The sequence below is a fragment of the Anopheles arabiensis genome, chromosome 3, assembly GCF_016920715.1.
Source record: "Anopheles arabiensis isolate DONGOLA chromosome 3, AaraD3, whole genome shotgun sequence".
Classification (NCBI taxonomy): domain Eukaryota; kingdom Metazoa; phylum Arthropoda; class Insecta; order Diptera; family Culicidae; genus Anopheles; species Anopheles arabiensis.
This window is the reverse complement of record NC_053518.1, coordinates 39934771-40364066: the sequence shown is the minus strand read 5'-3', so window position 1 is coordinate 40364066 and position 429296 is coordinate 39934771. Positions and strand designations below refer to the sequence as shown.

General features: G+C 40.6%; 1 protein-coding gene across 4 annotated transcripts; it reads left to right on the top strand.

Annotated features, from left to right (window-relative positions):
* Positions 1-2145: 2145 nt before the first annotated feature.
* Positions 2146-269919, top strand: LOC120900529 (neural-cadherin-like). Of its 4 annotated transcripts, XM_040307637.1 has the most exons (14): positions 2146-2320; positions 4805-5684; positions 89101-89167; positions 118104-118677; positions 209234-209377; positions 244809-244924; positions 245075-245239; positions 260344-260481; positions 261294-264913; positions 264978-265148; positions 265240-265481; positions 265580-265789; positions 266006-266179; positions 266290-269919. In XM_040307637.1, the coding sequence occupies exons 4-14, from the start codon at positions 118644-118646 to the stop codon at positions 266406-266408; spliced, it is 5133 nt and encodes a 1710-aa protein (XP_040163571.1). In that variant the 5' UTR covers positions 2146-2320; positions 4805-5684; positions 89101-89167; positions 118104-118643; the 3' UTR covers positions 266409-269919. The 4 variants fall into 4 exon arrangements, with proteins under 4 accessions (XP_040163571.1, XP_040163570.1, XP_040163569.1 ...); XM_040307636.1 differs by lacking the exons at positions 2146-2320; positions 4805-5684; positions 89101-89167; positions 118104-118677 and adding exons at positions 141827-141969; positions 143637-144001; XM_040307635.1 differs by lacking the exons at positions 2146-2320; positions 4805-5684; positions 89101-89167; positions 118104-118677 and adding exons at positions 141827-142042; positions 143637-144001.
* Positions 269920-429296: the final 159377 nt, after the last annotated feature.

Below are 429296 nucleotides of genomic sequence, written 5' to 3'. Positions count from 1 at the left end.
CTGCTTCGAGGGAAGCTTGGAGTTTTGAGACGCTGGACGGAAAAATGAAGCAAATGAGATCTGCCGCAATGAACCGCCTGCTCGGCTGGCTGGAAAGTGGAAACCGTATTTGGTTTTCTCTATGCCCGCCAAAGCGGCCGCGATCCGGTCAAGCAGGTTTTAGATAATTTTTCTCATGAATAAAGTCATTGAAATATAAAAAAAGATGCAAAATGCAGTTTGCAGCAGCATGCAACTACAGCCTCTCTCTCTCTCTCTCTCTCCAAGGACATCCCTAGACGGGGAAGCAAATCACGCCCATGAGATGCAGCGAGGCAGACGTGTCCCGATGGGAATGTAGTTTTTGGCCGGGCATAAAAATGCACGTTTGCATTTGAATGACGCTTTCCGGAATGGTGGTTGTGGTTGTGCTATCCTTGAAGCTTATACACCCCTTCCCAGGGGGGCGGTTTATGCTTTGGCGTGTAAATACCATCGTACAATTGGACGACAAGCAGCAAGTCGGACGGATTGCAACAAACGAACGAACAACCAAGTATCATGTTCCACCCCACAGTTTGTACACTCATACACATAGCCACCGATAAGGAAATGATGTAGATGTAGAGTATGGGAAAAGGAAGTACAGAAGCAAAAATAGGAATTAAAAATTAATGCACGTTCACGGTGCAGGTGCTATAGTCTTGAAGAAATTCTGAAGCTTAAAACCTACCATATCGCTCTCTCTCTTTCTCTCTCTCTCTCTTTCTCCCTCTCCTTTCGGAGCAAGTTTTTACCCCCTGTGGACCATAACGCAGTCAAGAGTGGCAAGATCTGTATTATGGAGCGATGGCATTATCCGTGTACAGTGCTGCAAATCTCTTCCCCTTATTGAAAATCGTGAATATGCATTCTGATTCGATGGAAAAGGATTTCGTATTCTCGCGTTTTCTATTGTTTTCGTTTTACCTTGTGTTTTTCTTGTTAGTATCATTATTGAAAATGCACTCGGTGGAGTTGAATAGCTGACATTGAGCGGAAAATTAGCCTATTGATAGTGATCATTAGGTGTCGGATGAATAGAAACCACTCGTTGCATACCACATGCTATACACAGTGGACCATTGTGAAAATCGGCTGAATACTCGCTACTGGTCATGGTTGTTGTACTCTCAAACCCGAATGCGTGCAAAGAGCAGCATTTGCGGTTGCTTTGTTTGCATTGTAGGTGGATGGACTGGGTTCTACAGGTATCAATTACGCTTTGATAAAATGATGACAGCGGTCATTTGAAAGAACTGGAACGATAGCGTTAGAATGAATGAAATAAAATAATCAAATCATTTGTTTGCTAAAAAATAAACTATTCATGTGTATTATTTTAATCAAACACAAATTGCTCTACAATAGATTTGCATGTTCATTTGCAGATGGTTTACATTGTGGCTTACACGCCTGTCAGCAAATTTGTGGCATTTAATAACCGCCAGTAAAAAAGCGATCATAATTTGAGAATGTCAATTTGTTCTTCTTTTTTATTACACAATCGTACTTATGTAAGTAGCTTGAGCATAATTTAAATGCCAACAAAACGTCAACCGGGCGTGATTGATGATAATTTGCTGTACAAATAGTAATGAACCAGCTGGCACGGGGGCAGCCAGAGGCAGCGGTGGCATCCCGGAACCTCGCTTAAACGAAGGAAAAGCATACTGACGCACTCAACAGGGACGACTGTACACTAGGATAGAAATATCAGGCAGCGCACGGACAGGGAAAAGCTTCTTCCGTACGTGTCCACCGTTCAGTTATCTACAGCAGCGTAGGGTAGGGCAGTGTTCGGAAAGCTTTTCCGTCTGTTTGTGCACCGTAGGGGAAATTGTGCCGCTTCCAATGCTAGCAGGCGAAACTGGCACGAAAAGGGGAACCGACTTAGTGCGCCGACTCAACACACGCACCATCCCAGCCGAGCAACCGAGCAAAACACCCGCTCGGCCCGTGCGAGGCATTGTATCTGGGCTGGAAGTTTTCAGGTCTCGCCACCTGCCGGGAACTTTCCAGTGAGGGGTGAAGCAGGAGGTTTGGACGACACGAAACACGAACTTTCCTGGTTCGGCAAACTTCCAGCAGCATCCCGTTTGCCGTTCAGTTACTTGCCGGATTCTGTGACGTATGGTTTTTTCCCGACAGCCGCACAAAAACGGGCGTACCCTTTTATCGCGCGAGTGCTTTCTTCTGGCGTGCGAAATGACACACGCTGTGTGGTTTGCTGTGAAAGTTCTGTGAAAAAATAAGCATTTTCCCTGCATGCCCCGTGCAATTTAGCCCGCTGGCTCTAGTGGTAGGTGCTGGATTGAAGGTGGGCGTGTAGTGTTAGAAACGAGAAGTGAAACGTGCAATACGAAGCAAAACAACGAGAAGCAAAAGAGTCTTCGCTTCGAGTGAATTTTCAGTACAAAATGCCGGGGCTGGAAAGATACAGTGAGCAAACAGGGAAAAGGTGACACGCACGTGTCACAACCGCAACGTGACAAGGAAGTTTGGTTGCTGAAGGGAGGCCCAAATTGTACCCAAAGAAGGAGTCTACCCCACAAGTGCACAAGTGTTTCGATATCGTAGTATTATTTATTTTGCTCCTCCAAGTGGCTCCTTATCGTTTTTTGCTTGCTTCCTTTTTCCTCTCCTCAACCCGCCTGCAGTGCTTTCCGGCCTGAGTTTAGAGTCCACACGGTATGAAAGGTTTCGCCAAATCGAGGCTGGAAGCGCACGAGAGCTCGTTACGCCAATTGCTTGCGTCTTTCACCATTTGCTCTCCGCAGGAAGCCGAAAACAGCGGCAAATCCTTACAGACAAACGCCGGGAAGACGCGTAGTGGCAGTCGTACTGTGCTGAAGCCAAACCATCGTCCGTAGTGGTTGAGAGCCTTTTTTTTAGATGTGTGTGAGTGTGTTTCAGTATATATTTTTGATTTCTTACAATCTGCCGCAAAAAGTGAAGAAAATTAAATTTTCAAAAATGCTCCACCAGCAGGATGAAAACCGAAAGTCTTGTGCAAAAAGCAGCAAATAATGTGGAAATGATGTGCCGAGGTGAAGTTTCTCGAAAGCAAGTGGTTCAATCGAAGCTCAATGGCGTCCCTTTAATAAAAACCAGCAGGGAGTCCGTAGCAGAATGGCAATAATAACCGAGCGGTGAAGGTGTTCATCGTGCTTTCTGAGAGTGGCGTTCAGGTGGGCCCAAGTGATGAGTGCGATCCTTAGGGAATCGTAAACTTCCCTGCCCTGTCAAGAGATGTGGTTGTGTGTGTGTTTTTTTATGAAAGGAAAAATCATGCTATAATCATGCTTCAAAAGTTTAATCCATGTAATTAAAAAAAAATCAGCTATACTCCAAAGATGAAGACAATTGTTTTGAAAGTGTCTTTGCTTATTTTAACAGCAAGTGCTAATACAAGGCGCACTTGAAAACCTCAGCAAAAGCAAACTGTTTGATTGTTAAGCTTATTAGTTTTTGCCGCATTGATGAATACCTTTCAGAGACTGATAGATAGAAACTCTTCTGTTGATAGCTACCGATTTTGTCTCCTCCAGCTGGTAGGTAGTTATCAATGCTTATGAAAAAGCAATCGACCAGAAGTAGTACGCGTTAAAAGCAGAAAGCAATGAGAATTCAACCAACAACAAAAAATCCCAACATCCTGGCCCATTTCGGTGGATTGGCAGAGATCCGGAACCGGTGTTTCGAAAATCGGATTAAAACGGCAACGGGATAAGGAAGCGATGTACTTATTCTGGGTGCGTGTGTGTGTGTTTGTGTGTGTTCGCTCTGGTTGTGATCATGTGCATCTGTAGTTGAATGAAGGTTCGATTGAGTGCGTTCAACCAACCATCCCTAAACTGGTTGATTTATAAATACACACCCACACACTCAGCCACACACTGAAAATTTCGACCTCCTGTTCCCGCTCGCACCTCATCCCATGTTTCGGGGATTGCAGCTTCAAGTGGCTGTTTGAGTGGCTGTTACCAGCTTGTTCCTGGCGGTAGCGCAACTACCGGAGGCGGATGGTTCACAATTCGTTTTGGATTAAATTTTCAAAATCAATTCAAGTACCGGGTCGGGCGACGGAGGGTAGAACTTTGCGGTGTAATCCAAGAGTGACGGCACAGGAGTACACGCTACATACGGTTTACTGTGTCTGTTTGCTAGTGTGAGGAAGCGTGCGTGTGTAAGTGGGTGCTGAATTTAAAAGCTTTTTTCCTGTGGCAGCTCGATACTGGTAAAATAGTCTTCAGAAAAGTGTAAGAGAAAAAAAGAAAAGAAGCTGGTACTGATTGCTCGTATGTTGCTGCTAAGGATTGTTGCCACCAGGTTTCCCCCGGCACGGCTACGACAACGATAGAAGTTCATCGCAATGGGCGTACTTTGCGGCAGTATGATAGCGAATGCTTCCGGACAAACATTTCGCAGATCGGAAAAAAGGAAGCGAAAAAAAAAAAAAAAGTACACCCCATTTAGAGCAGAATTGGGACACAGAAAGGGACCGAAAAACTCCCATTCTGTGTGCTTGTGGCTGTGTCTGTCGCTTAAACCGAGTCAGTGTCAAGTGTGTATGGGTGTGTGAGAAAGAAAGGGGGCAGAGCGTTTGTGCATTTTGTCTGTGATTTCCTAAACGAGTGCTTGATGGGCTCAAGTTACGCGTTCCGGAAATCCGGCCAGCCACCTTGGCGAGCGCGATCGCACCATCTCGCACACGCTGAAGTGCGGCGTCCACAGTGAAAGCACCACACAGAAGCCCTTTACAGTGTTCTTATTTCATTCCCAGTTGCTGCAGCAGCTGTTATTTGTGAGAGTGTTTTCATTGAAGCGTTACGAGACGAAAGTGAAGCAAAGCAACGGTGGTAGGCGGGTTTTCCCCGGAAAAAAGGGGAGAAAGAAAGGATAACGTGTGTGCCGACTATTTTGTAACGTCAAAGCGAATCTTCGTGCTTAGCAGAACGAGTGAGTGTGTGTGAGTTTGTTGGTCCAGGTGGGTGTTTGCCTGTGTTTATGTGCTTGGATACCCGTTCAAGAGGAGTTCCCTCATCAAACGTCCGCGTGCGTTAGTAGTGGGTACCGTTTGAGTGCGTGTGTGTGTGTGAAGGTATATACACGCGGGCATATTTTTCGTTTCAAGGAAGCTGTGTGTTTAGTGGCAGTCCTTTTGCAAGCGTTGATTTGCCGTAGTGCTTTTACTTAAAAGTTAAAGTGTGAGTGTGCATGCATGTGTGCCTGTGTTTGATGCAACACGGCAAAGTGGAGCAGTGTGAAGTGGTGCATTACGCTAAATCATAGAGCAAAAGGATGTGCCACCGGTTGAGCTAAGGGTAAGCCAAGAGAAGCGAAAGCATACAGTGTGTGCACAGCATTTCAAGTTGTCTCGCTTACACCGTGCTGTTGTTCTTTAGTGTGGCAAAAAAAGTACCGGGTGGTAAAACGCCTATTTTACCTCGTGAAGCTACCAGCAGGAAAGGAAGTATGCGTCGGCAAACAAGCTCGTAGCAGAGTCAAGCGGGTGTGAAACTGACCCGCGAAAAATTACTTTCATCAGGTACTTCATGTCGTTTTCCGGAGAAGAAAATTTAGTGGCGCAATACGCTGCAGATTTTTCGTCAATCTACACGACCAACGATTGTCCGGGCTCGGAATTCGTATATTTAAACAAGGTACGTTTGCTGTTAAATGGATGTAATTTATTTGCGCAACTTAACCTTGCTTTTTCGTGGAATTATTACTAAAGGTGTAATGAACGCTTTTCTGCCCTTCCTGATATGCTGTTTCACGATTCTCAGAATTCAATATTTGGAGCCAGATGGTGTAATCGGTTGTACCAGGTTGAATCACACGGAATTTTCGTACAACCGGAAACCTGTATACCGGTGATGCCTTCTGCAAGATGGTGCGCAGCGCGCGAAAGCTGTTAAGCTGGCATGAAATTGAATCCGCATTCGGTGCGTATGATTGCAGTAGGAGGAGCGCATTGTAGCCAAGCGATATGAGCTTGTTAGAAAGCGGAAGCTACAATAACCAGGAAAAAGCAAACATGAATCGATTCGGCTGAAACATGAACAGTGTTCATTCACTCATTTCCGATGCATGTGTTACAACAACACGTGATGTGGGAAAGTGTAACACTATTTACCTTACTGGGGGATGAGCTGCCACCGTTGGTTTGAAGGTGAAGTGCAACTTTCCCAAGATGCAAAATGAACAGCTTTTTGTTGCTTCTACACGAAACTCTGTGACGGTAATTATGGGCTGATGTTTCAAAGTAAAGGCAAGGTTACTGCTGTCGAGTGCCGGTGTAAGGTGAAAGCTATTGGGAAGTAATTTTTCCGGCATCGGTTCCTGTATTCTGTATCTAAGTGCAGAGCTGTCTACATCATGCCTGTACCCGAAAGGTTGACGGGTAACTTTTGCCTTTTCTGTTCGAGCCCGGCACTTAAGCTATAGAGTACACACTGACGACCGGAAGCATTTCTTGGAAGGTAAAACTTGTGCTGTTCGGTTGTAGTGAACGACGCCTAAGGCTAGGGAGAAACGATTTCAATCTGCCAGTGAAACGCTTCAGAATTAACTTAACGGTGCTCAGTGCAATTGCAATTTGGTTTGATGGTGCCGAGCATACGCACTTACTTTTTACTGCTGGTTGGGGTGCAAACATATTAAATGAAGTTGAAGCATTAATTACGCGCTCTGGCGCTCGATGAATGTGAAAAGTTTGTTCTAACATTACCAGCTGAAAGATGGAAATGAGCGAACGATTTGGATGAAGGAAAGGAATTGGAATTTTAATGAATTTTGGTGGCCCTGTGTTTTGCTCGACGACGGAACCAACAAATCACAAACATTTGTTCCATCAATTTAGCACACAGGTCAGAGGCGACAGCAAGCGATTGATTGATGGGTCGAGCATACGGTGAGCATAACGACATCTAACGTTTCACTGCGCTCGAAATGCTCACGCATTAACTTTGGGGCGCAAGAATTCTTGGAAGCAAGTAATAATGCCGCACAAGAGATAGTGACGCACAGCAGTTTACATCTCGTGTTGGCGACTTTCCCTCACGCACACACACATACAAACCCTCACAGATATATTCACATAAAAACGTGGTTTTGTTGTCTACTTCAGCTGCTTCGTTATGATGGATTGATCTTCGGGCGCCATTTTTATCGTTCTCTGGTCGGAGGCTTTAACGAGTCAAGCGGAATATTTTACTAGCGTTTAAAGATGTAACAGAGGAATACCCAAACAGAGCAGCAGGATGTGGTAGACATCTAGCATCGTTTACTTTCTCATTTCTTTGGTGTGCAATTGAATGAAGAAGCGCCTCGGACAAGAACGCACCGCTTCGACAGTAGGCTCAATTTTTTCCTCTGACGCAGTGCTGAAGGAAAATTTACTGAACGTAACCCGGCACGATCGCCCACACTAACACACGCAGTCATTCATCGGTACGAAGCCACAAGCCAACGGGCAGACGTGTGTCACTTCATGCACGTGAGTTTAGTACAAACCGTAAGCTCTTAAAACGTTTTCATGGCCCATAAATCGGTATTATATCTGTCAGCGGCAAGAAGATAGTGTAGTTGAGCGCTTGTGCGCCTTGTGCATGCGTTAGTAAAGCTACAAAACGAATTCTCAGTAACAGAAGTCATGGCAAACAGCTCGGAACTTGAAGCATGGAGAAGAAAAAAAAAAACACACACACATACACACACAAATTCAACGAACAGCGCTAAATCTGTGAAGAATCTTTCCAAGCTCCTCAGCAGTCAAACGCTTCTAACACTCCGGCGCAACTCGCCCAACCAAACTGTCCGAATGGTATACGGTGGGTAAAATTGTATTATTTCTACGTAACTGCTTCATGTCGATTGCTGGATCCACCGTGGCTCAGCAGCTGCTTACGATTCCGGTTGTCTGAGCCCGAGCGACGAGAAATTTGCTGCTACCAGGAGGCACTGAACCTCGGCATTGGCAACACCCGTCAATAAGCGATTGTGTTCGTGCTGCCAGGCATGTAAGCTACTGTGGCTTGGCTAAAACAAAAATTGTACATCAAACAGATGCCTTGCAATGGCACGGATCTCTTAATGCGCTCCTCTCGCCTGAGGGTGTCCTTTTGAACACAAGTTGACGAGAGCATTGATGCGTTTGTTGTTAGTAGCACCGGCGTTTCATTCGATTATCGTCCTTTCCTGCCTTTGATGGTTGACGTTCACCAGCGAAAGCTTTTCCGACTGTCAGGACTAACTGACCGGTTCTAACAGTTCGCAGCAATCACCCATTGTCATGTAAGCTCCGTTGCGTGCAGAACCATACAGGCTAACGCCGTGAGACACACGTCACACTGAGGTTGCTTATCAACAAAAACGTCCGCACAAGAACACACAAAGCCATCGAGAAACACCAACCGACGGAATTGATTTGTACCAACGATTTGCTGCCCGTGGTAAAGATTTGTGTCGTGCCTCTTCACCGGTCCGTGCGGATGAATTTTGATCACTTTGTGTCAACTGGGAACGGTTGGCTTGAGGGGGAGAGATGAGATACCGGCAGCGATTGGACAAACATCCGACCGTGTGTGTACTGATTTCTCTGACAGACCTGATAATTGGCATGACGCTTAGTGTCGTACTGTCCGGTACTGGTCTGTATACTGTGCGAAACGCCCGATATGAACCAACCCCACTTCTACAATGGATGTGATCACTGTTCGGCTGAATGTTTGGTAGGCTTTCATCCCTGGTCCGTGCCGAACGTGGTTTGTCCATCAGTGCTGGGCGGCGTAAATTATGTTCCTTGGGAATTGGGTATGTCAGTCTCTTGTAAAACGGACGACTTACAATGCACAGTAAAGGGGTATTACGTCTTCTTTTGAAATGAACATGAGTATCACGGAGTGGTGGCAACCAACTAGCACATGATCCTAATGAATAAATCAAGGTTTCGAAAGACTATGATTGGTTTGCTCATTTACACATAGACGGTATACTTTTGGGTTGGCCAATATCCTTTGGTTTGCCTTTTGTATATTTTTTTATTGGTTTTTATTTTTATGGTTGAGAAATACCACCCTTTTACTAACCAGAAATTTCAATTCCTGTTTAAGAATGCTTAATGAGTTCAAGCTGTTCAATGAGCTGGTGTATAATAGCTGTCTTACTTATTCGATGCTAGAACTACTATGTGGTTTTGGCCTGCTGCAGGAGTGTACGAACCCGCTAACGGTGTCGCGCCATCGTCTTCCAATAGATTATCTCAACCTTAATGGAGGGCTATTTTTTACACTATCTTGCCATCTTATTTTGGGCCTACCACGTCCCTTATGTTTATTGTTTACACATTTTTTATTGGAAGCTATCCGGTCTTCCAATCAGTCAGTATTCAGCTAGTTAGTTAGAAAAGTAGAACATACTCAATGCTAGCGTATTTTTTATCAGTTTCGCTTGAAGAGATTTTATAACCTTAGAAGGGATAATTTTCTTGACACACAGTTTTCTTTAGAAAAAGTATTCAAAAACAATTCAAGCACACAAAAAAATCACAACGAACTATTATCTGTCAACTGTTACATCTTTTCAATTGGTCCGATCGGTCCAACATATTCATTATTGTCCAATTGTCCAATCAATCGTTCTTGAATTTTTGATTCATGCAACCAATCCAATTCCAAGATTTATTTCGATGGTTGCAACCAAACCTGCCAGGTACAAAATGTTGATCCTAGTTGCAATTGTTTTAATTGATAAATGGGGCGAACCTACGTGCGTTCAGGAACAACCATCATTACTAGACGTTCGTTGCACGGATCATTTTTATATTGTTGTTGATAAATTTAGAGAGAAAATAATCCTTTTTTTAGCTTTGGAAGCAATGGCACACAAAAGGAAATATATATGTGTTACGGAGAGTGTACGTCTATTCGAATAATTGTTTGTTTCATCCCAGATTGATTAAGATTATCGAATTAATTTTAAGATTATCAAAAATAACAGGTAAATAGGTAAATTTCACTTGTCTTAAGCATCTTGCGCTACATCATCTTGTTGTACGGTATCATTTCCCTGGAGCTACGACATGCTTTTATTTTCGACAATGTTTCTCGAATAATAGCCTCAAAATTACCTTTTGATAACTGAAATCGTCTCTTTTTATTCTGGTTATAATTATGTTTATATTTACTTCTTTGATTAAATATTCTTATGATATTGTCGAGCATTGCAAATGTATAATGGTTGATAAATGGCAAATTTAATTTCATAACGCATGCTGTGAATGATTTTAATGTGAAAATAAAATATTCACCGGAAATCTTACATATATTATTAGTATATTTTACAGAGAGATTTTTGACAGAAATTGTTATTGTTGAAACTAATAGCATGTTGCATTTCTTTTCATTTATGCATTAAATGAAAGAAAAAGCAACATTGAAAGGCAAACTATTAGTGCATATTAAAGAAATATAACTTAAAAGAGAATTATCTCTAAGTCTCGATGTACCTAAATTCTCAATGCAGGCCAGTCTATACAAAGTATCCACAGATACCTTCTAAGCATGTCATAGTTTAGTGGCCACAATGCCACAGTTATCGATAATTACAACTTATCTAATAGTGGGTTTTTGGGTAGTGATACAGAGAAACGCTGCCACTAGATAGCAGCACCGTGCGGTTGACCGCACCAGATGCAGCTACGGAAAGGTTCCAAAGTTTTGGGTGGGGTTGTATTAGCGGTACTTTAATCGATGCACACCGCACATTTTACCGCCATATGAAGAGCATTTAGGTTCATGGCTAACTAGTCTAGCTTGCGAGCGCTAACAAGTCATCTGGCAGTGGCGTTCATTAGAGACGTTTTAACGTGTGCGCACAGAGAACTTCCAAAGGACAGGGGAGTAGAGCTGCAAACTCCCAAAGCATTCCTAAAAGTGCTAAAAGCAAGTCGCGTTTCTTCGTTAGCCGATTTTACGTACCGCCAGAAGTCAATTAGAGACACGCACACACCATACACATCCGTTGCCATTTCGTATCCGTATCGCAGGGCGTTTTGAGATTGTCGTCGTCGGTGCCGTTGTCCGTATTGGTTTGTGAGCCGCACGATAGCCTCTCCAAAAGTGCACAAAAATGATAACGATAATTTCACGAGCGGTAAAATGATCGTTAATGGCAAAAGCGTTCCACACCGATGGCGTACAAACAGGTCTGGGTTGCTTTGCCGATGACTTCCGATTTATCCGTTGCCATCGGTTTGTCGAGAGGGCCCAGCCGAGGCAGATATTATTTCCATTAGATTTTATTTCCCTGCCGCCACCGCCGGTTTCACCATTACCAAAAAGCAACTCAATCGCACCATTTGAAGTTCATTATGAAGCTAGCGTCTCGGAGAGGGTCGTTTGGCAAGCGCAATAGCTATCTTGCCCGTTTTCCAATGAACTCCGCAGCAATTGTACACGCAAACGGGACAGTGGTATTGCATTTCATCAATACTACATTAGAAGACCATTGAAACGAGCTCGATGGATTTGCTATTGAAGGTAATTTGCCGCTCGGTAAAGTGGAATTTTTGCATCGCTGGGCTTGGAACATTTCTGGTGAACATATCTAAAGGATGAAACCAGACCCACCTTGCTGGCTGCACGATGGAACGGTCTTTTTACTCATCCTTTCCAATTGAACCGAAATTTTGTTGAAAGATTTCTGTGTGGTTTTCCTCGAACCGGCTCATTGTCCAGGCATACACACACACACAAAGCAAAGTCACCCGCATCTTATCGCATACCGTACCACCCAGGCCAGGAAGCTAAAGTTTTGCCCACTAATAGCGAACTAATTTGGATGAAGAAGTGCTAATTACCTTTCCTCGATAAATTTGATTGAATTATTCAACCATGCTAATTCGGTATAATTAGTGAGTCGTGTGCTAGACCACCGACTCGACCGGGAAGCTCGCGTGTGCCGGACACTGTGCGCTTACACCACATTTTCCTGCCCCCGGATGTCCCTTTCCCTTCGATTCAGTGGCATGCCACAAAGCTAACCAGAAAACGCCTGCGACTAATTATCCCTTTTCATAGTAAAAGGACATTTATTCCATGGCTCCGAACGAGATGGATTTACTTTGGTGCAACTATGGGGCGGTATTGCCGTCTGCCTCCTGTTGGTTGGGTGTGTATGTTTTTCTAGGAGGATTTGCTGGCCCGCGTTGTGCCCGATGTGTGGGTTCAGGTCTCATTTGTTCGGTCCTCAGTAGACGCACAGGCTCGCCAAACAATGGTGGCCAATTTTGTCTAGTGACATACGCGTGTCGCTATCGTTTGGGTTTTAGTGGTTGAATTTGGTCTCGTAAAATTATTAGCTCAACGCTATTGTTGTTACTACTTCACCTTATAGCCTGATTCGTGTAATGCTTTAGAAAGACTTAATTGGATTAAAACGAGGCTAATTTCGTTGTGTTATGCTATCTATCAGTGCACAAATTATATTTTTTACTCGCTCGCACATTCGCTGCAAATGCACTTAAATCACATGCACTTACACATCCAAAGAATTGTATTTGTTCTGGTAAATAAAAAAATAAAATTAAAATACGTTTAGTTTTTGCTTTTCCCGATAAAAAATGACTGCTAGTAGGTCGGACATATTGAAAAATTACATTGAGCACGTTTTAACCCAGTAAAGCTAAGCTATTATTCTTAATGCTTGAATGCGTAGAATTCTTAATTCGTTGAGTTAGCTGAGTTGAGCGTAGAAAAAAAAATTAATTAAACAACCTTACAGTGCTGTGATTCCTATCTCAAACATCTCAAACAAGTAAGATTTACTTTTATAAACTAAACTGAAATCATAACAACTGAAACGTAGCATGGTTTTCATAACTTCAACTGTCAACGGGTGATGCGATCCGGCTGCAAAACCCGGTGAAAAAATGGTAACAGCAGCCCATTGATGTGTTGAATAGCATGCTGAAGGATTGAAAAATTTATATAATGGACATGAAATGTCAGATGTGAAATAACATTTGCACACGGTGAATAATAATGTTAACATTCGAAAGTGACTTGGAAATCTCTGTAAATCATGTTTTTGTAAGTTCAAAAGATACCTTCAATACAACATATTATTATTAATATATTACATTATGAAAATAGATTATGTAATTAGAAATTATTTTAGACGAGGCTTTAGTATGGTTGTCAAATTAAACTTCTTTGGAATAAATTGTTTTTGTATTTTTGCATGAAAAGTATATTTAAAAAAATCTTCATCGTATGGCATATCCGGTTCCGATTATGACACTTGTGCACAATGGGCAGTTTCGAACAAATTTTGCGATGAAAATATTTTCACAGAAATTTTTAGTTTTTATACTTTGTAGTCAAGTATCATTATAGTAAATTACACTTAATATGTAATTCGATACCACCTGGAGGCACTACATAAAAAAGCGTTTCAAGGGAGTTTCCAACATGTTTATAAATTATGTATGTTTAAATTTCTTTTATTTGTTGTTTCTAATGGTAAATACCATTTCAAAATATCCTGTATTGTTGCAGACATCATATTCACTGCTTTTGTGTAGGTAATTTTCATCACTTTTACTCACAAGTAGTACACATATTAAAAATACACAAACACAACTTCGGTGGATGCTATTACAAGCTTCTGACGTTTAATTCTCGTTTTTAAGGGCATAAATATAAGCATATAAATAATTAGATAGCACTAGTATATTTAAAAAAGTAGCTCGCAAATGTAACTTAATTATTATTTATATTTACAAAAAAATAATATTAATAAGCCGGTCTCGTAGTACAGTCGTCAACTCGTACGACTTAACAACATGCCCGTCATGGGTTCAATCCCCAAATAGACCGCGCCGCCATACGTAGGACTGACTATCCTGCTATGGGGGGAAATCAATTAGTCACTGAAAGCCAAGCCCACAAGTGGGTACAGGCAGGCCTTGACCGACATCGGTTGTTGAGCCAAAAGAAGAAGAAGAAGAATATTAATAATAAAAAAATAAAAAATAAAAATAGTAATAGTACAAATAATAATAATTGTAATAATAATAATAATAATAATAATAATATTAATAACAATAATAATAAAAATAATAATAATAATAATAATAATAATAATAATAATAATAATAATAATAATAATAATAATAATAATAATAATAATAATAATAATAATAATAATAATTGTAAAATTATAATTGAACTGAAAAATGCAAACAATTTCATAAAGTTGACTTTATATCCTTTTCAAATTGCATACATATATCAGAATCGGTCCATATTCAAAAAAGTAAAAAATGTAAAAAGTTTTCCAAACAGATAACGATTTTTTTAGCGTTCTTTCTAACAAGTCTCGACTTTGAAAGCTCCATTCAAGAGATCCAGAAGAGATAAAAAGATCCAGAAGAGATTTTTTGAATTTCATCCCGTCAAATGCCCATTGAGCATTGTCAGTATTTTTAGTATTAAAAGTCATAAATACTTTTAGTTCAAATGAAACTAAATGGATTAAACCGACCTCTTGAGCGTTGGAATTTTCTGATATCTTCTTTTCCACCTTCTTCAGTTGGCTGATCTAATAACTACAACGTTTCGCAACGAACGAAGGGAATGTCTAATTTGCTGAACCTACTGATCGTAATTTTCATCCAAAAGTTCCTGATGATAATGACAGGGTTTCATTATATTTAACCTCCAGGTATAACGGGGACAAACGATTGCTGTGAGCGGTCCCTGGATCCTCCGGAGGAATGCCGCACTGTTAGTTGTCGGGCGACCAAATACCGGTACGTGTCGATCGTTGATAATTAATGTTCCTATTGGTTGCAAGAGGCACACAGTTCGTGGAAAAGAGGACAACTAACGCCATCGTGAGAGACGCGAGGGGCTATGGTATGACAAACAAAAACGACGGAAAGCACAAGACAAGTGGTACGGGGCAAAAGGTGTTCCCTTATTTAATCAGATAAGATTACATATTAATTAAAACATTTCTTGCTTGCCCATCACACCGTCCTTGCCGATTATGCTTTGCTCCTCGGAATAGCCCGCTCTATTCCTAGTAACAGCGGGTAGCGTGGGATATCCAGCAACGCTGAACTTTCTTGCTGTGCGCTCAAGCAAACTGTGCCTCACCGAATGATAGTCCCGACAGTAATCGTCAGTGTACATTTCCTGCATCTCTGTGTCTTTCTGGGTTGTGTAAATGTATGCACGTGTGCTTGCGCCGTTACCGTCAGAAACGGACTATGCTATAAATCGTACTCCGGTTGAGCTTGGTGGCGTAGCAGATTCGCTGTCTGTTGCAGGATATTCCTTCCCAAAGTGGTCCCGTTTCGGTTCCATTCCTTCGGGACGCTGTTGCGGTGGTGTGAACGTTTTCAAATCACAATTTTAACACCCTCAGCCGAACGTGCACCAATACACCCATACACATACATTCTCATTTTCGCAAGGACACTCAAGTGCAGGCGTCGGGATGGGAGTTTCTGCAAACGGTGTCCTTTCGGTGTTGCTACCGTGTCCCAAGGCAAAGTTTGTTTCCCGACTATTCCAGGGAAAAGGGGACATAATTTGCTGCATCTCTCCTGTAGCACCATTACCATCTCTAATGCTTCCTCTCGCAAACAGGCACCCCGCAATTGTCGTGTCATTCAAATAGCTTTAAATGCCGACATTTCATGGTGTCATATTCCCGGATGGCTATATCTTAACGATGAGATTCGCGTACGGCTGTGTGCAACTCCGGTGTAGGAGAATGATGTGTGTCTGCACGTGTACCGAGCAAATAGAACCGTTAAGCGTTGAATGTATCGAATTATCTTTGTACAGTGCGGAACACGGTCAATTTAGAATTGCGATAGAAGCGTGTGCCACATGCTCGTTACGGTTCCAAGTGCTTTAATAACATTTAAACATAGAAACAGTAATTGTGCCTGGATTGTCAGGTGCTATAGTTAGAAGTTTCCGACCAGTTTGTTTGGCAAACGTTTTGACACGGCTCGTACCACAAAGAACCGGAACGTAACGTGGCAGGTACGGAGTGGAGCGAAACGATTGATGGTACAGGAGCAATTTATCAACTGATCCCGTGCTGTTGATTGCACGCTTGCTCGAAGCGATGGAAAAGTTGATGAGCTGTTGCTAATTAAAATTGATGGGAAGTCGATTTAATTTAAAAGCGTTTTGTTTTTAAGCCTGTTTACCTTCGCTACATAATTCGGTGTTTTTCTATAACAAATCGATCAATAAGCTCCATCCTTTGCCGGTGCAGAATTTCTTGAGTAGTAGCAGTAGAAGTAGCAAGCAAAACAAAAATGTCAGTACCAGTTTATCCCTTTGTTTAGCACGATCTTACTCCAATCAGGAGGTCGTTTCACTTTGCTGAAATTAATTTAATCACTGCTAATGACAACCATCCTTTTAGGGCTGAGCCGTTCAAAGAACTCACTCGATTATAGTTTTTACGACCTACATTATTAACGTGAAGCATTAGGATTGGTTTTAAGCTACCGGGCATAAACGTATTAAAAGACTTATCACGAGGCCTTTTAGTCACGGGTTTCCCCTTTTTATGTTACGTCAAAATCCTCAACCCAATCCAAAGATATCGATATTGGTGCAGCAAAAAAAGGTCCCGGTTTGACATAACTAATCACATTCAATATTCATGGAAATATTTCATCCCGCTCCAGCATTGAAGAAATTGTAAGGATGAAAACTAAACCCAAATTCCTCCGCTCTCTCTTTACCTCTCTCGCACTCTCTCTCTCTCTCTCTGTCTCTCTCACGCTCTTTCTCTCTCTTTCCATCGAGGGGATTCTTCCGGAATTCAAAGAAGCTGAATAAGAGGCAAGTTACTTTAAACGGTCGTCTGCCATCTCCCGGAAGCAAATCTCTCGTCTCGGGTGGGGCGGTTGCTTCATATTAATGATTCCATTTAAAGTTGGATTCTTTCCGCTGTGACTCGGAACAACTCCCACTACCCAGAGGTGGAAGAAATAGAGCGAGCAAAAGTGCTCAGTCTTCATCGGCATCCTTCAAACCATGGTGCTTCAGGGACTAATCAGTCCCATTCATCCGTTGCTAATAGTTGCTGGAAACGCGTCCTGGGACAGAATGATCCGGGTAGGATCCCAGCATCCTAGGGCAGCAAAATGGCTGGTCGGTTATAGTTGTAATGATTTTCCGGTGGAAACGTCGCTTTAAAAGCCGAAAAGTAGCTGGTGAAGCACCTTCGTGTTGAAGCAGGAGGAAAGCAACACAAAAATGGAATAAGAAGCTTGTGAAAGGCATTTCGGAAAATGAGGAAAGGCAATGAGATGGGTGGGAAAAGGGGTGACGAAAGGCAGCTGCAGAATAGCGCCAGGATGGTCACAAGGGCTTTGCACAGACGGCAGATGTGGACATTGTTGGAAAATGGGCGGCAAAAGCCGGACGCTCATTGTTTCAAAATTCCGGCCAAACAAAGAGTCCGCTTCCTACAAAGTTGCTGCGTGGTTGGTGAATGTAAAATAATAGAAAGCAGCCAGAAGGGAAAACAGGAAAAAATCCCTTCCAAAGACTGGCAACTAGCCTTCTTATGAGCTGGTACCGTGTTTGGGAGGGCGTACCATAAATAGAAGGTGCGTCTTTATTTTCCCAATGGGCTCTCGTTTGTTGTCTGGAGCATTGCTGGAAGTGTCCGGTTGGTGTCTTTTTGTGTCTGATGTTTTAGGTACACGAAGGAACATGGTAGAAAATAGAGGGAAGGATGTGGGATGTTGATAAAAAATGGAGTAAACAGAGGAAAGAAGCAACAAGCCTTCTTGGCTTTTGGAGACTCCAAAATCCTCCAAGGTTCCGAAGGGAAATCTCAATTTATTATTGTTTGAGTTGGAGGGGTTTAGTCAACGCAGGATATTGTTCTCCGAGAGCAGTAGCAGTAGCAGCAATGGAAAGGAGGCAAGAGCATTTCCAAGCAAACAGAACCTCGGACAATGGGTAAACGAAAAGTCTGGTCTGGCCGGACCCTACAGTGCTCCCTTTGCTTACCTATGCTTTTTCCTTTCCATTTTCTTGGCTTCATGATTGACCGAAAAGAAAAAAAGGGAAAGTGGGATTGGGTTTTGATGTTTTACTGGTCAGGCCATTTACTCGCAGGTAATATCAACACGAGAAAGAGCGAGAGAGAAACTGTGCAGTGCACGTTTTTGTGTTTTTTTTTTGCATGCTGTGCTGTTTCATGTTTCTTTTCCCCAAACGGCACAAGATGGCTTAATCAGGACGAGTGAATCTTGATCGTAGGGGTAACGCATTCTGAGTTTTAGTTCTGTTTGTGTGAGTAAAATGTCTCATCTGTATAACATCTTTATACATGGTACCTGCAGTACATATTGTACCTCAAGTCAGCATGGAGTCATAAAATGATGAGTAACCTACACGCACTGCTGGCCATTTGTATATTTTTACCGGTTGGCAAATGCAGCTGTCAGTCGTTCATTGTTTATACACGCTAAAATTGAGAAAAGCAATTAAAATTGAAAAAATAATCATAAATTAATATGACCACGCTACGTGGAAGTAGCATGAATGCAGATCATTCCACATTTGCAATAGATAACGATCACTGCGCTGCAGGACGAGCTGCGAAATAGATATCATAGGAACAGCTCTCGAGGATGCAATTTATGCAGTACGCTTCAACTACTGCACTCCCTACGTGAAGCCATCGATAGGTTTCAATCTACAAAACATCCCCCTGCTGCTCAGACGCTAAGTGCATCTGCAGCGTGCACTGGAGCTGGTCGTTCGATGCATAACGATGCACCACTTTCCTTCCGGTGTCCTCACCTCGGCACGCTCATTACTCAATTAGCGTACCATGGAATCGAGGAAGGGAGATTGCCGGATTGCAGGTTTGTGGAATGCAATCACAACAAAAGCGTTAGAAACGGTCGAAAATGTTAATGCACCATCGCGACAGGTTCAGCCTGCGCGCCGGGTTGCATTACGGTTGACTCCACACGCCTCACTCCACAGAACTGTACTGCGGACACAAACGCTAACAAATTAACACTCTCGTAGACGAGTGTGTCCCTGCGTTCGCGGACACATTTTCCGCGGAATTGGTCTTATTGGTTCGCTTGCTTTATGATTTTATGTTTTCAACGAAACGCATCGGAATAGTGTGTAAGTGTGCGTACGTGTGCACAATGTTGTTGTATGCATCTACTTCAATATACACTTGTTAGCGCTTTTCAGCAACCGTTCGAGAGCGAAAAAAAGGCAAAGAGAAAATGCGTACCCAGGCCAAACGCACGCTGGGTGCGTATTATCATTATTATTATGTATGCGCACCGCATGCAACAACGTGTTCGATCGAGCTGTAGCGGCAGGGAGGTAATAGGGGAGGCGGAATATTGTTTGATCCCTGGCAGAAACGTGACGGCTGTCCGGTAGCAAGGGGTTTGTCCTCGCCGGAACCGACATTGCACAGGAAAGCGATCGAACAGAGCCCTCGTGGCAGGTTTAAATGAGAAATGATGCAAGTTAAAATAAATTGACATTATTCATGAAATTATATGGATGGCTTGACACCATCGGCGAGTCGGCCTTCCTCCATGTGTGTATGTGTATGTATGCTCGGCCCGTATTTGTATGATGGTATGCAAACACACCTCCACATACACACATACACATGCTTGCTGTCTTGTGCGGGCTTAATTTAACCAATTTCTCCCAGGCAGAACGGGCGGAGCTGCTGTGAGTACCAAAAAAGGGACACCAAAACAGATGTTTGAAAATGAACGAATACCGCAAATCCAATAAATGACTACCACCTCGACGGGGTGTGCGTACTGCTTGATGGAAGGGATCGTTAATTTGCATTCACCTTTGCAACAAAAGCCTCGGCTGACAAGAGCAAATTAGCACAACCTGATGGCTTTCTCCGTAGCTCGACGGGTCAGTTCCGTGTTCTGCGAGCGCGTTCATCAGCGGCACACGATCAGACCAACCACTCATGATTGCCGTCCGGGAAACATATCTTGAGAGAACGTGCAATGTTTGCGCGGGGAAGTGGACGTGGAAACAGAAAAGGCATTTTGATTAATTTTTGGGGTATTAATATACCGACTGGCATACATGGGTAGCCGGGAAAAGGGGAAACGGATCATTGCCTTGCACCGTTGATTGCAGCATGTATGTATGTGTGTGATGAATAATTGCGTTATTGGGATTGCGGCAGAAATTGCTTCCACGCACTAGGCTGATAGGCAAGCAATGACGAAGAAACCGAATCCATCGAACTTCAACCTTTGTCGTGGCGAGGTATGGTGATCCTTGCAGCTTAGTAGAGGGGATTAGGAACACGTGGGCTAATCTTGCTCCTGGTGATATCAGAAGCTACACAACATCATGTCTGATATTTGTTCTAACCCTTTCACTGGCACTTCAAAGTACCCCTTCCCCTCTTTCCATTCAGTTAATGACACAAACTGCTTGTAGGCTCCATAGAAGGAACCGCAAGTCTGATCTGAGTTGCTTGGAATTAAATTCGATAGCTTGCGCGGCTGATGCGTTGCTGAACCTTCCATACCAACAGAACGGGCCCGTTTGTGTGTATCATGTACCATCAGATTCCAGAAATTTTTCTGAAAGGTTTTCAGTTTCCTTTTTTGTTGGTAAATTCGGCATAAATAATTACAAACATGTGAACGAGCTCGGTTTGTGCCTGTATCACGTTTCCACGGAATCAGTTTGATATTGTGATATGGTAGACAGCTGCAGACAAGATAACGCTCGCAACAGCAAACGAGCTGTCGTTGGAACATGCATGATTTTGCTGGTTCCATGTATTCCCCGTCGCTCAAGTGTGTGCTTTAGCGAGGGGTTGTTTTTTGGTAGCGCTCAGATAAAACAATGAAATTGAAACATTAAGATCGGTACTTGCAGAAAGGAAAACTTTGCCAGGACTCCATTAAGCACAACTGGAGATGTGTGCACAAGTGACGAAGGTGTTCGTTCCCCCGCAATATTGTCGTCGACAGCGACAGGTACATCGTCGATTTTATGTGAAGGAATGTGATTTCGCTCACGCAATTTGGCCGTGTACTTTGACGCCATGTAGCGTACCTCTTTTACCAACACTGGCACACAAACGGCACCTGAACGCGATACGGAGGCTGTGCGTTCTGAGCTTTTAGGCGTTGGCTGCTGCTGTGCCTGATGATGATGATGAGGATAATGTTATGTGTTTTCCGTTCGTTTTGCGGTATCGTTTTCAGCTTCGGGTTCCGTTTTCGGCGGTTTCACCGCCAAGTTGCGTAAAGGTCCTGGTAACATTATCTAGCCTTGGTATCTACAAATGAAGAAACCCAAGCCTAGCGCTCGTGAGGCTTTAGTGAAGATCAAAATGCGTACGGAGACGGTGGCATCGTATCGGGCGCTAGAGTGTGTCGGTTGGAAAGAAAAAGGTAACCATGTAAAACTGCCGGAATTCAATTACCACTTTCTTGTACGACTTTGTTATCGTACCATGGTATGCTGCCCGCCCGAGGAGCTCCAACGGAGGGAAAAGCGTTTGTGATATCTTATCCCCGGCGTTGGTGCGCTTGTTTCTAGCTGCCCTCGGGGTAATCTGGTTTCTCATCGGGATGCCCCTTATGTCAGCAGGTTCGGGCGAGGAAGTCCGTAATGTCTAGAGTTTTAGTTCTCCCCCTAGCATTAGCCATTCATTTCGGCCCATTCGGTACAAATTTGGCCGTACATTTAATTGGCTCCCGTTTCACCATGTAATGGAAGGTGCTTTCGGTACGCAGGGAATCATTTTCCAGGAAAAGAGTAAGAACTCGTGGCAGTCTCGTCACAGTAATGTTCGGCGAAGGTTAGGCGTGGAAAGGTAATTTCTGCGCAAGCAACATATGCTGCGTTACGTACGCAAGGCAGTCTTTGCTATGTGCTCTGATAGGGTGTGTAACACACTAATCAAGCCGTTCGTTTGCTAGACAGTCGGAACGGAGCCGGTTTTGTAAATATTTTTGTTTTTTTTTTTTTTTCACGATTCGTTTTATGTAACGATATTCCCACATTTAGCACTCGTTGTTCTGCTACCAGACCGGATTAGATCCCAAACATGCTTCGGGCAGTGGAAAACGAGCAAAGTATTCCGTCAATTCTGAGTGCTAAACAAAAAGTATGAAAAAGATGAATGCGTTGCAAACTGAAAGTTAAAACATATTTGACATGAAAAGCTTTTTGCAACAAGGTGTTTCATTTCCATGCCTATTACTTTGTTTGATATGTTTAATGTTTAATGTTTATTGTATTGTTAAGGGACTGCATACCTCACTCGAAACTGTACTGTAACAAAACTGTAATATTTTACAACATCTTACAACCAACAAAGTTTAATATATTGTAGAATGATTAGAAAATAAGCTCGTAATTTACAGCAACAAGATTCCAATAATATAAAAAAAACCATACAATGTTATTCTCATTACCAAAATTCTTTTACCTTACAAATACGCCGTTTGTCATGAGAAATGAGATCAAAATTAATTAAGCCGCCTATGCCCACACTTGATGAAAGCGCGCTTTCGCGAATCAGTTCCGGTGTGTGCCACTACTATACTCATCGTTCCGGTCAACAATCCCACATCCGGTCGCACTGAAAGATGCTTGTTTACCTATGCCGGCCCGTGTCTACCGCACGGTTGGTTGATTTAATCGGAAAATTAATTCGATGATGAATACAGCAATCCATCCTACTGCCGACCGTCGGCAACAACCTATTGTCGGTCGGTGGCCCGGGAAAAAGCCGGGGGCTTAGGTTGACACATTACACTAAAGCGGATTGTAAGGAGAATGTATTATTATTATTTCCCGTTGGCACGTTCTACGTTGTGGTTTGATGCGTGGTTCCCATTTTGTGGGGCAGTGCCGTGTGCCAACCAATACCGGAAAACCGCATTTCACAGCCAGCCTTTGAATTCGTTTTTCCTCATAGCTTGCAAATATAACATTCAAACGGGGTAGCTGATGGTGGAGTGTTCGTTTAATAAATTCATCATCGTCAGCAAAGCAGCTGAGTGTGATTGTGTCAGGTTTTGTTAGCGCTTGAAATGGTATTTTTCTACCGCTAATTAACGCGAATGATTTAGTTTCCACGAACAATGTTTGTGATGGAGGGTAACCACAGCAAATAGCAAATGCAACACAATTGTATGATTTTATACAACAACAAAAAATTGTCCTTTCGAAATAACCCAAAATGGCGATAGGCACTAGGCAACATAGCGCTCCCGAGCATTACATTCGTCTCTTGGGTTGTGAAAGCGAACTGCATAATGAGATAATGTACCCGTCAGCAACAAAACATAGCGGAGGCCGCAATATGCTAATTACGGTACTGTGGAAATAAAGAGAGATCATAAAAAATGGCAAATTTAAAAATCATTAACACAAACTAATGCAGAGAAGGGATTTTTTTAAATAATTTTCATCAGTCAGCAGTTTTGTTATATTTTTGTGTTCGCATTTTTTTTACAGAGTGGCCACATTGTCCAGGGAGTGTTGGGAAAATGTGAAAGTTAAAAAATGATAAACTATGCGAGCAAAAGTAAAATTTAAAACACGTCAACTGATGTTTGCCGAGAATAACGAGAACGCGCATAAATTAAATCCACCATTGTGCGTCTGAGCACCAGGCTGCATGTGCTAGCGCGTATTTAAGATTTTACGGATAACAGTGCAGTACAATGGCAAATGATTTTACAAACTGAACTAATTTTATTACTTGTATATTTATTTATTTTTTTCTCTTCTTGTTTCATTATCTCCGCTGGTATGCATCTGACAGAACGTGTTAACATGCTGTCGTGAAGCACACATATTAATTCTCCAAACTGCCCAGGACTTGCTCGACTGCAGTGTTTTGTTTTACAATATACTGTGCACGTCGTACCAATAACAAATGGCATTGCTCTAACAGTATCGGTCATCGAAGTGGCAATTATAGCCAACAACAAAGGTGTATGTTGTACAATCCGGTATCATAATGCTCTTAGGATTAAATTCTTTCATAGCGTGCACATTCGGAAAATAAACCCTTACAAATATGGTATTTCTGCTTGATACAGCACACGCTTGATGCTGTGTATAGTACACGCCATGAATATGGATAGAATTAATTTCCAAAATTATGTATGCCAATGTTTGGGTGTGCATGTGCTTTTCCTGGAATACGCCCAAGAAGAGCTGTCTAAAGTCCCCGTATATATAGCATTTATCAAATCAAATCGGGTGGGTGGGTCACAGAGGAAAAGCAAATGTATTGCGTACGTGGTAGGAATGGGGCATGCCAGCTATCCGCTCCAATATGCTGTATTTCACATGAAATGCGTATCAGTGCACGCATATAATGAAAAATATAGATATAGGACAGGGAGAGGAAGAGTGGAGATTAAATGAAAATGCATCGAATGATATGAACGTTAGCAGACACATCCTATATACTGTTGCTCACCCGTCAAGTGGAAAGAGTGTTGCTTAGTGCTCCACTTTGTACAATATGTTTGTATCATTTTTTCATTACCGTGCCTGTTTGCACTCTAAAATTAAACAAAAAATGATTTTTAGAGTTGGTTTTTGTGCTCAGAGGCTCCGGCATGAGGGCAAACAGATGGTAAACTTTTCGTTTTATTTTTGGGAGAGCATGAAAAGCAGTTGGTTTGTTGAAGGGTTGGATGTACAGTGGTCACTAGCAATAATGTGAGTTGAGGTGTATGGCATGGCAAATGTGTTGCAGTAGCGTTGAAATTGCAATCAACACATACCATGTCTGCCAACTTATTGAAAATGAGTGAGACGTAGCACTGATTTCGCCATCCCCTTGACAGACCACCTAGCCTTTTCTAGTAAAATGGATAAGGTAAGGAACGATGAATGTTCGGCTGGAAAAAGCTCCCGAGAAAACTAGGTGCTGCTCTTTGTGAATAGATAAAACGACAAGAAATCGAACAGAGCTGCACCAAGACGTGCACAGGCTTGCTAGAGACATGTTGGGTAGCATTGCCTTGTCTTGCATGCGCTCCATCACCCAATTTCCATCACCATTCTCTCCAATTCTTCCAGCGGTAGTACCTTAATTGAAAAATGAAAATCCTCTTGTCTGGGAGGGGTTTTTATTTTTATTTATTTTGCTCACCATGTGACTTGCTTTGCAAGAGCGAAAGGAGCTGCAGCTACAATTCCAACTACCAACCAACCAACTAACCAGGATGATGCAGATGAATGATGTTGTATTGGGTAGGGAGCATTGAAAGCTGCACCAACTGCACTGGCGAGAGAAAAGCTTGCCTGCTGTTCAGCTTTCTGTTATTGCGTTGTTAAGAGGATGAAAGGTTTTCTACCAAGGGGTGTCTGTAGAATATTTTAAGAGTCTCCAGCACAACCTCCTGCACTTTTCCCCCCACCGGTTGTAGAAAAACAAGGGCATAAACAAAGCAGCGAGCTTAAGCTGAAAATAAAGCCCTCTCCCTTGCTGCAGCAGACAGACAAGCGGGACACACATTTACCGCATTGGAATAAATTTGTAGCCAAAATCGGCCACCCGAACCGACTCGCTGACCTTCGAGCTGCAGTGTTTTTCACTTTATCCCTCCTTTTTTGCTTGTAAAAAGGATGATGGGAAAAATATACGAAAAATTCGTCGTTCCCCAATCGTCACGATACCATAGCACCTCGACGATGGGGAATGTTTTCTCCCTCTCTTAGGCAAAGTGATATGGAAGAAAAAAAATTAGGAAAACGGAAAGGATAGTAACGTGGCAATGGTTAATAAATGCAATTTTGGTGCTCTGTATCCACTAGCACTACGGATGCGTTTATGAGCACGGTGCAGACCCGCGAAGCTTCGGATGCCTTCTGCTCGGTACAGTTTAAGCTCTCGAAAGCCACGGATGAAGGAATTAGGAATAAAAAGAAACTAAAAAAGTGTTGCCTCAAGGGAGCGAACGTTTGGTTAGCCAGCTGAGTCGTGCTGTAATGGTCAGCAAAGTGGCGACCAAAGATGATCAGTAACGAGCAGATGCCATTACCGTTAGCAGCACTGCTGCTCTTGTGCGAAGGACAGCAGCCAGCTCTGTTGAGATGGCTTTCTTTGCTGCACTTTGCCCAACGCCTGGCTGCATCTTGGCTGCAAAAAGCTGAACGAGCTGTTTATGAATACTTTATTCGCGGTTATGCGATGGAGTTTGATCACCGCTTGTGGCGTGAGAGCAAATTTCCTGATGCAAAAAAGGGTTAAGGCCGGGAATTGTTTAGATTTTTGTAAGACGATTATTAAAGCCGTGGTGGGAACATAAATTGATAAATTATAGAATGTACTAATAATAACATAGTTTTGTTTCGACAAACAAATCATAATACGTATTAAAGCCATTTTCCAGTTGAACGAAAAGAGTCCAATTTGAGCACAAACTGTGACGAGATCGAACGAAAAAGAAGCAGCAGAATAAATTCCACGTGGACTATACATTTTTTACCGAAACTACTAAACAACGCGTTCAAAGTTTGTTCCTCTGACTTGGATAGAATAGAAAACCCAAAGCAATATAGGTAGAGCGAAAAAAATAGCAAATGAAATGAATAACGATAACTTTTCATTTTTCGCTCCCATGTAGAAGAAAAAAACGTGGGACACCAATGCGCTATAGGTGAATTACCAAGGGAGATAGTCTTCTGATGCAGGACGTGAGTATTTTGCCAAATGCTGGGAAAGTGTCATAGATCATGAAGCATACTTTTATGCAAGTTTACGCTACCTGAACGATACGATGCATAACGCAATTGAACAAGAGTCCATTGGGAGAGTTTGGAACGAAAAAAGTAAACAGAAAGAGTTGTTGGCCGATGATTGTTGGCATTGGTAACAACAATGAGAATAAATTTATAAATAAAAATGAAAAGTAAAATGCATATTAATAAGGTTACAGGAATTATAAAAAAAGTCCTAGTTTTTATGAACAATTATTTTGAAAATGGGTTTAATATCAAGACAATACTTACTTATCCGGCGCTACAACCGCTTTGCGGTATTGGCCTTACTCAAGACAATAGTCCGTTTAAAATGTGTCCGTAAATTGTGTATTATGAAATAAAGCTTAACTAAATTTAATGGTCATTCAGGTGAATATCATTATTTTACATTCATTCAGTTTCAATAACTTTACAATTTATTAAAACTGTTTTCATCTGCTCAAAGCAATGGCCTTTTTACGACATTATCAAATGTAAATAATTGATTTATTGTTACAGATTTTCCTTTATGAGAAACACATAAAGCCCGTGTGCAACGATAAAAAATAAAACATTCCACAGGCAAGGCAGACGCAACAGTTTTGCTGTAATCGTACTTTACCCTTACTCTTGACGTTACTCGTGATGATGATCATCATCTTCATCACGGATGGGCGTTGTGCTACTCTACAACTGGCCAGTGCAATAATTTATTCACACAATGACCATGTCATAATATTTAATCCCTATATGGCTCCATTTGAATGATTGGCGACCGGATTACGCTCTGCCCAGCGCAAGCGGATAAAGCTCATCGTTCGCAACCATTCATTCAAGCAAATTCCCATGAGAAGGGTACTGTGAACAAAGTGGAAGAAAAAATCCACCTGCATGGGTTCGATGCATTTTGCCTGGAAAAATGGATATAAGACATACACATCGTTGAAACCCACACGCATTGTGCAAAAGCGTTCGCAATGCCTTCCAATGCTCAGTTACAGCTCGTACAGTATGGGCGAGTATCCGGTACCGACGGCGCTGCAAACGATGATCAAAACCGACCGTCACAGTTAGTTAGCCGTTCGGTGTTCCGGGAGAAACTTTACCCTCTTACAGCATTGCACACGGATTTAAATGATGCAGATCCTTTATGCAGTGGCAGCGCATTGCTCGAGGCCACACGTGCGTACCCGTGCATGCCACCATTCAAAGACTGTGCGGTGCTGTGCTCGTCGTTTCCGTCACGGTTGATCTCGAAGTTGATGGTTGGCTGTTGGTTCGAGCGTCCAGTGCTAGGGTTCCATTTATCTGACAGGCGTTCGGTACCGTGAAGCGTTGTCACTTATTTTGAAGTTTTACCGAGCAAATCAAGACCGGTTCGGACGAACTACTGGGTGTATCCCAGCTAAACGAAACAACAGCAGAATTCTTTCATTCCTTCTCATGGCACTATTGTTCTTTAGCTCGAGAAAGAATTTTATCCTACTGCAGTATTCTGCGACCGTTTGAGCCTGCGAGGGTTTGAAATGGGTATAATCAAATGTCGACACGAGATTCTCGACAAGCATCGTCAAGCGTCCGGGCGGAAGCTTCCGTCTGCTGCAAGAATTTTGCATTGTGAATGTTCTGAACCATGGGTATACCTCGCATTGGGCTACGGGAGCTAGCAGATGGAAGATAAAAGGAACCCAACAGTAAAGAGCCTGTCTCTTACTCACGCTCGCGCTGGGGGCGGTCTGCAAACTGATTACACTAGAGACATAACGATATACTTCGACTCTTGCTACAGTACTCATTCATAGTAACAAAACATATGTTTTGTGGGTGAAATTTTTCGATCTTCGTTTCGTTTTGTGGATTGTATTTAATCCATAAGTTTTAGTATTATGCAAATATGCTCAAAGCAGGGAACAAACATGCTACAGCTTTATTTAAAAATTTATAAACTGATGCGATGGCATTCAGGCTTTGCTTATCACGCCTAGTTGCTATAGATGGTATATGTGTAGAAGTATGTAGAGTTGAAATGCCTGATGCAATCGGAATAATGTTATAAAGAAGAGAACTTGGGATGAGCGAGTCAGTCGTTGATCAGAACTCAATAAAACAACACCGTCAGAAAAGATAAAAGTCTGTGTCAACGGTCTCCCTCATTCGGTCCACCTCCTCCACCCCTCGGTCGGTTTTCGGTCGTCGTAATACGGTTGTGTTGGTTCATGGTTCTCGAGTGTTGAAGTATTGGTCGCCTTCCTTCCATCCGTTTCCTCTCTCTCTTTCTCACATATGTAGTTATGTAAATAATTTACAACAACGACCAAATGAACTGAAACTTCACCTTGTGGTACAAAAAAACATTACAAAAGCATAACGCAAAACACACCATTATCAAAAACCATGAGAGTTTTCGATTTATTATGTTTGATTTAAAAAAAAACAAAGAAAACAAAAAAACACTCTTCTTTCCCCAATCGAATCCGTTGTACGTTTCTGAGTTCTATTGAATTATTTCGCCTCGAGTAGGACGGCGGCAGCGAGCATCACAGGTGGATTACACTCGTTTGTATTTCATTTCCTGCCCCCAGACAAGCCGGAGTCGTTTAACAATGCATAAAACATTGATCATTGAAAGCATGCAAACAATTTGACGTTCCCTCATACCACCCATCACCCCGTGGTATGCGGGTGAAGGCCAAAGGACACGAAAATGATGACGATTCACAAACAAACGCGCTGAGCTTATGACAATAGGTCGGGTAACAATAACGAGTGCCTCATCGGTACGTCCGTCCGGCTAGTCAGGTCGGTTTGTCATTCACTCGTGCAAGCATGTTTCATTCCGTATCACCCGCTCTAAAGCACATTCCCGCGTGTGTTTCATCGATTTATGCGTTTTTTGAGCACCCCGTGATAGCTGTTTTGCTACAATTTTCATGATTTTGGGTTGAGCAGAAGAATAGGTAATGGGTGAAACAGTTCCACCAACGTTCAAGGTGCAGGGTGTGGGCAAGTCCCGTGCTGAAGGCATGATAGGTAGTGGCAAGAGGTTTGTATCAAAAAATCATTTGTCAAAAACCCGGCTGCAAGGAATGGGTCGGAAGGTTTTTGATTCAAATGGGGCCCATTTGGCGTGCCGTAATGGTTCCCATGTGAGCGAGGGCTTTTAAAACAGCGGGAGATAGATGTTGGTGGAAGCATATGTGAGGGTGAGATATATGAGGTTCGAAGGGAACAGTCATGAGCCCCAAAACATTATGCTCTCCGTCATCGTTCTTCATTTTATAGCCATCAAAATGCCGGCAGCGTTTCTCCCGTCACTGCTACTGCTGCTGCCGCAGCACTGTCCATCGGTTGCAGTGTTATTTGTGTCCCAGTACCTATCTCTAACGCGATAGGGAACTGGAGCCTCAGTACTTGCCGACACCCGGGAGCGGCCGCTTGTGGGAAGAAAATGATTCATACGCGCACTGCGCGAACACAACTCGCCTGCCAAGACGACTGCACGTGACGGTACGTGTGGTAAACCTTTGAGGCTGCCCAACATTGCGGCCGACCGGAGTGTCTAGCGCCAGAGTGCCGTACCGTACTACGATTGCAGCTGCAGTCCACGGCTAAATGCATCATGCACTTGCCATAACTCAGCCAACCGGGACTATGATGTATTGTCTTTTCCGCTTCATCAATCCGACGAAAGGAAATGGGGAGTTTGAAGCTGGGAGCAAGTGCAATCGGTTGCGTGTGTAGGCGCTAGCAGGCATTGTGTACTAGTGGATACGGATACGTTATAATGTTCTACTTTAAATGGATGACTGGATTGGTGGATTGCATAGTTGTCGTTGAGTTCAGGACAAAAACGTGCGTTTGTAGAATTATCATTGGATAGTTTGGAACAAATCAATCACAGTAAACGGTCAAAATAATAAGACACGAGTAAACGAGCTACTGTGATTCCATTGAATTAAAATATGCAATTTAATGAGCTACGTTATGTTCGATAGATTCATTGAAATGAATAAAATGTCATTATAAAATTGGTATGTGGTACAGTCGTTAACTCGCTCGACTGTAAAAAATCATGGATTCAAACCTCACAAATACTATTATACTCACAAAGACTCACAACTATTATAGGACCGAATCTTTTTACGCCTGCAACGAAAAATGTGTCAGTATTTGATATCTCCTCTAGTTTACATTGTAAAAGAATAACCTGATAACAATATTACTGTAATAGCATGGGCTGAATATCCAGCTGTGTGGTACTTATAAATTGCGAACACCTGTTAGATAGATTACTGTGTATCCAGTTTGATAATCATCAGATGAAAATTGTAATTGAAAAACCAAAAAACAAAAAATCTGTACAATTGAAACTGTTAGTGCATACGATTTCAAATCAGATTCACATCATTTGACCAGCAAACAGAGGAGGTGATTACCCGAGGTAATCAATTGCTTGGCATGTTGTTTCGGATAACAAGAGATTTCGAAGACCCAGTCTGCATCAAAGCGTTATACTGTGGTATTATCCGCCCGGTACTCGAATACGCCTGTGTCGTCTGGAAGCCCTCAACCCAAAGACTTTCTGAGAGAATGGAATCGATACAGCGTCGCTTATCCCGATACGCAACACGCTTGTTACCTTGGCCACCTGGCAGTCAGTTACCACCTTATGAAACGCGACTTCTGCTCCTCGGACTGCAACCGCTCCACATCCGACGCCGTACCGCACAACAACTATTTGTGGCTGGTTTACTGCAAAGTAACATCGACTGTCCTTCCCTACTCCAGCAGTTAAACTTTTACGCGCCTGCTGTTCAGCTTCGCTCTCGTCCGTTACTTGCCCTGAACCGTAGTCGAACTGGATATGGATCTAGAGACCCCCTCAACTCCATGATTAGGGAGTTTAACGAACTTCGTCATTTGTTTGATTTTGGAACCTCAGTGCAATCCTTTAAAAACTGCCTTAGAAGCGAATTATTAAGATGATCTTACTACTTATTTTAATCTAATATTAGACTTAAGAACATTCACACGGATCCATTGTTATCCATTGAACGAGTAATAAACAAATTGATTCAATACAGAAAATCAACCATCAATTAATATTATGCAAATAAATATAATATTTAAAACACTTTACAATACGTCATAAACTTGACATAAGTTATGATTAGTCAAAACACACTTTTGAATGAATGAACAATTTTCACATGTACGCGATGGTTTGTGTCATTTTTCAATATTGTACATCAAGCTCGAGTTCCTTTTTGGCTCCAGCAACAGCTGAATGTACTTGACACGCTTCCGACTCCCCTCCATAACACAGCGAAATACTAATCGATCAGTGATATTTGATTCACGGCACTTGGTTTGAAAGTTGAGCACAACACTAAGCACTTAATTAGTGTTGGCAGCTTAGAGCGATAACCAAAACGTTTCTCATCCCATGGACTTTGCTCGGTAGCACTCGGGGAACATACACAATGGCTGTCGGGGGAAAGCTTCAGCCATCAAGAAGTTTTAATTGGTTTGATTGAAATGCCTTTTGCGACCACGTGTTGGGTTCTTGGTTGGTCCACAATCGACAGACTACACTTTCCAGCGTCTAACGACCAGGACGTGGCAGAACTTTTTGTCGCTGATCTGTTCCTGAAATGTTATTGTATTTTAAACTCAATGACTTGGCCGTCCTTGTCGTCGTAATTTATCCCATGGGAAATGTTATTGCCTGTAACGATGTGCAAACGAGTGAATACAACAATCCATTTCCACCCTTTTTTGTGATGAGTGAAAACTACTGCAAGTTGACTTGTTGATAGGTCATTACCGGATTTATAACGTTCAAGAAATACAGAAATCCACTCCAATTGACCACCAGGCCCAATACACACCAGCAGTTGTACCTGGAAATTGATGCCAGGTTTTCAATATCCGGCTCGAGTGGATTGGTTTTGTGCTGCTCGTGGTTGCTATCGTCACGTCGGTTGGATGGATTTATGAAACCCACTTCGGTAGTGCTCTCGTGCAAGGAGGTATCGATTTCGCTGAGGTGATACAAGTGGATGTGGCAAGGCACCGAGGGAAGGGACTGACACAGCAACAGTCGTTTCATTGCGGTTCGTACAGATTCTGTGGCTGATGCATCTGCTAAAATGCTGTCAATTATCGCGTCAGCTGTGTTGAATGGCGCCCATTGAGATTGGGGCGATTTCAGGAGGTTTGTGATGATGAAATATCGATCGGTGGTATCGTTGAAGGGTTATTTATCGGTACACTATCAAGTAAACAGGCACACATTTGGCTACGAGTAGGTCATTAAATGAGTGTTGTAAGGTCGTTTTCAAGCTTTTTAATACTTTATTCGAAAATAAATTAATGCATATTTTATATGAAAGACTCCCGTGCAATAAAAATGTATGCAGAATGCGTCGTTAGAACAAAAGGTAAATATTTGGATTTGCCTCCGTTGTTGCATGTTTTAAATAAAAAAGAAACAAAACAGTCTAAAAGCCAAAGAAAAATATGCAACCAGTTGTGCGTAGCAACTGACGCATAGCAGGCAACGCACCCTGCAGCATCACGCGCTTTAGCTACGTCAAGTATGCAGTATCCACGTGCTTGCAATTTCAGCTGAAAGTTATGTTTCGTTTAAAGAAAGCTGATCCTTCCTCCGCATGGTGTACGAGATTTCCATGGCGTGCCTGGCGAGTGTTGCGAAATGCCAACAAAACTTCAAAGCGCCCGGTCGTACGTTTGACGTTCGAAATTGATGAAAATATGTTATGCGACGTGTAGAGAAAATGTGAAAAAAGGAATCCTCCAAATCTTCATTGAAAAAAAAACCTTCCATGCTATGTTTTTCTTCGTAAAACTCGCACACAAGACTCGTCTCAATTTGCAAAACGCGTGCTGAAATGATGCAATTCTTTGGTGTGTATAGCGGCTGAAGAAAACATCTAGGCGCATCTGCCCTGTGTACCCATTCCTCTCACAACTGAAACAACAGTGAAAAATACACCATGGCCGGGAAAAACTCGTACCGTATGGTTTGCGATCGTTAAAGTATTATTACTCTAATCGTCCACACTGTTCGACGTGTTGTTGCACTGTTTGCCTGTGTATGAATTGCTTCATACACACGGAGATGGAGCAGTTTTTTTGCCCCTTTGTTTTTCATCTGTCGTGTTCTGTTTGCCCACTTTTAGTCGCACAGCGTAGAAGAGTGGTGGATAGAAATATTGCACCATCAGGGTCGGTCTAACGCAAAACCCTTACGTCAAGATTCAATAGAACACGGATAAGTCTGGCAAGATGGCAGCTAAAACACAAAAAGAGAACATAAACTCTTACGAACGTTTACAGTGCACCACCGCTCGGATGCACTCTTGGGAAAAGCTTACAGCACACGTGAACGAAGCGCTTGAGCCATGTTACATCCAAACATGTAGCCATTACATTCTTCCCCTTCCTCGGGAGGTCTACGGGAAGGGATTCGGGTGCGAAACTTCTACCTCATGCCACCGCACCATGGTGCTTCGGTGCGGTGCAATAAATCATTTTCCCTGCGCCGTGGGTAACTGTGGCCAGCTTCCAGGAAACGGTCATTTTTTCGCTCTTGTTTTGCTCTCTTGGTAAAGCGAGCAAAAGCGGGGTTGATAATCTGCTGCACAGGAAGGCTTACTGAAGAGTGAACGTGTCGGTGGCGTTAGTAAGAAAAATGGACCCAATGTCCAATAACGCAGGACGTTCGTCCGATCCCAACGATGGATGCGGCACAGCACACAGCACATGTGAAGCTATCTTACAGCGACCATACGACAAACATCTGACACCTCCTCCCCTCTCCCCAGGCTGGACGGTAAAGATATTGAACGAGGTGAACAAGAGAAAGTAAAAAATGCGCCCACCTATCGATAGGACGCTGAAACGTGGATGACAGCTTTGAACGTCAGCTACGATGCATTGCATACGGTAGTAAGCCCATGGGTGATTCTGTTCTTCTTCTGCTCTTGCTTCTCTTTATCTTTCTCGGTATTGTTGTTGATGTTTGTAATATCCATTTTCTTGCTTCGAAAGAACACCCACCGCTAGTACTGTACACAATGACAAGCTGCTGCCCTGGTCGGCTGTGAGTAATGAATCAACAGATATACGAGCTGAAGGAAAGCGCAGCCAGCACAGATCTACGTGGATAATCTTTGAAAAATGATTTTAACGAGACAATAAGCGAAAGCTTCCACAAGTGTTTCGATTGTTCGTTGTTGTAGCGCTGTTAGCAAGCGTGGTGTTCTTCTCTATTTCTTTGCATCCCAACACACCCGTTTCCAATCGCTTTCGCATTCTCGTACCTCTCTTGTTGAAACCATAGTGTGCAACTTCATAATGTCCAAACGGCAACTGCTGCTCCCGTTCCGTTCCTGGGTTGTTAAGAACCTTTATTTCTTTTTTCAACTCTTTCTCTCTCTAACAGTGAGCCATCTTTTGTGGCAGAACAATCATACAATACCGGTGGAACCGGTTGACCCTTTCGAAGCAGAAGATGCTTGCCTCGGTTTGCTGTCCTATGCGAACGACATGAGAGAATGTGTGGTTTGCGCTAAAACTGGTGAAGGAAAAACTGAATCCAAGGATTTAGCTTAGCCCATTATGAATGGCTGTACGGCCGTTCGCGGGCGGTTTGGAATGCGAGAAAATATTTAATAATGTGAGCTACGCTTATAATCCTCCACGTTTCAGCAATTCCCACCAAATCTCCCTGCTCTCCCACTTGGCATCAATTTCCCATCGTCTTTGTCAGGCTGTACATCTGGTTCCACTTTGTCCTTTTGCGTAGACGGAACGTAAGGAAGGACACATTCTCGCACCGAAACCTTGTTTTTTCACGTTCATTTTATTCCAACCGCGTCCCGATTCTTGGTTGCAAAATTGCTCGTGGCAAAGAATGGATCATACACAAGTGGCATAAAATTGTTTTCCCGTACCACTGCGTTGCCGTGGGATGGGGAATTCTTTCATAACTCTCGCTCTTTCCCTAGTCTTTTCGAACGTAGATGGTTGGTAGTTTCTTGGGAACCACCTTAGGAAGCCCCCTCAATCATTGAGTTGGATGAAAAAGAGAGTGGTAGCGTTCGAATCGGAAGGGATAACGCACCGGAGCACACTTTCATTTATCTTCGCGCTCAGTATCTTTCATTATCATCTTGCACCAGAAGGATATTACCGTTCGGGTGCATTATGCAGGCAAAATCGAGAATGTTCATCTAGTTGGTTTCTTATCATCCTTCCTGGTACTGTACGTTGCCGGGCTGGTGCGATCCAATCTGGCACATCGTGTGCACAAGTATCTTGGATCGTTCCGGGAGTAGAAGAAGATGATTTTTTGTTCTGCTTTTTATATCGGTGATTCTGCCGTGCTGCACGAGACACAGTACTGGGCCTTTTTGTCCTCTCATTGACGCATAGTTTACTGCAGTATTGTCATCGCCTTTTCTCTGACGGTGATCGGGTCAACTGGCAATGATACTGCCTGGGACGATCTTTTAAGTTGCCTGGTGCGGAAACTGGGAATGCACCACTAACAAAAGACAGCCAAACGGGAAGCAAATGACTCGGAAAGGTTTTCCTCATCTTCATGTTTTGAACAAAAGGCTCGGGTTTTTTTACCTTCTATCTCGCACATCATGCAAGCTTGGAACGTGGTGTAGTTTCGATAGTGTACGGGGGAGGGAAATAAGGTGTAGAAAGGGTTGCCATTTCCCGTACCCTTTCTGTACCTTGTGTGCAATGCTTTTGCCGATCATTGTTCGCATCACACTTTTCTTCAAGTTTTCCTTTCTTGCCACCTTGCATCGATAAAATTGCACCACACTGGAACCAATTAATCACGATATTGGGAGGGTGACAGGGTATGGATAGGCGGCCTTTCTTGTCCAGCTATTTGCAAGTTAATCGTTTCCATTCTTGCACGTTCCAGCCACGCTGCTGCTTGCTGATGGTGACGGTGTGTTTTATTGATGTTGGAGGACAGTGTGGATTTTGCAATGCAGAAGAAAGGAAACGCGAAACGCAATAAAGTCCAAAAGCCTGAACGATGTTGGCTGAAACTAATTTTGCTTTGCATGTCTTACAAACGGTGCAAAAGGTTTGGTCTGATTTGACACCCAAATGACAACTGCTATTTTACATTAACAGAAGCTCTAACAAACTCTTAAAAACTAATATAGTTTCAAGCAAATTCAACAAAAGAAAATACTTTTTATTACTTACTTACTTATCCGGCGCTACAACCGCTTTGCGGTCTTGGCCTGCCTCAGGAGTGTCCGAAACCGCTCACGGTCTCGCGCCTTCGTCTGCCAGTCCGTTATCCAGTACTTAATGGCGTACGCCTCCACGCCATCTTACCACCTCAATTTGGGCCTACCACGCCTCCTCTGTCCTTGTGGATGGCCTAAAAAGACTTTACGGGCTGGGTCGTCCGTTTCCATGCGTACAACATGGCCAGGCCACCGGAGCCTGGCGAGCTTTATACGCTGTACGACAGTGAGGTCGCCGTACATTTATTTATTTACATAACTGCTGTCTGAGTTGAATTCTTAACAACATACCTATTAACTAAACTTATTAAATATTTGCTCGGAGGATGGATCGGAAGGATGGTAAGGAGAGGTGATGGTCAAACAGGTGTGCGCAGGAATTAAACAATCTCACAGCACGTAATAAAGGGTCATTTAAACCAACTGAAGTGCGTCGATTTGAAACAAATAAAGGAGCACGAGGGCGTAAGGAACGAATTGGAACATAGAAATGCAGGGATGAAAGAATGATATGTGAATCCACAGCATTAGATATGAGCTAGGCAACAAACATTATTTGGTAAATGTGACGGCGTTTCTCCAATGAGTCCAGACCCAACAGATGGCATCTTTGCTCATAGTCCGGTAGGGTATCTGACGTGAAGCCGGGCATTTTGCTGACAATATACCGAGTAAATGATCTCTGAACGCTTTCTATGCGGTCAATCGATGTAAATGAGGTGGGACATCTCGTATAGCTCGTCATTATAGCGGCTCCTCCATTGTCCTTCCACACATACGGGGCCAAGTATCCTTCTGAGCATCTTCCTCTCGAACGCGGCTAAGAGGGTTTCGTCAGATTTGGACAGTGTCCATGTCTCAGAGGCGTATGTGAGCACTGGTACTATATAGGTACTATATAGTCCCAGCTTCGTCCGTCGCGACAGGTTCTTTGAGGTGAACTGCTTTTTCAGGCTGTAGAATGACCGGTTGGCAGCCAGCATCCTTGCGCGCAACTCAGCTTCCATGCTATTGTCGTTGCTGACCTTTGATCCCAGATAGGTGAATTGTGGGACGACTTCAAAAGTGCGTTCACCTATCTGCACGTCACGCCTACGTAGATTTGGATTATTTGTTGGTAGGGCCGCTGATGTTGCCACCATCAGTTTGGTCTTTGCTTCATTTATCTGCAATCCGAGGTTCTCTGCCGCCTGCTCGATCTCTTGGTAGGCTTCTGCTACATAGGAGAGCCGCAGACCAATGATGTCTATATCATCAGCGTATGCCAGGATCTGGGTTGACTTATAGAAGATGGTTCCCGTAGTCTCCACCCTCGAGTCACGGATGGCTCTCTCTAGCGCCAAGTTGAATAGGAGACAGGCAAGCCCGTCCCCCTGGCGCAGACCCTTGGTGGTAGCAAAAGGTCCTGAGAGTTTTCCATCCACCCTAACCTGGCATGTGACGTTGGTCATAGTCATTCTAACTAGCCTTATCAGTTTGGCCGGGATTCCAAATGAGCTCATAGCGTCGTAAAGTTTTACCCTGGCTATGCTATCGTATGCGGCTTTGAAGTCTATGAAGAGATGGTATGTGTCGTTTTTGTATTCAGCCATCTTCTCCAAGATCTGCCGCATGGTGAAGATCTGATCAGTGGTTGATTTTCCGTTTCGGAATCCTCTTTGATAGTTTCCTACTATCTCTTCGACGTGCGGGACAAGGCGATCCTGAAGGATCAGGGAGAATATTTTATAGGCGGTATTCAACACCGTAATACCCCTGTAGTTGTTGCAGTCCAACCTATCTCCCTTCTTGTATATGGGGTAGATGATGCCGAAATTCCAATCACAAGGCATCGATTCGCTATCCCACACCTCAGTAACAATTTGATGAATCTCTTTTTCTAGTCGTGCACCTCCATTCTTGACCAGTTCGGCTGCAATTCCGTCGGTTCCGGGTGCCTTGTTATTTTTCAACCGACGGATAGCCTTTCGTGTTTCTTCTATGCTAGGTGGCAGTAGCATGACATTATCTGCTAGTGGCGCTTCTAGCTGTTCGCTAAATTGGTCATTGAGTAATTCATCAAAGTACTGAGCCCACCGCGAGAGGACCTCTGGCTGGTTACTGACCAGATCTCCATCCTTGTTGCGACAGCAGGTTACCTTAGGTACAACGTTGTTTCGGTGACCTGCTATCGCTTGGTAAAACTTTCGTGTCGGTCCGTACGCCTCTCTGGTTTGCTCGAGTTCCCGCATGTTTTGCTCTTCCAAAGCATGCTTCTTGGAGCGGTGAACTCGTTTCTCTTCGCGTCTAAGCCGTGAATATTCCTCTGCGCATGCCCGCGTTCTATGCCGTTGCTGCATTGCTCGGTATGCAGTATTCTTACGTTCGGTCACTTGTCTGCATTCATCGTCGAACCAGCCAGATTTGGTGTTGCCACGACGTGGTGGGAGTATATTTCTTGCACAGTTTATTATTTTTGTTTTTAGAGCGTTCCACCTCTCGCTCGTAGTTTCGTATCTGTCTTCTGGTAGTAGAGACTCTTCTAAAGCGGTTTTGAATTCCTGTTGGACAGCAATGTCCCTTAGAGAGTCCGTGTTGAGCCGAGCCTGCGTGTTTTCTCCGCCCCCATTGGCGCGGGGGCGGGCGATTCTACAACGTATCACTAAGCCAACCAAGTAGTGATCGGAATCGATATTGGCTCCTCGATATGTTCTGACATTTAACAGACTCGACTGTCGTCGGCGGCTTATTAACACGTGGTCGATCTGGTTGAAGGATTCTCCACCCGGGTGCGCCCACGTAATCTTGTGGATTTTTTTGCGCGCAAATTTGGTACTTCCTACAACCAGATTGTTCGCTGCGGCGAACTGGACCAATCTACTACCATTATCATTACTGTGCTCATGCAGACTGTGACAGCCAGTGTATTGGCGGTACATTGGCTCCCTACCGACTTTTGCGTTGAAGTCCCCCAGGATGATTATGAGGTCATGCCTGGGGCACGCATCTACAATTCTAGCGAGGCGGCCGTAAAAAGGTCCTTCTCCTCTTCCTCTTTATCTTCGGTAGGGGCGTGAACGTTTATGAGGCTTATATTAAAGAATTTGCCTCGCATGCGCAGGGTGCATAGCCTATCGTTTATAGCCTTGAAATCCATGATTGCGGGTTTCAACCGGGGACCTACGGCGAAACCCGTTCCGAGCACGCGGTGGCGGTCGTGGCAGCTGTAATATATGTCGTAGCAATGCTTACCACGCCTGTTGTGCACACCGTTCCCTAGCCACCGAATCTCTTGTAAAGCTACGAGGTCCATGCTCAGTGTGGCTAGGGCATCATCAAGTTTTTTCAAGGCTCCGGCTTCGCTTAGAGTGCGTACGTTCCTTTTTATTATTACTGTGAAATTGATAGAACAAACGCAATTTATAAAATTCTATCAATTCTATCAAGCTTGAATTATTAAATTACAAAATTAAATAAAGTTGGCTTGTTATGGACCAAACAGATTCACTTGTTTTAAAACTGTAAATAAAACTAATAAATAACAATCAGAAATTACTGCCTTAAACACAAAACTCTATATCAACGGGGTAAGAACTGGTAGCTTAGAACCAAACATTAGTGTCTGAAAGGCAAACATTGTGACAGACCGCCTAAAATTAATGATTGAGAGACAACAATAATTTAGATTCGAAATTTAGCGACATAGACTGTATCGTAATAGCTTCGATAAACTTTCCGTATATTGTCTGCAATACGCGTACCATCCATCTTGTAAATTCATACGTGTGATTACATGTCTTTTTGTGAATGTGAGCATTAAATGTGTTTTAATCTATAAAAATCTGCAATATCTTCTATGCACAATAGTTGGAAAAAAATTAACCTTCATCAAATCACAGCATTGCCACTTAGCTGAAAAAGCGCAACAAAATCGCTATAAACCATCGCATTGCACTGGAGGTTTCGCAAGAAAACAAGAAGGGGGAACACACAGATGTGGTTTTACCCGAAAAAAGACACATACTTTCATAGACGGCTCGTAATAGCATAGTTGTTTGTTTGAAAGCTATCGTCCGTATTACAGCTTTAGTGAAATTGAACATGAAATTTTGATTTGTAATGTTTTGTTTGTCTCGCTATGTATCATTAAATGTTACTCAGTATATAGTTAATCGTATTTAAAAAAAAAGTTCAATATCCATCAATCTTTAATCAAATTGATTCTTCGAGGCACATATTGACGATCAGAACCATTAACGTTTTTTATTTAATTTTTTTTTACCATTTCCACGTTCATCTGTTTAAAATTCGTTATCACTATGGTTTGTATGATATTAATTTAGGTTAGATCCATTGTTAGCCAGTGTATTCAAATATTGAGAATAGTCATGTAGGCCAGTCTAAGCTAGATGACTTAATTAAATAGATAAAAATAAAAATAAATCCTTTTATGTACAATAAGCCATATTCTGGTTAATATTTAACTAATTATAGCAACCACAACAAAAAAATCCATTTCACCCGAGCTGTTTTTCGAGCTTTAGCGGCGCGGATTTAAACTACAATGTTTGCACTCACCTAAATCTTGCTGCACATCTCCCATGATTGGGAATGTATTGAAATCCTATTGTTGGCGTGTGTGCCTTCATATTGGATTTCGACAATTGTGAACAAACAAAAGATCACAAAACCGTTTTATTTTCCATTTTTCTGTTTTAAATGAGATGAAAATTTCTTTAATGTAATTCTTGTTTATTTATTATTTCGTTTGGTCTGAAAATGCACCCCAAAATGTTGGATTCAAAAACCAGGCCTAATCTTCTGTTCAATTGGTTATAGACAGTCTTGACGTCATAGTTATCCACTATTTTTTTAATATTGGGTTTACTCATTTCAATGTAATATATTCAGATGTTTTTGATTATCAGTGCTTTTAATTATACCGATTTTGTTTAATAGTTAAATATAGAAACTGACTACTTTTTTAATTAAAAATCATCTTGAATCTTGACAACAACAAAAATAGGATGGTTATGACTATTTAGTAGAAGTAATTATAATAGATCGTAGGTTGTTTTAGGATTCTTGTAACACTAAACTAATGAGTTTTCCTAACACATTAATTATTTTTCTTGTTCGTTTCTTAAAATCATCTCTATACAGATTCATTCTATACGTGATACATATGCCCTAACCAATAGCGCATATCTTCTCAGAAAAAAAATCATAGACAGGTCATTGTCATTTTTCCTTCCGCAATGAACATCGAAAGCAACACAATAAACGAGTTCGCATAAAAATGAACGAAACAGAAAAAAAAGACAGCACGGGTGAAATATTACCAAAATGCTGACTTTGGTTGATAAGAATTATATCAGCGTCATGCAAGGCTCATAAAAATCATATAAAACTGACTCCACCGCCCACTGCATGTTGAAGGGTGTTTGGGATCGCTAAAGAGCTAGTGGTTGACATGTTTGCCTGTTCGTGACCTTGATAACATTTTCTTTTCTTCACCGGTGTGCGTGTGTGTGATTGTGGCCATATTCCAAGAAACAGATACATTCACGGTCGTAAACACACCGTACGCTCGGTGTCAGAAATTGGATGATAGCGGAAATCGAACCGAGCAACCGGCACATATTCCGCTAGCATGAAACTAACAAGCTCCAGTGAAAGCGCTAAGGGTGCTGCTTTAGGTCGGTGGCACGTGTTCCTTGAAGAGGTGGTAGATAATTCTAAAATGGTTACAATTTAACGGTTGCCTGGCTAAGGATTAATGCTTTACTGGAACGAAAAAGGATGATTTTGTTACTCTTTGCTTCATTCCGATCCTGTTTACATTCACGTTTGGTTGTATAAGTGTTGTTGTGACACGATTAACAAATGTTGACGATACCGTGCTGCGAGATCGAAAGAGTTTTAAATATGATAGAAGAAAATCTTTCCTTTTTTGTAACCAAAGACGATTGCAGCCCATAGTTTCCATGGTTCAATTATACAAGCTAAAGTTCTTTAAAAAATAGGTGAGGTGAATTTATATGCGGAATGAAGCAACTTCCTTTTTCTGATGTTTTGAAATGGCATAATATATTTGCTAATGCTTTGATTTCACCATCACTAATTTTACATGCAAGCCCAACCACACATTCTCCGGAAACTTTTCAAATATGTAGCCAAACAGACATGTGCTCGTGCCAAAACCATATCTGCTTGGTAGGAGCACCATCCATTCTGTCGCTGCGGTACACCTACAACATTGGTCAAATCACTTGTCATTGTTCGCGAACACACGTGGGGGAGCGTAGTTTTGCATGCGGCAAATATTATTGTGTAGCACAGCAGTGTTTGCCACCTGCCTCGACAAGAGCATTTAGGCTCTTGAAACTTGGGCACGAGCTGCACCATCACCAGGCCGGTTGACTATGTGCCACTAACCGGGTGCTGGAAGTGTTGATAGTGAAAATGTTTGTTTCACGCTTCACTGAAGCATGGTAAAATAAAGAAGCGAACACCAGCGGTATGGAGCCGCTTGCAATCACGCCTGAACCCCTTTATTCGCTTCATCGGAAACATTAAGTTGCCCTTTTGTTTACGGAATCGTTCCATAAAATGCATAATAAGTCAAAAGTACTATCTTATGTGTGCAAGTGAGAGGAATGTGAATGTGTTGAGCAAGCGCCGAGTGGATAGTAGTAGGATTTTTTTATCACTCAAACTCTAAAAGCAGCGCGAGGAAGGCGAGGAGAAGAAACGATGGGTTGATAGTAGAGCTTGTCGAAAAGTCGAGAATGTTAAGAAAAGTGAACTTGTTTAAATAGTTGAAGCAGTTTGCCGCCACGTACCACGTATGTAGGCACTAGTCACGGTGAGAATTCGAAAATCCCAATCCCTAGCTACTAGTCCCATTATGCTGCACTGTTTCACCGACCGACTCTTCTCGTTTTCTAAGACTCATTAGAGTGCCGTACAACACACACGACGTCAGTTGTGTAGGCGTTCCAATATGTGTGTGCCCTTGCCAGTATTCCAGTCTAGGATCTGGGCCCCACCCACTCGCAAAAAACTATTGCAGAAATTCAATTAAAAACTTCTCAAATGAAGTTGAACTTTTATCAATCTGCTGCCGGGGAACGTATAGCGAACGTCAGCACCGTGTGCGTATGTGTGTTTTTGGTTTGCGCAGGGTTGCAGCCCGCGGTTGAAGGAGGCAACTTCAGTGGCGATAGTGCTTCCAACGCGCTCACACACCACACCACCTTCAGACCCTGTGATGGCTATGAAAAGGGATGCTCGTTTTCTGTTATTTCTGTTCCATCCTATTAACTGACTTGCGGGCCCCACACCCCTGGCAAAAGTGGCTTGATTGTGCGCTACTGGGTCGGGTTTGGATGTTACCCCCTGTGCCCCGGATTGGCAAGCCCAAAAGAAGGCACGGAAATGGGTGCTTTCGATCAAAGCAACGACTCAGTGCCAACTGTCTACATTCCGCATGCCGGGTTTGAGTGAAAGTTTAGTCTAAATCGTGAAATTGTGTTTCCAGCGGTTTACAACTATGTTGGCAAGGCTGCTTAAAAGCATGCGGTGCTATTGCCACCGTGCACGCTTCCCGTAATGTAGCGCTTGGAGCCAAAATCATGCCTTTTGCAAACTCAACCGCAGATGAGACAATTTAAGTCAGCTTCAAACCCGCATCGGATAGGAAACATGAGAAACTACCCTCCTTCGCTACTCTCGAACTCTCTACAAAATGTGTTCCAACAGTTTGTTTTTATTGTATAGAAACATGTGAAAAAATCCAACTAAGGCATACGAAAGGCAAATTATCTTCCTTTTCAACGGTTGCCCCCCGTAGAGCTGGGGTTATTTTTCGGAACTGATTTTAGGGGTTTTAATTAAGCACCCATTCAAGGTTGCAAAAGGCGCAAGAGTGCAGCAGTCCAACCATTTCCACCTTCGTGCCACTTGTTGAAAGTTTCGTTGCGCATTCCGCTTTCGGTTAGATTTGAGGAGTTTAATTATTCCTTGTCTCTTTCATGTTCATTCTAGTTAGAGCGGCGTTGATTCATCCGAAGCCCGTGAAAACGTGATGAGCTATTTCTGTCGAAAAATGTGTGTGCACTTGGTATGGATGGAGCCACTTTCAATGTGCACGCAGAAATGGCAACGTACCTCAGACCACCCAGCAATCTGTGTCACTCGACCGATGTGGTTAACGACCTCTTTTTGCTTCTAGCCACGAAAAAAAAAAATGCATTCCACCATAAAGTACGTTGCTTGGTACTTGCCTTTATTTTTCTACACCGTTACAGGCGCTACCAAAATAAAGAAGGTTGATTGGCTTTCATGTGGCAAACAGAACCCTTACCCGTCACCTTTCACAGTTTGGGCAACTCCTATTAGCTCCCAATAATCTTTCGCCCTTCGCTCGCTGCGAACCGCTTTTTATGGTTTACTCTCAGTGCGTTGAAGCAAAGCGTATCATTTACACCCGATGCGTGGAACGGTAATGGGTGGAATCAAAAATTAATTCTTTCTTCTTCGCCCCGTTAGCGGTGCGTCTGCTCAAGACAAAGTGTGGTGTTTTTGTTCGTGAAATAAGATCAAACACCTCGACCATTGGTGGTGCAGAAAAGAAGGGACAGGTGGGGGCAAAAAGTTGCTCCTGCTTTACGATGGTTCCCGCTGCTCAGTGACACCATAAAACGGGCTTCGCCCCCGTTCGCTGGGCTATTTAGCCACCGCGCTCATTACTGCTTCCCATTTCGGTAGCGGTAGCATTGGAAAGATAAGAAACCAGGGCCTCTCCGAATTGTCGCAATGAAATGTGTCTCCATCCGCTCGCTTCGAAGGAGCTGTTTGGTTTATGACGGAGTGAAGAAGGAGTTTATGGAGACGCCTGGTGGTTTGTACCGCGCGCAAGCTGTATGTGATGGATGTCCCGATAAGAATGGCTATCATGGGGACGTGGGGACGCTGTTCCTCCGAAAACCTACACTGATAATCGTATCGCATAGTTAGCCAGTGTTGTTTCGTTGATTTGGGTCACGAACTTGGGCTCGTCTCGGGATGCTGCAAGCCCCGGGATGGGCAGATTTACTATTTGCTGTGTGCGTGGGCTCGACGTCCAGCGGTCTGGACCCTTGCTAGTGTAGCGGGTAAGCATGTACACACTCACACCGACAAGCCGAAAACGGGTACGAGCCATTTTATCCATAAACGACCCAAAATATGAGTGCACGTTTGCTTTCATCATGGAGAAATTTCATGAATTATTCATGCAATTGTGACATACGGCGCCGTACGGTTTCTGTGTCTGCCGGCAGCGTGCTTTCAACAGTATCCGTGACCGTGAAGCGTCCAGATTTCGGATGTCCGGAGTTCGATCGAGATGGGCAACGTGAATCCGCTTGTGTCGGCTCGGAAGCATTTCTGCACTGCACTGGCCGGACCGCCTGCCTGGGAGGAGAGTCAGGAATTTAAGCATTAGTTTCCCTCCTGATGGAAGAATAAATTGCTTCCCTACCGTAACGTGATTAGGGCTCCGGCAATTTAATTTCGTTCCGTTCGCCTCGTTTCGTTTCCGGATGTTTGATGGTAGTGTGTATGTATGTGTGTGAGTTGGGCTTTGAATTTTTCCCACCGTACCCTTATACCTTCCGTTTGCCGCTCTGAAAGCTCCCGGGGGAAATGCGCACCCGGTTGCGGGTGCCGTTACGGGTGCCCGAAGGAAGGATACCGAACAACCTCCTAAAGCAATCCATCTCGGTTCGTGTCATTCGGTGTGGGTTGTGTTTGTGTTTTCACGGTGCTATTTTTGTTTTCGTATTTTTCATTCTTTTCATTTTCTTGCAGTTAGGCTTAAGCGTGTCCGTGATCTTTTTCTCCTATTTTATTTCTCAAGCGTCAAGCGGAAAGAATCTGTGCTTGTGAATATTTTTGGCATTTGTGTATTTTTTCTTGTTCTATGTTTGAGTTGGAACAATACAAACGAAATAAAAAACGCGCAAAACAAACAGGACGGAAGGACGTGTTTTGTAAAACAGTTCTCGCAGTTTTGCTTCCTTCTAGAACCGTTCCCTTTGTATGTGTGATTTGATTTGGTTTTTTTTATTTTTAACAAATTTAAGGAATGGAAGAAAGCATGAAAATTGAGCTTCGTTAAACACAAAGTGACGCAAAGTCTGATGGAAATTATTCGCCTTTTCCCTATTGTTTTTATCCTGAGGCTGCTTTCACATGCGGATACCAACATAAACAGGCACACAAAAACATTCTTCAGGAAACCATTTTCGGTTCATTTTTCCGCTTCAGTTACGCGGCCACCAGTGCATCAGTTCTCGCTCGTCCAGTTTAAAACTGAAGCCTTCAGCCTTGACAGTGGGAGGTCGGTGCCCAGTCAAACAACAGCTTACCCGCTCGGTTGACCAGTTTGGTATTGTAGAACGGTTGCGGGATTGTCAAATTGGCGTTGTCTAGCAACGGGACGAGCATGTTTTCCCAGTGACACCGTTCCGTCTAGCCACTTCACGGAGATGGATTGCATCGTACAAGGCCGGTGACATTTTTATTTCGATCCGGAGATGGATTTTGTTCGTGACACGATTGGCGTACTGCGTGCGTACAGAGCCGCACGGCTTTAGGTAAACAGTATTCCAATCACTGTGGGAGGTGCGAGCGGTGGGAAGAAAAAAGATTTTTGCCGCTGCTTCATACGCTTTGCGCTTATGATTACTTCCGTGGTGGACAGCATTGAGTAGTGGATTGGTAGTAGAGACGCGTTTTTTTTCATCCCGTTCCATTCATGGCGGTGGATGTTAACGAACATAAGGACGCGAAAAGTGGCATGCTTCAGTAAACACTTTCGATCAAATGTCGAATCAATCTCGACTCGATTTATCGGATTGGGATGGAAAAAATCACACGCATACATACTCACTGACGCCAAGCTTTATTCAGTCAAGTTAAAAAAAAAGGATTTCTCTTCTGTTCTCTCCTCCCAAACTCGATATCGGTGAGTCAAATCGAAGATTATCGAATCGCTTTTGTGTGCACAAAGGTGATGAAGCCTGCCTTCTTCAATCTCATGTTTCAAAGAGCTTTTGTGATTTTTTGAAGAAAGTGCTTTAGCAAATGGTGAAGTATCACATTTACGCACCTGGCGTCCGCTAAGCCGCCAAACGTGAATACTACTCTCTCCCTGGGGACCTTGCGCGATCGTGATTGCATGGAGAGCATGAAAATAAACTTAATTCTATTTCCTCGAAGGGCCAAAATCCCGTCTCAAACTTCCCGGCTCAATCCACTCATAAACATAGAATCAACAAGAGGAAAAAATGAAGCAAAAACGACGGAAAGTGGTGGGCATTGGCGTTGAACCGGTGTGGCTTTTGTGGCAGATTTGTGTGGATTCCGCTAGTAGATTTCGGCGAAGTGTACGATAGGAATTTTCTTTATGATACAAGATGAAAGTCGTCAGTGAATGACAATAATGGGGATCTCGTTGAGAGCAGGGATCATTGCGGTGATGCACGGCCTTTGATGTTTTTCTTTGATTGAGTTTCGTGTGCTCGCCAGGTGGTACGCGCGGAAGATCCGTCATAAGATGTGCGTGCTCGATTGTGGATTTTCGTTTTTGATGTTCTTTGTACTGATTTTCCTCTAAGTTTAATTTCGTTGGAAATGAGCTTCTCGATAGCATTGGTGGCGTACGCTTGCTTGACCGTTGGCACAGCTTTTGTTTAAAGGTGCAAGAGCTGTTATGGATGAATACAAGGGCAAAACTTTCCTTTCCATATTTATACCGTTAACAAAAGATTTATTTTCAATTTAACTTTGCGCTCTGGGTTTTTTGATGCGGAACGTGGCAATAATTATTTGGTATGTAGGATAAAGCAAAAAAAAAATATAAATATATAAAAAAAAAATTTGAAGTAAGTGCCTTTTCACTTTTTTTTAGTCGCAAAGGTCGCTTTAGACCTTGCGTAAAAATGAATGTGCAATTTTGGTTTGTTTGCTTTATTTCATTGAATATTAATCAGATTAAGGCTTTTCGTAAACCACAAGAAAAAATATTCAATTCCCCAACTATTTAGCCTGAAAAACATATCAAAATAATGAATTAAAAACATTTCCTTGTGATTCCCCACTGATTTTCAGCGTAATCAAAGTGGGGAATCGCAAGGAAATGCATTTAATTTATTATTTCAATATTTCACAGTGGTTCTATCGCGGCTTATAGAACGGTTTGGCTGAACCTCATCTAACCTCGACTCTTCATTGAGCATTTTGAATAAATGATACAGAAAAAGAAATTTATAAAATAAACTTCTTGCTGTATTCTTTACCACAACAATCAACAAAAGGGATTAAGTTCGACAAATACATAAAACCATGAGAATAAAAGTTTTAAATTAATTAAAGATGCTGACATACAATTTTGATAAAGACAAAAAGGGTACATTATCTGGGTGGATAACATTGAGGAAAAGTTAAGTGAAGTTGAGCGAAAAAATTTTTATTTTATTTTATAAGAGAGTTTAAAAAATGGGAATTGGTGTAAGTGTTTCCTCGTAGCACTGCTACGAAGATGGATACGATGTACGCCATTTCATTAGTGGTAGCTTACCCACAACTGCTGTCCTACACTCTTGCACAAACAAGATCACCTCAATTTATTCAATCCGGTATACGAAAGGAACCATCGTCAAACACACCACTCGTGGAAGGATGTGAAAAGTAAACATTCCATTAGCGAAGAAAATGATCGTCTGGGATTCAGGGAACCGATAGTAGTTCAGGGCGATCCATGCGAGCCATTACCGAGCAGAGAATTGCGGAGGATAAGTGAGAGTATGCACGTTCCCGAGGACGCAATGCCATTCACTATAAATATCAATTTGTCCCAAGAATCGCGCTTGGATGAGAATAGCTCCGGGGGAGTCATGCTGTGAGTGGTAGGATTTGTCACTGGTCGTGAATATATGTGTGTACCACTTTGCGTGTCTGTTTTATTGTTTTCCCTGCGCATGCTGACCTTCAGCTTGCTTGCTTGCAGTATGTGTTTGATAGCAAAAAAGAAAACAGCTAGCGCGCACGGGGTAGTGTATGTTTTGGTTCACAAGTACAATTGCAACCAGCAAGAATTACATTACCAACCCATTCAGTACTCTGCCTCTCAGATACCACTCACTAGCAAGCAGCTGTCCTTCCTGCTTTGCCGCACACACGTACACCACATTTGTACACCAAAAGGAAAGAAATCACTGACTAAATAAAATAAAATTTGTTTTCCTTCCGTACATTTCACCGACAAGAGAGCTAGTGCAGAGGGAAAGTCGACTTTGGCCAAACATAAAAGACCGAAAGTAATAAATTTCAATTTCTCGGAACAATTTTTATTTTGCGCTCCGGTTTCTGTAGCCGAGATGCGGAAAGATTGTCCCCGTTTGCTGCGGCGAAACCTATACGACTGCTGGTGATACTCCTGCTGCTGCTGCTGCTGCTCACTAAAGGCCATTTCTACCATAGCTCCCACGCAAAGCACCATTTGTCCCGCAACGTCTCAACAGTGGCCAGAAGGACTGACGCCACCGTGGAGTGGATATGGCCTCTCATTTGGGAGAAGCTGCCAGCAGAGACGCTGCAATAGTTGAATTTTTAAATTTATTTCCTTTTCCTCGTGAGCGGCAATGTTTAACTTTCTAATCCTGCTCTGATGGTTTGTATGGCGTAGTCGATGCTGATTTGGTTCTGGTGATGTTGTTGCCTGTTTATTCTCGCCCTTGGTTGAAACTGGGTACCCAAAACTTTTGGAAGCGCGAAGCTCTTTGCTGCGGCACCAGCAATCGATGGGGGTGTGGCATTTCTCGCATTTTTCGTAGTATTTGTAGATGTACTTCCATCTTTTTTTCTTCTTACTTAGCTTTTTCCAATCCAAAAAATCGACCACCGTGATGGACGGATGCGAAGCAACGGCATCCATCATGTTTATGCTCGTTAGTGCAAAAGCCCGAAACACATCCGTCGTTCCATGGTAAAGCGACCATGGCGACGTTTCGCATCTCTGTGTCATCTCGGGACCGTGGCAGAGGGAAAGCAGTGACGCGATGACACCAGATCGAGAGCAATAAACTGCACCGACAAACATACGTGACATCCGGATGATATGTGTCCGAGTTGTGCCGGTTTGCTTTGCAGGGGTTTTTTTTTATTGTGTGCCTTGTATTCCTGATCTGCCACATACCATATAGCGTTTGCTTTTCGGTTGGTGCAATCCCTTCGAGCAGTTCCATTAGTTGGTAAACGGTCTTCATTTATCTACACCGACCGGAGGCGGATACGTTTGAGTGTGTTCACGCTTGGCACCAACGTATTGCACCCTCAAAAATAGTCGTCCAGGCCCGTCCAGCTGGTAGATGAAATAAAATGTCTAAATCTAAACGAAAAAAATTACACGACCCATCTTTTCCAGTCTTCCTACGATTTTGAAGAGCAATCTCTATGCAGAAGAAGGGGTTTGCATGGCTTTGATTGTATATCGTACGATATACGGTGTAACATTTGTTTTGTACCATTGCACTTCGTGGACGTATTTTATATCTTTGAAATGAACATATATCAATTGAACAGTTGGTTACAAATTAAAAAAAAAGTTAATAATAACTGACCCACGTAGCGTATAGCACAGTTGTTTTACTTTTTTTTTTATTACGATTCAATACAAAAGCATTAGTAAAACTTCATTACTCCTGTGCCATTAAATCAATCAATAATAAATGAATGTATTACGAATCTCAATCCCAAAAACACATAATACTGATGGATTTTAAATTAAAACTTTTAATTTTTTTAATTTTAGTTCTTTTCAATTTTAGTTCGATTCATAAAGCGCTACGTGAGGCGAACGGCAGTCCTGCATGTGCCAAGAACTTTTACTAACAGCTTTATTGTATTATTACCTCGTTTAGCTGTTACATATGGAAACCATGTGCAACTCGTTGTTACAAATGCTTTTCGTAGAACAAAACTGTGTGCAGTATCTATTCTAAACAATTATTTAGGTAACAACGATCGGAAATATTTCCCATACGCCTTTGATGCTTTTTAATGTGCACTTTACGTTAAACAAAACACAAACGAGATCCATCACGAAATGGTTCATATTTTTGTAAGCTGAATCTTTACCTGCAGTATTTCATGTTATTATGGCAACCTATGATAGATTTTTCAACCCATTCTGAGAAGTGGCTCATAGCTACATCAATCAAGTTCAAATGTTACAAGATCTGTGTATCGTAAGCTGTGATATACCAACACTTTACACATATTTTTAGCTTACAGTAATAGGTAATTTATATTTTTTTGTCTTCTACATTTGTTGTTATAATCTTACTGTGCCATTTTTTAAAATACCAACCAAGCTAAGTACAACTTAATATCCAGTAACGGTGACTATAAAATGCTGTTTCTGCAACATATGGTGTCACCTTCTATCATCATGAAAAACTGAAGGTGTTCCCCTATACAGCAAATTTGGCCTTTGTGTACACTCAAACTTGTTTGTAAATCATTATAAGAGCTAGAAACTAAACAGGGACACTTAGGTAAAACTTTCCCGCTCAACAAAAACACAACATACCCATAACATCCGAACAATCGAATGGTCAACGCCCATCGAGCTAATCCACAGAGCGTCCTGTTGAACGTCCCATATGAACTTGCCCTGTGGTGGAAGAAAGAGGACCCAAAAACACAAATCGTAACCCTGCGCTGATGCAACGAGGTGGAGCTGGATCCTAACCACAACCGGGGAGACGCTCGGGTTGGAAAAGTTCAACCGGTCACCCATTAACACCAAATGGGTTCGGAATGCGATCGACGTCCGACTACTGTAGAACCGAAACTTCCCTCGGTAAAACGGACCGTCGATGATCGACGGAACCGTTTGGCATTATCACCCGTGACCCGTGGTTGAAGGAACGATCCCGAGCCGAAAGTGCCATTAATGCCGCTTGGGAAGTGGTCGGAGTTGCAAACGCTGTTGCAACACATTCGGGCCCAAACGTGGGCTAGTTAGTATTGTGGACCATTGCTTAGTGATTTTCTCCATACACCGACCGTCCCACACAAAACCTTCATCGGTGGCGTCATCTGGCGGAACTGTTATTGTGCTCGGGCGGTTCGCACGAGTCCATGGGGTAGGGCACGGGTGCGAAAACTTTTCGGACACCCACACCATCATCGTTATCATCATTGGCGTGTTTGAGTTGGTCGGCGTATCAACAACGTACGCAACGAAGCGAACAGCACTGTGCAAAAGCGGGGCCCATTCGTAGCAACACCGAAACCGCTCCGGAAGTAGTAACAGTTGCTCGGGCGTGAATTATGCTTCTTAAGTCAACTGTGCGACGTACAGGTGAGAGAAGGTAGGGTAAGGCGTAGAGGGTGGGGGGGGGAATGTGTAGCATTCACCACACAACTCCTGGAAAGTGTGGGGCGTTTCCAGCGAATGTAGCAACTTGTCTAAGCGTAGTTAGGCAAAGTTTAATATTTGATTGCCAACTGCCGAAAGCAATTCCAAACTGTATTTGACGGTTGGAAGGGACACGCCGACTGTGACGATTGCTCGGAAACGCTGCGTTTGCTTGCGTTTCTCTATCCCCGACATTTCCATCGGTGTTGTTTTCTCCCTGTTTTTGCTTTTTCTTTGCCGGGGAGCAACTTCCTGCTGCGGCAAATGGTGGCTTTTCAAGGCAGAGTGGTTCTAGTTTTGCTTGTTGCTCCGGCTCCTGCTGCTCGACACGGTTCGTCAGGAATTTGTGTGCCGATGGTTTCTACCGCGTGACGAGAGGGATCGAAAGAGAAAGCAAGCGCTAGGTGTTGGTGGGCGGTGAATCGGCACGCGTGAAGAGTTTTCCCACCGCGTCAGAGTCGTTTGCACCGGTCGTTACGAGAGCCACCGGTCCGGTGTAGAGCATAAACCAGCCGGTACGGTCGCGTCGGAAAAAGGCTAGGCAAGCCTTTCACTTACCACGAATCGACGCGCATCGGACCCGCTAATGGCGTAGCACCGGAACGCAGAAGCTACCGTACTGTACGCAAAGTAAACGTGTTGCTCCAAACCAGTGCTTTAGTTTTGCACTGTGAGTGTGTGTGTTTTTTTTTTGACCACATGAAAAGCAAACGGGTTTGCTGTGGCAAAAAGTAAAAGTTTGGATAGGCAGCATGTGTACTCAGCTTAACTTACCATCCATCCCTTTAGTGCATATTGTGTGCATGATATCTTACTGAGAGGCTTATCTGTTTAGCTTCCATGCGAGTTTTAGTTCAGTGTGAGTGTGTGTTGCACAGCGATGCACAACGTTTCAAGAGATTGGAAGGCTCATATTGCGCTGAAATGATCGCTGGCCGTTTTTATGCAAGGATGCTGCTTGTCGTTCCTCACACCAAAAGTGAAAAAAGGATACTTTGCTCGCCTCAAAACCGTGTCGAGCGGTTGAAAAACATTCTCCCGGTCAGCGAGCAAATAGAAAGGTAAATGCTTACAACGCTCGTAGAAATGTGGTTCATGCAGTCGTTGTTGCTGTTGCGGCGGTTGATGCTGTTGATGCGCTTAATTTTCGCAATGGAGCTGGTTTTGTTCGCAGCAGACCTCGCCGCGATACTAGCAAAGTGTGACTAAAAACCCTTCCTGTAAGCTGCTGGGAATGGGAAATAAGCGTGCAGTGGTTGAAACATGTTACTATATCATATTGCCAAAGTGTGTTACTGAAACTGATACGAGCGGTTACGGTACGTTGATTGTGAACGGTTCAGCATCTGCGGTGATCTGCGTTTTACCGGCGTTTTGTCGGGATCGGGATGCATTGGAACCAAACTTATCTCTTGTGTTCTAAAAAACAAAAATGATTTTTTCTACATTATACGGTTTCTGAAAATCAGAGCTCAATTTGGGCTTTCTCAATGGTACCTTCAACGATCAAAATTATAATAATTGCATTATACGGAACACAAAGTTGGTGGTTTTGTTGAGCAAGTGGTTCTACGTGCAGCGATTTTTCTTTGTAGTTGATCTTTCCAGCTCACTTTTTGAGGGATGTTTTGTTAAATTCTCCATTCAGTTTAACTTTATCCAGTAAAGCCCAGGTTACAGTTGAAGTGAACGTTAAATCAGCGGGGGAAGTGGTGACGGTTTATTTTTTACATTAACATCTTGCAGATTCGATTGCTCTGACGGCGAATAATTCAAGCTCAAATCAAAACAAACAATGCAGGAATTCATACAAGTCCCGTTGGGACCATGTCACACATCCGTAGGGCTGACTGATAGCTGTTCGCGCCCAAACGGTTCGTTCCGACAGTGAACCAGTTTCAGCGCGTGTGAAACACGCAGCAGAAGAAAGAGAGAGAAGTTCTAGAATTCTTAACGTTAACTCTCACACCCACACATATGAATTTCTTACGATTCTCCCCCATGCGCGAACGGTTAAAAGCGCGAGCCAGCGCTGAGAGAGTTGTTGTTGGTTTAGAACTTTCGAAGCAGACAGACGTGCAAACGGAAAATAAACACAACCAGTCCTGGTTTGGTACTCCGAGTGTATCAATTCCTCGTGTTAGGCAGAAAGAAAATCGGTCTTCCTCCAGGCTGAAGCTGGGCTTCAGCTCTTTTTCACCGGTTGTTCTCCGCGAGATGGAGGCCTTACAACCCTGTTTTTCTTCTTTTTCCCACGTTGGGGCAGCGCAGTCCCCAACAATAGCTATGCCCATTTGTGGTAGATGCAGGTCTAGACTGACAGCGGGAGTTACGCTGAATAAGAAAACAGCATATTTTCTATTTTTGTCGAGAAAATTATCAAATAATCATGCGTGAAGCTCTCAATTGAAAGTGATTTGGAAATTATCGTCAACAACCGCTGTATCTGTTTCGTAATTCTACGAACATAAATATACTTTAATTGACCGCTTACTGCATGTGTTTTCTGGAGTTTTATTTTTAACTGGAAATTCGCTAACTGGAGTGATTCTCAATTAAAAAACTCATAAATGTCAAAACATCAAATATTCGGAATCTTAAAAAGAGAAAATCATAGCAAACGTGCATTTTTCTTACAAATTTAACCTCTCAGTTAGCGGTCACCTACCATACTTGCACGAATACAAGTAAACAAATATTTTTGATAATATTATTTGATATACCCAAACATAACGTGATTGCACTGATATTCAATGAGATTAATCAACTACACAATGGTCTAATCAGAAAATGAAAATTTCTAAAATTATTAGTTTTTACATACTGATAGAACATCAATAGCATACCGCTTAACTTCTTCTTATGTTCCCAAGTCACTAGTCCAATGAGCCAAAATGCATGACTTGTTTAACGCAGAGTGAAGAAACCAAATACTGAAATTATAACTTATATTCAGTTTTATTACATTATTCCCAAATTAATTAATGAAGCAGATGCACCCTATGAATTTAATATAAAAAATTAAGGATAAAAAACAACGATTAATTTTTAAAAACTACAATAAAATTGAATCACGCTCGGTAGTCCGCACTTAATCAAGTATGGATTATCGAATGACATTTGGATTCTCGGTGCCCTATCGGCTTTCAACAACTTCAACCATTTGTTTGACTTCATTGCCCCAGTGTCCAGACTCCATTTACGTCTTCGTGATTTTTCTTCTCTCCACTATGTATAATTTATACCCGTGAAGCTTGTTTCCTCTCGTCAACTAGCATAAGGCATACATTTTGTTAAGCCATTTTGGCGGAAATTTTTAATTTATTAAATAATAAATTATAAATAAAGAAATAAATAAATCAATCAACCAATTAGTATTTTCAACCAATGAGCAATATTCTGATTAATTTTTAATGAAATATAGTGAAAAACAAAATTTTACGTTTCTTTTTGCATCAAATTTAAATTGTCCTTCAGATTGGAAAAAAAGAGTGAGTTCTTTATAAAAAAAACCCCTAAAGAAATTTCATACTTCATAACGCGAAACCAAAATGCTTACTAATAGAGGCGCCCAGTCTTTGAAGGATATGAAAATTACTTATACATTTCTTTCTTAGATGTGTACGTTGAGCCCCATGCAGTGTTTAACAGTCGACCTCAGCACAATTTTTCGATCGAAAAAATTCCATCGATCCGGCTGTCATTTTGGTGTCATTTGAAACTCATTTCGCCGCCAAGGTGTTCATTTTACTGGTCTTTTTGAAAACTGGTATACCATGACACTCACAAACAAAAATCCGCGACGTTTTGAGCTGCGGAAATTATCGAATATCAAAAAAATGCTAAAAATCAAGGTTGATGTTTTTGAAAAACGTTATGAAAAAGCAAATTGGTAAATGTTTTGGTTATTTTGAGTGATAAAAAATATTTATTAATTATTTTTTTAATTGTTTACCTGGGGGGGGGGGGCACTTCATGTAGGGGTATAAAAGAAATAGTTATAGTGTCAGTTTTACGAGAGCGCTTATCGAAGTTTTTCGATCGAAAAATTGTGCTGAGGCCGAGTATCCTTTTCATTATGGGTATCACTTAACGAAACCGTTCATTTAGAGCGAAGACTATGTTACGTTTTCAGACAAAGGAGGTAAAGTATTTGTTGTTGTTGCTTTAAAAATACGACTCCAAAACAAAACGCAAAAGGGTACATGTATCTAAAGCGGCGCTTAAAAAAACAATACGATAGGCGAAATGGTGTGTACGTTTGTGTGAAAAAAACAGGAAACAACATCCTGTAATAAATTGTTTCAATTTCGTATCTCCCATCGTAACAACTGGGTGCCGTTATGCCTGCACAGTTATTCCAGCGAGCTTGCTTGGCTAGAAACTGAAACAACAAAGAATGAAAGAACCAGAGGGATGGATTCTCTTCATAACTAGTACCAGTTTGTTTGGTGAAATGGTAAAAAGAAGGCAAATGTTGTATTATTTATATTCAGTAATTCGTGAGTCATAATATAACATGACGCAGAAGAAGTGTTGAGTTTATAATACTCCGCAACATCAAACCAAGCGAATTGGAGTTTTTTGTGATGTAGCGCTCGATTGTAATTGTTAACATTATTCTCATTTTTTCCTGGCTCTAACTTAACGAATTCTTCGAGTCAGATAAGCTACCAATGAAAAATACTCATAAAATTCCGAAAAAGGCATGGAAACAAGCTTACAAATAAGGTAGATTGTTCATATAGCAGCAGTTCAGATGTTAGTTGGGCCATATATACTTGGCATTATATGCATTAGAATGATGAAATGTCAACAAAATAATTGGAAAAATCATTCACATTTTATCGACCATAAGCTACCTTTCAGCTGGTAGATAGTCAAAAAGGCTTTAAAATCAATTTATACATCATAATTGAGTTTGTTGCATATTTTTGCTTTCTATTTTTCCTAAAATTAAATTGGGTTATCAAATATATAGGTGTCAAACATATCTCAAAACCGAACAAAATAGCAAAAGAAATACCTGCGAGTGACTATTTTACAAAATGAATGACGTATAAAATGAGTGATTGGATTTTCGTTCAAGTTGTTTTATTTTTATATTTATTTTTTGCGTGTAATAAAGCGTAAAACCTCACCCCTATACTTATACCACGCTTCATCCAAAGCATGTTGCATTTCAGTTATTTCAGGCCGTGTTTATTTTTGTAGATAAGTTCAAAAGTTTGATTGTTTTTCTGTCGTCATTTTTTAAATGTTTTTTTTTGCTGGCGATGGAAAATCAGAGCAGTAAATAAAACGAATAACTTTAGAACAGCAACCTGAGCTATTTCTGCCAGAATAAAGAGTTGCACAAAAACGCTGAAATCAATCTTGTACGCAATGAGAGGGTAAAATGTAATGGGAATTTATTGCTTGGTTAAAAAAACGTTGTGCTGAATCGTTTCCTTCGAACTGAAGCTGTTATCGATATTCAGGAAGGATGCGATTCTTCTTTGATGTGTAGTGTAAACTTTTTGATGTCAGGGATGTAGTTGTGGCAAATATCCATCAGAAGGTCTGGATAAAAACGCTTTTACAAAAAAATTGAGAGCTCAATGGTAAACTCAAATAACTCTCCTAAAAGATAGAAAGACAACATTGAGTTTTATGATTGAAACAAAGGAAAAAAAACAAAATATCAATCCTTTCGGACTCTCAGCTAAGTCAATCTGTGATTACAACACGAAATTAATGCCACCGATTCCTTCCAAGAAATAAGGACTGCCATTAATTCAGTGAGAAATCCTTTTCATTAACAAGGCTTGATTCGACTGGTTGTGCTTGTGGTTAAATAAAATATTGAATTTCGTTTCTCGTGTTTTTTTTCACATTTGGAAATTTGTTATTATTATTTTTTTGCTTTATGCAATACTTAAGCCTTCCATCCAATCTTGCACATGTATCATAACTTACTGCGTTTATACCATGATTCATAAACTGCTACAAATCAACTGTCTCGCGGCACCAGCAGCAGCAGCAGCTTTTCCTTCATAGTTAATGATTCCGCTACTGATTGTTTCAATTATCCTTGTGCCACTTTCGACACTTCAGGCGGTTGTTTTTTACATCGTTAGTGTACGATTTCGTTGCTGGAAAGGCTGCTCAACAGTAATTTCATTGCGTTCGACCGTGCTGTCTTGCCGCGAAAGGAAGTAAATGAAAGGGTGGGCTGATAAGTGGAACACACATGCGGTTATGAATATTTATGTTCTTCGGTAACTTTTGCCCTCGATTTTTGGCCAGTTTCCGGGAGAAGGAGGTTGTGGGTCTTTTTTGCTGGTACAGGATGTGGGTTCGTCGCATTTACTTCAATTTTATCGCCCTGTCTGTTTCTTCTAGGGGGCATGAAGGAAAGAAAGGGGGAATGAAAGAGGAATCAAGAATCTTGAATTGAGTATACTTGAAAATGTGGTTGAGAGCATAACTGTTATGTATGATAAAATCCATAAAGAAGGGGACATATTTTCTGGTGGGTAGAAGTGATAGAATATTTCTTCCAACACACGGCAAAAAAGGAAAGGATAGCTAAAGAATGTGATCAATTTTTCTTATCAGATTTTATCCTATTTGCCTCTAAATTTTCCCTTCCCTTTGTGTGTATGTGTGTGTGTGTGTGTGTGTGTATGCTCTTACTTCAATTCGATGTCTCCACGCGTTTTCATCTCCCACCAGCCTGTAGGTCCGGAGCTATCCGATTGAGGTATGTTTCCTGGCGTTCCGCCATCGTTCAATATATTCATGACCGAATCCTTTCTGCTCATTAATTCAGCTCGTGTATCTCCCACTACCGCCGTATTTCTTTGCCACCGGATACAAGCGCGATGGTGGAAACTGAGCAACACTGACGGCGGATGGAACAACCGCCAATTCTTCCCTATGGGAGTCTTGTTGAGAAGGTTAGAAGGTTTTGTGAAGCATAAAACCTCGGAACTACACATATGGGACCTACCTGCTGAAACATCTTAAAAGCGAAAGAAATAAAAAAACGAAAACAGAGAAATAAGGTCAATCGCGTGCTCTGAAGCATTCGTAGATTTAAGTGGTTTTTTTTCAGTGCGTTGTGCTATCTATGTTGGAACGAATCAAAAATGAACACATTATCGTGGTGGAGAAGGTTTCGATTTTGGCTTTACTGTTTACGTTGCCCAATGGCAGGGCTTGCCGATAAAGGTAGTATCACCCACACTCTACCCACCGCCAGATGAACAGAATTTACTGCCGCTATCTGTGCGTCCTCTGCTATTTTCTTGGGTAAATCGAAATTTACCTCGAAAAAGGTATATTTCCGGTAGAAAAACAAGCTGTGAAGCCCTCATCTGGGAAGAGAAAGCCATCGAATTCTTTTCGGCATATTTTTGCACACCGTTGTATAAGTAGTACATTACTCTTGCTTTTGTGTCATTTATTTATGTCCAGACGAACGGTTTCGTTTGCGCCAGTCGTTGAGCACGATGCTGTTTTCGGGCTGGTGTTATTTTCGGTGTAAATCCTCGCAGTGAAGCTCACAAACCAATACCAAGACCGCTACGTACCAGTATGGCGAGTGTGTTGAAAAATAGCGTCTGCATCCTTTACAGTGAATCAGTGTTCAGCTCAATTAATTTATCACACAAAAAAGCGCGTTGTAGGAACTGGAAGACGGTGCGAGAACCGACATCGCTTCGGAACTTTGAACGAGTGTGTATAATCGGTCTGATACCCAGTAGATCCAAGTGAAAGGGTCACATTAATCTTGAAATTTGCTTTCCTTTCTTCCCAGGCACACCCTGGCGGATCATATAATCATATAATATGTGAAAACAGGAAAAAGCCATAAAACGACTTCTTTCGCGATCATACTTCGGCCACGAGTTCGTATAGGTTACATTGCGTTAGAATGTGTGGGAGTTGCACGGGAAGTATAAGGCAGCAACAAAGCAAACTTCATTATCGCTCGTGCAGCTCCTATAACACAAGCCTCGTCGTTGCTATTCACCGAGCAACATCCTTCTTGCGCAGACTTTTGCAACCTTGATTCCTTACAATTATCGCTACATTCAGTACGATGCGGCTTACCGCGAGCCCAGTGAAAGCATCCTTTTATGGTGTGATATTTTTCTTCGATGAGAGTTTCCCTACACATTCCTCGTGGTGCGAGCATACGACGAATGCAGATTGTGAGATTTGGCTTCATTATTTTTTCCACCCAAAGCAACATAAAACAGCTGGACGAAGTAAAGCACAAGTAATTAACGAACAAAGGGAACCGTTAACAAAGCGACGTCGGGGCTTTATGCTCTCCCTATGTAGCCGCATACAAACAAACGTACATACGCATACACTTATACGTCTATCGGATGCTTTTCCATTGACTGTTTGGGAAAGATGAACCGATGGAAAGAGTCAGTTTGTTGTTCTCGGAAAAGTTTGCTCCGTGCCATCGAACCCTTCACCCATCCACTGTCTGTTTGCTCGCTGTTCTTCAACTACTAGCCACGTCAATGGGTTCATTAGCTTGAAATCCCACAGACGGACGCACGAACACATAGTCCGTACGTTCGTACTCCTTGCGCAGTCGGGCGAACAAGGTTCTCGGGTTGCTCACACGAGTGAAAACGGTAATTGTCACGTTCATTAAATTATGTCACATCTGCGTGCAAACCGCTTCGATGTACCCAAGGCTTAGGTAATTTATATGGCCTGACAGGTTAAATCCAGCCTCCCGGGTCACCGGAGCTGGTTCCGGTTGATTGTAAGCTACATTTTTTCCGAACACGACAACTGTTGGCGAGTTGTTTTTGAAGTGTATTGCCGGTTGGACTATTGTTATAGAGTAATGGTCCAGTGCAACGTGTGTGGTTGAAAATTTAACGATTGGTTGAGATAGGCTATTGAACTACTTTATTTTATATTTTACATCATCACAAGCGTGGAAAATGAAAGGATTGATGAAATAATTGATTAAAAAAAGTTATAAAAACATCAGAATTACAGTTAAATATTTTAAGTTCATTTATTTTACATTTGACCTATTAAAAATACATTCTAGATCTCACTACACACTCTTAAAATAATAAATTAAAACGTATGCTTTTCAATTTCACAACAATGTGAGTCTTAGGAATATCAAGGCCGGTAAAATTATCCCACGATAGAGTACGCCGGCGTGACAGCTTGCCATGCTTTTAGGCTCACGATATCCAACAGGATTTTCAGTTTGTCACTACCCATCATCCGATGTTGAGACATTATCAACAGTACTTTTTCTTTCACCCGCAGTTAATTATTTTTAATAAAAAACTAGCATTTTTTACATGTTTTTTTTTTGAGATGCTTAAAAACCGCTAAAAAGATGAATTTTAAAGTCATCTGGTATTATTTTTTTTCTGTTTGAAATGGGTTATAGTACCTTTAATAAAGTTGAACTTATTGAATCAAACAGTTTTTAGCATTTATCGATACAATATTTTTGCATGAAAAAAATCAATCATTCATAAGCTAACCTGTTGGAGCCTGCAATGAATTTTCGATTGTTAATATATTTTTTAGGCTGCAATAGCCTAAGCTGAAAATCTGAGCTGTGGCTCATGGTGTGTATTTAGTTGGAATTAATTGAACCGCCAACTGTCAAACTCCTTAATAAACTGGCAAGGATAGTAAAGCTCTAGTAGTAAAAATGGTATTGTGATAAAGTAGTATTGTACGGTATGGGTCAACTGCAGTGGTTCGCAAACATTTGATATAGAGGGAAAAATTTAATAAACCATCGAAAACCACATCCCAGGGGAATACAGTTTGTTTTGCACATAAAGTATTACATTATACAATATTAGAAACAAAACAAGTGATGTTGAATAGTTCAAAACAACAAAGCAAGAGCAATATCGCTTCCTTCCTCCCATGCTGCAAACATTATTGGGGATATTCTGGGGATGGTAAGCATAACTTTGGCAGCTGAAAAAAGGCCTTACCACGAGGGGACAAAAACTACTCATTAGTGATTTTAAAGAAACTAGATGTACAATCAGCCGGTCTCGTAGTACAGTCGTCAACTCGTACGACTTAACAACATGCCCGTCATGGGTTCAATCCCCAAATAGACCGCGCCGCCATACGTAGGACTGACTATCCTGCTATGGGGGGAAATCTATTAGTCACTGAAAGCCAAGCCCACAAGTGGGTACAGGCAGGCCTTGACCGACATCGGTTGTTGAGCCAAAGAAGAAGAAGAAGATGTACAATCATCGCAGCAGAACGTGATGGCCGTAGTATACCGCGCCTACCACAACTATATGGACAGTCGTTTTTCACGATTTGCGGAAAATCCATAAGAGATAGATAAAAACAGTTAGTGTATGAGTTGTGCAGAATACTATTTTACATCTTCGTATATTTTTTTCAAATTTTTTAACACGTTTTTACACGACTAATGACGAAAAAACAAATTTATGGTCGTACCATAACTATAAAGACACTTCGAAAAACAAGTTTTATGTGCTAACTCACGCATTTAAAAATCGTTCAAAAATATAAATAACATATTCTCAAAAGGTTTTAAAGAAATTTTTTTTTGACGATTTTTAAAAAGTGTTTTTATAACTTTTTTTAGGTTTTATAAGTTTTATAAAAGTAATTATCAAAACATATATTTTAAAGATAGAAAAAAATGACCAAAAAATTTTTTTTCACCTATAATTATTTTTTTGAAAATGCAACAATTTTGTGAACAACGGTTCAAAACTGATCCGATCAAACAAAAGCGACACAAAAACCTCACAAACGATTTTTTAGCAGAATCTAAATATTTGTTGTTATTATATACATAGTTAAGGAATGTAATCTTAGCCCGATATTTTTTTCCTCTCACCACCCACTTCACCATCGATGTTCTCTTAGACCGCTAAAAAAGTCACCGGTAGCCGTCTGCTTGTAGAGTTTAGTCGTGAATTAGTTCGTGATAATAATTTTATTTTATTTTATTTTTTATTTTATTAATTGCTCGGCCACGTTGGGTTACAGCAATAGTGCTTACTGACTATAGTATACAATTATTCACGAAGGAGTAGGAAGGAGTTTATGGTACGGAAAAGGAGCGAAGACGGGATCGGTAGACAGGATAGGAGAGGACAGCAGGAAGGGAAGGCGGAAGTGATTACATTAGTAAACGCTGCTACAGCTTGATTTATGTCATCATCAGTAAAGCACCAATCGGTACCGGCTAAAATATGATGAAGCTTTTGGTAGTCCAGTTTCCTAAAATTGAACATACGAGCCGTAGGTATTCGTTGAGAGGATGCAGGGCGAGAGTGCGTAAGGAGCACACTTGTCTCATGAGCAGGATGATGATTGTCTAGCGCGACGAGTGGAACAGGTGAAGCTATGACGGGGGAGCAGCGCTCCAAGAAGGCATAGCATTGGCAGCATTGGCAAATAGAAGGTCCAATTGACTTCCGCGTATATTTTTTATGCCAGATAATTGCGGCAAACCGTTTACCGACATTCCATCAAGCAGAGAAACATTTTCACGAGATACACCAGTAGGGATGAAGTGATTAACGCACAATGCAAACACATCCATATCAAGCTCAGATAGACAGAGAGGCGTAACTCGTCTAGTTTTGTGCGCAATCCTCATACTTTTTGATAGTAGATGTTTAGTTGATCGATCGAAGGGATGAGAGAGCGAGATGCGCCGGGAGTGCTCTCGCTGCAAGTTATTCACGGCAAAAGAGAGTCGGACGGATTATGTGTATTAGATGCAGGGTTAGCTTCCATCAATTCGGGTAATGTCGGTAGTTCATGAGAATCTTCAGCCGGATCAGCCGGTTTACGCTTGCTGAATGCGCATAAGGCAAGCTCATAGGGCCATGATCTGGCGAAATAGTGAAATCAGCGTTTCGCAGTTGTGTCGTGTGGTTGATAGAAGGATGATCCGATTCACGATTAATAGGCGCAGAAGGTGCAAGGGATGCTGCAGTAGTGGGTCGCCAAACATTGACGGAGCGGGGATTTAGGTCGATGAACTCCTTAAAAGAGATCCTGAGAGGCCAAGTTGAAGCAGCCAAAGCAATAGCCCGGTGCGAATCCGGTACACCAATTTTAAAAGATACGTAGGAGAGCGTAGAAAGATCCTGGTCGCGTCGTACAAGGCTATATACCAAGATGTCGTCTGTCCCTATGTTAGAACAGGCCATTTCACGGATCGCTTCAATCGGAGTATCAGGAGCAATACGGGAGATAAAGACCCAAGTACGGGGTGGGCGTTCAGTAACGGTCGTAATATTATTGCAGGACAACCCTGTGCCCGATGAAAGCATAGCGCGTGTAACGGTATTGGTAGGCGATGGGTCGGGAGAGCGATCCAACAATCGACGTTTAGAAGGATTCTCACCAACAGCTTGATGGGTGAGCTTAGAGGCCGCAACTGGAATAGTGGTCGTTGAGTGCGTAGCAGGAATCGCAGAATGGTGAGCACTCGATGTAGTGGTATGCGTGGCAAGATGAGAGTTGAGCTTGTTCATTAGTGAGTTGAAGGAAGTGAGAAGCTCACGGTGCATGAGATCAAGCTCCTTGATGCCATGCTTAACTTCATCAAGCGTTCAATAATAATCAATAATAATAATAATAATAATATTAATAATAATCATTATAATAATAACAATAATAATAAAATAATTTAACCAATTGATATAACTTTACTTTACTGATTGTTCCTATTGCATTTGATCTGTTTATTTAAAAATACTTTCTTTAAATTTCATAAATCAGACAAAATAGTTTTCCAAATTATTAACAAAAACAACCTCAATTGTAAGCTGCTCGATATAAACCAAACGAATGAATTTCCCGATTTCATATCCGCGTCCAGTGCTAGTTTAATGCTAGACAAAATTTTACATGAAATACATCGTCACGTCCCCGTTTGTTCTATCAAAACTCAATCTTTCCGGGTAACCGTGTCCAAGCAGCACGGCTGGCAAGGATGTTGGCTGCCTACATCGTTGATTCACATTTGGTGACGACGAAAGCGAAAAACAATTTATTCCAACCGAACTTAAACCTAATTTCCATTATGTCTCGTCTACAGCACAAGCCAAGAGTGCTAACCTAATGCCAAGAAAGAAAGAAAAAAAAATTAGGAAAAATAGACGGCTCACAGGGAGGTCGGACAAAATTTCAGCCACAACCGCTTAAGCCACCATTTCGAGAGTTGAGCCAACTTCCTTCGCCAGCTGGTGAGCTGGTTGACCCAACCCAACCACCCGTTCGATGCGTTGGATCGTAATCGATAAAAGAAAATGGTTTCACTGCCGAGATGTTTTTGATTTTTGTTGACATTTTTGGTCATTCAATTTTGTGTCACCATCGTTCCAGCGGCTTCCCAGTCTGCGTGTGCTCTTAGCACGAGCACGAACGACGAGTTGCTGGAGCGGAATGGGCACACCACAACATTGAAGAGAAAATAAACAAAGCCAACAAGAGTGAAATCGTGGCCTGCTTGAAGCAAAAGGCTCAAAAGCCCCATCAATACTTTAGCCAAAAGCCATTTCCCTGGCAGTGGGTAGAAAGCAATAGCATGGGAAAATTTGTTTGCTCATAATAGAAACAATTTCCATCGAGTGGAGTAAGATCGGTAGATGGAGGGAAAAGGAAAGAGAAAAACCGTTTGCTCAAAACGCTCATTTCGTTTCAGATCGAATGTCATAGAGTGGGAGCACATTGCATCATTCGGAGCGTCTCAATATTTTCACCCCCTACCCACTGGTCTATTGTGTAATAAGAACCCCTCCCCTCTATCTTTCTGCTAGGGTGCTTATCAGCGAATCTAATTCTTAGAACTGAAGAAATAAGAGAGTGAGCCCGTCTGGAGTCACTTACTTTGGCAGCACTCAATCGTCCAAACTCCATTATCCTCCAAGCTTGCGAAAAATTGACGGAAAATCTACAGTAAGCAGTGCAAATGGTAGGGCCAAATTAAGACGACATAGCGCATTCAAAGTTACAATAAATTTTAAATGAAGTGTAAATATTTCTTCCCTTACAGACCCCGCCAGTCATGTTTCGTAGAGCGTGTCCACTTTTCACCGAATCGCTGAGAATTGATTTTCCATCATTTCTGCCATTTCCATCGTTCAAATCGTTTGCAAAGGGAAGTGAGTAAGCCATTAAGTGAGAAGCATTATCGAATGAAGTGGCAGTACCATTTTTCCACCACATAAACGACAGCGTGTTGTAGCGGTTTTCCCGTTGACTAGACAAAACACTACACGAAACAAATTCAGCGTCCGAAAAATCGGAACGATTGGCACCGGTTAAAGTTATGCTTGCGCGTGTGAAAAGTTTTTTGTTTTACGATTCTGCAAACTTTTAAGCTGCGAAAAATCGTAGCCCACGTAGCTGTTCGGTTAGGCGGTGCGGAATGGTGGCTTTGGCGGTATGGTAGCGTCTTTAAATTCTCTTCCGGCTAACCCAGATCCATTGTTTTGTTCAAGTCAGGAAGGGGGGGAGGGATGCTGTTGGGGCTGCGGCGAACCGATGCTGCTGCTTCTACTGCTGAAACAACTGAATTATTCGATTTCCCAAAATGGTGGCGGTACGCCAAATGCGCCATTTCACTAAATCCGTAAGCACGGTGGACGGGTTTGTTTGTTTCTTTTTTTTTTGGCTCGATGTGCTTCGTGCTTCGCTTCACTGTGAACTGATACAGCTGAGGATACACTCACACATTCACTACACTGCGCACAGTTTGGCAACAATGTTTAAGGTTGTACTGTGAATTGGACTTAAAGCGTTTCGTGCCGTTCCGATGCCCCAGCAGCAGGGAGTTTGTTGCATGCTTGGTATGCTTGCTGCGCGCTCCCGACTGGTGCTACATTTTGCACCACGCTTCTCAACACACTCTCTCAAGTGTCTGCAATGGCGTGTCTGCAACCTCAAAAGACAACAAAAAGCTCACCGCTCTTTAAAGGCAGGAAGACACAATGTGTCCTGCGCTAATAAAGTATCTGCTTACATTTGATCCTTCTCAGGCGGTTCGTACCGAAAACGATAAACATGACGAAACAACGGCACACCATTGGAGCGGCAACAACAACTGACACAACTTTCGCATCGTTCATGAAACAGCGCCTCCCTCCCTCTCCTCTTGTCCTGTCACCTTGTACGCGGACACATTTCAAGATTCAATTACTGTAAATTAGTATCCCTTGGCTGTTTCTTGCTGCGTGGATTTGTATCCACGGGAAGTTGAAAGTTTCAGAAGAACGCACCAGGGAACAAAAAACAAACCCCGAAGCTGGAGGCCATTTGTCTTCAACTTTTGGCCTCGTCCTACTCCCGGGCTTTGCATGATTGCTTCAGAGCTTTTGCGCGTCGCGGATTTTCCGTGCCCGTAAATCTTGTCCAGCGGAAAGCGGACTTAAAGAATGCGCTCTGGTAGAAGAAGCTGAAATACACCGGACTAGCTTAAATAGGCAGTAGGAAGAGATGGAAAACAACTAAGCCGGCAGCACATTTCGAGGTTCCACACCAGCGCACTTTGTCGGGATGGAATCGAAGTAACTAAGCTCGGACAGGGCCGTTAATCGTTCCAGGCACACAAAAAGTGTTGGCAGGAGTTGATGGAGCCCTTGCCTCATGTCCATGTTCGCAGTCAGTGACCAGCAAAGCCATTCGTCACGGTTAAGATCGGAATACCAATGAGATGGACGAGGTGCTCTATCAGGGATCTGTTACTATCGCGTTTGATTGCGGATAATGCTAAGTGATGATGGTAGTTCCTACAGTTACCGCTACCGTTTCGCTTTCCCACCACCTTGGGTAAAGGCTGATTTTCATTTTTTTTTGTTTTATATTGGATTGGAATTTCGTTTCCCTGGGAACATTTTACAAGGGGTTTGGGTTACCGCGGCGTTACCGCTTTTAATGTTACGCTATTTCGGTTGACGCTTTTCAGACGGGTTGGTTGTTTTATGGCGCTCAAACTGCTCGAACTTAAATCTGCCACCAATCGGAGCCCATTTTGTACCAGTAGGATTGCTGGTGGCTATTTCTGGAAGTTGGAACTTTCGGCCTGCCGTGCAAGCTCATGGATACGGTAGGACAGTTGCCGAATGTCGGTAGCTATAGTGTTCCCGGTGTCTGGCCGACTGTAACGGAGTTCCTGGTTTGCGGTCCACCAATGTCGGTATTTCCGGTCATAAAATGGAATTACATCGATAATCTAATAGCCCTGAAGTCACATAAAAAGTTGTTTTATTGTTTGTTTTTTTTGCACTATAACGATCAACGGCGATTCGCTGGTACTTGTGGTGGGGCCCCATTCGTAGTGTAACAAGGCGGATTTGTTCTGTAGCAACGCCTTCCTCGAAGGAAAGCTGCGATGGTACACTTTCGCCCAGTGCCTTGCTATTGCAGTGCAAATTCGGTGGAGTTGTCTCCGGGAATGGGGGTTTTGGTGGATACTGCGATGGTGAGTGACCGTCGGTAGGGCACAAATTTTCCAATCGATTTTGGTTCGAGCAGAGCGATTTTTGTTTTCTTGTTTGTTTGTTTTTTTCGTAGTACGTGGTTTTGTGGTTTTCTCGATCCGATGAGAAGCTTCCTGATGCAGCATCGGTAGCAACCAATGCAAACTGCCCACTGCTTCCCCTACAACATGGGGAATGCACTTGCTATAAACCCATAAACTCGTTAGAGTAGACAAAAGTGCTACAAGCCACCGTTATATGCGGTGGTCGGTATGGAGCGGTTCGGGATATTCGGGTCAGATCGTGCAGAGTTTCTACCGAGGGTCAATCCTTTGTTAAATCCATGATGGTGAGATTTCACGAAGCGAGAACAAAAACCCTCGTGCCGAAATGATACTTAATGGTGTTGGCACAAAGCATGACAAAAACACGTTTTTTTCCCTGCGCACCGACAAAAACAAAGCGAAGAGGAAATTAGATAAATGAAAAAGAGACAATGAAACAAATGAATAAATCTCCGACAACAAAAACCTAAAGCTTAGCAAATTTATCACACACTCTCCATTGGTTCCATGGTGTGATGTATTTTGTTAGCTTAACCTTTTTTCAGTTCGTTTACGTTATCACTTTCGTTTTTGCGCCCGATAATGCAGGGTAGAGCAATACATGAAATTATATTACTGCAGATATTTTATTTCAATTAAAGAAGTAACATTTAAAAAATATTATTATGTTCAAACAGCATGATAAAAAAATGTTGTCATTTCAAACGAAAGTGGCAATTAAAACGAGTTGTATAAATCAAGTTTTTATTTTTTTATAATCTGAATCACACTTCTTCTAATGAAGTATACTAATTGACAAATAAATGATTAAGTGAAATAACTAACACTAACAAACTTTTTTTTATAATCTTATTTAAGATTGATCATCTCTGTAAAAATTTATTACAATGTGTTCGTGCAAAATTTCTAACAGGGTGAATTTTTTATTTTTGTTTCATGTTTCATAGTTGTATTTTTTTTCTTTCCGAAACCATTCACCACGATTGTTTCCACGCCCACCAAGGATTATGTATAATTATCGCACACGGCAACGAAAACACACGTGATTAAAATACGCTCCACTTCGCTGGCCGCTTGAGTTGACATGATTGTACATTAATTCTCTCGGATACAGCAACACTACAACCAACCCGTCCCCTTTGGTGTTGTGTGTAAAGGGATTTGGTTTTGTGTAGATGCTGGCGGTTAGTTATTAAACGATTATTGTTTGCTTTTACCCGGGTTAAGCTTTGCACTGAGCCGTTCTGTTTGCTGCGCCCGACGTACTATAGTCCCCTCTTTTTACTTTAATATTCTTCTCTCATTTAATTCATTGTTAAATTTAAGGGCACCACAACTCACCCAGCGGTCTCGTAATCCTTTCTGATACACATACTCACGTGGAAAACACGTGCAGCGTTCCCTTCTGTGCGCCTCTGAGTCCTTGTTTCCTTTGATGTGGATGATTGTTTGCATAGGGCTTCGGGGCCAGTTGTTTGGGAATTAATTGAGCTACTAGCTAAACAACATAATAACTCCCATTTAACCGTACGCTTCCTCCGATGGGAGCCTTGTTAAAAATCGTACCCAAATTTACCTAGCCGTAAAATGAACTGATTACCGTCTCGCATCCACCACCACCACCACCACCATCACCACTACCACCCCGATAGGCAAATTGTACCGGGATGAAGTACTGCACGGCATTTGTTCGGATTGTTTTCGAATATTTATGGTTAGGTACGCTTACAAATGAAGCAATTAAGCCATTACAGATCGAATAATTTATTTACCCAACTAATCCCAATGCAATTTTCCACCGGAGCGAACATCGACGCAAATCACTATTTTATTTGATGGCCAACAAATGCTGCAAAACTTCTCAATTACTGGTTTGTTTTGAGCAAGTGGACGATATGGCAGGGCTAGGAGAAGCAATAGTACAACGAAATTGGATATTTTGCAACCAGTTTCAGCAGCAACATGCCAAACGAAAACACTTACCACCGTTAACTACATGCGCGAGTTATGCTGCAAGGAAAAGCGTAGTCAGAGCGATGTCCCGGGAGTATATAAACCATAAAATAATTAGTTCTCCTCTGCAATTTAAAATTATGCAGCAACAAAAGACTACATATATGGCTACAACCATACTCATGCTACAACTTTTCGCCATAACACAACCAAACATCCTTAAATCGGATAGTAAAAAGCTTCTGCATTTCCTCGACAGCGACCGCTTCTTCACTCTGCTGCACACTACTGGATTCTGTTTGCATGCGCGTATGTGTGTGTTACGAGAATATCCGACTTTGAAATGGTTAAAAAGGAAGGAATAACGTGCGCTACCGGAATGCTGTTGGGTTTCCCGGTAATAATTTCTCTCGAGTGCCGTTTTGGGGTTTTGGAGGAGCACTTTTGCTTCGTTTATTCCTTTTCACGTTGCTACACATGGTAAACATTAGCAGAACCGGCGCACATTGAGCACACAGAAACACACACACAACCATCTTGAGGTTTAAAGCATAGCAACACTCAAGGTTGTATTTATAAAGATTTTCTATTTTGTATCACGCAACGTACTGTTGGGACATGAATTGCCCTCTAAGGAGAAGGAGGAGGTAAGCGATGTGCACATTAGCATGTAACCGCCATTTGCTGCAGTAAATGTGTTTGGGGGTATGTGTGTGAAGTAGCATCCCTAAACACGGAAGAGTGTAAACACCCCTTCGATATCAAATCCTTGCTGTATAAAAAAAAACTGCAGAAGTTGTTGTGGTGTACCTGCGTGATCTTATAAATGAAAGGGAATGCTGTATCTTTCATATGAAGCAAAATTTTATACAAATGTTTAATAATAACAAGGCGTTGTATCTGAGCCAAAATTTTCGGAGCAAACGCAAAATAAACATGAAAGATGCATTGCTACGTTTAATCAAATATTTCACAAAAATCACAATAAGAATTAGTTCAGCAGAGCAGATGTTCGTACCATGACGATTGTAGTCATTGCAGACGGTTCGTTTGATGCGGTGATCTAAAACTACAGATTGTTTCTCCATCATAACCGTTCCTCAGTGACAAGAGTATAGATGGAATAGAATAACATCGAACATCATTTTCTGCACTTCTCTTGCTTCGATGACGAGTTTGTAAAAGAATGTTCTCATTCGTGCACGTTCGCATTCATAGTGCCCTTTTTCTTCGTTTTTTTACCATTAAAGTGAAAGCTCCAAATGGTAGAGCAGTAAGCACACTTACTTTTTATGTATGTTTGCACTGCTTTTTCCCTTGCTCTTTTGCCCACTCCATCCTCACAGCACTCTATGAAGCGAAATCGAATCAGATTGCAAGAGCATCATAAAGAAAGTAAACCCAGCGTATGGTACAAACATACGTACTGTTGTAGACAAGGGCGTGCACTACATAAAAAAACGAATTCAAAATATACATACACCCAGATCAAGAAGTAAAAGAAAGCAGAAGCACTAGCATGATCAGCAGTAGTTGATGTAACGTGAAGCGACAAATTAAGCACAGAGGGTTGGAAGTTTGAGAGAGCTGACGGATAGCAGCAGAAGCATTATTTGCTTCCTCTAGCCTTTTTGGACGACATTGAAAGCTTGGAAATGCTAGCGTCTAGTTTGTCGTCTTATTTGCTGGTACGAACGGAACCGTGTCCAGTCACTGACACTCAGCAGTTCGACTACTGCAAGTTCCAATCGAAAAAATCAATATCCTTAGAGGTAGCCAATGTCTGGTAGCGAAAGGATGGAGAAAAAAGTCACCATTACCGGGAGTAAGTTAATTAATTGTTTTTTGGTTTTTCACAAAGAAAGGGAGGTGTGTTTGCTCCACCTACTTGCCAACTAGCCTCTAAATAGAACCAACAAGCAGACGATGTGTTCAGATTGTTCAAGTTCGAGTTCAATAATTTAAAGTTGTTAAACTGTAAAGTGGTTCACCATTCTCAGTACTCTCTGATACAATATTTCTCGTTTTTTAAAAAAGGATGGCTTTTTAAGCAAAACCGCAAAGCCGTTCCTTCTAAATAATAAAATGAAAAAAATGCCTTTGCCAACCACTGGCATGGTAAGACTTTCTTTTTTGTAATCTAAGCAGATTGAAGTTGTTCAAGCACACCACTTCACCTTTGTCTTTAAAGATAATCTGCATTATCCACCTGTTAGTCACCAAACAGTCGTTAAGCGCTTCAGGTGAACTCTTTCAAGCAGCTCTTGGCAATACCATTATAAATAGTATTTTGCTGTTCAGGTGGCACATCGTTTTTATTGATGTTGTTTCATCACTTCATGGGTGTTAAATTCATCTAGAAAAATCCTTTCTTTTGTATCTCCCTGAGCTCCAATCGTACATACAGGAAGCAATTGGATTTGGCTATAGTCAAAGTTTACATCATTACATTTTAGAGCTGTCAAAACATTAGTATTTTGACGACAGTCTGATGGTCTGATGGTGTTGAAATTAGAGTAGTCAGGCATTGTTTTGTTGTTAGTATTTACGCTATTTGATATTTACTCAAAATATATTACCTCTCAGGTTCAAGAAAACCATTGATATTCTGCTGCTGACTTGCAGTAACTGCGATAGTATTTAATTATCAAACCAAACCCAAAAGTTTCTGTGTTCTTTTGTTCTCGGAATACTGGAGCACTAATTGATCGCCCCGTGGAAATGTTGTCTTTTCTCGTGGCGGCATCAACAAACAGCACGCCAGATTATACATCTATTTGTTTTTTGATGCATTTTTACCCATTTTTCAGATTGAACCGGAGAATCTAAATTCCGTAATTAAATAAATTGTTTCGGAAATGTTTGTTAAGAGAGTACTCAACGATCGATCGTAAATGGTGTGAATCCGATGAGAGCCTAAATTTCGAACCGATCGGCATAGAACTGATCCAAAAAGAGATATACTGAATAGTACAACAATAATCGGCTTGACTAAAAATAAACTTTGAATTGGTTGTCATGTAATAGATCAAATTAACCATAAATTTATAATATATTTCGTTTTATAGAAACGCAATTTTGCAGCTATTTTATCAATGAAATTAAGCCTTTCTAGGAACCATTTCATTATGGTTTGTCTAGCTCCTCCTTGTTGAATCATTAAATACATTTCGCAAAATTAGTTAATAAGCATTACGTATGTTGATTTGAAGCCATCACTTCATAGCCTCATAGCAACCGGAAAAAAATTGTAAAACAAATCTAAATAAATAATGATGTTTAACATCAGAAAACCCCCAAAACAAACGATTCATTTGAACCGGGAAGGTAACAAAAAGCAGCGCACAATATTCCATTAATCAAAACCAGCTAATAAACCCATCCTTGAGGAATGTAGCCAATTGTTATCCGGCACACCGAGACAGGCCGATCGGTCTATTTCCTTTTTCCTCACGTCAGCCATGGTCCGGGGCGGGCCGACCCCTAATGTCAGGCATTCAATGGGTTTTCTTTCAGTGTTGGTCCCGGCTAGCAATGAGTGAAGCGAGAGCGGTTCGTCTTTGGTTAGCCATCCGAGCGTTAAGTAAACTGGGACCCTTTTTCATTCACCCTTTTTCCTCCTTTTTGTATTTTTGTTTGTATTTCGAACGATTAGGGCTCCGCCCGTTAGTACTATACTGCCACGTGACCCGTGAGAGTCTTTGCCTGAAAGATTTTCCCAACCATCAGGAGAATTGTATTTAAAAATGAGTTTTCTTAGTGAATGTCGCTCGGTAAAGCGAGCCAAGTTTTGTTCTTTTTTCTCCTTCTGGGACATCTCTTCCCCCCGTGTGCTTGCTCTGCTCAACTAGTTTGTAGTGTGTTTAGTCACTTTGTAGGTAGGTAGGTTTTTGTTTTGTTTCTGAAACATAAACAACAATCTTCAACGTGTCAGAGTCCAGTTGCTCCGAGAAAAGAGAGCCATTCTACGAAGGCAAAGATATATTCGTAAGAAGAAAAAGAAAAGCTCGAATGGTCACGAAATGGGACAATAATACCGAGATGGGTCCGGTAAATAAAGACCCAGTCCGCAAAATGGACACTTGGTTGGGGCCAAAGAACAAGGTAAATCCTTGTTGCTGCGCTACCGTTACGGTTTACTCAAATTGATTTTGTTTCCGGACTGGGCGGTGAGCGTTTGCTGGGGGTTTGTTTCTTTTCCCTTCCATTCATTGAACTTTATTTTGTTCATCGTCTAAGGTCGGTGTGTCCGTCGTCGTTGCGCTGGGGTTGGTCGTAAGTAAGTGTGCTGAAAGTTCATTCATAGGTATGTTTCCGCTCGTGTGGAGGTTTGGTGCCATTAAAGTGATCATCAAAGAAGAAAACCGTCGGTAGTAGTAGAACGGATCCGGTTAGTGTGTAGCAATAAAAATCAATAAACCTCTGCAAAAACTCACCACCCTCGAAGGAGGTAGAGAAGCCCCTTTTTATTCTTTTTATGCACCGACACACAGCCATACACACTTATTAGACGTGAAGCGTGCAATTGTGTTCCACAAATTCCTTCGTCGGTAAAGCACGGCAGCAGTGGTAAGGCAAGGGACCATTCTACGAGGAAAAAAAGAAGCACAAAGAATCGTAATCGAATAAACCCGGACAATATTGGATCACTTCTAGGGGTAGGTCGGTGGGGTCGGTGTATATTCCGGGTTTACCCCCGGCACCGACAATAACCCGAGCCTGAACGCAGTGTACGTGCAGTGCTGTGATGATGCGGTTTAGCTTTATCGTGTCCCATGACTGCCCACACACCGTACGCCACCATTTCACGTCCCGTCGTCGCCGCATGTCCGCATGGTTGAGAGTCGTGAAATAATTTCATCTGTTGAAGCGATAAAATTATATGATAATGGCACGTTTAGCTTAAGGGAAGGCCCGACACAACTAGTCAGGCAAGCGGGTGGATTTCCATCGCCCAAGTCCAGGTCGTTATGCACGTTTTGCCTTTTCGTCGTACCAGTCACGTATATGGAAAGGAGGGAACAACCTGCGTTCGACAAACAGCACACGCCTAGCAAATCGACGTCCCGATTCAGTTCGACGCCTTCTTGCCGAATGAATCCACAAGCGGAAAATCTGTTTCCGCACAATTGAAGGTATTTTCCAAAACGGATTCCTGAACCACCATTCACTGCCACCATTGGTATCGGGTTGGCTCGATGGTGAGCATTGATTGTGAGAGGTTAAAAGTGGGGAATGAAAGGGGAAATGTAAGAACGCTTTGTCGGCAAGTGTTGATTCGGTGTCTCGGAACAGGGAAGACTCATACAAATGTTTAACCAACACACATATAACAATTCCAACGAAAGTCAACAAAAGAATTACTGTGAACTGTCTCTCTTCACGCCAGAGGGAAAGAGAGAACAAAACATCTTTCCTGATTGCCTTTAGGTGATATGTTTTTTTCGCGAGTCCCTAGCAGCGGGAATACATGCCCCAACCCGCAAGTAGCATCGGAAAAAAGCACTTTGGATCTTGAGGTTCTATATTTAAACCACACCTAGCACCACACACATACACCGAAACATGTTAGCGGCATAAATTCACCCCTTCCCAAAATGACATCATTCTGTGCGTGACAGCACAGCGCCCGAAACTCCCAGTGCTACGATCAAAAGAAAAGTGGTTGCCAGCTGAAACCGCCCCCAGTGGCTGACATTCACTCCCCCTTCGCCACGGGATGCTGCCATTCCAAGCCATTAGCGTGGGTTTTGAATGCCATTTTAATTCACACCACTGGTATAGGCCACCGACTTACGCGCCAATCTGAAGCCAAGCTGCCGTGGAGGAAGCAAAAAGCTTCCAAAGCCAGAAAAAATCACTTTTAATACAGGCGTCGTTATGAAACGTGGCGGCACAGACGGTGGTGGAAATTAATTTTTCTCCTTCTCCACCCGTTATCACCCCACCCCGTGGGATGAATTGGGTCGATGTTGGCACCTGTTTTTTTTTTATTAATTTTTTTGGTTAGCCTCTGCACACCAGTTATGGATAAATGAACACACTTGATTTTAGCCGTTTGCTTATGCAACCGAATTGAATTGCTTCATACTTTGGGTGGACATAGTGTTTGACCTTTTGAATGACTTTTAATCGGATGGAGATTTTTTGTTTACTCTCGTTCGAACAACTTCCGTGTTTCTGGCATCCTTCTACGAGGAATGCGTTTTTTTTCTTAAGCAGACAGTAGGAATTATCAAAGTGCTTCAAAATGGAGTGTGATACAAAATGGTAATGCTTAGGGAGAACTTTACAAAATCCTAGAGGGAGAATGGGAATGATCATTGTGATGATAGGGTGGGTCTTATGGTCAGGAAATGGCGATATATTTAAGACCCATCCCAATGATGATACCGATGGTGATGAGGATGATCCCTTTGTATTGATTTTTGTGTCAAAATATTTCTCCCAACTGCTCTGCGAGTGTTCCAAACGGTCTAAACCCTGCTCTGTGTAACCGAAAACAAGCCTTGTTTATGTCCCAAAAAAGACAAAACTCTGGTCTTATCGCCCATGTCGAATCTTTCGGATATTCCTTGCAAACCCCGTTCGGACAGCCTTTCAGTGCATAATGGAACGTAGGTACAGAGAATGAGAGAGAAAAATCCCACCAGAGAAGAGACAAACATTAAGGGATCAACAGGGATACAAACCAAACAAACCGAAGAGGATGGAATGGGATGTTAAGGCTATCAGGAACCGAAGGAGTATGAGTGACATAACTTTAGCTTTCACGTTGGGAGCATTCGTCGTTTTGGTTCAGCGAGTCTAGGCGCATGGACGGAAGGAATCGAGGCCGGGAAGCTTTTGAAATTTTAACAAACGGATTTTCTCCCCCTTCGACCCGTACATCGATGCTGTAATCCTTTTATTTAAAAAGCAAAAGAATATCAAAAAACAGCAATGGTGCTCTGGATATTGGCTCAATGATTCCCATTCCTTACCCCGGTTCCTCATCATCAGTGCGCCCAGTAAAGGTGCAATCATGTGAACAAATCTGTTGATCATCGATCGATAAGGATGACAGCGTTTAATCGAGCTGAGAAGCGAATTTATGGCAATTTGTGGTTCACTTGAACATGAAAGATGATGATTGAGCTTTTTGATACCAGAGAGATAAGGAAAAAGCAATTCTTTGTTAATTATTCATGCGGTAATCAGACAATATGTTCCTCATTTTTCTTCTCCCGACTAAGCTGATTAAAAAGGTATAATAAAGAGATTGTTGAACGTTTTGGTTTTGTAAGGCTCGTAAAATAATAACAAGTTTCATTTAAAATACGCGATAAATATCAGATTCCTGTCCCTGGAGAAGCCCGGAATCCGAGTTTCATCTCCCAGACGGCCTTGAAACACGGTACTCTTGAAAAACAATTCCCACTAAACGTCAAATGATCCCAGAACGTTAAATTATTCATCAGTCGCCATATTTTTTTTACGTACCGGCTTACTCATCAACAGGCTGACAGCCTGTTTGAGCGGAGGAGAAGTAGAAGGTGTGTTCTTTCCATTGCGAAAGGAACACACCACCATACCATCGGCAACATATTACACGCTAATCTTATTCAATTCAAAATCCATCTCAACAAGCATGCTCTTGCCGTGTCGGTGTCCAATAAATAATTCACTCCTTAATTAACGCTGTCACATGGGATTGAAATACAGCAAAGTTTCAACGGTGCGTTTCGCTATCATTGAGAGTGTGTGCCGGTTGTGTGCCGTTGTTGAGCCTATCCTTCTCTCTGGGGAGGGAAGCCGTAGACGCTGTTGACCTTTGCGGGACGATTTTGTATGCTGCCTTCCTTCGGCAACGGCATGTTTGGACCATACTTTTCGCCGGGCCGCGCAGGAATCTGCAGAAGAATGCGCTGGAAAACCTAAAATTCGGATATAACCCGGTGAAAGTTGCTTTGGAGACAGAAACACAGAATTCGGAGAGGAATCACAACATAGCCGACGGCGACAAGCACACTTTGTTCGTGTGCTCGAGTGATAAATATTTGATTGTTATTATTTATTGCTGCGGTAGTAATCTGGTTTCACTGATCCTTTTCGTATCGCTTCGGTACTTCCCCGCGAGCGGTTCATGAGGAACGTGGATAGGAGCAAAACAGCATGTTTGCACGGCGTTTTCACAACGTTTGCGGTGGGATAAGGCACGGTTACAGATTTCGAGCTCGGGCTAAATCGATGCCGTGTGGTTGTGGCGATGAATGCTGCGTGTTTTGTAATGCTCGGTGTATCCGCGGTATCAGTTAATCACGCGACAAGACGCGACTCCATTTTCCGACTCATAAATTATTTATTGCTCACTTCACACTGGGTGCTCTTGGTCGGCTGTAGGAAATGGCAGATGACGCTCACCTCCTCGGCTCCAGTGGTAGGAAAGGCAGTACTGACGCTAGCATCCACCAACACACTCGAATATGCAAATTGATATTCTCTGTTTGCTCATTACTAAAAACGATGACCGTGCTGTGCCGCAATGATGAGCATCGTTTGAACGGAAAACTGCTTGCTGTTAAGGGTTGCAAAGCATGTTAAGGATCGAGGCATTGGATCTTATCGCTTTATTTTTTACATTTGATATTTGGTTTAGATGTCATCATAGTATGGCGTTCACCTGAAATATCACGCTTTACTTAAATGTTCTCAATTAATGCATCAGGCACTCACAGTGGTAAACCTTGTTTCATCAACTACGACGAAGAGATGAAGTTTTAAATGAAGTTTAATATACTTAAAGCCTGTTGTACACGAGATTAATTAATCAAAACGTACGAATCGCTTATGAGTGTATGCCGGTCCACGAAGTCACTCCTCTAATCAGTTAAACAATTCACATCAAGTCAAGTGCTGGTTCGATGCGCAAAGATTTGCAATATGCTGTACTGCCAGCACCGATTTTGCGCTGATTAATTACCTCGTTAGCATAATCGCTACAAGCGAACTCGAATGGCACAAATCAGTCCACCTAATCATATTAGCGAACTGGGTATGTTCGATTAGCAGAGCAAGGGTAGAATAATTTGAGAGGAGTAAAGGGTGTTTACCCTCAGCTAAGCCAGTCGTACCTGTCAGCAAGATTGCATTTTTCGATAGTTGATGATGGGATGGTGGAAACCATTAGCGTCAATCAGTGCCACTCACGGGTGAGAAAATGTTGCTAAATTTAAGCATCTATTGCGAGTGGACCTCTTTATCGCGTAGCTGACAATTATTTACCCATGATGTCCATTTTGACGCAGTAGGAAATTGATTACTGTTGTTGTAGAGTGGGTTACTGTAAATATTTTGGTTAAAAGGAGCCAATAAATATGGTGATTTTTTCAACAAAATAAGTTGTTTCATAGCTTTATTGCAAAATGTGTCAAAAACTTGAGCCTCATAACCAATTTAGATATAAACATCAAACAAAATGTATTATTACATAACCTTGAAATTAATGTTTTATTATTACCCAGTCCATCAACTTGAGCTATTCGGTCATTCACCATTTACTGCGTACCAAAACATGCTCGTCATGAGTTCAAGCTGCAAATAGACCGTTCAATAAGTCACTGAAATCTAAATGCTTTAGTGGCACAGGCAGGCCTTGACCGAAAACGATTGTTGTACCAAAAGAAGAAGCAGAAGAAATTATTCTTTACTAGTTACTAAAACTGAATTTAAAAAATCATTCTGCCTTAACAATAGGACACATACTGCCATAGATTATGATAAGCAATCAGTAATTTTAATGCTAGCAATTTTATGTTTACCTGTTCAACGTACTAATAATGCATGTGTTACACTCACTAGTAGCCGTGAGCGACATTTTTCCTTTGAAAGAAATCTTTTTAAAATTAACTGACTTTTCTTACATTATTCGAGAACTCGCCAAATAGCGTCGCGCCGATGACTTTCGATGATAATCGATGATGACAGGTCGATACAAAACACACTCAGTTTCACGGCAAACATTTTTACGTGTGGGTGCCCGAAAATTTTGGCACTTCATCGAATGTTATCCCACCAAACAGGATGGCAACTGGGTACATACATTTAGGCGTGAAAAGTTTTAGCCATGTTGATTCTTACTATTATTTTACGCTTCACGGCGTGAATTTGTCTCGATATGTCTAATGGCATGCTTGCAAGGAGTGCAATAAACAATAATTGCAAACTATGAAAAAAATGGTCAGGTGAGTTGGGTCGATCACTCACTGGCACTATGTAATGTAGGTATTTGAGCATAAATTCAACTATTTAAAGCTTCAGATGTAAAAAACAAGCATTTCAATAACAAAAATGCGATAGCCAATTTTAAGTTACACCCATAATGTTGAAAACGTACGTAACCAATACCAACCAACCAATAGAAACATATTTCAATAAATCGTATTAAGCAGGTACAGCAAATCATCTGAAATTGAATCTCCTTACTGCAGACAATTTTGCAATCGTGCTACACATACAGTACAATTGTTTACACACAATTCCTCCCTACCGTCGACCACAGTTACAATTAGATAAGTCATTTACCGTGCAGAGGAAGCTCGTTCCAGTCGTCCACTTGCTATCGGTGGCACACTGAGGTGAAGATCACATTTGCAGGTGTTTGCACACTGCCGGCCATGTAAATTTCACGCTTGTCCTGTTCGCTTTCGGGCTTGGGGAAACCTAATACGACACCCGTGCACGCAGCCCACAACTCGCCGCTGCTGCTGCCCAACAGAAGCCCGGTTTTCAGTTTTCACCTTATCACACATCCATTAATGTGTGTTGGCGGTGTCGTACTAGCAGCGGGTAGGGGGTATGGCATGGTTTGGGTGCATGGCGACGAACGTTAGTTGACAAAGCTGACAACAGTGACTCGCAACACAGCCACACTCGGCACCAACACCTCGGCAAACAAACGCGCGCGCTCCGGATGTGCGATGGTGTGTGCGATGCTACTCAGCAACCGAACCGAACGCTGCGCCGAAAGATGGAAGAGATATAGTGTGCCGGGTGAGCATCACAACCACCGCAATATGAGGGGAACAGGACGGACGAGCACGATAGCGACTAAATTGTGTCTCATTGCGGGCAATCAGCAAACGGAAACGGATACAACGGCAGGCATAAATTCCTGCCACCGCACGCAATCATAATTCGATCCAAGGCACGGTATGAACCTCTCCGCTTCCCCACCAGCAACCTTTAATGGAGCCTTGGAGATGCATGATGTCAGGCACCGTGGGGATGGTTGTCACCGCCAACCGTAAAGGACACGATCCGCGACGGCGTAAGCGCACGCACGGCGCGTAATCAATCTGATAATTTATAAATTTGTTTACCCGGCACACCATTAACGAACGGTTCATAATTTATGCGCCGCAAGGGTCGTCCCGCCTCTAGCAAAGAAGATAGATGTTGGTCTCACGTATGCGGTACGCTGCCGCATATTCAACTTCCTGCAAATGTTTGTAGTACCGTCGCCGCAGACGTCCAAGATAACTATGAGCACCGGGTGGAAGAGAAACTATAGCGCGAGTATTGAAGTAAAAGTACAGCAAAGCCAGTTGTTCCGGGACGAGGACATTCGCCTTCATTCCGGATAATGTTCGCTCATCGACTGGTGCGTTGCTTCAACTGCGGATGATGTCGCCATCGTATTAGGTGATGAAATCAGTGAGCAGATTTGCTTTAAAAAAATAGTTGCTATACTTTCCAATTAATCTCAGCACGATGAGTCACTCCAGTTGAGAATGAAGTGCATAGCTTGCAGTGAATCGCGAAGCACTACGCTTGCCACGCTGATCAAAGCGCTTGGGATGAGTGCGTGTAACGAGCGTGTGGGTTTTCTCTTTGAACTGCCAATCCAAAACCATTTGCCCTTAATGACCCCGTACCCGGGCTTGTTGGGCATCGATGGGTGTCGGTGGGTAGCATCGATATTATACTCACACCTGGCGTAGGTGTGTGGTCGCTAGAAGTACGATCGTATTGGTGTCAAATTATCTCACCCATCTTGGGAATGTAACAGGATGAAATGAGGATCTACAATCATCCACGAATGCATGCATTCGGATACTGCTCTACTGTAGTATCAGCTAGTGTAATTTTCCAACACAAGGCTTGAGTACTATTTCACCGGGAGGGTAAGAGGTACAGCTGAAAGCTCGCAAAGTTTGATCCGGGCACGTTTAAGAGCGGTAATGGCTTAGTTTCCCTGCGATTATAAAGCACACTAGCAACGGTACTACAACACGGCACCCAAATTGGTTTTTCGCACTGGATTCGTTGAATAGTGCGCCATTGAAGCAAGTATTTATTTATGATACTGGAATGGAAGGTGCTAAACAGCTTTCCAGGAAATAAACAACACTCTTAGTTTGCTGTTGTGGGTTAAGTGTTAGGAACAATGCGCTTTATAGCCTAAAGGCTCGACTGCATTATTAAGGCACTTGAGTGAAGAGGTTTATTGTTTGAAATCTAGTCTGTTTGAATTAAAATGGATAAAATATGGAAGAAGCCTTGAAAAGGATTAGTTCATATACTAGCTTCATATGTATTTAATGTAAACAGCAATATTTAAGGAAATATTTTAAGTACAATGATAATTCTTTTTTAACAAATATAAAGGCTTCAAAAACTTTTTTAAATGCAAGAACACATTTCTGACAGGCTGTTGCGTTACGTGACAAATACATGACATGGTTGTGTCCAGTAATGTTCTCCAGTGTTCAAGTTTTCGTCGCCCTCCGTCATCTCTTTCTTACATACATTTAAATTCATGTGCGAATATCTAATTTTAGTCATAATGTAATGAAATTTTAAAAAGCTAATATATAAATTAATTCACCTTTAAATTTATATACATTTCGTATACATTTTCAGAATGCTAAAGAACTCTTATCATTTAAATTTTCATATTGATCTCATTTACATTAAAGTCTTACATGCAGTGAATAATATTGCAGGATGCAACAATATAGAAATTATTATGTTTTTAGCCATATAAACCATCGAAAAGTACATCACCTTTAACGGTTCCTTTGAATTCACAACAAACTAACTACATTGTTAGCAATCGCATTGCTTCCCAAACAATACTCATCAAATTTGATTAGATTCCGGAGCTACTCGTAATACGCCAAAATGCTAGTAAATCAAACGTATACCAACAGCCAGTACGCTAAGCTTCCTTTTCCATTCGACGGAAATTCAATTCCTTGCAATATTGTTTATTCGATTCAATTCGATTCGAATCACCAATCAACAAAAACCACCCACCTCACTCTCACGGTTTCTTTGTCCTTCTCTCTACACCATCGCTGGGCGGTTCCAATCCTACCCTCACCGTACAATTCAGCAACAACGACCCCGTGTTAAATAAAGTGGAATTTCCAATTACAGCTAAAAGCACTGCGTCTCTTGTGTATGTGCTTGTGTGTTTATGTCTGCACGGCAACCAATCAATTTTACAGCAAAAACCCACAGCTAAATGATGCTTAAATCGTAGTTCAATTTCGATGCACTTGTCCGGCGCCCCGTTGAAGTTGGTTTCCTGTTTCTCCGGTAGGTGCTCCAGGCTAAGCAGTCCCACCCCGGAAGGCCGGATATTGTGCCGACCATGCCCAGCATAATCAGTACGGTGGGTGAAGTTGCTTCTGGTAGGTGGGTGAAGGTGATAAAAAAGAATCTCTGACACCAAAGTCGTGTGACTTGAAAAGCAAACCCTCCCCGAGGGACTTATGGACAAGCGTGGATCGGTGTGGGACGCCGCTAGCGGAAACGAGGTCTGAAATCCGAAACCGCGAAGCGTCGGGAAGCTGGGCAATGTAATTTTCTCACCGCCAAGAATAGTGCCAATAAAAAAGTTGCAGCTCGTAAAATGGTGCGCCCGAGGTTTGTTTGTAGCTGTCGGTAGTCAGTGGCTTTCGGTCCACTTTGGTGTGGCCGTTCGAGGGTCGTTTTGTCGGGGCGGAACAGTAGCGGTTGCACTTTTTAGCTGTCTAGTTACTCCGGATAGCTTCGGAAGAACACGATGGAAGGAAAAACACAAACTGTGTATTCCGTGGTCTTCTGTTTAACAATGTCGCTGGTTTGGGCGAACGATTGTTGCGAAGGACAGGGTGAACTGTCACGAAACCAAGAGAAAGAAATACGGTGCAACCCAATACATCCGTAAGCTGAGCCGAATGTTTTTTTTTTTTCAGATTGGCTTGCTGCTGAGCCAAATAGTGCTATGAAAAAGAAAGGAAATTTTCAGACAAAACCATACAAAACGGCTTTCTAAAAGCGCTGTAATGCAACAACGGGCGATTGGCGTTGATTTTCCACACCCTTGGTTACGGACCCTGAGGGAACCGTGGGAATATGCCTTTCACGTGTGTAACGACAGGTTGAATGGAGTAAAGCCAGAAGTATAGCTACGCCTGTCCAAGGGAAAAACTTTGCACTGAAACCAACAACCTAACAGGGAGGAAGACACAGACACAGCTAGGCGACGATGTTGTCTTCCCTTTGGCCTGGCCCATTGCTATCCCATTCCTTATCGTGATCGCTTCTTGGACCATTTCCGGCAAGCGTAGAACCTCGCGAAACACGGAATAACACGTTCTAGCTTTCAGTTGATGATGATGGGTGGGCGAGCGAGCAGGCCTTACGCCTTTGTTAGTTGTAGGGAAAATCCGTCGTCCATGCCGTACCCGCCGGCAGCTCAACCTAGCGTTGTGCACAGAGCGTTGTTCGCAGGTGCCGGATTCGAGTGTCGAAAGGTGCAAAGTAAAATTGAATTTACTAAATTGACCTGAATAACTGTATTTTGCAGTGTTTTCTGTTTACAGCAGTTGTACTCTTGCTATTCGCCAACTCCGTCCACTCGCCCTCGGTAAAAGGATCGCGCTGTAATATTTGCTCTTTTGGGGCAACAGCGGCGAAAGCGATGAAAAAAAAGAGAGCTCAATCATGTTTTTCCAACTGCAACACAAACATCCTTATCTCGCTAATGGAGCACGAGAACGAGTAATTTACAGCACGGGGAACATAGCCACCGGATGAGCGGATGCGGACACGGGCACCAGAAAGCATTTCCGTAAGATGTTCGCTTCCTTGGTGAAGCAGTACGTCGTTAGTGATTGCTTTCATATCGCTTTGGCGGAATGCAGCAGTACCTACTCGTTCGTGAAGGGAAAGTTCACAAGACTGCATCCGTTGATTTGAAGGGAATTTCATTAGACATCCAATGCGGAATCAATTAGTGCCGGGTCAGAAGATGAATTGTGCCAAGAATTGCCCCGGACGGATGTTTGTTTGTTGGGATTTCGCATGATTCCGGTTAAACTCGGGGTCGTAGGGAAGAAAAATGGCTAGACCAAAAGTGCACGCCAATTTTAGAACCACGAAAAAAAACTTAACAATCACAAAATTCCAGGAATTCATTTCAAAGTATCTTCATCAGCTTTGCCACATTGCTGGCTAGTCCAACTTTAGAATTAAAGTTTTTAATTTTGACACACCAGAGTATATAAACATCAATAATTCTGCCAAAATTTTTGATATATTTATGTATTTATTTATTTATTTTCGTTTACAATGAATGTTAATCGCAATATGAGAGAAAACAAAGCGGAAAATAATTTTATGCTGAACACTTAAAAGGTTTTTTTGTGGTACTTTAGTCGTTGCCAAAAAAGAAAATTCTCTTTATTCCGCCGGCTCTTTTACAATAATGCCCGACTTTGTCTTTCGAGACCATTTTATCTTTTTTACATATCTTTTCTCCCTTTTCTACTATCTCTTTTTCTCCTAAACAAAATCCTAACGCTAATGTCGTCGGGTCGTTGGAACTCCTATCATGCTGTTGTAAGTTTGCTGCCCGTAATGGGTTTAAGTCCCGAATGAACTGTGCCGCCATACGTAGGACTGACTATCCTGCTATATGTAAACCAATAAGTCACTGAAAGCCAAGCCCACTATTAGTACAGGTAGGCCTTGACCGAACACTGTTGTGGGGCCGAATTAGAGGAAGAAGAGCTTATTAATTTGACAAAACATTTTAAACCAATTTTATTGATTTGCTTAACACAATCATATAATTTAATTTACTGTATTTATGATGAGCAAATCCCAAACTGTACCGTTGACTTGCACGACTGGAGAGATAAAGCTGAACCAAATAAGGAAGAACGTTTAAACTATTTTTTTTAAAAACCCTGTATTTACATTACAGGGTTTAGCTAGCCAACGCGGCATTTTCAAATCGTTATCGGTCGCCTTAAATACGTCACCCGAATACGTAAGCTCTTACTTGGGCACTGTCATTACTATTCGGGCCTAGTGAAGTATGAATCGAGCATAGTCACCAATTAATGCAATTTACTCTGGATTTTTGGAGCCTTAAAAAAGCTCATTTTGGAGCCTTAAAAAAGCTTTCTTGCTTGAGGTTTATCTAATCTGTTAAAAATGAACTATTTTTAAGTTAATATACAAAAAATTTTTATTCCAAATCTTTAATTCAAGCCCATCCATTGCAATATGGTTTTATATTGTTTAAATAATATAATCTTTTTGGTAATTAACTTATGTGAAAATTTTAAAATTAATATATTCTTATTTAAACAACACGCAAACTACCTATTTTTAAACAACATAATGGATCAAACACACCGGAGCTATCGATTTAAAACCTTCAATGGTGCGTCATTTTCATTCTTCACAAGGCCCGAATAGAAATGACAGTGCCCAATTGAAAGTTTACGTCACTCGAAAGAGTATTTACGGTGACCGACAACGCTTTGACGATGCCGGATTGGCTTGGTAAACCCTGCAATAACATTTAGATTTGTGTACAGCTCGGAATGTTGATTCGAGACCTTGTTTAAAAGATATGCTTTTAGATTAATTAATATGTGCCATATAAACATTCAAATGAATAACTAAGTTCATAATTTCATGTTCTTTATGTTTTTTCTCTTACAGATCGTCATCATACATTTTTAATTGGCGGTTGAAAAACGACAAAAAATCTAGTGATGCAAAATTAAAGGTAATACAACCAACATATTATAATGTTGTCACATTTAAAAAATTTAGAATATTTTTGTAATATTTCGACACAATTCAACAAAACATGCTGAATACATAAATCATCAAAAGAATAAACAAATAAAGGAGCATGCAGCACAGAAAACCATAATCTACTAACGATAATCGTCCCATACGTTTATCGTCTCAACCATTTGATCCCGGTGCCGATTTCGCACCAACACGCTCAACGTAACGTAGCAATCAGCATCACATTCATCAAGAAATCCGATACCAATGAATTCGATTTATAAATCAGTTTTTTGTATCGCCGGGTCCATAAATCAAACCCGCTCCGTCGTGGGCTGTGAAGGGATGGCACCAGAGCTCCACCAGCAAACACGTGTTACATATCGTGTCAATGCGATGCAAAACAATGCCAAATGCTGTACCCAGTGGATGAGAGATGGAAACAAATAAAACCATTTTTCCCAAAACTGAAGGTGACAAATTTGTCGAGTTGCGCCACCAACATTGGGGAATTGGTGACAGAGTGTTAGAATGATGTCGACGACTCGGATCGTATTTTGATGCCCATTCCAAGCACTCGGTGTGTACGGTTACGCTATCCACGGTTTCGAACACCGCACACACTACGGTTGGATGGACGAGCAAATTTATACGTATGGTTCTGTGCGTGTGTGGAGAAATTGATGGAAATCGTTCAATATTCTCGTCGATCAATTGTCCGTAACTTCTCATTCGGCGATACCATATTGACTGCGTTCCCGCTGTTGTTGAGTAGTTCTTCCCGACTGCGCATTCTTGACTTCAAATCTTGGCCACACTCATCGGATGCGTATCAAAAAGCAAAACAATCAATCAGTTACCAATAAATGGCACCTTTTGCACATGGACACCCATCGGTGGAGTGCCGGTGGAGAAAGATGGTGCCAAACCTGAAACTGATTAATGACAGCCGGGTATGAATGGTTCACATCCGAGCACCTCTTGGTCTTGTGAGTTGTTTTGTGCATTCTAAAAAAGAAGGAACAACCATCACACACCGACTGACTCGGCAGGATACCTTTAGCTGCTTACCGTACGCGAAGCACAGGTAAATTTTCAAACAATAAAGCGTTCGGTTCATGAGGGCTACTGAGCCCCCAACAGGGCTGGATCACGTGCTGTGCAGATCAGAGCAGTGCTGCGTACGCTCTAACTAGTTCGAGTGCCTGCCTTAAGCTGGTACTGTTCTTTTTTAACACTAGCAGCCTGCAGGCACTAACTTGGAATGTTCTTTTATAGCTATCAGCGCTCTGCTGCAAGTGAAGTTCGGTAACGTGTTCCTTCCTTAAGCCGCCATTCCCATTCGCAAAGACTCGAAGAGCGCACGAGACCGAAAGTCATTCGATTGTCTGTATGCGATGTTGGAGGCAAGGTCGAGTGATAGATCACTTCCGGCTCATTCAGTATGCTTGCTGTGCTTGCTCCTTCATCCCTACCTTCAATACCACCCCGCTTGGGGTACTGAAGTGAAACCACGCTTTCAGACAATGCGCTTTACCACGTGCGCCCCTTTTGCGAATAGCGAGAGAACATGCTGCCGCCCTTGTGTGACTGCAAACCAAAGACGAAAAAAACACTATTCGAGAACCATCACCAAGTCTCCAACGCTACGCTGTGTGGCCGGGTTTCGTTGAAGAATTGCCACAGCGCGCGGCACCGGCGTGAAGCGGTACGAAGATGAATTATTTCCCTATGCCGGGGTCCGGTGTATTCATTTGTGAAATGGTTTTGCAGCCCGAAGGATCATTTTTTATCGCACCGTAGCGGGTCGTGTTTTTCGCGCACTCGTGCTGCGTTCTCCCACACGGGGGCGTTTTTCATTTACCATTCATTGTTCACTTGGATACCCTAGGCGTGAGGGGGAGACAGACAGACCCACGGGCTGGCGAGTTTTTCATCACCATTATCAGTTTATTAGCTGCGCTAATGTCAATAGCTTCATTTCGTACTGCATTGTTTACCGTTACCGAAAGACAGAGAGAGAAGAGAGAAAGAGAACAAGGTTTGCAAACGAAGCGGGAAACACTGGCCAGAAGGGATCACCATCATCACCACCACCTGCTGCTACTCTTACTGGCTTCGAAAGCGCCAGCCATTCTTGAAGTGTGAAAAATTAAAATGAAAAGCAGAATTCCACCGAGTGGCATCATAATGCTTCACATTTGTCACCCGAGGCACGTGATATAATTAATGAAGAATTTAGGTTTATTCCCTTTTGGGGACGCCAAGCGTGAAGGGCGATGGCAGTGGTGTTTTCACGGCGATATTTAACAATCAGCAACACTGTGCGCATTTTTGTTCTGTGGTTGTTATCGGGATGCTTGAAAACCCTCGCGAGGCCCTTCCCGCTGCGATATGGGAGTTCCACGTGACGTCGGGGCAGCGCTCTTCACTTCGATTCATTATTGATTTATTATTACGTAGCTGCTGCTGCTGCTCTAAGTGTGTGTGTGTTCAGGTGCGAGAAGCTATTCCTTTTGCCATTCATGTTGTTGCATGGCTGTGTGTATATGTACGTAGTCACAAACATAAAAGAATGAGCTTTTATCTCACATTACTGGTGAAATTCAATTTCAACAGCGCTTCCATGCCCCTTGAGCATCATATTTCATCGTGCGCCAGCAGCTGTCATTGGTTTGCTTTTTATTATCAGTTGGCCGCACTCTTTTTGTACCGTTTTGTTGCTACCAATTCCCATCCTATCTGTCTTTGACCGTTCGGAAGACCACAGCTATGAAGTGGCTCCGGTCAGTGGCTCGCTGGAATCGCTTCTGGCAATAACCGTGTGGGGCAGGGAAAAGTGCAGTGGAATTATATTATTTTGAATTGAATTGCGTTTCGTGCTAATCACCTACCGAGCGCGAATGATAATGCTCATCCTGTGAAGATTCCAAGTAGATTGTGATGTATCTAATTACCTTACACTTAGCACTCCAAAGGGTGGATTTAGAAAATTAGTTTTTCATGGAAACATTTTTGAGTTAAATAACACATTTATGTTATTTGATTGGAGGAGACTTCTATATCCTAAAATGATGGAAGTAATTGACTGAATAGTTCGCCGAAGGCCATGCCATTATTGTTAAATTTTAAGTTATGCAAATTATGATTTTATACAATTTCTTCTTTTTAATTTTACATTTACCGTTCTATTCTGCGGTGAAATCGAAGCGCAACCATGTGCTACAATATACAACCAACAATGTTTCTAATTACGGACAGCTTCAAATATCGGACATTCGGCATGTTTTTATTGATTTTCTTCATATCCAGGCAATGCCGCTTTTCATTTTTTTTTAAATTGTCACGATGTACTAGAATGTGTTTGATCCCTAGTAGGCCCTGATACTACATCAAATAAATATTTTCTTTCGCCCATCCAGAGGCATTCCTAGCAGTTTTGCTTCAAAAAACGCCAGTGTTATTTCTTCAATAATTCCTATTGAACTCGTAAAATACATATTGTATTGAACTAAATTGGAATCTGTTATGCAAGTACTTATCAACGAATAAAAATTAGTGTTTTATCTTATTGTGTTCTGAATTTCATTGAAACATTTAATTAATTCTTGTGCGGAAAACGAAGCATTTTTTTAAATTTCGGACAGCCGATTTAAATTGGGATTAATTGCATTAACACATTTTTCTAAACATTGATAGTAACAACAAAACAACAAACATAGACTATCCGTAGGGACTCAAGGGACTTAGAGGGACTCAACAAGCCTTAAGTAACTTGAATTGATAATATACATGCTATTAGGCTGCGCTTCTTTACGATCATTGTTTAGGTTGTAAATGACTATAATCAAGTATACTTTTTTGCAAAAGTTGCTGCTCATTGTTTCAAATACTTCCTATTTTATTTCTCATTTTAATTGATTAACTAGTGTATTGTCTTATTTCTCGGCATATATATTAAATGGCCGCGAAATATCTTCATGTCTACAAAAACAAAACTTGTGTCTGCTAAATGCGATTTTTCATAAAATGGTGGAAAAAATTGGTATTGGTAACAATTTTGGTTTATCAGGTTAATTGTTTGGTAAAATTTTGTTAATTTGTGACTAACAATGTATCAAACAACTTGGATTTCAATTAAGTTGGTTGCCGGTGCTAATTCACACACCATCGCAATTAAGATTCAGCCTAAATTATTATTGTGTTATCTGCAAAAATTATTTGGGCAGCCATATTACAAAAAATAATGGAAAGTTTTTCAAGTTTAATAACGTATACAACATTTTCAAGTAGATAAAACCACAAATATTTCTTCTTTTTCATGTCTTACTGTAAAATAAACACTTCATTTTTCCGCATAGATGAAAGCTTTCATCTACTAAAATACTCGTTTTCGTTGTTAGTCTCTGCTGACCGGACGGGATGAATAAATAAGCACTGAAAATCAAAAAGCAAAACAAATACCACCGAACCGCTTTACCCGTTGCTCTAAAAACGGAGATATACTGCGCGAACCATCGACCTCCAGCTAGCAACAACACACACACACACAAAACGCACAAACTAGCCAAAACGCTCGACAACATCCCGTGACTGAGTGCAAGATGAAGCGAAAAAGAGAGATAGAGAAAGAGAGAGAGAGAGGGAGAAAGAGGGAGAGAGAGACGAGAGAGCAAAAGAGAACGACCATCACGCGACACAAACGGAACGCATATTGAATCAAAAATCCATTACTCACATGGGAAATTAACTTTTGCAACAACAATAACAATCCATCTTGGACCGGGCAGGAGCGGACCCACTGGCGCTCTGGTCACGCACACGAAATGAAACGGGAGGGAAATGGTTGGCAGGGAAAAACAATTGCTCCAAACTAAACAGAAGGCGGCGACGCGAATGGATTGGCGAACTTTTCTGCGGCTTGAAATCCCCGATGCCGCGGTCGCAGTTTGCCGTGTTCTACGATGGCTGGTTCAATTGATCCCGGCTCGGCTCGTCGGGTTGGTGCTGGTTTGGCGGCTTTACTTACTGCGTGGATTTAACGCAAACATCTTCGATAGCATTTCCAGTACACACGCGCCACGATACACAGTCGCCAGTAGAAGTCGTTGAAAGAATTTCAACAAATCTTTTTCCACTCATTCTCCGGTCTCATTTCCTATCCTGCTTCCGCACAGTTTGAAGAAAAACTGGCCACAATGGGTGGTTGCCCTCTCAGTATACCCGACGCCGCCATGTCATTTACTGCTATATTCTGGCGGACCGCCATCGTCATCAAAAGTGACAAAAGAGTGCCCAGTCCACCCATACCACTGACCGTGGGTGCGGGCGCGCACGCTTCGGAAAATGATAAAGTTTTCTTACCATGAAAATGTTTTATTAATTTTGGCTTTTACCGTTGTTGCCTTCGTTAAGGAATTGGTGATGTTTGGTTACTTTAGCGGCAGTGGTGTAGTCCACTTTGGGGAATAAACGATAGAAAGAAAAAAAATCACAAACGATAAGCGGAGATGGTGTTTTATTTTGTTGTTGATTCTGTTGATTTGCACATTAGTTTGTCTGTTTGTTTAATATTGTTTCCCTTAAATTTGAAATGGAAACTTTTCTTCTCGATCAAGCGAAACTTTTACCACACCGATCGATTATTTGAGCTCTTGGTCGATATGAGGTGTAACGGACAAGAAAATAACAGAGATGATGTTTTTTTTTATATTCCCTCTAGTTTCATTCCCTCTCAGTTAATAAGCTTGTCAAATTTACGATTTTACATTTGTTAACCTGGTCCAGAAATCGAGCTACAAAAGCTTCCGCTCTTGCACAACCAACTACAACCGGGTTGGGGATAGTTTTAATAACAGTTTATTATCGTTTTTATGTTCCATCCCGATCCTTTCCGATCCATGGTGCCCCCGCTCACGTTTGCTGAAGAAAAATCAAGGTAAGCGAATAATCCGACTGAAACGGAAATGGCTCCTGCAAGACGACCCATAAGACCGGGACGGGAACGAGAGGTTCGTTGTGCCGAAGGCAGGAAATGAAGCTTCCGATAGCACTCGGAGTCGGTTGCATGAAAGGTTATTGGGGAGTTGTACGAGGAAGCACACCCGGGATGCCATCAAAATCGTATAAATTTGAACTTAATTTTAGCTCAAGAAAAGCGGCTAAAGAAACCCCTGAGACCAAAGTAGGTTATGTCGCGATCGATTTAAAAATAAAGGAGGGCGAAATTGTCATGGCAACACACAAACATGCACACATTTGCCCAAACGATTTTCACGTGTTTATTTCGTACATTTGATTTTGTGTGTGTGTGAGGGATAATCACTTCGTGTATCTTGGCTTGATTATTACCTTCAAGCAAAGGTGATGTCGTACCGCTTGCATTCCTGAGCAAAAAATCGCTTAAGAACAAACGGAAATAAATTCAGTTTATTTTCAGCTTAACACACATACACATAATCTAACAAAAAAAAAACTGCATTAAGTAGAGCTAAAGATATTGTCACTGGCGCCAGAGAGGAGGTTTGAGATAGACAACATCCTCCCTCACCGTGCCATCACTACCCGTGGGAGAGCTTTGCTCCCATCTGGGTTGGATCGTTTCCAAACAGCGCATCGAAAGTGCCTTCCCGAGAGCGAAAGAGAAACAGAGGGTGGAAGTTATGTGGTCTGCCATGCGGCAACAACCGAATTTGTCTCTTTTAATCTGCCCTAGCAACCCAGCAAACGAAACACACCGACCGATCTCGAAAAGTACGGACACGCAGAACGTGTTATCTATTGCCTTAGTGGTTGCCTTTAGCGCCGTGGGGTGTCGTCGTCGTCGTTGTCGCATGCCAGTAGGACTTTTTTTTGTCTTGGTTAGCGAAGATTCTTTCACGCTTGAGATGCGACAAAACAGGAGGTTTTGAAAGGAATGGGATATCTTTTCCGTTCAATTGACCACAGGCTTCGTGGGAAATATGGCCTAGCTGAAAGATTGGGAGTGCACCCGTCGGCGGAAGGTAAGTAAAAGTGACAACGGCACAGCAGGGAAGGGAAGCCTGAATTCGAAATGATTGGTTGAATGTCTGGTCGGGATGGGAACGCCTGGTAAGATGTCCACTCAAGAAAGGACCAGTTTTTCTATGATAGACAGTGAAATTATTTGCTGCCGAACCATGAGAATCAGCTAAATTTGTTTGATTTCAATCAAAACTTACAGTTAAAGTGGTTCACAGGTCGAAATAAATCTTATTTTGTGAAACACAATTTACAGTTGTTTAGCTAAGAAAATCATTCGCTTTGAATTTGAAAAAACGCACTTTAAAAATCTATAAAATCATATTCTCAATATTTAAAGAAAATTGCTAGCTTTCATGAATGTTTTGTAAATATATAGAAAAACAACAATTTATGCTTAGTGCACAGTAATCGAGTGGTGTAAACAAATTGTTATTTTGGTACATGAATCAAGGTTACCACGCACACGATTTCAATTACAAACTATTTTGTACTGCAAAACGTTTCTAACTTGTTGTTACTTTAAAGAACTTCTGTAAAGCAATCTGTAAAGAACTTCATATGAACAGCAATCCAGGTGAGACCTGTAGCCATTTCCAAAGGTGTTAGCTACAAGTATGCGGTAGGAGACGGTCCCGTGGTACATTCGTCAACTCGAACGAATCAATAACACGCTCGTAATGGGTTCAAGCCCGGAATGGATTGTCCCCCCGTAGTTAGGACTGACTATCTGGTTAAGTGGTATTGAATAAAATCTTAAAAGCTGTATAGGCCGGCATGTCCTCGTAGGATGTTTACGCCAAATAGAAGAAGAAGAAGCTACAAGAATGCCAAATAACATACATTGAAAGTAAATTATAGCTGAAATGGATAACGGTTTTATTAAAATAGGTTAAAGAATGAGCCAACGCATTTTTTAGTTTTTTGTTAGAATAGTTTTTTTTTATATTTAAAATTAATATTTAAATTACTCTTTTCTCAATTATAAAACTAGGCAGGATTATACACAAAAGGTCCATTAAAAATTATAAAAAACACGAAGAACTTTAAATCAAAAATTCTACACTCAGTTTGTATTGCAAACAATTAAAACTGCCATCAAACACTCTTGAAAAATCTGTTTGAAACATTCAATAAAATTCATGACCTCCACGCTCCAGGTTGCCATGTGGTTTGTGTTCTTATAAACATTTAAATATATTATTTATTTATTTATTTATTTATTATAGAGTATCGAGCCTCCATGGCCTACATACACAATTAAAACTAATGTCTTATAAACTATGTGTTCCTAAAATTAGACGTAATGCAATCTCGAATGACGCTAGTACATTTCGGTACACTAAAGGACAGGTCTACAAAATTTGAAAATAAATTAAAATTCTTGGACATTAATAACAACGGATCCCTAGCACAGAAAAGACGATAACGAAAGTCAGTTATTAAAAATTGTCGAGTTCTTAAAGGTCTAGTAGGGACATACAAATTTACATGACTTAGCAATAGAGGTGCATCGATTCTTCCAGTTAATAGTTTGAACATAAAAATTCCTTGGGCAACCATTCTTCTCTTTTCCAAAGTTTCAAGCCCTAACAACTGACACCTCGTATGATAAGCTGGTAGCACGTCGTTATGTCTCCACGGAAGCCGCTTAATAGCTACCCGGGTAAATGTTCGCTGGATCCTCTCAAGCCTCTCAATTCTAGTGACTTGCTCCGGAAACCAAGCAACTGAAGCGTACTCAATCAAAGGACGAACAAGGCAACAGTAAAGTGATTTTAAACAGAGAGGGTCATGAAACATTTTGCTACTTCTAATTATGTGTCCAAGAGTCCTGTTAGCCCTAGCAATTACGTCGTCAAATTGTTTGTCTAAAACAAGTTTCGTGTCTAATATAATGCCTAAGTCCCTAACAGTTTCAGATCGAGGCAATAAAGTGTCAGAAAGAATATAATTAAAACATAATGGAGTTCTCGCACGAGTAAACGAAATGACCGAGCACTCTACTAACATTGAGTGACAAACAGTTTAAGGAACACCAAAGGTTAAAAACAGAAAGAAAGCCTTGTAATCGGAGACAGTCAATAGAACTACGCACAGGAAAGTACATTTTAAGGTCATCTGCGTACAGTAGCACCGGGCAGTCAGGTATAGCGTAAACAATGTCATTAATAAAGAGATTAAATAATAGAGGCCCTAAAATGCTGCCTTGAGGAACACCAGAGACCCTGCTAAATTCACTAGAGATGCAATCTCCAATCTTAATACGTACTGAACGACGCGACAGATACGAATTCAGCCACCTAACTATGCTGATATGAAAACCAAGTTTTAAAAGTTTGCTAGTCAAGGTATGGATATTGACGCTATCGAAAGCAGAGTGAAAATCAGTGTAAACAGTATCTACTTGCAACCCTTTGTCTAGCTGCTTGTAAGTAAAATGCAAGAACTGCACTAGGTTTGTGACGGTGGAGCGTCCAGGTAGGAAGCCATGTTGCAAAGGTGTAAATATGTTAATAGCACCATGCATTATATGTTTATGGACTAATAATTCGAACAGCTTACTGGGAGCACATAGCATCGAAATAGCTCGATAATTTGAGATGGAAGTTCTGTCGCCTTTTTGTAAACGGGAAATATCCATGACTTTTTCCATAGGTCAGGGAAGAAACCAGTGCGAAGTGAATTATTAAAAATGGATGCTAGTGGTGAAGCCAATTCATCGATGCATGATACGATAACTATTCCCGGAATGTTATCGGGTCCAGAGGCTAAGGAGGGTTTCAGCTTTGAAGCCATTGAACGAACATCATCGATAGTAAAAGAAGGCAATAAAATGTCAACGGAGTCTTGTGCCACGAAACGTAACGCTTCCTCTACCTTCTGGTTTTGTTCGGGAAAGCTCGTGCAGCTACGCGCAAACAGCTCAGCAAAACCATTACATATTTCTCGCGTGTCAGTAAACAATCGACCATCAAGTGTCATGCATGATGGGAGGGAAGTACGTTTCATCTTACGGTCCATAAAGTTCCAAAATGATTTTGGACATGCCCGAATGGATATCTGGACACGGCGAATGTAATTAGCATACAATTTTCGGTTATGAAACTTGAAGATTCTTGCAGCCTCCAGGAAATTGCTTCTATCGGCTTCATTGCGTGTACGACTGAATATACGATACGCAGAACGACGCATTCTTTCTAACCTTTTAAGGTATCTAGTGCACCATGGTTGAGAATTTGTAAATATTCGTTTAGGTACGAATTGCTCAATAATGTCTGACACTGCTGACGTAAGGTATTCAGAAGCAGCTTCTACATCCATGTTTCGAAGTCCAGTCCAATCAGTGTCCCTCAACGCTTGCTTTATGCTAACAAAATCAGCTCTGGCAAAATTATAAGCAGATACAGCACCAGGCAAGACTATGCCGGAATTATCGTCTGAACTAGTGTGGGAAAACTGCAGCTTGATTTCCAATGGTGGATGGTGGTTATCAACCGGAACAATCGCGACAAGGGAAACATAGACTGACTGCACAGGCACGCTATCTTCAAGATCATTTGAAACAAACACAAGATCCAATTGCCTTCCTAGGTCATTTACTATGCCACTGATTTGTTTTAAGCAATGATAATTTATCAAATCCAAAAAGCGATTTTGACCAGGCATGGATGACGCGGGTTCATAGTGCCTATCGATAGCACGCCAGGAGATCATTGGTTGGTTGAAGTCACCCAACAGACACATCGTATCGTTGTCGTTCATAGAAACACTCACACTATCAAGAGCCTCGTCGAGAGCAGTCATAGTTGCAGTATTTGTACTAAGGTCAGGAGGGATGTAACTTACACCGACAAATATTTTACTTGAAGGCAACAGGATTTTAACCCAGCAGTGTTCGATACTCGTTATATTGGTGTGCACAGGAAGGCATTTGAGACGTTTGGAAAAAGCAATCAGGACACCACCACCTATCTGTCTGGCACTGTTATTAGCATTTCTATCGCTTCTATAGATAGCGTATTTGTCACAGATTACTTGCTGCGAAAGTATGGTATCATCAAGCTATGTTTCTGTGAGAACAATAATATCATGATCAAGCTCACTAGAAGCAATGTACACATCCTCAAGTTTAGTGCGTAGTCCATGAACGTTTTGGTAATAAATGCTAAGGTCATTATTCGTCATTGTTCGTCCTTGATTATTACGGCAGGCGACCCCTGTAGGATTGACATGATAGTCATGCGATTGTGTGAGTGTAGTGTCCGTTCTATGGCGATGGTTTGTTTTGGTCTCACGATCATCAAGCTGCGTGCGCCCTTCGTCAAGCACTGCCTCAGCAGAAAGAATATCGTTTGTTGCTGGAAGAACATTCGTCAGGTAAGTGCAATTAACATTCACTAAAGTTGTTTCAGCGCCAGTGTTCCTCGATTCATGAGTCATGCCAGGATTATTTGTGTGACTGTGAGTGTGTGCAATGCATATTGTTCTTTCTATTAAAGCATAATGTTCTTTCCTACCTAAGAAACATTCCAACTTCCGTAAAACATAGACATACTTTGTGTTTCTTTTGGGATCATTTACGATTCTTGTTTCGTACCATTTCATTCGCTCATTTCCTCACGGTGGATAGCAAGAGGGTCGAGGAAAGGCACAGGGTTGTTTTCCCCATTTTTTTGTGACGCTTTAATTGTAATATACGGGAAAGCGCTCCATGCCATCTTCTCCGTCAAGGATACTACAGTGGCATTCAGCACATTAATACGCCCGTCGAGAATGCGTTAGGCAGCAGGTTAGCAGCGCATTTTTTCCATCCCATTATGTCTGTGGTGTACGATGTGGCCGACTATGATAACTAACCAAATGTAAAAAAAATACAAGAATTGTGCAGTTGTCGGACCAGTTGTGGTAGTGCGGTTTCCGTATCGCAATCTACCCCACCGAATTACGACCATATTTTGGAAATTTGCAAACGCTGTTGTTTGTTCCTTGCAGTTTGTTGCTGAATACGATAGCAAAATATGTTTGAGCATAAGCGTTAGTGTTGGCTAAGAGACGATTTGTTGGTGGAAGAATAGCACTGTCTGAATGAGCTTTATCAAAAGCATCTTTCATTAGGCTCAGAAAGATGTTGGTTTCGATTATTGGAAACACGGTTGGCAATGTGTTGACAGCAACTTGCCCTGACTAATGAACAGAAAATAAATGTTTACGTTTGGCATCAATGTATGGGTCTCGTACGAACATTCCAAACCAAACCATATCGAGTGCTTCGGGTTTGTCCATTGATGTTTCTGATGTATCGATGGTGTGGTTTTCAATCTTACTGTTCAATGAACAAAGATAATTGGCAATAAGACAAGCTATGCAGTCATAGGGTTACATTCGTACTTTTTAATCAACTGCAAATCACTTAGTAACCATCCTCGGAAGCACTGTACTTGATGTCATCTAGGAAAAATAATAACTCCCAGACGCACAGCAAAACAGCAGTACTTGGAAAGGACATTTTAATATACCAGTTTTTCAAAGTTTCTGCGGGTTTGTTGAGGGTTTTTGTTTTCTATTTCACTTCTGCAACGTGCCATTTTGCAGTAAAATTACTTTGTCAAACTGTTCCACATCTACCACCACTATTTTACTGCTGTCTCCAACGCCGGGCCGGAATCTGGTCCATCATGGGGCTTGCTGAATTGTCCTCTCCCTTTGCTGTGTTTAAAAAGACATTTACATTCAACGCTCACACGAAGGCAAGGAAACTACAGCGAAATCGGGAAGCACACGCAAGAAGAAAAGGAAATTGTTTTGTCCATGTCCATCCTTCCCAGCATTGCCGCGTGACATCGCCCAACGGTTGGTATCACTGTTCGAAACCGGGGTGGATCAAAAGTTTCCGGCTAGTTGCACTCGATGCCCGGCCGCCGGAACACGAAACCATACCGAGCTGACTTTAAATTCATACCACAACAAACCACGGACATGATCACGGCACGATGGTATCTCATTAAAGTTTCTCCGATCGTGCTAGAGCGCGCAAGTCCAAGAGTGCGGTCTTGGGTGAATAGATGTGCTGAATGATGAAACAACTTACCGGAAATGAGTTGAGTATGGTCGCTAAGTTTCCTGAGCCCGAAGTGGTGGAGAATACCGCCTTTCAACCGAGAAAGTTGCATCGTGTTTTACCGTTGCATCGACTATGGGTGGAGCTTCGTTCCATGCACCCTTCGTTGGAGGCTAATGTCATTTGCTGTTGCCGATGGGGTGGGTGAAGCTGCCGCTGACTCGAGCGAGTGTCTTGACGGAACCGGCACCACTGCGCAGCAGGCACAAGAAAGAACTTTCCGTGACGTACGAGTTAAAACTTTACGATTGGTGTCGGTAATGGAGGATGGTGACAGAAGCGGCAAGGGAAAAATTTATGAATAACACTTCAAACCTCAAACACGCTGAAAGAATACAAAAGCACCCCACGTAATCGATGTTGACATCGTGCGGGTCGCGAGTGCATCAAGTTCATGACATGGTGCAGGACAAAAAACATGAAGCAGCAGAGGGTCGACTACAGTCAGGTCCCTCCTTAGCGATAAAGCCCGCAAACTACGCTGAGCTAGAAATCATTCCCGTACATCCATGCGTACTGCATCGTGTGTTAGTGTATGGTTCTTCTTGTTTTCAATCAGAAAGATGCATCGGTGCTGCATCGATACACTCTTGGATGCGATGCGTGGGGATGGCAAACACCCACGCATACACCGACATCAACCAATCACATACGTGAGTTGGTTCCATGAGACGAATGTGTGATGAAAAAGTAAAACAAGATCCATCTGTTATGAATTCGTTTTTTTTTAACGCTATTGATGTTGTTGCTACTGCGAGTAACTCAAGCGAAATTGATTGGCGATTGTGGCATGAATAGGAATTTATAAAATTGATTCTTTTAAACAACCGCAGGGCTTACCTCAATGTAAAGAGAGCTTGATGAGATGCTCCTGATTGGGTTCATGTGTCAAGTAATATCTTCGTTACGAGGCGGAGATATGCAGAATATCTTATTTTCAGAGCTAAAGTAGCAAATAGAATTGAGAAGAACATAGCTTAAAGACGTGACTGTAAACGACAGTACCGATAAAATGTGGCTATGGACTAAATAATGGAGCTCAAACAACAATGCTTACTTACCTTTTCTAATCGGAAGCGCATTGAATGAATCTCTCACTTCATTGTATCTCCGTCAAAGGGTATAAGGTGGGACACATCGCAAAAACAACGTAAAAAATAGGCTGTTCTAATACATATTTAGACTTAATATTTAGGCTTAATATTTTAAATATCTAAAATTTATTGAGTTTTAGACTTGCCTCACAATTGATGACTTGCCTATACCATCAATTAGCTTTGATGTCCGTGACTTTGTGGAATTGATGCACTCATTGCAGGATAGTTTGTTTTACGTAGAAGGAGCACAGTCCATACGTGGCTTGAACTAGTTACAGACTGGTTGTTAAGTCAAATAAGTTGACTAACGTAGCATGGGACTGGCCTCAAAATTTGACTACATTCGTTGATATCAAGATGAAAAAAAATTAGTTAAATTTAAGTGATTTTAGTTTTTGCTGGTCACTGATAAGGTTTTATTTTTTTTTTCGTCTTAATATAGTTTTATGTATCGAAATAATTTTCTCCAGATGTATGAACGAGACTCAATTAAAATCAACTTTAAATTACCACCCAATCTTGCAACTTTCTTAAGGTATATATGGGTTGACATTATTGGTATAAAGCTTTTCTCTGGTAGCTTAAGCTTTCGAAGATTTCCAGTAGCTGTAAAGCAGATGTTTGAGTTAAAATTCTGCCCAAAGGATCTGTTGGCTCAATTGAGGCTGTGCAATAATCACTACATTACATTTGCAATGCAAAAATAAAGCGTAACAAGAGTTAGCCACATGTAATTGGAATCATGTGTTACAATGATTAAGTATTGAAGGCTTTTTTGTTGATTTATTGTTTTCAATAGCATGATTATAGCGTTTCACAGTATTTTCATACTTTATTAACGATTCGCTCCTTTACATTTACGATCATGAAACTAAAATTAATGTAGTAATGTTTTTAACAAGCCGATATCGGATGAACAATGGATTGGGAAAGAGGGTTTAGTGCTCATGGGCCGGATTTTGCCTCCTTTTCTGTGATTCAGCTGCAACGTTTTTTTATGGTCCAGTAAAGCAGATTATTAGTTTGTACTGCTGTTAACAATAGCGAAATAATAAAGCTCTGAAATCTCTGGCTTAAAAAAGGAAATTAAAAAAAAAACAGAACGAACAAAACATAATCGAACGTCAATAGTTGAAGTTTGTTACAAAAAATAAACCACAATTATGATCACGAGATCATTAAATGGAACCAATTTTTAAACCGCTGTTTAATCCTCTAGGCCTAGGCCTAGGCCAGAACAAAAATATTTTTCACAATACTACTCCGGATGTAGCTTGAATGTGCGATGGAAGAGGGATTTTATGCCAGGAAAGGTAAAATGTAAATTTGTGTTGTTGTGGTTGCTGCTGAAAGATATTTTTTGTGATGTTTTCTCTTTTTATTGATTGGTTCATCAATTCGATGAATTAACAACTGGGACACTAGTTCAATTATATTTTGAAGAACATTGAACGATATGATTGAACAATTTTTTACACCCACACCACAATCGGGAAGCTGGATAAAAAATGTGCAACTACATTATGTTAGTGAGAACCGGATGCGTCTATCAACAAGGTGGAGTTATAGAAAATGCTGTTGCGCTATTCATGCACTCATTTAATGCATATTTATTACAGAAAATACCAATGCAGCATGCAGAAAATGTTAAGTCAACATGCTATTAAAAACACAGATGGCATAGCTGAACTCATAAATAATAGCAAAGTGAGAAGAATTAAAGATGTATCAAATGTTACATATAATCTGAGTTTAGCAGAAATAAAACAAGCTCTCAACAAAGCTCGCATTTATAATCGTGTAATTCCTAGATAGCATTTAAAATAATGTCAAACATTGATTGAAGTGTGCAGCAGATGCAGAGCCAGTAACAATGCCAATATGCTCCCATCATTCCACTGTCAAACATATCGTATAAACAACTCCGGCTGTCTGTTTGTGCTCACCCAACCTTAATCTCAATCTACTGCGATTAGTCGATGTTTTTGCTTTCGATTACCAACAGCCAGTCTGTGAGCTGTCCATCCAAATCAATGCGATGGTCCTAGCAGCGTCACTGCTTCGAAAACTCTACACCAAATCGAACGCATCGCTGTCAAAACCCCTTCGCTTGTTTAATTTTCCTCGTTGTCATTATTCATTTGCTCCCGGTCGGTGCTTTCCTGTAGCAGAGCAGCGACCCAAAGGGACGATTTTCCACCCGACCAGATCGCGAACCAAATCGCTCGGTGGACCTGTCAGCAGAAGCATTATACGTTCTTATGTGTCTGTTTTGTAGGGTGGGTTTTGGGCCCTTTTTTCTGTTTAATTCTCTAAGCTCCCGAACAGACCTCACACTCTCCACAGTTTCAGAGCATCGTGGATGCTTTATTTTCATTACACAGCTCACTCCGTTCGATCCTTCGGAGGTCAGGTTTTCTGCAACGTTGTCGCCGTTGTGTCAACCGAGCGCGATTGTACGTTGTAGCAGACACTACGCCAACTTACGTATGCACGACACGCTGTCGTCGCGAAAAACGCTCGTCGCCCTTTTCCACCTCCTTCAAACCACTACCAGGCGGCTACCGATTTTATGGCAAGCGCGTACAAGAGAGCTTATGGAAAACAACGGTTAAAAATACGTGTGGAATGGCAACGGTGGTGGTGGTTGAGGTGCGTGCGTGCAGATGGTTAGCATTGCCAGTGGCGTAATGTTGCGTTTGTCGCGACTCTCGCGCAATAGGGAAATGGTGCGTGAAAAGAGGTTTCATTTTGAAGCAATTTCATGTAAGGGTATGCGCTTGGAGGCGTTTTTTGCTTCTTGTTAGAGGCAATTAGAAAGAATTGCCTTGTTGCTCAGGCTTGACAGAAGGGTACAGATGGTATGAACATGTTTCAATGTAAACACATACACACAAAAAAACAAGGTTCCACATATTTAATATGGACGAGAGCTGCTGTATCTGTGAAAAGGGATAAAAAAAGAAACAGATGAACATTATGAAATTTTATGATAATATAAGTTACATGCACCTGCACTACACAAAGTTTGCTAATGAGGTTCCTGGGCTAGGAAAATTAAATATATTTTATCACCTAACATCTGATTCGATAAAATGTTTTAAAATTGAAATGGGATATGCTGAACTTTATTTCGTTTTAACTGCGCTGCTTAAAAAAACCTTTTTTAGATTTGAGAACATTTGAGGGAACTCTTTGTTGTACTAGGATAAGCATAGAAATAGGAATGGGTATTGGTAAAGTTGTACATAGAACATTTATCAATACATAGTTCATCCCCAAAGTTGAAACATTTGAAACATTATATAAGATCAATTGATGAAATGAAGAATCAAATAGATATACCAAGAGCAACAATGTGTGAGAGTTCTATAAAATATATGCACATTTAAAAATCGTCATCTTGTAATCAAATTACCGCCTGCGGTTCCCTAGGCGTATTTTGCTGATCGCTGGGATAGAACTATCTTTGACGTTCCAAGTTTTTGAGCTTATAATCCTGTAAAACTTATAATCCTGTCTAGCCGGTCTCGTAGTACAGTCGTCAACTCGTACGACTTAACAACATGCCCGCCATGTGTTCAATCCCCAAATAGACCGTGCCGCCATACGTAGGACTGACTATCCTGCTATGGGGGGAATCAATTAGTCACTGAAAGCCAAGCCCACAAGTGGGTACAGGCAGGCCTTGACCAACATCGGTTGTTGAGCCAAAGAAGAAGAAGAAGAATCCTGTAAAACATGAAACATTGATGCTCATCACTCACGTCTCACACGTCATCGAGTGCACACGTCCTTCCGATTTCGTCCACAGTATTATCGTCGTGAATAATCTACACTACTCTGTTTGATCACTTCCGACAGTCGCCACATAAACTCAACAGTTTCCCAAGTATCTCCTGTTTCAGTGAATTGTTACACTTGTTATAGTTCGGTAAATTTTCGAGTGTAAACGCATTTCATAATGACCGATATTTGCGTAACTTGTTCGCGCCCTGTGACCTCAGATAACCCGACATACACGTGTGATGGTGTTTGTAAACGCCGGTTCCACACCTCCTGTATTAGTGTAACAAGTGCCGTGTACAAGGAACTCACTAAAACAGACACACAGTGCCTGTGGTTTTGTTTGGATTGCCTAGAGTCGCGACGTACTGGTCGATCCTTGATGCTACAAGAGCTGTCATCTGTTCTCTCATCTCTCAAAGAGCAATTAATAGAGGAATTTGAGCGGCGCGTGGCTTCGGCTTTGGACGAAACTAAAAAAGCGTTAGCCACTGCACTTAGTGATATGGTTCCTCGAGCAATAGCCCAAACCCATTCCACTCCACTTGCACCGACAACGTCACTACGCAGACCATCACTCACCGCACACGCAACACATCAACAAGACCTGTCCAACTCATCGAAACGTAGACTCATCGATCGTTCACCGCCTTCATCGAATGTAATCCCTGCACTTCTTTCGGGTACAGCAGCACCACCAACATCGTCTCACCCTATTTTGACGGTACCCCCAGCACCACCAAGATTTTGGTTGTACCTTACTCGTATCGCTCCTTCGGTATCCGAATCCGAGGTTGAGACATTCGTTAAGGAACAACTAGGGACTGATGACGTCATTATCATCAAGCTGACTCCGAAAGATCGTGATACTGGCACACTAACATTTGTATCCTTCAAAGTTGGGATGTCGTCAGCACTAAGGGACAAAGCACTCTCTCCGTCCACTTGGCCATGCACTATAACCTACAGGGAATTTATTGATAATCGCAAACAACAAATACCAACATCGGTTTTACGCGTGAAACCTGTCATAACCACTACCAACAATCATACACTAATAGCATCACCGCTGGCCACTGCTCACACATCCAATTTATAACCCACACATACGATCCCTCGACATCAATAACTACAACAACTGAGAGAACTCCAACAGGATATGTCAATCGCAATAATCGCTCGCCGAAACGCAATACTCTCACGATCTACTATCAAAATGTGCGTGGCGTTCGTACGAAACTGGACGAGTTACTTCTCGTGCTCAGCGATCACATCTATGACGTCATTGTTTTTACCGAAACGTGGCTAAACGAACAAATACCGTCTTCGCTCTTCTCGGGTAACAAATACAACATTTACCGTTGCGATCGCTCTCCTAATAACAGCGCATACTCTCGTGGTGGTGGTGTACTAATTGCATGTGCAATGGATCTGATCACCGAATTGATTTCATCTCCAGCCAACATCGAGATGGTTTGGGTAAAGATTAGGATGCAGAGAGTATCACTATTTATAGGCGGCATTTACATCCCGCCAGGTATGATAGCAAATAACGCATTGTTAAATAGCCTTAGCGATAGTATTGATGCGGTCCAACACCACCTAAAAAGAAACGATTCAATGTTATTGTTAGGTGATTTCAATATGCCTTCTATTGTTTGGACGCCCATTGAAAACTATTATGTTTCAAGTAATGCACACTCATCAAGCAACGCTCAACATAATTTATTTTGCGACATAATAACAGAGTGTAGTCTCCGTCAAATCTCAGGGATCAAAAACAGTCTGGGACGTCAATTAGATCTAATTTTGGTTAATGAGAGCGCAGTTGATATAAACTCTCAGGTGCTATCGGCTGTAGCACCTTTACTTAGACCAGATGATTATCATCCAGCTTTAGAATTCTCTCTCTCTGCAAATATTCAAAAGGCTCCGCGCTCAGTATCGTCAAATATTCGTAGATATAACTTTAAAAAAATGGATTACTCTAAACTTTCAGCTATGCTTTCGAATATGAACTGGTCGTTCTTAGATACAGATATTTCAATTAATGATGCAGTTACTGCTTTTAATGCTAATATTATCTCGGCTTTCCCCTCCTGCTGTCCTACCTATAAACCTAACAACTCCCCTCCCTGGTCTGACTCTACACTCCGCTCCCTCAAAAGAGATCGCAATCGCACACTACGTAATTATCAAGACATGCGAGATCCTCATCATAAGCGCATATTCAAATACGCCTCTAATGCATATCGCATATATAACAGGGCTTGCTTTAGATCTTACGTCCACCGAGTGCAAGCACAGTTTAAAATTCATCCTAAAGCCTTTTGGGGATATGCTGATAAACGTCGTAAATCTAATGATATCCATTCTCATCTGAATCTTGGCAATCTCTCTGCATCCGGTACTGACGGCTGCTGCAACCTTCTAGCTGAACATTTTTTAAGTGTGTATGCTGAATCAATCAAAACCAAAGCATCAATCTCTAATAGCACTCATAACACTCCCACCGATGTAATCAATGACAGTAATCTAAACTTACACCTTAGCACAGTTTTACAAGCAATAAAAAATCTGAAACAGTCATATAATCCCGGTCCAGACGGCATTCCAGCAGCAGTATATAAGAAATGCAATACTGTGCTCGGTTCTCTCCTATTAAAACTGTACCGTATATCCATTAAATCATGTTCATTCCCGGACACATGGAAATTAGCTCATATTACTCCTATCCCTAAGAAATGTAATCGTGCAAACGCTACCAATTATCGTGGAATAAGCATCCTCTGTGCAAGCTCCAAAATATTTGAATCTATAGTCCACTCACATATCCTCTTTATTGCAAGAAACTGCATTATACCTCAGCAACACGGTTTCTTTCCTAAACGTTCTACCTTGACAAACCTTATTTCCTTGACTTCCGTTATCACCTCCAGTTTAGACAGCGGTTCTCAGGTTGATATCATTTATACTGACTTTAAAGCAGCCTTTGACCGTATTCCTCACCCTATCCTTCTTGCGAAGCTATCCAAAATGGGTTTCATTGACTCACACATTCGTTGGCTTGATTCGTTTCTCAGCAATCGCTCTTTTCGTGTTAAACTATACTCCTGTTAACTCAGTCATTCCACACGATTGTTTTCTTTGTTATGCAGATGGCCTAAAGATTTTTAAATCTATATCGTCTGTTGGTGACTGCGTATCGCTCCAAAACATCCTCAACCGATTTGCATCATGGTGCTCATCGAACCAGCTAGTTCTATGCCCCGAAAAATGTCATGTCATGTCCTTCAGTCGTTCACGTTGTCCCGTTACGACTGCTTATAACTTTGAGGGTATAGCAATAAATCGTGTACTCTCGGTAAAAGATCTTGGTGTAACTTTCGATAGCAGGTTATCATTTCTCGATCACATTGACGTTACCGTTAATAAGGCTCGTAAAACAATCGGTATGATAAAACGTTTTTCAATCCGCATAACCGACCCTCTGTGTTTAAAAGCGTTATATTGTTCGTTAGTAAGACCGATTTTGGAATACTGTGTTGTTGTTTGGTGTCCCACCTCATTTACATCGATTGACCGCATAGAAAGAGTGCAGAGATCATTTACTCGGTATATTGTCAGCAAAATGCCCGGCTTCACGTCAGATACCCTACCGGACTATGAGCAAAGATGCCAGCTGTTGTGTCTGGACTCATTGGAGAAACGCCGTCACATTTCCCAAATAATGTTTGTTGCCTCGCTCATATCTAATGCTGTGGATTCACATATCATTCTTTCATCCCTGCATTTCTATGTTCCAATTCGTTCCTTACGCCCTCGTGCTCCTTTATTTGTTCCAAATCGACGCACTTCAGTTGGTTTAAATGACCCTTTATTACGTGCTGTGATATTGTTTAATTCCTGCGCACACCTGTTTGACCATCACCTCTCCTTACCATCCTTCCGATCCATCCTCCGAGCAAATATTTAATAAGTTTAGTTAATAGGTATGTTGTTAAGAATTCAACTCAGACAGCAGTTATGTAAATAAATAAATAAATAAATAAATAAATTACCTGTACAAGCACCACCGTACCTCCATTTTAACAACGTATGACAAAATATGAGGTCTTGTAAAATACTCCCTTTCACCAATGAGGATTACGAATATATTGTGTTATTTACATCGGAAATCTGAAAATGCAAGATTTTCTCGCCACGTGTACGACGATGCGCTTTAAATTTTTGGATCAAACCGTTGAGTGTTGACAAGTAGCTCATAAATTTGATTTCACACTTTGCCGTGTGCAATGGAACAGAAAATTCCATTTCATCTCTAGTGTCATTTGTTGGTTTTCATTTTTCCCTCTGAAAAGAAGATGTCTTTGAATGATATTTCCATGGGTTCAATAATGTTTGCATAGCATCAAGCATCATACTTGTTTTGCAAGTCCACTCGTGTGTGATCGAATGGCGATATCTCAGGACATGAGTCGTCACTGCTCGGTTGTAGCACCACCGATTTCACAACATTGCACTTTCTGGTACGGCTCTCACAAGACTCCTCTTGGTAAATCTTCTTGACAAGTTTGTGCTGTGGTATTTGGTAAACGGTTGTTGTCAACCACTTTAAGCTGGATGCAGTATAGTTTTCCTTTTTGCGGTGTGAAAGTGGAATGACATTGTCTGTCAAAATAATAATAAAAACTGCTCATTGGCTTCTATTTACGCATGAATGTACAGAGTGCTGATGTATTTCAACAATTGCAGTTAGAGCAGGATACAATTCAGCTTGAAAACGTAGGCTAGTGACTGGTTGTAGGGGCCTCCAGATACCTTAAGGCTCATGGGTCACTTTAAAGCATTCACTTCCTAGCACGGGCTATACATACTCATCGCATTGTCAGCTTATAGTGGCAGTGAAGGCAGCTTGTTTGTTTGTTCAACTAATTAAGCTTTTTTTAGCCTACCCTTCACCGACCATGAAGATGATCAAGCGGGAACATGGCATAGCCTTTTATAACCATTTCCGGGACCGAAATGCTTACCAGTGGCAAGCCAACTTTTAGAGGAGCAATGTTTTTCGAAGGCCCAAAGGTAACACAATTTCATTCGACTGCGGTTGGATGAGCTTCCTGGCTGGTGTGAAGTCTGGCGTGTGATGCCCAAACCGGAAGCAACACACTGTATGCGATGAGTGTTCTTGCCGAAAGTTTTACGAAATTGTTGGACACTCTTACTGTGAGCAATCCTTCATGGCAGTGGTACGACAGCTGCTAGAAGCTTATGTGGTTGTTGTGGCATTTGTTTAATGCTCTGTCTCATTCTCATTCTCTCTTCTTCTCTCCAGCGTTGAATGCTTTCAATGTTCCCATCGGATGTGTAATTATGGTCCCAGGGATATTGTTAGAATGTTAGAACTGTTGACATGTAACAATGGTATTTTTTCGCGTCGAGCTGCATGAACTGCAAATGTTTCTTTTGGAGTGATTCTTTCCAAAATATTAACTGAATCCACACTTTCTTTAAGTTGTGATAAACCGAGTTCCTTTCCAACATCGGGTGTCTGAAGAATATGCTGACTGGTTTCTGCGTCATTAGTTTTTGCTGTTTACCGATGTGCTTAATGATAATGGAAAATGAATGAAAGGCTATGGCTCAACCTCTCGACCATTAGCGGCCTACTGTTTTAATTTCCACCAGAAGATTTGTTATAAATAAACATCTTCCACCTGGCCGCACCCGTACCATTCACAGTTTTCAATGACATAATTGATGTCTACTGTCTGCAAACCGTATTTAAATACCCATCTTAGCGGATGATCGCCATCAATGGTCTCTTTGTTTAGCGCCCCTTTTCCGCAGTTTTCTAATACAAAGGCAAAGAAACTGGCTAAAACACCGCAAAGACTATGGGGAAGGTAATTCATTAACAAGTCAGAAGATTACAATATGTTTGTGTTTGAAAGTGAGGCAAAGCTGTTAACCTCAAGATCAAGACACCCTTAAAGCTGATCGAAATAAAGGATTTAAGCACCTGTTACAAATAAAAGGAAATCGTCCTTCTTGGCGATGTTCCAGCAACTTAAAAATACACTCTAAATTCAACGCATAGGATGAAAAAAGCTCTTCCAAAGCTTACCCACCCACAGAGCATACCACCCGACAACAAACCGGCTGTGATGCGAAATTCAATTATTTATAACTTCCAGCAGGAACTGTCACGAAAACGTAGAGAAATTATTTTTCATTCCTTATTCATGTGAGGTTAACCGTGTCGGGAACGTCGAACAGACACACCCATCCCCGGTGCTAGGAAAGCGTCACGGCGCCAGCAAACAATCGCCCACCCCCAACAGCCGATGTGTACCAAAAAGCTCAGCAAAAAAATGTAAATCCCTACAGATTCAAGCACAGCAACCTAGCACTCTACCTCGCAGGTCAACTTGATTATGGCACTGGCAAAGCGTTAGAAGTGCCCGCATGGGGAAAATCATCCAATATTCCCCCACGACTCGAACGACGGGACTTCCTCACTGGAGACATTCAACAGTGGAGCGCTCTGTGGAACGCATTCTTGAACACGCTCGGTGGCGACGTTGCAAAGCAATTTGTCAGAGCATTGCACACAAACACATGCACACATGTGCATATGTAGAGCGCATACACATTGAATCGAACGGCGAAACACCAAAGTCATCCATTTTCTGTACCGTCTTGTTGTCTACATTCTCTTGCCGACAAATACTACCACACCATTTTCCCTAGTCGACAAAGCCCCTAAGCAGCGCGCGTATAATGGTGAAGAAATGGCGATATTCTAACGCTCGGTATGCTGTTTGGTTAGTTGGTGGTTTCAGCGAATGCACTTGCACCATACCCATGTGCATGCCCGATGACGGTGGCATGTTGGGATGTTAATGTTCTTCGAAATCGAACCAATGTATGGCCACAGTGCAAACTAGCGGCAAGGCTTGGTAAATGGGACAATTTCGCTCGCACCCTCGCGAGATCTGGCACTGTGGTGGTGTGGCAATAAAAATTTAGAACAACGACAATTGCAAAGCAAAGCATCCCACAACGGGAAGCGATCTTGTGGGGCATCCCGCGGGCGACCGAGCGCTCAGGCGCCAAAGCGATGCCAATAACAATGGGAGCTTGTACCTCTTCTTCCTAGAGACAGTGTGTACGTGTGTGTGGATTTGCAGGAGGGATCCAGACGTACCGGGTTTTGTGCAAATTTATGATTGCATGACCATAGACCAGCCGGGTTTCTTATGCGTTTGTGTGTCAGTTACGAGTGTACGATTTCGTTCAGCAGGTTCACCAACTCGAATGAAGTCGTAATGGGGCATTCTTCTAGTGGGTTTGCCGGCTAACGGCATTGGTTATTGGCAGTTTCGTTTGGCTGACGATGCGAGTAGTGGTATCTGAGGTCGATGAAATGCAAATTGAAAGTATTGTGCTACCCAGAGTCCCATCAGGTCGTGTGGTAAGAGTTCATGATGGTTTTTTTTTGCTGACTGTGGATATCTGTCCAAAGCAGAACAGAATCGCTTGAAGATATTTTTTTAATTCCATAAGATTAAGTTAATTTGGGTTCGTCAGATAGTATTGTATATGGATTTTAGAAGGTGTTTTGTACATTGTGTTTGTCATTGTACATCGTAGACATGGTTTCGAGGAAGGTGTTAAAAACGGATTTCATAAACATCGTTGTTTTGTTTTAATTGTACACCGAAATAATAATTATAGTAAATTATTTAATTTTTCATCCACTATCATATCCATTTCATTTACCCATGAGACTCTTTGTGCGCAACACACAAAACACAAACACAAGCATTATTTTAGGTTGTCACGCAAATTTATCCTCCACAAGAATCGCCCGTTTTTCTCAGAAGTAGAATTCATGCTCCTTTTGGGTCTGGGGCGCATTCTCTTTTGTACGTTTGCAATGAACGACCACCGGATTGGTTCTTCGCTCGGTCGATCCTTCCGGTGCAAACAAAGAGAGACCGTCTTGGGAAAATCTTGGTTCCCTTCGATGGGCTCATCGCTTTTTATCAAAAACCGTGAAATGAAAACAAAAGGCTCGTATTTGATCCTAGTACTGACCCACGGTATCGTAGCTCAACCCGTTGGCGGACACTTTGCATTGTGTAGCGCTCATCCGGTGTGGAATGGCGTTTGTCCTTAAACGGAACACGATTACGTGTATGGTTTGGTTTATGATTATTTTTATGTTTTCCCCTACGCCATCATACCAAACATGTCGTAGGGCGCATTGGTTTTGAATAGCCTTGATGCTTTTCTTAGAAGATGTTTCCCTGAACTCGACGTTGTTGAATGCAGGCACAAAACAGTTCTCCGAAAAGCGGGCTCCACATCGTAAGTGTGTGTTTGTATGTGTGTATTTAAAACAATGAATTATAACTATCGTGATCCCACCTACCCGAAATGCTATCCAGTTAATTTACTCTGTATGTGCCTTCTTCTGTTATTTCCTTTCTGTGCTCTTGAGCGTTTTGTTTTCTGATTTTTGCATTGTTCAGCGGTCGTACCGGTTTAAATTATCCAACCCTGGGTTGGTGCCGGTTGGAGACCTACCGACAACCTTCCAGCCCTGCGCATTAGCGGCGGTTGAAAATAAGACTGATAATGTTTCACAGCCATCGCTCGCCCTTTCCACCATCGCGGACGGTTGCACGACAAACGATTCCTCATCGCGTGCCGGTGACACTAAAAACCGCCAGCACGCGCGATACCATAAGCCCCGACAGCTCACAGTCATTTATCTACGGGGAAAATTGCCACACAGTTTGAGAAATAACTTTTCACCACCCCACAACTGCCATGTCACGGGAAATGAGGTCCCTGTGTGCCGGGATGTGGTATAGGTGATTCCGAACGAAGGAAGCAACTGTCATCGGGGTCGATGCTGTTGCGCGAGGATTTAAAGCATCGGCTGTTGTCACAAGAGCTCAATGGTTGCTGAACAAACTACCAGGCCTACGAGAGGTTGGTTTGAAACCATCATCGGCTCGGAAAGAAAAAAAATGAACAAGCGCATATTTTAAATTATAACGGCTATTTTGTACGCGCTTTCCAGCAATTCTTTTAAATGAGGAAGGAAATCGAGCAGCGTTTAACCATTTGGTGCATAATTAAAGAGCTACCAGAAGGTGTTGTTTTTCTGTAAATTTTTGGAGCTGAGTGTGAGCTAAAGTTTGCACACGCCATTTTATGTGGCCAACCGCAGCGTGGTTTAAATGTCGTTGACGAGTTTGAGCTGAGTTACATTAGTTTCATAATATGTTGCCGTGAAGCGGGTGCTATGCATTCATATTCGCAGTAGCAGATGTGGCTGTAACCGCAAAACTCCAACAGAAAGATACGCTCCATGCTTAACATCAATAAAGTGTTGGTTTTCTTGTACATTGTAGCTATCTTCGATTACCAGCAACACCGAGCTCGGTGTTCGGTGTATAAGTGTGGGCTAGGGTGTTTCGAGAGAAATTTATTACTTAAAGTGCTTTTTATCTTTGAATAACGTATCGGTACCTTAGATTTCGTCCATTTTATTCGTTTGAATATTCATAACAGTAAACAATTTAAATTCAGCTCGTAACACAATACTGGCCCTGTGCCATTTAGGCCAAGTTTTTTGTTTGTTCGTAAATTATGGCGATAAGCCCAACAAATGCGCTGATGCATATAAGAATATGCAAAGTGATTAGTTCGATCGCAATGCCTTTATTTGTAGCCCTCTCGAACAGCTGCGCACTACTGTGGAGAGGGAATCAATTATTCTTTCCTTAAATTATGACACTCATGGTCACATGGAATTCGGGAATTTACTGATCCCGTTTGGTCATTGTGGCCACAGCACCTACCCCTTTCTACCTAAGCCAATTGATGGCTATAAATCTTCTAAATTAGTTTACCGTACGGACGATGCCCATTATCGTCGCACTCATTAACTCCTGACACCAGCACCATAATGGTGCACCACAGCAGGGCACAAGGTAAATGGAGAAGTGACTTAGTGACTCCCCCTGCGGCACCCTGGAGGGGCACCATTTTGTCCAAGCCTTAACTGAAAGAAAAGTACCGGGGAAAAGAAGTAGAAATAAACCACCTCGCCATCAGTAACTCAAGGGCTGTTTAATGAGCTTCGAACTGTTCCCGGAATCATGATCCCAGGCAATAAAGAAGGTTTTAAGCGGGTTTGGGAATACTTGGGCGCTCGTTTGGAATACTGATTTTTTTTTTTGTATGCACTGAGCAGGAGAGCTGGAAATTTTCCCACCGAGGTCAGCTATTATCAGCTGTAACAAATCTATTTTTGCTGCCCTTAAACTGCTCTTAACGGTTTGCCCCCTGTACCCCTTCCTGGTCCTCCATTTACTTAAAAAAAAAAAGAAAAAAATGCTGGAAATTCGGTACTCTCGTTTGAGTTTTACCGCAGGTTAAGCTTTACCGCGTGAAAGGAAAGCGCACTTTGCACCACAAGAAGAAGAGCGAAAGCTTCCTTACGGATCGGTTTGGCTTCTCCGTTTGATTGGGGCAAGCGGTTTTGGTTTAAAAAATTCCAGTCATGTCCTGTTTGCCGCTGCTGCTGGCTCAGCGGTTCGATTGGATGATTGCAAACATTGGCCGCTGGAAAAGTTTCGATGTATTTCTCTCCCTCTTCTGCCTTCCCTTCACCATCCGCCGTTTTCTCGAATTTTTTTGTTCCATTTTAGGTGTTTCTCAAGGTCCTGCGGTTGAGCAGAGAGTAGCAGCAGGTTCTACCTGAGCTATTCCCGATGGAATACTAACACAATTTTCTTATCACTGCTTGTGTACTTTTCTTCCCATTCTCTGTTTGAATTTCACCACTCTAAAGTTGTGTTTTTTGTGCTTCCTTTCTCTTAAAACATTCTTTTTTGCAGACATTGCGCAGGAGCCACAGAAGAAGCGCTGGCGCGTTTGACGGTGAGTGATAAAATACGCAACGCAGATCCCGAAAACTGGCGGTGACCAGCTGTGCATGAATTTTATTCTCCTCGCCGAGTGGCATCGTTTAAGTCAACACACATATGCACACAGAAAATTGAGATCAAACTATACGAAGTGTAAGATAAGCTGATATTATAAATTGCCGATGACTTAAGAGCACTTTACAGTGAACGCCACATTACTAAGGCAAGTGTGATGCTGAAACTACTTCAAATCATCGTTAAATGATTAAACCGTGCTGACAGTTAAGTGATGCCAGTGGACAGTGGTGCCACAGGCTCTGGTGATTGGAAGTGCAGAAAAATATCGGCAAGTCAAGAGTGTATAAAAAATTGATGAAACTATCTGGTGCATTTGGAAGCAAACACGATCAAACTCCGCAAGAAAAGCAAACTAATACGACGCGCTGGACGAAAGACAACAGGTCCTTCTTTTTATGCTGCATCCAGACGATCCATTACTAGACGATCCCAATGAATGTGGTTGGATTGCTGCAAATAATAATAGGTGAGTGATGCTATTGTATTAACAACATTTTAAAGTCACTATGGGGTATAGTATATAGAATTTTTTATCAAAAAAAGTGTCACAAATTGCTCTATTTTACGCAGCAGTGTGTCGATATTGATTTCATTTATATTTCAATGTGAAACAGAAGTTCAATCGTGAATTTTAAAATGTTATTCTGCTAAGGTTTGTAATGTTGAAAAAGGCTTTTTTCAGATTTACGATTGACCTAGTACATGGACCTCCGTTTAGAAGTTGCACATACTTCAACGAAATTGCACTGATTAGTATACCCACTCACAGCAATTACCCGTTCTTAGGTTGAAGCTTTCTACCGCTTTGTGATAGAGAGTTTCAATAGAAAAACATTTATGTATGCACACTTAATGGGATTAAGACTCTCCTTCACAAAAGGAGAAGAAGACAATCCATTACATTGTAGGGATGCCTCCTGCCGGTACTTCAACTAATTGATTGAGAATTTCATTCAATCTTGTCAGGGCAATCAAAACAAAGACACTCAACGAACCCTTCCAGTCCAAGCAGGAAACACTGCGCCAGACCAGTTCATACGGCAATGAGGCTTTCTTTTTTGTCTTTTTTGACGAGACGAGTAACTAGACAACGATGGTCATCTAAAAGATTCTTCTGGCTTCTTCCATCGTTTTCTTGCCGCCCCGTGGCCTTAATCGAGTGGTACGGTATGGTGCAAAGGCGATGGCTGCTATCAGGTGGAAAATTACACTTAGATAAAGCACACGCCACACGGCAAAGCAATACGAGTCTGTTCTTTTACCGGTTTCACGGCTAGTGGACGTCTTATTTTTAATTTTATCTTAAAAAAGTCAACTTTCCAAGGCGTGTCCCCTATTTTACCTCCATCATCGTGTACCGGAAGCCGTTGTACAGCAGCAACCGATGCGATAATGTGTGCCACGGGATGGCTCCTGTCGCTTGTGTGCTCCGTCCTCTTTTTGATTCCTTATCGTTCTATTTTTGCTTTATATTAACACTCGACGAGCGCATAAAACAAATTTAACTGTCAACCATCGTTAAAACGGACACGACCGTGAGGCCAAAGCGTCTTGAAAGGGCTCTTACTTAGTGGCTTCCTTTCTTCGGCTCGTTTGCCTTGTCACGCTTTTAACAAGCGCAGTGTAAAGAAGAAATAGGAACCTTCCACCACTGTACTAAAGGGCGAAAGAGAGAAGTAAAACTTTTGACGGTTTCGAACCTACCCGGACAACAGCTCAAATTATCACTCTTATTCGTCTACCGAGCAACCCACTGCCATAGCAGACATCTTTGGACCGGCGCCCCATCTGAGGGACATTCTGTGAAAAAGGCCGAAACAAGCTGCAAAATAAAAGCACGTTATCCGAGCAACGATCGGGCGCGATCTCAAATCTCGGTCCCAAAATTACCACCCTAATTGATACTTGTGCGGACAGTGATGACACTACTGCAGTGATTGACGCACCAATGGTCTTTGTGCTTGTGTTTGTCGTGAAAAAAGGACTCTTGAAGAAATGTGGAGCTTCTCTATGAGTTGAACCTTTTTTTAACTAGCTTTTCTCCCAACACCAAACGATAAACGAATTGAGCTTTGAAACGTACGCACGCCGTATGGTGATATTGGGAGAAAAGGGGGCAAACAACACGCAGCATCAACCAAACGAGGGGAAAAGGAGTAGAAAAAAGGAAAAGGTAAACCCATCCAGGGACAGCATACGATCACAAAACACGAACGATAAAATCATCATCTTCCACTTTACCAGAAAAAAGACCGTCATAGCTACGGTTTTATCTCACCTTCTCGAATGCAGCACGTGGTACCGCAGTTTCGGTAGTTTTCTCTTTTTCGCTGAAGTCGTACCTTCGAGCAACCCCGTCGAATGGTTCCGTTTGATCTTGAGTTTCAATTCCCCGGATGGCTTCATTTGCATTGAAGATTAACCTTCTGGTAGTAAGCAGGAGAACAAGCAAGTGCGTGCAGCATTTTGTTTTGATCTGTTTCAAATAGAGAGTGATGTGGTTTAGCGTTCGGCGAGAAGCGGAATTTTCTCATGGAAGGGTGAATCCTAAACTCGATTGTATTATGTTCAGTGCTACCTCTAAGCAAGAAAGTGGGAAACAGAAAAAAACTTCGTAAACTTTTTATCAATAGGTTTGAGCGTTTTACTTTTACTTATAAGATACATTTAGGAAGTGGTGAAGAATGCTAAAAGTTTCGGTATGTTGTAGTGTACATTGTATTTGTGTAACATTTATAAACATCATATGGAAAAATGCAACATTCTGATCAGTTAAATTCTAATAAAATTACATTTCCTTTACTCAGTTTTAGGGCATCATTTCAGATAACTTATTTATCTGAAATGATGCCATTAATCAAACAAAAGGAAATACAACTTGATTTGAATTTGCTTGATTTGAATGATGCTTTTGCACCATGAAACTAAGGAGATATTGTTGTAATTGGTTTAGTGTAAGCTATTTGAAAGCTCAGCAAATCGAGAAAGAAAGCTTTTTAAACCTAAACTTCCACACTGAAACTTATTCAGCGAGTAGAATATGCCGCATTACACTTTACGCATCAGGAATATCCTTTTGCTTGGTTGGCTTATGGAAATATAATTTTATGGTAAACTATCCGTCAGTTTGCCATAAAGCTCCTTTCGGAGTGATGTTTTTGCAATAAAAAAGCTGAGGATTATTGCCTCGGTGCCTTTAAACTTTGCCATAAAATTTATTTTGAATCGATGCTATAACGATTTGTAAATTTTTGTATATGCTTTCTTTTCGGTATATGGAACTTTGTCTACATTATAGCACATTTAATACTAAAATTAAATAGCGGTTTTAGTACAAGTATTATCCACACTTTATAGTATGCTGCTACAATACTTAGATATCCTTCCTATAATTAGTTGCTAAGTTGCTATATATTTGTTAAGCTAGTTAAGATAGTAATCTTCAGAAGAAAACTAAATGATGCGGGTATTAGATTGCAAGAGAATTTTCCATTCCTTGCTTTAATTTCCAAAATTTCCAAAAACAAGTAAGAAATTATACGTAATAAATAAAATACTTGGAATAAGATTTAAAACCTCGTTTATGCTTCCAATTCCACACAATAATATACAACATGCATGCATTTTGCATCGCTTGTGCGGAGGACATAGCAGGAAAAATGTAGCAAAGTATATTATTTGCAAACCCTTGTCATACACACTTCCGGATCAACGCTGACTGACCCTTTGTGCTATCTTCTCTGGTGCAAACAAAGGTACGTATGCGCTGCAGTTCCAAGGATAAGCTACTGGCGTACGGTTGGCTCGAAAGTATTTTGTGTCGTGATGAATTATCATACAGGCATAAATAATGTGTATTTATACTGACGTATTCATTGCATTGTTGCAATGAAGCATACAATCAGTGTGGTCTTTGTTGTATTTTTAAGATTCTTTTTATTCCTATCGTGGTAGTATTGCTGGACAAATTACGTCACGATTATTGTTTGTGTGGAAATTATTTTTTGTTTGCTTTTTAAAGGTTTTTGTGGACTTCCTGACTCTACCGATAACTTCACTGATCGTCAATGAATATAAATTCTGTTCTTTGAATGCGTTTTTGTGTTTTTTTACGTGAAGGCCACAGTTTTTGATATCCTTTGAGAACAGCTGCCACTTCAACTTATGAACGCATCCAAACGTTTCAAGCAGTGGTAAAACAAATGACACCGATCAACTGAGACCAATTTATGATGATGCAAATTGTTGTCACAATAAAGGCGAATCATCATCCAAATTAATTATGACGCTGGTAATTGAATAATGATAATTAATTGATATGCAGCGCATCGATCGTCGCATTAATATTGCTTCAGCGTTGAAGCAGCCGCTTGTGACCTCGGAATGTTTAAATTGCAGCACATTCAATGCATACCGCTCACTGGTTGTTGGGGTCAACTTCAAAATTAATGTTGCTGAACTATTTTGAGTGGTTGTTAACTTATCCTCTTGCGCATACCCTGTTCATAAACACATCGTTGTTGCCTCATTGATGATAATTTAATTCGAGTCAGCCACAGAGGTTTTGGTAGATCATGCTGTTTTTTTTTTTGTACTTTGCTCAATTTTAGTGGAGCTGTTGCTTTTCACTTTGGGGTGATCAGTGACTGACGCATTGGCGGTGGAATGCACCGCAACCAAACCAGCTGAAGATTGAAATTCAACCACACATACGCTCACGCAAAGGCTGGCCATGTGGTTTGCATCAAACATATCAATCATTTAACGAAGGGTGTTTGTACGTTCACAGCACACAGGCACGCGCGCAAAGGGAGGCCATAAACCACAACGTTTGTCGATTGTGACATATTTGTGGCGTTGATTGATCGGGCGTTGGTCGAAGCTCCTGAAAGTACAAACGCAGCTGAGAGGGCACGATTAAAGGACTGTCATAATGGAGATAGTGGAAATTAACTGAATAACTGCTGGTTCGTGGGCCGGTGTCGGAACATTCGTTGTAAATGATAGAAATATTACTTACACTTTTTCTTAATATAGACTCAAAAGTACGACTGTGCTTACGCTGTGTAAATCAGATTAAAATAAAATTAATATTTCGCAACCATTCCTGTAAATGTAAAGTAAATGAATGTGCACATGAATTCATCAGTAAAATGTTTGTGGCTACACACAAAAAATATGCGACATTACACAAAAAAATAATGTGACCCTCAACAAAACCTTTTCAATCAATCAGAGCAATCAATTTGTTTTACCGCTCACTGTAATGACAGTGAACGAGTAGGGACGATCGTTTCACGATAAATTGTTTCGCCAACTCGTATGGACCCTCTCATTTCGGAACTATCTAACATATTCGGCCCAAAATCATTGAAACGGCACCGTACCATAAAACATAGAGACCGTCATTTCCGTTTCAAACCAGCTGAGCCTACCGTCCGCGAGGTTTAACAGTTTGATCCATCGTAGGCATTGTAGAGCAAGAGAGGAAAAAAATGTGATGGAAGTAATAGCTGACAATAATCCATTTACATCCCTCCGACTGACTGACTGACTGACTGTGATGATGGTCCACCCGCAAGAATTCGTAGGTCAGTTTGAATACTTCCCCCATCATCATCATCGTCATGCGTGGAAGCCTCCTTCATGGCTCATGTTTATGGATTTATTACAATCACATTGCAAACCCTATGCCCCTCTTTGACCGGCTCGCTAGTCACACACTCCATTCATCATGTTCTAATCGAAATTCCCTCTGTGCCCCGACAAATCAATCAAAACGAAAACGTATGATGAGTGTATGTTTGAATCTTTCGCTCCCGAAACGATACTCACCAGCAGAAAATGACCACACCGTCTGCCCTACGGACCCAATTCGAAATTCCACCGTTTTGCATACATGTCATCGTTTGTATGACAATCAAGGCATCGCCCAACACTGGCCATGTTTAGTCCAATTCCAAGAGCTGTCTTAAAACAGCAACAGAAAAAAGCAAACGAGAGAGGAAACCCTGTCACTATCCCGAGGACATCAGCGAATGCTGGACAATTTACCAATAATAAAAAAAGGACACATGTCATGTCTGCCAGGAACCCAGTATAGTTTTGACATGAGTTATCACCCAACATTTCCTTTGGCTTTCGAGGACCGTTTGTTGGGGTTCAGGCCAGCGTTCTGTGTCGAGTTCATTTCTGTTCCTTGTTGTACGAGTGTGTCCAGCTGTCAGTGTAGTGCCAGCCGCTCATCAACGAATTTGTTCTATTGCACGCTTCCTTGATTTGTATATCGAGATAAAAAACCATCGTTTAACGAGGGCTATTTTGTATATGTACAAATGATGTAATGATAATATTTGTTCCAGTTCCCAATTGTTATAGCTCTTGTCTAAACGATCATTATTCAATTAAGGTTAGCAATGAATTGAAAATCTTTTCAAGATACTTTTTTTGTGAATAAGTGATCCGATTATGGTTAGATATGTGCTGTTTTCATGTTTCTTTTTTTATATATGTAGTTACTCAGTCATGGGTTCAAGCCCCGAATAGACCGTGCCCCCATACGTAGGACTGACTATCCTGGTAACAATAAGTCACTGAAAGCCAAAGCTCACTTCACTAGTGGGTACAAGGCAGGCCTTGACCGATAACGGTTGTTGTGCCAAAGAAGAAGAAGAAGAGCTACTCAGTATACATTTTTAAAGCACCATACTTTAAGCACTTTATTGCAGCTTTATTTCTTCTTCTTTTTGGCTCAACAACCGATGTCGGTCAAGGCCTGCCTGTACCCACTTGTGGGCTTGGCTTTCAGTGACTAATTGATTCCCCTCCATAGCAGGATAGTCAGTCCTACAAAACACACATAAAAAATTCTGTTTGTAAGTGGTAGAGTTTAAAATTATATTGCCATGTTTTTTTATGACACCCATCAAACGATGGTATCCAGTGTTGCTTATTATCTATTAAAAAAAAATTAGATAAAAAACACACAAAAAACAAGTAAAATCAAGCTCTGGCGCGCTCTGCATTAAAAAACAAGAGACAAGTCGAGCATACTTCGTAGTAAACTGGATGCCCTCTTGGTCAAGTTTTAGCGGAGATTGCACCGGATTTTACTGAACTATTGCGTGGAAAATTGAGCTCATAGATTGGTTATAAATTCTTGGAGAAAAAGGAGTTATCCAATAGCTCAATCAAAAATCTGACGCCATCAAAAGTCACTAGCAGAACGATGTTACCACAAACTGGCACGGAAACCTTAAGAGCATAGTCTTGTTGAAGCTGTGCCATCGTACCATCCACTACAAATCAGGTGAAATCAAGGGAATATGTTTTGAGTGAAAAACAAAACACAATCTACAGGCACCATCCCGACCAAACCTTCCCAATATGAACAGACAAAAATGTATAAATAAAAGCAACAAATCAACCCAACCGTTTGATGGCTTTGGTCGACGCCTGTCGTTGATATTGGCCACAGCCGCCTGCAGCACGAGATGCAATAAAGAATGTGAAAATTTAATGACCTTCCAGCTCACCCCGCTAGTATGTAGGTTCGTCCAGCTCTGCATTTCCCTTCGACAACGACTTTTGAACGATACTTCTTTACACGGTTCTGTTCCGATCATAATCGCCAATATGTGTGTGTGTGTGCTTCCTCAGGATTCGGTCATATTATCGGACTGAACTGGTTACCATGAGCTAGTCAACCGTAAGCCGTCCACAACCGGATTGTGTTCCGGTTTAATGGTCACCGTCAACTTTTTATGGACTGGCGATTAAGCTGATGATATTTTTATTCCACAGTAAAAAAATGCTGAAATCCATGGCAATCGATTCCGTACACACAGTCAGTGTAACTTTCCTTCCAGCAATGAAATAGCGCAGGTTGCTGTTGTTATTATTAATATTTGTTATGACGAGCAACCGGATTTTAACGCAGTACACTGTCATCTCTCCCCGCAGTCCGCTGTCAAATGGGTACTTTTTTTATAACTTTATTAAAAAGTATTCATTTTGTCACTCTGGCCGTTACCGTCGGGGTAGCATTTTTTAACTGAAAATTGACACTGGAAAAACCATCGTTGCTCGTTTGATGTGTTGCTGTTTTTTTGTTTGCATGCTGAGGTTTTGGAATTACCGGCAGATATAACCCGTGATCATCGCGTTGATGGTTGGTGATGGCTGGTTCAGTGAATTTGTGTAGATTTAATATCATTGATCATTTGATAAACCGGTCATTAGTACAAAATGTGTTCTTTGAGCTAAAATTTGTGTATGTGGCGTAACGCACATTTGAATATTATCAAAATATGATACTATCAACATCATCTTTAGCAAAACTACAATGTTGCTATTGTACTGCTATCGCAGCAAATTCAATTCTTTCATGACAGAAGATAATTGTGAGGCTGTGAAGTCTAGAGCTGTAAAATTGATACAAATTAAAAAATAAGCAAGTATCTGACGGACGTGCTTAGTTCTTTCAAAGACAGAAAGCAATAGCACAAAATCATGCAATAAAGTAATCAGTTAAAAAACTGCGGTAAATTTTACCAAGCCAATTGTCTACCACTAACATCACGGTAGCATGGTTGGTTGTAAAAACACGCTTAAGTGACAACAAACGATAAACTTAACACCAATCATCTCGCAGCCTGAGAACTATCAAAACTACTTTATCAAATGAAATAGACCAATAAATCATTCCTGCGAACAAAACGATACTCTTATCAACCCACAGTCCCATCCTATGCGAGGCTCCACTCACACCAAATGCAAAAACGAGTCTTAATCCACTTTGCATACAGTAGCGAGAACGCAAGTCGCAAGCCAACCGGAAGCGCTAGTGCACCGTCCGAAGCACGATGAAAAGAGCAAAAATAAAAGAGTGTCCAAATTTTTTATCCACCATTATTCTGATAACGAATGATTACGAGATGAAGCAAATTATGTCATTCGGAAGAATGCACAACCCGGAATGAAAGTCCAGCCGCTGAGAGACGACGCGTAGCGAACCTTTCCACCTATTCTGGGTCGGATCATCCGTGCAGGATAAAGGGAGAAAAGTTTCCGCTGTGCTTATGCCTGCCATCCTTTAGAGTACGTGTGAGTGAATTTGAATGCTCTCTTTCATGCAGCCAAATCTGCAAAATGGTACGCCATCGCTCGACCCTGTTGGCACGTGCAAGCGTAGCTGATCATGCTTCCTGGTTTTTAAGAAGGGTAGGTAGAGGAAAACGGATGCCAACATTGGGAGCGCTTGTGCCGGCGTATTCAACCAACTCTTTAGTGTGCCCCTTGGTGGAAAGTTCTGAATTGGAAAGCTCCTGTTTTTTGGGACATGGTAGACCGCGAGTTTCCTGCTGCTGCTGCTTGGCTCGCAGCAAAATGCATGACGCCTCCAGTTCACGAATGACGCTCTTTTTTCCCACGGAGTATTTCACCGTCACTCTTTCAGCTAGCGTCAGTGTAAGAATGTGAAGAGATTTTATCTACTAGATTGAATTGGAACTACATGTCGCCAGACCAACGCTCACTCACCAAAAGCTTATACATTATGTGTCTCTTCGACGTGCCTCATAACACTTGCACCACTCTTGCGACCAGCTACCGGCGCTGGATTTTATTCCTTTTTGTTTCACTGTGCAGTTAAATCGTAATTTTCCTCTCCAACCGGTCATATGGGATAGCAAGCCAGACACTTTCTTCTGACCCATATCCCCCCCCCCCCCATCATATCATACAGTCCGTTACGGTTATGAGTGTGATAAGGTAAAAGTTACTTCCGTCCCAAAACAAACCATAGAAAAAGTCATCCGCGGGCACTATCTTGTGCGATGAGCGATAGCTGGTCTAGAAAGAAGACGTTAGACAACCGTTCATATGGCATCAAAAAACTTTCCTGGTGTATCCAATTTTCCAACGAATTTGTTTTTTAAGCAAGGTGTGGGGATAGTGAAACTGACACTACGACGCTGGCTGAGCTCATAGAAGCTGCTGCTTGTGAACTCGAGCTCGGTGCCATCACACGTGTAAACGACTCGTCCGGAACTAAAGAGTTAAAGCTGCACTGTGTCAGACGATGTTGGCAAGAGTACCTTGCAATGAAGCTTCCGTCACGTTTTGGGAGTAAAAATGAAATGACTTTCATGGCCAAGAGCATTATAATTAAATCATGCAATTTGCAATGTGATCATGCCACTTGCATAGGAAACCCAGCTCGTGGAGGAAATGAGTAGTGACTTAATAGTGGCTTGATAGTGACGTAGATTTGCTATCAAAAGTATTCATAATTGTTTTATAAACTGTAGCGTAGATAGAACGACCCATGAACATGAAGTAAAACAGCAAAAATAATTGTCTAACTCGAGTTTAAGTTCATTGTTGGATTTTGGGATAGGCATAACATTTCGAGATAGGCATATCCCTTAAGGTTAGGCAATGAATTAATAACGCCCACACAAAGGCAACACGCACTACATCTATTTTCCCATTAAACAAAAATCCCATTCAACTAAAGTCCAGTTGCAATAGTGCGTACTTATTGAGAATTGTAGAAGAAAATGTATTTATCGCTAACGAAGCACGTAGGCTCCTGATATGAACACCCCAGAAATTGCCAATAAATCAAGCTAGAATTAATGTATATACATCTAAGATCTTTCTTCAAGTTTGTGTTGCACATTGCCCTCATTGGGAAATTCGATTCACTTTATGTAAGAGTGGCAAGATCTCTTCAATAAGCTTCGAGGTTAGTAGAGCGAAGGCTTGTATCGGGGTGCCAGTCATTTTCAAGGCATTTGCTCGGGAGTTAATCTCCCCCACTATGCAGTCCACGAGACGGAGTAGGCCTTATACCCTACATTTATTTTGTCTACATCATTTTGGTATCAAATTTTCATAGATTGAAGGTAATCCCAACAACGATCTATTGCAATTTTTTTGCGAGATGTAAGACAAGATCATTTACGTTATTGGCCAATAGAGTGCTTCATAAAATAGAACGGTTGGATTTGATTACATCGTAAATGTTTTTTTTTCTCAGAAAATAAGACTATAATTGATTGTTACCATCAAGTTCAACAGGAACGATTTCCGGATAGGTTGATGTACGTACATCCACGCATTGCATCATAAATTAATAATTTAATGTTCATCATTGCTAGGAAATAAGGAATATTTGGGTTGCTCGATGTTTGATACTTGTGCAAGAAAAGTTATTCTGATGAAATGATTTGAGTATTGCGGTGAAGTAATACATGAATACAAAAGACATCTACAAGACCTCACTGCAACAAACTCAATGAGATTTTTATTAATTATTCTCTAAATGTTTATTGAAATATCACCGACACATTACAACAATTCGTTTTAACACGACCTTATATGAGATACTATATACCGTGATAAGCATGAATGTTTGCTGTTTGCTTGAATTCGTTTTTGTCTATTGTTAAAGTACACTCGAACATGTTAGTAAAGAAACGAAGTCTTGTAAAATACTTTAGATTTATTAATTGTACGTAGCTAGTTAAACCCCGTATTCATACTTCATATTATTCTTTAAACAGATGATTTCAGTTGAGCAGACATTGATGCTTTTTTAAAACATTGAATTGCAAAACGAACGAACAGTTTTGCATTCAATAACTGTTTTGTATGCAATTGAAACAGTTTTGTTTAAAAACATAAAAACGCAAAACGAAAATATTCGTAGATGAAATATTCGAATATTCGACGTGAGAAAAAAAAAGTTTATCATTTATGTTTCAAATAAAGAATAAAATACTACATTTTAATGACCCACGCCTTGGTTTGAAATCTTGGCGAAGCATATCGCTTCAAAACGGTCATTTATTACTTTAAATCTTCATTTCCGCTGCATGAGATTGTTCGCACACCGTCCGTCCGTGAAATATCGTTGACGTTCGTCGACACACCAAAACCAAAACTGCCCACTAGCGAACCAAAGGCTCATACCAATGACTGACTTTATGCTAACTAGAGTGCGGATCAACGAAATTACCGCCCCATAAAGCTCCCACATAAAACCCCGCGAGAGACACAAGCACACGCAGAGCGCCATGCCACCTTTGCCGAATGGGCTACACCGCTGTCATTGTGCGGTATCAATTGGGCGCTGGGACGCAAAAGAATGTTTATTTCTCAGACCACCCATCCCAACATTTCTGTCTCCTTGTAAAATGCGCCATTTTTAGGATGGGCAAGGCCATTAAACACCGACATCGCCCAAAAATGGATTTCACGGCAAATGTTTCTTGACCGACAGTAAAAATTATTTTAGGCCAGCTTTTGCATTTGTTGCATCGCTGCTCACTTGTCCACTTAGGGAAGGAAAAGAATTATCTGTTTTCCTGCAAATTTATATAATTTTGACGTACGCCGTTCTCTGTTCGATGGGAACGGGTGTGGTTTGTTATTTGAATACTTTTTCTACCTGTCCGTGGTTTTAAGTGCCTTTTGCTCACCGTTCATCGGTCCGGGCCAAAGGTAGGATGAGCACGCTGTCAATTATCTGGCTCTGCCAGAGCAATTTGGGACATGGAGATCATTTGCAGTAGTTAAATGGTACCGGCCAGGTGGGATGAATCTGTTTTATTTCTTGCCGTTCCGTAGCTGAGATCGGACTCACCAGCCTTTTTCTTTCCTGTGCGCATTTGCAGCGGAAAGCGGAGTGAAAATATTTGCTTATAATTTGAATACATTATTTTCGCGTAGAGGAGATTTATTTCAGCTGCTATCCTATCCTCCAAATCACCGTCAAAACGTGTATTTTGCTGTTGCGTTTGTTATTTGTTTTCCTTTATTTTATTTATTTATTATTTTTCAGCCTTTGTTCATACTGCTATTTTCAACCGAACGTGTGAGTTTGCGTGTGACCATGTTTTTTTGTTTGTTAATTATTCGTTTTCGTATCGAATGGTTGATTATATTATAAGTATATTTTAAGTATATTTTTCCCTAACTGGACTTTAAGACATCTAAAATAAAACAAAGATAATAACAGATGCACATCACGTAAGCAGTTACACGAGTAATGTATAGGGCCATCTGGCTGCTAACCGCAACAAAATGCATCCGGACTGAGTATTTTATTATGTGCGTTTAAATATAATTAATGGCTATTTCATTGAATTTCAATCATCACCAATGTACATTATGCAGCACAACAAAGTGAAATGGTCCATTTCTGCACTGTGCTGTTCATTTTGGGAGGAACGTTTTTTGTGGTATTATCAAAATTATGGACTTACACAAACGAAACTGAAAAAAGGAACGTTATTTCTACCTGTGTATCCCTATAATTCGCTTCTGTATGGTATTTTGACTGACAAAATGGCGTAATGGGGTAAGGGGATGACTTTACCATATAGTTACGGTTCATCAATAACACAGCGGAACTGTTATAAACGGTAACTCGTCCTTTGAACGAGCAATGCCAGTGGTTCCATTGTCATTCAGTTATCCTTGTGAACCTTTACATGGGATTCAATTTATTCAATTTAATCAATAACCCACCCATCGTAAATTAAAGCACCCTTCGGCAGGATGGCGATGTAGTTTGCTGCCAAATTAAACGTGCTCTTTAAGATAACGGGTAACATATGCTTCGTGGAATCATCATTTAACAAATATCAGCTCAAGAAATAACAAATCAACATACCTCATAATTTTATGATTCTGCTTGGGTTTTTTATTTCAAATTCAATGAAATAACTTTTGAATGTGCACGAACAAAAAATAAGTGAAATGCTTTATATGTTCAAAATGGGCATGTAATTATGATATATCATTTATTACTAATAATTTAGTTATTTTCAGTGGTGTATTATATCAATAGTTTTTTTAACTAAGCCAACAAATAAATCATTGTTTTACGTGGACACTTAAACTCATTTAAGTTAATACTTATTTACAAAAAGAAAAAAATAATAATTTTTATTTAAACTCAATGTTCAATTTCACAACATTCAGTAAAAATCTTAACATCTATCGATTTCTTCATAACCTGTACAAAATTTGAATTGTAAATTTTCTACGTAGCAGCCGATACGAGACCATTGAAGAGCTCAATCCAATTTTTCTCGATTCCCTCACTGTGTTTATTTAAAAAAGTACTGTTAATTGGAGCAGGAAAAAATAATGCACATGTCTTCGAACCTTGGAAAAAGCATTCTCAACCCGTCCAGCGATCATGAGAAGCTTTTGTTTGACCTCCATTTTCACTGCTCTCATGCATATTCCGAGTGTACATGGACGCTTTAGCAAGGTTAAACTGCTTGATGCAATCCTTCATATCCTCGCCACCATTTTTCATCCACACACACACAGATACAAAACCTATCGACCCACTGACACATTCGTTTTCTTGCGCTCGTTCACAGGTAAGCTTTGCGATGACGCGTTGACGCTTGACAAATCGTTGTGTCCTTGAACCTGTAGAACCATGGGACCAAGTCTCTGCACTACAGTGCACGGAGATGCAGGTAAGTTTTTATGGTGTACTCGTATGCGTTTTCCGGTTGAAAACCGTCCTGTCGTAAGAGACGATAGAAGATTTCGCAGTACAGGGTGACTGTCACGCATTTATCACGTAACACAAGTAATCAAGTCGATGGTAGACGTAAGAGGAATAGGAAGACATTCGACAAACATGGAATATTATGCGCAGTATTATAGCAAATGAGCGCTAGTTATGCTGCAGTTGGAATCATTAAAATTGTTTTTTTTTCTTAATAACCCATTATTAATCCCATCTCACACAACCACATGGTGTTGTACTTATGCATGAAATAAGATTAGTGAAAGAGAATGATTTGAATGTTAAGCAAGCGGTAACGTAGCTAATGTTCCATAGAGCATTAACGTCAGGTTTCCGAAACGAACCAATGTGGTACATGTGAATGTAGCTCGTTACGTTCGCCATACAGGAGAATGGTAATTTACGTTCCATGCAACCTTGGCTTCAAACTGGTTAACGACGCCTGGCTGTCACGCTGGATGTGTGTACACTGGTGGCAAAACCGACGAAACGTATTCGTTTGTTTGGCAATACACCATCGCTGATTCTGTTGAGATATTTCATTTTCCCAATTTAGTAAGTCATACACCAGTTGCCCGTGGATGGAATTCATCATATTTCAAAATCGGCTGTCGACTCCGTCACAAACAGTTGGCTGGATTGTAGGCCTTTTGAGCTTCGTGTGGACGGCTTTCGTTTTTGTTATTGTTGGTGATAAAGCACACATAGCGGAGCATTCATTTTATGCAGGTGCAAGCTGTTTCCCTCTGTTGGACAGTGAAAACAGAATAGGATTGTCCCTGGGCTCTTAATACGAGCTCCCGATGGTGAACAGCTTTGACTCCCTGTGCATTGAATTCCAGGTACAATGAATGAAAGAAATGGAACGTATATTCTAGCAGTTATGAACAAATCGTTCGGAGGTATGGATTTATTTTTGAAAACAAAGATATATGAATTTTGATTGAATGACCGGACGCCGGGAAAATAGTTTGGAATTCCGAAATGCGGTTGTGATTTTCGACATGCGATATTTTGACTGCAAGTATTGCAGGTTTTTTTTTTCTTTAAAATTTTGTGTTTTTGTCATGGTGCGACTTTGCCATTCTTCACCATCACCGTCATTTGGTGGTCGTGCGATCGTCATTCATTCAAAGATTGATGTTAGCTTTCGTTTCGTTCTCAAAAATAGCCCTACGGTACAGGTGGCTTTTAATTGCTCGTCTTGTTTGGATGCTGTGAAGCATTGGTTTTGGTGGGATCGTTGTTTTTGAACGTGACCGTGACATGACAGTGACTGTGTGAAAAGTGTTTTTGTTTGCTGACAAACGAGGATGGTTCGTACTATAAATGCAATTTCTATATTGGTGCACTAGCGATAGTTACAAAAGGGAGGGAGAGCAGACCAGCGAGCGACCGATAGGCGCTTTTTTTTTCATTTCAACAGTAATGGATGATGGAAAAAGCTTAATAAGATAGCAGAGAGTACCGAATAAGGGATTTTGAACTTCAAATATCCTTTCTATCACCGATTCCTCGTTGACAATGCGATGATTGTAGAAGAGGCTTATTATCGAGTGACTATTGTGTTTTGTTCATGGTCAATGAACTGATCTATCTCTGTTCAAATAGAATGCAATCCAAAAATAAAATTTACACAGACGTTTTACCCTTTTCAATGTGAATTAAAATCAATAAAATTAAATGTATACTTTCTATCGTTGTATCACTCCATTCATTTATTCATCATGTTTTAAAGCAAAATCACATTTTCAGATAAATATATAACACGTTTTGAGATCTCCATTAAAAAAATCTGAGTAAATGTTATAAAAAAAATAATGACAATTTTCTAAAAACAGTGAGGTAGATTTAACCTTAAGACCTATTGTAGACTCCAGGAAGTCAGAAAATTAACAAAAATGATAATCATTGCAAGAAAGAAAGAAAAAGATAGAGAAATATAAAACGAGAGTGGGAAAGAGCGAGAGAGAGAGATAAATTGGCAGGATTCTTATCCTATAAAAAATGACCTACTCTATGCTTCTTCTAAATGAATAAGCGACCTAACGTTGCCATACTTTTCCAACTCATTAGTTTTATGTAAGTTAATTAGCTGTGAGAAACGTTCCTTATAAGAATGGAACCACGTCCGACCATTAACTAAGCTGAACATGCTTTGAAACAACCATTGGACTTCAGCTATTGCTGGAAATTGGTGCTAAAATCGCTTTTAAGTATCCATACCGACCGAACGCGATCTAATCCCGAAGTATCATTTTGTAACAAGATAATCAGTCAGGATGAACTCCTGACTAGGCATTGAAATGCGTTCAATAATAGGTACCATGTAATGTGATGCTTGCCATGTAACATGATGATCGTACTTACACATCACATTGGTCGTCGATCACCGTCACAGTAGTTAAGTGTTTCGTTGACATGAGCCGAAATGGCATGAAGCTGTTTGAAGCGAACTTTAAAACACTTGATCGCCCAGGCGATCATAGAAACCCTCAAGGGGGTTTCGTTACCAGAAACGTTAACTTGTGGAGTAACATAACCAACAAAACTTAGAGTGGAGGGACATAACCAAACTCCTCAAATGAGAAGTCGATAAATGTAGGAAGGACATAGTCCTTTCCTGACAGTCCCTATGAATCTGACTTGCCATTTTAATCAGATAAATATTTATTCACAAAAGGAGTGATGAGTTTTGTACATTTGAGTTTAGAAATGTATTTTTGTCCTTACTTGAGGTTATTGATTTTGGGTGCAATTTATAAACTGATTCTTCTTCTTCTTCTTTGGCACAGCACAACAAGCGTTGTCGGTCAAGACCTTCCTGTAGACCACTACTGGGCTCGGCTTTCAGTGACTTACTTATTATCTTAGCATGATTGTCAGTCTTACGTATAGGAGCACGGTATATTCGGGGCTTGAACCTATGACGGGAATGTTGTTAAGTCGTACAAGTTGACGACTGTTCCACCAGACCGACCAATAAACTGTATCAGAATGAGGAATTTGTTATTATGTGGCTGTGCTGCGCTTTTAGTTTTGTTGCGAAAGAAGGTTTCAACTGTTGTTGCTAAAGAAAAGAAGTTTTTGTCGATCTTTGTCTACTTTGCTGCAGTAATGCTTGTTTTGCTTATGTTGCCCGTTTTGGTTGTCTCAATTGTTTTTCTATGAACGGTATGGCTGGGGTGTGTTGCTTTGGTGTGGATTGATTTGTTGATTGTGTTGAATAAATATGATACTACACACGATAGTGTGTATTTTCATAATTACTGTATATCAGATATGCTACAACATGTAAATAAGCTGTACGACTTGAAATCTTTTCCGTAAGATTAATCATCAAGCTTGATACGATGTATAAACATGTATGCAATATGCAATCAAATAAGCATCGAGTGGATTATATTTAAACATTTGTTTATTTGAAAGCTGGAGTTGACTGGATGGATTAAAGGATTATCATTACAGTCGTTTAAAAAATATGAAAAATGAAAAACATATATGGATACCGTCCTAAGAACATCGAGGAACAGAAATTTTTTTTGCTTAACTACGCTAATTAAAAAAAACATAAATCAAACAATGTAATTAAACCTCAGTATCGTACATCAAACATGAGACTATTTAATTTAAATTTTCTTGATAATAATAATAATCTAATAATCTACCATGTTGAAGCTGTATTATGAAGGTAACTAAAACGATAATTGCAGGATATTTTGCAGCCAACTTAACTGGGAGCCAACGTAAACCGATCTAATCAACTCACGGGTCTGCGTTATCAGCCCTATCAGGCAGATCTAGTTATTGGCGTGGCGATTTCAATTACTGAACATTAAGGAAATTGCCAACCAACGTTGTCCGCATCGTGTACACCCTACCGTCTGTATCAATTACAGCGAACAGTGTTATTTTATTTACCCATCTAGTACATTTTTTACCCTCACCATCTTGGATCTGCCGTTTGAATATCATCTTTGCGAAACAAAATCGTACTCGACACAAACAAATTGAACCCTGTTTCATATTCCTCGTGCCGTAGTTTGGGACGGTTCCACGAAGTAGCATCTCGAAACAGCATGGACCTGTCCTGCCAGTACGGGAAATTCGCATGAAAAGGAAGATTTTTCCCCGTTTATATTGAAGGGAAAATTGGATGTAAGAAGAACGTGAAAACGCCACTTGCACTCAAGATTACTCGAATTACATAATTATCAGTTCGTTTGGCTTATTAGGTTTAATGGCACTTGACACTTTAGACAGCGGAGTGTTAGGAGTATGATCAAATCGAAACAGAGATCGAAGCAGGCAGGTCCATAACACTGTTAGAGAGAGTGAACGGGTAGGAAAATGGCTCTATCCTCTTCCCAAACAGGCGCTTCATGTTCGATCCTGCAAATGGCTAATGAAGATAACAAATAACACAGTCTGGTTCCACACCAAGGGACTGGAGACCTGGCTGGAGACTCCATTCCTGTAGGGGCTGTACAATATGATGGTGCTTAAATCGATAAGCAAGAAAACAAGCAAGCAGGAAATTGTTTTTGGGTTGTTTTGGGAACTATGGGCATGGGAGAGCTTGGTGCGTGGTAGCGGGTAAGCAAATTTAATAAAATCATTCAACCACCCTCCCAATTCTACCGTTTCCACAACCTCTTGGCTGCCAGTTTCCGCTCGTGGTATTTAAACATAACTATAAAAATCGCAATAATACCACAAGGACAAACATCCTTTCAAAAACGGGTTGGGGCATAACAACAGGCAGGCGCCCTTAGCACTCGTCTACCACTATAGCGAATCGGGTTCTGTTCCAGCACCAACAATGCGGTCCCAATAATGAACGTAAAAAGGGAAAGGTCTAATTGATTTCGCAAACAATTCTTTTCCTCACACTTCCCGTTGAAAATTTTTCCCCGATAGTCCCTGAAGAATGTTCAAATTACTGAACGATTTGAGCTTCTGGGCAAATAGAACCAAAGTGTCAGTTGTTTATTTGCAGATTGTGTTTTGTAACAAGAGGTGGGTACGAAGGGATTGTAAATCTTCCTATCACACTGTGTAGGTATATGATTTCTGATTGGAAGCAGAACATTTCACATCGGTTGTTGAAAATTTAGAGCATTTCTTTTACAGGGTTTCCCACGATTTATTGGTTGGTTCCCATAATGTTGCTTCCCATATTGTTTTGGTGTGTTACCACGATTTTTAAGGTTGGTTTACAGAATTTTTTTTCTAATTGTATTGATTTCCAATCGGATGATACCAATAAATTATGGGAACGAACCAAAAATCAATGGGAACCGACCAATAAATCGTGAGAAACCCTGTATGTTGATCAATTTTTAATTGTTTTGAGCTGAGTTGACCAGTCCACATCATGGCATATCGAAGCAGAAAGTTTCTCTTTAATTGGATGCGATCGTTTACTTTTCAACTCAAATAAATCACTAACATTCAAAAGACCATGGTCGTTACTTTATATATTTAAAAGGTAATACCACGCAACGTTATTTGTTCTAGGATTTGCACAAGATAACATTATTTTTTTCTTCTCACATCAACTTACTTCTTAAAAATGCTTCTTGTTTTCACAACAATACTACCAGCAAGAAATGAACAAAAAAACATTTCCATAAAATGTACTTTTGTACAATGTGGGTGTCTCGCCTTTTGAACATTTATTATTGTTTCTTACCAAAAATCATTCGGCTTTTGGTTTAAGCTGTTGAATGTGCGGCACGTTCTTCACTTATTAGCATTCTTCCGAAGGTTCTACAAACTTTAACCGAACCAGAAAATAAACGCCATCGGCAGCAATGGTTTGCGGAGATCTAAAATTACTTTTTTCTAATTTTGATTAGGTTCAATTTTGATTTGCTTATTACGGCTTTTCGTTTACTTTCTCGTGCAACGATTTTTGATGATTAGAAGGCTACTAGCGTCGGATGTTGCGAGTACAAGCTTACGGGACAAACGGTAACACCGACAGTTGTGGTATTGTTTTGGTTATTGATTTTTTCCTATTTCCAACAAAAAATCTTTACTGATGGTCAAAAATATGTCAACTAAAAGGTAAAGTTGAAGATGCTTATGACAAACTTAGTAGGAGACTAGGAAAATAGTTTTTGAGAAAATATGTATACATGTCATCATACACAAGGGCGACCATTTGGGTTGTGTTCAGGATTTATCCATTTATCGATGTACAGGACAGACAAAGTCCATGACTTACATTATGACATGAAGGAATTATGTCATATTATCCCTTTCATACTATCTATTGTCCTTTCCATATTTCCATGTACTTAACAGATGGTTCAAGTTTTCTTGACGATTTCAGTGAATAATGCTGGATTATAAAATGAACGATAAGATAACACATTTTATGGCAAACATCATCCAGTTCAATCACCGCACAATTTGCTCCGGTTGAAAATTATTTCCATACCATCGGTGGTTATTCAAACGACTCGTAAAGCTCTTAAATTATTTCAACGAATGGTTTGTCCTGTGCAATGGTATTTGAAACAAGTACTGTTAGACTTGGTTCTTGCAGAATTTGGATTTGATAAATGTACCTTTTTATGACCATGCATTCTTCTTTTAATAGTACGACGATGTACTTCACCTGTCAATCGAAATCAATGATCCTGTTTGTTCGACCTTCCAAAAAGGCTTTATACGAAACGACCCCAGTCGGTTTTCAAGTACCAGATAAAATTCATGCTCCCTAGTTCAATGATGGTTCACTGGACACAAAAGCTTCCCTCGTTCAACGTAAAAGGTGCGCTATAAAACCCTTATGGCTGCCCAAATTTAACAACCACTTGTACGGTACCCATCACTGCATCATTCCTTATGTTTCGAGGATGAACACAAGAAAATAAACTATCATTTCCCAGAAGGAACAATCCTAGCTGATCGATGGTTATTGATAATTAAAAGACTCATGAAGTATAACTGAACAACTATCGAATGATACTTGAATAAATGAATCAATTTATTTAAAAGCAGATGAACTCAGCCGGTCTCGTAGTACAGTCGTCAACTCGTACGATATAACAACATGCCCGTCGTGGGTTCAATCCCCAAATGGACCGTGCCGCCATACGTAGGACTGACTATCCTGCTATGGGGGAAAATCAATAAATCACTGAAAGTCAAGTCCTCAAGTGGTACGGGCAGGCCTTGACCGACAACGGTTGTTGAGCCAAAAGAAGAGAAGAGAAGATGAATACATAAAATGCCTATGGTATTTAAATTTTAAAGAGGCACAAACAATAAACAAACATAACAAACAAAAAAAGGTATTCCCCATAGCTAATCATAGAAAACATGGCAGACAAATGGAATAAAAAAAAAAATAAATAAAATGTATAAAAAGTACAATAACACTTGGCTTTCAAGCAACAATGCAAATATAACTTTTTATGTTTAATATTAACTGTTTTGTACTCCAGATTACCGCTACGATAGGATTGCTGCTAACTTTGTCTAAAGCAGGGCCTTTGATGCATAAATGTAGCAGTTCTTATGAGTCCTCTTATAAATTGTCATCAGATTTGAACTGTCGTGTTGAACCGTCCAAAAGGGCTCCACCCATTCTTTATCGGTCGACATTGCTATTTGTGATGCTTTTTGTGGTCATCGCTCAACATCATTACAGAACTAAAATCAGATAAGCTTCACCAGCTGACAATACGGACTGTCGTCGCATCATCTGTGTGGCATCAAGAGCAGATCCGTAGGGTTTTGCTGGCTAATGGACCGAAAACAAGCTGATGCTTGCAACCAGACAAGGAATAAGGTTCAACACAAAACACTTTCGAATTAAGGAAAATGAGGAACAGGGATAGAAAATATCTGACCCACTACAGCTACCTTAAGGGAATATTAGCATCGACCGGTGGACGTAGCCTACACAAGAAAAGCTTTATTTATATGCTTGAGTTTATCATTCGCCTTTTCCCGTTGTGAAGTGCGTTGTCTTCCTTTGTGGTTTGGCAATCAGAGGCAAAGACGCTTGGATATGAAAAATGTTGTACCGTAGTGTATATTGTTTGATATTTCAACTGAACTTAACCGGCAAGAAAACAAAGATGACAATAATGGTGTGAGATGAAATCGAATGCCATTTTGAGCGAGAAATCGATTGAATTTACGAAATCCATACAAGAAATTTTAGCCAAAAAGTAACTTATGTATAACAATCTATCGATTGCTAACAATAAAGAATTCTTTTAAGATGATATATTGGTTATTTTTTTCTCTTGGGTTTCTGAAAAGTTATATTGCGAGAGCAAGTAGCTAATGGTATATCAAATGATATGTGTTGGCTAGCGTATGCTGCCTCTTCTTTTTTCTGCAGTTTAAATAAATTATTTCATTTTGATTCAAATTGATTGGAATGTAAATATAAAACATCACTGAGAAGATCTTGAAGTCCTGAAACTTCGTTAGTTTTTCATCTTATGAACCATTAAGACATCGAAGTGTAAATTTCACTCATTTGGCACACTCACAACAAATTTTCTTCATTTGGTCTCAGTCTGCCTACCTTGCCCCACCGACTGAAGAAGCATTGTTGTTATTTTTTGTGGTGACTGGATCGTTCTCCCTGTCAGTACATATTGCTGTCCCGGGATTGACGGTCGCCACGCTACGTTACAACGATGCAAAATCGAAATCGGAAAAGCTCGCCCTCCCCAACACGAAATGCATTCGTACCGTGGCGGAAGAACAGGCGTTTATACTGCCATCAAGTGCATCAATCAAAATAGGGGAGTAGATAGGGGAAATCGAACATGCACCTGCGCCATTGAAAATGACCGAACAATGGCCGAACAATGGCCGAAGCGAAAATGAACACTCGCGAAGGAAGCGCGAAAAGCTCTCACAGCATTCCAATTCGGAGCTTTTGCTCGGGGTTTGTTCATGCACACGATTGAACGTTGCGTTACGTCTAAAAATAGAACCGAATGAAATGAACTTTGCGATTCGGGTTTTATCCCGGTGATCGTTACTACCCGTTAGTTTATCTTCGACCGCTGTCGGGACTGGTTCTAGGATACACGGTGTCTAAAGGATTTCGCTTTCAGTCTGTTATCTGAATCGTGAAAATAAAAGTGCATTTATTGCTGCATACTTACAACGTTCTCTGAACCGTGATCAAGTGATAAGGCGCGACACTATTCCGTGAGTGTGTGGTAGCAAGAAAGTTGAATTTCCTTGTAAAACTGAGATTTTTGTTTCTGCAATTTAATAAAAAGTGAGTTTTCTTAGTGGTTTGAGGAGAGTATGATACCTTATAAGAATGCCGGTGTAAAGAAGATAACAGCTTCCGTGTCTTATCAGATTATATAACACGGTTTTAAACAGCTTCCTGCAAGTCGTTTTATTTCTAAGTGTGTTTATATAAGTCCATCTAATTACGTGTTTGTGTGTGCATCAATTAAAGCGTGTTTATATTATAAGCAAAAGCCGAAAATGTATGTTCACATGCTTTATGTTTGAAGGATAAAAAGCCGTACAGTGGAGACGGCTAAAATGAAAAAAAGGCTTCAACATTTCGCGGAACGGTTTCACTTGACTCCTCAAGAGAGGCTCGTGTGTAGGTTCAAAGGAAAAACCTTATCATACACACATACACAATGAAGGCGTCAAAAGACCAAACTGGCGAGCTACGACTGCAACGCGAGCCAATATACCAGTGTTTTGAGGCACAAGTGGAGCACAACACTTCAAAACAAGTTCGTCTTTCTGCCGCGAATGCAAGGCGTACAGGATAAACGTACCAAAAACTAATCTACTACCGTGCAGGTGCGCTGGCAACGCTCAGTAAAAAGTGATATTTTGCAGTGCTAAAAAAGGAAAAGAAAAAAAATGAGAAACGTAGTTTTACCTTTACCTTATATTTATGTGTGTATGTAAATTATTGTGTATGTGTGTTTCGAAGGTGACACCACGGAGATTGTCTTTTTGAGTGATTATTACTTAAAGTGGAATTAAAATCTCTGCAAAGACGAGTGTTATGCGTGATAGTGTAAATGTAAATTACAAGCCTCCCATAACAGCAGTGCTTTACCGCAAATGTGTGGCAAAGAAATTAATGACCTCTTGAGAAAGGCACACACTGGATAGAGGCATTTTGGAGAGGCGAAAGTCAAGCGCGACCACCTAGCGTCCAACAACGGTCTGCGTATTTAAAGGATAGTGTGTGGGGTGGTATGGTAAACAAGTAAGCAGTGAACGAGCGGAAAGCTATAAGCCACTGGAGAGCGGATTAACGAGAACCCGCAAAATCTACTAAATTATTGCCCCGCAGTGCATCGACGTTCACGTTCAAGATTTGTGTGTTTTTGTGGAATGAGAGTGTTGGTGCAAAATGTTTGTGCAAAAATGTGTAGTGGTGTAGCGCTCATCATGCTGCCATCCGATTGGAAATGGGAAAAATCGGAGAAAGTTATTCCATTATACCTGGATTACCGTGCCATAAAAGGAAATATAATTTGTTGGTGTCTAATTGATTGTGTGGTTGGGATAATCCGCATAGTAAAACTTGCGCATTATGCATAAGTTTTGTTGAGTGTGTCTGGAAGAAAGAAATGTCGTTGTTTGGTATCCAACAGGGTAACGGGACGCACTATAGCGGTGGGTTACATTACCCTCACACATTCTTTAGAAAACAGGATAAAGTTTTGCTCTGCACACAGGAAAGTAACAAGCAAAAAGTCCGTATTTCTATGCTGCAAAGTGTTCTCGATACGTGTTTACAATAAGTGTTCACCCATGTGAAGTTTCGTTCGAGTGTGAATCTTGCTGTGTTGGTGTGGTATGATATTAATTTCCTTTCTTTTTTTCAGTTTTCGATTGAAAGTGAAGTATAATTGAATTTGATAAGTTTTCCTGCCTGTTATCTGCAACAAATTATTTCACGCTGCCGTGAAAAAGGTGTATCGAAGTGTTAGCAGTGAAAGGTTGTGTGGTTTTATGGTAGCAGAATATCTAAAAGTGAATTAGAAAGAGTAAAATTAAAATTGAAAAAAAAAGAGCGAGTGTACAAATCACAAGAGGGAAAGAGCATCCCGTACAGTGTGAGCGTAGTGCGCCGCGCAAATCATGTGTAGTGAGTACGAGTTGTGGTTTTGACTAGTGATACTGCAACTGATCGGCGTTATGGTGGACCCACTGAAAATATTTTGGGTACTGACTAACAGCACTTATTTAGGTAAGGACGAGATGCACTCGTGTCCACGCGCCAAACCAAACACCAGCGTTCAAATGTATGATTTAATCGCCTTAGATACATACCCGCTAAAAACCGAAACCGTCGGCTTTTCTGCAGTGCTGAAACGAACCATAAAACGATGTTCCAACTGAATGGGAATCTTCTTCAAACATACTTAAAGAACTTGGAAATGGAAAGCTGTGCTGTAGCATGAAAAGCATCATGATTGTCTCGATCCATTCCAAGTATCGCTACCATTCGACGAAGGGGCTTATGCATTTCCATTTTCAGTAAATCGGGTTTAGACGTTTTTTCTTGGGACCTTCACAACTAGAAAGGATTTCTATAGCTCAATGGCAGACGAGTGCGTTGTTTTATTTGTGTGATGATTATTTCTCGTACGAATTTGTAAATTCACCATCCGTTACATGGATCCTTGATTGTTTCAATGCTTTTGGCTCACACACACACATAAACACACACATGGCAGTTCAATTTAATCGCTCGGGGCATAGGATTACAGCGACAAGATTGTACAAAAGAGATTGTACATTGTTTTGAAGAAAAACGTAAACCATTTGATTGCCGCTCTGAGCTACGCTCTCCCCAGAAAGACACAAGCCCTTAAAGCTTACCAGCGTCCTCCAACGCATCCATTTGCGTAGCATGATTGAAACGGCAGCCCTCGCCAACCCACGTCAATCGGTGGCGTACATGTGGACGAGAAAGTATTCACAATCCTCTTGCAGCACATCGTCTGGACAGCGTAAAGGATTCAAAGCTTTCATCGGTTCCATCTTTCTGGTACAGCCAGGCGACAGTCGAAAGATTGCTTCTTGGAAAGTGGATGTTATCGACGTTTTTGTGGCGTCTTCGTTTCGTAGGATTTGTCGGTCTGTTCCGATGGGGGCATGAGTCGCTTAGACCGCAACACTTTCTTTGGGTAGCTTTTTTCATCGCGTATTTTTGCGAGCGTCGGTGAGGAAAGAAATGTGTTGGGTCCTTTACCCAGTGTGTTGTGACACATTTTTGATGCTTCATGGTTTATTCATGACATGTGTGTGTGTGTCAACCACCATCAAACCCGAGAGAGGAGAGAATTAAAGCAAAACAGTTGAACATTTTGAGGGTTGAGACAAATACATTCCAGCAAACACGACATTTATTGGTGCAAGGGTTTGTGTTAATCGGAAACCGTTTTCAACACATAAATTCGTTACAAAATTCAACCAGTACAGCTGTAAGAAAGGGATCAAATTACAAGGGTTTCATTTCCGATCTCAATTTCCCGATGAACCAGGGCAGTAGTGTTGTGTGTGTGTGAAATAGAATGTGAAAAAAGTTAAAAGATATGCAACAATATCGTGTCAAAGCGAGTCATTGCAATAAAACTGATCACAATATTAACTTAGCGCACGATTCCAGACCCAGCAGGCTCAATCCTTAAGCCTGCAGCACAAGATGATAAATTATATTATTGTTCGTGCCGTTTTTTGCTTCCATGTTTAGTGTTGTTTGTGTCAAAAGAAAATTCAGCTGGAAATGAATTCCACTACCAGCGCATAGCAACGCAGCTGCGTCTGGGCACAAATGTTGCGTTACGAGGGCCACTTCCTGGTCACATGGCGGATCGATCGGAACCGGATGGAAATCATTATTATCGCCAAGCACCAGTAACTAAAGGCTTATCGAGAATTTGGTTGTCATCGTTTCAGCCCCATTTGGCGCAGTAAGAGGGCCACCAAATTTATGTACATATATACACCGTACGTTCCAGTTCCCGAGATTTGCCCTGGAAATCTTCATAGTCCCGGAAGGATAATTAATCATCCAATAAGAGTCACTCATGCAGGCAAGACGGGGATGAAAGAATGGCAAGTTAATAAAAATATTGCCACAACCAGACTTCTGCCACCGCTCGTGTACAATGGATTGTAGAGTGTGTTCACGAGGTGAAGTGGAACGAGCGAGCAAACACAGATCCCTCTTCCGGTCAGAAGTGTTAATGGTGAATGAACCGCAACTGAGCTGACTCGTTTTGGGGTGCCATAAGAGCAGAAGAAAAGCAACAAGCCGAGTGGAACCGGGAATGTTTCCCACTTTGTGGCGGGAATGCTTTCATCTTGGTGAAACTACTTGCAATCTTACCAGACCGTAACATTCCCGGGGCGTGAATAATCACATTTTTTAATGTGCACATGGCACTTGGTTGCGAAGTAAGTTATTTAAGATGAAATATGAGAGCAGAATAATCTGGAATAATGTTTACTATTTGTCATCTTGTTACGCGGGGGAGTGGAACAAAGGATTGAATTAACTTACATGTTTCTAGCTTTCAAGGAGCGCCGAGTTACTTTAATATTTTACTACAATGAATCGTTCGAAACTAAGAATCAATTTTTACTGTATAAAAGAAAATATTTTGAAGGAATAATATTTTTTTTTTTGACGTTTGACGTTTAATTGTTCGGCCGCATTTCCGTCGCGCTCCGTGATTTTTCAATAATTCTCTTGTGTTTTCTGCGTCGCATCGCATTGTTGCCTTTTCTACGGACTATTAAACTGTTAAACATCATCGCTTCGTCTTGGCGAATTGTTTAGTTGCATCACAACTGTGGTTTCCTGCTGTTTTTTCCTGCTCGGCTTAGCAGTGTTGTGCTGTGATTACGCGTGATTTCGCGATGGCGGCTATTTGCTTCTCGTGTGCTGAACCGCTAGAGGCCACCGACTGCATCATCAGTTGTGCATATTGTGACGCTACGTTCCACCGCGGCTGTTGCAAATTGCCCCCCGAGCTGATTGACGCAGTATTGTCCAATGTCGACCTGCACTGGAGCTGCATTGGCTGCACTAACATGCTTAAAAATCCGCGCTGCCGTTCGGTAAAAGAAATAGGCGCCCAGGTCGGTTTCCAAGCCGCCCTCAACTCAGCTGTAGCAGCTATTGGCAAGCTCGTTGAGCCTATTGTCGCCGAAGTTCGCAGTGGTTTTACCCTCCTTCAAACTGCATCCACGCCTCACAATCGGAACTCTGATCCTCGACCAGCTACTGGTAGAAAGCGGAGGCGTATAATCGAGGATTCGGCATCTCCTGGTGTAAACAAAATTGTAAACAGTCGCGGCAACACCCTTTGTGCCGCGTCATCGCCAAACGCATACACCAACACCACGATTGCCGTCCAGCCGGCACCTACACAACCGCATGAACTGGTGGGAACCGATCCGTTATCATCACCGCTTCAAGCTGCACCTCGTGAGCCATTCACAGATAGGATCTGGATCCGCCTATCCCGCTTATCAACGGCCGTCACCGTGGAACAAGTGGTCGCTTCTGTAAAGCGTCGCTTAGCCACCGATGACGTTATAGCGTATTGCCTGCTGAGAAGAGGGGTTAGTGTGGACAGCATGAATTGGCTTTCATTCAAAGTGAGGGTACCGGCTATCCTTCGAGATGCGGCACTCACACCATCCACCTGGCCCGTCGGTATCGGTGTACGTGAGTTTTTTCAATCCCGTCAACACGACCACCAAACCTCATCTCCTATAGCCACCCGAAACCGCTTTACTACACGCACACCAGCTACTAGTACTGAACACCGCTACACCACACGCACACCAACAACGACTCACCGTTTAGCCGCACGCACGTCTACTCCACCTGATCCTGAAACAACATCATCACAACAGTGTCACCCCCCGGTGAATGATACCTTGGAAGCACCCAACTCAACACTTGTTTCTGGACCGCCCCAAAACCACCGTGCTTCATCTCCGCACCTACACCAGTCTACAATCGATCGCTTTTTTCTCAACTAGACGAAGTTCCGCTCATTGCACGCAACAAACACGCCAAGCCTCATGCTCTGACAACGCAGCTCAATTGACTTACCGTTTACCCGCGTTATCCAACCGCCACAATGACAACGCTACCGCTGAGTATTTAAGCTGCTATTATCAAAACGTTAGAGGTTTGCGTACTAAAACAAAAGAATTTCACTTAGCTGTATCGGAGGCTGACTTCGATCTCATCGCACTCACGGAAACTTGGCTTGTTGACAACATTCCATCTGCTCTTCTCTTCAACAACAACTTCTCTGTTTACCGCTGTGATCGCTCTCTCAGCGGCTCTAGCTCTCGCGGTGGTGGTGTTTTGCTAGCCGTTTCTAACGCATACGAGTCGATAGAATTACCTTCCCGTGATCGTTCTCTCGAGTATATTTGTGTGCGCGTCGCCTGTAATAACGCACATCTGTACGTCATGGTAGTATACATTCCACCGCAGCTTAGCTCCGAGATATCGACTCTTCGCTCTCTACATGATTGTATCAGCAGCTTCACTCTCACACTGAAGCCTTCGGATCTGCTGTTTGTTATTGGCGATTTCAATCAGCCTAGCATAAGCTGGTCCACAGCTGATCCTTCGTCCTCGCCAGCATACTCATCAATCACGCACTATGAACCAACTGCGCGCTCACTGGCCAACAACACCTTTGTGGATGGATTTAAATTTAACGGATTAGTGCAACTTAATCACATCAATAATTCGCACGGACGCATGCTTGACCTGCTCTACGCTAACAATGCTGCAGCTAAATTGTGTTCGCCTGTCTTTCCAAGTGTTGTTCCGCTTGTACCTCTTGACTCCTACCATCCGGCGTTAGACTTCAATATACGTATTAACTCGTCGACCCGACGCAATTCGACGACTCGACAAAACTCGACGACAACCGCATTTTATCGTTATAACTTTGCTAAAGCTGACTATGTGAAACTGAACGACATGATATCAATGTTTAACAATAGCTTTCATTGTTCCAATTTTATTTCACTTGACGAAGCAGTATGTTCATTCTCGTCCTTCATGCTGCAAGCCTTTGTTGTATGCGTCCCAGTTCAGCGTCCTAAACCTAACCCCCCCTGGGCGGACCGCACACTCAAACGACTCAAACGTGTAAAAAGAGCTGCTTATCGTCACTACCAAACGCGCCGCTGCCAAAGATCTCGCTCGATCTACTTTGACACGCACTCTTTATACTGCAGCTATAACAGGTTTCGATATCGCAGATATTTGAGTAAAATTCAACGTAACCTCTGCAGGTGGCCTGACTAGTTTTGGCGCTTCTACAACAGCAAAACAAAATCCACGCATACACCGAAATCCATTACGTACAAAGGAGCAACAAGTGCCAACACTAATGAAATGTGCAATCTCTTCGCGGATCGCTTCGCAGATTGCTTTTCACCGGCCATGAATGATACCGATACCATTGATGCTGCTCTCGTTAACACTCCGGCTGGAGCAATTAACATGAGCACTCCTTTCATCGACAGTGAGATCGTTTTATCTGCCCTAGCGCAACTAAAGCCTTCCTTCGCTCCTGGACCCGACGGAATTCCTTCTACCATGCTGAAACGCTGTCAAACGACAGTAGCACCTATCCTTGCAAAATTGTTCAATGCATCGCTAGCCAATGGCTACTTTCCCAAAGCATGGAGGAAATCTTGGATGGTTCCTATTTACAAAAAGGGCGACAGGACAGATGCCATCAACTACCGGGGTATTACATCCTTGTGTGCCATTGCCAAGGTGTTCGAACTAGTGATATACAAAAATCTGCTACATGCATGCCGCAGCTACCTAAGTCCGTATCAACATGGATTCGTGCCAAAAAGTCGACTACCACGAACCTGGTTGAATTTGTAACCTATTGCACTAGTCAAATTGATGCCGGAGCTCAAGTCGATGCAATTTATACCGATCTAAAAGCAGCATTCGACTCTCTTCCGCACGCAATTCTTCTCGCTAAACTCGATAAGCTAGGAGTTCCCAGCCCGCTCGTACAGTGGCTTAAGTCGTACCTAATTAATCGCACATACATCGTGAAAATTGATAAGCACATGTCCAAAGAAATAGTCAGCAGCTCGGGTGTGCCACAAGGAAGCAACATTGGCCCGCTTCTCTTCATATTGTTTATCAACGATGTTACCCTCGCTTTACCTCCCGACAGTATCAGTCTGTTTGCCGACGACGCAAAAATTTTTGCGCCTATTAACAACACAGGTGATTGTACATTCCTGCAAGACTGCATCGAAATTTTCTGTTCGTGGTGCAAGCGTAATGGACTGACTATCTGCATCGAGAAATGCTACTGTGTGTCTTTTAGTCGATGCAGGAGCCCAGTGACTGGGACCTACTTCATGGACGGCACTGCAGTTAATCGACAGAATCATGCCAAAGACCTGGGCGTTCTGCTTGACTCTAGTTTGAACTTTAAACAGCATATCGATGACGTTGTAGCCAGAGGAAATCAATTACTTGGCGTGGTTATCCGGACAACTAATGAATTCCGCAACCCCATGTGCATCAAAGCTGTGTACAACTGTATCGTTCGTTCGGTTCTGGAATATTCGTGCGTAGTCTGGAGCCCAACTACCGCTTCTTCAATTGCTCGAATTGAGGCGATTCAACGTAAGCTCACGAGATATGCCCTACGCCTACTTCCCTGGCAGGATCGCAATAATCTTCCTCCGTATGCTGCGCGGTGCCGTCTTCTAGGCCTTGAACCTCTTTCGGTTAGAAGACGTAATGCACAGTGTTCTTTCATCGCTGGATTGCTAAATGGCTCTATCGACTCATCGCCATTGTTGCATCGAGTCGATATCTATGCACCATCCCGAACACTTAGGTCTAGAGAAACTCTACGGCTCGCTCAACCCCGTTCCAGTGCTGGTCGGTCAGACCCTATGTTCCGCATGTCGGCTGTCTTCAACACTGTCTCGGATTGCTTCGACTTCGACATCTCAACTCAGTGCTTCAAGGAACGTCTCCGGCTTTTGCCGTGGCCGCAGTGAATTGCGATGCAAATCTTGTTTTTGCTATGTATTTTTTTTTATTGAACTGTTACATCTTAATTAGGCCATACGGCCCGTTGAAGATTAATAAATAATAATAATAATCATGTAATAATAATCAAAAGAATAAACTTCACCAACTTAATGCTAAGTTACACACTTCCCGCTGTAGCTCAGTCTCTCAATCTCTAAAAAAACTCAAGCACAGGCGTTTAATCAACTTAAGTCAATCAGCAAAATCACCCATTCTCCCATTCACCGTTATCCATCGAGAAGTTTCTCCAAGCTTTCGATACAAGGCCGATAAGCATTACTATGCGAGCGAAGATGCCAACTCATGGTGAAAGCTTCACCGCCATGATGGAGACGTCTTGTCGCTCAAGGCGTCCTGGGAAACGGGTCGAACGCAGGCAGCTGTTAACTAGTCGACTAGTGACTTTTACCCTCGTGATATTTTTCCTCTTGATGAAACAAAATGAGGCCGATCTGGTGGTTCAGTCGTCAACTCGTACGATTCGACAACATGCCCGTCATGGGTTCAAGTCCCGATAGGACTGGCTCTCATACGTAGAACTGACTATCCTGCTATGGTGGCAATAAGTCACTGAAAGTCAAGCTCACTTCACTAGTGGGTACAGGCAGGCCTTGACCGACAACGATTCTTGAGCCAAAGAAGAAGAAGATGTTGAAATAAAATATAAAGCAAGGAAAATAAGAAAACATGCCAATCATATGTACCACATGAATACATACAAGAAGGAAACGGAGGTTCACTTCACCGCAAAATTTTTGAATTTGCTTCGACCTCAATTTTCTGTGTGATTGATTGCCAGAGGTGCTACTAATTTTTGCACTTGTGTACGCGTAATTTTTTATCACAATTCTGCGGGTGAAATTCCCACATTCAAACCTCACGAGACCGGTGTAGAGAAAATCAACCCTCATCGTGCAAGCTGTCAGGAAACCATTAGGTATACCGTGGGTTTCCATTTGCACAACCCCCGTCACTTGTATTGGGTTACCTTGGTTCCTGGTAGGGTAGCCGAAAAACCTTACCCACCCGATACCCTCATCAAGCAAACAAGTGCGGATCGGTGGATTAGAGGCACAAAGGTCAGCCGAGGGTCACGGCGTAAATGTTTCACCTTAACAAAGGGAAAACATTGCAGGCATGTCTGAGAGAGGTGGTTGTGTATATTTATTTTCTAATCATAAGTAACACTCTCTTTATTCTCAATCGTTGAGAAGACGCTAACTCAACGCAAAACAATGCTCTTAAATGATTTTCATAATCTTATAACAACATTGCAGTCTTTAGAAAGATGAAACTTCTGAGATAAAAAAGTGTTGTAAAACGATCACCGCAAATTGATAACCGCTGTTAGTGAGCTGGGTTAAGGAAGGAAAAGGTTATAATTAAAACAATTATCCCATCCCTCCAAGCTTATCCTCGGTCCATCCTTCAGCCGGCATTGCCCCAGAGTGAATTCTCCTGTGGCTTTTCTCGTTTGGCTTCATAGCTGTGGTAAGAGTTTTGAAAATTGGAATATCTTTGCACGATTCTCTTCAACCCACAACATGCATCTTAATTTTCATGACCCACAAAAGAGAAAAAAACAACTCCATGCTGCCGCTCGTGCCAGCATTGCGTTTGTTGTGTTGTAAACTTTGTTTTTCTGTGCTCAGCCGTCGAGAGCGTGCGAAATGGATCACGGCATCGAAACGGTTTCGTTTGCACGCACACATAAAAGTTGGCTAAGAACAACGCAACAAACATTCCGCTAATAAGAAAACAGATTAAAATGATTTCATTTGCGAATAATTGGTTTTCCTTGATTGCTTTTCTTGTCTTTTCTCGTGGTGCACAAGAAAGGCATGCTAGTAGCGGCGTACTGACATACTTAGCCAAAGATCACTAGTTCAGAGTGGGCATGTTTGCCAGAGTTGATTTCAACTTTCTTCACAGCTACATTTTTGGTGCAAAGAAATTTAGCATAAAACTTTCTAAATGAAATTGAGAGCGACAGTTTTGGTCGGAGTAGACGCCAGGTATGCGAGCCTAGAGCGGGCGCTTGGCAGATGCTTGGATGGAGTGTGGTGCTCGTAGAATTACATTACACAACGGGCCGACTACCGATTAATGGTTTTGGGCATCTGTTGAGTCGTTTATGGTGTGTGGATGTGCCTTACAGTCAGTGGGATTTGGACTTGGTTGGTTTTTGGCAGCACAACTCATCGCAATTTGAAGGCTCTATGCAACGCCGAATACAGCACTTCCACCGTGGCAGGCGCAACTAGCTGATGGCCTGAAATACTAGTAAAAAGAACAACATTATTGCTGCCTTGGACAGCTTCCCTAACTCGTAATTGGGCCCTTCGGTCAAACGACAGGCAAGTTATAAATTCTAAAGACGAGGGTTTATAGTTCCCGTTTCGCTTGTGCCACACCTTTCAGCGCAAAACGTAAAATAAAGCCACTCGCTTTCCAAATCCGCTCCTCTATGTCTTGTGCTGAAAGTGACGGTTGAGGTTGAAAGAAAAAAAAAAAACGGGAAAAAGCTGAACCTTCATTTCAGCGAGCAGCACTTTTCCTTTTTAAAGAAGATTGTTGTGAATTAAACTACCCAACACTTGTTACTAAAGATAGAATGCTTTTTTTTACTTCGTAAAAACATGGAAACATGGAATTTTTCCAAAGACTGAAATCATCATTCGTTTGTAGCAGTGAAATCAAAAGTTTTCTCTCTGTAGTATTTTTTTTCTGCATCGTTTTATTTCCTTCCAAGCCTTAAGTAAATGTTGCCGTAGGAAAGGGGTTTTCTTCCGAATATAAATCTCTCCATCAGAAAATGAGGTCTGCAGAGTGCCACCATTCCCAAAGCATCTTATTATAAGTATTTAATGTATCGGAAATAAAACAAAGATACACACGATCATTTGGTAACGAAACGAGTGCCGGTAAATGGATGGCATTGGATTAGTGTTCAATTATGGCATAAAAGCAGCTTTTAGGTAAGCACTCCAGGCACGCTAAAAGATGTTCCAAGAACCGATCAACCAATATGGAAAAAGGGATATGAATAAACGAGTTCTAGATTCAATTATGATGGGTAGCTGCTTCTCCTGGTATCGGTACATACCGAAGAGGGTTTTTGTGTGACAATCTTTCAAGACCCGTTCCCGAAATCGAACCTGCATAAGATCCTACAAAACATTAATTATTCATGCGGCATGGGCATGCGTAGTACCTTCAGGTGGCTCCCGGTAAGCTTAGGAAGAACGTTTAGGAATGCATAACACATTGGAATGTTACCATTTCCGAATGTCTCGATATGTTTGCATTCCTTTCCCTCTGCCTACCCTTAACATACTCACTCTAGACTACTAGACGAGCAAACACTTGTCTGAGACCCGAGGCGAAGCACACCTTTTCGTTTGATCTCTCTTTTAAGGGTGCCTTGATGTAAACCCTTTCCGGTGGTAAACGGCAAAAACTATCATCTTCCTGCATGATATCATATGTAAGCCGAAAAGATCTTGAGATGAAATGAATGTCTCACATTTCATCGTGTTGGGCTTCTAGTGTGCACAAAGGGCACACAGCTCATCAGCAACCAGACGAGATTTGCAACGGCTTTGCTGTGGCCGTTTAACCAACCTGAGCAGTCAGGCTTGAGTCGGGTTGAAACATTCTCACAATGTCCCTTATGAGATAGTCTTGACGGATGGACGATTAAGGAAAGTTGAACTGGAGGAATTTCTCCTTGTGTGAGTTTTCTGACTCCATTCCCAGAAAGCAGCTTAAGCATTCTTCAAGAGTGCTTTATACTCGAAAAACAAGATATTTATGATATTGATAGTCCTATTCACTGAACCGGAATAGATATATGAGTACAAATATCATGCTTTACTTTGAAAAAGGAAGAAAAACGTATTGCTCTTGAAGTCAAGTAATCCTTCCTCACGCAAATTGACCTGAGACGAAGGCAAGCGAGATAAAAAAAACCCTTGAAGCATCTTGCATGAAACAGAAATTCCAAACAATCATATTGCTCTAAGACAGCCATTAGTGAACCGTGTGAATTCTAATCAGCACGCTCCAAAGCACACTATGAAGAAATACGGAGGATAGGTTTAATGGCTGAAATCGCATAATGGCCTCTTTGTGTCTCTTGATTCCCGTCGGCTTCCCTTTGCTCGGTCAATATCCGGTAGTATACTCCATTTCCATTCTTTTCCGAACATTTTCCATTCTTTCTGGCACATCAAGATCATCATTTCGTGCCGAGTAAAAATTCATTTTCTATGCATTATATGCAACCCGGTAGACCGAGCAATCAATTGAGCCGGGTGCCTGGTATGGCAGCAAAAAGTCGACCAACCGTATGCTATATCTGCCGGTATCACGAATATTCGACACGTCGTTAATTTTTCGTTTCATATCCATGCACGCTGCTTTTCGCCTTCCTGCTGCTCACGTATCTACAGGGTGCGTTGGAGTATGGCTCAGCATTCTTTGGTTGTTTACACATTTTCGTTCCGGGAGACAGTCGGCTGAGCTGGAAAGGCCTTTCCTCACGTTAAGAAAAACTCCAGCTATAGTGACTATCTCTACGCCGACAACGATACAAGCCGATGGTTTGGAAGATTTTTTGTAATTATTTTTCATTCGGCTTAAGCTGAGCCATGCGTCCTCGTTTAAATGTTTCCTCGGTGGCTTCGGCTGCCGACGACGATGATTGTCAGCTTTTGGCGCAACTTTCATTTAATTTACGTGCAAAGTCGAACCATTTATGTGAGGAAAGTAAACGAGAAAAAGCGGGACACCCAGCTCAGTGGCAGCACACGTTTTTCTATCGTTACAAAAAAGAGAGAAGCTGTGAGCCACACCATGATAGACTGGCAAAGATGCATGATAGTGCATCAGCGACGAAGTGCAGCCATTTATTCACCGATGCTTTATTTTTCTTTTGCTGAGCTGACAACGAGTAAATATGTTGGACTGGAAGGAAAAGAGGTGAGAGAGGTGGCAGAGTTTTCTCCAGATTAGCTGCCGATGCAAGGATCGTAACGAACTGCAAGCTTTTGTGAGCACGTCGCAACGCCATGCGAGCTGTCGGTTATCCAACTGGAACGCTTCGGAAGTAATTGCGTGCATATGCCGGTGAAAACATTGTGAAGGATAAGAAATTTCTACTGTACTCCCTTTTTTGACAGTATATGTGTGTGCAGACAATTCCCAACAAGGCTTGGTTAAAATAATTCATTCCGTTGCATTCAAAATGGCTATCCATTAGCAGGAGGCTATCCATTACTCCGCACGAACTGAGTGCAAGCGTGCCACGGAACAGGATAGATTTTAAGAAGCTGAGTGCCGAGATTTCCCTCCTAGTACTATTTTTAGCTTAAGGATGAGCGTAACTACGCCGTGCGGAAGGATTAAATTTATGGATCGGAAACTGTCGCTTGTGATTTTCAGTATCTGCAAACTGACCGTGAATAACAAATTTGGTTTGCATTGTGCGAGCAACTTCGTTGAAACTTCCACACGAATCGGACCGAAAGCAAACGGCAACTGAGTGGTGGAGATGCCCTCGTATCGCGTGATGAATATAAATCATTGCCTACCATCAAGCGTCGGTGTCATAATCAAGCACAAGCGTTGGGGCAGCACAATGTTCTGCCCTACGAGAGCACGGAGACAGTATATGGAGTCGAGCGTGTCTAGCGTGACAAAAATATTCCCAGCCAATGAAGCATCTTGTCTACCGAAAGAAAGATATAGAACGTGCAAATGCTTTGGAATGACGAATATGCTACGTCTTATCACGATCGATGTTTTTATTGGTCATGTTTTTGTTATTGGGTTATGGTTTTATGAGTTTTTTTTTCAACAAATCTCTTACACTGTTCAGTTGTCAACAATCTTCTATATTGTTAAACTGTCAATCTTTACAACCTAAAAGGGAATGATGACCCACTAAACCTTTCTCGCTGCAATCTTTACCGATGCATTGTAATAAAAGTAGCAGCAAAAATATGATTGCCTTGTTCCTGTCGAATCTTAATAGATAACTATCCACGGAATGATTGTGTAATGGCGAATCTTTCCCCTTGCACTTGATTCAAAAATAGTGATTTTAAGAACGTAATCATTAAATCTTTTGTTATCGTAAGCAAATCTTTGAAAACCTGCAAACGAATTTTCTCCCATGCGCAGGGATTCCAAAAATAAGTTTAAATAACAAAGTATACAATTTTCTTTGTTCCTCTCAAAAGATAGTAAAAAGTAATTTAGATTCGTCGATTTTACGTTGCAATGGGAGTTTTCAATCAAAAATCATTGCTTTGAAACAAGGCTAAAAGGTACGTTCTCACAAGCTATATTTTTTTGGCGAATATTTCCACTTCTACCAGACACAAATGTCAAAAAAATATTCGCCAATATTTTTGCGTTAACACATAACGAATCTTCGCTGGATAAATTTTTTGTAATTTAAGTAAATAATGCGTAAAACAAGGGTTCTTGTTGGAAGAAATGTACAGTATAAAATCGTTAGAATGTTAAGGGCTTGTGAGCGAGCAAAAAAAATGTATTAAAACAGATAACACGAAATTTTGCTCGGCGTGTAAAAAGGTATGTTTTTCTATCCACCCAGCGATGGATAAATATTCGCCACAGGCTTCCCCCATCTTAGTGGAAAAGTGTGTTTGGCAGATATTTTACAGAAAAATATTCCGTGTGAGAACCCGGCCAATGAGCTGTTTTCAAAATGTTTAAATAAATTGTTTGTTAGCATTACGGCTTTGCCATCAATATTGAAAGATACAATAAATAAAATTCAAATCGTTTGTGTAATGGTTCATTAGTTACGAGTAATTGTTAATTTTAATCTTAACCCAATTATAGCGTACAACCCTTAATCGTTGCGAAATGTGGATTTTTTCATTGGTTTGAGATGTGGTGTTACTATTTCATAAAACCGAGCAATGATTTACACGATAAATACTTTTTGTCTTGTTCAAATTTTGGAAAACAAAAATTGTATGTAAAATGTTTGAACGTAGTCAATCTAATGTTGCCAATGTTTTATCAATTATTTTGTTCCAAACATACTGTTCGGAAAACAGTCACGTGAAATACCAGGCGTCTCCATCGAGCTTATTTATGGGCATATTCACAAACTTTGTCAATATAAATAAACTTTCCAGGCATTACATGCAAAAAATTGAAAACAATTGTCTGCTTGCTAAATAATCTAAAAAAAAAATTAAAACTGTAACTAAAGATAACTACCAACTATATTTTTTAAATTTATAAAATATTGCAACCAATTTACGCATTACAATGAAATCCTTAATTTACGCAAGGTTATGTATCACTATACATTATCATGCATTATCATGCAGGTACTTGAAACAGAGCTACTTAATTAATGCTTCTTGATGTTCTTGAGCTTAGCAGTTCGTAGTGACTGGTAGAGATGAACCACACATCTTTACACATTACAAGTATCCACTGACAGGTTAATTTCAACGCATAACACTTATACACACAAAAACCACTTTATTTGAGTGCGGCTGGAGTGTAAACATCCGTGTAGACTTTTCCTGTCGTAAACAATCCGGCTGCCGTCAAATATTGATGTGATGACATGTGCTTCAATCTCGTATCAGTCGTCATGAGGCCTAACCACTTTTCAACGCACGGTGTAATGTGTCGCTCATCTTTGCTCATTGAAACCAGCTCCGTGTTTGTCATCGGTAATCCTTATCAAATTGTATCCACCTGCGCTTCCGTCACATTTTCCTTGTGTCAATGTGTGTGTGTATATGTGTGCGGTATTCTGTGTTGATTTGTTCCTAACCGTAAGCTCTTACAGGCAGCAGGAATCTATCGTTTCTGCACGCCAGTAGCGATTTGTCATCGCTTTCGCTAACGGTATACATGTACCGCGCAAGCAGCAAACAAGTTGACAGCTTCGCTACCAAAACCCCCAAGGCCTTTCGATGATACTTTGTTGTGTTTCTGGTTGTTGAGATTGATGAAGCTATCATTTTCTCCTAGCTTGAGGCAGCAGCTAGTAGCTAGTGATGGTTATGTGTTCTTCGTAGTGACAAATCCCAGCTGGAAATAGATCAATGTCGGTTTTACATGAATGTGTTTTTCATGCAGACAGGCCTCGTAGTACTCGTTCCACAAGGTGAGCTAAATTTTTCATCTCGAACATTTCATTAAAACTTCAAGTGGCTCCTTTCAACATCGGAATACGTTCAAACAAAATATAAATAAAAAAAACACGCATATCGTGATTATATGTTAAGGCTGCTGACTTAAGAAGATAAAAGAGAAGAACGCAGAATCAAGTCAAGATTGGAGAAACACCAGAAGGTGCCGCAAAACGATTGCTACGATTACTAGAAGTCACGCTTATGGATGCTGTCGTCTTATCGATTGGTTACATAATGCTTCGGGTAAGAATAGGGTTTTCGATTGCGCGATACGTGCTCGTGCATGTCAGCCAGCTAGCAGAATAGGATAGGAGTACATCCTTCAACCAAACACTTAACAGCCTTGCAGTGAATGGGATTTCATGATGTCACTTCATCATCACACTGACATTTACCCGATGACAGAAAGTAAACCGTTAGAAACCACTTAGATGAGAACCCGTTTGATGATGGTGAACTTAAAAAGTGGGCCTTTCAGGAATCGTGCCTTGGCCTACTTCCGTATCATATCGTCTGCTCAATTGAAACGCAAAATGTTACAAGCAGGTATTACAAGGGAGATTCTTATATCAGTACTTTCATCGCATCCCTTTATCATAACATCTTTCAATACCATCTGCTTGAATAAGCATGACGAACAAGCATGCCATCGAAATGGCTTTAGATATCTCATCAACTTTCGCGCACGGGTTCGCGGGAGATCAACGATACCTTTGTATGAATATTAAAACCTCGCATTTTTGCACTTTTAAAACCATGCTGACAGAGCATTTTTGCGTTGAACGCTGTGTGCCGTCTTAACCCGATGGCCCAAAATATGACCGTTTCGTGAAACAATAAAATATTGTTTACGACATCCGGAGGATGTATTGTACCGCGTCGGTGCACCAGGATGATGCACACATTCACCAAATGTGAGCCGGTCTGACGGTAATCAGCTTCCGCGAAATTGAATCCGCAAACCGCATGTTGTCTGATGGCATTATGTCGGATTTGCGACCTAAGACATGCGAGATGTGCGTTGAGGTGGCGCTAAAGCAATACCTTGTACCACCCGGCGTAACGTTGTGTGACGTTGTGTGAAGACGTTTCACAAATCCGAGGTAATCTTCGCCCGTATTCCGTGAGAGCACCGAGGAATCCTCATCTTTCCCGTCATGTCTTATGGCTGTATGGAAGTGTGGCAACGCTTAGATGAGGGAAGTGATGATATGTAGCATGGTGGTGTGATTTGAAAAAAACCTTGGAAGTTCTTTCCATACCTTCTTCTTCACTTCCATCCTTTCCAAGGAAGTTTGATACTTGTCATCTTTATGTTGGTATGTGTGTGTCTGTTTGTGTCGGGCATCTAATGAGCAACGAGTGTTCTTTATACACGTTCTCGCACTCAACCCGTCAACAGCAGCGTGTCAGCCAAACGTTTTCGCCCTTCCCTTGTCACGCGGTCAAAGTTTAAACAGTAAAATCCCCCCTTTCCGGGACGGGCCTCAATTCAATGTGCCGTGGCAAAACACTTTATTTCGCTCTGGAAAGAAACCTGAACGTCAGCCTCATCAATGTGTCACACGTACTGGTGCGGTTGCGGAGGAATGGATCGCACTTAAAAGCCACGCCAAGTGGTTGCATCCGTCACTCAACATCCTCGCTGCTCGCTGCTGTCTTCAAATTGCTTGAACCACCATTGACAGCTCGAGCGCGAAGGAAAAGGGGACAGAAACCTTAGCAGCAAGAAATCCTTCGCAAAAGGTCGCGCCACTACAGTCACGTAGTGGGGCGTTCTATTTTCAGTCTGACAGTGGGCAGGAGCCCCTGAAAATCTTCTTTCGAAGGCGAATCGGGCAATCTGCCGCACCGGGGCAAATTGTGAAACGAGAAATTCATTTGCCAGGAAGGTTCATTAATTTAATTTTCTCGATTTTACCCACCGGGAACCTTGAACTTGTAGTACGCTGACAAGAAAGGTTGAAAGCTTATTGGGTTATTATTGTGCTGGATCAATGTTTTAAATCTCACGCGTGGGGGTATGAAGATGAATGTGAGTGATTGTTTAACGAATGTTTTATCACAGCAAATCACTAGGACGGATGGGAGCTACAACCGTTCCAGAAAGCTAACGAGCTGTAATGAGGGGATGGCTTAATTTTTTGGGAATTAAAATCTTTACAACCAAACACAGATAACCAGATTTTGAACTCGTTTCAATGGATGGGTGATAATCAGATGGCAAATGTTTGGCGTTTCACATTTATTTCTCTGTTCATTTTTTAATCGATTAGAAACCTTTGGGTGCCTACAGCTTTTCAGCATGAAACAAACCGACAAACTAGCCCTAGCTCCCATCTTCCATTCGCTACAGATCATCAGTTTGGCATCGAAACCGACAGTGTCTATCCGATTTGTTCGCTCTTAAATGATTACGAGAGCCCGCCACAGCCACTTGTTTGGTTGAGTGACACAGGGAAAGATAGAAATCAAATTAAAAAATTCTGTTCCTCCAAAACTCCCAGCGTAGAGAAAAAGCTTTGATTGAAGTATAAAGATAAAATCTTATAGAATACACACACACATACAATCGCACATAGAACACAGAGTGAGAGAGTTTCTTTCAATAGGCATTTGTGTTGTGTACGGTACAGCGTAAATATGTCTTTTCATTCTTCGCCGGACCTCCAAACAATCTGAACCAGTCACGTTAGGAGGTTTTGCTCTCTCACAAACACACCCAAATCTCACTCACACAAGCACATACTCTTTTCATGGCTAGTTTATTTTTTCCCAAAAAGCTTTTCATTTATTGCTTCATTTTTTATCGCTAACGGCTGAGGAAATCGAAATAACGGCTACAAGTATCCGGGCCGCGCAAAGGAACTAATTCGATTCTCGGGACAAAAATCAAGGTTTATCCTTCGGATGAATGAAAAATCCAATTGATACGCTGCTCTTTCCCCATTGTAGATGCCTGGCAGAGTGTCGGCAAAGCGCCTGGAGCTAAGAGAGGTTCGAAGACTTCCCAGTTGTCAAAGAGTTTTCGGTTGCAACGATTTTCGACTGTGTTGCGAAGAAAATTAGAGCGTCTGGTGTTGTTTCCGTGCATTATCGATTTGGCTATGCTAATCAAGTGCCCACGTGCGACTGATTGCTCGATTCGAGCTTTTCTAGACCGTGGAGCCAAGGAAGCATTAGCGAAGGACAGTTTGAGCGTTGATCATTGTGAGATTGGGATTTGATGAATTGTGTCTTTTTGTCTATTTTCCGTTTCAGGTAAGCAATGGTACAGATGCTGGCAAGAGCTGCCACTTCAGAAGGACACACATTCTCATATACACCGAAAATCCTGGCGATGTTGCAGAAGCTGAATCAAGCGGGCGTGTCAGGTGAAAGCGTTAATGAAATGTTTGGACGTAGATGATTGAATCCGATTAGAATCCGTTTATGCAAAACGATTTAACTCACGTTACAGTATGATTAATTTCTCCAAAGGACTATTGAAGAGAAAACACCAAATGGAAGACTTAATTTGAGTCCAGAGGTAGACCGTACTAGGTCAGGGGCATGTTGACCGGAATCCTCAGAATGAAACGATATTTCATAGCCTTCTACGTAGCTCAATTAGTGTCATGCAAGCGTTTCTGTTCTCTTCCAGTGTTGGTTTTTATGTTAGCACAGTGAGGGACGGAGACAGTGTCTCTGGAATGGAATACAACTGACCAGCAAAAGTTGGTCATCATACAGCACGTTCATTGTGTACCGTGTGTGCTGACGCAGTGCACCAGTACTCCCCGTGCGGTGTGAAATTTGGTTTTTAAAAATCATGACTTATGACACTCCCTAATCTGACCACTGGGTACCATCGCCACTTGGCATTAAACCGAGCAACTCGACGGATGATATCCATAACATTTTCATACACTTAAATAGCGAATAGATGAAGCCTAGATTGTGCTGTTGGTGAAAAGTTGGTGTGGTTTTGCAGCTCCATCCTGCAAGGTGGAGATGTTTTCGAGACGAAAGTGTGGGGGCTTTGAGAACGACAAGCTTACTCCGACTGGACTGGCTACGATAAAGCGATAGTTAAGCTGTGGAACGGCACCAACAGTAAACCACCAGAACATAAATTCTATCTAGCAACGGTAGCAGCTGTAGCAACGGATAGTGCGACTGCAATAAGATATGAATGAAAAAAAAATTAAATGCAAAAAGTTGCTCAATATATAAAATGGTCTTCTTTTTTTAAACAAGTGAGTAAAAATTAATATTTTGCTTTTTTATTATGAAAAGCTCCAAATTAGTATCTCGTCAATTACTTCCACAGATGTATATTCCTGTAAACATGTGATCGTTCCGATCATTGAAACAGTTTCTTGACCGGATGCCATCATTGTATGAAACATTCCATCGCAAAACGGTGGTCTTTCCTCGGTATTCACTCTGTAAATGCAACATGGTATGTAACCGCAACGTTCGCACTTCCTACCGCACTAAACCGCGCGCCAAAATTGGGACAATGTCAGTTTTAGTCGATCCTGTGCTACTATGACCAAAGGTTGGGTGCGGTTTCTAAAGCTAAGTGTACTAGTTAGCATGTGGTGCTAGCTTGCCACGTTTGCGCATAGAGCTCTTCCGATCAGATAATGGCTAGTCGTGGGATGTATCTAATGAATTATTTATTTCACTTCGTACCCGTTTTTATTCCATTCTACCACCGTTATTTACTTGCTGAAACTTGTTGGCCATCGAGGATCAAGCTATTTCTAGTCGGTTTCCAACTAAAATGGGGCACCATGTTGCTGATGGTACATACGTACATAACTGCTGCAGTGGGTGTTTTCAGCGATGCACCGTCCCTTGACTCCCAGTAACACAACGGACGTAATAGGTAACAGCGGAAGTATGGGCACGAAGCTGGTTCCAATGTCTGGAGTTTTTGCATAATCACGTCAACAGTTATGGTTTCGGTGAACTGTTGTGCAGTGGCGACACTAGCTGTGGTTTGCATGGGATTGCTACCCGGAATGAAAGAATGATTGTTTCAAATGTTCAAATCCCATCGCCACTTTTACTGCCTTCACACACATACAAACCCACAAAAGCTACATGTTGGGTCAACACTTTGAATGGTTCTTCGTTAGCATAATATGTACGCGCACTGGCTGGTTTTTCCAAGCCACAGATTCAAGATTTGCCGTTGTCCTACCATACAGCATTGGGTATTGGATCCTGTTATGACAACAGCATCGAAACAAGCATGTGGGCATACATATTTGCGTTTTGTTGGACGGTTTGCTGCTGGCAGTTTTCGGGGACAATTGCTTCCACTCTGTTAAGTTTACGTCCCTTGTACAACGGTACGGCACATTGGCTTAGAGCAAACCGCCGTGCTATTAGCGGCACTTGAATCACACAGCCGCCTACACTGGCAAGGGATTGGACATGGACTCGAATGTTTTACCGTATGGATGAGAGAATTTAAAAAATAAAAAAAAATGTTGCATATCTGTGAGAAGCCACAATCGCCAGCTGCGGCATTTTCTGTTCTGATATTTAACCTCCCCACAGAAGCAAAAAACCATCAACCAAGCAGCGCAATGCGTATACAATGGCATAAATAATTCATTCTGCAGGTGATAGGAGATAAGAAAGGCTGAAGGTGTCTCGGCTAGTCAGATTTTAAATAACAATAGATGTATCTGCTTACGATGTGCTAATGTTTCGAATGAGATTTCTGCTCCACGTTGCATGCCATGCCCCGAGAAAGAGGTCACACTGTACAACAAACGACCCGTGATAAGCAACAGGCACCATCGTTACTATTACTTTGCACAATCTACAATTTGTAAAATCACTTATCTTTCTGGAACGACCCATTGCACCGGACGTCGTTTCTTCCTTCGGGCGGTCATACGGTCTCGTGCTAGAGGTTCCAATCTTCGACAGGAAAATTTCTTCGCGTCCACCAATTCCCTGTTCATGCATAATAAAACAAAATTTGTACACCAAATCCCTTCCCGGGGATGTCCAGCTTCGGTAGACGGCAATGCTCGATGAACAACGGCAGCAGTTTTTCACTTTTTTAACCGATTTTTCTTACCGAGTGGAGATGGGAAACGGTTCTCCCAGACTGTGAATACGCCGTCAGCAAGCTCGATGAAGATGGATCAGGTTGGCAATGGCACGTGCGCGTATCCGGCAAAGACGGTGTCGCTATTTTAGATCGAAGAGAAATGATTGTAAATTGAATTCTTCACATTTCTCAAAGGACACTGGCGCTGGGTCACTCGTGAGCGGTAAGTGTCTGTCGGTGACTCACACATACATACCAACATAGACTGTTCCGCTAACTTTTAGCTCTATTGGAGTAGCCCGAGACCACCTGTTGGGGATACTTGAGCGATGATGACGTACGATGGTTGAAAAAAAAAAGAAGTTTTTTTCCACTTGCTTTGAAAACGTGAAGCGGTGTATAGTTTCCAAGTGAGGAATAACTCGAAACGAAACCGTCTCAAGATGGATGTCGTATTCGACGCTAAAGTGGATGTAGTTCAATGAATGGACTCAGCGTTCAATAGTGTTGGTTGATATTTAATATAGGAGAATAAAGTACTACAAGATAAAACAAGAGTCTCATGACAGTAAAGCCAAGTTGGCTGCCTCGCATTCGTCTTTATGATAACAGTTTTACAGTTTTTTGTTTCCTCTCTCTCAGTCAGTGTGATTTGGTCTGGTGTGTTAGTTTTTTTTTGCTTACATCTATGATTAGCAAGAGCCAAAGTTTTTTTTGTAGTGTTAAAGCAAAAGATAGACACATATACAAGGTATTTGATGTTATTATTGACATTTTCAGCGCGCTATTGAATCATTCGAGCATATAATTGACATGTTCGGTACGCTATTGACATGTTCGGATGTATATGTTGACATGTTCGGCGATGCTATTGAGCTGTCAATTGTTTCGTTTTCACCCTGTGCCGTAACGTGTAATTTATAATTCTTAAATGTCTTAAAAGTAGTATATAATCATTCCTCAAGCATTATAATACATTGTTCAGTTAATATCAGCATATTTTTTCGGAAACCGTTTGTTCATCTTTTGATGAGAATGATTCAAGCTACAGTCCACGGGGTACGAAAGTGACAGGTCAATAGTATCGCCGAACATGTCGACAGATTCATTCGAACATGTCAATAGCGTACCGAACATGTCAATTTTATGCTCGAATGTTTCAATAGCGCGCTGAGCATGTCAATAATATCATCGAAATCCCTGGACTTAAAATAAATAAAGATTGACTTTTTAATGTCCTAATAAAATTATATCTTTGATTAAGTTTCTTTATTTCCGTAAAAATCGACGTACATCCCCAACCCCAGCTTGAATTAAATAATGAAAGAATCTTTAATTTGATATAATTTTTTTGAACATTTTCAATTCCATTCAATTATATTTACTTTTTGATACGCTATTAAAGATGATTTTTTCTATACTTAAGAAATCAAAACACATTCTTTCAAAGCTCTTAACGATCCAAGCGATTTTTGTTCATTTTTGATATTTCAGCAGAATATTTTACATAAACCGCATAGCAACCCACTTTATAATAAAATGTAATCTACTCCTAATCTTTTTTTAACAAGCAGCATCATAGTCAATCTAACATTAGAAAAACAAATACAGAAATCGGTCCTCCACTGATCAACACCAAGTGGCTCGAGTGCCTTCTCCGAAAGTGTTAATTGATTTTCTTCCATCGAAGCAAAATACCTCCAAGTCGGTTTGCGCTTAAAAGGCAAACTTAATGTAGCTTCGCGTGAATCACGAACCACTGTATTGGGTACGGTTCAACGCCTTGTCTTATGAACCGTGAAATACAATAACCGTTTGTTTGTGCAGCCCCTCCAGCGCCCGGCTCATTAAATGCTCATCCTACACTTCACCGTTACCGATTGGTCGTGCTGTTCTTCTTAAAAATCATTACCCCAAACGTAGACAGACAAGCATCGTGTCGATCGTGGGTCGAAATTTCCAGCATCACATTTATCGCATTACGGATAGCTGCCAACACTGCCGACGCAGATTAGAGAATGTGGCCTGGCTTTGGGAAAGGGATATGACTGGAGGTCAACGAAGCCTGCACGGTAGGGCAAACAGCGACAAAAATGCCAATCCTTTGCACGAACGCGTTGCGAAACCGGTAGCATGACTTCAGGCTGACGCACGGTTGAGTTGAGATGCGGCATATTTCCAGTGCTACCCTTCAAGCGTGTATGATAATTTTTTCTGTTGTTGACTTGGTTTGGGTTAAAAATGAAGGGCAAAAAAAATGAACATCAAACTTATAACAATCGTCAGTGTGTGCTTTTTCACTCACTCCTAGCATGAAAACACCAGAACACTTCGGCTGTAACCGTAACTGTGACCGTGTTGAGAGAAGCACTTGTAACGAATTGTCGCTTTTTCTCTTGAACCTTTCAAAGTTCCGGTAGAACAGCTAGAAACGTGCCAGGCGAAGAAACGACTACGTCATCTATATGCATGACCGTGTGGATCACGTACTTGTGACAAATGTGTTCGCAACGCGGGAAAATGAGAAACCTGAGCCCTTGTTTAGGTACGATGAAATGAATTTCGCCCGCACATGGCTCACCTTTCAGCATTAAAATTGCATCCAACCGCGTTTCCTGTTCATCACATTGACGCCACTCACTAACATAACCGATGAAGTATGTGCGAACGCGCATGCTTTCGCTTCAGGAGGCTTTCCGTCTAAATGGCTTTGCTTTGGCTCGATGACTGAGTGCACGGCCCTGCCATGACAACTTCTAATCAGCCACGATGTAAAATGTACACCTATGATGCTTACCTTTAACATGACCATTGAACCATCCTCCGGGAACGGAACCTTCAAGACGACTATCGTTCGTGGCTCACGAGTTGCTCATGCGAGCGGCGAGCTTTTGGATTGTGATTGCAGGTTGGCGGAAGCAAGGAACTCTTGCTTTTACACATCTTCTTGGCCCGCAAAGCCCAAAAGTCCTTGACAGGCGAACACAACAGGTATACGTGCTAAATACCTCACGAATGTGCACCGGTGCCCAAGGCGTACATTTCATTAACATGCAATACCGAGTTCCTATCAACTTCCTGTCAGGCCGGGAAAACTTTTTCCTTTCTCTATCCCTCTTTCTTTCTCTCTCTCTCTCTCTCTCTCTCTCTCTCTCTTTTTCTCTCTCTCTTTCTCACTCTGTCTCTTAGTCTCTCTTCCTTTCTTTAACTCTTTACTCGCGGTATAAGAAGGCTTCCATTGTCGTAGGCACCTACATACGGCAAAAGTCCAACGTATATTTGCGGTGAAAGTTAGCCATTAATTATAAGATTCGGTAAATCGTGCACGGGAAACTCTATTGCGACCAAGAGACGTGGTAAAAATACGCTTCAAATAAATTACAAGTGTTTTCATCTCTCAGCGAGTGAGCTCTTACCAAGATCAATGTTAGCATGAGCTTCGGTGGTTGCAATCAGCTACATTTCGAGTGCCGAAGTCGAGGATGCGACAAATGGAGCATGGCGGATGTATGAGAATCCTAATTCCACGCTCACAATCCGCCAACAAATACCTGCTTGCACTGGACTCGGTGTCGAATTATGACTAATTGCCCCCGGGACTACCACGCCGGGTGCGAATTGCCGTGCTAACTTCGGCTACACTACTCGTAAACTTTGCTAATCGCTGTCACGGTGCTTTGTCCAGTAGTGTTTGTGGCATTGCTTCACACGAAAGGAGACCATAACACTCTGCACAAAACGTGCTCGGAAAGTGCAAACGCACACGCTTTTTGTATCGAATAGGAAAAGTTTTTCTATTTTTCCTACGACTTACATTGTGGCTGGAATGAAAACAAAAAAGCGCTTCTAATCCCAGCTGATCTCGTAGGTATAAAAAGGTACTCTTATCATCGGTATCGGCAATGCGCATTGTTTTGCTTTCGACTATCGTAACCGGGATGGACGTGGCAAGTCGATACATTCACTTCCACGACTACGATCACTTCACAGTAAAACAGCGACTCGAACCCACAATGAGTGATGAGGTGCGGGCGTTCGTGTTTTGGACGGTAGTAAGTCCCGCACAAGCCTATTCTGATAGACTTCGACTTACGCTCTTGTAAGCAGGTAAAACATCCCAAAAACCGCCATTAACTTGATTCATGTTCGACCGCATTCAGGCTCCATCGACCCGGGTTTTGGGGCACCGGGACGCCAAATCCGAAAGGCTACAGTAAGCACATGGAAACTGAACCATTCAGAGAGTACACCTTACTCCACGCCTGTCTGCAATGAATCGAAGACGATTTATAAAAAAATATCCAGGTGCTTACAGACATTATCTTGCTGGGTATGTAATCTTATCATAAATTCCGACATCTTTTGCGCAACCTGTGGTTTGATTGTTTGGTGTGTTTGATTGTTACATTCTCTTGTTCTCTTGAAACGTTAAACCCGGGGAATGGGATCTAACCGGGATGTGCTACAGTTACTAAATCTTTTTGCACGCACCAGACAGTTTAGGCAGGTTTTGCGATGTGCTGGAAAGGATAGACTCGTCCGGAAAAATGAACCGAAAGCAAATGAGCAAAACAATAGCATCAAAACAAGAAGAGCAGAAGAGGGATGCCTCTTCCTGCATAATGAATCATGCAGCTTCCAGGATCAACGCAACTTGTAACCGAGAATAGGACGCCAACAGAGACTTGTGAATACACCCGTCTCGATAGAATTATATAGGCTTCTGCCGGTTTGGCTTTCATTCACTAAAAGACATTGATTAAAATGGGTAATCATAAATGCAGGGAATAGCTCTCCCTACCTCCAATCACTGTGGCACTCTGAAGGGGAAACAAATTTATTAATCAAATCAACGACCACTTTGCGCAGCTTGACCTCTTGACCTCGATGAGGAATTGTTTGAGTTGCGTTTCGAGGATGATTTACACACCGGAGCTCCCTCGGTTGGGGATGAGAAATGGGGGAATACATATTCTTTACATTATACTTTGTCCGATGGTTCGATTGACAGGGCATACACGCTGATTTAACTTATTGGAAGTTCATAAATTCATTTAAATCAACTTACGATTGATTGAATGGAATCGTCAGGGTACGCATAATAAAAATGATTTGTCGATGCTCTCTAGTTCTTTTTTGCTAACACACTGTGAGAAGATTCGCTGATAGAAGCACTAGGCCTAACACGTATGATTATGACATTTGCACTCTAAAAGATTGTTGGGTCAAATGAAAAAAATGATCGTTTTTATTAATCAGCTAAGAAGATCCAGTTATTTATAAATGTTTCAAATACCAAAATAAAAACAGCATAGCGTATTGTTGACACTCCAGTTTTCAGTACCAAATGCATCTTCCGCAGTGTAACGCAATGCGTCACACACAGCGACACTTCATAGCTTCAAACATTTTTAAATTAACTTTTACCTCGCAATTTGATCTGGAGTGTTACCGTTTTTGTCATTCACGTTTTTGTCATTCTTACAACTCTCTTTTTATAGGGAAACTAATTGTCAAAAACTTGCAAAAACGTCAGCGTTTTACGTGAAACCCATAAAACAGAAGAAAACCCTACCCGTTTTGTTTTCCCCCAAGGGGAACAAATTGAAATCAAAATTGGAAAAAGGATCCTTTCCGGCAGTCGTCATTTAATACGTTTCCTGAAAAAAGCGTCCAGATAGAGAGAGAAAGAGAGAAAGTGTGAGAGAAAGAAAGAGAAACAGAAGAGAGACAAAACGACATTAAGTGGATGGACATTGCGATCTGACCGAAGCGAACCTCACTACCTCATCCGCGCAAGGCCCTAGAAGAGCTAGAGTTGCTTAAAGTAATTATACCCAGGTTTTTGGGTCGGAAATAAAATTTCACAGAAAAATGAGCACACCATGCGCGAGGTCTGGCTTGGGTGATTTAACTCGAGTGGCCAAATTCCAACGAAACAACTGTCTCAGGATAGATCCTTCAAGTGGCGCACAAATTAAATACACACCAGGGAGTCCCGGAACTGCTTTTTAACCATCAACTGCAACTCGGTTCGTTCTCCGGGGGGTTATGAATATTTTATCGATCAGCAATAAACTCGTTTTGTGACCGAACCAGTAGTTGCTGGATGGTGTTTCCTATTCACTCTTTATCCTTTTCTCCTTATTTGTCGTTCTTTTTTTTCATTTTCTATCGATAACAACAAGCGCACTAAAAATAAACAGAAACGGACCAGCAATTTAAACTATCTGCATCAAGGAATCTGTGCTCACAACAGTTGTCCCCTTTTTTGACGACTTGTTTTTCGTTTTTTGTCTCTTCCAAAACGAAATGTCCTTCTGTAAAAACCCTGAATGAGGAAAACAGAACTTTGGCCAGGGCAAACTATTCTTTATAGCAGCATCCTTCCGTTTGCTTCACGGCTTCATTTTCTCACCCAGAGCTGGTTTTATGCTTCTTCGTCACCGGCACCACACCAGGCCCAAGCTTAAATATCAATCACTGAAAAATCCTGCCTCTGCTGCTGGTGCTGTTTCTATAGACAACTAGACCCGACAGTTGAGAAATAAAAATGAGACAAAACGGAAATGACAGAATTCCATCTCGATTCTTTATTATGAGGAGACTGGCTCGTTCTTTATATTTTTCGTTTCACTCTTCCATTTCATATAACAAGTGGCAAACGGGAGCAAATAACAAAAATGAAGAAATTGCGAGCTTCCGCTAAAGTTCCCTTCCCAACGCATCAAACATCCACCACTGGTACCGATTTATTTTTGGCGGCATACAGATTTGAAAAACTGGTACAGCGAGGTCGGAAAAATATCGGAAAAGGGACAAGCAAACGATAAAGAAATATCGAGGTGAAATAAAAAGCATAACTTTTCTCGCATGATGAATGGGTGGATTTCCTACCGTTGAATAGAATTTTGTGGATGGGCGCAGCAGGAAAATGCTTCAACCGGAATTGCAGCGAAAAGTTTCGACAAAAAATACGAAGTTCCGCTCAAATAAGGAGTGTGTTTTATCGATCGCAAAGATTCCGTTCGTTGTATCAGGTATAGAGGCTGCCATGTATTGGGTCTATTGAAAAGATTCGCAATGTGAGTTTTTTGTGTGTAGGTTGGTAAGATTAAAAAAATTAGCCTCAATGATCATTGCAATACATCATCGCGCTGCAAGCGGCATGGTTGGTTCTTCCAGCTTACAAGATTCACAGAGTGGATTGGACTAGTAGCAGTGGTGGATGTTTTATTACATAGCCAATTTGTGGTTGTCTGTCAACCATATGTTCTTGAGATGACTGTCATCTTTGGTTTCTCCGCCCTCCATATAACCGGTTGAAAGGAAATTGATGGCTAAAAGATGTTTCATTTACGACCAAATGGGCCATAACACGCTTGTTCACAAATGCAGTGGGTAAAACATAGAATGAATAAATAGAGAAATATATAAACACCACGGAGTGTTTTAATATGTATGTGCTGTATGCTTCAAACGGTCACTTACAGAAAAAAATGACAGTAGCTTACCTACTTGATTAATTTAAATTGTTTATTTAATCTTTTAACAAGAGAACAATTATTGTCATTTATGTGTAGTAAGTTCAGAAAATATTTACGGTCACCATGTGGTATGTTCAATTTTGAATACGGTCGCCATGTAATGAGATGATCGTACAAACGGCACAACTGATCATCGAGTACCGTCGCGGTAGGTCAGTGTTTTGCTGACATGTATCGAGGTAGAATAACACTTTGTTCAAAGCGGAGTTTTCGACAATAGATAGGTCCAGGCGATTTGGTAATCCCGGAAAGAGTGTCCCTTACTGGAAACATTAAAGTTTAGAGGCCTTACCTTCGAAAGGGGGACATAAATAAACTCTTGAAATAAGTTTGTTTATTTGTACTCAAAAGATGTTATGGAATGTGTTTTTGTCCCAATTAAAGGTTAATGATATGAGGAGATTGATTTACTGATGTGTTATAATGAATGTGTTGCCATAGCGTGATTTGGCTTTCCGAAGAGTGGCTTTTACAATGTATCTATAGCTGATAGTGTGTATTATAATAAGTTCTGTATGGTAGATATGCTACATATGTTTACCTTTAAAGTCCGTGATAAGTCCACTTGTTAACCCATCACTTCATGAAGAATAAACGATAAACGATAAACGAGAAGCTTTGAATCGTTCAGAACATTTCACCCACATTCATTATTCCAATTTTTTATTTATTTTTTATACAGTTTTTGTTATGCTTGTAGGATTTATAGAATTAGTAATTACCACGCAATTCGATATTCAGTCATTGCTAAAGAGAATGTCCATATGAGGCTAAAACCAACGAGGGACGTGTTGTTAAGTCGCGCCAATTCACCACCTTAACAATGAACCGTTCCATTTTATATTTTGTTGAGCTGATTTTTTTTGAAAAAAGCATTGAATTTAAAAAAAACATGCGCTTTGTTAAGCTTGACCAAGCTTTTCATTTTGAACAAACTTCTTATGTTTTGATAAATTGTTACTGAATAACCGCATATATTGTTACTCAGTTAAAACTATTTTTGATATTTATTTATTATTAAATAATGATTATATTGTTATTCAGCTTCATTTTTAGTTCACTCTTTATTCGAGGTTAATTAAGGTTACATCTTATTATATATTGCAACATCACTTATTCCTGTCGCAATGCATTGCTTATCAACATTCAGATACTACAATAACTGCCTCGATATCGGTTACCGCAGTTATCGCAATCATACCACTCCTACAAATGAAAAGGACAAACATTCATAAATAAAACACGCTTTGATATTTGCTGCTCACATCATTCCCTAGCCGCCGAGTGCGCAGTTTTTTTTTTTTGCATCTAACCTTATTTTACGAGGCACCATTTTTATACCTGTTTATCAACTCTCAGCGGCTTCTGTTATCCGGAGAGCGTTTGAAGGATCTTCCGCAACGATGCGGTGGGGTTTTGTGTGTGAGTGGTTTGAAATCGAAACGAAATGAAATGCCGGGTCGAGACACTAATTAAATTTTTACCCGTGAAAATCGTGGCGCTTTTCATTTCCGTGTGCGCTTTCTGTTGGGTCTTCCCATTATCATATCCATCCGGGATCGGAGTGTTTATTTTTATGTGAACGTGCCGTGGGAATTCAACGATATTTCTCTCGCACACAAACAGCGTGCCTCTAGCTTCCTTTTTGTACATTTCCTCAACACGAAGTTCGGAAGTGCAGCATTTCCCTCAGAACCCACTCAAAACCTGCTCGTTTGAAATGGTTGAACTGGGGGTAAATCGTTAATATATTCCTGTCCATGCATTGCTATCCGGTTGTACTTTTGGACACGTTTTTGGCCCCTCGAGGAAGGAGGCTACACTGCAGAGTACTGTTGTGCGACGGATATTGAGAATGATGCTCATTTGCGGAAGATTGGTTATTATGTTTATGATAATGTGCTCTTCCGTTTGCGATGTATTGCGTTCTGCGTATTTATCGAACCCAGTACGGCACGGGAGAGCATGAATCCCCGAATATATTGCAAGGTGTAGTACGGAAACGGAAGAGCGGACAAGCGAAACTTTCAAACTAAACTATTGTTTTGTAGCGTCAGCAAGACTTCACTGTCAGTCACAGGCAATTGGCAGAAAACCGCCTCCCAATATCACAAGAATGTTTGCTAGCAGACGAATACGTCGTTGCACACGCACTTCCGGAAAGGTCAGGCTGGAAATGTTGTGGCCGTATAAACGGGAATTGAATTTCTTCTTGCCCATGTTGCAAGATGTCTTAGTTAGTCATCTGCGGAAGTACAGCAGTGTCCTTTTTGACGTGTGTTGCTAGGCTTTGCGGCTGGATTGTCTTCAGTGCTGGACATCGGTGATGCCAAACAATATGTGGCGCACAGCGTATCTCGACCACGGAGGACCTGCTGCTCATTGTGGGTGAAATACTCTTCGCACATGACTTCACAGCACCGACGACGTATACACTACCCAACTCAACCCAGCAGGATGATAAGACAATGGGTTGTTTTCAATGTTTCAACCAGAAATGCTCCTCATACACTGGCACTGACACACGCTGGGGCCGAAGAAACCCCTTGACTGCGCAAAGCATTGAAAAGCACTCTAGTAAGCCGAACCTGCGAAGCACACAGTATAGCAAATTTACTTAATCTCATATTATCATTATTATTCAGTGGTGAATATATTATCGCATAAACTCCAAGCCGCAATGTGGCATTATCAGTACCAGAACGCATAAAACACGACGTTATGAAGCAGATTGGGCTTAAAACTTTGAGGTTTTGCGATATCTGACACTGGATTCCACGTGATAGCTGTCATTGAAAATATAAAATTTCACCAGCCCACATGCGTAAACGGAGCATGTGGAGAGAGAAGTTTGCACCATGTACTCCGTTCTTACAACAAGCGCCATTTTCCGACGTGTAATTCAAATGCAGCAGGTGTAAAATTCAAATTATCGGCCCGGACCGAAAAACGATCGTAATCGGCAAAATGGAAGGTACAGCATTAATTATGCAACACTGGAATTTGATCAGGATGGCTGAGGGAAAAGGTGGTAACGAGGAGATAAGGTTCAGAACCTGCCACGTGTATCGCGAGAGCTTCAGTATCCTTTCAAATACGAAAAATGTTCCACTTTATGCGTATTGTTTATTTTTCATTATTCAATCGATGCTTTAGTGCGAGCATGTGTGAGTATGTGTTGCCACTAATGGCCGTAGGGAACATGCGTTATGGGTGCAAAGTATAAGTATGTGGTTGCGAGAGGCTGGCCAATCAACGCGTTCTGAATATCATTTGCATATTGATCAACTCACTCTCGTGGGTCGGCGTGTAATCGTGCCAGCGATGTGCGTATTCCACACACTGATGAGATGGTCATGAGGTCCTAGGAACTTCGAGGTAGGGAAGATTTTGTTCCAGAAGTGTGCAACTGCAATGAAATTGATAGTGGCTTAGTCGGGAGCGTATATTTCAGCGAGCGATTAGTTTCGATTAGCATGCTTTCGTCTAGTAGCAATCAGTGCCCTACGCGGAACACAAGTCCCATTAGACATCAAACAAACCTTCGACCGATGCTAGTTGTTGGCGCCTAAATGGCTGCAAATTTATAGATTGTAAGATTATAGGAAAAGGGTACATAGGATTACGTTAGTATTAGTGTTAGCAGGACTGTCAGGGTTATGACGAAAATATAAAAGGATTAGTAGCAATCAGACAGTCGACTCGGCAACATACTTTTTGGAAACCACAAAAATATCACAGTAGTTTATGAGCTATCGTTCATTGGTCCTTCGAACCGGATCCGAATTACGGATATTATTTGCTATTTTTTGTGGTTTATGCTATTTGGTTACCGAGCGACAAGTGGGAGTGCAAAGAAATATTGGATTTCTTAGCAGAACGGTGTGTTCTCCACTCCATTCGTGTTGATGCTACTGCTGCAGGAGCCGGACACTCATCGTTGGTTTGTGTGTGTGAGAGAGAGGACGTGAAGCCACGAAAGGAGCTGCGTATCTGTAGGCTGTCGGTAAAGAGCAAAAGACGAACTGTGCGACGACTAAAGGTGCGAAAGTGTAATACGGTGAATAGCTGAATTTAGTGCGTGCGTGAACTTTCCATTAATAACATATTTGTGGATAATTACCACGCAAACAATGAGACCCCAAATTTTGAGTGATTCAGGCCGAGGGGTATGAGGAAGCTTGAGGAAGCAAGGAGAAACGCGCTGCGATGAGAGTTCGCATTCTGTTTTACACGCGCGCTTCACTAACACCAATACAAATACCGTGCTTTGACGAGCCGTCTGTGAATGTGTGTGTGTCTTCTTTCAGCGAGCTCAACTTGGAGCTGCTCGTCACATCGTGTTGTCTCGCTTACACTACAGCATCGAACCATCGCTCCGTATGCCCCCCCCTCCTATGCGTACAAAACCACCAGTACAGCACGACGCTTTGACGGAGATGCTTGTGCGTGTTTCGTTCTAAGTCCCGTGCGCAGTGTTTGTGCGTTGATGTGCATTTAGTTATAAGTCTCGTGCGCCGGTGTGTTTTGGTGAAGTGTGCAGTGAATAAACAGTGTGCACAGACGCACATGCAGTGCGTGGATCCACAGGAAAGAATTTACTGAACAGAGTCAACGCAGATTGTCGACAAGTTTCCCGCAGCCTGGCTCGACCCGGTATGACGTCATTCGTGAGTATGAAGGATTCTAAATGTGTACTTTAGTGTGTACTTTATGTTTCAATAAAGTGTTTAATATAATAAAAAATGACCGTGTTTGTGTTTAGTTTTAGAATAAGTGCATGAAAGAAAGCGAAGCTTTTGATGTGTTGGTAGCATCCCAAGCGACAAAATCGACATGCTTTCTCGCTCTCTCAGGTTTACTGATCTATTGGGTAGAATGAGAAAGCATGTCGATTTTGTTACTTGGGATGGCTCGAAAGAACACAAACACATTGAGAACTGCAGAGCGCACCGTGCGTTACGGGTGGGGAGGGGGAGGGCTCGCGCGAGGGTGTAACTCATTCCTCCAAGAGTAACTGCTAACGGGGGACGGTACTCAAATCACTCAAAAAATACACTCATTTTGCCGGACGGGTAGTGTCAGCGCAGAACATTTTTGAACGCGTGAGTGTCGTTCAACCGTAGTAGTGGAGTGGGTGTGCGTGAGTGACTATCCTAGCGCCATACTTGGCACCCAAAGCTGCGCGCGTATTAGTTCAGGTGTCGACAACTTCCAGGGGTACGGAACTCATTGCTGTGCGTTTTATTAAAAATTGTGTTAAGAAGTGCCTAAAGAACAATTATTGGGAGCAAAATGCCAGCAGCAGATAAACGAGTGAAAATGTTCAATTTAAAGAGGGTAGAAATTATGAACACTTTGCAAGATTTCGAAGAGTTTACGAAATCCTTTGATGCAACCATCGATGCATATCAGATACCTAGTCGGTTGGAACAGTTAGAAGAGTTGGTTAGTGAGTTTACGGAATTACGTAAAGCATTCAACGAAACGGTAGATGATTCGGAAGCGTTCGATATCATGCAAAAAGATCGGCGTGAATTTAACAAACGGTCTCACGAAGTAAGGGCATTTTTATTAAAAAATAGTTCCCATTCTGGGGCGTCGAGTGGGTTGAACACTACTCAGGTTAACACAACTATTAGTGCAGGAACTCAAAATCATCTGCGCCTTCCTAAGGTTGACCTTCCAAGCTTTGATGGTGAAATAACAAAATGGCTTACGTTCAAAGACAGATTTTCATCTATGGTGCATGACTCGACAGAAATGCCTGAAGTGTTAAAATTGCAATATTTATTATCGGCGCTTAAGGGTGATGCTGCGCATCAATTTGAACACATGCAAATAACGGCCGATAATTATTATGTGACATGGGAAGCTTTGTTAAAACGTTATGATAATTCTAAGGTGTTAAAAGGGAATATTTCAAGGCATTTTATTCTCTAGAAAAAATGAAAACCGACTCGACGGAAGAATTGGCACGTATCGTGAACGAAGCAAGTAGATTAGTCAGAGGGTTAGAACGTTTGAACGAGCCTGTCGACAAGTGGGACACTCCGTTAACAAGTTTATTGTTTTACAAATTGGACAGTAAAACTTTAGTGGCGTGGGAGCAGTACTCGGTGGATTTCAAAACAGATGAATTCACAAATCTAGTGGAATTTTTGGAACAGCGAGTGAACATTTTAAAGAGCTCTGCGCAAAATATTTGCAATCAATATTCGGCTAATTCGATCATGGTGACCGGCAGGCAGGCGAGAAGAGATGGTAGGAATGTGGCATTACCAGTACAGCAAACGAACAATACATTTAAAGGGTATCTCAAGTGTCCACTGTGCAACGAACAGCATCCTTTGTATGTGTGTGAGAGATTCGAAAGAGCGTCAGTGATAAATCGAGAGGAGATAGTAAGAAAACATGGCTTATGTTTTAATTGCTTGCGAAAGGGACACTCATCACGTGAGTGTAGATCGACGTATGTGTGCCAGCAGTGTAAAAGAAAGCACCATTCGAAACTGTGTAAGATAGGAAGATTATCTGAAGTGGAAGTGGTTCCGTCAACGTCAAGATTAACTGCTACGGCTCAAGCAAATTGTTCGAAGAAAACAGTTATATTGTCTACCGCGCAAATTATAATTCTAGATGTTAACGATCAGCCATACAAAGTGAGAGCATTACTCGATAACGGCTCTCAATTAAATTTCATCACGGAGAGAGTGGCACAAGAACTCAGATTGAAGAGAGCCCGCGTGAGTGAACAGATAGCTGGTGTGGGTGGAGCTATTATGAGAGTTGCAGGATCAGTTGTGGGTACCATTCGATCTCTCACCACTGAGTACACAACATGCTTAGAATTTTTAATTTTGCCAAAAATTGCTACCGATTTACCATCCGAAACAATGGACGTACGAGGTTGGAAGTTACCAAAAGATGTTCGATTAGCGGACCCTACATTCTATGAAAGGGGCTCAATAGATATGTTGATCGGGGCAGACACCTTTGTTGAAATGATAAAGGCAAAAAAGATAAAGCTTGATCATGAGTTACCAACACTACTTGAAACAGAATTAGGTTGGATTGTGAGTGGTGCATATAAGCATAATAATTTAAATCAATCAATGGCATGCACAATTGTTAGTCAAGGGGGAGAAAACGACATAGCTTCTTTGATGAACACATTTTTAATATCGAAGAAGTTCAAGATCAGAATTTGTGGAACGTTGAGGAACGAGAATGCGAAGATCATTTTCAAGCAACAACAAGGCGTGATGAGAATGGAAGATACGTGGTGCGATTACCACTCAAGGCGGAGAGGGAATTGGGAGAGTCCAAGGAAGTAGCCTTACGGCGGCTGATTGGACTTGAGAGAAGATTTGAGAGGGAACCGAAGGTGAAGGAAGCATATGACGCATTTATGCAAGAATATATCACTTTGGGGCACATGAGTGTCAGAGAAAATGAAAATAGTAGTGACGGTTACTATATGCCGCACCACGCTGTTTTCAAGCAAGATAGCACAACGACAAAGTGTCGTGTAGTTTTTGATGGATCGAGCAAAACGTCAAATGGTCGATCTCTCAATGATATATTAAAAGTAGGTCCAACAATACAGCAAGACACTACGGATATTTTATTAAGATGGCGACGTAGAGCCATAGCAGTGGTCGGTGATGTTGAAAAAATGTACCGACAAGTGTGGGTTCATGAGGAGGATCGAAAGTTCCAACGAATACTTTGGAGATCACATTCAAGCGAAAAAATAAAAACATATGAGCTTAATACAATAACCTACGGAACGGCATCAGCGCCATTTCTTGCGATACGAACCCTAAATCAGGTGCTAGAAGACAATAAGAAAAAATACCCACTAGCAGCATCGCGTATAAATGACTTTTACGTGGATGATTTTATTTCTGGTGCGGATTCAGAGAATGAAGCAAAACAATTGTGCGAAGAAACCAAGGCAGCGTTAGCAATGGGTGGGTTTCCTTTACGCAAATGGGCTTCTAATTGTCCCCATATATTACCATCTGAAACCGAATTAGATAATGTACAAAGGGTAATTGAATTGAAGTCAAGAGAGGGTGCAGTATCAACATTAGGACTTGTGTGGAATCCGATCTTAGACACTCTAGGTGTAAAAATTAGTAAACCAGAAACTTGTGAGATATATACAAAAGATCGATTATAAGAACAATCGCAAAAATCTATGATCCATTGGGGATTGTGGATACAGTTAAAGCAAAAGCAAAACAATTCATGCAACGAGTTTGGTCATTAAAAAGAGAAAATGGTGACTCATACGGGTGGGATGAAGAAATTCCACAGCAAATTAGACAAGAGTGGGAATTGTTTGAGAGTCAGTTAACACATTTACAAGAAGTACAAGTACCGAGATGCGTAACGATAGTAGGAGCACGTAATATTCAAATACACGGATTTTGTGATGCTTCTGAAGAGGGTTATGGAGCTTGCGTATATGTGAGAAGCACGAATGGAGAGGAAATAGTTTCGCGATTATTTGTATCGAAATCAAAGGTCACCCCATTAGCTACAAAACACACAATAGCTAGATTAGAACTATGCGCAGCTCATTTATTAGGAAAGCTATTGGTGAAACTCAAAAGGGCCACAGAAGATCCATACGAAACATTTTGTTGGACAGACTCTAGCACAGTAATTTATTGGTTGAAATCGTCTCCAAGTCGTTGGAAAACATTCGTGGCGAATAGAGTATCACAAATACAAAATGCAACAAAAGAATTTGAATGGAGGCATGTGCCTGGGATTCATAATCCAGCAGATGCGGTTTCGAGAGGTAGAAATCCGGCAGAGGTTGTTGAGGATAAGCTTTGGTGGCATGGACCAGATTGGCTAAACAAAGACCCAGAACATTGGCCTAAAAATATAGAGTCAGGAAACACTTGTGAGACAGCGAAAGAAGAAAAACAAACGAAAACTACATTAACATGTATGGTGAAAGAGGAAAGTTTTATAAACAAACTATGCGAGAGAGTAGGTTCATTCACAAAACTAAAAAGGATTGTCGCATATTGTCATCGTTTCTTCGATCGTAAGCGAATCCATCGCAAATCTTATTTTGAGTTGAGGGAACTAAAACGAGCTGAAAAGACAATCATTCGATTGGTTCAAAATGAAGTCTATGCAACTGAATACGAGTGTATCAAACAAGGGCAACAAGTAGTGCGAAAATCACCATTGAGAGCAATTAGACCAATACTGGACAAAGATAATGTCATGAGAGTAGGAGGTCGGTTGTCAAACGCCGACATAAAAGACGAACAAAAACATCCTGTTATTATTCCAGGAAAGCACAGGATTGCAGAGTTGATTGCCGACAAGTACCATAAGATACTTCGTCATGCTGGGGCTCAACTGATGATAAATACTATGCAGTTAAGGTTTTGGATAGTGGGAGCGCGCAATGTAGCGAAACGTACAGTTTTCAACTGTGTGAAATGTACTCGTTGTAGACCAAAACTGATTCAGCAGCCAATGGCTGATCTTCCAGAGCAGAGGGTGAGACAAGCTAGACCGTTCTCAATTAGCGGTGTGGACTACGCAGGACCGATAATGGTAAAGGGCACACACCGACGGGCGGTGCCCACAAAAGGCTATATTTCAATATTTGTTTGTTTCGTAACAAAAGCAGTTCATATCGAACTTGTATCAAATCTATCCTCTTCTGCATTTTTAGCTGCACTGCGTCGATTCGTTGCGAGGAGAGGGCATGTTACGGAATTGCATTCGGATAACGGCACAAACTTCCGAGGTGCGAACAATAAGTTGCGCGAACTGTACAAATTACTAAATTCTGATACACACCAAGACGAGGTTGTAGGATGGTGCGCCGAACGAGACATGAAGTGGAAGTTTCACCCCCGGCTGCACCACATTTTGGAGGTCTGTGGGAGGCCGCGGTGAAATCTATGAAATTTCATTTAAAGCGCGTGTTAGGTACAGGGCATTTAACGTTTGAAGATTTATCAACCTTATTAGCCGAAATAGAAGCATGTCTAAATTCTCGACCAATTACGGCAATATCAGAAGATCCAAATGATATGGAAGCACTTACCCCAGGGCATTTTTTGGTAGGGAATCACTTACAAACGGTCCCGGAGGTAGACATCGCAGATGTGCCAACAAACAGATTAAACCATTGGAGACTGATACAAAAACACATGCAACACATTTGGAATCGTTGGCATCGCGAATATTTAAGTACATTGCAGAAGCGAGCAAAGTGGAACAAAAATGCGATATCGATTGAGCCAGGAAGATTAGTAATTCTACAAGAAGACAATGTTGCAGTATCTAAATGGCCGATGGCAAGAGTAGCGGATTTACATCCAGGAAAAGATGGTGTTACACGAGTAGTAACGTTGAAATGCGCAAATGGCAAGGAAATTCGTAGGCCAATTCATAGAATAGCTCCTTTACCTATAGAATCGTAAATTGAAATCAATAATTTGAATTATGTGGAATTAAGATGAGGAATTTAAGAAATCAAATAGGAATATGAAAATGAATTCAATCATTACTGAATATGAAAAACATTCGTTTTTGGTGACCGGAAATGTTGGCGCCTAAATGGCTGCAAATTTATAGATTGTAAGATTATAGGAAAAGGGTACATAGGATTACGTTAGTATTAGTGTTAGCAGGACTGTCAGGGTTATGACGAAAATATAAAAGGATTAGTAGCAATCAGACAGTCGACTCGGCAACATACTTTTGGAAACCACAAAAATATCACAGTAGTTTATGAGCTATCGTTCACTAGTGTTTGAGGACGCAACCTACCGGGTGGTCCCATTTATTTGAACCTCCGGGTATCGTCCTACTGAAAAGGCACACACACACACAAACACAAAATGGCAACAAAAGGAAGAGCAATGTTGATGTTCGTTTCGTAGCCCTAGATTTTGCTCATACAGCTTGCTGTTGCCACCTTGCTCAGGGTTTGGCTACAATTACCTTGACACTTTCCCAAGAACGAGAGAGACAGCCGAAGATGGAGGCACTTACATTAACAAATCCATTTTCAAAAGAAAGGTTTATACGCTGCTTGATGGTCGACAAATCAGCCACCCTCATCGTAGCCGTACACTGAATCTATCACCATGGAATTGTCGAATATCATCTCTCGAGGGCGTCACGGAGTGTCCTCTTCTGATTGTCTTTTGAGTTTGACTCGCACAACCCCGTGGGAGGATGTGAAAGTGGTGGCAATAGCGGCTGTAAAAAAGGGGTTTCCGCAGAACAACCACAAAAGCTCAACCAGCAGCGCACACTCAGGAAAGATGTAGAAAGAAACATGGTCGTCGTCATGGCCTTTTCTGTTCGCATTCAATCAAAAGGAACGCAATGTACCTCAAGGACAAACTGGCATTGTCTGTTTCTTTTTTATGTTTTGTCTTTCACTGTCGTTCGACAAAATGGGTAATTTGTGTTCTCTGTGACGGCTCTTGCTCTTCTAAAGCTTGTTGGTAGCCCAGGCATGCACGTGCAGGGTCACATTGCGTCTCCTTGCCGTCTCTTTACCTGCACAATTGACACAGCAACGCATACGATGTGTACCGGAAAGTGCAAATCCGGTTCCGTGCGTTTTGTTTCCAAAACGAGAGAATTCCATTTTTCAGAACACAATTTATATGATCATATACATCCGAATTGGTAGTATGTTATTTCCTCTTTGTTTCTCTCTACACTCTCTCTGGTATCGTTGTGCAAGTCCTTTTGTTTTGTATACCATTTGCGCGATGACGAACGAAGGAGTAGTTTGCACGGTGGACGTAACTGTGCAATGATCGAGTGGGTTGAAAACGTGTTCAAATTGCTGAAAAGCCTGCTGAATCCATCGTCTGTGATTTTAAGCACATGGATATAAATTACAGAAGAGACAAGCCTTATCGCAAACACTTTTTGAAGCCGTAGGGAAAATGGACATGGGATCGAGTTATGTAACCGATGAGGAATCTCAAAGACCTGGACATTGCACAATGGGCAGTTTAGAACAAATTTCAGGATAAAATTATTTTTGCAGAAATTATTAGTTTTTATCGTTTGTAGTAAAGCATAAAACTACATAAAACAGTGTTTTAAGGGATCTTTGCTTAGTTTTATTAATGTTGTGTGTTTTTTATCTTGTATTTGTTGTTTATAATAGTATAAACCATTTTTAAATATACTGTAATATTCCATAATATATGAACAAAACATAATAGTTTTGAATAAGATAGTATTTTCTGCTTTGTATAGGACAATTGTAGCTGATTCTCATCACTTTTACTTACAGTTAGTACAAATATTAAAAATTTACAAACACAATTTAGAGGGATGCTATTAAAAGCTCCTGACGTCTAGTTCACATTTCTAAAGAACTGTATAAAGCTATTTTAATAATTAGACAGAGCAGGTACATTGAAATAAAGTAGTTTCCAAAATTAGTAATTAAAAGCAGCACATATTGTTTGTCTTTGGTGGTTAAAATTTTAAATCTGTTGTTAAAAAAAAAAATAGGAATTACACATTTTCCTGAGCATTCTTTTGAGCAGCTTTTCCAAGTCCTGTACTGCCTTCAGAAGGGGTTAGAAAACTAAAAATATGATGTTCTTTTTTTACAACTTTTTGAAAAAATCAGCATTCAACGATAACTACATATAAAGTATTTACTTCATTTGTAAAATTAAACTCTGCCTTTGTTTTAGTGCGTGTTGCTACTGATATTGAACTGGTTAACGAATCAGATGAAAACAGCTCATTATACAAAATGTTCCTCTGGATGCATTTTCTTTCTTGAAAAATATTTTTTGTAGCATATTCCCCTCTATCCTTATATTTAGTTTGTCATGAGTTTTGGGAGTTTCTTCTCCCAAAACGCCAATAGATGCTGCTGCATTCATAACATTTTCCTGTTATGCGTATAATTTTAGAATTATTTTCCTTACATCCGTCTATAATCTGCAGTAGGACCAAAATGTGTTTGGTTCTGATTTGCTTAATTATATTTAATAATAAAGTTAGGTTAGAATAGAAATTTACATAATAGATAAGTACATGAGCTGAAACTGAGATACACAGCTTCGTAATGGAAATTAAAGATGATTAAAAGCACGTAGAATATATTTTTGTAGAATACACGTAATACGCTACACTAGGCACCTATGGAGCCGCCTAGTTACGCATGTGTCTGTTTTTAGAAAAAGTTGATGTGAAAAAACTTCAATAAAATTCGCGTTCGCAAACTTTCGCAGAATATTTCTTCACAGATTGATAGTATATATATTACACTATGATGTGACATATATGAGACAACGCCACCCTACGCCACTTTCATAATGGCATCAAGTCAAAGATTAAAATAATGAAAATTTTTAGGAAGTTTCTTCATTTATTATAGTATATTTTTGCATAAAATTAACTAAACTAAATTTTTTTTATGTTTTAATAAAGCTGATTGTATATTCTTTTTAAAATGTCTAAATTTATCAAAATCGGTTCATATTTGAAAAAGCTACAAAGGTTCAAAGTTTTCCAAAAAAAATGAAGATTTTTCTGCGTTTTTTTTAATAAGTCTCGACTTTGAGAGGTCTTTTCTAGAGAACCAATAAAGATAAAGAGCTCATATTTGGTATATTTGTTAGTTTAATCCCTAGTATTAAAACCTATAATTTGGAATTGCGCTATTACAAAGTTGATTTTTTGAATTTCATCCCGGCAAATGCCCATTGTGCATTGGTGAGCGATGGCTGATGACGAAATCTATGCAAGGTGTCCCAGAAGGAGCAATGTTAAGGCCAAAGAAGATCTTTTATACTTTTCAAGTTGATAATGATGATGATGTTGATGATGGAAATGCAATTGAGAAATGTTACTGTAGTTCGAGTTATTCTCAAAGCTTATGCTTTTCTTTGCATTTTGTTTTTCCCTTCAAATGCACGTGCTACTTTCATTTCTTTCTTTATGTTAGAAACCAATTCAAGGTCAAGGACAATTTTAAATACATGCCTTACTTTCTTTTGTGCTATTGATATAAGTTTGTGTGCCCTTTTCGTTTTATAAACTGCCCAATCCATACAAGTACATACACATTGAGCATTCAAAAGTACTTCCATCGGAGCACTTTACCACAATCAAAATCACTTGCGATACTGTCACTGCACAACTCGAATCTTTGTCTGGCTACAGAAAAACTGCTTTTTGAAAACTTCGATAAATAACCAGATGAACTGAGAATTCTGTAGCGAATATGTCACCTCCTATTGGAGATGTGCTTTATGTGCATTTCAAGCATCTTGCCTGATGTCCTTCCAGTTCCAGAACTGCACACTGATACTATAGTGCCATTCGATTCATTGAGCATTCGAAACATCCCTTTCAAAATATTCCTACCGTATGCCGTAAGCAGTACGAAGCATAAAGCAAACGATGAACAAGTCCCTTGGAGACAGCAATACAATTCGTTCATTCAAATTTCCCGTAATTTTCACCCCTATGTATAATGACAATCAGAATCAATCACCTAACCGTGTGGGGTTTTAGAATGTTTTGATTCAATTTGTTCAAGAAGTTGTATCACAAGCGATAGTGATGCATTCAACAGTTTGCTGAGCTATAAAAGAATTAATTGGTGACGCAAATGGGAAGATAAGTCAGCTTTTTTCACCAGTGTGTGCGCCCGGTAGGGATTAGATCGCTTTTTAATAGGATAGATATATATAGTTACGCACAATAGAGTGAGTGAATGAAATAGGAAGGGGGATCCATAGCTAAGGGAGAGGAAGTATCCTACCAATTGAACATTACAAACATGGCACACACTGTCATTAATAGAAATAAGCAAAAAAACGACATAGCACAACTTGGCTGAATGTTGATTTATGGTTTTGCGTCTCGTCTCGCGAGAATTTTCAGTGACAACCGATTTTACGGTTACGGTTTAAAAATCTTTATATAAAAAAATCTATGCCACATTTCAAACGACAAGAATCGCTCTATTATCGATATCTATCATTGAGAAGTGTGTACGCCGATTGTGTGCCTGTATCTGACAAAAGCCGTTTTTTGCGGTCGAAAGGTTTCCTGCTGGCAAAGCATTGGTTTGAATCCCTTTATGTTTTCCTCTCCCGTTGAGCTTCATGCTGAGTAACCGTATTGTTTGATTTACACCGGCAGTCGCGCTTTCTCGAGCGTGCGTTCATGTTCGTTATTTCATATTTCACGATAAAAAGAAGTGTTTTGTTTTTTTCTCTTTATTTAAATTTTACAAAAATCCTGCAAATGGCTTGAAATTGAATAAACACATTAAAATTAAATCTTGAACGTGCTGTCATGTTTGTTTTCAATTGAAGTAAAAAAAAAGAAAATCATTTTAAAACTATTTCTTTTTTAACTTGCAAAGTTTAATAGTTTTTTTTTACTATACCATTTAAGTTAAATATGTAGTTCTGCAGTTTCTCATTCATAGTTTAATTAAGCTTATTTAACAAACGCTACAGAACTTACAGAACTGTTGCTTCGAAAATAAAACATTTAGTTAATGTATTAACTCACTAAAGCTCCAGCGCATGCCAGATAATACCGTTTCATTAACATTGCAATCGGGCACCATAGCACATTTTCAACATACAGACCTCTGCATTTCTATTTGGTTGTTTATATGAAAACGCCTGTATGAGCTGCAAGTGAATTTTAAACACATAATTTTTCATCACGCTGATGAGCTGTTGGTTTGCAGAAATTCTTGAAGAGTAAATTGAAATATTTGCTCCGCAGTGATACATTCCTTTGCTGATGATGTATGCGTCTAAATGTATGTACCTGTTTTGAGATGAAGGTGTATTGAAATATTTGTCATTGCATCTTTTTTATGTCTTCATTTCATGCAGAAACTGCATAGTGTAAATGGTCGGTAAACATGTATCCAATAAACATTCATATAAAATGTGCTTTCAGAACCCAACTGTGCATATCTAGCACCACGAGTCACGATCATATAAGCATTCTGCTTGAAATGAGAAAGTCCCGAAACAATGTTGGATTGAAAGTTGCTCTTTGACTCTATGGCATTTATTTCGGCGCTTTAAATATGTGGCGAAATTTGTTGCATGTGAAATATCGCGGTACTAGCTGAATATTTTCACCACGAATCTATATTTTAACCATATTGCGGAAACCATTTAGGGCGAACACTCGTTGTATCGAGGAATTCATTTCATTGCGGTTATTAAGTGGCAACCACTGTATGAAACGGACCATAAATTGTTCACTCTCTTCTCGTTGTATCTTCTGTTCAGTGGGAAGAGCTTCAGCATCCAGAACTGCCAAGCCAATAGGTGATTTTTTCGTTTCGTGAAAGTATTCCCGCGAACCCCACTCAAAATCCGCTTTATGACTTAATCGTCTTACGGGAAATGGGTTTCTATCTATGCGCTAACGTAGTTTTGCCTGCACGGTGGCAAAGTGGACGTTACGGGCATGGGTAGAGTCCATATTTTGTGTGCGTGTCGAATTTTTGCCCAGCAAGCACTTTTTTTCGACTCTCTCGTACCAAGCTTCCTAATTTTCGCGACCGAGCAAGCACTGAGAGCGTGTGTGCGATGTGGCTTGGGGTTGAAGGTCATCTACTGTGCCAACGGCACCACAAATGAAGCTTCGTAATCACACGAGTCAGCAAAGAAGGGAAGTAAACGAAAAGAACCAAAAGGAACAGGGAAACGTTGGCAATCTGGGACAGCTTTCTAGAGCTCTTACCCGTGGGCACTGGGCATCGTCGTTCTCTTCCCGTCACAGAAGTCAAGTAAATGGTATCAAGAGACGTGCGAAGCATATATTACGGAAACGGGGAGTGGTTGAGTTTTGTGCAATAAAATTGGGTGTACAGCGTGATTTCTTCCACCCAGAATGGGTGGAATCTAAAGAAAGAAAACAAAATAAAGATCACACTTTTTTCGTCCAAAAGAGACAGTAAGTGGATTTTGTAAATGTGGATCGAATTTATGTGTATGCTTTGTCTGTGTTGCTAGTTCAATGAATCTTCACACACAAAAGTTGCAGACCGATGCCATTATGTGCTATTGAAACCAATGCTTCAATGGGTGTAATTGTTAGATTCACTTCATTAAGCATTTATTTTATATCTTAATTCTTTGATTGAAATTGTCTATAGAGCCAAATAAAAAGTGTTTGTGTCTTTTGTTACACTCTTCAGACTTTTTAACTTCTGGCCATAGTATGACTTTGATTGGTATCGAATAAAATATTTAGCATGCCAATGAGGGATCAAATTTGTTTGCAGCCAGTTCAAATAATTAATGTCACTAAATTGTCTTGTTATTTACACGTAATTTGTGCAAAACAACTGTTCGTGATAGAACTTGTTGAGAAAAGTAGAGGTAGAATTGACTTTTGATTGTAGTTCTGTTTTGTACGCTTTCAAACGTTTGCACGTTTTGCACTCTGTTCAAACAGTAATTTAATTTCATTTGGTTGCTTAAAAATGAAGAACAATTTTTTTTATCTGAATTATATACACTCCAACGCACAAAAAGACTGTTAAGCTACACAATAATCATCCAGTATTTTTTTTTTTTCTCTTGGGTCAATATATTTCCCATAAATATTCAAAATGCCCAGCATGATGTTTTCCTTTCATGGTCCTGTGGAAATTACAAAAGTTCTTGCGCTTCTGAGCATCCATTGTCGATTTAGCTGATGCGTGAAAAATGGAATAACAATTTGGAACCGGGTGCAAAAGTTCAAATAACGGTTTTGTACAATTTTGCTACAAAGCGCACCGGTTTAATCGAGAAACTCAATGGAGTGTGGAAGGTGCTACGAATTCAATTACAGGTCACCTTTTGGGACACGGGGGCCCACACTCAGCCTCACACTTGTAATACTTCTGCGTATTATACAGGAACGAGTGAAATTTAAAATTGAAAACGTTAGTAAAAGAGCTTTTTGGCACGGCGCAAAGCCTGAAGACGGCGTGAATACATTACACGGGGGTCTTAAAATACAAAGTTTATGCTTAGCACCAAAACATTTGGCAGAGCCGGAAATGTTGACTTTCAATTCTCAATGTTTGTGCTATTGGAATGATTTCGTTACCACCATTCAACGTAAGGAAATTTGCGTTTCTTTGTGCTTTAGAGCAAAGTTAATAGGAAATTCAAAATTGTGTACACCATTGTAAGCGTACGCCCTTATGTCTAATGTTTTACTCTTAAAGTTTGATGTTGCTAGCTGGGCCGCTTTAATTTCGGTAAACTAGCCTAAAACGATGAAGTGGTAAAGATCAACATTTTATTGCAACATTAAAAAATACATTATTCTAAATCTGATTTCAACCTACGATCAAAAGAATTCAACACCTACGGTTGCCGTTCCGCGTGACCTGTTTGTCTTGGCCAGGTGATATCGCCGATGGCACTTTGAAATTTTCAATACACACCACGTCCCCAGCACCGAGGGCCGATGATTTATGCAAAGCACGCAACTGGTCCGGCACATTCTCCGAGTAGAAAGTGTTTTTCGAACAGATTAGCCTCAGAAGATTTATGACCACTTTCAGCTTCACAGGTCGGTTTTCGGTCTTGTGGGAAAAATTATACAAATCCAAACACTTCCACTACCATCGCTACCACGTCTGTCTAACGAAGTGTAGCAGAATTTAAACAAAACTCCCTCCAACACGTCAAGTTGGACGGATCGGTCCCCATCCATCAGTCACCTAACGTAGATCACGAGCATTTCCGATCAGCTTCAGGGCGTCCTCTAAATGGTTGCATGGTGATGAATTGCTTCCACAACCAACAAAAAACCATTCTCACCTCTAGTGGCACATTGCTACCTTGGTAATTCGTTTGTGAAGGTGTGTAGATGTGTGTGTATGAGTGTATCCATTCCCCTGAGGACGCAATAAAGCCTCTTCTAATAGAGAAGAAAATATTTAGGAAAAATGGTACAAAGATACCCGAGGCGAGGCCCAATAGCAAAGGTTGCTGTTGTGAGAAGTTACTTCTGAGCGTAGATTATCATAGCACTGCACAGCTTAGGTCAGTCGTGAACAGCACCGTGAAATTGTTGAGTCCAGCATGGCTCGGGTTTCCACCCAGCGCCAAGAAACCATCTTGTTTTGGCCGTTCTTTGTTTTGTTTCCGTTTAATATAAAGATCAATATTAATCGGCTTATCGGAGAGAAGATAAGCCTACAGCACAAGGGCACACAAAATGGGAAAACATTGATGCTGTGACAAATAGCAACAAAAATGTCTGAAAAGCAATCAGTGGTGTCTGTCCTCGCCTTGAGGAACGGCCATTTCCCCCTCTCAATCACAGTGGTATGTTCCGTGGAGCTTATTGTCTTTCGGTGAGAAGCCGGCCACAAAACATTATTTTCATAAGCACCTAGAATCGGGATGTCATTTTGGCAGAAAAGGCACGAAGGCACCACTCGCCGGCAAATGTCTTGTTCAGGGCAGAGATGCTTGCGTGTTCCGGAATCATAAGCCAAACAAACAATAAACGTATCCCTCAACACTGGTGATCGACCGAAAACAGAAAAGTCTCCTAAATCTGACCATATCCCAAACTTGGGTTCAAAAATAGGACAATCCTAATGAAAACACTGCCCGTACAACGAAAGCTGATTTTCACGAGCGCATGGCGTCACGGTCTCATAGCTTCAGCTATCCGAAACAAGTCACACCGTTTTATGTTCACCGTACTCGGAGTCATCCGGAGCCGAAGGATAAGACCGCCTCCCTCGGGTAAACCGGGCAGATGTATAAATGACAGGTGAACGAGAACTTTCATTTCCGCGGCTCTGCCAACTTTAAACAAGACCCAACCGCAAAGCTGCACATACTGCGGCTGGAAAAGTTTTCATCGTTTTCATGTGTTTTTAATTGTCTCGAATTTCCGTAACCAACGTTCTATTGGGTGTAAATGTCCATGTTGACCGAGGTGACGGAATGTGCACGTAAAAGCGTGATAAATTATGATGCATTAGTTATATTTAATTCACAGCACAGTGTGAACTGCATACATTTCACACACCACACCGACATAGTTTGACCGCATTTCGTACAAAAACATACATTTGTTAGCTTCACGGTAGGTTTTGTTTGAACACAATTGAAAGAGCGCAAAACCAAATGCATTTCACCGTGACGCGCCATTGGTGATACGGTAGGTGTTAAAGAGAGATACGTTTTCTATTTTGTGGTCCATTTATTTGGCACAATGAGGTAATGTGATGCGCCGAATGGAACATATAAACCTGAAGCCAGAGTAGCAAATGGCGAACAAAAAAAACCGAAACCCGAAACACAGCAACGTCGGTGAGTTTGTGTTTGATTTGATTCTGTGGGTGAGTGAGTGAGTGAAGGGGGATTGGGTGGTTTTTGCATTTTGAATTCGTTCACCGGAACATTTCTAGGAATGTAGAATGCGTGACAGAAACACGGAATTTGTGAAAACACGCATTCCGGCACTCCGATCAATACTTAACCTGCTTTTGCTATAATTTATTGGTGTTGTTTCGTATTATTATTCTCCGTTTTTTGCCTTTGTGTCGGGCTGTTTCTAATGCACGCCTTCCATTTTATCGGTGGGGCAAATATTTTGCAAAAGCCCAGAATGCCATCGATGTCAGGCGTGTCAGTTGCTACGATCGATTGCTCGTTAGAGCACATACAAACACACAAAATGGAGCAGTAGCTGTCGGCTCATTAACATTTAGATGAGGTGAAAATTTATCGGGAAACAACCAACCAACACACTGGAGAGCTGCTGCTGTAGGGGTAAATGAGGTTATTATTGTGGAATGCAAACGAAGCAGCTTCAGATGTGACCTGTAAACACAGTTTGAAAAAGATGTGGCTTAGATGCCATCGGACTTTTACTGTAGGAGACGATAACAACATACAAACACCTTCGAAGCTGGTGAAGTTCATAAATTTCTAAACAACTGGTTTTGGCATATTCTCTTTTTGGAGAACCTTGCTCGCTATGTTTAGATCGTGATGACAACAGCAAACTCGTATGCCTTCAGGTATATTCATCCAAGGGTCTCCTTAGTCCATCCAAGGTTACCTTAATAGACCAGATTTCATATTTAGGAATAATTTATCACACAGGCTACGTTCTCGGAACAAATCGTCACCTGTAATCCATTCTCGTAATCCTTATCTTGTCAATGCCATTTGAAAAACGCTTACCGCGCCACTTGCTCGAATGTTTAAATTACCAAAATGCACACACACAGTGGTACACAGAAAAAGAGGAATGCAATTTTACCTGGTCATGTGGCAACTTTCACATCCGAGATATGGGCTATATGATAAGGGTTTAGCAGCCAATTGCACACAGTGCGCGGAACGTGTATATGACAAATGCAAAAAAAAAAGTTGCAAACACAAGTTTATAGAAAACAGTTGAGAGAAGATTTTTGTTTCGTTGTGAAATAGATGACACAACGTTCCATCGAAGAAATGCCTGCATGAACCCATTTACAAATAAAATCATGCCACTCACCGTACGCGTACTAGCGGCATGCCAAGCAGGATTTGTAGGATTATCGAAGACGCCGGAAGATGGGTTTTGTATTGATAAAAAGATCGAAACATCTGCCGTTTAGACCCTGCAAAACCGGTCGTAGCATTGCGCCCAATAGCGGCCACAGGCAGGATTCAAAGCACCAAAACCGAACCGGAGTCTTTGTGATAGAACCTAACTGAAGTTCTTTATCAACAGTGCGTTCATTGAAAGCTATTGGCAGGAGGGGAAACAGTATGTGGGACGTGGGACGGACACCAAATGCCAAACGGAGTGTGTAATTTTGAGTAACCAAGGGCACAAGAGCTACTGCAAACATTAGCTCATCAGTAGCAGAGAGTGCCGTACGCCAGAGTTTCAGAGTTCTGAAGTATCGCACAGATACACCAGCCTAGAGAGCTCTAGCGTTGCGCAAACACCCATTCGCACTGATTGAATTTTGCACACATTACGTGAGCTTAATGCATGAATGTGTGTAACATTTATTTGCAAGGAACATTTGGCTAACACCATCGTATGACTACCGTTACAGAATATGTCTAAGGCCGAGGAGATATGAGCATTTGTCGTTTGTATCTTTCTTGGTTTATTCGTTCGTTTGGACGGCAGAAAAATGCGTGGAGTGTAACAACGACCGAGTATTAGGTAGATTTACACAGCTGAATTTGGTTCACAAAAACATGGGAGATGGTCCATGGCAGATAGCTGGTTTATTAAGGAACCATACAGCACAGCATCAAACAGGTAATGGTCACGTATATGTGCTGTTGCTACGACATTAAGAATCGTATCTCGTAGAATCCATTTGAAAATGAAGTAGCAAATAATTAGAAGCAAAAAATATTCTACCACTTTGCCACACTTAGATCAATGCATGAACACAGTCTGGAGCAGACGCCCGACGTGAAATTGTTTGCGCACCTGTTACATTTTTAGTGGCTAGTCTCACTGTTTGAATTGTTTCTAACACGCGCTTACATGGTGGTTATAAATGAGGGAATTGTTTACTGTACCAGTTTCAAAACCTGAGTTTTTCACTCGTACGTAAAAGCTTTGAATGCTAATTCGCAAGAATGCAGCAAGAAACATATTGGCTGTGAAATACGTAGAAGTTGCACCGTAAAATATATGATAATTTGAATTGCAGAGAGATAAGTGTAATGTAATGAGTTCAAAATTTTTACAAATGTCGAATACAGTCCTTGTCGGTGGTTATAACAAAGGTGTTTTAGAACTACATTTAGGGGAAAAAGTCCACTTACGTTCTTTTACAAAGGAATTGCAGAGAATGCAGTTAATCAGAATACTATTTTTGTAAGCATTCTTCCTTGATTCAAACCATATGTTTCGAGGCAAACAAAATCATTGTAACATAAGTAGTAACATAACATGTAACATAAGTTATATTTAAGTACCTTTAATGAATTAGTAATAACCCTTAAATTTACTAAATATCCACTATTTAAACTGCTCAATTGTAATACAGGTTGCTATCGTTGCTGATTTCCAGGCTAACTCATACTTCCTGACTTATATGTCAAATTACATTACATGAAATTCTACCCATGGCGAAAATGAATAATTTTCATCCGGCAGGTATTCAGCAACTGGTGACCTAGTTAGTGTGAAATCTCTCCCAATACTTTTCAAGCAGCTTTGTTGATGCTAAATTTAGATAAGCTTGTTGGGAGACATTCTTTGCAAAGGCAAAAGGCACAAATCGGAACTATCTCTTGAGCGCTTGCGTTTGCGGGCGTGATTTTCAGTCGTATTTACCATGTTAGAGTTGATTCATCGCTCGTTCGTGGTCATGCCATATGCATTTAATAGATTTTTATGATTTTCATAGCACAAATAGCCATTGCCGATGTAAAATATGTAGAAAAGATTGGATTTCATTTGCATCGGCACAGTTCACACTTTGATAGCATAAAGCAGTTTGGTTCTATCTCTTCAACCGACTAGGTCTCACTGGGACGTACGGTACATGTATGGAGTAACGCTGTGAGTTGGGAAAAATATCAATTTCTTTTTCACACATTACCAACGGACAGTCGCTGATTATGAATTCACAGCGCATGGTGAAAGTAAAATTGCTAAACCATCCAACGAGTGTTGGCCGTTTTGTAACATTTATGTGCTTGATTAAATGCAATGTTTGGTGATAATTCTACTCCTCATCCAACCCCGTTTCTCGAACACAAATGAGATGTATATTGCTGTCCACCTTGCATGACCTGCCCGAAGAAATGTTGTTCTTCGTTATGAAATGTTATGAAATCTGGAATTTCGGACACAAATTTCCATCAAACGGATCGAGCCGGCTTCTCCATATCGAGCAGCGCACCTAACTTGGGTAACGATATGTTGCGTTGCCATTTCATTATCCCTTTTCTGTGTTCGGTTCCAATCCCTCATCCTTCCACCGAGACGTTTCTTTCCCAAATGCCGTGCAACATATTTCCTTTTTTGGGGTCTTAGACTACTTTCCAGTCCACCATCTGGCAGGAAGGAGGGGGGATGTGCAAAAACAACCTGAGAAAAAGGGACTGAATTAGACGACGGTAGCTGATCGATTTTATGCAAATTAATGCAGCCCGTGACTCGGACACAAGGCTTAAATGAGAAGCTGCGTCTTTATCGCTTCTCGTTGCGGTCGGTCTGTATCGAGGAAGAGCCTCTTAGGCAAGACAGCTGTGTGTCTTCAGCACTGCCGGATTATCACCGAGATTACAACTTCTCCGTGAAAGTGATCCGAAAAGACGTCTACTGCCTAAGGAGTGCGTTGCGTTCGCTTTAGTTTGTGTATCGTTCTGCCATGCAGCGACCAAGTAACCGGCTGGTGAAAATGTTATGCAAACGAAAGGAAAAATTGGCAATTTCAAATGACCAGATTATGAGCATTCCAATCCGTTGCCGGCCTGCCTTTGGCTCGTGATTTCGGTAAAAGACCACAAATTTGGCGAGAAATGAAAGGTTTGCTTGGCCGCCGGCTATGCCTACTCCCAAACACATCGAAAGGCGTTTAGTGGACACTGTGCATGCTTTGATGTTATCCGTACCACTGGTCCGTAACGTGACTGGACGTGCACAAATGTTTCCCAGCTATTTCATGGAATCATTTGGCTCACCATACGTGCCGGTATTCGAGTTAACAATTTCTAGGAACAGCGCCGTTGTCATACTGAATCTTGTTTCGTTAGCTGAAAAATACATAAATTTTGTGTTCAAATTTGATACCAGGCATTATAGACCATAGTCATTTTGTGTTCACTAAAATCTACTATGTAATCCAGTGGCAAACCGCATTTCATGCAGCTGTTTTCATCATAAATCCTTTGATGAAACTCATTTCATATGCTCAATATTGCGTTGCATATGCGTGCCGTGCGGAAGGTTGGTTTAAGCTTTTTCCCAGTAGTCGATATTGAATAATTATCTGAAAATAACAATGAAGAAAAGACCACTGATACCGTTTAATATTTCATTTCCAATGGAAATAAGGTTTAGTTGCATCATTTAAAGGACCCTTCTCTCAGGAATAATGAAATTTCTATTAAAATAAATATTTATTACGTTAAAATTTCTAGTTATCGTATAAAAATATCAAACAACATATATTGAATTATCTGAAAGCAACTTGACAGATCTAGGCTAATAAAAAGCCTTAGTCTTTTTATGTGTAATAAAATTAAAACTCTTTACAATGCGGCCGAAAAAAATTAACCTTTTTTTTATAACTCATGATCAAAACATTGAATATGTTTTTTAAATACATTTTATGGTGTTTCTTTGGCACTGTGCGCACATAACTTACATCATTCATTAAGGGTCCGGTTTAGGGTCCAGTTTTTCTTCCAACGTTATTTTAGTTTTTTATTTTTACAGAAAGTTACCTACGAAATATCTTACACTTCTCGTTATTCATGTTTTTTGACACTATAAAGACTCTTGTTGTAACGCCTTGTTGTAACTGCCTCAGAAAATGTGTATGCGTCTACTTAACAACGCGTATCCCCTCGAACAAATCTACTGGACTGATGTAATTTGTGTTGAAGTACGCCTGTCAGTTATGGGAAAATGTGTTTTGTGCTGCCTCGTGGTTCTGGTGGAGATATGCGCAAGGGGACATGGAATGAAACAAGTGTGACATTGCGGAAAAGTGACAATTTGTTTTTAACCAATTTTTCTGTCACACCAGAATAGCTAGAATTTTTGTGCAGCTCTAATTTCCACTGTGTCATGAGTTTTATGTGAAGTTTGTGCGAGCAATCGTTTGCGCCACGCTCTGTTGGTGCAATACACCACTCACTGAGTGGGAAAAATTTTATTATAAGAGTGCCATTGTAAATGTCAGTAGGGTAGTATTTGCCTGACTTTTTTTTAGGAAGCAATTATCATGCTTTTCCTCTCCATCACGAGATAGCACAAAACGAATGCAAGATGGTATGGGAGAAACAACTGTAAAAGCCTCACAGCACAAATGTTTCATGTACCCCACACGGTATGCTTTCCAATCCCAACCTTCCCAACACACTCTCGCTCCACCGCGAAACAAGCAAACATGATCAAATGGCCTGCAAAGTCCAACAAAAGCATCACTTGCAGAGGAGACAAAATTTGGCGCACTAACCGACGTCTGCCTCGGCTAATTGATTGATGGTATCCGTGCCACTCGTTCGCTCCGTGCCGATGCGTATGCTGGAGCGCTTTTGATCGGATTTGGCAAATTTCAAGCCATATGATAACCCACTCCCGGGCGACGCCGACAAACGAGGACAAACTTTGACCGACGCTTTGGCTTCCGAAATAATCAATCATTATTATGTGTTGTCTGTTATCGTGCTGGCCAGTATGATTGGTTTATAAATCCATCAGCAAACAGATAAGCAACTAAAAGCAAACCCATACAAACACACACAAATGGCATCGGGCTGCATGGTTCAGTTCAATCGTGTTCGACCTAACCCTATTTCTATGGTGTACGGAATGCGATACGGTTGGAGCGAAAGGGTTCACTGTGAGCGAAAGGGTTCACTGTGAGCTCAAGTATAAAGGATAAAATGAAACAGAAATTGAACACAAGAAATGCTGTTGAACATTGTTGATGTTTATTCGGGAGGAATAAAGCACTCGGTCATCCATAATGGATAAGGAATTAATGTAATGAAATAAGATAGTGCGCATCCGCAAAACGGTCCAAGCAACGAATCCACCGAGAGATCAAAATTGATTCACAGTATTATCTAGTTCCGAAAGTGTTGATGAAATGCTATGTTATAGCTATTGAATTAAAGTTATTTAAAAATGGAAGCTAACAACTATATGCATCGAGAGTATTCTTAAAAGTTGCGGGTACTAAAGCAGCATTGCTTTACCGCTGATTGCAGCTGAAAGCCTCTTGAAAGCAATGGGCTTAGCTCTACTTCCCCATAAGCAGTACAGTAAACTCTATCCCAAAGACACCGGGCGTGATCAACGTCAAATGAGTTTTTTTTGCGACCAGGCGTTACAAAATTATTGTCATCCTGGTTTTGCTCGCTCATGCCATGGATCACCGAAGATCCAGTCGCCACATAATTCATTCGCCAACCAGGGGAAACTTGGACATGCTGCGGCCAGTCAACTTACATTATACTATACGCCTTTGCATTAATTTTCCAACCCTGACCTTCAAACCGGACCTCTGATGCGGTTCGGTGTGAGCTAACGAATGAGCTGAAAATGATTGTTTGATTTATGATTTTGACATCAGCAGCTAGCCATGCCTCCGCACATCCTATACTAACGCAGTGCAGAGAGTGCGATTATCGGCACCAACAGCGATAACGAACATAATTCAATTACAGCAACGTGGGTTACTGCCACTGAGCCCCATCGATGAGCGAGAACGCGACTGTGCCCGGTTCTCACACTCACAAGAGGGTGATTGAATGGTGGTCCGGTGAATGACGAATGTTTCCCACGGCAAACGGAATGCAAGAAACAATGTATGCTTGGCTGCTTCTGAGTTAGTCAGCGTATGTTCGCTCGTGTATATTGAGAAGGATGAAATTGCGCTTTTTTCCATTGCTTCTTCACGTCATACAAACGCTCTTTCTCGCGTCTTCCATCAATATTTGAACCAAGGAGAGGTATCCTCTCGATCGATTGATAGCTTCCCACACCAGCCGGATACAATCCGCCTATTCCTACCTATCCTTCCTAGTCCATACTGGTTAGCTCATTTTATGCTTGATCGGATGGAAAGCTTTTAGGAAAATGGAACCGGATAGTTTATTGCAATTCGCCACCCGCCCGTTCATACGCCCAATGTTGCTCCCCAACAAGTCACGTATCAATAAACTCCGAACACCCGAGCGATCCTAGTGAGCTGCTCATTGCCGTCCTATTTCGAATATTCGCTTAGCAGATGTTGACTGCTCAAGGCGTGCTGTAGCCAATCGAATGTACATCTGTATGTGTGTGTGTGTGTTTGAGAGAAAGTACACAAGCACGAAGGTTATTTCAAATGATGGTGCGAAGTGGATTCCAAAAAAAAAAATCAAATCAGGACCGTTTCAAGCACTGCAATCCATGTCATACAGTTGCGCACGAACGCTCCCAGAGATTATGCTCAGTTTCGCGCAAAAAGGTTAGATTTCCGCCTTTGGAATTGTGTGCAATAATTTCTGGGGCGACAACGAGCACAACAAGCATTCTCTTGTATGGCACATATTCATCGTCACTAAACTGTTTGAAGGATCACGCAGCATTTACAGCAATATTATTTATAAAATGTATAGTGCGATAAAAAACGTGCAAATCTTAGGTGTACAAAAATTTCTTGCATTTTCATCGCCATTTTTGAACGTTGCTTCAAAATGTGCAACAATACACAAAATTTTTATCGATTGAAACGATTCTATAAAAAACAAACATTGTTAATACATGTCTTATTGAACTCCCGAGGCATCTGGCAATTACAGTCTAAACTTATCACCGTCGTTTATCAATTGCTGCCCACAGTCCGTCCGAGAATTTAAATAATTGCTTAATGGTACGTCTTTTATTGCGATTCTAGGTAGTTGAAGCAATATGTATCGTGCTGAAATTTTCAAAACAACATAAAATCATGGACATATTTTGATCTTAATTTTTTTTACCCATGAAAAGGTATCTTTTCATGGAAATGCTGAAGGGTTCAAATTGGAAGGGTGCAATGTGTTCTCTATTGCCATAACTCTGCATTACAGGCAACACGCTTTAAGTCCATCAAAGATCATGCTTAACGTAGACGGTTAACGGAACTCCCATATTGCCCAAATATACGGATTTAAAACCCATTTACATAAATATTGCAATATAATGTAATGTAATAAAGCCTCCTTCATTTCCCTCGGTACACCACACGTTACGTCATGATATGTGACTCGTACTTTTACCTGTTGGGTGGATGTTGAGTTGAGTGGATGTGTGTGTGTGGTTTATTGAAAAAAACATCTCATCAACCATACTGAAGCTACCGATGATTTTTTTTCTATAACATGCCAGTGAGCTCGGGGCTAAATTAAATAACATGCAAAAGTGGTTAGTTTAGGACAGGCGCACCTCCAGGATAGCTTTGCGTTCCATCCCTGTCCAAGTTAGGCCAGACCACATACCGTTATTATTATGTCAAACATGTTGTGCTCTGTAAACACCACCCCAGAAATCCATCTATTTGTATGAGCCAGCTTCGGTGTCCAAGCAAGCATTGAGGGCAGCAAAAAAGAATAGCTTTCAAGTCAATACAGATAAAAGGGAGATAAATATTACACACACATATAAAAAAAAAAAGATCCGACACCTTACAGCAACATTGGTTTCGTCATGCATAAGCAACGACCGTAACCGCTCTGGTAAATCAGAGCCCAAATGATCCTTACCGACCTTTTCGAGCATATAAGGAACAAGGTCGTTTCCAAAAAAAAAACTGTTTTCCCCGCCACTCTCAGGGACCTTCCACGGTTGCAAATTGCCGAGGCGCTTAAGCCACATTCTTCGGAGCGGGTAAGTTAATGGCATTTCGGAAGCGGTCTGCCAACCGACCCGCATTCTATGATGTGATGATAGTGGACGTGGAAGATGAGGAAGAATGAGGCCATAGCCATGAGCCAGTATTGTTGATATTGCAATTCAATAAATCCTTACTCCCTGGGCAGTTCACACGAACATGTAATCCCGAAACGCGCCTTCACGTTTCCTCGGTGACGATCCCTGGGATCCTGTTTACCATGTGCCCAGCTTCATGTTTGCCTCCGCTCTTCACGTTTGCCCAACCAATCCCTCTGTCCCGAGCGAAGTAAAACCAGATTATGCGGGTGCTTTAATTACTAATCCGCCCGGTTCGACCCGAATCGTCCCGAAACCCGAGTCAAATACTCCATGTGCGGTGGCTACCGTGTGTAAGGTCACTATGGGGACTACCCGAATAGGGCTTCGTTCGTAATCGATCCCCGTAACACAACAGCGTAGATGAGTAGTAGTCTGCACAGCCTGGCCGGTTATGAAGTGTCCCGAGTGAATCATTAGCATTCTTCAGTTATCAGGTTAAAACAATATTTTCCAACATTTTAAGCAATGTGAGAGCATACATTTTGTAGACTTTGTGCAAAGTTTTTTTTCATCAAAATTATGTTTGAACCTTGTGCTAACATTCTTTTTGGAATTTTTAATCTTAATTGTGGGAATAAAAATTGCACAATATGTATAGTCATAAGCTTTTGTTTTTCAAATATAAATTCGTTCACGTACACCGACTGTAAACGACACGGACCAAAAGTTGGATATCACTGGGTTTAAAGAACAAGATTCAAAACATTTTTGATATTCCTTCATTGATCGTGTTAGACAAAATTGAGGGAATCAAAAAGATTTTATTTCATACATGGTATTTCGTTTCATTTGTCCTCGTGCGATTTTAAACACTTTTACTTTAATTTTCTAATTTAAACCTTTTGTTGCCATGTATGACAAATGGAACTATGGTATGAAATTAATTGATTAAAATTTATTAAAAGTGATACACAAACGTAACAATGTTTGGAAATTGTATAAAGCAAAAAAAATGTTTTGCAGTTTTTATAAGTGACACAAATAAAAATAGTAACAATAACAATAATTTTGAATGAGGTGTGAACCCAGGATTGAGGAAAACAAAATAAAAGTATACATCCAATATTTTGCATTTAACAATTCGACCAATCTTGAAAATCAACCAAATATCACTCACAACTTGACAGTCCCAAGCATCAATAACTAATTTCCGCCTGTCAAAACAGATGCACTTCATTGCATCAAAGCACAAACATTTTTTCAACAACCGAAAAAAATCAACAGTCAAATTGAAAATATGAACAGAAGATAAATCACTATCATCAATTAGATGCTCGTCCTGTACAGCCACAATAACTAGCCATTAGGGGAACGAATGATGAGCTGACCGGTTATGTTTCTTCTCACCCGGGCTTGACCTCATTATGGTGAACGAAAGAATTCGCAGTGGATACAAACGTTGTTGCCGACCGTGTGGTTGAAAATGTGACAAAAAAGCAACCACATCAGTGTGTTGTTGTTACACTATGGTACTGACAAGGATGCATGTGAGTGTTTGTTCACAAAAAGACCAACGAAGGAAGTGCGGTACCATTTAGTAAAGTTAGTTTTTCTACAAACCATTTTAAAGTTTCTGTTGGCATTTTTTTTTTCGTTTGCACATGATTGCATCTGAATGCAATTGCATCAGCAGAAGTGAAAACTATCCACTTCCTTTACTCTAAACGGAAATAATGTTTCTGGAAGGATTGGAACACGTTGGAGGGTGGTAAGCATAAGAAACAGCAAGAAAAACTCCGACACTAAGGGAATTTAGTGGGTTCCTTTTCCCATTTTTCTTTCGCACCGCATCATTCGAAGACCAGTGGGGGAAACACTTGCACAGTGGCAACATACTTTCCATCTGGCTGTTCTCCTTCCATGGTAAAGGAATCTTACAGTCCCCAGCCTCAGCTATTCTTCTTTCGTCCTCGTGGCTATGATTATTTCTGTAGGACGCGAAAAACCCACTCGACCATTCCGGAAGCTAATAAACAAATATAAAGACGGAAAACACTACAATAACACAAATTGGGAACCGCTTCTAGGACACCTGGTTAAGCGAAACATGAAACAACACAATTTCGGTGTTTCGGAAATTTAGAAGAAGATGGCACAATAAACTTGATCCAAGGTTTCAACAGGACTAAAAACGGAAATAGAGCACCACTGAAACAACAGCATTGAGTGGCACGGTGTGTAAACAAAGCTTAAGAATATTGTGCTTTTCTTTCATTCTTCCTCTTCTCGCCGTTTTGTGCCTTTGGAAACAGCACGGCAGCTTTTGTTTTGGGGAGCTAAGCGAATACAAACTGAAATGTGTCTTTTATCACGGTTATGTGTTGTTTTCCGCTCATAACAATAAATTATCATGTCTTAATACCAGCTGTCGTGTGGGAGCACGTTGTGCCTGATTGGGTTGTTGTTAATAAGCTAGCGGTTTTTGGATGGTGGGCGAACGCGCTACAAAAAAAAGAAGACTTACAAACAATTGGCAGATTTGTTCGCGGTACCAAGAAATCAGTTCCTTAATAAGATGGTATGATAATTATAAATTATAGTTTCAAGATAGAACTATATCAGGTCGTTTCTGTTGATTATAATAAAAATAAATTTAATTTTGCTATTTTTGACAGGACAGTTGTGTCTTTATAAAAAAATTCAAATGATATGGAATAATGCAGATAACATAATGTTAAACATGGTTAATAGTTTCCTCTGATTCCCCAAGCATTCAACTGACCCACACATTTTGTTTTCAATTTATCTGAATGTATTTTCCTTCCCCAAAAAGATGTCAATAAGCTTATTCATAAAACATAAAAGCACACCCGCATACTGCCCTCTTCAGCCACTCTTCCACAAAACATAGAAAGAAACATGTGGTAGCTCCATTCAAGCGTGGTACCACCATACCATTCCCGCTGTGGCGTTAATGGGTGACTACCAGCTTCTGCCGTCCTTCTGAAAAGTTTCTAATAGCTTACTCCTAGACCTGACTTTCACATCACAAGCTACAGATACAGTCACGAGGGTCCGTTTTAATGGACGGTCGTAAAACAAAATATTATTCCTTTCCAAAATCAATTAGCCTCGCACTCGGTGTGTTTTGTTTCGGCATGGGTCGCATGAAGGATAGGAGATGAAATGACCACACGACAGTACCCACCCAGAGAACCATTTTCAATAATTGAGTCGACGGAGGGAGAAAAAAGGAGAGAGAGAGAGAGAGAGAGAGAGAGAGAGAGAGAGAGAGAGAGAAAGAGAGGTATAGAGAAAGAGAAGAGGGGGGAGACATTAAGAATGGAAAGGAAGACAACAATAGCGGATGCTGGCAAGCAAATATACATAAAAAATACGAGAAAGTATCTTGCCCGACGCTAAATAGCAGCATCATCAATGAATGGACGAGGTTGCCGAAGACGACTTCATGTCACGTTAATAAAATGTCTTTGTTTCGAGTGGTCATGAGGCGTGGGGCAAAGATTCGCCACCATCCGGGTTTTATTTTTATCTAATTTGATGCGCAGCGACCAGTCGCCTTTAGAGATGTTTTATCTGCCAGATCGCGCTTTTTATTACCATTTGTATCTATCAAGCTATCCTTGCAAGAGTGCGACGGAAATAAGGCACATCGATGGGGTCGGCGGTGCTATTGTTGGATTGATTGAAACTTATGGCAAGGCACAGAACATGGCAGATTTGTAGCTGTGACCTATTTTCCTCCAAGTTCATCCGTTTTTCCTCATATTGCGTGCTAAACAAACGTTTCCATCGTGACAAATGCAGCTGTCAATGGATTGCCATTAATTTATATTGTCATGGAGGCGCCTGGTGCTTTATCCGTTCATACGAGTAACGTTGTACTGATTCCACGCAACGGTTAAGAATCGTGGACAGCAAACATTGCACAACAATTACACTGAAGGATAGGAAATGTAATAACTCTTTGATCAATGCAAACAACTGACAACACAATGTTCTTCAATATTTAGAGTCTGATTCAAAATGCTACACGAATAGCGAATGTTCCTTCTGATGTCACTCGTTTATTTGATTGAACGCACGTTAATAAAAGAACCACTTCAAATATTCAAATATACATATTTTGTCATCGATGCCATTGAAATTATACATCAACACTATTTTACAATGAATGTTTCTGGGAAAAAAGCATAATAATTGTTTTTGTTTTGCGTTTTAAAATATTAATTTCAATGTATTAGGCAATTTAAACAGCAAAATAAATCTTTCCGTTCGGAGCTATAAATAGAGCTAAAAATTTCATGCTACAAAGCAACTCACAAAGCAAAGCAAAACTTGCCACGAAATTATTTTGACTTCATTTTATTAAATCATTTGCAAAAATCCTTCAGCGATTATTTCATAACGCAGTCAGCGTATACATGGCTTTAGCAAAAAATATCGCATGCATCAGAGGAACGACACACGATACAAACGCCGCGCAAGCTGTTGCATCCCGCGATAAAAAGTGAGTAATTCAATTGTGCCATTTTCACCTGGCCTGCTAGAAGCAAGCAGTTTTGGTATGTAGCACTCCTGCCGATGCACCTGCCATTCGGATTTGAGCAGAAAGAAGAATTGAAAAATAGCACATACAGCAAACGAAGTCATATTTGACTAAATAATTCATTTTATTTTATAACCTTCGCTCGCAATGGTGCAACTATTTCACCAATCTTTCACAGTGCCCTCGATGTTAGCATTGCAACATTCAATTGATCAATGTGTGACTGGGAGAAAAAAGATACATAAGAAGGAATAACACACACTGACCGGTTTATTTCATTTTGCACTCGTTTTAATGGCATCTGCATGAATCTCTAACGATTGTCAGTTATAGAACCTTGTTTAAGCATTAATTCCAGGAAAGCGTTTCAAGGATAGTTTCCCTTTTAAATTTTAAAATTATGCTTTAACAAAAAAGGAATGGTTTTACAGTAAACATGTTTTATTTACATAATAAAAAAAGAAAAGTTGTTCCTTAAAACATAATCAAAGGCTTGAAAAACCTTAATTATGCTACAAAAAGGAAATTACAAAGAACATTTGGCTTAGCATTAGTGTTTGAAATTCATATTCAAAACAGCAACATTTGCTGAAATAAGAATATTGTTCTAGTATCGTGTTTGGCGAAAAAATTGCTCAACCAAACTTCTTATTTGAGAATATTTTGTGCAGATTTTCTTCACTCTTTTTATCCGCTGTCAACTTGTTTATTGACCATTCACGAAAAATGTATTTATGTTTGTCATTTGGCATTCAAAATCCGTACACGAAAAAGCACTACCCTTTTTATAAATATTATGCAATTGTTAATTATTCGATTCACATTCAACGCAAAGAATGTACAAAGATAAACAAAACAAAGCAAAAGCAGGCACCTTCGCAACAACCTTTTTGGTTTCAGTGTAGCTTTTGTTTCACAATATGTTTTTTCTTATTCTAGCGCAGTATACATAGTACGGTAAATACAGACATTTTTTTGAATTTGAATTTTTTATAATTAATAACCATTGAAAGAGGTTTGTAATAGTTTATTGCTACAAGCAACAAACGCTTTATAACACAAAATGTATAAAAAATCACTTTAAAGTGGGTTGCTTTTGACTTGCCAATAATCAAAGTCTATTAATTTGAAAAAAAGAACAAAAACTGGATTAAATGAGATAAGTTTAAAATTTAAAGCGACATAAGCGAAATAAGATAAAGTAAAACACACACATTACATTATCAGAAAAACTAAAATTAATAAAAGCTACAACAAGAAATTCCAAATTGAGCCCGGATAGCGACGGTTTCTTACCATCAATCCTTGCGTCGTACTTTTACACTACTTGATGGTGTCGTCTCTCGAGCCACGGCATGGCGTACATGGCCAGCGTACGAACGGACGTACGAATCAAAGTCAGAAATCATGGTAGTAGAAAATGGATTTTAAATTGTTTTAAATTGTGCTGTGGGCTGCACTTCTCGTCACACATTGTCCATGGGGAGAGTAGCGAGAGGGCCAACACAACTCACTGTATCATGGTACCGTGGCGATTGCAATTGCACCGAATCACAAGCTCAGCTGGAACGCGCGAATAACCGTACGCTAGTGGGTCGATGGATATCTTTGTCTGGATTCGGTCTGGTCTGGATTCGGATTTGTGCCGGAAACCAACACAAAGACACACACACATACATACTTACATACACCCTGTTGGCTTTCTGCCCCTTTGAATCATTCTAAGAGAAAATCTAGATTCGAAGACACATTATGGATCCATTCCCACCGACAACGAAACGGACCATTGGATTAACTGGAAGCTGGATGAGGTTGGTCAGTGAAGGTTTCGGTAACGAAAAAACATTTTTTTCCATTTCAACTTTGTGCTATTCTTTCTATTGCATTTTACTTTTCTTTAGCGATGCCGGTGCGGCATCTTTGTGTAACCACTTTTTTATACGTTATGTATCTTCTCATTTCAATTACAATGGTTGGAAACCGTAATGGAAGTAGGAAATGTGAAATTTATCGCTACCAGTTTTTCATTAGTGGTCACGGATTATCGGGAGCATTTGGTCCGGAATCGGTTGCGTGAGTGACATATGCGATTGCTGTTTGGATGCCAGATGGAACACGACATAAGAAGCAAAATTAAAATATGTTTCCATTAGTTTTTCGTTTCTTTTGATATTCGATTCCAGATAGGGTCCAATGTTGTGGCGTATTCTTTAGTGAATGCTGTCGTAGCTATATTTTTAGCGCACTGTTCGAGTGCACCACTTTAAACAACTAACTAACGAGTACATTTTGTGTGTTTTGTTTTCCTTTCAGTTACTAAATTCATCAAAACAGGTATTGCCGACAAGAACGACTACCCACTCTATTTCGAGAAAGTTATCTATGAGGCGGACATCGACGAGAATGTGGAAATCAATCACAACTTTCTTAACGTCACCGCAAAGACGCACGGTGAGGGTAAGTGTTTTGATATAGTTTCGTGAAATGCTATGACAAATATCCTCAAACAAATGTAAAAAATCGAAAATATGTTTTGCCAAATATTTTCCTCTGAATTCAAACTTGTTTCTATCATTTCTGATAAGGGCATCTAAGCATGAACCCCTGAACATGGACGAAGCGATCAGCCCTGTGTCCCAGTAAAAAAAGCTTTCCTCATTTTATCCCAAAAGTCGTTGTTTTTCCGAAACCCGTGGGAGTGCACGAAGCCGGCCTGTGCGAGAAGTCTTGTTTTCTTTCACTTTCTGTGCACTTTCCTCATTTGGGGTCCGCTTTCGTGAGTAGCCTTCAGCTGTAATGCATTCGTGTATGTACGTCTTTACATGACGTATGAGGTTTTCCTCTGTTTCTTTGGATGTATGTGTGGGTGTTTAGGTGAGGTTGTTTGTTAATGTGTGTGCGCGAAGGTACCATACCGTTATTCGTACTTGCTACTTTCTAGTAAACAAACAAAACTTTAAGTATGTTTACTGTTTTCCTCCACCAAAGCGAACTTCACTTTTTGGACGCATTCTCAATGCTTGAAGCTTACAAGCTCTTCAGTGGCTGTTGTTTGTTTGGAGATGAAACGCACTCGAAGGGAAAAACAAAGCATTTTAGAGCAAGATTTTTTTCCTAACCCTGTTCGTTTTTTGTGATGTTTGTAGTTGTGTACTTTCTAAGAATGATAAAATTAACCAACTCAAAAAATAAAATAATAGTTGAAATTGGGATTTTTTTTTATTGAATGTGATTGACATCAAACCTTCTACATTGAAAACGTTAAGTACGATTACACGTAGAGATATTTATTTATCTCTCTTTAGTATTGATTCATATTTGAGAAAAACGCTTTGATAAACCTGTAAGACACTCATTATATCCTCTCAAATTTGATTTTTTTGTCTCTTCGGTACTCTCACATACCTAACCATACAAGCTTTGTGTTTAAAAGAAATGTTAATTAAACATTAACCATATCTTTAAAACAATCAGCATGGCTAGCACTTGAAGAAAGTTTATGGTTGAGCCATGAACAGCAAATCTCGGAACTTTTCTTCTCTTGTTCTGTAGCGAACATCATCCACAAAAATGGTATGCAAAAGCAAATAATGTTATACTCTATAAGTAATCCAAGACGCAACGTTGATATTTGAAGATTTTAAAGTGAAATTTGCACCCAGTCTGTGCACATTGTGCTGGAAGAGTAAAGGTTGTCAGTTGACTTATGAAAAAAATGCGAATGCCACAAGACGGGAACCATTCTCGGAAAAGCATTCCTTGCACTACCGCTGAACAAGAAAGGAAAATATTTATCACTGAAGAAACAAGCACGACTCTCCACACCACCCAAGAGACACGGTATGCGCTCTCACGCAAACACATCTCGCACGCAAACATGCTGCGAATCAATTGGATGGAATGTATTCTGGGGAATTCTGTTTTGCAAGTTTAAAGAACAGTTTCTGCTAGCGCAAGAGCTGATATCTTCAGCTTTAAGGTTTCGTTTTCGCTACGCATGAACTAATGTTGAATAAACGATGCGATAGAAAAAGAATGCCACATGCTTAAACAGTGAATGCTTTTCATCGACCACAAATGTAAACGAACGGGAAGGTTTATTTTGGTGATCGTAAGCAGGAAAGCCTAAAAATATAGAGTAAACTGAAAAAGAAAAAAAAACACAATCGGGAGGTTGCTTGTGGGAAAATAACACAGATGCTTTATAAAAAAACCGCTCTTTGTGAATGTGTACTTTTCCTCGTTTGCGCTTGAATCAATTTATTTCGATTTCATTTCAATTTCCAAACAGCTTTTCTAGGCAGAACCAACTACCTTTCGCCCGCAAGTATGATGTAAAAAATGCTACAAGCGTCTTACTTTTCCTTCTGTATTTTAACATTGGTGAGCGGAGATCGAGTTTGTTCAAAGATGCAGAAGGCAGTAACAAGGAAATACGATTCGATTGGATTATTAGCATGAAAAGCTTAGCACTAGGGTGACACCAGCTCCAGCCCAACGTGGCACGCAAGTGGAACCACACAAAACTTGAACGCCAAACACCACCCAGCCAGCAATACAATTTCTTCCAATGCCGGTACGACCGTGTTTCCACAATCACCAAAACCTTCTGGTCGAAGCCGTAATAATGTGAATTTAAATAAAAACCTTCTGGTTGTAAGCGTAACGCTGCTGCCTGCCCTGCTATCGCATACTCGAAACACGCGTAAATCGATAAATGGAATCAAGCTGGTGACGTGATATTAAAGAAATGGGGTCATTTTCACTGGCACGGATAGGATGCTCGGTGGAAGGTAGGCATTAATTTAATAAATTAATCCTTTTACGAAAGTCACTCAAGGCTATGACCATGGTGTGCACGAGGGAGCGATCAAGCTGATTTTTCAATCAGTGTAACTATGCAATCCACTTCGCTGCTATTCCACTGCCAGTGAGTTAATGTGCCGCCGGCTTTCGGTTAAGCTTGACTGGCTTAACCATTATCGCGCTGATGATTCGAAAAATGTAAAAGAAAATACGAAGATGGACGCCGAGTATTGCTCCGTTTCTCCTGTCGCGGTTGTGCCGAGCATTGTTACTTAAGCGTAAATTGGGAAAAGGGATGGATTTAAATCGAATAACGTAGCACAAGCTGCTCAATGGTAATGAACAAAATCCTGTGCTATTCCTCATTCCACGGTTTTCCATTTGGGGCACCCAAACAAGTTGTCAATTGGAGCCGAGACAAATTAGTTACCCTTTTGATGTGTTTTGGATTTAAGACGGATGAATATTTTGATTTGTGTAGCGTTTTTTCCTAGAACCTACCGAGCTCGCGTGCGTGCGTAAACCGACGAAAATTAATGACCGTATAATTAATCAGGTCTTAGCATTACCATTAAAACCTGTTAAACGCACTTATTCCTTCAACCATCTAATGCGCTTAGATGTTTTGTAGGTGATGTAATAGATTCTAGGAAGGGTGAAGTAATGTTTCTTCATGAAGTGGGAAGGTTGGCATGAAGGCAACTGATCTTTCAACCGTTACTGATGCTAATGACACAATAAATTCTATGAATGTATAAAAGACGTTTACGGTAATGTTTTAATCTGAAAATATTGCAAACTCTTTTGATCTGACGTAATGATGACTTCCTTGGGTGGCATCGTCATGATGATGAGACTATACTTGCATTATTGAAATCAAGTGATGTTTAGTTTTTTTTGCATTTGATAAAGCTTTTCAATTGATATTAAAATTATTCAAATCTTCTGGATTCAGAATCTTTTTCAATTTCCTGAAATTGATTTGAATTTTCCAGTTTCGAAAATCATTTTGCATACTTCATGAACATTAATGAAAAAAAAGGACGCCTCAGCGAAACAAAATAAATATAATACAAATGATAGATTAGCCAACTGCAATAACGATCCTAGCACAGTTACAATGTAACCTGCATATAAGTTTAACATTCTTGGAAAATGCTTAACCAAATTATTTTTACTCATTCGCCTACCCATTCATATCCAAACCAAATCGCTGCCTTATAGAGAATATTTTTTTTTGTATTAAAATTTGTATTTATGCTCGTTCTGATTATGTACTAGTTACAACTAGTGGAGGTATAAACTAAAGACTAATATACTTTGAATATGAAGTTACTTTACTAAAAAATTATTGGAAGATGTTTGATTAAAAGTATGAATATTGAATGCCTAGTTAAAAAAAAGTTAAAATTTAATTCAATTGTACCTAGCATTTTGGAAGCGATGCCTATGACACTTAGTCAGAGTTATTTAAGATAAACTGACAGAAATATTTAAGATAAACATCGAACGATAAAAATTGACCAAACGAAATGGATTAATGAAACTTGAGTTCATTAAAACAATTATAATATTGTAGCAACAACTAAGTTCATCCGCACGGAGGTAAACAATAATGTTACTTTCATTTACACGTGGCTGTAAAATTGTATCATCTCTGCACCAATCTTGAGAAGCAGCCAGCTACACATCCTCACCATCCATGGGTGCAATATTCTCCGGAGTGGATCGGAATAGCATCACTCCTACTAAATTAAACTTTCATTAAAACACATGCATACAAGCCTAGATAAACAGACTCGTGCACGCACTGTACGATCAGTTTTGCAAGAAACTCCCATGCCTTTGAGGCGCGGTACATAAACCGACGTGCTCGCTAAACCCATCCAATTAACTTCAAACAAGGCAAGTCAGTACGTGAAAAAGCGACCATGTGTGTGTGTGAAAAGCACCAACAAAGGTAAACTTGATATGGACATAATTTCAACACACGACACGTTCCTAGCTGCCAGAAGTTTCCACCGCCGTACGCAACAGGCATGCTCGAAGATGCTGCGCGCGTATACACACCGTTCTGGTCGTTAATACACCCTCCGTTCTGCAGTGCTTTGCAAAGCACGGGAGTAGATGCAAATATTCTTGAGCAAAGTGAGAGGACGAACAAAGCATGTTCGGTTCGCAGGGAAGCACACACATAGTACAGCTGGGTGTTTTAATTATGTACCAGTTCAATAGTGGCATGTTTCAGATTGTTCCAAACATTCGAGCTAAAAGAAAAGCACAACTCTTACAATATTTACCTAAATTGGTTGTATCTCAGAGCGATAGAAGCTCGAAAAGCTGCTGCAGTACAGCTGCATAGCATTTTCTTAAGCTGCTCTTTACAAATATCTACTTTTCCAAAGCGCTCTTGAATTCCATGAAGAGGCTCACTCCAGGAACCATAACTAGGTAAAAGTATAACGTATAACGCAACTAAAGTATAACGTAACAGCTCAAATAAAAGGATTACATCGATATAACGCTAAAGTCCGATGATGGTACTCTTGTCTGTAGTTTTAACTGCAGTGTATATAGTCAGTGACGCGTCTTTCAAAAGTGCATGTTAGATTTTTGAATTGCCAGAAACTGAGTCCGTTGGTGCTTGCTGTCGGAGGAATGAGGCTCACGGTACGAACAGCAAACATCTCCTCGCATATTTTAATTAAACTGTTTGTTATTAAATTCCCCTTCAGAGTCGTTTCCCGCGCCAAATAAAAGATTTCCTGCCACTGTACCTTATAATTAGTTTGCTAAATTCCCTCGTCTTTCCTGCTACCGTCAAATTTCATTTGATCTGTGAAGCCATCTACAACGATGTTGTGTGAATTGTATTTGCTGCTGGTTTAACGAATCTGTATGTACACCACCTCAGAGCGAGTTTGTTTGTGTACATGCATACACGGATCGAGCACTACCGCAAATATCCCATTTCATGCTTTTCGTCCAAGCTGCAAACCCATCTACCGTTAAGAAATTTAACAAATTATTGCCGAGAGTAATGTCCAGTAATTTTCTCAAAGGTTGGAGCAATGATTCAAAATAAAACTGAAAGGCGCTCGTATAGACGAATAGCCGGTATTTCAACGCTACCAGTAATTGAAACGTATTTTCCTGCAAAACATACAAAACAAACAACCCGCTGTTCATCCTTACCCATCTGCTCATGCATTGCTACTTGCCCGCCCTTGATTGGGTACCTAAAATATCATTTCGATCTTCACAACGCCGAGACTAAAAACGCCATAGCACGGAACAATACCGAAGCTGTGTTTCGGTTTGGTGTTCTAGAAACCATGGGTCATCATCAAAATGGGTCAGGTTGCCGCATCGAACCTAGCAGTAACCATTCCCATGTACATCCGCTCGTACATGCGTCCCATCCGGTTACGCTACAAAATATTACCATTAAAAGTTGTGCGATTGTGAAGTCATTGCTGCCATCTTACCAGTTCTAGTACCGCTTGTAATCTTTGGTAGTTCGTTCCAGAATCCTACTTCCTACTAGTGTCGGTTGTGCAAGAACTATCCCCATAGCTTACCGAACCTCGGTCCCGAAGCAAGCAATCGGCTTCCTCGCCACAACTTCCGCTTCGAGCACACGAACACGGTTGTGACTTCCGCTCAATTCGAGGACTCAAATTTGCCAAACACCAAAAACGCGCACTCATGCCAACTGGTACTGCTCCGGACGCTGACAAGCCGGATTCGAGGGAAATCAGTATCTTGTCCTTGGCTCGTTATAATCACAAGCGGTACGGTACAGCGTACTATCGGGTCAATCCGTCTTCTGGTGAAGAAAACGAAACGGCCAAAGACATTCAAACCACCACCAGAAGGAGACGATGAATGAATTTGCCGCGCACTTGGATAAACATCAGCTTCTGAGTGGGCCCGTTTTTGGTCTAGGGAAAGTTTATAATTACGAAAGCTGAATGAACTACCGCTGAGCCATGCGAAGCCATCGCGGAAAGGACGGAAAGCGATTATGGTCGCTGGAGCGGACAAGGTTTCACTTCCCACTCGAAACGAAGCAAACGATGTGACGATGGGATTAGTGTTTTTGTTGCCCGTCGGGTACCAAGAACTCTAGTGCTACATTAGCACAAAGCTGCTTAAGGTGGGTGCGGGTAGCGGAGGAACATATAATCCCATCGAGTTACTGGTTTGAGTTTTTTTCGTTCCAACAGAGAGACCAACTGATGGCAGAGGTATGCATGGTATTAATTAAAAGCAAACGATGGATAGCAGTAGCAGGGATAAAACACAAAAACATCCCTACACGTACCCCATACAAGGGTGTACACATATAAATTCTTGGAATGAGAAGCAACCGAAGGTTGTTGATGTCGTAACCCGTGGTACGAAATTGCGAGCAAATATTTATCGGCATGTCATCGCAAATCTGTCCCTACCTTGAGTGAGCTGTTGACTTATTTGAAAAGGACGTATCATGATGTTTACGCTGGTGGATTGTCTTCCATCGAGAATAATAGAAAATGCTATATTCATCAACAATAAACGGTAACCGAATCTTTCATCGAGTAAGTCAAACGCCTATTTACAATGTATCAAATATTTAAAAGCAACATTTTGTCAAAATATTTACCAAATGGTCACAGAAATTGTCACAGAAGCAAAACTGATATGGTTTAAAGAAAGTTGTACCAAAATATTTTTATATTAATTGCCCTCCACAAGGAACGAATAACGTTACTTGGTGACTGGTACGTACGTTTGGATGTATTGTTACGAGATAAAAGGTAAAAGATGCTGGGCAGATTTAGTTCGAAAACACTTTAATAAGGTACTATAGGCATCTTACATACTTAAATTACACACAATGTGAACGATGCTCGTAAAGGTTAAGTGCTAACGGTAACGCTTGTTTTTATCACTTAAAAGCATGCATTTACTCTCCCATTTATTCTCATCCTATCGGGGGAACCAAGATTCTCAGCGACATACTTTTCTTCTTCGAGCACATCGTTTGTTTTGCACCGATCACTCCACCGATTCTTTATGAATGCGTCCATTGTCCTTCGTTGGCATAGTTCGTTTCAGATACTATTTCACATGCGAGGAAAGTTAGTAAGATCTAGGGAAGAAAAGCTTTTCTAACCGACTGGTTATAAGAAAACTTATTTAAAAAGATAATTACTTCATTAACTATTACTTAATACGTAACATTAATTAGAAACTTAAGCTGGGAAAACGAGAATGACAAAAAAACACCCTCCCACAATCACACACACTTACTGATGGTAGTACTTACTACTGATTAAGCAAGGACGCTGCAGCATTCAAAATAGTTGTTTATGCGCTATTTAGATTATGTGGTTGAAGTTGCCTTATGTAAGCATGAAATTTCACACAATTCAGGGTGTCAAGCTATCTCGTATTTAATGTATACCAGTTGCTTCAGCATCGTGAAGCATTGACCACCTGCATCACGATTTGCTCAGTGTCATAGATTTTCAAAGTATTTATGAAAAGCAGAATTTGCTGATGTAAAATAACAAAAAAATAATTCCAAGACAACACAGACGCAACTGAAACGCAACACCAGATGGAGTGCTGTCAGCGGTTGAAAATTGAATTTTTCAATAATCGGTCCAACCCATCCCATCGCAAACGAATCCGTTCCATCACCGGCGTTAGCTTCCAAATGGCGTGAAATGAACGCATCTGTTTCCGTGTCGTTGACTGGCACGCCCGATGGTTATCCAACCCGTGTCCATCTCTCTGTCAGCCTTCTGCCTTCTTCACAACAACCCAACCGACTTGTAAATTGGAATTATAAATCAACAGCCGTCGCCCAAAAGCTCACAGCCCGGCGAACGACGACGACGACGCGAACGATGTTTTAATTTAATTATTTTGATAACGATTTTCCGTCGCTGCGAATCGAATTTCCTTCCGAAAAACAGAATTGGGTGGAGCAACAGCAAAAAATGGGAAGGAAATTGAAGACACACAAACCTGGGAACGAATGGAAACAAGGAGTTGGGGGTACGGTTTCCAGTAAAGCTTGATATAGAAGTTGCCGTGTGAAAAGCATGGATTGATCGTCTCTTTACGGACACGATTGGCGTCCCTTTGCTTCAGGCATGGAACAACCGAACTGGAATTGGTTGTTCGTAGGAATTGAAGCGCAAGGAGCGATTATGCAATGAAGCAATGGAATACACAGCTTAATGTTATCAAATATTTATCTTCGATTTGAATTTGTTGGTTCATTTATAGCAATTACAATCGACGGAAAAGAAGATATTTTGAAGATTATGATATTGATGTAGTTTCATTTGATGTAGTTTCATTTTAAGGGATCCCATTTTAGTGCATCATGACATGCAGTATTTGGTAGTTAAATGTTTTAATATAAGTAAAAGCAATTGTTAAGCTTATATTTTCTCAAATAAGCTAAGCATCACAACAGTTCAAAATTAAGGGAATTAGATAAATTGAAAGCATTTTCTATCAATTACATAATAAGCATAAATTAACATCAGTCGTTTGAAAACCCATAGTTTGTAAAGTATTTCAATAGGAATAACGGTTGTCCCTTTTAAACATTTTCTAACAAAAATAAGTGCCTTTGAAAAATTGAACAATTTCAACGTGAAACTAAACATGACAAATTGATAAAAGTGTCATAAATTAAAATGATTCCCAATCACCATTGCAATAGCTTCTCATAATCTTCATCTCTCTGCTGAGTCACTTGGGCTTGCAATATCTCAGCAAAATATCGTTTGATCATTCGGTCGCTCACGCTGTACGTTAAAATTTAGACCCCGCGAGGTATACATTTCACATTTCAGAACCGGTTTTAACCGCAGGCAGCCTTGTAATTAACCACAATCCTTGTCATTGTCATCCATCAGGCATTTGTTGGCCACTGCTGGCAGGTAATGTTGCAAAATCGGCTACCATTAATTAAGCACGCAATTTTGATAATTACAGAGTATTATAACCATTTATTATAACCATTTAAATAAATATCTGCACCTGGCATTGAATCTACCCACTTAATCCAAAAGCCAGTAGAAGAGAAAAATAATCCGCAACCATTTAAGGAGACACAGGACCGACTCGAAAACGATGGCCTTCAACCATGACTTATCATGTTTCGGGTGTGGGGAAGCACAAACATCACAAATTGTTAATCGTTTAATTCTGATTCAAATGGCGTAATTTATTTTGTTTATATTTGCTTTTATGCCCGTCACCAACATAGAGCAGAAAATGCATGGGCATTTAAAGCGATGGTACATCCTGCTGCGACTTCAAAGTCAGAAAACAGCTACACCAAGACAAAGGTGGTGCGCATTAATAACGATTCTAATCGCCATTGCAGCTTCTACTGCTGCGACTAGTGCCTAGGCACAGGGTGTCGTGATTTGTGCAGAAACAAATCTTCCAACACTAAGCCTCTCTCAAAGACAATCTGCCCAACGCTATCCCCCAAAGCAAGCTTAAGCTCACGCCTGATGAGTTCTCCGTGCTAAACGGTGGCACCAGAAAATTGCAGAATAATACGAGCAATCAAGTGTGAATCTTTTACAACTTCCTTGCGACAGCCAGGGTAGCGGCAACAGACCGCAAACGTTCGGTGGGAACAGGAGGCCGCCGGAAGCAGCAGTAGCAGACATTTGCCACCTTCGTTTCGAGTTGCGGTTATTACCGGTGCTTTTACTGTAGCCGTAAACGACACATTTCCCTCTGGTGCTGCTTTTAATATTCGCTCATTTTGGTTGTAAATTTTACTGTGCCCCACACTTTGTGGTATGATGAAGTTGGGAAGTAGTTTAGTCAAATAAAACTTCCTGTTTTGCCGGCAGTTTCTCCCTTACCAGGAAGCAATAGCCATCATAATAAACGAATTAGTAAAACTGCACCAAACAGCCACTATGGAAGCAAGATGAGGCAAGCACGGAGAATCGTGTACCGTCTTAAGACCAGCAATAAACCATAAAAAGTATAAATTTCCCTCTGGATGTTCTGTACTGCTTAAGCAACACGTCATTTGAGTGGGATTTAAGTACGATGAAATACGCTGATACTCATTTAATAATGATGGAAGGATGTAAAACCATTTACATAATATAAGTTTACAAGGAGAATAAAAATTTAACATCAAAGAAAGAATTGTTCACGTTGTTATGAATATTTTTAATCGCATGGTGTTATTTCAGTTTAAATTACTTTTTCATCATTGAATTCCCTTAAAAATCATGGGTGTCATACGTGATATTGAGGTAGGATATACTCAATAAGTTAATGAAAAATTAATTCACATTTTCAACTAGCATCGCTTAAATTAAACCAAACGTGTTAAAATGTTTGTTGAATGCATGTAAAATTTCCAAATAATTTATGTGATTCACACGAAATGCCTGGTAAAAAATCGATATGTATATAAACATGACATCAATGTTAGGCGTGTCCTATATTTACAATTTAGGGACATAACAGCCTCAAGGAAATAGGAACAACTTATTTTAGGTAAGGTTCCTGAACTGTTTGATAAACCGTGCATGGCTTCTCACTACATTCCTTACAGCCAACTAGATATTGCAAATATTTTCCAGGAGTTTGAAAAATGTGCAACAAATGGTCAAATGATCACATAACTTCTTGGAAAATACATGTTAAAGGTGTTAATCGTTTTTTTGAGCGCTTAAAAAGAGTTTGGAAATGACTAATAGAAAATTTAAACATTAAACAAGAAGTAAATACCCATTTTCTTGTAATTCCTTAAAATTGCAGAAATCTGTTTTGCTTCCATAGGTGCCATAGGTTTTCCAATTACAATAGTTTTTATTCACTTATATTAGCGTTAAATATTAATTCCGAATAATTGCATATTAATAAAGTACCAACCTCAAACCGGTAACAATGTAAAAGGAGCTGATGTCATTTGCTTTAAATAAATTAACAATAAGCTTGGAGAAAAAGATCAATCATTTTAAACCATGAAACTAGAAGTTCATCATGTTTCATCACCCCAGTTGAAGACCCCATCCAAACCACATATTCTCTTTTTGTCGTCCATATGAGTTATAGATCGCTCGCTCAACTCACGAAAACTGATAAAAATTTTGGCTTCCAGATTTGATGTTTCATAACTCAGTACATCCAGTAGTAAAGCTCGGACACACCTAGATTTCTTTTCAAATGTGCAGTTTTGAACCTTCTCGGGCAAAAAATGTACAAACAATTTCTTTCCCATTGCACCAGTAGAAAGAATTGATGTAGTTTAGAGACTGTTTTACATTTACTTTCATGTCTACTCTCACCCTTATGATGTCAGCGCTATAAGATTCTGTTATAAAGTTCAATAGGCCTCAATTTTCTGCTGTACGTTCGGCACGGTATAAATTCGGCGTTGTTCTCAAGCTAATGGACATCGGTGCACTGGGTGAGCGTTGAACAAGCTTGTGGAAACAAAGATTGAGGCCAAATGACATCGGCCTTCAGGAATTCAAAAAGTTTTTCCCTGTGCAGCATCGGGCCCCTGTCAACATTTAATTTTTCTTGTTGTAGATTTTTTTGTCTGCTTCAGCCGACTTTTTGCAACTCAAGCAGATCCTACAGAGCTTGAAGGTGAAATGGCCTGCGTAAACTTGTGCTGGTCTGTGCCGAGCCATACACTGGAAGGCTATCGAAAAAGGTTGCCTGTAAAGCATGTGTACGTGTGAACTTTTGTCATATCCCATCCCGAGGGTTGTCTTTATTTTAAAGTCATTTTCTTCCACACCCCTCGGTGGTCTGGTTTCAGAAATTTTCCAAAAGGAATAGCTCCTCTTATTGCTTACAGGGATAATCTACAACAAGTATTCTAATAGAAACACAACATGGTGCGGCTGCTTGAGAAGTCGAAAATGATTACTTTTTAAACTGCCGGTGAAATTTTTACGCCTGCTAATATGTGGGTATCCTGTTGTACGTACCTCAACCTCAGAGTAAGCTCATTTGTGTACGTTTGCTGTCGCATCCTCCTCTAGTGGTTGTTAAACATCGTACCTGAACCATCGCTTTCACTGTAAAGGCAACACTGTAAAGGTTAGATTAGATTTTGAGAAAAAATTATAATTTTGGAAACATTTTTTGAGCCAAATCAACAGTTGAAAAAAAACAAGTGGAATCCTGGTAAGCATGCTTTACATCCCGGAGAGTTATCTGCAACAGTTAAACCCATAACATCCACCTGTCTAGATTGTGGTGTGCGTGATCAAAACTAACTTATCACTTCTCTATCCCCTGCAACGAAGCCAATTTTTCACCACTCATCTACTGCAGCATTTCATCTCATGCTATGGTATATATTTGCTGGAACAAAATGTGTCGCTGCTTGAGAGTCTTCCAGCCACAGCAATTCTCTCATATACATTCATATTACTTTATCCATTCACGTATATTTCAATCTTTCTTTTCACCTGCATGTTCCCAACACCAAGTTTTTCCTTTCGCTGTAAGTGCATTCCTCTCACCTTTCTCCTTTCTTTCCCATTATTTCACTCTCCCTTTGTACCAGTGTGTATTGCTACAGATCAAAATTTATCAACGGATATTTCAATGCTGTATCGCCAAGCACTACACGGACATATTCTGGAACAGCTCTGTTCCCTACGGTGTTCCCTCAAAGTGAGTCTCTTGGCATGTCTGCTACTCGGTCGGTTACCACAAACATATTTCCTATGAGAGCGAATCCTTAATTCCTCTTTTCATTTTTTTGTCTATGTTTACTTCCAAAAACCGACACGCTTCGACTGTGCAAAGTGATATTTTTTCCTCTTGAGTTAAGATTATGTCACCTCAAAAAGTCTTATAAAACTGGTCGATTCAACGCGGCATATGCGAGGCGACAGAGGCTACACCTCCAAAAAAGGACTCCTTAGCCGGACGAGTTATCTGTTTTCCGCACCACAAATGCTTGCACGTGTACAGTGGGTGCCAGTTTACGGTGTGGGTTGATGCGAAAGTTTGACGGGAAACATATTTCATCGCACAGTTTAGAATGTGTGTGCGTGTGTGCTGATCCCCTAACCGATTAACGATTATTTATGGCACTTATGAGAGAGATAGAGAGAGAGAGAGAAAAAGAAAGAGAGACAGAGAGAGAGAGAGAGAGAGAGCTAAGAAAGATGCGTATGACACAAGACGCGGTCGAACGCCGGGATCTCGATGACGAACTGACTTGAAGCGACCACCGTGCGTTCTCTATTTATTGTGCAGCACACTATCGTACTTTTGCACGCCGGAGAACAAATTTATTTTCTGGATTATTTTGGGTGTTTTTTTTAATCGAACGTGGTGCAATGACAAAGAACGCATGCCGCTACAGGCAAACGCCCAAGGCTCATTGCCTACCCATGGTCGGTCCTACGAGAGCACTTGGTCGTCGAGCTAATGCTTGATGATGTTTGCGATAATTTAGCTTTTATCGGTCGTTCAGGAGCAAAGTTTGCCAACCGGGGTCCACCTATCGCTCTCTTTGGCAGGTTTTTCGTAGCGGGAAAGGTGGCAATGTGAAGACATCGGAAGCTCTATCACCGCTCGTCTGGGGGAGGGAGCGTAACGCAAAAGATAAACTGCCCACGAAATAGAAGATCGTTTGTTTGAAAGGATTTAGCGCTCAGTTGAGGCTTCTTTTTCAGCCCACCCCTTGCTACAGAAAGGGAAATACAGGAAGGATACCAAAACTTGTTCAACGTTGCTAATTATTCATGAACCATAAATCAAACGAAAGATTTCTCCCATCTCAATGCGCAAGGAATAAAACATTTACGAGCGCTACAATGTATCGATGGTGCAACCATTTTTGTGGTGAAGGTTTTTGGTTTTTACCCCGGCAAGGAAGCAACATTTATTTTGCAAAGCGTTATTGAAAATTGAAATAATTCCCACGCAAGTGCATGAAAGGATGATTCGGTAAATGAAGAAAAGAGCGTGGCAAATATGAAAATTATATACCGAGGCTCTTGTTTTAACGATATACTCATGATTGTTAGTTATACTAATGTTGTATGTGTTAAAATTTTGTCCTACCTGGGCTTTTATTCTAGTTTCAGTTTGTTTCCACCAGAGCTTTTCAATTTTCATGGGAATGAATTACAAATGCTAACTACTTCATGGGAACAGTTTCAGTAAGTTGGTTTTGTCAGCAAGGAAAATCATCCAAAACGTCGCTCTTCTGCTGCTACGGCAACAAACTGCACACCATTATTCTAGGAAACTTTTGGAGGATTCTATTCAGTTTTTTTTATTAGTTTTTGTGTGGAAAAGGTGTTACGTCCTAGAAAAAAATACATACGTACAAAAAGTCTCAATTTCCAATATAATACCCTCACCAACTGTGTGTTTTTCAATCGACTTTTTATTTTCCAGTCAACAGTGGTGATCCCGAATTCAGCTGAAAAAAAAAAAACGTGCACAATCTCCCGCAGCCAACGCGAAACTTGTGACAGCCGTTTTGTAGCAAAGATTTATAAACACCACTCATTGCGACCACCCCGGTCCAGTGACGTCAGAGACCGTGGGCGTGACATTATACGCCGTGGGACGAGGAACTGTTTTGGTTTAGGTGCTGTGACGTTTTCCATTATAATCGGCCTCACTTATCAGGGCGACTCATTCGCCCTTTAGAGCATTTGAATAGGACTCACTGCCCCGAGTGTGAAAGAAAAAAAAGCTTGAGTGAACAAAAATGTCGAAAACACGGGCAGCCATAGTGAAAGCAAAAAGTCCGTCATTACCTAACGACAAAAAAAGAAGCCTTTATTTGATTTTGTCTTTTTCCGCGCGCTCACTAAGATCCAGTCCCGCCAAAAGTCGGATTCAAATGTTTTTATTTGTTGTTTTGTTTTCGGCCAAATCTTTCGAATGAATGAATCGGAAAGAATGTGGCTCAAACGCTTGAAAAAGTAGATTAGGACAGCGAATAACAGTCGAGGAGGAGCTAACATTTCAAAGAACCATTAAAAATCACTTGTCCGTACTGAAGAAGAAAGCTAACCTTTTCTTGCTAAGGTCGCGTGCGGCTGGCTTTATTGGGAATGCTTTTTTCGTGGAAAAATTAAAGGCATCAGGAAATTTGTAGGCCGATTGTTTTAAATTATTAATTTCTTTTGCAGACTTGTTGTACCGTTGCTTGAAGATTGACATTTTTTCTGGTGCTTTATGGGCTCGCGAAGGAAGCAAAACCACACTTGCAGTGTTTTAAAATAAATATTAATAAACCATTAGCTTTATACTAGCTCCAGCTTGTACCCGACGTGAGCAAAGAAATTTGTTTTTGGGAATGCGAAAAAGCCCAACAAGCCTCACATTCAACCGAAAGCTGATTGATTTGTACGTTTCGCTGTACAATAAACTTATAACATTATTCCCCATTATCACGCACGTCGTGCACAAAGGAAGATTGTCGTTGATGAGAAGAGAACGATAGCTTGATCGTAACCTCCTTATATGCGTGGCGCTCTCACGCATTGTCATACATTTGTGAGCGTGACACTCTCATTTTTTCGTGTCCTGTACGATTTTCCCGTAATCTTTCATCGGCCTATTCTAATTTAATTCCTATTCTAATCTAATCTAAGTAACCCTTGAAGATAGTAATGGGCGATGGGCTAGGGAAGTGGTTTATTATACTTTATTTTTTAACAGCCGACAACACCACATGCAGATTAGCTTTGCACATCAACTCGACCCATTCTTATCAATGAACTCTGCTGCTTTTCACAAAGTGCAGAGTATCAATTTTCTTTATGGTCCGAAATAACCATTTCGGCGAAGAGCATATCTAGCAACAGCTTTACACATGCAAAAAGAACTTGTCAAGAACTCGACCAACTTCTGAGGGAGTGAGAAACAAGAACCAAAAAAATAAAACAAAAAACTGCGAAGGATTTACAAGCCACGGCATGCGGAACGCTGATCCAATGATAAACTAGCGTCTAATTGAGCCTTGATACCACAGTTTCGGGACAGAAATTCTTTCACTAACACCCCAAAAAAGCTAGATGTAGCACGGAACCAATTCGTCTTCCTTCATTAACCAGTAATCCCGCACGGAAAGCCAACGGTTGTTTCGGACAACTTCCTGCTTGGGCGGTGTTATACTGTTCCGGACATACCGCTGTCAAGTTAAGCAGATACAACGAAGCACAGAAAATGGATGGTTCACTTCATTCTGCTGGACGACTGAACGGGCCACCGCCCAAAACGTTACCAGCACTGGTGCTAGATGGAGCACACAGTTGGTTCGTGAAACTTGGCTTCCCCTTTCCATTAATTAGCAACCCACGCTGCTAATCCTTCCAGATGACGACAAAATCAATTATCGGAACAATCTCCCGGCTGCGATTCTGCAGGAAATGATAGCTGAAGCGCAAACACGAGCTCTTCCATGTGATTTCTACTTTTTCCTGGGCAGTTTTTAATGGTCGCACGTAAATTCGTTGCATGCTAAAAGAAGTGTGTGTTGTTTTGTAACAAAAAGCAGAAATTTTCATCGTTGCAGGCTGGATGTTTTCCTGTAAATGGTCACTATCCTGGATAAAATTTTACGAACGTGCCGCTACGGACATGGATAGTTCGTTGAGTTCTGATAAGAAGCAGACAAACGTGCTATTTGTTCGCGGGTATTATCCTTATCATATCACAATGGGCGACCAACAAAATGGCCGTTTTAGGTGGCTATCAATTCTTTCCGAGTTTCGCTTTTGAAATAAGTTTAAAATGATGGTTGGGATGATAATGAAATTGTGTTAAAGATGGATATTCAAATGGGGGTAGTCCCGAGGTACAGTCGTCAATTACTCAATAACATGCCCGTCATGGGTTCAAGCCCAGAATGGACCGTTCCCCTGTAGCAAGGATTGACTATCCGGCTACGTGGTAACGAATTAAGTCTCGAAAGCCTGTATAGGCCGACATGTCCGCGTAGGACGTAACGCCAAGTAGAAGAAGAAGAAGATGAATATTCAAAAGCTTAGTGAAGCAATTTAAAAGTCTTATGTGATATTGCAATGCTAAAAGGAAAAAGAATAAACAACTGAAAAGTGTAATTACTATTAACTAACATCCGTTCATTTCAAATGATGTTTTATTTTCGCTGAAAACTTTAAAACGCTTCATTTCATCAAAAGCGAAATACACAAACGCAAAAAAACATAAGGCCGGTCTGATGGTAGCTCGTACGACTTAACAAAATGCCCGTCATGGTTTAAGCCACGAATGGAACGTTCCCCCATACGTAGGACTGACTATCATTCTACGGTAATAATTAAGTCATTGAAAGCCGAGCCCACTAATGGTACAGGCAGGCCTTGACCGACAACAGTTGTTGTGCCAAAGGAGAAGAAGAAGAAAAACACAAACGGTAACACATTGAAATAAACCAAATGCAGTTAATTCCTGGACTGATACAACATACAGCACGATTGTAGGGATGAATTAAAGAGTTATTCTCATTTCTTGTAAAGTTTTCCATCACCTGTTTCCTTTAATTCTTTTTCATTCTTCAATATGTACAATATGCACTCTCCCTTTGTAAATCACTGATAATGAGATCCTTCACGATTTCAGTCAGCTTTTTTATGTGGAGTTTAACAGTTGGCACCTGAAATCACGCCAAAACTAAACACAAAACCTAACACAAAACTAACCAGCAATTTTCAATCTTGATTATTTTACCCTCAAAGCTAGAATTAGATTCGAGTACCACGTAAAAAAGGCAACACAAGAAGGTGTTTTCATTTATTCCAGGGAGCATTAAAGAGATCAGGTGGTGGAATCTAGAATCATAGTGCATAGACCAGGTGGTCTCGAAGCATGTTTTCACCAAATTTATAACCTAATAACCAATTTTGAACGTCACTTATTGACAGGATGGTTTGTTTGTTCAAACGTTTGTTCAAACAGGCTTTCTCTTATACACCTTTTGATAAGCCCATTTATATATTATACCCACTTAGATAGCTGCTCGAAAACTGCTATACAATGAAAACAGCTGACAAGCTGAAATTTCACCTTACGAACTTAAAACGGAAATGGGCCCCAGGGGACCGTTGAGAGGAAACGATGACTCGAGATCGCGTGACACCGAGCCACGTCACCGAGCAATGTAGTTAATCTTTTCCACTCTCTCGCAAAAACAGACGACAATCATTTATTATTGATTACAGCCCGTTTAATATTGCTGTTTACTGTCAACTACTGCTAACGAAACCGTTGGGTAGGCTGGGGTAGCAAACCGAACAAATTTTTCGTTTGTCTCAACGCAGGATTGCAGCGGGTGTTGAGGGAAAAGAAAAATGAATTTATCACATGGATGGCTGAAAGCATCCAGTATGATGAAGGGTGCTTATCACTTTCCATCTAGAGCTTTTCGGATTCAGGGGCCCAATTTTGTCGCCTCGCCAAAATCAGACAAAAGACTATACAATATGAAAAAATATTACTCAGCGAAGATTTGCGAAGAGAGAAAGAGAGAGATAGAGAGAGAGAGAGAGAGAGAGAGAGAAAAAGAGAGAGCGACTAAAAAAGGGCAGGAAATACAGTCAGAAAGTGAAGACAAAAAAATAGCAGCCACAACTACACTTTTGTGGATTTTGTTCCCATTTTCTGATACACTAAAAGCCTTCTGAAAATGAACGCACAAACCCATAAAAAAGAAATTTCGTTCTGATTTATTACCACGTATATTGAAAAACGTAAGAAATAATCAACTCGATGAAAACGAATGGACTTGGTGTGTACGCAAATCATAACACTGACGATTTTTTTTTATAAGCAAATGTAAACCAATAATACACTTTTGAGGCAAAATCAGGTAAAACGTTGGACGCCGTCTTGCTTTAAGGGGAATAACATTACCTTTTTGTCTGTTTTGGGCTTATTCACTAACACTGCTCGTTTTATTTAATATGTTGAGCCTCAAAAACGACCCCCAACCGTGTGCAATAAAAGAAGCGTACCGCCTGAAAGAATTATTACCACATATCATAAATAATGATTTCTGATAAATAAACAATAAACTTGCTACTGAAAGCAACTGTGTAAGTGAAATGCTGAAACCAACGAGCCATTTTTCCTGCTTAAATTTCCTGCAAACACTAAACCAGCGGTTGAAGGGGAATTTTTGATCAAAATTTCGGTTAATACCATGGGTTGCCTCTTTCTACCTCCGCTCATGAGCTTGGTTGTGGGGAATAAAGTCCAACATGTACCCCATACGGGAATAAAGATCCAAAAAGGTTGAGCACCACTGCGCTAAACGAAACGTTACTCCTCGGCATGGAAGACGTGTACGCAATAATTTCTCATCTTCTTCCTCTGCTGGGCCATATTCTGCTACGGGGAGTGTAGAGGGCGCATCATTATTTACGATCTACAACCACGATACACGTACGGAAGCACGGAGTTTTGCGCACCGGACACAAGAATTCACCCCGACCTCCAACATTTTTGTGACCATGATTTACGCACCTAATTACTAGTGACCGGAAACAGATTTCAAGCTGACCGGAACGAGCGTTTAGGCTGGGGCAATTGATTTTACGTCACTTTCGCCTCGTTTCATTCTCAATGGGAGCATTCATTCCCCATGGAGTTCAGCTGCTCACATCGCCGTCGGAAGTTAATTATCAACCAAAATCGTTCATGTCCGCCCTGTGTGTATTTGTGTGAATGTGAGTATGTTCGTATTTGTTTTTGTGTATTAATGATCTGAGAAAAGGATAATGAAGGTTCGAGAGTTTTGCCATTCCTAGTGGCGATGCTGCTCGTGACCATAATGATTGGCAGCCAAATGGATGGTTTAGCAAAGATATTGAGGTTACGTGATACGATGTGCAATTGGTCTATCAGGCGATGTTAAGATTTTCCGACCTGACATGCCTGCTTTCCGGTCTGTATTATTAATGGCTCATTAGAACAATGTTGTGTCCGGCACGGCTCATTTTGGAGCCCATTGCATTGAGACATGAAACCCAGGAAACCTAGGAACGCAGGAAATTGTAAAATCAAATCATTTTAATGAAAATAAAATTTCAGGCCAATAAAAATCATTGAAAGTTTTCCACTTTATTGAACCTAAAAAAGGAAAGCGTTGTTTCAAAAAAACATACTACGGTTCATAACAATATGTGGGTTTGAAAAAACTACCTTGCAAAAACTACCAGTTGAATTAATTTGACGTACGGCGTTCCTTAAATTTTGCACAATTTAATTTAAAAACTTCAATTAAAAAGTGATTTTCAGGAAAACACTTTATTTATTTGGTGTTCTTAATTACGATCGCTCCTTCGTTGTTACGTTAAAAGTTCAATAGACTATTCAAGTTGATTGACGGATAATTAAATCACACAAACCACTGAAACTAACAAATTAATCCAAACATTTCTGAATTGCTTCGAAGATCAACATATCCTTTAAAATCATTCAATTCCATTAAAATACTCTTAATTTCGTACAACGCTCGTTGCTTAAACTTAAAAGCTTGAAGGCAATTCAATCGCCATGTAATAGCTTATCAGTATTTCCATTGTTCGTTTACCGTATGAAACCGAACCGAATTATAGTTCGCATAAATATATCTTGTGATATATTTTACCTCAATCTAAAAAACACACTTAGACAACTTGAAAGACACATCTGGTACTTGCTTCCGCTTCCATTCAACGAAGATAGGTACAATGGTACAGCAAATATCTTATTGAATCAATTCCTTTCCCTTCAAAGTTAAAGAAATCGTTCACCAGTCAAATAAATCGGCAGCACCATCAGCACATGAGTCACTTTAAGTCTCCCATGCGCCGATTACCACCGTGCAATAATTCAAACATATGCAAATATTTACCGAAACGAGAAAAGACTACCCTGTTCTCGAGCAAACATGTTTCAAAGAGTTCAAGCACCGTTGGTTTTCTCACAAGTCGAAATGTATCCGAAAATCAAACATCAAAATCTTTGTAGCTCGCCTACGAAGCGATCATACATCGTGTATGGAATGATTATTTAAAAAAGGAAAAACCAAACTGAGTGCATGTTTTATGTATGAGCTAGTGCTATCCTGCTACCGCGTGCAGAAGCTGAAAGAAGATTGAATTTTTACTTCGCGAAGAAAGCATTATTAAAGCACACAAGCAAACAGGGTAAATTCCTAGCACAAGGTACTGGGTGTTCACTTACACCATACTAAAACAGTAGTCTAATTTTATAAAAGAATGTTTGTGCGGGAAATGATTATGCTTCATACCATCAATTTTAAAAATTTGTACTAGACAATGACAAAATATATATTTTCCTTACCGTTTTTCATAAATGTTATAGAATTTTTTTTTATAGAAACCGGAAACGAATTCGACAATAGTTTAAGTGGAGTTAGTGTTCTGTAACCAGTGACTCTATATTCAGCTATCCAAATAATTTCAGTGTAAATCGATTCATTGATGACATTTTTCATTGTGTTCTTGACCATTTTTTCTGTCTTAGGAGTTGTCAGCTCAACCATTAGCAGTCATCAACAAGGAATGAAGCACTTGGTTTAGATTTGCTTCATAGCACTCCGAGGTTTTCGCTTTCGATAGAACCACATTGAAAATAGCAGTAAACTTCCGCTACTGTACAAACTGTAATTCTGATTTTGGACGGAAAAGTCAATTTGCAGCTTTCTAAAACAAATGCAATGTGAGCTTTTGAATAGGCTGAAGCGTTAATAATCCAATTATTTATTGAAAAAAAAATTTTAGAGAGAAGGAAACTGCAGACTAGATCGCATTCTGGCTTTATTACAATGCTTGGTAAAATTATTGTGCAAGAAAATGTATATTATTTTATTCAAACAGACGTTTGAAAGGGCAAACAATCGATAAAGTAAACAATGTAACTTTGCATCAAAATAATCGTTTAACTACATTGTCCGTCTCGTCGACTCTATACACCAAATGTCATATAGCAAAATCGCAAAACAACACTAGAAAAAATAGCGGAAATGATTGCTTGCAAATAAATCTATCTAAATGCATACATTTATTTTTCAAATGACGCAAACGTTTCACTATCTTTATGCACAAATAACGGTCAAAGCAAGTCTGACCAAACCGCTAATCATACAAATCGTTTGACATTTTCTTAGACAGCTCAATATTAATAAAACTCCCATTTCACACAAGTGGATAAATTTATGGCCAACAAAATAGCGATGGTCCAATTTTCTGTGTAGAAAATAATGTAACAAAATCGTCCTAAAAGCGAGCAAGAACAGGGCGAAGAAGGAATCTTCTTGGTTAAAATATACAAACGTAGCATCGAACGGAGAGTGCTCGTAGAAAATCGCTGCATGCCTTTGCTATCATTCTTTCTGCTATATTGCACATACACACTATTCACTTCTGTATGCTATCGCGTTCAGTATTCTTGCATGCGATGTTGTGTGTATCCAAGCGTTGAATATTATTTCCGGATTTATCGTTATAACAAAAGTTTTCGAACCAGACCAGAACTTTTACTGCGGAGCATACCGATCTAGGGTGCTGCTATAAGAATTCCGTTCCAGTAGACAGTGCATACAAACTCTTATTCATATACGAATTTTCGTCTTGCAAGAATGCTGTACATGCAAAGGGTTGCATTGAGCTATCCATAACCTACACGCTACAGCACCCGGGAAAAAAAGAAAGAAAAAAGGTTCCACCGTTGTTCATATCGGGATCGAAATCAAGGAATGAATAATTCATCATGCCATATTATTTGGTTTCGGGGCACAGAAATTCGGTTTTGCACACGACAGCTGTAAAAAAAGCTTTAAGGGACGCAAACTAATGGATTTAGGACGCGCAAGGAAACGGTCGGACTCGGAATGCGCTCAATGTCAGTAATAGTTCTTGGTTGAGTATCGTTTTGAGCAAACACAATTGCTGTAAGGTTTTCTCATTTGATTTGGTTTTGATTCAATGTTTTGATACATTTTTTTATTCTCATTCCTTTTTTATGCTCCTTTTATGATGCAGTTGACGGAGATATATGGAATGATTCTATTCGAAGCATAGGTTGTGATTTCGGTTGGTAGGTTATATAATTTTTGATTATATATTTTTAATAGCGTGTTCTATGCATATACACGCTTTGAGCGATGCTAGTGACACTATACGAATAAAAAATAAACAATATATTCTATCAAAATAAGCCTTCAATTGTTTTATGCTGGCCACGGATACTATCGATGCTGGTCCATGTCTACGCTAACATTAATTACAACGATTGAAAATCAAAGTCATCTCGACCAGTATAGTGGTGAAGTGTGTCCATGGAGTGTTAGAGTGATGTATTGCAAGCAATCCAATTTTTAATTTCATACCCAACGTTTTTATTTATTTATTTATTTCGTATATATAACCGACGGACCATCGTGTCTAATCGGCAACCTTATAATTAAATTATTGAAAGTATTGAACGCGATCGCAATTTATCAACCCATTCAGCCAGTATTTGGCTCAGATTAAAAGAATCTATCATTCAATCAGCTCCGTTGGTTGTTGTGTGGATGTTCAAATTCATGACTCTTATATTTGAAATTCGGGGTCTCCCAACCACGGATCAACGATTTGTAATAGCAATTTTCTTTTTATGCTTTGCTTTTACTCACTCCTATTTTATTGAATCCGTTCGATTATTTTGTTTTTTTTTTGTTTTGGCTGTGAGTGTATGAGAGTATCTCCGGCTATAAGCGTAGGAGAGTTCACCCTTCCGAATGAATTAACATCATCGCTCATCCATGCATACAGCGTGAAAAAAGCTACGGCACACATTACTGTAAAGGAGTGCGATGCGGGTTGAAACTATAAATTATATTAAACGTCGACCATATATGGTTTCGATCGCAGTGACAAACTGAATTAATCTGAATTTGGCGGTGATGATGCTCAATTGAAAATATATAATATCATTGCTGCCCATGTAATACTATTATCGTTTGCGTGGCCTTTGCTTGGTGAAAGCACGGTGTACTTTCAAGGGGTCTTATATAAATAACAAGCAATTAAAATAGGATATGCAGTGCCCATATATATTTATTGCTGGTTAGTGAAGTACTTTTGAGTAAATTTATTTGTGCATGTTAGTGATTGATTTGGATTGTTCATTAGGATGATTCTTTTAGTCAGAACGGTGGACTCGTACATTTATTTGATTGCTTTTATAGACGGTAACCGTGTTTTGAGCTGGAAAGCTGAAAAGCTAAGTCAGTTTTGACAACGCAAATTTCTCATTTGTTCAAAACACCATTAAAGGATTTTTAGTGATAAAGATTGTAATTAATATAGTTTTCCATCTAAAATAACCATACAATTTGTTGTAGTTTTTGAGATGACAAACGTTGGAATTACTTAAATATTAAATACTGGAAAAAAATCATTGCCTCGGTTTTCATGTTACGTATCAAAATGGTGCAAATTGATGGATTATTGCATTCTAAAGCCATTTGAAGTCAAAATATGTTTTTAACAGTACAAAAGAGATAGTTTAAAATTCTTCTATATATATAGTTTAGATTTTAAATAACAGATGTCAGAAAAAAGGCAAAAAGAATAATCCTGATATTTTGAGCTAGGTATTTGTAGTAAGAAAAAAAAGTTTTAAACGATATCAACGTCACATGATTCCGATTCGAAACAAACCAGTTTTCTGATATTAAAGATTTGCCACACATACCAACAAGATTTTTTTTCTTATTTATGAGTTTGCAATCCAAACCTACGATGTTTGAATTTTACATCCTTATTGATTGTTTGCGCTATGTTCCAACCGAATGCTGCAAATGTTTCATCTGGATTTCCGCGAATTCTTCAAATGTTCGTTTGCTTGTAAAGGATGCTGAGTAAACTAACAAAATGATAGAAAAGTAATTAGAGACCAAATAAAGCTCTTTTAAAATTCTAAAAATATGTTCTTCCAATTGCTACAGTTCAAACAAACTAATGAAGTGAAACGAAAATCAATTAAATCAAAATCTGTTTGCCAATTTTAAGGAAACCCTTTTATTTATCTGGATTTAGTTTTTGCTAGTCGTTCTTGCCCAAAAGCATTCTCTGTATGATGGAATTGATCTATTTTCTTCTATTTACGCACCAATGCAAACAAAAATCATTGCAACTCACAAAAACAGTGCCAAGAAAGAATCCAATTACTTTTTTTACCATCTTTACACAATATTTTGAAAATCAATCGTATTTGCTTAGGATTGAAATTACTTTCTCACATTCTTTAAACTCTATCTTTTCACTTTTCAGGCTATTACAAAAAAACAAAGAAATTGTACTGTTTCTTTTGATACACTTTGAATTCAGATATTGCTTAAAATTCATGAGCCAGCATATTAAACAACCAATGTGTAGCATGTACTAGTCGGCCCAACTGGCGCTGAAGCCAACGTTTCTAACAAGATAGTTTTTTCCATAATCTATTGTCATTGGAGTTTTAATTTCCGTCATGCTGTTTCAATAACGCTCCTTCCTGCACGACGGCATCCCACTCCAATCGTTAAAGCATGCAGGTGCCAATCAATTATGACATTACTGACTCTGCACAGTTCTGTCCAGGTATGTTAGTAAAATTCAGCATTTTCAACGCTGCCGAATGCGAAAAACCTAAAACGCTAAAAACGCTCAAGCGTTGAAACACATTGCAGAGAATCATTAAATTTTCAACGCCATTTTTTCCCTACCATTCATACAGTGAACAACTTTTAACTGGGCCTTCTATTAACTGGGATACACACAACAGTTTCAGGCTGGGCAAAGCAAAAGAAGGCTTTTATTAAACGAAAGTGTTCAGTGGTTTCTTTAAAGCTAATGTTATTAAAATGCGGTAAACGTTTGATTTTTAAGATACCGAAATACCAACCAATATGGTGACCGCCTGTCAATTAAGGATCAAAACGTTCCATCCGCTGTTGGTGGTGATAATTATTAAATCAATTTTTGGAATTTTAGTTATCGAATGTGTTTCCTTTTTCTGCTCCAATAGAACGATAAGAAAGGATAATGTGTTATTTTTTCCCGGAATGGCTGCTATCCACTGCGTTATTTTCCCCCCTTTTTAGCCCTGGCAACTGAATTACAGCGGGATTGGTAACTGTATGAGTAAGGCATTTATGCATTTTTTTAGGAGGACCAAAAAGATGTAAGAGCGAGTGGTAGGGTCTCTGGTACATCTAGCACCTGTTCGATCATTAATCATTCCTTTTTTCGGACGTAGCATTCATAGGGGTGGGTGCAGGGTAGAAGTCGTACGGCTTCTAGGTAACTGACCTTTATCATCTGACCAGTCTACCTGTGGGTGTTTTTCAAGTCTCCTCTATGACACAATGGCCGGATGACCATGGCTAAGGATGCAGGTGACCAAAACGAGGAAATATCAGAATATCAAAACCAAGCCAACTACTGAAAGGATCATCAACTGCAGCGATATTCAAACTTATTCAGCTCTGCCTTCCAGAGAAAGGTAATTTTTTTTTTGGCATTTTTTGACTTCGGTCCAAAACATTATCGCCTGCTTCTCGAGGGATTTGCGCACACCAAAATGGCTACGCAAATATTTGCAAATGATTTCCAAACCATAATAACGAGCAATGAAAAAGGATTTCATCCCCTCTTCTTCAACATATATATCTGTAAACTAATGTGAAATGGCTCTGAATGGGTAAACTTTACTGTTTCTTCCCACGAGGCCGTGGGATCAAAGCATGTCTAAGGGTTGTATCATTTACGTTTTATGGGCGGAAGGGTTCGGGTTTTGAATATTTCATGTCCGCTTTGCCTCGAAACCCGGGCCTTAAAGATTTGCCATTGACTGTGATGGAAGATCTCTACTTCCGTTCGGTGGACTGACTGGTTGCATAGATTCAGGAAGGGTAAAATCAATTGCAAATCGACCTTGTCAGAGAAAAATTTATAGGTCTAATGCACAGGAAAATCTGCTTTTTGTGTTTCTGGGGATTTCTTTATCAATGATTACAATTCGGTGCTGCTACATTCCGTTATTGGACTAAACTGTTATTCTTCCATGTTTTGCTTGGCTGCCTCTAGCTTGTGAAAACCTCAATCCTATTTAGTAATATTCTGATCCATTACTGTGGCCGATACCCAAACCGGAAAGAACGATGATGATCAATGACAGCTTACAACGGCTCCGAAAAATGGACAAGGATTAAGATCTCTAGGTCTAGGATTGCTAGCTTTTCTTTGTCCATTTCTGGGGCCCAGTCTAGCTGAACGATAATTTATTTACAGGAAATATGCCTCAAACCAACCATATTTGCAGAATTCGCCTGGTGGACACCTATTACAATTACAGCTTATTGTTGACCTTATCTGTTATGCCACCATGGACAAATCGTCTATTCAAACCGATGGGGGAGGTAATGAGCGAAGAAAATTTTATGAACATGATGAGACGGTGGGGTTTTGATATCTCCACTGGTCGTTCAATGGGTCCTTGTCGTCAGCCCATCAAACATCTTCCTTTGCAGCATTGCACCTGCTAAATTCCCAAAGCATAATCCCAAAGCGCAGTCAGAGTGCGGCGTTGAAGATTTCTTCACTTAATTAATATGATATAATACCATGCGGCTTTATAGTGATTTGCTGAAGGACAGAAACCATTCATCGTTTCAATCAATTCATTTATGCAGCAGATACGAAATGAGTGTTAACATAGGGAGCTAAATTAAAGCTATTCTTTGGTTTCATTTGATTATGAAAAGTCGATTTTCTTAAAAGGTACGCTGAATAATGGAATCATGTACAATAGAAACAATGATCAGTAAATGAATTTCGTAATCTTTTTACAGTGTAACATACATTCATGTAAAAGCATCTCACATTACGATTGCATCTACGGGTACGCTATTAAAACAACAGAACCACAGCACATGCTTCCAAACAATAACCCTCGTTTTACTTCATGGGTCTTCTGGATAATCGCATATCTTTTGAATCCATGAAATATTTAATTAAATAGCAAATACTGCCCATCAAACAGTTTCTGTACAGCAAAGTTTTGCTACTGAAAGAGTTAAAAAGTGACCCGATAGCATCTCCCTGCCATTTAACAACCATTGGCAGGGTAATGTGTCCAACACAGGATAATGTTGCTTTCGTTTCGTCTCATTGCTTCAGCCATACCAAAAATTAGCTTAATTTTGGTCTCGTTTGATGTTGACCCTATCCTCCCAGGAAACGCTTTATAGTAGCAGTGAGGATGTTATCGTCTATGCTGTAGTAAGCTACCACAATTAAAATAAATGACATCATTGTCACGCTTCACACTCATGCTAACACGTTTACAAAAAGTAATACGAGACTGGCGCATAGGAAATATTACGAAAATCTGAAAGAATGCTACTTTTTAGATTATGCCTGAAAAAAAACATAAAGGAAGATTGAACTAGGAATAGTCTCGTAATAATCATTTTTGATCTTTAATTTGGCATGTTCCTAAAAGAACGAAGATGTATTCATATTTCTCCATGTAAAACATTTTCCTTTGCAAATTTTGACAACAAAATTTGTCTATACTCATCAAACCTGCACTTGTTGCAAAAATCCTCTTGACAGCAATTGTCCTTTCACAATCCCAATTGCAGCCATTGTACTGTTCGTACAAAAGTGTTGTGAGAACTGTTAAGATCTCCCACCCAAACACAAGCGCAATGCAAGCGAAGCACATATACCACTTCTACCCATGGGAGAGCAAGCAGCCAAATTGCCAAAAATCAGTTCGCATTCATTCGTTTGGCATTCCTTCACAAAACCAACACGAGAAAATATAACACTCCAATTGCACGAACAATCAGAGAACGCAGAAGGCAGAAAAAATCTGTAAAACTTTTCAACAATGAAAAATCATCGCTTCACCACAAATCTTCACAGCCATGTTCCGCGCCATGCAGTTCTACATTCCTAACGACTGCTTTCGAAGCTTGCCCATCGATAGGATAATGGGACACAGCAGAACAACTGTAAATGACAAAAGTTGCACTGTGCCCGTTTTCGTTGTCCCATGGAGTGCGAGTTGTGGTACTGATTGCAATTCCAAGGGTGTGAAGCTGCAGTGCATCTCCCGGGTCCCAAGAGACTAGCTGCAATATATTGCTCTATTTGTTGTGTTGCTTATTGTGCTTGTGCAAGCGATGTAACAATACGGATTGGATACGATGTACAGATCATTCAAAATAAAGTCATAAATTCTGTCTAATGTTTCCGGTGCGCGCTAAGATATGACGCTGATGCAGATGTTTCAACAGCATAAGAACCAAATGGAAGTTTCGACTCATGCGGAAATGATACAGTGTGCATTGTTAAAAATATTGTAAGGAGGACTAGTTGGCGGTTTCAATTGTGCTTTTTCCAGTTTTTTGTAGAAATAAGGATTTCGGCTTGGTGTTTCTTTAGAGCTTGTTATTTATAGTGGCAAATAAAAAAAAATCGTTTCAAAACCTCTTGAACAAGGTTTGATTTCCCCTAAAATCCCAAATTGAACAATGAATTAAAAATTTTCCACTAACCATGAAACAATTAATTGTTGTACCAGTAATTGTGTGTGCCAGTTTATTTAAAATTTAAATTGAATTTAAATTTAATTTCAATTGACATTTCTCGGACTCTTTTACAATGTTATTGATTAACCGGAAACCGTCCCAAGCACTAAAGATTATTGACATTCTGCTATGTTATAATTCATGAATATATAGATAGATTGTACACAATCTCATTCAGAAGCTCTATCGTTTAATTTCCACTCTTGCATAAAAGCGAAAAAAGTGCAAAAATACAAAAAAAAATAATATGGCAAATGCTATTAGTACAGCAAAAACAGCAAGCGCAACTACACAAAATTGCACAAGAATTGATGCACTCAAAAGGATTCAGCAAATTTTTGAAAAATTTAAAAGAATAACTTATACCACGTTTCCATTCCATTATCCTTGACACGACGTTGACGACACGCTAACCCGTTGAATGATTGCTTTGCGTTTCGCAGAGACACAAAAACCAACCATTCAAAAAGACGTGGTAAATGGAACAAGACAAGCTGAGACAGAGTGCACTAAAACGAAATAAAAAAAAAAACGAGCCAACTTTCTCCGTACCTTACCTTCTCCAAGTCTCATGTACAAAGACACAAAAAAGGAGGGAGAACAAAAAAAAATCATTCAACTTGAACGTAACAGCTCGACGCTGAAGACTTGCCGGATTGCACGTGCATTCTGCTCAACGGTGCATAGTGAATCGCATACCGTCGAACGTCACCTGCAGACCAGCATGCCCAGTCGATGCCACAAAATGGCATGAGGGGAGGGGAAATTTTCTGTCCCAACCATTCGCCCGATTGCAAATCCGTGTGGTGGATAGGAATGTACCTGAGAGATGTCCAAATCGTTGTCCTTGCTGCGAATGCTTCGAAGGAAAGTGGCTGGAAAGCGGGACAAGAGAATGTGTGAATGTGTGTTTTGCGTGTGCATGAGCCAGTGTGATTGGAACGGATTTCCATGCATCAAGTAGATGAGCCAATATTGGTCTTCTGAAACCGCATCAAAGTTGGATGGAAACGCTCCCAGCGATGCTGCTAGCTGGTGCGAACCAACGCGAAGGGATTTAAGTGAAGCGCTACTTTAATGTACTGTTGTGAACCGCAGACCATCGGCAATAACAAACCGTACAATCTTCTTTAATCATTTTGAGAGTAAGAGCTTTTGTGGTTTCTTCATGGTTTTCAAGAGATATCTCGCACCAGCAGCTGGAGAAACCCAGTAATAGAAAATAGAGAAATCACATGAGCGTTACTGAAACCAAAGAAGATGCAGAACGGTATACACAAATACACACATCATACTATATCCATCTCATCCAAGGGTTTCAAAATGAAAGACCAAATATTTGTTGCCTGTGGGGATTTGTGATTTGTGAACGTTGAAAGATATATTCATACACATTCTTTTTTTTTTCAAAACCATACGGTTATTTATTGCACGGATATGCTCATCCCTGTAATAGTTTTTTAATTGTCTATTGTCATGTCCTACTTATAAAATCGGATACTGTGTCAAAGTTTCAACCGTTAAACCTTTCTCATAATTAAAACTCACAGCCAGCACTTCCAAAATGCGTGTAAATTTCTTGAGACAACAAACCAGCAATATTCTTTTGCCTTTTCTGTAGTCCTGAGAAAATGATATGATCTGATCTAAAACAAACTACATTCCGTTTTCTTATTTTATCTCTCATATATTTACTCATAAATAGTGCAGATGTTTTTGTTTTTGTATTTAAAAAAAGTGTATTTTAATAAAATACCACGAAGACCATTTTTCAACAAAACAACAAAATTTACTTGTCATTTTCTTACAACCTGATCTGAATTCGAATGCCATGCAGTTCAGTAGGTTAACATGTTTTAACCTTACCCGAAACAGGTCTTGTGTATTTGTTTGTGTGCAAATAAACGAAAAATCCTCAGCTTGTAAACCTTACTTGATAAACAAACATAAATTTTCTCCAAGAATACTACCACGGCCTAACAAATAAAACATGCACAAACAACGCACGTGCGACCTCAAAATATGAATAACCTAAAAAAAAAAACAATAATACGCAGTGTCTGCCAGTCGGTTTGGTGATACAAGTTTCAACCTCGCCGCAGGAAAGGATTCACTGTTACCGCAACCATCATCCATCATGTCAAACTGACCAAAAACAACTTCGCCAAAGTTGAAATGAGCACTAACTAACGTTGCGAGCAGAAAAAAAACTGATTCTGTTCCATCGTACCAACGCACCGAACAAAAGGACGCTCGACATGACATTGAGCATGTCATTTTGAGCTTAATTTCGTCAACAACAACGGGATGTCCGAAAGAATTGGCGTACAAGAAAGATAGTTTCTTTGTGAGCAACTGTATCTGTTTTTCAATACTTGTATGAAATTTATTTGTGCAAATATATGAAATTTTCTATTCTCTGCGCTATTCAACTGTTGTACACACGTTCTTTGTTGCAACTAATCATGACCCCAAATTGGTGAAGTGGATTTTCGTGTTACCGAAAAGCTCCATCACCAGGATGATCGGAACTGACAGTTACAATGATGCCAGTTGTTGGGCCCAGGATCTGTAAGGATGAATTCATATCAAAGCATCACCCGTCATTGTGATCGAGTAGTGAAGCACTATCCTTGGAGAGGGATTCCAAGGGACGGTCCAACACATCACATCAAATTGTATTATTTTTGTGAACACTTTTTTACCTATCTGCTCTTTACACGTTGGGTACCAGGTGTTTAACAATGAACTACTTAAACACCGAGAATCAGCTTGTATCGGTTATATTATCATAAAATCGCTCAGACGGTGAGATTTCACTTTAAATAAAAATAATTGGATGGGGGCTGGAAAAAATGAAAAATAGGATTTCTTTACAAATCCCGGAAATAGTTACCAGTTTCGTGAAGCTTAGCCCAAACGTGGCACGGAAAAACATATAAACTGTTACGATTTTTTTTTCCCGTAAGAACGGCCTAGTTGGTCGAAATGTTACGGTTCAATTGTGTTCAATTGTACGGTTCAATTCTTCGGCTTTTAGTCCCACCAAGGCCCGTAAAAGGGCGTTTGGTTGAGAACATGGTGACTCCATTTCTTAGTTAAAGGTGTTTCCTGTGGCTAAAGAATTTCTTCACAGCCTAGAAACATCTTTACCATTTGTCAAAATCTGTCAAAATGCCAAATTTATTGCAGAATAGCATAAATATCATTTTCACTTATTGTTTGCAAGTACACAGCATTAACAAAAACAAATGAAATATTTCGGACATTCCTTTAAACAACTGCAACAAAAGTCATAACTTAATCTCAGCGAATTCTAACCATCGCTTCCATCAGATGCTTCCTCTATCCAGGGTCTAGTCAGCATAACAATTTACTTATTGTTTTAAACATTGCATTTTCATATTCGTGTCCCTTGCAAGCTGACTAAACAAATAACTTTTAATGAAAATCTTGCGGCAGCTATGACATTTTTCTACCACACCTCCTTTAACAACTTTCTAATTTCATACCATCGAAAATTACATGCATTGTATGCGGCATGAACCTCGGCTACACCAGCCATCACCAAACGGCAGCTATTTGGCAACGCAAATAAAGTTCAATCAAAGTTACGCTTTCACGCGCCACCATGACGCTGACTGGAATATAAATGTAGTCTAATTTGACAACTCAACGAAGGTGATGGCGACCAACACCCCCGGCGAGTATTATAAAGTTTGGGAGGAAATTTTGTCCTCCCAGTGTGCACCAAAATGCTTTCAGTATGCGCCCCGCAAGCCCTGATTGCATGTTTCCCTCCAGGGAGTAATCTAATTTTACACGACCGGTTCTAATCAAATCAAGGCGCTTTGTTAAACTGTACGCTCTACTCTCAAACATAACTATTGCTATATTTTACGGTCAATGGTAAAGCGGGAAAACGCAACAAGAGGTAGCAACAAGAGTGTTCTATGGACGGGGGAATACTTGCGGTAATCGTTACAATCGCTTTAGAGCTACGAGTCCCAAAAACCATCCCTAATGGTTTGACCAATGCTAACACTGCACAACGGGAGCGTCTCCATTTGCCTGACGCTGTAACACGAAAACCGGACCTGATCTAAATGGACTTGTACCACGTACCGCGACATGTACATGCATCTGTTTCACCCCGACAGTGGCGAGGCGTTGGGGTAGTAATTTATGAAAATGTATGTATATAAACATAATAAATCCAACCGCACAGCTCTAACGCCTACGATGGCGTCCCTTTCTGGTGAACCGGAAGCACAACAGGGGATGTACTATATTTTACATGAAAAATTAATATGACCCGATGCTCCGTCCGTCATTTGTGCAGTTTGAAAAGATGCTACCCAGCCGCCGACTGTGGTAGCGAGCGTGTGTTGGCCGTCACCCTTGAGTTGCCGCCCAAATTCGATTCAAAAATGTATGCAACAAAACGAATGATGGAAAACTACAAGGAACATACACACATATACAAGCGTTTCTGCGAACATATATTGTCACACGGTATGAACAATATATATTTTCACTGATGCATTTTTTAACACTTAAAGCGTCGTGTCGTATGAATTCGCGTGACGGTTTTGCTGACCGTTCAACTTCGCATCTGACGCTCAGTGATTCTCTTGAGAACGAATGAGGTAGGAAAGAGGGAACGAGAACGACATGTGCTACGCCGCTTATCACAATGAAACAAAAGAGTGATAACAATGGTACAAGAAACTGTCGTTCTCATCGCTCTCTTGCCATGTACTACTTGCTCACTCAAAAACTGTGACGTCAGGCCGGCGGTCAAAGTGTTAAGCTGAACCCTTTCAAAATATAATTGTCTAAAACTAATAATATGTCAAAGCTTTGGAGTGAGTAAGTATTCGGTTTATATGATTTTGCACAACACGTACAAGCACACACACACCCAATCCATTCTTAAACATTAATAGACAACTTCACTGTATGGTTTACTCATAGCTGGAACCAATTGAAGCGTGCTGTAGTTTTTTTTTTTTAAATTGGCATAATTATGTGTTTCTGCCAACCTTGATTGCCTCTGGTTAGTATGGAATATCAAATAATATAGCGAAACATTTACAGAGATAGCCAAAGACATCCTTTAAAATTTATCTTTCAACTTGCTCACGGAGTAGAAGGACTCTATTCATCAGTGAACTATTTTGACATGTACTGCGTTCGTTTGTATTGCTCCATAACCTTTCCTCGGGAGGGCACAAATCAACCGCTGCATCGTTGATTGGGATGGGAGGAGCTAATTATCATACATGATTTGAAACACCTCGTCGGACCAACTTGAATCGTACAGTTTCCCCCATGCGTTTGAAATAGAGCTCCATTAAAGCTTTAAAGCTCATTTAAAGCGGCACAGCCGGTCTAATAATCATCCCATTCCTTTTTTTGCTCTTTTCATTACAGCGTCCGGTGTACGATACAAGATCTCGAGCGGTAACGTAGGCAATGTGTTTGCGATACGCAACACAACCGGCGCCCTGTACGTAGCCAAGGCGTTGGATTATGAGAAGATCAAAAAGGTAAGACCACCTTCCTACTTTCCGCGTGTGGTGAGAATGTGTCAGATTATGCATGCTCTCATGTATAATCCGAGCCATTTCTTCGCCATCCTCGATACACGTTTAATAAAGCTTTTTCGTGTTTCCTTTGCTTAAAATCTTCCCTACCAGTATGAGCTACGGTTGACGGCCTCGGATAATTTTAAGGAGAACTACACCACCGTTCTGATCAACGTACGCGATGTAAACGACAATCCGCCGGTGTTTGAGAAATCGTCATATCGTACACAAATCACCGAGGAAGACGACCGAGGCTTGCCAAAGCGTGTGCTGCGGGTAAGTGTTGAAAAATAGAACCCCAATAGAGGGGGCCGGATTGAACCATCTGACTCTTACGTTCGAGACAGTTTGGCTAGAGGCGACTTATGTTTGAGGGACTGGAGAAGTCAGAAAGCATTTTTGCAACGAAAAGCCCGGGATAACTCAAGGGTGATATCACTGATACAAGGGGACGGTATTTGGGATTTGGTCTCGTGCTTATCGTTCCCTATATCATTCTGTATCTTGTAACATTGCCGCCCAACACAAACACCTGATTTGAGGATGAAGATGAGCTGCTCCTTCTATTTCATCAGTTCCCTACACTAGATCAGTTCTATTTCAAGGCGTTCAAAACGGCCGAGCACTTTTGCTCGCATACGAATAGTACGAGTGTGCGTCTTTCTTCCGAACAAATCTTTAACTACATGTTCACCGGGATGTTAAAATTGGGTCCATTTTTCATCAAGCCTTTGTTGCGTTCATTTTCCTTTACACATCCGGTGCGCTTTTAGAAAGTGTACGTTTGCGTGTGTCCCACAGGATCCTATCAGAAGATTTGCTTAACCTTCTTAGAAAATTTTAACGAGGGTCACACGATCTGATTGAGTCGAGCCTGCAAAATATATCTACGTGGAAACGTACGTTGCTCGAAATTTTACCTTCCATGTCGAATAAATCCAATGCTGGAGGTGAAGCCAAAATGTTTGGCTAATGGGCACTCGCACGCTTTTTTCTATATGGTAAGGGACAGCCCTAAAGGGCTGTCAACTATCTTGCGATCAGATCGAACGAGTTTGCAATTTTCAGCTTCATGGGTGTATGAGTTTCAATAGCTAGCGAGAGGACAGTGAATTGGAAGCTAATAAAACTGATACGCATTTTTTTATTGCACCAAAAAGTACCGTCATCTGTCTAGATCGCCCAGATGTTGCAATGCTCTGGAGATTTTGCTCACAAAATTAGGCCAATTTTACCTGTATCAAGTGTACCGAGGATGATAAAGAGAGAGGAAAAAAACACAACCTAAACCTGACCAAATCAAACGGTATGGTTTATTGTTTGTTTGTGGACTGTGCCTGCGGGCTGTAATTTTGGAAAGTCATCAAAACTAAATAGTGCTGTGGTTGATTTGCAATACGAGTGTAATACGAGCAATACGAGTGAGTCGGGAAGCCTATATTTTGGACATTTATCAAGAAGTTGTAAGCAAAGGGCCAACCTTGCACAAAGCCCGGGTCGATTTATGATTAGGGAAGCTCATGGGAAAAAGCGGTTCTAATTACGAATTCAGTACTAATTTTCAACCCATTATCAATGATTCAAACAGTCAAATCGACATCAAACAACTTCCCAACACAGTGCGACACTGTGCCTGTACTCCCAGCTGTCTCTCCGTTTGTAATTCTCTTGCTTGCCAGTTAATAATTCAGTTTAAAGCAACCACACAAAACTCGGCCGTTTGTAGAACGGTAGATAAGTCCCGAGGCACCATAAACTTTGACGCACACATTCAGATGCTTTTTTGTTACTGTTGCGGTGGTCGGGATGAACACCCATCGCGAGCAGAAATATGCAACCAATAGGAGGCGCTAAGAAATCGGTTCATTGGGACTTCACGGCAGCAGGAAACAAATGCTTACGCACTCCCAGAAACGCTTGGTCCGAGCCGAACGGAAATAGAGAGATGCTGACAAATAACAATAAATGTAAAATATTTAATAGAACAATAAACATTAAAAATAATGGTTCGAGTCTGGGAGAGATGAGTCCAGGGAGACATTATGTGGCCGTGGAAACTGGAATTCGGTCAATGGCACAAGAATGGTATACGCAGTGCTGAGTGCAATGATTTGGGAGGGACAATGGAGACCGGGACTTCCCGAGTCTGGTAAATAGAAGATGAAAAATTGCCACCAACTGGTCAGGTCAACCGTCAATTCCCAAATCTCTGAGGCATCATAATGCTTCCCGGGTGAAGTTCTACGCATTGTTGCAAATGGTTTTCCAGTTGAAAAGCTAGCTCCACATGACGTGCCAGGAGGGCTCTTACCAAAACCAAAGGGAAAAATCTCAAACAACAACAACAAAATTAAACACACGGACACATTTAAGCCCCTTCCCGCATGCTGTTTTGCGCCGGACGTGATGTGTTGTTCCCTGTTTCGTCATTGAAAGTTCCTCCAAAAATCATTAAAAGCAGCTCAACAATGCAATTGTAAAATGATTCCGTCCAACATACAGGGTGTGTGGGCTAAATTTGACACCTGGCCTTTGGGTTTATATCTCAGGGTTGAGTTGACGTATCGAAATGATTGATATGTTATTGGATTGCTAAAAATTGTGCAAACAAGTGTAAAAAATGTCTAGCTCCGTAAATATGTGGAACCCGTCCAAATTGTACAAGCGCGTAACGTGTGTTATGATGGTTCGTGCCGGCCATACGAATGCCGAAATTCGGAAGGCCGCCATGTGTTCGCTGAACACCGTAAAAACAATACGGTGGCCAATGGGCGGCCGTACGTTTGGCCGCAAGATTCAGCACCATGCCATATGGCCGTAAAAACACGCCAATGGCTCACTGCTCACTGTATGTTGGTAGCAGTTCGTAATCTCGGGGAGTGAGAGCACACTAAAAATAAAGGTCTTTTTCACGTTTTCTTGTTGAGTTGATCTCAACATTGTCACAAGTGATTGAATTTAGTTAACAGCACAAATTTTGCAGGCGGGTTACTTCATTTCAATTCTTCATATCACCCAGCTAGCAAATCTTTTAAAGAGCTCTTGCTTGACAGTTGCTATAGAAAATGGTAACTGTACTGATATTTGCTCCCATAGAAAACTCGAGTTGCGAGTTTTAGCTATCTAGTGTAGGGCACACTCATACACACTAGCTTTGCAGTCTAAACATAGCCGGAAAGCTAAAAAAAAACTGCACAGGTTGAAAATGTTCATAAACTGAGCTAAAACTGAGTGAAATTGATGAAACGTTTGTAAACAACCTGATTAAACAACCAATTACCTATTCTCTGGAATTAAAATCACCCACAAACTGCTGCAATGAATTCATTTACAGACACACCATTTTAAACATTATTGCTATTCTATGCGAATGTAAAACTCATTCTATCCGTTTATTGATTGAGGGCATAGGATCGCCAATAGAATTTCCAGTAATGCACTTAGCATTCATTGCAAATGATCCCATTTCCCATTACAATCATTTTACGCATCCGCCGGTTTGACCCCTGCCGAATGCAACCCTGCACAATTTCTGGGTATCTGGGTAATTCCCTAGTCAAGCACCAACTCAATCTATTCTTCCTCATCAATATTTGTGTATTTATGCAATAGTCACCATCATCATCATCATCATTGGCGTTCCTTTCTATACGGTTGCCAACGAGACGTAGCACAGGAGAGAGCGCGATAATGAATCAGTTGCACCGAAACTAATACGATTTCCGGCACTCAGGAAACGATTGACTATTGGTCCAATTGCTACACTAAATGCGTTTCCTCCAACCATTGCTGTTGGTCGATTCACAATTGTTGCCGTGACAAAAAAGCAATTCCATTCAATCGGAGCTTTAATTAACTTGCTATCATCTGTGCCTTTTTAGATAGTGAAGAAGAGAAAGTGCTTCCAAACGGTAGCACTCGAACGATTCGAAGCAATAAATATGAAAAACGATCTCCTCATAAGCTGGTTTATGTGTCGGTGGATTTTTGCATCGAAGGCGAGGCACCAAGCATCGCAACCATCAACTCGTTTCATAAGCTACCGTATGGTTGAGAGTCTGTTTTTTTCTTGTTGTTATTTCCCACTGATTCTCACTTCCGCAAAGCTGCAACGCTCTGCTAACGTTTTCCATTCTACGAGCAGTTTGGGTGACCGGACTATTCGTCGAAAAGCCTGAGTAGTGTGAAGAATTCGGGGTTACACATTCTTCTTTGTGGGCAGCAAAAAATGATAATTCATTGGATGGCACAAATCACCCTATCTAGTCGAGGGCAGGATTTCTCTTTTTTTTTTAATCAAAAATCCGGTCTTCCTTCTAAAACCGCGAAACCAGTATGCAAGGGTTGGCCGCTTTAGTAGTGGTTCGAGTAAAAGCTTTGGAAGTTGGAATTTCTCTCCTTCTTTCGTTTTATCCCGTTGTGCCCGTGTCGTTTCAAAGGGCGAGTGCTGGACTAGGATTAACGGGTTTGAAGTAGTTTTATGTAGCCATTTTGCTTAATGTATTCCACGTCATAAATAACGCTCGATCGTTCCTCAACTTCGGTAATTGGCGCCCAGTGTGTAGCCCGGAGGGTCGACTATTAACTAAACCACAGCAATTATAGAAAGTTGTGTTAAGCTGACTTGTTGGCTTGATTAGCATAAGAATTTAAACGGAAATTTGGTATCCCATTTTCTCTTGACCCCAATCAACAAAACCCGTGCTTGTGGTAGTGTTATAAAATTTGAGCATTAGTTACTAAAATCCAACATAAATCGATCGAATCGTTTTAAGCGATCCATAAACTATTTCATTTTCAGTGCAAAAAAATGTGTTAAAATTTTACTGAATGCACACCAATTCCGGCTATTGTGACTCGAAGGAGTCCCGAGATGTATAACCTGCTTAACTGGTATACAATTTTAATTTCACTTTAGATTTGCTCTCTGAGCTACCACTATCGTTGCAGACTGGTTTCTTCTCGGATCGATGTTTGGCAAACAATGAATAATTTATTTCAACTTTACGATTCTTCCCAAGCCTCTTGTCACCAGCCTTATGGGCATGGTTGACCAATGGATCTTACCGCACGGAAAGAATGTTCAAAAGCTTGCCATCATGAAAACCAAGCCTGGTTCTCGGAAAAGAACAAACAAGTACAACTACTTCGTTCGTCCAGAGTTCGTGCTGTGTCAGCGCTAAAACTTTTCGTTCAACTGCTATTTGCCGGCTTTTGGGATAGGGCGTAAAGTTCACCTCCGTAAGACCACAACGTAATACTTTGGCGGCTCGTAATAGCTGGCGGGGATGTCCAGCCCGCTAGAGAATTCGTCTCTTCGCAACCCGATACGGTCTGCTCGTTTCACCCGAGAAGGACATCTTCCATCCAGTGATGTGGCCGATGGTTACATTAGTACGGCCTTTTCGGTTGATGTTTTATCTTTCACCGCAGGGCGACAGACGCCGTCACGTTTGCTTTTGCACGCCATCGGAGCGTAGATATTAATCTGTACCGAAGGGCACGGAGCGGTAACGGAGCGTTTGAAGGCCGTCGACTGAAAATCTTAACATCGTTTTCCGGTCTTTGAAAACTGGGATGGCAACTAAGTAACCATCCACCGTTCCTTGCACACACTCTCCCCCTGGGTCAGACTCTGCCTCACTATGATACGCTGTCGCCTACGAAAATGAAATAACCGGAAAAATACCCGTTCGAATCAACGGTCAGCCCGTTTTCCACCCGTCTTGCCCCTCGCGTCGCGCATTTGCGGCTCGGTTAGAAACAAACCGGTAACACAATTTCCGGTGCTCTCATTTACCGATATAGCTAATGAAAGAAACATCACAGGGAGTCGCAGAAGAGCGCCGAAACCATCATACCTCCCCTTTTCGGTTCGTTTTATTTGCCCAGCCAACCAGGGACGGAAGCTCGAAACGAAACCGAACCCCATGATTTCTGTCAAAGTGGAAACACCAACCACTACCACAAATCGGACCCGAAATCTATTTCGTGTGCCAGTGGTTTCGGCTTCGAAGCAAAAGCGCAATTCGATAAGATTCGTTACGCTTTTATTTTTGGTTTAGGTGCGGGATGAGCGGGGAAGGCGCGTACGTGGGGAACCATCCTACAAGACCTACGAATGTCCCTTGGGATCCTTAGACACCAGCAGGATCTACTTTCCGGAAAAAGGAACACCCTACTATCCTGCCATCGCATCTGAACTGCACTGTGTGCAGATAGTTAAGATAACTCCTACCTGTCCAGGCGGTAATGGTTATTGTCACTTCAGTGAAGGTGAACCGTGCAAACTCTATTGACTTTTAATGGCGAATGACCAGCTCCAACACTGGCTCCAATGACTGTTAACGAGCTGTTTCAGATAGTTTGGGGCATTCAAAGTAAACTTACCATTAGGGAAATAAATACGAAGCCATAACATCGGAACAGGAAGACTTGCTGATGATTTTATTATAACGATTGTTCGTACGAAATTATCTGCTTTTGATACTATAGTGATAAACGTAAGTATTAAGATTGTTTCATTTAGCAAGTGTAAAAAATCAAACAATACCAAACAATCATGTAGAAAATTTTCCGGATCTCTTCGGAATACAATTGAGGTATAAATATTTCATAAAGAGATAGCATGTTTTTTTAATTCCATCGTAATATTTTATTATTGTGTGTCTTGCTGCTCTTTCCCTAGGGCTACACTTCCGCAGCATTTCACGCTTCGTTTAGCTTGGACATACGTACACATTTGTGCATTGTAAGACGTTCCGTTGTGGAACGCTCTTGTCAGTGTCGTCTGATATTAGAAACAGATGCACCGAGCATCATGCTGAATTATGTGAAGAAAAAAAAAACGTACAAAATCACTGCTTACATGCTCCTTGCCGTTGTCCTCAAAGTGTTACTCCACTCCGGTGGACCAATTAAATCTTGTGTTTTTTATAAAAAAATCTTCCCCAGCTTATACGCTTGAAATGCTGTTTATACAATTATATATGTGTTTTTTTTCTTCTGCTGCTTGTCGCCGGATAAGCAAGCTTGTCTCCTCATGTACTTATTCAATTGAAATCTCGCTACTGTACATGGCGCACTGCATTTGCCTCACGATGCGAAACATTAGTGCTGAAGTGCACAGATGAAGAATATTCACCAGCACTAAACTGTACTGCTTTGTTTGGCCGTGCTTACCGTCTGCTAGTGACACAATACAACAAGCAGCACAACCGTCCTAAAATGTTTTTTAGTTATGTCGTGCAGAAGTTTCAGAAAACAATGCATCCATAGAAATATTGCATAAACATTACAACGCTTCCGAGTATGCACAATTTCATATAAGACTAGCAAGTGAGACGACACTGAAGTAAAAAGAAAGCAAGCGTCAACGCATTCGATTAGAAAATATTTCAATAGAGAAACAACGGTATACGCCAAACAAACAACATGCTTCGTTGAAATGAAATTTTGTGCTGTATGGAAAATGTACGATGTACGGTGTTCCCATTTAACAACAAATACAAAAAGTGCACACGTTCTGGTTACACTGTAACATATTTTGCCCAGTGCATTTGCACTGCAAATACAAAATGGCAAACGGCCGCGGGCGGACAGTTGGGGGAAGCACAGCCCCGCCCATTGTGCAGCGCAACAGGATTCATCATTTGTTTGTGTTTTCTTGAGCAGGCAGCATGTCTTTGTGAGTGGTTTGCATGTATTTTTCTGTCTGGCTCATTGTGTGGACTTGTTGTGCATTTGCTGTTTTTTGTTTGTTTGTTTATTTACAAGACATCAACCTGGCGCAGGATTTGTAATGTATTGTTTGTGTAGAAAATGCAAAAAACAATGCGGGAAATGTGTAGAAAATTCAGAGAAACTGCGAATGCTAAAAAATAGCCATGTTGGTTTTGCCGTTATTACATCAAGTCTAACCTTTTACACCTGCGCTCGGATGGTGTAGGATTCGTGTCCGTAGAGGACCACCGTAGAGGTCCACCGGGCGAATCAATGTGCGATATACATCACATTTCGTACGGGATCGAAGTCTTTTGGATCTCAGCAGTCAGTGAAGCCCATAGTATACACGATTTCCTTGAATAAGGCGTCTCCGGATTTCGATGCTGATGTCGTTTTCCCGAAGTAACGACTGTCTCGAGATAGCAGAACTCTTTTACTTCCTCGAGATAGTCGCTGTAAACTGATACACTGTCACTGTCAACTAATTCTCTATCAAATTCCTGCTGCTTCGCGTTTGAGTTGGATGTACGCTTGACACACAATTGCTGTTGTTCTGCCAATAATGTCGATGTCATCCATGAAGCCAATACATTAGACAATCGTGCCACGGATGTTGTTGTCTAGCTCCGCGCTCCGAATGAAACCTTCCAGGGCGATGCTAAAGAGCGGACAGGAGAGTCCGTCACCTTGCCCCCTGTGAAGTTCGAACGATTCCAACCTCATTCATGGAGGTCTCTAACAGCCTGATTCACTTCCCAAGGAAATGGTGCCGCTGCATCATGTTCCAGGTCGCCCTGAAGTCGATGAACAGGTGATGCGTAGAGATGTAGCGGTCTCGGCGCTTTTCTTCTCTCTGGAGGATCTGTCGCATCTGAGTGCAAATTTGGTCGGTGGTTGATTTGTCTCAAACAAACCCCACTTTGTAGCTGCCGACGAAATTTTTGGCTAGGGGTGCAAGTCGACAGAACAGGATTTAGGACAAAATCTTGTAGGTGGCATTACGGACCCCTTAACATTCGAGCATTTCAGCCGGTCACTCTTTTTGAAGACTGGGAAAATGATACTCAGCTGCCACTCCTCCAGACTCTCAGCTGCCACGGCAAGCAGACTTATTCAATCATGATTGATAAATTAGGTGTATGAAATGTGACATGTTAAATCTTTAAAGTTATTTTAGAAAGAAGTTCAGTTCTCCAAAAAGACAAAAAAGCTTTAAGCGTAAACATTTATGACGTCTGCCTTTGAAATGAAAACAGGAATAATGATTTGATGGAGCCTTTTCGGTATCGTTATAATAAACATTTTAGAAACTCCATATAGCTTTGGTTATAAAGTCATCAAATTATGGCTCCTAATCTTAAGGCTTCTCGGCAACACAAATTTCATTTTCCTAACTACCCTCCTCGAGCAAATTCAATTTTCATGCACTCAATAGTTCTTCGTAGTTAATTATTTCACATTGATCAAACATGCTGTCTTTGCTCTCTGCGCGTCGCACGCTGTTTTCAATTCCACCAATCATTAATCAACGGAATGGAGCATCCCCTCCATGCAATCAAACACCCGAAACAATGCCAGCTGTTCCCTTATCTTCCATTCCCTTTTCCACAATCCCTTTAATATTATTTCCTCCATCAGCTGCTCGCAAATACGTAATGGATTCTTTTTTTGCAAAAGTCAAGTGACTTTTCACTAATGCTAACACACTATTCCCCAGTCCAACTGAAAAGTCGGGATCGTGCCGAAGCACCTAATGCTGTCGTAAAGTTGCTCGTACTATCCTACGTAGCATTTAGTAGTCGCTTGGGCACATGGAGTAAAACATACATGCACTCCCTTGCACGACTTTTGGGTCGTTAAAGTTAGATTCCAAACTTTCTCGTACAATATTCAGCCAGTGAACTGGTTCGGTACTGTCATCGGGCAAAAGCCATCCGTTTCGCTTTGCCCTAGGTCATGTGCTGCTCGTGGTGGTACACTGAAATTGGTTTCATTATTTCACCCAAAAATCGTATTCTCCTGTGTTTGAGAGAAATACGAAGTGTTTCTGCCATACCACATTGCTTAGGAGAGAGTGGATAAACGCGTACGTGAGAACGTCGTGGATGGTGTAAAAACGTAAAAGAACAATTCCACTCTTTTACGACAAATTTACTCCCGTCCGGCAAACTTACACACTTTTATCCTGTTTCTGGTCTATCGATAAAAGAAGCATATGGTTTCATCTTCGGATCTTCGGAATTGTAGACTTCACAAACATGTCGTTTTATGGCCCACGAACGAGCCCATGTTCACTTATCAAACCGCCCATGGAACGGCGGCAATAACAGTTTTTGAAACATCTGAAACGGAAAACGTACTTTGTTTGGGAAGGAGTAAAACAAACGAATCCAAGAAAACAATTTGTTCCACAAAATGGAAAAGAACACGGCCAACATTGCTGTGAAAATCACGTCCGTACAGTTACGTGGCCGTAAAATGTTGCACTAAAGCTATAACTGTATCCATCGGGGCACTCATACCACACAGGCTAACTCCATTCGGCACTCCCATTTACGGATCGCAACACATGAACTGCAAACATGTCGAATCGATCGTAAAATTCGCAGCTTCTTTTGAAGTTAAGGAAGCATATAAAGGTACTGATGTTTCTTAAACCAAGATATTTCCCGAGGTACATCTCGATCTGTTTGACGTCCACACAAAATAATCCCATAGTGAAAAGTATTGTATTCAATTTTGGCAAACCAAAAGCAGAGTTTTCGAACAAGATGTTGGTGGATTATTAGTTAACCGTACAGATGTTACATACTGACAAACACCCTACCTTCCATCTTCGTGATAAGGAAGTTGTTCAACCAGCATGACTAGCGCACACCGTAAAAGTAAAGACCCTTACTCAAAGTTCTCACACATCCTTGAGAACTACCGTTCTAAAGATGATCACACAAGTGCTGGGAACGAATGGATGCTACACTAAATACCAATAGATCTCGTCTCTATCCTGCTCTTAAGCATCCCTCCACATGACGTGCTTTTTGATCAAAGAGAAAGGTGTCCTCATAGCTGAAACAGGTCACTTTTTGCCCACAAGCTCACTGACGATGCGTATTTGGCATAGTGTCCCACTGCGGATAGAGTTCGGTACTCATTCCACTATCTCCACCTCTCCCCTAGACCAAGGGGCACTGAGAAGATAGATAGTATTTGTCATTAGCTTCGTAAAGGTTTAGAAAAGACACTCCCAACCGCATGGACGTGAATGTGTGAGAGAAACAGCCCTTTGGCAGCACTTTCCTCGGGTGAAGTGAAATAAATAACCTCCATACGATGGAAGGCACTTATCAATTTTATTGCTTTCAAACGTTCAATTATGGCTCTGACCGTTACATGGCTCCTCTAGGCCAGTGGTACTTGGTATTAAAATGGGGTATGCTTGATGACACCAGCTACACACACACATTCGCTGGGCCAAACCGAAACCCAAACGCTTACGATGGCCAACGGGATGGGTCGACTTATCTGGACTCGTATGAAGCTGTATTCTATATCACAAGCTCAGCGTGGAGACGCACTTACTTGTTGGGATAGCATGTCTTTGAAAAACATTTATTTAATTTATGAGATAGTTTGCTGAACGGTCACAAAGTTGCTGGTCAGCTAGAGTAGACGGTAGAGGACACGATGATGCTGATGGGGAGGCTGATTAAAATAAACTTGCTTTTAGTAGTTTGCATCGGTGGTCATAGCAAGAAGGGGTAGCTTTTCAGCCTATAACAAACCAAATTTAGTTTGTTTGTGCTTGGAAGCCATTACAAATATATCGTCACTTTCGTGTATTCCATGTATTCCTAGCCTCACCTGATTGATACAGAGTTATTGCTTATATTATGGTTCAAGCTACATAAAAAAAGTGATTTTTTTCGTCAAAAATCTAATCATTTATAAACCATACGTTTGGAAATAATTGTTCTCAAAATTATTTCCACATCTACCGTCTCTCTGTGCACTAGAAATTATCAATCCACGCTACATAGAACAGGATCAATATAATGGAAGCAACAGAGCACAGTTGCCGCCAGTACCGATAAACGTTTAATATACAAGAAACTTTTTCCTTTTTGTGAACGAACCAAATCATCTTCAGTCCTTTTTGCTTCCGTGCACGTAAGTAAAGGCATTTTCAGCTAGGCAAATCATAATCTTATTTACCGAGCACCGTGCTGTGCCACACATGATCTTCCAGCTTTACCTTTTTTCAATGCTTCGCATCGCACGCTGGAAAATGTTTGCTGGCCGCATTTGAAACGTGACTATGATTGTATGAGAGAAAATGATAACGATGATAATAACGTCAACGTGCACTCAACCAAAGCAACGAAGGGACCGATTCTTCTCATCCTCTATCTGGTTTATCTTGTGATCCGTAACAATGTCTCCATTGCTCTCGCTGGTTGATGATGGTGAAAGCCAGTAATCGAATGGCACGTACTGCCATACACACGTCAATGGAACCTTTCGCTCTTGAGCGCATCCTAATGAGGTGAAAGATAAATATTAATATGCTTTTGACGGGGTAAAGACGTCATTACAAATTATATCGATTTACTGCGGTCACTCTCTATCTCTATGCTCTCTTTCCCTTTTTCTCTTTGTCTTTATCTCATCACTATCGAACGTCTCAAATTATCGATATTTTGGGGTAAAGATCCAATGATATTTTCATAACAGTACCATGCTACTACCGCTAGACACTATGGCTTGACGTTCTTACGCATACGGTGCAAGACGCATCCTGTTCCGAACACTTTCGAGTATGTCGTCGAGTTCCTTCTCGTACAGCATTGTCATGTTCCCAATCAAATCAGCTGCCACAAGCGTCCTCGTTGCTTTTTGTGCAGATATTGTCGTTGCTTGTTGTTTAAATAACTCCTCTAACCCTGGTTACATTTATATGTGTTCTGGTAGTGACCGTGTGTGTGTGTGTGATTAAGGAGGGATGATGACGCTACTCCACTACTAGCCCAATTTTTCACACATTCTCTCGTATCCTTAGATGATTGATAGATCACAGCTGTCATACATTTAAGCACCCAAATAAACAATAAAAAAAAGCCGTTGGCAAAGCGATTTCGCTAAAACAGATCTGTATATAATGCTACAGGCGCTTTGCACATCCGGCGAACCTGCTACATCTAGTCGCCGCGTCGGGTGACTCCTGTGTAATGCGTTCCGCCCAATTATGAGCTATCACCCAAAATTAACGCATGGCCAACTTGCTTCTGATTGCGAGTTTGTCCCATCTGCCTTCGCGAAGCGGAAACGTCACGGCTAGGCCGCTAAACGGCTAGGCCGGTTCACTGCTGACGCTAGAATAAGCATGAATTCTGAGAAGAAATCTTTTTAATTAAAATAAGTACACGACCATAACACACTCTTTCCGGATGGCGTCGGTATTTTGCGCTTATTCGCACGCCTTGTCCGAAAACATAAATAATGTGACCTCCACATTCGTGTCCTTGACATAAACGCGTTCCCGGAAAAGCGATGTTGACGATCTGACTCTGAAAACCATGCACACAAACATACAAAATGTTTGCACCAGAAATAAGATCGAATAAACATGAACATGGTGTAGCTGTTTGCATAAATTTGGCAATTTGCTCGTCCACCCGAAGCTGCACCAACGGCGACAACGCAGCGGCCCGCCGGCAAAGCACAGAGAGCCGTACAAACTTTTGGAATGGAAAAACTCGCGTGCAGGCCAAGAAAAATACAAGAATGCTTGAGTAGGAAAATGTCGCTACGGAGCGATCAAAACGAGGAGAAGACAAAAAGTTGTGCAGCTATCAAGTAGAATGAAATTTCATTAAAATTTACATAACCACCGGCGAACTGGTTGTGTCGTGCTGGTTGCTTTTCTGTTCCGTATTTCTCTTCCTGTTACTCTTCTCATGTAGGGATGGAGACCGTACAGATGGAGAAAGAAGGTCTTTTATATTTACTCGACGCCATTTTATTTCACCTTATTGCTCTACTCTCTTGTTCCCCTCGTTGTGGCAAACAAACACACTGCAAAAGCAGAGGTTTTTAAATGCGCGGCACTCATTGTCCCTGTATTGTAAGAATGGAGCAGAAAAGAAAAAATAAATAAACCGGATGAACATAAAAAAAAAACTATTACCACGCTTCCTGTCGTGTTCGGAGCGCCGGCATATACTCGCCGGGGCTCTTCTTTCCGTGATGCATCTTCCCGATCGGTTACTATCTTCGCTTCTTCGTATGCCCCGTCGAAGGAATGGTGTGATTGCTTCGGTAACGATGATATTTGTTTTACAAGCCAATAGACCACGTACAACCTCTTTACCTTTGCAAGCGTAGCGTTCCAGTGCATCGGAGGTAAACGGGGTAAGCGTTTGTAACGACCCTCAATCCAGGCCGGTCCGACTCTTCTGACAAGCCAGATCTATTCAGTTAATGGATGGTACGTTTTGTACGTACCGCTATATCAAGCAGCTCTCGTATCGAGCACGTAGAGAATAATTATGATCGTTGCCATAGGTAGGAGAAGAATTGTACGATTCTTCTTCTACGAGAAGAATTAACGAAAATAATATTCACCATTGACTCTGTGTTATCTTAAAGAAGAGGAATTACCGCTCAGAATAGAGCGTAACACGAACAAGATTAAATGTATGAGTCAAGCCTATGGGAAAGCACATGATGGTTGAATTGGTAAATATATTCAACTACGCGGCTTAAACATTTACTAACACTTATCTAGAATGACGTTCAAATAATTGCGTATACTGTTGGCAGCGATCAATCAAGAAGAAATGGTCTCTCTTCTCTCTCTCTCTCTTCTCTCTCTCTTTCTCTCTCTCTATCTATCTCTCTCTGCCTCTCTCTATCTCTCTCTATCTCTTGTTTGTATTAAAGATAACAAAACAAACAACAATCAATCACAGCTACGCCAGCGATCAAGTTAGCTACTTTGTAATCGCAATAACTCAATCAGAATGGCAGAAACAACATTCATGGACTAATGAAGGCATAACTGTCTCGAGCTGCTATACATCTTCCAGGTTCGAGCTGGACTTGAACGTCACGTTACTTTGGATGGGTGTGTTTCTGGACAATATTTTGAATGATTTCACCACCTACCAAACGAATTATTCTTTAGCATACAACATCATCGGACAGTGAAATTTACAGTAATAAATGGAACACTAATTTTCCAACTGACAGGCGATGGAATTGAATTAGCTGTCCAAGCTTTGTATCAAGACCAGCCGACCAACCCAAACACACCAGGTGTACGTTTATATTTCTGTCCGATCTCATCGATCCGAACCAGCAAATGGTCATGCCAATCATCCAGTCACGAAGTTTTCATATTTCCCGTTCACGTTCGCAACAGTGCTGACTGAGCTTGACAGCGTGCAAAACAAAACTGAGAAAGGCTATCTTACGCCTTGCGGCTGTCCTGAATTTCGTTGATGCAATCTTTTTCGATTTCGGTAGTTCTTAGAAATAAGCTTTTTCCTATCGTTTATTTTTCCGAATTTTTGTATTTCCCCATGTTTTTGGTTTTATTCTGCCTCTCTTAGCCACTTATTGCCTCTTTTTCTTGTCTTTTCCCTTGCCTCGAACAGGTTACCGCCTCGGATGCCGATGTGGAGCGACCAAACAACATTATCTACTTTCTGACCGGGCCCGGTATTGACATCGAAAATCCCTCCGACAGCAACTTTGACATCAACAAGGCCACGGGGGAAATATTTGTGCTTAAGGTAGGTCAACATTCTTCATTCGAAAGCGTACGTTGTCCACCACCACGTTGTCTGCCAGTGACGACAAACAAAACAAAATCACTGCAGTTAACTGGACGGTATGGAACGAAAAAGAATTAAAAAATGAGAACTGCGGCAACACCACACTGCAGACAACATTGAAATGAAATGGGGGAAACCTTTGGGGTTCGTACGGTTGATAAGATATTACTAGAGCAGTACAGCGGGTTGCGTGCACAACCCGTTTGCCATCGGAAACCGAAGGAAAATGAAGACCGTTTTGTTTTAGAATTGTTTGAGCGTTGGAAGCCTTTGAAGCCATTTTATACCAATGATAAAGTGCAGGTTAAGTTTCCGGTACAGAACCTTAAACGTCTGCAGAAACAAAAGTTGGCCGGTTGGAGAAACTTTACAATGGCACCACTGGATTCTGGTTTGCTGTACAGTTTTGAATTACTTTCTGCTTGCGCCATGTTGCCGGGTTTCGAAATGATTTGATGAAAGTACAAGAACACTCCATCGTGCTTGGTATACTGGACTCGAGTTTTTACCTCAAGTAAATACATAAATTTAATTAAATCAAGTAATTGTGGAAAACTTTCTCTTGCCAGCCAAAAGCAAAACTGATGCAATGGCCCAGCAGTGTACAGAATATTTGTAGGCTTTATTAAGTCAAACAGAAATTCATTCCGTAACCACTAATAAAATAATGCAACCCAAGAATTAAGATCCGTGATGATGGAAACTAATAACTTTTTTCTTCCTGCCTTGCCTATTGTTCTCATTTCACACCTTTTCTCCCGAATTTTTAGCCCCTAAACCGAGATCCACCACACGGACGAGCGTCTTGGAAGTTTACCGTCTTTGCACAGGACGAAGGGGGCGAGGGTTTAGTGGGCTTTACCGAGGTGCAGATCAACCTGAAAGACGTCAACGACAATGCGCCCCAGTTCCCGAACGGGATTGCGTATGGAAATGTGACCGAAAATGGCACCATCGGTATGCACGTGATGACAATAAAGGCCGAAGACTATGACGACATCAACGAAGGAACTAACGCAAAGGTGATTTACTCGATCGAGAAGAACGCTATCGAGGAGGATACTGGTTTGCCGATCTTCGACATCAATCCGGACACGGGACTCATCACGACGGCGGTATGCTGTCTCGATCGGGAGAAGACGCCCGACTACTCGCTGCAGATAGTGGCCACCGATGGCGGAGGTTTGAAGGGTACGGGGACAGCTTCCATCAAGGTGAAGGATCTGAATGATATGCCACCTCGGTTCACCAAGGACGAGTGGTTCGTCGAGGTGGAGGAAACCGACGGTAGTGTGCTGCCCGAGGCACCGATACTGACCGTGACGGTGAATGACGATGATGAGATAAACAATTTCCAGTATAAAATCATTGAAAGCAGTGGTTACGGGGCGGATAAGTTCGCGATGGTAAAGAACGCGGACGGTACGGGAAGCTTGAAGGTGGTCCAACCGCTAGACTACGAGGATCCGATGCAGATTAATGGCTTCCGCTTTCGGATACAAGTGATCGATAACGATGGGATCGATGAGAGCGACAAGTACCACGTTGACCATTCGTGGGTGATTGTGAAGCTGAAGGACATTAACGATAATACGCCTCGCTTCAAGAAACCGCACATCGAGGCGGCTGTGTACGAAAACGCGGACGTGGGCAAAAATTTGGGCACCTTCAAAGCGGTCGACATTGACAAGGGTGGTAAGAGCAAAATTACCTACAGCATTAACCGTGCTACGGACCGAAAGCGCCAGTTTGCCATCGACCAGGAAGGTACGGTGACGATTCAGCGCGAGTTGGATCGGGAGGCAATGGCGAAACACTCGCTCGAGATCCTGGCCACCGATGACGGTGTACCGCCGCGCACGGCCTCCGCCATCTTGACCGTGCTGGTGAAGGACATCAACGACAATGCGCCGGTATTCGCGGAAGATTATCGGCCCATTCTGTTGGAAAACTCACCGCCGTCGAAGATTATCGAAATCTCCGCCGTTGACAAGGATGACCGACTGAAGGGCAACGGGGCACCGTTCCAGTTCCGCATGGACCCGGACGCAGACGATGTGATTCGAACGTCCTTCAAGGTGGAGCAGAGTAACAAGGGTGACGGTATGGCGATCATTTCATCGCTCGGCTCGTTCGATCGCGAGTACCGCAAGCAGTACACCATTCCGATCGTTATCAAGGACTCGGGCACGCCACCGCAAACCGGCACCAGCACGCTAACGATCACGATCGGTGATCTGAACGATAACATCATGCAGCCCGGCTCCAAGGAGGTGATCGTGTACAACTACCAAGGCCAGGCGCCGGACACACCGATCGGGCGTGTGTTCGTTAACGATCTCGACGATTGGGACACCTCGGACAAGCTGTTCTATTGGGATGAGGCCGAGAATCCACGCTTCAAGCTAGACGACACATCCGGCATGGTGACGATGCGGCGCGGTGCTCGCGAGGGACGCTACAAGCTGCGTTTTAAGATCTACGACCGCAAGCACGCACAGCAATCGTACGCGAACATGTCGGTGGTGGTGAAGCACATATCCTACGAGGCGATCGTCAACTCCGGCTCGATCCGGCTGACCGGCATTACGGATGAGGACTTTATACGCATCTGGAACTATCGCACCCAGAACATCTTCCGCAGCAAGCTGGAGCGGTTCCGGGACAAGCTGGCGGAGCTGCTGAACGTGGACGTGAAGAATGTGGACGTGTTCAGTGTGCAGATGAAGGACCGGTCGGTGCCGCTGACCGATGTGCGGTTCGCCGTGCACGGCGCGTACTTCTACAAGGCGGTGCAGCTGAACGGTGTGATACTGCTGCACAAGGAGGAAATCGAGCAGGAGGTGGGCATCAACATTACGATGGTGAACGTGGACGAGTGTCTGCTGGAGAATGCGGACTGTGCCGGGTCGTGCACCAGCATCATCGAGGTTCAAACGAACCCTTGCCTGGTGAATGCGAACAAAACCGCCCTGGTTGGGGTGCAGATTAACTCCACGGCGGAGTGTGTGTGCAGCTCGCGAGAGTATAAGCAGCAGCAGACCTGCAAATCCCATCCCTGTCTGAACGGTGGTCGCTGCACCGATTCCAAGTCGGGTATCAAGTGCTCGTGTCCACCAGGCTACACGGGGCCCCGCTGTCAGCAGGTCGTACGTAGCTTCCGCGGCAGTGGCTGGGCCTGGTACCCACCGCTCGACATGTGCGACAAGTCGCACATTAGCGTCGAGATCATCACAACGAAACCGGATGGTTTAATTTTCTACAACGGACCTATCACTCCACCCAAAGAGGACGACACGTCTAAGCAGCTGTCCGACTTTATTGCACTCGAGCTGGAGCAAGGATATCCCCGGTTTCTCATCGACTACGGATCGGGTACGCTAGAGTTACGCATTGCGACCAAACATCCGCTCAACGATGGCGAATGGCACCGGATCGATCTGTTCTGGGACACTGAGCAGGTGAAGATGGTGGTCGATTTCTGCAAGACGGCAGAAATCACCGAAGCTGACGACGGCAACCTGGTCGAATTTGTCGACCACACCTGCCAGGCGCTGGGCAAGGTGCCGCAGTTCAACGAATATCTGAATCTCAACACGCCGCTCCAGATTGGCGGTGTGTTTAGGGACAAGTTTGACTACACGTACAGTCGCTGGCAGTACATGCCGGTGGGGGTCGGTTTCGAAGGATGCATTCGCGAGTTTAAGCACAACGGAATTCTGTACGACCTGTCACACCCGGGACTGTCTAAGGGTAGTGCGCCCGGGTGTTTGTACACGCAGGAGGTGTGCGATCTGAATCCGCAGGTCGCTCGGTGTCTCGAGCATGGCAAGTGTGTCGGTAGCTATGACGAGGCCAAGTGTGAATGCAATCCCGGTTGGACGGGTACGTACTGCAGCTTGCCCACCACTCCAACCACGTTCAAGACGCACAGTTACGTGAAGTACGCGCTCAGCTTCGAGCCGGATAAGTTCACGACGCAGATTCAGCTGCGGTTTCGCACGCGCGAAACGTACGGCGAGCTGTTCCGTATCAGCGATCAGCATATGCGCGAGTACGGCATCATTGAGCTGAAGGGCGCCAAGGTGTACTTCCGGTACAGCTTAAACACGGGCCAGGTAGAGGAGCAGGAGGTAGCGTTGACGGCGGTCGAAGTAGATGACGGTCAGTGGCACGTGGTGAAGGTGCAACGGTACGGCTCGGCGGCCATCCTAGAGCTGGACGGAGGTGAGGGTGCCAACTTCAACCAGAGCTTCTCGTTCGACGGACATCAGTGGTTGTCGGTGGACAAGCAGGAGGGTGTGTATGCGGGTGGCAAGCCGGAGTTCACTGGCGTCAAGACGTACGATGTCAAATCGGACTATCAGAAGAGTTGCATCGACGATATAAGGTAAGTGCGAGTATGATGGTAGCTGGGTGTCGTTTTATAATGACCTTTTCTCGTTCCTCTGCAGATTGGATGGTAAAAGCTTGCCACTTCCGCCAGCCACCAACGGTACACAGTGGGGTCAGGCCACGATGGCCAAGAACATCGACCGCTACTGTTCCTCCAACAATCCTTGCCAGAACGCGTACTGTCCGGATCCGTTCGAGTGTGTCGACCTGTGGAACAAGTACGAGTGCGCGTAAGTACCTCGATGTTCACTGTGAGAGTTCCTGTGTCTTTTTGGTCAGCAGCTAACAGCTTGTGTTTGGATTGAATCTTATTCGGTACAGATGTGGCGATGGTATGATCATCTCACCAGAAGGCAAGACCTGCATCGACCGGAACGAGTGTCTAGACTATCCTTGTCTAAATGGAGGCACATGCATCAACCAGGAGCCGCGCCTGAAGTACAAGTGCATCTGTCCGGACTCGTACTGGGGCGAGAGTTGTGAGTTTCTGAAAGAACGACAAGCGCTTAAATTCAGCACCAGTGCCTTGGCCGCCGTAATAGCCTGCCTATTACTGATCATTAGTAAGTGGAATCGTGTCTCGAAGTGCCTTAAACATTATTTTGGAAATATATTCTAAAGACAAGTTTTCTTTTCGTTTCTTTTTTTCCACACGCAACAGTTTTGCTGTTTGTTTATTTTTCCTGCTCCCGGCGTCGTTCGGCTAACTTCAACAAGAAGCCGGCCACCAAGGACGACATCCGCGAGAACATCATCAACTACTGCGACGAGGGTGGCGGCGAGAACGACATGACCGCGTTCGACATGAAGACGCTCAAGATTCCGATCGGTCCGCTGCCAGAGCTCGTTCAACATAAGGCACCGCCAGTACGTAAGTAGCGTGTTTCGTTTGCATGTGCCGTTTTGAGGGCTGTGCGCACAGCACAAGCATGCATTGCCCTCTTCTGTATCACCCAAACGTTGTTTGCTGCTTCAGTGTTATGTGTGTGTGTTTGTAATCTAATTGGAAGCTCATTTACCTCCATGGGCACGACGCTTGCTAACTATGTTTCATTCTGTTCTGAACGTTCTACGAACGCATCGACAGGTCCAGATATTGCCGTCGTGTCCGACCAGGTCGTCGGCAAGGTGGACGTGTTCCTGGACGACCGGAAACGACGCGTCGACATCGACCCTGCCTCCGGGCCATTCGACGATCTGCGTAACTACGCCTACGAAGGTTGTGGGAGTACCTCTGGCTCGCTAAGTTCCTTACAGTCAGGTAAATCAAAAAAATCGCCCAAACCCATAATAATCTTCCACACCTGCCCCGAACAGCAAACGATTATCAACACCTAAACTGTCCTCCCTGTTCCTACTGTTCCACCGCAGGTACAGACGATGAACCCCATGAGTATAGCTTTTTAACCACATGGGGTCCCCGTTTCGATAAGTTAGTCAATATTTACGAACCAAGCAAAGCGCAGATCGAAGATGACGATGTTAGTTAAGAGTAGCTGTATCTGTCGCAGGTGCTGTAGGTCTCTTGTTCCCGAGGTCGACGTTTGTGCGCGCTCGTTCAGTTTAGCATGGCATACCGTCAGACAAAGCTGAATGATGTGCACGGACCTGTAGATAAATCTGTGCGTTCATAACCCCAAGAAGAAAAAAAACATAGTCGTAGCATATGAAAAAAATGGGATTTTCTCACCAGTATGCGGGCGAAACGGTAGATATTCTTTGTAAAATAGTCACTCAAATCCCTACACACATATAAATCTCCGTTTACGCTGCGGACATGATCGTTCGAGCCGACGCGAAAATGTAGCATTGCACTTTAACACTGCATCTGTTTGCAGGAAAATGAGAAGTTGCGAAAGTGATGAAAGTGCATAGGTGCAAAGCAAATTTAAATCGATTTTATTAACTTCCAAAAAAGGTGCAGTAAGGCTACAAACAGACAAACGATACAACGCGCAGGGTTGAATTGCTCAGAAAACGAGAGCATTAAATGCTCGCTATAGTTGGGTAAAGGACATGGAGCATCTATACCAGTTATGTAACTATACCGGTTATGGTGAACCGGTATGCTGTAAATAATACATGTAAAAATCAAGTCTACAACCTACATGTCTCGTACAGACACGAACTAATCTCATGCCACTGACGACACTGTAAAAACAGTAAATAGTTCTTTTTGAAAGGACAAGCAAAAGAAACGAGTTGAAACGAGCAGAAAATCTCTGATTGGGCACTAGAAAATGGGTTACTAGCTAATGGGGTCAAAAGGGTGAATAGATTTTCTTTTTTATAAAAAAATAACATATTTTTATCATCCATTTGCAAAATGTGTACACGTGTTCCTTGGGAAGGTTAACGAAGCGATAATGCCATGTTGGTAAACGCATCGCCAAAGTGATCGATAGACGTTGATACTGTGAAAGGAAGCCCACGCTGTAACTGTAAGATGAAGCCCATCCATCAAATCGTTAACGTTGTGTGAATTATTTTTTTAACTGTTGATTTTTTCGTTATTGCAATTGAATAAACGATACGATAGTGAGAGACAAAAACTCTGCTCAATAGAAAAAGTCCCAAGTAACCTTGACTAGGTAAAATGCCGTACATTCCATAATTGTTAATTTGTATGATGAACTCGCCGCTTAGCTTAACGGGCGAGGGGTGGGTAAACACCCACCCGGAAAATTACAAAACAAAATCCCACGAAAATCAAAGCAGAAACAAATAATCAAACGAATCAACAAGCGCACAACAAACTCTTCCGCCGTGGACCGAAAGTGGACAAACATTTACGAACAAAACTCAAAACTTAATCAACAAAGCCGATGGAAGAAACAAAAGGCCGATAACAAAGGCTTAACTGGTACAGGTTACAAAGCAAACACGAACTCACCGTTCTCCAAAACTGTCGGACGTCCTGCTCGTTTGACCGGAACGAAAACTTTTATGACGATTGAAAGCAAGAACATCGACAAAACCAACCGCACAAGAAAACGTAGTTTGGCCAATCTTCGATATTGTTCGGGTCGCTTTTTGATTCTTTCCTTTTTTCGGCTATGTTTCAAGAAGAAATAAACTTGTAGTCACATCATGCTTCAGTAGACCGCTTGGTGTATTCGATTGAGCGTTTGCTATCACTTGCGTTGCTGGGTTTCATATTCGAAGCCAAAGTCTCTTTAAACATACTCTACCGTTTGTTGAGAATCTTCACAACTATGGAATGCTTTGCTTTTTGTGCAAAGGATTGATTTAAAATCATCTGTTATCGGAATGATCAATAAAAAAAAGTTGCATTTTGTAACGGCAAAACAAATGAAGCCATTAAGTTGCGCAAAGCAAAGAGTTACTTGTGTTTTCAATCAATTACGATGATTATTTCTATTACTCGAATCGATGATGCGGTAAATCAGATGCAGAGTAAAGATGACAAAGAAGGAAAAGGGACGGGAAGAAAAGCAGGGCATTTTTGAAGTGGATCAAAAGAGCGTTCGTTTCGGTGCTGCAGTTGAGCTTTATCAGGGAGCTTCTGTTTGCCAATTTGGGAAACGTTTATTGAACAAACGTGCTGCACGACACAACTTCTATCGTAGCAATGACATAACGTTAGTAAAGTGCCGTTTGCAGCATTTTCCTTCGCTCAGCAATCCTATGCCTCTCGAAGCTGGAACTGCATCCCGATTGTATAGCGGAGTTTCGCTGAACAAATAGCACACAAAAAGGATGGTGGATAATGTTTAGTACGCCATTAAATGGAGTTCCTTTCGATATTGACTTCTTTGTTCTTCTTTGTTCCATTTGAGTACGTATTTACATATTTTATAAGATTATCGGACACACAACGGATCACCGCAGTTGTGTCGATTTGCAACACAATTGAGGTAGCACGATGGGTGGAAGGAATAACAGATTTATACAGCTTCTGTCTTTGTGATTTTTAATAGGGGCAACTTTCATTATCAAAATTGTTGATTTTCCAGGTGCTATGAATCATTCTTGCAGAAGTGGTAGGTGATTTATTATTACAATTATTTATACCATCGCGTAAATCCGAACGGACTATATGTTCAATCAATCAGCAAGAGAAAAGTTTATTGTTTACGTTTTATAGTTAGATATTGATACCCGAGATTTGAAAGGATTGTTATTTGGTTCGCTGAATCAAGTCCAAAACCGTGTTTGATACGTATCCGTCGGTTAGATCGACGAACGAGGTTGTAATAAAAGAAACAATGAAACGTGAACGGCTCATAGCATTGGTGTAAAAGGGGAAACATTTCAGCAAATATTTACGATACCTGATCGAAGCGCAAATACAGTTGATTCATCTAATTGTGTATGTGTGTGTATGTATGTAAACGAGATGGAGGGAATTGTAACATAAAATAACAGGAATAAACGATAAGTGTATTTCTCCCCAAAAAACGAAAGCAAACATAAATCAAAAATACACGTAACGCAAACATGCCCGAATGGTAATTGACTAACAGAAATAGGTTCATTTTTGCATCGATCATTTCTATACCACCTTGACGCTTAAATGATGGGTAAACACCTGTTTAAAAGTACGGTAGTACTAAAAGTACCAAAGGAATTTGGTAGCGTGTGGCGAAAACAGTGTCCAGACCTAAGCAAACACGAGAAAAGGCCATACACGAACTATAGATGGATTACATTATAATAAACAGAGAAACCAACAGTTGCATAAAACACAGAAAAACATCAAAATCAACCAACAAACAAAACAGAAGTATTCAAAATGATGCGCGATTCATTATTGGAAGGAAAACGTCACATACTCAACTGAAAATTGGTTTGTGAGTCATGTTTTGATTTAAGGTTTTTACATAAACTGTGGTATAAAAGAAGGACGAAAGGAAGTGTGCTAAAAGAATAACACGATAGCAAAATACAAAAATCAAATGAAAAAGTCGTAAAAGCATGTGTGACGAACGGACGTTGTAAAGATAAGAGTTTAATAAAAAACTATTAAATACAAACAAATATGGCCGCCAATGCGTTGCATTTTTTTGAAAGGTTTCTGAGAATGAAAGAAAAATGCTTACAATATATGACAGTTAAAAGGTAATATGGTCAACATAAGCAGAATAAGATTATTAATTATTAGTTCCTGGATACATTTAAAATCAAACGTTTTCTATGGTTGACATGAGTATAAAACTAAGGTAATAAATTTCCAGATGGAGACATTAAATTTCCAAACAACATTTTCATACCAATTTTTTAGCAAAAACCAATGGTTTACAAATTACCAATCACAAAGTATGTTGGATTTTGGGTTTATACAGTTAATATTTTGAATATGAATATGAAACAAGAAAACACATATGAATTAGAAGGAACTAAAACATAGGATATAGATAAAACTACTTGACTAATTTGGAATGCATGACATGAACTGCTCGAACTACACGAATGAACTTTGTAAAGAATTATGTAATTAACTATGGGACAAACGATATTTTATGTCAAATTAACTTCTTCTTCTTCTTTGGCACAACAACTGTTGTCGGTCAAGGCCTGCCTTTGTACCCACTAGTGAAGTGAGTTTGGCTTTCAATGACTTATTTATTACCATAGCAGGATAGTCAGTCCAACGTACGGGGTCACGGTCTATTTGGGGTTTGAGCCCATGACGGGCATGTTGACGACTGTACCACCAGACTGTAGACCCTTTATACTCAACTCATCAAATTATACTAAGCTAATATCACAATCCAGCACTTTAGTGAATATATTTCACAAAATGGATAAACCTTTAAGCTATTTCACAAATTCACAGTTTCACAGTTAATTCAAAACTTACCAAGCAACCATTAGTTATTTATTTATTTATTATATTTTTATCAGAGTTATCGGGCAGTATGCCTAAATAGCTAAATGCTTACAGTGTACATGTTTATGGCCCTAGAACTAACTTGAATATGCTGACGCAGCTTATGTGCTGACTATTTTATTATTGTATGTTCTAAACGAAGTAAATCATTAAATTATTTCCCTTACATCAGCAGTCGACAACGTCCGGCCCGCCGCAGCATTCAGCAGGACGAATGTTTTTGGATTTAAATTCCTGAAGATCTTTTAATATGACTTTTCATATCGTCGTACTTTTTCCACTTTAATTATAGCAATAAGCAATGCCGGATTATTTAGAATGGACGAACTCGATCTCAATATCCCCATTTTTGATATTCATATTGTTTCAATACGTTTCAATTAATCGCATATACAAAGTTTTATACATAGTGAAATAGCTTCAAGCATTTTTTTCGCGATAAATTACTGAGCTTATTTTAGTTCTTCTTAACTTTACACAAATCATTTGCTTTGATTTTAATCTTTTGAAATGATATTTTTGGTTATGTTTGAAAAAAAAAAAACGAAAAAAACCCTGTTTTTGTTACTAAACCCTGTTGTTGTAGTAAAAACCCTGTTAACCCTGTTGTCTGACATGGCGTTACGTGTTCGTTAAGCATTTTGATAGTTACTACATTTAGGTTTGTCTCGTGTATTTTTCATCCATTAAGTCTTTTGTATAAACCCCAAAATATCTCTAATATTTTTTGCGCCTTGAGATGACGCGGTTTTCTAAAAGCGATATTACTCTTGCTTTATTGATTTGCGCAATCAATCATCCCATTTTTGCACACTTAACTGTTTCCGATGCTTAACTGAATTATTTTTACATCTAATTTGAATAATGGGAACTTTGAGCTATGCTTGATTGATATAATTACAAAATATAACTAAATTGGCAATCGCGATTTTTGATTTAATTAATTAATTATTTTGTTTCTGGCCTGGTCCGCGGTTCTCGATCATTTACCAAACTTGGCTCTTTACCTCAAAAGTTTGCCCACCACTGCTTTAGATGGATTCGTCGTCACCCGAAGGCATTTGGCACAAGAAACTACACATAATTCAATGAATGTGGCTTCACTGTCCCTGCAATGTTGGATAGTTGGCGGCGCGCGGGAGCTTTAGCATAGCCAACCAAGATACTGATAAACAAAATTTTTGCATAAATTTTACTACTGCAAATACCTCTTCACTCTGGTGTGGCACTACAGTTAGGTCACCGCTGACCAGTGTCTACAACAGGAAGACAAGTTTTTGTCCGTTCCCGAAGCCGGACATTGTCGGGTACTTGCTAAAGAGAATTTTGAAAGAAACTCTGGAATGAATAGGAAAAGGGATTTCCGGAAGCGGTGAACGTCGCCATGGTACCGTTTTGTTCATCGGTATAGCAAGTTAAACTTTCCCAATGATGTCCGCTTGAACAGTCATGCTATTCAACAATCTATTCGTTCAACCATTCTTGCTTCTTTGCTGGTAAATCCTTGACGGGTCCAATTTTTATGGAAAATGCGTTGGCTTTAAGAAAGATTTACTAGTAGTAAAAGGTTTGCGGATTGAATTTGGCGCAAAGAAAGCATATTAGGTGGTAAAGGATTATCATTAAACGCGTATTATATTTGGAACAATCAAGTGTCGTTTTTAGTTTTCAGAGCTGTGTGTTTAATGCTTCATTGAGATGCGTGCATTTATTGCCTCAAGTTATCTTTTTTTTTATAATACTTACTTTTTAAAATATATGTTATTCATTCATGTAAGATGTACAAATGTAAATTGGAATTTGGAGCAATTGATAGTGAGCCATTAAGGCAAGTGAATCATTTTTTCATTAAAAATAATTATAACGAATATATTTTTAGGCTAAAAGTTATGTTCCCTTTTTTTATTAGAACAAAACAAAAGAGTCTTCTTAACCACTAATTAACCTATCGAAGAATTCAATTCAAGTTTATCTGTTACCTGGATTATATTTTTGTTATCTTTTAGTTCTATACAATTTACAAAAACACTCATTAGCTTCTTACGTTTTGTTGAATTCAAGTTCTTTAATTCTGGTCTTATCAGCGCATTAAATGCGGGAAGCCTTATGTTTTGTGATGTTATTATTTTTGCAAACATCTGCCATTATTTTTGAAAAAATATTTTCATAAGAATGTTTCCCTAAAAAGCGCAATCTGGTGTTCGAATGACTTGATATGGAGTACTGAATGTTTAATATATAAATCGATTTTAATTCAAATGCTCGCATTAGCGCATACTATAATAATAATCGAAGAACCAATAGATGCTTTAAACGTCCGCATAATAATCAATAATACATCTTATTTATCATTTATTTATAATTGACGCAACAATCTTTGGCAGCATTTGTATGCCAGAAGCTTATTGATTAATTTCCTTACATAGTAGAAAACGCAGTCCTGCGTATTGGCTGCTTAGTTCCTACGTGAATTTAACCAACAAAACATGTGCAATAAAAACAGATGCTTTATCTCTTGTAATAGCTTTGTAATAAAATACCTTTTACACGCAAGTTATCTGTTCTGATCGATATAAGAAATAAACGATATAAAATAAACAATAGCAGGCGAAGGCGTGTGGTTTTCCATTTGCTCAGCACATCATTAAATCGTATTTAGGAGCTGTCGCTATGCCACCGCAGCTTAGGCATGTTTCCGCAATCCAAACCGTAAAACGTGCACGGAATACTAATCTTCCAATAGTATACCACTTTCACCGAGCCTCAAATAAAAGAGCAGCACCAATACAGCCATCTTACAGCCACTTCATCAGCCTGTTTGGCAAGGTGCCGCTTGTACATCCGCTGGAAGCATCTATCGATGATAGGTGTAGTACCATTTTCTCACACTCTTACAATAATGTGGGTTCAGCTGCAAGAGACAAAAATCTCTAAAAAATCTCTCGCGGTAAAAATGTTTTCACTTTTATTTGTTGTGCGTTCAAACATCAACCAACATCATGCAACACGATAAAACCTAGCAGTTGGGTAATGCAGGTAGCTGCTTTTTGCTAATAAATCACGTGCCCAACGCATTTGATGGATTACTAGGGATTTTCGTTTTCAAACCCCAAACCATTAACGAACCAAACGGTCTTACACAGGGCTAGCTCAGTACGGTGTATAAACTCAATGCCTGATTTTGCCACGTTGCTCATTTGTGGCCTGGCAAGCATTTGTGCAATTTTTCACGGAATCCAGGTGGTTACGTCTGGGAAACGTGAGAAGGACGGGATTTTATTAATGCACTACTTATTTATGCAACTGCAACAGCAATCCACGCGAAAGGGAACATTGAACACGATTAATGAAACTTTTTCCCCGTTTGCAGAAAAACGTGAAACGAGTATAAACTCAGTGAGCATAAAAAATTTTGCTTCCGAGTATTTGCACCACCAGATAATATTCACCGTAGCGTGACTGCGCAAGCAATTTGGGAAGCAAGTGATTCGTACACGTTGGGTTGACAGAGAGGTGCTATGACGATGCTGTTTAGTATGCTTACCATCTTAAGGAGGAATGGTGTTCAGCTTCTAGGTAATTACACACGTTTTCTCAGATTTGCAATAGCAAATGTGCATCCTAATGTGGTTATGGTGCGATATAGCATTTACGCGGTAAATATGTTTTTTAGAGAAATAGCAAAATGAGGAATTTCATTGTTTAGACTACAAAAAAAAGTTTTTAACATTTTTTATTTGCATCAAGTGAACGATTTTAAAGTCCTGCATATAAATGTTCATAATAATATGTTGAAATACCTAACAGTGGGCCCTTTTCCCTTTTCAGATCCAAGGCTGAAATTTCAGATTTACTCGAATATAATTCAAACTTTGGCTGAAAAAATCTAGGTAGAAAATCGTTGGCTAATTTGTGTGTGGTTTTGTAGGCAGTGTTGACCTGATTTCAGCCACCAACTGTCAAACGTCATATAAAAAATGGCTAGTATCGTCAAAATTTCAAGTCAATTATCGTAAAACAAAACTGTCCAATAACTCAAATTTGATATTTTAAAATTCAAAAAACTTGGTTACAAGATCAATATGCTCTAAATTCAAAATTAACCTTTTGGCTTAGAAAAATAAAATAATACTTAAAGAATCCTCGAGCTTCTTGCAATACCTTCATGTTATTTATTTTGCAGTTTTGTGTTAATTCAAGGACTTTTCACATAAACTTACTACATTACACACTTTTTAGTCTACCTTCTCAATTTATCGCTCGTACGTACGGTACGTACGGCTGCTCAGCATGTGTGAAGAAGCGGTGTAATAGCTTGTGCTGTTCGTACACCAATGCATTAAATTTCCCTGGCCGAAAACGTGAACAGCATAAAAAAGCGCTGTAAGCTGTAAGCTCTGTCCCGGCTGGAAATTATAGTTATTCCCTGCACAGTGCAACATAATTGCAAGCAAGATGTTTTCATGTACTTGTGTTTGTATTTGGGTAAATCTAGTATATGTGTGCTAAAACTGCAATCTACAATAAAATGTGTCTGCACTAAGAAATAGCAAAAGTCGGTACCCATTTTCTTCCTTTCATGCAACATGAATCTGTGCTTCGGAGGCGTCCGTGTCGCTACGTGCTTTCTACCGGTATACATCACACACAACAATATGGTTTCTACCGTATAATAGCCAAGTCACCGTCACAAACTACAATTATCAAAACAATCCACAACTGTGTCTTATAAATGGAGCGCCGATTTAAGTTCTTTAGAAGGCGTACGCTAATTTATTTCGCACCGGCTGTTAGTTGGTTTTATTTGACAGCATTTGTCACCGAACTTTCTAACGATGGATACTAGACGGCTGGACCATGTTTGCCTTTTTTCGTCTTTCAAAAGCAGTGCAAATGTGCAACGAATAAAATGACTACGAGGTATTGCTCACTTTCTCGCTTTCTCTTTAGCGGCTCCGGCTAACTTTGCACGTGAATAGCAAAAGTTGTGGTTGCAACTTTCACGCCCCAGATGTTCAATCCTCTTCACTCTTCACTCTCTTATTTCTTGCATGAATTATTTTCGAGGAAAATATTGCAACCATAGCGCATACAAAACGATGACACAACATCCCGTCCCATTCAAATGGTCACAGCAGCAAAGCGCGAACAAAAAAAGAGAACACACACACACTCTACTCTCCATTGCACTCAATTGGCTCCTACTGGGCGCTTCTTTTGTTGGACACTTTAGGAGTGCGATGCTTTTAAGATAAAAGTATATTTTTTTCATTTCTTGTATTAGTTTTATTGTTTTCAATTCTATTTTATTCATCTAAAGTTCCTAGTTCTTCACGGTTCATGGTCGTAGCGAGGGAGTGTGTTCCCATGCCGATGACCATGACTCAGTATATGGGGTGCTCGATGGTGGTGAGAAAAGGAAACCACCGTTCCGGTTGATTGCATTCAGAAAAAAAGTTTGTCTGCCAGACCGGATATCAGCAAGAATCGAAATCAAGCTTCTCACCTTATTTTGCACAGTTGCTGCAGCAATTTAGCGTATTGTTTTTTTTCTAATGCTCTTTCTGAGGAGTATGTTGGCGTATATATTGACGCATTTCAGTTAGTTTTATAATAGTGCGCTCAAGTTTCTTTTGGTTTGATTTCGATTGTCCTTCCCGCTACTGATGATTGTCATAATATTTGCACCATTGCAGCTGTAATGTCGCCATCGTAGTTGCATTTGAAACCAAAGTGTAACGCCATTTGACAAGAGTTAAACAAGGAAAAAATCATTCTGATGCATCAGTAGAAGAACATAAATCTACGAAAAAAGCATAAAAAATAGTAATATTAACGATTAAATATTGAATGGTTTGATCTGCAAAATGAATTAAGACGATGTTTTTCTTTTACCATTTGACATAGAGCCAAAATCGTCAGTTGGGCATTAAAAATAAATCCATTTACCTCAAATGTATAACATTTGTATAGAAATTTATATTGATAAATCCTTTCTTAAGCTTATTTTTATGACGATTTTCTGCAACATAAAAACGAATAAAATGCAGTGGGGAAGCGATCTACTTTCGGTGCCATAGTCCATAGAAAAGAGTTTGCATAACCTGTCCTCGCTAATACTCGATTTATGATGAAGCGTTTTGTGGCAATTTTGCTCAACTGTTCGGAAATTTGAAAACTCTTTAAAAAGCAAAGACAATGAAACGATATTTACTTGTAATAAATATAATGAGGAAGCGTAGTGAATCAAAAAGTAGCTGATAATCTACTTATGCAAAAAGACTATTTTTTTAAAATATGCTTAATATTTGATGGAAACTGTTAATTATTATTAACGACCAATTCGATCGCAAGGAGTTGTTCCCAGTAATTATCGATAGAGGGCGACACGGCCCGCGTTTAGTGTGGTCAACGTTCAACGCTGATCGGGCCGAGTATTCCCGAACGCTTACGATCGGAGCTGCAGGAGAGAACAAAGTTCATTCTTTCTCCTAACCCCGAGACAAGCGACGGATTTTTAGCTTCGCAAATAAAAATATCGATGCTTACAAAACGCTTGATTTGATAAAAACAATTTACTTGGACTGAAAGAAAGAATCCTGTTGCAGTGTGCAACAGTAACATTTTCACTTTTACTGGGTTCTCTTTCGCTATAACAAAAATAACAAATCAGAACAAATCGAAAGTAAAAGAAGCATGTTTACCACTAATTTGGAGTCTTTGTTTATCTCTTAAACCGAATATTTGATGGCTGTAAATTAAAGATGGAAAAGCGTTCAAATTGTTTGCTTTTACACGTTAGGGTAATTTTTAGGAAAACTGTTTGAAAAACATACTTTTTTTTGTAAAATATGTTTAAGGAGCACTGCATTACAGTACGTGTTGATAAGCATTGATTATTAAACTGAAAATTCTAAACTTTCTATTTGGGTCCAAAAATATATTTCAGGGTGTAATTCAACACCTCCATCGCCATACTACCACCAATTACACAATTGAAAGTTTTTTCCAAAGTACACCAGTACTTTAATTACTTACCATGTCTGAGCAGTAAAAATAGTCCCAATGGTGCATTCAAATAAAAACAATGCCAGCGATCTACAATTTACCCCTTGTACGCTTACCCTGGCTTAATATTCATTTAGAGGTACAACTTGAACGACCACAGTCCTTGGTGGAGCCATATTGTCAAATTGCTTTCGTTAACGAACGAACCTCATAAAACCATTCTCGAAGCTGTGTACCATCGCGATGGTTCTATGGCTCTAGCAATTTTGTCAACTTATAGCATAAACGGTGCGCTTTTACGGTTCACTCAACTGCGGCTATGCTGAGGCATTGACTGGAGCAGACTAATTACAGGTGTGCACTCAAATCACGAACACACGGTAGCCAAGTGCTGTTTTTGACTCTCTTTGGGGTTAATTATTTGCAACTCTTTCGTCACTAATCGTGTCCCTGGAGTCTTTGGAACTTTCGCTGTTTTTTACTTACAAGGGACATCTTAATGTGGTGCAATAAACCTTCATAACTATTATGGTTTGTACACGAATATCGCTTTTCATGCTTTTCGCTTCAGCTTACAATGTAACAAAGTAGTAAGTTTTGTAAATTATTTTTTCTTCCTAATTGTACAAAAAACTTATATACAAAACATGATTTTACAAGTTCAAGTTTACAAGTTCAAGTACAGGAAGTATGGTTTCGCCAATACTCGAACTTGTCGCAACATTGAAGTTTGTCAGCACAGTTGTTCTTTTTGACGAAATGCATTCATATTTGTGAACTGCGGTATAGACTGGAGAGTCGCATGTATAAAGCACTCAATAGTAAGTGTGCTCGAAAGGGGGAATGCTTTTTCGTCTTCGGTGTACTCTACGGCGCATGGTAATGGCTGTGACTTTAGCATTGTGGAGGATAAACTTTACCTTCTGTTTTGCAGCGCAGGCTGTATACTTGGGAGTGGATAGTAGCTTCCTTCAACGAAATGCAATTTAACAATCGCGATGAATGTAAGGCAGGTATTGAAAATGCATAAAGAAAGTCCTCCCTCAAGGGCGCCGAAAACAACAGCATTTTGCTGCGAGTTGGTGCTTCATCTCGCGAATTATATCTGTTTTATCGCCTGTACCACTACACCCGGAGACGAATTGAATTAAAACAAACGCATCAGGCGATAGTAGTTAATGCATACCAGAGTCGGCGACTGCAAAGGCTCCAGAAAGTTCTGCGACGATGAAGATGCAGCTGATAGATCACGTACAATGCTTTCCACGTAAACTTCATGACGATGAATTTTACACTCCATCGCGTCATACTATCTATTACGTCGATCAGCACCGGGGAAGGGAATCCACCCTTCTTATGTCATCCTGTACACTGCAGTACAAAATTTATGCGTATGCTTCCACTTACTGGTTGGCTCGATTTAGTGACAGTTTGTCATACAAAATGCCGTCATGATTGGTGCTCACAAATAAAACCATTTCCTTGTATCCTGCGTGTGGCACTAAATTTACGGGGAAAAATAACGCACCATGATTTCTGACTGCAGAGCATTGCGGTTCGAGGAAGGTATGTTTGATGTGCCACGCTTTGCTCTGTGATCAGATGGCAATGTTACACATTGATAAAGCGTACTGATAGTAAATGTGCCCAAACAAGAAATGGTTAATGTTCCAATCAAGTGTAATACTTTCGTAAATAATGGTTTGCATAATTATTTCACTTTATTTACAAAACAATCAACCACCACTGTAGCCACATTTTTGCCAGTTCTTTTAACACCACTAAGAAGCATGGGTTTCTGTGCTTTTCTCTATCCAGCTAAAACAACGTGTAAATTGCATAAAGTGTACGAATGAAGTGTATCGTGCAGGATGAAACGAGGGATAGATAAACAAGAGAGCCGTTTCGACGCTGATGCACGAAGGATGATAACAGGGTAGTGACGGCCTCGGCCGCCGTGGTATCGTTGTAAGGTAACACAACTTAGAATCTTAGCGAGGCTTTTTTGAAACTAAGTGAGGATGATCCTTACCCAGTCAATTGTTTCAGCAGTATTTGCTTGTAGAAAAAAGGAATGAAATATCTCAATCCAGCGTGCGATTGATTTTTCAAAGCTACGATGAGGTTACACAGGTGTACAGTATACAGGTATACGACAGCCCTGTCAGTTAGATCGTGTTCAACAAAACAAGAAGTCAATCGTTAAGTTTGGAGCTTTCTACTCAATCGATAAATCTTTAAGTTTAAGTGGAATCCGTGAATTAAACTCTCATTTAATTTTTTAATTGTCAAGAAATAACTGCCGATTAATATCGATTTCTAGATAAATTTACACAGAAACATCGAAAATCATCAAGTCCGAGACTGTAAGATTGAATCCCAAATCGTTCTTCTTCTGTTCGGCGAAACGTTCTACGTGGACATGGTGGCCTATACAGCTCTTTCGAGACTGATTCAGTACTATGCAATCCACGCCGGGCATGTTATTAAGCCGTGCGAACTACCCTACCACGGGACCGTCACTAACAAAAGGTAAAATAGATTATTAACATTACATTCAACGTTTTCCTAAACTATTGCAACAAAATATGTTGATTTTATTGAACTGCAAAGAAATATAAAATGACGTAAAATATCTTTGAAAAAACTCTCAAGCCACTTATGAAACTTAATCTGTGTATCTCATAAGATACAAAGATTGTTAAGAATTATTTCCAGAGCATTGAGTTATGGGTAAGTTTGATGGCATTTATTGAGCAATAAAGTCTCTTGCTTGAATATACTCATGTATTGAAAGTTATACAATAAAAAGACTTATCGTATGTTGTGTGCGTGTCTATAATGTAAAATATTAACTTTTAATTGTGTTCACGAGAGAGGCCACATTTAAGAAAAAAATGTGTCTTTTTAAATTGCTTTTGCCGTCTCGATTAAGAGCAATTTGAAGAATTCTGTTTAGAATTTGCTGTTTTTGTAAACTTTTTTTTCATTTAAATACTCCTCATCGTGTTTAGCACATCTGTCCGATTTTGTTCAAACAATGTCCTCTAAGAATTGAAGACAGTTAATTGTAAACTTTTGGTTACCATTTTTGCGCTGATGTTATCTTTCACTGTCTCTAAAAGAAATGTTCAATGCAGATGCTATGAACTGCGCATAATATGACTTGCAGTATTTATATTCTTTAAATTGAAACTTTGTTCAGTAAGCTGTGATTGAAACCAATGTTATTCAATTTTTGTATCTATATATACAGTCAGTCCAAAAAGTTTTCGTCTAGATGAATATTTTACAGAAAAAGACGAATTATGGCTGCAATACGTATGAGGCGATAAAAGTAATGATGAGGTTTGATAAAGAGACCATCAATACACACGTTTTGCTAAAAAATAAGCATTTAAATAGTGCAACAGCAACCAAAATACATAAAAAAACTAATAAAAGTCGTTTGATGGGCGCGCAAAACGTATTCGTCCATCTAGCGTTTTAATTATTTACGCTGGCGAAACACTACGTAGACGTGAATTAAATTTATTATTATCGATCTACTGGTGACTTCCTTCTAAAATAATGCATTTCTTTTGTTTCATTTGCACTTCAAGCGGTCAGAGAGGCACTAAAGGTGGGGTACTTAAATGATTGGAGCATGATGGCGAAAATCGACTCTTTAACTTATGCATAACCTATCCTACCCATTTTTGAAGGTTACAAAATGTGTGGAAGGCCTCGTTCCTTCATTTGATCTGAGTTTGGCTATTTTTATGACACTAATAGTGTGACTAACAGCCATGTAAGTAGCTATCCTTGACGATTAATCTAACGAAAGAAGCGGTTTAAGGTCCAAAAAATCAAATTTTACCAAGGAATCGGTGCATTTTGTGATGGCCAATAAGATCAGGAAAAGAGATGGGTCACATTTGTTTGATAGCTCATGCTGCACATCATCGTAGCTGGTCATGTAATAGCTTGAATGAGTGAGTTGTTACAAACATGTTTTGTTTGAATAATACCATATCCAGAAAGTGGCCAAATCTGTTAAGGTGCATCAAATAATTCAGGAATTTATTTCAAATTAGGTTCTACTGACATATTAAAACATGTTCAAATCGCCAAGGTCATACAGCCGACGTCTACCATAGCGAAAACAGTCTACTAAGATGCAGCATCAAAATCTCGCGTAACGGTAGCACTATGATGTCATGATACTCGGACTCCGTAAGGAAAGTTGAGTTAAAAAAAATGATTCAAAATGATAGGAGACGAGATGGAGAAACATATTTATGGAGTTCTTAAGTACTTTGAGTCCAAGTTCTGAGAAATTGTAAAATGTATCACATGTTTTAAGAACAGTCGAGCTTGAGAACATACAGAGCATTGTCATTTGCCCAACATACCTAACCTGCTGAAACTATACTGATGAAAACGATTTGGTAGACTCTCAATATGATATCAGTTGCCATTTTTCAATGGAACTTGGCCACGTAGTCCGGAAATGCAAAATTTCTACCAGAGAATAATTGGAACAAGTCTTGTAGGATGAGTGGGTCGAAAATACGAATTTTTAAAGGTTCAAATGAGTTCTTGCGTTATGCAAATAGTCACCAATAGTCATAAATGCAATAAGAAACACGATTAGGACATTTTTAGATTCCATAACCTTTGTTTTCATACGCATATTATGCCAAAAGTCTCATGGACGATTACTTTTTGCGCGCCCATCAAACGACTTTTTTTGATTTTTAATATTTTTTGGTTGATATTGCACTATTTAAATGCTTGTTTTTAGCAAAACGTGTGTATTGATGGTCTCAAACCCCATGATTACTTTTTTCCACCTCATGCTTATTGCGGCCATAATACGTCTTTTTCTGTAAAATATTCATCTAGACGAAAACTTTTTGGACTGACTGTATATAATATACATATTCAGTAAATGTATATTATAAGTCTCGATTTGTAACGCAGCATTTATATCTACCTTCGCTGAATCCACAAAACAACCAACCAACCGGTAGTTCTTTTCAGCATCGTGCCAAACTAGTAACAACTTAAACATGTAATAATTTATCTGTAAAGTAAAATTCGGTTTCGTTCTTTTACCCAAAAAGGCAATAGTTTTCCACAGCCTTAAATCATTTATTCAGTGAAAGAAACACTATTTTCGCTCACCCCACGCCATCAACGGAAAGATGTAGGGTAAAGTTGGGGAAAAAACAGAAACAGTTAAAGAAAAGCGCGAGGAAATTGAGCAGAATGAGTGTAATTGAAGGCGTTGAAATTTATTGTTTCTTGTACTTGAAGCGTAGAATTTATATCCCACGAGGATGGAGTGCAGCATAAACCAGGTGAACCAGCTACATTGCTTTGCTACTAGGGGCTGAACATAACTTGGTGCTCACTGATGAAGCATCGTTCGAAAGACACGAACTTGACGAAGTAATTCCATCCTTTGTAGCTCACGGGAGAAGGCATTGTGGGGAAAACATTGGTGATATGTTCTCATTTATCCACAAACGAAAAAAAGCCCTTCAATAAACGAAAATGGAAAATAATTTAATTTCATCTACTAGGCTGTGCTCCGGTCTAGAGTAAGGAATCGAAAACTAAAGCAATCTCGTATTTGGTTGAACCTTTGGATCTCGAAACTTTGGCTAAAGTCTTCGCGTCAAACTATATTGGTGCATAGTTCGGTGGTTTGTGAAAAAAGGTAACAGTTCGCTTCCCAGTGACCACCTGCCATCATTGCATCTCGCTGCTGCCTCGGTGAGGAATAGCGAGAAAAGGAAACATTGCAGCAAAACAGTGAAGCAAGCGGACCTAGAAAATTGCACACACACCCCGTAAGTATGAGCGGGCCAAATCTGCTGTCTGTGGGAGACTAATTCAGTGAAGCTTATGAATAAATTATGAATTGTTCGAGTCTGGAAAGACTCTTTGCAGGCGGAGTGGAGTAGCAATGTTTGTGCTTCAAGGATACCTATGCCTTTACCCCACTTCAAGACTTCTAGCAAACAACGTCATTTAGCGAAGGCACATTCTTCTATTCAAGAATAGTGTGAGGTAAAAAGGAAAAACATTCATAAAGTAGAGCAATAACGGTAGGAATACCAATTAGACCTCGTTGCTCGGCGGTTTTGTGGATGAATTCTTGTGAGTGTGTATTTTTCTTTTCCAGTTGAATGCTTTCTTCTTCACTGTTGTAACCTGCTACCGATGTCTTACTGTTGCGATTTACGTTGTAGCTGATAACGCGGCCAGTGAAAATGATAGCCCGACTACAAACAGACGGAAAATGAACTTTTAACTCCTTTAAGGCGTTGGCATAACCGGTCACCATTTCGTGCAGACTCAGCAGCCATTTATTAATGGTTATCATGTTTCACCCTTCTTCTCCCACGAAAAAATATGCTTTTGGTGGATAGAGCAGAGAGGACAGGTTTTTCTTCGCATGCAGAAAACTGCCAAGCCAACGAACAGCAATGAAAACTGGGTAACAAATTGGGCACATACACCATTTCGCAGTTCCTGTTCGCATGCTCTCGCTATTGTTGGGGAATATTTGAAACGAAAGCAGTGGAATAGTTCGTACTACAAATCGTTTCGCACTACAATCGGTTCGATCGCACAGATCATTTCGGTAGCCGGTTTTAGACTACATCCGGCACTAACAAGTACACCACGGGCTGATTGGTGGTTGGTGCGCTATGCTTGTGGCCAACGAAACATGCCTGTCGTATTCGTGGGTTATTTAGTTTATTAAATAAAAGTTTTGCATCTGCGTTCAAAACACTCCACTGCTTCCCCTGCTCGGTGTTTGTGTCCCACGTGGCCATCTTATTGCATTATTTTTGTGCACTGCATCTTGAGCGCGATACTAATGGTTATAACAGCTACTTGTTTGAACTCAATTTTTTCACAATGTACAGTATTGGTTTATATGAGTTGACGGGTACGAATTGCCACGGAGAGCTGACCGTAACTGCTACTCATGACATGATGAGAAGGCTTTAATAACAGCAACGAAAAAAATACAAGTAGTCTGTATCATTGTAAGTAGTCTGAAGGGCCGGTCTGGTGGTACAGTCGTTAACGTGTACGACTTAACAACATGCCCGTCACAGGTTCAAGCCCCGTTTATCCCACATGGTCAAGAATTAACCGTAGGACTGACTATCCTGTTATGGGTATACAGCAAGTCAATGAAAGCCCAGCCCACTAGTGGCACAGGCAGGCCTTGACCGACAACGGTTGTTGTGCCAACAGAAGAAGAAGAAAAAATTTATTTCAGCTGAGAGCTGTTTAGAAAGGAATAATTAAATTGATCATTGCGTTTGAGATATAGTTATCAACTAAAAAGATATTTTCATAATGAAGGAATTAACACGATTAACTATTTAGAACATAATCTTTCTCTCTCTCTCTCTCTCTCTCTCTCTCTCGCTCTCTCTCTCTCTCACACACACACACTCTCTCTCTCTCTTTCTCTTTTTCTCTCTCTTTCTATCTTTTTTCTCTTTTTCTCGCTTGTTGGTCTATTCACGATAGAGCACGTCGGAGTGACATGGCTCGGTCCACAACAATTCTCCAGGATGCTCGGTCCCTGGAAGTAGCATTCCATCCATGTAGACACCCGATCCCCGACAGGTCTTGCTTCACCTGATCCAGCCATCGAGTTCACTGTGCTTCCCTGCGCCTTATGCCGCACTGGGGATCGCTTTCGAACACCTTCTTGGTGGGGCATGAGTCCGGCATGTGAACATAGTATTGGTTTTGAAAAGAAATCTTATAATGGGGGCTTTTACGATATTCGCAAACTGCTGTATATCAACGTGCTAAAGTGCTGAAATCATGCCAACACTCAATACAAAACCACATGCATTTAGCTTAGATTATTTCAGGCTGAAAAATATGTACGTCGCGAGCGCGATCAAGATAGCTAATGACGGGTTGACTTTTTTGCTGAACGATAAATATTGTGTCATTTTCATTATCAATAGAAAAAAAAAAATCCAAATTTTAAATGCTTCTCTGTTTGTACACTATTGTGAAAATCTAATATGGTGGACCACAACAATCAAATGGATATAACCTGGATAATGTTTATAGTACCACTGACCGGCTGAAAATGGAAACGGACGACCCAGCCCGTAAAGTCTTTTTAGGCCGTCCACAAGGACAGAGGAGGCGTGGTAGGCCTAAATTGAGGTGGCAAGATGGCGTGGAGGCGTCCGCCATTAAGGCCGGGATAACGGACTGGCAGACGAAGGCGCGAGACCGTGAGCGGTTTCGGACACTCCTGAGGCAGGCCAAGACCGCAAAGCGGTTGTAGCGCCGGATAAGTAAGTAAGTAAGACCGGCTGAAATTTCAGCCTGTTGACTAGAAAAAAAAAACCCCGATTAATTATTTACCTAATAAACTCGAGTGGATAATGGTGAAGATTTGGTGGTATGTTGGTGGTGTATGTTTCGAGTGCAGCATAAAACTATTCAGTAGGTCTTGGGGTTTTAATTGATTTATTAAATTTAATTTTAATGATTGTTCTGTGAAAGTCTCTACGTTGTGATATTTTAACTGTTTTTACACGAAATAATCAATCGTTTGTTCTCTGTTGGAAAGTAAAGTTCACTTCTTTATTCACACCATTTATGCGTGCTTCGCTTTGCTTCGGCTCGTGACAAGTGCCTCAAAAAGGCGGTCCCCCTTTCACAGCGGTAGCTCCCTAGACCCACAAGAATGACAAAACGTCAGCTGCCATAATCCGGCACTGTGGTAGAACCGCAGGTCATTTGAGATCGAACAATGATCTTGTGTGACATAGATGAACAATTTTACTACGCTTCTCAGATTTGGTCCTTGGTTGACGATAGTCATACCTGTATGCAGCAATCATTGCTTATGCAGTAATCATTGCTATCATTGCTGAAGGCGATTTCTTAATCCCTAGAAACATGCAATGTACCAGATGGTTTTTCTGGAAAAGGTTTTAGAATTTTCATTGTGCTCTGCCCTGTGAATGTTTGTTCATTTTTTCTAACTATTTAGCTTTTTATTTAAAGAAGATTATTTGTTGAATTATCAATACACTGTTTTAAATATGTTTTACTTTTCTTTTAGAAAATTGTATTTTCAAAAAAAAAATCATTAACTCAAAAGATGGCCTAATCGAGTAACTCGAGAGTTCGAAGCAAATAGTGATGAGTAATCAGGATCAGCTCCGACTCCGGAGTACAAAGTATCAATTCAACTCCGGATTATAACCAGATTCGACTTCAGATCAGTCCGGATCAATCCAGATCAGTTCGAATCAGTCCGGATGAATCCTCTGAACTGAACTGAACTCTGAGTCTGAACTGAAAATAACTTAAGGAAGATAACTCAAATGTTAGCACAGCGCAGACAGATAACCGTTTAAATTTGCAGGACCTCGAAGAACCGCTGTTTGCAGGAACAGCGAAGGTGTGTGAGGCGTACACCCGACTCAAACGTGAAGCAGCAAGAAATGGATTGAGAATCAATGTGACGAAGACGAAGTACCTGCTTGCCGAAGACTCAGACCATCTGGGAAGCAGTGTATTAGTTGACGGCGAAAATCTTGAGTTAGTAAAGGAGTTCTGCTTTCTCGGGGCGGTCGTTACTTTGAACAACGACATGATGAGTGAAATTTGGAGATGCATTGTTCAGGGGAATCGTGCATACTATGAGCTTCTTCGACTGCTGTAGCATACATTATTGGATGAAACAAAGTGATTAGCTATACTTTTATAAAACTCTCTTCTACACATTCAAACACATTGAGCGAACATTGTTGTACCAGAGCATCTAATGTAACAATAATAGCAGATTCCAGAGTCAACTCAACAACATCTGTTCGGTAAACAATTTAATAAAACTTGTCCCGACGTTCACATTGTTGCTGGAGTGCAGTTTTTCAGAGAAAACACAATATAAAAGCGGCAACAGTAAACAAGCTCAAAACTTGTTTCAATTAATCCTCCACATTGTAAACATCAATGTACAGTTCAGTTACATAAATTTTCTAATGAATCAGGGAAAGTTGTTTAGAACTTTTTCGGCAACGGGAAAACCTTCGCTGCATCCAGTCAGTGAGCGTGCAAATGGCATAGCAACTGCAAGCATTACTAACTTACCTCTGGCCGTACCCTCTTATGCCACCACCCAGGGCAGTTTCATGATCCACTACGCAATGGTGACGTGTCATCGTGTGCGCTGTGCAACGTGTGGAGACCAAGTTAATGGTTGTTTGTTGTTTGTAAGGACGAAAGTTTTCGTGATATGTTTTGTGCCATGGTCACCAAACGTTAGAACCTATTTACAAATTTCATACAGAAACAAAGAACGGCAACATCCTTTGTATTCTTCACTCACTGCCATCATTTCACCGTTGCGTGCTGGTCGCTTCAAATGACAAAGAGTTTAACCCATTACGATCGATTAAGAAGAAAAATCAACTATCTAAAACGCGTCAATATACTAACTCTCCGGCAAGTCCCTTTATATCCAAATAGCCAATTTTGCTTAAGCAGCTAATTTTGGCATGGTAAAGATCGCTGCTCGAATTCACCTTTTGCAGTCGACAAACAGCATCAAAGTTCCAGGTGGTCCTTCTTAATAGCGCTTAAGCAGCTTTCTTATGCCAGGGTGCCAGGGATTATTTTTATTTGTGTTTTATTTTCAAGCAAGCGTCATCGATTTAATAAACAACAAGATTTATTTCGTTTAAGCACATGTGCATATTTTTAAACCCTTTGTATTGATGAATTACACAAAATGTCACACAATATACTGTACAATCACAATCACTTCACTCAATATTCCTCCTTCAATTAACTTAACTAGCTTGGGCAGCAGCAACGAGATGATTGACGGGATCAGTCCTTGACACTTTGACAAAAGAAAGTGTATATATCGCTAACGGATCACGTAGGCTCCTGATAAGAATACCCCAGGAATCACAAATAATTCAAGTTAGAATTCCAGTTGCTAATACATAGTTATTGCTCCAAAATGTGCGAGCATTGCTCTTCTAGGGAAATTCGATTCATTTTAAGAGTGGCAAGACCCCTTTGGTAAATTTCGTTGTTATATAGGCGGAGGTTTGCATCGGAGTGCCAGCCTTTTACAAGGCTTTTGCTCGGGAGAACTGCTCCCCTTTCTAAATACAGTCCACGGGACGGAGTAGGCCGTATAAATCTACAGATACCTTTACTTTGATTATGTATGAGCTATGGGAGCATATGAATCTCATATTGCAATGTTATGTATTATTAAATTTTTCATAACAAGTGTTGCTCATCCAAACAATTTAAACTGACATGAACACTTGCCTGTGCATTATTGCTTATCGACTTAGAAGCACTTAGCTACGAATTAATATTTTTTTCAAGCATGCGTTCGTTCATGATAGCGATGGCGAAATACAAATTAATTTTATATAAGTAATAAACCGTTCAAATAAACCAATAAGTGTTTCCCTTGTTTTCTCGCTCGCACTCACCCGCACTATTGTTTTAACTAACTGCTACATACTGCTAGGATGTAGGGTGTTTTCGCTGAACTTTCACCGAATACAAACAACTCAAAAGCTTAAAACCATACAAATAGGCAATCCTATGCTCCCTTCTTGCACCGTAGCAAAATAGGACCCTGGCAAAATAGATTATCACAATTGTTATTTTTTTCAGCCGCGTGGCGTTCCTAGAAACACCGCAGGACACGGTGAGTTGAACATCCTTAATTCCATAATTCACTGCCCGCTCTGGTTTGCACACGGCGATCCTCACCAATCGGCCTGAGAGAGAGAGTGAGAGAGAAAGAGAGAGATAAAGAGAGAGATAGAGATATATAGGGAGAGAAAGAGAAAGAGAGAGAGAGAGAGAGAGATAGAGAGACAGAGGCGCAGGAAATAATGAGCGAAACAAAATAGCAGTAAAATGGCATTGGCGACACAATTCTTCCTTTCACTGGAACCTTTCCCCTAGTAAGACGCCACGAACAAAATACAGCACTGGAGAGTCGTCAAAGCGTGACGGCGGCAACAAAAGTCCATTGTTTCGACGATTATCACACCAACATTATTGTTTTGCTTCAATATTTTCCCAAAAATCCTGTTCCCCGAACAATACCACAAGCTATGTGCAGTGCGACCATTAAGATGGTTTTGGTTTGGCCTGGTTTCCTATTTTGGACGTCACTTTGTCGTTTTGAGTAAGGGCTAGCACTGGTGTATTCGTTACTTTAGCTGCAACTGTTTTCACCGAGTGTCGGCACTCGATATCCTCTCTATGACGGAAATCTTGAAACGGAACAAGCGTTCAGCTACTGTCATGGTTTAAATACGCTTTTCAAAACCATTAGGGGTGTATTTGGTTTATGCAATCCACTGATACGATCGTGGAAATTTGCATGCATTTGCATGGTCCTGCAGCAAAATATCGTTGCAGTATGGCAACTTCTGCAAAGTGGTTAACAGACATAATAAGTATTGAACCACAAAGCATATTTCAATTCTTCTCTGTTTGAATATTTAATTCAACTGTTTTCCTATTGATCCAAATTGAAATAAACTCTAAACTCTGTTTTTTTAACTAAGCTGTTTTGAGTGCTGAGATACAATCTATGCGCTTTAAGTGTTCTTGAGAAACAAGATTTCGACTGTTCTTGCTAGAAGCTGGTGTGTTAGTTGATCTTTGCCTCTGATGCCCTCTGTTTATGAAATATACTGCAGCTTATCATATAGATCTCGACAAGCTGTTTTTTTTTGTAATTAATATGTTCAATATCCATCACCCACAAACGAAGAAGTATGATAAGCCTTTAATTTCGCCATCCAGGTGGAAGGCACAAGATTTATTCCAAACACACATGCCAAACCGTTTTGTGCCAGGCTTGATGCTGAAAACGTGTAATGAAATATGGGAGCCTAATTTGACATTACATACAAACCGCACGAAACATGCAACTGGTAAAACACTCAACCAAGCCAAAAACAACTAGAAACCAAAACTAGGACGATGCTTTGAAATGTGTTCAATGTCTACATGGTTAGAACACAACTAGAGAAGAAGACGTCATCCCATTCCTAACCCCGAAATGAACCGTAATGTTTGTGCAACAATGATTTCATACATACCTTTGTTAACGTCGAGCTCCAACGCGAATGAACAAACCCACGGTGATTTTCTCACACCCCTTTTTGTTGCACTCTTAGGTGGCGGACAGGACAGAGTGTATAGTAGAAAGCATCACGGTACAATTCGTGCATATAAATAAACAACTGGAAAGTACCAACTGTGGGACGAACCCCGTGAACAACTTTAACGACCTGCTGATGGGAGTAGATTAATGTTTCCAGTGTAAGCCTCGGATGAACCCGGAATCGGTCAATGGGAACGGTATGGAAAAGGTTTTCTGTTGGCAAAGCATATGCTTGAGTTGAAATAAAAAATTAAAAACTTCCACCAAGGCGTGCCGACCCAAAAAAACCTGAACTTTTTGCTAAGTGATTAAAACGAGGTGAAAGCTGAGAGCGTCAAGCAAACACCTGCTACCCAATACTTGTCACAACAAATGTGCACCTGTACAATGAACAATGTCAAAGGGTTGTGAAATGGATGTGGTTTTTCAACATGTGGTCGTTAAAGATTATTCGCTACATTTGTTTAGTTAACATGTAAGGCATTTGTGATGTAAAATCTTTTGCACTGGATCACTCCAGATTGGGATATGTGTTATAAAAAATTTGATCTGACTGCTTAGAATCCAGAAAAATTTTTTTTTGAAAAAGTAAGTTTAGCTTGTTTTTGATCTTCTTTAAACAATGTGTGTGTCTAAAAATGAATAAACTCATACAATTTTTATGATAAATATTACTTTTTCCTGACAATTTAAATAATTTTTATTGTATAATTTACAATATCAGATTTAAAAATTAAAAAAAAAGAAATAGAATATCGTATTGCCTTACATTAGAACATCTGCATTACTCTATCATATACACGAATATCTCTGAAGTGTCTGTATCATATAAATAGTCAACATTACACACGTTGCCATTCGTGGACAGTGATATTGTCCTCAAAATTACGAGCATAATTGTATAAGTCGTGCTTTAGGTAATTAACTAATTCATGACAGTCATGCAGTTGGGCAATGACATGCGAGGAACGTCAATATGTTACACCGTGTTCTTTTTTTGTACCTGCAATGTTCATCATGTATCAAATTGCACAGAATCAAATCCTGGGCTCGAACCACAAATTTCAAAAATGCTAGTCGATTTTTTCTCAAGAAATTATAATTCAACATGAATAGAATAAAAGCAACATAGAAATTAAAATAAAATTGTAATTCTCGCATATCGTCAAAACAATCAAAAGCTTTACTTCAAGCTGTGAATTTAAAAAAAGCATAGGTTGTAAAGTTTGTAGATACACAGCGTGTTATTTTTCATACAGTTGCTAAAAATAATACAATTTCCATAGCCTTTCTTTGCCCAGCGAAATCAGTAAATGCAATAGCACTCTCGCTAATCAGCTGCATGCAAATTTCAGGGATACCCCTCTATCCTCATCCCTAATAGGCAGTGCCATCTGTTTCAGATCGTTGGTTGGTGATCTGTTCTTCAAGTGGTACCACATTATGCATTTGAGATAATCGTTCCCCACCATGCCAAATAAATCATAATCACTGCTCTTGGAAACTGTTCACGTTTTACCAGGAAATAGCGGGTTCTGCTGGAACGCTATTTTACTCACCACAAGCTTAAGCTAATGCTGAAACAGTTAGACAGCGCCATATATCGTTTTTTTACTGCCTTTCCTCGCAGTCACTCTAGGGATTGTTTCAGCAATGGAGTCCATTGCCAAAACTAAAATAACCGCCCGATGCCATAACTATTCGCTCATTATAATGAATTTTTCGACCAATCTCATTCATGCCGGTGGTTATCCCAGTTGCGCCGGGGCGGAAGCTCCAGCACTCATGCGTACATAGGATTATTAAAATATTCTATCCCCAGGGCAATGTCCCTGTAGCTATCCGGACGGTTTACCGATGAAAGAGCTTGAGTTTGGTGTATGCACAAATGTGACCGCATAATTCATGTGGATTGTTTTTTTTTTTACATATTTTATAACGCTCAACCCATTTCAGTGGGCGATGTGGTTCTTTTGGTCGACCAGACGGGTAAATTATCCGCCGAAACGGTTCATACTTTTTGTCTTTAACTCCAATGCCATGCAATTTGAACGAGGAAACTAGGTGTTGTTAAAAATAAGTATTTTCTAAAGCAACCAGAGTGGAAAAAAGATGCATGAAAGAAACTTTCAAAACATAGTTTTTTAGTTGAATTTGTGAAAAAATTTGAAATAAAAACAACATTTATTTTTATTTAATTTAGCTTATTTTGATTTCAATTTTTATTATTTCAGTAAAAAATTTATCGATTGGTTTTGGTTGAATAGGCTTAGCATAAACTCACCATGGCATGAAAACTGCAATTAAATAACTAGCTGAGCACAGAAAGCATGTGTTGATCAAAATAAAACCAAATTAAATTTCACATTATTCAGTTATGGATACAGCCAGTTTGTCCTTCGCCCATAGGCATTGCGGCTATTCAAGATCTAAAATCTGCACAAACATGCCCCCGGTTAGCGTTTCATATGTACATTTTTAAACATATTCATAGCCACTATCAACCCTATACGAGAGTACCAGCGTTGTCAAGCATACCGGACGTTCGTACGGGCCGAGCATGTTGCACCCCGAGCATTATGTGTTTATACATAAATGCAAACGATTCATTTAAATGCATACGCAAATCTACCGAACAGACAGACACAGAGACCTGCAGTAAACACGACACCAAATGCACAAAGAAAGCAGCAAATAGTTTCAGATAATTATTCCTGGATGCGAAACCATTCCTCCCTGATAGCCTTCAATGCCGGTGCACTGCGAGTGCCAGGCCCATTTGCACAAACTACGGCTGAAATTTGGCCGTTGAGCATGCTGCACTATCTTCCGGTGGGTAGAAGCAATCAGCAACGGCACCAGCAAATGCATTCAAAAATTATAAACTGGTAATGAAATATGTACGTTTTCAACACTCAACCAGTTGCTAGAAACCAGATGCTAGTAGCTTGCTGTTGTCGTGTCTGTGAGCGTGTTGTATTTGTGCGTTTTAGTGGTGCTTGTGAACACATTCATCTAGTTGATTCGCTGCTATCTGCAATATTGGAGTTATCATATATTTTTCACTAAAAAGTTAAGAAAACACAGACGTTAGCCTCATCGATGTGTTTTCATTGCAAGAACATTTGTTTGAACTACATTTGGCTTTTTCTGATTCATACTGGACTAGCATCTCTCTTGGCACGGTATTCGGATACGTTTTCAACAGCTGAGCGGATTCAATTATTCAGCACGATGAGTAGAAAACAGAATATTGTACTACAAAACTCCGAATTTCATTCCAAACGTGTAGACAAGCCAAAATACCATCTGGGTATCGTTCGTAGAATAAATTTACCATATATCATTTGATCAGACAGAAACCAAGGTGGGTTTGCATTATTGGTGCAGTGCTACCTAACACCAGACATAATCATTGCTGCACAATTGCAATCATACCAAACCTTGCAATAAGACTTTCTTGGATTAGAAGGGGTAAATTGGACCATGCTGTTTATTCCTGCTTCTCGAAAAACGGATTACTTCGTAAAGGGAAAAAGTCACTACAGAAATGGGATTTCTAGCATTAGCCACTTCAGCATTAAATAACCGGATCATTTTCCAACCCGAACCTTCTTGCTGATGGTGCTGCTTATGTGCGTACCTGATGCCACTTGGTTTGAGTTTGCAATTGTGCCAGCACGTTTCTGCGTAATATTTATCATCTTCTCTAAACATCTCTCAAATGTTACTCGGTGAAAAGAATGGGTAGCGATTATGCCTATACTATTATGGTTGCTCTGACCCAGCAACAAACAGCAGCAGCCTTCCGATGCGCCCTCCTTTGAAGAGAAGAATTGCTTCTCCTCGTGCTGTGATGCAAACCCAACTGCAAAAACCCAACCAACCACACGGCACGTTATGCCTGGCACATGCTCGATTTGTATATTTTACCATATAGATGGTATCAGCTGATATTACGGTGGCCACAGCTCCTCCGGCTCGGGCACAAAATCTCAGAAAGAAAAAATACACGAGACCAAAATCAAAAGCAAACGGGATTGTGACACTGAGCATTGCGAGTCGCACTAGTTGTGAAACTGGAAGTGTTTTCTCGCACTCACGCATCCGTTTACGGCGGTATTTCAGTCATGGCGTAAGGTACGTGATTATTACTGGATGAAGGCTTCCATCTGCTTGCAAGCTCGCTCCAAGATGTAGTACATTCCTAGAAAACGGTTTATAGGTTCCAACGGAATTATGATCATCTTCACGTTGGCTGGGAAAACCGGGTGCAAAAAATCAAGACCACACATGTGTTCCATGGTCACATGGGTAACGGTGGATACAGAAATTGGAGAGCATATCCCTCAGGAAGTGATAAGCCCTTTTGTGTCCACCCAACGCACTGTGGAAGAAGACTGGGATGAACATAATTTTTTATATTTTTATTTCTATGCCAGGAGTATATTTTCTTTGAAGAAGATATTATTACACTAAGAAAGAAAAATATTGAAGACTTTTAAACCCCGTGCAAAGAAAAAATTAAACTTTAAAAATGTTTTTATTTCACATTAAAGTAAACAAAAGGAGGGTCTTTCAACTACAATATTTCAAAAGAACTACTTTGATTTTGATGGTAAAAAGTATTTTAGAAGATTTATGTTAACCTTTATATTGAATGCCTTTAAAATAAATTATTTAACATTAAAAAGAGTAGTGGCAAAAAATATAAAAATAAAATTAAAAAAAAATCTAATGTATTTGATTAACTCGGTGAAAAAGTTCTAGTAAATTCATGTTTTTCCCAGAAATGCACATTGTAAATTAAGATTCTAAAACCTACAATAAAGATTCGACCTGTCATTTAGCATAAAATACTAGTCACTTTCATTGTAATAACTTTGTTCGTTTTTACATTGAAACGGCTTTTTTTTGCTCATGATAATGGTTGGAACTAATTTTAGATAAATATTAGTCTAATCAAGGTCTTACAACATGTAAATAACAGTATAAATTCACTTTACGTTGAAATTTAAAAAAAATTATGTATTGGATTTCTGTTGTAATGTACGTCCTGGGCAGCTAATTTACTGTATCAGAACAAGGAAACTGTGAGAAAAGTATTACTCTATCAAAAAAAAAACCCCAATTATGTGAAATTATAATATTTATCAATTTTAAATGGAATATATCGTCTTCCTTCCATAAAATAATATTTTAATTTAATAAGAACATATTTTTTTCCCTATGTTTGTATGGGCAGCTTCCACCATGCAATGATTTATCAGGTATCTGGGTTGATTTTAAGTAACTCATCTATCTATCCATCGTCTGAGCACTCTTTGGATAACAATATAAATACATAAATAAATACAGCATGATAAACTATCCTCCCACTGTTCTGACCTACCGTTCTGGCAAGCTAGAACTACGAAATTGCTGCGAACAGACGGAAGCGCAATAACTTCCTCATAGTCAACCTGTCACTTTGCTTCCGGGATGATGGTGTCATTGGTTGTTTAGTCAGCCCAGACACGAACGCCGGGCAACGAGTTTCAGGAGTGCGAATTTTAGGGTAAGAACACCACGCTGACTTTCCTCTGGGTAGCAAATGAAACCAGATGACTCTCCTTTTCCCGCAGCAACAACTGAATATTTATTTTCCAGCTCTGTATTCAGAGCAACTCAAAACTGGCCCCGGCACGAACAAATAGGATGCAGATCACATTGCATCACAGCTTCTGTTCCCAGACAGTGGTTCTGCTCCTTTTCATTGAATGTAGTAGCTGCAGCAGCAGTAGCAATAAGGCAGCGGTTTTCGCAAAGCTGTGCCTGAGATCTAGTACTATTCAAGTATCACTTTGTATTTGGAAGAAACTAGTTGTGAAAGTACATTATGCGCCTCCGCACAGCCACCATGCGTAACTTTCCAAAAATAAAAGTTTTCAAATCGAGCAAAACCAAAGTGGTATTGTGAGCCCCGTATCTATTGGGCACACATACTTTCTGAAAAGCAAAATCAACGGGCATTGTACAAGACACACAGCTGATTGGCTATAAACGTTACTAGGACGTATCTGTATGTGTTATTGCGGGTATGGTGCCTATTTGCATCACCATTGAAAAATATCATTCGAATTTCCAAAAAGCACGTGCGGGAAAGAATGCATCGCAGATGGTATCGTCAAGGAAGTGGACATCTGGAGTAAGCATCAAACGGAAAGGAATCGTTTTCACTACTACTGCATGGTTGGGGTGAATTCGTGGTAAGGCGAATTTCTTCCTAAAGCAGTTTTTGTCGGACCACGACTGCTTCAGGAACAACCTGCACAGGTTTCAACATGTCAAATGTGTCTGCAAGAAGAGGAGACGGCGAAAAACGTTATGTTATGCTGTCCGAGGTACGATAACAAACGCCAGCAGCGGAATGATGGTGCTACCTCAAAAAGTGCATAGAATTCAAGTTAGAATTCCAACACTGTGTAAATTTCGATTTTTCATGTTGGGTTTGATCTTTCATTGCCCTTGAGACAAGCCTTGAAACGTTTTAAAGCGTTGCACGATGTTTGAAAAGAAATTCGCAATTATCAAAGGTCCATTGCAAGTGCCAGTTTTTGGCAAGGCTTTTGCTTAAGGAGCATCCCTTCCATAGTGTACAGTGCATCATACGGAGTAGCCCGCTACCTCCTTCAAAAAAAAAAATAATAATAATTTCATTTTGTTCTCACTTTATTATCAAGATGGAAAAAATGTCTATTAATTACATGTTCAATGAAATCTATAAAAATGAGTTTGATCTATTCACAGCTTCCAACGTTCTTATATCTAAGAACTGAATAACGTTGACAGTGTTTCATACTCTGGGCGTTGGCATTTTGCATTAGCTTTCTGCGGAGAACACCAGTACAAGATAAAAAAGGGGTGAGAGTTTTTAATTGGCTAACGATCGTTCACTCTCTTTACGATCCTCAGAGACGATGCCGCTTCGGCAATATGCGCTCTCCCTTTCTTCTCGCTGCAATACGTTCTGCTGAGAGTTGCTGAGAGACCAATCACAGTGAAGGAGAGTGAAAAAAGCTTTGAATCGAATCCAAATCACACCGTGCTCAGAGTGTTAAAAAGATTAACACTCTGAGCGCTGTGCGGCTCGTTTTAGAATCACAGCTTTGTTCACTCTCCTTCTCTGTTGTTTGTCTCTCAGTAACTCTCAGCAGAGCGTTATGTAGTGGAAAGAAAGAGAGAGAGAGCGCATATTGTAGAAGCGGCATCGTACGTGAGGATCGGAAAGAGAGTGAACGATCGTAAGCCAATGAAACGCTCTCATCGCTCTCTTATCTTGTACTGTGTTCTCCGCAGAAAGCTAATGCAAAACGCCAGCGCCCAGAGTGTTAAATAGCCTAGGGCTTAACGCAACAAAACATTATATGTAGATCGTATAATCGAATCTTACACACATCTTAGGATATTACTACAACAATGCAGTTTTTTAGACACTAGTAACTTTATTTTAGTACCTGTAACGTGTATCGAACAATAGAGTTTCAGGTAACTCTGCATTTCATTACGATGGAGGTGCATGGTGCCTTACCAACCATGTTACCTACTGATGGAGACGTATGGTACTTAACCTTCTTCGTAATATGTTCTTATTATATAAGACGAAATTTATGAGCCAGAAACCATCAAAGTGGAATTAAGGACACCAAAATATATTAGAAATGCGTCGAGTATAAAATAAATATGATTGTTGTGCCTGCCTTGTCAGTCTGATTGAATATAAACTTGTATTTATAACTTAATTTAAGCAATTTCGTGATGGATTTCAGTCCCTTGATGAATACACATAGTTACCATAATCATAAACTTGAAACATATTTTTTTCTTAACGTTTGCGTAGCATTAAGTTATGGATGTCAACATTCAAACAAGTAGTCAAACATATGCTTGACAATATGTTCTTACTCTTTAAACAATAGAGCCGAGTATTTCACGCAATTCCATCCATATAAAATGTGTCGAGTGCAGATGTACTTAAATATAGCTTACATGCTATATTTGAGACAATTATTATAGTTTGATGCAGAGGCAATTGTCTGGTGTTTCACATTCAGGAACTGATTTTGGCGCTCAAACTGTATTTGAACCTTCAACACTTCGGTAGCTGGAGTTATCTATTTTCAAGCAATTGACCGGGAAACGACTTTCTGATCGCGCAAACTCCAAGTTGTGTTTTTATTATATTCGATAAGTTGGATTTATTTTATTATTACTTTCACAACATTAAAACGTGCGCTGTTCTGTTCCGCAGCTCCTGATCATGTCGTTACAATTTGTGCAATGTAATCTGCGCGTGGTCTTTTCCCTGCCAATACATTCACACATATTATAGATCTTTCAATTGCCTCATAGTTCGGTAAAACACAGGACGAAACGAAAATGAAATATTTCATGAACACGAACTATAAGCTGATCTAAACAAAAATCCTAAACACTTTCAATGAAACTTTGCAAACAGCTACAAAACAAAGTACATTATTTAAAAAAAAATACTTACATTATTCGACCATCCACGATGCCAATCATTGCTGATGGGTAGTTATTTTATTAAAATCTAATAACAATGCAGCATACTACCCAATAACATAAAATATGACTAGTCAACACGTAGATTATGTAACTATTCCACTGTCGGGTCAGTTGATGCAACGATCGACAGCTACACCTTGTTAAAGCCTATACATATCGTGTTAAGGCTTTTCAGTCTCACTTTTTAAAGTTGATATTCATTTACTGTTCTTTTATTTTGGAGGTTTTAGTTTACCTTATCTATATCATCTTACTTAGTCAAGTCCACCATCCCATCATCTTAAAATTGTTTGACTCCCTCTTCATTGAGAAGCAAAGGCGGCTTCGACACCTTTCTCGCCAACCGATTTGGGTTTAGTTTTTAGTCAGAATGAAATGTTTTTGGATGTATTTGTTTTGATTTTTTGGTGTTATTTGTAGTTTTTTCAACAAATCTTTCAGACGCAGTGAAGATGCTTCCGCATTACCTACTGTAAGCAACGTTCGAGTGGTACAAACAAGCACAGAAGAAATGTGGGAGAAAAATATGTTTTTGGGTTTCACCGGTCTGTTTAAAATATAGCTTTTCCTTGATTATTGTTCACAACTGACTTTATGGCGGCTATTCTTGCACGTCAGATCTACTTAACTCTATTTGATCTCGCTTAGCGATCTTTCGAGCTCGAGTTTTTTCCTTATTGGCGTTCTTTGGCGACTTAGCGTGCTTTTTCAAATTTGGGATATCTGTACGTCCTTATATCTAATACAACAGCGAAATCTAGTATTTTTTGTAAACTATTCTAGCTATATTCACTTCAAACAGTGAAAAAATAAAATGAGATTTGGGATTCTCAAGCATGGAGATAATCAATCCACAAAAACCCCTTAATATAACCCTGAGGTCATCAAACTTCTCCTTTTTATTCACTTCAGTACCGTGGTAAGCAGGGCACCAACAGGTGGTTTGCTGCTTCATTCCCACTGAATAAAGAGGGTTCAAGATGACAAGGAAATAAAGAATAAAACAAAACACACCTTTGGAGGTTATTGAGTGGATTACTGCAGTGTTAACCGCTGGGCGTAAAATGAAGTCATCTTCTTGGCAGTTGCACTGTTCTCGCCATTCCTCGTTTCCACCTTCGCGCCTATACAACCAGTTATTTATGTATGTTTTTTTCTTTTTCAATATGGATTGCTTGAGCAGTTAAAATCTAGAAGGGCTCTAGAAAAGGCACAGAAAATATAAAAAGAAACCGGAAAAGGGACAAATTTCTCGGCGGGAAAAGTGCATAAAGCGTGGTGCTTTTGTTTTAATAAAAATTGGAAAAAGATAAAGGCCTTGGGATACGAAATGGCTGAAATACTTGCACAACATAGTTAGCTACCAATTGCAAAGCTTATTCAGTCCAATTTAATTGAAAAACATAGAAAAATAACATATTTTCTGAAGCGGCTGCAAATTGTTTGGCAAAATGCTACGGCCAGCCACCGCCAAATGCACTATTGAAAATCGAAATTACACTAGCGAGTACGGACAATGTCCCCCGGCCTTAATCCTTACAGACGACGAATTTTATTACAATCTGTTCCTCAATGTTATAAATAACATCGAACTGGATTAACAGAAACATACAAGGGAAAGTAAAGGCTGACCCATTAGGGCTATTCCGCTTGACTACGCTGATTAGGACCATAGAATGACCTGCGTTGTTGACGTATATATGTGTAGGTATGAAAGTGTATGCTTGCTTTTGTTCCCACAGAGTGATAATAAGCTTGATGATAAAGTAAAAGTGTGTTGAGAAAGTGTACACCAGTGGAAGATATATCTACTCATGTGTTGTTTTATACGTATTGTATGTTGTGAATGTGTTTGTGACCTGTCGAGTGAAAATCAAAGTCTAGGCAGCAAACCGGAGGGACTCCTTTGCTTCAGCTCTTAATTCGTGTACTTATTTTAGTCAATAACCTTTCAGTCGGTTTGGGTTCTACTAGGATACCATACCATGGACATACCATCCTGCTCGAGACGAACGGAGTTGTCGGCAATGGCAAATAAGTAAACGATGACATTGTCCACGACGTTTAACATGGCGATAAGGAGCTCAACGATATTTTTAAAAGTACATGGGCCCGATTGGCCAGCCTTTTTATAAATTTTGTTTTTGTTTTTTAATTCCATTTCAAAGTTATACGTTTGCCTCCAATGCTTGTTTCAGTGTTTCCTGTAAGGTTTCGTGTGAAACCTTTGTTACTATTGTGGCGCAAAGAGTAGCATCGATGGTTTATGTTTTGTTTGCCTTTTCCACTTCCAGGCGCAATTGGGCATGATCCGTTTGTAGTAAAATTTGATGCAGAAAATAAAATAGAAATTCCAAGAAGGACGAGGATTATCAAACACATTTTGCTATTTTGGGGAAGATGACCGATTTGTTCACCTTGTATGTAAATTGGATTGTAAGGAGAAGTTGTTTGAGTATGAGCAAAGTTTTTGTGGCACTTCAGCTTTTATATCTTAATCATTACTTTGATTAAGTGCTTTAAGATTAAGATTAAGATTAAGATTATTGATTGGGATCTAAATACTAGTCATAAATGACTTTGTAAAGGTTTAAATATATAATTTGTTATGTCCCGTGATCGTTGGCAATTTGACTTACGATGGGATGTTTTTTGAACATAAATTTACCTTACACAGAGGGGATTTAAGACTAGTAAAAAATTCACGTGTGCTATATATAACTCAAATATCGCAACTGTTAATTGAGCGCCGTGCACCTGCTTGAGTGGTGTGGGAAAAACACACACACACTTACGCCGAATAAGTTCTCACTTATCCTCTCTCTCCCTCTTTCATTTTAGCTCTCTTCCTCATTCGCACCATACCGTCAATTTTGACGTACCAACACTCGCTTATCGACTCAAGGTTCGTTCTACTACAGTACAGTCATATAGCTTTGAAGTTTAATTTCTTTTTGCATTTAAACGTATGATGATGGAAAAAAAGAATCAGTATTCTTCGCTGGATAAAAAAATATTGCAACTCATTTTCAATATATGCCCAAAATTTCCGAGGCAATTTAGGCCTCAGCCCGCACAGATACCACATTGAAGGGCTCAATTAAACGCCTGACGGACCATAATTGCACGCATAATTAATGCCAAACAGGCTGTCGATAATGTTATTGACGACACGATAGTTCACAAATTAAATAGAATGCGTATAGCTGAACCGGTGACGGAATGTTATTGTTGATTGATTACTAATGCAAATACTATTTACTCGAGCATCGCATCGCGTCCAAAGAAAATTCCCGAACGCATTAAGATGCTTCCCAGTACGCTTCCGAGATCCAGCAAATACGAGTGCTGCCATTTGGAACATTTCATGCATACATTTGCACATTCACACATCTGCTGCAGCTGCTTTCGATGCATCGGACAACCATGAATAGGCATGATTGTCATCATCATCATCATCATAATTTACAAAACTTCTGCGCTCAGCATATCGAGGTGTGGGCTTTGTTTGAATAGGAATACAATAATTTTCCGATGACTCGCTTCATTAGGCAGAGAAAATTAGTGTGAGAAAGACAAGTTGGGAATAGGGAATAGCTGTTGTCTCGTTTTGTGTCATTCCATTGAACTCTGCTTCCTGGATCGTCATTTCACAATTTGCAGACTTTTTTCTTTCTCGCAGTGTAGCGCCATTGTCGCATTAGCAATATGGAACAGGTTGCAATTCAATGGCGCCAAGCTATGTGTATGTCTATCATGAGCGTTGTTAAGAACGCTGACGCCAAGAATGTTGACACCAATCGGCCAATGTCTCCCCGGCGCGTTGACCGAGACAGGACTCAGCAAACCTAAGGGACGGAAAATAATCATTGTAGCTGAAGAGTTTAATTCGTTGCGCTGTCGGTAAGCTTGCTCCTTGCTGCACTTCATTGTACGGAATAGCACACTTTCTACAAGCTCTATCTCTGTTTCCTTGCCTAACCGACTGTCATTGAATTCATATATCTGTTTTCGGGCGCCTGTGAAGACTTATCAGGAAATACTCCAAAACTCGATGCTGAAAGTTTACCCAAATTCTAACACAATAGTCATCAGTAGTGAGATGAGCGTAGAACGCTGATAAACCATGGAGAAGCTGGCACGCTGGGGACCACGGCATGAAGGTGCGCATGAGTTGGCGAAGCTGTACAGTAATGGTGAGTAGAGGAGGTGATGTATTTGCTTTGATAGTTGAGCTTTCACACAAGACGGATTTCCTGCCCGTGAATTCGCTCGGATCAGCTGTCTTGTGAGTATGATGGCTTAATTATGCGCTGCATTTGGTGATTCCAAAACGTGCCTGACGTTTTGCATTGATTTTGTACGTGATAAGATGATCCAAGAGTGAAATGCGTTAGCACAAAAGTCAAATGTGAGGTCTCAGTCAGGGTGTACATATTCTAATGCCAGATTCTAACGCATCTGTTATTTGTACCTACGACATAGCAGTTGTTAAGCTCAGTCAAATGATTGAGGGTGATTTAATCACCGTTCTCGCGCTTGAGATATAGATTTGTGACAGATAGTGCTAATGATTAAAATGTTCAATCAGATAGTTCAGTGGGTGATAAGTGGAACGCTAATAAATTATAAGTTTGATGTTATATTTGTTCAGAAAAATATTTTCTGTAGAATGAATAAAGTGGGCTTCTCATTTTTGTCATGCTATGGTACTGCGCATTCTTAAGCATATCACGAACAATGTTTCAAAAAATAAAGCAGTACAATAAATTCAATTTTCACGGAAAGAATGTAAAAAATGTAAAATTGTAAGTAGTGGCCTCTTTATTCTGCCGGCCACTGTATATGTCTTGCAATAAAATTAGTGTTACACTAGACCGCCCTAATCACACACATCAAACACATTATGATGAATGGTTTGTTTATGGTATGTAAGCTATCAAATATATGTTTTGTTGTAAACCTAAGTATTATTATGTCAGCTCAATAGCTGAGATATGGCATACATTTTACTTTTCATTAAATCTGAACAATAGAAAAGTATCCCACCGTATACATGATCTGTGATAGGAAAAACTTCAATCAATTTCGCTCTAGAGCTAAATAAAAGACTAATTGCAAAGATATGTTTGACTGATGTTCAAGTCAAAGTCGTGCAAAGCAAAACTGCTTGCACATAATCCCTATGCTTATTAATACATTATTTTCCAATTTACTAGTCCGTATCATCCTCAAGCTATGGCTTTCATAATTTGAACTTTGAAGCGCACAAAACATTGTAGTTGTATGTAGTTGTTTTAGTAGGATGGAAGATTTCATATTACAAACTGAACTTTATGCTTTAATGGTGAACTGAGGAGGCGTTTAGCAAAATATTCTGATAAAATGTGTACAATTCTGTTTCATAATATGTATTATGTTTCGTAAAACTGATCGATGATTAATTTTCTTCTGGTACTCTTAGGTACCTTAAATATTAATTATAATTATCATAATATATTAATAATGTTATCATAAACACAGTTCGCTTTACATCAGTTGCTTAAAGTTTAAACTGCTGTTATAAGAAGAGACGATATTCATCCTTTCCCGGCATCCTGAAACGCATTAGAATCTTTTTAAATCTATACCAACTTGCTTAATAAACAATCTGCCATACTATCAAAGCATATGACCGTGGTCACGGGTGATATGTAGTATTACAAATTGAAAAATCAGCAAATTGTTTGTTCGTTAGTTCCTTGGCTGCACTTCAGCTCGGTAATGTCCATCACTACCGGTGGATGTCCATCTGTTTGCTTTTTTAGTGTGGCTTTCATCGGTAAACTGTTTCATGCGAGCATTTTGCTCGGTGAACGCACCCGATCACCTCCACTTTCGTAACATTGCCGAAGCGAAGGGCTAATGGATCATAATACATCGAACGTTCCGATTTGGTGCACCCGATCCCTCCTGCTGTAGCAGATTTACTACTAACAGCTTACATTGAATCCGGTAGCGCACAAGTTGATGTGTTTTACTCAGAAACCATGCATACGAAAGAACTTCTGAAATCAAAACATTAATAGGAAACCACCTCCGAAACTAAACCATCAACAGGAAAAGACCACGGTTCACAGATTTTTGTTAAAACACGCGCAAGTCAAATTAAGTAAGCAACCGTTTGTAAAAACCTAAAACCGGAACGCACTCTTTTTTCAAAAACTCCTCCCACGGGTTTGATTCTACCTCGGTCATCAGCGCAAGGTCAACCCAACCCGTATCCAAAACGCTGTGTGAACGAGTGCGGTAACCAATACGCGACGAATTGCTTATACATCGGTCCGTTTGATTCCCCTTCTGTTTCTACAGTTTTTCGCTGCGCTCCGCGCATTGATTCACTGAAACAATTTGAGTGTGTTGAATCTAACACACTGCACGACCATGTCAATTCGAATCGGTGCCGTGAACTCGGTGGATGAACGACGAAAATTTCCGCGAGCACGCTGCTCTAATGGACGAGCCGTGACGGTCAATGCTCAATGGGCTAGCAAAGATTCCAAAGGCAAGGAAAATGATTGCACTGAGAAACGGGCACCATCGGTCAAGGGTCGTCCTGCGTCACACAGACTGCCAATTCCTTACACAGCCGCGATCGAAGCGCCCGATACGCTGCAACGGTACGGCCGTTTGCAGGAAGAGCACGTCGAGGCGCCCGTCGTTGTGCTAACGAATGGATCGGCGCCGTTGGCACAGGTACAACACTTTAATCATTGCCCAAAGGCAGTAAGAAATTGACTTTTAATCTTACCCTTGAGCAACTGGGAGCGCGCAAAATGGTAGAGCGGGCGGCCCGAACTAGACGTTCCATTGCCGCGGGCGAATACCTGTTCTCGCCGGACGCCAGCACTGGGGAGAAATGTCTGCGAAAAAGTAACCTGCGGTGCAACTCAGTGTACAGCAATCAATCGCAGATGGATAAGCAACTCGCCCTCAAGCAGCATCCGGAGTGTGTTTTTTATCGTGTGTTTGGTTGCTGTGCAGTGCATATCAGTGTGTCTGGTGATGTATGACTTCGATATACAAAGATTTATTGGGGCCAGATGTGGGCCACGTTTTGTGTTTTCCTTTGTATAAGCTTCGGTCCCTCACTTGGTTTGTCATGGAGCAATCTAATGTTGTTGTGTGAGTTCGTTGTTATTCTGCTGTTTGTAGCATCTAAAGCAATGAAAGCCTGAGAATTATTCATCGCATCAAAGGTTCTTAAGCTACATCTAATAAGCTAGCCTAAATATGCTGAATCCTTAATTCGTTGTAAGTTTCAATCTTTACAGTTCAAAATTTATAATTTAAAACAGTGAAACAATAATTTTAGCTATATTTTTATAAAAAATTAAGTGTTCATTTATTTTTTATTCTAGAAAAAACAACCTGCTTTATTGCTTTTCTAATATTTTTACAACAAAATTAACAATACAAGATTCAGTTTTTCTGTCCCATCAACCATCAGTGCACGCAGGCTATCAAGATACGAAAAGCAGCAAAGCGGTAAATGATAATCTTTCTTGCAAGTTGGGTACCATCAGCAAATCTTGCTTCGATCAGTTGTGTGCCTCCTTTCAAAGCTTTCGTAAGCAGAACTATTTCCGATAGCCGATAAAGACAGACAAGGTAAAGTATGCTCGTCATTGTCCTTGAACGATAGCAACCTCTTTATATATATTTGCATTCTATTGCAGAATCAATAACAGGAGTTCAAAGAGTTTAGTATCAAAAGTATTCACATCCTTAGCTCTTAACTGCTCCAAAACTGTAATGGACAATGTGACAGAGAACGGAAAATACATCGTATTGTACTTGGTTGAGTAACGGTATCTTTAACGTTCCCTTTAAAGCCTATCTATTCAAAGTAAGTCGTTCACAATTTGCGCTACATTTTATGCGGCGTTGCATAGTTGTCGTCATGCAAAGAAGACACACATTCCGAAGAACATATTTCTAAGAAGAGCACTCCACGCAGGTGTTACTGGTACCAGCCGCATCATTGAAAAGTATCCTTATACGAATAATACCAGGGGTGTGGATAAATGCTGTTCAACGAACACTACAGTCTCGAGATTATGTCTTATTCGCAGAGCACAAACGTCTTCTCAATTTTGATTCCAATTTTTTAACAGGGAAAAAGTTCTCATCTGTCCCACCTGTAACCATCCGATGGTGCTTCCAGTTGGACCGTGCGGTATTGACCAGCTTTCTCAGCATTTTATTCTGGCAAGGAAAATCGAGTACATCATTTCGCAGCATGTGTCGTGGCCGGGCTTGGCCACAAACTGTGCAACGTCATCAAGCACTGTGCGAGTTATGTTCTGACGAAGTTACGGTAAGTCATACATGACACGGAAGGATGAAAAGTGGGCAGAGTGAGTGAGTAATATTTCTGTGAGAGAAAAAGAATATAAATTTTACACCTTGTTCGAGCCCATGGTGCGTTTGAGGGGCAGAGAGAGTGGAAGGAGACGGTATGGGATTGAATTGGATTGGATGGGAAGTAGAAATGTGTAACGTTCGAATATGTAGGTCTTGCTGATTATCAAAGATTGTTTTGTCAAAATGATGTAGATGGTAGGAAACAAATTTCTTTGGTATTTGATTTGCGGTTCTACGTATGACGCAAGATTTTTTTGTTAGAAAATGGTTTTAAATGACCTTTTAAAATATTCAAAAGAAAGTGTGTGTTACGACGTTGAAAGTATTTGTTTGTTTTTATGTCTTAAGAATTTTGATATTATTCTTCTTCTTCCTCTTTGGCTCAACAACCGTTGTCGGTCAAGGCCTGCCTGTACCTTCTTGTGGGTTTGGCTTTCAGTGACTAATTGATTTCCCCCCATAGCAGGATAGTCAAATCCTACGTATGGCGGCACGGTCTATTTGGGGCTTGTACCCATGACGGGTATGTTGTTTAGTCGTACGAGTTGACGACTGTACTACGAGACCGGCTAATTTTGATATTTTTCAAATATCAATATTTTTGCTTTTAACACAATGCCATATGAAATGCATCTTACATTTACAGGGTTTTCGTATCTAATCTGCAATGCGCATCCATATTCATAGCTTCCAAGATGATTTTCAATAGCTGTCACGCTATATAACAGGTTGGCTGATAAGTCCCCGGTCGAACAAAGAAAAACACATTTTTTTGTCAAAATTCGTTTTTATTATTCAACAAAGTTCCCTTCAAGAGCGATACAACGATTATAACGACCTTTCAATTTTTTGATACCATTTTGGTAGTACTCCTTCGGTTTTGCCTCAAAATAGGCCTCAGTTTCGGCGACCACATCTTCATTGCAGCCAAATTTTTTCCCTGCGAGCATCTTTTTGAGGTCTGAGAACAAGAAAAAAGTCGCTGGGGGCCAGATCTGGAGAATACGGTGGTTGGGGAAGCAATTCGAAGCCCAATTCATGAAATTTTGCCATCGTTCTCAATGACTTGTGGCACGGAGCGTTGTCTTGGTGGAACAACAAAATAACAAAAGTGGCTTGACAAAAGACGCTCTGTCTTACAAACTAATTGACATACAGACGTCAAATTTTGACGCGAATCATTTGAAGGTTGGTAATATATAAAAATAATATGCATTTAATACTAGCGGTGCCATCTATGTGTCAGACCGGGGACTCATCAGCCAACCTGTTATTTATATCACAGTAAATTTTCAATTCATCCATGTAATTGATTCATTACATGACTCACTTGACTAACTCTTTATTTTCGACTGCCGGTGCTCCTTACACTGATTTATAACATAGCTAATAGCTTATCCCTACATTACCACTAACATGCCCTATCAATAACACTTACTACTAATATTTATTCTAATCCTATCACTAACACTAGAATAATGACTACACTCTAATACACTGCAGTCCACATTATTTTCAAAACAACACAAACAACTGTTAATATGATCTTTATAGCGGGTTTAAAGTCACTTTTAAATATAAAAATTGTAGTTCACCGCGTGCAAAATATTATGCCACATTACTCTGTTGTTTAATTTCCATCATCATAATTTTTAATTTCTTGGATGGAAATGGATAGGTAAAACATCGATAACTCCCAAATAATAACTAGCTACTTTAACCCCGAATACATCTGAATGTGATTGTCACGGTAAATCAAGACGTGTGTAGCAATAAACTTTCACTCTTTGTAATTCACTCCACCAATCAATTCATTCAGGTCAGATTTGTACAGCATAAAATTTGAGCTGTGAAAATAGTTCTTTTTTTAGAAAATAATTAAACATCAAATAAGTCAATGCTAGCAACATGAAACATAGCAAAAAAAATTACAGTGTTCAGCCAATGCCAATATTGAAACGCCAATTAACCAATCGTAAAATGCATATCTTTAGCTTTATTTTAAAATTTTCAAACCACTAATTTTTCTACATAATTGTACTGGCAACCCAATTTTATTAAAACAGGGTCAGCGTAAATATTCTCAACCGCCACACTGTCCCATTAACATTCCCGCCAGCGCACCGCCTTACTGTATTTCTAGTTACGATGTTTGTCCGGCTCTTGGATGATATGGAATGTTATGGAATTATTTTTCTCGCTTTTCAAACTTCATCTGACCAAGTTCCACTTAGTAATATTACCATTCTAACACCACCAACCGAGTTCAACTTTGTTTTCACGTGCCTTGTTTAAGGTGAAAATCTAATTTAATTTTATTCATTTTAACGCCACAAACCCTCTTTGGGATCCGACGACCACGAACCCTCGAATCCCTGTTTTGGGCGAAAAAAAACAACAACATGCACATTTCTCTTTCACTGTAAGCAACAACCGTGTCCTGTCAAACGTGTGAACTGACGTTTTGCAACATTTGCAGGGAAGCACACCGGCGGCAACGTTGCATCGTGTCACACGACTTCGTTTGACTTGGACTAAGCGAGTTGGCGAAAGTGCGGCCCTGACGGACGTTGCCCGTCCCGGGGGAGGTCAAATCGGTGCCACGCTCGATTAAATGTCCGACGCATCCGAAACATCACTTAAAACTATTTTGCACCACTTGCCACTAAGCGATCGGTGGAGAGTGCAGCACGCTGCTGCACAGGTACCACCGCTGCTCGATGGTGAACCGGGTGGGCAAGGTGTACGGACGACGTGTGCGGAGTGCCTTCGAACAAACGCGTCCCCTGGCGGACTCGCTGCAGTTGGTGTGTAGGTTGAACGACTTGACGCGTACGGATCAACAGCCGCTGTGAGGCGGTGCATTAGGAGGTGCACGAACGTGTATGTGGCGGCGCTCAAGGAGCATCGGTGTACGCTGAGCGAGCAGATCAGTTACATTCGCCGAGCAAAGATGGAGATGATGATGTCCCAGAAGTTGGTAAGTACTGAGGAAGGGGCATACTTGAGAGGGGTGAGAAGTAATTTGCAGATTTGAAAATTTACTCGATTCCCCACAGCGCTGTGTCGAAAGGGATCATTATGGGAACACCAGTGAAACCGGTTACCAGGACTGTCAACGACATGTTGGACTGTTGATGCGATACAGCAAAACGTGTGCAGTGATGGAGCGAAACGCAAAATTAAATTGTAATTAAACAACTCATTTGCTGAACCGGTTTCGCTGGAGTTTTTCTGCGCTCAAACTTTGGTAGTAAAGGAGCAGTGAAAAAAAACTTTTAAATGTTCCTTTTTTGAAAAGGGAAAATCCAGTGGTTAACTTAAAATTGTAAAAACAATTAAGTGAGGATTTTTTAGCATGACGGTTACAAAGGTAGTAGTGACTGTAATCGATTTTTTATGTTAGCTTAATGGCGTAGGTTTTCAACCATATACCGTGTACATGCAATGGGATTCAGTAACAATTACAACTTCCTTGCACTCATTTACAGGAACTGTTCTGTGGATGAGTTTAATGACTATGGGAATGTACATTTTTAATTAATTGATGCAACAATTTGAAGCCGCATTAAAAAGTCATCTTTACGATGGATGGATGGATGAGAGATTATTGATGTTGGTATCAGCTCATACGTGATTATATTTTGCGGATTTTTTCGAATTTTTCACCAATGAGAATATTTCACCTGTCTTCATTAGATTAATTAGAGCTTCGATGCAACCATTTTTATGTTACATTTGCAGTATGGATCGGTTACTTAAAATAGTTGTTAGCTGTATAGCCTAATCGGTTCGTAGTGGTAGTTTTTTCTTTAAACTATGAATATGTTGTTGATTTTTTTAAACTATTTGCAATCCTTAAAATGTGGTGTAATGCATTTTCATGTTGGTTTATATGATACACAAAGTGCAATTAGTATAAATGCATAAGAATGAAAAACACCCCAAACTTACCAAATTTCAGAAAATATAAAAAAATGTAAGTAGTGGACATTAAATCAAACTAGGAAGACTTAAACACTATCCCAATTGGTACTAAAACATTTGCCAACACGTTTCTTAAAAATTAAAACTCAATGACAACCCTCCTTCGCAACACTATCACCTTTTCCACTCCATAATTCGTTAACCCATACATTCCTTCCTCTCCTTAGTTTTTAAGCAACATATAGTTATGCGAGGGACATATTAAGTCTTATAAAAAAAAACATTTATTTTTCTTAATTAACCTACTGCGTCTATCGCTGGTGAGGTACAATTCTGCACTGGCCTAAACTTCCTAGTCCAAACTAGCTCGAGCCTAAGACTATTGCGCCGATGTTTCACGATGTCATCTTCGGGCGAATGCTCCACTTCGGGTAGATGCTGGTGATCGCTGCTCCAACGAGCATGGCACATTTTATGCTAGCTCAGCATAAAATGTGTTGTGCGATGTTTCGCTGTACCGAACCATGGGAGGGTGCTACCATGATCTTTGTGGTTCCCGTGAGAGGAAATAGATGTCTGTTTTGCTTCCGTTTGGCTGGAGCTACACCCTATGTGTGTAACATAACTATATTGTTAAGCCTTAGGCGGACAATTTATATAATTAAATAAATAAATTAATAAATGCTAAATGAGAAGCTCGAAGTTGATAATTTCTTATTTAATTAGTTCCCGGTAGAGCGGCATTCTCAGAGCTCTCGAGCTGCAATCGAGTTTGTCGAGGAGGAACATTTATTCTATTTCAGTATACTACTGCAGTATTCTTAAGAGCCTGAAATCGACCCGAACGTTCGACAGCACCGTCATCGATACGGTGCAATTCATCGCGGATGGGGAAGCACCGAACATTACCACTCAGAAAGTGGAGCCACAGCAAAGCGGCATCTAGCATTCGACCGGCGAGCTGGCTACCCTGGGCCGCGGCATTACGGTACAGACGTTGCTCTGTTATTGGGACGACGATCACTTCATCGCCGGCAATCAGAACGGGTCGTACCAACGCGTGCTGGTGTAATGAATCTGATAGTTTCGGTTGACAGCGACGACTTTAAAGGTAAGCAAAGTAAGCAATTTCCGGGAGAGAGGGGGGCCGTTGTTGAGGGGGCCTATGGCACTGCTATATCATACTACTCTGTATGGTACTGGTATGGAACTGGCTCGATGGCCATCACGGGCAGCGTCACGCAGTCGTGTTGCGGAAGTCTACAGCACGTACTCCGACCGGACCGCATCGGTTGGCAAGGAAACGCACAATGAATAAACTCCCGGAAAGAGTGAAGGTAAGTTTATGTATTTCTTGTGTCATATGACGATAATGATAGTACTATGACCGATGGAGCAAGGCATGTCCTTGAGAAGTTACAAATTTTGACGTTTGTTTTGCGGCACTTGAGTAGAACATTACAATGGAAAAAAGCTACTAACCCAACTCGAGAACGCTCAACAGTCCTTATCTCGTTCAGCACCATATCGCTTCATGCACACCAGTAGAATACCGGCGCTCTTTCTTTATGGACGAGTTCAACAGATTGTAAACATTCATCCATCGTTGCGTGTACAGACTGCGACGCTAGCTCGATGCATTCGTATGTAACACACTTGATGCAATAAATTGTCCATTGTTAATTGTATTTGTTTTGGGGACACGATGTGCGGCAATTAAGCATTGCAAAAAATGCGTGCCACGATAAGCAAATAATTAATGCCTGTTCACACGCGTCCAGTTTGTCAACTACAGTGCAACCGATTATTTGAACAAATTCAAATAAATAATCCACTCATGGTCCTATCACAAATCGTGTGAGTGCTTAGTGCTATCAAGCACGCTGCTTTTTGCGTAGGGCTTAAAATGGATTTGAAAATGACCGCCGAGTAAATACGCGTCATTGATCAAAATAGTATACTACGGGTGAGATGGGGTCTTAATTGTTTGTACGGCGTGAGGATGAAGCAAAGGTATATTGACTGTGTTGCTGTTGATAAATTGTTGACTGCAAAGGATTTGAGTTGTTTTTATGTTTACTGTAATCATTGATGATGCACTGCAAACGACTGTGGGATGTAGTGCACTACATAATGCATTTAACTAACCTTACAGTCACTGCGACAGCTCGATATTACTAGTAGAGTAAAAAGACTTATGTAATGCTTATGTATGCTTCTGCAAATTAGTTGCAGTGGAACCCGTCATGCCGAGTTTAATTTGTTCTAATGATTCACTAACTCGTTATGCGAAATACTCGTTACGCGGGAGTCTCTTTTACATACAATTGCTATGAAAAGAGACATATTTTTTTCCTGGTCAAGAATATGGTATGGGTTTTATATGTAGTTAAAAAAAATGAAAAATACAACCATACGAAACACCTCCAAGTGGCACCAGCATCAATTGATCAATTCTTAGTATCGAAATTCTTGCCTTCACGAGCTAGTAGATCAAGAATGCATGCAAGAACACACTCATCAATGCGTCACACACTTGTGCAACATATGTTTCTTAGGGAGGTGACACACAAAAGTCCATTTCCTGTCCACTTTCTCGCTCGAAGTCGAATAGATTCAAATATATATTGTAAAATAAGACGAAAACAAAACTGGTACAATAAAAACGGAGACAGTACCTCACTCACTCCATCTGTCGATAAACGCAGCAAAACTCTTAGACCTGCTAACTGATCTGCAAAGAGTTATCAGGACGTGGATTGGTCTCGCCCGCCCCATTTTTTCGATGCGTGTGTAACTTCGAGAGATTTGAACCGGCAGTGGACGTTTTGTGTGTCACCTTCCTTACACTTCTCCTGCACAATTATACACTGCTCCTATTGGTAATAGTTTTATAATAAACGATGCTCGGTATTGAAACTCTCTTCTACCTTTGGATGTGCCCATCCAAAAATAAAGAAAAGTCAAATGTTTGCCGATGGCGTCGTGATAAACGTGATCTCGATTTCTTATCGAGGAGAAAAATGAAATTGCTCGTTATGCGAGATTTTACTCGGTTATTTGTAAAGCATTTAGATTTTCTCGTTATGGGTACTCGTTGAAAGGAGTACTCGTTATGAGGGGTTCCATTTTTTTACAAAATAAATAATAGGATGGTGAAAATGTTAAGATGCATTGTTTCATGGCAGATAACAAACATAAAGCTTTATTTAAATTTCACAAAAAAGAATATGAGGAAACCACCATCCAAAAGATTAAACCCTTCACAAAATAAAACATTGCATAAAAATAAAAATGAAACATAAAAATTGCAAAACAAAAATTATTATTTCAACCATTACACGAATTCGATATTGTTAAATATGTAAAAATAAACGAAAAAAGCTAAATAAATTTTTCCAAGCAGATTAACACCGTTAGTAAACAATGCAATCCTACAAAATACTTTTCAACAATACCAATGAAAACTCATATGATTTGTCAGTAAATGCTTGCTATATGTTCGTTATACTATAGAAATTATTGAATACCTATTTTACGGAATTAAAATGAAGGTAACCGTCTTGGACTGACACTGTAAAAATAAGTAATGTGCTCCTGATTTCCAGCTATTTTAAAAATAGCCGTAATCGATACAAAACATTCTGTTAAAAATTTACTGCATACCTGTTCATTTAACATTTGTATCCCCACTGCTACGCATTTTCGTTAACACGGAATATAATATTGCATCATCCAATGGGACCGCTAGGGTATAAAAATGATTGGGATTCCACGGAAAGACTAATTGATCAAATATTTTATCCTCCCGCCTCTCCACCGATGGTAGCTGGTGGGAATCGCCACCGTAAATAAAAAAAGGTATCCTTTTTACACTCATTTTCACTATCCTCGCACGATGCATTGTAATGTTTTTTTCTTCATGATATTCCCGTCTTATTTTCTACGTTTTTTCGCGTTGTTTTTGTGAAGAATAATTTATCAAATGTTTAAGAGGGCTTAATCTCAAATACCCAGTACATAGTGCGTATATGCGCATTTATAAGAGCGAGACAACAAAAAATTACAATGTTTTTTGGGATATTGAAAATTTTATTATGCCTTTGCTGCCGTGATGGTAAAATGTTAGCTACATAATAATACTTTGTGGGAAAAGGGTCATTTTCTGCGCTTGATTTGTGGCACAATTATAAAATTTAATATGTCTGGATGGATGATTGCAATGGTTTGTATTATTAAATAGATGTGGTTTTTCTTATTACAAAACGTAGTGGAGGGTGAACTTTTGAATAGTTTTTACGCACGTACCAGATTAAAAGTTCAAACATCAACTCTTTTGAAATGTTACAGGAATAAGGTGGCAGATTTATATCGAACTAAAAGCCGGATAGAACGATTGCACTACATACAATTCATCTTCTATTGGATGCTGTGGCTCAATGAAAGGCTTGCACACCCCATGAAAGCATCCTGATGCAAAATGTTTTGCTACGTCTTCAGATATGCGAGTCCGTAAGCGCTGACAAATGATGGCGTTGTGATTATGAAATTCCCTCCATACACTCCTTGCTGCCATCAATGTTTCGGTCGTTCAGGGCAATCAGCAGAAGGCGCTTTCGATGCAGAAGATTAATGTGCATCTGGATTCGGGGACGAAGATTGGTTTACGGAAGCACTACATCTGGTGCTGACGAGTCGAAAGTTGATTTCTGCAGATGTACTGCAGCAGTTGTCAATTTTGGCATCGTCTGAACAGCCGTCTCTCGAGCGGTAATGATCCCTACGGACCGGGTATGCATCTCGCAAGAAGACAAAGAGCATACGTACGGCTTGGATAATGATCGGTGTGCTGCTCACTGGTGGTTCGTGTTATTCTTCCTAGATGCATCAATTATTGACGATGGAAATTGCAGACAAATCACAGCCAACGTGGGCCTTGTGACAACCATGCAGAAGGAGGAGAAGGGTAGGATACGGACAAGAGATGACCATGGTTGCTGCCGTGCACGCTACATGCAACAGTGTATGCACCGTAGCTATCACGATGTCATTAGCATAAACAGATAGAGACTGGGTTAGTGATGTAATATTCAATTCATCGATGATTGGCTTGCGACAGGTGGCCCTTGAGAAGGCGATAGATTACACAATAAATCCCGATGTCACAAGTCAACCCGATAAAGCCATTTCATCGCATGAGCAGGTGATTAATAAATAGTTCACTTACGACGCTGTATTGGATTGGATTGTGCATATGAATAGCATTGTAACATTGCTTGATAAACGGTAGCATTGCGGTTGCATGTTTGTAGTGTGTTGAAGTACCGTGGCTATTGTTATGCATAACTCAGTTCAAAGCTTTATATTTAATAATGAAACAAGAGCGTTTTTCAGAAGAAACGCAATTCGAAAACTACCGAATGTTGGGTACATTTTTGACATCTTTAAAATAAATTGTTCTAAAGATTAAAACCTAGTCAAGTGTGTACCTTATAATGTGATTAAATTTTATAACAATATCATTGAAAAATTTAGTAACATATAGTTAAATTAAAATTATTGCACTATAAATTACAAATCGTTTAACTGTGCCTTTGTAAGGTCATTTTTTAACTTTAACTCCCTTTGTAAAAAGTTCTTAAATATATTTTTAACATTATGTCAATTTGACCTTAAAATATTTGAACTTCTCTTTTGTATATAATTTGATATAAAAACGCTTAATTCATAATACTATTTTTCCACATAGTTTATATTTTTCCAGACGAAATACAAATTGCTTCTGTAAGACTTATAGCTTATATTAACGATACTTATGAGTATAAAAGTTTAGTTCAATACGATTGTACCATATAAAAAACTCCTGGCTGGGGCGCGCTGTTCATGATACTTAAGCGGAAGACCTGAATAAAATAATAAAAAATACGAAGCTCGCTGCACGCGGAAAGCATTCGCGTGATACCTTTTTGGTAATTGCGAATCATTTAGAACGTTCTCCACCGAATTTGGAATTTCGCCTTCAAAAACGTAGATGCGCACTATGCAAGCATTTCCAACAGCGAACAGCAAGCGTCTGCATGATTGAAAAGTGAGCTACGATCGTCAGAAAATATGGTGCAATTGGTTAGGAAACCAGCACCACGGTCGGTAATATTCTTGAGCCTATAGGGATAATTTTGTGCCACCATCTTCAACACACACAGCCAGCAGGCTGAGTGCTTTTCGTTTTGGTTGGTGTGATTGTGATGAAAAGCATGATAATGAAAATTTATTGATTTTAAGATAAATATTTCACCCCAACGCCTAATGAATGTATGAACCAGGGGTCGGGTGGTTCGGTTTCGAAGGACTAATAGTACGCGAGCCAAGCTATCAAATATGCTGAGCACTGTACCGCTGCTTCTATCGTGCTATAATGCCACGAAACGTACGGTGTACGGTAATGTGGTCGCGATAGTACGATACGCGTCGTATCCGGGAGTATGCGATGCCGTTAGGGGTTGGCAAATGAGTAAACCACGTTCGAGGGGTTTGAATTTGAAATAGGAGCAAAACTTGGTCAATGGCAGATGATGCTATGATATACATCCTGTTGAAAAGCACACCACAACACCGGATGAGAATATAGAAATTATCATTTTATAGCGGCCGATATTGCTCCCGCGAACCGAGGCAACAGCAGGGTATTCCAGCTTCCAACTTTTACCAGCAAATCTCAGTCTCATTCTACGTGGAATCTACGTTGAATTCTACGTGCATGCTGGAGCTTGTAACTTTTGTGCGTAGGCTAACATTATATGAAACAAGTGAACACTTGCAGGTATAATGAGGGATCGTAAACGAAACCGGTATGCCTTTGATTGCTGTACCTCATATTATCATTCTCGTATGAGTGTGAGCCAGAACGGAGAGCCTTAAACAAGTGTTTTAATCCTCCAACATTGCGCCAGAAATAAAAACGTTAGTATGGTTGCGGTCGTTAGAGCATAGGTGAATGAAGTAAGAGACAAACAATTTCCATGGGTTAGTGGCTAAAGCCAAATGAGACAGAGAGAAATACAGAGATAGCGAGAAAGAGAGAGAGAGAGAGAGAGAGAGAGAGAGAGAGAGAGATAGAACCGCTGGCTTATTGAACAAGCCAAATGTTGATCTATTAAGCAATGACTGTAACTAGCAGGTAGTGCACTCCATACACACCCCAACACTCCACTGTTCCATTCAGGAACGCATCTTTTCGAATGCGAACAAACGTTCGCTTTTTGCCCAGAAATTCCTCAATTTTACAGGAAACTCGTAATATTTCGCAAATATGCTGGCTAAAACGCATAACAACATTGATTTTAATCTAATAAGCTCAAACTTAATGTAAACCATGCAAAAGGCCATTAAAAAGTTAAGTTGTGCGATTATCAAATCATATAGCACTTATGAAAATAGCATCGGTGTGGCGAAACAACAACTTTTGACAGCTAAACTGAATCTTGAGCAACTGAAATTGTTTCGCTGACATTCAATTCTGACTTGAAAAATGCTATATCAATTTGCAAAATACGAAAAAATGGCTGTACAATAATAGAACCAATTCGAGCACAATGTTGTGACTTTCATTCTTTCTTCTTTGGCACAACAAACGTTGTCGGTTAAGGCCCGCCTGTACTACTAGTGGGCTTGGCTTTCAGTGACTTGATAATTTACACATAAGTGTGGATTATCTGATTCAAACGGAAATGTGTCAAACAAAATCGCGCTACACGAACTGAAACGAAATCGGTATTATACAAGCTTGTTAGAGACTTCTTTCGTTGACTCGAGAGATTGCTACCAAATTGATCTGAAATGGATTTGTTTGTCAAAACAAACTGCAACGCGTAACGCAGGAAGTATCGTATCAATTTATAATTATTTCTACGAGTGGCATATTATTGTTCTTTAAATGTGTTTGGCAATGTCATGAAATGTAGCGCTTGTGGTATGATTTTCTAATTTCTGTGTATTTTGTAATTCCCACCCTTTTTGTAGTGAATAATTACAAAAAATCCCTTTTGAATTTAATTACATGCAATTCATGTGGTTTAAATATATGTATTTAGTAGTTAAACCGTAAAACAAAACGCTTTCCGTAGCTTTAACCTGACGGAAAGCTGTTTGACAAAAAACGGTCTCCGTTTGAGTCAGGTAATGCAAATGACCTTCGTTCAGTTCGATATATCAAACCTGAGACAAATCGAGTTCTCTAACACGGATCATAATAGAAAATGAGCATTTTTGATACTTTTTCTCAAGCAGTTGAGTCACATAATCGGCACTATAGTATGAGTGTGAGTTCTACAAATGGGGTTAGTGGCCATTCGAGGCTTGAACTCAAAATGGGCATGTTGTTAAGTTGTACGAGCTGACGACTGGTCCACCAGACCGGACCTGATATGGCGACTAATACACATTTTAATTCCTAGCAAGCTATTTTAATGACAAGTCTTGATAAATATGACTTTCGGGGCCGCCTGGTAGTTAAAATGACGTCGGCTGCAGCAATGTTGAACGAAGTCGATTCTCGTAACCTCCGTACTCGAAAACTGTCCTAGTAGCCTAAGGACTTATTTTCTTTCTACACGGAACCTATAAGTCTTGGAAGCCTGTATGAATATCGAAGAATGTAGCGCAAAGAAGAAAAAGGTTGTTGAATCGCGTTTTTATTTCGCCTATAATAATTGGGATCTGCTTTTAAGACATTGTTTAGGATTGAAATGTTCCTAATGCATAGGCAATTCGAATTACACCATGGTCTATTCGAAATCTAAAGTTAATGGTGTCATCTAGGAATGATTTAACAATTGAGATTTATAAAGTAGCTCCATCTACACAATAATTATGCAAACCATGGGTTAAAAGGGTTCTGGTACTGGAAAGGAAATGCAAACATTTGTATGACATATAAAATTTATATATGGAAAATATATGTAATTTAGTTTACAGCACAGATTTTTAAGTCGAGTTACTATAATTCCTATCTTCATATCACTTTGCTCGCAAATCGTGCATAGAGTCTGTTGGAACCTTACAACAGCATGATAGAAGGGTTCCAACGACCTGTCGACATTAGCGTTAGAAATTTTTTAGGAGAAAAAGAGATAGGAAAAAAGGGTGAAAAACTATGCGAAAAACGATAAAACGGTCTCAAAGGACAAATTCTGGCATTATCGTAAACGAACCGGCGGAATAAACAGACTAATTTTTTGGCAACAGCTAAATTATAACAAAAAACCTTTAACGTGTTCGGCACTTAATTATTTTCTGCCTCGTTTTCTAAAAGAGTCCTTGGCGGGTAGCTTTTGCTTAATACTTGCTAGCATTCTCCGGTGAATATGGTAACTGTGCTGATTTTTGCTCCCATAGAAAAATTGAGTCAAGAATTTTAACTATCTAGTGTAGGGTTATGGCAAGGAATAAGATGCATAGAGTAAACTCAAACTAATGTACCAATGTAAAGTTCCTCTATTTTTCAAATAAATTGCAAATTTAACAGGCCTATAGTATTATCAGGAAGACACTATAATTGTATTTGCTAAATTTGGATGTGAGATTCAGCAGCAATGTCAAAATCTATGACCAATACCGAGAAATAATTGCTCTAGCATTATGCTAAAAACCGGAGGTTTTCAAATAAAGCTCTACTCCAGAAACGATTTAATTTCACCGTTGTGCAGTTGACATTGCAAGATAGTAAAATGGAATAGGGTAAAATGACAACAGCAAGCAAGCAAATTAGTCGGTCCCCGGGTAAGGCTGCTTGGAACGATATCGTACACAACAAATGACCGTTGAGAAACGGCCTAAGACAACTTCCTTTTAAAAGATTATGTATGTTTTTCAACTGCTACATGATATTATTTCCACCGTTCGTACACGATCTGCTCCCTTCAGTACAAAAAGCTATTCAAATAACATTCATTTCACTGTTTCTACACGCCTGACTACTATCAGGCTTATTCTATTCTGAACTCGATTCGATCCGTGTGTTGAAAATGAACTCCAAAGTGAATTTTTCCATACAAATGAACATTTAAAATTCATCAACTCGACGTCGATACTAGTGATGGGAAAAATGAATCTCAGAAGGGATTCGAATCTTCGAATCCCAATCGCAATCCCAATGTGGTATAGTGTTTTTTTCTAGTTTGCAGCGGGGGTGGGGGGGGAGGGGGGATTAGTTTTAGCTGGAATAAGCGGTCAGTCTGTTTTACTCCTAATTATTTATCCTTTCAGTACTTACATGTTGAAAATGAACTCCAAAGTGAATTTTTCCATACAAATGAACATTTAAAATTCATCAACTCGACGTCGATACTAGTGATGGGAAAAATGAATCTCAGAAGGGATTCGAATCTTCGAATCCTAATTCTGGTTGGGATTCGGATCTTTGGATCCCAATCGCAATCCCAATGTGGTATAGCGTTTTATTCTAGTTTGCAGGGGGTGAGAGGGGGGGGGATTAGTTAAAGCTGGAATAAGAGGTAATTCTGTTTTACTCCTAATTATTCAACATTTCAGTACATACATCATAATTAATACAGGTCCCCGAGATACACGGACCTTTAATCAACATCAAATCAAATTATTTATTTAGTGTATATAAGTTCTCGTTACAGGGTTTTCCATTCCAATTAACAACTGTCCACAGTCAACTAGCAATCCTCTATTTGAAAAACACGATTGTCTACCACTTACAAACAAGTCAAGCCGTTTTTGGTACACTGTCCATTTCAATTTCACAATTGTCGTCTTCGAAAACACACGTCAGATGCGGCACGGGTTGTTTTGGTTTTGGCTGGAACGTGTATCACTTGATGCTAGGACAGCTGAGCGAAATGGACATGCTAGGCATTTTATGTATACTTTACAGGGTTTTCCATTCCAATTAACAACTGTCCACAGTCAACTAGCAATCCTCTATTTGAAAAACACGATTGTCTACCACTTACAAACAAGTCAAGCCGTTTTTGGTACACTGTCCATTTCAATTTCACCGTAGCAATAGACGATGCGCAATCTCAGATTGCACATATATTTATCTGTCAAACGGGTCGGTTTGATATATTTATCTGTCAAAAAAAATCATATATCTCGGACATATAATCTTGAAAATTTATGCGCAATCTTGGCGCAATCTGAAAATGTATGGAAATGACGTTTATAGCTCAGGGTTGGCTACGCGAAATGACTTATGTTTTGATAAAACGAATATATGCGCAATCTGAGATTGCGCATCGTGTATTAATATGGTCACAATTGTCGTCTTCGAAAACACACGTCAGATGCGGCACGGTTTTGGCTGGAACGTGTATCACTTGTCTGTAAGAATTGAACCATGTTGTAAACAGGTCTTGATTGAATATCAGAACATGGGAAAGCTGAGCAATTTGGACATGTTAAACAGTTTTATCATTTGGTTTTAGTTATTCTTGGATCGTTACAGTTTTTAGGTTATTTTGGGACGTTGTAATTTTTTTTCACTGGCTACAAGTAAAAGCACCGATAAATGTCAAAATTTCTGCATTGTGTTGAAAGATTAAAGTATACATAAAATGCCTAGCATGTCCATTTCGCTCAGCTGTCCTAGCATCAAGTGATACACGTTCCAGCCAAAACCAAAACAACCCGTGCCGCATCTGACGTGTGTTTTCGAAGACGACAATTGTGAAATTGAAATGGACAGTGTACCAAAAACGGCTTGACTTGTTTGTAAGTGGTAGACAATCGTGTTTTTCAAATAGAGGATTGCTAGTTGACTGTGGACAGTTGTTAATTGGAATGGAAAACCCTGTATGTATACTTTAATCTTTCAACACAATGCAGAAATTTTGACATTTATCGGTGCTTTTACTTGTAGCCAGTGAAAAAAAATTACAACGTCCCAAAATAACCTAAAAACTGTAACGATCCAAGAATAACTAAAACCAAATGATAAAACTGTTTAACATGTCCAAATTGCTCAGCTTTCCCATGTTCTGATATTCAATCAAGACCTGTTTACAACATGGTTCAATTCTTACAGACAAGTGATACACGTTCCAGCCAAAACCGTGCCGCATCTGACGTGTGTTTTCGAAGACGACAATTGTGAAATTGAAATGGACAGTGTACCAAAAACGGCTTGACTTGTTTGTAAGTGGTAGACAATCGTGTTTTTCAAATCGAGGATTGCTAGTTGACTGTAGACAGTTGTTAATTGGAATGGAAAACCCTGTAAATGCAACATTACACGAACATTTGCTATACTTTGACTGAAAACTGCGTGATTCGACTTCCGAAATTATAGATACGTGGTTTCTCTCAACCCCCATTAAAAGCGTATCTTGGAGACAGCCTCTAATTACAATAGCAATCCCAATCCCAATCACAATCCCAATCAGAATTCCAATCGCAATCCCAAACCCAATCTGAACGCAATCACAATCAGAATCCCAATCCCAAACGAATCTCAATCGAACCGCATTCCGAATCCCAAACAGAATCCCAATCCCAATCAAATCCCAATCGATTCGCAATCCAAATTCCAAACAGAATCCCAATCCCAATTGAATCACAATCAAATCGCAATTCGAATCCCAATCGAATCGAAATCCCAATCGAAATGCAATCCCAATAAGAATTCCGATCGAATCCATATCGAATCGCATACGAATCCCAATCCCAATCGAATCGCAATCAAAGCCCAATCGCAAAGGAATCTTTTAGGGATTCAAATACTACAAACGGGATCCAATCCTTTCAAGAGGATAGGAGCTTAGGAGAGGATATGGTTTCTACAGTGATCAGTACTGGATTGGTTACACGTAGGGTATGACATTGCATCCACCATTCACAATAAAACACCATTCTATTTACAGTTTAACCCTTGTCCCAGTGCTGGTCTTTTACCCGCTCTATTTTCTCGATTCATAACCATGATCAACGTTAATGCACGTAAGCATCACCATTTTTGAAATTTTGCTTCTGGACTGGGAAAGTTTGTCCGAAATACCGCACGGCTTTCTATCAACACACATCAGGAAATGTCAAAGTCACTAGAACACTGTGACCAGGTTTAGATGTAGAACGTGCCATGATAAAATATCATTCGTTTGCAAACTGTTTCACACGAGGTTCGGACGACTGGACGTAGAATCTTTTTTTTCTGCCACTGTAATTTCCCACTGGCTTCCAGACCATTTCCCGGATGTAAACTAATTGTTATGCTTTGCACTTGCTATATGTGCTGAACATGAAATGAATTGGTATGCAGCAGCAGTAAGGCGTACAAATAAAACACTAACGCGCTACCGGACGCCTGGTTATTATTAGGTGGTTGGCTTAGGGAAGGGACTGTCAGTGACTAGGTGATCTGGGACTGTAGTTTTACGGAGCAACATTTTGTCCTTACACTTTCTCGGTCTCACTGCACAGCAGTGAACATGGTCATGAAATTTGTCCATCTGCTAGAAGGGGATATTTTTGTTCCTTTGAAAAAGAGTGTATAAGTTCAGCGTATATGGGTAGCAGTGAGTCCAGGACGGCATAGAATTTATTATATAGTACAGCATTTATTTTACTTTTACCTGCTCGCTTTCCTGGAACTTAGCACATGGAAAGATATTCCAAAAGAGAGAAGTGAAGCTGAAGACACTGTCTTTGCGGTAGACACTCTGGATCCTGCAGCTTTACTGTCTGTATTTCAATTTGAACGGTGTTGTTGGTTTGCCCTATTAACGTTATATTGATATCTTTGTATGGTGGTGGAATATGGTGGATATCTATAAAACCTACCATCCAATGCTTTTGATTGAAATCGGATCATGATAACATATTTCTAGCCTGCAATATCTTAACAAAAATGTTTTTAATGTTCTCTCCACAGAGAGTTTTACAAGCATAGAATTTTATTTCACCAGAAACTAAAGCAATAAACAATAAGGCAGGCTACTACCGTTAGCTTTTTCACACTGCACATTTTTTAAGTGCTGTACACCCTGGAACATTATTCATTGCATTATGTTTGATTATTGATTGGATCCGGTAACAGCTTTTCCTGTTCGACGAGACAATCTCGCCTTCAAGAAGGTTCACCTCACAAGTTCATGAGATGAAACTGTGCTGCGTTGTCATCGCATGCCTTGTGGCATCCTGGGTACTGTGATTGAAACAGTGAAGTGCAATTTAAATCCACTGCCACGTGCATTAAACAATGCGAACGAGCAAGAGCTTACCTTATACGATTCCACCTGTATTATGTTTCCATGTTGCGGGCTGCAGCTTGATCCAATGCACTGCAGTACAGCAGGTGAGGTGTTGAAAGGTGGTTATAGAGTAGAAAAGAAAACAAGTGAAGCAATTTATATAGAATCAATTTTGATAATGAAGGTCGAAGAGGGTTTGCAGTAATGGTGTGCATGGGATAATAATTTATTTTCCTAGCCGCTTAATGACCTGTGTCGAACGATTCAATATTCATAAGTGTCAATTGGAGATAACCACCAGGTTCCCGTTGCGAAAAAGGGTGAGTCTATGTGTGTTTACAGAAATGAAACCAAACTCGCGCAAAAGGCTAATGCTTACGCTTACTTTATTCATATCGTTTTTAGTCCTTTCCATGAATGTTTGGACTTTTTTACCATAGCTTCAGTGAATATTTTGTTTCAATAGTTTTGCTCTGGAATGTGGTAGTGAGAAGCGCTGTGAGGAAAATGCTATTCGGTCGAGAATATTTAATTATTCTGTGCTGGGGCGGTAAATTTAATGATGATTGGTGAGGTGAGAATGTGCGGGACGAGCGATCGGATTATATTAAGTTTATTCAAATCAACAATTACGCAGGGGAATGTGGGATAGTTTACGGATACGGGTCCAACCAAAGCCGAGCGTTGATTATGCAATGTTTGCAGCTCAATCAGATAACCATCGAACGAGCCAAAGAATATCAATTTCGTCTGAAGCGTAATTATAAACCATATTTTGACCTTAGTATTGCTTGTTGATTGGTGTCAATGATGCGCTCTGTAAACAGCGCTGCGCAAACAAGGATAATGGGCGATTGGAAGTAGCATCGTGTTGATAAATTACAGTTCTGTAGAACGCAATGCGTCAGAGGTTGTACTTCGAACAATGTGAACTAACCTCAAACAAGTATGGTTATTTCTCAAATGTGACATGGGATAGAGAGATACATTACCAACGTGAAACAGAACGGCCTTTCTTCGAGTTACGCAATAATCATTTTACCCAAAAAACAAAAAAAAAAACTTTTTATGGTGTTACTTTACTATATTTATTTTTATTGTTTACTATTTTTAACTACAACATAATGGAGCTCTGATTGATATTAGACCTTTTGTGCCTTTTACACAATATACTGGATAAATTTTACACGTCATGATAGGATCATGTTTCAGCCATCGCATTAGAGTGTAATTCTTCTGCAGGGAAAAGTTTTTTGAAAAAAAAACCTGGTCACATTTTTTATTCAGTAAAAACCCTGGTCGCATTAAGGACTCAACCTTATCTACACTAATATTTCTTCAACTACATAAATTTATAATCTAGTCTATTTGCATTATTATAGCCTATTTACTAACCACCACTGGCAGGACGTGCAATTTGTTTTATACTTTGTAATAGTAGATCAGCATATTGTATTATTTTTATCATATTTGTTCTTAGGTGAATGACACTAGTACTATGCCAAAGTGGTAAATTAAGGAGTCGTTTAAGAAATTTGTTTTGGAATACTTTTATTTTCTTTAAGTGTGTTGGGGCACTTTTTTCCAAATTGGGTATGCATATAATAATTTATAAGGCAAAATATTTTTTTAAGCTTAATTTTGATTTTCTACTAGTAAAGCTATATAGAGATTATGAGGTTTTTGTTGCTGAGAGTATTCTATATTCAATATGTTTTTTGAATGTTGACCTTTTGTCGACTGTTACCCTCAAATATTTAATTTCATTAATTTTCTATCTGGCAATTTACTTCTACTTGTACAACGCGAGAAATAAATAGCTTCAGTTTTAGATTCATTTACTTTCAGCTTCCATGTTTTCCAATATCTTGCATACTCATTAAGTCCTTTATTTAGGCTTTTAGAATTGTTTTTGGACATTTAGCAGAGGAACTAATCGCAAAGTCATCGGCAAAAGAGTATTGTTTGACATTTTTCATTTTTGGAATATCGCATGTGTAAATATTAAACAGAATCGGTGAAAGTACGCTTCCTTGGGGAAGGCCTGCAAATGGGTAGAACGGTGGGGAGGAAAAATTATTTATGTGAATCGAGCCTGTTCGTGTTTTGAGAAATGAAGTGATAAGTCGAATTAAATTTGGTGGAAAATTGAAGAGTACAAGTTTGAATAACAACCCTTCATGCCAAACCTTATCAAAGGCCTTTTCTAGGTCTAGTTATGCTAATCTTGTTGATTTCTTATTTTCTCTTGTTGATTTTATATTGTTTGGTAATCTGTGTAATTGGTGAGTAATGGATAGTTCAGCTTGGAAACCAAATTGGTACTTTTGGATAATGTTGTGAATGTCAATCTGTTTTTTTTATTCGGTCAGCAATTTGTTTTTCAAAGATTTTTCCAGGCAACTCAATAGGCTTATCGGTCTATACTTTTAGTATCGCTGGGATCTTTGTTTGGTTTAGGAATAGGAATTATGTTTGCTTTTTTCCAGTCATCAGAGATGTAGCATAATTTTAAGGAAGCATTTAAGATAACTTGGATCTTAAATTTGATAGAGGGGAAATAGTTTTACTGTCTCCATTCATGATCTGAACAAATCTCCATAGCCTAGAATTATTACGTGTTTTGTTCATTCTTTCTAATTTGGTAGACAAAGCATTGTTTCTGATAAGGGATATTTCCTTTTCAACTAGTTTTGCTAATGTTTTGTACACATTTTTTAAAGCATGGTTCCATCCATTTCTTTGCCATCGGCGTCTTAATTGGTTTCTCTGCTTCATCTTGTTTAGTGTAGCCTCAGGGACAATTAATTTATATTAGTCTATTTTAGTTAGTGGTACAAATTTGCTATGTGCAGTGCTGATCCATTTAGAAAAATAGGCTAACATGAGATCAATTTGTTTTTCATTGTTAATTTTAGATAAATCCAAGTTTTATAGCTGTATGTGTTGGGAAATGTATTTTTGAGACCCTGTCCAATTTGCTTTGGAGTAGTTTGAAATATTGTTGCCACATGGTTTTTAGCTATTGGTAAAGGAAATTTAAAATATCACAGGAAGAGGGTCGGATGTAAATTCGGTTATTGTTCGTGGTGATGTTATCTAGTGTAAATTGTTTGTGGGAACGAGATCAATAGTGGATGAGTTTCGATTTTCATCACTGGGAAAGTATGTAGGGTTATGTGGAAGGTGAATCGAAAAATTTCCTCTTTGTAAAGTTTCAAAAAGGGTTTTCCCCACCCGATTTGCACTTTGGCAATTCCTTAGCCTGTGTCTAGCGTTAAAGTCGCCACAAAGGAAATAACTGTTTGGGATAACACTCAATAGGTTAACGTCTGCTTTAAAACTCTCTCAATCTCGGTTTGCTCCAGGATTATATACTGATATTACACTTATTTTTCCTCCATCAGATTGTAACTGTATGTCTATGGCTTCTAATGATTTTAATTTGAATGACGGAAGTAATTTATGGATGATAATTTTACTGACTACTATAGCTACACCTTTTGTTGTAGTTTCTCTATCTTGTCTATGTGTTGCTACGGATGTAGCTATCTATTTATTTTGAGTAGCTCGATAGACGTTTTTAGAACTGGCTTTGTGTGTTTTATATTTATTGCGCAGTTTAAAAATTCGTCCGTCCTTTCTGTCTAAACTTTTGCTACTGCCGCGGTTTGCGATGGCGCCTATTATTCCTCAGCTGATCAGCCCTGACCTTCCTGACCCCGCTTAGTGAACTTTCATCCAATTGGCCCTATTTATAATCAGCTAGTTGTCTCATATCTTGACGCATCTTTTCGTCCTTATCACTCTCGACAGCGCCATGGGGTAACCTTCAATTGTTCGAGCTGTCCTTGACAGCTCGTTGTTTTGATTTGCTATTTGTTTGGCTAATCCACACGAGGCCGATATCGTGCCAACACTTTGTATAATATAATTTTAATGCGAAAAACGCATTTTACATTTAATGAATGTTTCATTCAGAGGTGCTATTTTTATCTTATTTGAATCCAGAAAATTGAAAAGTTCATGTTCTTTGCTGGCTATGCCATTGGCACTCCAATACATAATTTTTAAAGCCTTTTTATTACCCATTGGAGAAACAATATTTAGCTGTTATCTGTACTTTTACGGAAATTAAATCTTTTTTGTTGCGACATTCGCTTAAATGTGTAAATATGACTTCAACAATTCGGCCTATTTCTTCCGAATTGGTGTCGAAACCTCCTGCAGGAGTGTTTTTCTTTGAATTGAATACATTTGAAGAGTCAATCGGCACTTGGCTTGGGTTGGGCGAATTTCCTGTTGAGAGGAAACTGTTTTCGTTGTTTTTAAATTATTTTGCCCTAGGTGGCGCTTTAGTTGCTTTAGTTACGCTTACACGTGTAGGACAGTTTGAATAATTGGCTTTATGGTGGTCACCGCAATTAGCGCAGCGCAGCTTTGTCGCCGCTATTTTACAGTCTGGGTGTGAACCAGCGCATTTCACGCACACAGGTGGGCGATGGCAGTTTGCGTTACCGTGACCATAGCGCTGGCAATGTTTACACTGCATTGGCCCGCTTGTAGATGTATAATATTAAAAAAATACGTGATGATGGTACAATGCTCAAATATTTTTGAGTTCGCTATGGGTTATTGAACCCTTGACGAAATGTAATACATATATCATCTGATTGTCGAAATTTTTTCTATGAATCTGCAATTTTTTTTATCGCCGTTGATTTTACATGCACCTCTTCCATAGGATAATCTGGGAGGCCAAAGATAACAACTTTTGTTGTTGTATCGTCATCAAGCTGATGTGTGTAGAAGTGCGTCGAAGTTTTTTTGAACTATTCGATTATTTAACGAAAATCACTCGTGTTTGTAGCATGCACTACGATACCTTTCACGGTAGTATTTGTTGTGTAATTATCTACACCAACACCAGTTATCTTACGATGGACATCGCCTACAGATGTGTCGGTCACGACGACACTTGTTCACGTTTTACGCACACTTGTTCACGCATTGCACGAGGAGAGCGGAAGATGGTTATTGAATGTTGTATGCTCAAATTGGCAATCGTGTTCGCAGTTTCCTATAGCAACAGTTAAAGCTGCATACTTAATGTTCTGTCTCTTTCTTGTTTGTATGGACCTTTCATTCACTTTCAACCTCTGTAATTTGAAAACCCCTCTTATTCGACAGTCCCTTCACCTCTCAAATAAGAGAGGGTTGACTGTATAACAAACCCGAAAAAATCCTCTTACAGGGTTTCCCACGATTTATTGGTTGGTTTCCATCAATTTTTGATGGGTTCCCATAGTTTTTTGGTGCGTTCCCACGATTTTTTGCCGTTTTCCAGAATTTGTTGGTCCAATTGTATTGATATCCAATCGGAAAATACCAATAAATTATGGGAATGATCCAAAAATCTATGAGATGCGATAAAAAATCGTGGAAGCGCACTAAAAAATCATGGGAATTGACCAATACATCGTGGAAAACCCTGTATCATCCCGCAGCCATATCCACACCGTGGCCCCACTAACATCGAAGGCAAACACGAATCTTATTTCACATGGGCACAGTAGCGACACCGCAAGTCAACCGAAGCGCGAGTGCACCAGCCAAACAGTGGTGATGAGGGCAAAAATAATTGAGAGGCCTAATTTTTCAAACACCATTACTCCGATACCGAATGATTACGAAATGAAGCAAATTATTTCGTTCGGTAAAATTCAAAACCCGGAATGAAAGTCAAACCGCTAACAGAATGTAGCGCGCTTTTCATAAAGGGTAGGTAGAGGCAAACCGAGGACCCAGGCCAACACTCACTCACCGAAAGCTTACATATTCTTTGTATCTTAATCGCGCCTCACAATTCTTACAGCCTGTGTCCAGCTATTGGCGCTAGTTTTTCTACGTTTTTATAACAGTGCAGTTAAATCTCAATCGCACCTCTCCGACCGATTTACTTCGACCTATGGGAAAGCGAGCAAATCACCCTCTTTGTTCAGGCACAGCCCTGTCACTTCATATCGTGCTTAACGAAACACGAACATTCTTCGTTCAATTTCGAGTGTTCGGCTCGATCGAGTAGTTTATAAATAACAGTGTATGTCGCGATTAAACTCTCTCTTCAATTTTGCTGCACAACGAATAACTGCTGGTAAATATTAAAGGTTTGAAAGTTACACCGAAACGCGGAAAATAAATTATCCGAAATAGTGAGATTAAACATTGTGGCGCCCAACGTGGGACGATATCGTGATCGTCTAGTGGTTAGGACCCTACGTTGTGGCCGTAGTAACCCAGGTTCGAATCCTGGTCACGGCACCAATGTTTAATCTCACTATTTCGGATAATTTATTTTCCGCGTTTCGGTGTAACTTTCAAACCTTTAATATTTACCAGCAGTTATTCGTTGTGCAGCAAAATTGAAGAGAGAGTTTATTCGCGACATACAATGTCGCCCATATAAGATCACAAACGTGTTGCGGTTACGGGTGTTAAAAAAGGTAAGGTAAAGTATTAACGTAAAAGTTACTAACGTCCCGAAAAAAAAACCTAGAAAAAGTAATCTGAGAGCACTATCTTGAGTGCAATGAGCGATAGTTGGTCTAGAAAAAAGACATTAGACAACAGTACATATGACAGGAAAAAACTTTCCTGGCGTATCCAATTTTCCAACGAATTTATTGTTATATGAAAGTAAGGGATCGAGAAATCGACAATATGAAAATGGCAGAGCTCATGTAAGCGGCTGTATGTGGGCACGTTCTCGGTCCCATCACACGTGTAAACGACACGTCCGGAACTGAAGTTATATAAGTGATTGAGACAGTTTCGTTTAAAAACATAATTACGAAATACGAAAATATTCGACGATGAAAAAGACATCCAACATTTATCATTTATCTTTACTTCAAGCACTGTTGTCATCATCATCAAACTAAAACCATTTTTCAATTAAATTATGGGTTAGCAGCATTGTGTTTTAAGATGAATTGCAATCGGCTGTACATGTGATTCATAGACTTGTGTTGCACACGTTGTGTTAAGAATTTATGGAATAATAAAAAAATGTTTTATTGAATTCACATGTTTACCTACCCAATCACTTTAAATGTTTCAAATAAAGAATAAAACACTATATTTTGTTGAGTCACGCCTTAGTTTTAAATCTAGGCGAAGCAAATATATCTTTGCGAAGCTATAAAACGGTCATTCGTTACTTTAAATCTCCATTTCAGCTACGTGTGATTGTTCGCACACCGTTCTGCCGTGAAATATAATTCAAACGCTCGCCGACACACCAAAACTGCCCACAAGCAAACCAAAGGATCATACCAATGACCGGCCAATTTATTCTAACTAGAGTGCGGATCATCAAAATTACCGCTCCATAAAGCTCCCATATAAAACCCCGCGAGAAACACAAACACACGCAGAGCGCCATGCCACCTTTGCCGAAAGCGCTACATCGCAGTCATTGGCCGTCATCAATTGAGCGCTGGGATGAAAAGGGATGTTTATTCCCTACATTTCTGTCCCCTCGGAAAATTCGCCATTTTTATTACTAGTGAGGCCATAAAACACGGACGCCGCGCAAAAATAGGTTCCACGGAACATCTTTCTTGACCAACAGCAAAATTTATTTCAGTCAAGGTTTTGTATTTGTTATGTCACCGCCCGCTTGCTCATTTTGTTTTCGAGAGCAGGAATAGTATCCATTTCTTGCCAATTTCTTTAATTTTGACGCGCGCCGTTCTCCGTTCGGTTGGTGTGGACTAGGGCAAGTGTGGTTTAAAATAAAAACAATTGGAACAATTGGAACATGGAACGGTTGTTGTCCATGGTTTTAAGTGCCTCTTGCTCACTGTTCATCGGTTTTGGGACCACAGGTGGGCTAGAGCAACCTGGGGCATGGGAATCATTTGCAGCGGTAAAATGGTATCGGTCGATTTGAATGAATCGTTTTCATTTCGTACCGTTCCAGCAATGAGAATGGACTTAGTACCCTTTTTCTTTCCTGTACGCATTTGCAGTGGAAATTGGAGTGAGCATTTCTGCTTATTATTTGAATACATCATGTTTCACGGTTGGCAGGTTTTTTTTTCCTGCCATCCCTTCAAACGTGTTGTTCGTGATCGGCCCTACAATGTGATATTTTATGTTAAAGTGCAGTGAAAATTGCTCAGGGTTTTAAGGTGACCGTTTGGCGTCAGTATATTCCGAATCCTTTAACGACAATGGTTGACAATTTTTTATTGCTCCTTTGTAATTTTGTCCATCACCAGACCTCTTGAACGCACTTGGGATATATGTAAACATCAGCTACTCGAATCTTATTCTAGCTTTGAGGCTAGAATAATCTAGACTGAAAATTGTAGGCAAGTTTTATGTGTGGTTTTGTATGGAGTTTTTCAGCCTCCAACTGTCAAACTCCATACAAAAAACTGACTAGAATCGTGAAGGGCCCCATTATTTGTTTTTTTTTTATTTAGTAAAATATTTGCATGGCCTTCACAGTGGTCTAAGCAACTTAAATCAACAATCTTAACATTAGGGGAACTGGGGGTAATTTCGACACCTTAAGGTTTTCCCCTGATTGCAATACTTTTGCCAATGTAAACTTACTAGTAGACATCGAAAAAGCTTTTTTGATTCATTATGTACCATCTTACGAGAAACTATGGTTTCTGGATTGATGTTGATAAAATTTTGATAAAAATAAAAAAGTGTGTTTTTTGTCACATCACGACTGCAGTGCGGGTAAGATTGACACCATGATGAGGTAAAATCGTCACCTTGTGGGGTGATTTCGACACATTGGTTTAGCTTTTATTGAAATATGCGAAAGAAATGAAGTTACAAGCAAGAACAAAAATTTCATTACAAATAGCATCGGACCAGACTCCATAAAGTAGAAGCTGCGGCGATAGCATCTGGTTTACGGAATGAATGGTTAAGATTCCTGTTAAAAATTACCTGGCAGAAAAGTTAACATGCTGCAAATAAGCATTGCACTACTACCAAGTGTGGTGTCGATTTTACCCCCATTGGCCACACAAGTCTTAGTGACATTTTATGCTTTATAGTTTAATCTAAAAAATACGCACTTTAATTCAGAAATAATCAAAAGTGATTCTAAAACAAAACTTTTAATACAGAAACTATAATTTTGTTGAATGAACGTCACAATTCCTTAAGTCCCAGCAGTAAAAAATTACATCGGCTGTCAATCAGAACCATCATGTGTTTATTTTGTTGTTTTTTGACAATTGACAGGTTTCTGATCAGTGAAATGTGACTCAAATATTTGAAACAGTTGACATAAATAATTTGTACTAGTTTTTTTCTTCAAAAAGTTCTATGAATACAAAAACGGCAAGATGTCGAACTTACCCGCAGTGTCGAACCAACCCTGACTTCCCCTATGTGCTACTTATTGATCTAACATTAATTGGAGTGCAGAGTGTTAAACAAAGCCAATAGATGATTTTAAACGTATCAACCGAAATATAATAGTCAAAGTGTGGATAAGATGAGTTAAAACTGCGAGACATATACAACAAAGGTTCGTTATAGCTATAAAGGCGCCTTCTACGGTCAATACTTTTACGATAAGCTAACAGTGTCTAAGATTTTCCTATCGATCGTGTAAGTTTGCGTGTTGTTGTTATTGTTTTTTTACGAGGCTTTTTAGCATACGTCTCTCGTAATTTACTTTGAGATAAATTCACAAAAAGGTTGAAAACAAGATGTAGAGACTTCTAATAAGTTCAATAATAGTTGACATAAAAAAACAATGAAGAACAAGTCCAAGAAAAAAAATACAACAGTATTATTACCAAAATGATAAAAGGTGAATTTTCTTGTTTATTCTGGTGCTTTTTCATTTAAATTATGTGTTTATACATGTATATTTTTATATATAAAATATTTTAAATTTATAATATTTTTTTAAATATTTATATTTCGTTGTAATTGTTTGAAAGTACAATGTACAAATGCTCTCCAAGCTTGTGCTTTTTTCTATTTTTCCTCTGTAAGGTTGGTTATGGGTGATTTGTACCCTTTATTTGCCAGCTCCGATTTATTAATCCTTTCCACCACAATGAGTTTGAATGTATGTAGATGTAGGGAAAAGCGGGGCAAAATGGGCATGTTAAGCAGTTTACTGAATATTCCTTTGATTATGCCACAAAACACAATTTTTCTTTCATTATTGTATGCCTCCACTCTTTATCTGTGGATTAAAATTGCCTAATAGAACGAAAACAACTTAAAATCACGAAAACAGTATAAATTAAAAGTTTAAACTATTTTGACACGCGGGGTAATATGGGCAGAGCCCTGGGGCGAAATGTGCGTATGTAAACAAACTGTGAAACGTCAAAACTCTGGGGCAAAATGGGCCACAACAACTGCGCTTAGGTAATGGTCTATGATTTTGCGCACGTTTCGTGAAATTTATTTTCGTTCTATCTTTTGTTTTGCTGGTCAGGAAAGCCCTAAAATTATTCTAAAAGTATTTTATCAAAATTCAAACAGTTTTTACACGTTTAAATCTACAAAATCGAATGTGTTGAAGCTGTGTCTGTTATCATTATTGAGGCGACAAATACAACACTATAGCCTCACCAAGCGCTGTATGTCAAAACCATCTGCCCATTTTGCCAAAGCGTAACTGCCCCTTTTGCTCCACGAGAAGCATTTTTGTATTTTTTGTTTTATTAGTAAAAATACGCGTTAAATCGCCTTGCTTTCTTCAGACAAATTGTATAGAAATATCATACATTTAAAAATATATCATCTAAAACTTCAAGACATCCCTGTGACACTGGTTTAAGCTTATTTTCGAAGTGGCAAAAATTACAACAATATGCTACTAAAACTTATTTTGCATTTTTCTTGGTTATTTGTTATGTAAGTTTGTTGAAAGTTACATGGTGTTTACAGAACACTCTAATGAATACATTTTCAGCTTTTTAAAGTATCTTTGTAGTCAAATAATGCTTCAATATAAGGTGCCCATTTTGCCCATTTTGCCCCGCTTTCCCCTATGTGAAAAGGGGAAGAGTAAAGAAGTGTTCGCGAGCGACGGAATGTGCGCGAGAAGTAAGGAATAAAAAGAACGGGCGAGGATGAGCGAGGAGGAAATTCGGTTACGGCGGGTAACGCGGAACGAGAGGGAAGATGGGCAGAAACTATAAAAGCGGTGCGCGCTTTGGGGACGGGGAGTCAGTTTGGGGAACGATACGGGAGCGGTGAAATGTGAACTACAAAACGTGAAACGAGTGCAAATAAATCGTGTAGAACTCTATTTTCCGGTGTCCTTATTTACTTCTCATAGCACAGCTAACTTCACATGTATATATGTATTCCTTCTTCAAATGAACTTTAAAGGGTATAGAGAAAAGCATCTAAAATAAAACGAAGAGAGAAAAAGATAAACGCTTCGTAAGCAACTGCACGAGTAATCTACAGGGCCGTTATGCGAACGCCAAAAGCTTCCATACCGAAAATTTTAGCACGTGCGTTTTGCTGAGGTATATCAATAATTTTTAATCTTCACAATTTGTAATTTATGCCTTAAAACGATGTGAAATGTTCCATTTCAGCACTGGGCAGTACAATTTAACCAAAACGCTTTTGTATGGTCTTATCGAAATTGTAATCTCACATAAACAAAACCAAAAATACGTTGAGCGTGGAATGTTTTTCCGTTTTTTACGCATAATTCACTGCTGAATGTAAGAAAGTATTTATGATTGACAAAATGGTGCAATCTGGACTTAATCACATAGTACTGATTCATCAATTAGGCTGCAGTTTCCGTTATCGCAAAACCATAATGAACGGGAAATGGTATTTACAGCGAGCTATGAAAGTGGGACAAATATCGTTTAGTGAACCTTTACATATTTTGCACGCAAATCAATTTAATAAATCATCACCCATCCACAGTGATCTGAAGCGCCCATCGGCAAGTGAGCGAGGTGGTTTGATGTCAAATAAAACATGCTCTTTATGATAATGGGTGACATATGCTTCGTAGAATCATCATTCAGCAAATATCGGCGCAGGGAATTACTCATCAACAATACTCATAAGTTAATGATTTGGGTTTTTATTTGATTTGTGAAATTTTTCTCTGAAACTGTTAAATGTGCACTAACAAAAGATCAATACTATGATCAATGGAACCTGTTAGCACTTCTAATTAAATTAAGAAAATGTTTTTCACATCAATGTTCAAAATGTGCTTGGAAATATGATATGATAAATATGAAATATAATAAATAATAAAAGTCCGGTCCGCGGGCCAAATGTGGTCCGCCGCAACATTCAATCCGGCCTGCGAATGGATCTGACTGATTTTGAAATATGGAAGGAAACCATTCGTATACAAATTTTTCGAAAAATTTCTATCCAAAACTCTTCCATTCGTTATTTTACACTTCGCAAATCACTTGGTTTCATTTTTATATGTCTATTTTCGATCGTATTTGTAAACAAAAACTAATATTAAAAACCCATTCTTGTTTTTTACGAGTTCGGCGATTCAACACTGTTGCTTTTTACGAGTACAACAATTGTCAAGGTGCATTTTTATAAGGAATCAGTTATCAATTTGCCTGAAATGGCATTACTTGTACGACAAGTATTTTGATAGTAACGAAGTGTGCGTTTGTCTCGACAATTTTTCAGAACAGATCCTTAACTTATGAATCTTTAAATTACGATTTAATAATGGAGCTAGCAGTTTTGAATTTTGTTTGGCCTATATAATTACAAAAAAAACTCTATCAACCATCGCAGTGTCCGATACCATCAATGAATTATCTTGTTTCTACAATTTTATAATTTAATAGTTCAAGTGCATAAACAATCTTACTCCTGGCCAGTGGATCTCGATCATTAAATAAATTTGGCCTTATACCTCAAAAATTTTTCGACCGCCGCTATAGCCTACATAAGACACGTGTTACTGCTTTTCCGTATCCCATGTTATAAGTTCAGTTTAGTGACGCGCGTTGCGTTCCGAACCTGCCAGGTGCGATCCATTCCAACATAAAAGCATCCGAACCGCGATCCTTATTTTTAACCCAGCCAGGTTCAAACTGAACCTGTTGCTCCCACCGTTCTTTGCGATCCGACCTGAACCGACTGCTGTCAACGTTCTTATCTATTCGATCTGAACCGGCTACTCTCAGCGTTCTTTGTGATTTGTGCTGGGTCGGTTGCTGGCAGTGCTCTTTGCGATCCGGCCAAGAACGTTCGACGGAGAGAGTTGCTCTTTGATTTGGTGGGCCGATTTGCTGTAAACAAAGCATCCAAGATAATTTTGAACCTGTTTTTTTCAGCGTTCTTTTCGATCCGATCTGGTACGCTCGATCATTTGCTCTCTTTCATACGGTGGGCCGATTTTGTACGTACAAAGGAAGCAGGTAAAATCTGTACCTGTTTCTCTCAGCGTTCTTTTGAGTTCTAGTATGGATACACATACACATTCTGTCTATGTGATTGATAACAGCGCAAGCCATATTCTCACAAGCACAGAGATAACGGTACAACACCTGGATAGAGATTTGTGAAGAAGTGGGAAGCTAATTGCTAAAATTTAAAGAGACAATCCAGCGCTTGCGGTAAATGCAATCAATGAATTGCTTCTCTTTTGCCATATGGATGTTATTAGTATAGGTGCATTATTTGGACTGGATTGTGGTAATCAATGAATCGCTGTGTGTTTGGTGTTAAGCTGGTTCGTTGCGCATTCAATAAACTCACTTGAATGTTTACCTGTGATCTTCTTTGTGCAACTAAAAACTTAGGGTGCACGACACGCTTAGCCTTCCGCAATAATTTATTCAACACCGTTTATCGACCCGTGGAATAGCGCTATTCCTATACCCAATTAAAGTGCACTACCGGAAATTGGAAATTCCGTTAGTGCACCGTACAGTATAATGTCAACCCTACGGAAACAACTTAACACTCTATGTCTTTGTTATAGACCGATGATTCGATGCTAGTTGCTTCTTTTGATAAATATTAATTCAGTAAGTGTAGTGTGCGTTGCAAAACATTTCTAATTTAAATCATTAATTAGAAGAATAAAATGAAAAAAACGGTCAATTTTAGTTAGATTAGAAAATTAGAAATTAGAAGAATAAAATATCTAATAATATAGCTACGTAGGTCGTTAAACCAAAAAGAAGAAGAAGAAAAAATAGATAAAATTGATCTAGTTATCTTTGATTCCTTTGTTAATATATTGTAGCCACATATATTATGGTTAAATTTTCAAGTTTCAAAGCATCCAATGGATAGCAAATATTATCGCAAATATATTTTTAATGTTGACAATATCAATATTTCCATTTCTAGAGCTAAAACTATTTAATATTTCATTATATTTGTCACTTAACAGTTTGTTTTTATTCAAATACACTTCTGAGGAGGCCATGGCTATCGTATATGATAGCCCTCCAAAACGTAAGCACAAGTATTTGGTCTACGGAAAACAAATGAGGTTTGTCATCAAAAGTGTTAACCGTTTAAAAACTTACAATTGTTGTCCTTAATGCAGACGTTTAAATACGTTAATTACGTTTAATAAGCCTTTACTCACGAGTGAAATTCTTATTATTTGTATCAATTAATTTTAGTGGTCAGCTTTTATTGATTTGCTCATTATCTAACTAATATTAGTTAGGAATCTAGTAAGTTATGGAGGCCAGCATGGCTTGATAACTTTGTTAAATAAATAATAATAATATATCCTGATATATACTGTGAAAATCTATCCATCTCATAATCGAACTCCTTTGTCCGACCTTCAAAAGATCTTAGCATTTTTTAAAACAATCTTTGAAACAATTTTTTACTGAACTCGCTCACTTTTTATAAGAAAACGTAATGCTCGTCACATCGCCGTGTTTTGCGAACATTATCGTTAAACGATGCGCAATCTCAGTTATTTTAGTTTTGTCAAAAAAATATATCATTGCGCGTAGCCAACCCTGGCATAAATTATTATTGTATTTAACATAAATCAATACAATGTCTTTGAAACAGAGCAGGTCAATGTGTTTGGAGTAAATTGACAGAAACTCATGAGAAAATATTGCCATATTAAAGGAACATTGTTTATGTTTAGCGATGGACATAGCAACAGTGAATGGGAGTTTTTGCATACTTTGCACACTTGCACACATGTTCTATAACTATTTAGAGCAATTAAAATGTTGCCTGTTTGATACTATATAAGGATATAATTTATTATTCGTCACTGGGACATACCCAATGTGTATTGTAGATGTTTTGTTTTACTCTCAGTGCTTAATTGAAATTAAAAGGACTTCTTATATCGAGTTGGAGCATGTACTGTGCAGTTTTATGACTACTATGCTTTTGGTTCCTACGGCAAAATCGTTGCAAACGGTAATGATTGATGGTTACAAAATGGCAAACAATGAAAAAGTCTATCAATGTTTCTTAATACAGAGTGGACTCAAATAACTTCTTCTTATATCTCCATGAGTGATTTATATTTTTCTGTTGCATTTTTTATTTCTCTTTGCACGTTAGATTTGGCAAAATGTACTTGCAATGATTCAAATAACCATCCGAAAACTATAAATGTTACCAATGATACAATCTGGTTGGTGGTACAATATCGGACAAAATGATAGGGCATTGGTTTTTTCAACGCACCATGCACCCGTTGGGACAGGTTTATGTGTGGTTTGTATTTGTTTGTGTGTGTGTGTGTGTTTTTTTTACAAAGAGGAGGAATCTTCGAGAGACTCCCGTTGTCGCACGGGTGTTGACATAGGATTTTTACCCAGTAAACCCCCTCCTTGGGCCATCTACCCTTCCCCATGGGTTAACATTTCGGTATGCTTCTTGGGAAAGGGCTATGCATTAGCATTGCTATTGCAACATGGACCACATTCGCGATACAGAATGACAGTCCTGGAGACACTCGTAACACCACACAAAAGCACAGAAAGTACGCATGCACTTGAGTTACAGGCTCACTTCAATTCGTGCACAGATACACTAAACACTTTCACAATACGCAGAACACTATTTACGAACGCCCAAGTCGTTGATCCGCTTTCCATTAGGCCAGCAGCTTCATCAGTATTGATCGCATGCCGTTTGCTATGACTTCCCATGTTTCAGCATTCTTTAACATCACCTCGGTCAGGTTGATTGTTGTTCCGCACTTCACGGTGATTTCATGACGTTCCTCAGCAAAACGAGGGCAATGAAAAAGCACGTGTTCTCACACGATGCTCACACACGCTTTGCAGTCTGGTGAGCTTGCGTGACGGTACTTGTGAAGATAACTCCGGAAACACCCATGGCCGGAGAGGAACTGAGTTATGTAGAAGTTCACTTCGCCGTGTTTTCTGCTCGTCCATGCAGCGATGTTCGAGATCAGTGCATGTGTCGTACGCCCCTTTGTTGAACAATCCCATTCAGACTGCCACTTTCTCATAGAGAGCTGTTTTGCTGAGGATCTGGATAATCCCGCGTTTGAAACTCCGGAGAAACTGCAACACTCAGAATCCTCTGCTAATATGAGGCAGATGGGAACCATGCTTGCGATAACACAAACTGCCGCGTGCGATATTGTTTTGTAGGCACAAACAACTCTTATAGCTAGCAATCGGTGCACTCTGTTCACCAACTGTCGGTTTTCCTTAAGCACCAGAACATGTGCCCAGACCGCAGCGTTATAACGCAACCGTGAGATGGCTACGTCAGCTAGATGTCGCCTGCAGCTACTCTTGGGCCCTCCAATGTTCGGAGTTTTCTGCTGCTACAGGCGTACTCGACATGCTTCCGGAAACTTAAGCGGTCATCGATGATCACACCAAGATATTTTAGATGACGTATCGACTCAATACGCTCATCACCGACCTGGATGCTACCTGACTGCACTGTCTTGTGGCTACTTATGATGAGGAATTCCGTCTTTTTATGGGCGATTTCTAGCCTCATTTGTTACATCCACGACTCGATTCTGCTTACGGAGTCGGATGTGAGGTGTTCAATCTCTTCTATTGACTCACCAAGGACAGTAAGAGCAATATCATCAGCAAAACCTATCACTTCAGCTCCTGGAGGAAGCCCTAGGGTCAAAACTCCGTTGTACATAACATTCCAGAGAGTTGGACCCAAAATAGAACCTTGAGGAACGCCAGCGGTGATGCTCATTTTTTGACTCCCAGATCTGTGTCGTATAAAAGCATACGGTGATCCAAATAGCTTTTCAACAGCCTACAGAGATACGGTGGAACCATCATTTTGGAGAGAGCTGCATGTATGGCCTCCCAGTTGGCACTGTTGAAAGCATTCTTTACGTCAATCGTAACGATTGTTTCCTGTCCTCTTTTTTAGCAAGGCGCTTCGTCCTTTCTTTAAAACAGCTGCGATCGCTTCACCAGTAGACCGCCCCTTTCTAAAGCCAAACTGTCTGTCCGACAGTCCGTGTTCGCCTTCTGTATAGACAACTAATCGGTTGAGTATTAGGATTTCTAGTATCTTGGCGAAATTGTCTATCAATCCTAAAGGCCTTAGTGCTGATGCATCGCCGGGGGGCTTCCCAGGCTTTGGTAGAAGAACGAGTTTTTGTCGCTTCAAGGGTATCGGAAAAACCAGTATCGAAGCAGTTCTGGAACACTGATAAAAAAGCTTCTGGGTACGCTTTGATAGCTGCTTTCATCGCTTCAATGGGGATACCGTCCGGACCAGGTGCCTTCCCCAGTTTGAGATGGTCTCCAGCCTTCTGTAGTTCATCATCGGATAATGACACAGGTTCAACATCAGGATTGCGGGGTATATCACGTGGAGTTTGTGGCTCATGGATAGGAAACAACTGTTCAATGATAGTCTTGAACACGGTTGGGTTCCTTTCCCTAGGTAGGTCTTGGCCGACCATCTTACCCATTAGCGTTCGGTAAGCACCAAACGGGTTGTTTTCAACCTCATCGCATAGGGCCAAAAAGCATCTCCTTTTACTTGCCTTGATCTTCCGTTTTAGATTTGATCGTGCCAGGATGTACCAACGTCTCAGATCCCTTTGTTCTGAGGATTTGGCTCGATTCATCTTTCTGCGTGCTTTGATGCAATGGCTTCGGCACTGGGCTATTTCGGTAGTCCACCAGTAAGCTCTCCGTCGTGGGTAAGGTCCCCTTTCCTTCGTGGCATAGAGGTGTCACAGGCGTTGGCGATCACTGACGCTAGCTCCAATGCTGACGAGGTGTTTGAGAAATCACTAAACCTCAATGCCTCAATAAACAGTTCTTCGTTGAAGCATTGTGTTTTCCAGGCTGGAAAACCGGAGTCCTGGGCAACCCTGTGGCACTTGCTTCCTGCCGTGTAGCGTATCACTCGATGGTCGCTAAGGGTGTAGGCGTTGCTTACCCTCCAGTTCATGGAAGAAGCCAATGCTGGACTACAGAACGTAAGGTCTATAATGGAAGTTCTGCTATTCCTTACAAATGTGGGACAGGAGCCAACATTTTTTGCTTGTGTGTGTGCATGTGTGTGTATGTGTATGTGTGTGTGTGAATGTGTGTGTGTGTATGTTTAAGTGCGTATTGGTGTGTGTGTGTGTGTCACAAGTATGTCGATTCGGTTAGATTTGTTAGTGGTTTGTTTGTGTTTTGGGTTAGCTTTTTTTTTGTAATTAGCAGGACCACCGCCCTCGCGATCAGTGTTTCTTCGAAATATTAACAATCTTTCGGTCTTCCTTCGCCGTGGTCTTCCGAGGACGTCCGGGTGACTTGCGCGTTATGGTTGTCCAAGCGCGTTTCGGTTGCCCAAGCACGTTTCGGTTGTCCGAAGCGCGTTTGCCACAAAAGTGCGCGATCGTTCCATCACGAACTCGATCGTTTTGCGCTTGATGCCAGCAGCCGCCATTCGCTTCATGATATGGCGCTGATAATCGGTACAATGTTTACCTCGACCCATTGTTACTTACATTGCTTGCTTGGACCGTCAAGAACGCACTGCTCAAAGTTGGACACGACTGATCCCGTGCTCTGCCTGCGTTCTGCTTCTATACGTGATGAATTACATCGTTGTAGAGCAGCGAAAAAAGCGTAAAGGATAAAAACTATGAGTAAGCGAATGAGCGTCTACTCATTTAAATCGAGAACAGAATACTGCCGCGCTCATGAAACAAAACGCCCATTGCAAAGAACACCTGCGCGTTTGCTCAATGCACACACAAAGTTTCCCATGCACACACGAGTTTCAACGCAGAGATGCACGCAGGCCTTTCAATGGCGTGCACTGGAGAAAACACCTGAGAGGGTTGAACACCTGAGAGGAACAAGCGCTCCGCTGTCGATGCAAACTTTAGCTTTTATCCAAGTGTGAACGCACGCTGTTTCACATGATAACATAATCAAAAACTTTCAACGCAATATGACATCATGGCAAGCTACGTTTTTCAGACACAAACCCGCGCAGTCGCAAATACACATTAAAAAGCACACTCTCTTTCTACTACTACTACTACTACTACTACTACTACTACTACTACTACTACTACTACTACTACTACTACTATAGCTACTACTACTACTAGTACACACACACACACACACACACACACACACACACACACACACACACACACACACACACACACACACACACACACACACACACACACACACACACACACACACACACACACACACACACACACACACACACACACACACACACACACACACACACACACACACACACACACACACACACACACACACACACAAGTAACGTGGTAAAACAAGTGCACGGTGCGATGAAAAAAAAAGGCCCTTTCATTTTGTCCGATACTGTATGTGTAAAAAGATAAATCTTTCTAACGAAATATTAGACAACATTGTTGCTTTTAAAAAATATGTAATAAAATATAATTTGGCATATTAAAGTGTTTGACTAATTTAATTTTTTAATGTTTATTGCGGAAAGAGTAATTGTCATGTTTGATCGAAAAACTAAAATCAAAATAATCACCTGATTTTACTATTGAATGCATAAGTCTATTTTTTAGCAACGAATAGTTTTTAAAAATATAGAACATATTATATAATAAAAATCCTAAAACAAGCCTTCAATAGAAATAGAGTTGTTGTTGTTTGTTTTGTGTTACATGTCAATTCAAAATATTTTTCAATGTTTATATCACATCTGCCATGTTTGAGCTACTTCACAAATGTAAATAAAATGATCATAGCAGGATATTTTGCAACAAACTCAACAGGAAACAAACGTTTACAGTTCCAATTAAATCACTGGCCCGCGTTATCAGCCGTATCGTGTAGAACTAGTCATTGACATGGTGATGTTAATTACTGAACGTTAAGGAAAAAGACAACCAACGCTGCCCGTATCATTAGCACCCCACCGTCTGTATCAATTACAGAAAAAAAGTCATTTTATGTACCCAGCCTCTACATTTTTCTCGGGCGAAACAAAATCGTACTCGACATAAACAAATTGAGCCCTGTTTCATATTACTCGTAATGATTTGACGTAGTTTGTGTCGGTTCCACGAATTAGCACATCGAAACGGTACGGCCCTGTCCTGCCTGTACGTGAAATTCGCATGAAAATGAAGCTTTTTTTTTGGTTTACACTAGAGGGAAAATTGGATGTATAAAAGACGTGAAAAACACCAATTGCACTCAAGATTACTCTAATTACATAATTATCAGTTCGCTTAATAGGTTTAATGGCACTCGACACATAAGACAGCGGACTGTTGGGAATATGATCAAATCGAAACAGAGATCTAAACAGGCAGGTCCGAAGCACTGCTGGAGAGAGTGAACAGGTAGGAAAATGGCTCTATCCTCTTCCCAAACAGCCGCTTCATGTTCGATTCTTGCACAAATGGTTAATGAAGATAACAAATAACACAACCTGGTTCAAGGATGGTTGCGGGAGAGGACTGGCTGCAAACCCTGTTCCTATACAATATGATGGTGTTAAAATCGTTGAACACTAAAACCACCGGATTTTTCAACCTTACTAGAACTGCCATATTTGACAATTTTGTCCCATTCGTTGCGTTTACATAAATAGCCATTTTTACTTTTACATAAAGGTTTCTTGTGGTGAAATAATTATTTAACATCATAGTTAGGTATTATAATAAAGCATACTTAGCAAATTCAAAAAAATCAAATTTAGATCAAATCAACCGTTTACCAAGGATATCAAGACCAGTTTTTTTACATTGATATATTGCCGTAACTTTCGACACTTTAGTACTAATAAAAAAACATCCAATCGAATACTTGCGTTTATCCTTGCTAAGATCAATTACAAGACTACTAATTTTATTCCTCTTTTTGTAAAGCCTCCTATTTTGACACTTCCGTACGATGGGATGTATTGCCTCTCGCTATCTCACTATATCTGCAATTTACCTGATTTTTATTTTGAATTTGCTGATATTTTTCGATAATCGCTATTCTATTTTGACTGTTTACATTTTATCTACGTAAAAACCTATATTTGTATGTTCTATTCTGATGATCTGATTATCTGATGTTACTTACATTTAGCCACTTTCTCAAACTCTATCGAACAGGACCGATAGTTGCAATTGTCTAGATACAACGGTTGCTTTACTTTATTTCGAGAGTATCCTGTTCAGTTGTATGTACAAAATTGCAGAAAGTTCAAAAAACATCTACGAAAACTACCATTTATGTCATTTTGACAATCGCTACAATCGTTCCCAAATTCGATCGAGTTTTGAAAGTTTTTGAATATATTGTGATATATTTTAGTTTTCCTTAGAGCTCTCAATCCCCACAATAACATGACGGGGCTTCTAGTGATAAATGCTTATTATTATTCCATACAGGGTTGATCGACAGTAAATCTAGGCTTATTGCTATAAATTATTAAAACAATCAAATCATGAGTAGGGGTTTTATGATTAAAAAACAATCTTTTGTTCTAAGTTGTTTGAGTCTACGTAAACGTATCTGACTCCTTTAAGAAACATTATAAAAATTCAATTTTAATACAGCTTTAAATGTCGAAAAAATGAGGACAAAGCTCTTTTTCAAAATTAAAAAAAATACATACATTAATTATTTCAAGCATCTATAACTTGGCATCAGGACAAAATATTACATTACTTCATCACAAATTGGCTCACATGAAACACATACGTACGAAACTCTTAAAGTACATTTATGAAAATCTGGTCTATTGTATATGAAGCTTAGTACTTTTTCCCTCGTAATAAGACATTCAAATCTGGCAGTGCTGTCGAGAACCTCCAGCACTTGACACAGGGAAGTTAGCGTTGATGTTCTTATTTTCAACGTATTATTTGGCAAGTTCTTCACCTAGCTTGAAAAGAAAATAAATATCTTTTATTTGTACAAGACCCAAGAATTGATTCTCGCCAAACAGAATATTAAAAAAATGAATTAACAGCCCATCTTCTACTAGCTCTTTTCACGGAGTACTGTCTACGCATACTTTCCACCCAGTGCTGCCAGACTTGTAGAAGCACTTCCAGCATTCGTAGACAGCAGGGATACCAGCCATCACAACGTTTTTTTCCTTATGGGACAAAAATGTCCCATATGGCGGTTCTAGGTTAGAAATAATTATTTTAAAGAAGACTATGTGGGATACACAATTTATTACGGGCACTTTCGAAAGCTCGTTAAAAATAAATAAAAGCTAGAAATTTTTAATGAATTGTCACTACAGTAAGCGGAATTGCTCACCTTTTTGCACGAGTGCGATGGGAAAAAACCCATGAGCGGTTCTAGAGTTAATAAGCAAACAAGCAAGCATTAAGAGCACGGACGGGCGGACCGCATGGTGCGCGGTAAAGGGCAAGAAAATTAAATTAAATCATTCAACCACCATTCCTTTTTTCCCATTTCCGCTTTCCCTTGGACGTGTGATTTCACCCGTGGTAGTAAAACAAAGCTATAAAAATTGCAATCATGCCACTGGGACCGACATCCCTTCAAAAACGATTTGGGATATAACAATAGACAGGAGGCATTCAGTACTCGTCCACTGTTCTGCTGGTAGATTTTCAGGTTGGAAAATAGCGAATCGGTTTCTGTTCTTTCCAGCACCAACGATGCGGTCCCGGTCCCAGCACCAACGAGGGAAAGGTCTAATTGATTTCGCAAACAATTCTTTTCCTCACACTTTCCGTTCAAAATTTTTGCCGAAAGTCTCAGAAGAATGTTCAAATTACTAAACGATTTGAGCTTCTGGGCAAATAGAACCAAAGTGTCGGTTGTTTATTTGCATATTGTATTTTGTTACAAGAGGTGGGTTAGAAGGAATTATAAATCTTCCTATCACACTGTGAAAGTATGCGATTTATAATTGGAAGCACATTTCACAGCGGTTGTTGAAAGTTTAGAGCATTTCTATTATGTTGACCGATTTTTTATTTTGTTTCGATGAATTGGCCAGTCCACATCATGGCATATCGAAGCAGAAAGTTTCTCTTTAATTCGATGCAATCGGTTACTTTATAACTTAAATAAATCACCAACATTCAGAAGACCATGGTAATACTTTAAATCAGGAGTCGAGAGCTTTCAAAGTGGCCCACAATGACTTTGCAAAGGTTATATTACATATTTATATGACATTATTTTCACTAAAATAAAATTGTATTTGAGAAATTTTGAGCAATATCAAGCTTTAGTAATAAGAAGCTGTACAAACCTCGTTAGTATTTTGTAATAAAAACGAGATTTAAACGTTCACTCATCAGTTACAACTAGCGTCAAATTGGCCCTCAAAATCGTTAATTCTTAAGCAAAGCAGCCCACGAGCTGAATTTGGAGCAAATATTTTGTTTGGAGGCCCCTGCTTCAAATGTTCAAAAGGTAATACTACGCAACGTTCCTTGTTCTAGGACTAGCACAAAATAAGATTAGTTTTCTTCTCACGCCAACTAATTTCTTAGAAATGCTACTTGCTTTCACAAAAAACAACCAGCAACAAGTGAAAAAAAAAACAATTCCACAATGGATACTTTTTCACAATGTAGACGGTATCCCTATTAAACATTTCTTATTAAGTTGTTCCTTATCAACAAACATTTAGCTTTATGTTGGAGCTGTGGAATGTGCTGCTCGTTCTTCACTTATTAGCATTCTTTCCAAGGTTCCAGTAACTTTGACCAAAGAAATCGAAAAACACCATCGGCGGCAATGGTTTGCGGAAGTCTAAAATTACTTTTTTCTGATTGAAATTAGGTTCCATTTTACTTTGCTTATTACGGCTATTCGTTTACTCTCTCGGGCATTGATTTTTTTATGATTTTGAAGGATACTAGCGTCAGGCCAAACGTGTCACTGGACACGGTGGCACTGAGCTGACAATTGTAAAAAAAAATCTGTACTTATGGCCAAAAATATGTCAACGCAAAGGTGAGATTTTAGGTACTCATGACAAAATATGTGAGAAAATGGAAAATTTCTTTGAGAAAATATGAAAACATGCAATTATATACTCGGGTGACCAGTTTTGCTGCGTTCAGGATTTATTCTTTAATCTTTACACAGGACGGTTCAAAGTCCATGATACGAAGGAATTATGACATATTACCCCTTTTATCCTATCTACTTTCTTATCCATTTCCGCATGTACTTGACATATGGGCATGCAAGTTTACTTAAAGATTAAGTGAATAATGCTGGATTATATAGTAAACGATAAAATAACACATTTTATGGCGATCATCCTTCAATGAAACCAAAGCACGATTTGCTCCAATTGAAAATCTTCTTCATACCACCTGTAGTAATTTCAACAACACGTAAAACTGCAAAGTAATTTCAATGAATGGTTCGTCCTGCGCAAAAAACATACCGTCTTTTCGGTATTTTAAACAAATAATGTTAGACACGGGTCCTGTAGGACTTGGTATCAATCAATTTACCTTTTTATGACCATGCATTCTTCTTTTAATGGTACGGCGATGTACTTCACCTGTCAATCGAAATCATTCATTATGTTTGTTCGACCTTCCAAAAAGTCTAAACTTGAAACAAGAACGACCCCAGTCGGTTTTTAAGTATCATTCAAAAAATCAGCTACCTAGTTCAATAATGATTAAATGCACACAAAACCTTCCCTCATTCAAAGTCTAGTGTGCCATAAAAAAATCCTTACAGCTGTCCAAATCGAACCAATACTCGGAATCGTACTCTACAATGCGTCATACCTCATGCTTCGAGGTAGAACAAAAGACAATAAACTAACATTTCCCTGGAGGAACAGTGCTGGCTATTGGAAGATTGTCTACAATTCAAAGAATTATGAAATGTAGCAGCAAAACAGTCAAATGATGGTTGAATAAATGCATCAATTTACAGCGTTTCCCACAATGGTTGGTTGATTCCCATAATTTATGGGAACAGTCGCTGGTAAATGTTTGGTTTAGTCCCACGATTCATTTTTATCGTCCTGTTGGTCTTCAGTAAAATTGAAAAAAAACAACATTCTGGAAACAATAAAAAAAATCGTGGGAATGCAAAAAATGGGAAGCAGCCCATGCTTTAATACCGCTCAGACCGTCCAGTTTACCTTGACAAATTTTCATTTGACAGCTAGGGAGGTCAAAGTTGTTTAGCTACTCATACAAATTCCTTAGCAACCCTAACTCCCTTTCTGCAAATCTCCATAGAAATCTCAATCCTTCATGGCTACCAACATCTGAGCTAAGAATCCACCTGTAGTCTATCTAGGCACCTAGGAATCAACCAAAAATATTTGAGAATCAATCAAAAAGCCTTGAAAAACCCTGTATTTGCCAATAGAGTTAAACATAAAGTGCACATGGTATTTAACGAAGAGCAATAACTTTTTGCAATCGTGGATAATTCAATCGATGTAAAGAGGAACAAATACTTTTTATAAACAATTGGTATTCATAATAACAATTTAAACAACAGTTTCCAGACAAATTAATAGACATATGAAAAAGGAAAATGGAAATATGTATCTTAGCATTAACGATGCTAAAACTAAAATAAAACATGGATTGAAAGCTACTTCATGTTTTTCTGTTAAGTAACATTTTACATACACAAAATTAACTGCACAACACGATTGATCCTAACTTTGTCTAAAGCAGGGCCTTGGATGAATCAATGTGGCAATTCTTTTAAGTCCGCTTACAATTTGTCATCAGATTTGGGACTTTGTGTTTGACCGCCCGAAAGGACTCCATTTATTCTCGGTCGGTCGACATTGGTTTTTGGCTGTTTAAACTTCCCTCAACACCATTACAGAGCTTAAATCAGATAAGTTACACCAGCTGACAATACGCACTGTCGTTGCATAATCTGTGTGGCATCAAGAGTCAATCCGTATTGCTTCGCTGTCTAATGGGCCGAAAACAAGCTGCAGCCAAACAAGCAAAAAGGTTCAACGCCAAACATTAACCCACTATAGGAAGTGGCTGAGACGCTCTGAAAAGAAAAAAAATATACAGTAGTGTATAGTTTTTACATTTCTTCTCATCCCGATAAGTAAACGAAAAAAAAAAAAACAAAAACAATTAGCAAGATGAAATAAAACGCCATGTAACGCCTTGGTGCAGTTGTCAACTCGTACGACTTGACACCATGCCCGTCATGGGTTGCAGCCCAAAATGGACCGTGCCACCATACGTAGGACTGACTATCCTGGTATGTGAGGGTAATCAACCAACCCCACAATGGGGTAACGGGGCCAACCCCACAAGTGGTACAGGCAGCAATGCTGCTGGCGGATGTGTTGCTCCGTCGCAGCGCCCAACGCCGGTGCTTTACACCGAGTCGGGTATATTTTTTCTTCGTCGACCGGAGAGTGCCTCCGGCTATTAAGAAACGAGCGATTCTGAGGTTTGTGTTCGAATGCGCCTACTTTACTTAGGTTTTCATCTCTTATATGCTATTTAGTTGCTGACCGCATACCGCTAACTGTAACTATGACTATTTTGATAACAAGTTTTATTTATACTTAATGCGACATGTACCTATGGTTTATGAATTGCGTAAGTCACTTCCTCGTTTGAACCGTAAGAATGGTTGACTACCTGTTTATGTTTGTTGCGTTTCTGAAGCGCGCGCTATTGCTTGAGGCGTGTTTTGCTTGAACTTTGTTTTAACTTGAAGTGTTTTACTTCGATACATCCGCATATATGCTTTTACTTCATAATGAGGTCGTACGCAACAGGCAGGCTTTGGCCGACAACGATTGTTGAGCCTAAGAAAACAAAGTCTGACTGTCAATTATGTACAACAAACTATTTATCGCGAATCAAACAGTTTTCTTAAAAGTTTTTATATCAATTTGTATTTTCTCTTAGATTCATGAAGAATGCAAAAACGTGATTGAGCATCAAAAGATATAGATTTCTTTGCAAAAGCTGCGTTTGTCTTTTTTGTAGTTTAAATAAATTATTTCATCTTGATTGAGAATGAATGCGATTTAGATAAAACACATCACTGGGAAACCAAATAAGTCTTTTTTTTTAATAATTCAAACCCGAAAACGCAAAAGATAAATAAATAACGAAAAAAACGCTAACGAGGGAAGCAAGAAAATGTCTCACAGCACTTCAGTTCGGAGCTTTTGCTCGGGATTTGTTCATTCACACGATTGAACGTTGCGTCTAACAATACAACGGAATGAAATGAACTTTGCGATTCGGGTTATGGCCCGGTGATCGTTACTACTCGTCAGTTTATCTTTGACCGCAGTCAAGACTGGTTCTAGGCTATGTGGTGTCTAAAGGTGATCGCTTTTACGATGTTAACTGCGTCGTAAAAATAAAAGAGCACTCACTGAGACATCCTTCTCACAGAAAGTGATAAGGTGAGACTTTATTCCGTGATAATATGAATGCATTTAACGAAAGTGCGATGATTTTATGTTATTTCATAAAAATTAAACCGTATTTAGAGGATTACAAAAAGTATAATATTTGAAAAGTGTCCTGGTGTAATATAATGAAAACTTATTCGGTTTCTTATCGGATTATATAAAAGGACTTTAATCTTTGCACGATAACATGCTCATGCAAGTTTGTAAATTCACTACATCAAGCATAATGGAGCAATTTTACAGCTTTCTGCATATCGCTTGTACTCTAAGAGCGTGCATATGAGTGTGTCTCAGTACGTTTGTGTGTGTATCAAGCAAAGTGTGTGTAAGTATCAAGCCGAAGCCCAAGAAGTATGTACTCACCTTTCATGTTTGGAGGATAAAAAGCTCTAACGTGTACAGCGGAGAAAGCAAAAGCAAAAATGGCTTCAACGTTTCGCGGAACGGTTTCACTTGACGCTTTAAGGAAGACTGGGGTATATGTTCAAAAGAAAGGCCTTCTTTTACACACATACACAATAAAGGCGCCAAAAGACCAGCCTGGCGGGCTGCGACTACAGCTCGAACCATCATACCCACAAGCGTTTCATGGCACGAACGGAGTACAACACTTCACAACAAGTTCGTTTATCCAATGCGTAAGAAAGGTGAGTTGGATTAACGTAGCAAAAAATAGTCCACAACCATCAAGGTGTGCTGGCAACGTTCTGTGGGGAGTGACTTTCTGCAGTGGCAATAAAGGGCAGGAAAAAGTGCGAAACATAGTTTTACCTTCACCTTGTTTATATTTTTTTAAAGTAAATCATTACGTATGTGTGTTTCGATTTAACCTACCACGGAGGTTTTCTTTAAATAGTGATTTGGAATTAAACTCTCTGGAAAGTAGGCTGTAGCCCGTGATAGTGTAAATGTATAGAACAAGCCTTCCATAACGCCAGTGCTGTAACGCGAATGTGTTGCATAGAACCTTTGGAAAAAAGCGCCACGAGCTCAGGATGCGCTCCCAACAAGCACAGTTTGCACGATGCCCCGGCGCAACCTTCTGGTGCCGCTTTGGTGAGAGAAAAAGTAACATTTATCATTTACACACTGACACACCGAAACGTGGCATCATGGAGGCGTGAAAGTCAGGCGCGACCAAAGAGCGCCCAGCCACGATGGTGTGTTTTGCTGCGTGATAAACAAGTACTCAGTGAACGAGCGGAAAGCTACTAGCAACAGCAAAGCGGATAAATGGGAACCTGCAAAATCTACCAAATAATTGCACCGCAATGCATCGACGTCAACGTTTGCTTTGTGTGTGTTTTGGAATGGGAGCGCTGGTGAAAAAGGTATGTGCAAACAGTACACACACTATGGCGATGGGAGGGAGGCTGTGTAGTGATGTTACACTTATCTTGTTACCGTATTGATGGGAAAGGGAAGAATCGGAGAAAGTAATCCAATTAAAGCTGCATTACCATGCCACAATAGAAAAATAAAGCCGCTTGGTGTCGCAGTGTTTGTCTGGTGAGGATGATCCACATGGTATTCTTTGCTTGCTATGAATATGTTTTGGTTATAGCCGAAAGCGTATGTGTGTCTGGCAGTAAGAAAACTGTTCTTTGCCATCCAAAAAAGTAATGAGACGAAATACGATAGTGTGGTCTATTCTGCTCGCACATTTCTCTAGGAGACAGGATATGGTTTTACTCTGCAGTTAGTTGGTTCTACAGGGGATCTAATAGGCAGAACATTTGAGGGTTTGCGCTAAAAAGTATTTTTATACTGATGAGCGGTTACTGTGTATAATAAAAAATAAAATTAAAATTGAAAAAAGTTTCTTGATCGAGAATGAAAACTGTAACCGAGAAAAAGCATCCCGAACAGTGTGAGCGTAGTGCGTCGCTCAAACCATCTGTAGTGAGTACGAGTTGTGATTTGATTACCGATACTGCAACAAATCGGCGTAATCATAGATCCAATACAAACATTTTGGATATTGACGGACAGTACTTACTTAGGTGAGGGCGAGACGCACGCGCAGAGTGTCCAGACATACCGTTTTATTTGTATTCCTTCCGATTTTTGATCCAGCAACGCAGCTACCGAGCAACACACACATTAAGGCCGGAGGACACTGTCCGTACTCGCTAGTGTAATTTCAATTTTCACTAGAGCATCTGGCGGCGGCTGACCGAAGCAATTTGCAAACAATTTGGAGCCACTTAAAAAAATATGTTTTTTCTATGTTTTTCTCTAAATTTGGACGAGAAAAGTTTTGTAAAAGGTAGATGCACATGTCCACGCACGCATTGCATCAATTTTCATGCTAAAAAAACGTTGGAAATTGTATCCATTTTCATGACAAAAAACGATGGAAAAACTACTTAATTTTGAGATCCGGCATGACCATTCCCTCGATCACCAAAACAATCTTCTACCAGCTGCCGCCAAATGCGCTATGAAAATCGAAATTACACTAGCGAGTATGAACAGTGTCCGTATAGTCCCCGGGCTTTAGACAACACTTTGACATTGGTCTCCAAATCGAAGATGTTGAATCGAAATAAAGATTTGAGCTTGCTAACAATTAGCATTATTTCATGTTTTTCGAGAACTTGAATAGAATGGAGATTTTAAGAGTGTTTTGTGTATTAGTCAAGTTACCAGAAACACTATTCGAGCAAAAGTTTTCATGCGTCCTGTAATAAAGTGATGTAAAACTTATAAAAATACATACAGGGATTGACAGTTGTCTCCCACAATGTCTCCCGGTAGAAGCGGTAATAATTTTTTTTTTAATACATACCTTGGGATAAGCTCACTTGTATACTATTCCCAAATTGATAGCTGCTCGAACACTGCTATACAATGTAAACAGCTGACTTTCTGAAATTTTAGCCAACGGTCTTAAACGGGAAAACGAAAGGAAATGGGGTGCCAGTTACGTAGAATTGAATTCGCGCCGCAAAGCGAGATATATTTGAAGTTATTCAAGCCTATTCTATTGTGTTCGGCATTCGAAAAAAAAAACACTTGTTCATTTTGTTCATTGGTATCGTTTTATTAGTAATGTCCCCGTCTGAGCAACCCGTTGGCTTATACAAGTTGACGTAAGAAATCGGTACCGCATTTTTTGTATGGAAAGGTGCATTCGAGAGATTTTCTGGTGACAGCTTAAGCTATCGGGAACGCGCAAATTAAACCAGACCAAAAATTAAACCACTGTTTACGTTTGTATTTTGTTTGTTTTTTGTCACCACTTTAATCACACATATTTACCGCAGGGGACTCATTTGAAAATAAATTCCACTACCACCACATAGCAACGCATCTGTGTCCGGACACAGATAACTTTTTACGAGGGCCACATCCTGGTCACATGGCGGATCGATCGGAACCGGACAGCAATTTTTATTAACGCAAAGTACCAGTAGCTAAATAATTATCGAGAATTTGCTTGTCAGCGTTTCAACCCCATTAGATGGAGTAAAAGAAAACAAAACTTTCACTCCCAAGCATCGCACGGTCCCGGCTTTCAAGATTTGACCGGGAATTCTTTCGGCCCCGGGATAATTAATCATCAGACAAAAGCTACACATGCAGGCAGTAATAACCAGACAGGAAGAAATAATGGCATGTTAATAAAAATATTGACACAACCGGAGTTCTGCCACCGCTCGTGTACAATGTGCTGCATGTTGGCATCACGAGGAGAGGTGCAACGAACGAGCAAATACAGAGCTAGCTTCCGATCAGAAGTGTTAATGTTAAATGATCAACCGGGTCAACTCATTTTGGGGTGCCATAAAAGCAGAAAAAACAATCGATCGTTGGGAAATAGGAACGTTTCCCACTTTGTGGTGGGAATGCTTTCATCGTGATAAAGCTACTTGTAAACCTAACAGACCGTAACGTTCCCGGGGCATAAAGCGGAAACTATCTGTTTTCTCAATTTACATAGGGCACATGGAGGATTGCAAAGTAAGTCATTTTAGGCAATAGATGAAAATAGAATGATTCGGACTAAAGTTTATTTTTTGTCATCTATTTCCCATTACAGTGGAATTGCGAAGTAAGTCATTTCAGGCAAAAGATGAGAAAATAATGATTCGGTAAAAAGTTCATTATTTGTAATCTTGTTTCCCGGGAGAGTGGAGCAAAGGATTTGCTTAACCTACTGTTCTTTCACGAAGTCGCAAAAGGGATAAAAAACACTAGAACGTAGAATGTCTTTACAACGTTATAATCATACGATTTATTCCACTCAACTACACGTATACGAATGCTCGATCGATCCGCTGATCGATCGCACGAAGCCCACGATAGCCGATTCCCCAGGAAGCTGAGAGAGAATTTACGCACAAAATTCTCTCTCACGCACGCTCCCACATGACGTATCGATAACCTGACGTGGGGACACGAGGTTATCGGGTCAAAGTGCGTTTCGGAACGCAAGCGCAATCTTTCGAAACGCATTCGAAAGATGCTGTTCAAAACCGGTGACCGTTTCGCCGTTGACGGTTTCGAATCTCATCGATTTACATGACCATTTTCTCCCCCCTTTGGGACGCAGTCGGCCGTCCCAAACGCTGCACGAAGGTGGTTGGTCATCCTCAAGTTCAGAGATCGCATTATGCATCGTATGCTGGGATCCACGCTGGCCAATTTCATCTGTTTTCTCGGTGGATAGGGCCAGCAGGTCAGCCGGTGTCTCGTCGGCGTCCTTCTCTGTGGCGTCTATCGGAAGCGGAGCCAACAGCCTCACGTTTCGCTTGTAAGTACCGCTGCTTGTCCGAATGTCAGCAACGCGTACCATATCGTCAGGTCCCACATAAGTTCTCGTAACTATCCCCATGGGCCATCGACCGACCGGAAGGTTGTCGTCTCCAACCAGTACAACCTGCCCAACTTGCACGTTCGAAGTTCGTTTTGTCCATTTGGCGTGGCATCGTAGCTGGGACAGGTAATCGGCTTGCCAGCGAGACCAAAATTGCTGGGACAATTTTTGCACGCGCTTCCATCTCGTCTTGACACCGTCCGTATCATCGTTTTGGATGGTAGCAGGAATAGAGAATGAGGCCCGCGCGATCAAAAAGTGTGCTGGAGTGAGCGCTTCGACGGAGCCAGGATTGGCATGGACAGCAGTAAGTGGCCTGGAATTGAGAATTGATGAAATTTGATAGAGTAACGTTTGCAACTCAACCAATTTGAGATGGGCGCCCCTCGCTGCAGCCTTGAAAAGGCGTTTGGCCACTTTAATGTTGGCCTCCCAAAGGCCGCCGAAATTCGAGCTCCGCGGCGGAATGAAGGAGAACCGTATCCCCTTTTCGGCAGCTAGATTCACTATCTCGTCCTGGAAGGCGCGGTTGTTGTAGGCTTCACGTAGCAGGCGCAACTCTTTGGCTGCTCCAACGAAGTTTCGGCCGTTATCTGAATATATCGTGTCTGGTCTGCCACGAAGGGATACGAAACGAATCAGTGCTGAGATGAAAACAGACGTTGAAAGGTTTTCCACCACTTCCAGATGAATTGCCTTGGTAGCAAAGCAGACGAATATGCACGCGTAGACTTCTATCCGCCGTGTCGATCTGGTGTGAGGGATGACGTAGAAAGGTCCACATAAGTCCACCCCCGTGTGGGTGAAAGCGGGTGACACAGTTACCCGGGCAGCAGGCAATTGGCCCATTTGCTGCACGAATTGTTTAGGTCTGGCTCGTATACATACGATACATCGCGATGTCACACCGATAACTGTGCGTCGAAGATCTCGCATCCAGAACCTTGCCCGAAATTCTGCCATAACTAGGTCCGTACCGGCGTGGTGATTGTATTCATGAAGGTACCGTACAATAGTGCGAGAAAAGGGATGTGATTTCGGCACTAAGATCGGCACTCTCGCATCATCCGTCATTTCTGCGTTCTCCAATCGTCCCTTCACGCGTATCAGGTTGTCTCGAACGATCGGGTTAAGGTGCTGAAGAGACCTTTTGAGCTAACCTGTCCAGATTCGTGCATTTCTCGTACTCATTGGGGAATGCTGTGGCCTGCATTACCCGTAGCAACAATTGAAGTCCGGATTCCAATTCGTCCAGCAGCAAGGGACCGGTTTTTCTTTCCACCGTAGAAGAGGTCACACGGAGCCTGGCAGAATTAACTTTGAAGTTGTGGATGATTCTGCTAAGCCATGCGAAATGTCGCCTCGTCTTAATGAAGGAATTGTGGTACTTATATTGAGCTATCAAATCTTCACAAGCGGGGCCTACGGTTGCCGCTAAAGCTTGTGGTGGGGCTGCAACCTCTTCTGATATGGTCTCGTAACCATTATTGGTTTGTGGGCAGGAATCTGTAATGATAAAATTCGGACCGTTTAACCAGAATTTCATATTTTCCCCTCTCACCAATTTGCTAGCTGGAAGTCCCCTGGATACGATATCTGCCGGGTTTAGCTTTGTTGGCACATAGTGCCAATCACATGCATTGGTCGCAGCGCATATCTTGGATACTCGATTTTTTACAAAGACGTCTAATTTCGAATTATCGGAACGTATCCAGGCTAATACGACTTGCGAGTCAGTCCACCATCTAGTTTGTTGGACTCGGGTGCCGAATACGTCCTTTATTTTCACGTAGAGTTCAGCTAGCAAGAGTGCTGCTTGGAGTTCTAGTCTGGGCAAAGTCAGTTCCTTCAGCGGTGCAACTCTTGACTTGGCACATAGGAGTCGCGATCGTCTTTCTCCATTACCATCCAAGTAGCGAACGTATATTGCACACCCATATGCTTTTGTTGAGGCATCACAAAAACCATAGATGGTACTATTTTCTGCTTCACTTGGCAGCGCCATTCTTGGGATGTGTAGCTGCCGAAGGACTGGTAGTTGAGCCGCAAACTCGTTCCACTTAGCAAGGGCATGAGGTGGTACAGTTTCGTCCCATGTAAGATTGTCGCGCCATAGATTTTGCATGAGGATTTTTGCGGTGATGATCACGGGTTGCAGGATTCCAACTGGATCGTAAAGTTTGGCAATTCTTGCCACTAAGCATCGTTTGGTCATGGAGTTTACGGGCAGGTGGCAATCATTGTCAATGATAAGCTGGAATGTGTCTTCTGAAGGACACCACGCTAGACCCAGCATTTTGATAGCCTGTCTGTCGCCGATTTGCACCGGAGAGTCAAGGTGTTCTTCTGGCACATCATGTACTACTGCAGGGACATTGGATGCCCATTTCCGTAAGGGCATTCCTCTATTCATAAGTGCCCATTCAATCCCGCAGCTAAGCACACGTAATTCGTCCGGAGTCGCAGCACCCAAGGACAGGTTATCCACGTAGAATGAGCGCTGAATGGCGTCAGCGATTTCCGGATTGGATGAACGCACTTCCTCGCCCGCCTCATATAACGCTCTACACGCAAGATACGACGAGGAGGCCTCGCCGTAAATGATGGTACGGAGCCTATACATTTGAGCGGTATCTCTTGCATCTTCGCGCCATAATATGCACTGCATCCAGGTGTCCGAGTCAGCTACCCAGATTTGGCGATACATCTTCGCAATGTCCGCTGTAACCACCACTGTTTGCGTCCGAAAATGCAACCATAAGTGAAGGAGATCCGGTTGTATCACTGGCCCGATGGCTTGTAGGTCGTTAAGCGAAATTCCAGTGGTGGACTTCGCACTCGCGTCGAAGACTACTCGCAGCTTCGTGGTTGTAAAATCTGGTTTTATCACACACGAATGTGGGATTACGTATCGAACCTTATGTAGTTCGTCTGCCGGTACAGGGGTCATGTGTCTTAGCTCAAGATATTCGCGCATGAACTTTCGGTACTCCTCATAAGTATCTTCATGCCGAGACAGCTTCCGCTCGAGTGATAATAATCGTCGTTGAGCCTGTTCGATGGAGTCTCCCAGTTGCGTCAACTCCCCCCGTAGGGGAATCCGGACGACGTATCGACCATCCTCAGCAATCTTCGTGTGAGCTCTGAAATGTTCCTCGAGCTCATGGTCTTGTAAAGCTAACCGGTCTGGGACGTCAGGTGGCAGTTCTTCCACCTTCCAAAATCGCTCAAGGCTCACTTCCAGGTCGTCAATATAGGTCGCCTTATGACAACTCCGTGAGTGGAGATTAGTGGAGGTCATATTGCATAGCAACCCTCCAACTATCCAACCGAATTTGGTGTTTTGTAAAGTGAGTCCATTAGGTAAGCGATGAAGTCCTGCACCGAGCGAGTCATAGCATATTCCGGCCCCTAATATCGCATCAACTGGCCCTGTATGACTGAAGTTTTCATCGGCGAGTCGCTTGCCAAGTGGGAGGCTCAGTTCGTCCTGCTTGATTGTGCGATAGGGTTGCGCACTGAGTTCCGGTATGACGTAGAAATTGGAGCTGAAACGGTAGGATCCATTAATTGCTATGACTTTTGTACGAATTTTATTCGATACAGGGAGTTTACCACTTATCCCCATTAGCGTAATTTTCTCAGACAGTAACGGTAACCTCAACCGTTTCACCGCGGACGCCGTGATGGCTTGGATTTGGCACCCAGAATCTAGCAGGCAACGGATTCGTTGCCACTCCCCCAGGCCGTCTTGAATAAGCACCGCAACAGTTGCTAGCAAAACGTGGTTGGCAAGGTTAGAGACGTCACGAGATGATACACCAGACAGATGCATTGAACCACACGTAGCGGAATGCTGGGCAGCTGGAGCCATCCTCACTGCTAGGGAATGGCTTAGATTGGAACAGGAGGATACGATACCACCATCATCCATTGCAGGGGAAGATGCGCGCACACTTAGCAATGGCTGAGCAGAGCGGGAATGCAAGACACCACGCGGCGACGAAACGGACCGAGCGCGTGGATCGGCCATCGCTGAAAGCACGGCACTAGTGCTTGTGGATGGCAGCACGGAGCGGGAACGCGGGGACGGCAGCACGGAGCAGGAACGCAGGACACCACGCGGCGGCGAAACGGACCGAGCGCGTGGATCGGTCATCGCTGAAAGCACGGCACTAATGCTTTTGGAAGGCGGCACGGAGCGGGAACGCGGCGACGGAAGCACGGAGCAGGAACGCAGGACACCACGTGGATCGGCCATCGCTGAAAGCACGGCACTAGTGCTTGTGGATGGCGGCACGGAGTGGGAACGCGGGGACGGCAGCACGGAGCAGGAACGCCGGACACCACGTGGATCGGTCATCGCTGAAAGCACGGCACTAATGCTTATGGATGGCGGCACGGAGCGGGAACGCGGCGACGGAGGCACGGAGCAGGAACGCCGGACACCACGTGGATCGGCCATCGCTGAAAGCACGGCACTAATGCTTGTGGATGGCGGCACGGAGCGGGAACGCGGCGACGGAGGCACGGAGCAGGAACGCCGGACACCACGTGGATCGGCCATCGCTGAAAGCACGGCAGTAGTGCTTGTGGATGGCAGCACGGAGCAGGAACGCCGGACACCACGTGGATCGGCCATCGCTGAAAGCACGGCACTAGTGCTTGTGGATGGCGGCACGGAGCGGGAACGCGGCGACGGAAGCACGGAGCAGGGACGCCGGACACCACGTGGTGGCGAAACGGAATGTGGTTGTCACTTCGCAGCTTCGGAAGATTTCACGTGCAAAAGAGTATGATGCTTTTGTCTACACACTTGGCATCTTTTGTTGCTGGGGCACTGCGAAGCGGGGTGCTGGCTGGAAAGGCAATTCACGCACTTGCCTTTGCTCATCACGTAGTTGATGCGTTCACATTCCGACCGAACCTGCAGCTCTGGACACAGCGGGCCCGTGTGGCCCGGCTTGTCGCACGCATAGCAGCGTCGCGTGCCTGGCTGGTGATCCACCGAGCTGTATCTAGTTCGCTGGGTTTGCGGGGTTGGCGTCTGACTGGTACTTACTGTATCCACCGTGGCTACGAATGCCGCACGTATTGGGCGCTTGCTACTAGTAGAAGCGCGGTCAGGACGGGACGCGGCGCTTTTCCGCGGCTCATAGTATAGCGAACTCGACAACCTATCGAGCTCGTCGCGCAGTTCCTTCCACGTCGGAATGGTGTGGACGTCCAGCCTACGGGATATTCTGGTTATGGTTTCATCGTCTAGCTTGGACATAACCAGGCTCACCAGCATTCCATCCTCCACCACGCTAGGCCGTTGTCCGCTTGCGCCTGCAATTTGCTTCGCTGCGGAGGTTGATGTTTCGACCACATCTATTATCCGCATAAGCCCGTTGGAAGACGCCACAGTCATTTTTGGAAGGTCTCTGAGATAGTTAAAGTGGCTGAGGAAAGCTACCCGTTTCTTGTAGAACCTTTCCTCCAACTTACTCCATGCCCTTTCGAAGGGCATACCAGCGTTTTCGAAGGCTTCGCAACTGTTCCGCGCAATATCGCACCGATCGAAACACTTTATAAGGAACGCGTACCGCTCCGCATCACCTGTCAAACCGACAATCCGCTTTTCGAACCGTCCCGCGAACGCTGGCCATTCCGAAGGATCACCGTTAAACTTCGGAAGTTCGATGCGCGGAAGGTGATCGGAGCGGGAAGGGGTTGATGCAAGTATTACATCTAACTGCGGAGTAGGCGGCACTTCCACCGCATACACTTTCCTCAGTTCGGTTTTCACTTGCGCGTAGGCCTCAACGAACGTATCGCGTCGCGGTTGCGGACCCGATATTGCTTCCAGCTGCAACAGCGCTTTATTGCCTTCGCTCCACAATAACGCTGCGATCTCATCCTTACTCTTAGCCATTTGCTGGCTCAATCTACCTTCGCGCACTTGCGATAAAATGTTTTGCAGCGCGCTTTCTAGGCCTGTCAGTTGGCGAGTCGCTTCCAACTTGATCCGCTGGTTTTCGTCTGCTGTTTGATCCTCCGTCGGCATATTGCCTTCTTTTCACTAGCACGTAGCACAACTCACTATTATTTAACCTTTTTCACGTAGAACGTATCACGTCGGGGTCACCAAATGTTCTTTCACGAAGTCGCAAAAGGGATAAAAAACACTAGAACGTAGAATGTCTTTACAACGTTATAATCATACGATTTATTCCACTCAACTACACGTATACGAATGCTCGATCGATCCGCTGATCGATCGCACGAAGCCCACGATAGCCGATTCCCCAGGATGCTGAGAGAGAATTTACGCACAAAATTCTCTCTCACGCACGCCCCACATGACGTATCGATAACCTGACGTGGGGACACGAGGTTATCGGGTCAAAGTGCGTTTCGGAACGCAAGCGCAATCTTTCGAAACGCATTCGAAAGATGCTGTTCAAAACCGGTGACCGTTTCGCCGTTGACGGTTTCGAATCTCATCGATTTACATGACCACCTACAACTTGGCAACTGTCAGGATCAATCGTGTTAATTTGTGATACAATGAATTGCAAGTGCTTTATGAAATCAAGATACATGTTAAGTTATCTTACTATAATGGCGCTTCATTATTTGAAGGATTAGGAGACTACTGTAAAACCCGCACAACCAAATCGATCAGTTTTTGAGCTCGGTTTTTAGCTCACTTTCCGCCGAAACCGATCGAGAAAGCGAGCAGAAACGTCCGAAGAACCGATCGAAGCTATTAATCGATTGAAGCGTTTACGATCGTTCGAGAGAGCGCGCTGTATGTGTTTATCTTTTTTTTGATAAAAAAGCTCCTTTACGCGACCATGTTGGTGCAAAAATTATGAAGGGCGAAAAATAGTTCACACCCACGTTCTCTTTCTCTCCTCTTTCGCCTTTTCCCCATATTTTCACCTCGCTTCTTTCATATCATCATTGGTTCTTGCTCTCTAGCTACATTGAGCAAGAGGTTGAGAAGTTTTCGATCGCTTTGCGCAGTGGGAATATATGAATACAGGGTGTACCAATCTAAACAACTGTCCAGATGTTTATAACAATTGCTGTTTAAAAAGACACCGCTGTCTACCTCTTGTTCACACGTCAGATGGTGTAAGGTACTCCGTCCAATTTAATAACACAATTTTCAACTTTGATATTACAACGGCACATCCGATGATCTTACGGGTGATGAAGTGATAGACAAGAGGTGGTTATTCAAAACGACATTTGGTATAAACAATTGGACAGTTGTTTATTTAACTGGTAAACTATGTAAAAGAGGACACATTGATAAGCTTTATAAATAGGATGTATATATTCTCACTGCCAGTTGCGGCTCAGCCTCCGAATCTCAAACACGGGCGTTGAATCAGCTGAAGTCAATCAGTGAAATCACGCATTTTTCCTTCGTTTTCCACCAATGAGTTGGCCTGTATCTTTTATACATAGCCGAACAGCATTATCAAGCGAGCGAAGTTGCCAACTCATGGTGAAAGCTTCACCGCCATGATGGAGACGCCTGGTCGCTCAAGGCGTCGTGGGAAACGGGTCGGGTGCAGGCAGCTGCTAACTGGTTTACTGCCGGCTTTTTACACCATAAAAATAAATAAAAAATAGGCATAACACCTACCGTGAGTGCCGTTTCCACAACCTCCGTCAATGGCTCCTTAGTTCCTGCTTGTGTAGTGGAAAAACATTGCCCATCGGATACCCTCGTCAAAGAAGCAAATGCAGGTCGGTGTTTTAGGGGTACGAAGGTACCCCGAGGGTCACGGAGTAAATGGTTCACTTTAACAAAGCGAAAACATCGCATACATCTCTTTGAGAGAGGGTCACGTATATGTTATTAAATCATGAGTAACACTTTCTTTCTTCTTAATCGTTTAGAAGGTGTTTCGTTTAGAAGCTTCGAAGCTATAAAAAATGACTTGAAAATAAGCATATCTTAGCATAATTCTCTTAAACCCACAGCATGCATCTTAATCTTCATGGATAAAAAGAAATCAAACTACTCAAGCCATGCTGTCACTCGTATTGGTATTGCGTTCGTTGGTTTGTAAACTTTGATGTTCTCTTCAAGTGAAACGGATCACGGTATTTGCACGGGTTTGCTCGCACGCCCAAATAAAAATCGGCAAAGAAAAACCAACAATCATTCCGCTAATAAGCAAACAAATTAAAATGATTTAATTTGCGAATAATAGTTTTTTCTTGATTGCTTAGCCTGTCTACTGGCGTACTGGCATACTAAGCCAAAGATCACTAGGTCAGGATGGGCATGTTTGCCAGTGTTGATTTTAACCTTCCTCACAGACATTTTATATATAATGAAATTTAGAGAAAAAAAATCGAATTAAATTGAGAGTGAGAGCTTAAGCCGAAACAGGCGCTTACTGAAGCAGCTTGATAGATGCTTGGATGGGCTTTGATCGTAGGATTATATTACTTAACGGGCCACCTACCGGTGCACGGCTTTGGGCATCTGTTGAGAGGTTCGTGGTGTGTTTTATATGTCTTTCAGTCAGTGGAGTGGTGTATGCCTTTCAGTCAGTCTTTGGTCTTCGTTGTTTTCTAACAGCACAACTTACCGAAATTCTCAGATTTTACGCTGGGTTAGGGGATTGGTTATGCTAAGAGGTGTTTGTTTCTATTTTTGCCTGTTTGCATCATTTGCTATCTTCGTAGTATTCCAACGCTCATTTAGTTTTTGTTTCTCGTTTTAGCTTGTGACACACCATTCAGTTCAAAAGGTGAAAAAATCCATACGCTGTCCAGATCTGCTCCACCATGACTTGTGCTGCAAGTGACGGTTGAGGTTCAAGGACTAAAGCGTAAAAAAGTCGAACATTCAGTTAAGAGAGCAGCACTTTTCATTTTTCAAGAAGATAGTTGTGAAGTGAACAACCCAGCGCAGGTTGCTAAATAAAGTGAGTTTGTTGTTAGTTTGTGCATCAGGTGGCTTGCGTCTGCGTTTTTTTTGACATTTCAAAAACAAAAAAATATTAAAAAAGGATAGGTTTTTTTCAAGACGTCCATACAGCATTCATCATTTTTTTGGAGCAGTGATATTAAAATGACATGATTCTTGCTGCAGTAGATTTTTTCTGCATTGTTTTATTTCCTTCAAAGCTTTAAGTAAATGTAGATGTAGAAAAGTATTTTTTCTCGTCGGAACATATATTGCTCTCCATTAGCAAATAAAAAAAAAAGAAAAAAAACCTTAACTGTTTATACCGGTCTTACTGTTTCATGTCAGCGAGCCATAAATAATGAATAAAATCGGATTAAAGTTTGATAAATCGTAAAGATCTCACGGGCTTACAGTTTGCTAGTGCCCGCATTCTTACAACAACTTATTGTAAGCATTTAATGGACTGCAAAAATCGTAGATACACATAATTTCGTGTATATACACGATACCAAACGAAGACTTGATAAATGGATGGTATTGGATTAGTGTTCGATTACGGCGTGAAAGCAGCTTTTACGCTAAACCCTTCCTTCGTGCTCAAAGATACACCAAGGACTGATTAACCAATACGTTAAAAGAGATATGAATAAACGAGTTCTAGATTTAATTATTGGGCCGGACTGGTGGTACAGTCGTCAACTCGTACGACGTAACAACATGCCCGTCATGGGTTCAAGTCCCGAATAGACCGTGCTCCCACACGTAGGACTGACTATCCTGCTATGGTAACAATAAGTTACTGAAAGCCAAGCTCACTTCACTAGTGGGTACAGGCAGGCCTTGACTGACCGACAGCGGTTGTTGTGCCAAAGAAGAAGAAGAAGAGATTCAATTATAATGGGTAGCTGCTTCTCCTGGTATCGGTACATGCCGAGGAGGGTTTCTGTGTGATAATCTTCCAGGACCCGTTTCCGAAATCGAACCTGTTAAGATCCTACGCGACATTAATTATTCATGCGGCATGGTCATGTATAGTACCATTAGGTGGCTCCCGGTATTCTCAGGAAGAACGTTTAGATATGCGTACCAGAATTGAATGTCACCATATCCGGATGTCTCGGTATGTTTGTGCTCCTCTCACTCTGTCTATCTTTAACACTTTGACCGCCAGCCTGACGTCACAGTTTTTGAGTGAGCACGTAGCGCATGGCAAGAGAGCGATGAGAGCGACAATTTCTCGTACGATTGTTATCACTCTTTTGTTTCATTGCGATAAGCGGCGTAGCACATGTCGTTCTCGTTCTCTCTTTCCTACCTCATTCGTGCTCAAGAGAATTGCTGAGCGTCAGACACAAAGCTGGGCGGCGAGCAAAGCCGTCATGCGAATTCATATGACGCGGCGCTTAAAGTGTTAACATACACTCTCTAGACTACTAGAAGAGAAAACATTCTCGTTTCTCGTTTGATCTTCCGTTTGGCGAGGGTCTTGTTGTAAAGCCTTTCCGATGAAGAACAAAAAATTTTCATATTACTGCTTGGCATAATTTGGAAGCCGAAATAATCTTCTGATTAAATTAATTTGCTACTTTCTCAAAATCGTTCAAATCCGGGAATGATCGTAGCGATCGTCAAAATGACATTAAATGGTGGTTTCTTTGGATGAGTTATGAACATTTTGCCTTATTATACGTATAACTAAGTAGAATATTCATTAAGTAGATTAAAGCAAACGTTGTATCTAAGCAACCGTAACTATCGTTCCCCTTCGATCGAGTTTGGTCTCTGAAGTGGCTGAATGTCTCTTATTTCATCGTTTTTGCCTACCAGTGAGCACATCAGCAGCCAGACGAGATTTGCAACGACTTTGCTTCGTCCTTTTAATCGTCTCGAGCAGACAGAATTGAATCAGATCTAAATATTCTTTCAATGTGCTTTACGAGACGGTCATAACGGTTGGACGACTAAGGGAAGCTGAATAGGAGTTCACTGACTACATTCCCAGGAAGCTTCTTAAACATTTCACAAGAATAGCTTTTTCTCGGAGTGGAAGATATTTATGATATTGATAGTCATATTTACTGACTCGGAAGAGATATATGTGTGTATGTGGCATATTTTCCTTTTCATTCCCCTCGGTTTCCTTTTGCTTTGCCAATCTCCGGTAGATTGCTCGCGTGTGCAGCTTCATTCCACCATAATGAACGTCATTATCCATGGAATGTTAAATTTATTGGATTTGCAGGCGACACGGCAATGGCTCCAACATGCTATACTTGTGAAACAGGACGTGCAGTACCGATACAACCCCCTTTTTCGTTTTTGAAGGTCAGAACATATCCCATTCTTTCAGGCATACCACCAATAGCATCTCGTGCTGAGTAAAATTTCATTTACTATGCATTATATACAACCCAGTAATCGGAGCAATCAATTAAACCAGTAGCCTGGAAGCAAGGATTAACTAGCTGGCTGTGTGGTAATGAATTAAGTCTTGAAAGCCTGTATAGACCAGCATGTCCGCGTTGGACGTTACGCCAAATAAAATAAAAAGAAGAAGCATGGAACGTCAGCAAAAACCATCGACCATCCTTGCATTTGCTTGCCATAACCGTCGATATCACGAATATTCGAGACGCCGTTAATTTGCATAGCCATATACACTGTACTCCTACTGCACACGTATCGCTGGGTGTATTTGCGTAGGGCCCTCAATTATTATGTTGTTTAATCATATTCGTTCCGAGAGACAGTCGGCCGAGCTCAAAAGGTCTTTCTTCACATTTCCGAAGGCAATCGAACCTCGCAACGCTCACAAAAAGAAAGGTTTCGACCAAAGTGCCTATTGCTATGCTGGCACCGGAATTAACCGGCAAATAGAAGGATATTAAAAAAAATACTCGGCTTAAACGGAGCCATGCGTCCTCGTTTTAGTGTTTTCTCGGTGGCTTCGTCCACCGACGACAATGATTGTCAGCTTTTAGTGCAACTTTTGTTAAACTCACAAACTAGTCGAACGATTTATGTGTGTAAACGAGAAAAAAAGGTGTGGGAGCACACGTTTTTGTTTCATTACAACAAAACGATAGAACCTGTGAGCCGCACCATGACAGACAGGCAAAAAGATGCATGATAGTGCATCAACGACGACGTGAAACCAGATATCCACCGATCGGTTTTTTTTTTGCAGAGCACACAGCTTGTAGATATGTTAGAGTTGAAGGTGATGGTAGTGAAGCGGAAGACATAATTTTCTCCAGATTAGCTGCCGTTGCAATGATCGTAACGAACTGCAAGCTTTATTGAGCACGTCTCAACGCCCTAGGAGCTGTCGGTCATCCAACTGGAACGCTTTGGAAATAATTGTGTGCATGAGCCTGTGCAGACACTGGGAAGGCTAAGGTTGTTGTTGATTTTATTTTTTTGTGCTGGCTCTATGATTTTGTGCAGACGATTCAGATAAATTCATCCCGTTGCATTCAAAATGGCCATGCATTAACAGAAGGTACATTTACAGACCCCTTTACTGTTCGGGTAGATTGCTTCGTACGAACCGAGTGCAAGCGTGCCACGGAATAGGATAGCTTTTAAGAAGCTGCGTACCGAAATTTTCCCTCCGTTTACTATTTTTAGCTTGAGGAGTAGCGTTCGTTCAGCATGGACGTGCGAAAGGATTTAATTTATGGATTGGAAACTGTCGCTGGTGATTTACAGTATCTGCAAACTGACCGTGAATAACAGATTTGGTTTGCATTGTACGAGCAGCTTCCTTGAGGTTTCCACACAAAGTGGACCAAAAGCAAACGACTACCGAAAGAGAGGGATGCCATCGTATCGCGTTATTATTCATCGCCTGCCAACGGATGCCTGTGTCATAATCAAGCACAACCGTCGGGGCTACACAATGTCCTGCTCGATGGGAGCACAGAGATCGAACATGAAAGACCGTTGCTACAGCCAGTATGATGGGGGCATGTTTTCGAGCGATACTTAAATAATCGAAAAATATCCTGCTTACCAGAACAAAGAATAAGAACATGTGCATGCTTTGAAACGACGCTCAATCTAATGTAAGACGTTTTGTCACGAATGATGTTTTTTTGGGGTGCTTGTAGGGTAGCTTGTAGGGTTATGGTTTAATGATGTTTTAAGTTTATTGATGTTATGGAAGTTAATGATCCATTTACTTTTTATTTGAGCATCAAGTTTCATTAAAGGTGCATTGGAAGTGTACCATTTTCTTTCTAATTAAATTAGGAATTAAAGTAACGAAGAAGATGATGTATTGAAACAAAAATTGCGTTTCTCAATAGTTGCTGCTATTTTTTTTTCACAGTGCAAACATTTTCAATAAGCCTTAAATACAGAGGCGATGTTCGCTTGCCTTGTAAGTTAAATGAAATTTCCGACCAAATATATTTGTATTCTTGCAATTTTTCAAAACGAATTCAAAACGGCGCTGCTTGGAAGAGCAGGGTTTGCTGTTTCCTCAGTCGTCTGAAGATATCCACGTTCTGACGGGTTATGCCGTATGCCGTATCATGTAGGCGTGCGCTGAATTCTGGTTGTGATACATATAATCCCTACATACCTGCTCTTTTCATGACCTCGAGCTGATTAATTCAATTTTGATACATACTGTTTGAAACAGAGCCTCCCGCATAATGAGTTTTCCGCATAACTGATGAGTCATTGGAACGGATTAATCTCGTTATGAGGGGTTCCACTGTAATTTATTTAATTACCGAGCAACGATTAACATGATATTTTTTTATGTTTTGTTTTAAATTTAAAAAATTAAATGAATTATGATGGTAATACTATATTAACATAAAGGATACCATAGTTAGAAGCAAGATGACGAAGCTGACACGACTGCCAGGCTCGAACTCGTTATGCCAGGAGGAATTACATAGCCAGTTGAGCATAGGATATCTATCGTTGCGTTCAACCTTCACCCAGTACAGTTTGATAAATAAAGTGTGTTTAAAATAAATACATTTTAACGACTCATGATTGTACATTACAAGATAACTTTATGGGATAAATACAATTTTGCAAACAATGTAACAATTTATGCATTAACGTGAGATACCAGGCGTCTCCATTTCACACACTCTTAGCTTTAAACTTCAACTACGTTGATAAGACCAGGCCCTGTCACGACGACATGCTTTTTTTTGTGAGCAGGTCAATGAAATAAAGGAAGAGACATGTTGATACGGATATATTTTTTACACAACTCATGACAGGAAGTAAATATTTTACAAAATAACTGATTGTTGTATTAAAAAGGTAATGAAATTATATTTAAATGATAACTTGTTTAATAGTTTACCTGTTTAATTGTATATTAAAATAATTGTATATTGTATTGTTTAAGTGATTGGTCAAACATGCGGCCTTCTCACTGAATTAAAACAAGAACTTAAATAACTATAATGTGTCCATCAATTGAAGGAACCCTTAATTCAGCAAACGAAACGTTTCATAATAAATACTTATGTGCTATTGTTGTGATACTTCAAACAGAACTGTTTAATTAATGTGTCTTGATGTCATGAGCCTGCTCATTTCGTAGTGATTGGCACAAAGTTAATCAACACATCCTACTAGAAATACTCGCCGACACACACTGAACCAAACACACAAAACGCACTCGAATGCGGCTTGAATGTAATCATCCGTGTAGACATTTCGTGTCGCAAACAATTCGACTACCGCCAAATATTGATTCGATCATAAGCGCTTCAATTTTGTCTCAGTCGCTACGCGGCCCAGCCACCTTTGAGCGCACGATGAGATGTGTCGCTCGTTCGTTCCTTATGTCAGAGTGTATGTATGTGTATGCGGTTTTTTGTGCCGATTTGTTTCTAACGGTAAGTTCTTAAAGGCATCAGCAATCAATTGTTTCTGGACGCCAGTGGCGATTTGTCATCGCTACCGTTAACGGTAAACATGTACTGGGCAGGCCAAAAACAAGTTGACACCTTGGCGACAATAACCTCTAGTGCCGATGACGTTTGAACGATATTTTTTTGTGTGTCCGGGTGTTTTGATGGGGGTAAGATTGATGAAGCTATCATTTTCTCTGTGCCTGGGCCAGCTGCTACTAGCTGGTGGCGGTGCTACCAGCTAGGCATATATCAAGATCAGTATTGCATGATTGTCTTTTCATGAAGACATACCTTGTAGTACTCATTCCACAAGATGAGCTAAATTGATCAGCTCGAACGATTCATTAAGTTATCAAGCATGCATCGTTAAGTTTAAAAACGAATGAATCGTGATACAGGGTTTCCCACGTTTTATTGGTCAGTACTCATGATTTTTCGGTGCGTTCCCACGATTTTTTGATCGTATTCCATAAATTTTTGGTTCGTTCCCATAATTTATTGGTATTTTCCGATTGGATATCAATACAATTGGACCAAAGCATTTTGAGAAACGGCCGAAAAATCGTGGAAATGCACCAAAAAAATATGGGAACCCTCCAAAAATGTATGAGAACCAACAAATAAATCGTGGGAAACTCTATAATTTTTTTAAGAATAATGACTTTACAAGGTTTAAAAAAAAGAGCGTGGAATGAAGTCAAGGGTGAAAAAACACTTTTTCTTTTTGTTCTTTGGTACAACAACCGTTGTCGATCAAGGCCTGCCTCCCACTTTTAGGCCTGGCTTTCGATGACAAATTGGTTTCCCCCATACTAAGATAGTCAGTCGCATGTCGCACCCAAGATAGGCAGCATGGTCTATTTGGGGATTGAACCCATGACGGGCATGTTCTTAAGTCGTACGAGTTGATGACTGTACCATGAGACCGGCCAAACAATAGAAGGTGCAAAGGGTCCTGCAGGTTCAGGAGTACATCATTCAACCGAGCACAAGTTCCTTCGTGATGTCAGTTCATCAGTTACTCTGACACTTGCCCGATGACAGAACGAAACCGTTGGAAACCACTTAGATGAGAATCCGTTTGATGATGGGGAACTTAAGGAGGGGGAGAAGTTGGTGAGATGAATTGTTGGTAAAAATTTTAGGAATCGTTCCTTGGCCTTCTTCCATATCATATCCTCTGCCCAATTGAAACGCAAAATGTTTTGAGCAGGGATGAGCTTGTCATCTCAGTACTCTCATCGCATCCCTTAATCATAATATCTTTCAACGCTGTCTGTTCGAAGAAACATCCTATGTAACCAAACGTAAATAGCATGTCACACGCTAAAGTTTGACATCACAACCCTAATCGTATAATGTTAAATCACCATTCGACTTGATCCAAAAAGACTCCTTGGGGGTCGTGTACATAGCAAAATTTTATCTTAAACTTTCGCTTTCGGGTTCGCGGGAGATCAACGATACCCCATACGATTTCTATAATTTCTCATTTGCTCACTTTAAAAGCCATGTTGACAATACAATTTTTACGTTGAACGTTGAACGTGCGCCTTCCCCGATGGTGTGATCGTTTCGTGAAACAATAAAATATTGTTTACGACATCCGGGAAATGGCATTTTCATCACCTACTCACCATTCCTTACACATTCACCTTGTGTGAGTCGGTCTGGCAGTAATCAGCTTTTGCTTTTGGGAAATTGAATCCCCAAACCGCATGTTGTCTGATGGCATTATGTCGGATTTGCGGCCTAAAACCTACGAGATGTGCGTAGAGGTGGCGCTGAAGCAATACCTTGTACCTAACCACGACAGTTACTGATCTGAGCATATTTGTGTGTGTTTGTGGGTTCTTCACAATCTGACCTTGACCGTGGCGTTCCGCAAAGCCAAGGTAATCCCCGCCGCTATCCCGTGAGCGCACTGAGGAAGTCTCATCATTCCCGTCCTATCTAATGATTTTATGGAATAATGGTATTGAATACAAGAAGGAACTGATGTTTGATGGTGTGACGTAAGAGAACCTTGGAAGTTCTTTTCTCGCCTTCTTCTTCATTTTCATCTCTTACCAGTAAGTGACTGATACTTGCCATCTTTGTTTTAGTATATTTGTGTTTGTATGTGTGCCAGGCATTTAATGAGGAACGAGTGTTCTACACGTTCTTGCACTCATCCTGTCTACAGCGGCGTGTCAGCCCAACATTTTTGCCCTTCCCCGGTCACTCCGGTTACCTAAGTTAAAACAGTAAAATCCCCATATTCCAGGAAGGGCTTGAAAAATTCAATGTGCACTGGAAAAGCGCTGTTTTTGCCCCGGAGTGAAAGCTGAACGTCAACGTCATCGTTGTGTCACACGTATTGCTGCGGTTGCGGAAGAATGGATCGCACTTAAAAGCCACGGCAAGTGATTGTATCAGTCACTCAACATCCTCGCTGCTCGCTGAGGTCCTCCAAATGTACCACCATCGCAACATTGACAGCTGGAAGCAAGAAAACCTTCGCAAGATAGGCATTTTATTTTTAAGCCCGTCAGCGGCCAAGAGTCTCTGAAAATCTCCAGTCGAAAGCGAATCGGGAAAACTGCCGCACCGGGCAAATAGTGATGCGAGAAAAATTTTCCCAGCAAGGATCATTAATTTGATTTTCTTGATTTTACTCTCCAGCCACATCGAACACGCAGTACGCTGACAAGAGCGGTTATTGGGTTTATTGGGATGTTATTGTGCTGGATCAACGATTTTATAGCTCACGTGTGGTAAAATTAATTTAACTGAGTGATCACTAAACGACTGGTTTATCACAGAACAAGAACTAAGAAGGATTGAAGTTGCATCTTCTCAAGAGGCTGAGATCTAACGAGCTGTAATAAGGGGGTTTTCTTGTGGTAAAGGGTATTACAATATTTTTCAGCTAACCACAGATAACCAGAGGAAAGCTCATTTCTGATGGATTAGTGACAATCGGCTGGCAAATGGTTGCCGTTTGTCGTGCCAAACACGATATTCATTTCTCTGCTCATTTTTCAACCGATTAGATGTCTTCAACCAGCTTTTAAGTATCAAACAAACCAGCAAACTTGCCCCAGCTCCCGTTGCTACGTCCTCCCGTTGCTACGTCCTCCCGTTACTACTGAACATCAGTTGAACATCGAAACCGACCGTGCCTGTACGCCCTTAAAAAACTGTGAGAGCTTGCCACAGCCACTTGTTCGGTTGAGTGGCACAAGAAAAGATAGAAATTAAATTAAGAAGCTCTGTTACCTCAAAGATGCTCCCCAGCCTTTGAAAAAAAGTTGGATTAGAGTAAAAAAAAAAGAAAAATCTTATAGAATACACACGCACAGAGTATACAGAGGCAATGGCTTTTCATTCTTTGCCAGAGCTCCGAAAAACCAAGACCAGATATGTTAGTAGGTTTTGCTACTCACACTAGAACACACTTTTTCTCTTAGTCTATGACACTCGCCTCTAGAACGTTGAACCTTAGTGGGAGATCGATTTTTGCATGGAACAAACTCCTAACGAAAGCAATCTTTTAATCGAGTTGTTCCGGGTTTGATTGCGAGTACCATAGACTTTGGGTTGGTTTTATTTTTTGTGTTGTTTGTTATTCTCAAATGCGTTTCATTAAGGGAGCCGTTCTTTCGTCGGCAAAAGCTAAGACGATATAAAAAACGGCTTCGACATACAGCAAACGTTGCAATCAGCATTTCCGACAGTGCGCTTTAATCCCGTGCGGCAACGGTGCTAATTCGATTCTCGGGACGAAAATCAAGGTTTTCCCATCGGATGAATGAAAAATCCAATTGAAACGCTGCTCTTTCCTCATTGTAGACGGTAGAGTGTCGAAGCAGCTATGAGAGCAAAATGATGCTCGAAGACTTCGCAGTTGTCAAAGTGTTTCGGGTTGCGGCGCAAACAATTTTCGAGAGCAAAGAAAATTAGGGCGTCCAGTGTAGTTTCCGTTCATTATCGATTTGGCAAAGCTTATCAAAGGTCCACGTGTGATTGATTGATTGCTCGGTTTGAGTTTTTCTGAGACGTGGTGCCAGGGGGAGCACTAGCTAGGGACAGGTCGATTGTTGATCTTTGCGAGATTGAGTTTTGATTAATTATGTGTTTTTGTCTATTTTCAGTTTCAGGTAAGCGATGAAGCAAAGGCTGGAAAGACCTGCAATTTCAGAAGGAAATGTCTTTCTCCTCTACAATCGTGGCCATTCTGCAGAAGCTGGAAAAGGCGGGCGTTTCAGGTTAATGAAATGTTTAGACGTAGATAATTGCACCCGATTTCGCATTACAATTTGATTCACATGATTCTAAATCGTTCCTCGAAGAGGCTTTAAAGAAGAAAGCAACTACACATGGCAGACTTCATTTGAGTCCATAGATCGACTGTACAGGATTGTGGCATGTTAACCGGAATGCTTAGAATGTAGCGATATTTCATAGTATTCAACGTAACGCATTTAGTGTCAAGGCATAATGGCAAGGCTATTTTCCAGTTTAGGCATAATTGTTAACATAATAAGCAACAGAGACAACGTCTCAGGCATGGATGTCACACCAGCAAAAGTCGGTCATCATGCAACTCAGTCATTACGTACCGGGTGTGTTGATGTAGTGATGTGGTGTGAAATTTGGTTTTTAAAAATCATGACTTATGACACTCCCTAATCTGACCACTGGGTACCATCGCCACTTGGCATTAAACCGAGCAACTCGACGGTTGATATCTATAACATTTTCCTACACTCAAATGGGGAATAGATGAAACCTAGATTGTGCTGTTGGTGAAAAGTTGATGTGGTTTTGCATCTCCATCCTGCAAGGTGGAGACGTTTTCGAGACGAAAGTGTGGGGGCTTTGCGAACGACAAGCTTACGCTCCGACTGGACTAGCGATGATAAAGCTACAGTGAAGCTGAGGTACGGCATTAACAGTAAACCACCAGAACAAAAATTCTATCTATACAGCAATGGTAGCAGCTGTAACGACGGGGAGTGCGGCTGCAAAAAAATATGAAAGGACAAGTTTTAAGTGCATGAATTAGTGGAAATTTAAAATGCCATGCAAATTTTAGAGCAAGTGAGAAAAATTCAATGCTTTGCTTCTTATTATAGAAAACTCTAAACTTGTAACCTCATCAATAGCTTCCACAGATGCACATTTCTGTAAACATCACATGGTTATGATCATCGAAACAGCCACCGAATGCCACCGTCGTATGAAACATTTCATCGCAACATGCCGGTCGTTCCCCAGCGTCCGCTCTGTAAATGCAACACGGTATGCAAGTGCATCGTTTGTACAACCTTCCACACTAAACCGTGCATCAACATTGGGTCTATGTGACTTTCTGGTTTATGTGCCACTGTGGTCTATGTGCCACTGGGACGAGAGGTTGACTGTGGTTTCCAAAGCTAAGTGTGTTAGTTAGCTTGTGGTGTGAGCTCGTAACGTTCGCACGGAAAACTCTTCTAACCAGATATTGCCTTGCCGAGAGGTGTAACGTGTGTATATATTTAATTTTGTACCCGTTTTTTACTTTCCCTCCATCCTTCCACCGTAGGATACTTGCTGGGACTTTCAGCCGTTTCTGTGTTTATGCCAGGGCACCATGTTGCTGATGGTACGTACAAAACAATACGCGACCTACGGGAGAGATAACTGCTGCAGTTAGTGTTTTCAGAGATTCACCGTCCCTACACTCTCTGTAAGACAACGACTGGAATCGGTAACAGTGGCACTATGGTTGCAAACCTGGCCCCGATGTTTGGTGTTTTTGCATAATCATGTCAACAGTTATGGTTTCGGTGAACTGTTCTGCAAAGGCTGCACTAGCTGTGATTTGCTGCCTGTAGTAAAAGAAAGATTGCTTGGAATGCCATATTCATATCCCATCGCCACTTTCGCTGTTCACACACACACATACAAACCCACAGAAGCTCTATGTTGTGTCTGCGTAATGTTTCAACACACTGAAAGGTTCTTCCGTAGCATAATTTGTACGCGCACTGGCCGAATTCCCCGAATCACAGATTCTGTGCCTTCTGTCCCGTCCTATAGCATTGGGTATTGGATCCTGTTACGGGAACAGCATACGCTCGAAACCAGCTAGTGATCATACATATTTGCTTTTTGTAACACGGTTTGCTGCTGGCAGTTTTTGCATGCAGTTGCTTTAACTATGTTAAGTTTACATCCCTTGTACAACGGAACGGCGCATTGGATTAGAGCAAACCGCCATGCTATTAGTGGCTCTCGAAACATACAGCTGCCTGCACCGGCAAGGGATTCGATATGGAGCATAGATTATTCACACAAATACGACAAATGTTACATGTCTATGAGAAGCCACATTCACCAGTAACAGCATCTGATTTCCTGTCCCGATATTCAACCTACCCACAGAAGCATCACCAACCAAGCAGCGCAATGTGTAATGTTTCGTGCAATGTGTGTAATGTGCTAATATTTTGAATGAGATGTCTGATCCACGTTGCATGCCATGATCCGAGGAAGATGTCACACTGTACAACAAACGACCTGTGATAAGCAACAGGCACAATCATTTATTTTAATCGAACGACCCATTGCACCGGACGTCATTTCTTTCTCCAGAAAGTCATGCACTCTCGTGCAAAGTTCCAATATTCGGTAGGAAAATTTCTTCGCGTCCGCCAATTACACCATAATTACACAAAATGTGTCTACCAAATCCCTTCCTGGAGTTGTCCAGCTTCGGTAGACGGAAATGTTCGATTAATAACAGCAGCAGTTTTTTCACCTATCTCTCTGATTTCCCTTGCCAGCGGAGGATGCAAAACTGTCCTCGAGGACTGTGAATATGCTGTCGGCAAGCTTGATGAAGATGGGTCAGGTTGAGGATAGCACGTGCGTGCAACCGACAAAGACGGTGTCGCTATTTTCGTTCGAAAAAAATGATTGTAAATTCAATTCTTCACATTTCTCAAAGGACTCTGGCGCTGGGTCTTTCGTGAGCGGTTAGCATTCCCCTGTGACTCACACATACACACAAACACAGACTGTTCCGCTGACATTTAGCTCGATTAGAGTAGCCCGAGACTGAGACCCGAAAACGAAATTGTTTTATTGAGTTATTATTTTAAAATTTAATTCCCAAGAAAAGAAAAATCTCCGCTAAAAGTTTTGGGTGAAGTGAAGGTATTTTTTCATTTAAAACTAATGCCAGTAAACGTGTAAACATGTCACATGTAAACTTCAGTTTTAAAATAAGAAGCATAAAATAAGATATATATTGACGAAATAATACATCTTTTGCGTAATAAGATTAGAATTTATTGTTTTATGACGTGTCATTTAAAACATTATAATTAAGAAAAACTTTTTTTCGTTCGATCGCAACCGATGTTTAAATTATTTTTTAGACAAGTGTAAGCTGCCTTGATTTAATTTTAGCATTGTTTCAACTTCTCAATGGACGTTTAAATAAACGTTCATTTCCATCCCATCTTAAATCAAATAATGAACAAAAGCATTTCTTTGAATTGATTATATTGCATATATTTCATTCCATTCTAAATGCTCTATATGTTTATATTTTCTTTGATTTTTTTCTTTTGAAATAAAAATATATTTTTATAAGCTATCTAAAATCCCTCTGATGTTTGTATTTTTTTATTCTTATAGCAGCATATTTTACATCAGGTATGTCAAACTGGTGGCCTGCGTCGAATTTGAATGCGGCCTGCGCGAATATTTTGAGAATTGCTTAAAACACTACAATCCAAAAAGTCTGTTATTACTATTGGTCAAAGTTTGTTTCATTTTACAGCGAATAATAATAATTTTATCGCTATATTTTTCGAAACTAACATAAATGTACCCATAACACCTCACAAACTTATTCTAAACGTACGTACTGAGTAACCGAGATCCCTACGAAACGTTAAGTCGAAAGTAAACTCAGTCGTATTATGTTTCGACTAAACTCTGAAAATAAACACAATTTTGTGCAGACTCGATTATATATTCTATATGGAAAAAAACAGACCGAATGTCAACCGTCTAGAAACGAAATAGGAATGAAAATATGGTTGAGGTCGTTAGTTGTCGCATGGAGCGGCTAGTCTACAGTCTGAAATCCCAAGGAACATTTTAAATCTTATCATAGTTTTAACGATGTTGCTACGAAAATTTCATTAAGCCTTCCTTTTTCATTTGAAAGTCGTGTATGACCTCATAAGACTAAAATAAAACCAACTTAAGACTGAAAGGGCCCATCTACAGAACTCTGTTAAGACTACTAGTTAAAACCATTGGTAGACCTTTAAAACTTGAGGCGCAAATAACCTATCAAAATTCAACATATTGCTATGGATATGTTCTTGAGATGGCAATGAAGCATTGAATATGAAGTCATAATAATGGTTGAGAGTTATTTGCGAATTTTTATGTTGTATTGATATTTTTTCTGATGATCTCGCTCGTATACGAGCAAAAATGCATGCCAAGAAAATTTCACTGTTTAAATACATTATAATTATTTGAAAAATATCAATGCGCCTCAATAATATACAGCTTTTTAAATTAAAAATAGATTATTGAAAAATACAGATTCGTTTTAAACACCCTCAATTTGCACCAAAAGGAGTGTCATAATAAACATGAGGCGAAGGTTTTTTTTTTGGAAATTGCCGTTTTTTTCTATTTGTCATGTAAACTATGAATTTGTTTATAACAAATTCAACATGGCTGACACATATTCCACACACAAATGAACAATCATATAAATAAAAATGGATTCCATTAGCTTAAGATCAGAAGGACTTTCCTGATCAAAAGTTCAGTTGATTTGTAATGCAATATGTGTGGCTAAGATCTTTTAAACAGCACATAGTTATAGGAATCGCTTGTGCAGACTAATAAGTTTTGAGAATCTCCTCGTACAGGCAGTGTCAGAGATACGCGGAATCTGGTATATGCATATTTACATAATCGTGATTTTCCCAGTGTTATCAATGTTTTTATTTATAAAATTAGAAATACATCGAATAGTCTTTGCAGGGGATAAAACAACCCACTAAAAGCAAAACGAAAATAAAATTAAATATTGTTTGGCTAAAAATCCAAAAATACAATTAACGAAGAAGTTAGAAATACTCGGCTTATCAACGTTTTCCGTTAATAGCGTATTTTAAGTACAATCTGTATAGCCTGTTTCAAGTTTCCTTCGTCCAAGACTTAATAAGCATTTAATAAGATCAATTGATATTGATGCCTTAGTCGCGAATAATAAGTTTTGAAACGTGCTTAAGAATACATATACAGTTTGATTAAAGCCAGCCTTAAAAACTCCAATTTTAGTTTTAACAGACAGTCTTATATGCGTAATAGTCTGAAGTAACAAGTCTTTAAACGTGCTTAAGAATGCGTTTACAGGTTGATTAAAGCCAGCCTTAAAAACTCCAAGTTTAGTTTTAACAGACAGTCTTATAAGCGTCTTCAGAACATTTTGAAGGTTTAACAACTTTAAAGACTGTTAAGCATCTTCAAAAGACATGTTAAAACTATGTGGCTCAGTACACTCATAGTAAAGAATGCTTTAAGACATGTTTAAGTGTAAAAGATTTGGGAAATGTTTCTTGGGATGGCTCCGGTCGATCCTTTCGATGTTGACAATCTCAATGCCTCCGACTGCTAAGAAATGGCTTCAGTCGGCTCCGAATTGCTCCAAATGGATCTGCACGACTCCGACCTTACAATGTTACATCTTTGATGTTTGATTGAAGCCACTTCAGTTGTTTTCATAATCATGCCACCAAAAAAATCAGTTAATATTCAATATGAATGACCTATTGAAAGTGTTTGTAGCCAAGTTGAAATTATTTGAGCCCCACATTCTACAAGACGAAATAATGTGCTTTCCAACCTGCCCAAAAACCAAAACCAAAATGAAATGACGCTTAAGATAAAAGGCTTTAGATTAGGGATTAAAACATTCGAAATACCGAAGCCATGCAATGCATAGCTTATTAATAGGTTAGCTCACACAATCCATGCCTTAATTCACGAATCATTCCCCTTCGAGTGTCAACAAAAGATTCGCCAACCTTTTTGCGCTTACACATAAAGAATTTTCGTCGGATAAAATTATCCTAATTTAACAAGATTATTACTTAAATACGGGATCTTGTTATAAGAAATGCATATACCACCAAAACCCTTGGGACTTGGAAATTAGCGAAAATTTATGTTAAAACTCAAATTATTACAATTTTTCTCTTCATCGGTTGAAAGATTGCATTAAAATATTTTTGTTATTCATCCAGTGATGGATAGCTTGGATTGCTTGAAAACAATTCTTCACAGACTGCTAGACTTCCCCTACCTAAGTGAAAAAATGTGTTTGACTGATATTTTCTAGCACAGCTTCCGTGTGAGAACAAATGAAAAATATCATATTTTAATAATAAGGATAATAGAAATTGTATGTATGGAGAATTGTTGTGGACCGGGCCATGTCACACGGACGTGATCTATCGTCAGCACTCCAACAACAGAGAGAGAGAGAGAGAGAGAGAGAGAGAGAGAGAGAGAGAGAGAGAGAGAGAGAGAGAGAGAGAGAGAAATTGTTTGTGACTTTGAAAGTACATTAATCATATTTTCTCACATAAAACAAAAACAAAAGAGCACATAGAAAAAAAACATCGCAAATTTGTTAATTACATACAATTATAGATTTGAAGGGAAGAGAACAAAAATTTGTTTCACAATAATGTTCTTGAACAGTATTTTATATAAATATTGGGGTATACCCAAATTTTCAAAATTGCTTTAGCAGCAAATCTTGGCTAGCAAAAGATCGCTGTTTGAATTCGCCTTTTGCAGTAGATAAACAGCATTAAAGTTCAAGTGATCTTTCTAAATAGCCCCTAAGCAGCTTTCTTATGCCACGATGCCGGGGATTTTTTTTCTTTGAGTTTTATTTTCAAGCAAGCTTCATCGATGAAATAATCAACATGATTGGTTTTGTTTGTGCACATGTGTATTTTTTGCAAACTATTGCAACAGAACTCTTTCTTTCGCCAGTAGTAGTATTATATATTAATTAACAAGCGTTTTCTAAAGCAGTCTTATGTAATTCTTTTATTGTGACGCAAAAAAATCACTCGCTTGACTCAGGCTACCGCTTCGGTTATTGCCTTAGCCACAATGTTCGGGAGCCTTTGAGCTTTGAGCCTTTGATCAGGAATATTCGGCTCGATCGGTATCGGATGCTTCCCACACTACGCGTTTGAACCGCGCTCTGTCGGGAATCACGGAAGATAACACCAACAGATCAAAACTAACGTTAATTATTATTGACATGTATATTTTTAAATCCTCTATATTCATAAATTACACGAAATGTATCACAATTTACTGTACAATCACAATCACTTTCCGAAAAATTCTTTCTTCAAAAAACTAATCTAACTTGTGCAGCAGCAATGAAATGATTGACTTCGCCAGTCTTTGACAATTTGACAAGAGCCACCTTGTACCGATGTGTTATCTGACCATCAAAAGCAATGTGTTATAAAAATTTAAAAAAACCCAAAAATGTTTGATTCATTTTTCCTCCACCAGCAATGAGAGCCGACTGAATTGAGTGTCGTTTAACAACATACTTTCCCTGAAAGTGTTAAATGATTTTCTTGCATCGAACCAAATAACCCTCGTGCCGGTTTGGCGATTAAAAGGCATGAATATTAATGTAGCTTCACGCATATCATTGTATCTGGCACGATTGTTGAATCGTCTTGTCTTGTCTTGTCCTTAGGACCGTGCAACACAAAATCCGTGTAAAGACAGCGATCCTCCAGCACCCGTCTGGATACTCATTCTAAGCCTCGCATTTTTTATTGATGGTACTGTTCTTGTCACTACAATACCTCGAAAAACACAGATACTCGGTACAATCCTTGATCAAACGGAGGAAACTAGCCCTAAGTGTCTAAAAAAACAAGCAACACAAAACAGCGTAAAGAACAATATCGATCGTGGGTTGAAATTACCGGCATCATATTTATCGCATTATAGAACGCTGCCAACGCCTATGACGCTGATTAGAGAAAGCGGTCTAGAGGAGGGATGATTCTGGATGTCGACGAACCCTGTACGAGTAGGCAAACAGCGACTAAAATGCCAATCGAACGCGTTGAGAAACTGGTAGCATGAATTCTGCTTGAAGTCCAGTTTCTGTAGAGAGACGGCACGGTTCCAATGCAACCTGCGTGTATGATCTAGCATTTTTTCGATCAGGTTTGAGGTAGAAAATAGCATTTAAAAAAAGAAACTTACATCTAATTTAAAACAATCATAAGCGTATGCCTTTGCACCCAGAGCATTAGGATCCCAGAGTTCTCCGGCTGTGCCAGCAACTGTGACCGTGGTGGCAGAATTTATTGCGAAGAAGTGTCGCTTTTTCCCTTGAACCTTTCTAAGTTCCGGTAAGAACACGCCAGGAGGCCGCTTGTTAGGCGAAGAAACGACTCCGTCATTTATATGCATGACCGTACGGACCACGTATTCGTGACATATGTGTTCACAACGTGAGAAAATGACAAACATGAGCCCTTGTTTGGATACGATGAAATGAATTTTGTCCGCAGATGGCCCCTCCAGTAGCCGTGTTTTAAGCGAAGCGAACGTGTGAGCATCAAAATTGCATCCAACCGCGTTTCTTGTTCACCACATTGACGCCACTCACTAACATTACCGATGAAGTATGTGCGAACGCGCATGCTTTCGCTTCAAGAGGCTTTCCGCCTATGTTGCTTTCCGTTGTCTCGATGACTGAGTGCACGGCCCAGCCATGTTAATTTCTAATCAGCCACGATGTAAAATGTGCACCTGTGATGCCAACCTTTGGTTTGACAATTATACCATCCTCCGTACTTTCAAGATGACTATCGTTCGTGGCTCACATGTAGCTCATGCGAGCGACGAGCTTTAGGATTGTGATTTCAGGTGGAAATAAGGAACTGCTCCAAATTGCCTCTTACACATACTTTTGACCCGTAAAGCTCACAGGTCCTTGACAGGCAAGCACTACAGGCACACATGCTAAATACCTCATGAGTGTGCACCTGTGCGTAAGGCGTACATTTCATTATCATGCAACACTGAGCTCCTGCCAACTTGTGCTCGGGTCAAATAATGCGCTTTTGTAGATACCAGTCGGGGAAAACTTTTTCCTTTCTCTTACTCAATCTTTCTCTCCTTCTCTTTTACGCTTTTCTCTTGGTATGAGAAGGCTTCCGTTGCCGTGAACAACTACAGACGACAAAATTCCAACGTATATTTGCGGTGAAAGTTAGCCCTTCATTAGAAGCTTCAACAAATAGGGTACGGAAGACGCGATCGCGACCGTGGGATGTTGCAAAATTACGCTTCAAATAAATGACAAATGTTTCATTCTGTCCCCAACCACGAAGCGAATCAGACGTGATCGATACGCGCTCCAAGTGGATGGATTTTTTGCCGGACAACAAGCCACTGACCTCGACCATACGCACTGCAAAGGAATACGTGCGAGAACGATCGGAAAGCGATCTGTGCTTAGTGTATAGTGCGTACAGTGTGTAGTGCGTAGAGTTGTGTGCAGCGCGTGTATACGCGCTGCGTGTGTACTGTAGTGTAGGTTTGTGAGTGTAGAGCGCATTCGTCGGACAGGTGCGTAGCGCTCGTTCGTCGTGTACTCTCGCTCTCGTGTGTCTACTTGTGGTAAGTGATCCTCTCTTGTTTACCTATCCTTTCTCGTCACACAGTTGGGTTTTTTTCTCTCGCTCCGACTCTCTCATGGAGGCGGAGCCGATGGATGAATCGGAGGAGGGCTTTACTACAGTGAAGCGAAAAAGTTCTGATCCAGGACAGAATGCGAAAAAAAAGGCTAGTAACGAGCCCTTACCTTCAACGTCCCGTGATCAATTCATGGGACAATCGTTGAAAGGGAGTCCCAGATTCCGAGCGTATCCCGCATCTTATAACGGGATACATGATGTATTTTTCATGCCGAAAAATAAACAGCTCGATGTAAGAGCAATTACGGCATCAGTTTATAAAAAATACCCAGGTGTCTTAGACATTATTCGCCCGCGTCCAAACAAGCTGCGGGTCACCGCAAAAGACCGGATGCAAGCCAATGCTATTGCGGCCGATCCGTCCTATACGGAGGATTACCGGGTATATATTCCCGGTGGATTGGTGGAAGTCGTCGGTGTCATTGATGACTTAGATTACCCCTTAGAGGACATCCTAAAGTACGGACAAGGGGCTTTTCCACACCAATCCTCCCCCTCGGGTAAAGGTCCTTGAAGTTAAAAAACTTTACGCTTCAAGTGCGGTCGATGGAAAGAAGGTGTTCCGTGAGACTTCCTCACTCCGGATCACCTTCGAGGGTACAGTCCTGCCAAACACGCTGTACATTGAAGGGCTCAGAGTGCCCATCCGTCGACCATTTGTGCAAAAATAGCATGCTGCACAAAATGTAGCCAGATTGGACATTCAGAGCCTTACTGCACAAACTCCGTGAAGTGTGGCAAATGCAAGGGATCGCATTCAACATTCGAATGCAAGGCCGAAACCCAGAAATGCATTCACTGCAAGCAGGAATGGCACGAAATGTCGTTGTGTTCTGTTTACCGAAACACAAACCGGAACACAAACGGGCCGTCTTGCAGAATACAAGAGGATCGTACGCCGATGTTTTGAAGTCGACCTCAAGTGTGAATCCGTTCGATAACCTTTCCCTATTGGAGGGTAATGAACCGTTGCCTAATCTGGCACCATTAAATGGAGTTAAAAGATTGTATACAACACGGGTACCAAACAAAAAACGATTAAAAAAATTGTTAAAGCTTCACCCAAAAAGGCACCTTGACGTCACGACAACGCGACCCCACGCCAAACCCAGGGCTCCAAACCCCCCGTGACGCTCGCACCCATCCACGTTCCCGTAACCCTTCCAATCCCAGCAATCTGGCGTTCCCTAGCGAACCCAGATCTTTCTCCAGGCCATCCCTCCCAAGCCTGACAGAGATTTTACACTCTCTCCTTGACTCCCTCCACCTCCCGGAACCCCTTCCCGGATTGATCCCCCTGGCATTTCCTTTCCTAAGAGGAATGGTCAAGCAGTGGTTATCAAAATGGCCTTGTCTTAGTATGATGGTCCGTTTGGATGATTAATTTCTCCAATGGCCACTATACTACAGTGGAACTGCAGAAGTTTTTTGGGAAAAATAGATTCTTTTAAGGTATTACTAGGGCAATATAATTGTAATGCATTTGCCCTAAGTGAAACTTGGCTCTCACCCGATAAAAATATTACCTTCCCGGGATATAATATTATTCGTCAAGATCGACATGATCCAACTAGCGATAGGCGTGGTGGGGGAGTGTTAATTGGTATTCGTAGCAGTCACAGCTTCAGCAGAATACCCCTCCCCACACCCGAGGTAATCGAATACGTCGCGATCCAGGCAAAGCTAGGGGATTTTGACGTTTCTATTGCCTCAATTTATATCCCACCGGGAGCCAATCTGGATCCAAAGAAGATCAACAAGGATCTTGAGACAGTAGTAACGGTACTACCAAAACCATTTTTCATCCTGGGCGACTTTAACGCCCATGGATCAGATTGGGGTTGCACGCATGACGATAATCGTGCACCAATCATTAGGGATATTTGCGACACACACAGTTTGACAATTCTAAACTCTGGTGAAGCAACTAGGGTGCCCTCACCTATGGCACGACCCAGCGCAATAGACCTTTCTCTTTGTTCGTCGTCTTTAGGGCTGGATTCTATGTGGAAGGTAATCCAAGACCCGCTTGGTAGCGACCATCTGCCAATAAAGATCTCGATTATCAAGAGGAGTCGCACGGTCGATCAAGTCCCCGGTAATTGTGACTTAACGAGGAACATCGACTGGACGAAATACGGCGACCAAATGACCGCTTTGCTAATCCGCGTAGAACCCAGTTTCTCCGTAAATGAGGAGTATGCAAATCTCGTTATGGCGATAAACGAGTGCGCCCTCGGTGCCCAAACGAGGCCGCCCCCCCCAGGCAAGGATTTTTAAAAGACCACCCACTCCTTGGTGGGACGCGGATTGTAAAGCGGCATTCTCAGCGAAGCGGAAGGCTTTTGCCAGGTATAGAGACACCGGCTCCATGGATCTATACATCCATTATAGAGGCCTGGAGCGTAGGTGCAAAAACTTGCTTAAAGCAAAAAAAAGGTCATACTGGCCGAGGTATGTCAAAAACCTCAAGCCTTCCACTTCGCTAACGGAGCTTCAGAGCATGGCGAAAAGGATGCGCAACAGCAAAGCAACAAACGAGAGCGAAAGGGTTTCTGGGGCATGGCTAGAGCCATTTGCACAAAAAGTCTGCCCTGATTTCGCTCAAGCACCACCATATCAACAGAGTGCTCATGGGAGTGATCCGCAAATGGATTCACCGTTCTCAATGGTTGAGCTATCGCTTGCTCTGTACTCCAGCAATAATTCGTCTCCAGGACTGGATCAGATTCGGAACAAATTGCTCCATAATCTGCCAGATCTGGCGAGGAAACGGCTGTTGAGATTATTCAACATTATGTTGGAGCTTAACACCGTCCCGTTGGAGTGGAGAGAAGTGAAAGTAGTCACCCTTTTGAAACCTGGTAAACCGGCATCAGAATATAACTCATATCGACCGATAGCAATGTTATCTTGTCTGCGAAAATTATTTGAGAAAATGATTCTTTTTAGACTGGACAATTGGCTTGAATCCAAAGGCCTCTTGTCAAGTACCCAATTTGGCTTTCGCAAAGGCAAGGGTACCAACGATTGCTTGGCGCTGCTTGTGTCCGAAATCGAGATGGCTCATTCTCGTAAAGAAATGATGGCATCTGCATTTCTTGACATCAAGGGGGCTTTTGACTCAGTATCAGTCAATGTTCTGTGTCAAAAGTTAGAATCTGCGGGCTTAACCCCAAGACTGAATAACGTCTTATTCAACCTCCTTTCGGAAAAGGCAATGAATTTCGACAATGGCTTCATGAAAATTCGGAGAGTCAGCTTTTATGGACTACCACAAGGGTCCTGTTTGAGCCCCTTGTTGTACAATTTTTATGTCAACGATATAGATACTTGCCTTGCACCCGGCTGTAGCCTTAGGCAATTGGCGGACGACGGTGTTGTATCAGTCGCCAGCAACAACATCGCCGACCTTCAAAGTCCTTTGCAAACCACACTCAACAATTTAGAAGTGTGGGCCACAAACCTAGGTATCGAGTTTTCTCCAGAGAAAACGGAAATGCTGATATTCTCATTCTTTTACAACACTGAGAGTAATAGACGCTTGAATTTGGTTGACCCAAAGGTCGATATCTTTTTATATGGTAAAAAGATATCCATTGCCAGATCTTTTCGATACCTAGGGGTTTGGTTTGATAGCAAAAATGTATGGAGGACACATATTGACTATCTGGTACAGAAGTGTACAAGAAGAATCAATTTTCTCAGAACGATTACCGGACTCTGGTGGGGTGCACACCCCAAAGACGTCCTTAACCTATATAAGACTACGATACTGTCCGTCTTGGAGTATGGTTGCATATGCTTCCACTGGGCAGCCAAGTCGCATTTAATCCGACTTGAGAGGATTCAGTATCGCTGTCTTAGAATCGCGCTAGGTAGCATGAAGTCGACTCATAACATGTCACTCGAAGTGATGTCCGGAGTGATGCCGCTAAAGCTACGTTTTGAGCTACTATCGCTTCGCCTTTTCGTCCGCTCTACAGTATCAAATCCCTTGATAATCGAGAACTTTGAAACACTGCAAGAGATAGGTTCTAAATGCAAAATCATGAAGGTCTATCATGATTTTGTTTCCTTACAGGTGCACCCTAGTACTTCTCAAAGTATAACTAGTGCCAGCTTACCAGAGTCCTGCAGTTCCATTTTAAGTGTAGATACCTCATTGAAGGAGGAAATTAAAGGTATCCCCGATAACCTTCGCCGGATGACAATTCCCAGCAAATTTGTGGAGAAACATGGCCATGATAACAGTAACCATTTTTATACTGACGGATCCTCATCAGAGCAGGGCATTGGATTTGGTGTATACAACACGTGCTCCGAAGCATTCTTTAAATTACGCCAAACATGCTCAGTATATGTAGCGGAGCTCGCCGCAATCTTTTATGCCTTATTATTGATAAGTGCATGCCCAGCGGATCAATATGTAATTTTTTTAGAAAGCTTAAGCGCTATTGAAGCATTAAAATCCGTAAAGGCTGTTAAGAGCCCAGACCATTTTGTGAAAGAAATTGTAAAGGTTTTAAGCTCACTGTTTGAAAAGTCGTTTCGCATATCTTTAGTATGGGTACCTGCTCATTGTGGTATACCAGGAAATGAACAGGCAGACCATTTGGCCAAAAGGGGAGCTGCAGAAGGGTCTTTCTTTGATAGGCCTATCCTTCCTCATGAGTTCTTGCAGGCCCCACAGGCGTTTTGCATGGCACGTTGGCAAAATCTGTGGGACTCGGATGAACTCGGAAGGTTTCTGTATACAATCACTCCTCGTGTAAGCTTGAAGCCTTGGTTCCATAACACCCCTGGCGATCGTGCATTCATTCGAATGATGTCTAGACTTAGGTCTAATCATTTCGCATTGGGTGCACATCTCCAGCGTATAGGACTGGTCGACTCCAAGGTATGTGGCTGCGGGCTTGGATTCCACGACATGGATCATCTTTTGTGGTCCTGCGTGGAATACGAGTCTGCTCGACCTGCCTTGCTGGACGCGGTCGAAAGACTGGGAAAATGTACTGATATTCCGATTCGGGATATATTAGCGGCATCGGACTGGGAATTCCTGAAGGCCATGTTCGATTTCTGTAGAGAGAACGGCTTAACTGTGTGACTTTCCTTAAGCAAAATGTCTGTGAACCAATCAACATTGTTGGCAACAGCAATCTTGCATCCTATGTTATTTCCTCTTGTTTGTCTATGTGTTACATGTTGTACATCGCTTGTATGTTTGTGATGGATGAATGTATGCATGAATGTAAGAATGAATGAGTGCAATGTGTATGGCTGAGTAATCGGCATTGACGGCAGACAGAAGATCCTTGCTCGAACGATGTTCTTGCAAGGATTTACTAGATAACTGGAACGATACAGACCCCCGCCATGTCACTCGGACCACTGAAGGAAAGGACTACAACGATACAGACCCTCGCAATGTCATTTGAGCCACTAAATGGGAATATACTCGGACCGCTTCTGATGGATGGATCCGACGAAATGCCTGGAATCCACACGATACAGACCCCCACAATGCCATTTGGAACACTGAACTGGAATAGACAACCTCGAAACCCGAATGATGTAGACCTTCGCCACGCTTTAAGGACCGCAAAATCATGGACTGGATTGATTAAAACCAAACCGTCCGAGTACACCCGGGATAAGGTGCCCTTCCATGGCTCAGAGAAGGAAATGTCTCCCTGCCAATATGGATTGTAGCGCCATGAATTACATTTGTATTTTCTACTCTTAAGCAATACGGCCTTTTGGACCGTTACTCCTGAATAAAAAAAAAAAAAAAAAAAAAAAAAAATGACAAATGTTTTCATCTCTCAGCGGGTGAGCTCTAGCCAAGATCGATGTTTACCATGAGCTGCGGTGCTTCGGTTACCATGAGCTTCGGTTTACCATGAGTCGAGGAAGCGACAAATGAAGCGTGGCAGATGTGTGAATATCCTAATTGCACGCTTACAATCTTCCAACAAGTACCTACTTGCACTGGACTCGGTATCAATTTATGAATAACTGCCCCGGGGACTACCACACCGGGTGCAAATTGCCGTGTTAACTTTTGTTCGCATTCGGCAACACTACTCGTAAACTTTGCTAATTGCTGTCACGGCGCTTTGTCCAGTGATGGTTGTGGCATTGCTTCACCCGAAAGGAGACCATCAAACACAAAACGTGCCCGGAAAGTGCCAATGCGCTCTCTGTTTGTATCGAATGGGAAAGGTTTTTCTATTTTTCCTAGGAATAACTATGGCTGTCGTTTGGAATGAAAACAAAAAGGCGCTGGCATGAAAACAAAATGGTGCTTCTAATCCAAAATCTACCAGCTGATCTCATGAGTATAAACTGGTACTCCTATCCTCGGTATCGACAATGAGCATTGCTTTGCTTTGCCGTCTTCCGGGATGAACGGGGCAAGTCAAAACATTCACAAGGCAAGTCAAACCCGTACCCGAAATGAGTGATGAGGTGAGGTCGTTCGTGTACTTTTTGGACGGTAGTAAGCTCCCAACAAGCCCATTTCGATGCTTTGACTAACACCAGCTTAGGCAGTTAAAACATCCCAAAAACCGCCATTAACGTGATTCATGTTCGACCGCAATCAGGCTCCACCGACCCGGGCTTTGGGGCACCGGGATGCCACACAGACCAGGAAACTGAACCATGAATCGAAGACGATTTATAAAAATTATCCAGGTACTTATAGACATTATCTTGCCGGGGATGTAATCCTATCATAAATTCCGTCCTCTTTTGCGCAACCTACGGCGCCTCCGTACTTGACTGAGGTGTGCGAGGGACCCGAGTGTGTTTGATTGTTACATTCTATTGTTACATGCTGTTGAGACGACAAACCTAGGGGACGGGATCTAGCCTGAATGTGCCACATTTACTAAATACTTTTGTACGCTCTGGAGAGTTAAGTCGGGTTTAGCAATGGGCAGGAAAGGATAGACTCGTGGTGCAAAATGAGCCGAAAGCAAAAATGGCAAAACAAATGCGTAAAAAATAGAAGTGGATGGAGTGGAAAATGGATGCCTCTGCCTGCATTATGAATCATGCCGCTGCCAGGATTAACGCAACCGGGATGACAGAGGGACTTGTGGATACGCCCGTCTCGATAGGATTTTATAGTCTTCCACTGGCTTTGCGTCCTCTATCCCTAGCCAGTGCTTAAAATGAAAAAGAAATGCAAGGAATAATTGTGTTTCGGAGATGATTTACACACCGGAGCTTCCTCGTTTGGGGAAGACAAAAGGGGAAAAACATATTCTTTACAATATAGTTTGTTCGATGGTTCGAGAGCAAATACGCTGAATTAACTAATTGGAAATTAATAAATACATACACATCTACTTATGGTTGATTGAATGGATTCGTACAAATAATGAAAATGATTTGTCGATGCTCTTTAGCTCTTTTTTGCAAACACGCTTTCAGTAGATTTGATGATTGAAGCACTGTGCCTAAAGCGTATGATTATGACATTTGCACTCAATCGTTTGCAAATGATTGTTTGATCTAGATGATAAAAGTAATCATCTTTATTTAATTAGCTTAGAAGTACCAGTTAACACATTTATAAATATGTGTTAAATATCAACTTAAAAATAACAAAGCGTATTGTATACACTCCAGATTTCTATACCAAAAGCACCGCCCGCAGTGTAACGCAATGCGTCACACACAGCTCCGAGTTGTTCAACGCAACAAAAGCGGCCTGTTCATAGCTTCAAGCATTTTTAAATTAACTTTTGCCTTGCAATTTTATCAAGAGTGTTACCGTTTTTGTCATTCTACTGTCACTCCTACAACTCTCCTCTTGTAGGGCAGCTAATTGTTACAAAAGCAAAAACATAAAAAAACGCCTGCGTTTCATGTGATACCAAAAAAAACAGAAGTAAACAAGAGCCCTACCCGCTTTGTTTTCCCCCGAGGGAAACAAATTGAAATCAAAATTGGAAAAAGGATCCTTTCCGGCTGCTTAAAAAAGTGTAATTGAATCCATTCGTCTTTTAACACGTTTCCTGTTCCAAAAGGCTTCCAGATATAAAGAGGGAAAAAGAAAGTGAGAGAAAAAGAAAGAAAGAGAGAGATAGAGAGAGTTCCATCAAGTGGCGCCCAAATCAAATACACACCAGTGAGTTCTCGAACTGCTTTTTAACCATGAACTGCATCGCGCCTCCTTCTACGGGGGGTTATGAATATTTTATTGATCAGCAATAAACTCGTTTTGTGACCGAACCCGTAGTTGCTGGATAGTGTTTCCTCAGTACACACTCTATATCCTTTTCTTCTCATTTGCCTTTTTTCATTTTCTATTGATAAAAAAGCGTATAATATATGTAGGATGAGAGGGCTACCCCCCGAAAACGTCAAAATGACAGCTAGGTAGCGAGGGCATGACAGCAGGCGATGAGCGACACAATCTTACCGCGAGCGTCACTGTGAACAGAAGCAAGTTGAATACACGAATTTCCTTAATCACCTACACCGCTCGTTTCCTTATTTCTTACATATAAAACACAGAAACGGACCAGCAATTTTAACTATCTGCAGCAAGAATCTGTGCTCAAACAATTGAGCCCTTTTTCGACAACTTTTGATTTTGTTTTTTTTTTTTGTCTCCTCCAAAACGAGATGTCCTTCAGTAAGCTGAATGAGGGAAACAGAAGTTCACAGCTTCGCTTTCTCACCCAGAGCTGGTTTTATGCTGTTTTGGCACTGTCCCCGCACCAGGCCCAAGCTTAAATATCAATCTCTGAAAAGCCCTGCTGCTGCTACTGCTGTTTCTATATATAGCTAGACCCGACAAACGACAAATAAAACGGAGAAACAACGGCAATGACACAATTTCATCTCGATTTTTTATTATGAGAAGACGACCTCGTTCTTTAAATTTTCCTTTTCACTCTTCGCTTTAAAATAACAAGAAGCCAACGGGATCGAATAGCAAAAAGGAAGCAATTGTGAGATTCCGCTAAAGTTCCCTTCCCAACGCACCAAACATCCACCGCTGGTAGCGATTTATTTTTGGCGGCTTCTTTTTCTTCTTTTGGCACAACAATCGCAGTCGGTCAAGGCCTGCCAGTACCCACTAGTGAAGTGAGCTTGGCTTTAAGTGACTTATTGTTACCATAGCAGGATAGTCAGTCCTAGGTACGGGGGCACGGTCTATTCGGGACTTGAACCCATGACGGGCATGTTGTTACGTCGTACGAGGTGACGACTGTACCACCACTAATTTTGGCGGCTTACTGATTTAAAAAACTGGTCGGAAAAATGTGTTCGGAAAAGGGGCAGGAAAACCCGGAAAAAAGAAATATCGAGGTGAAATAAAAACTACAACTTTTCTCGTATGACTAATGGGTGGGTAGTTCTACCGTCCAGTGGAATTTTGTGGATGGGCGCTGCAGAAAAATTCCGGAATTGCAGCGAAAAGTTTCGACCAAAAAAGAGGCACCACACAAATGGGATTCCGTTGGCTATACCAATACCAGGTTCAGAGAACGTCTGGTCCATTGAAAATATTCACAATGTTGATTTTTTTGTTTGGGGGATAGTTAGATGGTTAAAAATGAGCCTCAATGATCGGTGCAATAGATCATCGCTGCAGTCGGCATGTTTGGTTCTGAACATATACAGCGCTGAGCTAATTTTCTTACATCTTAAGAATGACTAACAGAGTACAGAGTGGACTAGAAGCGTTTTTTGGACAACTTATTACATGATCAATTTGTCGTCGTTTGTCAACCATATGTTCTTGAGATGAACGTCATCGTGGGTTTGCCGCCCTCCATTAAACGGACTGAAAGGCAATTGATGGTTAAAAGATGTTTTATTTTCGACGAAACGATACAAAACCCCACTTGATCAACAAGTGAATGGTGGTGGGCATAACAAAAAACTAATGAATAAGGAAATATAATTTAAGCATATAACGAAAAAGATTGCTTAGTTATAGCATTTAAAGCATTAAATGCTTAAATTAAATTAAGTTATCACTAAGTTCCCATTTTATATTGTTTTGTTATGTGTCTGGTTTGAAAATGCACTGAAAGAACGAAGAGCGACTCACACTTTGTTTAACTTGACTCATTTATTTGTTCTAAACCAACTTATTATTTTTAGAACCAATGCTCCACAATCGTGATGTCTCGAACTTGTGTTATTTTTCGCCAAAAATTGTCGCTCAAACGTTGTTTTTTATCAAAAAGCAGTTTAAGTACTGTCAACTGTGTAAGTACTGTGTTTTTATTATATAGTAATTGATACTTAATTAGAAACCAAAGATTCAATTTAATACAATAAGCCTTTACTATGTAAATTGTTTACAGTAATAATTTAGTGATTTTATAGTTGAAATCTAACCAAGAAACTCTCAAACACTAAGGAAATCCAAGTTTTGGAGGAAAACGTGAATTAAAATTTTTTTTTGAATAAGTGTACTTTGTTATACAAATGACACATTCGTGCCGATGCTCTCATTGTGCACAAAACTAGTTCTTTTTATGTATATTCTAATGATTAAATGCAGCATTTCTTATTCATGTCACTAGTCAATGCCGTAACGCCAACCAATTTTATCGAAGATATCTCACTCCTGCAAATGGAAAGGACGAACATTCTACGAAAAAAACATACAAGCTGTCTGACTTTCGCTGCCTTATTTAAAGTTCTCACGTCACTCATGCCTGGCCCGGATGACACTCGAGCAACGAGGCACTATTTGTTATACCTGTTTGCCTACTCCTAGGAGCTTCTGCCAGTCGGGAGGAATCGGTGGAATCTTCCACACCGGTGTAGTGGGTGTTTGCGGGTGAATGGGTTGAAATCGAAACGAAATAAAATACCGGGACAAGACACTAATTAAAATTTTACTCATGAAAATGGTGGCGCTTTTCATCTCATACACAAAATACACGCTTTTCATCAGCCAAAACACATACACGCAGACACAAAAAAAACTGAATGCTTCCCATAGGATTTACCTTCCATCATGTTCATCCCGGAACTGTGTGTGTGTGTACGTTCCGTGGGAAGTTCCGTGGGAAGTTCCCCCTCACAAACAAACAGTGCGCCTGTAACATTCCTTTTTTTCTCGTACCTATTTTCAGCACCGGTTGAGTAGCATTTCCCTTCGAACACGATCAAAACTGGTTAGTTTGAAATGGTTTTCAGGCGGTAAATCTGTAATTTATTCCTGCCCATGCATTGCTGTCAGGTTGAACTTTTAAACACGTTTTCGTCCCTCGCCGAAGGAAACTACAGAAGGCGGGGCGCTGTTGTGGGACATAGAATGAGAAACTCGTTTGTGGGAGATTGGTAATTATGTTTATGATAATGTTCTGTTCCCTTTCGATGTATTGCGTTCTGCATATTTACCGTAGCTGTATGGTGTTCAGAACGGCGTATGGAGGTCAGGGATCTCAAAATACGGCATAGTTTCGAAATGAAAAGCGGTCGTCCAGCAGTGTCCTTTCTGACGTGTGTTGCCAGCCTTTCAAAGTGGGTGGATTTCAGTACTGGACTGTATGTTGCCACCAGAGGACTTGCTGCCTATTGTAGGAGAAATATTCGCCATGCATGACTTGACAGCACTGACGACCTGTAAACCACTCAGACCAGCCCAGCAGATTCAAACGACAATGGGTTGTTTTCTATAGTTCAACCAGAAATCCTTCTAACACACTCGCACAAACACACACGTTCAGGCCGAGCCATCGAACAGCACTCTGTTATGCTGAAGCTGCAGGACACACAGTACAGCAAATTTCCTTAATCTCTTATTATTATTATAATTCCGAGGTGAATATTTGATCCCATCATTGATCCCTTATGGTTCGGCTAGGCTAAATACGTTGTCTCAATATGCCATTATCAGTACCGCATGAAACACTACGTTACGCAGCAGCATGGGCAAAAAACTTTAATGTTTTGCGTTATCTGACACTGGATTCCACGTGATAGTTTTCACCAAAAATCTAAAATTTAACCAAACCATTAGCGTAAACGGAACATGTGAAGAGATAAGTTTACACTCTGTACACCCTTACAGCGACTACGATGTGTAATTCAAATGCAGCTGGTATAAAATTCAAATCATCGATTGCAACCGAAAAACGATTGTAATCGGCAAAATGGAAGGTACAGTATAATTTATGCAACACCAGAATTCGATCATGATGGCTGAGGGAATAGGTCGTAATAAGGGGAGCAGGTTCAGAATCTACCATGAGGGCTTCTGCATGCGTTCAGACACGAAAAATAAACATGTATATTGTGTCTGTTTCATTACGCATGGATGCTTTCATGTTAGCATGTGTGTGTGTGTGTGTTGTCACTTATGGCCGTGAAGAACAAGCTGAAAATGGGTGCAAAGTATGAGTCTGCGGTTGCGAAGGGTTTTCCAATAAACGCGTTCTGAATATAATTTGCATATTGATCGACTCACACTCGTGAACCGTTCCTGTAAGCGTGCCCGCGAGGTGCGTATTACAAACACTGATGGCGAGAAATGAGATGAATACGAGGTCCTAGGGATTCCGAGGGAGGATAAACTGCAACTGCAATGAAACCGATAGCGGCTCAGTCGGGAGCGTTCATCAAGCAATTAGTTAGAACTTACTATTTCTTATGTTTTGGACAATAATACGGCTCAAACATTTTCTCTACGGATAAAAATTCTGAATTCGATTCGATAAGATAACTGGGAAGGTCACTTAAGATTGAGCAGCTGGTTGATTGGTCCATTTTCAAGATATCGAAGCATTACGTACTGTAACTGTAAATTGCTCAACACCACGGGTCAGATGGAAAATAATCCTAGCGAAGCAATCTTCAGAGTATCAATTCCAGAAATGATGTTACTACTAATTATGTTAGTTTGTCTTCTTTTATATCTATATCTTTACGGTACATCCTGGTAAACCGAAAAACAAATCAAGCTCATTCTCTTTATACAATGACTTCTTTGCCAGCACGGCTTACTTAACTAATGAATTCGAGCAGTCGATTATCATTTGCTGAGAAACACGGCACAGGAGATATGTTTTTCCTCTCAATTTTTCGAAGAATGATTGCAATAAACTTCTTTGGCTATTTTACATTAAGCTTGCTTCGAACCCAGCCTCGCCGACTTGACTTCACTATGACCATTAAAAGCTATGCGATGGAAAAAACAGAAACGTGCGTGCGGACAATGGGCCGAAGTACTAATTTCTTCAGCATTAGACTAGCAGTGCGACGCTCGGAACCAAGTACTAACGAGCACCACATCCATTAGTCGATGTGTCGTATCTACTGCGCTGCGCCGAACGAAAGTCCCATTTCTCATCAAGCAAAACCTCAACCGCTCCTCTTGTAGACTCCCGTGGCCAGGCGGAGAACGTCATTTGTATGCCCCTCCGGAACTCTTCTATGCGAAGAGGTTAAGAAATCCAGAAGCAAAATAACAGCTACGCTATTGTTTGTGTAAAAATCAACTCGCTTGATGTTGATGTTTTTTTTTTTTGTACCGGCAGGCAATCGATGCGAGAATATGGTAAGATAATTATGGAACAACGCACGAAACGCCCTCAGACAATCAGAAGATGAGAAGCCTTTGTGTTGCTTAGGGTGAAAATTACCATCCATAATCCAGGAATGACACCGTGAAAGGTGCCGGGATCGAAAACATGTTTGGAAAAAAAGCAAACAAACACTCATAAAAACAACAAGGATGAAGAATGTTGCTCATTTGCGATGCTTTCGCACTGAAAATATCTGAACGAAAGACAGGAAATATTTTATTGTTTGTGTCCTGTAATCGTGGGAAGTGACGTTCGTTACGTAGCCTTAGATTTTGCTCATACAGCTTGCTGTTGCCAGCCTGCTCAGGGTTTGGTTCCAATTGCCTTGACACTTGCAGAACAACGAAAGAGATATCCAAAGATGGAGGCTCTTGAATTAACAAATCCATTTTCAAAAGAAAGGTCTATACGTTGCTTGATTGTGGACAAATCAGCCACTCTCATGGTAGCCCATTTCGTACACTGAATGTATCACCATGGAAATTTCTAATATCATATCATAGAGCGCGTCACAGGACGTCCTATTCTGATTGTCTTTTTAGCTTGACTCACACAAACCCGAGGAAGGGCGAAATAGTCGTGGAAGTATTGACTGTATGAGGGGTTTTCAAAGAATAAACACACAAATTCAACCCAGGAAGGAGGTATGAAGAAACATGACCGTCGTCATGGTCGTTTCTTTTCGTATTCAATCAAAAGTATAGTACCCGAAGGGCAAACTGGTGTTATCTGTTTCTTTTTTATTTACGTCTTTCACTGCCGTTCGACAAAATGGGTGATTTGTGTTCTCTGTGACGACTCTTGCTCTTCTGAAGCTTGTTGGTAGCACAGGAACGCACGTGCAGGCTCGCGTAGCGTCTCCTTGCCGTCTCTTTTCCCGCACAAGTCGCACAGCACCGCATACGATGTGTACCGGAAAGCCGGATTCGAGTGCGGATCCGGTTCCATGCGTTTTATTTCCAAAACGAGACAATTCCATTTATCAGAACACAATTTATACCATCATATACATTCGAATTGATTGTTTGTTTTTTTCCTCTTTGTTTCTCTCTCTATCCCTATCTTGCTCGCTCACTCTGGTATTGCTGTGTGAATCCTTTTGTTTTGCATACAATTTGCGCCATGGCAAACGAAGGCGTACTTTGCACGGTGGACGTAACTGTGCAATGATCGAGTGGGTTGAAAAGGTGTTCATATTACTGAAAATCCTGCTAAATCCATCGTCTGTGATTCTGTGAACATGGATATAAATTATAGAAGAGACAAGCCTTATCGCAAACACTTTTTGAAGCCGTAGTGAAAATGGATACGGGATCGAGTTATGTAACCGATAAGGAATCTCCAGGACCTGTACATAGGTGAATGATGGCTGATAAAAACATGGTGAAGTATTCTTCAGGCACCCTGAGAATATTTTTAGCACCTAGGAAGTTGTAGAAATGTAATTGAGAAGCGATACTGTAGCTTTCTTATATCTTCTCAAATCCTGAGCCTCAGAAATGAAAGCTTTTCGTTGCATTTTGTTTTTCAGTTGAAATTCACATACTACATTTCTTTTACTCTTTTCCAAAGAAACCCACCTTCTTTTGAGTTATTAGAATAGGTATGTGTCCCTTTTTTGCTTTATAAACAGATAAGTCCATACAAGTACATTGAACATTCCAAAGTACTTCCATCGGAACGCTTTGTCCTAATGGAAAGCACTTGAGATACTATTACCGCATAAATCGGATCTATTTCTGACTACAGAAGCACTGCTAATTGAAAACTTCTATAAATTTCCGGACGAAATGAGAATTCTACAGAGAATACGTTACCCCCAAAGGGAGATGTAACTTTTCAAGCCTCTTGCCTTAAGACCTCCCCATTTCAGATCTGCAAGCTGATACTACAGTGCCGTCAAGCATGAGAAACATCCCTTTCAAACCGTTCCTACCACATTCTTTAAGCAGTACGATGCATGAAGCAAAAGATGAATAAATTCGTTTGAGACAGGGACATAATTCGTTCGTTCTCATCTTTTGTATCTTTCGCCTCTATGTATAATGAAAATGACAATCAACCGGCTAATCGTTTCAGATTTTAGATTTTTGAATAAATTTGTGCAAGAAAATGCTTCATGATGCGGTAGGACAGCTTTCAACTGTTTTCTGGGCTCGGAAGGAATTAATTGGTGACACAGATGGGGAGGTAAACTTTCAAATCCAATGATAATATCCGAACAAATGAATATTTAGATCCAAAAGACATAGCACACCCACATAGCAAATTTCCCTAGCGTTTGTACAGGAAAAAAAAATCATTGACCGCTTTTAGTTTCAATGCCGCAAAGCAGGTGCAATTTCTCACGGTTTGTGTGCCGCAAACCGCTCGCAAACAATACTAAATACTTGCTTTGTGTTTTTTTAATAAGAGTTTTAACAATTTTAACAGCCATCAAAAAGTACAAATGAACGCCCAACAGCAACTTTTTTGTTACCAGTGTGTGCCCGGGTAGAGATTAAATTTTTCTTATATAAAATCGATACATTTAACTGACAACTGACAATCTTCATTCGTGGAAGCTGAGTGAAAGAGATATAAATAGAGAACGAGAGAGAGAAAAAGAAAGAGAGAGAGAGAGAGAGAGAGGAAGAGAAAGAAAGAGAGAGGGAGAGAAAGAGAGAGAGAGAGAGAGAGATAGAGAGAGAAAGAAAGATAGAGGAAAAGCTAAGTTTCCGCCTGATCACGGAACTCGAACGGAAGGTCAAACGGAAAGTGAGATTGAGAATAAAACGTAGTTGATTTGATTTTTTACATTTTGATGCATGTAGTATTGTTTGAAAGCTTCTAAACTTCGATAAAACTATTATTGATTCAAATTAGCTGACATGATTCCAATATTTTGCCGTTCGATTCTATCCATTTTGTTTCATTCGACTACCGTGCGAGTGCCATAACAGGCGATTTGTCCAAAAAGTACTCACAGCCAGTGAAAGAAAGAAGCAAAACATCACGCAACTTGGTTGAATGTTGAATTGTAGTTTTGCGTCCTGCCTCGCGAGTATTTTCAATTGCATTGTCTTTCTTTTTTTAATTCGTTATCACACCGTTTAATCGATTTGACTGTTAGCACCGCTATGATAGCCTCTATACAAAAAAAATCTACGCGACATTCTCAAACCACACGAAACGCTCATATATAGACACACAATCTATGAAATGTTTGTATGCCGATTATGTGCCTGAATTTGTCAAAAGCCGTTTTTTGTGGTCAAAAGGTTTCTCACTTTCAAAGCATTGGTTTGATACTTCCTATATTCATCTCTCATCCGATGAGCCACATGCTGGGGAACTGTATTGTTTGATTTACACCGGCAGCCGCGCCTTATCGAGCGTGTGTTCATGATTGTTCATTCATGTTTCACAGTTAATAGGAAGGTTTTGTTTTTTCTCTTTATGCTTTAATAGAGTACATAGACAAAAGCATACACAACTTACGGAATTGTTGTTTCGAATTGATTAATTAAAAAAACTTACTAAAGCTCTGGCACGTGCCAAACAATTTTCTATTGTGTTGGCATTGCAATCAGGTGAATTCCATAGCGAAATTATTCAATCTATACACTTCTACATACCAGATGATGTTAAATGTTCATATGAAAACGGAACTATGAGGGTGTGTCTAATTTCAGCATGTAATCCTTCTTCACGCTGATGAGCTGTTGGTTTGCAGAAATTCTTGAAGAGTAAATTGAAATATTTGCTAGCAGTGATAAATTGCTATGTCGGTGATGTATGCGTCTCAATGTTTGCACCTGCTTTGCAAAGGGAGTTTATTGAAATATTTGTCATTGCATGTATTTTATGAATTCTTTTCATGCGGAAACACAGTGTCAAATATCGGTTAAATGTTCGCTGTCTCTGTACAGTTTAGACCGGAAACTAGACCCATGTTTGACAAAATTATTCATGAGCTCATTTTTGCGCCGAACATTCATACGAAATATGTTCCTCCTGAATAAAAAAAAACATCATACGAAATATGTTTTTGAAACCCAACCATTAATACCTAGCAAAACCACCATCATTTATGCTTTCTGCTCAAAATGTGTAAGCTCCGAAACATTTCCGAATTAATGGTTGCTCTTTGGCTCTGTACCATTCATCTCGCCGTTTGAAATCTGTGTCGAGTTTCGTTTTGCGTGAAATATCTCGATGCTAGCTGAACTCTTTTACCACGAAACACCATCTAGAGTAAACCATTTTGGACGAAAATTTTCCCGAAAACAGAAACCCGGCCTCGCAGTTCCGAGGAACTCATTTCATTGCGGTTATTAAGTTGTAGCCACAGTATAAAACGGATCATAAATTGTTCACTCTTCTCACTATTGGTGATGTTTCCCTTTCCTTCTCACCAATAGTGGAAGAATTTTCGTGATCCCCGTTTGAAATCGGCTTCTAGTCTAAATCGTCTTTTGGGAAATGGGTTTCGATATGTGCGCTAACGTAGTGTTGCCTGCACGGTGACAAAGCGAACGTTACGGGCATGCATAGAGTCCATATGTTGTGTCCGTATCGAACTTTTGCCCATTAAGCACTTTTTTCTAGCATTATCTTAAACGAAGGTTTCAGATTTTCACGACCAGGTGAGCATCGAGCTCATCTACTGTGCCAAAGGCACCACAAATGAAGTAAGAGGGTTCACACGCGTCAGCAAAAAAAGGGAGCAAACGAAACGAACCACAAGAAACAGGAAAACGTTTGCAATCTGAGACAGCTTTTTAGAGCTCTTGCTCGTGGGCACTGAACTTTATTGTTCTCTTACCGTCACCGAAACCAAGGAAATAGTATTAAGAGACGTGTGAAGCATATATTTAGAAAACGGGAAGTGGTTGATTCTTGGGTAATCAAATTGCGGGTGTCCATCCAGAATGGGTGGAATTGAATGAAAGAAATGTAAAGATCAAACTATTCTCGTTTAAATTGAGCAAGCTACTGTTTTAGTGAATGTGGATCGATTAAATGTTTAACTACACTCGTTTATGCCATGTCTTTGTTGCTAGTTCAATGAATCTTGACACACAAAAGTTTACTAACCGATGCCATTTTTCTCATCTGCACCAGTCACGTCCGATTTGTATTCATGGATCAGCGATTGAATCCGTGCAACTTGTTCAATTCGCTTCATTAAGCATTTATGTTACATCTTGTTTCACGGTTTGAAACTGTATATAAAGCCAAACAGAAAGTTTTCGCGTCTGCGGTTCAATTACTTTGCTCAGATACTATATTCAGTCTTTCCAGCTGTTGGTGTCGCCATGGCATTGGTTTATATTGAATTAAATATTGAGCTTGCCAATGAGGCATCAAATTTGTTTGCTACAAGTTCAGTTCAACTAATTTGGTTAAATTGTGTTGTATTTTACGCTGCCTATGATTCTGCCAAACATCTACTCTTGGATGAATTTGAGAGAAATGGAAGTAGAATTGACTTTTTAGAATTGACGAAAGCTGTTACTTTCGGGCCTACAGGGCTATCTCATAGAAATAGAGATCCGTTTCGCTCGACCCTAGACAAACGATAATTGAATTAAATTTGATTGCTTGAAAAATACACCAAAGAATGATAATACTTTTTTTCTAAAAAAAATACTCCTTCGCCTAGGATCTACGATTAGCCTAAGATCTACGACCACTTTCAGATTCACAGCTTGACTTTCGGTCTTGTGAGAAACAATATAAAAATCCAAACACTTCCTCCACCATCACCCCCACGTCCCACATCCATTGAAGGGTAGCAGAATTTGAAAAAAAATCCTACGTTGACGTCCGGCCCATCTATCAGTCACCTAACGCAGGACACGTGCATTTCCGATCAGCTACGGGGCGTCCTCAAACTGGTAGTATGGTGATAAATTGCTCTCACAACCAACAAAAACCATTTTCACTCAACCTCTAGTGATACCTTCCCTTTCTTGGTGACACGTTTGCGAAGGTCTTTGGATATGTGTATCAGGGTATCCATTCCCTTGAGGATGAAATGAAACGTCTTCTTAGAGGAATGAAAACATTTAGTAAAAATGGTATAAAGATAACTAACCAAAACGAAGCCCAATAGTGAAAAGTTGCTCTTGAGCGAAGAAAATCATAGCATTACATGGCTTAGGTCAGCCGTGAACAGCACCGTTAAATTGTTGAGTCCATCACGGCTTGGGTCTCCACCCAGCGTCCAAGAAACCATACAGCCCTGGCCGTTCTGTGTTTTTTTTCCAGAAGGATCGGCTTCGGTCGTATTGCTGCACACAATTATTTGCTTTGTATCCGTGTGTATTTAAATATGTAAATATCCGACCATATCGACCAGGGTGACGGAATGTGCAACTAAAAGGATTCAAAATTATGATGCATTAATTAAATTTATTTCACAACATAGTGTGAACTGCAAACGGTAGTAAATAGTAGCGGCAGGTCATGCAAATGCCCTGTCGAATATATATGTGTGTGTATGTGTGTGTGTGTTTGAAAAAACGTACAAATAAAGGGCAATTATGAGACTCGATCGTTTGAAAAAAGTGTCAAAAAAGAGAATTTTGTTTTATGATATGTGTTTAACATCTCGATTTGAATCTTGTTTGACCTTTGCGTCGTAGCGCGATTGTTACATTTCTGTATCGTTTCAATTTCAAACATAGTTGATCAATATTTACGTTAGCAAGTTATGTTTTTCTTCACGTATTTCCGAGGTGAAAGGATTTCTTTTTGTTACGCAGTAGTCAAGACCAATTGTGGGGAAACAGCCAACCACCGTGAAACAGGGGTAGAAGTTGTTAAAGGTTGAAGTTGTTAAAGAGCAGCATTTTAATTTTCTTATATTTCAATAGTTTCATTTTCAAAAAATATACTTTATACATGTAGTCATGCGAAACATCACATAATACGAAGTGGTAGCAGTTGGCAGATCATGATTTGATGAAACATTAGTATGGAAACTTTTCCTACTGGTCATATATTTAAATCAAACGATTATGAGTATAGATTGGTTACCATAAGAAAAGCAAAAAATCTGACAACAATGATAACAAAGTCTCTCGCGAACCCCAAAATATGTTTGGAGACACCAACAAGAAATTGGCGCAGGGTCTGGCATAACATAAGCAGTCGAAAGCTAAATTCTGCACAAAGATCATACCTATATCTGCTGGTGAATAATAAAATAAAAAATCGTGCTGATCTTTTTCGTCATCACTGCATTACATCACCAACATGCCCACACTGCCCAATGGTTGAAACACTCAAACAGAAGTTCTCGGTGTGTCACCGATCAAAACCAGCATGGACAGTTTTACAAAGATTCCTCCGAAGATCTACGAAGATCCTGCGAAGATCTACACTTTCCTGAGTTAAGTGGTTTAAGTGCATCAAGTAGTAGTGAAACACTTCGCATATTTTCAAACTATATCATCCACATCGTTGAAAACAATGATTCTATGATTGATTTAGATGTCCTTTCCTGTTGTCTGTTGTAAATAATGTAAAGTAAATAAACATATTTAACACATATTTTTATTTAAAAAATATATATATCGAAAGTCTGATTTATTAGTTTTGAAAATCAAGATAATTGACAGAGCAATTTGACAGCAATGTCATTGGTTAACCAATGAAATATTCGACGAAACTTGTGAAGTCTTTAACAACCTTCTATTATGCCGATAACATTTACGTTTGTTACGAATGGGTTTGTTTAACACTTTTCAGTTCCACTCACATAATTAGACTTTTAGTAGTGGCAGATCTGGTGGAAGATGTTGGCCTATCTGGTGGTACAGTGGTCAACTCGTACAACCTAACCCAATGCCCGTCATGAATTCAAGCCTCGAATAGACTATGCCTCGTAGGAATATATGTAATAAATAAGTCACTGAAAACCAAACCCACCAGTGGTTCAAGCAGGCTTCGACAACGGTGTTGTGCCAAAACAAAAAAAGTTGAGATATGGATTATAACCAAAGTTTGTTCTTGGCTCAAAAGCTGATTAAGCTACTGAAAATCTTTCTCACTACAAAATTTTATTTGTAAATGCTGTTGCTTAAGTTGGTAAACATTGTAGAATGAATCTAAAAATATATAAATATACAGGGTGGCATCGTAGAAGTGATACACTTTGTTTTTGTAATAAAATTGACACCAGGATTGATTTCTCTTAGGAATCGATTGAAATAGCTTCTATTGGCACTAAACCTGCATTTCATTTAATTTATTTCAAATCTTTCACCTTTACACTTGATAACCGCCCGTAGGCGCTTTTTGGAAATCGTTGCAGGCCGCACGCACAACTTCATCCAGCATTTCGTCCCATATCTTTAACACCCGTTTCTTGAATCCGTCCAAATGCAAATGTTTGACGTCGTCCAACTTTTCAAGCATGTATCCCCATATGCAGAAGTCCAACGGGTTCAAATATGGAGACGACGCAGGCCATTCCGATGCACTGATAAAAAATAGCAAAAGCACATTGAACCACTTCTGAAAGATTGAAGCCTTATGGGCTGGAGGTGAATCATATTGGAAGCAAAAGCTGTCGTTGCCAAAAAGCTTCTTAGCGTATGGCTTCAAGTGGCCTTGAAAAACGTGTTCTAAATAGTTCTCCTTGTTGATCTTCACGCCTTTGTCGCTCTCCAAACCATCACAGCTGACGTATTTTGATACCGTTCGACTGTTCTTTTGACGGCTGTTATATCCCGAATACATGTTCCATAAATACGATAATTCTGCTTATTCAAAGTTTCCTCCAGAGTGAACAGTTTTTCGTCCGAAAAGATGATGTTGTGGCCTTCGTGCGTCTTCAGCAACAAGCGAGATCTGGTCACCCTTTCGGTAATAGTTTTGCTGGTTAAGCCGTGTTTTTTTTTTTCTTTTTAAACGCTCTGTATTCAAGGTCCTTTTTCAGAATGCTTTGCATGGAAAAGTGACTCACGTTCATTTAACGCGCCATTTTTCTTCCCGCGCGAGCTGGATTTTGCCCCACACGTTCCTTTACCGCTTTGATCACCGCTGGAGTCCGAACACTCAGTTTTTTGCCCAGTTTCTTATTTGGAACAACCGTGCCTGTCTCCTCGTATCGCTTGATGGTCCGGTAGACGAATGGTCGACTTAAATTGAGATGAGACAGTTTCTGCTTACTCTCTATGTTTGTCAATCCATGCAAATGCAAGATTTTTATTTGTTCGCGACTTGAATCCATTATAATATATGAGAACACTGAAGTGAACATTAAGTTAACGTTTTTCACGATAAATAGTAAACAAATTAAGCAGTCAAAATATGCAAATGAGTTTGACACACAGTGACAAAAAACACAATACAGGAGCACTCGAATAGGTGTATCACTTCTACGATGCCACCCTGTATATTTAGACTTGCGAAAGATATCATACAAAATTTAACAATTTAATCCTCCAAAGTGTCACCATTTGAAGCCATATTTCCCTGCTGCCCTTCAGAAATGCTTATTATAGTACCAATGTACCAGACGCTGTGTGAAGTTCCATTCTCCTTTTCTCGATGTGTATGTTTGAGTTTTTGACAGTTTTGATTATCATTCCATACCGGTACAGTTTGGCCGCATTTTGTACAAAAACATACAATTTGTTAGCTTCACGATAGGTTTTGTTTGAACGCAATTGAAAGAGCACAAAACCAACAACAGCGCACCGTGACGCGCCATGGGTGATGCAGTAGGTGTTAAAGAAAGATTCGTTTTCTATTTTGAGGTCATTTTATTTGGCTCAATCAGGTAATGTGGAACGCGGGATGGAAAATATAATGCTGAAACCAAAGTTGCAAATGGGGAGGGGGGGAGGAGCGGCAAAAAAACCTTTGAGCACGGAACACAGCAAGGTCGGTGAGTTTGTGTTTGATTTGAATCTGCGAGTGAGTGAGTGAGTGCGAGAAGGATTGGGTGGTTTTAGCATTTCGAATTCGCTCACAGGGACTTTCCCAGGGATGGAGAATGCAAGACATAAACACGAAATTTGTGAAAACACGCATTCCGCAGCACCGATCAATACTTAACCTACTTTTGCTATAGTTTATTGATTTTGATCAGTTTTTTTGCCATCGTACTGTGCTGTTTCTAATGCACGTCCGCCAATTTATCGGTGGTAAACATTTCGCAAAAGCCCGGAATGCCACCGACACGGATATCAGGCAAATCAGTAACTACGAACGATGACGCGTTGGAGCACTCATAATCACACAAAATGGAGCAGCAGCTGTTGGCACATCAACATTAAGATGAGGTGAAAAATTATTGGGAAACGACCGTTTAGCACACAGGAGAGCTCCTACTGTAGCGGTAAATGGGGATCAAGTCTTGGAAAGGAAACGAAGCATCTGCAAATTTGACCTGTAAACACGCTTCGGAAGAGATGTGATTTAATAGCAATTGTCTTTTATTTTGAAATACAATTAAGTAGCCCATACATACGAAGCTTATGAAGTATATTAATTTAACAGTAGCTGGTTTAGGCATAAAACTAGCGAGCCGGATGATAACAGCAAACTCGTATGCCTACAGGTGTGTTCCTCCAGAAATAGATCATGTCATATTGAGGGATAATTTATTTTAAAACCTACGTTCTCGGAACAAACCGTCACCTAAAATCCATGGTCTTATCTTGTCAATACCATTTGGAATGGCTTATCGCACCGCTTTGCTCGAATGTATAAGTAACCAGCCACACATTCAAAGCGGAAAAAAGGAAGCACCGTTTTTCGCCGTGTTGTGTCACAACTTTCATGTCCTTGTCGCATATGCCGATTGTATGATAAGGGTTTGACAGTTAGTATCGCAGAGTATGGGGATCGAGTGCTTGACACAGGCAACAAAAAAAGCAAAGGTACACTAAGGAACATGTTGTACGGTAAACAGTTGAGAGGTGGTTTTTGTTTCGCTGTGAGAATGATGCCGCAACGTTCCATCGTAGAAACGCCGTAGAATGAACCCATTTTCAAATGAAACCATGCCACTCACAGTACACGTACGAGCGGAATGAAAAGTAGGATTAGCAGGAGACTGGAAGACGCCAGTCGATGGGTTTGATATTGATAAAGAGATCGAAACATCTGCCGTTGATATTGGCAAACCTGCAAAATCGGTCGTAGCATTGCGCCCAATAGCGGCCACAATAGCAGGCATATTCCAGCGCACCAGGGGCGAACTGGTATCTTTGTGAGAGAACCGAACTGACGTTCTTTATCAGCAGTGTGTTCATTGAATGTTATTGGCGGGGGGGGGGGGGAACAATATGTGGGACGTGGGACGGACACCGAATGCCAAATGGAGTGTGTAATTTTGAGTAACCAAGGGCACAAGAGTTAGCTCATCAGTAGCAGAGAGTACCGTACGTCAGGGCTTCAGCGTTCTGCAGTACCGCGTAGATACACCGGCCTAGAGAGCTCTAGCGTTGCGCAACCATTCGCACTGATTGAATTTTGCTGAACAGTACGTGGTTTTTTTTGTATGCATATGTGTAGCATTTTATTCTGTAGAATACGCACATTTCGTTACCACCATCACCGTATGACTACAAGGTCGAAAAGGCTTTCTGATTCTGTCTCTTTTTGGTGGATTTTTGAGGTTCATTTGTCCGTTACGACGGCAGCAACACCCTTGGAGAGTAATATCGGACGACGAAAAAGCAGCTTTACACAGAATTATTAGGTACACTCAAATATGTACCACAAAGGTAGCTACGGCGCATTTATGCTGTTGTCATGGCATTGAGATCCGTCTCCCGTAGAATTCATTTAAATATGAAGTAGCGAGTTATAAGACAAAACAAATATACTACCACTTTGCCCCACTTTGTCTCTCATGAGCCAAATCAGAAGCAGACGCCCGGCATGAAATTGTTTGCTTCATTTTTGCTCACGTGCTACATTTGCACTGTTTTTAACACACGTAAACATGGTGAGGGAACTATTTACTTCACCAGTTGTTTTTAAGCCTGCTTATTTCTACTCTTACATCAAAGATCTGAATGTTAATTCAATAAAATTGCAGCAAAAGGCAAATGAATCATGGAATTAGTAGGTTTAGTATCTTTAAAAACATGATAGTTTGAGCTGCAGCATTATAATTTAAAACTTATTCAGCCGTACCGGCGAACTCGTTCGACGAGAAACATTCGTCGCTCATGAGTTGACAGGGTTGTACCACTAGGTTGAGCAGTACAAAACCCAGACGGTTTTCTAATTTTTGATCTAGAGGGTTATGAAATGAGTGAAAATGAGCGTCGCGGCGAACGTTCCCAGGAACGAACGATTTCGCCGGTACGGCTGATTAGTTCAAATACTTCAAAATTTCTACAAATGTAGAGTGTATTTGCTTTTAACTACGATGAAAATGGTTTTATAACAACAATTACGCAAACATTACTTGATAAATGAGAAATAAGTAAATAAAAATCAGAGAGTGTGGTTAATTAAAATACTTACCCAAAGAAAACAATTGTTCAAACAATTGTAAAAGAATAATTTATGTATCCTAAGGTACTTTCAAGCAAGCAGTCATAAACTTTTAATAAGCTAGATATCCAACGTTAAAACTGCTGAATCGTCATGGCGGTTGCTATAGTTACTGATTCCCAACCAAACTGCTACTTCTTGGCTTAAATGTCAAATTTAATTTTGTTTAAAAATCAACCATTTCTTTTGAATTCTTTCCTACTTGCACGGGTTGAAAAACGATAAAATTGCGATTTTTTTCAACAATTCAGGTAAAAACCAATTCCACTTTCCTTATTTCATCTACATTGTGCAGTGTGAAAAAAAAGCATTTGCTTCATTCGCTCGAAAACGTAAAAAACGTTTCCCGATTCTACAATTTCCATCTGGCAGTTATCTGGTCGTTGGTGAATGAGTTTGTGTGAAATCTAACCCAATACTTTTCAAGCTGCTTTGTTACTGCTAAATTAAGAAAAGCTTGTTGGGAGGCAGTCTTTGCAAAGGGAAAAATAGCATATCGGAACAATCGATTTAGCGCACGTATTCGCGGGTGAGATTTCCAGTCGCATTTACCATGTTGGAGTGGATCCACATATCGCTCTCTTTTTCTCGTTATCGATCAGGCCATATGCATTTTATAGATTTCTATGGTTTTAATAGCACAAATAACCGATGCCGATGTAAAATATGTAGAAAAGATTGAATTTCATTTGCATCGGTATGGACCACACGATACTTTACGAGCGGTACGCAGTTCCATCTGTTTAACCGACTAGGTCTCACTGGGACGTATGGTACAAGTACGGAGTAACGTTATAAATTGGAACGAATAGCATTTTCTGTTCTCAAGAATAGTGGCGGATTTTCCTATAAGCGGACTGAGCGGCCGCGGGGGGCCCCGGCATAAAGGGGGCCCCGAGCTAATCCTCCGCATGTTAGTTCACTATTAGTAGCGATGGATGTTTTGTTAATAATGCACAAATGGATGGAAAACTAAATCATCAAAGTAGAAAATTCTTTAAAGTAAGTGTGTGGAATGTGTTGATAACGTTTCTAGCAATTAAAAGTTGTTACGAACTTTGGAAATAATTTTTGAAGGCCAAAACAAATTTTACTTACTTTTGCACTCTTCCATATTAAAAATAATAAATCTTCTTCTGACAATAAGTCATAAAGAAGCTCCAAGAAGACGATTAATTTATATTTTTTAAGAAACGGTCTAAACGGTCTCGATTGCAAGGACGAAAAGACTACAAATACGCAAGTGCAGGATAACCATTGTCGGACGCTTTGATTTCAGACACATTTTTGTATCTGTAAAACAGGTGATCAAACAAGCTTTGTGTAGTGGCTTTCACTGCTCATGTACATGAATGAGCAAACAAATGTATTGCAAACTCTGCTCTAACAATACAAAAGTATAAATGAGTAAAATTCAGATTTTTTTGTCAGGTTTTCCAGATATGCGTTTATCTAGATATGCCTAGATCTGTACTGAAATTCGGAAAGTCTGGAGTTTTAATAACTACAGTTTATCATTTCATTGTTCATTGATTCATTTAAATATAAAAGATTCTTAGCTTAGAAAAACGACCTAATGCGTACTTGTATTGAAAAACTAGTACAGAAAATGAAATACTTCTTTACACCAAATACTAGTAACTATTTTAGCTAGAATTTGAATATTGTTTTGATTTTTGCACTACCGGAAACAACGATGATGCAAATCCTAAAAATATGTAAAATATGTTAGCCTGATTACACGAAGACTGTAGATGCTATTTAAATAATTAACTAACTGCCATAAAGAATTACAGAAGAAAATTAATCCCTTACGAAATCCGGATGACATATTAGGTATTCGTAACAAGATATTCATAAAAATGCGGTATAATTTTTTGGACTTTTAGGCCCGTGTTTAAGAAACATGTTGCGGAAACATTTGTACAATGGCAATATTTATTGATTTTTCTGTTTATTTCAAAAATTGTGCACGTATTTCATCACATTTTTTTTTTTAAATAAGTTGAAATTATGTTTTATCCGTTTTGATATGCAAACAAGTCCGAAAATGTTCTTAACAACACATAAACATGAAACAAATCGATTTGTTTCTCTACAAAAATGTTCCCGCAACATGAGTTTGACAGTTCGTCCATACGATTTGGCAACAAATGTTCCCGCAACATTTGCATAGACCCGGGCCTTAAGGAAATTAGGGGCCCCAATTCTATCCCCCGCTTAGGGCCCCGAGATGGATAAATCCGCCTCTGTTCAAAAATACCACCAGAAGGTCGCTTGTTATGAAGCGTATGAATGAAGGTAAATTGATCCACTATCCAACGAGTGTTGGCCATTTTGAATCCATCGAATGTGCTTGATTCAATGCAATTCTTTTGGTCAATTCTACTAATAATTCCACCCCGTTTCTCGGACATATATGAGATGTACATTGATGTCCACCTTACATGACCTGCCCGAAGAATTTTTGTTCGTGTTATGAAATCTTTCGGAATTTCGGACACAAATTCCTGCCACACGGATCGAGGCGGCTTTTCCATATCGAGTAGCACTCATCATTTATTCAACGATATGTTGCATTGCTCGTTTCATCATCCCTTTTTTGTTCCCAACCCCAATCTTCCGTTTTGTTTCCCAAATTCCCAAAGCAACATATTGGGCAAGAAACACAACTCTCAGTATTGCCGGATTATCACACTGTTCAGGCACAGCCCTGTCACTTCATATCGTGCTTAACGAAACACGAACATTCTTCGTTCAATTTCGAGTGTTCGGCTCGATCGAGTAGTTTATAAATAACAGTGTATGTCGCGAATAAACTCTCTCTTCCAATTTTGCTGCACAACGAATAACTGCTGGTAAATATTAAAGGTTTTAAAGTTACACTGAAACGCGGAAAATAAATTATCCGAAATAGTGAGACTGAACACACACAGATTACAGCTTCTCCGTGGAAGTGATCCGAAAAGACGAGTGTGGTCCAGGGAGTGATGCGTTCGCTTTAGTTTGGATACCGATCTGCCGTGTGGAGCCAGAGTACCCGAGAGGTAAAAATGTTATGCAAACGAAAGGAAAAACTATCTATTTTAAATGACCGGATTGTGACTATTCCATTCCGTTGCCTGCGTTACTGCCCGGGCCATGTGCATTCTGAAAAACACCACAACTTTGGTGAGAAATGAAAGGTATGCTTAGATACCAGCTATGCCTACCCCTCAACACAACGAATGGAATTTGGCACTGTGTTTCCCCTTATTTGATGTTTTCCGATTGAACTACACTTTAGGTTTCATAGTTTGATTATTTAATAATTATTTGGCGAATGTTTTTTGCCCATCAAAAATTCCAATTACCTATTTAACAATTTCTAGAAAATAGCGTCACGTTAACTTAAATCGTTACTTGAAAATTAGTTTCAATTATGAACATTAGTCATCCTGTTTTCACCAAAAGATACAATGCAATGTTCATTCATGGGCGTTTGGTCATGCAACAGTTTGCATCAAAAATCCACAGACGAAACTAATTGCATATCCTGATGTAGCATATCTGCTATACAGAACTTATTATAATACACACTATCAGCTATAGATACATTGTAACACACTTCGGAAAGCCAAATCACACCATTGTAACACATTCATTATAACACATTCAGCAAATCAGATCATACCATAGCACCGCAACCGGAAGAGTTCAGGCCGTCCATTCAAACAAATAACAGACGTGACACACTTATCAAAAACAACCGAAACGGGCAACATAAGCAATTCAAGCGTCACTGCAGCAAAGTGGACAAACAGAGAACGCATAGCAACTTATTGCTAAAAAGCGCAGTGTAGGCAAAGATCGACGAACGCACCCGTTCTTTAACTAGAACAGTTTATACTTTCCAGAACCTTCGTAAAAACATAGACACCTCACTCCAATATAATGTATAAATTGCACCTCATATCAATAACCTTTAATTAGGACAAAAACACATTCCAAAACCAAATGTACGAAACTTATTGAGTATAAATAAAACCAATTCCGACCGTGGCAAGTCAGATTCGTTCGGACTGCCAAGATAGGACGTTACGCTTCCTAATACTTTCCAACTTATTTCAAGAGTTTAGTTATGTCCCCCTACCCAAGGTAAGGCTTCTAAACTCCAACGTTTCCAGTAAGGGAAACCTCCTAAAGGTTTCTATGATCGCCTGGACGATCAAGTGTTGAAAAGTCCGCTTCGAACAAAAGTGTTATTCCACCTCGGCTCATGTCAGTAAAAACTGACCTACCGCGACGATACTTGAGGTACAGCTGTACGCTCATCATATGGCGACCGTAGCAATCGCCTAACCCATTACACTGATTATGATTTGCAGTGAGGTAGTTCCATTTCAGTTTTTTTATCAGTAGTCGATAACGAATTCTTCATCAAAAATCTAAAGTGACCACTGATGAAGGATGAACCACTGACACTGTTCAATACTTCATTTCCTGTATCAATTCTAGGAATATATGCCATTTATTATTAGAATAACTATATTAAACATTATTTTGAAGCCCAAGTTATCTATTTTTAGAAGCCTCTAAACTTTGTTTCACTGTAAATTAACATTTGACAGCCAACTAAAGTACTGATGCCTATCTGAACTATGTTATTAAGTAAATAAACATTTGCTTTCTCCTATAATAACTATATTTTGTATCCAAGTGTTGTTGTACGTTTACTTTCCAGCGTAAGTTTTTTAGAGGTATTAAAATGATTCGATCTAAATGATGATCTGATAAAATGATTATGTCGCACTTTTCTGGGCCATTGAATTAAAGTTTGAATCGCTAGATCTAGCGTCCAACATTTTCCTTGTTTCCAGTATTAAATGCTTTCATTAAGCCTTTTATTGTGCTTTTTTCACCATCAATCACTGTCACTTGGCTGAGAACAACTGAACACTTTTTCGGTATTATCAAATGCCTGTAGAACTCGCCGTTGTCCTCCTTTTTTACGCGCGTCCCTTATAATATTCATTTTTGACCGGTTTGGTAGACCAGTTTTTAAGTTCATTGTTCTTTAGAAGAGGAATTTTTTTAACGAAATTCTTAACAATACTTTTTATGAATCTGCTCTTACACCATAAGGATACTTCATGTAAAACGATGATGTAAGCGAAAATGTTTGTGCACGTATTTTACAACGCGCATCTTCTCTAAAAATACACCTGACTGATGTAATTTGTTTTGAAGTGTGCCTATCAACTATGGAAAACAAACGTGTGTTGCTTCGTGGTTTTAGTGGACCTAAGAGTAACAGGGGACATCAAATGAATGAAATTCGTTACACTGTACAGAAATGATGAATATATGTTTGACTGTCACACCAGGATGCCTAACATTTTTATACGACTTGAACTATCACTCTGCGTGAAACGAAGTTTGTGTGAAGTTTGTGCGTGCAATCGTTTGATCCTCGCTCTGTTGGTGCAATACACCACTCACTGAGTGGGAAATTAATTAGCAGTAGTAATTAGTAGCTCGTTCATAAATTGTCTTGCTTTTCCTATCCTAGAGCATAAAACGGTTGCAAGGTGAAATTCGAGAAACAATTCTAAAAGCCCCACTGTACATGTGTTCATGTATCCCACGCGGAAAGCCTTTCAATCCCAAACTCTCCAACACACTTTTTCATTCAACCACGAAAAAAGCAAACTAGATCAACTGGCCTACAAAATTCAGCTAAAGCGTCGCTTGAAGAGGAGCGAACATTTGTCACATTAACCGATTTCTGCCGCGTCTAATTGATTGATGGTTCCCTTGCAAACCGTACTCACCGCACCGATGTGTCTGCTTGTACGCTTTTGACCAGATTTGGAAAATGTCCTGCCAAAAGATAACCCGCTCTCGGGTGACAGCGACAAACGAGCACAAACTTTGGTCAGCGCCTTGGCATCCAAAATAATCAATCATCATTATGTTTTGTCGGTTACCGTGCAGCCCAGTATGATTGGTTTATAAATCCGTCAGCAAACAGATAAGCAACTACAAACAAATTCACACAAACACACACAACAGGCATCGAGCTGCATGGCTCAGTACAATCGTGTTCTACCTATCTCTATTTCTATGGTGAACGGAAAAAGATACAGTTGGTGGGTCAGCGCAAAAGGGTTCGCAGCTCACTCCAGCGAAACAGAAATTGCACACGAGAAATGCTGACTAACATTGTTGCTGTTGTTTGGGAGGAATGAAGCACTCGATGAACCATAATGGATAAGGAATTCATGTAATGATAGAAGATAGTGCGCATCTGTAAAAAAGAGCCAACTTTAACGAGATTTTAAAGCGACGAATCCACCAAGAGAGCATAATTGATTCACAGTCTTATCTTGCTCTATAAGATTCAACTAAATGCAGTGTAGGTTTAAGCTAATGGATAAAAGTCGTTTAAAAATGGAAGCTAGTAATAAGCTATACTGGAAGCATTCCTAAAAGGTGCATGCACTAAAGCAGAATTGCTTCACCGCTAAGTGCAGCTCAAAGCCTCTTGAATGTCGCTGGTTTTGCTCTTCACACCCCCCCCCCCCCCCCACCTAAGCAGCACCACAAAGTCACCCGCCACAGGTGAGAACGTCAAATGAGTGTGTTTCTGAGACCTGGTGCTACGACACTTTCGTCATCTGTGTTTTGCTTGTTTATGCCATGGATCGTCGTCACACAATCTATTTGCCAGCCGTTGCTGGTCACGAGCAACCGGTTAAACAACATTATACTATCACCCTCTGCGATAATTTGGCAACCCTGACCTCCGAAGTGGGTGTGAGATGACGAATGAGCTTGTTTGTTTTATGATTTTTACAAGAGCAGTGCCTCCACCCATTCACTGTCCATCCACACTTTGCAGAGAGTGCGATTCCCCGCACCAACAGCGATTGCGAACATAATTCAATTACAGCACTGAGCATAACAGCCACTGTGCCGCATCGATGAGCGAGGAAGTGACTGTGCCCGGTTATCAAACCCTCAAGGTAATTGACGATTCTGCCAAACGGGGTTGAATGGTGGTAGGGTAAATGACGAATGTTTTTCACGGCAAACGGTATGCACGAAGCGTTGTATGCGTGTCTGAAACCGTATCTGTCAGTGTATGTGTATGTTCGCGTTTCTTCATTTGAAAGGATTAATGTGTCAAGCACGTCATGCAAGTGCTTTTGGTATTTTCTTCCACCATTCTTCAAACCAAAGAGTGTTGTCCTCGATACCTCCTACCCCAACTGGTTAGCTCATGTTATGCATGATTGGATCGAAAGCTTTTAGGAAAAATGGCTACGGGTAGTTTATTGCAAATCGCCACCCCACCCGTTTATACGGCCAATATTGCTCCCCAACAAGTCACGTAGCCTCGTGCACTGCTCATTGCAATCCCCATCTTTTGCGCAGATGTTGACTGTTCAAAACGTACTACAGCCAATCAAATGTACATCTGTGTGTGTTTGCGAGGATGTTCACAAGCTTGACGTATATTTCACAATGATGGTGAGAAGTGGAATAAAAAAAATCAAATACAATATAATAACCTGACTCTTCGTTTTAGCCTTAGGACAGTTGCGCACGAATGCTCCCTGAGAATATGCTTAGTATCGCGCAACAAGGATTAGATTTTCACCTTTTAGATTGCGTGCAATAATTTCTGGGGCAAACAACGAGAACATCAAACCTTCACTTCCGAGGCACAGATTCATCGCCACTCCTGGGCTGTTCAAAATGTTACACAGCCAAACCGAACATTCAGTGTGGCGTGAATAAATATTCCGTATTCAGTTTATAATGCGATAGAAGTGGTGCTAACTTGAAATAAACAAATGGTCCTTCAATTTCCTTTTGTTTTTTTACTCCAACAATAAACGAAAATTTCAATTGAAACGATTCTAGTAATACAACATTGTCAGAACATTCAGTGGAAGCTCGCTATGCTCTTCACTTTTTTCCTTGGCGCGATCAACCCAATCTTCCATCGTATACTGCGCTGTGCCGTCTTCTAAGCCTGGAATCTCTTGCCGTTAGAAGACATATCGAACAGTTCCTTTTTATTGATGATCTACTCAACGTTACCATTGACCCATCGTCTCTGTTGTTTTGCATCAACATATTTGCCCTATCTCAATCGGTTAGGACTTGGAATAATCAGCGGAGACCTTACCGTCCGGAATGGTTCAATTGTTCATCATGTTCATTAATGGCGTAACCTCTGCTTTACAGACAACACGCTATATCTTCAACAAAGGCCATGTTTAGCGTAGACGCTAAACGGAACAGCTATATTGAGCAATGGAACACATTAAAAACCTGTTTGAATCAATTTTGCAATAAAATGTAATTTATAAAAGCACATTTACCTTGATATACCACACGATACGCTATTATATGTAACTCGAGCCAAGTTTACCTGTTGAAAGCGAGGGTGTGTGTGTGAGTTGTTGTTTGAAGATTTGAGTTGTTGTTTGTCGCAGTCAGCGACGCTTTTGAGCCGAGGATTTTGCCAACTGAGTTTAATGATCGTGTTTCTGTGTTAAATTTGGTTCCATAGTGCACATTTTTATGTTTTATGTTATTGTAAACCAATGTAAAGAACTCATTGTAAAACATTGCTAAAATGGTTCGAGAGGGCATTATTGTCCATCGATAGACAAATAAACATAAACATAAACATAAACATAAGAAAAGTATCATAAACCATACTGAAGCTACTGATGATTTTTTCAATAGAATTTCGGTGGGCTCGGCGCTAAAATAAATAACGTGCAAAGGTCGTTAGTCTGAGGAAGGCACAATAACGGGATTTTTGCATCCCGTCCCATCCAAGATTTGGCTGGACCACATACCTTTATTATTATGTCAAACATTACACGCTCTGTTAACAGGACCCCAAAAATGAATTTATTTGCATGAGCCAGCTTCGGTGCCCAAGCAAGCATCAACAATACTAAAAAACCGGATAGCTTTCAAGTCAATACAGAAAAGAAGAAGATAAATATCACACACAAAAGCTGAATAAAAAAATAAAATAACCCACACTACACGTCGACATTGGTTTCATCATGCAATACAAACAACCGAAACCGCTCTGGTAAATCACAGCCCAAACGATCCTTGCCGACCTTTTCGGGAAAATTCTGATCCAGGGTCGTATCTAAAAACCGATCACCTTCGCTACTCTCAGCAACACCTTCCATGGACACCAAGTTTCCGGTCCGCTTAAGCCACGTTCTTCGAAGGAAGTAAGTTAATGGCATTTTGGAAGCGGCCTGCCAACCCGCATCCAATGTTCTGATGTAAATGTAGGTAATGGATGAGGGAGAATGAGACCACATCTATGAGCAAGTTTTGTTGATATTGCTGTCCAATAAATCCATACTCCCTGGGCAGTTAACACGAGCACGTAATGTCGAAGCGTGCCGTGTGCCGGTTTCGTCTAACTCGCAGTCCCGTTTCCTCGGTGACGATCACTGGGACCCTTTTTACCATCTCCACAGCTTCATGTTTGCCTTCGTTCTTCTCGTTCGCCTCAGCACAACCTCTGTCCCGAGCGAAGTGAAATCAGATTATGCGGGTGCTTTAATTAGTAATCCTTCCTTCTATCGGTACGACCCGGGTTTGGTGTTTTGCAGTAATCTGACCGGGGACAAGTAATCGATGTGCTGGGGCTACCGTGTGTAAGATCGCTCCAGGGACAACACGTGTAGAGCTTCATTCGTAATCGATCCCCTTAACACAACAGCGTTGATGAGTAGTAGTCCACGTGTGGACCGACCAGTTATGAAGTGCCACGAGCGAATGGTGATTAAGTGTGTGTAATATCACTGGAAAAGTCAAGAGGTGTGTCTGTGCGTAACTAATATGATTGATTTAATTCACTACAGCTCATGGGCTAGATTTGGGTTGGCGTTGTAAAAGAAAACATTTTTGTACAACATTTGCGTTGGAGACAGTCCACCACATCATTCCAAGGATTAATAAACAAATATAAAGACAGAAAACAGTACACTAACAACACTTCATCATAATAGACCAAATTTCAACAGTACAATTACAACTCTATATTGAATAGAAACTTGAAAAACTTGAATACATCTCCCGGGACGCCTGGCTCAACGAAAAATAAAAATAAATCCAATGGAAAGTTGGAGTTTTGGAAAAGTGGAAGAAAATGTCACAATAAACTTCATCCCAAATTTCAATAGGGACGAAAAACAAAAATTATGCACCACCGCAACAAATTGAATCAGTTTCTTATTCAATTAATTCCACTTAGTGTTTGTTTATTGCACAAAAATGTCATCACCGGTAGAACAGCCATATGTTGTTCCGTGGCCAATAAGGGAAAGCCTTGAGGTGGGAGCTCAGTGAGTGCCACGGTGTGGAAATAAAACTTAAGAATATTATACTCTTCTTTTCATTTTCTATCCTCTTTAAGTTTTGTACTTTTTGACATGAAACGGCAACTTTTGTTTCAGGTAGCTAAGCGAATAAAAACATAAATTTCTCTATCCACGTGGCTGTGTGTTGTTTTTGGCTCAGAAAAAAAAAAATCATTTCTCAATTCCAGCTGTCGTGAGGGAGTACGTTGTGCTAATTTGGGTTGTTGTTTTATTTATTTATTTATTCATTTGGCGGTTCCTGGATGATAGACGAACTCGATACAAAAAAGAAGACTAATGCACAGTTGACGGACTTTTTCGAGGTGCAAAGGACTCAGTTCTTAAACAAGATGAAAGGATGGTTATACATTTTAGTATCAAGACAGAAGGAACGATAGTGAACGCTCCTGTTTGAGCATAAAAACATACATTTAGTTTTGATAATCTGAATAGTGCGTTTAAAAAAATAATTTCCCAAATGACATGGAAGATTGCAAATAGCAAACTATCCAAATTGGTTAATCGATTCTTCTGATTCCTCAAGTATTCATTCAACAGATCCACACATTGAATCTTCAATTTACTTCAATGTTTATCGTTTCTTAAAAAAAGATGAGAATAAGTTTATTGATAAAACATAATAGTGCACCCGCTTATGGCTCTCTCCAGTCACTTTTAGAGAAAATAAAGAACGAAACATGTAGTAGCTACATCCATTCAAGCGTGGTGTCACCATACCATTCCCGCTGTTGCGTTAATGCGTAACCATCAGTTTCCGTCTTCCTTCAGTATAGTTTATAATATCTTACTCCTAGACCTGAATATCACACCACAAGTTACAGATACAATCACTGGGTCCACTTTAAAAGACGGTCGTAAAACAAAATATTATTCCATCCCAAAATCAATTAGCCTCGCACTCGGCGTGTCGATGAGATCGGATGAGATTTCGTCGAGTGGTCCCCCCAGGGAACTGTATTCAATAATTGGGTCGACTGAGTTTGCAAAAAGCATACAGCAAAAGAAAGAGAGAGAAAGAAAAAGAGAGAGAGAGAGAGAGAGAGAGAGAGAGAGAGAGAGAGAGAGAGAGAGAGGGATAAATAACATGAAATAGAGGGAGAATGATAGTGCCAAGCCAATGCGCATACAAAATTCAAGAAAGTGTCCCGATGCTCAATAGCAGCCTCATCCATGAATGGTCGAAGTCGATTTTATATTGCGTTAATAAAATGTCTTTGTTTCTGGTAGCCAAGATGCGTGGTGCACACATTTGCAATAATTCACCATGTTGATTGAGCTTCATTGTTATTTAATTTGACTTGCAGCGACCAGCCGCCTTTAGATGTACTTTATCTGCCAGATCACGCTTTTTATTACTAGTGCCATAGCTATTATTCCGAGAGTGCGACGAATATAAGGGACATCGATGAGGCCGGCGGTAGTATGGGTGGATTGATTGAAAATCCTCAGAACATGGCAGATTGTTCCTTTTTTCTCAACGAACAATTCTTGTGCTCAACGAACGATTCAATGGCGACAAATAGCGTTGTCAATGGATTGCCTTTAATGTATAGTGTCATGGAGGCGCCTGGTGCTTTATCCTCACATACGGGTGATAGGTGTATTGGTTCCCCCGAACGGTTTGATCGCGGACAGCCAACATAGTAAAACGAAGCAAAAGGAAATAAATAGATGAAAATAAATATAGAATTGAACTAAAGGAAAGGGAATACAGTCAACTCTCTCTTATTTGAGAGGCGATGGGACTGTCGAATAAGAGGGGTTTTCAAATTACAGAGGTTGAAAGTGAATGAAAGGTCCATACAAACTAGAAAGAAACAAAACATTTAGTATGCAGCCTTAACCGTTGCTATGGGAAACTGCGAACAAGATCGCCAATTTGAGCATACATCTTTCAATAATCATGGCAACACCATACACAAATACGAGGGATACAGATTTCAGAGGTTTTCCAAATTAGAGGGACAAAAATGTACTGGAAATCAAGGGACTGTGAAAAATGATCAAATAAGAGAGGTTTCTCAAATTGGAGAGGTGTGAAATAAGAGAGGGTTCACTGTATAATAACCCTGTGTTCAATGCAAAGAACTAGTAACAAAATGTTCTTCAATGTTTCGCGCATGCAATATGCTACACCGATAGCGAAGGTCAAGTTTTCATAACTACGTTGAATGGTTCTTGGAAGTTTTTAAAATAATTGCCACCTTCTGATTTTAACCGCTTATTTGATTGAACTTGGTTGAATTGATTGAGCAAGGGTTACTTAAAATTGATTTCCACTCTTCGCCATTGATCCCGGTTATGTTGGTTTGCATGAGAATATAGCATAGCAGCATGTTAGATTTTAAGTATAGAATCAATTCAATTCAATTCAATAATTTTTAGCAGAGGCGAATGAGGCCAATAGGATCAAAGTGTCTATAAAAATAAATAAATAAATAAAATTATCCAAATTATACAAGCACTCATATTTCACAACGATTTTTCTATAAAAGCATTACAGTTATTACATAAAGTGGCTTTCAAAGAATTTTATTAAAATTAATAAAGCTGTTTAAACAGCAAAACAAATAAATAGGAAACATTCGCTGCATCAGAAACTATAGATTACAATATTTCTGTTGATACACAAAGTTCATTATTAAAAGCGTCTCTGAAAAAAGCAACATGTTACTAAATTATTTTGTATGCACTTTAGTCAACTATTTATTCAAATTCCCAGTTAGGATTTCATAACGCGGTTAGCGTATGTATAGCTTGAGCAAAAAACTAAAAAGAAAAAACACTATTCCACATGGCATATATCAGCAAAACGACACTCGATACAAACGTTTCGCATACCGTTGGCTCCCGCGATAACAAACGAGTAATTCAATTTTGCGATTTTCACCTGGCCTGCTAGAAGCAAACAGTTGTGGTATGTAGCACTACCACCGATGCACTAGCGCAAACCTGCGAATCGGAAATAGGTAGATGGAAGGATTGAAAAATAACACAGACGTGAAACGAAGTCACATTTGACTAAGTAATAAATTTCATTTTAGACTGTACGTTTGCATTGGTGCAACTATTTTACCAATCCTTCACAGTACCCTCGATATTGGCATAGCGCTGTTGAATCCATCAATGTGTGACTGAGTGACAAGAACTATCGAAGACGGAATAACACATTGGACGGTTTATTTCGTTATTTGCACTCGTTTTGCCGGAACGTGGTATAGAATTTTGTTCGAGTATTAATTTCAGGAAAGCATTTCAGCAATGTTTCAGTTTTAAAGTTGACATTTCATTAAAAAAAAACATTTCACAAGTAGTAGAAATGTTCGACACAGTTTATTTTTTTCTTTGTATATGGTAATAATATTACAGCAATTTTGTTCAATAAAACATCTTAAAAAGGCCAAACAACAACAATATTATGACAAACATCGCGTTTTGTGTTATATTTTACAATTTTGAAGTTGCACAATCACGGCTTGACTTATGATGTATAAATAATATATATTTTGATTGATTATAATGAAATCAAAGAAATGAACCCTATGTTTTACTCTACTACCTATTAAAATTATGGAAATGAAAAATTTTGATATAGAATACATGCATGCTAGTAAATTAATAAAAAGTATTATTATTATTCTGAAACGTGTTAAATTTTAATCAAATATACGATTCAAATAGCATTTTTTGCGGCAGCACGTTCTGCATGTACGTAAATTATTTGCAATAAAAAAATAAAAGAGTAGATCACTCAATCAATACCAATAATAATCAATACCAAAAACACATCATTTGCAAAGCAAATGATCAAACCAAATAAACTAACTAGGATTTTCTCTCGTTATAAATAAAATATGTCTTGCATTGATATATTGGCAAAAACATACAAATTTTATACACTCTTTTTGTTCGCTGCGGAACCCATTTATGATCATTCACGAGAGATGTGTTTATTTTTGTCGAATAGCTACCAAAATTCACATATCACAAAACAGCATCCCTTTTTGTAAAATATTTTGCAATTCTGAGCCATTTTTTGACATTCGATGTGCAAATATAAACCAAAACAAAGAAAACGCAACCAGTTTTGCAATACCCTTTTTTGTTGCAGTACAGTTTTCGTTTCACTGCATGACTTTTCTGCAATTATTTGCATTTTTTATTTTTATTCTGCAATTGTAGTGAGGAAAAGCTGTTCGTTTTTTTATTCAATTTTAGATTTGAATAATTCATTACTGTTGAAAGTTATTTCTAATGGCTCCTTGACACTGGCAATCAGTAAGGTTATTTTGTCGCAAATAGTTTTCGGATAAAGTTTTCTTTTCTTTCGTTGATTTTTGCTGCTAATAATTACCCAAGCCGTTGTAATAAATAGCTGGCGATGAAGAGATGGGAAAAAACCTTTTCGCCCTTTATTTATTAATTTAAGATCGATAGAGATGTGTACATAAATAATCGACCGTTCGCGGATGTGATCCGATTCGCAGTTTAAATCTACACGATTCGTGCAGCTGCTCGAACAAAGGTTTAACACCAAATGTATTAAAATTAATAAAAAATGTATAAAAATGTTTTTCGTGATTTGCTATTAATTCATAAGAGATTGATAAAAAAAGTGGATGTGTGAGATGTGAAAAATACTATTTCACATCTTCGTACATTTTTTTTTTTCAAAATTTTCAAAGCGTTTTTACACGACCTGTTATGAAAAATCAATTTTACTGTCATACCAGAACTATACAAACATTTCGAAAAACAGGTTTTTTGTGCTAACTAACGTGTTTAAAAATCGTTCAAAAACATGAATAACATATTTAACAAATGTATCAGAGAAAAATATTTTTTAACAATTTTTTAAAAGAGTTTTTATAATTTATTTTACGATTTTATAAATTTAATGAGAGTAATAATCAACATATAATTGTTAAAAATTTAACCAACGATTTCAACAACGAGTTTTTAGCAAAATCTATATATTTGCTGCTGTTACATACAAAGTTAAAAAACGTAATCCTAGCCCAATATTGTTTTCACGTTTTCACGTACAATAACTTCACTTTTCACAAAAAAAATGTAAATGTACGTTTTGTTTAAGTAAAGGGCACTTAATTTTGCCGGCCACTGTAGTTGTGGTAGGCGCTGTTTTACTAAAAGAAAATCAATATATTTTCTGAATTATATTCTCTTTAGAAGTCAACACAAACTTTCGTTGCTCGATCGCTTTAGTAGTACGTTTTGCGTAAAACTGATCTCAAGACAATAATGATGTATGAATTTGGTAGCAAAAGGCCAAAA

Excerpts from the sequence above, each read along its gene's own strand:
- LOC120900529 (XM_040307636.1), top strand. The coding sequence starts at position 143,950 with ATGGTGGACCCACTGAAAATATTTTGGGTACTGACTAACAGCACTTAT. Across the intron at positions 209,378-244,808 it reads CGCAAAGACGCACGGTGAGG|CGTCCGGTGTACGATACAAG; the intron begins GTAAGTGTTTTG and ends TTTTCATTACAG. Across the intron at positions 264,914-264,977 it reads AGTTGCATCGACGATATAAG|ATTGGATGGTAAAAGCTTGC; the intron begins GTAAGTGCGAGT and ends GTTCCTCTGCAG.